At 43.8% G+C, this 576,716-nt stretch overlaps 4 protein-coding genes across 5 annotated transcripts; 3 read left to right on the top strand and 1 right to left on the bottom strand.

The window, feature by feature from the left end:
• The first annotated feature begins 79,990 nt into the window (after positions 1-79,990).
• HIC2 (HIC ZBTB transcriptional repressor 2) lies at positions 79,991-143,988 on the top strand. The gene is made up of 2 exons (XM_077461625.1): positions 79,991-80,117; positions 140,453-143,988. The coding sequence occupies exon 2, from the start codon at positions 140,480-140,482 to the stop codon at positions 142,112-142,114; it is 1,635 nt and encodes a 544-aa protein (XP_077317751.1). The 5' UTR covers positions 79,991-80,117; positions 140,453-140,479; the 3' UTR covers positions 142,115-143,988.
• Positions 143,989-347,068: 203,080 nt separating this feature from the next.
• Positions 347,069-540,284, bottom strand: PI4KA (phosphatidylinositol 4-kinase alpha). Of its 2 annotated transcripts, XM_077461622.1 has the most exons (56): positions 540,108-540,284; positions 513,409-513,525; positions 505,991-506,084; positions 494,265-494,353; positions 487,848-487,920; positions 486,626-486,885; positions 484,197-484,263; positions 481,065-481,213; positions 472,591-472,656; positions 470,968-471,064; positions 469,255-469,446; positions 469,066-469,166; positions 468,807-468,936; positions 468,006-468,135; positions 467,291-467,386; positions 463,091-463,274; positions 459,214-459,317; positions 454,830-454,998; positions 443,465-443,515; positions 433,165-433,273; positions 429,553-429,689; positions 428,416-428,549; positions 428,230-428,312; positions 426,255-426,325; positions 423,745-423,869; positions 420,497-420,578; positions 418,176-418,259; positions 417,921-418,010; positions 415,823-415,942; positions 405,247-405,267; positions 404,174-404,266; positions 402,486-402,642; positions 402,279-402,406; positions 396,686-396,844; positions 394,424-394,575; positions 393,786-393,893; positions 393,542-393,669; positions 391,549-391,704; positions 391,231-391,310; positions 390,638-390,831; positions 387,046-387,136; positions 386,784-386,951; positions 374,769-374,822; positions 374,433-374,553; positions 371,608-371,737; positions 363,702-363,772; positions 360,271-360,343; positions 358,951-359,021; positions 358,764-358,870; positions 358,405-358,509; positions 356,986-357,111; positions 356,353-356,473; positions 350,297-350,456; positions 349,601-349,690; positions 349,433-349,516; positions 347,069-347,750 (listed from the first exon to the last, which is right to left on the bottom strand). In XM_077461622.1, exons 1-56 carry the CDS (start codon positions 540,210-540,212, stop codon positions 347,699-347,701), a joined length of 6,309 nt encoding a protein of 2,102 aa, XP_077317748.1. In that variant the 5' UTR covers positions 540,213-540,284; the 3' UTR covers positions 347,069-347,698. The 2 variants fall into 2 exon arrangements, with proteins under 2 accessions (XP_077317748.1, XP_077317749.1); XM_077461623.1 differs by lacking the exon at positions 405,247-405,267.
• On the top strand, positions 436,058-441,400 carry SERPIND1 (serpin family D member 1). The gene is made up of 5 exons (XM_077461621.1): positions 436,058-436,221; positions 436,404-437,295; positions 438,158-438,431; positions 439,704-439,848; positions 440,810-441,400. The coding sequence occupies exons 2-5, from the start codon at positions 436,452-436,454 to the stop codon at positions 440,999-441,001; spliced, it is 1,455 nt and encodes a 484-aa protein (XP_077317747.1). The 5' UTR covers positions 436,058-436,221; positions 436,404-436,451; the 3' UTR covers positions 441,002-441,400.
• Positions 540,285-540,490: 206 nt separating the features above from the next.
• Positions 540,491-561,310, top strand: SNAP29 (synaptosome associated protein 29). The gene is made up of 6 exons (XM_077461624.1): positions 540,491-540,633; positions 550,173-550,416; positions 553,992-554,185; positions 556,659-556,744; positions 559,474-559,566; positions 559,826-561,310. Exons 2-6 carry the CDS (start codon positions 550,204-550,206, stop codon positions 559,984-559,986), a joined length of 747 nt encoding a protein of 248 aa, XP_077317750.1. The 5' UTR covers positions 540,491-540,633; positions 550,173-550,203; the 3' UTR covers positions 559,987-561,310.
• The last annotated feature ends 15,406 nt before the right edge of the window (positions 561,311-576,716 follow it).

Raw genomic sequence — 576,716 nt, 5'->3', positions numbered from 1 at the left:
GGAATAGCCCATCAGGGGTGGAGAAAGCAGTTTTCTCTTTAGCCTCGTCAGAAAGTGGAATCTGCCAATAGCCCTTTGTGAGATCGAGGGTGGTTATGTACCTGGCGTTACCCAACTTCTCAATCAACTCATCTACCCTGGGCATAGGATACGCATCGAACTTGGAGATCTCATTCAACTTTCTGAAATCGTTACAGAACCTCCAAGTTCCATTGGGCTTTGGGATTAGCACAATTGGGCTGGACCATTCACTCTGTGACACCTCAATTACCCCCAGAGCAAGCATACGTTTTACCTCGGCAGATACGGCTTCCCTACGTGCCTCGGGTATCCTATAGGGCTTAAGGTTTACTCTGCTTCTAGGCTCAGTTTCAATGTGATGATGGATGAGGTGTGTACGCCCTGGGAGGTCAGAGAACTTGTTTTTGTTTTTCTGTAAAAATTCCTGAGCCTCCTGTTTCTGTGACACTGATAGAGTATCACCTACCTTGACTGGAGGGATTGGTTGTGACAAATTATTAACAGTATTTGTCGCCCCCAAGGATTCCCTGTCTTTCCAGGGCTTGATCAAGTTTATGTGATAAACTTGGAAAGGCTTCCTTCTACCTGGTTGGTGCACCTTGTAGTTCACCTCACTGATCTTTTCAACAATTTCATAAGGACCTTGCCACTTCGCCAAGAATTTACTCTCAACAGTGGGGACTAGTATAAGGACCCTATCGCCTGGGTTGAATGTCCTGATTCTTGCGGACCGGTTGTAAATTCTACTTTGGGCCTCTTGAGCTCTCTGGAGGTGTTCCCTTACCAGGGGCATTACAGTGGCTATACGGTCCTGCATTTGTGCTACATGCTCAATAACACTCTTGTATGGGGTGGACTCATTCTCCCATGTCTCTTTTGCAACGTCTAGTAGACCCCTAGGGTGATGACCATAGACCAACTCGAATGGTGAGAACCCTGTGGACGCTTGGGGCACCTCCCTAATAGCAAACATGAGGTAGGGTAATAAATGATCCCAGTCACGACCATCTTTTGCCACCACTTTCTTCAACATATGTTTCAAAGTTTTATTAAATCTCTCCACCAATCCGTCCGTCTGGGGGTGGTACACAGAGGTACGGATGTGTGAGATTTTAAATAGTCTGCATAATTCCTTCATTACTTTCGACATAAATGGCGTACCTTGGTCAGTTAGGATTTCTTTGGGGATCCCAGTCCTAGAGAACATATAAAACAACTCACGTGCAATTGTTTTAGATGCAGTGTTTCTTAAGGGTACAGCCTCAGGATAGCGGGTCGCATAATCCAGGACTACCAAAATATACTGGTGTCCTCTAGCTGACTTTACAATGGGACCCACTAAATCCATGGCAATACGCTCAAAAGGCACCTCTATAATAGGGAGCGAAACCAAAGGACTGCGAAAATGTGACACTGGGGCACTAACCTGACATGTGGGGCACGACTCACAGTATTTTTTAATGTCATCATATATGGCCGGCCAAAAAAACCTCTGGAGAACCCTCTCTCGCGTTTTGTCAGTCCCCAAGTGTCCCCCAAGAACATGGTTATGTGCCATGTCAAGCACCTGACGCCGGTACGGCTTAGGTACCAGAAGCTGTTCCACAATCTCATCCTTAACCTTATTAACCCTATAGAAAAGATCATTAGTCACCGAAAAATGTGGAAATCTTTTTTCAGCATCTGGTTCCTGAGGTACACCATTCATTACAGCAACCTGCTCTCTCGCATTTTTGAGAGTGGGGTCCTGTAATTGTGCAGCCCCAAAATTATCTCTAGACACCTCTAAGTCTAGTATATTTTGCTCAGTGGGAGGAGCCTCCTCCTCCCCAGCCAGGACCTGTAAAGGAAAACAATCATTTTCATCCTGCATACTTTTATCATTCACAGTGGACAAGGCAACCCCCTTAGAGGTATCCTCACTCCTTTTGGGGATTTTTCTTTTTTCCCAGAGAGCCCAGAATAATGGAAAATCGCGCCCCAATATTACATTATGCATGAGGTTTTTAACCACACCCACTTCATATTGTACGGTGCCTTGTTCAGTCCCGACTTTAGCCAGCACTATAGGGTACATTTTTGTATCACCATGTATGCACACAACACTCATATGCTTTTTAGACTCTAAGTCCCCAGTCACCAGGCTAGCATGCACCAAGGTTACAAGGCTTCCTGAGTCCATTAACGCTTTAACAGGAAAGTCATTGATTGTAATATCGCAGATTTGCGGTTCAGTCTCTAGTCCAGGAACTGCAGCACAAGATGGTTCCGCAAATAGCGACTGACGCCGGCTAGCGTCACATTCCATGGGTTCAGAGGTAAGAGGGCAATGGGCCGACACGTGTCCCGCCTCATGGCATCTCCAACACTGGATAGGGCCTGGTCTCTTTGGCAAGGAGTCCTTTTCAGAGCCCCTTAGCCACCCGGGACCATCACCAGTCTTTTGTCCCTGAGACACCACTTGAGCCCTTTTCCCCCCATCAGCACCCCTCCACACTCCCCCAATAGATGGAAGTCTCTTACCAGCTGACGGCACAGATCTGGCGCTCCGGGGAGGTGAAGATGCTGCAGGAACATCACGGAGGTAGTCCTCAGTCGCCTGGAACCTCTCCACAAGGTTGACAAGTTCGTTTGCATTCTTAGGATCACCTTGTCCCACCCAGCGTTGCAAGTCAGTAGGAAGGGCTCGGAGGTAGCGATCCATCACGACCTTCTCTAGGATTTGTGCAGGAGTAGAAGTGTCTGGCTCCAACCACTTTCTTGCCAAATGGATTAGGTCATACATCTGGGACCTCGCTGATTTGTCCAGACTGTAGCTCCAGTTGCGTACCCTCCGGGCACGGACTGCAGTAGTAACTCCTAGTCGGGCAAGCATCTCCTCTTTTAGCCGAGTATAGTCCTTAACCTCTTGCTCACTGAGGTCATAGTAGGCTTTTTGAGGTTCACCTGTTAAATAGGGCGCAATTACCTCTGCCCACTCAGCGGCTGGTAACTTCTCTCGCTCAGCCACGCGCTCAAATACTGTTAGATAGGCCTCAACATCGTCCTCAGCAGTCATCTTTTGCAGCGCTTTCTGCACAGTCCTTCTCCCAGAAAAAATCTCTGGAGCGGCTCCCATCACCACAGGCGCCTCTCGATTTGCTATCAGGTGCTCAATAAGTTGTTGTTGTGCAGCCATGGACTGTTCATGTCGTCTATTGACCTCTGTCTGAGCCTGCTGTTGTGCAGCCATGGACTGTTCATGTCGTCTATTGGCCTCTATCTGAGCCTGCTGTTGTGCAGCCATGGACTGTTCATGTCGTTGCTGTTGTTGCAAACTCACTTGCATAAACTGCTTCAGCATCTCCTCCATGTTGCTGGACTGTTCCTGGAGTGTCATTGCAGCTTTCACCCAAGACATAAGCAGCTGTAGCCAAGTCTGTCCACACCGTTGCCCCTAGCAACCGACTTTGCCCGCATTCGAACACCAATTGTAAGGGATCTTCCCGGGGTAGGGTGTGTTTGGACACAGTTCACAGCAGACTTGGAATTTATAAAGCAGATCTTGGCGTTTATTCGTGGTACAAACAGTCCAGCAAACAAAAGTATACAGCAACACCGTGCTTTTAAGTACAAAAAAAATAAAAGACCTAGCCCGGCTGGGCGCTTACTAACAGGTTCTGCTCACCTATCTGACACTTACAAACACAGCGTCTTTCGCCTGGATGTCGCAGGGTGAGTTTTAGCTCCAGCAGTGGCTGTGCTTGCAGCTTCCTTCAACACACAGATTGTTCATTCCCTGGCTCAGAGCAATCACCTGCAGGCCTCGCAGAGCCTTTAGCTTCCCAGGCTAATTAGGATCAAAGCTCACCTGATCCCAAACCCAGAACTGGATCGGGGGATGTGGAATGACAGGTCCCTCTACCAAACCTACCTGCCATTCCATATAAACCCAGGCCCGGCAAAATTAAATAACAACTCAGCAGCATATCGCTGCTGAGAAACTGATCCATCCTGGATTTACCATCTCACACTGTGTAGCAACCTAGGTGAGATGTACACCCCCTCGATCACTTCTCCAGTGACATGTCTACAATATATATATATATATATACAGTGCCTTGCGAAAGTATTCGGCCCCCTTGAACTTTTCAACCTTTTGCCACATTTCAGGCTTCAAACATAAAGATATAAAATTTTAATTTTTTGTGAAGAATCAGCAACAAGTGGGACACAATTGTGAAGTGGAACGAAATCTATTGAATATTTTAAACTTTTTTAGCAAATAAAAAACTGAAAAGTGGTGCGTGCAAAATTATTCGGCCCCTTTACTTTCAGTGCAGCAAACTCACTCCAGAAGTTCAGCGAGGATCTCTGAATGATCCAATGTTGTCCTAAATGACTGATGGTGATAAATAGAATCCACCTGTGTGTAATCAAGTCTCTGTATAAATGCACCTGCTTTGTGATAGTTTCAGGGTTCTGTTGAAAGTGCAGAGAGCATCATGAAGACCAAGGAACACACCAGGCAGGTCCATAATACTGTTGTGGAGAAGTTTAAAGCCGGATTTGGATACAAAAATATTTCCCACGCTTTAAACATCCCAAGGAGCACTGTGCAAGCGATCATTTTGAAATGGAAGGAGTATCAGACCACTGCAAATCTACCAAGACCTGGCTGTCCCTCTAAACTTTCAGCTCAGACAAGGAGAAGACTGATCAGAGATGCAGCCAAGAGGCCCATGATCACTCTGGATGAACTGCAAAGAACTACAGCTGAGGTGGGAGAGTCTGTCCATAGGACAACAATCAGTCGTACACTGCACAAATCTGGCCTTTATGGAAGAGTGGCAAGAAGAAAGCCATTTCTCAAAGATATCCATAAAAAGTCTTGTCTAAAGTTTGCCACAAGCCACCTGGGAGACACACCAAACATGTGGAAGAAGGTGCTCTGGTCAGATGAAACCAAAATCGAACTTTTTGCCCACAATGCAAAACGATATGTTTGGCGTAAAAGCAACACAGCTCATCACCCTCAACACACCATCCCCACTGTTAAACATGGTGGTGGCAGCATCATGGTTTGGGCCTGCTTTTCTTCAGCAGGGACAGGGAAGATGGTTAAAATTGAGGGGAAGATGGATGCAGCCAAATACAGGACCATTCTGGATGAAAACCTGTTGGAGTCTGCAAAAGACCTGAAACTGGGACGGAGATTTATCTTCCAACAAGACAATGATCCCAAACATACAGCAAAATCTACAAAGGAATGGTTCACAAATAAACGTATCCAGGTGTTAGAATGGCCAAGTCAAAGTCCAGACCTGAATCCAATCGAGAATCTGTGGAAAGAGCTGAAAACTGCTGTTTACAAACGCTCTCCATCCAACCTCACTGAGCTCGAGCTGTTTTGCAAGGAAGAATGGGCAAGAATTTCAGTCTCTCGATGTGCAAAACTGATAGAGACATACCCCAAGCGACTTGCAGCTGTAATCGCAGCAAAAGGTGGCTCTACAAAGTATTAACGCAAAGGGGCCGAATAATTTTGCACGCCCCACTTTTCCTTTTTCTTATTAGTTAAAAAAGTTTCAAAAATCCAAATTTCGTTCCACTTCACAATTGTGTCCCACTTGTTGGTGATTCTTCACAAAAATTAAAATTTTATATCTTTATGTTTGAAGCCTGAAATGTGGCAAAAGGTTGAAAAGTTCAAGGGGGCCGAATACTTTCGCAAGGCACTGTATATATATATACACCCCTCAAATTTTTGGAAATATTTTATTTTTTGATGTGGCAACACTGAAGAAATGACACTTTGCTACAATGTAAAGTAGCGAGTGTACAGCTTGTATAACAGTGTAAATTGGCTATCCCCTCAAAATAACTCAACACACAGTGAAAATTTCCAAATGGGGCCCAAAGTGTCAATATTTTGTGTGGCCACCGTTATTTTCCAGCACTAGTCTACACTGGTCCCAATTTGGACATTTTCACTTAGGGGTGTACTCACTTTTACTACTCAATTTACACTGTTATAAAAGCTGTACACTCACTACTTTACATTGTAGCAAAGTGTAATTTCTTCAGTGTTGTCACATCAAAAGATATAATAAAATAATTCCAAAAATTTGAGGGGTGTACTCACTTGTGTGAGATACTGTATATATATATATATATATATATATATATATATATATATATATATATATATATATATATATATATATATATATATATATATATATATATATATATATATATATATTGTAGAGGGTCAGCCTGGGGGCAGGGTTGGAAGGGGGTTAATTGAAGAAGGCAGGTACTTCCCCTTCAGACCTGCTTATGGTCAGGTGTGCTGAAAGTGTCAGTGTGGAGCTGTTGAGTAGTAGAAAGAGAAACACAGCAGCACCTTGTGTGGAAACGTCCATTGCTGGATGGTGTACCTGCTGGGTGAGCTTAAACCACAAAAAGACTATAGCTCTATTTGGAGCCATGAACTGTTACCTCTAAGTCTGTGGGCTGATGAACTGTAAGCTGTACCTGTGTGTACATCCGTGTGATAAGACAAGTCTGTCTGGTCTTATGTTTTGTTTTTGCTGTTTTGCTGAATAAAAGCCAATTTTATTTTATTGGACTGCCTCTGAGCCAGCTCTTCACCCCTCTGATCCCCTACAATTGGTGGAGCGTGCATCGGGCATTTTGAGGGGTCCAGTCTAATCCCATGTCCTGGGTTAAAGCTGCACAGACAGTGAAATCTTCTGAACAAGCCATGGAGGATGTGGTTAAGCAGCTGGTACTGGCTAATACACAAGCGCAGGCCTGCCATCAGGAGGCCCAGGCCCGCCATCAGGAGGCCCTGGTTCAAACACAGGCCCGCCATCAGGAGGTCCAGCAGGCCCTGGTACAAGCACAGGCTCGGCAGGAGCAGATCCTGGTGCAGACAGTCGCTGTACAACAGGAAACAAATTGCTTACTGAGTGAACAGATAGTGGGATTACAAAAGATGGTGACCCAGCAGGCTGAAATGATGAAAGGTGACCCCGTTGTAAAGAGTGACCCCCGAAAGGCAGTGCAGCGGACCCTACAAAAGATGACGTTCTTAGACAACATGGAAGCATACCTAGCTATGTTTAAGCGGGTTGCAGCAAGGGAGGGTCTGTCTGAGAAAGACTGGGCAGATGTACTGGCTCCTTTCCTGACCGCAGACCCCCAACAAGCGTACTGTGACTTGGCCCCGGAATCAGCACGTGATTATAAGCTCCTGAAAGCAGAAATCCTAGCAAGGCTGGGAATGACTGTCGCTTTAAGGGCGAACCGAGTCTATGGCTGGAGCTTTGACAAGGCTAAGCCTGCCCGTGCGCAGCTCTACCACCTAATGCACTTGTTCCAAGATTGGCTGAAACCTGAGGAAAAGATACCCACTCAGATTGTGGAAAGAGTCGCACTCGATCATTTCCTGCATGGACTACCCAGGGAGCTCCACCGATGGGTGGCTCAGTCCGAGCCTCAGTCACTGGATGAGATGGCTACAGCTGTTGAGCGCTACAGTTGTTCAGAAAAGTTCCAGGAGACTCCCTCTGTCACAAGAGAGCTGGCCCATTTCAAAGAAGTGCGTTCCAGAACCAGTGTGCCTCCCGGTGATCGCATAGTGGCTGCTCGGAGGGATAATACAACTACCAAGAGCTCCACAGGACCTAAGCTTCCAGGGAACCGTCAGGGGGAATCCCGTGAGGTTCGCTGTTGGTCCTGCCATCAACTGGGTCATCTGGCGGCCCAGTGCCCAAGTCGGGACGAACCAATGGAGTGCGACATGGGTCGCCGTCGCTCCATGTATATCCATGCATTATGTGCTGCAACCAACCTAAATCCGCATGAGTGTGTGGTGCGGGTCAATGGACAGGAGGTGGTAGCACTCCTTGACTCTGGGAGTGTCATTACCCTGCTCCGATCAGACGGGTTGCCAAGAAAGCTGTTACCAAGGGAACAGGTTGGAGTAGCCTTCAGCTCATCTGCATTGTTGGGTCTGGTGTCTCATCTTTCTTTTGACAATACCCCACATATTTTGTATGGGGTTTAGGTCAGGCGAGTTTGCTGGCCAATCAAGCACAGCAATACCATGATCATTAAACCAGGTATTGGTACTTTTGGCAGTGTGGGCAGGTGCCACGTTCTGCTGGAAAATGAAACCAGCATCTCCATAAAGCTGGTCTTTAGAGGGAAACATGAAGTGCTCTAGAATCTCCTGGTAGAGGGCTGTGCTGACTTTAGACTTGATAAAACACAGTGGACCAACACCAGCAGATGACATGGCTGTGGAAACATCACACTGGACCTCATGCAACTTGGATTTTGCACCTCTCCACTCTTCCTCCAGACTCTAGGACCTTGATTTCCAAAGGTCCATAAAGACATGGATGAGTGAGTTTGGGGTGGAGGAACTTGACTAGCCTGCAAATAGTCCTGATCTCAACACCTTTAGGATAAATTAGAGCAAGGCCTTCTTGTCCAACATCAGTGCCTGACCTCAGAAATGTGCTTCTGGAAGAATGGTCCTACACTCCATAGACACACTCCCAAACCTTGTGGACAGCCTTCCCAGAAGAGTTAAAGCTGTTATAGCTGCAAAGGGTGGGCCAACGCAATATTGAACCCTGCGGACTGAGACTGGGATGCCTTTAAAGTTCATGTGCCTGTAAAGGAGGGTGTCCCAATACTTTTGACAACATAGAGTGTCTGTATATATAAATATATATGTATACAGTATCTCACAAAAGTGAGTACACCACTCACATTTTTGTAACTATTTTATTTTTTTATTTTATTTCTTTTCATGTGACAACACTGAAGAAATTACACTTTGGTACAATGTTATGTAGTGAGTGTACAACTTTTATAACAGTGTAAATTTGCTGTCCCCTCAAAATAACAAAACACAGCTATTAATGTCTAAACCACTGGCAACAAAAGTGAATACACCCCAAGTGAAGATGTCCAAATTGGGCCAAAACTGTCAATATTTTGTGTGGTCACCAGTATTTTCCAACACTGCCTTAACCCTATTGGGCATGGAGTTCACCAGAGCTTCACAGTTTGACACAGGAGAGTCCTCTTCCACTTCTCCATGATGACATCACGGAGCTAATAGATGTTAGAGACCTTGTGCGCCTTCACCTTCCATTTGAGGATGTCCCACAGATGCTCAATAGAGTTTAGGTCCGAAGACATGCTTGGCCAGTCCATCACCTTTACCCTCAGCTTCTTTAGCAAGGCAGTGGTCGTCTTGGAGTTGTGTTTGGGATCATTATCATGTTGGAATACTGCCCTGCGGTCCAATCACCGAAGGGAGGGGATCATGCTCTGCTTCAGTATGTCACAGTACATTTTAGCATTCATGGTTCCCTCAATGAACTGTAGCTCCCCAGTGCCAGCAGCACTCATGCAGCCCCAGAACATGACACTCCCACCACCATGCTTGACTGTAGGCAAGACACATTTGTCTTTGTACTCCTCGCCTGGTTGGTACCATCTGAAGCAAATAGGTTTATCTTGGTCTCATCAGACCACAGGACATGGTTCCAGTAATCCATGTCCTTAGTCTGCTTGTCTTCAGCAAACTGCAGGCTTTCTTGTGCATCATCTTTAGAAGAGGCTGTCTTCTGGGATGACAGCCATGCAGACCAATTTGATACAGTGTGTGGCGTATGGTCTGAGCACTGGCAGGCTGACCCCCCCCCCCCCCCCCCCACACCCCTTCAGCCTCTGCAGAAATCTGGCAGCATTCATGTGTCTATTTCCCAAAGACAACCTCTGGATATGACACTGAGCATGTGCACTCAACTTCTTTGATTGACCATGGCGAGGCCTGTTCTGAGTGGAACCTGTCCTGTTAAACCGCTGTATGGTCTTGACCACCATGCTGCAGCTCAGTTTCAGGGTCTTGGCAATCTTTTTATAGCCTAGGCCATCTTTATGTAGAGCAACAATTCTTTTTTTTTATATCCTCAGAGAGTTTTGTCATGAGGTGCCATGTTGAACTTCCAGTTACCAGTATGAGAGAGTGAGAGCGATAACACCAAATTTAACTCCCCATTTACACCTGAGATCTTTTAACACTAATGAGCCACATGACACCAGGGAGGGAAAATGGCTAATTGGGCCCAATTTGGATATTTTCATTTAGGGGTGCACTCAATTTTGTTGCCAGTGGTTTAGACATTAATGGCTGTGTGTTGAGTTATTTTGAGGGGACAGCAAATTTACACTGTTATGCAAGCTGTAAACTTACTACTTTACATTGTAGCAAAGTCTAATTTCTTCAATTTTGTCACATGGAAAGATATAATAAATTATTTACAAAAATGTGAGGGGTATACTCACTTTTGTGAGATACTGTATATTGGAAAACCATTGAGTGGATCCAAGTTCCAGATACCGAGGTCTTCACTCCAATTGTGTGTACAGTATGTAACATTATGCACAAAGTGGCCTGTATTGCCTCCTGCAGGATATTAAGTTGTTTTGCCTGCAACATCAAATTTGAGCATAAGATGGAGCCAGTGGTAAATGTAATTTTTTTTTTTTTGCAGAATCTAGAAACTGTTCAGCTTAAACAAAAATAACCATCATTATCCAGTCTAAGGACGAGAGACAGGTGCATCCCGGGAACTCAGACTCCATCTTAGCCCTTGTGCACCCGGTCGGATATTCCAACGGAAAATGTCTGATCGGACAGTGTTGTCGGATAATCCGACAGTTTCCGTCGGAATATCCGATCGACCAAGTTTGAGAGCTGGCTATAAAATTTTCCCACAACATGATCCGATGCGTGTCAGTTCTGATCATGTGTAGCCTAGTCCGACAGACAGGGTGCCACGCATGCTCAGAATAAATTCTGAGACGGAAGGGCTCGGTCAGGTAAAACTACCGTTCGTAACTGATATAGCACATTCGTCACGCTGCATTGTTAACAATTCTTTATTGCAGCACATTCTCTTTTTCTTTATAATGCTACAAGAATGAAGTTGTTTTGCTGCTCATATTCACACACACTTCTCCAAAACGTGTTTCTTTATTCTTTTTCCTCATTTTATGAATACAATATTTTAATTCGTCACATCTCCCCAATTATTATTTTTTTTGTTTTAAATTTTGTGGTTGTTTTTTTTAATCAAGATCTCCTTTTTTGATAGTTTGCTCATCTTCTGAATTTTTTTGGTGTGTTTTGTGTGTCAACTTACCACAACACCATTATTATCTTGTTGGTGTTGGTGCCCCTTGTTATTAATTTGACTTTGTGTTTTTGAAATGTACCTGCGTACTCACAAATAAACTGTCCTTTTTGAAGTAAAACACATAGGCAAGTATTTCTTGAACCAAAAAAAAATTTATTTAGGTGTCAGCAACAAATAAATAGGGAGGCAGCGCTGGAGAAACTGGGAAGATTAGCGAAGCCTTTGGCGAAGCCTTTGGCCCCCAGGGCACACATCAACTATTTAAATGCATAAATTGGTGGCCTGAGGAGTACATATCTGAGGGAGAACAGTCTGGTCCTGAAGTCCAAGAAACTCGGAACAGCAGCAGATGACATCTATGTTCCCAGGCTGTGGTCCTACAAGAAGCTGCATCTTCTGTCAGACCAGACTGAACCAAGGCCATCACTCACTGGTCTTCCTTCCACGCTTCCTTCCAGGCTGTGGCTGTGGTGCTGGAGGTATGGCAGAATGAGGAGGAGGAGCATGGTCCAAATCACACAAGTGTGTGGTTTGTGTGATTTGGCCCAACAACCCCTTGTTGAGTGTGTGGATGAGCTCCTCACACAAGAGGTGTTGCCCCATTTTCTGGAGTTTGCAGGCAGCCAAGGCGGCAAAGGCCTCTTGATATGTGGGGGTGGCTTTGAGGGCCGCTGAAGCCTCCCCAATTAGCTTCGGAGCCCACTCCTCCACATTACCCCCCCTTTCTGGCCCTTTTGGGTGGAAGGCGGAGCGGAGGAACCTGTGATTGAGTCAGGCTCCTAGACCTGCCCACCTCTTGGCTGCCACGTTCCACAGCCGCCTCCTGGCTGCTGCATTCCACACCCTCCTCCTGGCTGAGGTCTTCCTGTGTATGAAAAAGGGATCTAGTTTTAGTTTTTGGTTCATCAAACACATACAATTTTCAGCTCTTGACGGTTGCAAATTGTTAAATAGAAAAGACTATCATTCTGAGCCCAACATTTTTCATTCTTGGCCCAAATGTTATGGCCTCTACTGTCTATTGATATGTGAAACACTTTCTAAAATCAGCAATTAGGGAGCAAAAATCTGTGGCTTGCCGCATGCAGGTATCCTACCTGCTGATATAAGGGGACAGCAAAGCCAGCAGACGGTGAAAAACGGGATCCGTCATCCAGAGATAATTCCTGAAATCATCAGGATTATTCTTCCGTATCTCACGGACCAAAGGCATGTGCGAGAACTGGTCACTTTGGAGCAACCAATTTTTGGTCCACAAACTCCTCCTCGCCCTGTTCATGGACTGGGCTTGGGTCAAAGCTAAAAGCCCAACACCAAGCTCCTGCACCGCACAAACTCTACGATGAGTACGCACACGAAACATGGCTTAAAACGGTCGGCTGGTCAGAACGGACAACAGAAGGCACTGATAAACAGCAAGGCCTGAAAGAACTAACTGAAAACCAGAAACGAGTGGACAATAAGCACTGTGTATCAAAGCGTACTATACCAAGATACAGTCCGCAATGACCAACACATGCGAACTGACTAAATGCACTGATAATCAGACACGCACCGACAAGCACAAACGGAAAAGCAGCAACGTTCTGAAGCACAAATCTGAAAAGAGCGAATCGTCTCTTACCAAACCTCTAGTAACATGTGATAAACACAAGATCAGCAGAAGGAGCCCAAAGGGTGCCGCACGTGGTGCTGAACTTCCCTTTTCTAGTCCTGTCATACGCGGTTTACATCACCGCGTTCTTGTCGACCGGAAATTCCGACAACTTTGTCCGACCGTGTGTATGCAACACCACTTCTGGACTAAATCCGTCGGAATTTATCCGACGGATTTTGTGGTCGGAATGTCCGACCATGTGTACAAGGGCTAAGACCCCATACACACTATTAGATTTTCTGCAGATTTTTGTCTTCAGATTTACCAAAACCATCTAATATGAGGTCAAACCTTAAGAGTTTCAATTTGTATGCAGGCCCTTGCACTACATGGTTTTGGTAAATCTGAAGACAAAAATCTGCAGAAAATCTAATAGTGTGTATGGGGCCTTAGAGACTAAAAGTAGAAACCAGATATTAGAGTACAGGTTGGACTAAAACTTGCATCCCCTTGCAACCCTAACTAAGGGTGGTAGAATATATTTATTTTTACATGTATAATTCTAACAAAGCAATATTATGAACATATGCAAAACAACTGTAGTGCCCTCTAGTGTGCTACTAGTGTTAGTGTAGCTACATTTATTTCAGTATGACTTGTGGTAACTGTGTGAGTTTGTAATTAGGTTGGGTTACTGCAGGCCAGGCTGGGTGGCTCCACAGTGGAGGCCTCTGGAAGCTCTCCCTGGATCTAGAAGCTTTGAGAAGTTTCTGGAAGTTAGTGGGTGGAGGCCAGGGGGTCCTGATCTGCATACTTGAGGGAATCTGGCCAGTCCCCAGGCAGAGGGCCTAGCAGGATGGCTGGATCAGCCCTTAAATATGGTGGAGCCGGCCAGCAAGAGAGTCGGGTGAAAGTTGGAATGTTGAGAAGGTGGCCTGGGGAGGTCCCCTAGGTCTAAGGGGGGCTCTGCCTCCAGGCTGGGGCTCGGGCTAGCGTGGAAGAATCATTTCAGCGACCGGTTTGAAAAGGAATCTTGCCAAAGAGCAGCACGGAGTAAGGAGGACAGAGTGAGTACATCAGCACACCCAAGGATTCACAAGCAGAGAGACTGCCACTAGCAAGCTTTTAAAGGTCAGCACTGTGCTTAACCCCTTTATCCCTTGTCCTGGGGGGGTCTTCAGAGAAGCCAGGTGGGCTGGTAGAAAAGCAGATAGTAGTACTTGCAGGCAGTGGAGCTGGGAGCGGTTCTACAAGAGGAGAGGAGATACTCTTGCATGCAGTTTTGCAACATTTTGTGCTATTTTCCAGGGTGCTGAAAGTTCCTGGTCTGTAAGGGGCTTTACCACTGATTCAAGAGACTGGGTGTTTCTAGCAAGGAGAACAGCCAGGGATCTCTTCTCTATACATACTGTAGGAAGGAAGTTGTCCTCATTTGTTGTTCTTCAATTCAAGTTGGGCATCCCATAATCCCTATAACCTATAGCCTATCCTGCCTCCACCTAACAACTGTACTTTCACTTTCTCCATCAGCTCATCCCCCATAGTTATTATCTTTTGTATCCATTGACCCTCCCTTTTAGATTGTAAGCTCTAACAAGCAGTAGACAGGACTAGTAAAGGTATTTTAATATGAATGTGTTGTTTGTTTCCAGGGGAAACCAACTGAAAGAAACTTGCTTGACATAGAAAAATATAAACACTGTCCTTTTTGGTTCCCTTTACGCTGTTCAGAAAATATGTACAAACTGTTGATTGTGTTGCTGGAAAACAAGCACTAAAGTCTATTTTTGGATTTTTGGTAATAGGGACATTCAAATTGAAACAAACAGCTTCCAGTATGAAATTCCATTCAAAGATGTATATCTCTGCAAAATGTAGAACTATTTGATGAACAAATGATCAGGGAAATGGTTAAATAGCTGGTCTGGACACTCATAGATAGGTGCTTAACCACTTCCCGACCAGCGCACGACGATGTACGTCGACAGAATGGCACGGGCAGGCATATTGGCGTACATGTACGTCCAATATTCGTTGCCGCCGTGCTCCCGCGCTGGTCGAGACCCCCGTGAGTCCGGTCGCGGGACCTGCGGACTTGATCGCCGCGGGCATCCCCGCGATCGTCTCACGGAGCGGCCGAATGGAGGAAATGCTGTATAAACAACATTTTTCCATTCTGCCTAGCAACTAGTGACGCTGATCTCTGCTCCATGTGATTGGAGCAGAGATCAGTGTACACTAAATGAAAGCCCAACCCCCCCACAGTTAGTAACACACCCCTAGGAACACTTAACCCCTACACTACCACCCACTGGTTAACCCTTTCACTGCCAGTGTCATTTACACAGGAATCACTGCATTTATATAGCAGTGATTACTGTATAAATGACAATGGTCCCAAAAATGTGTCAAAAATGTCCGATGGGTCCCCCACAATGTCGCAGTCACAATAAAAATCGCAGATCGCCGCCATTACTAGTAAAAAAAAAATTAATAAAAAATTATTAATAAAAATGCTATAAAACTATCCCTATTTTGTAAACGCTATAACTTTTGCGCAAACCAATCAATAATCGCTTATTGCGATTTTTTTTACCAAAAATATGTGGAAGAATACGTATCGGCCTAAACTGAGGGAAAAAAATGTTTTTTTATATATTTTTGGGGGATATTTATTATTACAAAAAGTAAAAAATAATGCGTTTTTTTCAAAATTATCGCTCTATTTTTGTTTATAGCGCAAAAAATAAAAACCGCAGGGGTGATCAAATACCACCAAAAGAAAGCTCTATTTGTGGGAAAAAAAGGACGTTAATTTTGTTTGGGAGCCACGTCGCACGACCGCGCAATTGTCAGTTAAAGCGACGCAGTGCCGAATCGCAAAAAGTGGTCTGGTCTTTGACCAGCAAATTGGTCCGGTCTGAAAGTGGTTAAAACACTCTTATGCCGTGTACACACGATCAGAATTTCCAACCACAAATGTTCGAAGTAAACTTGTTGTCGGAAGTTCCGACCATGGGTAGGCTCCATCGGACATTTTGTGTCGGAATTTCCAACAACGGATGTTTGAGAGCTGGATCTCAAAATTTACAACAACAAAACCCGTTATCGTAACTTCCGAGCGTGTGTAGACAATTGCACAAAATTCCACCCATGCTCTGAATCAAGTACGAGACGGAAGCGATTGGTCTGGTAAAACTAGCGTTCGTAATGGAGATTGCACATTCGTCACTCTGCAAATTTTTAAATCTTTTAATGCAGTGCATTCTCTTCTTCTATAATGCTAGAATAATTAAGTTGTTTTGCTGCTGATATTCACACAGAGTTCTGACAAACTTATTTCTTTATTATTTCTCGTGATCTCCTGAATAATTATTTTTTTTCGCCAGATCTCCAGAATAATGTTTCTATTTTTTTTATAGTGATCTCCTTCTTTTTTCTTTTTTTTTATCAAAATCTCCTTATTTTTTTCTTTTATGTTTTTTTTCTAGTGATCTCCATAATATTTTTTGTTGTTTTGTGTGTCAAGTTACCACAACACCATTATTATCTTATATTTTTTAACCTCAAGGAGATTGGTTGGTGTTGGTGTCCCATGTTAATTTGACATTGTATTTTTGAAATGTACCTGCCTACTCACAAACAAACTGTCCTTTTTGAACTAAAACACATAGCCAAGTATTTGTGAAACTAAAATAGACATTTATTAGGGGTCATAACAAAATAAAGAGGAAGGCAACGCTGGATAAACTGTTGAAATTGGAAAAGCATTTATACCCCAGGGCAGACATCAATTATTTGACAGGCCAAATTGGTAGCCTGAGGAGTCCATTTAATAGGGAGCATGGTATGGTCCAGGACTCTGAGAGATTGGGAGCAGCAGCAGATGACATGTATGTCCTGAGGCTGTGGTCTTACAACAGCCTGTGTCTTTTGGCAGACCAGACCGAACCCAGGTCATCACACTCTTGTCCACGCTTTCTTCCAGGCTGTGGTTGTGGTGTTGGAGTTGTGGCAGGAGGTGGAGGAGGAGTATGGTCCAACTCGCATACATGACTTTTTTTTGTGATTTCACCCATTACCCCCTTTTTTTAGGGCCTGATACATGACTTCCTCACAAATGAGGCATTGGCCCACCTCCATTTCCTGCAATTTGCTGGCTGCCATGCAGGCATAGGCCTCTTGAAGATTGGGAGTGGTTCTGAGGGCCGCAGTAGCCTGCCGAATCAAAGAAAGTGCTGACTCCTCCACAATTCGGTCAGGCTACTGGGCATGGCCACTTCCTGGCTGCTACTTTCCACAGCCACCTCCTGGCTGCCACTTTCCACAGCCACCTCCTGGCTAAGACTTTCCACGCCCTCCTCCTGGCTGAGACTTTCCTGTGTATGAAAATGGGACATAGTTTTCTTTTTTTTTTGGTCATCAATCACACGCAAATTGAATGTTAACAAATAGAAAAGACTATCCTTCTGACCCCAGCATTTGTCATTCTTGTCCTGATAATTTTTGGCTACTACTGTCTATTGATATATAAACCACTTTGTTAAATCAGAAATTAGTGATCAATAATAACATCTAGTTACAATCATTAATTTTTGGCAAGAAATATGTTGAACAATGCTATACCTAGCTCAAGCTGGGCTCCTCCACATCTTCCTGAGTAGAAGGCCCAGGTTGGACCTCTGAAGCCTCATCTGATGTGGAAGGAAGAGTGGAAGGAAGAGTTGAGAGTGATGGCCTGATTTCAGTCTGGTCTGACAAAAACCGCAATCTGTCTTAGTACCACAGGCTGGGGACATAAACGTCATCTGCTGCTGCTCCTGATCTCATGGAATCCTGGACCTTTTTGCACTCCCTATTATATGTGCTCTGCAGGCCACCAATTTTGCACTTCAAATAGGGGATGGTTGCCGTGGGAATCACCGGCTTCACCAATTCCAGCAATTGATCCAGCACTGCCTTCCTCTTTATTTTATTATTATAAAAAGGGTGTTTCACCTGCCACAGACAGGACAGCTCCCAGTATTTGTCAATGAAGTTGGGGAGAAGTCATGATCGTTGAATCTATCCATTTTCTCTGCAAGACACAACACAAGACAAACCCTGATGTCAGGCTAAATTTTCCTAATTTTGTCCCAATATAGGCCTCAATCTATAAGCGGTATAGGCCACTGATGCCCCAAGTAAAAATTGTACCTTAGATTGGCGCTTACACTACTCCGTCCTCCGCTCACAGATCGTTACGCTTTATATACACTGCGGATGTGTGAAACTCCGCCCGCCCCTGACCTTCTTTCTAGTATATTCCCCGCCCCTTCTATTTCGGTGCAGTGGTAGAGCACATGGTGGAGACAGAGCAGGTGCATGCAGAGGAGAGCGGCAATGATGAGGAAAGGCCGGAGCCACAATCGTCCCAATCCAGGAATTTTAAGGCCTCAAATATGTCCTTTGGTGAGATGGTGCAGATGGTGGAAATCTTGAAGAGCGCCGACTAAGATGGGAAATGTGGACCATACAGCAACCCAAATGTGAGAAAGGCCAAAATCATGAGTAAAGTTGTGAAAAGTCTGCAGAAGAATTTTGGGGTATGGTGATCCAAGGATCAACTGAGGAAACCATGGTCAGACCTCAAATTGAGAGAGCAGGATCAGTACAGAAGAACCAAGAGAGTGCTACAAAAAAGTAAGTATTTTGTCGTGTGTTCCTATTATTATTACTTTAGTGATGCTCCATGTGCTTTTCTTTACTGTAAACATTGTTCATTCTCCCACTAATACAATGTTTTTGACAGGTGAAGGTTAACTACATTTGTTCAGTCCTATTTGTATTAAAATAAGTTTGTTGTCTAGATGGGTTTGTAACTAGAATGAAATGCAAACTTGATTCAATGTAAGGAGAGGACACTCAGCAGCTGTTTACACATCTGGATGCAGGAGCACTAGTGTGGGACACCAGAACACCCTTTTTAGTGTGTTCCACACAGGTGCTCCAGTGGATGCTAGGGGTGTCTCCATGTGGGAAACTTTACTAAAAATTTAAGTATTCCAGCTTGAAGAAAGGGAAAAAATCATGTCTTCAGCTTAGAACTCTGCCAAAACAGACAATTGTACGACACTTCAAGCAATGTTTCATATTCCTATTTCTTGCCTCAAATATCTGTGTGCTAAGTATACCTTTTTTTTATTCACATAGGGGAGAAAAGACTCGGGACATCAGAGGACACCAGGGACCCCCAACCTCCTAAGGAAGGGGAAGACACCACACCACAACCTGAGGATGTGGAGGGAGGAGAGGTTCATGACATGGTTGAAAAAATGACCACCACAAGTGAGTGTCTGAGACCACTGCTTCAGGTAATAGATGTATGCCTGCATATTTATAATACATGGTGTGTTTTTTTTTTTTTTTTAGGTGATGTGAACGTTGTGGAAGAAGAAACTCATTTCACAAGTGCAAGTGCACATGTCCTCATCGGGGAGATCATGGTGTGCAATCGTGATTTAGAAAAGATAAAGGAAAACATCAATGATGTTCAACTAAAAATGAAGAACATCATTGATGTTTTAGGCAGAATCTAAAACGCACAACAATTGTACCATTTTGTAGAGGATTTTTTTTTTATTTTAATTCAAGTTTAAAAGTATTTTAAAAGCCAAATTTTGAAGATGCACACAGTGTGTCAACATGTGCTATCTGCCATCACGGCATATCAAGGGACACGTTTTAGGAGTGCAACCCCTTCCTCGCAACTCAAGTATGTGAGAGGAAGGGGTTGCACCCCCGAAACATGTCCATTGATCTCCCATGATGGGAGCTAGCACATGTTGAAATTAGACATGGGATCAGGAGGGAAATCCAAATTTTCACTCTCAATTTGTCTGCACCTTCAAAATTTGGCTTTTACAGGGGGGACATATCTCCATCTGATGAAGGCAATATCAACACAGTTTTGACATACTAATGTCTGATATTGCCTTCACTTTTTCAAAGTTGGACTTTGTAAGTTCATGAGTTGTGTATGTTATCTTTTGAAACATGCCTGTTTAACCCAAAAAAATATATTTCTAATGTCAAACATAAAAACAAAGATGTTGGTTTGTTCAAAAACCCCTTTTCTAATGCACATGTGAATGTGTGCGGAGTAACATTTTTATACTCAACAATGTGTGGCTTCTTCTTTCAATGCTCAATACCAGTTTTTGTAGTAATTTTGTGTTTACAGTGACAATGGGTTTTATTTACTAAAGGCAAATCCACTTTGCACTACAAGTGCACTTTTAGTGCAGTTCAGTGCACTTGTAGTGCAAAGTGTATTTGCTTTTAGTAAATAACCCACACAGTGCTCTAAAATTGACCCCAATTAAGCCATTTTAGGCACTCTTTAATTCATGGTGCTTTAAAAGATGATAATTTTTAACATTAATGCAGTACATACATTAACAACAAAAACATTGTGTGTGTGTAGCAGACCCATAACAGAATAGTTAGCTGATGAAGAGATTGTTTCAAATAAATTACTTTTGCACTATTTAAGAAAATGGCCAAAAAGAAAACCCCATTGGAGAACCTAGGAGACAGCTAAAAGAAACACAAGCGGTAAATCAAATTAAATATTATTTCAGTTTAAAATAAAAATGTATTTTAAAAATGTTTCTAAAACATTTGCTGGCATATCAATGGCCCCCCTACCCGCACACTACTCCAGATATTTTTGTCTGATTTTGCGTGCGCTTTGGGGGGGCAAGCCATGATGGCCAGCTTCAAGTGCCGTCAGGGTTGGTTGATCTGGAAAGCCGGCCTTAGGTCCAACTGAGGCCACATAGTTGGTAGCATTTTACCTGAGAAAATTGTGCATAATGCAGCAGGCAAGGACTATATGATTGAGTTTATATTCCGCTATGTGGATTGGCGTCAGGAATAGACGTAACCGGCTGGACATTATACCGAAAGCATTCACCACCACACTTCTGGCTCTGGCCAGCCGGCAGTTTAAAACCCTCTGGGTGAGGGTCCTCATGGGAAATGGCCTCATCAGGTCACCAAGCCCAAACACTTCATCAGCGACGAACACGAATGGAAGACCAGCCACGTTGTCTTCCGCAGGTGGCAAGCCCAAGCCACCATTCTGGAGCCATCTGTAAAACTCTGTCTGGGCGATGACTCCACCATCCAACATCCAGGCCATTCTTCCCCACGTCCACATACAAAAACTCATATGTCGTTGGCCACCATCAACATCACAATACTATCAAACCCCTTGTAATTATAATAGTATGACCCCAGTTGGGGGGGGGGGGTGGGAGGATGTGGACTTGTTTCCCATCAATTGCCCCTCCGCAGTTGGGAAAGTCCCACCACTGGTCAAAGTGGGATGCCACAGTCTGCCATTCCTGTCGGGTTGAAGGAAACTGTGGAGTCAACCAAGAAAAAAAAATTAATACTTTTGCACATAACATTGAAGGCAGATTAGACACAAACATTCTTGGCCAACATCAGTATAACATTTATTTTAAGGAGTATTTAAAGACAAAAGTATAAGGTCCACTGATCAGATTCCTTACCCCCCTCTGATGGCTCATTGTAAACATTTTAGGGGGAGATGTTTTGGACAGGTAACCCTCTCCACTTCATTGAGAGCTGAATGCATACATAATAATGTGTGTTACTTTGGCCAGCCCCTCCTTACTTACACTATTGCCAGCCCACTGGACAGGTAAGACGTGTCATAATACAAAAATGTGGATACATACTGTACAAATTGAAGCACAGTTTCACATTCTGCAATTACCTATCAAGATAATAGAAGAACAACATTTTAAACAGTACCATTTTAAAGTATTCAGGAAGGCCCTTGCACTACTTGCTTTGGTGAATTCATCCATAAATATGAACACAATAGAGGTAGGTATAATGTGTATGGGTTAGTCAAAGTCAACAGATAGATTGGTATTGATTGACTTAGCGGTTGGGGGGGGTTCCAAATGAGTTTGGGCCCCCAAACAAAAAGCCTCTTGCACTATGCACGAATTTAAGGACAAAAATAACATTTGTACACATTTTAGGGGGTGGTACTACAATGGAGCTGACAAAATACATTGTTAAATGACTAGGTGTTTATGGTAGGATAGCATGCTGGGGTGGTTAGGGAAGGAAAATATGCATGAAGGACAAAAAAGGAACATTAAAATGGTTGTAAACCCTTACAAACCACTTTGACCTACAGGTAAGCCTAGATTAAGGCTAACCTGTAGGTCCAAGAAATATCTCCTAAACCTATACGGTTTAGGAAATATTTACCCGTAGACAGCGGCGTGCAGGTGCACTGGGCAGGCCGCAGATCGCAGCGATATGCCGCGAGTGTCGGCTCCCGTGCGCATGCGTGGGAGTGACGTCATCGCGGCTCTGGCGAATCACAGCGCCGGAGCTGCGAGACCCGGAAGTCGCTCCAGGATCCATGGCAGCGGCGAAGAGGAAGACGGAGGACTGCTTCGGGGGCTTCGTTCTCAGGTAAGTTATTCATAATGAGCTAGTATGCTATGCATACTAGCTCATTATGCCTGTGCCTTGCAGGGGGTGTTTTTTATTTTTTTATTTTTTTCCCTTTACTTCCTCTTTAAAGGCTTCCAGCATGCATGAGGATAGAGGACATTCACAGCATATTACAATCATGGTATTTAGGGAATGATGAAATAAATCCAATGCATATCATTTGATGTTAAAGGATAAAATTTACTTTAATATAGTCCTTCTGCAGGACATGTATGATGGCAGAACAGGTCTCTGGAATAATGATTCCCAGAGCCTGGGGAGGAGATGCCTGTCGAGAACTTGGTGTCCTGCAGACTTCTCCCCATTGCCAAGTACTGCAAGGTGGCCACTAGCCTTTGTTCCAGAGTGATGGCTTGTCGCATGCAGGTGTCCTGCTTGGTAATATAGGGGGACAGTCATCCGGAGATAATTCCTGAAATTATCAGGATTATTTTCCTGGATCTTTTTCGCAACAAAGGCATGTGCGAGAATTGGTCACGCTGGAGCAACCAATTCTTGGCCCATGAACTCCTCCCCCTGTTCATGGACTGGGCTTGGGTCAAAGTAAAAACCCCAACACCAAGCCCCTGCAAAGCACGAACTCTATGGCAAGTACGTAAATGCAACATGGCTTCAAAGCGGTCAGCTGGTCAGAACGAACTAACAGAACGCACTGAAAATCAGAAAGACCTGAGAAGAGTGAGCTGAAAATCAGAAACGAGTGGACAAGAACGCACTGAAAAAAGATGCATACTGACTACACGCACTGAAAAACAGATACAAACCCACAAGTACAATCTGAAGAGCAGTAACGAACTGAAAAGCATGAGGCTGAAAAGCGCGAATCGTCTCTCACCAAACTTCTACTAACACGAGGTTAGCAGAAGGAGTCCAAAGGGTGGCCCACTGGCTATTGAACTTCCTTTTTCTAGTGCCGTCATACTTGTTGTACATCAGTGCGTTATTGCCGAATGGAATTTCCGACAACATTTGTTTTCCATCGGAAATAAATCCACTGTTTGGTTGTCGGAAATTCTGATCGTCTGTATGCGGCATTAATCTTTGATGTACAATTGCTCCAAGCACCATTTTTCCTTTATTTTCATTGCTATGTGTACATGCAAAAGAGCAAGCTGGTGGTGTATTATAGTTCAGAGGGCACAAAGGAGTGTACTTGTGTCCATTGAACTGTCTGATGGAGTGTATTCAGTGGGGTTCCTCTTGCATGTGTTGTACATATCTCTCCATTTTTGCATTTGTTATACACATCTCTTGATTTCTACATGCGTAGTGCATATCTCTTCATTTCTTCATGTGCACTAACCACAAGGAGTTAAAAAGTAGTAGTCTCAGTCATTGGTGATACACTGTAGGAAAGAGCCTGCCACCCAGCCAAGCCAGTCTATGCAAACATTTCATCTCCTTCCCACCCCAGCCATTCTTGTGTTAATCCCTCTGCCAGTTGCCTAAATCAACAGCTTCAAACTGTAACGAGATTCTTTACCTAGAGCTTGTAAAGCCTTGTAAAGCCCGGACCTTCCCATGTATTCAATGTGAACTCTGGTGACTGTATAATAACTGATATGACTGGGCAATGGTCATCTGAATTCATCATTGCAGTTACAGTATGCACTTCTTATTAAAATGATTTTACTGCCTCCAACCAGTCTCTAATTACTGAACATGTAACACATTTACGTTAATAGCCAGGGTGTATTATGTCTGTAAATATGTTAATTAGACATACATGCTTACAAACACAGAGAACGCCTTTAGGTAATGTTTATGCTTCTGCATTCGAAACTACATGCAATGTAAGTGTAAGCCTTGGTAGCCCTTTTAGATGCATTGCAACCAGCTGGAGCTGCACGATTCTGGGAAAAATTCGAATCACAATTTTTTTTTGCTTAGAATAAAGATCACGATTCTCTCACAATTCTCTCGGCGTAACATCGTCTTTCACATTATACAATAAAATTGGGCTACCTTTACTGTTTATTTTTTTCAAATTCATTAAAGTGTATTTTTTTTCCATATGGGCACTTTAACACTGAGCAGCGCCGGCAGTAAAGTTTAAACATTAGTGTAATTTTTGCTGTGCTTTTCGGCCGCTAGCGGGGTGCCTTTAACCCCTGCTAACGGCTGAAAAGGGGTTAAAAGCACCACTGCAGCAGCGCTTTGCCGGCTCTTTGGTGGCACTGCCCATTGATTTCAATGGGCAGGGGCGCTTTAGGAGCAGTGTATACACTGCTCCTACAATGTCTCAAAGATGCTGCTTGCAGGACTTTTTTGAACGTCCTGCCAGCGCACAGCTGCATTGTGAAAGCCTTCTGGCTTTCACATTGGAGTGAAAGGAGAGGTGCTTTACAGATGCTTTGCAGGTGCTATATTTATTGCTATATCGCCTGCAAAATGCCTTAGTGTGAAAAGGGTCTAAAAATTGCATTTGAAAGAGCATTGCACAAATACTGCAACAACATAAAATACTGCAAAACCACCATTTTATTCTATAGAGTCTCTGCTAAATACATATATATATATATATATATAATGTTTGGGGGTTATAAGTAATTTTCTAGCAAAAAATTATGATTTTAACTTGAAACCAACAAGTGTCAGAAAAAGCTTTAGTCTTTAAGTGGTTGAACTTAACTCTTATTTACAGACCAAAGTTCATTCCTTTGATCTAAAGCAGGGATCTCCAAACTACAGCCCTCCTGCTGTTGCAGAACTACACATCCCATAAGGAATTGTAAAACTCTGACATTCACAGACATGACTAGGCATGATGGGAATTGTAGTTCCTGAACAACTGGAGGGCGATAGATAGTTTGGAGACCCCTCATCTAAAGAACAAAATGTTACAATGTTTATAGTTAGTTCAGCGGCTGAGGAATGCTGTGAAACTTGACAGACTGCCTGTTTTTTTTTTACAGCTGTCTGCTTGAGCAGAGAACTATGCATAGAATCAGGAAAATGCTTTGTTAAGATTACAAGGGGGAAAGAATCGCAATTTAAATTCTTAACGATTAATTGTGCAGCTCTACATCTAGCCACAGCATGTTAATGCATGTTAACGCTGGTAGATTGGCTCCTGTCTAAATTGGCCCTAGTATGTGTATGTAGGCATGTGAGGTAGGGACTTTAGGCTAGCCATGGATGCATTTTTTTTTATTTTCAAACAGCCACAGGGCTAATCGAAAAAAAAAAAAAAAAATGGATTCCCCATCCATGCATGTGAGGCAGATGGAGGAATCCTCTCTGCTGTGACATTGTATTCTGACAACACGACTCTTCCTCTGTCTTAATACGTTGATTAGTGGCTGCAGCCGACTGATTGACAACATTTTTCCAACATTCCCATTTGACAGAAGTCGATAGTTAGATCACCTTCTGTCGATCAGGAACAGCCAAATTTTGATTCATCTATGGGTAGCTATAGATTGTAAGCTCCTTGTGGGCAGGGACTGATGAGGATATACATCTACAGTATGTAAAGTTTTATATAAATTGTCTGCGCTATATAAATAATACCCCTAATAAATAAATGAATGAATGCATTAAAAACATGCAAAAATGTATGGTTTTGTGTACTAACACTCATTCCAAGAGGCCTGAAAATGCCAATTAAAACTGTAGCGGATGCAGTTCTTAAAAAAACACTGTGCAAGGCTGTGACCTACCTCTGTAAACTTTAATTTACCAGTCTTATATGGTTCATCGTTTTCACATGCATTATACTACAGCTAAATTAATTGAATAACTACATCAAGAAAAGACCTAGAGACTTTCTGGGATAGCACCCAAGGGCACATATATAATAGACAATACAATAACTTTTTTTTTACACACTTCAAAAATCACTTATTTGCATTATACTGAGTGTCCAACTTAAAAGATTGCTGTCAACGCATTTCGTTGATGGCTCTATTTCATCAGGATCAGCAGTGAAAGGGTTACAAAACAACAATGCAATTTTGTTGATTTCAGTATAGTGGGTATAATCAGTTTATAACTTAATAGAGGCTAAAAATGTAAACATTGCTGTCCCATTTGTACGTAAAGTGAACCCAGGCAGTTGTCATGTGGTAGTATGTCACATGGATGTCAGCTGCTATGCATTCCAAACTATTAGCCACTAGGAAGATAATGGTGCAGTGACTCTTTTGCAATAATCATTGATAGTTTGAAAATGAAATATTAAAGCTAAATAGTTGCCATGATTTACTTCACATTTCACGTAAACCACACTCTTTACTGGCTTATTATAACCCAACTAATAAACATACTACATAATCACGTGAAAAATTATATTTGTATTTTTTACATTTTCCTTTTATAATTTCAGATATTTATCTAACCACAGGAAACGAGGAATGTTATACTATTGTTTCCATATAGTTGTGTGGCAAAACAGTAATGCACATCATGTCCCCTAGATGGCAGCCCAGATTAGCTGTACATAAGCCATTAGGTAGCGAACTCTTCAAAAAGGAAAAAGATCTATCAGCCTGCAATGCCTGGAAATGAAATTGAGCTCTAGGAAACGGGATTACTTGGGTTGATTTACTGTAGGAATAGGGAATGTTCACAGTGCTTTATTCACAAAGAATAATCAATAAGGAAAAACAAGATTTCTGCTTCACATGATTTGACGAATAAAGTATATTTAAACGAAAATGTAATATATTACAGCTTAGTCATTCTTAGATGTAGCGGTTGCATTCGTTTTCTTTTTTTGCAGGCTTTTTTTCCCCTTTATTTTAAACTGGAGATTCTACCAGTAACACACTTCCTGCCTTAGGGTAGCAACACTCCCATACAGTATCTACAGAAGAGCAGAGTTGTCACCCCTCCTGATTTGAAGTAAAGAATGCCTTCCCTTCTTTTCATATTCATAACATTTAGGGGAGTTGTTATGTAGTACACATTGGTGAATTGGGAAGACAGCTAACACTGCTTGGAGTTTTCAGCTCAGCAGAAGCCACATGAGTCCACATGAAGTTATAACCTCACTGGATTTCTAGCAGAATCAATGCACACCCATTGATAGTAGGTCAGATAGAACAAAACACTTTCAGCTGTGTATGTAACAGACTAAAAAAGTGTAGTAAAAGAAACGTTAATTATTAGGATTTACACACATTTTAAAGTAAGTCAACTCTTCTAGTAAATTAACCATACTGGCTGCAACTATTAGTGGATGGCGGGGAGGGGGCTGGGGGTATCGAGATCTATATTTAGTAAAGGCTGTTAAAGCCTAATACCCCATTCACGGTCGGAATTTCCGACGGAAACAGTTTGAGCTGGATCTAAAATTTTCCGACAACAAAATCCGATTGGACTTTTTCTAATCGTGTGTAGAGAATTCCAATGCACAAAGTGCCACGCATGCTCAGAAAAAATTTGGAGACGTATGCTATTGGCTACTGGTCTCTACGTAGTCCCGTCATACGTGTATAACGTCACCTGGTTTCGAACGATCGGATTTTCCGACAACTTTGTGCGACCGTGTGTATGCAAGACAAGTTTCGGCCAAAATCCGACAGATTTTGTGGTCGGAATGTCTGACCGTGTGTATGGGTCAAGTTTATTTAATAAAAAAATCTGCTGCTGACTACTCTTACTTGAAATTGAAAAAACAAAAGCACCTGCAGGGAAGCCATGCATGGGGAGAACATACAAATTAAATATACTTAAAGGAGAAGTTTAACAAAAAATAAATAAACACACATACTCACCGATGCTGCAGTTGTCTCACGTTGGCTGACTGCTGATCTCTGTTTTTGGTCAGCTCAGAGCAGAGAGCAGTGACTGTCAGTCCAAACTCTCCGGTGCTCACTGGAGTACGACTGTGGAAAGGGGGGGGGGTTGCGGCTGGCTTTGGCTGTATACTGACAGGCGGAGCGAGCTGTCAATAAGGCAGCTAAGTGGATCCCGATAATATAGTCGGGATCCTTCCATAGTAACCTGCTATCAGCTGATTGTGGATTTGTTATTTTGCTATTCTTCAGTAAAATTGAAGGGGATTACTTCCTCCCCAGACCTTCTTATGCATCTAGGCTATGAATCAGTAGAGTGATTTAGGTAAAACTGATCACACTGCAAAATTACCCATCTGTGATGTGGATATCAATTTCACATATTGAGCTACCTGCTCAATGTGTGAAATTTGCTTGAAAAAAATGTGTTCTCTTAATTTAAGGGGTGGTTGGTATTTAAAGGTGTGGATTGATAAGGATGTAGGATGGTTTAGTTTGATTCATTTAGCGTTCTTTGCATCTGTGTTTTTTATTCTTTTTTTTGTGTTTGAACATAATTTGTGTACTGTTGCTTTAAATATTTTACGTGACTTTTTTTTTTCTGTCTGTGTTTTCTTATAAGGGGCTGATTTTGGCACAAGAACGGGTCAAAAACTTCCCTAACATTTAGGAGCTATTTAGAGGCACATAAAACCTTTCCAAAAACACACAAAAAATCATAATTATTCTTTCAATATTGACTCCAATGTATTTTGCCAAAGAGATAATATCTCCTGATCTTCAGGGAAAATAAATGTCTACGTTTCCTTCATGCCTATTTTAGGGTCTCTACACAGAAAGTCTCATGCAGGGTACACACTAAATGTTTTTTTTCTGTTAAACCCAGCAGGCTGAGCGAAAAAAAACATTACAGATTGCCATACTAACACAAGCGATGTTATTGCGGTGATCTACCCCCCCCCCCCCCCCCGCTGTGCCTTTGTGTTCTCAGAGGGGGACTACCATCCACCCCGCTGGAACATACTGATTGGCACTTGCAGAAATTGCCTGTGAGCGCTGATTGGATATCAGTTTACCAAAATGCCCCGTCAACAGAAGCCGGACGTGAGAGTGGCTTCTGTAGGACAGGATGCTGTACACACTAGCTGAAAGTTGTTCAGACAATTTTCAGCCTGTGTGTACCCAACTTTAGAGGGAAAGATTGCTGAGATTGAAATTAGTTGGGAACAATCTTTAACCACCTCAATACAGTGCACTTACACTCCACTGCACTTACACTTCCTGCCCAGACCACTTTTCAGCTTTCAGCGCTCTTACAGTTTGAATGACAATTACTCAGACAGGCAACACTGTACCCATATGAAACTTGCGTCCTTTTTTTCACACAAATAGAGCTTTCTTTTGGTGGTATTTGATCACTAGTGGGTTTTTTATTTTTTGTGCTATAAATAAAAAAAAAGACAGTAAATTTTGTGAAAAAAAATGCTTTTTTCTTTGTTTCTGTCATAAAATGTTGCTAATTAGTAATTTTTTTTCATACATTTTGACCAAAATTTATATTGTTACATATCTTTGGTAAAAATAACCCAGATTAGTGTATATTATTTGGTCTTTGTGAAAGTTCGTGTCGGTTCACACTGAGGCAGCAAGACTTGCAGTGCTGGACACAACTTCTGCAAAACGACTTCTCTATAGAAGTCAATGCAAGTCGCCTCAAGTCACCCCCAAAATCGTACAGGAACCTTTTTCTAAGTCGGATCGGCTTGTGTCGCTCCGATTAGAACAGTTCCATTGTACAGAATGGGACGCGACTTGTCAGGCGGCTAAGTCGCCTGACAAGTCGTCCCAGTGTGAACCGACCCTTATAGAGTCTACAAACTATGGTGCCAATCACTGAAAATTTATCACATCTGATCAGGCCTTCAGTACATCAGGTGTATCTCATTTCTTGAGACACTAACAAGTCAGGAAAGTACAAATACACCCCAAATGACTCCTTTTTAGAAAGTAGACATTCCAAGGTATTAAGTAAGTAGCATGGAGAGTTTTTTTAAGTTGTAATTTTTTTCCAAAATCCTTTGCAAAATGAATATTTTATTTTTATTTTTTTATTTTTTACAAAATTGTCATATTTTCAGGCTATTTCTCATACACAGCATATGCATACAACAAATTACACACCAAAATACATTCTGCTACTCTTCCTGAGTATGGCAATACCACATGTGTGAGACTTTTACACAGCCTGGCCACATACAAAGGCCCAACATTAACGTGGCACTTTCAGGCTTTCTAGGAGCATAAATGACACATCTCATTTCTCAACCACCTATTACACTTTTGAAGGCCCTGGAGCACCAGTACAATGGAATTGGCCACAAAATGACCCCATTTTGGAAAGGAAACACCCCAGCATATAATCTATGAGGCATAATGAGTCTTTTTAACGGTTCATTTTTTTCCAGATATTTTTGGAAAACGTGGGAAAAAAATGAAAATGCATTTTTTTTTTACACAAAGTCGTCAATTTATAGTATATCTCCAAAAAATAGCATGTATATAGCAAAAATTACACCCCAAAACACATTCTGCTACTCTTCCCGAGTATGTCGATACCACATGTGTGAGACTTTTACACAGACTGGCCACATACAGGACCAACATTGAAGTAGTACCTTCAGGCGTTCTAGGAGCATAAATTACACATCTCATTTCATTCCTACCTATCACACTTTTGAAGGTCCTTGAGCACCAGGACAGGGGAATTACCCACAAAATGACCCCATTTTGGAAAGCAAACACCCCAACGTATATTCTGAGGCATGGGCTACTCGGTACTCTGATGGGCTGGAGACAGGTACTCGGGTAACTTGATGAGCTGCAGACAGGTACTCGGGTACTCTGATGGTCTGGTGATAGATACTCGGGTACTCTGATGGTCTGGTGACAGATACTCGGGTACTCTGATGGGATACAGATAGGTACTCGGGTACTCTGATGGGCTGGTGACTGGTATTCAGGTACTATGAAGGGCGGTGACAGGTACTCAGGTATTCGGTACTCATATGGACTGTGACAGGTAGTCAGGTACTTGGTAATCAGATGAACTGTGACAGGTACTCATATGTACTGTGACAGGTACTCGGGTAGTCTGATGGACTGTGACAGGTACTTGGGTACTCTGATGAACTGTGACAGGTACTCGGGTACTCTGATGGACTGTGACAGGTACTCGGGTACTCTGATGGACTGTGACAGGTACTCAGATGAACTGTGACAGGTACTTTGATGGGTGGTGACAGGTCCTCTTTATTGGGGGGGGGCAATCAGTGTGTGTTGGTGTACACTGTAGGAGGTAATGAGTTGTTACCGCAATGTCCTTCTTACATACTGTGGCTCACACACAAAGGATCACAGCCGATCATGTGGTAAATAGCCGCCGGCCAATGGCTGTTTACCACCGTCGGTGTCAAGCAGTGTTCCTGGGAACACGGCGCCACCGACGTGCACGGGCAGCACGCTCCCGATCACGGGCATGCGCTGTGCAAAGTGGGGCGGTACCGTCTGTGATCGCTAGTGACTTCATCACGGCCGATCACCTGGTCAACAGCCATGCCCAATGGCTGTTCACCCCCCTCGGTGGCGAGCGGTGTCTCCGTGACACGCTGCCATCAAAGGATTGCACGCATTCCCTGTTTAAATGGGAGGCCGTCATATGAAGCCCTCCCAGAACAGGAGCCGTGCCGCCTGGCCGCCATATGATGGTCGGCAGGCAGCAAGCGGTTAAAGTGACACTAAAAAATGTTTTTTTTTTAATCTTAATAACAAACATGTCTTACTTACCTGCTGTGTACAGTGGTTTTACACAGAGCAGCCCCGATCCCCCGCCGGTGTTCCTGGCCCCTCCCTCCTGATGAGTGCCCCCATAGCAAGCAGCTTTCTATGGGGGTCCCTGATCTCTGTGTCCATTCACACCTGAAGCACTGCCCAGCCCTGGCCCTGCTCTCTCCTCATTGGCTCACTGGCTGTGACTGACAGTAACAGGAGCCAATGGCTCTCGCTGTTGTCTCAGCCAATGAGGTGTAAGAGACCCGGGAGAATTGTTGCTGCCGAGCACATCACTGGATCGAGATGGGGCTCAGGTAAGTATAAGGGGGGCTGCACAAAGATGGTTTTTTACCTTCATGCATAGAATGCATAAAAAAAACCTTGAGCCTTTACAACCACTTTAAACAATTCCAGATTTCGTACGTAAGGCCACTTTCTGCCACTTTCAAAAATGACTGTCTTTTTCGATCCTATTGTAGACAGCCAACAGACATTTAAAAATCGCTAACATATGTATGACAATTGCTTTCAAATATTATAATTGGACTACTTCTATTTATTATGGCTTTGCATCGTTCTGACTGCAGTATTTGCTGGGGGTGAGCTGTCGCACCCTCTTGCCTGTAGCCCACAAGCAATAGGGTGTGCCATCTCCTCACCCTCAGCAAAGGATGAAAAGAAATGAACAGGAAACTCTTGTCCCTCACACAGGAGCTGCATGTAGACAAATATGTCACACGAGTCTCCGCGTGTAAAAACGATGTGATCTTTACTTTCACCGGTAACGTAACTGCTAAATGATAGCAGCTGTAAATTTTGTAATTGATTATAGTTAGATGTTTGGTGTCTTAAAATTTGCTTGTGTAAATGAAGAAGGCAAAGCTAAAGTGGACAGAAAAACTGTTACAAAAAGAGTAACAAAGTTAGTCCTGCACAGAAAAAACTATTTTTAAGGAGTTTTAGAGAAGAATAGCTCATGTCTATTCTCTTACAGATGTCTGTGCTGGCTGTAGTCTGCATTCCTGTTCTACCAAAGCTGGTCACATGACTAACATCTGCATTTTATATGGGCATTGCGTAGATGCTTTTTTAGCCGTGTCAGGCCATCTACCATTTTGTGCTAGGATGAAGGCAAACGTACAGTAAAATGGAGGTCCCAGGTTTACAAGAGACTTAGGATTTACTTGAAAAAAATGTTAACTAGCCAGTAGTTTTGCACCGGAACAAGCCAGTTTTTACACTTTTACAACTATAGATCCTTTGTTCTAAGATGGTATACCAATGGATTTCACAGGTTAGCGATGCCACAATACACATTAAATGTTCATGTTAATCCTACTTCTTGTGTTGGTGTGTATGTTTACTTTTTATGCAAAGTGTTTTTTGTTTTTTTCGGGGCCCCATTTAAAGTAGCCATACACATATTGATTTGTGATCAATTTAGGTTTAGGCAATTACAAACAAGAGTGTCATCATCTATTGAAATATAAAACAATGATACACACACAATTTACCTCAGCTGAAAATATCGATCATATTTATCAGTTATAAATAGGAACAATCTATTAAAACGATCATTTAATCAATCAAACTTACAATAAGAGTCCTGAAACATAAATATTGGTTTGATTAATCAAAAGCGATTGACAAAAATTTGGCCACAGACAGAATTCTGCCACTCTTGAAAAAATCCGAGTCGATCAAGTGCTTACTAACTTATTTGAATGGAAGATATTTGGTTTGGTTGTTCAATTTGTATTATATTTGATTATTTTTATTGCATAGTTACATAGTTAGTAAGGTTGAATAAAGACACCAGTCCATCCAGTTCAACCTGGGTGAGTGTCTACAATTGTCCCTATCCCTGTACATCGCACACTCACATCGGTCCCTACCCTCAAGGAGCCCACAAAAATTGCATTGAATGATCAGTTATATGATCATATTGCTACTTGTGTGGCCACAGTTAGACATTGAGGGCACTTTACCTAGTGGCCTCTGTTATAAGTATAGCAGGTCTGCACATGGTCTGTACAGGGTCTCCAGCTCCAGGTACTTGTGCAACTTTCATTATATTCATTGTTATACATAATCTAAGGATTCTTATTATTTTCAATGTTGCAATTTATATGTGATTTTATTTAGTGTAGCTATCCAGATAAATAGAATGGAGACAATAACATAGTTGAGTACTGTATGTGATATTTTTCCATTTGCACTAACAGTTGATTTTTTCAAGGCAAGCATTCAGAAAATCTTCCCCTTTCTTCTAGTCCAAGCAGTACTGACGATTTGATATTTTAATGGACTTTACAGATCAGCAGTTACAGTATAAGCATACTGACATATTGAATCCAGGTTCACCCATTAGGGACCACCTATTGGGACCTTTTGTGGTTAGAGGCATTAATGCTTTTAAAGGCTTTCATGGTTAGGTTTTTTTTTTTTCTCTTCTTCTTCAGCCAAATTTTGCTTTTTTTAAACCTTTTTGTTTACAAATGCTAGGGCATTAAAATGAACTGTTGTACGCCTCTATAAAGCAGAATGAATGCATTGCTGGTATATAGGCTTACCATTTGACTACATAATCAAACCCATGTGAGCTTACAAAAGTTTAATCTTTATAGAATATGTATAGGCTGCAGGAAAATACAGCTAAAAGATGCTGCGTAGTCCATATATATTGATACATTTGTTGATAGACCCAAATCAAGTAGACATTCAACCTACTTTGTTCATTTATGATTTGGTTGTCCCACCAAATACATCTATACAAACCATCTTTATTACATCCCCAGATTAATTTTGGTGACAAAGTGGGCCGAGTTTTGTGCCCTTTCAGAAGTATATAGTATTATCTAGACGTGAGTTTTCTTTGATATCAGCGTTTCCAATATTTTTTTTTCGTTTTAAAGATTTTATTTGAGGTACAAGAATGAGGTAATATTTCTTACTATATTTCCTATTCATAGGCTTAAGATGGTAGATCTGGATGGGATGGATGGTGGATTGGATATGGCCAGAATTTTATACAGGGATGACATCAAAACTTCTGTGCCTTGTACACGCGGTCGGAAATTCCAACGGAAAAGGTCCAATCGGATTATATTGTCGGAAAATCCGATCATGCGTGGGCTCTATTGGACTTTTTCCGTTGGAAATTCAGACAGAAAAAATTTGAGCAGGATCTCAAATTTTCCCCCAAAAAAATCCCATCTGACTTTTTCCAATCGTTTGTAGATAATTCCAATCAGTCAAAGTGCCACACATGCGCAGATCCAATTACGAGACCATTGCTATTGGCTAGTAGCCTCAATGTAGTCCCGTCGTAACGAACGAACATCATCACATTCCGAACTATCGGATTTTCCGACAACTTTGTCCGACCGTGTGTATGCAACACCAGTTTAGGACAAAATCCGTCTGAAAAAATCAGACGGATTTTGTTGTCGGAATGTCCGACTGTCTGTACAAGGCATTATTCTGGAAAAATTGTTCAAATATGTGAAAAAAATAAATAAAAAGCCGACACAATAGCTTTAAAGTGATTGTAAACCCTTCATTTTTTTTTTTTTTTTTGTTATTAACAAACATTTTACACTTATCTGCTTTCTGGCAGCCCCCACACTCCTGCATCCACCCCTTCGCAGAGTGCCCATCATAGTAAGCCACTTTCCTTGCTTCCAAGCCAGCTCTGTGTGTCCATAGACACACAGAACACCGCTCCACTCTGCTCTCTCATGCCTCCTCACTGGCTGTGATTGACACCAGCAGGAGCCAATGGCAATGGAAAGAGCTGCCTCTCTCATGCACATTGCTGAATCAAGATTTAGATCAGGTAAGTATTAGCCCACGTACACACGGTCAGAGATTTTGCCAACCAAATCCGTCGGATATTGCCCGTCGGATTTAGTCCGACTGATTGTGTCCGAAACTGTTGCATACACACGGTCGGGCCAAGTTGGCAAAAAATCCGATCTTTCAGAACGTGATGACATCATTTTGTTACGATGGGACTACATTCAGGCTAGTAGCCAATAGCTTTGGTGTAGGAATTTGATCTGAGCATGCGTGGCACTTGGTCCGATGAAAATGCTCTACACATGATCGGATTAGGTCCGTCCGGCCCAGTTGGTCGGGAAATATTTCCAACATGTTGGAAAATTGGGTCGGACGGAGATTCGGATGGAATCAGTCCGATGCATACCACACACAGTCGGATTATCTGACGAGACGGTCCGATAAGACTCATTCCGACAGATTCTCCGACCGTGTGTACAAGGGCTAAGGGGGAGGGGGTTGCAGGAGGGAGCTGCATTTAGATGTTTTTTTACATTAATGCAGAGAATGCATTAGGTAGAAGAAAAAAGGCTCAGCCTTTATAACCACTTTAATCATTCCCTGCTCTATTCAAAACTAAAATAACAAAAAAAACTTTTGATTTTACACACATTTTAACTTAACTGTTGTCATTACAAGTAAATTAGTAAAGGTTGCGCTAATTATTACAAATAATAATATGGCTAATGATAGTTAGTACAGGGTGATACTATTTTTTTAAATAGAATATATACAGTATAATATCAAACAAAATGGAAACGTAGACCATTTTAATACAGAATGTGCTGGATAATTCTTCTGAATATAAAAAAAAAAAATATATGTAATGTGTCTGTAAAGATGAACAGAATTTAACAGAAATAAAAAAGTAACATAGCAAACAGCCATAGACAAACACAATAAATGCAAAACTAAAATAATAATGTGTGAATTAATTAGCTAGCAAGTCACTACTTGGGAAAATGACGGTATAAGAAAAAAAAAGCACAATGCTATCTTTTTTTCTACTTTCTTCTTTTACTACAAGGGAAAAACTCCTTACATCAGCAATTATAGATTCAGTGTAAACCAGAATAGATAATAGCTTTACTTGTTACACTGGATCTATTAGTTCTGTCATCCAAGTGAAGTCTGGGTGCACACTGTGCACTGTGTAGGTGTATATTTACGAGCTATAATTCCAAACATGAATTTTTTTTTCTGAAATAGCAGCATGTAAAGTACTTCTTGAATATTAGTATTTATTTATTTATATGTTACAGGTACTTCTACAGCGCCAACAGTTTACAAAGCTCTTTACATTCACATATACAAATACTAGGGCCCATTCTCACAGTCTTCTTTAAACAAATTCAATGCAGCCCAATAACAAATAATTAAAAAGTGCAGGCAACATTAATGTTAAAATTGTATCCATGACCTTGGGCAAACTGTCAAGTCATTGTAATGCCCTGCACACAAAACAAAACCGTGGATTTTTGTTCAAAGGTTGTTGGCTCAAACTTGTCTTGCATAGACACGGTCAAACAGATGTTGGCCAACAATTACAAACATAGTGACGTACAAGACGTACATGATATCTCCATTACGAATGCTAGATTTACAAGACTGAGTGCTCCCGGCTCGTAATTGATTCTGAGCACGTGTGGACTTTTGTCCGATGGACTTGTATACACACGATCGGAAAGTCCAACAACAAACATTTGTTGGTGGAAAATTTGAGAACCTGCTAGCCAACATTTGTTGGCGGAAAGTCCGACAACAAATGTTCAATGGAGCATACACACGGTCGGACTTTCCGCCAACAAGCTCAAATCCAACATTTGTTGTCGGAAAATCCGATCATGTGTACGGGGCATTAAGGCCCGTACACAGGATTGGACTTTTTGACAACAAACATGCAAATTAGCTGTTTTAAGGCAACATCCGATCGTGTGTGCTCTCCATCGGACAAACTTTTTCGGTTTTCATCGGACACATGGCTGTGCGAACAGACAAACTTTTTGGGAGCAGTCCGATGGAGCAAAGTGCGATTGCGTGTACAGAAAACCATCGGACTTTACAAACACGCATGCTCAGAACCAATGCAAAAGATCAGACAACAATACAGAAGTTGACCAAAGGTGGTGGTATAGGGCAGAAAAACCACGTGATTTGGTGAAAGTTGGCTGAAAAAGTCTGATCATGTGTATGCTTAACAAGTTCACAGCCAACGCCCTTTGTACAGAAATTCACGGGAACGTTTGTTTAAAGTCCGATCGTGTGTATGAGGTTAAAGGCTCCGTTCACATCTCCACATTCCAAATTGCAGGCAGAAATCGCCAGACGCCTGTGCGTTCCCCATGTGTTGCCCGGTCAATTTCAATAGCACCCCAAATGTGGCACGATTTTCCCGCGATTCATCGGGCAACAATCGCAGTAACATAATGTACATGATCTTCTTTTGGGCGACAGGTGTCCCATGATTCTATTTGCACGATTTTACCACGATTGTCACTCCTTTACGGCAAGATGTGAACGGAGCCTAAAGTCCAGCAGAGAGCAATAATGGTGACATCTTCCACCTCTCCTATCATTTAACAAAGGATCAGCATTTTAAGCATAGCCTCACATCATGTACAGTACATGGCATCACTGAATTACATGTGTACTTTTTCCCCCCTCTGTTTTCCTTTTATGCCCATACACACTATCAGATTTTCTGTTGATTTTTCCCTTCAGGTTTACCAAAACCATGTAGTGCAAGGGCCTGCCTGATTGCATACAAATTGAAACTCCTAAGGTTTGACCTCATATTATATGGTTTTGGTAAATCTGAGGCCGCGTACACACGCGCGGACTGTTCGCCCAACCTTGTTCGGCAAACAGTTTGTCAAACAGTCCGCTCAAAATTTGCATGAGCGGACTTGCCCACACACGAGCGGACTGTTTGACGAACAAGGTTGGGCAAACAGTTCGCTCAACTTTTGAAATGAACGGACTCGCCCACGTAAGGAGGAGGCAAATCCGCCCATTTCGAGCGCGTGTACAGGTAGGCGGGGCCCGCGAAGGATACGTCGCGGGCTCCGCCGCCTGGAATGGGCTTAAAGGGGAACCCCAACGCCGAAAAAAATCGGCGTGGGGGTTCCCCCAAGTCCACACCAGACCCTTGTCCGAGCACGCTACCCGGCCGGCCAGGAAAGGGGGGCGAGCGAGCGCGCCCCCCCTACTGAGCCGTACCAGGCCGCGTGCCCTCAACATGGGGGGGTGCCTTGGGGAAGGGGGGGCCGCGCGGCCCCCCCACCCCAAAGCACCTTGTCCCCATGTTGATGAGGACAAGGGCCTCTTCCCGACAACCCTGGCCGTTGGTTGTCGGGGTCTGCGGGCGGGGGGCTTATCGGAATCCGGGAGCCCCCTTTAAGAAGGGGGCCCCCGGATACCGGCCCCCCACCCTATGTGAATGAGTATGGGGTACAATGTACCCCTACCCATTCACCTGTGAAATAAAGTACAAAAAAAAACACAACACATAGAAAAAGTATTTTATTGCACAGCTCCGGGGGTCTTCCGTCTTCGGGGGTCTTCTCGCCGGACTCCTCCGCTATGTGTGTGTAGCTCTTTTGCTAGCGGAGGAGTCCGGCTTTCTTCCTCCCCGCCGCCGGCCTCTTCTCCCGACTTCGGGGGTCTTGTCCCCCTCTTCGGTTCTTCTGCCGGGCCACCGCGCCTGGTCCGGTGGCCCGGTCTTCTGTCGCCGTCTTCCGTTCTTCTGTCGCCGCCTTCGGTTCTTCTGCCGGGCCACCGCGCCTTCTTGTAGCTCTTTTACAGGCGGTGGCCCGGTCTTCTGTCGCCGCTGTCGCCGCCGCCTTCCGTTCTTGTTCTTCTTCTTGTTCTTCTTCTTGTTCTCCTGGAGATGTTGACTCGACGAGCTCTCCGGCCGGAATGCCGGGGACGCGCTCTGCTGCCACTTATATAGTGACAATGGGGCGGGGTCACATGGTATATGTCACATGGGTTGGTCACATGGGTTGATGTCACATGGGGACTATGACATCGTAAGGGGGCGGGGTCACCATGTGACCAACCCATGTGACATATACCATGTGACCCCGCCCCATTGTCACTATATAAGTGACCGCACAGCGCGTCCCCGGCATTCCGGCCGGAGAGCTCGTCGAGTCAACATCTCCAGGAGAAGAAGAAGAACAACAAGAAGAAGAACAAGAACGGAAGGCGGCGGCGGCGGCGGCGACAGAAGACCGGGCCACCGCCTGTAAAAGAGCTACAAGAAGGCGCGGTGGCCCGGCAGAAGAACCGAAGGCGGCGACAGAAGAACGGAAGACGGCGACAGAAGACCGGGCCACCGGACCAGGCGCGGTGGCCCGGCAGAAGAACCGAAGAGGGGGACAAGACCCCCGAAGTCGGGAGAAGAGGCCGGCGGCGGGGAGGAAGAAAGCCGGACTCCTCCGCTAGCAAAAGAGCTACACACACATAGCGGAGGAGTCCGGCGAGAAGACCCCCGAAGACGGAAGACCCCCGGAGCTGTGCAATAAAATACTTTTTCTATGTGTTGTGTTTTTTTTTGTACTTTATTTCACAGGTGAATGGGTAGGGGTACATTGTACCCCATACTCATTCACATAGGGTGGGGGGCCGGTATCCGGGGGCCCCCTTCTTAAAGGGGGCTCCCGGATTCCGATAAGCCCCCCGCCCGCAGACCCCGACAACCAACCGCCAGGGTTGTCGGGAAGAGGCCCTTGTCCTCATCAACATGGGGAAAAGGTGCTTTGGGGTGGGGGGGCCGCGCGGCCCCCCCTTCCCCAAGGCACCCCCCCATGTTGAGGGCACGCGGCCTGGTACGGCTCAGTAGGGGGGGCGCGCTCGCTCGCCCCCCTTTCCTGGCCGGCCGGGTAGCGTGCTCGGACAAGGGTCTGGTGTGGACTTGGGGGAACCCCCACGCCGATTTTTTTCGGCGTTGGGGTTCCCCTTTAAGCCCATTCCAGGCGGCGGAGCCCGCGACGTATCCTTCGCGGGCCCCGCCTACCTGTACACGCGCTCGAAATGGGCGGACTTTCCGAGCGGGAACAGTCCGCTCATTTCGAAAGTACAGCGGACAGGCCCACACACGGGCGGACTGTTCGCTCAAACACAGTTTCAGCGGACAGTTTTTCGGAATTTCCGAAAGACTTTGTCCGTCCAACTGTCCGCTGAAACTGTCCGCTGAAAGCCCACACACGAGCGGACTGTCCGCCCAAACACTGTTCAGCGGACAAGGTTGGGCGAACAGTCCGCCCGTGTGTACGCGGCCTCAAGGAAAAACTCAGCAGAAAAAATGATAGTGTGTATGGGGCTTTTGAGTAGCATAGATAGTGGCTAAAGAAAAGTCTTTGTGAAAAGACCATTCTGCTGGCCATTTGATCCTCACTGCAGGTATTTGTAATTGAGAGTTGTAGCTGTGAGGCCAATTTCCTGTCTGTCGTCAATGACATTAGTGGCAACAAACATAACATCACCAGCTAGGCAACAAACTGATTCGTCAATAGCCACCATTACCCTAATTTACTGCTGAGTCTCCTAGGTCAGATGTTTTTAGCATTTATTTTAAATATTAATGATTTTTTTTTTCATTACTTTGGGAGTAGGGCATACGAATGTCCATCATTTCCGTCTTTCTGAAAATGTGCACCTTTCTAAAGCTTAGTAAACATTACCCTTGTTAGCCTGGGGGAGGGACAAGACCAATTCCCCCCCCCCCCCCCCTTAACCTTCAATAGAACACATGTATGTGGTCTTTAAGTTATAATATAATAACATTTGTTTATATCTTCTAGATTGTAAGCTCTAATGAGCAGGGCCCTCTGATCCCTCCTGTATTGATTTGTATTGTAAATGTACTGTCTGTCCTCATATTATAAAGCGCTGCGCAAACTGTTGGCGCTATATAAATCCTGAATAATAATAATAATAATAATATGCAGCATATTCCTCATTGCTTTGCTGAGTACATTATAGTTGGTGCCACCAAAGGAGTTTGCAATCTAATATCCTTACCAGATATATTGTAGATGTAGTATTTTCCAAATTATCTTGTTTTTTTGCTAGTTTTGGTTAAGTATGGAGTATATTATTTCAGTCAAATGCCACGTTGATTAATTTTGTTAATTTTGTGTTAAAGCAGAGTTCCACCCACTTTTGAGAAGTGGTCTTAAATGAAAAACCACCTCTCCACCCCTCGTTTTTGGATATTAAATTTTTTTTCTTTAGTACCTTTTTTGGAAGTACTAAGTGTACTTCTGATCCAGTCAGGCCGCAGACCAGGACGTCACTTCCTCTTCTGCAGCTCCACTGCCAGTTTCCCTTAGTTGGAATGGCGGCGCCTGCATCCGAAGCGATGAACAGATAGGCCTCAGGGGGGCTGACATGGCGGGCTCCCTGGAAAGGTAAGTGTCCTTATTAAAAGTCAGCAGCTACAATGTTTTTAACTGCTGACTTTTTTTAAAAAATGTTGTCGCTGGAACACCACTTTAAGAAAATGTAATACTTGGCCAGTCAGTGAGCTTGGAGGGTCTGCTGATGCATGCTGAGAGTGTTATTAAATAGTAAAGTGGTATTAAATCTTTTTTTTACTTAAAATGCCAAACATGTCATACTTATCTGCTCTGTGTAATGCATTTGCACAGAGCAGCCCTGATCCTCTTCTTCTGGGGTCCCCTGCTGGCTCTCCAGGCCCCTCCTCATCAGCGGGTGCACATACGGAAAGCCTTCTATGGGGGCACCCATGCAAGCTAGCTTTGACAGCAGCTACCCAATGAGGAGTGAGGTAGCGGCGGGAGCTGCTGCTCTCATGCACATGACTGGATCGGATCGGGCTTATTAATGCATAGAGAGCATTAAGGTGAAAAACCTTAAGGCTTTAGAACCACTTTAAACTTCCTTTCTGGCACATGGTCCTACCTGTAAGACTTTTGCCCTGAGAAGATGCAACGTGTCTTGTACTTAGGGCCAGGGAACCTGAGAAGCTACAAGGATCTACTCTTTTGAGAGGAAACCTTGAAGATACTGGCTGCCATACAGTGGTACTGTGGTACCTTGGGCATAGACCAGGCTGCAGTTGTCCACCACATGGAGGGGGGGGAGTGACTGAATGGGTTGGAAGCAACACGGGAAATTTTCTACTATCCTTCAGAACAATTTGTATCACCACAGAGGTGCTGTAGATATGGCACAAGAAAATAATAACAAAATGCCACGTCCCGATAATTTAAATTATTAGAGAAAGGATGTGTTGAAAATTATGGACTTTATAGGCATAACACCGCAAATTAGTAAAAAATTAACAAAGTTTATTTACAAAAAATTTAATATTAAAGTGCAATAGCATATACAAAGACATGCATATTTTCACAATAATTGCCTCAGAGCATAACGATTACACTGTTAACACTGTCAAATTGGACCATAAAACACTCAGATGTCCAAATACTATACTTAAATCCAAAAAATAATAACAGCTGTCAAGAACAAACAACACAGACAGTATATCATAAAAGACTCTGCTCGGATTGCCCTACATGTTACGCGTTAAGCAGCGCTTCATCAGGAGCTTTGATTACACTTCCCTAAGGGAACAAAGTGTATCTTGGTAATCTACACCACCAATATCTTAGGGATAAATATTCCTCACACTCCCCGCTCGAGTGACAGCACCGTGCATGTGCTCATGTCATGTGAAGTATTGCCACGATCGTTAGAGTGAGAGCAATAATTTAACTTTACTGTTTAGGTTTTTTTATTCATGAAAGTGTATTTTTTCCCAAAAAACTGCATTTGAAAGACCGCTGCACAAATATTTTGTGCAATTTTACAAAAAATGTCAAATTGACACGTTGTTCAACTTTTAAATTTAGCATTTTTTTGGCACACTACAGAAAACATAATCAAACTAAATGGCAACTCACAATCAACTGAATGTCATATAGTGCTGCTGCTTGTCATGCAGGTTCAAACATGTTAAAGGTCACCACACATTCAGTTGTAACCGATTCTGGCTGCTTTGTTTACTAGGTGGGATCACAGTCTTATTATTTAATAGACATACCTTGTATACTGTACAGGGGTCAGGGCTATGTAGCACATCCCTTAAAAAGCTGCCTGTGAATTTGGTTCTATATCCCCCTTATTAGCACACACAACCTGGCACACAACATTTTCTTCATTCTTTCACTGGCTCAGAAAACAGTCTGTGGGTTCTTTTAGAGTTTTTATTGGAATGGGATCTTGGATGGGAATAGGGAGCATGGGATATCCCTGGTAAACTGGGTGAACTGTAAAGGTATACCGCTGGGTTTGGTCCAAGAGAAAATCTCCCTATATGTGGACGATACCCTACTCTACCCTAGGAATGCAACGGATTCCTTGGGGGCAGCCTTGTCACTGATAAACACATTTGGTATGTACTCTGGTGTCTGGGTTAACTGGGGGAAGTCTGTGCTCTTTGCTTTACACCCGGAGGAGTAGTCTATACCCTCGGACATCCCTCTCCAAATGGTTTCACAATTCAGGTATTTAGGAAAAGAGATACATAGAGATTTGGCTCAATTCATCCCTCTTAATCTGTCTCCGATAATGTCCCTCCTGACTCAGAGATGCACTACTTGGAAGTCTGTACCCCTCACCCCAGTAGGAAGGGTCAACCTTATTAAAATGTCTGTGCTCCCCAAATTCCTGTATGTTTTTAAACAAACCCCGGTGCATATCCCACAAGTCTTCTTCAAAAAGCTAGACAAATTGGTTATCTCCTTTATATGGAATGGTGGCGTCCCCAGGATTGCCAAAACCACCCTCCAACTGCCCATATTGCTTGAAGGCCTTGCTTTACCCTGCTTTCTGAAGTATTATTGGGCGGCGGTCCTGGTCACGCTGAGATGGTGGCTGTCGGAGGAACCGGCCAATCCCGCCTTGACTTTGGAGACAGCGCTGCTCGGGTCATACTCTGAACTGAGAAACTTAATGCACCGAGGCCCTAAGTCTAACCCTAATGTCACCCTCTCAATGAAAACCACACTCAAAGTCTGGGACATTGTTCGGCCAAGACCCAGACACCTAGCAGCTGGTCCCCCCTCACTCCGCTGTGGGGAAACGCGTGGTTAGCACACTTTCAGACTGTCCCCGATCCGGTGCTTTGGGCCCGACATGGAAAAAAAACAATAGCGGATATAATGTCCTTTATCGGCCTACTTTCGTTTGATGACTTAAAGCATCGGAGGGGTTTGCCCAATCATATGTTTTTTAGGTATATACAGCTTCGTCATGCCTATTATTCCCAGTTTCTGGTGCCACCGGTGTTAATAACCACCGCATTGGAGAGACTTTTGACTGCTGACTCTCCCTGGTATGGATACCTCTAGGGTTTCGCAGCTGTATTCGATATGGAAGGAGGATATAGCCTCACTGGCTGATGATGACTGGGAGGAGGGCATTCAGCAGTACCTCCCCTTGGTGATATCAGCCCACGAGAGGTTCGTCCAGCTCAAATTCTTACATAGAGCGTATTTTTCACCACAACGCCTAGTGAGAATATACCATGATAGCAACCCGCTCTGCCCTGAGTGCACCTCGGAAGGGGGAATGTTCTTTCACGTTGTGTGGGCATGTCAACATATACAATCCTTCTGGAGAGAGGTGGTCACTGTGGTTAACTCCATTAGCAAACTGAATGTGACGTGCGATCCAATCCCATGGTTGCTTGGCATAGTTGACAACTTAGCTGGCCCACAATCCAAGAAACTATTCGTATTTTATGCATCTTTTTATGCCAGAAAGGCAATCCTCCTCCAGTGGAAGGGGGCTACCCCCCGACAGTACTGCAGTGGAAGAAGCTCATAAAAAATGCCCTCCCATTGTATAAAATAACCTATTTAGGCCGCAACTGTCCCAAAAAATTCTCTAACATGTGGGGGGCCTGGGTCTGCGAAGAACAACTACCCCTGGACTAGGGACCGAGGTTGCCCCGCCTCCCATTAGAGGACCTATGTTGCCGTATTAGGGTCTTTCCTGGTCAGCTGATCTGACTATACAAGGATATTCTAAATATATATATACCAAGGTATGTGGCTGAAGATATTGAAGATATCTCCTCCCCCCCGCCGACCACTCTCATGCCCCCTCTACAGTTGTAGGATGTTTTGACCGTTAGAAGTCTGCATTTTACTTGAACCTATTGTGATTGTGTTCACCGCACAATGTGTGTACATCTTTTTTCTTTCCTTTTTTTTGTTATGCCTTCTGTTGCTGTAATGGTTGTTTTATTGCAAAATAAAAACCTTTTTGTTAAAAAAAACTGGGTGAACTGTAACTGGAACAACTTGAGGATGCCTCAACTTCTGCCTGTCCTTTACACTATAATGGCTGCACTTGTGGCTGCTCTTCACACAATGCTGGCTGCCCTTGCACTACAGGATTCCCAATACTGATAGTGACTTGTATTCCCTCAGGAGATAAAAAAATTCACAACGCCACTTCTTCTCCGCATGGAGTGGTCATTTGCTTACTAAAGCCACATACACGCGGGCCAACAGGCGACATCGGGCAAGTAAAAAAAAAACAGCCGTGTGTATGGTACACTGTCCGACAAAAGCCAGCCATTTGGCTGGCTTCTGTCTGACGAGCATGCCAGCAGCCAACAGACTCCCAATCAGCACTCTCAGCCAATGGCGGGAGTGCTGATCAGAGTGTTCTGGTGGGGGGCACATCCCCCTATCAGAACACGAGTCCCCCTATCAGAACACAATAGCTCAACCGGGGAGAAAGCTATACTAACGTTGGATTGTTAGTACAGCAGCTCCAAATGGAGCTGACAGCATTTTTGTTCAACCTAGCAAATAAATTCATAGTGTGTACTAAGCATAAGCCACTGGTTGCCTCCTGCAGATATCCACAGTCTCTTCCTAGTGAGGGAGATGTAGATTCAGACCACAGCAGGAGGTTGGAGTTCTTCCCACCAACTTCCTCTTGGCTCTGTCCAGTGAGCCGCCTCCTCCTGACCCAGCTCAGCCCCTGGACAAAGGAACTTTGGTAGGCCTCCAGTTAAGTCTAGCTGGGATCTCAATGTCTTCACTCTGGCTTTTCTAGCTTTTCTGCCCCAGGGGCATAACCCCCGCACAGAGGTCTCCTAATATAGGACTGGACCCAAGAACACTGCCCTGCTACACTGGCCTTAGACTACTTATGGGCTCTCCTTCCACCTTCTGAGCACACCTCCCAGGCATTGGTTAAAGTTTCAAAAATATTAAGACTGCCCATTCTGCTCTCCCTCCCACTATCCTTCTAGAAGTCTAGTCTAGAAGAAGACAAGGGGGAGAAGCATAACAGCAGCCTATGAAAGACTGAGCAACCCTAAGCAATTAAAGTGGTTGTAAACCCTTACAACACACTTTGACCTACAGGTAAGCCTAGATTAAGGCTTACCTGTAGGTCCAAGAAATATCTCCTAAACCTATACGGTTTAGGAGATATTTGCCCGAAGACAGGCACCGCTGTCTACGGCGCATGCGCCATAGACAGCGGCGCGCAGGCACACTGAGCGCGGCATTTTCAATGATGGAGCTGCCGCGCGTGTCGGCTCTCGTGCGCATGCGCAATCGCCGAATGACAGCGGCGGAGCTGCGAGACCCCACCGAGAAGATGGATGCGCCGGACTACAGGGGACAGCGGTGACTTTGCTGGCTCCTGTGTCAGGTAAGTGACACATAATGGACTACTATGCGATGCATAGTAGTCCATTATGCTTTACCTTTGCAGGGAATGAAAGAGGAAGTAAACTCATCAGGGTTTACTTCCTCTTTAACCCCTGCTCCACTGTTTACACAGAGGAGCCAAACTATATGTTCCTAGCAGCCTACTTTATGTTTCAATGGTATTTATTAAAGAGGAAGTAAACGCTGCGCGCCGCTGTCTATGGCGCATGTGCCGTAGACAGCGGTGCCTGTCTTCGGGCAAATATCTCCTAAACCGTATAGGTGTAGGAGATATTTCTTGGACCTACAGGTAAACCTTAACCTAGGCTTACCTGTAGGTCAAAGTGTGTAAACCCTTACAACACACTTTGACCTACAGGTAAGCCTAGATTAAGGCTTACCTGTAGGTCCAAGAAATATCTCCTAAACCTATACGGTTTAGGAGATATTTGCCCGAAGACAGGCACCGCTGTCTACGGCGCATGCGCCATAGACAGCGGCGCGCAGGCACACTGAGCGCGGCATTTTCAATGATGGAGCTGCCGCGCGTGTCGGCTCTCGTGCGCATGCGCAATCGCCGAATGACAGCGGCGGAGCTGCGAGACCCCACCGAGAAGATGGATGCGCCGGACTACAGGGGACAGCGGTGACTTTGCTGGCTCCTGTGTCAGGTAAGTGACACATAATGGACTACTATGCGATGCATAGTAGTCCATTATGCTTTACCTTTGCAGGGAATGAAAGAGGAAGTAAACTCATCAGGGTTTACTTCCTCTTTAACCCCTGCTCCACTGTTTACACAGAGGAGCCAAACTATATGTTCCTAGCAGCCTACTTTATGTTTCAATGGTATTTATTAAAGAGGAAGTAAACGCTGCGCGCCGCTGTCTATGGCGCATGTGCCGTAGACAGCGGTGCCTGTCTTCGGGCAAATATCTCCTAAACCGTATAGGTGTAGGAGATATTTCTTGGACCTACAGGTAAACCTTAACCTAGGCTTACCTGTAGGTCAAAGTGTGTTGTAAGGGTTTACAACCACTTTAAAGATTTTAAGTACAGAACAATATGCTCATTATACATTTTGTACAGTATGCATAGCCACAAGGGAATCATATTTTGGTCTCTTAACATAACAACAAACAAACAACAGAGGAAAAGAAAAAGAGATGTTTCACCTGCCTTGACTGCATGCTTTATGAGTCCATGGGAGGTGAACCGTCTAGTTATTATAACAAAATAGTCTGTATATATGGCTTCTGGAATAGGGGCCCTTTAGCCTCTTTATATTTTCAGCTTGTCTGGCACCCCCCCCCCCCCTGCAGGGAAGAGTCCACCCCCCATCACACTAATGGGGGGGGGGGTCGAGCTTCTCCCACATGCAGGCGGAGCCCCAAGGCCTGGACTATCTTCAGTTTTTCATATATGAGCCCTTATAGTCTATGACTTTGCATTAAAGCAGTACTTTACTTGAGCATATGAGTTTTAAAAGCTAGCAGCCTACTTTAAACTAGAAAGGGTGCTACAACCATGTACACTACCACAGAGCATACAGTGAAGAGGTCAGGACTACGTTACATAATTTTATATGTACAGAGTAAAGTGGTCAGGTCTATGAAATGTACTACTTAGGCAGGCCATACACGGTACAAATTTCTTTCCTGAAACCCATCAACACTGACAGTACCTCACTGGGAGAAGACAGTGAATATCGCTAGAGAAAATTGCAAGAGAATTCGGCAGGCTGGTTGTACCCATGTTGATCGATCAACCAACTTGGTGCATTCAGCCTTCCCATTAACAGTTATAATCTCGGCTGGTTCCTGCTGAACCGGCTGAGATTCGAACAATGTATGGCCGGCCGTAGTGTATGAAATGCAGGGGTCAGATCTATGTAATGTAGTACACTGCATACACAGTAGATAGGCCAGGACTATGTACAACAGAGCATATTATACAGTGACGGGTAGGGACCTAGTGCCCTTTTTATTGCTTGTAAAGGGCACTATGTCCCTATTTCCAATTGTTGGTGACAGGTCAAGGTTGCTTAGCTGAATGAGAACAGTTGTGGATTTACCCTGAAATAGTTTAAGGTCCAGTAGAGCAATTTTTTTTAAAAGTTATATTATCTATTTCTATACTGTTACACTTAAATTGGAAGTAAACTTCCCTATCGTTTTCATCCACGGAAGCTGCCATCTTTGCCTCTGTTTAATTTTCAGCTGCCACGGTGCTGCACATGTGATCCATTATGACACCAGCCATTGGGTGATTTGACAGTTTGGTTGAGAGCACAGCCAATGAGCAGCTAGCATTCCCTGCATGCCGTTTTTTGAAACTGTTTAAATCGATGGGTTTACTTCCACTTTAAGTTTGCCATAAAGGGGCAGATGTTTCAAGGACAGCAACTGGAAGTGAGATATCAGCCCATCTTTACTAGGCCACCCCACTGTGATCTTTTCCTGGAAAGAAATGCAGAGGCACAGAAAAAAGAAATGTTTGAAATCCGGTTGCGCAGAAATTTTATAATTGGTTGGAATGTTCCTGTGTTTGATAATAAGCTTCTGACACTTGGATGTGCTCATCATCTCTTAGTTAACCAGTATACAGGTCAATCGTTTCCCAAACAATGGTTGTCAAACTACTTGAGATGCTTGGATTTTGGATAATCCCCCTGAAACATCCTGGCCCATTTCATCCTACGACTCCTCTCAAGGTAGCCTCTTACGCAGCCTAACTTTATTTCCTTTCTCACTTCTCTGTTATACATCCTGTCTTGCTTCACAAGGTCTCAATAACATGCTGTGGTGTTACACAATCAAAAACATCTTTCTGTATTCAGCACTGATCAAATACCTCAACCACCTGCTGTTTGCCTCATGGTCTTTTGATACACCTCAAAAAACTGCTGCCGTTGCTTCACTGTCATCTGTCAAGGCTTGATGGCTTTGTCCCTGGCTAGGAATACAGAAGAACAGCCAAATGCCATTTCTACAGTTTCGTAAGCTTGTAATGCTCAATAAATTCCACAAATATCTCTATCATATTTATACCTTATAGTACTCCTGCCACACATTATCAAAATATATATGGGCAGACACTACTTGAACTTATTTTGTGACATTACTTTTTTTTATTATGTCCTACAATATTCTCTTGCACATATCTGCATCAAGTGACACCTCAATTCAGGTAGGAATACACATAAACTGCCCATATGCTCATTATACTTCTATAAACGCCTGTTATCTCAGCAAGAATTTTCAGCATGAACTACTGAATCCTGCTTTCCTATAAATTATTATTATTATTATACAGGAGTTCTAAATTACAATATATTCACAAAGTACTCTAGTGTTCGTTTACATTACCAAGACCCCAGTGGTAAACTGCAACTTGATCACTAGAGAGATTTACCAACCTAGTGCAGACAAATATTTCAAAGATGAACTCCGAGCAAATAGCTAAATACACATGTAGTGCCCTGGGGTTTAGTCAGGGAGCTCCTCACCAAATTCCTTGTCAGGAGTAGCTACTGTAGTTAATTGCTAGCGATCTATTGATTTCTCCCTGAGTTTGGCCTGGTTGTCTTTTCTCTTCTACCACCAGGTGGGTGGGCACTTGGAGGTATTAGGTTGAGAAGGACAACTCAAGGTCAGGTTATGGGTATATGGGGTGGCTCTGGGTTTTCTTGAATCCCTTGGCCTGCTGGGAGAGCCTATATATTTGGGTGGAGTCAGGTGATCTTTTTTCTGTGCCACCCGGACTGCCGCCTGAGTGGATGTGTCTCGTCTGCCCTGGGCTGCTATCCCAGGGGCATTTGGCTACCAGGCTGTGTGAGGACCTATCCAGAAGTAAGAGGGAAGCGCAGGGGTGGGACAGTCCAACCGAAAGTGACGGTTCAGCCGGTTGAAGAACCTGTCATGGTAGGAGGTAGAAGGGCAGCTGTCGGCACTAAGGGACCAACAACCTTTACCAGGGACCACAGTGAGTAACTGAAGGCAGTACCAGAGCAGTATTCTTACCGAACGGGCCAGGTGGAGAATCGGGAAACTTCAGGCGGTGATCAATTCAGGGACCCAACCAGCGGAGGTGACGCTTGCAGAGCAGCCTTGCATGTCAAGCTAGGGACCGAGCCAGTCAGCGGGGGTGAAGCTTGAAGGTATCCGAAGTGCCAAGCTAGGGACCCAGCAGGGAAGCGTAGGTGACGCTTGAGGGAGAGACCACCGCAAAAGCCTTGAGGAGCTCATGGGATTCAGAGTCAGTGAATCAGAGAGTCCAGTGAGAGACTATGAGCTCAAGGGGCTAAAGAACTACAAGGATAAGTTGTAGTAGAACTGAGAGAACTGTAATGTTTGAATTAGGAACTGTTAAGTACTGTTGCCTTAGGAGACAGCAATCTTGCACATGCAGAAGTGGCACCCTACTGGGGCCATTCCCCATATGGCTGTCCTCCTATTGAAGTCTTGGAGTCTGTCAATTGTGTTTGCAACTATCTAAGGGTGTCCTGGCCCTAACCCTCTTCCCCCTAAAATATATAAAAAGGAGTGTCAAAAGAAATAAAACCTCTTTTACATCCAAATAGTGTCTGGCGCCCAATGACTCCACCTTTGCACCCACTATGCCTCACAGCCCACTACATATTGAAGGATGTCAGCTATCTTTGGCCTTGAAGGTTCTTATTAGACCAAAAGTGAAAAAAGACTTGGCTACACACATTTGCTTTACTTATGCGGGTTCCATTTTACCTGCTAAAGGATGTGTATTTCTGTGCATCCAGTCCTGAGATTTACACAGCTCTGCTAGACAGCCGAACTGGATAGATGACCTGACTTTTCTTAGCCTAATCAACTCACTGTCTCCAGCTTGTGATTAAACGGTGAAGGAGCAGCAGCAGACCGGCAAGCTCACATCTTTGTTTGATCCTCTCATCATCATTTTCCATGAGACCATATCCCAGATAGAAAGGATAACTTCCCACAAATTTGTGGCAGTGTTGAAATGTAAGTCTGTCAACTTGCTGCACACTTTCCCTGTCAAGTTGTAGACTTGCAGAGCACTTGAAGTTCTAGTTGACACTATTCCAATTTGTATCAAATTTGCATTGCGAGTCTCTAGCAAGAGCAAAGTTGCAGTGGTGAGTCTACAGTAAGAGTTCTGCAAGTTTATAGCATGAAAATTCAGCCACAGTGACTCCTGTGGTGGGCTGACTATTGCACAGCATAACTGAACCAGAACTTGCAGCCGACTTGCGCAATGTTTGCAAAGAAAGCTGATCTAGAGTCATGCAATGCAGACTTACTGCAATTACGCAACAAACTTGTGAAGCCTGGCAAGTCTACCAAGAGCTTAGCTAGTCAGTTTTAAGCTGCACAATTGCTTGCTATCTGGGATCTGGTCAGTGATGTCCCTACCCCTTTGTTATGTGCAGCATAACTCTCAACTGTCCCTGATTTTGAGGCACTGTTCCTGATTTGGAGCAATGTCCCTCTGTCCCTCTTTCCTGCTGATTTGTCCCTCATTTTGGTCTGATCCATATAGTTGTATATAAAATGCACTTTTTATCTTTAACCACTTCCCGACCAGCGCACGACGCTGTACGTCGACAGAATGGCACGGGCAGGCATATTGGCGTACATGTACGTCCAATATTCGTTGCCGCCGTGCCATCGGGAGCGCGCCGCCGGCGGCGCGCTCCCGCGCTGGTCGGGACCCCCGTGAGTCCGGTCGCGGGACCTGCGGACTCGATCGCCGCGGGCATCCCCGCGATCGTCTCACGGAGCGGCCGAATGGAGGAAATGATGTATAAACAAAATTTTTCCATTCTGCCTAGCAACTAGTGACGCTGATCTCTGCTCCATGTGATTGGAGCAGAGATCAGTGTACACTAAATGAAAGCCCAACCCCCCCACAGTTAGTAACACACCCCTAGGAACACTTAACCCCTACACTGCCACCCACTGGTTAACCCTTTCACTGCCAGTGTCATTTACACAGGAATCACTGCATTTACAGTGGTGTGAAAAAGTGTTTGCCCCCTTCCTCATTTCCTGTTCCTTTGCATGTTTGTCACACTTAATTGTTTCGGAACATCAAACCAATTTAAACAATAGTCAAGGACAACACAAGTAAACACAAAATGCAATTTGTAAATGAAGGTGTTTATTATTAAAGGTGAAAAAAAATCCAAACCATCATGGCCCTGTGTGAAAAAGTGATTGCCCCCCTTGTTAAAACATACTATAACTGTGGTTGTCCACACCTGAGTTCAATTTCTCTAGCCACACCCAGGCCTGATTATTGCCACACCTGTTCACAATCAAGGCATCACTTAAATAGGAGCTGCTTGACACAGTAAGGTCCACCAGAAGATCCTTAAAAGCTACACATCATGCCGAGACCCAAAGAAATTCAGGAACAATTGAGAAAGAAAGTAATTGAGATCTATCAGTCTGGAAAGGGTTATAAAGCCATTTCCAAAGCTTTGGGAATCCAGCGAACCACAGTGAGAGCCATTATCCACAAATGGCGAAGACATGGAACAGTGGTGAACCTTCCCAGGAGTGGCCGGCCGCCCAAAATTACCCCAAGAGCGCAGCGACGACTCATCCAAGAGGTCACAAAAGACCCCACAACAACGTCCAAGGAACTGCAGGCCTCACTTGCCTCAGTTAAGGTCAGCGTTCATGCCTCCACCATCAGGAAAAGACTGGGCAAAAATGGCCTGCATGGCAGAGTTCCAAGGAGAAAACCACTGCTGAGCAAAAAGAACATCAAAGCTCATCTCAATTTCTCCACAACACATCTTGATGATCCCCAAGACTTTTGGGACAACATTCTGTGGACCGATGAGACAAAAGTGGAACTCTTTGGAAGGTGTGTGTCCAAGTATATCTGGCGTAGAAGGAACACTGTATTTCATAAAAAGAACATTATACCAACAGTAAAATATGGTGGTGGTAGTGTGATGGTCTGGGGCTGTTTTGCTGCTTCAGGACCTGGAAGACTTGCCGTGATAAAAGGAACTATGAATTCTGCTGTCTACCAAGAGATCCTGAAGGAGAATGTCCGACCATCTGTTCGTGTACTCAAGCTAAAACGAACTTGGGTTCTGCAGCAGGACAATGATCCTAAACACACCAGCAAGTCCACCACCGAATGGCTGAAGAAAAACAAAATGAAGACTTTGGAGTGGCCTAGCCAAAGTCCTGACCTGAATCCTATTGAGATGTTGTGGTATGACCTTAAAAAGGCCGTTCATGCTCGAAAACCCTCTAATGTAACTGAATTAGGACAATTCTGCAAAGATGAGTGGGCCAAAATTCCTCCAGGACGCTGTAAAAGCCTCATTGCACGTTATCGCAAACGCTTGGTTGCAGTTGTTGCTGCTAAGGGTGGCCCAACCAGTTATTAGGTTTAGGGGGCAATCACTTTTTCACACAGGGCCATGATGGTTTGGATTTTTTTTCACCTTTAATAATAAACACCTTCATTTACAAATTGCATTTTGTGTTTACTTGTGTTGTCCTTGACTATTGTTTAAATTGGTTTGATGTTCCAAAACACTTAAGTGTGACAAACATGCAAAGGAACAGGAAATGAGGAAGGGGGCAAACACTTTTTCACACCACTGTATATAGCAGTGATTACTGTATAAATGACAATGGTCCCAAAAATGTGTCAAAAATGTCCGATGGGTCCCCGACAATGTCGCAGTCACAATAAAAATCGCAGATCGCCGCCATTACTAGTAAAAAAAATAATAATAAAAAATTATTAATAAAAATGCTATAAAACTATCCCTATTTTGTAAACGCTATAACTTTTGCGCAAACCAATCAATAATCGCTTATTGCGATTTTTTTTACCAAAAATATGTAGAAGAATACGTATCGGCCTAAATTGAGGGAAAAAATGTTTTTTTATATATTTTTGGGGGATATTTATTATAACAAAAAGTAAAAAATAATGCGTTTTTTTCAAAATTGTCGCTCTATTTTTGTTTATAGCGCAAAAAATAAAAACCGCAGGGGTGATCAAATACCACCAAAAGAAAGCTCTATTTGTGGGAAAAAAAGGACGTTAATTTTGTTTGGGAGCCACGTCGCACGACCGCGCAATTGTCAGTTAAAGCGACGCAGTGCCGAATCGCAAAAAGTGGTCTGGTCTTTGACCAGCAAATTGGTCCAGTCTGAAAGTGGTTAAAAAAGTTTTTCCCAGTGCTATACCTTTTGTTCAATTTCTAAATTGTTGCATGTGCACATTTTAAAAGACAATACAAAGCAATAGTAGTGGTAAAAAAAAAACACTTGTGGATTTAATTAACCTTTTTTTAGGTTAATTCTCCCTTAAGGGGGTGTGGTGGGGGCGTGTCCTATGCCTACATACGTTTGTTAGTAGGTATCCCTCTTTCCTATCTCAAAATGTTGGGAAGTATGTGTGCAGCTCTGGGGCATTCCCTGGTTGCAGGTGATTGGGCCGATGGCCTGCTATCATGTAACAGTTTCTACAAGTTTGGACCTAACTGGGTTCAGCTCAAACCTTAGATCCTCACTACTTATGAGCAGATGTGTACTGCAGCACAGCTGATTGGTTCTCATTCATATTGCCTCTCATCTATATCACTGCACAATATCTCATCATCGTGGTTTATGCATTATTATTTATTTATTTTTCCACGTCAGAGTTCGTGTGCTAGAGATTCATTCATATTGCCTCTCATCTATATCACTGCACAATATCTCATCATCGTGGTTTATGCATTATTATTTATTTAAGAAAAATTTTTTTTTTTTTTTTTTTTTTTTTTTTTAATTCTTTTCTTATTAAATGACCAAACAGCATTTACAAACCTTCCTAAGTCAAACCAGCAGCAAACTCCCAGTGGAATTTATCTCCTACCCCCCCCCTACCCCAAGCCGTCCTAATTCCGCTCCCCCACCCCCCCCTTCCCAAACCCTCCCGAACAAACTCACCCTACCCCTACCCATCCTAGTTCCTCCCCCCCGAGCCCCCCTTCCCGTATGTCTCCCAATCGCCCATATACTCAAACACATCGGTATTCTACCACGAAATCTCTTAATCAGACTAATCTATAGGATATCCCATCTCTGTTATCCAAGGGGTCCAGATTCCCTTCCACTCTCTATAGTTTCCTCTCCTTACATACAAAGTCTTCTCTTTCCAGACCAAATCATTAATACATTGGATCCATTCTCCTTCTGTAGGGGCTCTTTCAGCTTGCCATCTTTGCGTGATCAATCTACGTGCCTGAAACAGACATCTTACCACTGCCGCCGTGACACATTTCCCTTCTCTCGGCTCTAGCCTACATCCCAGTACACACAGAATCGGATCCATTACCATTTCCAACTTAAACACTCTATTAATACACGCCAACACCTCTCTCCAATAACGAAAAAGCTTCGGGCAGCGCCACAGCATGTGCAGGAGATCTCCCTGTCCCTGACACCTAGGGCATCTGTCGTCTATCCTCCTACCAAACTGACATAATTTTTTAGGTGTGTAATAAGCCCTGTGGATCAACATCAACTGTGAAACTTTTTGGGAAGGGGAGATTGAGGTTACCGGCCCTAGTTCCAAAATTCTCCTCCACTGTGTATCCAATATTTCTCCTACATCCTCTTCCCATTTCTTCTTCAAGTTCGAATGAGCAGTTTCCTGATTAAGAACCATACCTAATTGATTGTAGACACCTGAGATAAACCCCTTTACCCCATCTGTAGTGAGCCACTTCTGAAGCAAAGGTGTTTTATCCCACGTGGGCCTATTTCCCCCGAATTGTGCTGCCAGGGCGTGTCTCACCCTTAGGTAGCTGAAAAAAGAATTCTGTGGTATATCATATTTATTTTTTAAATCCGAAAATGTCCTTAAGGCCCCTCCATCATAAAGCTGGATCAGCTTAGTTATACCCTTTTTTTCCCATGATTTAATCTTACCAATGGTTAATATTTCAGGTAAATTTTTATTGTCCCAGAGGGGTATAGATTCTAGTAACCTTGAATAACCCAGTTTTAACTTCACCTCTTTCCATACCTTGGTTAGCATTTTAGTTATCGAATTATTATGTCGAAAGGAGTCGGCCTCCAGGACCTCAGCCATGAGTTCATGTGGGGCTCCTATCATTCTAATCCCTCCTTTTAGCTTCCTTCCCTGCTCCGAGTCGCAACCCGCCAGGTGCTGCATCTGCGCCGCCAAGTAGTAGCTCCTAAGATGTGGAACCGCTAGGCCTCCTCTATCTATTGGCATTTGCAGCGTTCGGAGTCGTATCCGGGCCTTGCCTTTCTTCCAGATCAGTTCCCGAAAGAGGGTCTCTAATTTCCTAAACCATTTTTTACAAATCCATACCGGCGCATTATGCAAAACGTACAGCAGCTGTGGCAACCAAATCATTTTAATCAAGCTGCAACGGCCCATTACTGAAAGCGGAAGTTTACTCCAGACGTCGCATTTACGCTTAAATTTATGCAGAAGGGGAATTAAATTTTTATTGATATATTGATCAGGGTTCTGTGTCAAAAATATGCCGAGATATTTCAACGCATCTACCTCTCTTACCTTTATACCCGGCGGCAAGGACGCAACAACCGGGGGGTCGACTCGGAGCAGTTCGGATTTCGCCCAGTTGATGGCCAGCCCTGAGAGGTCTCCAAAGCTTTCTACTAAAGTGACTACCTGCGTCAGGGATGGACCAGTATCTCCCAAAAACAGTAACACATCGTCTGCGTATAGGGCTATCTTTTCCTGTCTCCCTCCACTTCTTTGAAAGCCCTTAATCCCGGAGTTTGCCCTAATGGCTATGGCCAAAGGTTCTATGGCCAACGCAAAGAGTAGAGGGGACAGGGGGCATCCCTGTCTTGTCCCTCTGCTCATCTCGATCCTCTCCGAAAATCTGCCATTGGCCCTTACCCTAGCGCTAGGAGCGTTATACATCCTTTTGATCCAGCCAATAAAATTGGGGCCCATTCCTACTTTCTCCAACACCCGCCACAGGAAGTTCCATTCTAAGCTGTCAAAAGCTTTCGTTACATCCAGAGACATTATAGCCCTCTCTCCTGCATTCTCTACTGGGATCTGCATGTTTAGGAAAGTTCTTCTGATGTTCATACTAGTAGATCTTCCCATAATAAACCCTGTTTGATCTGGGTGTATTAACTTTGTCATAAATTGATTCAGCCTATTTGAAAGTACTTTAGCTAAAAAATTTTCATCCGCATTCAGTAGTGAAATTGGCCTATACGAGGCCACTTCCAACGGGTCCTTATCTGTTTTGGGGATCACTATAATCGTTGCCTCTGTCATTGATGCCGGTAGGTGTTTCCCATCCGTTATGTCTATTAGAGTTTTATACAGCTCAGGGAGTAACAGTTCTCCATAGTATTTATATAATTCTACCGGGAGCCCATCCGGGCCTGGGGCCTTACAATTTGGCATCCCGGCCACTGCCTGTTGAAGCTCACTAAGGGTTATCGGGGCATCTAGAACTTCCCGTTCCTCCCGGGTAAGGGTCACCATTTCTAAGTTTTCCAAAAAGCTATCCATTGCACCTGGCTCGCCTGTACCTTGTGACTGGTACAACTCCCTATAATAATTTCCGAAGATTTCTACGATCTCTTCACTATTGCATGTTATCGCCCCGTTTATATTTCTAATGTTTAAAATGAGTGAGGGTGAGGAATTTGTCTTAACCAACTGCGCAAGCAATCTTCCCACCCCTTCTCCTTCTCCAAAATATTGCTGTTTCACGAAGATTCGTTTACTCTCTTCTTTTTTTACTATCGCTGTTTTATAACCTTGTTGTTTATTTAGCCAAGTTTTTTGATTTTCTGGAGTTGGGTCCATGACATAGGTATTCTCTGCTTCTAAGAGTTCCTTCCTGATGTTCTCCTCCCATATTCTAGATTTTCTCTTCATTCTTGCTACCTGTTGAATCAACACGCCCCTAGTAAACGCCTTTAGGGTATCCCAGACCACATTCATTGGCGCCGAGCCCAAATTAAAGCTTATAAATTCTCTTAATCTTAATTTGACTTCCATTTCATCCTTCATGAGTTCTAGCCAAAAAGGGCTAATCTTCCAACCCCCTTGAACTTTTTTAACCCCCGTATTAAACACAGCCCTCACCAAAGAGTGGTCTGAGACCCCCCTTGGCAGATATTCTATCTCCCTTATTTTTTGTGCCATTTCCAGATTTCCTATAACCATGTCTATCCTAGACAGGGTACCATACGATCCTGACAAGCAGGAATATTGCTTAACTCTCGGGTGTCTCTCTCTCCAAAGATCCCTCAAGCCTATTTCACTCAGGAAACAACTCAGCCTAGTTTCACCCAAGTCCCCGGACCGACCCTTAGGGGGAAACCTATCATGGTTTACATCTAGGACTTCATTGAAGTCCCCCATCGCGATAATAGGAATGTCCTCTTTGTCCCCGATGAATTCCATCAGTTTGTAGATAACTTCCATTTTAAACGGGGGGGGGGTATATATATATTTGCCAGTATACAGCTAATACCCTCAAGTTTACCAAACAGGAAAACATATCGCCCCAACTCATCTATGCTAACCTGGGTGCATGAGAAACTCACCCCCTCCTTTATTAACACGCTTACTCCTCTTGAGTAGGAGGAATAAACTGAATGGTATTGTTGTTGATATTTCCTATTATTTAACAGTGACTTAGACATGTTAGTTAGGTGGGTCTCCTGCAAACATGCCAAACCAATATCAAATCTCTCCAACATAGCTAAAACTATCGCTTTTTTTGCTGGGGTACCCAAGCCCCTCACATTCCAAGATCCAATGTTAATAACTTTACCCTGTACCAAATTAACCATCTGTTATAAAAGAAGACATGCTAACAAACAGAAAGCACCACACAGCCAAGCAGGAAGGGAGTATATAAGACTTCTCGATTATTGGGTCTACTAGGATACCTATCCTCGTCAAGTACAGCCCACTTAATATCATAACCCATTGGTGATCCCCAAATATCATAATCCATTGGTGTTTCCCAGCTATGTGCCATAATAAAACGCAGTTAAATTTAACCCTAAAGAATGTCTTATAATGGTGCTTTGTGTTTATATTCCTTCTCTCCTGTGCATTTATCCTACCACCTACATATTTCCCCTTCGGGTATTTACTCTCTTGTGTAATTATCGTGCTGTTTTCCAATTCTACCTCTACGTGTTTTCTTTTTACAAACAATTTTTCTTCCCCACCCAACCCAAACCCACCCAACCCTGCTCCCCCCTCCAGACCACCCACCCCAGCCCCCCCAAACCCTCGTCCCTCCCCCATCCCTCCTTCCCAGCTATTTAATACCAAACCCTCCCTTCCTCCCCCCCACCTAAGAAGGTGCTCCCTACGGGAGTTTAACGTGACCGGTACATCCATAACCCTCCTCACACCCTATCTCACAAACACCGCCACGGCGAATCCCCCCCCCCCCCATCCTGAAAAATCTTAACTACGGTATCCAACCAGGGGTTTATCAAAACCGCTTACAGTCGCCCTCCTTCACTGTCTCCCCTCCCTTTCTCCTCGGCTACTCCGTAGAGACTCCTTATTATCCTCCAACCATTGCGATGCTCCAGCTGCCGAGTCAAAGAACTGTACCCCAGCCGGGGTTACCACTCGCAGTCTTGCTGGATATAAAAGAGCATATGTTAGATTATATGACTGAAAAGTGGCTTTAATTGTCCGAAATTCCGCTCTACGTCTCTGCAGCTCGGGAGAGTAGTCTGGATAAAGAGAAATCCTTGAACCATTGAAAGAAATGTCCCCCATCTCCCTTGCCTTGCGCATTAATGTCACCTTATCTTTATAATTAAAAAGCTTCAGCATCAGGGGTCTGGGGCGCCCCCCAGGTGGTGGTATTCTAGAGGGTACCGGTGGGCTCGTTCTATCGAGAAGAAAGGTGAGAAGCCTTCCCTTCCGAACTTGTCTAATAGCCATGTCTCCAAGAATTTTATTACGTCAGGGCCTTCGCTTTTCTCGGGTAGGCCCAGCAGCCTAACATTAACCCGGCGTGATCTATTTTCTAACTCATCCATTTTAGTAGCATAGCTGTCCAGATTCGTTTGCATATTCTTAACCGTGTGCTGTATTGGGTTTAAATCATCCTCCAGCTGGCTTATTCTTACTTCCAGCTCCGTTGTTCTTTCAACTACTTTCTGGATATCTTGTCGCACTAACAATATATCCTCCTTCATTCCAGTTAGCTGAGCTGCCAGGTCTCCCAAAGACTGTTGACATGCGTTAACCGCCTGTAATACATCCTTCAATGTTGGAGCCTCCTCCTCTTGCGGCCTACCAGGCCTAGCAGACTCTAAGTCACCCTGGGAGTCCCCTATGTTCTTTTTGCTCTTACCCTCTGAAACCAGCGCGGATAATGGGGCCGCTTGGCCTTGACTTTTTCTGTCGCCAGGACCCCCAGTATGGGGTTTAGTTTGAACCATCTGTCCTCCTTTTATTGGTGTTTGGGTTGGGGTATGCACTGGGGTATGCACAAACCGTTCCAATTTTGCAGCGGCTGATGATGCCTGATTATTTTTTTCTTTTTCTTTAGAGGATCGGAGATGTTGTATCCCCGCCCCCTCATGCTGATTGGTTCTTAGTGCTACCCTTCTCTCTCTCAAGTTCTACTGATATCACATCAAATTTAGGCAGTGACACATCTGCTTGGCATTTTTCCTTATGTTATTTAGACGGCTTTCACACTGAAAGCGCCGCTCGTTAAAAACTCCCATTTTGCAGTGCTTTCAAAGTGCTTTTCAGGGGCTTTGAAAGCGCTGCCCATGCATTCCAATGGGCAGGGCGTTTTGGGAGTGCTACATACAGCGCTCCCAACCCTCCCCAAAGATGCTGATTGCAAGGACTTTTCGGAACGTCCCGCAAGCACACCACCCCAGTGTAAAAAAAGACACACTGTAATGAATAGGAGGCAGTTTCAGCAGAGGCTAAAGCGACTGGAAAACTGCCCCAGTGTGAAAGGGGTCTTAATCCTATAACAATAGCTAATTTGCTTTATAAAGTACGCTTTTTCTGTTTCAAATTACACTTTATGAACTGATATACAGTGCCTTGAAAAAGTATTTATACTCCTTGGAATTTTCTATATTTTGTCATGTTACAACCAAAAACATAAATGTATTTCATTGGGATTTTATGTGATAGACCAACACAAAGTGGCACATACCCTGTTTCCCCAAAAATAAGACCTAGCGTGATTGTCGGTGATGGCTGCAATATAATCCCTACCCTGTTTCCCCGAAAATAAGCCCTACCCTGAAAATAAGACCTACAAGGACTTTAACTAGGCCTGATTTGGGGGGTAGGGCTTATATTGCGATCATCACCAACAATCACGCTAGGTCTTATTTTCGGAAAAACAGGGTAACTGTGAATTGGAAGGAAAATGATCAATGGTTTTCCAAATAAATATGTGAAAAGTGTGGCGTGCATTTGTATTCAGCCTCCCTGAGTCAATACTTTGTAGAACCACCTTTCGCTGCAATTACAAGTCTTTTTGGGTATGTCTCTAAAGCCCCATACACAGTATCAGATTTTTTTCTTCAGATTTACCAAAACCATATAATATGAGGTCAAACCTTTGCACATCTAGAGTGACATTTTTGCCCATTCTTCTTTGCAAAATAGCTCAAGCTCTGTCACATTGGATGGATAGTGTCTGTAAACAGCATAATTCAAGTCTTGCCACAGATTCTCAATTTGATTTAGATCTGGACTTTGTTTGGGCAAATTCTAACATATGAATTTGCTTTGAGATACACCATTTAATTGCAGCTCTGGCTGTATGTTTAGGGTCGTTGTCCTGCTGGAAGGCGAACCTCGATCTCAAGTCTTTTGCAGACTCTAAATCCCTGTACACACGATCGGAAATCCTGCCAGCAAAAGTCAGATGAGAACTTTTGTTCAGATATTCCAACCGTGTGTATGCTCCATCGGACTTTTGCTGGTGGAATTTTCGCCAACAAAAGATTAAGAGCAGGTTCTCTGTTTTTCAGACAGAAAAAGTTCCCGATCAGAAATTCCGATTGTAGCAATTGTGACGCGCAAAATTCCTACACATGCTCGGAAACAATTTGACGCATGCTCGGAAGTATTGAACTTCATTTTTTCGGCTCGTTGTAGTGTGGTACGTCACAGCGTTCTTGGCGGTCGAAAGTTCACAGAACTTTTGTGTGACCGTGTGTACGCAAGCCAAGCATGAGTGGAATTCCGTCTGAAAAACCATCCAAGATTTTTCAGACTAAAACTCTGATTGTTTTCTTCTAAGATTGCCCTGTATTTGGTCCATCCATCTTCTCATCAAATCTGACCAGCTTCCCTGTGACTGTTGAAGAAAAGCATCCCCACAACATGATGCTGCCACCACCATGTTTCACGGTGGGGATGGTGTGTTCATGATGTGCAGTGTTAGTTTTTTGTCACATATATTGTTTTGCTTTTAGGCAAAAAAGTACAATTTTGGTCTCATCTGACCAGAGCACCTTCTTCCACACGTTTGCTGTGTCCCCCCACATGGGGGCTGTTGGGAGGGTGTCATTTTTGGTTGTACTCTCTACGCTAGCCTATGCATTATGTACCTGTGACCCCCTGCACTCTCCGCATAATGCACTCCTGAATAAAATGATTGCTGAATAAAGCTTTGGACCCATTCCGGAGATTCATGGTGTGCTGGTGACATTCTCTCACTCTGGTTGTTTTTGGTTCCAGCTGGTGGTCAGTGCAGCACCATTTATATATACAGCCATTTTGCAGGAATATGTGCATTGGGAATATTTTGTTTTTCTCCTGTACTCTGACCACTGCACTGTATGCAATAACAGATCTTGACTTCTGTACTCTGTATGTATTCCTGACCCCTGCACTTGGTTTCTAATGTATTCCTGATTCTTACGATAACCACTGCTGATCCCTGCACTCTGTGCAAAAAACATTCTGGCCCCTGTACTCTGTGCATTACCCACTCCTGACCCTGCACTCTGTTTGTTCCGCATTCCTGACCTCTGACTCCATAACCTGATCTCTGCATCCTGTGTGATATGCACTCCTGGCCTCTGTGCTGCGCACTAATGGCCCCTGCAATCTGTCTGATTTGTACTCCTGAGGCCTGCACTCTGTGTGTTATGCCCCCCTGAGCATTGGACTCTGTGCATTTTTTGGAAAAAAACAACAACATGTAATGTAAAGTTGTTAATAAACTGACAATACTGTATGCATTATACCTATCTATGAAGCAGGTGGCGCTGTGGTATTATATTGTATAGTTTTTATAGTCTATGATATAACAGGATGTATTGTCTATCTATGCTCAATGCACTTGTTTGTGTTCTCTTCCTGTCTCTGTTTCCATGATGATAAAAGGCATGTAATATATTTCTCCATAAAATTAAAGCTGTTTGCTGTATCCAAGAAGCTTCCAAAGTATGATTTCAAAACGCAGCTAAAAGCATCACCCTGCTTTCTCTGTGATGCCCACTCCTGACCCCTGTGATCTGTGTGATATGCACTTCTAAGGCCTTCACTCTCTGTGTCCTATACTCCTGAGCCCTTCATTCTATGTGTTACGCATTTCTGAGCCCTGCCTTCTGAGGCACACTTATGCACTCTTGGCACCTGCGTTATCTACAGGGCACATTCCTGCACTCTGTGTGATACTTGCTATTGAGCTCTGCACTCCGTATGTTACATATTCCTGAGCCCTGTACTCTGTGTGTTATGCATTTCCAGGCCCTGTGCATTAAAAAATCCTGACCCAGACACTCCGTGGATTTCCCATTCCTGACCCCTGCACTCCTGGCACTGTGTAATATGTATTTCTGAAGTTGTGTGATTACCACTCCTGACCCCTGAATTCTATGCAACAACCACTCCTGGTCTCTGCACCCATTGTGATACATACTCCTGAGCCCTACACTCTGAGCACTTTTGTCAGGGCTGGGCTCAGCCCTTTCTTCTCTAAGCTGGCCGCTCAGCTGTCGGCTAATTCCCAGCTCCTATCTCTCCACAGTGACTCGCCTGTTGGTATCCCGCTCGTCAGTCCTGCCTACTTAAACCGTCCAGTCTGGGTGATCTCTGCCTTTGCCTTGGTCACATCTCTAGAAATGCTGTCCTGTGTTCCTGTTAAAGACTTGCTTGGCTGACATTCCTTCTGGCTCCAGATCCTGTTTGCTGTTCTACTACGCTCATCTCTGGCTCCCTGAAGTTTTAACTTGTCAGACTATCCATTCCGGTACCTGAGCTCTGACTATGTTTTGACTACGTTTACTCTGTTTACCTTTTTTTTATTATTATTAAACAAGTGTGATTTAACTGTACTTCTATCTCTGTCTGATTCATGGTTTCTGACAACTTTGCACTCCTGATCCCTGCACTTTGTGCATTACACATATTGAACCCCTGTATTTTATGTGACAACAAATCCTGACCTCTGCACTCTGTCTGTTACATATTCCTGACCCTTGCAACCTGTGTATTATGCACACCTGACTCCAGTACTCTGTGCAATAACCACTCTTGACCCCTGCACTCAGTGCAATATGTACTCCTGACCCTGAACTCTGCATGGCAACCTCTCCTGGCTCCTGCACTCTCTGCGCTGTGCACTCTGTGTGATATTTACTCTTAAGCCCTACATTCTGTGCATTATGCCCTTCTGATCAATGAACGCATGCGCTACACACTCCTTGCCCTTCACTCTCTGTGTTACACACTCCTGGCCCCTGCACTTTGTGTGATATACATTCCTTAGAGTGTATTATGCACTTCTCAGCCTTTGGTTGGGGGGGGACTGTGAAAAAGAGCTGGTCACAGTCTATTAAGGAGCCCAACAGGGTGGTAGATACTGTACTGTATGTGCCACAAGAGGTGAAGAAATGTCTATGTCTTGGTGGGTCCTTGGGTAGTGGAGCAGATATTCTGCGGGACTGGAAGGGCACAACTGAGGTTTCAGAGGTTTGCCTACTTTGTCAAACCCCAAGGGCTTGTACATAATTTATTTGTTTCTGTCTAGTGTTGATATCTAATGGGCAGATTATCCCTTCAAGAGGGATTCCACCTACAAAAAAAATATTAAAAGCCAACAGCTATAAATACTACAGCTGCTGACTTTTAATAAATAGACACTCACCTGTCCCAGGGTCCAGCGATGTTGGCAGCCAAGACCGATTGATCGCTCGGGTCTCGGCTGCTGCTGCCGCCATTCTAGGTGAGGGAATCGTTGTGGCTTCACTTCCCCGGTTCCCTAGCGCAGCGCACTAGGAATTGTCCGCGCTGTCTCTGGGACCCGTGCAAGACAGGAAATGGCATAGACTCCCGTGGGAGTCTCTGCCCGGAAGTGGGTACAAATACCTGTCTTAGACAGGTATCTGCACCCCCCTTCCCCCCTGAAAGGTGTCAAATGTGACACTGGAGGGGGGGAGGGTTCCGATGAGCGGAAGTTCCACTTTAGGGTGGAACCCCGCTTTCACTTCATGTTCTGGTAAAAAATAGTCACCAGCAAAGAAAGTGAGGAAAAATCTCTCTATGTAGAAACAAACAACAATATAAATATGGCAGAAATTCTATTCTTTCCCCACTCAACTCAAAGAAACATTTGGATTGGAACATTAAAATTAATATTTAACTGTAGTTAACAAAGAATACAATAATAGTCTGCCTTCTTAAAGTCTTTGAAGAAAGCTAATTACCAAAGGCCCACAGCAATAGACTACCTGTGTGCAGTAGTAAGGAATTATACATTTGTGTAGAGGAATTCTAAGCCGGCTGTCCTGAACCAGAACTAGATGCCATGACAGCCAATTCGCTTTATCTTCTCACATAACGAAAATATAAAAGTGATCATTGATATGAACCAAAAGCATCAGTTAAACAGCTATACAAGTGGCGTCTTTTTATTACAGTACTACTAACACATGTGCAACATTGAAGGTGAATGGTTCTCCCTCTCTTTGTTGATGGCCCCAATGGTCAAAATTAGACTTGGACAGAATTTGCTTGCCCCAATCCTACCCATTGGCATTGCATTGCTGATGTGGGGGAGTTTAAACTCAACAGTTTCTAGTTCTAAAGGTATGATAATCAGGATTATTGTAATCCTGCTAATGAAGGATCCACAGAGAGATAAGGAGAAGGGATTGTTATCCTGATCATATTTTGTCAAAACTCTGCTTGGTGTTTTAGAAGGGAAGGTAAACATTCGGGTAGAAAATGTCCCACTGAGTTTTTGAAAAGGTAATTTACTAGGCAAATGATCTGTCTACAAAAGGTATAGGAGACATAAAATTCAGGAAATTTAAAGACAAAGGTGAGAGTTCTTCCTCCCACTTTTACGCTAATCCTGTGCAACGTCAGTGTGTCGGTGGCCAAGTTTGTTTCTGAAAAAACAACAGGATAGATTTGTATAACCCAGCCCTGCCTTCTGTTAGTGACGATACCGGAGGATATTTCTGTGTTGAGTCAGCTAGGTTGGTTGCTCATGTAAGCTAGCACCTTTAATTCTTGTGCCAAAGGCATTTCGAAGAATTAAAGCCGCAACGCATGCATAAGGAAGCTATTCATTTTATCATTAATTTATTTCCCTTTGGAAAGTAACCATGCTGGTTTGCATAATTATAATGATTATCTCTGTGTTTCCTCTCTGACTGAACATGCTGAAATCGCTAATGATTCTGCTCGTGATCTATATGGAGGAGTTAACCCCTTCATTTTCAGGAGAATTTTCAGGAGTATAGAAGCCCTCTGGGCTGGCAGTGTGTTTTTTTTTTTGTTTTGTTTTTTGAAGCACCCTCACTAGGAAACCTTCAATCCTCCAAACATCCCTACAGTAGGCTCTTTTTGTAGAACAGATGGCATTTCAGTTTGTTTTCAGCAATAACATCTGGGACTAAAGTGCTCCGATTTTAGGGAATGCAGCGGACCACTACTATTCTCTAGAGGGGGGAGATTCTTAGTCAATGGTGCACACTCAGCGCTCATTTATTCTTTCCTGGCAAATTAATGCCGTGTAACCCCTGCTGACCCTGAAAGAGTTAATGGCAATATTAATATTCAATGAGATCATGCTTGGCAGAGATTTTTATTGGTGAAAAATGAATTGTCTGGTAACATTTTGGCAGAACTCATAAACCATAGGAGCTGATTTACTAACGCAGTTTTTTTTTCTTTTGTTTTTTAACAATGGGATGTGTTAATTTTACAGTTCCGTTTTGTTGATTTTTTTTTACTTTTATATCCAGGAATTGAATTAGATATTTGAAGGCTAGTTTACAAATTACACCTTGAGTAGATCAGCTCCACAGTGTTGAAAGGTACCCACCAAGCATGAATTATAAGAGCTGTCTATGATCACTTGTCTTGGAAAGTCAATGATACAGGGCTGTCAATTCTCACCCTTTCTTCACTACATAGTAAGCCAATGACCTGAAACAAGAACGTTCATTATGTACATATGATTTGCCTGTTCCAAGAAAGTTGACACATTAGGAAGAGAAGAAGGGATGAAGATGACAGCCCTGGAGCATGGACCTTTCAGAATAAGTCAGTAATGGCATTTCTTATACATTTCCTTTCCCATTACTTCCTGACAGACTCTTTTTTTTTTTTTATTAGAAAGCTTTTACTGTGTTTTTCAGCATAAAGTGAAGAAATTCGAAGTGAAGAAAGTTAATTGTGCCATGTATTTCAGAGTTTAATGCTTATTATTAAATAACTAAATGTATTTGCATAAAAAATGCATTTGTGTTAAAAAGGTACAGCTTGTCATGAAAAATATCCTGTAAGTATAAGATTGTAGCATAAATAAGGCATACAAATTCCCATACCTTAGCAACCACTCAGACTTCATTTGAAGGTAAAGCACTTAGAATAATGCCATGTTCTTGCTGATTTATCCCAATAAGTTGGTTCTTATTCTGCCTTACTGATTAAGTCTGTATTGAACATACAATAAAATACGTGCATGACAATTCTACAACATACTGCCTGTCATTTTCTCTGCTGTCAGTGTTTAAACTGCCAATACATTACACCCACCAGACTTGATGCCTAGTCAGGCAAATTCTTTGTGACTTCATATTGTGTGAACTATACCAAATGTATTTGTTAGGAGGTATGTATAACTTTGTCCTGAACACACTAGTATTTTATAGCACCGGCAAGACAGTATAGACCCACAACACAGTATGTACTGCAATACATTGAGCTCACCATACCTTATGCCCAAACTCTGTACCCTATATAAAATTTTTGGTTAGTAATAGACATTTAAAATAGAGAACATAATAAGGGGGGAAAGGCGATGCTTTGATTACCAAATTATCACATACAGCCACTGTGCCCATCAAATACAGCCACTTTGCCATCAAATGCAGCCAATGTGCCCACCAAATACAGTCACTGTGCCCATCATGTGCAGCCACTGTGCCCACCAAATACAGCCACTGTGCCCATCATGTGCAGCCACTGTGCCCACCAAATACAGCCACTGTGCCCATCACGTGCAGCCACTGTGCCCACCAAATACAGCCACTGTGCCCACCAAATACAGTCACTGTGCCCACCAAATACAGCCACTGCTCGCTATCAGGGTGCGGACAGCCCTCACCCAGGTGCTATCCACCAGTGGGGTAACACCATCAAGGTACTGTTAAGCCCCCCCATTAGTGTAGTGTGACTTAGGGCTCTTTTCCCTGCTCAGTCCAGCAGAGAACTCAGCCTCGCTGTGACAGGAGAAAGGTGAGCTTCCGGCTATCAAATGTCCCCCCCCCCCTTTCTCCTGTCAGGAACAAGAGACGGCGGGTCCCAGGTTCCCCACCCAGCCTTCTGCCCGCTCCGTTCCTTCCCTATTGGCCATAACTGAGGGCCAATTAAAGGAGACTAGGAAAGCATCTTGAGACATGTAGTCCCAAAGATTGGCTGTTCCATTTTTTTAGGGAGGAGGCTACAGCTCGATCAAAAGAGAGATTGAGAGACTGCAGCCTGGAAAAAAGCTGAGGGAGAAAGCACTACAGGACAAAGAATGAGGAGTGTGCTGGGCGGAAGCCAGAGAGAGAGCCATGCTGCCCAGCACCACCAGAGAGACAGGCACGCTGCCCAGCACCACCAGAGAGAGAGACAAGCTGCCCAACGCCACCAGAGAGAGAGAAACGCTGCCCAGTGCCATCAGAGAGAGTCACGCTGCCCAGCATCACCAGAGAGAGAAAAACTGAGCCACTACCAGGGTACAGACATGCTACACTACTGACCAGAGGCGCCCCAGGGGAACCCAGAGTGAGCGCTCGTCCAGCCAGAGGGATTACTTCTGTAGTTTCACTGGGTCTGGTAAGAGGGCCTGTTGGCCATTATCCATTACTTATCCTAGGGACTGTACTACGTCTGCAGTCTCTGACCATGATAATGTGATCATGACATTGTTGAAAAGGGGCAGTGCATGGGTGACCCTAAAATGATGCCCCCCCCCGAAAAAAGTTTTCTGGACACCCATGACTGTGCCCATCATCATCAGCTACTGTGCCCACCAAATACAGCCACTATGCTCATCATATGCAGCCATTTGTGCCAATCACATGCAGCCACTTGTACCTGTCAAATTCAGCCACTTGTGCCCAGTATATGCAGCCACTTGTGCCCATCATATGCAACTGTTTGTGCCCGTCAAATGCAGGCACTTGTGCCCAGTATATGCAGCCACTGTGCCCATCGACCCCCCCACTCGTGGAGCTCGCGGCTCTGGCAGCACCTTCAACCCCTGTGCCCATGGCTCTGACAGAGAACCTTGGCACTTACCGCCAAGCAGCAGCTCTTCTCCAAGACAGTGCACCAGAGCGGCGGCGACCTCCGCTCCAGCATGCGTCTCCTCCGCTCCTCTTCCTAAGCACCAAGCATCCAATAGGGTGGCCTGGTGCTTTGGCCAATCAGGAAACAGGTCTGACGCCCTGCCTCCTGATTTGCCGGGTGGAAGGTGAGTGTGAAAATAGCAAAAAAAATATTTTTTTGGGATCAGGGCGTACTCTCTGTACCCCGAGCCCATCCTATTTTGAAGCCTATTAGAGCCTCTGGCTCTAATCAGGTACTTCAAATTACCACCCCCTCTATAGGAATCCATGCATCCGGCATCCTGAAAGGGGGCTGGTGCATGGATGGGGGGGCGGACCCATGGATGGGATGGCGGCGCCCATTCGCCCACAATGCATGGGCTGCCACTGGATATATCACATCTATAAGAAAGGGAACTTTTTCCTTGAGGCCACGTACACACGCGCGGACTGTTCGCCCAACCTTGTTCGTCAAACAGTTTGTCAAACAGTCCCCTCAAAATTAGCATGAGCGGACTTGACCACACACGATGAACGAACAGTCCGCTGAAACCGTGCGCGATGACCTGAATGGCACGTACGACGGGACTAGAAAAACGACGTCCTATACACTGCAATGCAACCTTCGGCGTGTAAATTCTTTCTGAGCATGCGCGAGACTTAGTTTGACGAACAAGCCTACACACGAGCGGACTGTCCGCTCAAACCAAGTTTCAGCGGACAGTTTTACGGGATTTCCGAAAAACTTTGTTCGTCAGACTGTCCGCTGAAACTGTCCGCTGAAGCCCACACACGAGCGGACTGTCCGCTGAAACACTGTTCAGCGGACAAAGTTGGGCGAACAGTCCGCCCGTGTGTACGCGGCCTTAAAGTGGTTGGAAATGTTAGACATGAAATATGAACAAAACAACTGCTCCGTTCCTCTGCTACTTCTGATGAGTTTTTCTGACACCAAGAGAAAAAAGGTGATAGGGAGGGATCTCCAGCTGATTGACAGCCTCAACTATGTTCCTGTACTCTGTGTGAAGGGGGCTGTGTCTCTTCCCTCCAATCAGCTCTCAGAGCTTTCCTCACTGAGAACTGCAGGGTGCAACTTCAGCTCTGTGCCCACTTTTTCTGGCAGCTCAGACAAGCTTTTTAAATTCTGGACTTTGAAAGGATATAGAGAAGAGAAGACTGCAGATAAACAGGTACAAATTTTGTAGGAGCATTTGTTTAATCTCTGTGTATCACCTGAGCCCAGTCAATTTACTGGAAATATGTGAGGGTTTACAACCACATTAAAGACTAAGCATGCTGACCCTATATATAGTAGCTGAACATAAGCAAGTGATATGGGATTGACTTGAGTATTGTTGCGACCATTCAGCTGTGCACAGAGGAAGCATGAAGATTGCTGGATTCATGGAAATGATCATTATTGAATGAACAGTCTACCTTTCCCTTTACTATAGTGATGTCTTTATCACACATGTGCCACACTTGTCCATTGAATAAACTGGCAAGATTGCAGTGGGCCACAGTGAAGTAGAAGTCATTAAAGGGCCAAGACACATGTCCCAAACCTCACTCTTCATAATGCAATATCTACCTATCTATAGCCACCAGTTAATACCCTTAGCAAGTATTCTTTACAATCCAATATCAGGGCTGCCTGAGACTGACCATTCCAAGTATTACAATAAATGTTTAATGGGTAAGCTACACGTGAGCCGCAAGCTGTGAATGCTAACATGTAACTGTGGCATGATTAATCACATTCTGCTTCCCCCTATAGTGGTTGATATGCTGAGCCCTCCAGATGGTTCCACCCTCTTTTATTTAACTGTAAAAACAGGCATTCAATGAGCTTAGAACAAAATGAAAATATGTGTACATAGAATGTGTTGCAGCAACGTCTGTCTCTGCCTAAGCTATAGCATGAGAATACACTTATACATATACGTATACGGCATACCTGTAAAAATCGTATTTCTCTATGGGCATAGTGATTGCAGAATGTTACAGATTACCTATTTTTAAAAAGAGTATTTTTGTCTGTAGAAATTGCTACAAAAGCAAGCTGCATTTGCTTCAAGCACAGAACTGGGTATATGGCTGACATTTGATATTCAATGCAGGAGAAGCTCAGGCTTGCCCATAAGGGGGGTGGTCGAGTTGTTTGTAGTGGCCCATCATTCCTGTAGTTATTATGCACCAATGCCAGACCATCCCCTCTTACAAGGACGCACAGCCCCCACCCTGACACTATGCCACAAAATGTATGTATCCCATATGCAAATACGTGGATGATGGGGTCCCAGCTGCTTCATGCAAAGGGGATCTATAGGTTTGAATAGAAAATGAGGTGATGAGGAATGATGCATTATGGCTGAATGACCCCAGAGACTCCCTGTACTTCCTGAGTGTATATAGCATAAACAAGCATGCATGCCTTACATACATCATGCTAAGAAGAGATGGTGTGTCCATGTGGTGCTCTGCTGAGTCTATGCAAGAGAACAGATATGGAGGGAACGTCATTCATTTATTAAACAAAGGCAGGCTCCATTATTGCACATAAACATTTACTATTAAAAAAAAAAAAGCAAAAATGTGAAATTCCTATTATTAATATAACCAGCAAGAATCAACTGACCACACACATTACAATCTGACTTTAAAACCTCAGTAATATTTCCTTTAGATTTAGCAAAACCTCTTGTGCCAATGCCTGCACCAACCCTTTGCTTAAATTTATATTCAGGTAGATAGGAACCCACACTAAATAGCTGACAGGAAATCTTTGGCCCCTTTCACACTTTCAATCCGATCAGGTCCGCCTGTTAGTTTTTCAGGCAGACCTGATCGGACCCTCCAGACTCTTCTATGGAGCGGCAGATGTCAGTGGACACCCGCCGCCATCTGATCCGATCCTGTCAGCCAAAAACAGATGGATGAGGGATCTATTCCCCATCCGTCCAGCGGATCGTATGACAGGTGATCCATTTCCATCCGATTGCCCCATAGATGAGAGCTGTGTCTATGTCCCCCCTGCATAGTGGAGCGGACACGCACCTGTCATCTGCCTGCTCAGCGGGGATCAGCGGAGGGATCTCCCGCTGAGAAAGTGGATCCCGCATCACGGAGGTGCCCATGTGAAAGAGGCCTTAGCTTTTGTACACACGGTCGGAGAATCCGTCGGAATGTGTCCTATCGGACCGTGTTGTCGGATAATCCGACTGTGTGTGGTATGCATCGGACTGATTCCGTCGGAATATCCGTCAGACCCAATTTTCCAACATGTCGGAAATATTTCCCGACCAACTGGGCCGATCGGACATACTCCGATCATGTGTAGAGAATTTTGATCGGACCAAGTGCCACGCATGCTCAGATCAAATTCCTACATCAAAGCTATTGGCTACTAGCCTGAATGTAGTCCCATCGTAACGAAATTACGTCATCACGTTCTGAAAGATCGGATTTTTCCCCAACTTTGTCCGACCGTGTGTATGCAACAGTTTCGGACAAGATCCGACGGACAAAATCCAACGGGCAAAATCCGACGGATTTGGTTGTGGAAATCTCTGACCGTGTGCACAAGGGCTTAGTTAGATTAGATTGTAACATGTTTGGTCATCTTTAGATGCCCACTCCTCTTAAATATGTCAAATGGGGGTGTCGGTGTGAACAGAAACATTTCAGATGGACCTCCATTGTGTAAACAGTGTGGAGCTCTGCATTGACTTAGGGTTCATTGACACTGTTGCGTTTTAGGCCTCATGCACACGAGTGCATTTGCCCATACAGTATAGAAAAACTGGTGTATTTCGGCACCCAGGAGGCACAGGTGGCATATGCAGTCTGTAAAAATCAATGCTAGGCTAAAATATGCGGCTGTAAGTACCAGTGATTAGGGCCATATGAGTACAGGGATGTACGCAATGAACACAGAATCCACACGTTTGGGGCCTATATCTTTGTATGCATGCGTATTGCTCAGATGTGCTGATACCGAGTATTTGTAGTGCGATTCAATCCCATACAAAATGAACAGGTTTGAATTGCACTGCAAGGAATCGCATTCGATTTGAACAGGAGTGTGGTGTTATCCTTGTCCAAATAGCATGCAGTTTGTTGCACTGCTCTTGTGGGACCCAGGCTGAAGTCACTATAACAAGCATGGATTCACACATGAGCAGTGGGGAAACCTTATGCGATTTGGACAGAAGTCACATCACATTACTGTTCAAATCACATATGATTCTTTGCAGTGTGATTTGAGCCCATTCATTTTGGATAGGTTCAAATCGCACTACAAAGGTATCGGTTTCAGGTATCGAAGCATTTGCATTGGCACCGGTATCAGTATTGATGTAACCTTACCTTAAAGTACATGCAAAAATGCATGTGATCAGTTTCCTCATGCTAAAAACAATGTCCGTCCCCATCTCATTTCTGCAGTGCTGTGAATTTTGAAAACTATGACATGTAAGAGTTTTTCTGTGTTTTAGTGCTTTGGAAGACCAATAGAAGTCAATCTTTGATGAATAAAAAACGTTTGGGCGTAATTGCAGATCCTTGGTGTGCTTGAGAATATCTACATATCATTGTGAGAGCCTATTGGGGGGAATGGGTTCATAAGCTTTGTCCAATGGCCATCAGCTTATTCACTCCAACTTTTGAATTGCATTGAAAACATGTCAAAACGCTTGCTTGCGCACAAAGGGAATGTGTGTTGACACAAGACAATGCACCTGCCTAACACTACAGAAAAACGCACCTCCATGTACATGCATTGGTATAAAGGGGACTTGGTGAAGGAAAAAAAGAGGACTTTATTTATTATTCCAGGTACTTATGAGAGTCTGGGCTGGAAATTACTAGTGAAGTTTGTGGAGATATATACATGAGGAACCAGGGTGTAATACAAGTATGTGTGACATGTGTGTGGATGTGTACAGTATGTATCAGATATACAGTATGGAGTAGCAGGGTGTCATACAGATAAGTGTGGGGAGTGTATGTTGTGTACAGTATGCATGAGGTATACAGTATGTGTGTGAGTATACATAGTTCCCAACTGTCCCTGATTTCGAGGGACTGTCCCTGATTTGGAGCAATGTCCCTCTGTCCCTCTTTTTGGTCTGATCTATATAGTTGTATATAAAATGCACTGTTTATCTATCAAAAGTGTTTCCCAGCGCTAAACCTTTCATCTAATTTCCAAATTGCTGCATTTGTAAATTCCGAAAAGGCAATATAAAGGAATAGTAGTGGTAAAAAAGCACTTGTGTGTTTAACCAATCTTTTTGTATAAGGGGGCATGACAAGGGGCGTGTCCTATGCCTGCATACTTTTGCTGATAGGAGTCCCTCATTCCCATCTCAAAAAGTTGGGATGTGTGGGTATACAGTATGTATGAAGTATACAGTATGTATGAGGTATACAGTATGGAGTAGCACGGTGTCATACAGGTAAGTGTATACAGTATGTATGTGAGGTATATAGAATGTATGAGGTATACAGTATGTATGTGAGGTATACGGAATGTATGAGGTATACAGTATGTATTTGAGGTATACGGAATGTATGAGGAATGTATGAGGTATACAGTATGTATGTGAGGTGTACAGTATGTATATGAGGTATAGAGTAGCACAGTGTCATACAGGTAAGTGTATACAGTATGTATGGGGTATACAGTATGTAAGTGAGGTATACAGTATGTATGAGGTATACAGTAAGGAGTAGCACGGTGTCATACAGGTAAGTGTATACATATGTATGAGGTATACAGTATGTATGTTGTGAGGTATACAGTATGGAGTAGCACAGTGTCATACAGGTAAGTGTATACAGTATGTATGGGGTATACAGTAAGTGAGGTATGCAGTATGTATGTGAGGTATATGGAATGTATGAGATATACATTATATACACTATCTCACAAAAGTGAGTACACCCCTCACATGTAAATATTTTATTATATCTTTTCATGTGGCAACACTGAAGAAATGACACTTCAGTGTCATTTCAGTTTGCTACAATGTAAAGTAGTGAGTGTACAGCTTGTATAACAGTGTAACATTGCTGCCCCCTCAAAATAACTCAACACACAGCCATTAATGTCTTCTTAACCGCTGGCAACAAAAGTGAGTACACCCCTAAGTGAAAATGTCCAAATTGGGCCCAATTAGCCATTTTCCCTCCCCCGGTGTCATGTGAGCTGCAGCACGGTGGCCAAGACCATACAGCGGTTTAACAGGACAGGTTCCACTCAGAACAGGCCTCACCATGGTCAACTGAAGAAGTTGAGTGCACTTGCTCAGTGTCATATCCAGAGGTTGTCTTTGGGAAATAGACGTATGAGTGCTGCCAGCATTAGCTGCAGATGTTGAAGGGGTGCGGGTTCAGCCTGTCAGTGCTCAGACCATACGCCACACACTGCATCAAATTGGTCTGCTGGCTGTCGTCCCAGAAGGAAGCCTCTTCTAAAGAAAATGCACAAGAAAGCCCGAAGTTTGCTAAAGACAAGCAGACTAAGGACATGGATTACTGGAACCATGTCCTGTGGTCTGATGGTCAGGTGGTAGCCCCACCATCCAAGTGGACATAGGCTTGAGAAAATTAGAGGGCCCCTCGCGGGCGAGCTTCGCTCGCCACGCTTCGGGCTCGGCCTCGCTACACTCGGCTCTTTTATATTCCAACTCTATGTCCACTTGGATGGTAGGGATAGAACCTGGACTCACGGCGCAGGCGCCGTTCATCTTCGGGTATTTTTGGAATCTGTGTGTGCTGTGTACTGCGCATGCGCGGACACTATCCGATGGGTGACCATATATGATAGGACACCGGCACTTGGGAGCTACAGTTCATTGAGGGAACCATAAATGCCAACATGTACTGTGACATACTGAAGCAGAGCATGATCACCTCCCTTCAGAGACTAGGCCGCAGGGCAGTATTCCAACATGATAACGACCCCAAACACACCTCCAAGACGACCACTGCCTTGCTAAAGAAGCTGAGGGTAAAGGTGATGGATTGGCCAAGCATGTCTCCAGACATAAACCCTATTGAGCATCTGTGGGCCATCCTCAAAGGGAAGGTGGAGGAGCGCAAGGTGGCTAACATCCACCAGCTCCGTGATGTCATTATGGAGGTGTAGAAGAGGACTCCAGTGGCCTGTGAAGCTCTGGTGAACTCCATGCCCAAGAGGGTTAAGGCAGTGCTGGAATATAATGGTTGCCACAAAAATACTGACACTTTGGGCACAATTTGGACATTTTCACTTAGGGGTGTACTCACTTTTGTTGCCAGCAGTTTAGACACTAATGACTGTGTGTTGAGGTATACGGAATTTATGAGGTATACAGTATGTATGTGAGGAGTACAGTATGTATGTGAGGAATAGAGTATGTATGTGCTATATAGTATGGAGTAGCATGGTGTCATACAGGTAAGTGTATACTGTATGTATGAGGTATACAGTATGTATGTGAGGTATACAGAATGTATGAGGTATACAGTACGGAGTAGCACTGTGTCATACAGGTAAGTATATACAGTATTTATATGAGGTATACGGAATGTATGAGGTATACAGTGTGTATGTGAGGTATACGGAATGTATGAGGTATACAGTATGTGCTTGAGGTATACGGAATGTATGAGGTATACAGTATGTATGTGGTATACAGTATGGAGTAGCATGGTGTCATACAGGTAAGTGTATACTGTATGTATAAGGTATACAGTATGTATGTGAGGTATACGGAATGTGTGAGGTATACAGTATGTATGTGAGGTATACAGCATGTATGAGGTATACAGTACGGAGTAGCATGGTGTCATACAGGTAAGTGTATACAGTACGTATGTGAGGTATACTGAATGTATGAGGTATACAGTATGTATGTGAGGTATACAGTATGTATGTGGTATACAGTATGGAGTAGCATGGTGTCATACAGGTAAGTGTATACTGTATGTATGAGGTATACAGTATGTATGTGAGGTATACCGAATGTATGTAGTATACAGTATGTACTTGAGGTATACGGAATGTATGAGGTATACAGTATATATGTGAGGTATACAGTATTGAGTAGCATGGTGTCATGCAGGTAAGTGTATACTGTATGTATGAGGTATACAGTATGTATGTAAGGTATACAGAATATTAGATATACAGTATGGAGTATCACAGTGTCATACAGGTAAGTGTATAAGTATGCATGGGGTATATACAGTATTTATGTGAGGTATACAGTATGTATGTGGTATTCAGTATGGAGTAACAGGATGTCGTACAGGTAAGTGTATACAGTATGTATGTGAGGTATACAGTATGTATGTGGTATACAGTATGGAGTAGCAGGGTGTCATACAGGTAAGTGTATACAGTATATATGAGGTATATACAGTATGTGATGTGATGCAGTGACCTGGGGGCAGACTCTAGGAGGACACAAGCAGTAATAGCATGCACCCTGCTCCCATTGTACACTGACACCCCCCCTCCTCCTCCTCCTCCTCTGTATGGGTGCCCTCTGCTCCTCCTCCTCCTGTGCCATTCTGAGCCCTGTACCCTCCTTCCTCCCCTCCCTCCGTCACCACCTCTCCTCTCCTCCCTCCTTCTCTCTCCCTCTTTGGCTCCTGTTCATATTGCAGGTCAGGGGTGAGTCCCCACGTCACGCTGGAAGATGGCGGCCGGGTGGCTGTGAGATGAGGAGCCCGGGGCTGCACTGACAGAGCCGCTCACATGCAGTAAGGTAACGGAGGGGGTGCGGGGGGAACAGGGACGGTGTCGGTGCCTTTTAGAGGTGCACAATGCCTGGCACACCGGGTGAGGGACAGTGCACGGAGTTTGGGGGGATGAATGGTGGGTGCCATAGACGCCTGTGCGGGCTGTGTGTGGAGTGGGTGTGAGTGCCCCATACATGTGGACGTGGTGGCAGGGGCTGTGAGGGGGCACCGAGGTCGGGGGACAGATCTGGAAGGTAGGGGACAGAGCTGGAAGCTGAGGGGGTTGGGACATCTTCTTATCTCTTATTACTGGTCTGCTGCCAGCTGGACCCTCCACACTCCATACACTGGCAAAAGGTGGGCTGCCTTCATGGGGGAGGGGAGCAGCCACTTCCCTAGGGATATGCGTGTGTGTGTGTGTGTGTGTGTGTGTGTGTGTGTGTGTATACATACATACATACATTTTTTTTTTCTATATGACACTTTATAGTGATACCATTGGGTAGATGGGGATAGGGTATATGCACTTTTTTTTTTTCCCTATGTGACTGATCATCCCAGAGGGCAGTGTAGGGTGTATAAACTTTTTCTCCTTATTTATCCCAGTTTGGTTATGTATACCTTTTTTTTTTTGTTTGTGGCTGTTTATCCCAGAGGAGAAAAAAAATTATATATTCTGTGTTACTGTTTATCCTTGAGGTAATTTGGGGGGTGGGTGTGTATCTATAGAATTAAAAAAAAAAAAAAAAATATATATATATATATATATATATATATATATATATATATATATATATATATATATATATATATATACACAAACACCCCCCCCCCAATCTACCCTGGGGTATAAACAGCCATAAAAGATATATATTTTTCTTATTATCTCTTCTATGACTGTTTATACCACAGGGTAGATTTGGGGGGATATGGATATATATAATATATATCTCTCACACACATCCATGTCTATTCCAGATGTAGTTTGGGGCTATATATATATATATATATATATATATATATATATATATATATATCTCTATCACGTTTTTTTTTCTATGTAATTGTTTATCTTAGAGGGAAATTCCTATGTATGTGTGTGTGTAAAAAAAAAATATATATATATATATATATATATATATATATATATATATATATATATATATATATATATTAATTTTTGTGTATTTTATTATTATATTTATAAATATATAATTTTTTTTTTTTGTTTGTTTATAATCTTCTCCTGTCCTTTGGAGCTGCTTTGCATACATTGTAGAACAAGCCCCCCTAGATGTGTAGTAGATGGCGTTGCTGTGTATGTGTGGCAGTAAATACACCCGGGGGAAGCCTCCTTTCGCTTTTCTCTTTAGAATACAGAATCGCTTCTCCTAAGTTGTTGTCTTAAATCTTGTGTGTTCACACGTGACCCACAATGCTGATTGGACCATCAGAACCTTCATGTATTACCCTGCTCCATTGGTACCATGTACAGGTATAAACCCCTTTAGTGCTGTAGGGCAGTTGGCAGGAGATTGCAGTACACATTAACTCTTCTGCTGAGCTGTCACTAGTGATCATTCTATAAACCCCACACCTCATGGGAAGAAATCGGGTCCCCCCCCCCGCTCCCTGGAGATGGTATATGTCAGGGTGATTGTGGTGATGTGTTTTTTTGCTTTGGATGGGATTTCTTTGCAGGCTCCAACCCATCCCTGTACATGCTGATCTGGCACGAGTTGCTGGCTTACATTACGTCTGCAATGGGTTAATTTCCTAGAGCGTTGACTTGCTACGTATGCGATCTTTATGCTTCTCACGCATGTGTGTGTTGTAGGGATGGGAACCTGCTCTGCCATGGTATTAAGGTAAATAAAAGCAGTTTACCTGCTTCATCATACACCTTGTAGTTATTAAGGGGGTGTGGGGACTCAGCAGTCAGCATTTCCACCTAACAAATACAGGTGCTGCCTGAGTTTCACAGTAAATCTATCTAGTGCTGTTGGATTTTCTCTTGGTTTACAGATTGCACTGGGGAGGGGGGAGGGGGGGGGTCTTTGTACATCTGAATAATTCCATAGTAAGATGGGTTTACAGATGATTTGCTGGTACTTTACATATAGCAATTTAGTCCTTGATATCCAGCGATGGCTGATCAATTATGCTGATGTGTTACTGAATTCTCAATCTTGATCCTTGTCTGAGCGCGTATGTAACAACGTCCCAGTAAAAGGAATACTGCTAGAATAAAACGGCAGTCTAAAAAAAAATATCAAATACAATAGTTGAATTTCTTAAATATTAAAATAAACACTTTAAACATTTGGTTCATTGAAGGTTTTTTTTTTTTTTTTTTTTTTTTTTTAATATAGTTTTCTCCTCTATGTGTATTATGTTTCTGCCATTCCTATAATTTGTTTATATGTGTAAAAATAGTCGGATAATATAAACAAAACATTTCTCCATATACCAAATGATCTACATGTAGAGGCATTGGCTGTCACAAGGTAAAATCTAGTGTCTTACAATCGCAATGGAATCGTATTTATCTATTAATCATTTTCTTGAGATTCCAATTTTGTGATTGTATTGCTACTCCTTGTATTGGGCAATTCTACAACTGGGTTGGCAGTTTAGGATTGTATTACCATGCTGTCTTCTAGCCCCTCAAAAAAAAGGGCTTACACCTTTTACAGAAATGTAGATGGGGGATGGGCAAAAGCAGAGTTAAGGATCCAGTTGGTGCAATCTGGTTGCCATCAGGCAGAGAACATAGGGCTTAATCAATGAAACAGTGCAAGGAGCAAAGGGCAGTGCTCAAAGTAACCAGTAAGAATCCACCTTGGACGAGTTTGGCTTCAGTCCATTGTGGTATGGTTGGTATCAGTTACTATTAGTGTTGTGTGTATTTACTCCAGTGGGAACCCTAAATCAGTTCAATGAGGGGTCAACTGCAAATATGTCCATTACACTGGTAGCATGTAAGAAGGTTGTATCTTTAAGCTGACCATAGATGGTTTTTGTACTTTTTTTTTTTTTTTTTTTTTTTCAGTCGACCAGCTTAACCAAAACAGATTACCCTATCCACACAATCAAGGTGGATGGGGGAATCCCTGTCGCTGTGCTATTGTTTTCTGCCAGAATACACTGATCAGCACTACAGCTGATTGAGCAAAAAAATGAGAATGCCACCCTCACTGACCGCTAAAAAAGTGATTGGTGTCACCCTGCTGGCTTTGTCAAGTGGCATCAGTCCTGGAACTATACAGACCCATGATTGAGTATGGCTGATCTATGTAACTGAGGGTACTACATGCATACATTATGTACATAAGCATTTTGTTCAATGACAGAGAGATCCTATAGAGTTTGTTTTTTAGTACCTACATTTTCCTGTTTTAAATGGGAAGCTTTCAAAAAGGTTGTTGCTGCTTTTCGCTTCTCAGCTAAGGGTGCCCTAGCTGAATATTGAAGGCTATATGCTTCAGAAGGAAATACTCGGGAAGTAATAGTTTGGAGTGTATCTGTAATAGTTGTGGATGTGACTGGCTTAGCAGCACACCTGGAATGTAACATGCACAGAGGCGTCCTTGCTCTTTCCCCTCCTCGTGCCCCTGGCTCTGCTTCTAGGCAGAAGCCTGTTTGAAATTACAGCCCGGGTGGCATTTTTCTTTTTCTGCTCTGTCTGCATCATGGTAGAGCAAGTCCAATGTACCTTTTAACAAACAAGATCAAAGAACCATAGGAGCAGTAAGCTTGTCCTGTCATGTACCAGTACGTGGAAGCTGTGGCACAAATTCAGTAGGGAAGATCTAGTAACTGAAGAGGACAACCTTTACCAAATGGAACACTACCTCTCAGTTTAAGGGCTCATGCACAAAAAAAGTTTTGCCTGTAGAAGCAGTTAATGTTATGCTGGCCATACACTATATGACAAATCGTTCAAACTTGTTGTCGAATAACGAAACTGTTGGCACAAATGATAGTGATATCTAGGGCTGAAACAACTAATCGATTATGAAATGAATAGATTACTATTTTCATAATCGATTAATTGGCCAGTAACATAATGGGGTTAAAAAAAACTAAAATGAGCCCTTTATAGTACAAAAATATATAATCACTACTGTAAATATTACTTTCACTGTTCTACAGTAAAAAAATGAACCCCTTCCAGTAGTGATTATCTGCTTTTTTTTTTTTTTTGTACTTATAAAGGGATAATTATAGTCTTTTTAACCCCATTATGTTACTAAATGTCTTAGACCTGGTTCACATCTATATGTTTGGTGCTTTTTGTAGAAATGCACTACAGTTCATTTACATGGTTTCCTATGGGACACGTTCACATCTGTGCTTTTTTCAGCCGCTGCAAATTTGGAAAGGGTCGGGGACTTTTAACGCAAAGCGGTGCTTTTTTGGTTCAATATACTTCAATGGAGAAGCCGCAGAAAAGAATGTAATGCGTTTTTGCAGCAATTTGTGTTTTTTTTTTTTTTTTTTTAATCTGCCCAAAAAAAAAAAGAAGCAAAAAACGCAAATTGCAGTAACATCACGTGCACAAAAATCAAAACGCACAGCAGAAACAGATCAAAATCAAAAACTGCATAGGTGTGCACCGGTCCTTATGCTGGCCTTGCGGATCAATTTTCAGGTGAGAATATTCAGATGAAAAATAGAATTTTGTTTGAAATTTTCACTTAATTTCTGAACAAAAACCACATACACTGTTTGTTTGAAAATTCCTTTGACCGAGAAGTTTTCTATTATTTTCAAATTTTCCTTTCACTGTGGTTGAAAATGAACGTCAATTTGACCCATTTTTTTTTTTTTTTTTTTTTAAGGTTATTATCCGATTAATCGAAACAATAATCGGCCAACTAATCAATTATGAAAATAATCATTAGTTGCAGCCCTAGTGCCATCATTTAATGACTGAATTTCTAACAATAAATTGTTCAATGGACATCAGTTTTTTTTTTTGTCCGTTTTATCACATGTGGTTAGTGCGAAGATTTCAATTTTTAACAGGTGAGAAACACACTTTAACCTTTCAATTTATCGTTCGTCCCGCCGAAGTTTTTCCAGTTTCTTTTTTTTTTCTATGGCTCTGAAAAGTCAAAAACAATTTTTTCTATTTGAGCCTGTTAACTGGAGGAAAAATGAACAGTCCAAATGACGACAGGTTTTTCAATGTTTTTTCATCTAGTTTATGGGGACCATTATCCTGTGTCCGTGCACATTATGACGTTTTAGAGGCATGTTTTTAGTTCCACATTTTAGAGTAAGTAAAAAAAACCCTTTGGCTTGCATCTTTGAGAGCAGTTTTCTGGCAGAAAAGAAAAAGAAAATCGATGAACGCTTCTTAACACCTTTACGAAAAATGCTCTATATGGCTTTTTTTTTATTTTTTTATTTTTTTATTTTTTTAAAGCATGTGTGCATGGGTTCTTGGCATTGTCCTAAGACCCCATACACAATGTAAGATTTGCTGCAGATTTTTGTCTTCAGATTTACCTAAACCATGTAGTGCAAGGGCCTCCCTGATTGCATACAAATTCAAACTCTTAAGGTTTGACCTCATATTGGCTTTGGTAAATCTGAAGAGCAAAATCTGCAGAAAATCGAATAGTGTGTATGGGGCCTTAATCTCTCTCTCTCTCATATGTATGTTTCAGGCAAACAAATCTTTAACACCAAGGATCTGCCCTATAATATCAAACGGATCAATGCTTGATGCACAATGCTAGTCTGTTTCAATAAATGATTCCCAAGACATGGGAGTACGAATCTATTACATGATTTGATTACATTTTACATATATAATAATTTTATTTTTTTTATATTTTTTTATCAAATCATGTAAAAGATTGGTACTCCCATGTCTGGGGGTGATTTATTGAAACCGACTGGCATTGTGCAGAAAGCATTGATCCGTTTGCCTGTTATATACATATATCCAAATAAAGGTTTTCTGTAAAAAGTAAATGACACCTAGGTTGGTGCTGTAATATGTGCTCGTGCCTTTGTTTAACCCGCTGAGTGGTAGCATAGGGTTAAGATTGGGAAGCGTGCCTCTCACCATCTGTGTAATTACTGCACCCCCTCCTCCCTTCTCTTTGTTTGGCTTCTAATTATAAAGTATCACAAAGTTGAATTGGCATTGGTTGGCTAACTTCTAGCCAAGTAATGTATAATATTTACCCTAGGTCATCAGTATGGGACCATCAGTCCCTTTTTGCTTTATTTTATTTTTTATTTTTCCCCTGAGTCACTCGGTGTTGTTTATCTTGTTATGCAAAATGTTGCTGTGCCGAGTGGTTGTGTAGACCTCTTGGATGGCACATTTCCTGATGCCTCTCAGCACAAAGGAGAAGAGAAAAGGGAGATAAATTGCAACCCTATAAGTGGCCAGCTTTTCACTAGCAATCTGATCCTGATGTCTTCAGGGTTATTATTTACAGGGGGTGGCTGACAGTTCCAGGTTTAATTATTTAAATCAGTTTGACCCCACAGGGTCAGCACAAACTGCCCTTTTATTATGCAGAGGTAGGTCCCTTGCTGCATCTGACATGCAGTCACGTGATCATCTGCAAACATCCCCCCCTTTTCTCTTTTGCTGCCTGCTTTACCCCTGGAAGCTTCATATGTTTACAAGCTGAATGAATATCATCTTTAAAATTTAAATGAGTCTGATCAACGTTGTAGCAGAAGGGAAAACAAAAAAAAAAAAATGATCAGGAGAGTTTTCTATCGTCTCTAAATTAGAGGTGTTTGAGTTAAAAAAAAAAAAAAAAAAAAAGGGGGAGTGTATTTATAAGAGGCTAAAGATAATTATTTCATAACGTTTACACTTTCAGCTGTAATGTGGGGGTACTTATGAATCAAAAATACTATAGAGCAGGACCGTCATACTTTTTCTTAACTTTTTTTTTATCTTGTATTCTTAAGTGTATGAGTGTTTATTGTGTATGCATCAGTAAAGCAATACTGAAGGTGATGATAGATAAATATTAAAGTAATTGTAAATATTTCCTTATCCCCCCCCCCCCCCCCCCCTTGTGGACAGTCTTGGCCGAAGTGCTCTCTGTATGATAAAACTGGTTATTCATAGTCCATTCGTTTTTTGTTTTTTTTTCACTCGGTGTGTACAAGCACTGATCTGAAGCCATGAGTACACAGCGTGTTTTTCATTCCTAATTACTTAAGATTTTAACCACAGATTAGTTACACATAATTCACCCAGTTTTAAAGGAAGCATGTTGTAGTGAAAAATGCAAACCATGTCTTGCAATGTAATTTATTAATATAACTCTGTGGTTATTACACAATGGGATCTTATTTTAAACCCAGCAAGCTAATCGGTGCTGGTTTTGGTCTTTCAGCAATGCTGAATTTTCTCCAGCAGAATGTATGCTTACTTCTCTATTAGCGAGTGTGTTGTATTCAGCTGCAAGTGGCACTTCGACATCTGTGACTCAGTTTTGCCCCCATGGCCTTCTGCCCACCACATATACATAATCTTTCCCCATAGTCTCAGTTTCAGACTTATTTGCATTTATTTCCATTTTTATTTTTTATTTTTGCTGGTTCTAGAATGGGTTAACGGTTATCGCAAGCAATTCCTGAAAAGTCTCTGCTTAGTAATAACTTGTGGAACAATGAAGCCTAGGGGTTTGATCCATCGCCAAGGTAAATGCAGACACCGCACAGATAAAAGGCCTCATGGTTGCCCTACCTGTTCTTCAGTAAGAGTGAGGTGTGACTGCTGCTGGAACTGGTCCCAACAAACCACTAGCTTGAGTAATCTTCTCACTCGCTGCTCTGCGTAGAACTCATTGCAGGCAAGTCTTGTGACAGCTCTTACTGTTTGCACCTATTTTTGCAACAAACTAAAAGCAATATAGGGCACATATATTGATTACTGATATGGCACTAATATCTTCATATTTGTTTTTAAAACTTGTAACTGTATTTTAGCTTCATATCCTTCTAAAGGCTTGACTGTTCCACCCAATTTACACTAGAAGAAATATGAGAATTGCACTAGACCAGTGGTCTTAAAACTGTGGCTGGGGGGGGGGGGGGTTGGATGTGGCCATCTGCTTGCCTTTATCTGGCCCTTGGGGCACTATTCCTCCTACTGACTCCAACAATGGGGGTATAATTCTTGCCACTGACACCAACAGTGGAGAACTATTCCACCCACTGATGCCAGTGATGCCAGCACCCTTCCAAGCCACTGACATCATTGATATGATACTGGTCCTGACGCCAATGATAAGGGGCCATGGTTCCTCCCGCCGACACCAATAAGGGGTCACGGTGCCTCATGCTAAAGATTTGCCATTGTTTGCTCGCGCTGACATCAGGACGTTTTTCTACTTGCTGGCCAAAGACCAGCCCCCCTAAAGTCTGAAGGACAGTAAACTGGCCCCTTGTTTAGAAAAGTTTGGAGACCCCTGTGCTAGACCAACCCAATTAACTACAGTTTTGCATAGGGATGCACCGAAATTTCGGCCGCTGAAACATATCGGCCAAAAATTGTGTTTTCGGCAAATTGCCGAAAGGAAAATCTTGCCGATAATGGGGCCGAAAATGGGGGTGGGGCCTTTGCGGGGCTCCGCCCCTGGTGCCGCCCATTGCACGGGTGTTTTCCTGGCTTGTCCCCAGTCCTCTGTCCTCCCTCCTCCATCCTCCCGCCCGACAGTGCAGTGATCTCCGTCTGTCACGGAGCTGTGCGTTGAATTGCCTGGGCGGCTGCAGTAACAATGTCCCGCCTCTTGTGACAGACGGTACACTGATCCAATGGCGGGACATTGAATCAGCGTGACGCGATTACAGGAGGCGGGACATTGTTACTGCAGCCGCCCGGGCAATTCAATGCACAGCTCCGTGATGCACGGAGATCACCGCACAGATCCGGGCATGGGTGAGGCTGCATTTAGACACTGTCAAGCTGCCTGAGGGGGAAAGAGTGTGTACGGCAAGCATTGCAGAGTTTTGTCCGCAGCTAAATCAAGTTTTGTGCCCACGGTGCTGCTGCATCCAAAAGTCATTTGTTTGCCTCTGAAACTATCTACCTCTGGCCACTTGTGTGAATGGAGCCATGCTATATAAACCAGGTTACAGCACAAAGGCTGTACTCACTTTATTGACCATATAAAAAAATAATAATAATCTTGATTTTGACCCAGCTAGGTTTTTATCGCCATGTGATAGAATGGGGAAGGGTTAAGTTGTTATTGCTAGTAGGAGGTGTGTTTTTTTTTTTTTTTTGTTTGCACAAAATGCATGCACAGTGTTTTCCATGTATTCCAATGGCTCTAGTTCACACCATGCAGTCAGTTTCCGCACCGGAAACTGACTGCATGGTGTGAACTAAAGCCATTGGAATACATGGAAAACACTGCATGTATTTTTATCAGGCAGGCTGCATCTGAGGGGAACTGGTGAGGCTGCTTTGATCTCCTGTACCATGCCTGCAGTCTCTGACCACCTCCTGTACCATGTCCCCAGTCTCTGACCACCTCCTGTACCATGTCCCCAGTCTCTGACCACCTCCTGTACCATGTCCCCAGTCTCTGACCACCTCCTGTACCATGTCCCCAGTCTCTGACCACCTCCTGTACCATGTCCCCAGTCTCTGACCACCTCCTGTACCATGTCCCCAGTCTCTGACCACCTCCTGTACCATGTCCCCAGTCTCTGACCACCTCCTGTACCATGTCCCCAGTCTCTGACCATCTGCTGTATGAAAATATTTTTTAAAAACAGTCGTTTTCGGCCTAGTGTATTTTTCATTTTCGGTATCGGTTTCGGCACCAAAAAACCCATTCGGTGCACCCCTAGTTTTGCATGTATGTTCTGTATGAACACATTTCTTGGGTTCCATATGAAATGGTCACATCTTGACTGTTGATCAGCACAGTTTGGGTCTGGATTGTTGCAGATAATGGATCTGATGGTGGCTGGCAATAGTGGGCAGATTTTTCCTGGTAATTAAAGAACTGCCCATCCTATTGATATAGCCCAATGCTGTTGTGACTTTATACCTGACCTTGAAGTGAGTGATTTGACTTCTGTACAGGGAACACATAATTACCTTCTTCATGCAAATTTTGTAGAGATGTCCCAACATGCTGGAAAATCTCCCAACCATGATTAGTGTTTGTTTATATTTTATGGGATCATAGTGGGGATTAGTTCCCCCAACCCCTTAGCATGGATTCTGTGAAAATAACTGCAAACATTTTATATTGACGTGGATTAAGAACCTCTCTAGAATTGCCAGTTGGCTGATTTTTTTATTTTATTTTTTTTATTTTTTGTTCAAGCATATAGTTAAGTTGGTGTGCCCCAACTCTCCTACTGAAGGGGATTTTAGCTTTAACGATGACAAAGCAATAAAAGCACAAGTAATAATACATCTGCAAGAAAATGCATTATGCCCCCCCACCCATTCAAGAAAAATAAGGGCGGGTCCTTTTTTCTTTCCTGTAGAACAACAATGATGATCAGCTAGCTCTATATCCAAAATACATGGAGCGTGGAAAGGTGGAAATTCTGGATGAACCTGCTGAGTTGAACATCTTAGTGTACCTATTTTCTATAATAGGCTTGTGACCTCAGAGGCAACGCATTTAAGATGCTGATTGTTTGTTAGTCTGTAATTCTGAATGAAACTCTCTCAATCTCTGTACATTCTCCAGGTAGAATATATGTCCCAGGACTGAGTTATGATGATGGTAGAAATGTAAAAGGTTCTAGAGAATGCTGATATGTGCATGTTTTTAGTAGCTAATTGTGAGTCGTATGTGCAGAATTTTGCATCTGCCTCGTGCATGGGCTTCGTTTGCCATGTTACTGACTCCTGGCCTGGTTATTCTCTGGTTGCACTGTGAATAATACATAAGCTCATTTCGCTCTGGCCTCTCACCCCTCCTGCATTACAGATCAAGAGCCATTCTCCATCTCCCTGAAAGCTTCTCCATTACTCGGGGGCTTTTTTTCTTTATTCCAATAATGCATCAACCAACGGAAACACTTTCTGTGATAAGTGTGTCCAGCATCCTTTAGAGCTCTCTCCTGAACATACCCACGGGGCTTGGATTCTGGATAGGTTCCGGTGTTGAAAGGCCAGAATGTTCCTCTATGACGTTTGATGGTACAGTCCAATAGCTGCATTTGTATGCTTGTAAACAATGAGGTTGATTTTACTAAAACTGGAGAGTGCAAAATATGGCGCAGCTGTGCATAGAAACCAATCAGCTTCCAGGTGTTTTTTTTTTTATTTTTTTTTTTTTTTTTTTTAGTCAAAGCCTAATTGAACAAGCTGAAGTTAGAAGCTGATTGGATACAATGCACAGCTGCACCAGATTCTGAGTGCTCCAGTTTTACTAAACCAACAGGATCCAATAATAGGGATTTACATCACTGGCATTTGTTCTTCAGATCCAATCTTTTCCCCCACTTTTTCTGTGTCATTTAAAAATGATGCTCTTGGATTGTAAGCTCTAACGAGTAGGGCCCTTTCATTGCTCCTGTGTTAAATTCTATTGTAAGTAACTACTATCTGCCTTAACGTTGTAAAGTTCTGCGCAAACTGACGGCGCTATATAAATCCTGTATAATAACAATAATGTAAACAAGTAATAAAATGTCAGCCACTTCAGTTTATAGTTCAAAGCAGAAACTCTCCATCCTAATATCTCCTGGTCACCCCCAAAATTCTAGTGTCTTGACTTGAGAGATCTGTAAAATGTCAAGTTTTTTTATGAAGGAGAAAAGCCATTGAGGTTGGAGCTTCTCAGTTAAATGGAACCAAATAGCGAGGCCCATTTATGATCCTTTTACTGCTAAAAGAAGCTCACTGCTTTTAATGTTAAGAAATGCACATTGTAGGTTAATTCCTCTTCATGTGGCATCCAGGACTCTGTGTGTGTACCATCTGAAAAGAGATGCTTGTCCTGTGCTGCATATCTGTGACTGTAACATGTAGGTCAGGTTTGTAAAGCATGAATCAGCCTGTGTGGAAGAAATGCACTGAAAGCATTCCAAACTGCAGGGCCTTTTACTAGTGGGGCTGGCTGCAATCCAGAGTCAGGAAAATCAAAGGAAGAAGCTACTTTGTACACCCTGGAGTATCCCTATGAGGTAATAACCCAGGCCTGCCTCTGAAACCACTCATTGGAATGACTGAATAGAGATGTTAATGGAATGCAAAAAAATTACTTATTCATTGTAGCTTAAACCTAGGATTTGTTTTTTAATTCCAAAGAAATGTGAACAAACACTTGATACATAGATGTACTATGTTCCTATTTTAAAGCAGAACTGCACTGCATCTCAGCACCAAAAAATGTTATTTAATACATTTTTAATATTCAAAGCAAACTCTGCCATCCATCCACCCATGTCTCCATGCTTTGTTTTTATGAGAAATTACTTTGAAAAACACCCCCTAGCATTTCTGGCCATTACCATCTTGAGTAAGGGCAGATGATTCATGTAGCATTTACTTCCTGGCATCCATCTGCCATTCGCTCAGGCATGCAGGCAAAATGGTGTGTTTAGGTGAGAAAGCACCTCCTCCCTACTTGAAGACTGCTGGGGATGTATGACATAATTTGCCTAGAAAGTAACTGAAGGTTTAAAACAAGTAAATATGATATATTTACTAATGCTAGCAATACAAGGATTAAAAATTTGTGTTGAGTGAAATTCCACTTTAATTTTTACTTAAAGCTTAACTGGCTATTTATTTTTTCCCTTTTGTAGTGGGGCTGTACCAGCATTGCATGGGTTAACTGCTTGTTTTTTTTGTTTAGGGGATTGGAAAGCTGAGATATACTTACCTAATCCTCCTCCGCACAAGACTGGTTCCTGTGGCTCCTGACCCATATGCCTTACTCCCCCCCCCCCCCCCCCCCGCAGTCTAGCGATCTTGTGTAGTGGAATGTTCCTGATGTCATCACACCCATAGACCGGCTTTACATGTGAAGACATTGGGCACATTCCACCTCTGGATATGGGGGAGCTCTGTTTTCTGGAGAATAGAAGGATCAGGTGAGTGAGTGTAGGCTCTGTGACCGCCCCTAGACAAAACAAGCAGTTAACTCATGCAGTGTGGGCACAGTTGATCAAAATTGGACTTTAAGGCATGTTTGTACTTAACTCGCTTTAGGGATTTTAAATGCAACCTGCGTTATAGTAAAGTAGCATGTTTTTGGATAGCCGTCTGCCTCCTCAGTTGATAAGTTGGCTTTCATTTGCTGATCTGCCATACGCAGGAGTCTCATCCAATCTCCCCATGTTGGTTTTGGGTCACCATATGCAGCCCTTTTTGCCACAGTTTGAGCCTTGGCCACTCACCTCTGCATCTTTGCAGGAATTTGCGAGAGTCATATGCGTCGCTATAAATTTTGAGGTATTTTTAGAGCTTCAGCAGGAAAACAGGATGGCGGGGTAGGAGGGGGAAAGGTGTCAGCAAGGAAGGTGAAATGCTGAATCTCTAAAGTACAGGTCTGAATTAAGCTACCCATGCAAGGTAGAGCTGCACGATTAATCATTAAAGATGTGAGATCACGATTCAACTGCCCTCACGATCTTAAAACAGCATTTCCTCAATTCTGTGCAGAGCTGTTCTCTGCTCATTGCTGACACCTGTCAAAAAAAAAAAAAAAACGGGCAGCCTACCAAGTTTATCACAACATGGCTTAGGTGGAGATAACTATAAACATTGTAACATTTAGTTCTTTTAGATCAAAGGGATGAACTTCAGTCTGTAAAATGAGGTCAGTTTAACCAGTTAAAGAGGAAGTAAACCCTGATAGGTTTTACTTCCTCTTTTGCTCCCTGCAAAGCCTGCAAATTAAAAGCATAATTTGCTAGCATGCATTGCATTCTAGCCCATTATGTGACACTCACCTGCAAACAAAGCCCGCGCTGTCCCCTGTGTAGGCCATATCCATCTTCGCTCCTCTTCCTTCCAGAGATGCGCACTCCGGCTCTGTGACTGGCTGGAGCCATTGCATGCGCGCAGGAGCCGGCAGTCATGGGACACGCTGGGGAAGAAACAGCACGGGGGTCCATTTCTTCACAGCACATGGCGGATGACGACATTGGTGCACTACTGAAATACCTCCTAAACAGCGCACATTTAGGAGATATTTCCAGTACCACATTTACACTTAAAAGCAATAAAAAACAAAACAAAAAAAACCCAATCCATTATGCGGCAGTGACGTTTAACGTTGCTTCCGTCATCCAATGGTATGGAGCCGAGTGAGGGCTGTCTTTCCCTCATTCAACTCCATGCCTCAAAAGGGGAAAGGACCCATTCATCCTCCCCCGCTACCGACGGCTCCGGTAAGCTGCAGAGACTGGAGGGGGGGGGCACCTTTCCCGCTGATTTTAAAAAGTGATCTTGCGGCTGCCGTAACAACAGTATTCAACGTCAAACAGCTGACATATAGCGACGGCGAGCGGTCCGTAAGTAGTTAATGAATAAATAAATGTAAAGGTAGATTATTTATTTATTTTGTATAATGTGAAAGATGATGTTACGCGGCGAGAATCGTGCTCTTCTACGCAAAAAAATTGTGATTCTCATTTTAGCCAGAATTGTGCAGCTCTAATGGAAGGTTACCATGGTACAGTGTCCGCTTATGAATTTTTATATTGAGTGTTTAAAGTGGTTGTAAGCCCTTAGACACCACTTTAACCTACAGGTAAGCCTAGATTAAGGCTTACCTGTAGGTGCAGGAAATATCTCCTAAACCTACACGGTTTAGGAGATATTTACTAAAAGACAGCAACAGCTGTCTGCGGCGCATGCACCATAGACAGCGGCGCACTATCGCCATTAGCAGCATGCCGCTGCTAACGGCAATGTGCCGTTAGTGGTGGCTCCCATGTGTGGGAGTGAGGTCATTGCTGCTCCGGCCACTCACACCTCACACACTCATAGCCGGAAGAAGATGGACGCTCTGGACTACAAGGGACAGCGGTGACATCGCTGGCTCCTGTGTCACGTAAGTGACACATAATGGGCTACTATGCGATGCATAGTAGTCCATTTTGCTTTACCTTTGCAGGGAGACAAAGAGGAAGTAAACCCATCAGGAATGACCTGCCGCGCGCACTCGAGTGCTTACTATGCCCGCCCTTTCCGCCACCTTCCTCCATTCATAGAATCTGCACTATAGCTTCCATGAATGAAAAGTACTCTGTGAATGGAGGATGAGCAGATGATTTAAAGGTTCACCTCCAGAAACTACAGTACAGCTAAATGGAGTAAAATGGCAAGCAAAGTCCTCACTGAGTTCCTGTGGCAGATCCAGCCCTGAAATGAACCCCAGCAGCACTGGAAGATGTTGGCTGTGGGGTATGAAGGGGTTAGAGGACAGAGGATTTGAACTATGTTGCCTGCACCAACAGAAGGGACACTTTGGATTAAATACAATCCCTTGTGCTGATTAAGGAAAAAAATAAAAAAAAGTTTTGTTTACCTAAATTTAGGCTTTTAAAAAAAATTAGATCTGCTTGCTGAGGTTGACCTGTTTCCAAATATTGTATCTTTCATAGAAATAAATGGTAGCATATTTTAAAGGGCAAATAGTTGTTTTTAGATGCACAGACTTTCCCTTCCCCCTGGAAAAAACATATAGAGAAAAAAGGAGAGCAATTTGGAGTTGTTAGGTGTGGAAATGTAAACGAGCTGTAATCTTTCTTTGTTTTTAGACCCTCACATTTGAACTGCCTGTTATGTGAATAGGAAGATTTCATCTTGCATACAGTAATGAAATGGAAATGGGTTTCAATCTGTAATATACTAACAACGTTCTAAATGTGTATACTTTGCATTTTAAATATGTAGCAGAGATGATGAAATATTGGCAGCGTCCTGCTTTAAGTGAAGTCCTGGTCTGTCCAAAGGGTCCCCCAGACACTGGGCAGACAGCTGCCTATTCGGCACGAGATCCATTGTCTGCATTCTCTGCCTTTGCTCTTGGGTTACATGGGCAGATGCCAGCTTACATAGCGTGAATGGTAACGAGTGTCAGAAATTCCTAGAAAAGCATTTCCTCCGCTCCAGGTCATCCACGCAGTGAAAGCAAAACAGGCTTGTGTTGGCAAACTGGCAGCATTTCTGATGGGTGTATTTGTTCGCTTCCAACTTTTTTTTTTTTTTTTTTTTTTTTTTTTCCTTAACCCATTCTTCTCACCAGCACGGTGTGGTTTCATGCATCTATAGAAATATTCACTGGACCGGGGTGCTTTTTCAGTATGTTGCCCTTTTATTCAAAATATTAAGTTCAGTATGGCGTGAGTCATGTTATCACAAATAGTTTTGACATCTGTACTTTTCTCTAAAGTATAACTGGTTGCAAAAAATCTTTCGTGTTTTTACATTTATATACTTACTGCAGGGCTTGACAAATTTACTTTGAATCTAGGAGCCAGCTAAAAAAGTTTGGAGTCCAGTTTTTTTATTTTTAACTAAAAAATCTTATGGATGGAATATGTAACATGCTCCCAAAGGTGAACTTATTCTTTTAACCCTTTCACAGCCAGAGCCGTTTTTGCGCTTTCTGCACGCATTTAAAAAGTGGCCACGGTAACTTTGGCCACATTTAGCGCTTGAGCGCTAATTTATTTCAGTGGCTGGAATAAATTATAATTCTGGCCAATGAAACAAATTAACGCCAAGTGCTTGACACGTTATACGCGTTTACAAACGTTCAGCGTTTTTTTTCCTGCCAAAATACTACTGCCAGGAGGAAAGATGACAAAACATCCTGTGTGCATGAGGCTTAAATCCTAAACTTTTGATGCAACAAGTTGAACTCCCTCCCTAAGCTCTAGGGCTGTACACGCCATTGGTTGAGAACCAGACTGATCCATGATACTAAATCATTTGGGTGCTCTCAAGAAAATGTAGTGCAGACATAAACTATAGTTTATAAACTACTGGCTCTTTTGTTTTACGAACACTGGTTAATTTTTGTGATTGATATCAGACTGCCACATGATAAAACTAAAATTTTCTTTCTGCTGTAGCATTTGCTGTTGATATATCTTCTGAATCAGAATAACTATTTGCGTTCTTTCTTATCCCCAATCTAAAATAGCTGACATTTTACTAGCCTAGTTTTTCCAGACATTGCTTAAAGCGTTTCTAAAAGCTTGTTTTATATAAAAAAAAAATTAAAAAAATAAAAATAAAAAGATAAACATCTTATACTTGCCTGCTTTGTGCAATGGTATTGCAGTGTGGCCCCAAACTTAATCTGTTGGGGTTCCCTACCAGCACTCTGCTACTCCTGTGTCTGCCCCTCATAGCAAACCACTTGCTGTGGAGGCAGATGTTCAAGCTTGATCCTGAGCCAGGCTGTGTGCGTCCATTAACACACAATACCCCTCGGTTCGGCCCCCGGCCAACGGCGGCTGCTGCAGTCCCTGTGAGTAGAGGGGAGAAAAGAGATGCAGCCGGACACAGTGCTGGATCGGTTGAGGTAAGTATTGAGGGAGCAAGCTGTAAAACATTTTTTATCATGAGGCATGGAATGCATTAATATAATAAAATAAAATAAAGTCTCAGCTTTAGAACCACTTTAGGTGGATACCAGCCCAACCTTGTGTGTGGGGGTTTTTTTTTTTTTTGTCTACCCATATCCAGTTTTTCCAAAATGTGAGCTTGTAACAAAACATCCCCTACCAACTGTTCCTCCACTAAAGTACTTATGTCCTTCTATCCAGATGACACTGGAGTAGGTAGCACCTCCTCCAAGGTGGTCTTGCAAAGAAGTCAGCTCTGCTGTGGTCTATCTATCTTGATCGTGAATGTCACCAGTGGTAATCCTCCCTCACTTGGGAATACACTGTACTAAACAAATGGGGCTATATAGAGAACACCACCCTTCCTTACTTTAACCTGCTACTTTAACCCTTTCACACCTAAGCCTATTTCTGACATTTGCTTACAAGTTAAAATCTGTATTTTTTGGTGTGTGTATGTATACACTTTACATTTTTTTTTTTTTTTTTTTTAGTGACAATGTAATAAATAAAAAAAAAAAAAAAAAAAAAAAAAAAAACAGATTACATTCCTTCTAAAAGACCCCAAAGTCCTCCTTTGCACTTCAAAGTATTCAGTTTGCCAAAAAATGGTGATTCTGAATATTGTAATTTTTTAAAAAAATCAGCGCCATTGGCAGACGGGTAAACCAGACGTGACGTTGTGACGTTGCTTCCGTGTGTTTACATAGACTGGAAAGAAGCTGTTTTTTGGCTTTTTTTTTTTTCAGTCTCTCTCTTTAGCCAGTGGAAGTGTCGGATCGTGGCTCTGGTCTCCCGGAGGGATGGGAACTCCAGGAACAGCGCTGGAAGGGAACGGAAGGAGGGGCTGTCCTCCTGTTAGTTTGGGATAACAACAGAGCGACTTTCAGCCACATCAGTTGTTATCCCTAAAGAGCCGACCGCCTGCTCTAAACATTACAGCTGCAGGCATCACCCCGGTATAACCCCTGAAAGCCAAGAACGCAAATTTGTGTATGGTCAGCACTAAGGGTTTAATAATAATTTTTAGAGCTGATGAGAGGGCAGAATAAAGTGAAACGAAACTGTGTTGGAGTACCACAAACTAAAAACACTTAATTTTGTCTTTATTATTTAAAGCAAACTCATCCATTCAACATGTTACATTCAGGATACTTTGGAGCAGTCCCCTGAACCCCCCATTCTATGGAATCTGCAAATGAATGAACTACAAGTTCTGTCTGCCGTCGGGGAGGCTGGGCTGTAGTTCTCAGCCCTGATGAGCGTCCTCATAGTTCATTGACTTTTCCTGCACTTTAGTAACTGTGTGTCCGGAGATATGGGCAGACATCTGTACTGAGTGTGTATGCAGGAGCCCGACATTGCCCCTGCACTCCACTGGAAAAAAAAAATAAGGCACTTATTTATTTTTACCCGCTAAAATCACACACATTTTGTTATTTTTAATAAGGGGAACTTGACCTTTTAAAACAAGAATATACCTTCCTACAGTATCTATTTTACTAATGCTAGCAGCATAAGAGTTAAAAAAAAAAAAAAAAAGGTAATGGTGATTTAAGTTTGGTTTCACTTTAGGGACGCATTTTGCCATTTTAAAGGCGTTGGTTTTTTTATTTTTTATTGTGTTAAACTTAATGTGAATTAACGTAAAATTGTCTGTATATAAACATTTGGAATCTTTTCAGGGGTCTAGTAATATGATCGGAGAGACTAGTACTTTTTGGTAGGGGTTTTTTCTGACTCACCCTGTTTAGAATTTTTACTCAACAGGTCTCTAGCTGCCCGGTACATAGTTTGCATTTTAAGTAAATTGCTATTGTGAGCAGCAATTGGCATGAATGTTTTGAAGGACCCTGGTTTATTTCACTACATGAAGAGATTCTGAACACCGTATTATATCCTTGTGTACACTGAGAAGCTTTTATGTTTACAGGGCGGTTGAGATCTGTTTGTATATGAAGGTTTTCAAATGGGTGTCTCCCATATATATAAAAGGAATTCCGTATTCAAAACAAGCGCCCCCCACCCCCAGATCATGTGTGTGCCCTGCAGTAAAAGATGCTCCTCAGGGTGAGGAGGTTAAGGGCCAGTCCAATGACAGCAACCATATTAATAATTAATGGATGCTTATCGCTGAGGTCTGGAAGTTGTGGTCACATGACATATTGGGATGACAGGACCTGATTATTAATGATATTCCCTAATTAACTAATTTCCTCCTTGTCCTGTGTGTATGTATGTGTAGAATATATATATATATATATATATATATATATATATAATGTGTGTGTGTGTATATATATATATATATATATATAATCTCTATGTGTAAAAATTTATGAAATTTTAAGACCATTTTCTTGTATTTTATCACTTGGTAGTATAATATATGACCTTTTATTGCCGTTTTATAGGTAATATGTCTGTCTATAGAGTGCCTAATACCTGTAAAAGTCTACCCTTTTTACCTGGGGGAAAAAAAAAAAATCTTAAACACATTCTAAAATCATGTTTTTCTGTTCAATGCATATGTAGTCATTATTTAATCCTGTATTTCTATAAAAATCAACATGTCTTATTGACCCTGTCGCACGTGCATTAAAAGGCATAATTATAAGGAAACATTTTAATAAATGAATTGCATTGTAAATGTACATTGACAGGATAGCATGCATCTGTCATTACCCTTTCCTTAGACAGACCTCAGTCCAGTGTAATAGTGTTGCCTGCTGACCCCGTCAAAAGATGGTGTCCTGCTCAGGGCTGATAGTGGTCAGCTGGGGGTCACCTACTTCATTGGATGTATGTAATCCAAATTTTACTTTGGCAAAAGAAGAAGGCATTGTAACAGGGGTGTGCCTTGCCTTTTAGTTTGAAGAGCTACTTCTTAAATTATTGTATCACTTTACCCTGCCCCCTCCTGTGATTGTCCCTTTCTTAGGATTACCTCTTTAGGGCCTTAATTACATCCCAGCTGCAAGAGGCCAGAGGCTCAGTGTCTGTCTCCCTCTTGCTCTTGTGTCACGTTTTAATGCCATACTGGCTGCTCCTTCAGAAAGACCTCATCTTCATTTAAAATACAAGCTAATACAGTTCTTGTTTATGCCTGCCTGCTTTGTTTACAGAAAATAAATCGAATCCCCTCCTATGAATGTCCTATAATAAAAAATTTAGGGCCATGGGTAATATATGTACTCCCTTTTTTATTTTTTTTTAAGATATATTCTTTAGCTTTTTATTTATTTAAGAAAAATTTGAACATGGAAACATTACATTTGATACCAATATTGCACAATTTTAATACATGGGTTCTGCACCTTAAAGTGTTATTAAGCCCATAACAGTAGAATTGGTCTGTATATGTAGTAAAGCATGGTTGTTTTACTCACTGTGGAACCTAAGGTGTTAATCCTCTGCATTGTGTAAAAAGAGTGTTTGATTCTGTAGGCAGATCCTCCCCTTCTTGCATTGCCCCCAAAACGTGTCCAGAAAGGACAGAGTTACTGGGGTCAGGCTGCACATGCTCAGTTTGGTGTGTATTGCTAAAGTTTTTTTTATTTTATTTATTTATTTATTTTTTTTATTCTTGGGAGAGCATGTGATCGGCACTGTCCAGCTAGTGTCAGGGATCCTGCATCCTGAGCTCAGTGCAGTATGAAAACCCCTCCTACAAGCTTTAACGGGGCAGTGATAGAAGTCACAGATTTCTATATTCTGCTGATGAGAAAAGGTATTTAGCAGTTTATAATTACAAAAATAATTGCCTTTCCATGTTCTGTGTACCGTGGGAGAATTTCTTGAATCCAGTGATGCCGTTTAATGTATTTACAGTAGATCCTTGTGTCCATAGACATTTAAATGATTTTCTGATTTGACCAGAGACAACCAGTTAAGGCTTGTCTGGAGACAAAATAATAGGGCCACTTTGAGAAAACCTGTCTGATCATTTTTGCCTCTAATTTTTGTTTTTCCGTTCATCCTCCTCTCGTGCTGTTTAACACTTCTTGGTAAAAAATACATCAGGACTTTTAATTTTATAGCGCTGTTAAAAGATCTGACCACCAAAAATGAATACTGTGGTCGTGGGCAATATCCACTGAGTTTTTATTCCAGTAGCAAGACCTGCTCATTATACGCAAGCCCTAGATAGGCAGATGTCTCACTGAGAAGTCCAGGTGGTTGGACATCTGCCCATTTGTGCACACATTTCCAGCGTCCTGATGTGGTCTCCCTGATTTTAGTTGATGATGTTCTGCTCTTTAGCTGTAAAAGACCTGCTTCCATTTCTCCATAGAAAAGGAAGCAATAGCTATTTGGCTCTTTCTTTTTTTTTTTTTTTCTTTTTTTTTCTTTTTTTCTTTCTAACTTGTTGAAGTGTGTGTGTGTGTGCGCTCTTCAGGACCTGGAAACACTTGCGCACACTTAAAATCTCAGTTACTGTAAACCATGCACGGGTCTGTTGCTTTTGTCTATCGAGCATTGTATCAACTAACACTCTCCATTCCTATATCTGCTTTTGCCACCCTTGAGTCCATTCTGCCATGCTTAATTCTCCTTTAATATAAAAAAGATAATGCAAAATGAGAATCCCATAATGGCGACCATGGCAGCTGGCCAGACCTGCCCTTCACTGCACATATTTTATTTATTTTTTGGCATACCCAAATGATCAAAGGAGCTAGTGGCTGACTTAAGCAGGGTATACATGGTTTAAGGTGTGTGTGTGTGTGTGTGTGTGTGTGTGTGTGTGTGGGGGGGGGGGGGGGGGGTCTTTTTTTTTCAATCGGCACAAAAAACAAAAAAAACTGTTACATCCCTGCATCAATAGAAACAATGTGTGATGTAAGGGTTTCTCCTTTCACACTATGGTCTTCTGACAGAGGAGACTCCTCACCTCATTTTCATTAGACTGGTTTCTGTTGAACATACAGCAGTACACATGGCCCAAAAGTCAGCTGGTTCTGGCCGATTTTCAATCTATGTATACCCTACTTACGCTTACCAAAGGTTTTTCAGACCTGTACAATTCCCTCCCCTTTCCCACTCCAAAGAAAAGCAAGCTGGGGTGTCCAGTGTGCTCTCCAACTGGCCCATTGTCCAAATACACTGATCACCACTGCAGCCCATCGGTTGCAATCGCTGAACGAATGGAGAAGTCATTTGATAGACTTCTCAAGAACAAAAATGAGAATGCGTGGATCAAAATTCAAACCATGTATGACCAGCTTCAGCTTTAGACCTGAAATGTTATCACAATGTAGCCCAAATTGGACACCTCTTATGTCAGAATCAATCGCTAAACATTTCTTACCGTAATACAAGGAATGCGTTAAGGTAAAAAATGTTTACGCTTAAGAACCACTTTAAAGTGTTTGTAAATGAACACCTTGTAAAACTCATTCATTTTAAAACTGAAATGAAAGGCAAAACATTTGTGTATAGATATAAATACTCTCCCCCCCCCCCCCCCCTTCTTCTAAAAAAAAAAAAAAAAAAAAAAAAAAAAGAAGTGATCACATTCCCTCTCTTCATTCTGTTTTCAGCTGCATAAGTGCTGGGTGAAGAGAAGCAGCAGCACGTTGAGCTTTTCAGTGATAGGCTGTGCGGGGGAGGTGTGTCAGGACAAGTCAAATCATTGGAGGCGAGCAGCCTGAGTTCCCAGCATAGCTAGAGAACTGACCATCTTTGCTCTCCTACTTAGTGTGGTCAGTTTTCAAATGGAAAGCAGAGTGCATGGTAGCAACACTAGGGCTTTCACACAAATGAAGCAATACAAAGAGAAAGAGATACTTTTTGATACAAAATGGTACAGCAGCCACATATCAGGAATATGAAATACTGGGGATACAAACACTTTACGTTTTCCTTCCTGCCAGCCAAGGTAAAAAGCAGTGCTGTCATTGTTTATCTGCACACCATGGCAACAAACAACTTACACAATTAATCAGCATGAAGAGCCAGGTGTGCTGTACTGGCAGAGTGGCCTGGGTGCACAGAGTGCAGAGCAAGTCTTGGTGTGGCAAATGGGTTTGTACAAAGCCAGTTCCTAGCCCAAGGGTTACCTCCTGTTTGCTTTCCTTTTATGGGACCATTGAGTGGGGGATGCAGAGAAGCCGAGTCCAAAATCCTATTTGTAGAAAAAAAGGCGTGTAGCAGTCGTATTCAAATCTCTCAGTAGCTGACTGCAATCCATATTATATTTTATATAGGAGCATGAGCAGGTGACCCTGAAAAGCATTATTCTTTTACATTTGAGATGTAGTGAGAATTTCTTACAGAAATGTGTAGAAATAGTAACCTGCATAGGTTATTTGTATGCACGGGGTACGGTAACTGAAGATTGCAGATCCTCTGCCATGGAATGGAGCTAATTGTTTACCTGTCCTTTCTAGGAACACTCCCTAACCGTAGTTGCTGGGCATGGCTCTGCCTGCAGGGCTCTACATGCACAGCTGGTACCTTCCTGGGTGGGCAGTAGGAGGAGGGGTGCAACAACAACAGGCTTCTTGCCTTTCTCGGGGAGAAGAAAAAAAGCATATGTGCAAACACAAAGGCTATTAACAAGCAGGTATTCTATTGTTGTGTAATGAATTCTCCACAATATACAAGTGATAGGAAAGGCTTGGCATGACACTGGATCAGCGGCTGTAGTTTAGTGATTCGTAACGCTAATCGCGGTTGTACCTGTTCCAAACCACACATTTACACACGTGTACTTAGGCTGGCTCTTCCTAGCTTAACTTGGCTGTCAGATTTAGAAAACCTAAAGATACTACACTTTATTGCTTGTGTGCACTCCATACCTTTTTTGTTTAAAAAAATAAATAAATTGACTGCATCTCTTGCACTGTTTGTTCTTATAAATCTCTGTTTATATTCTTTTATAGCCTTGCTGTGGCGACCTAAGAGAAATGTCTGCCATTTAACTTTTATGGAAGTGTTTGTGGGCCAATTATTTATTTATTTTTTTCTTGCATCTCAGCTCAGGCGGATGTGTAACTGGAGGAACCTTCACAAGGACTCTAAAGTAGACCACTAGCAACTCCCCCCATGTTGCTTTTATAAAAAATGTTTGAAGCTTCTCCCTCATTATATTTTTATTTTTTTGCTATATTGCTGCCTGCATGCTTTTAAGGAAGATTTGCTATTGATTCCTGTATGGTCAGTCGGACAATAAGCAAGCAGAAATCTCAAAAAGAGACAAACAGGCGGGATCTAACCTGCTATGTCCAAAACTAAAGCAAAAAAATTTTTTTATTTGGGTTCACTGCAGCATGCGTTGCAGTGTGTGTGTTTTCAGGTTGGCAGAAATGCACTGCAGTCCATTTAACATGAGTTCCTATAGCTGGATGTTCACATCTGTGCGTTCTCAATAGGTGCGTTTTATTGGAAAGGGTCAGGGGCTTTTTTTTTTTTTTCTCCTGCAGCAGGTTCTATAGACATAAATGGAAACGCATCAAAAATGCGCTTCTGTTGTTTTTTTGCTGCTTTCTATCGCATATCAACAGACACCTCCTCCTCCTAACAAAAAAAAAAGTGCAAAATGCATAAAAAAAGAATATGGAAAAAACCCAATCCATGCCACAAAAAACGCATCAACCGCAATCTGCATGGGTGCGGACCTAGCCTCAAGAAGACCTTGAAGAGTAAATCTACTAACCTGGGTTAAACGAAAAAAAAAAAAAAACCTGACACACCTTAGTACATCGATGATCTCCCCCACTTAGCAGTTGACTGAGGGCGCTGATCAGGAGCCGGTCAAGCGCTGGTTTTCCAGCCTGTACGTCCCATAGAAGCTGGCCAAACAGCAGACTTCTGTCGGGCCAGCTGACATACACACGGGCAGAATGTTGGTTTTTATTGAACCGCCCACTATCTCCCGACATTCAGCCCTGGTGTACTAGGCATTAGATTAAGAGGCAGCATGAAAAAAATTTATTTTTAATTTTTTCTTATTGCAAGACATATGAATTGCTGCTGAGGTTGGACAGTTTATCTTTACCAACTGTAGGTATCTAGTACAGGGCACAGAAAGGTTTTCTATGCAAAATGTAGGAATGATATTCTATTTCAGTACTGGCATACAAAGAGAGGTAAAGCAGTAGATTTTATATTGCCTATTTAAATCGCATCACCAAAAAAAAAAAAATCATTTATTCCAGACTGTAAATGTAGAGATGGTTTCATAATTTGAACTGTCTCACAACATGGAAAGATCAAAGTGCATAAAAACGAATGCAAAAATACTATGGGGGTTATTTAGGAAAATCCACTTTGCACTGCAAGTGCACTTGGAAGTAAAGTCACTGTAGATCTGAGGGGGACATGCATGGAAAAAAAAAAAAAAAAGCATTTTAGCTTGCACATGATTGGATGATAAAATCAGCAGAGCTTCCCTATAGCGACTGCACTTTCAGTGCAAAGTGGATTTGCCTTTTGTAAATAACCCCCTATATCTACATTTACTTAGGCATGTGAGGAGTGGAAAGTTCTTGTTCCCCAAAAAATTTTACTGACTAGTTTAGAATGAGTATCACAGTGCCACAAACTGTGATGTTTGATTTTTTTTATTTTATTATTATTTACATGGACATCGTGATGTTTTTATAGTCGGCGCTCTTTTTTTTTTTTTTACTTTTGTTTAGTATCGTTTGGCAGGAACCATTTCAAAAGAGTTTCTATGTGCTTCCTATGTTTGAGGATTTCCTCCAGTTGCTCCAGTTTTATCCTATGTTCCAATGCTTTAATCCTTTTAGTTATACCCAATTTAAACAAATGATTAGGACTTTTGCCTTGCACTATCTGGATGGAAAAAGCGATATCTCAATGGAGTTTGTTCTTTATAGGTCTGCATAGATTTCAACAAACAGTCCAAAAACCCACAAATGCATTCCAATCAGGTCTGTTTGAAGCTGTATGCTGCGAATTACCTTTTTTTAGATGATCCTTGTACCACCCTTGGTACCCTGAATCCCGTAAAGATTTAACATTGCCGTTTTCACAATTCCCTCTTAGGCTGGGTTCACGCTTGCACACAATGGTTGTATTTTTGATACTACTGTGTTTTTTTTTTTGGTAGGGGAAGGAGACTGGATGCTGGTTGTTAAGGAGCCAGCACCCACTGGCATTCTAACAACCGATGGCTCATGCCTGCTGTCAGGTGGGGATTGCCAGTTCACAGAATGTAAACCAAAAAATTATTTTAAAAAGGGTTGAGGCCCCCCCCCACAATCTATACCAGGCCCTTATCTAATCATGGCAGGCAAGAAAAGAGCGGGGTATGAGTGTGCACCCCCTTCCTGAACCATACCAGGCTACATCCTCTCAAAATGGGGGTGTACTTTGCTGAGGGAGATCTCCCCCCCCCCTCCCTCCAGGCAAAGCACATTGTCCCCATGTTGATGAGGACAAGGTCCTCTTCCTTACAACCCTGGTCCAGTGATTGTGGGGGTTTTTGAGCAGGGGGGCTTTTCTGGACCCTGGAAACTCCCTTTTAACAATGAGAGCCCCCAGATCCTGGCCAACCATGTGAATGAGCAGGAGGTATATAGTATCCCTACTCATTCACAAAAGATCATGTGGTATATAAAAGCAGTTTTTGATAAACTGTTCCCCCTAAACCCTCCTATTAGTCACATCAGGTTCAAATCAATCACGATGAATGACAGCCGTCGACCCGCACAAAAGGAAAAAGCCTGTCGACGCTCTTCTCCTTTACCCGGTGCCAAATGACATATCTGGTTCTCCCTGTCGCCGAAGTAAAGGGCAGGTGGCCTGGTATGGTTCTGAGAGGAGGGGGGAGGGGGAGAACCATGCTCATTTCCCTTTTCCCTAACCCTCCCGCCCCTCCCCTTTTACTTGCCAGGCTGCATGCTTAGATAAGGGTCTCTGGTATGGATTTCCATCCCTGTCCCCGAGTGTGTGTTTTTTTTTTATTTTTATTGTGGCATGGAGTCACCCTTTAATATCCATACCAGACCCAAAGGGTCCAGTATGAATTGTGTGGAAAATGCCTGGTGCTTCTGGGTGCTAACTCCTTAACGACCTGCAAAAAAGTGTCAGAAACGCATCAGAAACGTATGCACGTGTGTAATTGGTGCGTTGCTGTTGAAATCTATGGGGCCAAAACTGCAGCTGCACCAAAGTAGCACGGGAGCCTTTTTCCAAAAACATGCTACTGCATTGATGTGAACTGGCACTATTGAGAATGTGATTTTATTTTATTTTTTTCCTCATTGTCACGTGATTCTGTGCAACTCAAGTCTCATCTGAAATGGCACCTGTATAAGCCAGGCCTTAGTGAACAGAACTCATCCATTCTCTCCTCCAGCGTTGTTCTTTTTGGCCAGTGAGGCCACCCATCATAGTGATGAATCAGTAGGGACATGTGGGAGGCGGGCCAGCCTTTGACACTGCCAGGAAGTGATAAAACTCACTTGTTACAGGAGCCAGGGAATCAGGGCATCAAGGTGTGGAAGGGGTCATCAAAGGTATGTATTGTCCTGTTCATTACCTTTTTTGTGCTGATGGGTTTATTTTGACAGAACCTGGAATGCCAACTGCTTGCTAAATACATAGGCTTTTTTTTAAAAAAAACCTTCACCTATAGGGGTGTGTGTGTGTGTGTGTGTGTGTGTGTGTGTGTGTGTGTGTGTGTGTTTTTGTAATTTATTTTTTCTGATATGAATTTGTAATAAAATGATCGGCGAGACATATCTCTATATCTCAAGCAACAAAATGCATTTTAATGGATCACAATGTGTTCATAACACACAAGTGCACGTTGTGCACAATAACGCAGGCTGTGTGGTGTGTGTTTTATTTTTATTTTTTTTTTATTATTTTTTTGATATTGTTGATTAGCAATCGCCAGGCACATTGGCATGAAAAGTCACTAATATCAGCTAGGTATATTGCCTGTATTTTGCAATGTATACAGATACATTCTGTGGAAACCATTTTAATCTTCTAAAGACTGAGACACGCTTTCATTTTATCTGCTTTGCCCCTGCAGCTTCCCCTCCCCCCAGTACTTGGTGTTCACTGTGCCTCTGTTTAAAGGCATACAGAGTTGGCAAACAGTTTACAGGGAAGGTCCTGAGCTGGTGCCTGGGGCTGGTCTGCATTCCACAGAGCCTGAGACGCCTGCTGGGCAAGTTGGAGGGTGAGAGGTGGCGGTCTGTGTGGTTGAGGGGGAGGGGTGGAGTTTTGCAAATGCACAACAATGCACCTAGATACCCACCTGGACACCTTTGTGTTAGCTTCCAGTGCATTAGCGTCTGTGGCATAGATTGAACTCCAGATATGCTGAAACCTTATACTCACAATTCAAACAGTACTTTTTCACATGGACTTTTTTTTTTTTTGTCTGTTTACCCTGGCAAAATCTGAGAAGATAAGACTCTACACTAGTCTGGGCAACTCTGCTTTGTAATTTCATTGCATAGTTAAAGGTATCGTTACACGTATTTACTTGCGGAAAAGTTTCAAGTGTTGCTTGCAGTCATTAGGTAGTGTGTGATCAATCAACAGTCAACAAGTAATTCAGAGTGCCTAAAAGTAACCTCTGCAGTGAAAATCTGCCAGTACCCTGGACATTTCATAAGGTTTGCACGCAAACTGTTCTACAAATTGGAAAGTATTTATTCTGTGTGTGGGGGTGGGGGGGGGGGGGGGGTGTTTTTTTATTATACATTTTTTTTTGTCCTAAAAGAATTTGAAAAAAATAGTTGCTGCCTGCGCAGGGAGTTGTTTCAGTAGTACAGGCAGTCCCCAGGTCAAAACCAGATAGGATATGTGGGTTTATTCTAGGGCCGAAACAACAACTAATCGATTATGAAATTAATCGATTACTATTTTCATAATCGATTAATCGGCCAGTAACATAATGGGGTTAAAAGAAAAAACTAAAATGAGCCCTTTTATAGTACAACAATATAATCACTACTGTAAATATTACATTCGCTGTTATACAGTAAAAAAATTAACCCCTTCCAGTAGTGATTATCTGCTTTTTTTTTTTTTTTCTACTAGAAAGGGCTAATTTTAGTCTTTTTAACCCCATTATGTTACTAAACGTCTGAGGCCTGGTTCACATCTATATGTTTGGTGCTTTTTGTAGACATGCACTACAGTTCATTTACATGGTTTCCTATGGGACACGTTCATATCTGTGCTTTTTTCAGCCGCTGCATATTTGGAAAGGGTCGGGGACTTTTAATGCAAAACTGTGCTTTTTTTGGTTCAATATACTTCAATGGAGAAGCTGCAGAAAAGAATGTAATGCGTTTTTGCAGCAATTTGCGTTTTTTAATCTGCCCAAAAAAAACGAAAATTGCAGTAAAATCACTTGTGCAAAAATCAAAACGCACTGCAGAAACAGATCAAAAGCAAAAACTGCATAGGTGTGTACCGAGCCTTATGCTGGCCTCACGGATCAATTTTCAGGTGAGTATATTCAGATGAAAAATGTTTTTACATTCGCTGAATGAAAGAATTTTGTTTGAAAATTTTCACTTAATTTCTGAACAAAAACCACATACACTGTCAGGAAAACTTCATGGTCAAAGGAATTTTCAATTTCCAAATTTTCTCATCACTGTGGTTGAAAATAAACATCAATTTGACCCACTATTTTTTTTTTTTTTTTTCTTTTTTAAGTTTATTAACTGATTAATCAAAACAATAATCAGCCAACTAATCGATTATGAAAATAATCGTTAGTTGCAGCCCTAGTTTATTCTGAAGCTGAATTTGTATGCAAGTTGGAACAGGTACTTTTTTTTTTTTTTTTTTGGATAGGGGAGGGTTAACACCCCTGTAATGTTTTGTTGTCTGTGGAAACAAGGATTGGCGATTGAAGCTTTAGTGGAGAAACTTTTTTCCCATGATAACTCTTAAGGCCCATACACACGATCAGACTTTTTGACAACAAACATGCAAATTAGCTGTTTTGGAGCAACATCCGACCGTGTGTACGCTCCATCGTACAAACTTTTTTGGTTTTCATGGGACTTTTGTTGGCTGTGCGAACGGACAAACTTTCTGGCAACAAAAGTCCGATTGGAGCAAAGTCTGATCGTGTGTACAGAAAACCATAGGACTTTTGTACAAAGTACAAACACACATGCTCAGAACCAATGCAAAAGATCAGACAACAATGCAGAAGTTGACCAAAGGTGGCGGTAAAGAGCAGAAAAACCACTTGATTTGGTGAAAGTTGGCTGAAAAAGTCCTGCCGTGTATATGCAATACAAGTTCTCGCCCGACGCCCTTTGTACAAAAATCCACAGGAAAGTTTGTACAAAGTCCAATCGTGTGTATGAGGCTTTACAGGAGTGAATTTCCCTTCCTAGGGGTAGATTTCCTCTTACTTCCTGTTGTCTCCCTCTGTAAGTATGAGTCGTATGTAAGTCAGATGTTTTTAACTCTGGGACTGTCTGTAATTTTGTCAAATTGGCAATTAATTTGGGTAGTTATCTCATTAGTCTCCATCACCAAGAAAATTGGTCGTTTACCTGGTTCCCCCTAACATTGTGTGGTGGGTGTAGCCATGTATGACTTGGACAGGGACTTTAGGCTGTTTAGCTCTTTATGAGGGTGCAACGTGTTGTGTCAAAAATTCAAATCTGCCCAGGTATTTATGGTTTCCAATGGCAGAGTTTTTCAGAGCTCTACAATAAACCATTTTTGCATACTTTCTAATAATGCCTCTTGTACACTGTACCGATGTATGAGCAACAGACAGTCCTGGCAGTAACAACTCGGATGGGTTATACACCACTTGTGCATATATTGTGTGTATGTACACACAATTCTTCTACATTTATTTTAGTGAAGAACGTGTGGCATATGTGCATATGTGTGCAAAAATACTGACCACTCAGATTTTTTTTTTTTTTTCTTTTTAATGGATTTATTCTGTTCAATGCACAGCATATGTTCACATGCCTATGTGTACAGGAACATTGAAAACAATGGGCTGCATTTAGATCAATAAAAACAATTTCAGTATACTGGAAAACTGAGGCTTTTTCCGGCAGCAGTGCCTAAGATGACCCAGACAACTGGAAGTGGTTGTAAAAGCTCTATATATTTTACCTAATGCAGTAAGGCACCCCTCCCCTAGATACTTACCAAGGCCTGTTCTCGATCCAGAGCTGTGCCCGGGAGCAGCGGCTCTCTATGTCCCTCCTCACTGGAACTGGTGAAAGCAGTGGGATTCATTGGCTCCTGCTGCTGTCAATCAAATACAGTGACGAGGGAGTGGGGGCAAGGCTGAGCTGAACTGCAGCAGACCAAGCCTTGCAGGTGTGCCACCATAGGGGGTGGATTCCTATGGTGGCACACAGAGAAGAGGAGGAGCCAGAAGTGCTGGCAGGGGACCTCCCAGAAGATGATCAGGGATGCTTTGTTTAAAAACTTTGCACAGAAGCAGGTAAGGGACATGTGCCTACTCTACTTATAAAGCACTGGAAGTCAGAGCCATGCTGAACCCTCCCCCCGCTCTTGCATCATAACTGGCAAATGAAGTACAGAAAAGCTAGTAGAAGTTGGTCACGTTCACCTGCACTTGTTCTGTTTGAAAACCCTAAAAGACAAGCACAAGGCAGTAAGCTTATGTTGGTTGATGTGACCATGATAAAGAATAAAGACCACTTGCAGAGTCTAATTTTTTGCTTTTTCTTCTTTTAAATTGTAGTGTGACCAAAAGCCACAGGTATACCAGAAATAGTGTTTGCTTCTAAGAATCTATTGGTGTTATGTAATCTGTTTAGATGCAAATCGTGCTTAGTGGAGTTCTCCTTAAATGCACTAAACACTGTGTATTACGATCTTTCAGTACAGATGGACTTTAGTCTGTGTGCTCCCTTTGTCTATAGAAATGAAGTACAGGAGATTGTGCCTTATGTATGTCTATTTGCATATAGTTCACATTTTGCAGCCATGTTTGATAAATACAGAGGCATGAAATAGTGTGAAAAGTATCATTTAATATGTTAACTATTTTCTACATTTCCACATTTGTGAGCGGATACACATCTGTCATACGTTCAAGAACTTTGTCTCTCTTTCTGTTCAAAGATCAGTTTACCAGTGCCAGATCTGTATCTCTCCAGCCGGGTGTGCCACATTTTAGTACTTGCATGAGATAGTGGGCAGTAGACTTAACCTGTGCCTTCAACTTCAACAGTCGCTACATGCATTTGCATTTCTCTGCTTGTTATACGGTTTCAACTTGGGCCCTATAAAGTTTCTTAATTTCCTAGTTTTTCAAACAGGAAGGTAAGCCGATTAATTTATTAGGCACTGGGATAATCTACGGGCAGACTCTCCTTCATTCTAAGCCCGTATTGCTAGATTACAGGCACACCTTGTGCCCCAGGGCAACACTGCCCCCACCCCCTCCTTTCTGTGAATCTTCTCCTGCCAGGGTGTGTCTGGAATGGAGATTAACTACTTATGGCCAGAATATTAGTGCTTTTTTTTTTTTTTTTTTTTTTTTAATCTGCTTGACAGTGTGTTTCTATGAAACACATACCCACTGTTAAATAAGAAGCCTAATAGGTGAATATATAGGTATTCTTTGTAAAGAATCATGACCAGAGCCCCTCCCATCCTCTGGAAAGTTCTACTCCAATCTGTCCGGCTATCTCCTACTCTGTCCACTTTTAGGCGATCCCTGAAAACTAATTTCTTCAGGGAAGCCTATCCTGCCTTCAGCTTTTATTTCCCCCATCAGTTAATACCCCACAGTTACTACCTTTTTTCTTCCACCAGCCCCTCCCTATTAGATTGTAAGCTCCCAGAAGCAGAGCCCTCCTAACCCTCTTGTATTGAATTGTACTGTCTCCATTTATAGCGCTGAAAACTTGTTGGCATTATGTAAATCCTGTATAATCATGAGTCAATCCACCCAATACTGATTATTCCGTTTTTCAGGAGCTCGTTTGGTGTTGTGCTGTACTCCTGTGATCAAGGCCGGGAAAAGGGGTGGGTAGGAGGGGCGATTTGCCCTGGGCACAATGGTTTATTGTAGGGATGGGAGCGCCTTCCTTCTGTCCAATGGCTGACAGGAGTAGTGTCAGCGGCAATGATTTTAACAAGTGAGAGTGTTAGCTGTAGGATCCCCTAAGCTGCACATTGTGATTGGGCGAGGGGAGTGCAGTTTGACGTCTTTGCCCTGGGTGCTGGATGACCTTGTCCGGAAACTGCCTGCGGCCATTGACTCCTCCTGTTGGATTATTTTTATTTATCTGGCATACAACAGGTGCCCACATGGGGGCGATGTGGCAATGAGATTACCAAGGCCCAGAAAGCTTCATCTCCTTAGACCTGTTCACAGAATGTCTCTTCTCCTACCTGGCTGGTTCACACCACTGCGCTGCAGGGGTGTGTGCTGAAAAAAAATAAAATGCAGCAGGCCACACTTTTTTTCCAGTGCAGCACATTGTATAGCAGTCCACCGCCTCGCACTGCATGGTGGCCTTTAGAAATGAAAGTGCTTGTAAAGCTTCCATTTAAAAAAAAATGTAAGTAATAAACATGTCATACTTAACTGCTCTATGCAGTGCCTTTGCAGGCCCCCATGCCACACTTTATGTTGATGAAGGCATCTGTACACCAGCAAGCATAATATCAATGGCATTGACAGGTAGTTCCACGCCGTCTTTGATGGTGTGCGCTCCAGCCTATTGCATGGGATTGCGCTCTACATTTTCATAACCAATTACCCCCGCAGTTCCTAAAACAGGGCAATGCAATAAGGTAGTCTTCTTTAAGTATTGCCATGTATACAAAGTACTCTTTCAGTCTAAGCCAAGCTTGGCACAGTCCACCAGACTGTAACAAAGCTTCTAGAGTCTAATAATGCCTCCGCTGAATATCCTTTTATGGTAATAGGACACATCTGCCTTGGAACCTAGGAACCTTAGTTCCCAGGTGTGATGCAAAAACAGGTTTGAAAAATGGTGACATGACCATTAACATGTCACATTCCAAAGCTCATGTAGTATGGAGCAATTGTTGGTCACGTTTTACAGTCTTTGGCACCGCCAGCACTTATGATGTATGTCTCACCAGGAAGAGAATTATTTCGGCTTGGGGGGCATTCTTATCTGGCACTAATGGGTGTCTCACCCCCCCCCCCCTTAAAGCGGTAGTAAACCCGCATTTTTTTTTTTTTTTTTTTTTTTTAAAACCTGCAAAGCAAAAGGCATAATGAGCTAGTATGCACCGCATACTAGCTCATTATGAAATACTTACCTTAGAACGAGGCCCCGACATCTCGCCCGATCCACGCCGAGGAAGCCGACATGCTCCCTCGGCGTCTCTTCCGGGTATCGCGGCTCCGGCGCTGTGAGTGGCCGGAGCCGCGATATCGTCACTCCCGCGCATGCGCGCGGGAGATTTAAATCCGGCCGGACGAGCGATGCCGGATTTTCGCGGAGAGAACCCCCTTGTGCGCATGCGCCGCTGCAGTCAGCGGCGCATACCGAGGGGAATATCTCCTAAACCGTACAGGTTTAGGAGATATTTTTTTTACCTACAGGTAAGCCTTATTATAGGCTTTCCTGTAGGTAAAAGTTAAAAAAGTGGGTTTACTTCCACTTTAAAAAAACTAATTACTACTTTGGCAAAAGAAGATTCTTTGCTAAGGTTGATGTTTTACTCTTTCTGGGGATTACCAGTTGGGAGGGCAGATCTTGAAAATAGTCCTTGGTAGTGGTAGGTTGCTCCATGAGGGACATCAGCTTGTCTACGTTCTTGGGATCTGTATGCTGAATGTGCTGCTGTAACATGACAGGCAAGTCTCTGATGCATTGCTGTCTCTCCACAATCTGAGTAGGCAACCATTTGTTTGTAAAGTGGACTGTCGTACCTCTGGGAGCTTGTGGGGTCAAATTATAATAACGCACATACATACGCTGCTCTCTACAACCATTGTAACCCCAAGTCTGGCTAGGATTTCTTCTTGAATTTTAGAATACTACTTGGCATTCTGGGGTTGTAAGTCAAAGTAGGTATTTTGGGGCTCCTCCATTAAAAAGCAGCCTACTACTCAATGGGTAGCTTCTCATACTTGGCAACCCTCTCAAAGATGCTGAGGTGGCCCCCAGCACCATCCCCCAGGGACAATTCCATAAAGCTTTCTTTATCAAGATGTAGAAGGCCCCTATGCCACCATTTGCCGCTAACAGAACCTGTGCTTGCTGCTGTCCCTCCAAGAAGGCCTGGTGAGCTACAGTCAGCTGACACATCTGTTGAGCAGTTCTCTTGCTGGTTGGCATTTGCCAGTATGAACTACTCTGAACAATTTTTTAACTTTTGAGCCAGAAAGTCTGAGCTACTTCAGATATCTAATGCAGTGTTAGTCTAGGTCAGAGAGACCTGCCAGAGCTTATGAAAGAATGTTTAAGGGTACAGTCACACTATATGTGGTGACCTCTGTTTTTCTGCAGAAGGAAAAAAAATACGTTTTGCCAATACTGCACATAGAAAACAATTGTTTTTCTATGTACTGCATCCATATCACAAGGGTGGTGCAACCATGCTGCATGTCACCACAGTGTAAGGCACTGCCAACGCACTTTATTTTTTTAATGCAATGGTTCACTGAAATGTGCATTGTGCTAGCCTGCACAGCCTGCTTTGTTTGACCGTGCAGTTAGTATGCATGAACCCTAACATTGGAGACAGACCAGTTTTCAGAAGAATGTGAAATTACCCCTAGGTATTTTAGAAGCTTTATGCGCACGTGTCAGGTTTGAGTTTTACCTCACAAGAGTTGATGCTGGAACAGAAGTTCCCATTGGAAGATTCCCTCAACCTCCTGTTCTAATGACAGTTTTTTTTATAATTTTTGATTTTTGCTTTGCCTTTTGCCTCAGAGTAGTCACCAGGACCTTAGAGAGGGTGACTCTTCCCAGGAGGGGCAAGAAGAGCAATAACAACTTGACAGGCTCTAGTACCACATGCTATACAACAGTAGAACCTTGAATTAAAAAAGGGGTATGTGTGTGTATAAATCCACCAGGAAGGTTTTTGTGTGGATTTGTGATGATATTCGTTTATAAAGGAGGATCTAATTTTGCTAATCTTCTGCAGTATAATGTAATCTGTCATCATGGTTTTTAAGTGCAAGGCCTGGAGTGTTCTAGAATAATGAAAGACACTGATGGAGGAAACAGTATGGTGGTGAAGTGTTATCTGTCTATAGAATGATCAGTGTATTTTCATGGTGCCAATTAGAACTATAGTACTGTATGATCTTCCACACGCAGTTCAAGCTTACTTCGACAATGTTGGCAAGCATTTTAAAGTGACAGTTGATTGCTCAGTTTTTCATATTACGATACAGAGGCTGATATACTGCTTGGCTCTTTCCTGCCATCTGCATTACTTAACAGTGCTTTTTTAGCATGAAATCCGCCCCCCGATTCATCTGGGAAACTGATGCTGCTTGCAGTGTCGATCTCTGATCCCAGCAACTCTTAGTTTTTTAGTACTTAAGTCTGGTACTCAACCTAGTGGGCTGAAGGAAAAAAAACTGAGACGTCGCTGTACTAACTATGCAATGTTAGTACATCAATCTCCCTCAATGTACGGTTTTGTTCTGATAGGGGGATTGGCCCCATTTCCAGAACGCATTGGTCAGCCATTGGCTGCATGCTTGTTTGACAGAATACTGTCATGAGACCCACCTCTGTTGGACAGGCAGCTGTACACGGGCTGAAAGTTGGCCGTTCTCTACTGTAATGGCTGATTTTGGCTGGGGCTTTACTGGTTCTTTTACTGAGCTCACAAAACTGTAAACACTTTGTGACTAGCCTGTTTTCACTGGGACAGCAGGCCCATAGATGTGAGATGAAGCTGTAAAGCATCACTATTGTACAGTGCTCCCAAAGCGGGAAAGGAAGCCTATGTGTGTGTATATAATGAGCAGATATGGCTGTTCAATTCATACACAATAACTATACATTCAAACAAGGTTTTTAGAACACTAATACGCATTTTAGTGTGTGTGTGTGTGTGTGTGTGTGTGTGTGTGCAATTTCAAATGCAGCATCAGTGGAAATTGCATTCTTTTCATTTGTGCCCGTTCACATCAATGCAGCACAGTCTGTTTTTGGAAAAGGTACATGTGCTAATTTGGTGCAGTGGCAGTGCAATTTTGGCCCCATAGACTTCAATGGAAACGCCAGAATGTCAGGTTTTTTGTATAAATCCAGTCTCCTACAAAAAGATGTATGAAACATGAAAAACACTTGAAAATCACACTGAAATATGCTAAATTAAAGCAAATTTCCTGTAATGCTGGGAACTTTTAATAAGGATACTATGCTGTACTCTATACTGTGTTTTTATATAGTTTGGGTTTTGTTTTGTGCACCTCACTATAATCTACCTGGTTGTCATACTCCTCCAAGCTCTACTTTATATAAAAAAAATAGAGGAGTCAGTACCTTGCAATGGCCAGAAGAAACCAAGCAGTGAATCTGGAGAGATCTGTTTTGTGTACAGTTGACTTTTGTGAAGGTAAAGCCGTACTTGCTCTGCAAATATCACTCACCGGAAGTACATTAGTTACTTAGTAGGTTTTATTGTATAGCATTAATATACACAAATTAGGAGGCTGTTACTGAAATCTATGCATACGAATTTGCCTGCTGATGTATAGTATAGTGTGTGTGTGTGTGTGTGTGTGTGTATATATGTATATGTATGTATGTGTGTGTGTGTGTGTGTGTGTGTGTGTGTGTGTGTGTGTATATATATATATATATATGTGTATGTATGCTGATGTATAGTATGCAAGTATAAACAAGCTGCTTGCAGAGTTCTTGACTTACAAGTTTTGGTTTGATATTGCTGCTGCTTTCCCTTTTTTTTTTTTTTTTTTTTTTTTTTTTCCCCTTGTTGGCTTGACACACTCCTGTGCAGCAGTCCAGGCTCCTCCTCCTCTGGGCGGGTGTTCTGCATTTCAAGAATGAAATTCCCAGCCTCCTTCTAGCAACAAATGTTTGTTCTCATAAACACACACCTGAACTCCTCTGCCAACTCAATTCTTTGGCTCACACAACACTTACAGTAGGAAAAGGAAGCAGGATTGATCGCTCTGATTTTTTTACATCATGTGTGCGCGCTAGTTGGATTGAACATTCTTTTGTGTGTGTGTGTTGTGTGTTTTTTTTTTTTTTGTTTGTTCCATTTCTAATTTTTAGTTAATTTATGTATGCATATCATGTACGCTTTCTACGAAAGGGCGATTTGCATTTACTCATTCAGCTCAGAGTAACCATGTAAAACTGTTTCATAATAGACGAATTTAAACTCATTTTTTTTTTTTTTTTTAATTGTGGCTAAATGCAGCCGATCATTTGGCCCTTTGTAAGATTACAGATGTAAAGACATATTCAGAATTGTACAACAATGTACATATCTGGGTATGTTTTTAAAGTACATGCTGAGGGCAGATGTAGATTTTGTATTTCTGCCCTCAGCCCCTGCTCTTGATCTCTCCCAATATAGCGAGATATTGGATGTGCAGCTTATCAGAATCCTTTTTTTTTTTTTTCCCACTTCTGTTGCATCTTTAGGGCGGTAAGTAAAGGAAAATCTTCCCAAAGGGATAGGAACTTTTTTTTTTTTTTTTTTGTTTTAACCATTACCTACTTCATCCAAACTAAGGGCCGGTTCACACTGCAGGCGAGGCGACTCCGACTTGCCTCGCCGCGACCTGCCGCGGCCTCAGCGGCGACTTGCAAATGACTTCTGTATAGAAGTCAATGCAAGTCGCCCCGAGGTCGCCCAAAAGTAGTACAGGAACCTTTTTTCTGAGTCGGAGCGACTCGAGTCGCTCCTCTCGGAACGGTTCCATTGTACAGAACGGGGGCGACTTGCGAGAGCGAGGCGAGTCGTGTCGCCTCGCATCGCCCGCTGTGTGAACCGGCTCTAACAGAATATGTTTTGGGCTCAAGTGATATACCATTGAGCCATAACATTATGACCACCCTTCTAAAATTCGAGTAGGTCTCCTTTTGCCAACAAAACGGCCCTGCCCTGCTGAAGCATGCTCTCCACTAGAGCTCTGAAGGTATGCTGTGCTATCTGACACAAAGCCATCCGTAGCAGATCCTTTAAGACTCCATTTGCTTGCCTCCTTCCCATAGTGCATCCTGGTGCGAACTGTTCCCCAGGTAAATGACACATGATGTAAATGAAAACATGATTCATCAGACTACCACCTTCCTTTGCTCCATGGTCCAGTTCTGATGCTCACATGCCCATTGTAGGCACTTTTAGTTGTGGACACTGGTCAGCATGGGCACCCTGTCTGGTCTGCGGCTATGGAGCCCCACTTGCAACAAACTTTGATGCACTGTGTGTTCTGGCACCTTTCTATCAGAACCAACACTAACTTTCAGTAATTTTGAGCTGAATCAATGAGTCTTGGCCACCTGGGACTTGTCCGGCTCTCCATTTTTCTTTCCTTGGACCACTGCAGACCAGTAACATCCTGCAAGAGCTGCATTTCTAGAGTTGCTCTGACCAAGTCACCAAGCCATTACAGTTTGGCCGTTGTCAGTTGCTTGTCCTTCTTCTTCCTTCTTTTTTTTTTTTTTTTTCTGCTGTCAGCACTTCAATTTCAGGGAAACATGTTCACTTGCTGGCTGATCTATCCCCACCGACTTTCAGGTGTTATTCTAAAGAGATCATTAATGTTATTCACTTTACCTGTCATTGGTCAGAATGTTATTGTGAATCGGGGTATACTTTAAGGGCTGTACAAAGTGCGCCACTTAAAAAGGTGTTTGAAGTCAAAGAACAATGTGGATGAAGCAAGCCCCGAGCTTGCCCCAGTCAAAATCCTATCGACTTGGACACATCTAAACATGGGAGATATTAGAAAGGAGAACAAACTGCAGCAAAATGCCAGTGCCAGACACAAGCCAGTGGGTGGATGAAACCTGTCTTTTAGTTACACAAAGATTATTGTACCCCATTACAGCCTTCTTGCTGCCAACCTCCTAATGACCTAATCAGTTGATAAGGAGGATGTCAGTTGTCTGCATATCATCCTAGTTTGTCCCTCCCTTGCCTCTCTTCATCAGCTTTGGTAATGACAAAAAACTGAGGGAAAAGAGAAACCCTGGAATACTAGCAAGCACTAGTTTGCAAAAGGTGTAATTGCGTTGCAAGAATAAATCGCCTCTAACGTTGGGTGTCCTACGTGTATTGATGTTGCTGCATTATGTAAAGCTATGGAATCGTTTTCACATTTTAGAATGCAGTGCCTCGACACTGTCCATAATTTTGGAGGGTGCCTCGAGATTTTCCATAATTTTAAAGGGTACCTTGACTTAAAAAAAAGGTTGTGAAACACTGCTCTACCCTCAGTACCCTATAATGATAAAGTAAAAACAGAATTTTAGCAATGTCTGTGAATATATTAAAACGAAAGAACACTGAAATGTGACATGTACTTAACCACTTCAGCCCTGGAAGATTTTACCCCCTTCCTGACACTTTTGTGATTCAGCACTGTGTCGCTTTAACTGACAATTGCGCGGTGGTGTGACGATGTACTCAAACAAAATTTACGTCCTTTTTTCCCCACAAATAGAGCTTTATTTTGGTGGCATTTGATCATCTCTGCAGTATTTATTTTTTGTGCTATAAACAAAAAAGTGTGACAATTTAAAACAAATAAATACATTTTCTCAGTTTAGGCTGATATGTATTCTTCTACATATTTTTGGTAATAAAAATCACAATAGCGTATATAGATTGGTTTGCGTAAAAGTTTTATAGTGTCTACAAAATAGGGGATAGATTTATAGCATTTATTATGAATTTTTTCTTTTTTTTTTTTTTTTTTTTTATTTTTACTAGTAATGGCGGCGATCTGCGACTTTTTTTTTTTTTTATCGTGACTGCAACATTATGGCGGACACATTGGGCAATTTTGACACATTTTGGGGACCTTTGGCATTAATACAACGATCGGTGTTATAAAAATGCATTGATTACTTTATAAATGTCACTGGCAGTGAATGGGTTAACACTAGGGGAGATCAAAGGGTTAATTGTGTTCCCTACTGTGTTCTAACTGGGGGGCGGGGTGGGACTGACTAGGGGAGATGACAGATCGCTGTTCATACTTTGTATGAACAGACAATCTGTCACTTCCCCCTCAGAGAACCGGGATCTCTGTTCTCGCCGTGTTACAAGCAATCGCGGGAGCCGCACTCTCATCAGCTCAGGGGGCGAGCTGCAGGCTCTGGTGGCCACTAGAGGGAGCAACGTAACATAACAGCGATTCGCACAGCTGAGCCATGTTTCCGCAGTACAACTGCGGCGGCTTGTCAGCAAGCGGTTAAAAGGGAACTTCAGCCTTCCCCCTGCCCCCATTTATTTATTTATTTATTTTTATTTTTTTTCCCCTGCTTACCTGGTACTTTGTTCTGCACAGTAAGGATACTCGCATACCAACAGATCCATTGTTGAGTTACTGGGATCCTCCTCTCTGCAGCCATTGCACAGGACCGGTACTACAGCCGGCTCTCCTGGGTGTAGGCGTCGCTAGGCACACCCCACCCCCCCCCCTTCTTACTGAACAGAACCTCATTGTCATGCATCCCAGAAGGCACTGGGGGCACATTGTCCTTCACCTAGGTGGATTCTGGAAGTTGGGGGTGAGGCCGAACATTTTTAAGCCAGAAAAAAAACATTAAGTGAACAACAAAAAAAAAAGTAACCCAATATCTGTGCTGCAGAGGGGTTGGGGCAGGATGGAGAGGAGGAGAGTTCACTGGGAGGGTGAAGTTCCGCTTTAAATGTACAGACCCTGTAAAATGCTCAATAGGTTTCAAGTCGGGGCTCTGGCTGGGCCACTCTAGGAAATTCAGAGTTGTCCCTAAGCTGCTCCTGTGTTGTCTTGGCTGTGTGCTTGGGCTCGTTGCCATGTTGGAAGGTGAACCTTCAGACCAGTCTGAGGTCCTGAACGCTGTGGAACTGGTTTTCATTGAGGATATCTCTGTACTTTGCTCCATTCAGTTTTCCCATAACCCTGATCAGTGTCCCAATCCCTGCTACTGAAAAACACACCCACAGTATGATGCTACCACCACCATGCTTCACTGTTGGGATGGTGTTGGTCAGGAGTGGTTTCCTCCAGACATTAACATTTACAATTGAGACCAAACAGTACAAACTTGGTTTCATCAGACCAGAGAATCTTGTTCCTCATAGTCAGAGTCCTTCAGGTGCTTTTTTTACAAACTCCAAGCGGTCTTTCATGTGTTCTTGCACTGAGCAGAGGCTTCCATCTAGCCACTTCAGATGTCTGGAGCTCAGTCAGTGACCATCAGGTTTTTGGTCAGCTCTCTTAAGATCCTCTCCCCCCCCCCCCCCCCGATAGCCCAGTTTGGCCAGTTTTTGAGTCCTGGTGATGCCAAACTTCTTCCATTTAAGAGTTATGGAGGTCACTGTGCTCTTGAGAACCTTCAGTGCAGCAGAACATTTTTGAAGCCTTCCCCAGATCTGTGCTTTGGAATAATCTGGTCTCCTGAAGGCAGTTCCTTTTTGACCTCCTGGCTTTTGCTCTGAATAAAATATGCATTGTCAGCTGTAAGGCCTTTTTTATAGAGGAGTGTGTGCCTTTCCAAATTAAGTCCAATCAATTTAATATACCATAGGTGGACTCCATTCAAAGTATAAAAACCTCTCCGCAATGATAGAGAACAGGAGACATCTGAGCTAAAATTTCAAGTGTTGCAAAGGGTCTGAATACCTATGCCAATGTGATATTTCACTTTTTTCTTTTTCATACCTTTTGTAAACTTTTCTAAAATACCGTTTTCACTGTCGTGGCGGGTATAGATTGAGGGGGAAAAAAAAAAAAATTAAACTGTAGTATCAGGCTATAACATAACAAAATTGAAAAAGTAAAGGGGGTCTGAATACTTTAAGAAGGCACTGTATATGTGGGCACAGCTTCATACTGTATGTTTTGGCATAGTCATGTATTCTGTTTGTGCTTATTGACTTGAGCTGTGATCTAAGAATCACTAGCTCTTTAATGGCAGTTGGATCTTTGCCCTTTTCGCTGATAAGTGTCGGTGTGTCTTTTCACTATATATATAACAGTACTGTAGATACGGTGGGTATTTAGACGTATTTCTTATGACTGTGTCGTTGTTGTTTATGAGCTTTTGGGAGAAAGGCACTTGTGGTACCTCAAAGCCCCCCTTTCTATCCTGCTATGGGATCGTTCCTCAGCCTCCTGCTGAGCCTGGCAGCCTGCACTTTTGCGCACACACATTTTCCAGAGTCTGTGTGGTCTCTTTTGTCCAGTCTCCTTGCTACTCAGTGCCCGCCTGTGCCAGCTGCCTCTCTGAGGGGGGAGAAAAAGAAAATGAGTAGTGGAGGTTTTTTTCTGTCTTGTCAGGTGTCAGAATACTTCTTCCTTTTTTTTTTTTTCTTCATTTTACAAATGAGCTCTTGCCTTTCAGATATATAAACCCCTCCTAAGACAGGAGAGTGGATAAATCTGGGGAGAAGGGAGGGCATGCTTGTTCCTCATACAAGTAAAATGGCAGTCAATTCCTGAATGGGAATATTGTAACAATGGAGCATATGGCAGAGGACTGCCTATTGGGCTTCATTAGTGGAGAGATACAAAATGCAGCTTGATATTCTGTTGATATAATGCATAGTAGGAGCTCCTTGCCATAGACTTCTAAGAAGGATCTGCTGTTCTACTCAGCCAGCGAGGTGGTCAACAGTGTACTCGGGCACAGTTGTACTCATGCCATTTCTTGGGCCTTCCCTGTGTTTGCACAGTGTGTAAAGATACGGTACACTATTTGTCTGCAATCCCTTCTTTGAATACAAATACATTCGAAGATGTTTTGGCTGTGCTTTTTTTATTTCTCAGTTATACTTTCCTTTTGTTTCCCAGCTTTTATGTGTCTTCACTTTTCTGTGGAGCTCCGTGTGTTCAGTAGTGGCTGCCAGGGAGCACACTGACCCTTTTTTACCTAGTGGTTATACAGTGTGGCTCCCAGAAGCACTACCATATTAAAACAGATCAAACACCTAACTGTATGACATTTTAATTTTGCTAAAGCATTTTGTAGCATAAACAAATGATATTCTTTTTTGAATCTCACATCATTGCTCTGGACCGTTATCCTGATGGTGAAAACGATGGACAATGTAAGCTGCTTGTATTCTCCATCTGGTGCTAGTATTACCTCGCAAGAACACAATTGGGAGACCGTTGTCACCCTAATACAGGAAGTGTCTGAACCTGAACCTTAATGACCAGGATTCCTTTAGGCCTTATTCACAACGTTATCGCAATACAGATTAACCACTTAAGCCCCGGACCAATTTGCAGCCAAAAGACCAGGCCCCTTTTTGCGATTCGGCACTGCGTCACTTTAACTGACAATTGCGCGGTTGTGTGACGTGGCTCCCAAACAAAATTGACGTCCTTTTTTCCCCATAAATAGAGCTTTCTTTTGGTGGTATTTGATCACCTGTGCGGTTTTTATTTTTTTGGACTATAAACAAAAAGAGTGACAATTTTGAAAAAAATTCTATATTTTTTACTTTTTACTATGATAATAAATATCCCCAAAAATATATATATAAAAAAAAAACATTTTTTTCCTCCATTTAGGCCGATACGTATTCTACATATTTTTGGTAAAAACATATCAATTATTGGTTTGCTCAAAAGTTATAGTGTTTACAAAATGGGGGATAGTTTTATAGCATTTTTATTTAATATTTTTATTTTTTATTTTTTTTTTTTACTAGTAATGGCGGCAATCGGTGTTCTTTCTTTCTTTCTTTTTTCTTTCTTTTTCTTTTTCTTTTTTTTTTTTTTTCTTTTTTTCTTCTTTTTTTTCTTTCTTTCTTTCTTTCTTTCTTTCTTTTTTTTTCTTTTTCTTTTTCTTTCTTTTTTTTCTTTTTCTTTCTTTCTTTCTTTCTTTCTTTTTTCTTTCTTTTTCTTTTTCTTTTTTTTTTTTTTTTCTTTTTTTCTTCTTTTTTTTCTTTCTTTCTTTCTTTCTTTCTTTTTTTTTCTTTTTCTTTTTCTTTCTTTTTTTTCTTTTTCTTTCTTTCTTTCTTTCTTTCTTTTGCGACATTTTTTGGGACCATAGTCATTTATACAGCAATCAGTGCTATTAAATGCACTGATTCCTGTGTAAATGACACTGGCCGTGAATGAGTTAACCACTAGGAGGCAGTGTAGGTGTTATGTATGTTTGTTTGTTTTTTTTTTTTTTTTTTTTTTTTTAATTGTAGGGGGCGTGGCCTGGCATGTGATGTCACTGATTGTCCTTCCCCATAAAAGGGAACAGACGATCGGTGACGGCCACACTAGGAAGCACGGGGAGAGGTTTGTTTACACAGACCTCTCCTCTTTCTTCAGCTCTGCGACCCAATCGCGGGACACCAGCGGCGATGGGGTCCGCTGGTCCCGTGGCCACGGTCACGGAGCTCAGGACCGGGTCAGGAGTGCGCCGCCAGCGGCATGCTCCCGACCCACGGCTGGGCACTTAAAGAATCACGTACCGGTACGTGATTGTGCCCAGCCATGCCATTCTGACGACGTATATCGGCGTGAGGCTGTCCTTAAGCAGTTAAAGTGGTTGTACAGGTTTTGTACCTTCATGCATTTCACAGCCCCCCTAATACTTACCCGATTCAGCACTGCATGAGAGTGGCTGCTCTACCGGGTCTCTGCCTCTCCATTGGCACAGCAGTGTGAGCCATTGCCTCTCGCTTCTCCCAATCACAGCCAGGGAGCCAATGGGGGGGAAAGCTGGCGTTGGTGCTGAGCCCCATTCTGTGAGTTTTATGGACACAGAGCAAGCGGCTTGCTATGGAGGCACTTGGAGAAGAGGAGAAGCAGTTTCTATGGGGGCACTCGGAAAAGAGGGGGAGCCAGGAGCGCCGGCAAGGGATGCGAGATGTGGAGGATCTGGGCTGATCTGTGCAAAACTATTAACACTTATAACCTGTATTGACTAATAACACGTATTTGTTTTTTTTTCATATTTTAACCTTTTAATATTACTTTAATGCACAGGTAATATCATTGCAATGTACTGCCATTTATTTTGAATGGTACTGCAGGGAAATGCAGTATAAGTAATTTAAGATGCCCCTGTGCTATTAAGCAGCACAGTGTACAGATGTGAATGCTGTGCATTGTAGTATACTCTATGGGTCTTTTTAATGTGTTAACTTATTTAAATGCATGGGCTGAAAAGTGTCTACGTTTGGGACTGTTGATCTGTCCCTAAAAGCATGTAACTGCATGGATGTGTAGTTCCATGTGAACAGCCGCAGGGTCTCATTGATCTGTACAGGTTGCTGGCCGCAGTTGATCTCAAACACCCTTGCATACCTGCCGCAGAAAAGGGGGGTTCTTCTTTTGGGACAGAGTGTGTATACCAGTCCCTGGATGTAGTGGCTGCAAATATCATCTTCTTCCTTTTTATTTTATTTTTTTCTTAGGCTTTTTTTTCCCCTATATTTTTACCTGGTGACCCTGCCAGTATCACATTTGTGTCCCATGGTGACCATGCTCTCATTACTGTATCCATGGAGCAGCAGCATTGTCACTCTGGGCTGCTCATCTCCATTCTGTAGAGAACATTGCCTTGTAGTTCACAGAAGATAACCGAGAGAGATAATAATTGTTTGAGATTTTAGTTTACTCCACAGGATGTTGTTACAAGGACACTGGCTTTTCTATCCAGATGAGTAGGCGCTATTCTGTACTTGCAGAACATAGCCTTACAAAACAAAACTAGAGCCACCTTATCGAAGGACTTTTAAATTGCGATATATTACATTTTTGTTTTTGGATCTTGATAAACTTTTTAATACACTTTTCAGCTGTATTGATTTTTGATCTGGGTCTTTTCCAGATTTTCTGCCCTCTTAATAGTCATTACGATGTTTTTACACTATAAAATGCCATTAGCCGGCTGCTTTAACATCACCTGAAAGCAGGTGGCTTTTCTTTTTTTTTTTTTTTTTTTTTCTTTGCACTGCAATCTGATTCTGTGTCCTGATTTGCTTCCCCTTTCCCCCTCCTCTACATTTATATGTACACTTTCTCTCTATTCCTTCCTACTTCTCTCTCCACTCCACCCATCTTGCTGGGCCCCGCAGGCAAGCCTTGCATATGGTTTAAATTGACTGAGAACCTTGTCAGCTGAACTTTGCTTGACTCGGCTGTAGCTTGAGCAGCATTCATGCATTCCTGACTTGTGTGCCTTGTCTTTTTGGTTTTGTAGCACGAAGGAGGGTGGGTTTCTCTCTCCCCCCCTCCATTTCTGGTATTGCTGGTAATAATGTAGAACACATTGTAGCATAAGGCAGTGAGTCAAGCTAGGAGTATTTAAAAAGACCAAAACGCATTGCAAGCAGGCAGGAAGCATGATGGAAAAGCAGTTACGATATTGGGATAGAATGTCTGGCGCGTGTGTGGTTGTTTGTTTTTTATTTTTTTTATTTTTTTTTATTTTTTTTTTATATTCAAAGTTGAAAATGCTTTGGTCCAAATTTGGCTCTAGATATTTATATCTACACCTGCTGGGAAATTGGTGTACATGGCCCTGCAGTCTATCCTGTGCCATGAAATTTACCACCTTGTTTGCAAGATACTTTTCCTATACGTTAACACATTTTTAAGGCTATGACTTGCGCTAAAATGCTTGCGCGTTGGCAAGGAACGTGGAGTGCAGTGCAGCAGTATAACAGCCTAAAGCCTAGTATAATGATCAGAAAATTGATCAGAATCACATGATCAGAATGATTGTTAGTGCACAGCTTTTGAGAGCCGATCACAACAGTATAGGCAAAATTATCTGGAGGGAAAAATATGAAAATGTTTCTCGTACGTTTCCAGAGCGTATGATTTCTGTTGAATTGGTACAATATTTGTCCAAAAAAATAAATAAAAAAAATCTGAAGACCGAGACCACGCGTGCTTGGAAACTAAAGAATGCAATACAACACATGCTGGTTCAAATCCTGACAATGACACTACCTACCTGAAACCATGTTTTCTCCAGGTACTCCAGTTTCTTCCCACACACCAAAGACGTGCTGGTAGGTTAATTGAATCCGATCTAAATTAGATTAGCCCTAGTATATGTGAGTTGAGGACTATAGATTGTAAGCTCCTTGAGGGTAGGGACTGATGTAAATGTACAATGTATATGTAAAGTAGTCATAAATTAATTGCATTACTTCCAAAGTTGTATTCTGTCATACAAAAGTTTTCATAACTTTAGTAGTAGTAACCTCTTCATTTTCGATGTGAGACTAGCATGGGAAAAAAACAATGGAAGATCACTCGTCCGATATTCCTATTGTGTGTATGAGGCTTTAGGATTATGACTTTTCTTCACCAAATGGTAAATGAGTAAATTTTGTTGTACCAGTGTCCCACCACCAACTTCAGTCCAGCAAGTAAGGCTTAATGTACATGGGACGCTTTTAAAACCTCTCCGGAAAACAACTTAACATGACAGAGTAACCAGCGTTTAAAAAGCTGCGTTTAGCCATTCTTGTATTTTAGAAGCGTCTTTTGACTACAAGAAAAAAAAAAAAATGTAGCAAAATTGGAAAATCTCCCCCAATGGGGTTTTTCTGTAGCAAAGTTACAATCGTTAGAAGAATGGTATATTTAAAAAATTACAACAAAGCATATACACATAAACGTTTAAAATATGATCTCTGGTCGAAGATGTATAACATCATTCAATATATCTACAACAGTATATACCCATACAGTGGTACATATTATTAATCAAAACTTCTGGTGTGAAAATTCCCAACGCGTTTCGACGTGCGTGGTCAAAGCCTTCCTCGGGAATAATTTGCTGTCAAAAATGGTGTGTGTGTGTGTGTGTGTGTGTGTGTGTGTGTGTGTGTGTGTGTGTATATGTATATATATATATATATATATATATATATATATATATATATAATATCTCTTCCTTTTTTATGTCTCTTGTTGAAATGGTCTTGTATCATATTCGCCAGTGAAAGATGCAAATTAAAACCAAATAGAGTGATCCACTTATTTAAAATGTAAATACAACCATATAAACTGTTACACACGTTTTCATATGTGCTCATAACATTATAATGCTGGTGAGAATAAGTTGTGGATTGTTGGCATACTACCACCTTTCTGTTGTGGAAATGGGGAAGTAAAGAGAAGAAGTGGAACCTGCAATAAAAGTAAATACCAGAATAGATACGCATAAAGCTGAGTTGCCTTTTTTGTAATGGGGAGGTAATGGAGATGGAGAGTAGTTGTATAATTTGAGGAGGATGATCATGTTAAATGTGGTGTGTGGGGAGCACTTTTAGAGTATTGTGAAAGTGAAGGTCCCATAGATTTATTTTAGCCAGTATTTTGAGGTATGCACTACTAGGGCATTATTGTATATTTGGTTAAAGGTTCAGATCTATTGAGTATTTTGAGGTGATAGTACTGCAGATATTTATGTACCAGGAGATTTATTTTATTTTATTTTTTTGGTTTACTTTTATTTTGTTTTCTTAGTGTTGCAGAGAAAAGACAGGAATTGGTGAAAATCTCAACAAAGTGAAGGGAAACCTTAACTTTGACAGTTGAACATACAGTACGCTCATTGAAATGTGTCCCGTTACCTCTGTTATGGTAAACGATGTAGACAAAAAATAAAAATGAGAGCACTTTTCACATGTCCCAACCCTTCCCAGCTTTATTCAAAGCTAAATTATTTTTTTTTAAAAAGCTGTTTAGGCTGAAGTTAGTGATTGTAAACGAACTACCTTGTAAAACAACCCATTCTGTTTGAAATGAAAGGCAAACCTGAGAGCAGCCTGAGTTCCCAGCATAAACTAGGGACTGACCACGATGTGTTCTACTGCCTAGTGTGGTCAGTTTTTAAAGCGGTTATAACCCCCAATTGGCAATTTTTACCTATAGGTAAGGCTTACCTCTAGGTAAAATGAACATGATGTAAACATGCACATCACTGGCGCATGTGCTCTGAAGGTCCAGCATACCTTGCTGGACCTTCAGAGCTACGTGCATGTGCACTGGAGTGATGCAGGATGCGATGCACATTATGTCATTACCTTGCAGTTTTTTTTTTTTTTTGGAACATCGGAGATTTGCAACCACTTTAACAGGAAAGCAGAAGGACTGGCAGGGATTTCACATAAAGGATGCAAATGATGCAATACAAATTGAACCCAATACTTTTTCTCATACAAGTACTGTACATGGTAGAGCAGGCACATATCGGGAATTTGAAATGCTGGGGTAACACACTTTATTATGTTAAGAAAATGGGGCTTTCTCTTGAAGGAAAGACATCCGTCTGTTTCTGATGACAGAGCAAGGTACAGTATCTCCCATAAGTGAGTACACACATTTTTGTAAATATTTTATTATACCTTTTCATGTGACAGCACTAAAGAAATTACGCTTTGCTCCAATGTAATGTAGTGAGTGTACATGTTTTTATAACAGTGGAAATTTGTTGTCCCCTCAAAATAACTGAACATACAGGCATTCATTTCTACTGCTGGCAACAAGTGAGTACACCCCTAAGTGAAAATGTCCAAATTGGGCCCAAGTAGCCATTTTCCCTCCCCAATGTCACGTGCCTTGTTAATGTTACAATGTCTCAGGTGTGAATGGGGAGCAGGTGTGTTAAATTTGGTGTTATTGCCCTCACTCTCTCATACTGGTCACTGGAAGTTCAACATGGCACCTCATGGCAAAGAACTCTCCGAGGATCTGAAAAATAGGACTTTTGCTCTACACAAGATTGCCTAGGCCAGTGGTGGTGAACCTTGGCACTCCAGATGTTTTGGAACTCCATTTCCCATGATGCTCCGGCACTCTGCAGTATAGTGGAGCATCATGGGAAATGTAGTTCCAAAACATCTGGGGTGCCAAGGTTCGTCATCACTGGTCTAGGCTATAAAATGATTGCCAAGACCCTGGAACTGAGCTGCAGCACGCTGGCCAAGACTATACAGAGGTTTAACAGGACAGGTTCCACTCAGAACAGGCCTCTCCATGGTCGACCAAAGAAGTTGAATGCACATGCTCAGCGTCATATCCACAGGTTGTCTTTGGGAAATAGACGCATGAGTCCTAGCAGCATTGCTTCAGAGGTTGAAGGGGTGGGGGAGGTCAGCCTGTCAGTGCTCAAACCATACGCTACACATTGCATCAAATTTGGTCTGCATGGCTGTCGTTCCAGAAGGAAGCCTCTTCTAAAGAAAATGCACAAGAAAGCCCGCAGTTTGCTAAAGACAAGCAGACTGCTTATATTGTAGCAGTGTCATTTCTTCAGTGTTGTCACATAAAAAGATATAACATATTTACAAAAATGTGAGGGGTGTACTTTCTTTTGTTAGATACTGTAGATGTGTAAATCTCACGATGATAAATTTTCTTTGTTTAACCACTTTCAGACCGGACCATTTTGCTGGTAAATGACCAGAGGTCTTTTTACACTTTGGCACTGCGCTGCTTTAACTGGTAATTGCGCGGTCATGCAATGTTGTACCCAAACAAAATTTGCGTCCTTTTCTTCCCACAAATAGAGCTTTCTTTTGATGGTATTTGATTGCCTCTGCGATTTTTATTTTTTGCGATATAAACGTAAAAAGACCGCAAATTTTGAAAAAAAATGATATTTTCTACTTTTTGTTATTAGAAAAATCCAATAAACTCAATTTTAGTCATACATTTAGGCCAAAATGTATTCAGCCACATGTCTTTGGTAAAAAAAAGTCAATAATTGTATATTTATTGGTTTGCGCAAAAGTTGTCACATCTACAAACTAAGGTACGTTTTCTGGAATTTACGCAGCTTTTAGTTTACGACTGCCTATCTCATTTCTTGAGGTGCTAAAATGACAGGGCAGTACAAAACCCCCCCAAATGACCCCATTTTGGAAAGTAGACCCCCTAAGGAAATTGATAAGAGGCATGTTGAGCCCATTGAATATTTTATTTTTTTGCCTCAAGCGATTGAATAATGACAAAAAAAAAATTTTTTTTTTTTTTTTTACACAAAGTTGTCACTAAATGATATATTGCTCACACATGCTATGGGCGTATGTGAAATGACACCCCAAAATAAATTCTGCTGCTTCTCCTGAGTACGGGGATACCACATATGTGGGACTTTTTGGGAGCCTAGCCGCGTACAGGGCCCCGAAAACCAAGCACCGCCTTCAGGCTTTCTAAGGGCGTAAATTTTTGATTTCACGCCTCACTACCTATTACAGTTTTGAAGGCCATAAAATGCCAAGATGGCACAAAACCCCCACAAATGACCCCATTTTAGAAAGTAGACACCCCAAGCTATTTGCTGAGAGGCATGTTGAGTCCATGGAATATTTTATATTTTGCCACAAGTTGCGGGAAAATTACAAACTTTTTTTTTTTTTTTTTTTTTTTCACAAAGTTGTCACTAAATGATATATTGCTCATGCATGCCATGGGCATATGTGAAATGACACCCCAAAATAAATTCTGCTGCTTCTCCTGAGTACGGGGATACCACATATGTGGGACTTTTTGGGAGCCTAGCCGCGTACGGGGCCCCGAAAACCAAGCACCGCCTTCAGGCTTTCTAAGGGCGTAATTTTTTGAGTTCACTTCTCACTACCTATTACAGTTTTGAAGGCCATAAAATGCCAAGATGGCACAAAACCCCCACAAATGACCCCATTTTAGAAAGTAGACACCCCAAGCTATTTGCTGAGAGGCATGTTGAGTCCATGGAATATTTTATATTTTGCCACAAGTTGCGGGAAAATTACAAACTTTTTTTTTTTTTCACAAAGTTGTCACTAAATGATATATTGCTCACGCATGCCATGGGCATATGTGAAATGACACCCCAAAATAAATTCTGCTGCTTCTCCTGAGTACGGGGATACCACATATGTGGGACTTTTTGGGAGCCTAGCCGCGTACGGGGCCCCAAAAACCAAGCACCGCCTTCAGGCTTTCTAAGGGCGTTACAGTTTTGAAGGCCATAAAATGCCAAGATGGCACAAACCCCCCCCCCCAAATGACCCCATTTTAGAAAGTAGACACCCCTAAATTTAGGGGTACACTAGTGAGACTAGGTAATAAATGGCGGGTGCCCTGAAACTATAAAAAAATAACTAACCAACCAGCGTCACCTGTAACAGTTATATGGTGATCACTGGTGAAAGGGTTAACTAGGGGGCAATCAGGGGGCTTTATGCGGTAGTATATGGGGGTCCCTGGCGCTATAAAAAGCTGCGGCGAACCTAAATACCTACCTGCCTAACTAGCGTCACCTGTGACACTAATACAGCGATCAGAAAAACGATCGCTTATTAGGCTGGGTTCACACTGGAGCGATGCGGGAACGCCACGAATGCGCGGCGGGTTCCCGCATCGCATGCCTCCCGGCGGCAGTTCACACTGCCCTATGCGAACTGCTGGGAGTGTCAGTGAAATGTTAATGACACCCCCAGATCAGTTCGCATATCGCAGTGCGATCTGCAAACTTGGATCGCATGGTGTGAACACCCATGCGATCCGATTCTGCTGCGGACCAAAAAAAGGGTCCCGTGCGAGTTTGCGGCGGGTGCGGCGGGTGCGACACGAATTCAGCCATACTATCTGTATAGCTGAACTCGAATCGCACAGAGATCGGATGTGATTTGCACTGCAGTGCGGTGCGAATCACATCCGTTCTCATAAACCGCTGCAATGTGAACCCAGCCTTAGTGACACTGGCGACGGGGGGTGATCACGGGGTTAAACCTTTATTGGGGGGGTTAGGGGGGTACCTTAGAACTAAAGGGGGCTAACCCTAACTGCCCTAACAGTTATTAGTCACAAATGACACCTGCCGGGTGATCAGGGGGTTAAACCTTTATTAGGTAATAAATGGCGGGTGCCCTGAAACTATAAAAAAATAACTAACCAACCAGCGTCACCTGTAACAGTTATATGGTGATCACTGGTGAAAGGGTTAACTAGGGGGCAATCAGGGGGCTTTATGCGGTAGTATATGGGGGTCCCTAGCGCTATAAAAAGCTGCGGCGAACCTAAATACCTACCTGCCTAACTAGCGTCACCTGTGACACTAATACGGCGATCAGAAAAATGATCGCTTATTAGGCTGGGTTCACACTGGAGCGATGCGGAAACGCCGCGAATCCGCGGCGGGTTCCCGCATCGCATGCCTCCCGGCGGCAGTTCACACTGCCCTATGCGAACTGCTGGGAGTGTCAGTGAAATGTTACTGACACCCCCAGATCAGTTCGCATATCGCAGTGCGATCTGCAAACTCGGATCGCATGGTGTGAACACCCATGCGATCCGATTCTGCTGCGGGCCAAAAAAAGGGTCCCGTGCGAATTTGCGGCGGGTGCGGCGGGTGTGGCGGGTGCGGCGGGTGCGGCGAATGGCTGAACTCGAATCGCACAGAGATCGGATGTGATTTGCACTGCAGTGCGGTGCGAATCACATTCGTTCTCATAAACCGCTGCAATGTGAACCCAGCCTTAGTGACACTGGCGACGGGGGGTGATCACGGGGTTAAACCTTTATTGGGGGGGTTAGGGGGGTACATTAGAACTAAAGGGGGCTAACCCTAACTGCCCTAACAGTTATTACAGTCACAAATGACACCAATGCAAAAAAAAAAAAAAAAAAAAAAAAAATGACATTGGTGTCACTGTGACTGGGGGGGCAGGGGTAATTGGGGGGGTGATCGGGGGGTAAAGGGGGGGTGTGAGTGTGCCTGGCATGTTCTACTGTGTGTGGGATGTGTTGGTGCAACTCACTGATCCGCTCTCCTCCGTGTCGGAACGAAAAATACCGACACGGAGGAGAGAATACATCACTTCCTCTCCTGTGTTTACATTACAGGAGAGGAAGTGATGTCACCGGGGATTTCCATTCGTCGGGAGCGATCGCGAGGGGGTGGCCATGAATGAATGGCCGTCCCCTCGTCCGGGATCGCTCCCGAACGAAAACCGACCGCCGCAGGCACCGGGCGGGGGCCCGATCGGGCCCCCGACCCGCGGGAGGCAAATCACGTACATGTACGTGCTTATGCCTGCCCGTGCCATTCTGCCGACGTACATCGGCGTGAGGCGGTCGGCAAGTGGTTAACCATTTCAATACCAGGCCATTGTTAAGACACCGGCGGGAACATCTCCTACCTCCTGGGGGACGCCATATGATGTCCTCCGGTTTTTGCTGCTTCTGCGCGCCCTCGGGGGGCCCCGTAGTGTGGCGTTCGGGGAAGAGGCATGTCTCTCAGACCAATCATGATAAAGTGCCAATGAAATTGCCTTTTTACCACATGACTGGCTGTGTCTTATCACAGCCAGTCACATGTGTTAGGCTCGTGATTAGGGATGAGCTCAGGCGTGTTCGCATGGTTGACGTGCAGAGTCCGCCAGGCAGTGAGACCTTGCCGATCTCTGCAACCGTGCATCGGGGCAATGTCTCACTGCCTCTGATTAGCGTTGCGCCAACTTCCTGGCAGGCTCTGCACGTGGACCATGCAAACACGCCTGAGCTCATCCTTACTCGTGATCGTCGCCTGTGTGCACCCCGGGGGCCCGCAGTGATCGTGGATGAGGCGTGCCCCTCTGAAACAGCCCATCCCCCATCATGGTAAAAAGCTAATAAAATTGGCTCTTTACCACATGACTGGCTGTGTCCAATCACAGCCAGTCACATGTTGTTTAAGGCTCGTGACCGCCGCTCGTGCGCACCCCCAGGGATGAGTGTGTCTCTTCGGATGAAATTGGACACAGCCGGTCACGTAGTAAAGAGCCAAACGGCTGTAGTGCCATTTTCAGGTTCTCCTCATTGTGTGAGGAGATCTGGAAATAAAATTTACAGTGCCCGATTTCCCCTCAAATAAAGAGGACCTGTCACAGCCCGCTCGAGTTCCTGTCGCCAGCCCATCAGAGTAACCAAATACCTGTCACCAGCCCATGCCTCATAGCATATACTTTGGAGTGTTTTCCTTATAAAATGGGGTAATTTTGTGGGCAATTCCATTGTCCTGGTGCTCCAGGGTCTTCAAAAATGTGATAGGTTGTTAGGAAATTAGATGTGTCATTTATGCTCCTAGAACACATGATGGTAAAAAAAAATAAAAAAATTACAAGTTCAAAAAAACTCGCCATGCCTCTTACTAAATACCTTGGACTGCCTTCTTTTCAAAAAGGGGTCATTTGGGGGGTGGGGGGGGGTTGTACTTGCCTGACATTTCAGGGCCTCAAGAAATGAGACCGTCACGTGCATCAGGTGTGTTCAATTTTCAATGATTTGCACTTAGCTTGTAGACTCTAACTTTTACACACAGACCAAATAATATACTCCTATTTGGGTTATTTTTACCAAAGATATATAGCAGTATAAATTTTGGCCCAAATTTATGAACAAAAATTACTTATTTGCAAAATGTTATCACAAACTAAAAAAAAAAGTGTTTTCAAAATGTTGGCTCTTTTTTTTCACTTATGTCGCAAAAATAAAAAAAAACCCAGTGGGGATTAAATGACCAAAAAGCTCCTATTTGTGTGTATAAAAAAAAATACAAATTTTTGTTTGGATACAGTGTTGCATGACTGAGTAATTGACAAGAGCACTGAAATCTGAAAATTGGTCTGGGCAGGAAAGGTGTATAAGTGCCCTGTATTGAAGTGGTTAACCACTTGTAGATCACCCACCTTAGATATACTGAAGAAGGGCGCCTGCTCTGTGCCAGATCCAGGCCGCTCCTGCTGTGATTATACAAAGTGGGAGCTGAAGGGCAGGTACGGCAGACTCAATGTCAGCTGGCACCCGCCAATCCTTTGGTACAGAGGGAGAGCGGTGATCTGCCTATGTAAACAGGGCAGATTGCTGTTCTGTCAGTACAGAAGGCATGGATCCTGTCTTTGCAAAGCAGGGGCACAATCCATGCCTTCCCCTAGTACAAGCACCTCCCCCACAGTGATGTTATCCACTTCCCAGCCAGTGTCAGTACAGTGCACTGATCACTGTATTAATGTCACTGCTCCTCAAAAAGTGTCGGTGTCCGAAAGTTTGTAGATGCTACAACTTTTTTGCACAAACCAATCAATATATGCTTATTGGGATTTTTTGAGCAAAAATATGTAGCGGAATACATTTCAGCTTAAATTAAAGTATTTTTTTTTTTGTGTGTTTTTAGTTGGATGTGTTTTATAGCAGAAAGTAAAAAAAAAACGTATTCATGTGCGTATAACTCGCACTTTTTTTCCCCTGAAAACCGCGGGGAAATCGTGGGTGCGTGTTATACGCCGATCCCCCACCGTTTTTCTGCTTCTCTACCGCTCTCAGCAGCTTTCGGCTATTTTTGGCCACTGAGATGCACAGGACATCCGCTCTGTATCTCAGCGGCGCCATTTTTAAACGGCAAGCCAGCAAAGACACTGTGACAAGCCTAAATGGAAGGCTGCAATGCAAGGCTGCAAATGACACTGACAAGGCTGCATTAATGGGGAATTTAAATGTAAGTTTTTTTTTGTGTTTTTTTTTTTTCCTTTTAAAGTGGATGTAAACCCAATGTCATCCTTACTGCCATAGGGGTTATCTATAAGGCTATACATGCCTCCTGCATGTATCTTTACCTGTCAAATGTCTCCCCTCTGTCTGCTATGAGACCCGAAAAACTACAGATTCAGTGGATGGGTATGTTGTCTGGAGCTTGGTGGGTGGAGTCATGTCAGTAGTTTCCACGCCCACCTCTACACTCCCCTTGTCAATATGCATATTATTCCCCAATCCAGTGCATTTCTTACACTGAACTTCTGCTATGATCGCTAACAACCAGTGAAAAGGTAGGAAAGTAACCACATGACTTCAGCATGCTAAATCATGCTGATGTGGGGAACATCCAATCCTTGCAGAACAGCAGAAGAAAGGAGTGGGAGGGAATTAAAAAATAATGTACGTCTCTTAGGCTAGTGCACAAGATATGTAAATCACCTGTCACTCACAGCAAGGGGGAGGATTTGACAGTTTTTCTCTGTTTGTCAAGAATTATCTGACTGAACAATAAAAGGATTACTAGTGCCACCCATCCGTGCCATCTTATCTGTGCCCGTCTTTGCCCATCAGTGCCGCCTTATCTGTGCCTATTAGTGCCGCCTTAACTATGCCTATCAGTGCCCACCAATGCAGCCTATCAGTGCCCACCAGTGCAGCCTATCAGTGCCGCCTCATCAGCGCACTTCAATGAAGGAGAAAAATGACCTTTTTGCAAAATTTTATTAAAAACTATTAAACATGTTTTTTTTTTTTTTTTTTTTTTGCATCTTTTTTTTGTTTGTTTAGCAAAAAATAAAACTCCCAGCTGTGATTAAATACCACCAAAAGAAAGCTCTATTTGTGGGGGAAAAATGATAAAAATTTCATTTGGGTACAGTGTTTGTATGCCCACGCAATTGTCATTCAAAGTGCATCAGCGCTGAAAATTGGTCTGGGACTGAGGGGGGTTTAAGTGCCCAGTAAGCAAGTGGTTAAAGTAATGCAGTGCTGCATCCCAAAAAATGGCCTGGTCATGAAGGGGGGCTAAATCTTCCTGAGAGCAAAATGTTAATATGGGAGAGCTGCTAATAGGCAAAGCGTCAAACAGAATATTTTTTGTGCTTACCCCACTTAAAAAGTGATAGAATGGACAATTTACATTGTCCCTTCTATTTCTGTATGTGGATGATGGCACTGTAATTATTTTAATAAGAAAAAAATAGAAATCCCCTTTTTCCTAATTGATATACAGCTGTTGCATGACCCAGATTTTTCCCCCCCTTTCTGCAAGGAAGCATGAACAGGAGGAGATTCCAGTCTACTGCTGCTGGTCATATTTTATATATAAAATATTGGAATACAATAAAAAAATTTGGAAAAATAATGATCAATAAACTGTTTTAAATTGACATAAATATATATTTGACTTAAAATCCTTATTATTTTATGTAAATAACATGGTGTGGGCAGATTTCTGTCACACCCCTCCAGCCTGTGTCTTAGAGTAGGTGAAGCCTTCATTAATCTACATGTAATATCCTGTCCCCATTGTGTTTAGCTTGTTGGTGGCAATGGAGGAGAGAGGGAGGGGGCTGTCACTTACGACCATGTATAGACCCACGTGTATGATTCTATAGTCACATGGGCTGCTCATGTATTATAGGGAGGAAATGCTCAGCATAGAAACTGACCTGAAAACTGAGCATGTGCAGAGTTGCTACTACAGCTGCAAAATGTCTAGCTGAATCAGGGACATGGACAGAAAGTGGAGATGGAGAGCAGCGGGATCAAAAGTTTTTTTTTTTTTGCAGAAAACTAGCCTCCTAGTGACTGAGTATGAACAGCATGTAATACACCATTTATTGATAGTGTTTTTTAAATGTGGGTTTAGTGACACTTTAGGACTCTTGAGGGTGACATTTTTTTCTGTGCCTGTTCTCAATATTGACAGCTACCCCAGGCCGAGAAGTGGCCATACACCTATTTTTATTTTTAGAATTTATATGTATGTGTGTATGTATTTTTATTTCACAGTGGTCATTATTAGGGGTGTGCTTTGTATCCAGTTAAGATGTGATTATTGTATTTTGGAATCTGTCCCTAATATCTTTCAATAAATAGACTATTTATTTAAAATTAAACCTTTTTAATTAATGTATTTTTTTTATTTTTTAGGCAGAGCATACTGAATGAGAAGGGGAAATGGATCTGCCAAACCATGCCAAACAACTGCTGCTTCAGCTGAATCAGCAACGAGCCAAAGGTTTCCTGTGTGATGTCATCATTGTGGTGGAAAATGCCCTGTTCCGAGCTCACAAGAACATCCTTGCTGCCAGCAGCATGTACTTTAAGTCTCTTGTTCTCCATGACAACCTGATCAATCTAGATACCGACATGGTCAATCCAGCAGTTTTCCGTCAGATTTTAGACTTTATCTACACTGGTAAACTCCTAACAACATCTGACCAGCCAGGAGAGCAGAACTTCAATGCTCTTCTCACTGCAGCAAGCTACCTCCAACTTCACGACTTGGCAACTCTTTGCAGGAAGAAGCTCAAGCGTGCTGGGAAGCCATTTGTTGGAAAACTTGGAGTGCCCAGTATAGGCAGAGTTGGAAGGAGTCACAGGCTCTCCACTCCCCAACTTGCTCACATGCGATTCTCTGGCTCATCTGATGAAAACAAGGGCTCCAACTCAAATGAGCTGTCCAGTACTGCAGGGCAAGATGAAGAGGTGTTTATTAACAATTCTAACCAGGAAAATAGCCACCCTTTAAATCGAGGTACAGGAAGCAACAACAGCCTTCATAACAGCACTAATGGGAGTGACCATGAGCTAGGCCTTGACCTTTCCAAGAAAAGCCCGTCCCTACCTGCACAAGAAGAGAATGTACAAGCAGATAGTTGTGCAGGTTCCCCCCAATCTGCCTCAGCATCTGTAGCCAACAGTGCCTCATACGAAGAATCCGCCCTCCAAAAAAGAGACAGTGAACCAATGGAAGTGGAGGAAAACCACTCTGAATCCGGGCCAAAGAAACTCCTTCGCCACTGTCCCCGTAAAAAGGAGTGGGACAGGAAAGAAGGAGAATTGTCTCCAGAGGAACGAGGAGAAAATATACCCAATGGAGTTATTGTTGGGCCTAAGTCAAAAGAGCGAATATCTGGAGGGGGCTATGCTTCAGAAAAGGGTTTCCAGTGTAAAGAGGAAGTGGAAAATGGCAAAGACAACAGTGAGGAGAGTGGGCATAGCGAGAATGAGACTGAACATCCTAGTGCCAACTATGTTTACCGACAAGATGGATTTGAGACTGTGCCATTTGGAGACAACTTGTATGTCTGTATCCCCTGTGGAAAGGGGTTTCCCAATTCAGAGCAACTGAATGCCCATGTGGAAACGCACACTGAAGAGGAGCTATATATCAAAGAGGAAGATTCCTACTGCAAAGAGGAAGCGGAGGATCTGTCCACTCCTAACACTACCTTTCCAAATGAATCACGCCCATTCAAGTGCTCAGTGTGTGAGAGAAGTTACAAAGATCCAGCCACCCTTCGACAGCACGAGAAAACGCACTGGCTGACCCGTCCTTTCCCCTGTAACATCTGTGGCAAAATGTTCACACAAAGAGGAACCATGACCCGCCACATGAGGAGTCATCTGGGCCTCAAACCTTTTGCTTGCGACGAGTGTGGGATGCGCTTTACAAGGCAATATCGACTGACCGAGCACATGCGTGTCCACTCAGGGGAAAAGCCCTATGAATGTCAGCTCTGCGGGGGAAAATTCACCCAGCAGCGCAATCTGATCAGTCACTTGCGTATGCACACCTCCCCATGTTAAACCAAAGACTCTTATGACATCCTAAGAATGTGCTTCTCTTGTGCACACAAACACACACACAAACCAATTTACCTTCCTGATGACTTGCTGCTTTATGGGTACCTGTTTTCCAGTTGTATCAGAGATGGAAGAAAGGGGGTGCAATGCCTCACCTGAGCTTTAACATGTAATGAATAATGACAACTTTTCAACATGTGGCACAGCGGAAGCCAGTTGTACATCATCTTCGGTTTACACAACAGAGAGGTTACATCCCCAGCACTCTTTGCCTCTTATATCATCGGCACCTACACAAAGACTTCAAACACTCTTGCCAATGGATGGCCATTGTAATGCTTGCAGATTCAACAAATTCGATTGTGATCATTGCCATCCTACTATACTATTCTAGCAGTATGGAAAACATTGAAGTTAAGTCTTTTGGTGTAGGGTGCATTTTGGTGTAATTTTACTGAAGGCATGTTATTACACACCCTGTGATGATCACACCTTTCTACATCTTGGCCCTGCCTACTTCTGTCCAGCCTTAAGAGGTGCTGGCCTCCTACTTATATCCATGAATGAAAACCAAGGAAACCTCAACTCCCTCTCCTGGTTACCACTGTGGGCATCTGGATAGGTTCCTGCCAAGTTGCCCCTTTCTTACACCAATGTATAGATAGCTGAAGGAGGGCTGGCACTTTTCTGGGGCTCTTGGTATCCCGTGGCTGTGAATTCTTTGCATGTTCCCTCTTGGTACCTTTTCTTCTTTCTGAAGGCCCTTTTTTTTTTCCACAGACTGGAAACTAACATTGCCCAACAGTTGCACCCATGTGAGCCAGTGGGAGGGAGGTTCTTTGTTTTGCCTCCCTCTGTTTTCCTGTCTGTAATAGGTACTTGTCTCAGTGCTGGGCTGTGGGAGACTGTCTAATTTACATTTTGAATCTGTGAATTTTTGAACTGGAAGTTTAGGGTTGTTATTTTGGGGTGGTGGGTTAGGATTCTTTCTTTTCACTACTCACTTTTTACATGTTATTGAGCTTCTCGTGTAAAGATGAGCTCAGGAACAGACGCATCGTAACTCCTTCTGTCCTACAGAGGGCACCTAGTACTTTGTTACAGTGCTCAGTGCCCTGTTAACCTGACCCAAAAAGTGTTAAACCGTAGGAGGTTTTTGTTTTCTCCACCCCACACACCTCCAAAATATAGGAAACTATTCTCTTTACTGCCAGACTGGCTTCCAGTTGTAGCCTATCTGTTAGGAAAGAAGGTTCTCACCATGTTGCTGTTTATGGTGACTACTGGTCACCTATTAGGTACTCCTGTGTGTGTATACGTGAGTGTGTGTCAGTGTGCGTGTCAGCCTATTGTGGCTGTGTATGTAAACGTGTAAGGTGGAAGGATGCGATGGACTGGTCACTTTTGCTACCTCTTGAACTCTTGACAAGTGAGATGCTTTTACTAAAGTTTTTGCATAGTTTTTTTTTTTTTTTTTTTTTTTCTTTCATGTAAGTAAATGTATAAAGTTAGAACATTTAAATTAAATGGAAAGCATTCAAAACATAAGACTGTCAGGAATTTGCCATACTCTACATGTTACGGCTATGAAATAGATCCAAAAATGAACAGAACCCAAAGAGATCCAATCTGAAATAAACCAAAATAATTACCAAACCCTTTTCCCTAGATAGAAGCACCTCTTGCTGCAGAGGTTTGTGATATTTCCAAAGCTGTGACTCCCAAAGTGTTAGTCTCCCAATATCTTTGCAAATTATGGCCAGCCGCTGTTAGAAATGCATCAGAATCCAGAACTTACCAAATACTGGTGTACCCTTACAATTTATGGCCACATTAGAAAATTCAAGTTTACTTTTTTTTTTTTTTTTTTTTTTTTTTTAAGACCAAAACTATGAAACTAAAGAAAAGTCAGGTTAAGCTGCAATAATTTTTTTTTTTTTATGTTAACAAAAGTTCAGTCCTATGACCTAAAATGAATGTAAGAATAGACAAATTACCAAAATGAGGCTCGAAAATATAGTTGTCTTTTACCCATGTGGAATCGCATGGGAAAAAGTTTATTTGTGGTATTTAAAGCTGAACTCCAGGAAGCAGATTAAGTCCCTGAAATGCTGAAACAGTCTGATTTAGAAGCCATTCAGTTTGGCTTCCCATCCTTCTCTGAACAACTGTGCTGGTAGGTCTATATCTTAAAAAATACATAAAAGCTGGCATCCCTTTCTTCCCTAAAGATGGTAATCGCCACACTTCCTAGAGATGCATGGAATTCTGTTCACTTCTGCAGATAATTGTATGCCAACTATTCAGCTTGCCAGGAAAGGAGCACATTTGCATATGATGGGATTGAGCAGATCTCAGCAGGTTGCAAACATTTTGACTAGAATGGGCATGTTTATTGCATGTTTGTTTTTTAATCAAATCTGGAGTTCTTCTTTAAACTATCGATATTTATATTATTGGTCTGCTCCGTTAAGTACTGCAATTTCCTTGATCTACACAGTGACATTGTACATCTGTGTAGCTTAATTAATCATGGAATTTGCTATGCTTGTGATCGATCCAGTATCATATTTGTGCATTGTCTCTTTTAGTTGAAAGTAGATGATTTGCATTCCACACTGTTAGCTGCTCTTGGTTGACTCATAATCTGGTTACAGTCCAATTCAGTAGTTTACATTTTGTCTAATTCAGTATGTGGGAAACAAATACAGATGCTTCAGGGCCAAAGATGAAATCTCTTCTGGGGCTTGCTGATATTTCATTTGACAATTTTTTTTTCCTCACAAGGGTATATTTTATTAACATATGGCTGTATCTCTTTGATATATTTAATCAGTACATATGGGATGGCGAGTCTGAGCAGTCTGCTGAAAGCTACACTCTTAATTTAATGGGCAACTGCTAAAGTACTAAAGGAAATGTGTAGATCATAAATAGCCCCTGGTGTAGAAAGCATTGTCTGGTTCCTTGCCATCTTGATTGGTCCATGCAGGATGACATCACTCCCGCGCATGCACAGGGGTCATTCATCTCAACACCCTGGCACTGTGCCGAAAAATGTAAAGGTGCAGCTGCACTCTGTTTACATTCTGGGGGGGATTGCAAGCAAGCAGGTAAGCTTATATTCTAGCAGAAGAGACATTGCATGTTATTTCTGCAATAAAACACCTGCCTGTTCGCAATTTATTATTATTTTTTATTTTTTTTGCAATGGTTCAAGGAAAAGTGGTCGAGGTTCATAATGGCCTAACAGTAGATGTTGCATATTTTTTTTTTTTTTTTTTTTCCCCATTTTGGAAGCTGCTTCTGCACAGCTAGAAGACCTGCCTCCTCCCTACAGCCTGATCCTACAGTATGTGTACTACTTTGTAAGTTTCTATGGTGTGCACATTGCATTGTGAAATGATGGGCAGAGCACTGAGTTTACTGTGGTATTTGCATACAGCGCTGATTTTTTTTAGGCTGTTGGATGTGTAGGAGCAGTTTCATAGCAAAAAGGCATTTCCTGCTGTTGAGCAATTATGTAAATTGGATTGGTTTTTCTTAAGGGACAACTCCATAAAGTTATCTGCAATGCTTGGGAGGCGGACTGAGCTCTTTTCTACATCGAAACCTCTGCATTAATTGAATTTCTTTAGTTGGGCTCCTTGGCCTTAGATGAAGACCACCACTGTAGTTAAAATAATAGCTCCAGGGCTGTAGGTAGCAGCTGAACTGTGGATAAAGCCAATATTTCTCTCATTATCACCAAAAGAAATAAAACTCATCTATTTTACCTTTCCCAAGTGCTGCAGAGGGCTTTGTAGGATTCTTTAACATCAACTAACATTGAGAAAAGAGCACACAAAAGTCGACTAGCCTGTTGTAATTTTCAAACATGGTTATAGGACTGAACTTTTTTTTTTTTGTTTTTTTTTTTTTTTCACACAGCTAGCCATACACTGGCTTAATGAAAGTGCACCGATAGTTGAATTTCCCCATGTCGGGATGTCATGTTTCGAACAGTACCTGCATGTGATTGGATAAAGGTGCTGTTCGACTGACAAGTTATCCAACAGGCTCTTTTGATAAAAGTCAATTGAACAATCAACTTTTGCCAAATGGAGTGGTGCCGGCAGGGTCATACACTGCCTGAAATTCAGCCTAGCCAGCAGAAATTGGACAAAATTCAAGCAGTGTATGGGAAACTTAAGTCTGGATTCTCCATTCTTTTTATAAAACAAAACTACTTTTGACAATTCTTAATATGCCCTCCAAAGTTTCTGAGATTTTTCACTTCCTTAATGTTTTTTTTACTGACACTGCAGAAAACCAATTGCTTCTAAAAAGTGGTACAATGCAGTCTTTCCGCTTTTTAGATTAAAATCGTTAAATAGAAAAAATTATTTCTGCTCGCAATGCATGAGGGAGCCTTTAGAATTTATTTTTTAAACCAAAAACTGGCACTCTTACCAATGCTTATACCATTTTGAGAAAAAAAAAGGTATGATCATTTATACCCCAAACAGTAAATTAAACTGCACCTTCACCCACCCCATATACATGAAAATAAATCTTGACTCCCAGAAAATGTTGCTTTTGACAAGCAATTTTTTTTTTATGTATATTTTTTTTTCTCAGCACTTAATATCGACACAAAGTCTGTGTATAGTTGAGCATTGTACATTTTTTTTTTTTTTTTTGTTAGCTGTGTAGGTTTGTGTTCTAGAGAATGAATTAATGGAATACATTTCCAAACTGTGACAACATTAATAATGACAATACTTCTCAAACTTCAGGGACTGGCTACCTCCAGGCACCAAACTTTCAGCCACATTTCTATGACATAGTATTGTATCTAACATTTTCTGTATTTTATGAGAAAAGCTAAACACTAGTTTCATATTAAAGCAAATTTTAAGAATTGTGGGACCTGGGTGGAGGGATGGGAGGGATAGGGGCTATATTCTGTGTATGAAACACACTTCATATTGTAAAATGGTAGGCAGTGGGGAAAAATACAAGTTCCTGATATTATTTTTTTTTTTTTTTTTGATTTTTTTTTTTTTTTTTTTTCGGAATAACAGGAAAAACATTTTTAAGACTTGTAAACCGAAACAAGGATGTATTATAAAACTGAAAAAATAAAACGAAAAGGAAAAAAATAGCTTGTACCCAAATCCATAAACTATTTTTTAAACCAAAGCACATTTTGAAGAAATCAACTGGCCTCAGAAAAAAAGAAAAAAAAAAAAAAAAAGGACTATTTATATTTATCTCATTGTTTACATAACTCTTTACAGTTTCAGACCTCAGCAACAGACCAGTCAAAATTAATTCCACATTTTCTTGGGTTTTCACTGACCTCATTGCTTTCATGTTTGGAGATCCTGGTTTATTGGCAGTGCATGGGAGTTTAATGTGGAGGCTTATAAAATCTTAGATAGGATTTAACCTTTTCAAATGCATGAAGAATTTAACTCTTGCCATGGTGGTGGTTAAATGTATATCTCCTTTTTAGGGTGCTGGCAACCCTAATCAGCTTAAACATAATAATTTGTTGAAATGACCAATGTACAGATAGGTTTCACTGCCTTTAAAGGCGCATAAACACAGAAAACCCTTAGTAAGTAGTAATGAATTCCTCTATGACAGATGTATGGTATTCACAATTACTACAGCCTCAATTTTATGTGTTACATTTCTTCAAGGTACAGTGAGATCTTGCTGTCTTAGAGTAACTTTTCAAAGAAATATCGGGCAGTTATTGCCAATCACCTTATTAAAATAGTAGTGATGCTGATCCACTAGCTTCAGTACTTTTGAATCACCGACGTGGAACAGATCAGGAAAGTGAGAGAGTCTTTCTCTGCATATTTGTTCCAGGTCAGTGACTGAAAGTATTGAAAACAGGGGGTCAGCATGACCCAGAGGTCTTTCTTTCCTGGCCCCTAATGGAAGGGGTCAGGAATAGTAGCTTTTGTTTCTATTATGAAAGCCCTACTTTACTGTTTATGAACAAATAACCCACTTCTAAACATTTTCCTTCTTCAGTCTTAAAGTGTTCCTATTCTCATTGATTTATATGTAACATATGTTTTGTTGGGGTTATATAAAGAATAATTAGAAGGGCTAAAATACCTTACCTTTTGTATTTTGCAACGGGCTACTTCCAGTACTGGTCACTTCACCTAAATCCTAGGCATTCGGATGACCAAATGCCTATTTATTTGGGTTGCATAACCAGAGTGAGGTTTGACCATAGTATTTCCTACAGGAAAAGTATTACAGCCATATTATTTTTTTTTTTTTACACCACCCCATATAAAAATTTTAAAGCGGTAGAAACGTTAAAAAATAGATTAAAAAAACCCTCTCCATGCTAGGTAAAGGCATGATTTATGAACATTATGAAAGACTTGCATTACATTATATGAAAGACTTCTCCTGAAACAAAGCCCTCCGGTGGCGCACTGTCACTGCTGCAGAGGCATCCCTCTTCACCCGGTCTTCCTTCCGGGTTTTCAGGCTGCGGCTGCTTGAATGGTTGAGCCATGATGGCATCACTCCCGCAGCACAGGGCTCTGAAGGAACGGCACGGGTATGTCGTGCCTTCAGAGCGCATGTGCCTGTGATGTCACCAGCTGCTGCTCACTAGAATATCTTTTATACGACGCATGTCTAGGAGATATTTATCCTACAGCTTACATGTAGGTAAAAAAATACGTTTACTACCACTTTAACACATTGAGCATAGGGTCACATTAAGCAAAATGTTTATCCCTTGTATGTGTATGTTAACTTAGTTAAGATTAAATCAAATTTTTTTTATTATTTTTTTTTTAAGAAATGTAGCTGCCAGTTTAATACATAATCTAAATCTACACACATTCTATCAATTGGGACTCTTGTATGACCCATAGATAATATACCATTAATTTTGTCTGGTCTTCAATAACTAATCAAAGATGGTGCAGACTTTTTGCAGTGTTTGTATTGTTTCACTATGTATGTGCAGTTCTGAATGTATTTATTTCACCACCCCCTCTGGATGGCAGCAGCACATAAGCAGGTTGGTTATACATCCTGGCCTTCTTGATAAATGTTGTTTTCTTCAATTCGTTGGTCAGGGGCCCTTCTGGAAGGGCCAAGTTGAAGCTGTCACATGGGGCTAAAATTATTTGTCATAGGCCCTCAAACACTGCAAGGTGCCTGTGGCAGGCTAATGCTTGGAAGACTAAAGGATTTCAGAAAAAAGCAAACAAACCTAAATATCCTCAGAGACTCAACAAATAGCCATAAATCACCAAGCGGGACTTTCTGTAGTTCTTCTGTTTTCATACTGGATACTTCTGTATTTTTTTGTTTTTTATTGTTACAATGTCACCGGCTTCATTTGGTATAAATATAAATGTATATTTTTTTTCTGCAAAATGCTTTCCTTCTATTTTTGTGTTTGTTTTTTTTTTCTCCGGTTTTGATGGAATGTTTGGTAATTCCTTCAGTCCTTCAGGTACAGGAGGTGAGATGAGACTAAGAAGGGTTGTGTCCTTATTCCTTGTGCCCTGTTTTTAAGGGGCTCATTTAAACCATGTTGTTGCAGCAACATGTGCAGCAATGCATTGGTGCAATGTGGTAGTAGTCATTCTCTCTGGTGCCCCAAGACGCACCTGCTGAAGGTCATGCAACAACACACTGACATGCACTGTGGTGTGCTGCACTGCCAAAAGATGGTGCGTGTACCATTCTTGGCAGCACACTGCAACGCACATTAGTGTGTTGCCGTGTTTTGCTCTGCAACGCACATCTGTGGGCACCAGGGTGCTTTGGGGTGATCTTCAGAAAAATGCCACAACATCGCACCGGTTAGCACTGTTGTAGCGTGCATTTTATCGTGACAACATGTGACCTGGCCCTTAAAGTTTAACGGGAGTATGAGGACCACATTAAACATTGCCCCACTGCAGATGTGATCATCTACTGGATGGGACTAGAAATGCAGCAAATTATTTCAGTGACATATTTCGTCTATTCTGCCACAGCAGGGGGCTGTGCAGTGATGAGAAATGGTTTGTGTGTTGCTTGTGGCTGTGTAGAAAAAAATAAAGGAATGTATTTTTATTTTTTTCATGCCAAATGTACAAATATGCTAAATGGTATATTGTTCCTATTGGAAATGTAAGCAAAAATGTTATTGTTCTTCTAAACATTAATATATTGGTTAGTAGACTGAAGCCTTATTTTCCTGAAGATTATATTAAAGAAAAACTGGAACCTTGTCCAGGTCACGTCAACAAAGTTTTTGCTTTGATGGTACGAATCTGCACGTATTCTGTTTAATTTCAGTTATTTGTGCCCAGTCATGCTACACTTTGTAATCTGAACACAAGATTCAGCTGTATGTCTGCTATAGCATGATATTTCACAAGAAAATGGCTCTGCCTTTACCTTTTACCAAGTCTGCCAAAGCCCAACCTCTTCTAATTCCAAAACAATCCAAGAAGATTCTGATTTGTGAGCAGCCATGCATTTATTATTATTATGTAACAAGTATATCTCTTATGCTAAATCGGGAACTAGATTAACCATAAAAGATTGTAAATAGTTAAAAAAAAAATAACAATAATAATAATAAAGGACCATTTTGCCCACTTTACATGCTGCAGTCATAAAACCACAACCCTGAACAGATTGTATGCAGCGTGGCAGGCTTTTGACTGCTGTCTGGGCATTAGTTTAGTGTGTCATGTATACGTGATTACTGGAGAGAGGTTCCACCTGTCTGACTTCTAGGAATCTTGCCAGGGAGGCACCCTTTTTATTGTGTAACAGCTTACCTTGTTTATAGATCATGAATCACTAGCTTCAGATTAAAAAAAAAAACAAGGTAATTTAGTAAGGGTAATTAAAGACCTCTAATTGCTCCTAAATAACACCCAGATCACAGACTTGTCTCAGGGCTGGGCATATGTAGCTTTTTTATATATATATATATTTTTTTTAACCTTTTAAATTATGCAGACTTTTCTTTTGGTGTTCTGGCTACTTATGCTGAGAAATTTGTGGCTGGTTATCTACACACACAATGTCAGTGAAATGGCTTGCTTATTTCTAGTCCTGTCCATCTAGTACACAAGTGATGGCGCAAAGAACTGGAAAAGGAGATATAGTGACTTTCTCTGCTCTCAGTCCTACCTCTTTGCTTCCTGGGGCTGCAATGTTCTCCTCATGGATTTTCTATTCAGGTCAGAGCACTCTATGGAGGAGCTCATACTCTAGTGTCATATAGATTAAAAAAAAAAAAGTGGATACAGAAGATTCTGGTGATCTGAACATTCGAAAAACTTTCAGTCTTAATGTACAGTGATGAAAAAGAACTGTTATTTTATGATCTTTTCATTAAAAGCTTGATTGAAAACTGTTGTGCTTGAACCTTATTGTTACATTTTCTACATTGTATTTTGAACACTTGGATCCATTTATTTATTTTTTTTCCTCCAAGTGCATTGTAGCAGAAAAAGAATTGTACTCATCGGCAATACCACTAAAGCTGGCTATACAGTAGGTGCACATTTTAGGAACTGAATTCAGTGGCTGTCCCTGCCGGCTCCACTCCATTCATTCAGCTCCTAAAGGTTGATTTTTTTTCATCTGCTTTTGTCAAAGCAGCTTGCTGGAAAATGTTTGGCTGAACAGCAGCTGTATCCAGTCGGATGTAGCTGCTGTTCAGGTAATTTGACAGCCATAGCCAGCAGGACTGGCTGTCTGTACAATAGCCACAGTGGGAGACTCATTCATGCCAAATGAAGACAAAAAAGTGTATGGCCAGCTTGTGTAGTTGAGCATGCCTGTAGGATTTGACTGGCAGAATTCCTCCACTCACTAGGCACCGCACTGTCTTCCTGGACTCGGGTGCTGGTTAAAAGGGAACTGTCTGTACTACAAACCCACTCCAAAGAAAAGATAAGACATCTGCACACCGATGCTGTATCTAGCATTAAAGGCTTTTTTTCCCAGCATGGACCATGGCCTTCATTCCCACCCAGAGACCATCCACAGTGTGCTGCTGTCTTGCCTCTTCTTTGGAGTAGATACACTTGCACTTTGCATTATTTTATTAGATAACGTTTTTAAGTAACAAACAGGTAACCTAGTTATGCACAGAAAAATATTCCAAAATATGAGCAAATGCACAACATTCCCCCCGTGTTTGGTTTGTTCATTGTACTGAGAAAATTTGTGTCTCCTTCACAAAGGATGCACTATAAAAATTGCCTTGTAGTACATTAATCTCTGCTGATGGCACTGAGAAGAGTAAGCAATACCACACAGGCGCTGTCTGATTAGCAGTAACTATGATTTGTTGTGCACTGAATAGTGGATATGTATGTCAGATTAAGGCTCCATTTACACTAGTGCAATTTCAGATGCCACTTGAGTCACACAGAATCACATGTTTCCGTTTTGATTGTTGCATCAATGCAACTCAACGGGACGTGATTTTGGGAAAGATTCCTTTTCTACTTTTGGTGCGATTCCAGTAAGATCTTGGCCCCATAAAATATGCAAACATCCAAGTTGCACTGAAAATTGGATTGCAGCAGTGTGAACCTAGCCTAAAGCCTAGTACACACATTGAGAAAATTGGACAAAAAATACTGCTTTTGTACGATAATCTGATCATTCGTACACGGCTTTCGAGAGCCACTCGTATTTATGCAAAATTATTCAAAGGGACAAACAAAACTTTTCTCGTATGATAACAGAAGGAACAATTTTCGTGGTATTTGGTATAGTATTTGTATGAAAAAAAAATGTGTGACCAAGACCACGCATGCTTGGAAAATAAAGAATACATTACATCACATACAAAGTTGTGTTCTGTCGAATGAGAATTTTCGTACCTTTAGTAACCTATTGGTTTTCTACAAAAAACAAAGGGAAGATAATTTGTCCAATATTCTTATCGTGTGTACTAGGCATAAGAGATTGGTTCCAACAATTGTATATCTCAGTAACTACAGTGCCTTGAAAAAGTATTCATACTCCTTGAATTTTTCCACATTTTTGTCATATTACAACCAAAATTGTAAATGTATTTTATTGGGATTTTATGTGATAGCCCAACACAAAGTAGCACATAATTGTGAAGTGGAAGGAAAATTTTATAATTTTTTTTTACAAATGTGAAAAGTGTGGCGTGCATTTTGTATTCAGCCCCCCTGAGTCAATACTTTGTAGAACTACCTTTTTGTTGCAATTACAGCTGCAAGTCTCTTTGGGTATGTCTCTACCAGCTTTGCACATCTAGAGTGAAATTTTTGCCCATTCTATGCAAAATAGCTTAAGCTCTGTCAGATTGTCTGGCGAGCATCTGTGAACACTTTGACTGGGCCATTCTAACACCTGAATATGCTTTGATATAAACCAGTGGTCATCAACCCTGTCCTCAAGACCCACTAACAGGCCAGGTTTTATGTATTACCTTGGGGAGATGCACACTAGAATACTGCAATCACTGAGCAGAAAATATCACCTTGATGTATTTATCTGGGCAAACCTGGCCTGTTAGTGGACCCTGAGGACAGGGTTGATGACCACTGATATAAACCATTGTAGCTCTGGTTGTATGTTTAGGGTCATTGTCCTGCTGGAAGGTGAACCTTCCTCCCAGTCTTTTGCAGACTCTTAACAGGTTTTCTTCTAAAGCCCCATACACACTATCCGTTTTTCTGCTGAGTTTTTCCTTCAGATTTACCAAAACCATATAATATGAGGTCAAACCTTAGGAGTTTACAATGTGTATGCAATCAGGCAGACCCTTGCACTACATGGTTTTGGTAAACCTGAAGGAAAAACTGATATTGTGTATGGGGCTTTAGATGCCCTGTATTTTCCATCCGTCTTCCCCATCCCTGCTGAAGAAAAGCATCCCCGCAACATGATGCAGCCACCACCATGTTTCATGGTGGGGATGGTGTGATGTGAGGTGTTTGTTTTCTGCCACCCATATCTTGGTTTTAGGCCAAAAAATTTAATTTTGGTCTCATCTGACCAGAGCACCTTCTTTCACGTTTGCGGTGTCCCCCCCACATGGCTTCTCGCAAACTGCAAACGGACTTCTTATGGCTTTCTTTCAACAATGGCTTTCTTCTTGCCACTCTTCCATAAATAAATGTCTGATTTGTGGCATGCACGACTTATAGTTGTCCTGTGGACAGATTCTCCCACCTGAGCTGTGGATCTCTGTAGCTCCTCCAGAGATACCATGGGCCTCTTGACTGCTTCTCTGATTAATGCTCTCCTTGGCCAGCCTGTCAGTTTAGCTGGACGGCCATGTCTTGATAGGTTTGCAGTTGTGCCATACTCTATCCATTTTTGGATGATGTATTGAACAGTGCACCGTATGATGTTCAAAGCGTGGGATATTTTTTTTTTTTATATAACTTAACCCTGCTTTAAGCCTCCACAACTTTTATCTCTGAACAGTCTGGTGTGTTCCTTGTCATTCATGATGCTGTTTGTTCATTAAGGTTCCCCAACAAACCTGAGGGCTTCACAGAACAGCTGTATTTATATTGAGCTCAAATTAAACACATGTGGACTCTATTTACTAAGTAGGTGACTTCTGAAGGCAATTGCTTCCACTAGATTTTAGTTAGGGGTATCAGAGTAAAGGGTGCTGAATACAAATGCACACTACACTTTTCAGATATTTGTAAAAAAAAATTGGAAACCATTTAATTTCCCTTCCAGTTCTCAATTTTGTGTTGGTCTTTCACATACAATCCCAATAAAATACATTTACATTTTTGGTTGTAACATGACAAAATTTGGAAAATAAGGGGTATGAATACTTTTTTTAAAGCATTGTAGATTAGTGGTGTGTAGTATCCCAGAATAAGTCATAGAAAGGCAGACTAAAGGAAAGTAGACCAAATTATGGGAGGTGTGATGAGGGCTGTACCAAAAGTAATGCAAAGTAGGCATAGTAGAAAAAAGAAAAAAAATCTCACAAAGGTCATTTAAATTTTAGATGTTGGTAGAGAAACTCTTCCTTTACAGAAACACTTCTTGTTTTTCATTGCATGTTGCATCAGCTTGGAATTCATTTACTGCCATTAAAAAAAAATGCCTATAGATGAAGTTAGTCTACCAGCATTTGAAATATAAACAAACTATGTAAGTTGACGTGGTTGTAAGGCCTAAACATTTTTTTACCTTAATGCATTCCTTGCATTAAGGTAAAAAATGTTTAAGCATGGCCACCCCCCCCCCCCCCCCCCAGGGGAAGCAGACAGAGAGGAGGGGTCAAGAGCGCTGACAGGGGAACCCAAGAAGAGGTCCGTGGCCACTCTTTGCAACTCCACTAGGTAGTAGGTAAGCATAGACAAAATAAATTATTTATATATATATATATATATATTTTTTTTTCATCTAGTGATCCTTCCAGTAACATATTTACTGTTTGAAGACAAATCTCACTCACTGTATTTTATTTGTGGAGAAGCAGTGTTAGTATATGATTCACCTCTCTCTGGGCTGCACAATTTCTCGTGCCCCCTTGGTGCTTGATATAGGTTACTGCTGTGGCATTGTTGGATTGGATCCTGACAGGACAATTCCGTAACCTGAACGTCCAGGCCCTCAGGGCTAAGCGTGCTGCCCGAATCTCTAGAATGTTAATGGGCAAGGTCATTTCTGATCTGGACCAATTCCCTTGGACAGTCGCTTATTCCAGGACTGCTCCCCAACCTGAAAGGCTGGCATCTGTTGTTACCACCTTCCAGGTAACTGGTAGGAAGGATTTTCCCTTCTGCAGATTCCTGGTTATCAATCACCAACTGACGCTCTGGCGCACCCTCGGAGACAGGCACATTGGGAAAGCTAGAGCTCGGACCTTCTTGTTACAAGCCGATAGGATACTGTTTTGCAGCAGTCTCAAATGAAACTGACATAAGTAATGGCCTTGAATGAAGCCACCATCTTTCCCAACAACCTCATGCAAAGTTGAATAGAAGAATCCTTGCCTTGACCACCTGAATCAATTCCCTTATGGCACTGATCTTCGTCGGCGGCAGGAATACCTTTTTCTGGGCTGTGTCTATGATCGGACCCAAGTATTCTAATCTCCTTCATGGTTTTAAGGAAGACTTCTCTAGGTTGAGAATCAAACCTAGGTATTCCAGGTAGTTGACTGTGGTGACCATACTTTGGTCTAAGTGGGCTACCGACTTGTCTGGCAAGAGCAGATCGTCTAGGTGAGCTATAATCGTTATACCTTGGGCCCTTAATCTGGCTAGAGGAGGGGCCAGGACCTTTGTAAACACTCGAGGTGCTGTAACTAGATCAAAAGGCAGAACTACAAACTGAAAATGAAGATTTTCTACCCCGAAATGTAGATTTTTCTAGTTAGCGGGAAAAATAGGCACATGGATGAGGTATGCATCCTTGATGTCGATTGATGTCAGAAGTTCTCCACCTTGTAGGATGGAGATGACTAATCGGATTGACTCCATGTGAAAAGAGCAGATATTCCAAAACCGGTTTAGATCTTTAAGATCTAGAATGGGTCTGACGTCTCCATTTGGTTTTGGAACCGTGAAAAGGTTTGAATAAAACTCCAATCCCTGCTCTTCCATGGGGCCCACCGCTATCACCTTTTGAGACAAAAGATGGTCCAGTGCTTGGAAGAGAGACTTATTTTTCTCTGGATCCTTCAGAACGTTTGAGCTGAGAAAACAAGGAGATGGGGACTCTCTGAACTCTAGTTTGTATCCTAAAGATATTGAGGAAACCACCCATTTGTCTCGACACTCTTCCTGCCAGACCCTTGAACTGCAGAAGTCCCCCCCCCCCCCCCACTCGAGCTCCGGGCACTTCCATAAGGAGGATTTAGTATTTTTTGTAGGTTTCCTTTCCCAGGACTTCTTTTGTCCCTGGGGTTGATCCTGAGGTTTACATCTTGAGCCTGTGACTGCCTGGAGGCTGCTGCCCCTGCTACTGGCGAGGAAGCTTGTCTAAACGAAATACACTTCCTCCTTTTCCTGGCAAAACTGTACTTTTTACATTAGAAATTCTTTGGATGTATGTATCCAGATCATCCCCAAACAGCCGTTCACTGTGAAAAGGAAAACTAGCAAGGAGCTTTTTGCATGGCACTTTGGCTGACCAATCTTTCAACCATAGTATTCTACGCATATGCACCAGCCCAAGCGTAAGACGTGAGACCTGAAGAATAGTATCTCTCATGGCGTCTATTGCAAAACATAACGCCAACGGTCGTTCGGCCAAATCCTGGGCCTGATGATCAGGAATAACCTTGTGCACCTGTTTTAAACTAGTCTCTCAAGGATTAACATACACCAATTGCTGCCAGTGCAGGCTAAGTCACTGAACCTGCCAGAGAAAAATATGATTTTTGGACTCCCCATAAAATCATTTTCTCTGAAGTTAATTGATGGACACAGCAGCTCTTCTTGACCTTAGGGTTATATCGCCCCTTTAGGAGAGGACTAGGCAGAAAATGTTAAAAAAACAGCAACACTTGCACAATACCGCCCAGGGGGCGGTCCTGCTGGCTATAACCCCTCACACTGCATCCAGCAGCCCCGTTCATCAAAAGCAGTACAAACAGAAATAGGAGGGGTGGGTGCTTTGTCCATCAATGAACTTCAGAGAAAAGGATTTTACAGTGAGTACAAAAATCCTATTTTCTCTATCATTAATTGACGGACACAGCAGCTCTTCTTGACCTTAGGGATGTCCCCAAGCAGTGTCAAAGAAATGAGGGGTGGGAACAGCAAACCATAATAACTCCACCCATAACAACCAGAGCTCCTCAACGGAGGAGTTGCAACCTTAGTCAGCCGCCTGCAAAACCTTGCAGCTGAAGCAAGCATCTGAAGATACGCTCACATCAACTTTGTAAAATTTTGTGAAAGTGTGAACGGACGACCAGGTCGCCGCCTTACACACCTGGGAAACAGACGCTTGATGTCAGCCCAAGAGGCACCAATTGCCCTGCTAGAATGTGCCATGACAGGAAAGGGAGGCGCCCGTCCCCTTATGGCATAAGCCTGAACCACAATCTGTCTGATCCACCGAGAAATGGTGGCTGATGAGACCGCCAGTCCCTTCTTCGGACCAGCCACTGGAGGAGCCGTACCAGAAAGATACACCCGCAGAGCCCGGACCACATCCAAGGAATGCAAAGCCACCTCTTTGGGGTGTGATGGCTGAGGACATAAGGACAGAAGCACAATGTCCTCATTTATATGAAAGGCCGAAACAACATTTGGAAAAAAACGAAGGCTGCGGACGCAGCACTGCCTTATCCTTGTGGAGGATCAAGTAGGGAGACTTGGAAGACAAGGCCGCCAACTCAGAAACCCTCCTGGCAGATGTAATGGCCACTAGAAAGACTACTTTCTGAGAGAGTGTCAATAAGGGAATCTCCCTAATGTTTTCAAACGGCGGTTTCTGAAGCGCAGAGAGCACCAGATTCAAATCCAATGGAGGTAGAGGTGGTCGAACTGGAAGGGCCACATGTCGAACCCCCTGAACAAACTTACTCCCCAATGAATGAGTTTCCAAGGGACGCTGAAAAAAGACAGCTACAGCTGATATCTGCCTCTTAACGGTGCTTAATGCAAGTTTCTGATCCACTCCTCGCTGCAAAAACAGCAGGATCCTGGAAACTGAATATGTACGTGGACACCACCCCTTCTCCTCACACATGGAGATGTAGGCTTTTCACGTACGATGATAAATCTTCAGAGAAGATGACTTCCGTGCCCTCAACATTGTGGATATTACCAAATCCGACAGGCCTCGGTCCCTTAGCACCTGGCTTTCAACAGCCATGCTATTAAAGCCAGTGACGGTAAAGCCGGATGAAGTATTGGACCTTGCGCCAGAAGGTCCTCTCGCATCGGCCGTACCCAAGGAATATCCACCACCATTAGCACTAGTTCGCTTGCCAGTTTTCTATGCCTGGAATGTATACGGTTTCAGAGCCGGCAAGCGCTGCTCTGCTCACCACAGGATGTGAGCGACCTCCAGTGCTGCAGCCAAGCTCCTTGTTCCTCCTTGATGGCGTTGTCCACCCTCGTGGCATTGTCCGACTGGATCCTGACCAGACGCCCCTGCAGCCTCTGACTATGGGCTGAATTTACGCCCCCCCCCCCCAACCTGTTAGGCTGGTGTCTATTGTGATCACCATCCAATGAAGAGGAAGGAACGACTTCCCGAACCGAAGAGCCAGCGACCTCGGCCACCAGAGCAGGGAGTCCCTGATTAGCTGTCTCACTCGAATTTGACAATCCAGCGACAACCGAGATTTGTCCCATTTTAACAAGATCTCCTTTTGCAAGACTTGCGCGTGGAATTGAGCATACGGTACCGCCTCGAAAGTGGCTACCATGAGACCCAGGACTCGCATGCAAAACCGCAGAAACTACTACCTGCGGGACACCAACAACTTCACCGCAGCTTGAAGAGTCTGCAGCTTGTCCGAAGGAAGAAAGACTCTTGCCTCAAAGGAGTCCAGAAGCAGGCCCAGGTACTCCCACGCATTGAGTCGGCACCAACACCAACTTCTGTAGGTTCAGTACCCAACCAAACTCCCGAAGAGTTTGCATGGTGATTGCCACATCCTCCCTTAATTCTGAGGCAGAAGCTGCCCTCAGAAGGAGGTCTATCAGGTAACCCTTGATTGAGATCCCTCGCTGCCTTAGGAAAGCCAAAATTGGGGCTAGCACCGTGGCGACGCTAGGCCAAAAGGGAGAGCTACAAATTGGTAGTGCTTGTCCCCAATTGCAAATCGCAGAAACCTCTGGCGCTTGATGCACATGGGGACATGCAAGTATGCGTCCTTGATGTCCAGGGATGCCAGAAAATCCCCCTGATGGAGTGCAGCGACCACTGAGCTAACTAATAATACTATCCTGAACCTTTGTACTTTCACAAAGCTGTTGAGGGCCTTGAGGTCCAGGACCTGACGGAACCCTTCCTTCTTTGGGACTACAACCAAATTAGAAGTAGAAACCCTGAAACCTTTCCGGTGCTGGTACTATCACCCCGTGCAGCAGCAGGTCCTGTACTGCCCCAAAAAGGGCCTCCCGACGAGCTGGAAGAAGATGAAGGTTGGAGGGAAAAAAAATCAGTTTGGTGGACAAGAAAGAAACTCTATCTTGTACCCTGAGGAAACCAGTTTGCAGACCCACTGGTCGGAAAGTAGGGCTGCAAACTCCCGAAGACAAACCCCTCACCCGAGAGTTGGGTGGGGGCAAACCTTCATGCGGTAACTGATTTGCTCGTAGGCTTGTTTGGCTTGTGAAAGCAGGGACGCTTTTGTCCCTCGGCAGGCACCTTGTCGGACTGGGGACGCTTACCTGCCGACCCGGGCGGACGAAAAACCCGCTTTGTGGCTCCTTACCCTTCCTGGACTGTTGGAGCAAAGTACTCTTTCACCCAGTAACATTCTTAATAATGTCATCTTGCAAAGCTCCAAATAGCCTCTCTCCCTGGAAGGGCAAGTCCCCCCAGTGATTTCTTAGATGCCTGGGCAGCAGACCAGCATTTCCGCCAAATCAGGCGATGTAGCACTACTGTTAATACTGAGGGTCTAGAGAGCAAGGAGGCTTATATAAGGCCGCATCACAGACATACTTAAAGCCCTGCACCAACTGGTCCGCCAGCTCCACGCAGACCAGGGAAGCCTTTTGCTGCTTCAATTCACGGTGCAACAATTTAGGCCATTTAGTAAGCGTCTTCGATAGCAGGGCCATGGCTAACACTAACTGCAATGCTGACCCCCCACCACGGTAAACATGGACTGGGCAACCGCCTCAGCCTTTCTGTCAGCAGGGTCCTTGAAAGCAGGAGTCCCTTCCACTGGAATCGTGGTTACCTTATTTAACCTGGATACCGGGGGGTCAACAATCGAAGGAGATGTCCATTTCTTCAGCAGACTCTCCTCAAAGGGGTAACGCACCGCCATGCATTTCAGGACTGAAAAGGCACCATGTGGTTTTCCCCATTCCTCCATAGGCACCGCAGGTGCAGGGGAGCCCGATGCAATAACAGGGATGTCTGGGGAAGAAGCACCAGCTTCTGACACCATGCTGACCCACACTCGCCTGTCACCACTTAGGGACCTAAGGCAAGTCACACAAAAAGTCCACTCTCTTAGCTGCACAGACTGAGGGGCCCCCTGCAGGACTCACCACCCTAACCTAGGTACTGTGCTGTGCTGCTGCTGTTCGCTCTCCCCTGTGTCATCCACGAGGTGTCTGTGTGGAAAGCACGCTGTTCTAGAAGGAAACAAGCACCCAGCGCTAGAGGCAAAACTACCTGGGGCTACTAGAAAATGTCCGCCGGCCACCTCAGCACAAATGTCTGAGGGCGCCTAGAAAATGGCTGAAAGGCAAAAAACTGGCTGTGGCTACAAAAAAATGGCCACGGCCCCAGGAAAATGGCCGTGGAGCGTGCAGCGATCTCCCCACATGTCTCACACAGCACAAACGCCCACCGTGGCCCAGAAACGGGGAAGAGGACGAGCGGACCCTCGGCCAGGTACGTGCACCACATCCCCATGTGCCCAGTCAAACAGCGGCCCACAGCATGGGGAGGAGGGAAGGGACAGGGTGAGAATAAAGGGAGAGTGAGAGACCCTCTAGTCGACCTTTCCAGGGAATGCCCAGCTGCTCCCTCCTGCAGGGACTGCTGGATGCATTCCACAGACAGACTCATCACCCGAGCAGTACGGGGTGGCTGCCGGCCATGGCACACTGTGACAGAGACAGCTGTAGCCTGGTCATATTTGTGCCTCAGAGCATATAGCTCACTGGCCGCCCCTGGATTAGATGGGGCATGATGTGGCCGACCCAGCTCTTAGCTAGGACCTGCTCACGCTCGATGGCCAGGCTGGGGAGACTACATGGGTCTCTATTATCCAGCCTGTCACCCAGCCAGGCTGTTGATTGTAGATCACAGGAAACAAAAATGTAGGAAAAAAAAAATTCCAGGACAAATGGTCCCATCGGGAGCCAGGTCATTCTGCACTAGGCAGAAAAAAAACTGAGCTGCTGGATGCAGTGGGAGGGGTTATAGCCAGTAGGACTGCCCCCTGGGCGTTACTGTGCAAGTGTTGTTTTTTTTTTAACACTTTCTGCCTAGTCCTCTCCTAAAGGGGGGATATAACCCCAAGGTCAAGAAGAGCTGCTGTGTCCATCAATGACCGATAGAGAAATGTGTTTTTTAATAGGAATTCCAACTTCTTATCCATTGGATCCTTAGGCATTTGAGCATTGTCTACCAGACAAGTCAAATTTTATTCACAGAGGATATAGCAGCGTCAATTGCTGGTATTTCCCATTTTTTAATAGATTTTTCCTCCATAAGATAAAGTGTTGAAAACTTAATAGGAGGAAGAAAATGCTTATCTAAGTGATCCCACTCAGGATACATACATTTTTCCAGCAACGAATGGACAGGAAAGGCATGCACAGCTTGAGGAGGCTTTAGCGAACCCAAACAAGAAGTGGGCTTATCAACTGACTCTGTTAAGGAATCTTTAAGATTGTGAAGCTGATCCTTCCGCATCTGACCACCCAGAAGAGGAGTCATTGGCCTCATCACGGTCCACCGAGAAAAATCCATCTTCTCCTGCCCCCAGTTCCTCAGTTTGAGGGTCTTAGGTAATGGACGGGGACCTGTCACGCTTTGTTCCACTCTGGAAGGCAATTAAAGCCGCTTAACCTTTGCTCCAATCCTAATATGGTTGAGAAAAAAAACTCTTCCGTAATATAGACAGGGGTTGCAGTGTTGGAAACCGTTGCAATACTTGACGGCCCTGATGGCTCACTCTGACCAGCCACCTCAGATCTCTCAGGAGAGGATGCCATTATAGAGATGAGTTTAGGCTTTTTTGAGCTTGTAGGTTGTCCCTCTTGAGCCCTTTTTTTGGGGTGTTTCTAACCCCCTTCTGACCATAGCTGATGCACAAATGCAGAGGAACTACCAGAAGAAATTTCATCTACTTCTTGAGCAAATAGTCCATCAACTGTCACTGCTACTAGTGCTCAGCCTCATGCTTCAGTAAATGTGAAGGGAACGCCTGTGTCACCACTTACATGCCCCCTTTTGCTCTTGTGTCCCTCCGACAGCTGCAGCTAGCAAAATTTAGCTTTTTAAAACATACTACCACACTGGACGTTGCCGCATGCCAACACTGCGCTAAGCCACACCCCCTCCATAACAACGCCCCCTCTTTTTTCAAAGAGCGTTTTCCCGTGTGGGTGTAATCCCCCAATCCAACGGGATCAGCATATGTGTGTGTGTGGGGGGGGGGGGGGTGTGGCAAGGACAAGCTGGTGACAAACCGCCGTACAGCCGCGGTGGATGAACTGAGCAGCATCGCCAATCGTAAACTGCCGTACAGTGGTGGTGGACAAACGGAGCGTTCCGCTTCCCCCTATCCAGGGAGAGGTGGAGAGCTTTTACCCAGGTGGGGGGTGTTTTTGGCCAAAAAAATCCCCCCCCTCCGACATCTTACCGGAGCTCTGGGACTGCTAGCCAGAGAGAAATCTGCAGATTCTGCTGACACAGCATGATTTAAGGAAAGCATGACAAGGTACGTGCTCCACACAGCCCCCAGTGGTGACTTTTACTTTTGAAAAGAGATAATTCATAAGAGAATTTAAAATTCCTTAGAAATCTCCACTTACCTTTCCTGCCGCAGGGATTCTGTGGTAAAACCCACAGACCCAATCTTCACCCCTCATGGTGGGCTCCATTAAAAAACCTTCAGGAACTGGGGCTCCTTTTTATGGGGGGATCCACACTACTGGACCTGTAAAACACACCGCCAGGAAACTTTATGGCTGAAAAAAGCACTGGATCTCGGCGTTTAGCTCTCTAAAAAAAAAAATGAAGCGTTACAGGCCAAACCTCGTTTCTTCCGACACAAGGCCCAGGTGCCATTCAATTCAGCCTGAAAAGACACCTTGAATGGTTCTGGTTGCATAGCCTGCCCCAGCAAGGAGTATTCCAGTGGAGCTCAGCACAGCACATCTTTACTCGTGACCAACACCTAAGACACTGGCGAAAATACTGAGGTACTCCCAGTAGTGGGAGTGGTAATATAGGGAGTGGACTTCCTGTCTTAGGGTGTGCCAGTGTCCATCACCTGAAGGTGGCCTATAACCCACATAGTAACTACTATGGCTCTGTGTCCCGTGATGTACGATAAAGAAAGATTTTTGCTGTCAATAAACATTGAGAAATGTTTGTTTTAGTAACTTTTTTTGCAATTTTAATCATTATGTGGTTTTCGTTTTGGGAAAGAATGTTAAAAGCAAATACATTTTTTGTTTCAATCCTTTTTATTGGTTTTACCAATAAAAAGGAGATACAAACCATCAGCAAATGAAATTGTGACGCACTTTCAAACAACCGTTGTTCGGTGATGTACTAAACATGTAAGTGCCTTGCAAAAGGATTCATACACCTTGAAATAGTCTTCATTTTGTCATGTTACAACCAAAAATGTAATTGTATTGTATTGGGATTTTATGTGATAGACCAACACAAAGTGGCACATAATTGTGAAGTGAAAGGAAAATGATAAATGGTTTTCATTTTTTTTTTTACAATTGTGTGGCGTGCATTTGTATTCACGACTAATAGTTGTCTTGTGGACAGATTCTCCCACCTGAGCTGTGGCTCTCTGCAACTCCTCCAGAGTTACTATGGGCCTCTTGGCTGCTTCTCTGGTTAATGCTCTCCCTGCCCAGCCTGTCAGTTTAGGCGGGCGGCCATGTCTTGGTAGGTTTGCAGTTGTGCCATACTCTTTCCATTTTTGAATGATGGATTGAACAGTGCTCCATGGGATATTCAAAGCTTGGGATATTGTTTTATAACCTAACCCTGCTTTAAACTTCTCCACAACTGTATCCCTGACCTGTCTGGTGTGTTCCTTGGCCTTCATGATGCTGTTTGTTCACTAATGTTCTCTAACAAACCTCTGAGGGCTTCACAGAACAGCTGTATTTATACTGAGATTAAATTACACACAGGTGGACTCCTATTTACTAATTAGGTGACCTCTGAAGGCAATTGGTTCCTGTAGATTTTAGTTGGGGGGGGGGGGATATCAGAGGTATAGAGGGCTCAATTCAAATGCACGCTACGCTTTTCAGTAAAAAAAAAAAATTGAAAACCATTTATCGTTTTTCCTTCCGCTTTACAATTATGGGCCACTTTGTGTTGGTCTATCACATAAAATCCAAGAAAATGTGTAAAATTTCAAGGAGTATGAATATTTTTTCAAGGCACTGTATGTATGAAATGAGTGTATGAAAATCTGCTAATGTATAAAAAAAAAAGTATGTACAAAAGTAACATTTCTGTCTTTGCAGATGACACCAAGCTGTGCAGTCCAATAACGTCCTTACAGGATGTTTCCAATTTACAAGCTGAACTCAAATGCACTAATTCTGAGACTATGTGGCAGATGAGGTTTAATGTTGATAAATGTAAAGTTATGCACTTGGGGGGCTAAGAATATGCATGCATCATACATGCTAGGGGGAGTACAACTGGGGAAATCCATAGTGGAGAAGGATCTGGGGGTTTTGGTAGATCATAAGCTCAATAATAGCAATGCAATGCCAAGCTGCGGTTTCCAAAGCGAGCAAAGTCCTTTCTTGTATTAAGAGAGGTATGGACTCCAGAGAGAGAGATATCATTTTGCCCCTGTTCAAATCATTAGTAAGACCTCATCTGGAATATGCCGTTCAGTTTTGGGCACCAGTTCTCAAAACAGATATCAGGGAACTGGAGAAAGTGCAGAGAAAGGCAACCAAACTGATAAGAGGCATGGAGGAGCTCAGCTATGAGGAAAGATTAGGGAACTGCATTTATTCTCTCTTGAGAAGAGGAGAATAGGGGGGGATATGATCAACAAATATATAAGGGGTCCATATAGTGAACTTGGTGAGTTATTCTCTTTACGGTCAACCCAGAGGACACGGGGGCACTCCTTACGTTTAGAGGAACAGTGATTTAATCTTCAAATACGTAAAGGTTTCTTCACAGTAAGAGCTGTGAAAATGTGGAATAGACTCCCGCCAGAGGTGGTTCTGGCCAGCTCAGTAGATTGCTTTAAGAAATGCCTGGATACTTTCCTGAATGTACAGAATATAACTGGGTACTAACATTTATAGGTAAAGTTGATCTAGGGAAAATCCAATTGCCTCTCGGGGGATCAGGAAGGAATTATTTTCCCCTGCTGCAAATTGGAGCATGCGCTACTGTTTTTTTTTTTTTTTTTTTTGCCTTCCTCTGGATCAACTGTGGGTATAAAATTGGGTATATTGGATTGTATGATATTTTTTATTTTATTTATTGTTTTAAGGTTGAACTGGATGGACTTGTGTCTTTTTTCAACCTGACTAACTATGTGTGATACTATGTGTATAGCAAACTTAAGCTGAATACTTTCCGTTCCAGCAGTTGGTGTATTAAATCTCTATTTAATAGCTCCTAGTGCCACTGCTATTGAATACTTACAGTAGTGCTGTGGTTTCTCTCAGCAACCCCTATGTCACTACAGGGCACAGTATCTGTGGGTGAGTGAGAGGAACCACAGTGTGTAGGGGGAGGGGGGGGCAGACATCTAATGTAGTTGGAAGGATGGCATAGTGCTGTTTAGTGAACAAAGTTTTACCATCCTGCTGGAAAATTAAGTATTAATCCTAAAGTGATTGTAAAGGCTCCTTAACCACTTGCAAACACAGGAGAGGAAGTGATGTATTCTCTCCTCCGTGTCGGTATTTTTCGTTCCGGCACCGAGGAGAGAGGTTCGGTGAGTTGCACCAACACACCACACATACAGTAGAACATGCCAGGCACACTCACACCCACCCTTTACCCCCCGATCACCCCCCAATTACCCCTGTCCCCCCAGTCACAGTGACACCAATTGCTTTTTTTTTTTTTTTTTTTTTTTGCATTGGTGTCATTTGTGACTGTAATAACTGTTAGGGCAGTTAGGGTTAGCCCCCTTTAGTTCTAATGTGCCCCCCTAACCCCCCCAATAAAGGTTTAACCCCGTGATCACCCCCCGTCGCCAGTGTCACTAAGGCTGGGTTCACATTGCAGCGGTTTATGAGAACGAATGTGATTCGCACCGCACTGCAGTGCAAATCACATCCGATCTCTGTGCGATTCGAGTTCAGCCATACAGATAGTATGGCTGAATTCGTGTCGCACCCGCCGCACCCGCCGCAAATTCGCACGGGACCCTTTTTTTGGCCCGCAGCAGAATCGGATCGCATGGGTGTTCACACCATGCGATCCGAGTTTGCAGATCGCACTGCGATATGCGAACTGATCTGGGGGTGTCATTAACATTTCACTGACACTCCCAGCAGTTCGCATAGGGCAGTGTGAACTGCCGCCGGGAGGCATGCGATGCGGGAACCCGCCGCGGATTCATGGCGTTCCCGCGTCGCTCCAGTGTGAACCCAGCCTAATAAGCGATAGTTTTTCTGATCGCTGTATTAGTGTCACAGGTGACGCTAGTTAGGCAGGTAGGTATTTAGGTTCGCCGCAGCTTTTTATAGCGCCAGGGACCCCCATATACTACCGCATAAAGCCCCCTGATTGCCCCCTAGTTAACCCTTTCACCAGTGATCACCATATAACTGTTACAGGTGACGCTGGTTGGTTAGTTATTTTTTTATAGTTTCAGGGCACCCGCCATTTATTACCTAATAAAGGTTTAACCCCCTGATCACCCGGCGGGTGTCATTTGTGACTGTAATAACTGTTAGGGCAGTTAGGGTTAGCCCCCTTTAGTTCTAAGGTACCCCCCTAACCCCCCCAATAAAGGTTTAACCCCGTGATCACCCCCCGTCGCCAGTGTCACTAAGGCTGGGTTTACATTGCAGCGGTTTATGAGAACGGATGTGATTCGCACCGCACTGCAGTGCAAATCACATCCGATCTCTGTGCGATTCGAGTTCAGCCATACAGATAGTATGGCTGAATTCGTGTCGCACCCGCCGCACCCGCCGCAAACTCGCACGGGACCCTTTTTTTGGTCCGCAGCAGAATCGGATCGCATGGGTGTTCACACCATGCGATCCGAGTTTGCAGATCGCACTACGATATGCGAACTGATCTGGGGGTGTCATTAACATTTCACTGACACTCCCAGCAGTTCGCATAGGGCAGTGTGAACTGCCGCCGGGAGGCATGTGATGCGGGAACCCGCCGCAGATTCGTGGCGTTCCCACATCGCTCCAGTGTGAACCCAGCCTAATAAGCGATCGTTTTTCTGATCACTGTATTAGTGTCACAGGTGACGCTAGTTAGGCAGGTAGGTATTTAGGTTCGCCGCAGCTTTTTATAGCGCCAGGGACCCCCATATACTACCGCATAAAGCCCCCTGATTGCCCCCTAGTTAACCCTTTCACCAGTGATCACCATATAACTGTTACAGGTGACGCTGGTTGGTTAGTTATTTTTTTATAGTTTCAGGGCACCCGCCATTTATTACCTAATAAAGGTTTAACCCCCTGATCACCCGGCGGGTGTCATTTGTGACTGTAATAACTGTTAGGGCAGTTAGGGTTAGCCCCCTTTAGTTCTAAGGTACCCCCCTAACCCCCCCAATAAAGGTTTAACCCCGTGATCACCCCCCGTCGCCAGTGTCACTAAGGCTGGGTTTACATTGCAGCGGTTTATGAGAACGGATGTGATTCGCACCGCACTGCAGTGCAAATCACATCCGATCTCTGTGCGATTCGAGTTCAGCCATACAGATAGTATGGCTGAATTCGTGTCGCACCCGCCGCAAACTCGCACGGGACCCTTTTTTTGGTCCGCAGCAGAATCGGATCGCATGGGTGTTCACACCATGCGATCCGAGTTTGCAGATCGCACTACGATATGCGAACTGATCTGGGGGTGTCATTAACATTTCACTGACACTCCCAGCAGTTCGCATAGGGCAGTGTGAACTGCCGCCGGGAGGCATGTGATGCGGGAACCCGCCGCGGATTCGTGGCGTTCCCACATCGCTCCAGTGTGAACCCAGCCTAATAAGCGATCGTTTTTCTGATCACTGTATTAGTGTCACAGGTGACGCTAGTTAGGCAGGTAGGTATTTAGGTTCGCCGCAGCTTTTTATAGCGCCAGGGACCCCCATATACTACCGCATAAAGCCCCCTGATTGCCCCCTAGTTAACCCTTTCACCAGTGATCACCATATAACTGTTACAGGTGACGCTGGTTGGTTAGTTATTTTTTTTATAGTTTCAGGGCACCCGCCATTTATTACCTAGTCTCACTAGTGTACCCCTAAATTTAGGGGTGTCTACTTTCCAAAATGGGGTCATTTGGGGGGGGGTTTGTGCCATCTTGGCATTTTATGGCCTTCAAAACTGTAACGCCCTTAGAAAGCCTGAAGGCGGTGCTTGGTTTTCGGGGCCCCGTACGCGGCTAGGCTCCCAAAAAGTCCCACATATGTGGTATCCCCGTACTCAGGAGAAGCAGCAGAATTTATTTTGGGGTGTCATTTCACATATGCCCATGGCATGCGTGAGCAATATATCATTTAGTGACAACTTTGTGAAAAAAAAAAAAATAAATAAAAGTTTGTAATGTTCCCGCAACTTGTGGCAAAATATAAAATATTCCATGGACTCAACATGCCTCTCAGCAAATAGCTTGGGGTGTCTACTTTCTAAAATGGGGTCATTTGTGGGGGTTTTGTGCCATCTTGGCATTTTATGGCCTTCAAAACTGTAATAGGTAGTGAGGAGTGAAGTCAAATATTTACGCCCTTAGAAAACCTGAAGGCGGTTCTTGGTTTTCGGGGCCCCGTACGTGGCTAGGCTCCCAAAAAGTCCCACATATGTGGTATCCCCGTACTCAGGAGAAGCAGCAGAATTTATTTTGGGGTGTCATTTCACATATGCCCATAGCATGTGTGAGCAATATATCATTTAGTGACAACTTTGTGAAAAAAAAATTAAAGTTTGTAATTTTCCCGCAACTTGTGGCAAAATATAAAATATTCCATGGACTCAAAATGCCTCTCAGCAAATAGCTTGGGGTGTCTACTTTCTAAAATGGGGTCATTTGTGGGGGTTTTGTGCCATCTTGGCATTTTATGGCCTTCAAAACTGTAATAGGTAGTGAGAAGTGAAATCAAAAATTTACGCCCTTAGAAAGCCTGAAGGCGGTGCTTGGTTTCGGGGCCCCGTACGCGGCTAGGCTCCCAAAAAGTCCCACATATGTGGTATCCCCGTACTCAGGAGAAGCAGCAGAATTTATTTTGGGGTGTCATTTCACATATGCCCATAGCATGTGTGAGCAATATATCATTTAGTGACAACTTTGTGTAAAAAAAATATATATATTTTTTTTTTGTCATTATTCAATCGGTTGAGGCAAAAAAATAAAATATTCAATGGGCTCAACATGCCACTTATCAATTTCCTTAGGGTGTCTACTTTCCAAAATGGGGTCATTTGGGGGGGTTTTGTACTGCCCTGCCATTTTAGCACCTCAAGAAATGAGATAGGCAGTCGTAAACTAAAAGCTGCGTAAATTCCAGAAAACGTACCTTAGTTTGTAGATGTGACAACTTTTGCGCAAACCAATAAATATACAATTATTGACTTTTTTTTTACCAAAGACATGTGGCTGAATACATTTTGGCCTAAATGTATGACTAAAATAGAGTTTATTGGATTTTTCTAATAACAAAAAGTAGAAAATATCATTTTTTTTCAAAATTTGCGGTCTTTTTACGTTTATATCGCAAAAAATAAAAATCGCAGAGGCAATCAAATACCATCAAAAGAAAGCTCTATTTGTGGGAAGAAAAGGACGCAAATTTTGTTTGGGTACAACATTGCATGACCGCGCAATTACCAGTTAAAGCAGCGCAGTGCCAAAGTGTAAAAAGACCTCTGGTCATTTACCAGCAAAATGGTCCGGTCTGAAAGTGGTTAAATAAACAAAATAAGTAAAAAGCCAAGGGGGGTGAATTTTGAGGGTTTCAAGGGTAAATAGCTCAGCGACCTGGGGTCATAGAGACCTCAACTTTGGAAGGTATGTAGCCAACCCCACCACTGGTAAAAATGTGGGGCTCTTACGACCTATGGTTCCAGAGATATGGGGCTCCTTGCACAGCCTGTCAGAAGCTAAATACAGAGCGGCCACTTTTAATACAGGCTGACACACTCTGTTTGCAGCATACTGAGAGGATGAGCTCACAAGTGCCTCTGCTCACTTCTTGTCAGAGGCCCTGAGCTCAATACAGCTTGGAGTCTTGGACCAATAGTAAAGTACCATTCGTCCTAGCTGTCCAATACAAATGCTGCAGTGGAGGCATGCCTCTCACTGCAGTGTCATAGAAGAGCATGTGTCTAAAAGACAAATATTCCCTTCCAGCCCAGCCCTCTTAACTACAAGGAAATACATGTGTTTATGGGTATAAGATTTACCAACAATACCATGTTTTTGGCACACAGTTAAGAGGGGAGAATCTTCTGCTGCTGAAACTGTAATGTTATTTTCAAGCTAAATCATATATTTATATGCTATATGTTATGAGATAATAATTTATTATTTATCTTTTTATTGTGAAATTACTAGTTGGAACTTATAACTTCAAACTTCAATAATTTGTCTGATAAGCCACCTGCTTGAGAAAAAGATTTTGAAAATATAGTAAATTACCTTAAAAACAATATATAATAATTATCACTTATTTATGGTAATTAATCCCTTGCCACCCAAGCCAATTCTGGCACTTCTACATGCAACAATTTTCTTGCTAGAAAATTACTCAGAACCCCCAAAAATTATATATATTGTTTTAGCAGACACCCTAGGACAGTGATGCGAAACTTGGCACCCCAGATGTTTTGGAACTACATTTCCCATGATGCTCCCGCACTTTGCAGTGTAGTGGAGCATCATAGGAAATGTAGTTCCAAAACATCTGGGGTGCCAAGGTTCGTCATCACTGCCCTAGGGAATAAAATGGTGGTTGTTGCAACTTTTTATGTCACACGGTATTTGTGCAGCAACTTTTTACGTTTATATCGCAAAAATTAAAATCGCAGAGGCAATCAAATACCATCAAAAGAAAGCTCTATTTGTGGGAAGAAAAGGACGCAAATTTTGTTTGGGTACAACATTGCATGACCGCGCAATTACCAGTTAAAGCAGCGCAGTGCCAAATTGTAAAAAGACCTCTGGTCATTTACCAGCAAAATGGTCCGGTCTGAAGGTGGTTAAAAAAAAAAATGTTCTACTTGCCACCTCAGTGCAGTTGGTTTTGCATAGAGCAGCCTGGATCCTCCTCTTCTCGGGTCCTTATTTGCTGCTCCTGGCCCCTCCCTCCTGTCGGGTGCCCCCACAGTCAGCTTCCTATGGGGCACTGTAGCCGAGTCACAGCTGCGTGTCCATTCAGATACGGCCCCCTGGCCCGCCCCCCTTCTCCCTCAATTGGCTGGCTAACTGACTTTGGCAGCCGTGGGAGCCAATGGTGCCACTGCTGTTTCTCAGAACAATCAGGAGCTTTTATTGGCCAGGTGGGGATGATGTCCGATTCAAATTTCTGTCAGATTGCCAAATTTTTACAAGGGCTAGCAGGCAGATATGTACCTTTTATTGCAGAAGAGACAAAAGCATGTTTCTTCTGCGTTAAAATCCCTACCCGTCTGCCCATTTTTAACTTTGGCATAAAGTTTCAGTTTAGGTAAGGCTGTAGATTATGTAAGCAATGCTTCATTAGATGCACCATGGACGACTGCACAAGCCTTGATGCTATCCAATGATTCTAGAAGTGATATGTAATTAAAACTTGGAAAAGGTAGTTAATTCTGCTTAATACTGCCCCACTCTGCAAGCAGAATTGTCGGGAGCTTTTTTTTCAAATGTTTTATTTTTTTTGTTCATTTTCTTATTTATTAACCCCCTACCCTCTGCAAATCGCCATGCCTGCGGGTCAAGCAGACTCCATGTCTGCCGGCGACCCGCGATCGCCTGTTAGAGGCAGAACGGGGAATTGACTTTGTAAACAAGGAGATTCTGACAGGTGGCATGACGGGGATCTACTGTTTCCATTGATCGGGAACAGTGATCTGTCAGCCCACCCCCCCCTACAGTTAGAACACACCTAGGGAACACATTTACCCCTTGATCGCCCCCTAGTGTTAACCCCTTCACTGCCAGTAAAATGTACACAGTAATCGGTGGCTATTTATAGCACTGGTCGCTGTATAAATGTCAACGGTGCCAAAAAAGTGTCCGTTCTGTCTGCTGCAATGTCTCAGTCCTGCTAAAAATCACAGATCGCTGCCATTACTAGTAAAAAAAAAATTATAATAATAATAAAAATGCCATAAATCTATTCCCTATTTTGTAGAAGCTCTAACTTTTGTGCAAGCCAATCAATATACGCATATTGCGATTCTTTTTTTTTTTAACCAAAAATATGTAGAAGAATATAGATCAACATATATATATATATATATATAATTGACAAAAATAATTTTTTTTTTTTTTTTTTTTTTTTTTTTAAATTGACGCTCTTTGTTTATAGCACAAAAAATAAAAAACGCAGAGGTGATAAATACCACCTAAAGAAAGCTCTATTTGTGGGGAAAAAAGGACCTCAATTTTGTTTGGGTAGAACATTGCATGACCGCGTAATTGTGAGTTAAAGCGATGTGGTGCCATATTGCAAAAAACAGCCTGGTCATTAAGGGGGCAAATCCTTCCGGGGCTGAAATGGTTAAGAGACATAGCAGGCACGGCAGGGGACCCAATGCGCGTGGCCGGCGAGAAAGAGAGCCAGAATGGGGATCTGTCAATCTAAACAGACAAATCCCCATTCTGACAGGGGAGGAGAGAGTGATTAGGAATCTCTCACTCTCCCTCTCCCCCCCTCTCCCCCTCTCCTTCCCCCCACAGTTAGAAATGCCTCCCAGGAAATATATTTGATCGCCCCTTGTCGGCTGCAATGTCGCAGTCCCGCTAAAAATCACAAATCGCCGCCAGTACTAGTAACAAAAAAATAAAAATGCCATACATTTATCACCTATTTTGTAGACTCTTATTGTGTTTTTTTTTACCAAAAATATGTAGAACAATACATATTGGCCTAAACTGATGAAGAAATGTGTTTGTTTTTTGGGATGGGATGATCAAATACCACCAAAAGAAAGCTCTATTTGTGGGAATTTTTTATTTTATTTTGTGTGTGTACAGCTTCACAAGACCGCTCAATTGTCAGTTAAAGTGACGCAGTGTCATAATGCAAAAAAATGGTCTGGTCATTAAGAGGGAAAATCTTCCAGTCTGTGAGTGGTTAAGTCTTAAGTCACTCTTCAGTCATTTTTTCTTTCCATCTATTAAGTCTTCTGCCCTTGTTGTTTTAACTTTGGATAGTAAACCATTTTTTTCTGCCAGTAAATACCTTATACAGCCCACTTCCTGTTTCTTGTCTGCTAAAAAGCCTAGGCTTATGACATTGTGCACAGCTCTTTCTCTCACTCTTGTGAGAGTTTGTCGGGGGGGGGGGGGGGGGGATGAGTCACAAGAGGACCAATGAGAGCTGCAGAGATGGAGGTGTGTGTCGCCACCCACAGTTAAAATGGATGCAGCCAGACTTAGCGGAGGGAGATTTCTGCAGCATATTTGGCAAGTACAGAATCGCAGTATATATAAAATAATATGCAAAGTGGTTGGAGGGAAGCTCCAGAATGGCAAAGAAGTTTTTATTACAAATTATGTGAGCAGACTGCAGTTCTTCTTTAAGCACTTGGCCTGTCAGCCTTCATGTCGTTTTTTTTCTCCAGTGTTCAGTGTACTGGTATCCATTTTCAATTATGCATGTGCAGATATTTTATCAAATTTTTTTCTTCTGAAAAACAGTAGATACTGCTGAATTTTATCTGACCCAACTGACTTTTTTAGGTTATGTGGTTTTGCAAGAAGTTCATGACCGTCAAATAAAGAAGTTGAAATAATTCCAGTTTCATTTTGAGTAGTATTGTTCTGTTGTATGTCATAAATGTCATTGTCATTGTGTAAATTAATATTTAGTAAAACTATAAGCATCCAGTTACACAGTCATGTGCGTTAACACACATTTTTGTTCAAGGTGCATTGCATTAATAGAGCTAAACCTTAACTGCAAAAAATAAGTATGCTTAAAATCAACTTAAAAAAAATAAATGCACCCACATTTTCATAACAAAATGTGCATTTATTATTTTTTGTTTATGCCTCTAAACTCCCCTCCATATTAACCACTTCAGCCTCGGACCAATAAATACCTTAAGGACCAGAGGTATTTTTGCAATTTCGCATTGCGCTGCTTTAACTGGTAATTGCGCGGTCATGCAATATTGCACCCAAACGAAATTTGCGTCCTTTTCTTCCCACAAATAGAGCTTTCTTTTGATGGTATTTGATTGCCTCTGCGATTTTTTTTTTTTGCGATATAAATGGAAAAAGAGCGAAAATTTTGAAAAAAAAAGATATTTTCTTCTTTTTGTTATAAGAAAAATCGAATAAACTAAATTTTAGTCATACATTGAGGGCAAAATTTATTCAGCCACATGTCTTTAGTAAAAAAAATGTCAATAAGCGAATATTTTTTGGTTTGCGCAAAAGTTATAGCGTCTACAAACTAGAGTACATTTTCTGGAATTTACACAGCTTTTAATTTATGACTGCCGATCTCATTTCTTGAGGTGCTAAAATGGCAGGGCAGTACAAATCCCCCCCAAATGACCCCATTTTGGAAAGTAGACACCCCAAGGAAATTGCTGATGGGTATGTTGAGCCCATTGAATATTTATTTTTTTTGTCCTAAGGGATTGAATAATGACAAAAAAAAAATAAAAATTTTTTTTTTACAAAAAGTTGTCACTAAATGATATATTGCTCACACATGCCATGGTTATATGTGGCATTGCACCCCAAAATACATTCTGCTGCTTCTCCCGAGTACGGGGATACCACATGTGTGGGACTTTTTGGGAGTCTAGTCGCGCACGGCACCCCGAAAACCAATCACCACCTTCAGGATTTTTAAGGGTGCAAATTTTTGATTTAACTCCTCACTACCTATCACAGTTTCGAAGGCCATAAAATGCCAAAATAGCACAAAACCCCCCCAAATGACCCCATTTTGGAAAGTAGACACCCCAAGCTATTTACTGAGAGGCATGTTGAGTCCATGGAATATTTTATATTTTGCCAAAAGTTGCGGGAATATTACAAACTTTTTTTTTTTTGCACAAAGTTGTCACTAAATGATATATTGCTCACACATGCTATGGGCAGAAGTAAAATTACACCCCAAAATAAATTCTGCTGCTTCTCCCGAGTACGGGGATACCACATGTGGGGGACTTTTTGGGAGCCTAGCCACGTACGGGACCCCGAAAACCAAGCACTGCCTTCCGGATTTGAATATAAAATGCTATAAAAAACAAACTAACCAGAGTCACCCGTAACACTTATACGGTGATCAGTGGTGAAAGGGTTAACTAGGGCAATCAGGTGGTTCAAATTTTTATTAGGTAGTATATGGGGGTCCCTGGCGCTATATAAAAACCTGACGGGGAACCTAAATAACTAACTGGCTAACCAGCGTCACCAGTGACACTTATACTGTGATCGCTGGTGAAAGGGGGTGAAAGGGTTAACTAGCAGCAATCAGGGGGTTAAAACCATTATTGGGTAGTATATCGGGGTACCTAGCGCTATAAAAACCTGGCTGTGAATCTAAAAAAATAACTAGCTACCTAGCGACACTAGCGACACTGATGCAGCGTTCAGAAAAATTATCGCTTAGTGACACTGGCAAAAGGGGGTGAAAGGGTTAACTAGCGGAAATCAGGGGGTTAAAACCATTATTGGGTAGTATATCGGGGTACCTAGCGCTATAAAAACCTGGCGGTGAACCTAAAAAAATAACTAGCTACCTAGCGACTGTAGCGACACTAATGCAGCGATCAGAAAAACGATCGCTTAGTGACACTGGCAAAAGGGGGTGAAAGGGTTAACTAGCGGCAATCAGGGGGTTAAAAACATTATTGGGTAGTATATCGGGGTACCTAGCGATATAAAAACCTGGCGGTGAACCTAAAAAAAATAACTAGCTACCTAGCGACACATGCAGCGATCAGAAAAATGATCGCTTAGTGACACTGGCAAAAGGGGGTGAAAGGGTTAACTAGCGGCAATCAGGGGGTTAAAAACATTATTGGGTAGTATATCGGGGTACCTAGCGCTATAAAAACCTGGCGGTGAACCTAAAAAAATAACTAGCTACCTGTCACCTACATGTCAGTGTAGTGTTGGTGCACACTTACTTTTACTGTTCTCCTCGTAGTCCGGTCAAAAAGACCGCCCCGAGGAGAATGACATCACTTCCTCCTTCCTGTGTAAACAATACACAGGGGAGGAAGCTTCTCATTGGCCAGGAGAGATCCAGAGGGGGTGGCCGAAAACCAACGGCCATCCCCTCATCACGGAGCGCTCCTGGACCGAATCGGACCGCCGTAACCAGCGGGAGGGGGTCCGATCGGACCCCCCACCCGCTGGAAGGCAATCACGTAGATGTACGTGATTGTGCCTGCCTGTGCCATTGTGCTGACGTACAATGGCAATACGGCGGTCCTCAAGTGGTTAACCTATGTGTCCATACACACATAGACAGGCAGTGAAATTTAGAGGCAGAAAACAAAAAAACCCCTCACTTGCGCATTCAGGAATGGAGCCTTTAGTGCTTCAGTGTTCTTTTATTTCAATAAATTAAACACTTGCCAACCCGCTGCAGTACATTTACTGCACCAGGTCGCCTTGTGTACCTGTACATAGCGGCTTTCTTCCGCGTGCGCAGACCCTGAAGACTGTGCTGTCATTTGCTGTAGCACAAGCCGATCAGCAGGTCCCGGCCAATGATTTACAGTTGGGATCGGCTGAGTAAATGACAGAAGAGAGCCCTGAATTGGTTAATAATAACATCTACAGACAGCAGCGATGTGCCTTTTTTTTTATTTTTTTAAACCGGTACATTGATTAGAAAAAACACAGTACACACACTAAACATTGTAATGCCGCGTACACACGACCGAATTTCATCGTAAAGTCCAGCAGGACTTAGAAAGTAGTTTTGACTCAAAATTTGTTGGCCCAACTTGGCTTTCAGAGGACAATCCGTTCGTCAGTGTGCTAGTCCGGCGGACTAAGAATGACGCATGCTCAGAAGCAAGTACGAGAAGGAAGCTATTGGCTACTGTCTATTGAACCTCCTTTTTCTAGTCCCGTCGTACGTGCTGTACATCATCGCGTTAGAAATCGCCGGACTTTCGGAGTGTCCGTGTGTGGCCATGTCCGTTCGTTAGAAAGTCCAGTGGATTGTTTGCCGGACTAAGTCCGCCGGACAATTTGGTCGTGTATACGCGGAATTAGGCACACATTTAACCCTTTAATCTCCCTAGATGTTAACCACTTCCCAGCCAGTGTCATTAGTACAGTGACAGTGCATATTATTAGCACTGATCACTGTAATCCTGTCACTGGTGACATCGATGTCAGCTAGTGTTAGATTTGCACCAGTCACAATAATTTAGCTCAAGCTCAAAATTGATCCACATTATTGTGAGTGGTGTTTTTTCTTGGCTTTAGTGGAGCGGCTCCCTCACATTACTATAGGGATTATTCTCTGAACCTTGTAGGACTCTGTTTAGTGTTTTTTGTATGTAGTGTGGCAGGCAATCTGACACTATATCGGAGTCCTATTAGAAGTTGTTGATCACTGCCATTAATAGTATAAAAACAAAATTCCAATATACTGTATATCGGGGACATGCGGTGAGGTCAGTGGCTGGTGGGGCACTGGCTAGTATCAGAGCCAGATACACACAGGTTACATACGGTGCAATCGTTACAGTAAGAACAATAATTCTAGCACTAGACCTCCTCTGTAACTCTAAACATGTAACCTGTAAAACAATTTAAAGCATCACCTATGGAGATTTATAAGTCCTGAAGTTTGACACCATTGCACAAGTGTGCGCAATTTTAAAGCGTGAAATGTCAGGTATCTATTTACTTGGCCTAACATCATCTTTCACATTATACAAAAAAAGCGGGCTAAGGTTAGTGTTTTTTTTTTTTAATTTATGAATGCATTTAAAAAAATTGCTGCACAAATACCGTGTGACATAAAAAGTTGCAACAACCACCATTTTATTCCCTAGGGCAGTGATGACGAACCTTGGCACCCCAGATGTTTTGGAACTACATTTCCTATGATGCTCCACTACACTGCAAAGTGCGGGAGCATCATGGGAAATGTAGTTCCAAAACATCTGGGGTGCCAAGTTTCGCATCACTGTCCTAGGGTGTCTGCTAAAACAATATATATAATTTTTGGGGGTTCTGAGTAATTTTCTAGCAAGAAAATTGTGATTTTTGCATGTAGAAGTGCCAGAATTGGCTTGGGTGGCAAGGGATTAATTACCATAAATAAGTGATAATTATTATATATTGTTTTTAAGGTAATTTACTATATTTTCAAAATCTTTTTCTCAAGCAGGTGGCTTATCAGGCAAATTATTGAAGTTTGAAGTTATAAGTTCCAACTAGTAATTTCACAATAAAAAGATAAATAATAAATTATTATCTCATAACATATAGCATATAAATATATGATTTAGCTTGAAAATAACATTACAGTTTCAGCAGCAGAAGATTCTCCCCTCTTAACTGTGTGCCAAAAACATGGTATTGTTGGTAAATCTTATACCCATAAACACATGTATTTCCTTGTAGTTAAGAGGGCTGGGCTGGAAGGGAATATTTGTCTTTTAGACACATGCTCTTCTATGACACTGCAGTGAGAGGCATGCCTCCACTGCAGCATTTGTATTGGACAGCTAGGACGAATGGTACTTTACTATTGGTCCAAGACTCCAAGCTGTATTGAGCTCAGGGCCTCTGACAAGAAGTGAGCAGAGGCACTTGTGAGCTCATCCTCTCAGTATGCTGCAAACAGAGTGTGTCAGCCTGTATTAAAAGTGGCCGCTCTGTATTTAGCTTCTGACAGGCTGTGCAAGGAGCCCCATATCTCTGGAACCATAGGTCGTAAGAGCCCCAAATTTTTACCAGTGGTGGGGTTGGCTACATACCTTCCAAAGTTGAGGTCTCTATGACCCCAGGTCGCTGAGCTATTTACCCTTGAAACCCTCAAAATTCACCCCCCTTGGCTTTTTACTTATTTTGTTTATTTAATCTGAATTATATGTGATGGATCAGGACACAATAGTCTAAGTTGGTGATGAAAAATATATAGATAAAACTACTTTTCAGAAATAAAAAAATGATAATTGGCATGTGCATATGTATTCACCCCCTTTTGTTATGAAGCCCATAAAAAGCTCTGATGCAACCAATTACCTTCAGAAGTCACATAATTAGTGAAATGATGTCCATCTGTGTACAATCTAAGTGTCACATGATCTGTCATTACATATACACACCTTTTTGAAAGGCCCCAGAGGCTGTAACACCTAAGCAAGAGGCACCACTAACCAAACACTACCATGAAGACCAAGGAACTCTCCAAACAAGTAAGGGACAATGTTATTGACTGTTAAGTACAGGTCAGGGGTAGGTTATAAAAAAAAAAAATATATATCCAAATCTTAGATTTGATGGTGCCCCTAGGTATCATCAACAACAAATTCTCCTGCGCTCTGGTTTCTTGGTCTTTGAAATGTGATATAGACAGTTTGAAATGGTGTTGTCACTAAGTCTTGCAGCCCTCCTTTAGAACATTGGGTGTTCAAATACTAGAGAGAAACAATACAAAAGAGGGGAAGGCGCAGGTATCATCAATCATAATCAAATGGAAAGAACATGGCACAACAGCAAACCTGCCAATAGACGCCCGCACACCAAAACTCACGGACCGGACAAGGAGGGCATTAATCAGAGAGGCAGCACAGACTGGAGTATCTGCACATAGGATGACAATAAGCTGTACATGCCACAGAGTTGGGCTTTATGGCAGGGTGTCCAGAAGAAAGTCATTACTTTCAGCAAAAAACAAAATAGCACGTTTTGAGTTTGCAAAAAGGCATGTGGTAGAGTCCCAAAATGTATGGAGGAAGGTGCTCTCGTCTGATGAGACTAAAATTTAACTTTTTGCCCATCAAAGAAAATGCTAAGAAAGCTCTATTTGTGTGGAAAAAATTATATAAATTTTTTTTGGGTACAACATCAATTTAATAATAAATATGGTTTTAAGATCAAGGTCGATTCTGACACACATCCAAGTTGCTCATGTTTCAGTAAATTCTTGAAGGTTAGTGTCAAAGGCCATCAACTCTTCGGATGTGAACATCTCCAGAATCCAATGGTGTGGATTCCCTTTTTTGGGGTGCTTTATGAACATTTTGGCCTAGCACTGTGTTGTGGATTGCAAGGATTTTTGCCTAGAATTGCTTAATAGTAACAAGCCCATCCCACCAGATGCAGTTGAAAGAATTTTATTAATATCTCCAAGGACATCTTTCCCACTCCGCCAGGATTTTGATAACAGTGCACAGCCAGCACATACAGTATTCACATCTGTGCATTGTGGTGCACAACAGAGTAGACAAGTTTTTTTTTTTTTTTTTTTACTGCGTTAGGGGTGCTGCTCAGAATAAATGGCAATGGTAATTCAAAATATGAATCTTTATTTTATTATAGTTATTCAAAAGTTTATCCCAGCTGGAATATATATGCAGCTGTCACCCGCTTCCCATAAAAAAAACAAAAACATAATTTTCAAAATCATATGCATCCTGTGCATGTTCCACATCCCTGCCTAGGCTATCTATTCTTGAAGGCAGCACCACCCTCATTCATTTCTTCATTCCCACTCCTCAAACTCATCCTAATTCATCTTGCCCCCTGGTTATAAAACTTTGTGTTAATACATTTAACCACCTCAATACCGGGCACTTTTACCCTCTTCCTGCCCAGGCCAATTTTCTGCTTTCATCGCTGCTGTACTTTGAATGACAATTGCACGATCATGCATTAGTGTACCCATATAACATTTTTTTCACACAAATAAATAGGTGGTATTTAATCACCAATGGGTTTTTATTCTTTGCTAAATAAACAAAAAAAGCCAAAAATGGGGGGGGGGGGGGGGAGGAGGGAACGTGTTTTTCTTTGTTTCTGTTATAAAAATTTGCAAATAAATAATCTTTCTTCATAAATTTAGGCTAAAATGTATTCTGCTACATTTCTTTGGTGAAAATAACCCTACACAGTGTATATTATTTAGTCTGTAGGAGTCCACAAACTGTGGTACAGTATCTCACAAAAGTGAGTACACCTCTCACATTTTTGTAAATATTTTATTATATTTTTTCATGTGACAACACTGAAGAAATGACACTTTGCTCCAATGTAAAGTAGTGAGTGTACAGCTTGTATAACAGTGTAAATTAGTTGTCCCCTTAAAATAGCTCAACACACAGCCTTTAATGTCTAAACCGTTGGCCACAAAAGTGAGTACACCACTAAGTGAAAATATCCAAGTTGGGCCCAATTAGCAACTTTCCCTCCCGGCATCATGTGACTCGTTAGTGTTGCAAGGGCTCAGGTGGGAATGGGGAGCAGGTGTGTTAAATTTTGTGTTATCGCTCTCACTCTCTCATACTGGCCACTGGAAGTTCAACATGGCATCTCATGGCAAAGAACTCTCTAAAAAAAATGAATTATTGCTCGACATAAAGATGACCTAGGCCAAGACCCTGAAACTGACCTGCAGCAGGGAGGCCAAGACCATACAGCAGTTTTACAGGACAGGACAGGTTCCACTCAGAACAGGCCTTGCAAAAAAGTTGAGTGCACGTGCTCAGCATCATATCCAGAGGTTGTCTTTGGGAAATAGACATATGAGTGCTGCCAGCATTGCTGTAGAGGTTGAAGGGGTGAGGGGTCAGCCTGTTAGTGCTCCGGCTATACACTGCATCAAATTGGTCTGCATGGCTGTCGTCCCAAAAGGAAGGTTGGCAACAGTTTGTTGAAGACAAGCAGACTATGGACATGGATTACTGGAACCACGTCCTGCGGTCTGATGAGACCAAGATAAAACTTATTTGTTCAGATGGTGTCAAACGTGTGTGGCAGCAACCAGGTAGGGAGTAAAGACAAGTGTGTCTTGCCCACAGTAAAGCATGGTCGTGGGAGTGTCATGGTCTGGGGCTTCATGAGTACTGCCGGCATTGGGGAGCTACAGTTCATTGAGGGAACCATTAATGCCAACATGTACTGAAGCAGAGCATGATCCTGTCCCTTCTGAGACTGGGCCGCAGGGCAGCATTCCAACATAACGACCCCAAACACACCTCCAAGATGATCAGCGCCTTGCTAAAGAAGCTCATGGACTGGCCAAGCATGTGTAGCGGATTACATTTTGGATCAAATGTGACACGCATTGTAAATTTAGTTTTTGCCTCAGGACCCTACAGTACTGAGGATTAATTGTGTAGGTAAGCCTTAACACCAGTCTGGCCAAGCCATGATTGATGTTCTGCCTGGTCATGTGAACGATGAGGTGCACATGACAGGCTAGAACCAGGCCTGGTTGGATGTTTGGGTATGGCCCTCTCGGAGCCAATCAGCGGGAGTGCTGGGCCCACTGAGGAGTCTGGGAGGGGGTACTTAAGCAGGTATGGGTCACGTGTTCGGGGTTCCAGAGTTGTTTGAGAGACCCGTGTGGTCTGTTCTGGTTCCAGGACCGGGGTAGCCTTGTGAGGGGTCCCGGTCATGGGGTGTCGGACATCCCGCAGCATGTTCCTGTCAGTGGCCCCTGACAGACCTGACTGGTCTGGGGTAGGGATCCGTCTGTTCCCGAGTCTCGGAACCTGCTGGTCCGAGGCGCTGTAACTGAGGGAGAATTCAAAGTGTCAGGGTGTGCTCTCGGCTTGGAGGGGCACCACAGCTCGTGAAAGTGACCGGGGGAGGACTCTTCGGAGGAGGGCTGACAAGTGGCATCCTGAGAAGTGCCTGGTTACTGAGTTGGGAAGGACATAGACAAGTCCACACTTTTCCCCGTACCTCAAAGAAAGCGGGAAACATTCCAGGTACAGTTGGAAAAAGGTTCCTGTTCATCTTCAGTTGATTGTTCAAGTTTTGAGTCAACGTGCTGACTGCCATGACCTCTGGCTAGAGGTCTGTTGAGCTCTTGAAGTACCCAGCTGCGAGTGGCTACTCTCTGGGTGGAAGTAGAGACTTTGTTAAACCTGCAGTTCAAGGTACCTGAGTTCTTCACCTATACCCTCTGTTCCCAAAGAGACTGTGTTTTGTGAAAGTTCTACTGCAAAATAAAACCCTTTGAAAGGACTTTATGTGTGTTAGTGTACAAGTCGTTGGGTATCAGCCCTGGGAACCACATAACCGCGGAGGAGCAGGCCAGGAGAAGGTAATCGGTAAGCCCATTCAGTCAAGGCTGCCCTGCAACGGGTTTTGGCCGCTACACGTTTCAACACCTAACCCCTATTGAGCATCTGTGGGGCATCCTCAAAGGGAAGGTGAAGGAGCGCAAGGTCTCTGACATCCACCAGCTCCGTGATGTCGTCATGGAGGAGAAGAAGAGGACTCCGGTGGCAACCCGTGAAGCTCTGGTGAACTCCATGCCCACACAAAATATTGACACTTTGGGCCCAATTTGGACATTTAGAAGTGTACTCACTTTTGTTGCCAGTGGTTTAGACATTAATGGCTGTGTGTTGAGTTATTCTGAGGGCACATCAAATTTACGCTGTTATACAAGCTGTACACTACTTTACATTGTAACAAAGTGTAATTTCTTCAGTGTTATCACATGAAATGATATAATAAAATATTTACAGAAATGTGAAGGGTGCACTCACTTTTGTGAGATACTGTGTGTGTGTGTGTGTGTGTGTATATATATATATATATATATATATATATATATATATATATATACACACACACATATATGTGTGTATGTGTAAATTGATCTAATTTCTTGAGGCCTGAAAATGCCAAAATGCCATGACAGTACAAATATACCCCACATTACCCATTTTTGGAAAGTAGATAGTCCACAGTATTTAGAAAGAGGCATGGCACATTTTTTTAAGTTATAATTTCATGTCACAATTTTTTGGAAAAAGTAATTTAAAGTTTTTTTATCACATATTTTTATTAATTTTTTTTACATACTATCACCAGTGTAGCACGGCATCACCATACACCTGGTGTGGTGGTGAGCAAGGACACCACTGTAAACTACTTTACATTGTAGCAAGGTGTAATTTCTTCAGTGTTATCACATGAAATGATATATTAAAATATTTACAGAAATGTGAAGGGTGCACTCACTTTTGTGAGATACTGTGTGTGTGTGTATATATATATATATATATATATATATATATATATATATATATATATATATTCACACACATATATGTGTGTATGTGTAAATTGATCTAATTTCTTGAGGCCTGAAAATGCCAAAATGCCATGACAGTACAAATATACCCCACATTACCCATTTTTGGAAAGTAGATAGTCCACAGTATTTAGAAAGAGGCATGGCACATTTTTTCAAGTTATAATTTCATGTCACAATTTTTTGGAAAATGTAATTTAAAGCGGAGGTCCACCCTAAAATGGACCTTCCGCTCATCGGAATCCCCCCCCCCTCCGGCGCCACAATTGGCACCTTTCAGGGGGGAGGGGGGTGCAGTTACCTGGATAATCCAGGTAACTGCACCCACTTCCGGGATAGCTGTCTGCGGAAAGGGATGTAGATTACGTCCCTTTCCGCAAGTGCCCGCCCCCTTCCGCAAGTGCCCCGCTGCCTGCTGGGAAACACACAGATCCCAGAGGCAGCGGAGACCGTCCTTATTGCGCAGCGCGACTCGCGCATGCGCAGTAGGGAACCGGGAAATGAAGCCGAAAGGCTCCATTTCCTGATTCCCATACCCAAGATGGCGGCGGCAGCACCCGAGTGACGATCTAGAGATCGGCTTCGGGTGCCGACATCGCGGGCGCGCTGGACAGGTAAGTGTCACTATTTTAAAAGTCAGCAGCTGCAGTATTTGTAGCTGCTGGCTTTAAAAAAAAAAAAAAACGCGGAGTCCCGGCGGACTCCCGCTTTAAAGTTTTTTTATCACATATTTTTATGAATTTTTTTACATACTATCACCAGTGTAGCACGGCATCACCATACACCTGGTGTGGTGGTGAGCAAGGACACCGACTAGTGGCAGTATGTAAAAAAATATATATATATACAATATTTTACATATTTTTTAAATATTTTCCTATATTTTTTTCCTATATTTTTTTTTACATACTGTGACCAGAGCAATACAGTGTCACCATTGTAACACTGTATTACTTTGGGGGTGATCAAGATTATTATTTTTTTCTACACACTATGGAGTCAATTCACTAATGTTTAGCTTGTGACATCATGGACCAGTGCATGCTGGGTTGGTGACGTCACAATGGGGCGGTGTTCACCCCTTACCTATATAAGATATGTGAGACGGCGGAGCCTGTAGTAGGCAGCCAACCTTCACCGACAGCGGGAATTTTTTTATTTGTTTTCTTTTTGGGTGATTGAAGGAGGATTTACATCAGACACTATTTTTTGATTTTCTTTAATAAAAGAATTGTCAAAAACTGTGTGTGTGTGTGTGTGTGTGTGTGTGTGTGTTTTTATTACCTTGTGAAGCTTTTTTGGTGAATGGGTAGGGGTATGATGTACCTGATATGCCTTCACATAGGGGAGAGGGGGGCCGGGATCTGAATGCTTCCAAATTCTGACTAGCCCCTTGTCCACCAAACCCCACAACCATGGTCATGGTTGTGGGGATGAGGCTGTGGAACAGCCTGATCAGTTTAACTGCCCCCTGCCAGTACAGTGAATTTCACTGCTATAAGCAAACATTTTTACTGAATTAAATGGATTCATTCAGTGTGTATTCACATGGTACTGATGGGCTGTGATTTGCCCTTTCTGTACCATGTGATCACTTTGACCATTCACAGCTAGCAACACAATTGTACACCATGAATGGCATGAATCAAAGCCATACATTGTTTATAATTGTCATGTGATCTGCTGTGATTGGCCACAGCGATTACATGGTACAGACAGGGCTAATCACAGCCTATCTGTACCATGTGAATACACACTGAATGAATCCATTTAATCCAGTAAAAATGTTTATAGCAGTGAAATTAACTGTACGGGCAGGAGGCCGGTATACTGATCAATCATCCGCTGTGTCCAGTTCTGCTTACTTCTGGAGATATTTCTCCAAATCCTGGACCACCCTCATTTACCTTTGGCCAACATACCCAGCACCCCATATCCTCTGACAGCAGCCGCAATCCACACAATCTAATTTATATTCCTCTTCTGCCTAGAACCAGCCTCCAATTCTCCTGTGCCCTTTGGAATGCCCGCTCTATTTATCACAAACTCCTTCAATTTACTTGCAATTACGGAGACCTGGCTTCAAGAATCTGACTTTCCCTCTCTTGCTGCCCTCTCCCATGATGGCCTCCCGTGGACTCACTCTCCCAGGCCTAGTGGACAGAGGGGAGGTGGTGTTGGAATCCTCCTATCCCCTCAAAGCACTTTTCAGGTTCTTCATTTACCCCCCTCTCTGTCCCTCTCCTCATTTGTATTTGTCTATTTTCTCCAGTTTTGTTGAGAATTCTGTGATCTACCAGCCTCCTGGACCAGTATCAAGCTTCCTTGATGACTTCTCTGCCTGGCTACCCTACTTTCTCTCTTCTGAAATTACAACAATCATTTTTGGTGACTTCAACATCCCTGTTAATCTAAACACTCCAGCTACTTTCAAATTTCTGAGCCTAACCTCCTCTTTTGACCTAAAACAATGGACACACACTTCTTCTCACGCTGATGACAACTGCCTTGACCTCATATTCTCCTACCTATGAATTCCGCGCAACCTCTCCAACATTCCTTTTCCTCTCTCTGATCACCACTTTATTGGTTTCACTCTCTCCTTGCCAGGAATAGTTGACACCAGTAGGTGTGGGGCAGAGGTCATTTACTCTCCATATAGCTGCCAGCGCTTCAGCTGGGTGGTTTTTAAAATTCCGGGGCTCGGTCTGCTGCTGGGCATCTGGGCCGACTGCCCAGCATCCCTGAGGTATACAGGTGGAGACTGAAGTCCCATCCACCTTTACAGAATATCTATCCTCTGTTAGTTGAGGGAAGAGGCCAGCAGCACTCTGCCATGTTGCCAGTCCTTCTGCTGGAAACCCCACACCATCTGCTCCGGCTAACTGTTGGGGAGGGAGGCCGACTGCCCCAGCTCCCTGGAACTCTGTAGTTGGTACTGGGCAGAGGTTGGTAGCACTCTGCCAGTTGCCAGCACTTCTGCTGTGTTTATGCTAGGGGAGACAGCAGGCCCATCCACTGACACCAGATCAAGCTGAAGTTGTGAGGTGCCTTTTGCATTTTCTCCTTGCGTCCTGATCTGTTGCTCGGGTGTAACCGCCGCCTCCTCACCCTGGGCCTCCAGAACTGCCACAGGTGTGGGGAAGAGGTCTTGGACCCTCTGTCCGGTTCCCAGCGCTTCAGCTGAGTTGGTGTCATCATTCTGGGCTGCCGTCTGCTGTTGGAACTCCCTTTCACTGGTATTGTCTCCCAGGTGCACAAACTCTTGTTGGGGAGGAGAAATTGCTGCTTCTCCTCCCTGCATCTCTGAAATCCACTGGGGAAGAGGAACCATCACCTTCTCACCTCAGGCCTCTGAAACTGCCATGGGTGTGGAGCAGAGGTCTGCAGTACTCTAGTCTCAGTAGTCTTGCCACCAGTACTTGAGCAGGTGATGCGTAATCTATAACATCCTCTGATGAACAGTCCATTAAGTCCATACATTCTGTAATCTGTGGCTGGAGAGATGAGCCGGCTGCCCCAGCTCCCTGGAACTCTGCAGTTGCTGCCGATGCTGGGCAGAATTTTATAGCACTTCTGCTGGGGACTCCACATCATTCGCTTCTGCTAACTGTTGGGGTAGCAGGCTAGATTCCTTCACTCCCAAACTGTGTAGCTGCCATTGGGGAGGTGAGCTGGCTGCTTCCCTTTCCGTTCCCTCATCTGGATGCTGGGAAGTCATCGCCACCTCCTCACCCTGAGCCTCCGGAACTGCCCCAGGTGTGGGGCAGAGATCTTGGACCCTCTGTCCGGTGGCCAGCACTTAAGCTGGGGAAGTTCATTGCAACTCCACAGATACTGCTGTTGGTGCTGGGCAGAGCACAGTTAGGTTTGGCCTTGATACCAGCTTTTCTGCTGGAGGCTCATCGGGTGGTTTTACCTCAGCAGAAAAGTCTTTCAAATCCCCTGTCTCTGCAACGGGTGTCTGGGGTTAGAGGTTCACCATCTCCTGTCCGTAGAACCCAGAAGATGCTATCAGTGCTGGGCAGAGGTTAGTAGAGCTCTGCCCTGTTGTCAGCACTTCAGCTTTGGGGATGGCAATCTCCAGATTTGCCACTGCCGATTCTCTGGCATGCTGCTGGACAGGCACATTCCTCCATCCAATATCATCCCATGCAGAAACAAGATCACCAAGGTCAGTCAGCACTTGCTGCATCCGCCATAAGACCTCCGTGTCCATAGCTGCAGGGGCAGGTTAGCAAAGCACACTGTTACTCTGCCACATTGCTGACTCTTCAAACAGGATTTCAGAGTTGTCAAATTATATTTCCTGATCGTCCCAGGCAAAGGGAGCCCAGCCCTGGCACTGAGCAGAGTCTAGCAGCCGTCTGTACGTGAATTCCAGCTCCCATTCCTGAACTGCCAGAAACTCTATATCTTCCAGTTCCCAGTGCACTTCTGAGACTTTCAGTAGCCCTTCTCTGTAATCCATGATTTCGCCACCACCATGCCAAATCACTCCCAAAGTTAGAGTCCCCTGTCAGATTCACATACAACAGTCCTGGGCTGCCGTAGCTTAAGCCTTCCATTGGGCTATCATCTGATATCCAGGGACATGCTTGGGATACATGCCACCGGAGGGCTATGTAGCTCTCATCCAGCTTCATCTCTGTCCAGACCAGCCTGCTTAATTCAGCTGTCTGCTCCTTGTGCGGTTTTTCTCCCAAAAACAGCACCGCAATCCACACCGAGACCAGTACCTTTCCTGGATGGAGGGGAGAACTTTTCCCTGGTGACGCTGCTCATGGGCTAGTGCTTCCTTCCAGAGTTCACAGTGGATAGAATCAAATCATCCCAGCAGGACCTGCTCTGATACTGGTCCTCTGTGCTGTATCTGCATCTCTCGCAACCTTTTTCTGAATTCCTCTTCCATAGCGGCTGATATCTGTAGCTCTCCTCCTCTCCTGCTATCCGGACCTTGCATCCAGGTGGAGGTTTGGATGTCCCAGACTGCACTAAGCATCCCACTGCCTGGCACCAATGTGACCAAACGTCCCTACACTCCGCTTGAGTGCTTTTGTCATATACCACTTCCTCCCAGTCTGAATATAGATATCAGATATTCCAACTGCTCCCAAGCACAAAACAAGACGAGACTTGTTTCACTGCTGATATGGACTCTTTATTAGAACCAGAATACAGTCATTTTATACAGTAGAAGAGGAAGCCCCCCCTCCTGCTCATATTACTCTAACAATACACCTGTAACAAATTGCCAGGGCCCATAATCTCAAGGCAATAGGCTAGCATTCAGTCCTCTCCAAAAGCCTCTGTCCTGGCTAGGTCTGTCACAGTTGCAGCCCAGACCCCCCCTGCTTTGGGTAGAGGAGTTCAAATATCTAGGGGTTACAGTAACGAGAGATCTCCAGTCCTTTCAACTTCTGAATCTCCAGCCTGTAGCGACTCAAGGACCATTGCTCTAGATGGAGTAATTTACCACTCAACCACCTGGGTCGCATAAATATACTGAAAATGATTTATCTACCTACATTTAACTATATATTCAGGAATTGCACAATTTGGCTCCCCTCTTCCTTTTTTAAAGAGTTAGATAGCTGTATAGGTTCCTTTTTGTGGAAAGGATCTCCTCCTTGGCTGGCCAGGTCAACGCTACAACTCCCAATGAGTTATGGTGGCTTGCGTTACCCAACCTAATGGTGTATTATTGGGCTGCTATGTTGGTCACAATAACATGGTGGTTTGAGCAATCTAGAACTAATAGTGGAGTTTGTTTGGAGGCGGCCATTCTGGGTTCACTCATAGAACTTAGCAATTTGGTTTATAGGGGCTCAACAACATATCCCTCCCTCCTGGTTCCCACTAAAGTAACTCTACGAGTGTGGTTGGTGGCTAGAAGGCGGTTCCTTCACCCTAACCAGCGATCTCCCTTTTGCCCATTATGGGGGAACCCCTCCCTTCCTCACGTTAGAATGCTTCCAGATCCACAAATTTGGGCCTGATTTGGGATAAAGGTGCTGAAGGATATTTTGCCCACAGGGGAATTACTCTCCTTTCGAGACCTTGTGGCTAAATATAGACTCCTGGACATCCCAATAGACTGCCCTCCCCTTACTGTCTGATGAACAGCCACTAAACTACGATTGCATTACTGACACTGAAGACTTCTTCCCCTTCCCCTTCCATGACTCTCGGCTCATCTCTCCCATAATACCCCCCCCCCCCCCTGCTGGTTCCTGGCCCTGACACCGACACATGAAATACGTTTATGATTTGATTGCTTAGCTTTGACTGGATAAGAACTTTTCTCTCAAATCGTATCTTTTTTTTTTTCAGTACATCATGTTCTACTGTAAATAATGTTTATTGTTGTATATGCCCTGCTGTATTAAAGCACTCCTGATTGTTAAAAAAAATATTGACTCCCAGGATGGATGGTCTTTTGATACTACCAGCTGTGGCATGCAGCTAAAACTAAGTTTCCCACTGCCCCTAGTCTTAAAGTTGATGCTATCGAGGCATTGCTAGCATAGGAATCTTTAGATAAACCCCTTTCAGCGTTGAGGATAGTTCTAAGTTGGTCATTTCCTCCAGGGACAAGTTGCTGCAAAGTTCCTGCACAGAATTTATTATACGCCTCAAAGACTGCATGGGATATACCCTCAGCATTCACAGAATTGTCCACAGTGTCAATCTGGATTTGCCCCCAATTAGTGCATTATTGGACTGCAATTGTGGAGTGTATTAATATCCGCTTATAGTTGTCAATTCTGATGTTGGCTGAACTGGCCTTATTAGGCATTCAGGATGATGATCAGGGACCTCAGTACACCAAGTTTTGGTCTCTTTCCTGTTTTTCCATGCTAAAAAAGAAATATTGATAAAATGGGCCTCTTCCTCTCCCCCCACGATAGAGTCCTGGGAATCATCCATAAATGCTGTCTTACCTATGTATAAGCTAACATACATTAATAGAGGGTGTCCCCAGAAATACATCGGAATCTGGCAACCATGGACCGAACAAACTTGATTCTTATAATGGGTTGTAGTTATTCTTTCTCTCTCCTGGTCTAGTATGGTATGGTATGATGGAAGACGTCCAATAGGTGAAACGTGATGGGTGGGGCTACGTTCATGGTGTCACTTCTATTGTGTGGCACGCACGAGCATCTTGGATGGGGCTAGAGATGTTTATTGTGTATACAAGGCTTTTACTCTGTTGCAACTAAATGTAAGTGTGCAATCAGAATTGTTGTTGTTTTAAATATAAGAAAACCGGTATTACATTATATTTGGATTTCCCTATATTTACTTTGTGGTGGCATGGAGAGTACTGAAAGCTGGCTCTAATTGATGAAACTGGAAGAGAGAGGGGAAAGGAGGAAACCCAGAGGAGCTGCAATATATACTGTATAGAAAAAGCACTTTGAGACCTTATATTATAAGGGGTCACAAGAATTTAAATGAGTGAGTCCTTCACAAGGGGTGTGTGGACTGGCACTTGCAATCACGGTCACTGGATTTTTTTGTGAGGTAAAATTGAGTGTGAATTAAGAGTCACCAGAAATTGGCACGGATTATTTGAATGTTCACCGCATATTTACTGTGACACAATGGGTGAAGACTCAATTTAAAGCACTTTGTTGGATTTTTTTTATTGATTTGTTAGGACTACAGCATGCTGCACCTCTCTTAATATTTTAAATATTACTACTTTCCAAGTTTCTATGACAGAGAGCATAGGCATGTGCAGGGGGTGTGCCTGGGCACACCCTAATCAGTACGTGAGGTGCCGATTTCCCCTACTACCCGTGTTGGCCCCCTGCCCCACAATTCTGCTAGCTTCGCTCCTCTCCCGGCTGCTGTGGGGGATGTTTCAAGATGGAAAGAGGGGGAAGGGGCTAGTAAATATGTAATTTACCAGCCCCTTCCTTTTCTATATGAACACAGTGAACACACTCGCTCACTCTGTTCATTCATAACTGAAGCATAGTAAACTGAGTTTACTATGCTATAGCTTGTAAATGAGCAGGAAGCCGCTCAGCACCGTCAAGAACCTAACGCCCCAGGGGATTCAGGGCAAGGCCCTCTGATTTTAGAGGGCTCGTGTAACCGTTGCACTTTTTTGTGTCCCCTCTTTCTGTGTGCACATTTTTTGCCACCGGGTGAATTTTTTGAATGTATTTCACATGCCATAGGCTTTCAAAAAAAAAAAATCCTCCAGCTTTAGAAATGAGACGTTCACAGTGTGCAGTGAAATCAGTGTAAGCAATGTCAGTACTCCTACTGAAGGAGCAGCCTGTACAACTGTGCAAGATGGAAAGTAAGGCCATAGTTCAGCTGTAAAGTAACTTTACAGCTTCAGGGTTTTTCATTAATATAATAAACATGTTATACTTACATGCTCTGTGCAATGGTTTTGCACAGAGCAGCCACGGTCCCCCTTTTCTGGGGTCCTCTGTCAACGCTCCAGGCTCCTCTTCATTGGCAAGTGCCCCCATTCCAGTGAGGGCACTCATGCAGGCTCACTCCTGAACCGCCCTGTCTGCGTCTATTGGCACAAACTGGGCAGCTTCGCTTCGCCCACCCCTGCTTTCTTGTCACATGGCTCCCTCTCAAAGGCTCCCTCTGCTATAAATCTGCCCAATGAGGAGGGAGACTTTAGCAGGAGCCTCTGTTCTCGTGCACATCACTGGATCAGTAGTATGAATGGGGGCAGGGGTTGGGTGGATCCTGCAGCACAGAATGTTTTTTACCTTAATGAATAGAATGCATTAAAGTGTTTGTTACCCCAACACTTCATATTCCTGATATGTGCCTGCTGCACCATGAACTTGTATGAAAAATGTATCCTGTTCTCTTTGTATTGCTTCCTTTATGTGAAATCACTGGTGATCCTGCCAGTCCCTCTGCTTTCCTATTAAAAACTGACCAAACTAAGTAGGAGGGCACACTGTGGTCAGTTCTCTAGCTATGCTGGGAACTGAGTGTGCTCTCCTCCAATGATCAGACTTGTCCTGGCACACACCCTCTGCACAGACATTCACTGGAAAGCTCAGTGTGCTGCTGCATCTCCTCCCCTAGCTCTTATGCAGCTGAGAACAGATGGAATATGAACACATATAAAAAAGAGAAAAAGGGTATTTATAATGTTTTTTTTTTTTTCTTATATCTATACAAAAATGTTTTACTTTAAACTGAATGGGTTGCTTTACAAGGTGATCATTAACAATAACTTTAAGGCTTTAGAACCACTTTAAATTAACTATAGACATGAGCTGGACATACATGCATTTTTCTTTTCTTCAGGGGGCCAGTGTATAAACAAACAAATCAGTGTAGCGTCCTGCTCCTGATGAGCAGACACTATGTTTTTTCTTTTTATTTAATTATCTGAAGCTGTAGTTTAGCTCAGACTAATTTCTCTAAAGTTCTGGTTTCTGTACCAGTCCAGTTGGTTTGCACTGGTTCCCACCTGACCGTAGGTGTCGCTGTCACGTCAGTGGGTGTGGAACAGCAGCAGGATGGATGTATTGAATACTGCCTCTTGCTCAGAAATGGTTCAGTGGGTGTGGTTTCCCTGCTGTGCATTCTGGGAGAGGCTATTTAAGGTACTGACGCCATTCTTCTGAGTTTGTTTGTTTTCCGGGGACCGTGATCCCAACCCCAGGGCCCTCCTGGCCTGTGGTCTGTGCTGCAAGGTCTTGCATCTCGGGGCCTGCTGGCCCGAGGCTCTGCAACTGAGAGTTTAGGCCCAGGAATGTCTTGGGGCCTACTAATCCAGGGGTGGTCCTGTGCTGTCTTGCCTGCGGGGAGAAGCCAAGGAAAGCTGAAGGACCCAAGGGAGGACTTTTCCAGTGGAGGAACGAGCGCAAGGCTGGTGTCTCTGGAGGAGCCTGGAAACTCAGTTTGAGGACGCATCCCGGATTAATATCCTTACAGTATCGCCGGGTCGGTTGAAAGAATCTGGTACTGTATGGTAGTTCTTCTAAAAACTGTCAAGAATCTCTAAGTTTAATTAACAAGTCTGTGACAGAGACTTTGTTGTGCATCTACTCTCAAGAACCACTAAGGTTCATTAGCAAGTCTGTGGCAGAAGCTTTGTTAGCATTTCATCGGCTGCTAGGTCAAGTGAGAGGGGCCTATCCGGTGACTGCTGGATCCAGTCTGTGGAGCTGTTTGTCTTCTGGATCTGACTGATACCTCTAACCCGCAATTACCAGGTGCCTGAACTCCCCTTATACTCTAACCCTCTATTGAAGGACTGTGTCTTGTGTCTTTCGTTGGTGTTACCCAAATAAATCTTCAAAAAGGACCACGTGTCTGATATATCTTCATTTGGGCTACTTTCCACGGGACCCCCCTAGGATGAAGAGGCGAGCAGAAGAGGTAACTGTAAGCCTGAATAAAACCAGTAGCTCCTTCGGGGGTTAGTGCTACATCAGTATCAAGATTGAATGAAAAATCAAATTCTGGCAATTAACCAAAAAACTGTCAGCTATGCCTGCCAGTACCTGTGGACATCATCATCACCTGATTTGGTTCAAATCGCACATCAATCACATTAGGTCTACAGGCACATTTTGTAGGGTGTTCCCAAATCCCAATTACAGATTTAGGGGTGATGCTTTTTGTGAAGAGTCACAATAGACAGTTGCTTTCAAAGTCTTAGCAATGATCCTCTTCCACCCACCTTCATCATGCTGCTGGACTTGTTCAGCTGGTTTTCTAAGATCCATTAAAAAAATCCCTAAGCATGACCAGCTATAAGCCAGTGATATTCACGCCCTAAAGAAAGGACACTAATAATGTTCTAAAGGGCTCTGAGTTCTGTGAACCCAGCCAACACTTAAAGAAGTATTACTAAAAATATGTAGTAAGGAGATGAACCGCATTCATTTATTGATTGGTCAACAATGTTATTTCGAGGTATTACTTATGGAAACAAACATTATTTTCTTAAGGGTAGAACAGAAATGAAACAATGAATAGATAATTTAAGAGCACACCCATACGACTCCTTTGCAGTCTCCTCCACCCCTGCCAGTGTCTTTGTTGAACTCTTGACCTCCTGTAAGATGATGTCAGCAATTTGCAGAGTCTGAGTCACCAAAGCAGCCTGCAAAGTGGAGGGGGAAGCCGGAGTGAAGGGAGGTGGAGAACATTGAGACAGCTGTCCTTCACTAGAGCTGGCATGACTAATAATTTATGGGGAACTACAACATCCCAGACTACAATATGTAGGAAAAGCCCGAGCATCTTGGATTGTATACCAGTGTGTGCATTCATTATGCTTTTACTAACATGATCATTTTGTATAATGCTGCATTTAATTATTTTTTGAACCATGGGATTGATTCCCCAATGGCCATATTCAGCCATAATTCAAGAAAATACAAGAAACATGCATGGTAAAAAGCAAGGATAGAAAGTAGTATCCACACAGTATGCCAGCCATACTGCTGACTAGCAATGGGCAAATCATTAGTCACTTTATATATGCTATTTAAACTCGCGTAACAATCTTTTTTATCAAATGTATTTCTTTCATAAGTGTGTTCTGTCATAAGCGTGTTCTGTCGTAGTGTGTACAGTCATAGGGTGTCCAGTCAGCATGTTACAATCATAGAGTTTTCTAGTCACAGCGTGTTTCAGTCATAGCGTGTTCCAGTCAGAGTGTGTTCCAGGTACAGCGTGGTTCACTCATAGCGTGTGCTGTCATTGCACGTTCAGTCAGGGCATGTTCAGCCGAAGAGTGTTCAGTTAGAGCGGTTCGGTCTTAACGCGTTCCTGTCATAGCGGTTCTGTCACAGCAGGTCCATCATAGTGGTTCTATCATAGCGTATGCTGTCACAACGGCTGCTGTCATAGCAGGTGATCTCATAGCAAGGTCTGTCATAGTGGGTGCTGTCATAATGGGTGCTGTCATAGCAGGTGATCTCATAGCAAGGTCTGTCATAGTGGGTGCTGTCATAATGGGTGCTCTCACAGCAAGTTCTGTTATAGCGGGTGCTGTCATAGAGGGTTCTGTCATAGCATGTTCAGTCATAGCAGGTGCTGTCATAGCGTGGTCAGTCACAGCGGTTCTGCCATAGCGTGTTCAGGCAGAATGGTGTGGTCATAATGGTTCTGTCATAACGGGTTGCTGTCACAGCGGTTCTGTCATAGCGTATTAGTCACAGCGGTTCTGTCTCAGCGGTTCTGTCATAACAGGTCCATCATAGTGGTTCTGTCATAGCGTGTGCTGTCACAACGGCTGCTGCCATAGAGGGTGCTCTCATAGCAAGTTCTGTCATAGCGAGTGCTGTCATAGAGGGTGTTGTCCTAGCATGTTCAGTCATAGCAGGTGCTGTCATAGCATGTTCTGTCATAGCAGATCAGTCACAGCGGTTCTGTTTTAGCATGTTCTTTTTTAGCGGTTCTGTCATAGCTGTTATGTCATAGCATGTTCTGTCATAGCAGGTCAGTACCATGCAGTTACGGCATACACCAACAGCCGTTTCATCTTTGTTTGCTTCCATGTCTCATCATACCTTTCGTTCAGGTTTCTTTGTATACCTGGGTTTAGTTAGCTAGTGCTCACATCTCAGGATCTGTCATGTCTATAGATCCATACAGGCTGAGGTTTTGTTTTTAAATGATTGTTGACCACAATCATCTCGCCTGTATACCACACGTCATACTATACATGTTTAATTTCGTACAACTACCCACCTCGGTCTGTGGGTACACTAGCCCTGAGTGTTCAGTTTTAATTACCTGTCTCTGCGCTGCAGGTTACTCAGGCTCACTTTGCTTCATACACTAGGGTGGGGTCATTCACACGCTATGGTCTTATCATTACTGCTTACGTTCTTATACTCAGGTAGGCACATAGGGTGGTGTTTTTATGTCTGGTGGTCTGTTGTCATATTCTCTAGGTTGTGTTTCCTTGGGTTTGGGCATGCCGCATGTTTCATAAGAAACTAATTCATGTTCATTCCTTCAACCCCATGTGGGGGTTCAGCGCATGGTAGAACACCATCATTAAGGAGTTGGTCCATACTCAAGCACACAGCAGAGCTTTGTCACAGGGGTTTTCCTTTCCCGGCCACAACCAGGATGACAGTATGCTTTGGATTGTTTCCAATTCTGTCCCAGCTAATCTTATCTACCAGCATGGAACATATTCTAGGCATTATTCTTTAACGTTGATTCATGTGGGCTAATATGCTCTCCACGGCCTGTTACGATTGCAAGACTTGCTTGGTCAGAGGCAGGTGTCAGCGCACGCCCAGCTCCTGCCCTTCCTACATTCCTCCAGGCAAGTCAGTATCCCTTAGTCCACCAGTCTTATCAACACTTCTGGTTCAATATGTCTGAGCCAAGTAATGTTCTTTGTCAGGGGCTGTGTGGGAATCTCCCATCCGGTCTTCAGACAGCCCCTGCTGGAAGAATCTTCAGGCCTGCACGCGGGCCTCATCACTATCTCCTCAGAGTCTTTCATGTGTAGTATCTTGGTTTCAGCAGACAGTCATACTTTTGTTGCCAGTCAAGTTACTGGAGGCAGTAATTTCCAAGGGGGGTTTGGTCTGGTTCTTCACCTTCATTCTGTAGGTGGTGGTTCGGCCCACCGGGGTGTGAAATGGCAAGTTTCTGACATCATTTGTTACATTTTGGCTGCCCTCTTTCCTGCAGAAACATTTTCATCAAATTACTTGTCTGTGGATTTCACGATTCAACACTTGCTACAGTTGTTGTGGGGGGGGGGGGGGGGGGGGTGTATTGGTTATCCAAGCTGCTATCACCAATGCTTGAAGCTACTTCCATCAGACCTGCCCATTTGTAGGGCATGATAATGGTGCAGATGTTTCACCACTGGGCTTACCCTTGGGTCAAAAGCAGTCATTGCTTCAAAACCTTTGAAAGCACTCCATTGAATCTTGGGTATCTGCAGGGGGGGGTCAGCCGACGTCACCTTGACGGCCCACAAAGTGGTAGGTCCGGGCCGAATATCATCATTATTCTGGGTTCTACTCTTGGATCTAATCTCTTGTTTGCAAGGTTGCCTGGGGGAACTGCTCAGTTACGTCATACCATTCATTTTTTGTCCGAGCCTCAGCCTGAAAGGGGTGTTTACAGTAACTTTGGGTATGCTGAATAATGCCATGAGACTTATTCCCCAGGGTGGAGTCTTGCCCTCCTTCCTCTGTTCAGGACTCTGACTCAGTTGTCAGGTTACCAGCAGAAGCACGACCCGATCAAATCATGTGGGACCAGTTTTCTGTGTGTCTGGTATAATTTCTCCATGTTTTAATGATGCATATTGCTATAGCCTTTTGGTCTTATCCGCCAACTCTATCAAACACATCCATCAGGTATCCAGCACTTCAGACCCCTGCAAACTCCTGCCAGTTCATCCATTTTTATGGCTCACCCCCACAAACTTCCCCATTCCAAGTATAGACAGGTCAGGGGTTTGTGGGAATTTCACAGAACTACTTAACTGGTGTCTGTTTTTTGAAGTGTTTGATCTTCTCAGCCATTATTTGGCAGGGGCTCCTCGGGTCAGCCTTTGTTCCCTTTCCCCTACGTATCCTCTCACTAAAATCAGTTCGTTCTCATGTCTGGTTTTTCTCTGAAATTAGGCTTAATCCATTTATGGCACATTTATTTGGGTTTTGGGCAGTTTCGCAGGTTTCAATAGGGGGTCCCTTCTTACCATCAATTCATGGGACGTCGGTTTTCCTCCAAATATAGTGGATACATACCGAATCCGTATACTGAAGCCATCCAGGTGTGCGTTTCATCAAGCTTTCTTATCACACCTACTTTCGTGTCCTTTTGTCCCCTTTAGGCATACTGACCAGCTAGGCCAAGGCACACCTCAGGCCTTGGTTGTTAGGGTATCACATTTCCAAGTGAAAACTCAAACTATAAGTAGGAAGGCTGGCTGGAGGCTAGCCTGTATTTGTAGGAGGAGTCTGAGGGGTATATATCCCTCTTCCTCTGTCGGATCCGGCATTGGCCTTGCATTCAGGGTTCCCACCCAACCGTTTCCTCCAAACTTTCATATATACTTATACACATCGTTCAATTTTCATATTCATACATTCAGGGTATGCCCTCTTTCAGGCATACTGACCAGCTAGGCCAAGGCACACCTCAGGCTTTGGTTGTTAGGGTATCGCATTTCCAAGTGAAGAATCTGACTACAAATATATTTTATAGGTATTTTTGTGACGGCTGTCTGAACTCTACAATTGATCCTGGGTTTGTAGTCTGCCCCTACCTGAGCCTGGGTGACGGGATCCATGTGGTCAAAGATGACTGCCCTGACAACAAATCTGGACACAAAAGTGCAATCTTTATTCAAATGTGTGCCATTTTTTGTGTGTCACGTAAAATCATCTAAGAGGAGAAATTCAAACTTTTCCTGTGCTGTCTGTCCACATCTATGCAATTTCCTTTAGTCTGATTTTGAAAAAGTCCTTTTTTGGGTGAGATTTTGGCCCTACAATCTTGAATGAAATAGCATAAAAAAAGCATATACAGGTACATGAGTTTTAGATGCATTAGACAATTGTTTTGGCATAACAACATAGGGGATCCTCCCCTACCAACTTTTACTCTGCAAAGGAGATGGAGAGAGCAGGCCGCAGAATTCTGGATGTCCAAGCCTTCGTCCGCCTTTTCAGAGTAAGGCCCATTACTGTATAATCCCTCCAACCACCAATACAAAAAATACATCAAGCATTGCATAGCATGAGAGAAAATTGAACATGAAATATTTGATGATTGGGATGTTTTACCCTCTTCATAACTATACAGGCAAAAAACAGACAGAGAAAGCAGGAAGACAATGCCTATGATGTCACAGAAGATATTGCTTGACATTACCCAAAATGACAAACACTGAATTTGTGTGAACCTAAGTTTACTGTAATACAGACACTGCATGCTAAGGATGCATAGTTTGGCTAAAAAGCTATCCGGCATGAATGTACACTCAGGGATCCATCTATCATTGATTTGAACAGTCTGGCTGCCTGCGAATGAACTAACCACCTCTGCTTCTTGGGTGGGTAAATATGGCATCAGCTCAGTGAACAGGTCAATGCACCCAGGTGAATGAGGCATAAATGACAGACTTCTGGCTCCAGAGTTGGAGGTTCAGGCAAGTGGGCAGTCTGACCGTATATGGACAGTTTGTTTGCCCATTCAAACAGGCATATGAAACAAAAGCCTGATGCTTCTCCCTAATCAAGAAGAGTAATCCAGTCTCACCTCTGTATCCAACTCATTGTAAACCTAGAGGGCCAAAAGTATGGAAATACTGCATCAGTGGCTGCCCAGAATGGGCCTTGCCTTGCAGGATCGACCCTGATTAAATGGGTCCAACACTAATGGACAGGCATGTACTGGCCATCTGGACTACCGGGAGTTTCCCGGTGGGCCGATGGCTCAGTGGGCCATTCTGATGTAAGGGGGCTGGTGATGGGACACTCTGATGTAAGGGGGCTGCTGATGGGACACTCTGATGTAAGGGGGTGCTGATGGGACACTCTGATGTAAGGGGGCTGGTAATGGGACACTCTGATGTAAGGGGGCTGGTAATGGGACACTCTGTTGTAAGGGGGCTGGTAATGGGACACTCTGTTGTAAGGGGGCTGGTGATGGGACACTCTGTTGTAAGGGGGCTGGTAATGGGACACTCTGTTGTAAGGGGGCTGGTGATGGGACACTCTGATGTAAGGGGGTGCTGATGGGACACTCTGATGTAAGGGGGTGCTGATGGGACACTCTGATGTAAGGGGGTGCTGATGGGACACTCTGTTGTAAGGGGGCTGGTGATGGGACACTCAAAATGTAAGTGGGCCGGTCTGGATGAAGTCCAGGGCCAAATTTCTGTCCCAGTCCAGCCCTGCTAATGGATAAATAATTAAATCTACGTACATCAGTGTTGCTCCCTGTGAAGAATAGGATCAAAAAAAATCTTTTTAAGAGTGGAGAGGACAGAAATGTCAGAGATTTTGGCTTGTATAAGATTTCATGTTTCAACCACATGTGTATCTTAAAGCAAAATTAACGGCAAAACTGATTTCATTTTAGATAAAATAAGGGAGGGTTTTAACTCCTGTCAGTTTTTTTGGCATCTGTGCCCCATTTCTTTTCACTTCCTATACCAGGGGTGTCAATACCGTAAACAATACCGTAAATGTTTTGTAAAAATGTGTTCACACTTAGCGAACTTTAGCAGCCAAAAAAAATATGACAGTGTCTCTTTTCTGGACTTTTATAAGTTTTATCCTCCCAAAGAAAAATATCAAACTCTTCACAATCATGTCTAATTCATGCCATCTGTTTTCTGCAGCACTTATATTTGTGAGCAAATATTTTCAAGAATGAAGCACATGATGGGAAAAATTAGAACCAAAATATCTGATAAGCACCTTGAGAATCATTGAAAATTGCGACTACATCCATCGAACCAGATATTGATGCGTTAGTTTATCAAAAACAGTGTCAAATATCGCTTTACTTTTCCCCTTTTTTCACTATCGATGATCATTAACTTGTGATCTGTCTACATTTTTCTGCTCATCAGCTATCCTTATTAGTGTATTTTATGTGTGGCCCAAGACAGTTCGTCTTCTTCCAATGTGGCCCAGGAAGAACAAAAGGTTGGACACCCCTGTGCTATACTATAGCCACGGTAGGAAGTGAGAGGAAACCTCTTCAAGCAAATAGCTTTACTAGACAGTAACAAAGAGCCATGATTAATCATGAATTATTACAGCAGATATGCTCATGTATGTGCAGATTATCCACAGAGACAGGTTGAAAGTTTTCTGCTGATTATCAGCTTGTGTATGAACTGTTACTGACTTTCATAAAAAAAACAATATCTGAACAGCTGCCAGCTGGAATAGAAGATAAGGTTGTTCAAGGATGACATCAATATGTGTATGTCATTGTCACTGATTGTTTCCATTGGCACTTTATTGTTATTGGTAGTCAGTGGCCTACTTGGAATGGTTTTGAGTGGAAAGTAAAACACCCAAAGGAAATTAAAACATACAAATTTCATACGTTGAGTTCCAGGAGGGCTCTGAAGTGAGGAGCTCAGGTCATCCATATACTGCTCAGTGTGACCTGTATATAGAGGGCCGGTGCTAGACTATTTTGCGCGGCAAGACCAGCTATTTGCACTCCCCCCCCCCAAAAAAAAACTTCAAAATTTTTTAAAACAGTATATAACATATATATATATATATATATATATATATATATATATATATATATATATATATATTATAACAATAAAACATGGAACTGCTAAATTTCTCCAGCTAACATCATCCAATCCTGCAGAGCGGTACGTGGAACGTCGGCACAGTGTGTGAGGAACGTCGGTGGCAGTGGGAAGCAGGCCCAAACTGGAACATAAAAATGGGCTGCTCAGTGTTAAAATGCCTGGGCCTTTTTAAAAATACAAAAAACAAATTACAAATAATGACAACTACCGATTTCTCAATGTCTTTTAGTTATATTTAGCTTCACTCCATTGGTGTCCAGTAGTTTGTTATTTTTGTTAATTTTTTTTATTATTTAACATTTTATATATATATATATATATATATATATATATATATATATATATATATATATATATATATATATATATATATATATATATATATATATATATATATATTACAATTTTATTTTTTATTATTTATTTAGGACCCCTGTTGGGGGTTTTGGAGAAATATCAGGAGTCTAAACAGACCTCTGATGTTTCACCTTTGAGACAGAGAAAGGGACTGAATCTCCATCTCTGGAGCCTCAGCTGCACAGAATGAAATAACAGGAATAGCTCTGTACAGATCTTTCCATTCATTCACAAACTGAGGCTTACAACTGTTATATATTTTGATACCAAAGCCCAGGGTGGCGTATAGGATGTTTTATTTATTTGTTATTATCACTATGTGTTATAATATTTCTTTGTGCCAAGATTGCATTCAGCAATACTCGCACCTCTAAACACCTACCATTTGTGTGTTTATGTATTCATTTGTAGTGGTTATTACTATCACCATGTCCTGATTATCAAGATTACTACACATGCTGCACTGAGCAATTGTTCACTTTGTTTCACTTTGCACCTTAGCATTATTAATTGTGATATGTGTCATAGTTTATGATTTATTTTCACCCACTAAAGCATAACCTTGTTTTTTATCTTTGTTTCACTTTTGCACTAGCACTTTATTATAGCGGTTCAAAAAATTTGTCAGAGAGTTCACAACTTTACCCATTCACTTGTTTATCTGCCAAGGATCAGCCAATTGGGTGTCTGCAGCAGTGAACCCTCAGTTTTCTAATTAGTTGAAAGCACAGGAGTACTACTTATATTCCAGCAGCTGCAGGGGATTGGTTTTTCTGCATGCATAATTGCCAACATTGTAAAAAAAATTAAATAACAAAAAATATAAATGAGGCGCACCGTGGTAAAATGGGCTTGGTTTACGTGAAATTGTGGGTGTGGCTTAAATGGGCATGGCTCAAAGGGGAGTGGTTAGAGTCTGAGATGAATGAGGGATGGAGGGAGAAAGAAAGAGGGAAAGAGGGAGAGAGAGAAAAAAAGAAAGAAAGGAGGGAAGGAGAGAGAAGGAAGGAGAGAGAAAGAAGGAAAGAGGGATAGAGGGACAGCAGGCCCAGATCCTACACAACAATAGAAATGTGTATTGCAGAGTTTAACAAATCAGCAGATAAAGATACTCCAAACACCTGGAGTTAGCGATTCAATCATCCCGGCACCATGGTTGTTATGGTGTCAGGATGATTGAAGCACATTATTTCTATTATTACATTGTAAAATAAAATGAAATCATTCAACTCACCATAATGTATAATCAGTGGGGCCCCTGAGCGTGTCACCTGCCAACAGATGCCATCAGGTGTCCCCAGAAGAGTCCATACTTGCATCAGGTGCCCCCAGCAGAGTCCGTCCTTACATCAGGTGCACCCAGCAGAGTCCGTCCTTGCATCCGGTGCCCCCAGCAGAGTACATCCTTACATCAGGTGCCCCCAGCAGAGTCCCTCCTTGCATCAGGCATTTCCAGAGGAGTCCCTCCTTACATCAGGTGTCCCCAGCGGTGTCCCTCCTTACATACAGCCTTGCCCAGCGGATTAATCTTGACCATAAGAATGTCCCCAAGCAGTGTCATAACGAGAGGTGGGAACAGCATAAAAACTTCACCCACAACCAGAAGTGCTCCCTAACAGGGGAGTCACCACCTTATCTAGCAGCATCAGAACTTGCGGTCAACAATGCAAGAGTGCATTATACTCAAAAGTAACTGTATTTTTAAAAAACAGAGTAAAGAGTGCAGAATTGCAAGATTACATACCCGCCTGCAAAACTTTGCGGCCAAAGCAGGCATCAGACGATGCGCTTACATTCACTTTGTAGAATTTGGTAAAAGTGTGAACGGACGACCAAGTTGCTACCTTACACACTTGAGCGACTGACGCTTGATGTCGGAAAGCCCAAGAGGTTCCAATTGCCCTGGTGGAATGGGCCTAGACAGGAAAGGGGGGCACCTGCCCCTTCAAGGCGTAGGCCTGCACCACAATCTGTCTGATCCACCTGGAAATGGTGGCTGACGAGACCGCCATACAAGCTACCAAAATTAACAGAGAGTCTGACTTCCGAAAGGGAGCCGGGGCAGACAAATATACCCTTAGAGCCCAGACCACATTCAGGGAATGAAGGGCCACCTCCTTAGGATGTGTCGGTTTAGGACACAGAGATGGTAACACAATGTCTTCATTGATGTGGAACGCCAAAACCACCTTCGGCAGAAAAGAAGGTTGCAGACACAACACTACCTTATCCTTATGGATAACCAGATAGGGCGACTTGCAAGACAAGGCCGCCAGTTCCGAAACCCTCCTGGCCGAAGTAATGGCCACTAGGAAGACCACCTTCTGAGAAAGAGTCAACAAGGGAATTTCCCTGATTTTCTCAAACGGCGGTTTCTGAAGCACCGATAGCACCAGGTTTAGTTCCCACGGGGTAACGGTGGGCGCACCGGAGGAACTACATGCCGGGCCCCTAGAATAAAAGTGCTCACTAGAGAGTGAGACGCCAGGGGTTCTTGGAATAAAACAGGCAAGGCTGATATTTGGCCCTTAATAATGCTTAAAGCCAATTTCTGGTCTACTCATCGCTGTAAAAACAGCAGGATCCTGGAAACGGAATCGGTGCGCGGACGCCACCCTTTCTCCTCACACATGGAGATGTAGGCCTTCTAGGTACGATGGTATATCTTTCCAGAAGAAGATTTCTGTGCTTTCAAAATATTTGAAATCACAGAGCCCGACAGGCCCCGGTTCCTTAGCACCTGACTCACAACAGCCATGCTGTTAAAACCAGCGATGGTAAAGCAGGATGGAGAATCGGACCCTGACACAGAAGGTCCTCTCGTAACGGTAATCAACAGGGAGCGTCCGCAACCAGGTGTACTAGGCCGGTGTACCAGCGGCGCCAAGGCCGATCTCAGGCAATCAGTATTACTGGAATCCCTTCTGCCTCCACTCTGCGGAGAAGACGTGATAGCAGTTTTAGCGAAGGAAAGGCATAGATCAATCAGCGAAGGAAAGGCATAGATCAAGACCCCACGGAGCCACCAGCGCGTCTGACTCGTCTGCCCAAGGATCTCTTGTCATGGATACCAATCTCAGCACCTTTCGATTGAGACGGGAGGCCAGGAGATTCACATCTGGTGTGCCCCACTGCAGGCACAGCAACTGAACACCTCCGGATGCAATGCCCATTTCTCCTGGGTCCAGCATCTGGCGACTTAGGTAGTCCGCCTGCCAGTTTTCTACTCCCGGGATGTAAATGGCCTCCTTGATGGTTGACATATGCCACCGCCGTGGCATTGTCTGACTGGATCCTGATCAGATGCTCTTGTAGTCTCTTCGACCATGTGGAGAGGCATAGCCTGATCGCTCAAAGCTCGAGCTCATTGATTGGCAACTTGGATTCCTCCCCCAACCAGAGGCCCTGGGTCGACTGTACTCCCAGTACTCCACCCCAGCCGGTCAGGCTGACGTCCGTTGTGATCACTGTCCAATGTAGAGGTAGGAACGACTTACTGGACCGAAGTGCCGGGGACCTCAGCCACCAGAGCAGGGAGTCCCTGACTGACTGGCTCATCCGAATCTGCTGATCCAGGGATAACAGTGATTTGTCCTATTTTGTCAAGATCTCCTTCTGCAAGACTCTGGTGTGAAACTGGGCGTACGGTACCGCCTCAAAGGAGGCCACCATGAGTCCCAGGACTCGCATGCAAAAGCGCAGCAACGACCATCTGCGGTTCATCAATAGTTTTATCTCTGAGAGTCTGCAGTTTGTCTGAAGGGAGAAACACTCTCGCTTCCATGGAGTCCAGCAGTAAGCCGAGGTACTCCAAGCGCTGAGCCGGTATGAGCACCAACTTCTTTAGGTTCAACAGCCACCCAAATTCCTGAAGGGTTTGCATGGTGATCGCCACATCCTCCTTTAATTCTGAGGCGGAAGCTGCTCTCAGGAGGAGATCATCTAGGTAAACTACGATCGCGGTCCCGCATTGTCGTAACAACGCCAAAATCAGAGCCAATACCTTGGTATAGACTCGGGTTGCTGATGCCAAGTAAAAGGGGAGAGCCACAAACTGGTAGTGGGCTTCCCCAACTGCAAATCGCAGAAACCTTTGATGCCTGAGGCATATGGGTATGTGCAGGTACACATCCTGGATGTCCAAAGATGCCAGGGAGTCCCCTTGATGGAGTGCAGCGACCACTGAGAGAACTGATTCAATTCTGAACCTCTGCACTTTTACAAAGCAATTGAGGACTTTTAGGTCCAAGGTTGGACGTACCCCTTCCTTTTTGGGGACTACAAACAGATTGGAGTAGAACCCCTGGAACCTTTCCGACTCCGGAACAGGCACTATCACCCGTAGCAGGTCCCTTACTGCCCCCATTAGGGCCTCCCGGTGAGTCGGGAGGGGAAGAATGCAGTCCAGCATTTTAGCCAAGTCAGGTGCCTCAGCACCACCACTGACACTGAAGCCCTGGATATCAGGGGAAGCGTACCCAGAGCCGCGTCACAAATGTACTTAAGGCCATGCACTAACTGGTCATGCTAGTTCAATGCAGACGGGAGTAGCCTGCTGCTTCTCCAATTTGCAGTGCAACATTTTTGCCCATTCAGTAAGTGTCTGCGACACAAGTGCTGTGACCAGTACTGGTTGTATTGCGGACCCCACAACCATAAACAAGGAATGGGCCACTGCCTTGGCCTTCCTGTCAGTAGGGTCCTTAAATGCAGGAGTCCCCTCTACTGGGATTGTGGTTACTTTATTTAACCTGGATACTGGGGGTTCCACGACCGGAGGAGCCGGCCATTTTTTAAGAAGGCCCTCCTCAAAGGGGTAACACACCACCATTCTTTTTAGGACCGAAAAGGTCCGTTGCGGTCTTCCCCATTCCTTGTATATGAACTTATCTAAATAAGTCAGATACGGAATCTTAGGTGTACGGGCTGGCTTACGGGACCCAAAGGGGACCGCTACTTCAGCAGAGGGACCTGCAGTATCCTGAATTTTCAGGGTATCACGCACAGCTGTGATAAGTGCTCCAAATAGCGCTTTGTCTTGCGTGGACCCGGATGGGACTCATCCTCACTGCCCGATCAGTCCTGGTCAGCGTCATCTGAAGCAACAGAGCAGGGACCGCCAGTCTCAGCGGGGCCCAAGTCTGCGTCAGAGCTCTCCCCGGAGGACGGGGGGCAGGGGCCGATTTTCGCCGCCTTTGCGCCCACACACCACCTCCGCCCTGGCAGCGAATGTTTCAAGGACCGCCGACAAAGTGTCCAAAGGCACTGCACTGCAGACGAGCTGGTTGCGATTGCAGGGAGTTCTGGGGAAGAAACACTCGTTTCTAAAGCCATGCTGACCCACCCTGTCTGCCACCCTTATGGACTTAGGACAGGTGCACAGTCCCACCCTTCTAGCTGCTGCAGACTGAGGGGCTCCCACCGCAGGACCCTGACTGGGTTCTGCGCCATTCAGATATAAGCGCCTATGTCCTGTGTCAGCTCCCAGGTGTCCTGAGTGAAAAACCCACACTGTTCTGAGCAACAGGGACCAGCGCTGAGCATAAAAACCACGGTGGACTACAACAAAATGGCCACCGGCCGTCCTGTATAAAGGACATAATCACAGAGAAAATGGCTGCCGAGCTACAGAAAAATGGCCCCTGACCATGCTTTCCACTGAAGCACACCAAAAATGGCCGACAAACAACTGTACACAGTGAAAGGACGGTGAAAATGGCGGCAGAACAGCGCTATGGCGATCAGCACATGCAGACCTCCAGACACCCAGCGGGGAGACCACAGACACCCAGGGACACAGCCACCCAGCGCAGCCCCCCATCCAAGGTGAGAGCCCCCCAGGGGACCCCAGCAGCCCATCATGCAGCATCCCCCATGGGGGGGGAGGAAAAATAGGGACAGGGTGAGAATAGAGGGAGGAGAGGGACCCCCGAATCAACCTCCCAGGGAATGCCCAGCTGCTCAATTCTGCTGAGGCAGGAGAGCTGTACTTACCATTCCTGACGAGCTGGGGACATCCCATCACAGACCCACTCTCCGATTACTACGGTGTGGCTGCTGGCCATTGCACACTGTGGCAAAGACATCGGTAGTCTGGTCATATGTGTGCCGTGGAGCGTTGCGCTCACCGGCCGCCCCTGGAGCCTGAGGGGCATGTTGTAGCCGACCCAGCTCGTAGCTAGGGTCTGCGCACACTCGATGGCCAGGCTGGGAAGACTACAAGGATCTAGATTATCCAGCCTGTCACCCAGCTGGCTGTTGATAACAGATCACAGGATCTTAAAATCTTGCACAAAAAGCAAACTTCAGCAAAAAAAATCCCAGGACCGATGGTCCCGCGCGGATCCTAGGTCCATCTCCTTCACTAGGCAGAAAAAAACTGAGCTGCAGAAAGCAGGCTGAGGGGTTATTACTGGAGGTGTATAACATGTTCTGCCTAGTCCTCTCCTGAAGGTGATGTAACAACCCTATGGTCAAGATTAATGGAGCTGTGTCAGTCAGTGAATGAAAGAGAAAACAGATTTCCCGGGACATTTCCCAGGACACAATAAAACTGGGAAAAGGGTCTAAATCCTGGGAATGTCCCGGGAAATTTGGGACAGTTGGCAAGTTTGTACATGCCGCTGTCTTGCTGGGACATGCCGTGGCTGTGCCCTGGACCGTAGTGCACCCTAGGCGGCTGCCTAGTTCGCCTAGTGGTAGTGCTGGCCCTGTATATATAAACATGTAAGATATATTATATATATTATATTGTAATATATATTAATATATAGATATAGGCCTTTGACAAAAATTCAGTTCCTAGACCAGACCTCTGTTTACTATACTGTATATCTGATAATAAATATCTGATATCTTATTTAAAATCCAACAGTTTCCTTGATGTAGTGATTTGCTTTTAGAGGTGGTGAAGGATAGCTGAATCATGCCTGAATGGTTCATTGCCCTCTTATGTTTGCACACTTTCGGTGTGCCAAGGTGAAAACAGTTATCTTACAAGGGAAAAAAAGTGGTTTGAAGAAGCAAAGATAACCCACCGCTCCCAATTACTACCTCAGAAATGGAGAGAATATACCATATGCGCTAAATAATGCATGTACATTTCAGGCAAGCTCCTCCAAGGGTCATTTTGTATGCTACCACTCCTATATGGTTGGCTATATTACACTCAAATAAAAACTGGCTATTGCAATAAAGATAGGTTGTTTTAAGACTTAAGCTGGCAGGAAAGAAATTCCAGAGCTGCCAGTTTTTTAAGCCATGCTCTGATGCTGACATCCCTATTTTCCTTTCAGTAAGTGATTGTTGACTGGCCTGGACCAAGCCAAGCCTATGCACATCATATATCTGACTTACTAAGTAATAATAGAAGGATGAGTACGACAGCCTCACTGCCTACACCTTAAAAAACAGTTCAACAATGGCAGACCCATAGTTTTGTACTGGTTGGCTTCTTTTAATATACTGACAGTAAATGTTTTAGGCAACAATTACGGTACTGCTGCACATCAATATTTGATTGGCAACAACTGCATGCTTAAGAGCCCAGATGGTGGATGTAGTTGCAGGACGCTAACATCTGCCAGTGACAGCTTCTTTTGTTCACCACACAATCCATCAGTTTGTCTCAGGCACAGGGTGGCTCGATCTTTCACATTTGCTCCTATACCTTAATTGCCAATTAGTTAATAGCGTGGCTATGCAGATTTCCTGTTACATTCACTATACCTTTAACCATTTAGTATTACAGCATGTAAGTTAAGAAATATATACTACACACCAATGCCAAATGGTATGCCTTGCTTGAAAATAACCTGGGCATTGTAAAAAATGTAGAGTCTTACTTTTGAAACACCAAATTATTTCTCCCAACCTATAATACAATTCAATGTGTGATCTTCACAGCCTATATAGAGGCATTGCACTGTGGGGAGCACTGGATGTGGTTTTCATTGCAGATCCAGGAGGCGGCACACTACAGACTCCCCAAAATTAGGAGGATCCTAGAACATCCTGAAATTATGATTTTTATTTTTTTCATTCATAACATTCAATACCTGTCAGTGGGTAGTAGCATTCCTAAGAACTCCAAGGACAATAATTTTAATTTAACTATATTCCTCAATATGCACAAAGGAAATACAATAAATTCACTTTGTGTGCAATACAAACCTTTGCAAACCCAGATATTACCTTGTAAAAGGAGTGGTGGGCCAGGATCTGGGGGCCCCTTTGTTAAACGGGGTTTCAAGATTTCGATAAGCCCCCCCGCCTGCAAATCCCGACAACCACAGCCCAGGGTTGTCAGAAGAGGCCCTTGTCCCCATTAACATGGGGACAAGGTGCTTTAGGGAGCCCCCCACCTCAAAGCACCAACCCCCCCCATGTTGAGGGCATATGGCCTGGTATGGTCCAGGAGGGGGGGCACTAGCTCGCCTCCCCTTTCTTGACCTGCCGGGCTGTGTGCTCGAATAGGGGTCTGGTATGAATTTTGAGGGGGACATTTTTTCTTGTTGGCGTGGGGGCTCCCTTTAAAATCTTTTTAGGGGGTTGTTTTGGACCAGTTAAGACAGCTCTAATAGGGAACCATTGATTTATACACGTCATGCTCCCGAAATCAGAGCGTATATGTCCTACCACTGTGAACCAGGCCTAAATGAGAAAAAACTGCTTGCTTAACTTGTTATAATGTTTATTATTGAACCTATTTTCAAGGGTTGACAAGTAATTTCCAGGCTCACTTTTTGAGGCAGTCATAATCATATTGTTATCTATCAACTTTGGAAGTCTTTAAGGACATCTTATCCCACAGTTTTTTCATCCTGCACCACCATCTTCCTCTTTGCGTCATCAGGAGGTGGCTGTCTCTACAGGGTTCTTGCAGCCAGCCCTCTGATAACATTGGTCATGCACATCTGATAAAGACTGTTATGAAGCTTCCTGGGATGCGTGACACGGGTATCCATGCAGGCTGTGATCAGCTGGTGCTATATCCTTTATGTGGATATGTTTTAAAAGAAAAAGGAGCAATACTAGTTAAATTAGAAAAGAAGAGCGAAGGTCTGCTTTCATATGTCCTATCTCTGGCATTATCATATCAATTTTTGCACTGGAAACACTAACCTTCAGTCAGAGGCGTAACTAGAGCCTTCAGGGCCTCAGTGCAAGAAGCCATAAATGGCCCCCCTGAACCCCAGCTGGGCCCCCCATCAAGGTGGAGAAAGGCCAGAGCCTGGTTGCAAGTACAACCTTTGCCCCTGGTAGATCTGCCACTGGTGTTAGTATTTTTTTATTGTTGTTATTTTTTTTTTTTTTACCATTTTATATTATTATTATTTAATTAATATTCATTATTATTATTATTATTTTTTTTACTGTTCTTTTTAGAAACCTTGTTGAGGGGTTGAAGATTTACCTTTGAAACAGAGAAAAGCTATAGAGGACACAGCCCTCAATCTCCTTCTCTGCGAACTTCGCTACACAGAATGAATGGACTGGAATAGCTCTGTATACAGCTTTCCATTTATTCATAAACTGAAGCATAGTAAACACCATTTTATATGCCTCAGTTATGAATGACCAGACTCATGGATCGGCACGGATTACTGACTCTATCATAGGGTCCGGTAAATGACACATTCTCCAGCCCCTTCCCTGCTCTTCATCTTGAAACATACCCCGCAGCAGCTGGTGGAAGAGGGGGGGGTTGAGGGAGGCGGGGGAGGCCAGAAGAGAGCACAGGAGCCCAGGGCAACAGGGAGTGGATAGGAGGGGTGGCATGTAGAGGAACCAATTCCCTTAATTTTCCTTCTACAGCCTCTGAAAGGAGGAAGATGGAGGGGATTGGTTCCTCTATATGCCACCCCTCACATCCAGGTGTCCAGTGAGCTGCACAGGGCCCCCTGAAACTTGGGCCCAGGTCATTATTGTGATCCCTGTATGTATGCCCCTGCCTTCAGTGAATGTTACAGTAAAAGCACACAGAATAAGCAAGAGTAGAATCTAATATTTAGGGATGGAGGAGCTTCATACTTATACACACACCTAAACTGCAGGGTTTATAGCTGGCCATAGAGCTTGCAATCTGTTTGGACAACTTCTCCTGCATAGTTTTGGCTGATCTAAAGGTGACCATACAATCAGATTGTAAAGTGTATGGCCAGTTTAAAAAGGAATCCCACCATACCTAGGTAAAACTAAAGCTGGCAGCACACAGATCAAATGTTGACCGATTTCTACTGAATTGGCTGACATTCATTCTGTTTGCACCACCCAGCTTAATAAAAGTCAAGTTTTCTGTTTATGGAAGAGGGAATTGAGAGAAATCTTAACATGGGCAGCACTTTCGCCAAGCAGTAAAAAGGGTCGCTGGTTCGAATCCCAACCACGACACTATCTGCCTGGAGTTTGCATGTTCTCCCTGTGTCTGCCTGGGTTTCCTCCGGGTACACTGGATTCCTCCCACACTCCAAAGACATGCTGGTAGGTTAACTGGATCCTGTCTAAACTGACCCTATTATGTGTATGTATGAATGTGTGTAAGGGACCATAGATTGTAAGTTCTTTGAGGGTAGGGACTTAAGTGAATGTACAATGTATATGTAAAGCACTGGATAAATTGACAGCTCAATATACAGTTGTGCTCATAAGTTTACATAACCTGGCAGAATTTATGATTTCTTGGCCGTTTTTCAGGGAATATGAATGATAACACAAAAACATTTTTTTTAATTGTGGTTAGTGTTTGGCTGAAGCCATTTATTATCAATCAAAGGTGTGTAACTCTTTTTAAATCATAATCACAACAAAAACTATCCAAATGACCCTGATCAAAAGTTTACATATCCTGGTGATTTTGGACTGATAACATGCACACAAGTTGGCACCACAAAGGGGTTTGAATGACTATTAAAAGTAACCATCCTCACCTGTTATCTGTTTACTTGTAATTAGTGTGTGTGTATAAAAGGTCAATACATTTCTGGACTCCTGACAGACCCTTGCATCTTTCATCCAGTGCTGCACTGACGTTTCTGGATTCTAAGTCATGGGGAAAGCAAAAGAATTGTCAAAGAATCTGCGGGAAATGGTAATTGAACTGTATAAAACGGGAAAGGGATATAAAAAGGAATCCAAGGAATTGAGAATGTCAATCAGCAGTGTTCAAACTCTAATCAAGAAGTGGAAAAAGAGGGGTTCTGTTAAAATCCAAAAACGGTCAGGTAGACCAACTAAAATTTCAGCCACAACTGCCAGTAAAATTGTTTGGGATGCAAAGAAAAACCCACAAATAACTTCAGGTGAAATACAGCACTCTCTGAAAACATGTGGTGTGGCTTTTTCAAGATGCACAATAAGGAAGCACTTGAAAAAAGATGGGCTGTATGGTCGAGTTGCCAAAAAAAGCCATTACTACGCAAATGGCACAAAGTATCCAGCTTACAATATGCCAAACAGCACAGAGATAAGCCTCCAACCTTCTGGCACAAAGTCATTTGGAGTAATGAGATCAAAATTGAGCTTTTTGGCCACAACCATAAACACTACACTTGGAGAGGAGTCAACAAGGCCTATGAGGAAAGGTACAAAATTCCTACGGTGAAACACAGAGGTGGATCGCTGATATTTTGGGGATGTGTGAGCTACAAAGGCACAGTAAATTTGGTCAAAATTGATGGCAAGTTGAATGCATTATGTTATAAAAAAAAATACTGAAGGAACATTTGCATTCATCAGCCAGGAAACTGTGCATGGTACGTACTTGGACATTCCAACATGACAATGATCCAAAACACAAGGCCTAGTCAACCTGTCATTGGCTGCAGCAGAATAAAGTGAAGGTTCTGGGGTGGCCATCTTAGTCTCCTGACCTCAACATCATTGAGCCACTCTGGGGAGATCAGTTCACGCAAGACAGCCCAAGAATCTACAGGAACTGGAGGCTTTTTGCCAAGAGGAATGGGCAGCTTTACCATCTGAGAAGATAAAGAACCTCAATATCACAAAATGGCCAAGAAATCATAAATTCTGCCAAGGTATGTAAACTTACAAGCACAACTGTAAGTACCTGAAATAATAAAAATAAATAAATTGCCAGCTTAATGTTTAACTATCTAATAATTGTCCCTGTATGGTAAAAAAAAAACAAAAAAAAACAACATACTAGTCCATGGAGTCCAGTCTTCCTTGCAGCTGAAGTTCTACATGTGCTGCTCAGTGTCGAAATGTTGGAACTCTTGCTCAGGAAGACCTAGGAGGAGGTAGAAGATGGCTGACCCCACATTACACTCACCACAACATGTGACTATTAAAAAATCTGCAATTGTGTAATGGCAGCCATACACACTTCTTCTTTATTATCTGACCAATAAGCAATTTGATCACAATTGGCAAACTAATTACCATGACTTCCTTCCTGTTTGATTTACATCTGCCAGGGTAGAAAAATACTATTTATCATTTTGGATGGCAGCATTGAGATACTTTGGTAATGAGTCTAATTATATTTTAGTTGATTAGATTATGAGATTGCATGGTTAAAACAGAGATGCAATCAACAACTTACAATCATATCTTCCAACTTCCCCATGTGTCGCATTAATTGGGTTGTTGACTATAGATCGATTATTCCTGTCTGGAGACATTAGTTGGAAAACAAACTTATCATTTATGGAAATGCCTATGGCCAGGGAGAGGGGAGGAAGTTAATTTGATGGGTGAAGGTCTGCATTAAAGCATGTGTTACCCCAACATTTCATATTCCTGATATACAGTATCTCACAAAAGTGAGTACACCCCTTACATTTTTGTAAATATTTTACTATATCTTCATGTGACAACACTGGAAAAATACTTTGCTACAATGTAAAGTAGAGAGTGTACAGTTTGTATAACAGTGTAAATTTTCTGTCCCCTCAAAATAACAACATATAGCCATTCATATCTAAACTGCTGGCAACAAAAGTGAGTACACCCCAGAGGTCTAATTTGAACTTGCTTTGGCTTTAACACAAATTAGCAGCTAGTTTACACTTGCTTCAAAACATGGCTTCGAACAGGCTTTGTTAAAGCGGTTTTGTACCTAAAAATTTAACTTCATATTATTAAAAGCACATGATAGCATACTTACCTAAATGAACCCTGAAAAAAAAAAAATTTCATTACTTACCTTATATTTCAGATGTTTGTGCTGACTTCCAGGCTGTCCTCCCGTCCTCCCGTGGGAGTAGGCGTGGTTATCATCCTCACAATGGTCCCTGGGAGATTTCTAAGCTATTTCCCAAGAATCCATGGGGGACAATGAAATTGCGAAATCTCGTGAGATTTCGGGAGGACGCCGGTCACGTGACGAGGGCGTGTCCGAAATTGCCATTTTTAAAGTGGGCAGGCAGCTGTATCTGCCATTACCACCGGAGCATGCTGGGAGCCGAGCGTCATAGAATAGAGGAAGTAAATGCCTGTGGGCTTCAGACGCCCACACTTAAAATGGAAAACGCCTGAGTACTTTTTTAAAACTTATCCGAAGCAAAAGAATCGTCGCACCGGGGGTCAAAAACACGCCGATCGTGGATGCTAACCGACGGTAGCAATCGCCCACCTGTGACACAGGTAGTAAAAAAAAAAAAGCAGCGGAATCCCGCTTTAAAGCTCTCTGAATGCTAGTCAAAGAGCCTGACACTAAATAAAATCGTTAGCTTGCATTCTACTTTACACCTTGATTTTGCTTTGGCTTCGCTTCAAAAACTATACCCCATGTAGCTTTAGTGGTGCTTCAAAGCATCTTCAAAGCCTCCATAAAAGTCTATGGCAGAGCTCACTTGAAGCCCCACGAAGCCTCACGGAAGCCCCACCAAAACCACATCGAAGCCTCATCAAAGAACCAAGCAAAAGCAGGTCTGTAAACTAGCTAGCATTTTATTTAGTGACAGGAGCTTTGACTGGCATTCAGAGAGCCTTAACAAAGCATGTCTGAAGCCGTGTTCTGAAGCAAGTGTAAACTAGCCGTTAGTGAAAATATTCAAATTGGGCCCAAAGTATCAATATTTTGTGTGGCCACCATTATTTTCCAGCACTGCCTTAACCCTCATGGGCATGAAATTCACCAGAGCTTCACAGGTTGCCACTTCCACTCCTCCATGATGAAATCACAGAGCTGGTAGATGTTACAGACTTTGCGCTCCTCCATCTTCCCTTTGATGATGCCCCACAGGCGCTCAATAGGGTTTAGGTCTGGAGACATGCTTGGCCAGTCCCAGTAGCTTGTTTAGCAAAGCAGCAGTCATCTTGGTTTTGTGTTTGGAGTCGTTATCATGTGGGAATACTGGCCTGCGGCCCAGTCTCCAGAGGGAGGGGATCATGTTCTGCTTCAGTATGTCACAGCACATGTTGGCATTCATGGTTCCCTCAATGAACTTTAGCGCCCCAGTGCCGGCAGCACTCATGCAGCCCCAGACCAGGACACTCCCACCACCATGCTTGACTCTAGGAAAGACACACGTGTCTTTGTACTCCTCACTAGGGATGGGCGAACAGTTCCGCCTGAGCATAAATTCGGGCCGAACTTAGGTTGTTCGGATGTTCTGCAGAACACCGAACAATATGCGGTGTTCGGGGCAAATTCGAACGCCGCCGGAACATTTATACTTGCTTTGGCTTTAACACACATTAACAGCTAGTTTACACTTGCTTCAAAACATGGCTTCGAACAGGTTTTGTTAAAGCTCTCTGAACGCTAGTCAAAGCCCCTGACACTGAATAAAATTGTTAGCTTGCATTCTACTTTACACCATGATTTTGCTTTGCTTGGGCTTCGCTTCAAAAACTATACCCCATGTAGCTTTAGTGGTGCTTCAAAGCATCTTCAAAGCCTCCATAAAAGTCTATGGCAGAGCTCGCTTGAAGCCCCACGAAGTCTCTTTGAAGCCTCACGGACTCCCCACCAAAGCCACATCGAAGCCTCATCAAAGCACCAAGCAAAAGCAGGTATAAACAGGACTGTAAGCTAACCATTTTATTTACTGCCAGGAGCTTTGACTGGCTTTCAGAGACCCTTAACAAAGCATGACTGAAGCCATGTTTTGAAGCAAGTGTAAACTAGCCATTAGTGAAAATATCCAAATTGGGCCCAAAGTATCAATATTTTGTGTGGCCACCATTATTTTCCAGCACTGCCTTAACCCTCTTGGACATGGAATTCACCAGAGCTTCACAGGTTGCCACTTACACTCCTCCATGATGAAATCACAGAGCTGGTAGATGTTACAGACTTTGCGCTCCTCCACCTTCCCTTTGATGATGCCCCAAAGGCGCTCAATAGGGTTTAGGTCTGGAGACATGTTTGGCCAGTCCATCACCTTTACCCTAAGCTTCTTTAGCAAGGCAGTGGTTGTCTTGGAGGTGTCTTTGGGGTCGTTATCATGTTGGAATACTGCCCTGTGGCCCAGTCTCCATAGGGAAGGGATCATGCTCTGCTTCAGTATGTCTCAGAACATGTTGGCATTCATGGTTCCCTCAATGAACTGTAGCTCCCCAGTGTCGGCATCACTCATGCAGCCCCAGACCATGACACTCCCACCACCATGCTTGACTCTAGGAAAGACACACGTGTCTTTGTACTCCTCACTAGGGATAGCGAACAGTTCTGCCCGAGCATAAATTCGGGCCGAACTTAGGTTGTTCGTATGTTCTGCAGAACACCGAACAATATGCAGTGTTCGGGGCAAATTCGAAAGCCGCCGGAACACCATTGTTCATTTTAAATGCTTATATGCAAGTCATTGTCATAAAAAGTGTTTGGTGACCTGGGTCCTGCCCCAGGAGACTTGTATCAATGCAAAAAAAAGTTTTAAAAACAGCACTTTTTTCGGGAGCAGTGATTTTAATAATGCTTAAAGTGAAACAATAAAAGTGGAATATTCATTTAAATTTCGTACCTGGGGGGGTGTCTATAGTATGCCTGTAAAGTGGTAGCCGCCCAAAGCACCTTGTCCCCATGTTGATGGGGACAAGGGCCTCATCCCCACAACCCTTGCCCGGTGGTTGTTGGGGTCTGCGAGCGGGGGGCTTATCGGAATCTGGAAGGGGGACAAGGGGACTCCCAGATCCCGGCCTCCCCCCGTGTGAAATGGTAATGAGGTTTAAATGTACCCCTACCATTTCACAAAAAGTGTCAAAATGGTGCAAAAGACAAGACACAGCTTGGGACAAGTCCTTTATTAAAAAAAAAAAAAAAATATTGCACAAAGTCCAAATATCTTCTCTTGCTCCGCCGACGGACCAAAAAAGAAGGCGGTTCAGAGATGGTTTTTCAGCCCGCCAGCGGAGTGAGAGAAGATGAATGGACTTCGTGGGACATTTTTATTTTTTAATAAAGTCCCAAGCTGTGTCTTGTCTTTTTTACCATTTTGACACTTTTTTTGTGAAATGGTAGGGGTACATTTGTACCCCATTACCATTTCACATAGGGGGGAGGCCGGGATCTGGGGATCCCCTTGTTAAAGGGGGCTTCCATATTCCGATAAGCCCACAACCCGCAGACCCCCACAACCATCGGGCAGGGGTTGTGGGGATGAGGCCCTTGTCCCCATCAACATGGGGACAAGGTGCTTTGGGGGACTACCCCAAAGCACCCTCCCCATGTTGAGGGCATGTGGCCTGGTACAGTTCAGGAGGGGGGACTCTCATGTCCCCCCTTCTCTTCCTGCGGCCTGCCAGGTTGCGTGCTTGGATAAGGATCTGGTATGGATTTTTAGGGGGACCCCCCCACGCCATTTTTTTTAAATTTGGCGTGGGGTTCCACTTAACATCCATACCAGACAGGTCTGGTATGGATTTTGAGGGGGACTCGCACACCATTTTTTTTAAATTTTGGCACGGGGTTCCTCTTAACCACTTCAATACTGGGCACTTAAACACCTTCCTGCCCAGACCAATTTTGAGCTTTCAGCGCTGTCGCACTTTGAATGACAATTGCGCGGTCATGCTACACTGTACCCAAATGAAATTTTTATCATTTTTTTCCCACAAATAGAGCTTTCTTTTGGTGGTATTTGATCACCTCTACGGTTTTTATTTTTTGCGCTACAAATAAAAAAATACCGAAAATTTTGAAAAAAAAAATGTTTTTTTTTGTTTCAGTTTCAAAACTTTGTAAATAAGTATGTTTTCTCCTTCACTGATGGGCACTGATGGTGCTACACTGATGGGCACTGATAAGGTGGCACTGATGGGCACCAATGTGGCACCAATGAAGTGGCACTGATAGGCGGCACTGATGAGCGACACGGATGGGCGACACGGATGGGCGACACGGATGGGCGACACGGACGGACACTGATAGATGGCACAAATTGGTACTGATAGCTGGCACGGATGGGCGGCACGGATGGGCATGGATAGGCGGCACGGATGGGCATGGATAGGCGGCACAGGTGGGCATGGATAGGCGGCACAGGTGGGCATGGATAGGCGGCACAGGTGGGCATAGATAGGCGGCACAGGTGGGCATGGATAGGCGGCACAGGTGGGCACTCATAGGCGGCACAGGTGGGCACTCATAGGCGGCACAGGTGGGCACTCAGGCGGCACAGGTGGGCACTCATAGGCGGCACAGGTGGGCACTCATAGGCGGCATCGGTGTTATAGTAATGGATGCCAATCAGTGCCAAACAATAATGCATGCCAATCAGTGATGCCCATTGTGGCCACTGATTGGCATCCATTATGGGCACTGATTGGCACCCATTGTGCTGACTGGCACCCTGGTGGTCTAGGGAGGATTATGGATTTTTATTACCTTTTCCCTGGTGGTCTAGTGGTGTCCCTGGTGGTCCAGTGTGGGCATCCTCGGGGGGGCTGTGCTGATAATCGATCAGCACAGACCCCCCCTGTCAGAGGAGCAGCCGATCGGCTCTCCTCTACTCGCGTCTGACAGACGCGAGTGAGGGAAAGCTGATCACCGGCTCTTCCCATTTACACTGTGATCAGCCGTGATTGGACACGGCTGATCACATGGTAAAGAGTCTCCGTCGGAGACTCTTTACCGAGATCGTAGTTGCCGGGTGTCAGACTGACACCCCGCAACAACGATCGCCGCGATGCGCGCCCCCGGGGGCGCGCAGCGGCTCATTATCCTAATCACGTCATATGACGTCCGGTTAGGATAATGAAACCACTTTGCCGCCGTCAATTTGTAATAGGGCGGGCGGCAAGTGGTTAATATCCATACCAGACCTGAAGGGCCTGGTATGGAATTTGGGGGGACCCCCATGCAATTTTTATTTTTTTTTTACATTTTGGTTCGGGGTTCCCCTTAATATTCATAACAGACCCAAAGGGCCTGGTAAAAGACTGGGGGGATCCTATGCCATTTTATTCAATGACTTATTTTATCTGTATTGCCGGGACCGACAATTTATGATAACCACAAGTACTTTTAAATTACTTTTTTTCCTTTATAAATGTCATTTTATGCAGGGACTGTTCTAAACACGGGAAAAATTTGCCACTTTACAGGCATACTATAGACACTCCCCAGGTACGAAATTTAAAGGAATATTTCACTTTTATTGTTTCACTTTAAGCATTATTAAAATCACTGCTCTCCAAAAAATTGGCATTTTTAAAAAAAACTTTACATTGATACATGTCCCCTGGGGCAGGACCCAGATCCCCAAACACTTTTTATGACAATAACTTGCATAACATATAAGCCTTTAAAATGAGCACTTTTGATTTTTCATGTTCGTGTCCCATAGACTTTAACGGTGTTTGATATGTTCTGATGCAAACCGAACCGGGGGGTGTTCGGCCCATCCCTACTCCTCACCTGGTTGCCAGGTAGCTGGTGAACTACATAAGTTTATCTTGGTCTCATCAGACCACAGGACACGATTCCAGTAATCTATGTCCTTAGTCTGCTTGTCTTCAGCAAACTGTTTGCAGGCATTCTTGTGCATCATCTTTAGAAGAGGCTTCCTTCTGGGACGACAGCCATGCGGACTAATTTGATGCAGTGTGCGGCGTATGGTCTGAGCACTGACAGGCTGACCCCCTCACCCCTTGCAGCACTGCTGGCAGCACTCATATGTCTGTTTCTCAAAAGACAACCTCTGAATATGACGCCTGTTCTAATTGGATCCTGTCCTGTTAAATCGCTGAATGGTCTTGGCCACCCTGCTGCAGCTCAGTTTCATGGTCTTGGCAATAAATATTCTTATAGACTAGGCCATTTTTATGTAGAACAATTCTTTTTTTCAGATCCTCAGAGAGTTCTTTGCCATGAGGTGCCATGTTGAACCTCCAGTGACCAGTATGAGAGAGTGAGAGCGATAACACCAAATTTAACACACCTGCTCTCCATTCACACCTGAGACCTTTTAACACTAACGAGTCGCATGACACCGTCGAAAATGGCTAATTGGACTCAATTTGGACCTTTTCACTTAGGGATGTACTCATTTTTGTAGCCAGCGGTTTAGACATCAATGGCTGTGCGTTTAGTTATTTTGCACAGATCTCATGCTTGCCCCAATACCGCAGGGATCGGCTGTCTGCACAAGCGGTGTCAGCTGCATTGGGGTCATCACAGGTTTGTCACCCACGTGCAGGGCACTTTAGTCCCATGGTAGCAGTCAGCCACTCTCTGTCCCTGTGGGTCACAGCACTGGCAGTCCCACTGATATCACTCAGGTTCAACCTGCTAAATCCTGGTGTTCAGAGGTTAGGGGGTTCAAATTGAATCTTTGCAGCTTGTCACTTCTTCACTTGTTTTCATGTGTACCTGTCAATCCGTTGTTTTCCACACATCCATGTCTGCACATGCAGCTCCTGATGGTTATTCATTAAAAAAACGGGCATTATTTTACTTTTTTATTTATTTCAGTTACTTATATAGCGCCATCAATTTACACAGCGCTTTACATGTACATTTTACATTCACATCAGTCCCTACCCTCAAGGAGCTTACAATCTAAGGTCCCTAACTCACGTTCATACATACTAGGGACAATTTTGACAGGATCCTATTAACCTACCAGCATGTCTTTGGAAAGTGGGAGGAAACCGGAGTACCCGGAGGAAACCCACGCAGGCACAGGGAGAACATGCAAACTCCAGGCAGGTAGTGTCGTGGTTGAACCAGTGACCCTTCTTACTGCTAGGCGAAAGTACTACCCACTACACCACTGTGCCGCCCATTATGACGCGATGTGGCAGTTGCATTACCAAAGCATACTCACTAACACATAGGGGGGAATTGATTATACTAGCAACTGGCGCCTGTCACGGTGCACTGGAACTCCCTGTTTTCCGGTATCATGCTGGTCTTGCTAGGTTATCAATGGCCTTCCTTCCACTTCCACTTGCATTTAATTGTTCCACCATGCCTTTCCATCGGGCAGATTCAGGGGGATTTTCAGAGTCACAATGTTATCATGTGCACTATCCTCTCTCTCTCCAGTGCCGATTGTGTTTGGCGGTTTTAAGCGCAGGTCCTTCCACGGTTTGTTCCTGGTACAGCATTGTGGTCAGGTAGGTACAGGGCTAGGTAGTAGGGGAATAGGGCACGGCAGCTGCACCTTCCTGATTGCTGTTAGAGTCTGCTGCATCATGGATTTGGGGAGTTGCCAAGTCACTAAAACCCACGCACATGGTGTACCGTAACAGTCCTGGTAGCGGGAAGCCACCCCAGCATCTGGGGTCATTGTCATTGGAATTTCCTGGCATTCCCAGGCACACTCCTGTGTCTTGCTTTTCATTTCTTGGTGGCCACACTCTAGCCCCTCACTGGGCATCCACAACCACGCCACCAACATTAGTTTCATGTCATGCGGGGGGGGGGAAATGAGTAGCCTGGTTTCACCAGGTCAGCACGTTTGCACACACTTCAGGTGATCACTTCCTCATCAGTGTAATTTCTGGCTCATGCTTCCCCATCATTTCAGTGCATACTTCATGGTTTTGTTGCAGGTGGATTCAACTTTACGTGCTGGAGCAGCAAAGTGCGTTCAGTGTATCTTTCAGTTGGGGTCTTTTAGCTAGGTGCATTGCATAGCAGGATCTGTCACGTTTTCAAATCCGTGCGAGCTGAGGTTTCGTTTATAAGGATTGTATTAGTTACAAATACAAACCTCTTGCTGTTCCTTCATCTCTTACAGTACTGCCATCCATATCTCCTGCGCACTTCATCCCTGCCAATCGGAAAAAAGATATTTTGAAAGAGAAGGACATCAACCTGGCATCCCTGCTCATAGAGTCGCAGGACATTGTCGAGAACAAGGCTTATGCTTGCGGGGAAGTCTCGGATGTCCTCAAAACCAGGGATCATCGAAAACTGAGCATTGCCAAATTTGTCCTCTCCTTTGGTATTTATAGGGATGTTATTTGTGCGGTTAGAGTGTTGGATCTTTATCTCCACAAGGTGGTGGATCTAGCCCACAAATATGGTGGTTCCACATTTTACGATTATCACCGGTCGTTTTTGGGTAAGGTCGCTGCTACTTGGGCACAGTTTCAATTGGTCACATGTTGAAACAATTTTGACACAGAGCTATTCTGTAGGCATTTCGCTAGACAGAAGTCTCCAACTTTGGTTCTGGTTGAGCCACCACCCATCCCCAGCTCTTATTCCGCGTACAAACGATCGGAATTCCGGCCAGAAAAAGACAGATGAGAGCTTTTAATCGGAAAATGCGACCGTTTGTATGCTCCGTCGGAATTTAGCTGTTCGAATTTCTGCAGCCAAAAATTTATAGCATGTTCTCAATTTTCCAGACGGAAAAACTTTCTATCGAAAATTCCGATCGCGTGTATGCAATTCCGACATGGCAAAAATCACGCATGCTCTGATTCAACTACGAGACAGAAGCTATTGGCTACTGGCTATTGAACTTCCTTTTTCTAGTCCCGTCGTACGTTTTGTACGTCACCGCATTATAAACGATCGGAATTTGGTGTGACCGTGTGTAGGCAAGACTAGAGGTGGCCTTGCGGTTCGCCCGGCGGTCGGTTTGCGGCAAACTTTGCTCGTTCGCGATTCGCCAAACCGGCGGACTTCTGCCGCTGTTCGGACATATTCGTTTACATTGTGAAGAACTTTCATGGGGTACAGGACAGGCAATTGAGACATTTCAGCACATAGACATACCCCCTACCTTTTAAATAGACCTGATCTGGCGGCCATTTTACATTCTGTCTTTTGTCAGTGTAGGGAAAAGACGCTGTGTGGAGCAGGGACAGTCAGTCTGTTACTATTAGGTCCACAATAGTAAGGACTGGTATAGGTGTACAGCATATAGGGTTGTAATACACTTTTATAATATACTTTCTTTCAAATATAGAAAGCATATTATAGTGCACTGCAGTGCTGACCGATTCTGCAGCTGTCTTTTCTCAGTGTAGGAACAGTTTGGTGTTTGGAGCAGGAACAGTCTGCAATTCACTAGCTACTAGCTAGCTACTACTAGGTCCACAAAGGTCCTTTTAAGGACTGGTATAGGTGTACTATTTGGTGTGCAGTATATAGGGGTGTAATACACATATAAAATACTTTCAAATATAGAAAGCTAAATATAGTGCATTTTCACTGTGCAGCATTGTGACTGCTGAGCGGTTCTGCATCGATACTACAAAGAGTGACAAACGCAATTAGAAAAAAGTATTATAACTGGTGTGATAGACCAGTGGCCCCCCAAAACGACAGATTGAAGCGGGGTGTTATATACCTTCTTCCACATACAGTATACTGCACTTCTCTAGAGACTTTTGTCACAGGGTCATTTAAAAAATGACAGGCAGAGGAAGAGGCAGGCCCTTCTGCAGAGGTGGTAGGGGTAGGGCAGGAGCAACAGGCTTGAGCCAAAGTGGCAAATTGCAGAAGGTGCATTCGATTACGTCAAAGGACGCACCAGACTCTTCTGCACCCTCCTCATCCTCTCGATCTGCACCCTCTTCACTCTCTGCTGTGTGAACCCCCAAAGATACTACCACCAACACCACCACCATATACCCTCTGCTTGAGTCACAGGAATTATTTTCCAATCCATCACAAGACATTGCTGATGCGCAGCCATTCTTGGCACTGGATTAGGAAGAGGAGGTAGCAACAACCGCCACTCAGCAGTCTGACGACAGTACCCAGATCAGCCTAAGGAGGTTGGTCCCCGGGGTTGCTGCCTACTCCGAGATCTCTAATTATAGCAGTGGGGAAGGTGACGTCGATGATGACATGTCTAGTGATGTCACAAGAGAGGAAGAGGAAGGGAGTTTAGAGGGAGATATGGACCAGCAGATAGGGAGGAGAAGCAGGCGGAACTTACATTGTACAGGAGGGACAAACCAGACTGCTAATGTATCAGGAGCGAGGCATCAACCATGTACGGTCACATCTGGTGCTCCCAGGACGCCGGCACATGGCTCCGCAGTGTGAGCTTTTTTTAACGTGTCCACTGCTGACAATAGTGTTGCCATCTGCAGCCTTTGCAGTCAACGCATAAGTCGCGGTAAGCCCAACACTCACCTAGGGACGACCGCCTTAAGAAGGCAAATGAGCTGCTATCACTGAGCCCAGTGGGAGCAACGGAACCCACAAAGCCACACTCCAGGCTCTCACCATCCAGCCTCTTCTACTTCTCCTTCTCCTCTCTCCTCAGAATTGTCCTCCACCTTCCATTATGCCATCCTCATGTTTTTCTGGAAAAAGGCAGGCTTCCGTGGGCCAAATGTTCGAGCGTAAAAAATGATGACGCCGTATAACCCTCTTGCCCAACGGTTGACCGCTGGCTTGTCAGAACTGTTAGCCCGTCAACTACTGCCATATAAACTGGTGGACTCTGAGGCCTTTCGAAAATTTGTGGCCATTGGAACACCACAATGGAAGGTCCCAGGAAGGAAGTATTTCTCACAGAAGGGCATCCCAGAGCTATATGTCCATGTTCAGCGGCAAGTGAATGTATCTCTGGCACACAGTGTTGGTGCCAAGATACATCTGACCACAGACACGTGGTCTAGCAAACACGGGCAGGGAAGGTATATAACTTTTATTGCCCACTGGGTGAACCTTCTGACGGATGTCAAGCATGTAACCCGTGGCACCCGTGTAGATTTGGTTTTACCGCCACAGATTGCATGCAGGCCTGGCTCTTCTTCTCCTCCTCCTACTCCATCCTCCCTCTCTTCCTCGGTTGACTCCTCCTTTTCCGCTGCTAGCGTCTCCTCCGCTGCGCCGCCCAAGATCCCCAGAACCTATTCGACATGCGAGGTGAGACGTTGCCATGCCGTGCTGCGTCTGTTGTGCCTGGAAGCCAAGAGCCACACTGGCCCTGCACTCCTTTCAGCTTTGCGTTCACAGGCAGATCAGTGGCTAACACCGCTCAATTTGACAGTTGGTAAAGTGGTGTGTGACAACGGTGCCATCTTAAACTTGGTCATGCAGCGATTCGTTGTCAAATACCCTGGGGTCCAGGACATCTTGTGGCAGGCAAGGAAAATCTCGGCCCATTTCAGAAGATCTTACACAGCCATGGCTCGCCTTGCTGACATTCAGCGGCGACACAATCTGCCGGTCAGACATCTTATTTGTGGTCGCCCGACGCGATGGAACTCAACCTTCTATATGCTTGATAGGCTGCTCCCACAGAAATGTGCAGTTAACGACTACCTGTACGAACTCTGCGGCAGAACAGGTTCTGGGGAGCTTGTTTTTTTTCACCGCACCAGTGGCTACTCATGCGCGACGCATGCAGACTTCTGCAGCCATTTGATGAGATCATCAAACTGGTCAGTCACAGCCATGGCGCCATCAGTGACATCGTACCTTATGCCTTCTTTATGGAGCGTGCATTGCGTCGTGTCATTGATCAAGCCATGGAGGAGCAGGAAGATGAGGAAGTCGCAATGCTGGATGAATTCCCAGGGGGGGCTATCTGAGACAAGTCAAGAACAGGAGTCTGAAGAGGAGTCAGATGAGGATGGTGCCGGGGCAGATGAGGAAGAGCATGCTTTAAACCTTTCTGGGATCCCTGTTGTTGTCCGTGGATGGGGGGAGGAGAACGAGGAGGACGACATTATCCTGGATGCCAGGCCACCACACCGCTTCCAGTTTAGTGCAAATGGGGGCCTTCATGCTCCAGTGTTTTAACAGGGACCACCATAAAAAAGCATAAAGGTCAAGGACCAGTACTGGGTGGCAACGTACTTAGACCCCAGGTAGAAACACAAAATGGGGGAAATGTTACCACCATCACAGAGGGCTGTCAGAATGGAGCACTTCCAGGCCTTGCTTAGAGAAATGCTGCATTCTGCTTTTGCGTGTGCTGGCAGAGGAATTCCCACTCCCAGAGAAGGAGTTTCGGGTGTCAATCCAACAGCGCCTGCAAGAAGAGGGCAGTTTGAAGATGTATTGGTGACTTCTGATATGAGGTCATTCTTTCAGCCGACCCATCGACAGGTGTCATCTGGATCCAGCATCAGGGAACGCCTAGACCGACAGGTGTCCGACTACATCGGGTTAACGGCCGATGTGGACGCTCTGAGAAGTGATGAACCCCTGGACTACTGGTTGGGCAGGCTTGACCTCTAGCCAGAGCTTGCACAATTTGCAATGGAACTGTTGGCTTGCCCCTCGTCCAGTGTCCTGTCCGAAAGGACTTTCAGCGCAGCAGGGGGGGATCCTGACCGATAATCGTACTCGCCTAGCTCACGACAGTGTTGACTACCTCACATTTATAAATAATGAACAATGCATGGATCTCGGAGGAATTCAACACATGTGACCAGTAGACCATGTATATGCATAACTCTATAAACGATTTATATAATCTAGCACACGGACCTTTTTTCTACCTTTGGCTCACTTGTACAAAAAAAGCACACCGTACTATATGCCCGTACCCTCCTATTTGAAGAGGTTGAGTGGTGTCATATTTTTGGGTCCCGCAGCGAGTTGCTGGTATCAGTGCTGGTGTCAGTGTTCTCTATCATGGTGCTGGTGTGGTATCAATCCTCTCTATCTCGGTGCTGGTGTCCGTGCTCTCTATTACGGTGCTGGTGTGGTGTCAGTGCTCTCTATCACAGTGCTGGTGTCAGTGCTCTCTATCTCGGTGCTGGTGTCAGTGCTCTCTATCACGGTGCCGGTGTGGTGTTAGTGCTCTATATTCCGGTGCTGGTGTGGTGTCAGTGCTCTCTATCTCGGTGCTGGTGTCAGTGCTCTCTATCTTGGTGCTGGTGTCAGTGCTCTCTATCACGGTGCTGGTGTCAGTACTCTCTATCTTGGTGCTGGTGTGGTGTCAGTGCTCTCTATCTCGGTGTTGGTGTCAGTGCTCTCTATCACAGTGCTGGTGTGGTGTCAGTGCTTTCTATCTCGGTGCTGGTGTCAGTGCTTTCTATCTCGGTGCTGGTGTCAGTGCTCTCTATCTCGGTGCTGGTGTCAGTGCTCTCTATCTCGGTGTTGGTGTCAGTGTTCTCTATCACAGTGCTGGTGTCAGTGCTCTCTATCACGGTACTGTCTCTATGGCGGTGCTTGTGTCAGTGCTCTCTATCACGGTGCTGGTGTGGTGTCAGTGCTCTCTATCACGGTGCTGGTGTGGTGTTAGTGCTCTCTATCTCGGTGCTGGTGTGGTGTCAGTGTCCTCAAAAAAAGCACACCGTACTATATGCCCGTACCCTCCTATTTGAAGATGTTGATCGGTGTCATATTTTTGGGTCCCACAGCGAGTTGCTGGTATCAGTGCTGGTGTCAGTGTTCTCTATCACGGTGCTGGTGTGGTATCAGTGCTCTCTATCTTGGTGCTGGTGTCAGTGCTCTCTATCACGGTGCTGGTGTCAGTGCTCACTATCATAGTGCTGGTGTCAGTGCTCTCTATCACGGTGCTGGTGTCAGTGCTCTCTATCTCGGTGCTGGTGTCAGTGCTCTCTATCTCGGTGCTGGTGTCAGTGCTCTCTATCGCGGTGCTGATGTCAGTGCTCTCTATCGCAGTGCTGATGTCAGTGCTCTCTATCGCGGTGCTGATGTCAGTGCTCTCTATCACAGTGCTGGTGTCAGTACTCTCTATCATGGTGCTGGTGTCAGTGCTCTCTATCACGGTGCTGGTGTCAGTGCTCTCTATCACAGTGCTGGTGTCAGTGCTCTCTATCACGGTGCTGGTGTCAGTGCTCGCTATCTCGGTGCTGGTGTCAGTGCTCGCTATCTCGGTGCTGGTGTCAGTGCTCTCTATCACGGTGCTGGTGTCAGTGCTCTCTATCTCGGTGCTGGTGTCAGTGCTCTCTATCATGCTGGTGTCAGTGCTCAGTCTCTATCGCGGTGCTGGTGTCAGTGTACTATCTCAGTGCTGGTGTCAGACAGAGAGGGAGATAGCAACAGATAAGCCAATCAGCAGGCAGTGCCAGCACCATGGCTGAGGATCAGCACTGGACTGGCACCTCCGGACCACCGCAGTGGAGCCCTGCATAGGTGGGGGTAAGGACCGGGCAGAGAGAGGGGTCAGGGGCTCAAGCACAGGTTGGCACACTGGCACAGGACTGTGGCACTGATCATCTCCTGCACCCCCTTCATAGCCTGGCCTGACCTTGCCTCTCCTCCATGCGCTCCTGAATTGACAAAATTTCACAGATAAAAAAAGAATGCTTGTCGTTGTCAATCCCAGATTCGCTTAATACTTCTGGTATGTCAGTGTCCATGTTGTGGGACTATGTGTGCACAGCTAGTAAGTATTTTGTGGCTGAATTCCGTTGGGGAAACCATCAGAGCCTTTTCCGACGAGAATTCCAGTCGTGTGTAGGTGGCATTAGGCAGTTTCTGGTTGAAGGTTTTTCTGATGGTTTTCATATGGGCCTCATCACTTTACCTTTTTGGGGTCTTTTGAGTGTGCTAATATGCTATCTGCTACCAGGAATTATTGGTTGATGAATTATTACAGATAGAATTAGCCAGGGTTTCGTCATAGGGCCATTTTTGTCTTCACCATTCAGCATGTGGAGGGTTAGCCCCATTGGTGTGGTAAAAGGTACATTTTCCAATAAATTTTGGTTAATCTATGACTTGTCGGCTCCTCATTCATCACACATACCTACTTTAAATTCTCTAATTCCACCAGAGGAGTTCTCGCTGCAATATTTGTCGGTGGACTTGGCCATTCAGCATATTTTACAGACCGGTAGGGGCACATGGTTATCCAAAATGGATATTTCGGATGCCTTCAAACTCCTCCCCATCAAACCTTCTTCACAGCTTCAAATGGCGAGCATTGTTATTTCACCATTAAATTGACTTTTGGATCCAAGAGCAGTCCCTGGCTCTTTAATATTTTTGCCTCAACTTTCAATTGGATATTGTCCAATCGCAAAGGGTGTCGTAAGGTCATTCATTACTTGGATGAATTTTGTTACTATAAAGCCGGGCACAGCCTCCCAAGGACCTCGTAACACTCACAGAACTGTTTATGGATCTGAACGTCCCATTAGGTGCCCACAAGGTAGAAGGCCCTTCCACTGTGATTACCCCTTTTAGGTATCACCTTTGACACTGACCGAATGTTCACCAGTTTGCCTCTGGAAAAGCTGGATAGGATTCAAGGCATCATACACAATCTGGTCAGGACATTCCGACAACAAAATCTGTCGGATTTTTTCCAAAGGATTTAGTCCGAAACTGGTGTTGCATACACACGGTTGGACAAAGTTGTCGGAAAATCCGATCGTTCGTAACGTGATGACGTTCGTGCGTTACTACGTTGACGTAATTGGCCAATAGCTTTGCTCTCGTACTTTGATCTGAGCATGCGTGGCACTTTGTCCGATCGGAATTCTCTACAAATGATCGGAAACGGCCCGATCAGATTATATTGTCGGAAAATCTGATCTGACCGTTTCCGTCGGAATTTCCGACCGTGTGTGCAAGGGCTAAGAAGGATTTGCAGTCACTGTTAGGCATGCTCAATTTCGCCATAAGGATTATTCCTCAGTTCAGATCATTTGTTTCCAGGTTATTTGCTCTTATTCCCCTGTTACAGGACAGGGATTCGGCTGTGAAATTACAGGCCGATGCTCGTGCAGATCTGCTCATGTGAGATCAGTTCTTGTGCAGTTGGAATGGGATCTCCATGTTTATCCACCTGCCTTCGACCATGTCCCCCAGAATTTTTTCACATGCCACCATCTCAGCGGGTTTTTCAGCTATTTTTGGGTGTCAGTGGTTGGCCGGCCCATGGCTCCCCAAGGTTTCCAACGTTTCCAGGTTTAGCCAGACTTCCACACTATTTATCCAATAGTGGCTGCTGCTGTCACTTGGGGACCCTCTTGGTCTAGGCACACAGTTATTTTATTTACCGATAACTCAGCCAGAGCTAAGATTGTCCATGAAGGTAGATCCGGGTCTCTGCTAATAATGTCCTTCATGCACAGGTTGACATGGTTAGGCCTCAGGTACAAATTTCTTTTTCAGGGTGAGTTCATAAGTGGTGTCAATAATGTGGCCGCTGATGACTTATCTTGTTTTGATTTCCGGCGTTTCTTCCTACAGCATCCAGAAGCAGATTCGGTGGGTCAGCCGGTTCCACCTTTCTCCCTGCTGAGGTTGGATTAGACGCACTCAGGGTGCAGGCTTTCAACCTGGTGAATGCCTCACTGTCAAGGAACACTCTCAGGGCATACAACACAGCGTGGAGGTGTTTCTGTAGCTTCACATCCATCTATTCCTGCGACTGGGTTGAGGATGTCGAGTTCATGATGGCTTTTGTGGCCTATTGTCATGGCAAGTTATCACTTTCATTCAGAGGCGTAACTTGAATCTTTAGGGCCCCGTTGCAAGAAACCATGAAGGGCCCCCACCAATATAAAATATTGTTACATATCTGAGTGCGAATCCCCCTTAACATCAGGATCCTCAGAGAGCCTCCCTACTTACTTTAGGATCCACAGAGAGCCCCCCTATACATCAGGGTCCCCAGAGAGCTTCCTTTTACATCAGGGTCCTCATAGAGCTTCCCCTTACATCAGGGTCCCCAGAGAGCACCCCCTTACATCAGCGTTCCCAGAAAGCCTGCCTTTGCATCAAGGTCCCCAGAGAGCCCCCTTCTTACATTGGGGTCCCCAGAGAGCCCCTTCCTTACATCAAGATCCCCAGAGAGCTCCTTCTTTATATCAGGGTCCCCAGAGAGCCCCCGTACTTCAGGGTCCTCAGAGATCCCCTTCCTTACATCAGGGTCTCCAAAGAGCCCCTCCTTACATCAGGGTCCCCAGAGGGCCCCCTTACATCAGGTTTCCCAGAGGGCCCCCTTACATCAGGGTCCCCAGAGAGCCCCCCTTACATCAGGGTCCCCAAAGAGCCCCCCTTACATCAGGGTCCCCCAAGAGCCCCCCTTACATCAGGGTCCCCAAAGAGCCCCCCTTACATCAGGGTCCCCAGACAGCCTTCCCTTACATCAGGGTCCCCAGAGAGCCCCCCGTACATCAGGGTCCCCAGAGAGCCTGCCTTTGCATCAAGGTCCCCAGAGAGCCCCCTTCTTACATTGTGGTCCACAGAGAGACTCTTCCTTACATCAGGGTCCCCAGAGACCTCCTTCCTTACATCATGGTCTCCAGAGAGCCCCCCCTTACCTCGGGGGCCTCAGAGAGCCCCTTCCTTATATCAGGGTCCCCAGAGAGCCCCCCTTACAGCAGGGTCCCCAGAGAGCTTCCTTTTACATCAGGGTCCTCATAGAGCTTCCCCTTACATCAGGGTCCCCCAAGAACTCCCCCTTACATCAGCATTCCCAGAGAGCCTGCCTTTGCATCAAGGTCCCCAGAGAGCCCCCTTCTTACATTGGGGTCCCCAGAGAGCCCCTTCCTTACATCAAGGTCCCCAGAGAGCTCCTTTTTTATATCAGGGTCCCCAGAGAGCCCCCGTACTTCAGGGTCCTCAGAGATCCCCTTCCTTACATCAGGGTCTCCAGAGAGCCCCTCCTTACATCAGGGTCCCCAGAGGGCCCCCTTACATCAGTGTCCCCAGAGAGCACCCCCTTACATCAGGGTCCCCAGAGAGCCTTCCTTACATCAGGGTCCCCAGACAGCCTCCCCTTACATCAGGGTCCCGAGAGAGCCCCCCGTACATCAGAGTCCTCAGAGAGCTTCCCCTTACATCAGGGTCCCCAGAGAGCTCCCCTTCCATCAGGGTCCCCAGAGAGCCTGCCTTTGCATCAAGGTCCCCAGATAGCCCCTTCTTACATCGGGGTCCACAGACAGCCTCCCCTTACATCAGGGTCCCCAGAGAGCCCCCCGTACATTAGGGTCCTCAGAGAGCTTCCCCTTACATCAGGGTCCCAAGAGAGCTCCCCTTACATCAGGGTCCCCAGAGAGCCTGCCTTTGCATCAAGGTCCCCAGAGAGCCCCCTTCTTACATCGTGGTCCACAGAGAGACTCTTCCTTACATCAGGGTCCCCAGAGACCTCCTTCCTTACATCATGGTCTCCAGAGAGCCCCCCCCCCTTACTTCGGGAGCCTCAGAGAGCCCCTTCCTTACATCAGGGTCCCCAGAGAGCCCTTCCTTACATCAGGGTCCCCAGAGGGCACCCCTTACATCAGGGTCCCCAGAGAGCCCCTCCTTACATCAGGGTCCCCCGAGACCCCCTTCCTTCTATCAGGGTCCCCAGAGAGCCCCCCTTACATCATGGTCCCTGCAAAAAAGCCCCCCTTACATCAGGGTCCCCAGAGAGCCCCCCCATCCCTATAGTTCCGCCACTGCTTTCATTCAACACCATCAAGTTATACATTTCAGGTATTCAGCACCTCTTCTCACTTCACAATCCAGACTGTCCATTTTTGCAGTTCATCCCATCAAAGCCATGCTTAAAGTGTTTGTAAACCCTTACAAACCACTTTGACCTACAGGTAAGCCTTAATCTTAATCTCCAAGAAATATCTCCTGAACCTACATGGTTTAGGAGATAGTTGCCAAAACACAGGCACCGCTGTCTACGGCGCATGCGCCGCAGACAGCGGCGCGCTCAGTGCGCATGCGCCGTAGACAGCGCTGCCTGTGTTTTGGCAAATATCTCCTAAACCGTGTAGGTTTAGGAGATATTTCTTGGACCTACAGGTAAGCCTTAATCTTGGCTTACCTGTAGGTCAAAGTGGTTTGTAAGGGTTTACAAACACTTTAAGCATGACTTTGATGAACTGCAAAAATGGACAGTCTGGATTGTGAAGTGAGAAGAGGTGCTGAGTACCTGAAATGTATAACTTGATGGTGTTGAATGAAAGCAGTGGCAGAACTATAGGGATCGGGGGGGCTCTCTGGGGACCCTGATGTAAGGGGGGTTCTTTCGGGGACCATGATGTAAGGGGGGCTCTCTGGGGACCCTGATAGAAGGGGGTCTCGCGGGACCCTGATGTAAGGAGGGGCTCTCTGGGGACCCTAATGTAAGGAAGGGGCTCTCTGAGGCCCCCGAAGTAAGGGGGGGCTCTCTGGAGACCAGGATGTAAGGAAGGAGGTCTCTGGGGACCCTGATGTAAGGAAGAGTCTCTCTGTGGACCTTGATGCAAAGACAGGTTCTCTGGGGACCCTGATGTAAGGGGAGCTCTCTTGGGACCCTGATGTAAGGGGAAGCTCTCTGAGGACCCTAATGTACGGGGGGCTCTCTGGGGACCCTGATGTAAGGGGAGGCTGTCTGTGGACCCCGTTATAAGATGGCAATATGCTGCGACTGGCGGCTCCCGTGCGCATGTGACGTCATTGCGGCTTCGTCTAATGACAGCGGCGGAGCAGCGAGACCCACCAAGAAGATGGATGCTCCAGACTACAGGGGACAGCGGTGACTTCGCTGGCTCCTGTGTCAGGTAAGTGACACATAATGGACTACTATGCGATGCATAGTAGTCCATTATGCTTTACCTTTGCAGGGAATCAAAGAGGAAGTAAACTCATCAGGGTTTACTTCCTCTTTAAAGGTATCCAGAAAAAGTCAGGGAAAGCCACGGTTGACATGCATGCCGATCTCCAGATAGATTTTCCGTGGGGTAGCAGATTTGTTGTGCCTTTCACCCTTATATCCCAGCCTGGTCCTTTTCCTTAGTTACTTCGGGTTTCCTCAGACCCGGGGAGGTGTCTCAAGCCGGCCATAACGCAACTGTACTCCTCAAAGGTAGTCTCACCCGGTTACCAGATAATTTTTCACTTCAACTCCCCAATAACAAAAACTGGCAGACAGGGCAGGGTTTTGTGATCAATTATTACAAAACCAACACTTTCTGGTGTCCAGTTGAGGTCTTGGATCACTCCTCCATGTTCACAGCAGCCCCTCTCGATAGTCCATTACTTTCCTTCCCCACACAGTCGCTTGCTTCCAGACAGTTCATTTCACATGTCAGAATTCTGATTGCTAACTTGGGGTTAAACCCTAAACAGTTTTCAGGTCATCCCTTTAGAATTGGGGCAGCGTCCGCAGCATCCAAGCAGGGGGTCCTATTCCATGTCATCAAATACATGGATCGTCCTGTTACAGTCGTTACATTCCTGATCCACATGTGGAAGTCAAATTAGCTTTTGCTACTTTGCTGGATTAGTTGTTTGTTATGTTTTCCATTAAACTTCACATTACTGTAACTAGTTTGTGTCTCTTTTTGCCCTCTTTTAAGCATACTCTCACATTCGACCATGGCACACCTCAGGTCGTCATAGTTAGGGTATTACGTCTCTTCCAGTATCTGGACTCAGCCTACAAGCTAGAAGGCCGGCCTGTATTTATAGGAGTCTGGGGCTTAAAATCCCCCCTCCTTCCCTACACACTTGTCGGCTAGCGTTTCCGGGTTCCTTCCCACCCATTCCCCATTTTTCCATATTTCATACTCAGGGAATGCCCTCTTTTATGCATACTCTGTACTGTACCTAGTTTGTGTCCCTTTTTGCCCTCGTTTAAGCATACTCCCACTTGCGACCATGGCACACCTCAGGTCGTCATAGTTAGGGTATTACGTCTCCTCCAGTATCCGAACTCTGACTACAAATATATATATATATATATATATATTGTGGCAGCACGCAGGTAAAATCACCTGGTTGTATTCAGGATGGGAAATATGTGTGTCCTAGATTCAGGCTTTATGCAGACTTGTACAATTAGAGGGGAAGAGTTAATGAGCCCAGCTGTAGTAAGTGGGCTCATTAAGACCTCTACAAAAAACCCCAGCATGCATAGGGAGATGCTCCATCCTGGAACCAGTTTTGTGTGTATAGACTGGGGAGTCTGAGATCTGTTCTGTGCGGTGAGTTAACGCCTGTGTGGCAAACCCCTACAATAGAGACAGGGACTGGGGCAGCACAAGGCTGCACCCAGTTGTTAGACAGGGAGTCTACGTGTGTAGTTAGAGGTCAAGCTGACCAGGATTTATTTTCTTGTTTTATTTTGTTTGGCTGTTATATGTATCATTGCATGTAGCCTTAATAAACCGGATCTTTTGTTTTTTGCACCTACACCGCTGTCTGCTGTGCCTAACTTTGTGTTGTGAACCCATCCAGGGGGTCACACACACCCGCTACCGAGCTAACCCCCTCACAGTTGGTGGAGAATTTTGGCAGTTTTTTTTCATTTTTTTTTAAAAGGCCAGCATGGAGGAGATACTGAGACAGCTGGCTCTAGCAAATGCAAATCAGCAGCAAACAAATGCGGCTTTACAAAAGAGCCTTGCAGCCCAGCAGAAAGCTCATCAGCAGAGTATGGAAGCTCAGCAACAAGCCCAGCAGCAGACAAATGCAAATCAGCAGCAGATAAATGCAACTTTGCAGAAGAGTTTGGAAGCTCAGCAACAAGCCCAGCAGCGATCTGAAGCCCGCTTCATAGACCTGTTGCAGAAGCAAGAGCAGAGCTTTCAACAGCAAATAGAGACATTGATACAGCAACGTCCGCAGACCAATGAAGCAAGTGGTTACAATAATACCGCATCCTTTGGTGTGAGCCGTTTATTGACAAAAATTACTGGAGAGGATGATCCGGAGGTGTTTTTGACCACATTTGAAAGGACTGCTGAAAGGGAAAAGTGGCCTAAGGAGCAATGGGCTGGACTGGTGGCCCCTCTGTTAACTGGGGAATCGCAGAAAGCTTATTATGACCTAGAGCCTGACCAAGCAAAAGACTATGTGGTACTAAAAACAGAAATATTGGCACGGCTGGGTGTCACCCTGGCCGTCCGGGCTCAGCGTGTGCATAATTGGACTTTTCAGGTTGGAAAACCCCCCAGATCTCAAATGTATGATCTCATTCACCTGAGCAGGAAGTGGCTGCAGCCAGAGATTTTAACCGCACCAAACATGGAACGTGTGGTTATGGATCGTTTCCTGAGAGCTCTTCCTATTGCCATCCAAAAATGGGTAAGCCATGGAGACCCAGAAAATGCAGATAAACTTGTGGATCTGGTTGAGAGGTACTTGGCTACAGAGAACTTGACCACCTCTTCCAGGGACTCACGGACTTTCCATCCTAAGACCAGATCATCCCCAGTGGCGGGTAAGATGACTCCAAGGGGTGAGGGTGGAGAGAGTGAGGGGATGGGAGTTCTACCTAAGGTCCGGCGGGAGCAACCCAGGAAGCCCATGCTGCAAGACGCAGCGAAAAAGATTATTTGCTACCGCTGCCGGCAAGAGGGACATATTGCAGCCAATTGCCCAGTTGTGGATGAGCCTATGCAATGTGACTTTATAAGGGAGAGACGTCAGTCGCTGTTTGCGACAGTTGCATGCACTGCCATTCGAGGACCTGAGAAACATTTATGTAAAATGTGTATTAATGGTAGACATGTTGATGTGTTGCTAGATTCAGGTAGCCTGGTAACATTGATAAAAGCTGAATTAGTTACTACAGAGGTCTCTGGGAAGAACAGGGTGGCTGTTATTTGTGTGCATGGGGACACCCGAGAGTATCCTGTAACTTCAGTGTTTTTTGATACCCCCAAAGGTAACCTCTCTCATCAGGTGGGGTTAGTGTCTCACTTACCACATGATGCTATTGTGGGAAGGGATTTTCCAAAATTCTGGGAACTCTGGGATTGTCCTGAGCCCCCCACTGGTGCCCCTATAAACCAGGAAGATGACCAGAATTCCTCTGGGGGTGGTGAGGACTCTCCTGAATTTCCCTTGTCGGTATTGGCGGGGGAAACTCGAGAAACTGGGGAGGAGCCAACACCCTCAGTTGAAAACATGCCGTCTGTGGAGTTTTCGGATCTTGAGGTTCACAGGGAAAATTTTGCCACAGAACAGTTAAAAGACCCCACCCTAATAAAGGCACGGGAAAATGTGGTGAAAATAGATGGCGAGTTAGTGAACCCAGATAAGACTTGCACTTACCCGTACTTCACTGTGGAAAGGGACCTGCTGTATCGAGTGGCTCAAAGGGCAGAAGAAACCATTGAGCAACTTGTGGTGCCCAAACCTTACAGGAAGTTGGTTTTAGAATTGGCCCATGGGCACATTCTGGGAGGTCATCTGGGGACAGAGAAAACCAGAGAGAGGGTATTGCAGAGATTCTATTGGCCTGGGGTCATGAAGGAAATAGAAAATTATTGTTCCTCCTGCCCTGTGTGTCAGAAGTCGGCACCTATGCCACATTTCCGTAACCCACTGGTACCTCTTCCTATCATTGAGGTCCCCTTTGAGAGGATCGCAATGGATTTGGTAGGTCCGATAATGAAGTCTGCTAGGGGGCATCAGTACATTTTGGTTATATTGGACTATGCCACCCGTTATCCGGAAGCAATTCCTCTCCGAAATACCTCGGCCAAAACCATAGCCAAAGAGCTATCTCTTGTTTTTAGCCGCGTGGGTATTTGTAAGGAACTGCTTACGGACCAAGGTACACCCTTTATGTCCCGGGTTATGAAAGAATTATGCAAGTTGTACAAAGTGAAGCAATTGCGTACATCTGTGTATCACCCCCAAACAGATGGGTTGGTTGAAAGATTCAACAAAACCCTAAAACAAATGTTAAAGAAGGTGGTGGATAGAGATGGAAAGAATTGGGATTGTCTAATACCCTATCTGATGTTTGCCATTAGGGAGGTACCCCAATCCTCTACGGGTTTCTCACCCTTCGAGTTGCTCTATGGGAGACACCCAAGAGGGCTGCTGGATATCGCCAAGGAAACTTGGGAAAATGAGAGTTCTCCTCACAGGAGTGTGATTGAGCATGTCGCCCTGATGCAAGATAGAATTGCACAGGTAATGCCAATTGTAAAGGAACATTTAACCCAAGCGCAGTTAGCACAGCAGAGAGTGTACAACCGTGGGGCCAAGACCCGTACTTTTTCCCCGGGGGATAGGGTCTTGGTGCTAGTCCCTACGGTTGAAAGCAAATTTCTGGCCAAATGGCAAGGTCCATATGAAGTAATTGAAAAAATTAGTGAGGTGAACTACAGGGTTAGACAGCCAGGAAGGCGAAAGCCGGAGCAGATCTATCACGTCAATCTGCTGAAAGCCTGGAGGGATAGGGAATCCCTAGTCGCGGAGACTTTGTCACAAGCACAGCCTGATTGCTTAGTTCCTGAGATTGGAATAGCAGACACCTTATCGAAACCCCAACAACAGGAGGTTAAAGAGTTTGTACTTCGTAACAAAGAGATTTTCTCTGAGCTTCCGGGACAAACATCTGGCGTAGAGCATGACATTATCACCCCGCCAGGAGAAAGGGTAAAACTAAAACCTTATAGAATACCAGAGGCCCGACGGGAGGCAATACGTGGGGAGGTTCAAAGGATGCTGGAATTGGGTGTGATAGAGGAGTCCCAGAGTGACTGGTCCAGTCCTATCGTACTAGTGCCCAAACCTGATGGGAGCTGGCGGTTTTGTAACGATTTTCGACAATTAAATAAAGTTACAAAATTTGACACCTACCCCATGCCGCGTATAGATGAGTTGATTGACCGGCTGGGAACAGCCCGATATATGACAACTCTTGATCTCACCAAAGGGTATTGGCAAATTCCCCTGGCCGAGTCGGCCAAGGAGAAGACTGCGTTTGTAACCCCAGATAGGGCATTCCAATATAAGAGAATGCCGTTTGGGTTACAGAATGCACCGGCAACATTCCAGCGGAAAATGGATAAGATTCTGAGGCCCCATCAGAAATATGCTGCAGCTTACCTGGATGATGTGATTATCCATAGCAGAGACTGGGTCTCACATTTGCCAAAAGTACAAGCAGTCCTAGACTCTATCCGGGAAGCTGGGTTTATGGCCAATCCAAAGAAGTGTACCATTGGACAGGAGGAGGCCAAATATCTTGGGTACACTATTGGGAGGGGGGTGATAAAACCCCAAGTCAATAAAGTCGAGGCCATACAGAGTTGGCCACGTCCCAACAGCAAGAAACAGGTACAAGCCTTTCTGGGAATCTGTTAGAGTCCAGATGTGGAGCCCGACTTGTAGGAGGAGACCTCTCTTACAGCGCTGGTTCAGGAGCCGCTGGAATGGGAACAGCGGTCTCGAGAGCACAGTGGGTAGGAGGGCCTGCTGGATAGGGCCGCTGGAGCTGGTAGAAGAGCGGAGATCCCTCTGAAGGCTGAGTGGACTGCGGGTTGCTGGAAGCAGGCAGTAGCTTCAGAAGCCGAAGATTGGAACTGGCAGCAGGCTGGAGAAGAGTCAGACGGTCCGGGTCAGAAGGTAAGCAGGCTGGTGGTAACGGAAGGCAGAAGAGGTGTCGGTAAGCAGGCAGAGGTCGGCAACGGAATCACAAGCAGAAGAGGTTTCGAGGTCAGGCAGGCCGGGTCGGGATCGGAGAAGGCAGAGAAGTCAAGCAAGCCGGGTCGATAACGGTAGCAGGTAATCAGGTTCAGGATCAGGTATTCAAAGGTAACCGGGTTCAGGATCAGATATTCAGACACACGGAAGCTGAGACGAAACAGCGCCGCACCGGCGCACTTGAGGGTCCTTTAAACGCTCAGTGGCGGGAAGGAGCGCACGCACGACCACGTGAACGAGCGCGCGTACGAATCGCCACTCGCGAACGTGCACACTAACGCGTAAACGAACGCGTACGCGAACGCGCAGAAGACACACGCCGACGCCTGTGTGCACGCAGCTGTACCTGTCTATTGCTGGTAAGTTCCTGACATTGCCCCCTCCCAAGGGGCAGCCTCCGGATGCCCAACAGGTTCCTCTTTTCTGGATGGGCAGACAAGTATGCGTGAATTAACCGCCTGGCATGGATATTGCTGTTCGGTTCCCAGGAATTGTTCTCTGGCCCAAATCCCTTCCATTTGATCAGAAATTGGATGCGTCCCTGTCTTTTTCTGCAATCGAGGATGGCCTCCACCTCGTACTCCTCATTTCCATCCACTAAGATGGGTTCTGGAGGTCTAGTTCCTCTATCAGGAAAGGGATCAGGGGTGGCAGGTCTCAGCAGTGACACATGGAACACAGGATGAATCCTAAGCGACTCAGGCAGGGTTAGCTCGTAGGAAACTTCATTAATTTTCCTCTTAACCGGAAATGGTCCCATAAATTTAGGTGCAAGTTTCCTGGAGGGACAAGCCATTTTAATGTTATTGGTAGAAAGCCATACCTGGTCGCCAGGTTGTAGGATCAGTTCCCCTCTTCTTCTCCGGTCAAAGGCTCTCTTACTGTCTGCCTGGGCCTTGGCCACTGCTTCCTGCAACACCCGGTTATTGTGGCTGAGGAAATCCACTGTCTTCTGGACCGCTGGAACTGAGGTTTCTGGAAGAAAATCAGACAAAAAGGTTAAATGAAAGCCATAATTGGCGAAAAAAGGGGACTGACCGGTGGCCGAATGACAAGCATTATTGTAGGCAAATTCTGCCAAAGGCAGCAGGGACACCCAATCATTCTGTACGAATGATGTGAAGCACCTAATGTACTGCTCAAGAGTCTGGTTGGTCCTTTCTGTCTGCCCATTAGTTTGGGGATGATAGGCCGAGGACAGTGCCAGCTCAATTTTCAGGATCTCGCACAGGGCCCTCCAGAAGCGTGAGGTGAACTGCACTCCTCTGTCGGAGACTATATTCGCTGGAATCCCGTGTAGCCTCACAATCTCCTTAATGAACACGTGGGCAGTCTCCACAGCAGATGGGGTGCCTTTTAAGGGTGAGAAGTGGGCCATCTTGGATAGCCGGTCTACAACCACAAAAATAGTTGAACATCCCTCAGAACATGGAAGCTCGACAATAAAGTCCATACTAATCATTCTCCAGGGTCTGTCGGGTACAGGTAGGGGTTTCAGCAGTCCCCAAGCCCGGTTCCTGGGTGTCTTGTTCTGGATACAGACGGGGCAAGAGCTGATGTACTTTTCACAAAAGTCCTTCAAATTGGGCCACCAGAACGTGCGTTGTACCAGATCAAGGGTCTTGCGGACCCCAAAGTGGCCTGCCAGTGGGTGGTCATGAAGAAGGGACAGCACCTTAACTCGGACATTCTTGGGGACAAAAATTTGACTTCCCCTCCAGAACAAGCCATCTCTGGACATTAAGGTGATTCCGGGGGGTCTAGAGGAGTCAGAGGATGCTTCTCTGATCAGAGAGAGGAGGTCAGGCTGTAAAAGTAAAAAATTCCCGGCAGGTAAGATGGTGTCAGGAACAGATGAGTCCTTGGGATTGTCATACATCCGTGACAGCGCATCCGGTTTCACGTTCTTCGATCCGGGCCGGTACGTGATGTGAAAGGAGAAACGTGAAAAGAACAGGGCCCAGCGGGCTTGTCGGGGTCTCAGTCGCTTGGCAGACCGTAGATATTCTAAGTTCTTGTGGTCTGTGTATATTAGTACCGGGTGAGCAGCGCCCTCCAATAGGTATCTCCACTCCTCCAAGGCGGCCTTAATGGCGAGCAACTCTCGGTCGCCTACGTCGTAATTCTTCTCCGCGGAAGAGAGTTTCCTGGAGAAGAACCCCACGGGATGCATTAGGTCCTTGTTGCCTTGACGTTGGGAGATGACCGCTCCTACGGCCACTTCAGAGGCGTCTACCTCGAGGATGAAGGGTAGAGACGGGTCCGGATGGCTGAGAATTGGGGCGGACGTGAAGAGTTTTTTAAGTCTTTCGAAAGCACTCTGGGCCTCCTGAGTCCAGCAGAAGCGGAAGTTTTGTCTGGTCAGTTGCGTGATGGGCGCAATTATAGCTGAAAAGTCTCTTATGAACTTTCTATAAAAGTTCGCAAAACCGATGAAGCGTTGTACACCCTTCTTATCCAAAGGCGCTGGCCAATCTAGTACAGCAGACACCTTTTGGGGATCCATCCTGATGCCCGTTGGGGAGATCACTAGTCCCAGGAATCGGATGCTCTGTAACTCAAATTCGCATTTCTCAGCCTTTGCGTAGAGTCGGTGCTGGCGAAGGCGGTCTAGGACTTTACGGACGTGTTCTCGATGCTGATCAAGAGAGTTGGAAAATATTAAAATGTCGTCCAGGTAGACAATCACGAACACGTCGAGGAAATCCTTAAACACGTCATTGATTAGGTGTTGAAATGTGGCCGGGGCGTTGCAGAGCCCAAAGGGCATCACTAAATATTCATAATGACCGAATCGGGTCCGGAAGGCTGTTTTCCATTCATGCCCGGCCTGGATGCGAACTAGGTTATACGCTCCCCTTAGATCCAACTTGGTAAATATTTTAGCGGATCTCAGTCTCTGGAAGAGTTCGGGTATCAAGGGTAAGGGGTAGCGGTTCTTAACCGTTATCTTGTTTAAGTCTCTATAGTCCACACATGGACGGAGGGACTGATCTTTTTTAGTGACAAAAAAGATTCCAGCTCCTGCTGGGGAAGTTGAAGGACGGATGAACCCCTTCTCTAGGTTTTCGTCCAAGTAGGTCTTCAGTGCCCCCTGCTCCTTTTCTGATAAAGGGAATATGCGTCCGAAAGGAATCTCGGCCCCAGGGAGTAATTTGATCGGACAATCATAGGGACGATGGGGAGGCAGAGTGTCTGCTCCCTTTTTACTGAACACATCAATAAAGTCATGGTAGTGCTTGGGCACAGTCTGCAGTAGGTCTTGATCAGAGTCTACACATAAAAGGATGGCGGAAGGCTTGGTGGAATCTGTTAGGCAGTGTTTCAAGCAATAGGAAGATGGAAATGTGACTTCTCTGGTAACCCAATTGATGTAGGGGTTGTGGGCTTGGAGCCAGGGTATGCCCAGAATGATCGGGAACATTGGAGAGGAGATGACATCCAATGTCAGAAATTCCTTGTGTTGAGAGGAGATAGTGACAGGTAGAGGGAGAGTCTCTTGAATTACCTTTCCAGAGCTGATGCTAGACCCATCGGCCAGAAAAACTGAGAGTTCATGAGCCTTGCCTCGTAACGGGATGCCCTGTCGGCCCGCAAAGGTGGAGTCTATGAAGCAGCGGCATGCCCCGGAGTCAATGATAGCGTTGACTGTCACCGTCCTTCCTTGGAGCTGTAGTGAGAGAGGAACAGCAAGGTGGGTTGAATTGGCAGTCAATGCAGAGAGACTGGTAGAAGCAGAAGGTAGACACTTACTTGTCTTGACAGGGCAATTAAAGACATAGTGACCCGAACCACCGCAGTAGAGGCAGAGATTCTGCTGCCGGCGACGTGCACGCTCTTCTGGAAGCAAAGCGGGGCGCAGTAGTCCTAATTGCATGGGCTCGGAGGTGTCAGGAGCCGTACAGGGCGGAGTAGGGCTGGACGGAGGTACATAGCGAGAAGCAGGCATTGGGGCTCTCGCTGTCATCCAGACTGGACGGGCTTGCTGAGCGGAGCGCTCTGATCTTCGCTCCCTGAGACGGCGATCAATCTGGATTGTCAAGGAGATCAGGGCCTCCAGGGTTTCTGGTATACCGACTCGAGCCAGTTCGTCCTTAAGTCCTTCGGATAACCCCATGCGAAATTGATGCCTTAAAGCCGCATCATTCCATTCCGTGTCTGCGCTCCAGCGTCGAAAGTCCGAGACATAATCCTCAGCCGGTCTGCGGCCCTGCTGGAGCGCAAACAGAGCAGATTCAGCCGTGGCAGTCTTTTGGGGGTCCTCGTATAGCTGAGCCATGGCCTCAAAGAAGGATTGCAGAGAGAAGGTTGCGACTGAATCTCCTTCAAGTAAACGGTGGGCCCAGGTCTGCGGTTCTCCTTGTAGGAGGGAGATTACAAATCCTACCTTCGTGGCTTCCAGGGAGAAAGTCCGTGGTTGTAGGGCAAAATAGAGTTGACAAGCGTTCCGAAAAGCCCGAAATTTGGTTCGATCCCCAGAAAACCTTTCCGGAATGGGTACCCTTGGTTCAGGTGGAAGCATGACAACGGATGGTGAGGCGACGGGCTGTGCTGATAGGGAGGACGGAGCAGGGGCCACGTGACCAGTATCTGTAAGGTCCTGGACCTGTCCTTCAAGCCTGGCGTAGCTATCTTGAAGCGATTTTACCGCTTGGGTAAGGGCCGACAGGTGCGTGCAGATCTCCTTCATGGGAGAGGTCTCTCCTGCGGGCTCAGTCATGGCTGTTTCGTACTGTTAGAGTCCAGATGTGGAGCCCGACTTGTAGGAGGAGACCTCTCTTACAGCGCTGGTTCAGGAGCCGCTGGAATGGGAACAGCGGTCTCGAGAGCACAGTGGGTAGGAGGGCCTGCTGGATAGGGCCGCTGGAGCTGGTAGAAGAGCGGAGATCCCTCTGAAGGCTGAGTGGACTGCGGGTTGCTGGAAGCAGGCAGTAGCTTCAGAAGCCGAAGATTGGAACTGGCAGCAGGCTGGAGAAGAGTCAGACGGTCCGGGTCAGAAGGTAAGCAGGCTGGTGGTAACGGAAGGCAGAAGAGGTGTCGGTAAGCAGGCAGAGGTCGGCAACGGAATCACAAGCAGAAGAGGTTTCGAGGTCAGGCAGGCCGGGTCGGGATCGGAGAAGGCAGAGAAGTCAAGCAAGCCGGGTCGATAACGGTAGCAGGTAATCAGGTTCAGGATCAGGTATTCAAAGGTAACCGGGTTCAGGATCAGATATTCAGACACACGGAAGCTGAGACGAAACAGCGCCGCACCGGCGCACTTGAGGGTCCTTTAAACGCTCAGTGGCGGGAAGGAGCGCACGCACGCCACGCACGACCACGTGAACGAGCGCGCGTACGAATCGCCACTCGCGAACGTGCACACTAACGCGTAAACGACCGCGTACGCGAACGCGTACGCGAACGCGCAGAAGACACACGCCGACGCCTGTGTGCACGCAGCTGTACCTGTCTATTGCTGGTAAGTTCCTGACAGAATCGCTGGCTATTATCGACGATTCATTCCCCATTTTGCTTCTCAGGCTGTGCCCCTCACCAACCTGACAAAAGGGAAAGAGTCTGTTATGGTTAAATGGTCCCCAGAGGCTGAAGAAGCATTTCAGTCCTTAAAAACAGCCTTATGTAGCCAGCCAGTGTTGTACTCACCAGACTTCTCTAAGGACTTCGTGGTACAAACTGATGCATCAGACGTTGGGTTAGGAGCAGTGTTATCCCAGGTCTGGAACGGGGAAGAGCACCCAGTCATTTACCTCAGCAGGAAGTTGAAGTCCCATGAGGTAAATTACTCCACGATTGAGAAGGAATGTTTAGCAGTGAAGTGGGCTCTAGATTCCCTTCGGTACTATCTGCTAGGTAGGCACTTTGACCTGGTGACTGATCACGCTCCTTTAAAGTGGATGGCTCAAAACAAGGAGACCAATAGAAGGGTAAATAGGTGGTTCCTGGCCCTACAGGAATTTAACTTTACAGTTAAGCATCGCCCTGGTGTTAAAATGGGGAATGTGGATGCTTTGTCTCGGATACATGCGTGTCTGGCTGCTTGTGTTACAACCCCAAGGTTGAAACAAGAGGGGGGGGTATGTGGCAGCACGCAGGTAAAATCACCTGGTTGTATTCAGGATGGGAAATATGTGTGTCCTAGATTCAGGCTTTATGCAGACTTGTACAATTAGAGGGGAAGAGTTAATGAGCCCAGCTGTAGTAAGTGGGCTCATTAAGACCTCTACAAAAAACCCCAGCATGCATAGGGAGATGCTCCATCCTGGAACCAGTTTTGTGTGTATAGACTGGGGAGTCTGAGATCTGTTCTGTGCGGTGAGTTAACGCCTGTGTGGCAAACCCCTACAATAGAGACAGGGACTGGGGCAGCACAAGGCTGCACCCAGTTGTTAGACAGGGAGTCTACGTGTGTAGTTAGAGGTCAAGCTGACCAGGATTTATTTTCTTGTTTTATTTTGTTTGGCTGTTATATGTATCATTGCATGTAGCCTTAATAAACCGGATCTTTTGTTTTTTGCACCTACACCGCTGTCTGCTGTGCCTGACTTTGTGTTGTGAACCCATCCAGGGGGTCACACACACCCGCTACCGAGCTAACCCCCTCACAATATATATATATATATATATATTATTTTTCTTTTCCTTTGCCTTGCATTTCTACAGGAAAAGGGCATACAGCTATACTAATTTGCCAATTTTAAAGCTTGAAGTGGTAGTAAACCACAGTTGGTTAAAAAAAAAAAAAAATTATTCACTGCAAGGAATTGTCCTAATGTGACATCGCATACTAGCACATTATGAGAGGCTTACCTTAGAGCAAAACCCTCCAGCGCTGCAATGTCACCGCTAAGAGGGCTAAGATCTTCTCCCTGTCTTCCTTCCGGGTTCGCGGCCTCCGGCAATGAATGGGTGGGGCAGGATGATGTCACTCCGCCAGTTATGGCACAGGCTCTGAAGGTCCAGCACTGTGAGCCAGACCTTCAGAGCAAATGCGCCGTTGATGTCAAGTTTAGGAGATATTCACAGTACCTACAGGTAAGCCTTATTATAGGCTTACCTGTAGTACAAGTGGTGTAACATAGTTTACTACCACTTTAACACCAGTAAAACTAAAACTTCTCCTCTCTTGCAGTGAGTCCAAACTGCAAGGGTTAACTGCTGGTTTAGTTCTAGGGGACAGTAAAAGCATTTTACTTATCTGAGCCTCCCCTCCTCCTGGTAGACAGCTCTCCCCCATGCTCCAGTGGTGGACTGTCAATTAGTATACTCACATCCAATGCAGGACTAAAGTTCCTGCATCGGTCTATATGATGTCAGAGAATTATAGATCACCAGAGGGCAGGGAAGAAGAGGCTGCGGGACCAGGCTAGCAGCACTGAGTGTAAGTCAAAAGTGTTTTTCAACGTCCCCAAGAACTAAATGAGTAGTTAAAGTTGATTTCCAGATAGGTGTTTTTTTTAATGCATAGTTACAGTACATCAGGGACATGCGGTGAGGTCAGTGGCTGGTGAGGCACTGGCTAGTATCAGAGCCAGATACACACAGGTTACATTTGCCACGATCTTTAGAGCGAAAGCAATAATTCTAACACTAGACCTACTCTAAACATGTAACCTGTAAATTTTTTTAAAGCGTCACCTATGGAGATTTATAAGTACTGAGGTTAAGTGCCATTCCACAAGTGTGCGCAATTTTAAAGTGTGACATGTTAGTTATCTATTTACTCTGCGTAACATCATCTTTCACATTATGCAAAAAAATCTGGCTAACGTTAGTGGTTTTCTTTTTATTCATGAAAGTTTTTTTCCCCAAAAAAAACGTATTTAAAAAGTTGAAATGACCACAATTCTATTCACTAGGGCAGGGGTTGACAAATTTGCTTTGAATTTAGGAGCCAGTTAAAAAAGTTAGGAGCCAGTTTTTTTTTTTGTGTTTTTTTTTTAGAGTGGTATGGATTGTCAGCTCCCGGGGTAAGGCCACTCATTTTCACCCCCTATCCCTAACTCACAATGGAGCACCCAGTCAATAACTCCATTGAAACGCTGTTACATCAGGGTTATGGGCTGACCATAAAGAGTAAGGCTGGATAAAGATGGAACTGGCTGGCACTGGCAGGTGGCACTGGTTGCCACTGGCAGGCACGTGGAACTGACAGATGGCATTGGCAGGTGACACTGGTTGGCATTGGCAGGTGACACTGGTTTGGAACTGGCAGGTGGCACTATTGGCACTGGCTGTGGCAGGTGGCACTGATTGGCAGGTGGCACTGGTTTGGAAGTGGCAGGTGGCCCTGGTTGGCGGTGGCACTAGTTGTCACTGGCAGATGGCACTGATTGGCGGTGGCACTGGTTGGTGTTGGCAGGTGTCACTGGTTGGCGGTGGCACTAGGTAGCACTGATTGGCGGTGGCATTGGCAGGTGGCACTGATTGGTAGTGGCAGGTGGCACTGATTGGCGGTGGCACTGGCAGGTGCCACTGATTGGTGGTGGCACTGGATGCCACTGGCAGGCACGTGGAACTGCCAGATGGCATTGGCAGGTGACACTGGCATTGGCAGGTGACACTGGTTGGCATTGGCAGGTGGCACTATTGACACTGGCAGGTGGCCCTGATTGGCAGGTGGCACTGGTTTGGAAGTGGCAGGTGGCCCTGGTTGGCAGTGGCACTAGCCACTGGCAGATGGCACTGATTGGCGGTGGCACTGGTTGGTGTTGGCAGGTGGCACTGGTTGGCGGTGGCACTGGCAGGTGGCACTAATTGGTGGTGGCAGGTGGCACTGATTGGTGGTGGCAGGTGGCACTGATTGGCGGTGGCACTGGTAGGGGTGGCAGGTGGCACTGATTGGTGGTGGCAGGTGACACAAGTTGGCACTGGCAGGTGACACTGATTGGCGGTGGCACTGATTGGCGGTGACACTCGGCACTGGCAGGTGGCACTGAATGATGGTGGCACTGGCAGGTGGCACTGGCAGGTGGCACTGGCAGGTGGCACTGATTGGAGGTGGCACTGGTTAGTGGCAGGTGGCACTGGTTGGCAGGTGGCACTGGTTGGTGGTTGTAGGTGGTATTGATTGGCGGTGGCACTGGTTGACACTAGCAGGTGGCACTGACACTAGGAGGTGGCACTGACTGGCGGTGGCAGGTGGCACTGGCAGGTTTCACACGGAGCACTCTGTTACTGAAATGTAACAGAGGAGCTGTCAGAATTGAGCTTAATGTCGGAATGGGCGGGAACCGGCTGGGGGTGTGAAACTGACAAGTAACAGAGAGGCGGTATATGTCAGATTTGAGCTTGATGTCGAGGTGGGCGGGACCCGCCGGGGTGGGCAGGACTCAGCAGCTATCAAACTGCAGCCAACCATTGGGCTGCTTAAGAAAAGGGGTGGGGCCACATACACGTAGCGGCCCGCCCAGATCCCATTGGCTGGTGTTTGATAGCTGCTGGGTCCCGCCCACCCCGGCCGGGTCCGCCCACCCCGGCCGGGTCCGCCCACCCCGAAAATCAAGCTGAAATCCGACAGATCCTCCTCTCTCCCTTGCTTGTCAGTTTCACACACTTAGCGCGGCACCGCTGAGTGTGGAGGAGGGAGGAGGACGGCAGTCAGTGTTAATGCTGCTGCATGTCTGGGGCATCAATAGTGAGTGGGCTGGTGGCAGCTCAGGCGCCAGGTTGCGATTTCTGGTCGCATTGGCGACCTGGCGCCTGGGTTTGTCGAGCCCTGCACTAGGGTTTCTGCTAAAACAATATATATAATGTTTGGGGGTTCTGAGTAATTTTCAAGCAAAAAAATTTAGTAGAGAAGTGTCAGAATTGGCCTGGGTGGCAAGAGGTTAATTACTATAGGTAAATAGTTATTATATATTGTTTTTGAGGTAATTTACTATATTTTCAAAATCTGTACTCAAGCAGGTGGCTTAACGGACAAATTTTTGAAGTTTGAAGTTATAACTTCCAACCAGTAATTTCACATAAATAGATAAATAATAAATTATTATGTTATAACATAAATATATGATTTAACTTGAATATAACAGTACCTTTTAAAACAGAATCAGTTTCTCCCTTTTAACTGTGTGAGAAAAACATGGGATTGTGGGTAAACCTTATACCCATAAACACGTATTTGTTTTTTTTAGACACATGCTCTTCTATGACACTTCAGTGAGAGGTGTGCCTCCACTGCAGCATTTTTATTGGACAGCTGGGACCGGTGGTACTTTAAAATTGGTCCAAGACTCCAAGCTGTTCATTGAGCTCAGTGCTTCTGACAAGAAGTGAGAGGCACTGTGAGCTCAACCACTCAGTCTGCTGTAAATAGAATGCGCCAGCTTGCAATTAAAGTGGCCGCTCTGTATTTAGCTTCTGACAGGCCGCGCAAGGAGCCCCGTATATCTGGAACCATAGGTCGTAGAAGTCCCAAATACCAGTAGTGGAGTAGGACATACCCCCCCAAATTTGGAGTCTCTGTGACCCCAGGTCGCCAAGCTACGACCCTCAAAGCTTATTTTTTTTATTTTTTTATTTTTATGTTCATGGTAGGTGAGGCCCTGCCTCACCTGCCTCTCCTAACTGCACATCCCTGCAGTACATTGGTCCAGCTTGGACCAATGTAAAGATGGCCATTTTTTTCCCATCAGCTAGCAGGCAGATCAAAAAAACAAAAACAAATCGATTCCCCCATCCACATAAGTGAGGCGGATAAAGGAATCCTCCCCGCTGGAACATTATATTCTTTCCGCTGTCAAAATACACTGATCAGCGACTGCAGCTGCTGATTGACAAAAATGTTCTCCAACATTCCTGTTTGACAGAAGTCAATCTAATGATCGACTTCTGTTAAATGGAGGCGGCCATACATGGATTGAAATTTTTCAGGTCCCTGGCTGAATTTTGATCCATCTATGGCCAACTTAAAAGAGTTGTAAAGGCAGAAGGTTTTTTCTCTTAAAGCAGAGTTCCACCCATTTAACCACTTTCAGACCGGACCATTTTGCTGGTAAATGACCAGAGGTCTTTTTACACTTTGGCACTGCGCTGCTTTAACTGGTAATTGCGCGGTCATGCAATGTTGTACCCAAACAAAATTTGCGTCCTTTTCTTCCCACAAATAGAGCTTTCTTTTGATGGTATTTGATTGCCTCTGCGATTTTTATTTTTTGCGATATAAACGTAAAAAGACCGCAAATTTTGAAAAAAAATGATATTTTCTACTTTTTGTTATTAGAAAAATCCAATAAACTCAATTTTAGTCATACATTTAGGCCAAAATGTATTCAGCCACATGTCTTTGGTAAAAAAAAAGTCAATAATTGTATATTTATTGGTTTGCGCAAAAGTTGTCACATCTACAAACTAAGGTACGTTTTCTGGAATTTACGCAGCTTTTAGTTTACGACTGCCTATCTCATTTCTTGAGGTGCTAAAATGGCAGGGCAGTACAAAACCCCCCCAAATGACCCCATTTTGGAAAGTAGACCCCCTAAGGAAATTGATAAGAGGCATGTTGAGCCCATTGAATATTTTATTTTTTTGCCTCAAGCGATTGAATAATGACAAAAAAAAAATTTTTTTTTTTTTTTTACACAAAGTTGTCACTAAATGATATATTGCTCACACATGCTATGGGCGTATGTGAAATGACACCCCAAAATAAATTCTGCTGCTTCTCCTGAGTACGGGGATACCACATATGTGGGACTTTTTGGGAGCCTAGCCGCGTACGGGGCCCCGAAAACCAAGCACCGCCTTCAGGCTTTCTAAGGGCGTACATTTTTGAGTTCACTTCTCACTACCTATTACAGTTTTGAAGGCCATAAAATGCCAAGATGGCACAAAACCCCCACAAATGACCCCATTTTAGAAAGTAGACACCCCAAGCTATTTGCTGAGAGGCATGTTGAGTTCATGGAATATTTTATATTTTGCCACAAGTTGCGGGAAAATTACAAACTTTTTTTTTTTTTTTTTTTTTTTCACAAAGTTGTCACTAAATGATATATTGCTCACACATGCCATGGGCATATGTGAAATGACACCCCAAAATAAATTCTGCTGCTTCTCCTGAGTACGGGGATACCACATATGTGGGACTTTTTGGGAGCCTAGCCGCGTACGGGGCCCCGAAAACCAAGCACCGCCTTCAGGCTTTCTAAGGGCGTAAATTTTTGAGTTCACTTCTCACTACCTATTACAGTTTTGAAGGCCATAAAATGCCAAGATGGCACAAAACCCCCACAAATGACCCCATTTTAGAAAGTAGACACCCCAAGCTATTTGCTGAGAGGCATGTTGAGTCCATGGAATATTTTATATTTTGCCACAAGTTGCGGGAAAATTACAAACTTTTTTTTTTTTTTTTTTTTTTTCACAAAGTTGTCACTAAATGATATATTGCTCACGCATGCCATGGGCATATGTGAAATGACACCCCAAAATAAATTCTGCTGCTTCTCCTGAGTACGGGGATACCACATATGTGGGACTTTTTGGGAGCCTAGCCGCGTACGGGGCCCCGAAAACCAAGCACCGCCTTCAGGCTTTCTAAGGGCGTTACAGTTTTGAAGGCCATAAAATGCCAAGATGGCACAAACCCCCCCCAAATGACCCCATTTTGGAAAGTAGACACCCCTAAATTTAGGGGTACACTAGTGAGACTAGGTAATAAATGGCGGGTGCCCTGAAACTATAAAAAAAATAACTAACCAATCAGCGTCACCTGTAACAGTTATATGGTGATCACTGGTGAAAGGGTTAACTAGGGGGCAATCAGGGGGCTTTATGCGGTAGTATATGGGGGTCCCTGGCGCTATAAAAAGCTGCGGCGAACCTAAATACCTACCTGCCTAACTAGCGTCACCTGTGACACTAATACAGCGATCAGAAAAACGATCGCTTATTAGGCTGGGTTCACACTGGAGCGATGCGGGAACGCCACGAATGCGCGGCGGGTTCCCGCATCGCATGCCTCCCGGCGGCAGTTCACACTGCCCTATGCGAACTGCTGGGAGTGTCAGTGAAATGTTACTGACACCCCCAGATCAGTTCGCATATCGCAGTGCGATCTGCAAACTCGGATCGCATGGTGTGAACACCCATGCGATCCGATTCTGCTGCGGGCCAAAAAAAGGGTCCCGTGCGAATTTGCGGCGGGTGCGGCGGGTGTGGCGGGTGCGGCGAATGGCTGAACTCGAATCGCACAGAGATCGGATGTGATTTGCACTGCAGTGCGGTGCGAATCACATCCGTTCTCAAACCGCTGCAATGTGAACCCAGCCTTAGTGACACTGGCGACGGGGGGTGATCACGGGGTTAAACCTTTATTGGGGGGGTTAGGGGGTACCTTAGAACTAAAGGGGGCTAACCCTAACTGCCCTAACAGTTATTAGTCACAAATGACACCCGCCGGGTGATCAGGGGGTTAAACCTTTATTAGGTAATAAATGGCGGGTGCCCTGAAACTATAAAAAAATAACTAACCAACCAGCGTCACCTGTAACAGTTATATGGTGATCACAGGTGAAAGGGTTAACTAGGGGGCAATCAGGGGGCTTTATGCGGTAGTATATGGGGGTCCCTGGCGCTATAAAAAGCTGCGGCGAACCTAAATACCTACCTGCCTAACTAGCGTCACCTGTGACACTAATACGGCGATCAGAAAAATGATCGCTTATTAGGCTGGGTTCACACTGGAGCGATGCGGAAACGCCACGAATGTGCGGCGGGTTCCCGCATCGCATGCCTCCCGGCGGCAGTTCACACTGCCCTATGCGAACTGCTGGGAGTGTCAGTGAAATGTTACTGACACCCCCAGATCAGTTCGCATATCGCAGTGCGATCTGCAAACTCGGATCGCATGGTGTGAACACCCATGCGATCCGATTCTGCTGCGGGCCAAAAAAAGGGTCCCGTGCGAATTTGCGGCGGGTGCGGCGGGTGTGGCGGGTGCGGCGAATGGCTGAACTCGAATCGCACAGAGATCGGATGTGATTTGCACTGCAGTGCGGTGCGAATCACATTCGTTCTCATAAACCGCTGCAATGTGAACCCAGCCTTAGTGACACTGGCGACGGGGGGTGATCACGGGGTTAAACCTTTATTGGGGGGGTTAGGGGGGTACATTAGAACTAAAGGGGGCTAACTCTAACTGCCCTAACAGTTATTACAGTCACAAATGACACCAATGCAAAAAAAAAAAAAAAAAAAAAAAAAATGACATTGGTGTCACTGTGACTGGGGGGCAGGGGTAATTGGGGGGGTGATCGGGGGGTAAAGGGGGGGTGTGAGTGTGCCTGGCATGTTCTACTGTGTGTGTAGAGTGTTGGTGCAACTTACTGATCCGCTCTCCTCCGTGTCGGAACGAAAAATACCGACACGGAGGAGAGAATACATCACTTCCTCTCCTGTGTTTACATTACAGGAGAGGAAGTGATGTCACCGGGGATTTCTATTCGTCGGGAGCGATCGCGAGGGGGTGGCCATGAATGAATGGCCGTCCCCTCGTCCGGGATCGCTCCCGTACGAATACCGACCGCCGCAGGCACCGGGCGGGGGCCCGATCGGGCCCCCGACCCGCGGGAGGCAAGGGACGTACATGTATGTCCTTATGCCTGCCCGTGCCATTGTACCGACGTACATCGGCGTGCGGCGGTCGGCAACTGGTTAAAGAGGAGCTGCACAAAAAAAAAAAAATATTAAAAGCCAGCAGCTACTAATATTGCAGCTGCTGACTTTTAATAATATCACACTTACCTGTCCCAGGTTCCAGCGATGTCGGCGGCAGATGATGAGCAATCGCTCGTCTCGCTGCAGCCACCGCCGCCATCCTCTGTCAGGGAATCGGGAAGTGAAGCAAGAGGGCTTCACTGCCCGGTTCCCTACTGCGCATGCGCGAGTCGCGCTGCGCTGGTTCCCCGCTGTGTCTCTGGGAACTGTGTGTTTCCCAGAACACAACGGGGGGGGGGGGGGCAGAGCCATGCGGCGGTGGGCGGAGCCATGCGGCGGTCTGGCCGGAAGTGGGTGCAGTTACCTGGATAATCCAGGTAACTGCACCCCCCTCCCCCCCGAAAGGTGCCGATTGTGGCACCGGAGGGGGGGAGGGATAATACTAGCGGAACTTCCCCTTTAGGGTGAAGAACCGCTTTAAAAGCAGTTCCAAAAAGTGTAGCTGCTGACTTTTAGACCCTTTTCACACCGAGGGCGTTTTGCAGGCGCTATAGCATTAGAAATAGCGCCTGCAATCCGCCTCAAACTGCTGCACCATTGCCTCTAGTGTGAAAGCCCTCTGGCTTTCACACTGGAGCGGTGCGCTGGCAGGACGTCAGGAAATTCCTGCCAGCAGCTTCTTTGGAGCGGTGAAGGAGTGGTGTGTTTACCACTCCTCCACCGCTGCTCCCCATTGAAATCAATGGGGCAGCGCTGCAATACCGCCGGCAAAACGCCGCTATTGCGGCATATTGCAGGCGGTTTTAACCCTTTCTTGGCTGCTAGCGGGGGGTAAAAGTGCCCTGCTAGTGGCCGAAATGCGCCACAAAGCCCTGGAAGAATTTACCCCCTTCCTGACCAGAGCACTTTTTGCTATATGGCACTGTGTCCCTTTAACTGACAATTACACGGTCGTGCGACGGTGCACCCAAACAAAATTGACGTCCTTTTTTTCCCCACAAATAGAGCTTTCTTTTGGTGGTATTTGATCACCTCTGTGATTTATTTTTTGCGATATAAACAAAAAAGAGCAACAATTTTGAAAAAAAAAAAATATTTTTTACTTTTTGTTATAATAAATATCCCCAAAAAATTTAAAAAAATACTTCTTTTTCAGTTTAAGCCGATATGTATTCTTCTACATATTTTTGGTAAAAAAATTGCAATAAGCATATATTGATTGGTTTGCACAAAAGTTATAGAATCTACAAAACAGGGGATAGATTTATTGCATTTTTTATTAATAATTTTTTTTATCAGTAATGGCAGCGATCTGCAATTTTTATAGTGACTGCGACATTATGGCGGACACTATTTTTTGACCAATGTCATTTATACAGCGAGCAGTGCTCTAAAAATGCACTGATTACTGTATAAATGACACCGGCAGCAAAACACTAGGGGGCAATCAAGGGGTTAAGTGCGTCTTAGGGAGTGATTCTAACTGTGGGGGGGTGGGATACCACTGATATGACAGCGATCACTGCTCCCGATGACAGATCTCTGTCGTGTCACTAGGCAGAATGGGGAAATGCCTTGTTTACATCTCCCTGTTTTGCTGCTCCGTGACACGATCACGGGACACTGGCAGACATTGAGTCCGCAAGACCCGTGGGCACGGTCACAATGCCACGTCTTAAAGGGGTCATACCTGTACACCCATTTGCACAGCTGTGCCATTGTGATGATGTATATCGCCCTGCACTGGTCGGAAAGCGGTTAATAAACCAACATAATCACCTGTCCCACGGTCCAGTGATGCGGGAGCAAGAAGCCTTGCTCCTCTCCCCCTTCTCTCCACAGTGCTGGCATTGTAACTGTGGGCGCCCGGCTGTGGCTTCACAGCCGGGCGGGAACTATGTACGAGCAAGCCACGCTGTGAATGACCAGGCAAATCTTCTGGGACATATCACAGGTTGCAGGGAGGGAGAGGATAGAGGTGCCAGGCCAGGAAGTGGGTGCTGGGTGCCTGTAAAAACTGGGTACCCGCTCCCCCCCCCCCCCCAAAAAAAAATGACATGCCAAATGTGGCATATAAGGGGGTCACCAGCACTTAAGATAAAAAAACCTTCTATGTGCAGCAGCCCCCCTAATTACCTACCTGAGCCTCTTCTCTCTCCAGCGATGTCCACAATCCCCTCAGCCACCCAGGACACTCCTGATTGGCTGAGACAGAGCAGCGGCACCATTGGCTCCTGCAGCTGTCAATCAAAGTCAGTCAGAGAATCAGGAGAGAGAGGGGCCAGGGCCAGGTCAGGGCTCTGTGTCTGAATGGAGGGGCACTCAAAGGAGGGAGGGGCTAGGAGCAGCGAAGAGAGACCCGAGAAAAGGAGGCTCCAGGCTGCTCTGTGCAAAGCCAAAAATAAACAAGCCTTTACAATCAATTTAAAGCGGTAGTCTTTTAAAATAAGCACACTCACCTATCCCAGGGTCCAGCAACATCGGCACCCGAGGTTGAACCGTCCCTCAGATGCTGCCGCCGCCATCTTCGGTAAGGTAATCAGGAAATGAAGCCTTGCAGCTTCACTTCTTGGTTCCCTGCTGCTCATGTGCGAGTCGAGCAGCTCAATCCGAATGGTCCCTTCTGTCTCTGGGACCCGTGTGTGTCCCAGCAGACAGCGCGGTGGGACTGGAAGAGGCATAGACTCCAGTGGGAATCTATGCCCAGTAGTGGGTGCAAATACCTGTATTAGACAGGTATCTGCACCCCCTCCCCCCTGAAAGGTGGCAAATGTGACACCGGAGGGGGGAGGGTTCTGAAAAGCGGAGGTTCAATTTTTGTGTCAACCTCCGCGTTAAAGAGGAGCTCCAGTAATTTTTTGTGTGTATTAAAAGTCAGCAGTTACAAAATCTGTAGCTGCTGAGGTTTAATAAACACTCACTCTCCTGTCCCAGGATCTAGCGATGTGGTCACTCAAACTGTCACTTCCCTTGGTCTTCTCTCCACGACATCTCAACTGTGGGCACAAGATGTCACAGCAAGTTCTCATCGCTGGGTGCCCACTGTGCATGTGTGAGCCGCGCTGCATATTGTGAATATTGCGCAGTCTTCTGGGACCTGTGACGTGTCCCAGATGACTGCAGGTAGGGAGGGGGAGAGAAGAACTTCCGCTCGGTTTGCCAAACAAGGGGATCTGAGCAGAAGTCGGAGCTGGTACCTGTCAAAACCAGGTACCCCCCCTCAAAAAAAAAGTCAGTTGGAGAAAAGGAGGGGGAGGGGGGTGTAGGCTTACAGTATGCATGTTCCATACCTGTGAGAACCCTGTGAAGGTGGAGAGCTTGACTTGTGGGCAGTGGGCCAAGCAGCTGCCCCGCTACATAGTAACCATAGAGGGTCACCCGCTCAGCATTTGCGCCATTCAGAGAACGTCTTGCATTTTTCACTGGAGATTGTGCCATCACGGCTCCACCTCTTTTAATCACTGAACAGTTTGCATTCCTTGAGAATAATGCAAGGTGTTCCCTGAATGGCGCCCATGCCCAGCGATTGACCCTCTGTGTTCAATATGCAGCAGAGCAGCTGCCTGGCACAGCAGCCGGAAAAAAACGAGGATGACTGGATTACTGACGGCTACTACACAGATTCTCTGCTTCCATAAGGATGGGGCAGGTATAGAACAGGCATACTTACATTGGGACAACTCACCCACGTGAAAACCATGCCTGGGATTCAGGGCATTTTGTTTTCCTGGAGTTTAGCTGTAAGCAATAAAATCAAATGGCCTGGAGACTTCTGGAATAAAAGTGTTCTAGTAAGGTGAGGGGAAGTATGATCTGAGGTAACACACCTTAGTAGAAGAGAGGAGTACTGCTGCCAGGATTTCCTCATGTTGTCTCTGACACCCTCCCTGACGTCTCATTGTTCAAACCACTTCCCGGCCTGACTGGCAGAGTCTTGTAACATACAACCCCCACCTGAAGCATGGCTGGCAGTGAAGGGGTGAATGCCATCTCTCTCACCCACCCCCCATCCCCCGGTCCCAGCTGCCTGGTTGCTGTGGTTACGCAGCTTCGTGTTCAGGCGGGTGCAGAATGCAAGATGAGAGAGACAGAGGCATGAATAACATATAGTGTGCTAGCCCGCCTCCTCCATCCACCCAGCACTGGCATCTGGAAAGAGAGAACCACTGGAAGAGGAAACGGGGGAGGGGGGAGGATGCCGTTCTTCTTGTGACATCTCATTATCTACTACTCCCACCATCATATGACCGCTGCAGACGTGTCCAGGTGCTGCTCCACAAGCTGGACAAAATGGCGCCATTCCTGTGCCCTAGTGCTGCTGTTGCTCTCTGGGACAGAGGTCTACCTGTGAGCTTTGTTTCCTGTCATTGTGTGCTGATAATAAAGTTCTGTTAATATATGCCATGATATTGTTATTATAATAAAATAATGTTCATGCTTTTCAATAAATGGCCTCCCAGAAGAGGCAGGCCCCTGAGGAGTCTAGTGTCATGAGGAAATGGCGGGCACACCAATCGCCAATTCACCGGGGATTAGCAAAGACTGGCACATGGAGAAAAAAGCACCAGTTTTTATATGTGCTGTTATTTATGAGCCGAATAAAAGTGTTGCACACTGTCCACCTCTCTTCTGGGCCATCCTTCCATACACATCCAACTCTCTTCTCCCTCCTGCAGCGCCACTCATGGCCATCCGTCCACACATCCACCTCTCTTCTCCCCCCTGCAGTGCCCCTTATGGCCGTTCATCCACACACATCCACCTCTCTTCTCCCTCCTGCAGTGCCGATTGTAACCGTCTATCCATACACATCCACCTCTCCTCTCCCTCCTGCAGCGCAGCTCATCGCCGTCCTTCAATGAACATCCACCTCTCCTCGCCTTCCTGCAGCACCTCTCATCGCCGTCCTTCCATACGCATCCACCTCTCCTCTCCCTCCCGCAGTGCCAGTCAGCGCCATCCTTCCATGAACATCCACCTCTCCTCGCCTTCCTGCAGCACCGCTCGTCGCCGTCCATCCACACACATCCACCTCTCTTCTCCCTCCTGCAGCGTCACTCGTTGCCATCTGTCCATACACATCAACCTCTCTTCTCCCTCCTGCAGCTCCGCTGGTCGCCGTTCATCTATACACATCCACCTCTCCTCTCCCTGCTGCAGCGGCGCTCATCGGTGTCCTTCCATACACATCCACCTATCCTCTCTCTCCTGCAGATCCGCTTGTCGCCATCCATCCATACACATCCACCTCTCCTCTCCCTCCTGCAGCAACGTTCGTAGCCGTCCTTCCATATACATCCACCTCTCCCTCCTGCAGCGCCGCTCGTCGCCCTCCATCCATACACATCCAACTCTCTTCTCCCTCCTGCAGCCCTGCTCATTGCCATCGTCCGTACACATCCACCTCTCTTCTCCCTCCTGCAGTGCCGCGTATCGCCGTGCATCCACACACATACACCTTTCTTCTCCCTCCTGCAGCTCCGCTTGTCGCCGTCCATCCATACACATCCACCTCTCTTCTCCCTCCTGCAGTGCCGCGTATCGCCGTGCATCCACACACATACACCTTTCTTCTCCCTCCTGCAGCTCCGCTTGTCGCCGTCCATCCATACACATCCACCTCTCCTCTCCCTCCTGCAGCACCGCTCGTCGCCGTCCTTCCTTATACATCCCCCTCTCCCTCCTGCAGCGCCGCTCGTCGCCGTCCATCCATACACATCCAACTCTCTTCTCCCTCCTGCAGCCCTGCTCATTGCCATCATCCATACACATCCACCTCTCTTCTCCGTCCTGCAGTGCCGCATATCGCCGTGCATCCACACACATACACCTTTCTTCTCCCTCCTGCAGTGCCGCTTGTTGCCATCTATCCAAACACATCCCCCTCTCCTCTCCCTCTTGCAGTGCCACTTGTTGCCATCCTTCCATACACATCCACCTCTCCTCTTCTTCCTGCAGCGCCGCTCGTCTGTGCATACACATCTACCTCTCCTCTCCCTCCTGCAGTGCCGCTCATCGCCGTCTATCTAAACACATCCTCCTCTCCTCTCCCTCCTGCAGTGCAAGAGGTCACCGTCCTTCCAAACACATCCACCTCTCCTCTCCCTCCTGCAGTGCTACTCATCGCCATCTATCCAAAAACATCCACCTCTCCTCTCCCTCCTGCAGCGCAGGAGGTCACTGTCCTTACAAACACATCCACCTCTCATCTTCCTCCTGCAGTGCTGCTCATTGCTGTCCGTCCATACACATCCACCTCTCCTCTCCTTCCTGCAGCACCACCATCACTGTCTATCCATATACATCCACCTCTCCTCTCCCTCCTGCAGCGTTGCTTATCGCCATCTGTCCATATACATTTACCCCTACTCTCCCTCCTGCAGCACTGCTCATCACCATCCATCCATACACATACACCTCTCCTCTCCCTCCTGCAGTGCTGCTCATTGCTGTCCGCCATACACATCCACCTCTGCTCTCCCTCCTGCAGCACCGCTCATTGCTGTCTGTCCATATACATCCATTTCTCTCCCTCCTGCAGCGTCGCTCATTACCATCTCTTCATATGCATCCACCCCTCATGCAGTGCCGCCTATCACCATCTGTCCATACACATTCACCTTTCCTCACCCTCATGCAGTGCCCCTTATCGCCGTCTGTCCATACACATTCACCTTTCCTTAGCCTCCTGCAGTGCCGCTCATCACCGTCCATCCATATGTAGCACTGACCGCCCAAAGTAGCCTTCTTGAACTGTGTCTAGGGGTTTCCCATGGTAGATGGCCAAAAGAATTGCAGAAACTGACACTGGATCCTCTTTTTGGGATATTTATTGAAAAGATAACACAGTTTCTTAATGGATGGTAGAGGGTTAGGAAGAAAGTTCAGGTACTTTTGGAACTGCAAAAATAGGAAGTCTCTCACTATAGAAATACAGAGAATTAACATTTCACAAATGGATTCTTACAACCACCGGATAGACCTCCTCTCACTAGGCCTAGCAGCTGGTAGGGTGTTAAGTAAACAAAAGTCTCTGCCACAGACTTGAATGTAGAATAGTGGAAAAGCAAAAATCTCTGCCACAGATTTGAATGTAGAACTGAGGGACGTAGATAAATTTAGATAACTATGATACGGTACCAGTATCTCTCAGCCTGTCCGGCGATACCGTATGAGTGTAGATCCATATAGTGTCCTTCAACTGAGCCTCCAGGCTCCTTCTGAGAAGCCAGCCTTACGCATGGCCTCCCCTGGATGCTTCTCCAGTTGCTGGGCCTCTCCTTAGATGAGACGGCACCAGACCACCTTTGAATCATTAAGGCCTCATAACCATTCAGGCCTGTCCCTGCAGTTGCTTCGCCTCGGGATATCCAGCCCCGAGACTCAGAATTTCATGGATCCGCACCCCAGGCCATGAGGGCCATGGGGGCTGGTCAGGAGGACCAGGACCAAACAGACAGTAAACTCTTCTGGACCAGAACCCAGAAGCACGTGATGTCAGTACCTTAAATACCCTCTCCCAGAATGCAGAGCAAGATGACACTCCCACTGGGCTGGTTCCAAGAGAAGGAAGGACATTCAATGCACCCAGCCAAACTGCGTTCTCATACCTACCGGCGGTGACAGCGACACCTACGGTCAAGGAGAACTCAGTGCAATCCAGCTAGACTGGTACTGAAACCATAATTTAGCAAAATTAGCCCTAAAATCCAACTGTGGTTTTAGGAATATTAATTTTTAAAACAAATAGTGCGTGCTCTTCAGGAGCCGGCGCTACACATATATATATACACTTCTCTTCTCCCTCATGCAGTGCCGCTCATTTCCGTCCATCAATACACATCCACCTCTCCTCTCGCTCCAGCAGTGCGCTGATCACTGTATGTCCATACACAACCACCTCTCCTCTCCCTTTTGAAGTGCTGCTCTTTGCCGTCCGCCCCTACTCACTACAGTATTTACAGTGCCTTGCGAAAGTATCGCCCCCCTTGAACTTTTCAACCTTTTGTCACATTTCAGGCTTCAAACATAAAGATATAAAATTTTAATTTTTTGTGAAGAATCACCAACAAGTGGGACACAATTGTGAAGTGGAACGAAATCTATTGGATTTTTGAAACTTTTTTAACTAATAAAAAAATGAAAAGTGGGGCGTGCAAAATTATTCGGCCCCCTTGCGTTAATACTTTGTAGAGCCACCTTTTGCTGCGATTACAGCTGCAAGTCGCTTGGGGTGTGTCTCTATCAGTTTTGCACATCGAGAGACTGAAATTCTTGCCCATTCTTCCTTGCAAAACAGCTCGAGCTCAGTGAGGTTGGATGGAGAGCGTTTGTGAGCAGCAGTTTTCAGCTCTTTCCACAGATTCTCGATTGGATTGAGGTCTGGACTTTGACTTGGCCATTCTAACACCTGGATACGTTTATTTGTGAACCATTCCTTTGTAGATTTTGCTGTATGTTTGGGATCATTGTCTTGTTGGAAGATAAATCTCGGTCCCAGTTTCAGGTCTTTTGCAGACTCCAACAGGTTTTCATCCAGAATGGTCCTGTATTTGGCTGCATCCCTCAATTTTAACCATCTTCCCTGTCCCTGCTGAAGAAAAGTAGGCCCAAAACATGATGCTGCCACCACCATGTTTGACAGTGGGGATGGTGTAAGGGATGAGCCGAACACCCCCCCCGGTTCGGTTCGCACCAGAACTTTCGAATGGACCCCGCGTTCGAAACGAACATTAGAACCCCATTGAAGTCTATGGGACTCGAACGTTCGAAATGGAAAGTGCTAATTTTAACGGCTAATATGCAAGATACTATCCTAAAAAGGGTTTGGGGACCTGACTCCTGCCTCAGGGGACATGGGTCAATGCAAAAAACGGTTTTAAAAAATGCCGTTTTGGCGGGAGCACTGATTTTAATGACGATTAAAGTGAAAAAAAAAGTGAAATATTCCTTTAAATATGGTGCCTGGGGGGTGTCTGCAGTATGCCTGTGAAGTGCCACGTGTTTCCCGTGTTTAGAACAGTCCCTGCACAAAATGACATTAAACGGAAATAACACCATTTAAAACTGCTTGCGGTTTTAATGTTATATCTGGTTCCTGCAATATGGTTGAAAATCATTCAGAAAAATGGCATGGGTAGCCCTCCCTGCCCATTACCAGCCTATTTGGGTCTTGTACGCATATTAAGGGGAACCCCGTACCCATATTAAAAAAAGGAAATGCGTGTGGCCCCCAGGCCCTATATACTCAGAACAGCAGTATACAGGTGGTGCAAACAAGACAGGGACTGTTTAGGTTTGTTGTGTTAAGTTGAATCTGTTTGTAATTTTCAACCGGTACATTTTTAAAGTGTAGCTCCAGTCAAAAAAACTATTTTTAAGCTTTTTGGAAAACATAGGGAAGGGTTATCACCCCTGTATAATTTGTTTTGTCGTCCATCTTTTTTCATCTCACTTGCTGCTGTCTCCTTGCGTTTGCAAGTAGGAGATGTTTGTAAGTTGGATGTTTGAAAGTAGGGGCCTGCCCTATATTATAGCGGTATGTACTGGGTACAGAGCACGCAGACAGCACGCACTATCTCCTAACACTACTGACTGCAAGCTCTATTATTAACCACTTGACCACTGGGCACTTAAACACCCTTAATAACCAGACCAATTTTCAGCTTTCGGTGCCCTCACATTTTGAATGACAATTACTCAGTCATGCAACACTGGACCTATAGGAAATGTTTGTCCTTTTTTTCACACAAATAGAGCTTTCTTTTGGTGGTATTTAATCACCTCTCAGTTTTTTATTTTTTGTGCTATAAAAGAAAAAAGACCGAAAATTCTGCGAAAAAATGAATTTTTCTTCGTTTCTGTTATAAAATTTAGCAGATTAGTAATTTTTTCTTCATAAATTTTGGCCAAAATTCATACTACTACATATCTTTGGTAAAAATAAGTACAAATTGATGGATATTATTTGGTCTTTGTGAAAGTTATAGAGTCCACAAGCTATGGGGCCAATATCTGAAAATTGATCACACCTGAAGTACTGACGGCCTATTTCCTTTTTTTTTTTTTTTTCTCCACAAAATTGTCATATTATCAGGTTATTTCACACACACAGCATATGCATACCACAAATTACACCCCAAAACACATTCTGCTATTACTCCCGAGTACGGCGATACCACATGTGTGAGACTTTTACACAGCGTGGCCACATACAGAGGCCCAACATGCAGGGAGCGCCATCAGGCGTTCTGGAGCACCCAGGCCAATTCTGACATTTCTCTCCTACATGTAAAAATCATCATTTATTTGCTAGAAAATTACAGAGAACCCCAAAACATTATATATATATATTTTTTTTTTAGCAAAGACCCTGGAGAATACAATGGTGGTCGTTGCAAATTTTTATCTCACACGGTATTTGCACAGCAATTTTTCAAACGCGTTTTTTTGGGGGAAAAAACAGTTTTGTGCTTAAAAAACAAACAAAAAAAACAGTAAAGTTAGCCCAATGTTTGCATAAAGTGAAAGATGAAGTTATGCTGAGTAAATAGATATCAAACATGTCACTTTTCAAAATTGCACATGCCCGTGGAATGGCGCCAAACGTCGCTACTTAAAAAATCCCCATAGGCGACACTTTAAAAATTTTTTTTACTGGTTACATGTTTTGAGTTGCAGAGGAGGTCTAGGACTAGAATTATTGCTCTCGCTCTAACGTTCTCGGCGATACCTCACATGTGTGGTTTGAACACCGTGTGTTCAAATGTGGGCGGGGCTTACGCATGCGTTCGCTTCTGCATGCGAGCACATGGGGACATGGGCGCTTTAAACATTTTTTTTTTTTTATTGTTCATTTTACTTTATTTATTTTAGTTTGACATTTTTTTCCCCAAAAATATATTTTTGATCACTTTTATTCCTATTACAAGGAATGTAAACATCCCTTGTAATAGGAATATGGGGTGACAGGTCCTCTTTACAGTGAAATCTGGGGGTCAATATGACCCCACATCTCACCTCTAGGCTGGGAAGCCTGAAATAAAAAATAAAAAAAAGATTCTGGCTTTGATCGTACTGGCGAGTTGGTAGAAGCACCGGAGGGCGGTGAGGGGTGGGGGGCGTCTATGGCTGGGTATTTCAGGGTATAACCGAGTATGGCTGGGTATCTCCGAGTATGGCTGGGTATGGCAATTTATGGCAGGGTATTGCAGAGTATTGGCGGGGTATTGGCAGGGTACTACAGAGTAATAGCAGGGTACTGCAGAGTATTGGGGGGTACTCCAGAGTAATGGCAGGGTACTGCAGAGTAATGGGGGTTACTGCAGAGTAATGGGGGGTACTGCAGAGTAATGGCAGGGTACTGCAGAGTAATGGCAGGGTACTGCACTGCAGAGTAATGGCGGGGTACTACAGAGTAATGGCGGGTACTGCAGAGTATTGGGGGGTACTGCAGAGTATTGGGGGGTACTGCAGAGTAATGGCGGGGTACTGCAGAGTAATGGCGGGGTACTGCAGAGTAATGGCGGGGTACTGCAGAGTAATGGCGGGGTACTGCAGAGTAATGGCGGGGTACTGCAGAGTAATGGCAGGGTACTGCAGAGTATGCACTGGTATTGCAGAGTATTGGCAGGGAATTGAGGGGTTAAATTCGGTGAGCAGCGATGTGGGCACTGCAGATGCAGCCCACATCGCTGCTGACACCGATCTCTTTCCCCTCCACTGTACCGATCGGTACAGAGAGGGGAGGGAGGAACCGGCGTCATAACATGACGCCGGTTTGTTTACAAGTGATCACTCCGTCATTTGACGGAGCGATCACGTGGTAAACGGCCGCGACGAGCGGCCGTTTACCGTGATCCGTGATGCTCGAGTGCGCGCACCAGGGGGGGCGTGCGAGAGCAGAATTCTGGGAGGCCGTTAATTAACGGCCTCTCAGAGTTAAACAACCGCCCTGAAGCCGTTAATCGGCAATGGGCAGTTGTTAAGTGGTTAAAGCTAGATCACTAGCTATATAGGTGAGGTGAATATAGTGGTGTATACTGCGGTCAGGGCACAGACAACAACCACTACACAGCAGCAAGATAGGAAATCAGCCAAAAACGATTGGTGTGTAACTGTGTTGAAGGTACACAGAACACCCACTGCTTCAGATGCTAACACACTACACGAGGCCGCCTCAAAGGCGGCCTTATATAGTGTGGGGCGTGCACTACACAGCCTAAGCTATGATTGGCTCTCCTCGCTGCTGGCGCTACGATTGGCCAAGCATGCGGGGTCACAGTGCATGCTTGGCCAATCATGAGCCAGCAATGCACTGCGCCACCGCAGTGCATTGTGGTCCGCGCGCGCCACTCGAATTTTGACGCGAACGGCCCAAACGTTCGGAATTCGCCGAACGGCCGCACAGCCAATGTTCGAGTCGAACGTACGTTCGACTCGAACACGAAGCTCATCCCTAGATGGTGTGTTGAGGGTGATGAGCTGTGTTGCTTTTACGCCAAAAATATCGTTTTGCATTGTGGGCAAAAAGTTCGATCTTGGTTTCATCTGACCAGAGCACCTTCTTCCACATGTTTGGTGTGTCTCCCAGGTGGCTTGCGGCAAACTTAAGACGAAACTTTTTATGGATATCTTTGAGAAATGGCTTTCTTCTTGCCACTCTTCCATAAAGGCCAGATTTGTGCAGTGTACGACTGATTGTTGTCCTATGGACAGACTCTCCCATCTCAGCTGTAGTTCTCTGCAGTTCATCCAGAGTAATCATGGGCCTCTTGGCTGCATCTCTGATCAGTCTTCTCCTTGTCTGAGCTGAAAGTTTAGAGGGACGGCCAGGTCTTGGTAGATTTGCAGCGGTCTGATACTCCTTCCATTTCAAAATGATCGCTTGCACAGTGCTCCTTGGGATGTTTAAAGCTTGGGAAATCTTTTTGTATCCAAATCCAGCTTTAAACTTCTCCACAACAGTATTACGGACCTGCCTGGTGTGTTCCTTGGTCTTCATGATGCTCTCTGCGCTTTCAACAGAACCCTGAGACTATCACAGAACAGGTGCATTTATACAGAGACTTGATTACACACAGGTGGATTCTATTTATCACCATCAGTCATTTAGGACAACATTGGATCATTCAGAGATCCTCGCTGAACTTCTGGAGTGAGTTTGCTGCACTGAAAGTAAAGGGGCCAAATAATTTTGCACGCACCACTTTTCAGTTTTTTATTTGCTAAAAAAGTTTAAAATATCCAATAGATTTCGTTCCACTTCACAATCGTGTCCCACTTGTTGGTGATTCTTCACAAAAAAAAAATTTTTTATATCTTTATGTTTGAAGCCTGAAATGTGGCAAAAGGTTGAAAAGTTCAAGGGGGCCAAATACTTTCCCAAGGCACTGTACACCACTGTTGTAATGGTTTAGGTTCTAGAACAAGTTTTAACTTAGAACTGTAATGAGCGCCCCTGTTTTTCCTGCAGCCTTGTCAAGCTGGCTGCCGCGAGTGCATAGGCTCCTGAGGGAGAGGACTGTCAGTGTCTGCGGGGTATTTCTCCCTCCTTCTTTTTCTTCTCACTGACTCACACAGACACACAGAGCTGCTCACTCTACATCCTCCCCTGTGTTTCTATTAGTGGGAGGAGAGGGAGCCAATCAATGAGAAGGAATTACAGCAGCTGCAAAGGATTCTGGGACATGTAGTCCCCATCTAAAATGGTCCCATAGCTTTCTATAGACACAGAACTACACAGACCAGCTGCCCTCAGGATTAAAAAAAAGGAAAGGACTCCATCTTGATTTCTTGAGGGAATTTAGTCACCGCCAGGCAGGAGAAGGGACTGGACCCAGGGGAGAGGTGCTGCCTCCCGGGTCAGTCTGCCGCGATGAGCCAGGTGTTTACAGCCGGTCGCGACATCCAGCCTGAGAGAGAGTGATTCCAGGTGCACATCCAGGCATACCTGCACCGTTGGTGTGAAGCGTTCCAGTGCAAGGTGACCAGTCAGGTCACTAGAAGTCCCAGCCTTTTCCAGGATGTTGGTTTGGGCCTTGCCCACAGGATTTGGTGAGAGGGCAGTTGCCCATTTGCAGCTAACAAGGACACTGCACACAGAGTTGCTTCACTTTGCCCATCCGGCTTTATGAACACTGTATACAGACATCGTTGCTCTTAGTTACCTTTCTGACACCTGTAGTGCCACAGGACACCAGGCCGTCCAGATACAGAGACACTGTATACAGACACCATTGTCCTTATTCACCTTGCTGAGGAAAATCCTGCATTCTTTGCTTGATAATCTGGGCCAGTTGTATTGCTTTGCTCTGCCAATTAGGAGTTTAAGTGCACCAAAGAAAGTGATTAGCTGAAGATCCAAGGCCTCATCTTTCTTTCAAGGGACTGAATTTACTAGTGTCCAGCTCTGTACATGTAGTGGGCGTGCGGGATATTTTGCCTTGGAAGCTTACACCTTAAATGTTGATTTGAATATAGTGTTTATGGTTGGGCCTGTGGTTTTAGGGGAAAGAAGAGAGATGTCTGACATAAGAGAGGGTCATGCCTCTACTCTCCTCCTGCCTGGACTCATAGAGCCAATCTAAGTAGAGGTAATCAATCTGAAACAGATTGCCATATTGTGATTTATTGTTATTGAAGCGTTTGCCTCTGCTCTTGGAGTTATTCTCTGGTTTTGAATCCCCTGAAAGCAGCCTGAATAAAGTATTGAGCTATATTGCTCTTAAAGCGGAGTTCTGCTAAAAAAATAAAAATAAAGTCAGTAGCTAAAAATATTGCAGCTGCTGACTTTTAATAATCGGACACTTACCTGTCCCACAGTCCAGTGTGTGGTGGAGCGAAGCCCCGCTTGTCTCCCGCTCCTGTCTGCGGCGCCAGCATTGTAAGTGTGGGCGCCCCCCTGTGGCTTCACAGCCAGGCACCCAATGCGAATGCCCAAGCCATGCACTGGCCGGGCAATCATTTGGCAACTGTGACATGTCCCAGATGATTGCTGAGAGGGAGGGGGGAGAGGTGATCTCCCTTCCGGTGCCACGGTGTGCCGGAGGAAGTGGGAGATGGGACCCTCTAAAAAGAGGGTACTGGCCCTCCTCCGAAAAAAATGACATGCCAAATGTGGCAGGGGGTCACCTTCCTTAAAGCTGAAGTTCCATTCTTGGGTGGAACTCCACTTTCATCTCAGTTATTGCTCTCCAATTCCATTACAGTAAAACCTTGGTTTGAGAATAACTTGGATTGAGAGCGTTTTGCAAGACAAGCAACATTTTTTAATAAAATTTGACTTGATATACAAGCGATGTCTTGATATACAAGTAGCGTCATGTCATAACTGAGTATAAAAGAGAAGAGAGGCACCTCTAAGTGTAGCAGTATAGTTAGATTTAATGAAGGTACAACATTTAGCAGCATATTGCTACACTTAGAGACACCTCTCTTCTCTTTTATACTCTGTAGCTACTGCTGGATTTTGCTTCTAATCCCCTTGTGGAGGCTTCCATTTGTGGATGGACATTTTATGGTTACACAACCTGGTCACATTGCTATAATCTTTTTATATGGACTATGGAAGGATTTATGAATAAATGGTTATTGAATGAATCATTTGAGTTTCCATTATTTCTTATGAGGAAACTCGCTTTGCTATAGAAGTGCTTTGGATTACAAGCTGGTTTCTAGAACAAATTATGTTCGCAATCCAAGGTTTTACTGTACTTGAATATACAGTTTGACCTATATATACGCTGCTGCCCCCCCCTGGTTTTGACAGTGTGATCCCCATTCCTGTTATTAATCTGCAATACATCATATGTTGACTTATGTTGTTTAGTTCCTATTCTGTTAGGGATATGATTTTGTATACTCTAATATTTTTGTATGATTAATTAATAATAATTTTTTTTGTTTCTTTGTTAGTATACTAGTCACACAAATCTCTCGCTCCAGAAGAAGCGTGTTAAAACACGCAGAAAATGTAGAGCTTTCTCCTTCTCAAGCAGTACACTTAATACCGCGAGTAGAATAATCATATTTCTGAAGATTATGTATTAAATGTTTACTATCTATTTTCAAAAATGAAAATGTGAAATGGCGGTATAGTCTGTATATTATGGAGGATATGAGTCCTGCTGTGATTAGATGCTCTTTTAGCAATCTCTGTTGTCTAGTACAATGAAAAAATATGTTCTTAAATAAAATGTTGATTTTTATCTTTATTCTATGATTGTTATTTTATACATGGTGCCTAAAAAGTCCAGAAGCCCCACCTTTTGTCTTTTTTGTGAATATACAGTTTATTGTTACTGTCTGTTACTCTTTTCCACAGAAATATTGCGTAAAAGACAATTTCTGTTTTATCATAATGTGTATGTTTCTCATTGGTCCTTTCACTTACACGATTGCCAGATGTGCCAGAGGGGGCTGAGACTGTTATTGGGGTTGAGAGGCAGAGTGCGCAACAAACAAACTTAGGTGGCTCCTCCAGGGGTAGCGCTACAGAACATTGGCACATGGCTGGATTGGCACATGCTATTGAACATAAATAGAAATCAAATCACTTAGGGCCCATTCACATCTGGCATAATGCACTGCTTCCTAGGTCTCGTTCACACGTATTACAGCATACACTCGTGGAAGCCATGTAACTTTTACAGGCCACAATGCATACTAAGTTCTCCTCACTAACTCTGCTATGGCTACCTTCTTGCTTCCCACGTGGTCCCACTCCCCGAGCCTGGCCTTCTGCCTATTTATATATAGACCAGGGTGGAGGGCAGAATCCAAAAAGCCCGGGAAGCCAACAGACCCAAAGTTTAACCTTTCCCTAGCCTGGGCAGCTAAATCTTTCTTACTAACAGCACACTTACACAGTAGGCACCTGCCTACAACCTAAAGCCTGCGTATGTTATATAATAATGTATAAATAAAGTTTTTTGCTTTTTTTATCATAAGTCAGAAAAAGAATACAAGTTTTAGGCCTTGTCCACACGGGTGTACTGATCCACACACTCGTGTGCGATGCATAGGTGCAGCCCCATGCAGGCAGCCGCTGCATGGATCATCAAGCCCATCATGGAGTGTACAGCCATGCGAGTCATGACAGACTGTGTTATGATCCATGCATCAGACCCACACCTATGGGTCTGAAGACGTCTCTTCACACAGGTGTACAAATCAGTACGCCTCTATGAATGAGGCCTAAGCGAATATTTTCTATATAATACATTTTATTTTAGGTCTGTAAAAGTACAATTGTAACAGTACACAAGCGACTTTAAAAAAAGAGGATTTTTTAGAAGCACAAATGTGTGTGTATATCTCAGAAATATTTGGCCTGCCAAAAGATTTGTAACGTAATACACAATCCAAAGACATGCAGGTAGGTTAATTGGCTTCTGTCCAAAATTGGCCCTAGTATATGAATGGGGACCTTGGATTGTGGGCTCCTTAAGGATAGGGACTGATGTGGGTGTAGCAATGTACAGGGAAAGGGACCATTGTAGACACTCATTTAGGTTGAACTGGATGGACTGGTGTCTTTATTCAACCTAACAAACTATGAAACTATGAAACATATTTTCTGTGCTCTATGGCTGCATTGCAAGGAGATTAAAATGTTTGCAGAGTCAGTAGTTCTGCATACTGCGGCACAGCCCTGCCTCCTCTGTGTGTGGACGGGGTCTGTCTGTGCCCATGCATGTGGGGTAACACCTCACTTTAAGACATGCTCACCTCATCAATGCCTGGGACCAGGCAGAGGCTTCCACATGTGAAAAATCACACATTAAGGCAGTCCTCCGACTCAGAGATGAGCCACTTATGTGCAGCAAATATGCGGAGTTCCTCCAGATGGCATTTTGTCCCATGTGACTACACACTTGTAGTGTATGTTGCATTCGAAGGGGCATGAAGAGCCATAGCCCACTACACCAGCCCAGTAAATGGAGTCCCGTTGAGCACATACAGTAGCAGGCCCCATGTGTGCTGATTAACTCTCTCCTTCTCATACCTAGTGATCAGGCCTTAGATCTCTGTAATGCTAGTCTGCTCCTGATGACCGGCTAGGGAGGGAGTCAGAGTACCAACCCCCTCATTACCGGGGAACCTGTCACCTAACCAGTTACCACACCAAACAACTGGTTGCTATAGCTGTTCTTCCTTTCAGTTACCCATGGCAACCACCTCCTTTTCACAGGCTTGTAGATTAACCTTGTGTAGTGGTGTTACACCTACCCCATAGTGCTTTAACAGACCCAGGTTTATAGGAATACGCCAAAACCCAACATTCACCAGTTTGAATAACTGCAGACCAGGCTCAAAGCAGTTGAAACAACTTTTTACTGAAAGTTCACTAGAACATGTATAGCATACAATAACGTCCTCATCCGAACTACACTTAGTTGTGGCTGCCCCAGGTTACCTGAACAGGTAAAGTAGTTTTGGGAGTAGTCCATACTTGGGAAGATTTGAACGGAGGGGTGTCCCGATGAATCAGTGTTCTATAGTGGATCACAAGTCGCAGCAAGCTCTCACAAATGTCCCATCTTCTCTTGAGTACTGAGACCCCTAGAATCTGGACCTCTTCCCTTTTATGCGGCACCCCAGAAAAAGCCAACGAACACCTACAGGAAAGGCAGCAAAACATGAACCCCTTCCCCCTAACCTGGGCAGCCAAAAACTATGTACTGTATGCAGTAGGCCACCTGCCTACATGTAGAAAACTAGTGGACATCACCCCACTGGACACACATTTGCTCCACTCTTTTGCCGACTCTGGGAAGATCTTCAACAATGGGCAGACTACCCCTTATCTTGGTTCGGTAGAATCAATTCTATTAAGATGACATTCCTGCCAAGGATATTTTATTATTTTAGAACTTTACCAATTGCAGTCCCGAGGGGAGATCTACAACGGCTACAATTGGATGTTCTCTGTTTTATTTGGGGTAATAAAAAACCTTGCATGAACAATTTGACGTTACATGCCTCAAAATCATGTAGTGGGCTTGGCCTCCCTAATTTGCAAGCTTACTATCGAGCAGCTCAAATAACACAGCTTTCCTATACAACATCCAAGGGGTCACCACCCCTCTGGGTCTCTATTGAAGCTCTCTTATGCCACCCTTTTGCTATTGGCTCCCTAATGTGGCTTCCAAACTGCCTTCACCCCCCTATTTTGTGCCCCACCCTGTCTCATCGTAGATCCCTATCGTCCCCACATACCCCACTAGACCCCTTGTTCTGTAACCCAGAATTCTCCCCTTCAATAAGGGACTCCTTAGGATAGGTGATTACCTTGATGGTAATCAACCTTACTCTTTGCAACATTTTAAAGACACAATACAGATGCCCTCTAGATACAACCAGTTTATTTCCTTTATACGTTCCAAACTTAATTTGTTGGATGGACCTCTTACACTTACAAATTTTGAATTATGTTGCAAAACAAAGGGCCTCCTACAGGGACGAATATCTACGGTATATGCCACTGATCCGAATACTAAACTCCCTTACATGATTCAATGGGAGCCAGACTTGAATACGAATTTTTAATTATCTGACTGGCAAGATATAGCTTATGCTTTATCTAAAGTATCCATTAACACGACACTGATTGAAGCTAATTATAAAACCCTCCTTCGCTGATATTTGGTACTTCCCATGTGCTTTAGAAAATGTGGCCGGATGGGTACGATGTACCACGTTTGGTGGCAGTGTCCAACTATCACTAGATTTTGGATTCGTATATATTCAACCTGGTGTACTCTGTGACAGGGGTTAATATCCGTAGATCCCCGGAAACTGCACTTTTTCAAAAGCTTCCTGAAGGTGTCCCTAAAAAATCGATGAAGCTAATCATATACATAATCTTGGCTGCCAGAATAACCATTGCTAAATACTGGAAGCAGTCGATGGCTCCTCTTGACTCGTTGAAGAATAAGCTTAACTGGATTATGGTTAACCACTTCAATACTAGGCAATTTCGCCCCCTTCCTTCCAAAACCAATTTTCAGCTTTCAGAGCTGCACTTTCAATAACAATTGCACGGTCATGCAATGCTGTACCCAAATGAAATTTTTATCATTTTGTTCACACAAATAGAGCATTCTTTTGGTGGTATTTATTCGTGACCCTGTTTTTAATTTTTTGCGATATCGCAAAAAAAAGAGCGGAAATTTGGAAAAAAACGATATTTTCTTTATTCTATTTTAAAAGAAATCCAATAAAATCGTATTTTGTCATAAATTTAAGCCAAAATGCATTCTGCTATATGTTTTTGGTAAAAAAATCTTGTTAAGTGTATAATAATTGGTTTGCATGATTACAGACATATGTACGCAAATGATCATGTACAGATGTGCGCAGGTGATCACAGACATATGTGTGCAAATGATCATTGGCACATGTGATTTTACTGTTATATATGTGTTTTGGGGATCATTATTATGTGTGTTTACTTTGTGTGTTTACTTTGTGTGTTTTACTGTGGTGACACTAGACTGGTGATCAGTGAGTAAAAAGCTGTTAAAAACAGCTCATACTCACTGATCACCAGCCGGCTGCAGAAATCCGCTCTCCTCTCCTCAGCGACAACTTCCGTGTGAGGAGTGGAGAGCCGATCGCCTAGCAACCGGCTGTTTGTTTACATCACATGATGGCCGTGATTGGACACGGCCGTCATGTGATCAGGAGGGCCAATCACAGAGCCCTCCTGCCGATCTAAGATGCGCCGTGTCCGGGTGACACAAGCGCATCAGGATCGCGCCACTGCGCGGGAATGCGCATGCAATCCTGCTCCTTCTGAGGGACGTTCCTGAATGGGTGGGAAGTGGTTAATGATAGATTCACCTGTATTCTTTGCAACAATACTAAGAAATTTGATGTGATATGGGACCCATGGATAAGATATATATCTTTCTCCTAATTCACCTCTGGCTGACCCTCCCCTCCCCCCTTTTTTTTCCAATCTTTATTCTTCTCCTTTTCCTTTCTCCTCTCTTTGCTATTTACTGTGTATCAGATATTCTTAGGCCGCGTACACACGGGCGGATTGTCTGGCCAACTAAGTTCGTCAGACAATCCGACAGACAGTCCATCCTACTTTTGAATGAACGGACTTGACCACACACGACGAACAGACAGTCCGCTGAAAGCTTGCGCGATGACGTGTACGGCACGTACGACGGGATTAGAAATTCGACGTCCAATACACTGCAATGCAACCTTCGGCCGTGTAAATCCTTTCTGAGCATGCGCCATACTTAGTCCGTCCAACTTGCCTACTCACGAGCGGACTGTCCGCTGAAACCAAGTTTGGACGGACTGTATTACGGAAATTCCGAAAGACTTAGTCCGCCAGACTGTCCGCTGAAAAAGTCCGCTGAAGCCCACACACGAGCGGATTGTCCGCTGAAACACGTTTCAGCGGACTAAGTTGGACAGACAGTCCGCCCGTGTGTACGCGGCCTTAGAAGTACAGGATGACATGATAGTACATATAATTCCATGCTGTTAATACTTACGGAAAGGAGCACAAGGGAACCCCCGCTTTTCTTTTTTTTCCTCCTTCCCCTTCCCTATCCTCCTCCTTTGGTTCCTAAGCTATACCTTTTCCCTGTGCTATAACCATATAACCTTGGCATTCTACATAACTTATCTCATGACCTGGCCACTATCCTTCTATGTTAGTTCACCTTGTCAAACACACCAATATTTCCACCAATTATACTTTATTTCTCAGTTTAAAGTTTTGAGGTGTTGTATCTTTGCATATGCTGATGGAAGGACATTCAGACACTTATGTTTAATCTTACATTTATAGGTTATGTTGTTCATTGAATGCAGTTTTTATAACATTGTCTTGTTATTTGAAAAATAAAAAAAAATATTGAAAGTTAAAAGAGAAGTATGGATTTGGGATTTTTCCTCCATCATACTTACCTACCCTGTTTCCCCGAAAATAAGACCTAGCGTGATTGTCGGTGATGGCTGCAATATAAGCCTTACCCCCCCCCCAAATAAGCCCTACCCTGTTTGCCCTAAAATAAGCCCTACCATGAAAATAAGACCTACAAAGAGGCTTATTTGGGGGGTAGGGCTTATATCGCTGGCCATCACAGACAATCACGCTAGGTCTTATTTTCGGGGAAACAGGGTAGATGGATGCAGCATAGGTCCGATCAGTGTAAAATGGCATCTGCCAGTGTCTGTAAGGCCCCGTTCACACCTGAGTGATGCTGCCTCATCGTGTTTTTCATGCATTATTGTAGATTGCGGTTCTCAACTCCTGTCCTCAGGCATAGCTCCCAACTGTACCTGATTTCAAGGGACTGTCCCTGATTTGGAACAATGTCCCTCTGTCCTTCTTTCCCCCTCATTTTGGTCTGATCTATATAGTTGTATATAAAATGCAATTTTTATCTTTCAAAAAGTGTTTCCCAGTGCTAGGCCTTTCACTCAAATTATAAATGGCTGCATTTGTACATTTTAAAAGCCAGTATAAAGGTGTAGTAGTAGTAAAAAAAAAAGTCCCCTGTGGATTTGATTAACCTTTTTTTTGGTTAATTCTTCTTTAAGGGGTGTGGCAGGGGGTGTGTCCCATGCCTACATACATTTGCTAGTAGGTGTCCCTCATTCCTATCTCAAAAAGTTGGGAGGTATGCCTCAGGACCCACTGACAGGCCAGATATGAAGTATTACCTTGGGGAGATGCAGCAAATGATATCACCTGTGACATATTTCAGTTATCTTGCAAACTTGGCCTGTTGGTGCGTCCCGAGGACAGGAGTTGAGAACCACTGTTGGTGATGCACTATTCATTTTGAATGGGCTTCCCTCCACTCCAAAAATGTGCCAAAGAAGTTTACGTACATAATTTTGTCACTGTGCCAGGCGCATATTTTAACCTGCATTTTTCTGTGCAACAATCGAGGCAAAATGAAACCATGTATGGGGTGCCATTAAGAATGAATGGCATCCAAACGCACCTCATGCGTTTTACAGCAAGTTGGAATCGCGGGTAGAATCCCAGCAATTCTGATGGCGATTACAAATCGCCACTTGTGAACAGGGCCTTACCCTATTTTAAAATAATCTTCTGTGTTAAAAAAAAGAAGACTTACAATGTTAAAATAACCTGCAACAATTCCCCGCTCATAATTATTAGATACCTTACCCATTTTCAACGAGTTATATATTTTGTTTACTCTAGACGCCTTACACGCAGGACTACTTTACATCTTTGAAAAATGTTTTGTCAAGAACGGGTTAAACTTACCATATCCCCCCACACCCCCACCGCGTGCCCTTAATTTAATTTAGTGCAGAAAAATACAAAGGCTTTGTTCGATGCATGATTCTCGTACATGGGTAAAAGGAGCTGCCTATTTACACACTGGTTTTAGGCTATTGTGCTGTAATATTTGCTCATGCAAACTCATTACACAAATAACTGCAAAAGCAAAAGGGATGTGTATTGCATCATTTTAACGACTGTAGTAGAGAAAAAAGGGTGGGGGCCTTTCCACTGGGTGGGAGATATAGAATGTTCAAGAGATTGGCGTGCTGTGCCAGCGTTAGCGGAGAAGGTGGCACACTTCCCTGCAGTGCTGCAGCTGCCACTTGTCTGCCCCAGAGTTTACGATCATACGTATGTGTGTAAGAGCATGGGCACCCTGCCAGCCAGGGAGGCCCTGGATAAAGCTTTCCCTGGCAGGGAGCCTGGTTCTGCACCGACATGAGCGGGGGGAGAGAGGTGTCAGGCTGCGCGTGGCGCTTGCTGTGTATCTCTGATCAGCAGATGTTAATACGCTGTTGCCAAATCCCTCTGTGGGCTGACACCCCAGAAAATGTATGTTCTGTGAAAGAAGGTCAGTGATAGGTGGCAACATATAAAGGACACAAAAAGAATTCTCCCCTCCTGACATTGTCCCACTATCACATTTCTGCAGCGCTCCGGCTCAAGCGGCGAGCTGATTTTTTACTTTGCCATTCACATGCATAACTCCATATGGGATGACTAAGAAATGACTCAAGCATTATTTTATGATTTCTTTTTACTTCAAAGATCCTATTTTGGGCTGTTAAAGTTAACTTGCTTTCCTGCACATTGCTTAATCAGGCATTTGTACCTCGGGGAATAGCCATTTAGAAAGCTGGTATTTCTACAGACACTCCCTGCTCAGCCTAAGGGATGCCATCCAGCTTGGCGACATTGTAGCAGTTGCCAGGGGAAGGGGGGGGTGATTGGGTTAATTAGCCTGTTGCCTGCCATTAGCAGAGCCACTGTCCCTTTTAATGTATTATATCGTGTTCTATATATGATTCTTTCAGGACATGGATGGGTGGGTGGGATGGGGGGGAGCTTTTCCTTCTCTTCTCCCTGCAGGCCAAGACTTGTCTTCTCCCTCAATGATCTAGTAACCCCCTCTCAGTCTTTGTGTGCTTACCTGACCTGCTGAAAAGAAATAATACACGTCAGCCCTTTTTTTTTGTCTATTACATTTTGATAAAAGCTAAATATGGATCGAGAAACTCTAAAGGAAAACTGAGCTTATGTAAACATTATGAAGGCGAGATTTGTTACCACATGAACATCCCACCTATTGCACCAATGCACAAAAAGTCACCAGTGCTGAAATCTTGCTGTGTTAAATTCATTTTACATTATGTGGCATGACTACGCTTCAGGAAGCTACCTACCGTAAAAATAAAACACCAAGAACTGTTAAAATTGAAAGATTAAGAGCTTATTTACACTTGCTTCAGCTTCAACGCACATTAACGGCTAGTTTACACTTGCTTCAAAACAATGCTTCGGACAGGCTTTGTTAAAGCTCTCTGAACGTCAGTCAAAGCTCCTGTCACGAAATAAAATGGTTAGCTTACAGTCCTGTTTACACTTGCTTTTACTTTGCTTTGGCTTTACTTCAAAAAATGATACTCCATGTAGCTTTAGTGGTGCTTCAAAGTGCCTTCAAAGTCTCCATAGAAGTCTATGGCAAAGCTTGCATGAAGCCCCACGGAAGCCTCATCGAAGCGCCACAAAGCCTCACTGAAGCCCCACCACAACCTCATCGAAGTACCAAGCAAAGGCAAGGTGTAAACAGGACTGTAAGCTAACCATTTTATTTAGTGACAGGGGCTTTGACTGGCATTCAGAGAGCTTTAACAAAGCCTGTCCGAAGCCATGTTTTGAAGCAAGTATAAACTAGCCCTAATGCCGCGTACACACGATCGGAATTCCGGCCAGAATAAGACCGATGAGAGCTTTTCTTCGGAAAATGCGACCGTGTGTATGTTCCATTATTATATATGCTCCAAATTTAGCTGTCCGAATTCCCGCCAGCCAAAAATTGATAGCATGTTCGCAATTTTCCAGACGGAAAAACGTTCTATCAGTAATTCCGATCGTGTGTATGCAATTCCGACACGCCAAAAAATCATGCATGCTCAGATTGAACTACGAGACAGAAGCTATTGGCTACTGGCTATTGAACTTCCTTTTTTCTAATCGCGTCCTACGTGTTGTACGTCACCGCGTTACAAACGATCGGAATTTGGTGTGACCGTGTGTATGCAAGACAGCTTGAGCCGAATTCCATCGGAATTCCGTCGGGAAAACCATCAGAGCTTTTTCCAACGAGAATTCCGATCATGTGTACGCGGCATTAGGCCTTGTTTACACCATGGTGTAGAGATGTCAGTTTTTCTACACACATTCTGCAAGGGCACAAAAAAAAAAACAATTGTTCTCTATGTGCCCTGTTCACACCACAACTCTGGTGTGGATTTTTTCTGAATGGGGAAAAAACTGGCATGACATCAACATTGGTGTGAATAGGGCACATAACTGGTGTGCATGATGAAAACTGATGGAAACTGATGTTGGTTTACCCATCAGTTCATATAAGTTTTCATGCACGTAAAGCATGTAATTATTATTTTTTTTAAATCTGGCTAAAATAGGAAATGATTAAAACCCCTAAAAGTATTTTTTCAACATGTGTCCCATATGGGAGATATATCTTTACTTCCTGTCCCTGAGCTCTAACAGGAAGCAAGAGAAAATCACTCAAAAAATTGTCCATAGATGAATCAAAATCTGAAAGTCCAGCTGTCAGGATACAATCTCTCAGCAAGGGGGATTCCTTCATCCACCTCACTGGATGGATGGAGGAATATGTATTCTTTTTTTTTGAACGGAAAAACGCAAATCCTCTATGACCAGCTTAATAGGATCAAATAAACAATAATTATTATTATACAGGATTTATTTAGTGCCAACAGTTTGCGCAGTGCTTTACAACATGGAGAGAAAAAGTACAGGGAGGAATCAGAGGGCCCTGCTCGTTAGAGCTTACAATCTAAAAGGTAGGCTTAAGTAAGGTAATACTGTAGCTGTGGTGGATGAGCTGATGAAGAAAATAAAAGTACAGTTGTCAGGGTAGGCCTCTCTTAAGAGAAGAGATTTCAGGGATCACCTAAAAGTGGACAGAGTGAAGATAGTCGGTCAAATTGGAACTAGAGAGCAAGAGGTCTTGGGAAGAATGAAGAGAACAATTTGGTTGGTATTTTGAAACTACCGGTAGGTTAGTAAGGTAGCTGGGAACCAGGTTGTGGATAGCTTTCTAAGTTATTGTTATTATTTTGAATTTAATTTGTTGGGTGAGTGGCAGCCAATGGAGGGATTGGCAGAAAGGATTAGCAGACACTAAATGGTTGGTAAGGTGGATGAGTCTGGCAGCAGCATTCACGATGGACTGAAGAGGGGATCGCCTGTGTTATTGTAAACCAATGAGTAGTCGAGGGGCGAGAGATAACCAGGGAATCAATTGTTTTGTATGCAGTGACGGGAAAACTTAAAGGAAAGGGAGGTAGAATTTTTTTTGCCTGACATTTTGTTTTTTGTGAAAATTCAATAAAAGCAATTGTTTTTTTTTTCCTCCAGAACTCCTTACTGTAAATGTAATTTTCATTTGGGAAAAAAAAATGTGTACCCCGAAATTAAGTTACATTCAAAACATTGGCATGGCAATCAAAAGAACATTTCTAGGGTTTTTCCATATGAAATTTGTCGAGTCCACAATGATACTACTGAATGCTCTGACAAATGATATATCCGAGTTTATCCCTTTGGAGATTTTTATTTGGAAAGTCTGAATCGGATGTCAAAAGTTGTGTACACAATATATGAAATCGAAAGATCGCTCCTCGTATGGAATTCTTCTTCCAATTTTCTTAGTGTGTACCCCAATTAAATCTGCCACAAAGACAGTAATGTTCTAAAAATGAAAGTGAAGGCAACCTACCAACAACAGTTTTTATTTATATGGAGGTGGAGGTATAAGATGGTAGGTTCCTTCATTCATGCAACCAAAAGCTGATTGAAATTGCTAGAAAATTGCTCATTGCACAAAAGGTAATTAGCAGTGGCATTCAGCTAAAGGAGATTAACATCCGCAAACATCTGTCAGTGGACCTGTGTCCACCTTTTTGGTAAACTTCCCACACACATCAGTGGGGATAACTATACACAAAAACAGAGCATTGCCAATGTGCAGCTGACTGCATGAGGCAGTAACTCCATAAAATTAGCCATCGGCATGTCACCAGCACTAGAACTTAGTGTTACTAATTCCACAACACTATAATGAGCTTGTACATGCAGTAGAGCATTCTTGTTAGACTCGCTGTGGAACTAAGGGGTTAATTATGCGCATTGTGTAAAAAGGCTGTTTGATCTTCTCTGATCCTCCTATTCTTCCACTGTCCCCAATCCATCTCCTGATAGTACAGAGCCTTGGAGGCAGTCTGCACATGTTCAGTTTGGTATGTATTGATGAGAGTGTTTTTTATTTTTTTTTGGGAGGGTGCATGTGATCAGCACAGGGTCAATCAGCACTCTCCAGACAGAGGGTCAGGTGTCATGCAGCCTCATAGGTCAGTCAGAGAAGAATGAAAACTCCTCGTAAAAGCTTTAACCAGTGCTCGGCCAGACAGAAGTCACAAGGCTGCTATACTGCTGATGAAAAAAGTTTTTTTAGCAGATTGTATTTACTAACATAATTGCATTTCTGTGCTCTGTATACTGTGGGAGACCAGATATAGTGAATGCGGGGTCCTGGGTTTAGTAACACCTTAAACTGATATCAAAGCCTAACTCAATTTTAGCTGCTGAGTCCAACACTTACCTTTTAAGCTGCTTCTTCTTTTCAAGCTTGCCTTTCTTTCAGTTTTGGCAGATACCACAATTGCTCTCCCTGGTTTTCAGGTGGCTCCATTCCCTTTCAGGATCCTATGGAGTCACCTACTCTTGCACACTCCCAGGATGGACTACAGACTTGTCAGGATGTTGCCAGTATTGACATGCACTCCAAGTGATTAATATTGGTTGACATGGCATGGGGTACTTATGAATTTTGGGACGTATAGTCTTGGAAGGGGATCAAGTTATTTGAAGTTATTAGAGTGCCCTTCCAGGAAGTAGTTCAGGGAAGTAGCACAGAAGAAGCTATAGCCTGTGGCTGTAATAATTTACAAAAAAAATATTCTGGACAGTTTGGAAAGAAATGCTTTATTGTACAAAGCTGAAGTCATTTATACAAATGTATTCATATATTTTTTTAAAAGCCTTTATTACTACGTTAATCTGTGGGGAAGACCGACAGTAAAAATAAATCACTTTTTTCAGTATAGCAAGGAAAGGTTTCCCCTCCCTCCATGTCACAACGACAGATGTCATCAGGACAGGATGCAAAAGAAAAACACTCAAAATGATCCGTGACCAAAACTAAATTGACAGGTGCCGCTCTAGGCTCCACCAGGTCCTCTTATGTAGCAACCCCTTGAAGTGCAGACAAAGAGAGCTCATCCATGCTCTAGACATTTAATAGAAAAGGAAAAAGTCCTGGAAGTCGCACATATTTGCAAAACCCCATAAGAAGAAGGTGTATGACAGCCTCAGCCTGGGCTCCAACCAGGCCACACACACACAATGCGTTTCACTCCGCCCATAGAGGCTCCAAATAATGTACCTCATTCTTTTTCCCGAAGCTGAAAAATAAAAAGGTTTTGACTGGAGTTTCTGTCTAGATATGCCTATATTTACAAGCAGCAACTTACCAATGATCTGTGTCTCCTGCTGCACCAGTAGTTCCTCTTTCTGAGCCCTACATCATTACAGAAAACAGTAGTGATGTAGAAGCTGTTGGGAGAAACCACTGAGCACAGCAGGGGACACAGGAGATCAACACTCCTGAAAGTGTCAGTTTCTGCAAAGACGTCAGGGGATGATTTCTCATCAGAGTAGCATTCGTCAGCACAAGCAGAAGGTGTGCTACTTAGTTTCTTCTTTTCAGTTAACTTTTTTATTGGCATTTTTTACTCAATTGACAGTGTCTGTTTAAAAATCATTGCTTACACCCCAGTTACATGCCCTTCCTTACCCAAGCTGAAATAATATTATCAGTCGGCTGCAGGCAGAAGTAAACATTTCCTCAGTCTTCTCTCCCCAGTGATCAGACTGCAATATTATCAGTTGATTTATACAATTGTGTAATCCCTGACCAATCATCTCAGTCCAGCAAGTAGATGCTATGCTGACCCTGGGTGATGATAGATAGTGATATCCTTTTGGACATGTAGCACTAACCCCTGAAGAAGCTGCTGGTTATTTTTGGGCTTACCGTTACCTTTCATTCTCCTTGTGACATGTCTAGGGGATGTCCCGTGGTAGATGGCCCAGTAACTTGAGACTGACAATAGATCCACTTGAATGGATTTTATTTGCAAAAAACTCGAAACATTGAACAGTCTTTCAACTTGGGATCAGAGGGTTGGAACGGAATTCAGGTACTCTCAATGTCAAAGTCTATAAACATTAAAGAACTTGCTTACTTTGACTGCATCCAGAGAATAGCCATTCACAGCTGGATGAACACTCAGGTTGGACAGTCCCTTTCTCACAAGGCCTAGCAGCCAACAAGGTGCTTATTCAGGAACAAAGTCTTTGTCACAGACGTTGTTGCAGAACACGTGGGAAACTAAGCTGTAGAACACTGTAGGATATCTGGATCTTTCAGCCTGCTTGGCAAAATCCAAAAGACCAGATTCTCTTGGTTATTTCAGCCCTTCCAGGCTCTTGTTAAGAAAACCAAACTCACACATGGTGTTCTTCTAAAGAGTCCTCCCCTGGAATGCTCAAAGTTCAATGGGTCTCTCCCGGACCGGAGACGGCACCCAACCACCTCAGAATCCTCCTTTAGTTTCCTTGCCTTGGGCTAGCCACCCCCAAGGCATTAAAATTGAGTGGATCCGCACCCCAGGCCATAGCCTTCCTGGTCAGGAGGACCAGGACCAAGTAGTCAGCACATCATACTGGACCGGAACCCCGAACCACGTGATGTCCGTATCTTAAATACCCTCTCCCAGAGAGCACAGCGAGAAGGCCACTCCCACTGACCTTGTTCCGAAAGAGAGTAACTTAAGTGCCTGACCAGACCATAGTTCCACGCCCGCCACAAGAGACAGTGCCACCTGTGGCTAGGCTGAACATCTCACAGCCCAGTCAGACTGACACAGAAGCCCAATTTAGGCAAATAGACCCAAACCAAACTGTAGTTTGGGTAAAGTTTAACTTTGAAAAACCTATAGAGCGTGCTCTTCAGGAGCCCGCCGCTACAGACAGAAAACCAGATGACGTCATTGTAAAGGGAAATATGGTGATCTTTGATAAAGGTAATAAATACCTGGAAGTTTTACACTAAAGCCTGGTACACACTATTAATTTTTTTCTGTTCAACCCCGCGGGTTGAACAAAAAAAAAGACCTGTCACTAGTCGGAGCCGCTGTACTAACAATCCAACGTTAGTATAGTGATCTCCCCGCTAAGCTGCTGTTCTGGCACCCCCCACTAGAACACTTGGATCAGAGCTCTCAGCCAATTGGGAGCCAATCGTCTTCTGGTTTTCACAGCATGCTCGTCCCACCCGAAGCCGGATGTCGGCCAGTTTTGATTGAACCGGCAGATATTGGCCGGCATTCGGCCCGTGTGTATAGCATTATTTAGCATGCACAAACATCTAAATTCACTTAATTGACAATGTCTACTGATTCTTTAATGTCTGGGTTGCATAGTAGGTGCTGTTAAATTACAAACGTTAAAATAGTGTCTGTGGCCTGTGTCATGACTGTTGTCTCCTAACATGATTGTCACAGTTTGTAGTGAACAGGTGCAAATATGTTTTGATGGCTATGAGGAAGTTGGCAGTAAGCGTCTACATGGTTGTTTAAAGATGTAGACTCCGTAGCTGGATTATACAAAAGCATGGCCGTCTAGTAGTTTAATATAAACACTGATATTACTGCAAGCCAAAGTACACGGAAACAATTAGATTATCATTTACTTCAATACCATATTGAACTCCAGCAAGGGAAATACCTGTGACCTGTTCCAAGTCAATTGCAGTGTCTCCTTAACTATATAGTGACATCTAATGTAAAGTGTCTGGAACTGCAATACAGAAAAACTTGGTATATACAGTAATCGTAAAAAAAACGGGATATGATCTATAGACATGTTATATACTGTAATTTATAGTCATTTGATCTACTGTGCTTACAGTAATTAAACAGTCATTAAGGCCCCTGAAACCCCTAATGCACTGCCCTGCTATGTATTATTTTGGGTTCAATGAACCCTACATGGCTGGAATTCTTTGCAAAACGACTTCTGTATATTACCTGTCAAGTAAACCTGTCACAAATCTGGGTATTTCAAGTGCAGGGAACTGCTGCCATCTACTGTATGCATTTATAAATAACCAGCTTCTTAACTACTTGCCTACTGGGCACTTAAATCCCCCTCCTGCCCAGACCAATTTTCAGCTTTCGTTGCTCTCACACTTTGAATGACAATAACTCAGTCATGTAACACTGTACCCAAATATTTTTTTTGGCCTTTTTTTCATACAAATAGAGCTTTCATTTGGTGGTATTTGATCACCTCTGGGTTTTTTATTTTTTGCGCTATAAATGAAAAAAGACTGAAAATTTGGAAAAAAAACAAAAACGCATTTTTCTTTGTTTCTGTGATAAAATTTTGCAAATTATTCTTTTTTTTTTTTCATGAATTTTGGCCACAATTTATACTGCTATATATCTTTGGTACAAATAACCCAAATTACTGGATATTATTTGGTCTTTGTGAAAGTTAGAGAGTCTACAAGCTGTGGTGCAAATCATAAAAAAATGTATCACACTTGATGTACTGGTGGTCTATCTAATTTCTTGCGACCCGAACAAGCCAGGAAAGTACAAATAACCCCCAAATGACCCCTTTTTGGAAAGTAGACATTCCAAGGTATTTAGTAAGAGGCATGGTGAGGTTTTTGGTGTTGTAATTTTTTCCCACAATTCTTTGCAAATTGAAGATTTAAAAAAAAAAAATTCCCACAAAATTGTCATTGTAATAGGTTATTTCTCTCACATGGCATGTGTATATCACAAATAACACCCCAAAATACATTTTGCTACTCCTACTGAGTATTACAATACCACATGTGTGGGACTTTCACAGCCTAGCCACTTAGAGAGGCCCAACATGCAGGGAGCACCGTCAGGTGTTCTAGGAGCATAAATTGCACATCTAACTTGTTGACTACCCATTACACTTTTGAAGGCCCTGGAGCACCAGGACAATGACACGTGGCACTGATGGCAGATGGCACGTGACACTGATGTGACACTGATGACAGATGGCACTAATACGTGGCACTGCTGACACCTGACACTGATGACAGATGGCACTGATGACACGTGACACTGTCAGGTCGCACTGGGGACACGTGGCACTGGGGACAGGTGGCACTGATAGGTGGCACTGGGGACAGGTGGTACTGGGGAAAGATGACACTGATAGGGGCACTGGGAACAGGTGGCACAGAGGACAGATGGCACTGATAGGTGGCACTGGGGACTGGTGGCACAGGGTGTGTTGTTTCACTGTGTGTGCGTTCTTACTTCTCACTGACGCTGCAGCTGAAGCCGTTAATCTCTTCCTCCTGACACACTGTCTCTGTGTGAGGAGGGAGAGCCAGCGATGAGAGATGATCTCATATGTTTACATATGAGATCACCTCTCATTTAACACGCCGATCGAGTGCTAAATGGCTGCTGTGATTGGCCATTTAGCACGATTTGTGATTGGCTGTGTCCAAGGGACACGGCCAACACAGAACTTCCCCAATGCGCACCCGCGGCGGCACGCAGAGGGGAAGTTAACAGGAGGACACCCTCCCGGCAGTTAGCGTCCGCGCTGTAGCCGTCTTTTGGCTATAGCGCAGGCGTGAAGTGGTTAATATCATAGAGTTAATTATGTTTAGTATTTCCTCTTGCTGAATTGGAAACCCCAGAGGAAGAAAGTTGGGGTGAGAGGGTCTGGGACCTCATGCCCGGCTATGGAGGAGCTGTTGCTGATTAGGGTTGAGCTTGATGTTCGGGTCGAACATAAGTTCTACTTGAACATCGTGTGTTCACCAATTCGCCAAAAAGTGAACATTATGGGGCGTTCGTGGCAAATTCAAGCATCGTGGAACGTCCCATAATGCACTTTGAGATTGCAGTGCATTGCTGTATGATGATTGGCCAAAGCATGCACCTGACCTGCATGATTTGGCCAATCACAGTGCCCTCTGCTAAGGGGGCCATAATTGGCCAGAGGCAGGGTGCCTTTGACCAATCATGACTCAGGGGGACTAAGTCCATGCCCGCACTATATAAGGCTGCTTACATGGCGGCCGTGTGTAGTGTTGTTGGTGTGGACAGAGAGATAGCTTGATTTCGATTAAACAGGCAAGTTATTCAGTTAGTGGCAGTGTATTTGATATATATATATATATATAGATAGATATATATATATATATATATATATATATACACACACACACACACACTGTGTGTACAGTCAGACTAGTGGATATATATATATAATATATTTATTTAGTGTTTACTCTATTTTCAGTAGTTAGTGCAGGCAGTGTATTAATATATATATATATATATATATATATATATATATATATATATATATATATATATATATATAGTAACATTGGGGTGTTTAGCTCAAGTGGTTAGAGGCATTTTTCAGTCCACATCAGGCAGGCGTTTATAGTTAAGGGCCTGGTAGCCCTAGTTTATTAAAAGGAAAAACAAAATAGTCCATCCAGGAATCCCACGCAGGGGTCCAATCTTAAATTAAATACACACAATCCAAATGAAAATGCTAGCCCACCTGGCTACTCTAGGTACTTGCTTTAACCCTTCAACGCACACAGCTTTGGGCTCTTTGGACATGCACAGCAGCGAGCTACTCCACTCCACCATTCCTCCACACTCTACTCCCAACAGCCCCTTCGTTATATGGGCTGTGTGCAGCTGGGCACACACCCTGCTCGTTATCATCAAGACCCGGACACAGGGTTGGAGATCCCTTTTTCCTCCAATTTCATAGGGACAGAGCCTCGCTCTGTCACATATCCCCCCCCCCCCCTTTGTTTCGATCCGGAGGGAGGAACACCGGCACCCATCATGATGGTTGGGACACCTCTGTGCTGGCTGTCAGCCACGTAGGCCCAACCTTTTTTCCGGGTGTGCTTCCAGGCACGCCTTACCCTGGATCTCAACGGGGTCCTACAGTTCTGTACTTGCAGCCTACTTCCTCTGTCCTTGGGGTTCCTGAGCTCCCATTTATTTTCTGGTGGCCCACCGCCTTTCCTGCTACTTCCTTTCAACTCTGTTTCCAGATTCCGTAGGGAACCTGCTTCAGACACTACACCTGATGAGGAACTACCTTTTCCCTCACTGGTACCTGTGTTCCCCATCACAACAGGTTTCTTGTCTCCTTTGCCTTTACCACCAACTCCCCAGAGCTTAGCGTCTGTGTATCACGCTCATTTTCCAAGAAATTATTCATGTTCATATCAAGGCCATTATTTAAACTAACATTCAGGAATACACCACCATTTCTCCAATTACCAATACCGCCAGTTCTTTCTTGTTTGGGATTTGTTAGGGCCAGGCCCAAGGAGGGACAACACACAGGTGAGCAGCTATCCCCTATGGGATCTTCATAAGGCTTCACTTCACCTGTTGTCCAAATCTCTGTGGGCAATTGTCCTAACAATTGACATTGAACAACGCATGACCTATTTTCACCAGTATCAATCTTTGCCAGCTCACACTTTTCCATGTCACAATTTTTTTTTTCCTCTCCATTCTATATTTGAGACCGTCTCCGGGTACACAAACTTGTACCTCTCTGCAGGTGATAGACAGAATCTCTGCTTTTGCCGTGTCCATATCTGGCCCTTCCTTCTTACGAGGTCTAGCGGGTGACGCAGTATCCACACCATTTACTGAACATTGCTCAGCCGCACCTCGGACTGCACCAGCAGACATGTCTATCACTGCACCAGGCGGAGAGACCTCTGATGTCTCCAGCAGCCCCCTAGAGCGCCTTCCGTACTGAACCGTATCCGGAAGCACTCTCACAGGGAACTGTGACATCACTTTCCAGACTATTAAGCACCATACCACCCAGTTCCATATATGTAAATTCTACACACTCCACATCAATATGCAAAACATTTTTGGGGACCTTTCCCTTATCAGAGACATAGAGGGGCTCATTCACTTCAGCGTGAGGGGCCACGGCATTTAAGGGGGCCTCCACCTCACTGGAGGTATCCATCACAGCCTGATGCGCCTCTGGAACACTGTTAGATGCATGTCTCTTATTCATCCCCTCTAACTCACCAATAAGCCTCTGCAAGTCAAAATTTATTACCGTGTCACCTTGACACTTGACATTTAGCGGCTGGGTTGTGAGCACCACATCTGCCATGCATGCGCCCTGATCTGGTCCTTCCGACAGGAGGGAAACATCCCTTGCAGTGACCAACGCACCCTCAACCATCGGTCGCTCTGCAATCTCCCTGTCTGGCATAGCAGTTGTTGTATTCACACCCCTGTCACTCAACATAGCCTTGTCTAACATGGCTAGTAATTGTTTGGCCCAACTGTCCCAATCCATTGTGCTTCCATAATGAGGGCTCAGCAGTACCTCATCTGCTTTAGGAGGCACCTGGGATTCTGCAGCACAATCAGTACCTTTGTCAGTTCTATATAAATCACATTTTGACGACATGCTTTTATTCTTTGCTATTGCTTCAAACAAGGCAGGCTGCAATACACCATCACCACCTTGCTTCTGGGGCACAAGCACACTCAGCTGTGTACCTTCAGCTTTGGCCAGTGAACTTAACCCCTTACCAACTGGGTTACACATATGGTAAACAGACTGCTCACACAAACTATCACTGCATGGTGTAGACCCAGTCTGTTCCACCAGAGCAAGTTCAGTGCTGTCCTGGAAAATCTCTGGCTCAAACGCATGGAGAGCCCCTGAGACTTCCATGGACAACCCCGTGGCTCTGCGTCTGGTTACTAAGGGAGACATCACTCTTTCCTCATTACTTTTGAACAAGTGAGAATAAGTACATTTATCATCGGCAATACCTTTACCATCAGCATTCATAGACATAGCAGTGTTATAAGCTTTAACAGGCTGTTTTTGGTCAGTACACTCAGCACCCCGTGTACCGCTCAGCACACCACCCTTACTCTCCAAAGGCATTATTTTGCCCATTAGGGCGGCTCCACAGTTGTCCTAGGAAACCACGTGCCTCACCACTGCGGGCTCCTGGTAGGTTTCCCTGGGCATCTCTGTAGCACCAATCACTAGGGAACATGGCATACAAACTGTATTGGTCACCCCTAGGTTACCACTTCCAGCACTCTGGTGGATTACACCAGGCACACACAGAGTCCAGTCTTTTTGAGTTCTTAACCTTGCTGCAGGTTGAGCTTCAACCTGTGTCTCCCCACTACTCAGGGTAGCACACTGCAGCAAGTCCATTTTTACACCTTCTGCTGATCTCCCAGCTGGATATACTCCCACTTCACCGGGATCAGTCCCACAAACTGCAACAGTCTTACCATAATCTGTAGCAGGTAACTTTGGCTTCATTTGAGTACTTTGTCTCTCCTTTATTAATTTTTCATTGGCCAGCTCTCCCTGGTGGCCATGGAACGTAACTGCAGCAGCCACTTCTGACTCCTTAGCACCCCCTGCAAGCACAACAGGTACTTCTTCACTGTTGCCAGAGGTGACTGAAAACACGTTTGCACACAAATCTGGGCTTGCGGACAAAGACTTCTGCCCAGTAACTACATCTCCAGGCATGTTCCATAACCTGGGACAAGAAAAAATACCATGCCCCAGTTGACCACATTCCAGGCATGGTACATTTCTGCACATATCTTTAGGGGGACGCCGTTCCACATCTCCACTGTAGCTCCTCCTTCCGGTTAACACTCCATCTCTTGTTGCCAAGGGAGATGGCACTCTTCCAGCTGTACTTTGACTCTCCCAAATGCAGCGATTTTGCACTCCTTGAAGCATTGTTGCTTTCACCTTGCCACAATCCTCTGCAGGCCATACTTTTCTCACGTGGTCGTCTGCAGCCTTCACATTACCACGGTTGCTACGGGCAACCACATACTTATTGAACTTCTGGTCAGCCTTTTGGGCACTCCTGGGACTCAAATCAGGTTTCCTAAACATTTTAGACTTTTGTCTGGCCATGTCGCTTTGTATTGGAGACAGAGACAATGGGCACGTGGCGACAACATGACCCCACTCTCTGCACCGCAAACAGCGCTCTTGTTTCAGAGCCTTAACAGGGCTTCCCCAATTGCATCCTCTTCCAAAATTAGGCTTCTGCACATTGATAGCTGGCCTGCTTGCACCAGCGTTGTCAGGGGCAACAATATGCACGTCCCCTTTAACTGGGGTTGGTGTAGCAAAAAACAGTCTGCAATACTCTCCAGCAGGCTCAAACCCTTGCTTCATCTTTGCAGTCTCTCCACCAGACTTTTGCGCCTTCCAGCAAAATTTTTTTTAACGCTGTCACTTTAAAGCAAGTTGCTTTTCTCTTCGTGCAAGCTCTCCTCAGCTGCACACACAGATTGTGCTGTCTCATGCACACAAACAGTTCATAGCAAGGAAAAAAAAAAATGTACTTTTCATTCACAGGTACACCACCTGCAACACGCAATGCCTTTTGCCTGGCTGCACTTCCACAGCTAGCCAATAGTTCCTGACTTGAACTTACTGTAGGGCAAGGACCCGGATTCCACCGTCTTGTGCCCGCATTCGAACACCACTTGTGACATTGGGGTGTTTAGCTCAAGTGGTTAGAGGCATTTTTCAGTCCACATCAGGCAGGCGTTTATAGTTAAGGGCCTGGTAGCCCACGTTTATTAAAAGTAAAAACAAAATAGTCCATCCAGGAATCCCACGCAGGGGTCCAATCTTAAATTAAATACACACAATCCAAATGAAAATGCTAGCCCACCTGGCTACTCTTCAGCAGTTGTGCTGCTATAGGTACTTGCCCCTCAAACGAGCTGCTTGGATACACACAGTCTTAAGCTCCTTGGACGCACACAGCTTCAACCCTTCAACACACACAGCTTTGGACTCCTTGGACGCACACAGCTTCAACCCTTCAACGCACACAGCTTTGGGCTCTTTGGACGCACACAGCTTTAACCCTTCAACGCACACAGCTTTGGGCTCTTTGGACATGCACAGCAGCGAGCTACTCCACCATTCCTCCACACTCTACTCCCAACAGCCCCTTCGTTATATGGGCTGTGTGCAGCTGGGCACACACCCTGATCGTTATCATCAAGACCCGGACACAGGGTTGGAGATCCCTTTTTCCTCCAATTTCATAGGGACAGAGCCTCGCTCTGTCACAATATATATATATATATATATATATATATATATATATATATATATATATATATATATATATATTCTGCATCCTGTGCAACCTATATCTACAGTGCATTCCGTGGTATACTGTTTCTAATACACTTCAGGCGGTGTGTTAATATATGTATACAGTCTTTATATATATATATATACTCTGCATTCAGTGTAGCCTATATCTACAGTGCATTCTGTGGTGTACTGTTCTAATACACTTCAGGCGGTGTATATATATATATATATATATATATATATATATACAGTCTTGTATATGTGTGTGTGTGTATATATATATATATATATATATATATATATATATATATATATATATATATACATACATACATCTATATCTCAACATTGGCAATGCTACCCATCTCCAACTAGACACCTCTGGACCTTCCGCCTAAGGTCGTTGTCTCTATCGACATTGAGAAAGCCTTTGATTCGGTAGATTGGCTATACATGCACAAGGTCTTGGAGGCGATGGGTTTTGGCCCGGGGTTCCGTCATTGGATCACAATGCTGTACAGTGGTCCTTGGACGGCAATCCGGCTGGGCTTAACTGTTTCTGATTTTTTTGCAATTAGTAGGGGTACAAGACAAGGATGCCCTCTTTCCCCTTTTATCTTCACCCTGATGATGGAACCCATGGCTAGGGCATTGAGACAGTCCAAGGAGGTGGGGGGGGATACAGGTGGGGACGATTAAAGAGTGTGTCGCACTTTATGCAGACAACTTGCTCTGGGATCCGGGGCCATACCTTAGGGCCACCCTTTGGATTCTGGACAAGTTTGCCTCCTTTTTGGGCCTACGCGTGAACTGGAGCAAGTCGTCCAATTTACCACTGGGTCACGAGGCACAGACCCAGAGAGATGATGCGCTGCCACTGCGTTGGGTCCCCTCTTTCACTTACCTGGTAGTCAAAATAACGGCCAATATTCAAGATAATATGCTACTGAACCTTCTTCCACTAGTGACCAGACTGACACAAAAAACTCAGGTTTGGAGGAAACTGCCTCTCTCACTATTAGGAAGGGTTAGCCTGATCAAAATTAAATTCTTATCGGTAATATTATATTTTCTGCGCCACTCTCCTACGTGGATCCCTAAAATTTTCTATAACACACTTAATGGAATAATAGAATCCTTTATATGGTCATCTCAGTCTCCTCATATTAGTATTAAAGTTCTGCAAGAGCCATGGGGACAGGGGGGTTTGGCACTTCCAGACTGGCAAAAGTATTATCTGGCTGGCCAGATGGTGTTTGCTAGGCGGTGGTTGACGGAGGATAATGGGAACTCTGCTACAGTTTTGGAGGCGGCACTTTTGGGATCTTAGGAGAGCCTTAGATTGGCCCTCTACAGGGGCTCAAAGACATGTCTGCCCATAACTGATTCAATGAAAGCTACCATTCGGGCCTGGGAGGTTACTACCACCCTGGTTTCGCCTAGCTACGTCTGAGTCATGCCCTCAGCCCCTCTCTGGATGAATCCGAATCTGCCACACTTGTACTCCCTCCCGGATCCCATGATATGGGCTGGTAGGGGGGTTAAGCTACTAGTGGATCTCACCAGAGAAGGGGAACTTATCACATTCGATCAGCTGAAGGCAAGACATAATCTACCAAACTCCATCTTCTTACGGTATCTGCAGCTGCGTCATGCTTTTCAGACGTAGTTCAGAGACAGAAGAGTAGAGTTTCTTCCCTCGACACTTGAGACAATTTTGAAGGACGAGGATCTTTCTAAATCACTATCAACAATATACAAATCCCTATTTAAAAAACAACCTGCAGGGAATATCTAGATGTCAGGAAAGATGGGAGAGAGAAGTTCCAAACATCCAGGGGAGGGGGACTGGGAAGATATGTGGGATCACCCATTTAGGCACCTGGTCTCCGCCAGGGACTATCTAATTTAGTTTAAAATTTTACACCACGTCTATCTCACGCCAGTTAGGCTATCCCATATATATCCTTCTAACAGTGGTCAATGCTGGAGGTGTAGTCACTCCCCAGCTGATGCGGAACATGTTTTCTGGAAATGCCCACAAATACAACATTTCTGGACAGAGGTGACAGGTTGTTTAACAGAGGTATTGGGGATTCCGGTTCTTGTGATTCCTAGGATCTGCCTTGTGGGTCTGGTGGAGGAGGTGGTGCCATCACTAGCGCACCACACGCTGTTGAATATAGGGTTATTCTATGGCAGAAAAGCTATCCTTCGGATGTAGAAAAAATCCACTGCACCTACGCTGTCATTTTGGAAGGGATTGATTAACTCTGTGATACCTCTGTATAAAGCCACTTATAGAGTCAGGGGTTGCCAAAAGAAGTTCACAAAAGTTTGTCAGGCATGGCTTGACTCATCGGCAACAGTGGGTTGAATTGTAGAGATTAAGAATACAGGAGCTCAGACAGGTCTCAAATAATTTTGAATCAAACAAGTTAGAAAATGATTATATCCCTCCTGAGGTACAATAATTGAGCACTGAGGAATGAAAACAAAGGCCTAGATGGTTATAACTTTTTTGCTTAAGGTTAACTGGTGCACATTGTTGAGAATCCTGAGTTGTGGCAATTGGTCAGGGCAGAGGGAGAGGGGAGATGGGATAGGGGGGGGGGGGGGGGGGGGTAATTGAACTATGTTAGTTATTACTGGTTGGGCCCTGCTTGGCCAATCTCGGGCGGGGGTTGTTGCCCAATGGGAATGTTCCCACTATGTTGTGTTTGTGTATGTCTTTGTGAAAAACTCAATAAAAAAATAAATAAATAAATTGGCAATGCTGCAGCGGCTGCACACAAAGCAGAGGGCCATCAATGAGTACCTGTGCGAGTATGGCACCAGGACAGGGTAAGGGAAGCTTGGCTTCTTTTCACCATGACAGTTGCTACTGATCAAGGATGCATGCACTGTCCTGTCACCATTTGATGAGGCCACAACAATGGTGAGCAGCGACAATGCATGCATCATTGACACTGTCCCTCTAGTCTTCCTGTTGGAGCACACGCTTTGTGGAATCATGGACAGGGAACTTGAGGCAGAACAGCGGGAGGAAGAGGAAGATTTCCTTACCTCACAAAGCTCCCTTTATCCAGATAGCATTCCTGCAGGTCTGCCAAACACACAGGAAGAAGAGGAGGATGAGGAGGAGGATTGTGTCAGCATGGATGTGGAGGATAACATGCAGCAGTGTTTCAAGGGATGGTTTTCAGTCCCCAGAAACCCAAGGAGTTGTACGTGGCTGGGAGGTTGTTACAGAACATGTGATCCTTAGTGACCCAGAGGACTCAGAATCGAATGCCTCTGCAAACTTACGCTGCATGGCCTCCCTGATTCTGCAAAGCCTGTCAAAGGACCCTAGGATTTGTGGTATCAAGGAGAGGGATCATTACTGGCTGGCAACCTTTCTTGATCCATGTTACAGGGGTAAGGTTGCAGAACCCATCCTGGCTTCGCAGAGGGAGCATTCTCAGGAGGCCTTGAAGAAAGGTTCGCGCAACCCATTTCCAGACCCTGGAAGGTTACAATTTCCTGGTGCTGGACAACGTGTTGCTGAGGCTTCGTTCAATTAGAGGAAGAGCGGCCGGCTGACCAATGCCTTTAAACAATTTTTCAGTCCTCAGCACCAAGGTCTGATCGCTTTATCGCCAGCATGCATTACATGGTGCAGGAATATCTAGGGGCTAGAGCAGACTTGGAGACCTTTCCATCAGATCATCCACTGGGTTACTGGGTCTTGAGGATGGACCGCTGGCCAGAACTAGCTCAATATGCAATTAAGCTACTGGCCTGTCCTGCATCCAGTGTACTTTCTGAACGCACATTCAGTGCTGCTGGAGGGTGTGTAATGGATCAAAGAGTGCACCTGTTTACAGACTCTGTCGATAGGCTCACAAAAATGAATAAATCTTGGATCAGCAGCTATCAAGCACCTAATGCTGATGTAACTGATTGAATTTGCTATGGATGTGGGATCCCTTGAAGACTGCCTATGCTGACTATCCTATTCCTTCTCAATATTGATGATGCTAGCCTCCAACAATATTTTTGGTTTAGGGCACCACCACCACCCAAGGCCCAATTTTTCTGCCCCTGTGTAACATGTAGTTACAATTTTTGATCTAATATTTCACAGCATGGCCTGTTCCTGTGCCCAACAAGAGTATCTGTTAGGTGTTACAGTGTTGTGGCACCACCACCACCCAAGGCCCAATTTTTCTGCCCCTGTGTAACATGTAGTTACAATTTTTGATCTAATATTTCACAGCATGGCCTGTTCCTGTGCCCAACAAGAGTATCTGTTAGGTGTTACAGTGTTGTGCCACCACCACCACCCAAGGCCCAATTTTTCTGCCCCTGTTTAACAGGGTCATGTAATTAGAATTTTTGATATAATATTTCAATGCAGGGCCCATTCTTGTGCCCAACAAGAGTATCTGTGAGGGGTTATAGTGTTGTGGCACCACCACCATCCAAGGCAATTTTTCTGCCCCTGTTTAACAGGGGCACATAATTAAAATTTTTGATATACTATTTCACAGCAGGGCACGTTCCTGAGCCCAACGAGTAACTGTGAGGGCTTACTGTGTTGTGGCACCACCACCACCAAAGGCCCAATTTTTCTGCCTCTTTCTAACAGAGGGATGTAATTACAATTCTTGATATAATATTTCACAGCAGGACCCGTTCCTGTGCCCATCAAGAGTAACTGTGAGGGCTTACAGTGTTCTGCTACCACCACCATCAAAGGCCCAATTTTTCTGCCTCTGTTTAACAGGCGCATGCAATTAGAATTTTTGATATAGTATTTCACAGCAGGGCCTGTCCTGCGCCCACCAAGAGTAGCTGTGAGGGCTTACAGTGTTCTGGTACCACCCACACCTAAGGCCCAATTTTCTGCAGAGTATATAGGGCAGGCCGTATAGTATATATATATACTGCTGCTCAGAGTATATAGGGCCTGGAGGAACCCCAGGCCATTTTATTTTTAAATTTGGGTGTGAGGTTTTTTCAATGATTTTCATCTATATTGCAGGGACCCGACAATGCATTACAGCCGCAAGTAGTTTTAAATTACATTTTTTCCTTTAGAAATGTCATTTTGCTGTGGTATTTATTGTTCTAAACATGGGAAAGATGCGCTACTTTAGGAATATTTAATTTTTATTGTTTCACTTATTATTAAAATTGCTGCTCCTGAAAAAACAGACATTTTTAAAACTTTTTTTTGCATTGATAAATGTCCCCTGGGGCAGGACCCGTGGTCCCCAAACTATTTATGGCAATAACTTGCATATAAGCCTTTAAAATTAACACTTTTGATTTTCACATTCGTGTCCTATAGACTTTAACGGTGTTCGCATGTTCAAACAAACTTTTTGCCTGTTCGCATATTCTGCTGCGAACCGAACCGGGAGGTGTTCGGCTCATCGATATTGCTGATCCAGACCAGAAGCAGGGATTATTAGGTAAGTGTTCTATGTTTCGTAGCTTACTATTACTATTTTCCATAGCTTTAGGGTGTATATTATTATTATATAGGATTTATATAGCACCAACAGTTTGCACAGAGCTTTACAATATGAAGGTAGACAGTACAGTTACAATACAATTCAATACAGGAGGAATCAAAGGGCCCTTCTTATTAGAGCTTACAATCCAGGAGGGAGGGTAATACAAACGGTAGCAACTGTGGGGGATGATCTGAAAGAGAAAATAAAAATACAGTTGTTAGGTGTAGGCAGGATAGGCTTCTCTGAAGTAGAGGGTTTTCAGGGATCTTCTAAAAGCAGAGTAGGAGATAATCGGACAGATTGGGGTAAGTAGTTCTATAGGATGGGAGAGGCTCTGGAAAAGTACTGGAGGCGAGCATGGGAGCTAGAGAGCAAGAGGTCTTGGGAGCAAAGAAGAGAACAATTAGGTTGGTATTTTGAGACATTATATATATATACTGAAGACATGTAAAGACTGGTGACAGAAGTATATCTATTCCCTTGTTGAAATCTCATGGGCACTATACCAGATAGTTAGGTATGTGATACAGTGTAGATATACAAAAAATACAATCACTACCAGCACTAATAGGCCTTCCATGGTGTGGAGCAACAAATGTCAGATAAAATGGTGGTGTAAAAGGTATATATGGTATCCCAAATCTAGGTGGATGCTGCCTTCCTCAGATGGGATAATCCGAAAGGAATTACAAGAAAAACAGAAATGGAAGGCATGCACACCTAGTGCATTACCAGAGATAATTTAATAATAAAATATGTTTGTATAAAAGTGGGTACTCACAAAATGCAACTGACAAAAGGCAATAAACACAGTGCATGGACATGGACAGAACACGGGGTACAGCTATTTTGGGAGCACCCCCTTCCTCAAAGCTAGGCTGCACAGAACACGGGGTACAGCTAACGTGTTTTGGGGCGCACCCCCTTCCTCAAAACTAGGCTTGCTCTAGCCTAACTTTGAGGAAGAGGGTGCGCCCTCAAAACACGTTATCTGTACCCCGTGTTCTGTGCATGTCCATGCACCGTGTTTTTGGCCTTTTGTCAGTTGCATTTTGTGAGTACCTACTTTTTTACAAAAATGTCTTATTAATAAGTTATCTCTGGTAATGCACTAGGTGTGCATGCCTTCCATTTCTGTTTTTCATGTGATACAGTGTGTGTGCGTATTGGTCAATTGCTGTATGTTAGTAGGTGAACCTGCTTATTAAAAAAAAAAGTTTATATGCAGCTCCTGTTATTTTATTAACCCTATCCCTTCTGGTCTGGAATTCAATAGCTAGTGTTTGCTCAGAGCTCAGTAACCAACATTCGCTAAAGCCAGGTTAAGCATACAGTGGCCTATAGATATTTAAAGGCCTTGTTACATGGCAGATACGAAGCTATTGGGACTAAGAATCAGAATAGGGAGACTGACCCTGAGTTCCAGTATCACAGCATGGTTTTTGCTGGTGTAAGCTACATTCCAGGCTGGCTGGACAACAGTAAGAGGATCTCCCCATCATTACTGATTATGTCTTCAGGACTTCAACACCAAAATATCAGGATCATCCTCAGGGGCCCCTGCAACTAGACTTTGCTGCGACATTCATCTGGAGGTATCTTTATTAATACCTATATATACCCTGGTATATGTGCACAATTACACCAGGACTCCTATCGGGCTTTTGATATAACCTGTTTGTACATTGTATATATGCACTATTAATAATCTTTTCTTATGTACAACTTGTATTATTCCCAGACTGGTGTGCATCTATATACTGATGGATAATGCAATATGCTGGTTGCAGTAGATCCTCTGCTTCCAATTACTTTGATTAGATTACTGGTTAATTTCCCAGGATGGGAATCCCCTCTCCTCACAGAGGCCCTGTCCTGGGTGGAGGTACTGCCAACTTTATTATCAAACTCACTTTCCAGGCATGGACTATTTTTTTTTTTTATAGCAAATATATTGACATTGCAAAGGTGGAGTGAATGAAATGAGATACAGATACATTAGGAAAAGTGTTTAAAGGCTAATGGAAAGAATAACTACTTTTGCCAGTACATCAGAGACAACGTCACTAGATAAGCAAGTCAAACAAGCTGCACTGTTGACTGCCCGCTTAGTTGAGTACATTTCCTTTCTGACAAGTGATCATGAAGATAAGTTATTTAAGGAAATGTTCTAAGATAAAGCCACAAGTAGATTTGCATGTGGGAGAACAAAAAATAAAACATTTGTGTGATGGTGGTATAGCACCAAAAGTAGAGAAAAGTGTTGCTGATGCCTCGTATAGGCGAAGGCTGGTTTTTCAATGCTACTGGTAGAAGTAGTGAAACAGAGGATAGACTCTTCCCAGGACTTGTAACACATCATGTTCATGCAGAAATATAAACTACACTATATATACTATTACTCTGAGACTATTGAGACGCCTGCCTTTACACGAACATGAACTTTAATGCCATCCCAGTCTTAGTCCGTAGGGTTCAATATTGAGTTGGCCCACCCTTTGTAGCTGCAACAGCTATAACTCTTCTGGGAAGGCTGTCCACACGGTTGAGTGTGTCCATGGGAACGTTTGACCATTCTTCCAGATGCGCATTTGTGGAGTCAGACACTGATGTGGACGAGAAGGCCTGGCTTGCAGTCTCTGCTCTAATTCATCCCAAAGGTGTTCTATCGGGTTGAGGTCAGTACTCTGTGCAGGCCAGTCAAGTTCCTCCACCCCAAACTCGCTCATCCATGTCTTTATGGACCTTGTTTGTGCACTGGTGCCCAGTTATATTGGAACAGGAATGAACTATCCCCAAACTGTTCCCACATAGTTGGGAGCATGAAATTGTCCAAAATGTCTTGGCATGGTGACGCCTTAAGATTTCCCTTCACTGAAACGAAGGGGCCAAGCCCAACCACAGAAAAACAACCCCACACCATAATCCCACCTCCACCAAATGATTTAGACTAGTGCACAATGCAAGGTCCATATAGACATGGCATAGTCGCCAACTGTCCCAAATTTCCAGAGACATTCCCAGGATTTAGACCTTTGTCCCAGTCCTACCATTTCCCAGGGAAATGTCCCGGGAAATTCCAGTTTTCACAATTTTGTTTTTGGCCACTAGAGGTCAAGCAAAAGAGAAACAAAAGGCAGAACCCAGGCTCTGCCTCTTGTAAGAGGGACTCCACTGCCTGGGGACACCTGATGTAAGAGGGACTCCGCTGCCTGGGGACACTGATGTACGAAGGACTCCACTGGGGACACCTGATGTAAGAGGGTCTCCGCTGCCTGGGGACACTGACGTAAGAGAGACTCCACTGGGGACACCTGATGTAAGAGGGACTCCACTGGGGACACTTGATGTAAGAGGGACTCCACTGGGGACACTGATGTAATGAGGGACTCCACTGCTTGGGGGCACCTGATGTAAGGATGGACTTCGCTGCCTGGAGACACTAATGTAAGGAGGGACTCCACTGGGACACTGATGTAAGTGGGATTCCGCTGCCTGGGGACATCTGATGCAAGGGGGACTTCGCAGCCTGGGGACACCTGATGGAAGAGGGACTCCAATGAGCACACTGATGTATGGAGGAATTCCACTGCCTGGCGACACCTGATTTAAGAGGGACTCCACTGCCTGGGGACACCTGATGTAAGAGGGACTTGGCTGCCTAGGGGCACCTGATGTAAGAGGGACTCCACTGGGGACACTGATGTAAGAGGGACTCCAATGGGGGCACCGATGTAAGGAGAGACTCCACTGCCTGCGTACGTCTAATGTAAGAGGGACTCCACTGGGGACACTGATGTAAGAGGGACTCCGCTGCCTAGGGACACTTGATGTAAGAGGGACTACACTGGCGACACTGATATAAGAGGGACTCCACTGGGGAAATTGATGTAAGGAGGGAATCCACTGCCTGGGGAACCTGATGTAAGAGGGGCCCCGCTGCCTGGGGACACCTGATGTAAGAGGGACTCCACTGGGGACACTGATGTAAGGAGGGAATCCACTGCTTGGGGGACACCTGATGTAAAAGGGACTCCGCTGCCTGAGGACACCTGATGTAGGAGGGACTCGCTGCCTGGGGACAGCTGATGTAAGAGGGACTCCACTGGAGATTCTGATGTAAGGCGGGACTCTGCTGGGAATGCCTGATGTAAGGAGGGACTCTGCTAGGAACACCTGATGGCATCTGGTGGCAAGCGACGTAGCAAGTGATACGCTCAGGGCTCCCAATGATTCAGCATTATGGTGAGTTGGACGATTTATTTTACATTACAGTGTATTAATAGAAATAATGCGCTTCATTCATCCTAACACCATATCAACCATGGTGACGGGATGATTGAAGAGCTAACACCAGGTGTTTGGAGTATTTTTATCTGCTGATTGTTAAACTTTCTGGAACACACATATTTCTATTGTGGTGTAGGATCTGGGCCGGCTCTCCCTCCATCCCTCTTTCTTTCCTTCTCTCTCCTTCCTTCCCTATTTCTTTCTTTCTTTCTCCCTCCATCCCTCGTTCATCTGAGACTTGAACCACACCCCTTTGAGCCATGCCCACTATTTAGTTTAAGCTACGCCCATGCTTCGCGTGCCACATTTTCCTTTCCACGCTACACCACGCCTAAAAATGAATGCCCCACCCCCTAATTATAAGAAGGCTCCACCTGCCGACTAAAAAGTGTCCCTATAATTTTTTTTACAATGTTGGCAACTATAACATGGATGAGTGAATTTGGGGTGGAGGAACTTGACTGGCCGGCACAGAGACCTCCATCTGATAGAACACTTTTGGGATAAATTAGAGTGGAGCCTGCGAGCCAGGTCTTCTCATCTGACATCAGTGCCTGACCTCACAAAAGAGCTTCTGGAAGAATGGTCAAACATTCCCATAGACACACTCCTAAACCTTGTGGACAGCCTTCCCAGAAGAGTTGAAGCTGTTATAGCTGCAAAGGGTGGGCCAACTCAATATAGAACCCTACAGACTAAAACTGGGATGCCATTAAAGTTCATGTGCGTGTAAAGGCAGGTGTCCCAATAATGGGATGGTAATGGTAATGTTAATATAATGTATGTGAAGATTCACTTTAATGATCCATTCATGGAAAAAACTGATCCTAGTTTACTTATTTCATCTGCACAGGATTAAATAAAGTAAATATTCACACTATTGTCTGAACATTCTCAAAACGTTTAGTAAAACAGCCTCAATTGAATATCTTTAGATCATTGCTGGATATGTTCCCCTGTAGGAAGGAAGGCAAGAGGAGAAAATATATCCAACCCTCTCAGTGAAGCTCTTACTTTAGGAGGCCTTAAAGTGATTTTAAACCTTTAACTTTTTTTCTTTTATAAATAACAAACATGTTATACTTACCTTCACAGAGCATCCTCAATCCACCTCTTCTGAGGTACCCCGCCAGCGCTCCCGGCTCCTCCTGCCTTCCGAGTATTCCCCTCTGCAAGCTACTTGCTGGGGGTACTCGTGTGAGCTTGCTCCTGAGCCCTGCTGCCTGTATCCATAAACACAGGCAGAGGGGCTTTGCCCCACCTCCTAATCCATTATCATAGGATTTGATTGACAGCAGCAAGAACAAATGGATCTCGCTGCCATCCATCTGCCCTGTGAGGAGGGAGAGAGGAGAGATCTGCTGCTCTCATGCACAGCGCTGGATCCAGATTGGGCTCAGGCAAGTATAAGGTGGGGCGGGGGAGAATCCTGGACACAGGAGGTTTTTTACCCTAAAGCAGAAAATGCATGAAGGAAAAAAAAAAACTTAAAGTGGAGGCCACCCTAAAATAAAAAATGGCATTAAAATTCTTAAAAAAATAAAACATTTTTTTAACTTACCTGAAACTGCTGTTGCTGGACAGTATTCCTAATCTGCCTCTTCCTATTCCGTTGGGCTTCCTTCTCTTCGGCGAGCGGCTCCAATGCCTTCTGGAACATGTGTGTGTCCCAGAAAACAACTGGGCCATTCACAAAGCGCAGCTTAACTCGCGCATGCGCAGCAGAAAACAGGCCGCAAGGCTCCACTACATGTTTCCCTTCGTTAAGATGGAGGCGCTGGCAGTCGATCCGATGGATAGATTTGCCTCGGGCGGCCGTCATTGGGGGCTCGCTGGGCAGGTAAGTGTCCTTATTAAAAGTCAGCAGATACAGTGTTTGTAGCTGCTGACTTAAAAAATAAATAAAATAGCAGCCGGAACACCCCATTAAGGCATTAAAAAAATTTCATTGGAACAACGGTGTAGGCTAGAGCAGATAATATTCAAGTGTCATGATTGGCAAGCATAACAGTGGCTCAGCCAAATAAAAACAACCATTAATGTTTTGATGGGGGTTGTTCATGACATCTAGCACATTTAGGCCCCATTTACACTTGCGGTTGGGGAGCAGTAAAAAACACAATTGAACTGCAATTAGTGTTGGTAGTGTAGGTAGTGTATGGGGGTAGACTCATGCCTATGCATCGTGGCATGACAGAAATGATAGTGCCTTGAAAAAGTATTCATATGCTTTGAAATTTTCCACATTTTGGCATGTTACACCCAAAAACCTAAATGTATTTTATTAGGATTTTATGTGATCCGATACACCAACACAAAGTGGCACATATTTGTGAAGTGGAAGGAAAATGATAAATGATTTTCAAAATTTTTTACAAATAAAAATCTGAAAAGTGTGGTGTACATTTGTATACAGCCCCCCAGGTCAATACTTTGTAGAACCACCTTTCACTGCAATTACAGCTGCAAGTGTTTTTGGGGATGTCTCTACCAGCTTTGCACATCTAGAGAGTGACATTGTTGCCCATTCTTCTTTGTAAAATAGCTCAAGCTCTGTCAGATTGGATAGAAAGAGTCTGTGAACAGCAATTTTCAAGTCTTGCCCCAGATTCACAATTGGATTTAGGTCTGGGCTTCGACTGGGCCATTCTAACACATGAATATGCTTTGATATAAATCATTCCATTGTAGCTCTGGCTGTATGTTTAGGGTCATTGCCCTGCTGGAAGGTGAACCTCTGCCCCAAGTCTCAAGTCTTTTGCAGACTCTACTGCTGCATACACACGACCGGACTTTCCAGCAGACTAGGTCCGCGGACTTCCGACGGACCTTCCGAAGGAACGGACTTGCCCACACATGACCGGACTTTCTGACGGACTTTCGTCGGACTTCCAAATGAACGGACTTACCCACACATGGACTAAAGTCTGTTCATTTTGAATTTGATGAGTTACGACGGGAGTAGAAAAGGAAGTCAATCTCGCCGCTTTTATCGCCTTGCGAGCCCCGTCACGGTATGGATTTTAAGGGGAACCCCCTATGCCAAAAAAAAGGCGTGGGGGTACCCAGAAGGTCCATACTAGTCCCTTATCCGAGCACATTGCCTGGCCAGTCAAGAAAGGGGGTGGGGACGAGTGAGCACCCCCCCCTGAACCGTACCAGGCCGCATGCCCTCAACATGGGGAGTGGGTGCTTTGGGGAAGGCGGGCGCCCTGCGGGCCCCCCCACCCCAAAGCACCTTGTCCCCATGTTGATGAGGACAAGGGCCTCTTCCCGACAACCCCTACCTATTCACCTGGGGGGAAAAAATGTAAAGAAAAAAAACACACTAGACACGTTTTTAAAGTAGTTTATTAGGCAGCTCCGGGGGTTTCTTCCGACTCCTCCGCTCTCCCGGGCTCTTCTCCCGCTCTCTGGCCTTCTCTCCCGGTCTTCAGTTCTTCTCCCACTCTCCGATTCTTCTCCCGGTCTCCTCCGCTATCTTCTGCTCTTTTGCCGCTCTTTTGCTAGTGGTGGCCTGATGTTTTCCGTTGTCTTCTTTCGATGTTGACAAGACGCTCTCTTCCACTGCAATGCTGTTTGCATGGTGTGATACGACTTATATAGGCATGGGGCGAGGTCACCGGGTGATGTCACAGTACAGTACTGCTCAACCCATTAGTTTGGCTAAATGAAATGTTTCTGAATTCTTTCAAAATGGAATGAATTATAAGGTAGTTTTTAACATATTTCAAAGAAGACATCAATGGCCAAGAAGGATAAAGGAGGTGAAAGAGAAAGGAGGGCTTAGAGTTTGAACACAGAATCACAATTATCAACCTGTGGTTTGACTATGTGCTTTTAAATGGTATGGACAGCTTAACCACTTCAGCCCCAAAAGATTTTCTCCCTTAATGACAAGGCCATTTTTTTGCGATACGGCACTGCGTCACTTTAACTGACAATCACGCGGTTGTGCGGCGCTGCACCTGAACAAAATTGATGCCCTTTTTTTTCCCCACAAATAGAGCTTTTTTTTTGGTAGTATTTGATCACCCCTGCGGTTTTTATTTTTTACGCTATAAACAAAAAAGCCAAAAAATAGGGGATAGATTCATGGAATTTTTGTTATTTTACTAGTAATGGCAGTGATGTGCGATTTCTAGCAGGACTGTAACATTGCGGCGGACAGATCGGATACTTTTTAAAAATTTTTGGGACCATTGACATTCATACAGTGATCAGTGCTATAAAAATTCACTGATTACTGTGTAAATGACACTAGCAGGGAAGGGGTTAACACTATGGGGTGATGAAGAAGTTAAATGTGTTCCCTCATGTGTGTTTATAACTGTAAGGGAAGATGGAACCGACTAGAGTAGGAGACAGATCGCTGTTCCTAATTACTAGGAACAGATGATCTGTCTCTCCTCTCAGAATGGGGATTTGTGTGTTTAAACATACAAATCCCCATTCTGGCTCTCGTGCCCACGGTCGCGGGTGGCCGGCCAACATTGTGGCCACCGGCCACATGCATCGGGTTCCCCGCCATGCAGGTGGGATGTGCGAGCCTGCCATGGCTCTTAAAGGAGCCGACGTACAGTTAAGGGGATTCATGGGAATGAGCCAACCTGCCACCTTATGACAGCAGCTGGTCGGCAAGTGGTTAAACATACTACGGCAATTCATGTTTTACATGAAGAAATGATAAAGTTATGCAAGCCTGGATTCACACTTGTGCGGTGTGGGACAACGCATCTGAATCGCACAGGAATCGCACCACATTCCTATTCAAATCAAGTGATTCTATGCAGTGCGATTTGAGCCCAAATTGCACTGCACCTCATGAGAAAAGTGCAGGCGTCTTTTTTTTTTGCCGCGCCGGAATCGGAACGCATGGGTATTCACACTCATGCAATCAGATTTTTGCAATCGCACTGCGTTTTGCGACCTATTTTGGGGTGTCAATAATTTAATATTGACACTGGTGGCAGATTGCATAAACAGCGTGAGATTTCAATGAGGTGTGGGAGTCACTCAGGATTCACTGTGTTTCCCGCACCACATATATGTACTTTCTGCTATAAAACAAAAAATTTGGGCTAACGTATTCTGCTACATTTCTTTGGAAGAAAAAGAATCCTATGTGTATATTGATTGGTTTTCATGAAAGTTACAGCATCTACAAACTATGGTATATAATATATATATATATATATATATATATATATATATATATATTGGAATTATTATACTTTTTTTTTACACTAATAATGGTTGTGATCGGTGACTAAAAGTGGGACTGCGATAGTGCGTCAGGCAATCTGACACTAAGCCTGCAGTCACACCTGGTAGGATTTAAAGTAGTGCGATTTAAAGCCCAACTTTAACCACAATTTAATACTACTTCAGCACTACTTCTATGAGATTTGTAATGATTTGATGCTACTTCAGCGAGAAGGGCTGTCCATGTCACAGGGAGGAACAGTAGTGTTATGAACAAAAACTAGCAAAGGGTTAATATTTACCTTTTTCAGGCTGAAGTAGTGCTGATATAGACACAGGTAGGATTTGCAGCACGATTTACATTATAATCTATGGCAGTGAATTTGTGCTGAAGTAAAAAAGTAAAAAAAGTAATGCACTACTTGAAATTCTACCTATTAAGCCACTGCCATAGAAACACATTAGATACTACTTCAGGTACGATTTGTAAATTGCATGTTGTACCTGAAGTTGCACTGATGTGACCGGGGGCTGATGCTGGGGGGGGAACTAACTGCCACTGCCACTAATACAGAGATCAATGCTAATATGCACTGTCAGGCCGCGTACACACGCGGGGACTGTTCGCTCAACTTTGTCCGTCAAACAGTTTCAGCGGACAGTCCGCTCAAAATTAGCATGGACGGACTTGGCCACACACGACGAACGAACAGTCCGCTGAAAGCGTGCGCGATGACGTGAACGGCACGTACGACGGGACTAGAAAACGACGTCCTATATACTGCAATGCAAACTTTGGCGTGTAAATCCTTTCTGAGCATGCGCGGAACTTAGTTTGACGAACAAGCCTACACACGAGGGGACTGTTCGCTGAAACAAAGTTTCAGCGGACAGTTTTTCGGAATTTCCGAAAAACTTTGTTCAGCAGACTGTCCGCTGAAACTGTCCGCTGAAAGCCCACACACGAGCGGACTGTCCGCCGAAACACTGTTCAGCGGACAAAGTTGAGCGAACAGTCCCCGCGTGTGTACGCGGCCTCACTGTACTAATGACACTGGCTGGGAAGTGGTTAACATCTAGGGCAATCTGCTGTAGATTCTTCCTGACACCAGTTCTCTGAAGAAAGCAGCGACATCCAAGTAAGCCTGCATGAGCCGACCTGCCGCAGTAAATGTACTGCGGCGGTACACCAAGCCTTTATAAGATTGGACATTTTGGCAAACAATAGTCAAAGCTCGTTGCTGGATAGTGACTACTCCAATGAAGCAAACCAAAAAGATAATAGAAATCTTTATGTTGCATTTTCAGCCAGACAAGTTCTAGAAGCACGAGGATGACTTAAACGTCATCACCATTGACACATTTATTTCTGCCGTGGGAACTTTCTGCTGTGCTGCTCTTAGATATATACATCAGAAATTCCCTTTAGGACAACACTGTAGATATGATCCAGCTGATATGCACAATACATTTTTCGGATACATTCAGATGAAGAAATTGAGCGATTGCACTCTGAATACTGATCTGTACCAAAAATCTCACAAGTCAGAAATTGGATTACAGCTGGCCATAGATGGGTAGAACTTCTAATGCAAATTCTCAGGAAAAGAACATTCTAAGAAAGTTTGTTAGTTTTTCTAATCATTAGTAGGTCAAATCGACAGGAGTTTTTAATCGAAGTGAAGGGAAAATTCTAATGCCGCGTACACACGATCCGTCTTTCCGGCAGACTTTGTCCGGCAGACTAGAATCCGTCGGACAATTCGATCGTGTGTGGGTTCCAACTGACTTTTTCCCCCCCAAAAGTCAGACGGACCTAGAAATAAAACATGTTTCAAATCTATCCGACGGACTAAAAATCGGGAAAACCATTCGTCTTGTCCGACGGACCAAATACAACGCAAGGGCAGCTATTGGCTACTGGCTATTGAACTTCCTTGTTTAGTCCCATTTACGTAATCATGTTCAAAACGAACGGACTTTCGAACGGACTTAGTCTGATCGTGTGTGGCCAAGTCTGTTCGTTCAAAAAGTCAGTCGGACCTCCGCCGAAAGTCCGTTGGGAAGACCATCAGACCTAGTCCGTCGAAAAGTCCAGTCGTGTGTACATGGCATTACAGTGTATTTGGTGTTCGTTCACTTGGGCCCATTCATTCCAAAATCAAATGTTAAAAGCATGTAAAATCTTTTTCTATGGAAAGTTTCATACGAATAGCCCTATAAATTTTCGATTGAAATTCTATCCATCTACGGCCAGCTTTAGGCTCAGCTCACATTAGTGCGACTCCAAAATCACATAATTTCAAGGGAGACTTTCATGCAACTTTACACTCTCTGGCACGCAAGTCGCAAGAAAGACACAACAAAATAATGCAGGAACCTTATCCAAGTTGTATAGATTGGAACGGGTGCTGTTGAAATCAATGGGCTGCGACTTGTCATGCGACTGTGTCCAAAGTCGCATGACAAGTCGCACTAGTGTGAACAGAGCCTAAAGCCCCATACACATTATCAGTTTTTCTGCTGAGTTTTTCCTTCAGATTTACCAAAATCATATAATATGAGGTCAAATATCATATAATATGAGGTCAAACCTTAGGAGTTTCAATGTGTATGCAATCAGGCAGTCCCTTGCACTACATGGTTTTGTAAACCTGAAGGAAAAACTCTGAAAAACGCAGAAAAACTGATAGTGTTTATGGGGCTTAAGTCTGCATTCACACCTGAGTATAGCTTCTGTGTTTTTCCGGCGTTCTTTTTTTTTTGTGCAACATGTGCAGTTTTATACAGCATTTTTGAGCTTTTGTATTTTATTATTACCCAATAAAGAAAACGTATCTGTTGCTAGGTATATTGGCTTTTTTAGCATTTCCAGTAGCTTTTATTTATTATTATTATTCATTTATTATTTTTTTCCCGTTAGTGTAAAAGGTTAGAGTTAAGGCTAGGTTAGGGGTTAGGGTTAGGGTTATTTATTTTTTTTGTTAGGGTTAGGGTGTTAATAATACTACTACTACTAAATAAATGTAAAATAAAGACGCAATAAAAATCATAAATAAATACATTCAATAAATTAATATAAAGTAATAATAAATAAATGAATGAACCTTAACCTTAACCCCTAACATCAAAAAGTACAAGATGAAGAAATCAAACTATGGATACCCGTTGTTTTTTTCCTCCCTTCTTTTCTTCTTTGTTGTTGTATTTTTTATTTGCCTGATGTTATATTTGAAAACTAAATTTTCATCTAATTTAACATTTGTTCTATATGCTTCATCTGACGACCAGATGATCGGGATTATAAACCACTCTCACCACTCATTCACTGACCTAGAATCATCAGGGTCACTTGATTATTTATTTTTTGTTTACTAAATTACTTTAATACTCTTTTGGATTAATTTGACGTTTGATTGTTTTCTGCCCCTCTATCTATGCGTGACTGTTAGTACGGGCGCCCGGGGCACGTCTCCGCCGTCGACTTGCCCTTTGATCTAGGCCAGGGATAAGCAATTAGCGGCCCTCCAGCTGTTGCAAAACTACAAGTCTCATCATGCTCTGCCTCTGGGTGCCATGCTTGTGGCTGTCAGAGTCTTGCTATGCCTCATGGGACCTGTAGTTCTGCAACAGCTGGAGGTCTGCTAATTGCATATCCCTGATCTAGGCTATGTTGCTTTCCGGAGCACTTTGGACTTTCTTTCTGACATGTAGGTGTGGGTTGGACTTGACTCACCCACCCCTGGGTCTCGGTGTTCGCCTTTCCCTATATGCACTGAGGGCTTTACTTGTTCAAAGATGGTCACAGTGTGCAGCTGGCGCCTTTTGCGCCATCTGCGCATGCGGGGTTTGATTACTCCATGCCCTCTCTCTCAGGACTGAGGGCAGGGGTGTTCAAAGATGGCTGCGGTAGGCTGGTGACGCGATTTGTGTCACCAGCGCATGTCTATTTAACACTTCCGGATCCCCTTGGGAGCAACAGCATCTGATTTTCGCCCGCGACTCAGCGGTGACATCAGACGCCGCCGAGTCGGGGAGGACTATATATGGCAGTGTCACTCTGCCTTACTCTCTGTGTGAGACGGTCGCTTAAGGGACACGTTCGTTTGTGTCCCTTCGTTTGGGCCCCCTTTATTCACCAATACGTTCGGGTAAGACTCTTTGATCTTTTTCATTCTGGTTCGAGGCACAAAGCAATATCTGTTAGCCTCAGAATCTTTGACTTTCTAGATGAACAAAATCTTCGTTTTTTGTTGGTCTTTTTTTTAAATAGATTTTTTGGCTTAATTTTCTTTTTTATAAAACAATTTTTTGTTTGTTTTTTTAGACGCCTGATTCAGCCAACATCCGGTCTGCACTCATTTGCTCACGTTTGTGTGCTTGCATTTGGGCCACCAGCATTTCAGCTAGTTTCTTCTGCATTGATTCTACCAAAACTATTTACCCCAGTAAATAGGTAAATTTTCACCATTGATGAGGGTTATTTTATGATTTATTTTGGGATATGTGCAAAATGATTTATCTTTATATTTATTTATACATCTCAGACCTATACAATTTGAGGGTTCCTCCCTGCAAGCTCATCTCACGCGGCTTCTCTGTGCTTTTTGGGGCCATCTCCAATTTCTCAACACTGTTTTATCTTCATACTGAGGAACTTAAACATATGTGGTGAGACCGGTTTTCTTTCCCATTCTCTGATCGTCTGCTGTCTATGTCCTGATAATTTCGATATGGTATTATGGTATGTGGCTTGTCCTTGTGGACAGCCACCACTTTCAATTAATATACATTCATGTTATATTTATGTACATATGTCTTTCAAAAGGTTGTTTCCTTATTTATGTTTTGTTATTGCAGTTTATAAAAGAGCTTTACCGTCAATCTCCTGAAGAAACTCTAAAGAGTGAAACATGTCGAGAGTGGTAGCGATTTATATGTTTATATCCTATTAATGTTTATATCCTGCTGTATGGATGTAATATTGTTGCCTTTTTGTTTTTATAAACGTGTAAATTAAAAAACATCTTAGTGTTTTATATATGTTGATCTTTGGCATTTTGATCCTTGTATTAGATACCGTGAAAGTCCCTGAGGTTTGTTACCTCTCATTCCCCCTTTCTTTGCTCAACCCCTAACACTTAAAAAAAAAATGAAAAAAATAACAAAACAAAAACACCCTAACCGTACCACAAAATAAATAAATATATATTTTTCTGTTCAGGTTTAGGTGTTTCTTCTTGTGAGAGCCGGAAGTTTTTAGTGTAGGTATAAATTGGGGGGGCGTGACAGGATGTGCAGAGTGGAGTGAGTGAGTGCGTGAAGACGCTGTGTGTGTCTCCCTCCCTGGCCCCCATGGCGAAAGCGCGGTGTGCTTAAAAATTACGGCCGGGTACAGCAAGAGAAGGGTCGGAGCAGAGCAGCTTGGCAGCATAGCAGGACGCTGGACGGGAGGAGGAGCGACGGCTTTGCATCACCTTGGTGTGTGGAGATCTCGGAGATGCTCGTTGACCCCCGCTGATTTCCGCTGATTTCCGGGTTCCGTATCCTGACGGCCGCAGAGAAGGACGAGCCCACGAATACTCCCGACCAATGCCGAACTCCTCGGACCGAGAGACGCCGCTCACAGTATCGAGTAGTTCCGAACGCTCCCCCCGCTCCCCGGTAAGCCGCGACAGGAGGAAGGAGGTAAGCGGCGGGATTGTGGGGGAGGAAGAAACCGGCTGACTGAGGGGCATTGCAAGCAGAGGCTTGGTGGAGCAAGTAGGGATACAGTGAAGCCCGTGGGCCGGTAACAGTTAAATAGGCACCAAAGGGGGTAAGAAAGTCCTGTATCCCCCTGTTAGTTTTTTTTTTCTTTTTTCCTCTCCCTCTGGATGTTTGGATGCCCGGACTCTACCGCCCTGTGTGTGAGGCTGTTATAGGAGAAAAAAAAAGGGGAAACAAACCCCCGAACATTTTGTAAGCAGTGTTCAGGAAAATCAGACTTTGGGAACCTGTGTTCTGTGGACTGACCGTGAGTCCAGCTCAGTACTGCGCTAATGTAACAACTGAACTATGTGTATTAATTGAAGGACGGTGTCTGGGTATTAACGGGCTGAATGGTACACGAGCTGATATGAGCAAAATAAATGTGTGTGGTGTTTTGAAGCCTAGAAAAATCAAGAAAACAGGAAGAGTCTGTGATACCTGAAATGTACATTGGGATACGGCTTTTACCGCATTTAAAGTTTATTGTTTGGTGGGCGGCAGGGTTAAAATCCTTTTAAACTGTGCTATACCCAGGATTGTTCTGAAGGAAGCGGCGAGAAAGGGAAAGTAATATGCAGCACCTGCGCTCAGCAAAAGAAAGGGGGGAAAAAAGTTCGCAACAGTCCGCCACAGCAGCCAAATTAGAACAATATGCTCATAACCCGGCACAGTCTTCTCAGACTCCTGCAAAAAAAGGACAGTCAAAGGTGCAGCAAGGTGTAATGACCGAAAGGAAAAGTATGGGACAGTCAAACATTAATATTAATACGCAGGCTGGAGCAGGGGCAAAATCCTCAGTAAATAAAAATGCGGATGCAGGGGAACAGCATACAGAAACTATAACAGGCGACTCCCCCTTGATAGAAAAAGAGCCAACTATAAAGGACGTGCTACTGGCCGTAAATGCATGTAACATCTCTCTGAAAGAACTTTGTAAACAAATGAAGGGAGTGAAGGAGGATCTACTAGTGGTAAGGCAAGACCTACAGAAAGTGGTGGAAAGAACGACAGAACTCGAGACGAGGACCAGTAGACTAGAAGATGATACAACCTTCTTAATTAAAGAAGTAGAAGGCTTGAAGGAGCAGTTTAGTAGTTATAGAACAAGAATGGATGAAATGGAAAACAGGCTCCGGAGGGACAATGTGCGAATAGTGGGACTTCCTGAAAAAAGCGAGGGTGTAAACCCTGCTGAATTTATGGAGCATCTTTTGGTTGATCTGTTCGGAAGGGAGGCTTTCTCGACAACATTTTCTATAGAGAGGGCACATAGGGTACCCTTTAGAGCCCCACCTGAGGGGGGGCGCCCTAGGCCATTACTGATGAAATTACTCAATTATAAAGATAAAGTGGTGTTATTACGGAAAGCAAGGGAAATGGGGAATGTATTGTATAGGGGTGTTAGAATTTCATTATACTCTGATTTTTCCCCAGAACTCCAGAGAAAAAGGGCAGAGTTCTTTCAGGTGAAACGCAAGCTACAGAAGCTTAGTGTGTCATATGCTCTTCTTTATCCGGCAAAGTTACGGATTAATGCTCTAGGACATACTCAGGTTTTCTGCTCCCCAATGGAAGTGGAAAAATGGATAGAAGAAAATAAAGAAAAATTTTAGCCCCTGGGGACCGTGGTCAGGAGGGTGCTGGGAAGATAGGAAGAGTTGGGGGGGTATAGTATGCATGGTTCTTTCTTTTTTTTTTTTTTTCTGTGTGAAAGGGGGGGGGGTGGGAGGGAGGCAACACACAGCGAGGGTAACAGGTGTGAGTGGTGAATAGGTTGTGAAGAGAGTGGTATATGGTCACTAATAGCCCCTTGGGTAACACCTGGGAAGGTGGGGGAGGGGGTAGAATGGGAGGGGAGGGAAGAAAAGGGGGGAGGTTGAGGGTGGGAAAAAAATATATGTTTGCACTAGAAGAAGTTCAGGAGATAATCCAAATAAAGAAAGGATACAAAGTTAGGGGTGGTAAAATATGGGGTGGTAAAAAACAAGGAAAATCTGTTGGTTTCACGGGGAAAAATGGTAACAAACAATTATATAGTATAATTCACGTTAAGAGACACATAATATATGAAATAATGATGATGTTTGGGAAATTTATTGTTATACTGTGGTTTAATAATAGGGGAGGTTGGTATAATTTAATTAAAAGGGTGGGAGTGGATCCTAGCAGTGTTTTCATAAGACTGTTCATCTTATCCTCTCTCCATCCTGCTCCACTTCCCTTTTTCATCTACTGGTGTTAATGCAGGATGGAAAAATTAAGGTAGGCTCCTGGAATGTGAGGGGCCTGGGGACGCAGGTGAAACAAAAAGCGGTGCTTTCAAGGTTGGAGGGATATGGAGCAGGGTTGTTATGTTTGCAGGAGACTCATTTAAATAGAGATACAATATACCGGTTGCAGAGTAGAAAATACCAATCTCAATACCATTCTGTTTACTCGACATATAGTAGAGGGGTGAGTGTCCTGGTAAGAACGGGGGTGAATTTTGTATGTAAGCGGGTTAGCCTGGATGAAAAGGGTAGATACATTTTCTTACATTGTTTAATTGAAAATAGAGAATGCATGTTGGCAAATATTTATATTCCCCCACCATTCAAAATGGAAGTGCTTTTTAAATTACAGGACTTCCTAGTTGGGATAGATGGTGTTCCTATAATAATAGTAGGGGATTTCAATACGGTTTTAGATATTAAAGTCGATAGATTCCCAGAAAAAAAACTGGTGGAATCGGTTGGGCAGGGGAGAATGGGTCAGTACCTGGAAGAGGTAGGACTGCTGGACTTATGGAGAACCGGGAATCCAGGAGTCCGGCAGTATAGTTGTCACTCGGTAGCGCATTCTACACTATCCAGGATTGATATGATACTGGGGAATGACCTTGCCCTACAAATGGTGGAAAAGATTGAATACCAGCCCAGGGGGATTTCAGATCATTCTCCAGTGATAGTAGCATTGAAAATGAGAGAACGAAGGGTACAGAGGGCGTGGAAATTGAACCCGCTTTGGTTGGAACTAATAAAAAAAGAGACGGAAGAACGCCCTGAGAGAATCCAGTGGGAGCTAAAAGAATTTCTAAAAAATAATCGGGGTACAGTAAGGTCAGGGATCCTATGGGATACTCTGAAAGCTTACCTGAGGGGTCTGCTGATCCAATCAATAGCAAAAATAAATAGAAAATCCAAGGAGCAGGAGGTAAGAATAGGTAGAGAAGTGCTGGAGGCTGAAAGAGATTTTATTAGTGACCCCATCCAGGGTAAGAAAAAAATCTGGTTAGACAAACAAGAAGAATTTAGGTTAATAACCCTGAAGAAAGTGGAGATACAACATCAGTTACATCGGCAAGTCTCCTTTGCTGAAGGGGAAAGTATGGGAAAAATGTTAGCACAACTGGTGAAGAACAACATGGGCCCCTCCTCAATCCCGGCGATTAGGACAACTGAGGGAGAAGTTATAACGGAAACTGGGAATATATGTCAAGTATTTGGAGGATATTATAAAAAACTTTATACTGCACAAAAAGTGGGGATGGATGAGCAGATGGAAACATTTTTAGGCCACCTAGAGGTACCATGTTTGACACAAGAAGAAAGAGAAGAACTGGAAGCCCCTATTACTCTGAAGGAACTTCAGGAAGCAGTTGCGAGTATGCCAAATCAGAAATCGCCTGGGCCAGACGGGCTACCGATTGAAGTTTATAAAAACTATGGCGAGATACTGCTTCCTGAGCTTCTGGAGATGTTAAGAGGAGCATATGGGGAGGGTAAACTGCCACCATCAATGATGGAGGCAGTTATAATTTTGCTGTACAAAGAAGGAAAGGACTCACTAGATGTAGCAGCATATAGACCAATCTCTCTCTTGTGCACTGATACAAAGATACTGGCCAAGGTTTTAGCGATTAGGCTTAATCGAGTTATAGCAAGATTAGTCCATATGGACCAAACAGGGTTCATTGCCAATAGGTCAACTAGTATAAATATTAGAAGAGCGTTCTTGAATCTTCAGATCCCAACGGATAATGATACCCCGGGGGCAGTTGTGGCATTGGACGTAATGAAAGCATTCGATAGTGTAGAATGGGGATATATATGGAAAGTCTTGGAGAAATTTGGCCTGGGTCCTTTTTTTATAGGATGGATTAGGATGCTATACGATAAACCTAGCGCTAGATTAAAAATTAATAACGAGTTCTCTGATAAAATAGAGTTGGGGAGAGGGACGAGGCAGGGGTGCCCATTGTCGCCCCTGCTGTTTGCGTTGGCTATAGAGCCTTTGGCATGTGCAATCAGAGCAAACCGGGAAATAGTTGGATTTTTGAGAAAAACGGGGGAGGAAAAAATCTCTCTCTATGCAGATGATATCCTGTTATTTCTGGGGGATATGAGGCACTCATTGCCAAAGGCAATAGGATTGGTGCAAGGGTTTGGAGGCTTCACAGGACTGGAGATTAATTGGGAAAAGTCGGAATGTCTTCCGTTAGACCCAACTGGTCAACAAACAGCCCTGGGAATCCCCCAAATGGCAACAGTAGATAAGCTGAAATATCTGGGAGTAACCCTGACAAGGGATCCTAACGAGTATATAAATTATAATCTAGTCCCATTATTGGTTAAGTTTAAACAAAAAATTGCTATATGGAAGAGAATGCCTCTCTCGGTGGCCGGTAGATGCAACCTGATAAAAATGATATGGATGCCCCAACTTTTATACATATTGCATAATTCCCCTATATGGATTAATAGATGTTGGTTTAATAAGATCGAGATGTTGTTTAGGGAATTAATATGGAAGGGAGGACAGGCTAGATTGAGGTTGCGGATGCTCCAGCTACCGGGAGAGGAAGGTGGTTTCGCAGTCCCCCACCCGGAGTGCTATTTTTGGTCATCCCAATTACAACAGTTAGGGGGAATAGAAGAGGTGAATGGTGGAACCCCAAACGGGATATTAGTATTAATAGGCTCCCCGCATAGAACGCTGATTGAGACCCTGGAAGCGGATTCATTCCAGTATAGATGCCCCACAGTAAAAATGATGATAAAACTATGGGATATAGTTAAAAAAAAAATGGGATACAGTAAAATAACAAAGTTTACACCCCTTTGGAATAATAAGAAGCTACAAGAAATATGGCGGGTTGGAAAAATTGTAGAATGGGAAAAATGTGGTATTGTAAGGTTGAGTCAGTTATATGGAGGTAGGGGTTTTAAATCTTTTGAGCAACTACAAAAAGAATTTAAGTTACCACAAAAGTCGTTTTATGCTTATATACAAGTAAGGCACGCTTTAAAGACCCAGTTTGGAAACGTAGTATCAACATGGGAAGAACTGTCCCTGTTACATCTAGTAGCACAAGTAGGACCCACTAAAGGATTAATATCCAAATTTTATGCCCAGTTGGGTGCACAGATTAATTGTGAGAAGAAAGGGAGGGTTGGGAGAGGGAAATGGGAGCAAGACATAGGTAATATAACACGAGCGCAGTGGAAAAATATCCTAGAGGCATGTCCAAAAGTCTCAGTCTCTCCCCCCCATAAGATATCCCACTTGATGGTAATTAATAGAGCTTATTATACCCCCCAGAGATTATTTAGATTTGGTAAGAGAGCAGACGATTGTTGTCCTAGGTGTGGGGGGACAGGAAATTTAATACATATGCTCTGGAAATGTCCTAAATTATTTAGATATTGGGAAGGAGTGGTAGAAACACTAAGCAGAGTCTTTAGGACGGTAATAGAATCAAACCCCATAGTGTATATCCTGGGATATAGAGACGAGAAAGCAGAGAGAAAGGGAGTAACTATCGTAATTCTAAGATGCCTATTTCAAGCTAGAAGAATGATTGCTAGAAGATGGCAATCAAAGCTAGCTCCTACAATAGAGGATTGGGTGAGCGCTGTAAACGAATATCTGTGTAAGGAGAGAGCGGTATATGCAAAACGAAATAACCTAAAAGAGTTGAACAGAAACTGGCGAGATTGGTTAGTAGAGATGCATACCCCAGTCTAAAACACATTAGGAAAAGGGAGTAGAGAAGGGGGGGGGATGGGAACTGGGTGCGGGTAGGGTAGAGGGTAATAAAGGTATTAGAATTACTACAACACATTACAACACAAGTATGTTACATTGAAGGTTAAAAGCACAAATATATACACTTGAGAGGGGGAGGGGGGGTTGTAAAGATATAAAGGGAGGGAAGGAGGGAGGGGGGTATATTAATAGGAAAAATGTTGGAAGAGTAAAAAGAGTCGAGGAGGGGTAAAGGGGGTTATAGTACTGTCTAGATAATGTTTTCATTTTCCTTTTTTTCTGTTCTTCTTATTAAATTATACTCGTTGTATGGATGTATACTTATTGCCCCCTTCTTCCTGGCACTTTAAAACCCAGACTCCTGGTTGGAAGGAATATGTAATGAACTGTTGGCAATGTTATTTGAAAAAGGTGTTTTGTATAGTCTGAAAATTTAATAAAGATTAAAGTTAAAAAAAAAAAGGTTTAGGTGTTTATTGATATTATTAATGATAATAATTTAATATTTTTTTAAGATTAGGGGTCAATTATTTATGTATTATTACATATTAATTTATTGTATTTATTTATAATGATATTTAATTATTTTTGTATTTATTTTATTCTATTTATTTATATATTATTATTAATTTTTTTAACAGAAATTCATATATTATTACATTGCTTAATTTGAACAGAAAATCCTGCAAAAAATGCGTAACAAGACATGCAATTGTGCACAAAAATGCGTGAATGGCACATTTTTATTCATTTGTATGGGAATAAAAACAAGCCAAAAACCCTCATAGCTGCCCCATTCGAGCTACAAGAAAAGCTCCAGAACTTTTTTTCTCCATCCACATTTTGGAACTTCGAGCTTCAAGCTACAAAACACTGAGGTGTGAATGGGGCATAAGCGAAGGTCAGATTGCTGACAGGCTTGATAGTATCTGACAGAATACGGATACACTGGCTGACAAAAAAATATTCCCTTCTCTGCAGGCTACTGCAAAACCACATTCAATATAGTGCGAAAAGTCTAAGCAGACCTGTTTAATAACATAAAGTTTATTCAAAACTTTCAAACAAAAAATCTATATACAGGGTTACAATCATAGACCTGTTTATTAATCAGTGTGTATGCACAGGCCAAGATTGTCTGCAAAGATGAATTTGTTTTCAAGTGTCTTTATGAATGGAATCTAAGTTATGTGATTCTGAAGCAGGTAAAAACAATTACTTACATACCAGGGGTGTACAAACAGGGGTCACAATTGCCACCCAGCCCCATGTAAACCTCTATAGGAGGGTTAGCATTGTAAAGGAACCAAAATGGAGAGGATAGGTTCTTCTACATGCCACCCCTTCTATCCACCTCCTGCTGTGATCGGACCCCCCTGTGTAATCCCCTGCCCTCGCCCCTCATTCCCCACACTGTTTCCTGGTTCCCCCTTCTCCTCTACTGCGAGGGATGTGTCAGGATGGAAAGCGGGGAAGGGGCTGTTAAATGTGTAATTTACCAGCCCCTTCCTTGTAATAAATGAATAGAGTCAGTGATCTGTACTGATCACTGACTCTGTTCATTCATAACTGAGGCAGTGGCAGAACTACCAGGGTCGCACTTGCGAACGGACCCTGGCGTTCTGCCACTGTGGGGGGCCCCCCAAGAAGCCCGGACTGTGGTTCCCCCTGTGACCCCACGTGGGAAAAATGGGCCTTTGCATGTGTGCATACATAGGTACACCTGTATGAATGCGGCCTAAAGCCTAGTACACACTAGCAGTTATTTTCACTCAACCCAGCTGGCTAAACAAAAAAAGAAACTGAAGAGCTGCGGTACTAAGGCCAGCCATATACACTTCAAATCTCTGCCGGTTGAGCAGGAACCGGCTGAGATTCGAACCGTTAATGGGCAGGCTGAATGTACCAAGATGATTGATCAACTTGGGTACAACAAGCCTGCCAGATACTCTTGCAATTATCACTAGCAGCTGCTACACCCACTAGCGATAACCACTGTCTTTTCCTGGTGGGGACAGTCTCCTCCACCCGCCTCCCCGCTGGGAGCAGACAATTGCGTGGCAGGAGGTGGTTGCAGGAAAGAAATCATGTACGACCTACCTAACAATCCGATGTTAGCAAAGCGATCTCCCCCACTGAGTTATTGTGTTCTGACAGGGGGGGCTGCCCCCCCGGCAGAACACATCGGTCAGTGATCTCAGCCATTGGCTGAGAGTGCTGATCAGCAGATCTTTTTCTGTCATGCTCCTTCAACAGAAACTGGCTTCTGTTGGACTGGCTGCTGTACACACAGGCCAAATAACAGCCGGTTTCTATTTAACTGACCAATGCCACCAGATATTTGGCCCGTGTGTACGGCGCTTAAAGCGCTGGAGCCTGTATGCTGAACACCTGAGTTTTCAATCTCTCATTTAAATTTTTGTTATATTGGCCACATTCTGACCGCTGATTTACGTCAGCAGAATGGCATGGGCAGGCAAAAAAAATAATTTCCCAAAATTTTTTGGGGGGAATATATATTATAGCAACAAAATATTGCTTTTTTCCCCCAAAATTTACACTTTTTTTTGTTTCTAGTGCAAAAAATAAAAAACGCAGAGGTGATCAAATACCACCAAAAGAAAGCTCTATTGTAGGAAAAACGACCGCGCAATTGTCAGCTAAAGTGACGCAGTGCCAAATTGCAAAAAATGCTCTGATCAGGAAGGGGGTAAATCCTTCCGAGGCTAAAGTGGTTAAGATGAAAGATTTGCCCTATGTATAATATGTGGAAACATCTCATGTAAAGCCCCTAAATTCTTCAAACACTCCTGGTATAGGATTTATATTCTATAACATATTAAAATACTTCTACAATTTATGTAATTCATTTCTGCACGTTAGGACCATCAAGGTGTACGTCAATATTATGGATAATGAACTGCTCAAAACTTGTCTACTGTGGACATCTAGTGATAGAGTTAGGTACTGCATATTAGTGTCAGTGTTCATTACATGGAATTTAGCTCCTTCAATGAAAAAAAAAAAACATTTTTCAAAACATTTCGGATTAAATTATTTTTTTTTTTCCTTTTAATATAAATTTTTGTTTTTGTTCTCACTACAAAATTCTCATATGTGTGTGTCACACAATTTATTTAAAGGAATCCTTTCCTTTTCGAAACATAAGGCTGCCATTACAGGGACAAGGAAAAGACTGTAAAATAGTAAATTAGTTGTGCTGGGATAAAACAAAAAATATGATATAAATAATATAATTAGCAGCCAGCAGAATTTGTTGATCACAAATTAACATATATTATCTCAATATGCAGGGCTAAAAAATGCCCAATTCATATATGCCCATAAAACACAAATATATCCAAAGAGATCGAGGAGGTTCCCATCACCGGCTTCAATGCAAAGATCGGCTTACCAGATCGTGTTGACGCTCAGATTATAGAGCAGTCAACTGCGCCTTTAAGCTATCTCCTTTGCAGGTCACACACTCTCTGATCCCAAATATGTTTAGGCCACTCCATCCACATGAAACCTCCTGCTCAAAGAGAAACACCAAAGCACCAAACATATGTCACTTGTGCAGTTACATCTGTGGTATCCCTCAATAACCCCCCAGCCTGTTTCCTGCAGCTCAGTACATCGACAAGCAGTATAACGTAAACCAATAGGAGGGGAGGGTGCTGTGTCACTCAGTGAACTTGAGAGAAAAGGATTTCATGGTGAGTACAAAAATCCTATTTTCACTTTTGTTCACTGACTGACACAGCTCCATTAATCTTGACCGTAGGGACGTCCTCAAGCAGTGTCACAACGAGGGGTGGGAACAGCAATAAAACTTCACCCACAACCAACGGTGCTCCCTAACAGGAGTGTCACCATCTTAACCAACTGCATTAGAACTAGCGGTCAAAAAATGCAGCAAGGTGCATTAATATTCAAAAGGTAACTTTCTCATAACAGAAGAAAGAGTGTAAAATTGCAACATTACACGGCCGCCTGTAAAACTTTGCGGCCAAAGCAGGCATCCAAAGATGCTCTAATATCCACTTTGTAGAATTTGGTAAAGGTGTGAACGGACGACCAAGTCGCTGCCTTACACACTTGAGCCACTGACGCTTGATGTCGGAAAACCCAAGAGGTTCCAATTGCCCCGGTGGAATGGGCCATGACAGGAAAGGGGGGCACCTGCCCCTTCGAAGGCGTAGGCCTGGATCATAATCTGTCTGATCCACCTGGAAATGGTGGCCGAGACCACCTTACCTTTTTTCGGACCAGCTACCGAAACGAACAGAGAGTCTGACTCCCAAAAGGGAGCCATAGCAGACAAATATACCTTTAGAGCCCGGACTACGTCCAGGGAATGAAGGGCCACCTCTTTAGGATGTGTCAGTTTAGGACACAGAGATGGTAACACAATGTCTTCATTGATGTGAAATGTGGAAACCACCTTCGGCAGAAAAGAAGGTTGCGGACGCAACACCACCTTATCCTTTTGGATAACCAGATAGGGCGACTTGCAAGACAAGGCCGCCAGTTCCGAAACCCTTCTGGCCAATGTAATGGCCACTAGGAAGACCACTTTCTGAGAAAGAGTCAACAAGGGGATTTCCCTGATGTTCTCAAACGGTGGTTTCTGAAGCGCCAATAGCACTAGGTTCAGATCCCAAGGGGGTAAAGGTGGACGCACTGGAGGAACTACATGTCGGATCCCTTGAATAAAAGTGCTCACTAGAGAGTGAGACGCCAGGGGTCATTGGAAAAAAAACAGCCAAGATGTTTGTCCCTTAATGGTGCTTAAAGCCAATTTCTGGTCTACTCCTCGCTGTAGAAACAGCAGGTTCCTGGAAACGGAATAGTTGCAGACACCACCCTTTCTCCTCACACATGGAGATGTAGGCCTTCCAGGTACAATGGTATATCTTCCGAGAAGAAGATTTTCATTCCCTCAACATAGTTGAAATCACCAAGTCCGACAGGCCCCAGTTCCTTAGCACCGGGCTCTCAACAGTTTTGCCGATAAAACCAGCGATGGTAAAGCAGGATGGAGAATCGGACCTTGACACAGAAGGTCCTCTCGTAACGGTAGTCGCCAGGGAGCGTCCGCAACCAGGCGTACTAGGTCAGCCTACCAGGGGTGCTGAGGCCAATCTGGAGCAATCAGTATTACTGGAATCCCCTCGGCCTCCACTCTGTGGAGTGGACATGGTAGCAGTTTTAGCGGAGGAAAGGCGTAGATTAGTCAATACTAACCCCACGGAGCCACCAGCGCGTCTGACGTGTCTGCCTCTTGCCCTGGATACAAATCTCTGCACCTTCCGATTGAGATGGGAGGCCAGGAGATCCACGTCTGGTGTGCCCCACCGCAGGCACAGTAGCCTGAACACCTCTGGATGTCACGCCTATTCCCCTGGGTCCAGCATCTGGAGGCTTAGGTAATCCGCCTGCCAGTTTTCTACTAAATGGCAAACAAGGCCGGTACATGTCACTCTGCCCACTGAAGGATGTGAGCGACCTCCCGTGCTGCAGCTGAGCTTCTTGTTCCTCCTTGATGGTTGACATATGCCACCGCTGCGGCATTGTCTGGATCCTAATCGACGCCCTCGTAGTCTCATCGACCATGTGGAGAGGCATAGCCTGATCGCTCGGAGCTCGAGCACATTGATCGGCAACTTGGATTCCTCCCCCAGCCAGAGGCCCTGGGTCGACTGTATTCCCAGTACTCCACTCCAGCCGGTCAGGCTGGTGTCCGTTGTCATCAATGTCCAATGTAGAGGTAGGAACGACTTTCCGGACCGAAGTGCCGGGGACCTCAGCCACCAGAGCAGGGAGTCTCTGACTGACTGGCTCACCCGAAAAAGCCGATGCAAGGATAAAAGAGATTTGTCCCATTTTGTCAATATCTCCTTCTGCAAGACTCTGGTGTGAAATTGGGCATATGGTACCACCTCGAAGGCCACCATGAGGCCCAGCACTTGCATGCAGGAGCACAGCGACGATCACCTGCAGTTCATCAATAGTTTTACCGCAGCTCTGAGAGTCTGCTGTTTGTCTGAAGGGAGAAAAACTCTTGCTTCCACGGAGTCCAGCAGTAAGCCTAGGTACTCCAAGCGCTGAGTCGGTATGAGCACCAACTTTTTTAGGTTCTACAGGCACCCAAATTCCTGTAGGGTTTGCATGGTGATTGCCACATCCTCCTTTAATTCTGAAGCGGAAGATGCTCTCAGGAGGAGATCATCTAGGTAACCTACGATTACGATCCTGCGTTGTCGCAATAACACCAAAATTGGAGCCAATACCTTGGTAAAGACTCGGGGTGCTGATGCCAAGCCAAAAGAGAGAGACACAAACTGGTAGTGAGCTTCCCCAACTGCAAATCGCAGAAACCTCTGATGCCTGAGGCATATGGGTATGTGCAGGTACGCATCCTGGATGTCCAAAGACGCCAGGGAGTCCCCTTGATGGAGTGCAGTGACTACTGAGCGAACTGATTCCATTCTGAACCTCTGTACTTTTACAAAGCAATTGAGGGCTTTCAGGGCCAAGATGGATGTACCCCTTCCTTTTTGGGGACTAAAAACAGAACCCCGGAACCTTTTCCGATTCTGGAACAGGCACTATCACCCCGCGGCTTAGCAGGTCCCTTACTGCCCCCAATAGGGCCTCCTGGCAAGCCGGGAGTAAGGGTATGCTGGAAGGGAAGAATCCGTTTGGTGGCCAAGAGAGAAACTCTATCTTGTAGTCAGGAAATCAGTTTGCAGACCTTTTGGTCAGACAGCCGTGAGACCCACCGGGCTGCAAACTCCTGAAGGCGACCCCCCACATGAGAGAAGAGCGGGGGCAAACCTTCATGCTGTAGCACTTTTGCTCGCAGGCTTGTTAGGCTTGCAGTTCCAGGGATGCTTTTGTCCCTCAGAGGTCGTCCTGTCGGACTGGGAGCTTTTAGCCGAAGTCCTGGACGGACGAAAAAGCTTCTTTTGAGCGGAAAATGAGGGCCCTTGCCTGCGGTGTGGCTCCTTAGTCTTCCTGGCCTGTGGTAGCAAGGTAATCTTCCCACCTGTGACATTCTTAATAATGCCATCCAACAAGGCTCCAAATAGCCGATCACCAAGGAAGGGTAGATCCGTCAAGGCTTTTTTGGATGCCTGGTCCACAGACCAGCATTTTAGCCAAATCAGACGCTGCAGCACCACTGCTGACACTGAAGCCCTGGAAAGCAAAGGAAGCATATCCAGGGCCGCTTCACAAACGTACTTAAGGCCGTGCATGAACTGGTCTGCTAGTTCCACGCAGACGGAAGTAGACTGCTGCTTCTCCTCCAATTCGTGGTGCCAACGTTTTGCCCATTCAGTAAGTGTCTGCGACACAAGTGCTGTGGCCAGTACTGGTCGTATTGCTGATCCCACAACTGTAAACTAGGAATGGGCCACTGCCTCGGCCTTCCTGTCGGTAGGGTCCTTAAATGCAGTAGTCCCCTCTACCAGGATCTTGGCTGTTTAACCTGGATACTGGGGGGTACACAACCGGAGGAGCTGACCATTTTTTTAAGAAGGCTCTCCTCAAAGGGGTAGTACACCACCATTCTTTTAGGGACCAAGAAGATCCATTGTGGGCTTCCCCATTCCTTGTATATGAACTTATCGAAATAAGTCAGATACAGAAACACCTTAGGTGTACGGGCTGGCTTTCGGGACCCAAAAGGGACCGTTACTTCAGCAGAGGAGCCTGCTGTATCCTGAATTTTCAGGGTATCACGCACAGCGTGATAAGTGCTCCAACTAGCGATTTGCCTTGCGTGGACCCGGACGGGGACTCATCCTCACTGTCCGATCGGTCCTGGTCAGCGTCATCTGAAGCAACAGAGCAGGGGCCGCCAGTCTCAGCGGTGCCTGAGTCTGCGTCAGTGCTCTCCCCCAGAGGATGGGGGGGCAGGAGCTGCTTTTTACCACCTTTGCGCCTGCACACCGCCTCCACCCTGGCAACGAACGTGTCAAGGACCGCCGACAAAGCGTCCAAAGGTACTGCACTGTTTGCAGGCAAGCCGGTTGCAATTGCAGAGAGTTCTGGGAAAGAAACACCAGTTTCTGAAGCCATGCTGACCCACCCTGTCTGCCACCCTTGGGGACTTAGAACAGGTGCACATTCCCACCCTCCTAGCTGCTGCAGACTGAGGGGCCCCCACCGAGTGCTGCGCCGTTCAGTTACAGGTGTCTGCATCCAGTATCAGCTCCCAGGTGTCCTGAGCAAAAAAACGCGCCGTTCTGAGCAGCAGGCACCAGCGCTGAGGATAAAAACCGTGCTATGTAATGTATAAAGGACATAATCACAAGGACCAGTGGACCATGCTTTCCACTGAGGCACACCAAAAATGGCCGACAAACAACTGTACACAGTAAAAGGACAGAGAAAATGGCAGCAGAACAGAGCTATGGCGAGCAGCACGTGCAGACCTCCAGAAACCCAGCGGGGAGACCACAGACACCCAGTGCAGCTCCAATCTAAGGTGACCCCTGGCTACAGGTACACACACCATTCAGCAGCCCATCATGCAGCATCCCCCACAGGAGGGGGGCGAGGGAAAATAGGGACAGGGAGAGAATAGAGGGAGGAGAGGGATCCCCTTAATCGACCTCCCAGGGAATGCCCAGCTGCTCGATCCCGCCGAGACAGGGAGAGCTGTACTTACCATTCAGACGAGCTGGGGACATTCCATCACAGACCCACTCTCCGAGCATTACGGGGTGGTTGCTGGCCACGGCACACTGTGACAAGGGCATCAGTAGTCCGGTCATATGTGTGCCCCGGAGCGTTGCGCTCACTGGCTGCCCCTGGAGCCTGAGGGGCATGTCATGGCCGACCCAGCGCATAGCTAGAGTCTGCACACGGCAGTTGATAGCAGATCACAGGATCTTAAAATCCTGCGCAAAAGGCAAACATTCAGCAAAAAAATCCGAGGACCGATGGCGTAGTAACCCTACGGTCAAGATTAATGGAGCTGTGTCAGTCAGTAAACGAAAGAGAAAAATGGCCACTTTTCTCCTGCCAGTAAATGCCAATGACAGGAAAGGGTTGCCAGAAAAAATATGGCTGTGACACTCAGCTCAGAACTGTGCATCCCAGTCTGGAGCTGGTCGAGACCATCCAAGTGCCTGCTACAGTGTGTCCAGGCAGCAGGTCTGATGGAGGCAGTGCCTGAATGTGTTGTGTGATGTCATGGTGCAAGGGACCCGAGGTCGGAGCCTCATGTGTAGGTCGGTGGGACAAGAGAAAGGCAAACTGGGACTGTCCTGTCAATAAACTACTTACTATATATGTTTTTTGCCTCAATATTAATCTTAAATCACATTGCTAATTGCCTATTGCACTTGTTTGTAGTCTAAATACTGAAATTTGTACTTAAAACTGTAATTTTGTAACTTTTGGAAATGACAGTAAAAACTTGGCTGTGCCAGCAAATTTTAGGGTATTGTGCCAATAAATTTCAATCTGGTAGGTTGGCAACACTGATCAAAGAGTATGTGACCCACAAAGAAGATATCTTAAAGTCACAGTTGACCGCTCTATAATCTGAAGTGGCAATGCAATCTGAAAAGCAGATTTAAATACACATTGAGGTGCTGTTAAGATCATCATCTTTGCACTGAAGCTGGCGATAGGATCCTCCTGAAAATGCTAAATATTCTGTAAGACCCATTATGCAAGTACCCATTCTATTCGGGGGGGGGGGGGGGGGGGGCAAATGCCATATGCCCTTTGTATGTTACTCTGATTCCTAAAGAAGTTAAAGACCTCACAAAATTGAATGTGGATACGAAGATTTTGACTATTTACAGTAAGTAAATCAGACATTTTGCCACTATCCCCATCTGATGAAGCCCAGTTGAAAATGATGTTCCCATTCTGCCCTCTATAGCGATAAGTTCCCTGTTCTCTGCAAGGAGGTACTGTACCCGGCATGGGATATCTCATAAAAGTAAGCACACCCCTCACATTTTTGTAAATATTTTATTATATATTTTCATGTGACAACATTGAAGAAATTACTGCTACAATGTAAAGAAGTGAGTGTACAGCTTGTAAAACAGTGTAAATGTGCTGTCCCCTCAAAATAACTCAGCACACAGCCATTAATGTCTAAACCGCTGGCAAAAAAAAGTGAGTACCCAAGTGAAAATGTCTGAATTGGGCCCAATTAGCCATTTTCCCTCTATGGGTCATGTGACTGGTGTTACAAGGTCTCAGGTGTGAATGGGGAGCAGGTGTGTTAAATCTAGTTTTATCGCTCTCATTCTCTCATACTAAAAGTTCAACATGGCACCTCATGGCAAAGAACTCGCCAAGGATATGAAAAAAAGAATTGCTGCTCTACATAAAGATGGCCTAGGCTATAAGGAAGATTGCCAAGACCCTGAAACTGAGCACGGTGGCCAAGACCATACAGCGGTTTAACAGGACAGGCCTTGTGATGGTCAACCAAAGGAGTTGAGTGCACATGCTCCGCGTCATATCCAGAGGTTGTCTTTGGGAAATAGACGTATGAGTGGGGGGTCAGCCTGTCAGTGCTCAGACCATATGCTACCCACTGCATCAAATTGGCATGCATTGGCTGTCATCCCAGAAGGAAGCCTCTTCTAAAGATGATGCACAAGAAAGCCCGCAAACAGTTTGCTGAAAGCCAAGCAGACTAAGGACATGGTTTACTGGAACCATGTTCTGTGGTCTTATGAGAGCAAGATAAACTTATTTGGTTCAGATGGTGTCAAGCGTGTGTGGCGGCAACCAGATGAGGAGTACAAAGTCAAGTGTGTCTTGCCTACAGTCCAGCATGGCTTTGGGAGTGTCTTGGTCTGGGGCTGCATGAGTGCTGCCGGAACGGGGGAGCTACAGTTCATTGAGGGAACCATGAATGCCAACACGTACTGTAATATACTGAAGCAGAGCATGATCCCCTCCCTCTGGAGACTGGGCCGCAGGCCAGTATTCCCACATGATAACGACTCCAAACACAAAACCAAGATGACCGCTGCTTTGCTAAACAAGCTGCTAGGACTGGCCAAGCATGTCTCCAGACCTAAATCCTACTGAGTATCTGTGGGGTAAAACAGAAGGTGGAGGAGCACAAGGTTTTTAACATCCACCAGCTCCGGGATGTCGCCATGGAGGAGTGGTAGAGGACTTCAGTGGCAACCTGTGAAGCTCTGGTGAATTCCATGCCCAAGAGGGTTAAGGCAGTGCTGGAAAATAATGGTGGCTACACAAAATATTGACACTTTGGGCCAAATTTGGACATTTTCATTTAAGGGTGTACCCACTTTTGTTGCCAGTGGTTTAGACATTAATGGCTGTGTGTTGGGTTATTTTGAGGGGACAGCAAATGTATACTGTTGTACAAGCTGTACACACACTACTTTACATTGTAGCAAAGTGTAATTTCTTCAATGTTGTCACATTAAAAGATAATAAAATGTTTACAAAAATTTGAAAAGGTGTACTCACTTTTGTGAGATACTGTATATATTTTAAAAATGACTGTCATGCCTAAGATACTTTATATCTCCAAATGTTTTCCATAGAGAAACTAGGTTATTTCTACCGCAAGGTCCGCATACTCCTCCAGATCTTTGTGTGGAGAAATCAGAGACCCAAAACTGCCTATGCTGTCCTGAGATGATATAAGACAGAAGTGGGTTTGCCAGACCTCCACATGTATTACACAGCAATAACTGTAGACTGTAATTCAGAAGTGATGAATAAACAGTGGCTCCTACTTGAAAAAGATGATGGCTGTCCATAACCTGGCACATGCCCCTTGGTTAGCCTAACAGTGTAAGGACCTATCTTAACCATACTTCTCTACTAAAACTTGCAACACTGACTGTGGAATAGACTAAATACAAGATCGTCCTTAGCACAGGTCCCTTCCCCTATGGTTCTGTTGAGTGGATTTAAGTTGTTTTGCTCAAAAAGATTTGTAATTTTTTGGAAAATGAGGGGTGGCTGGAGGTATAGGGCACTTAGATGGTTACATGTTGCATTATTTGCCGCTCTATCCTCAAATTATCTTTTGCTAGGGTGGGTGGGGCAGGTTGGGGGCTCCTCTTTTCCTGGGCTTAGTCTAATGGCTATCCCACTTAGGAGTACACCTTAACAATGTTTTGCTAACTTAGCACTAGAGTCTGAGTACTCCATTCTGCCAGTCTACTAAAAACTCTTAATCTACGTCTTTTTCTTCTTCTACACCCTTCTCTTTATCCCCCCCCCCCTTTTTTAATCCCTATAATGGATGCTATATGGTTGGTCTCTCTCAATGCCAAGAGGCTCAATGTCCCGGAGAAGCGTTGTATGCTTCTGCATGATTTAAAACGCCTCCAAGCGGATGTAGCGTTTATTCAGGAAACTCACTTCAGAGATGACAAACTGCCCATGCTTAAAAACCAATTTTACCCAATGACTTTTTATTCTAATCCGACAGCCAAAGCGAAAGGGGTTTCCATCATACTTTCTGGCAGGCGGCCATGGACATGTCAGAATACTCTTGTTGATCCTGATGGACGCTTCCTGTTTATCAAGGGAACAATTGGTGGCGTTAAAGTGACTCTAGCTACCTTATATGTACCCAACAATCATCAGGACCTCATTATCAGTTGCAGCCTGGATAAACTCCTTGAATTTGCAGGGCCAAATAATCTTGGACAGTGACTTTAACGTTCCCCCAAGGCTCTCGTAAACAGATAACGCAAGTCCTACACAAAACGCAGTTAGTGGATGTTTGGTGTCTCCTCCATTCGGGGGAAAGAAATGATATATATATATATATATATATATATATATATATATATATATATATATATGCGTATAAATTACTTTTTGATCCCACATTGTCAAATACATGCTGTCTTAGGCTCCTCCATAGGCACCATTATGGGGTAAGATCATGCCCTGGTCGTCTTAACCTATGCACTCTCCGACATGCCATTTTCCAAAACACTGTAATGGAAAATGAATGCAAGTCTATTACAAGACCAGGAGTTATTGGCAGATGTGGTCAGGGAATTAGGGTTCTATTTTCAAATGAATGTCACTCCTGAGAGTAACTCTGGGATTGTTTGGGAAGGGCATAAGGCGGTTATTAGAGGAGTGCTGATTAAGCATGGCTTGTGTGTTAAACGAGCACGAGAGTTGAAACTTACATCTCTTTTCACAGAGATCCACACTTTAGATTCCAGACACAAACGCAAACCTTCCCCACCGTTAGAAAGGGGGGAACCCTTGACTGTTTGTAGGCAAGTCACCAATTTATTGTGTTACATAGCCAAAGCAGCCCTACAAACTTGGAGGAAAATAGGTGATAAATGTGGCTGCCTAATGGCTAAATCCATTAGGGAACACAAATAGGCTACTTCTATCCCTCAAATCTCATCTTCGAACGGTCGGAAAATGGTCGTGCCTAAACAGGTTGCACAAGAGTTTAGAGCATTTTACTCCTTTCGCTTTAACCTCCCGCTTCTGCCCCCATCCCAAACTCAGTTGGAGGAATACCTAGTAACGTCTTAACTACCTAAACCTTCCCGTAGAAATTCATGAAGAACTGGAAGCTCCTATAAACTTTGGAGGAACTCCAGTGGGTACGACTAAACCGGGTAAAGCCCTGCGGCCCGATGCCTTCACATTAGGGTACTACAAACGCCTCTTGCCCACTCTTGGTCTTTACATGGTTACTCAATTCAATGCACTGGGGTCAGAGGTGACCCACCTTCCAGAAACTTTAAAAGCTCATATCACGGTTGTTCCCAAAGATGGCAATGACCCAACAGCATGCGGCAGCTACACACCGATATCCCTCCTGAATGTGGACCTTAAATTTTTACCAAGGTCCTAGCTTCCCGACTTGAACAACATTTAGCATAGTTAGTTCATCTAGATCAGTGATGGCGAACCTTGGCACCCCAGATGTTTTGGAACTACATTTCCCATGATGCTCAACTACACTGCAGAGTGCATGAGTATCATAGCAAATGTAGTTCCAAAACACCTGGGGTGCCAAGGTTCACCATCACTGATCTAGATCAAGTCGGGTTTATCCCGACCTGGGATAATACGGCCAAAGTCCTCAATTTGATCCATGTAGCCATTGTAACACATACCCCAAGTGTATTCTTGGGCACTGATGATGAGAAAGAGTTTGACCAGGTGAACTGGAGATTTATGTTTTTGATCTTATGGCAGATTGGGCTTAGGAATGACATGCTTAATTGGATTACCAAAATATATTCCTCCCTGACAGCACAAGTCAAGGCCAATGGAGTTTTGTCAGACCCTTTCCCCATCACAAATGGGAAGAGACAGGGGTGCCCTCTGTCCCCTCTCCTCTTAGCCCTATCCCTCGAACCATTCTTCCGTAAGATTCGCTTAAACCCCAATCTCACTGGCATAGGAGTTGTGGCGTTCAACAAAAGGTGTCAGCGTGCGCCAACTATATGCTTTTTCCCTGACCAACCCGTAGGTATCCGTTCCGAACCTCCTTCACGAGTTCAATTTGTACGGCACACTGTCCAACTTAACCACTTAAAGGGATTGTAAAGTCAAATTTTTAATTTTTTTAAAATAACAAACATGTTATACTTACCTCCACTGTGCCACTCATTTTGCACAGAGTGGCCCCGAACCTGCTCTTCTGGGGTCCCTCGGCGGCTGTCTCTGCTTCTTCCCACAGGTGCTTCTCACGTTCATGCGAGCTCCCTCGCATTGGTGAGAAGCACCTGCGGGCGCGCTCCCGTGATACAGCCGGCGGCTATAGCCGCTCGCTGTATCACAAGGCCCCGCCCCCGGCGCGCTGCGTCATTGGATGTGATTGACAGCAGCGCAAGCCAATGGCTGCGCTGCTTTCAATCCATCCACTCCAGCCAATCAGCGGCCAGGCTGAGCGGCGAAGAGGACGGCGGGGGCGAGCGCGGGATTTTCGAGGGGTCAGGTAAGTAAAACGGGGGGACTGGGAGCGCCGGCAGTGTCAGATGTTTTTTCACCTTAATGCATAGAATGCATTAAGGTGAAAAAACATTTACCTTTACAAACCCTTTAAGCCCCGGACCATTTTCCAGCTAAAGGACCAAGCCCCTTTTTGCGATTCGGCAATGCGTTGCTTTAACTGACAATTGCGAAGTCGTGCAACGTGGCTTCGAAACAAAATTGACGTCCTTTTTTTCCCCACAAATAGAGCTTTCTTTTGGTGGTATTTGATCACTCCTGTGGTTTTTATTTTTTGCGCTATAAACAAAAAAAGAGCGGCAATTTTGAAAAAACGCATTATTTTTTACATTTTGTTACAATAAAATATCCCCCAAAAATATATAAAAAAACATTTTTTTCCTCAGTTTAGGCCGATTCTTCTACATATTTTTGGTTAAAAAAAAATTGCAATAAGCGTTTATTGATTGGTTTGCGCAAAAGTTATAGCGTCTGCAAAATAGGGGATAGTTTTATGGCATTTTTATTAATAATTTTTTTTTTTTCGGAGTAATGGTGGCGATCAGCAATTTTTATTGTGACTGCGACATTATGGCAGACACGTCGGACAATTTTGACACATTTTTGGGACCATTGGCATTAATGCAGCAATCAGTGCAATTAAAAATGCACTGATTACTGTAAAAATTTCACTGGCAGTGAAGGTGTTAACCACTAGGGGGCAGTGCAGGGGTTAAGTGTGTGTGGTTTTTTTAACTGTAGGGGGGCGTGGCTTGGCGTCACTGATCGTCTTACCCTATAACAGGGAACAGACCATCAGTGGCAGCTTCAGTAGGAAGCACGAGGAGAGGTTTGTTTACACTTACCTCTCCTCATTCTTCAGCTCTGTGACCCGATTGCGGGACACTGGTGGCGATCAGGTCCGTGGGTCCCGCGGCTACGGAGCTCAGGACTTGGTCGCGAATGCGCTGCTGCCAGCACGCTCGCGACCCACGGCTGGGCACTTAAAGGGCAACGTACAGGTACGTGCTTGTGCCCAGCTGTGCCATTCTGCCGACATACATCGGCGTGAGGCGGTCCTTAAGCGGTTAAAAATTTATTTTAGTAAATCAGGAGCAATGGGTGTTGGAACACACATACCCATAGTGTGTGTATACACATAACCTTTGGAATTGGAAATTGAGCTTCAGATTCGGTGGACAAACTGCTCTGAAATATCTAAGCACATTTGTCCCCTCAAAGTTGTCTTGTACCTTTGAACTCAATTTCTCCCCACTTCTGCTAAAACACGTAACTTGTTGGAGGCTTGGCATCGAGATATACATTTGTGGTTTGGCCGCTGTAATCTCATAAAAATTTGTTTATTGACAAAATTTCTATGCCTCTTCCAAGCCTTGCCCTTAGCAATACCTTGTCAGTACTTCAAACAGGTTCACTATCTTTTCATAACTTTTATTTGGGCACGTAAGCGGCCGAGAATTCCCCATTAACAACTTATGCTTCCCAAGCACTATGGAGGCCTAGCTGTACGGGATAAATACTACCAAGCAACCCATTTAGGTAGACTAATTGACTGGTGCCGCCATCAAAACACCAAACTTTGGTCCCAACTTGAACAAGCTCAGAGTAGCGTACCACTTCCCAGGACTCCATGGTGCTATGAGGCATTACCACGCGAGGTGAAGTCACATCCTTTGTTAGGACCTACAACACGTATATGCTCAAATTTAATTACACGTACCTCGCTCTCATCTTGGGCCTCCCCCCTATTCCCAATATTAGGGAATCCGCGATTCTCTCCGGCCCTGAATGGTTCAACCTTTTTAACTTTTTCACATCAGGTTGCAATCGCGCTTGTCCCTTTCTGTCAACAGACTCCTGGCCGTCTATCCCTACCCTAATGGACTCTTTGAGCCCACTTAATTTAAATGTCTGGAGGGCCCTCCAGTTACATCATTTCCTACATTCCCTACCTTCTCTACAAAACTATGGTAGACCGTTATCTACTTTGGAGAAATATGGTTCGGAAGATGGGGTCTTGCCTCATGTTCTTTCTAAATCCAACAACCTACTGATCACTCCTCTGGAAGATCACCAGCTTCCGTGTTTAAAGCGGAGTTCAACCCAAAAGTGGAACTTCTGCTCATCTGATTCCTCCCCCCCTTCGGTGCCACAATTGGCACCTTTCAGGGGGGAGGGGGGTGCAGATATCTGTATAATACAGGTATCTGCACCCACTTTCGGGAATAGACTCCAGCGGGAGTCACGCCCCTTCCCTCAACCCCCCCCAGCTGTCTCCTGGGAAACACACAGGTCTCAGGAGATAGCAGGACCATTTAGGACAAGCAGAGCAACTCGCTCATGTGCAGTAGGGAATCGCGTAGTGAAGCCGTAACATTTCACTCCCTGATTCCCTCACCGAGAATGAGATTGGTCGGCTTCAGCTGCCGTCATCACTGGGCTCCAGGAAAGGTAAGTGTCCATTTATTAAAAGTCAGCAGCTGCAGTATTTGTAGCTGCTGGCTTTTAATACATTTTTAGGTGCAGTCCCAATTTAACGTTATGGCAATCTGATCTAGGCAGCACTTTCACACCGGACCAACAAACTAACATTATCAGACACTCCCTTAAATCTTCAATTTGTACGAGGATTCAAGAAACGAATTTTAAACTTATGATGCAGTGGTATGCCATCCCTATTACATAAATTCTTCCCAACCACCACTGACCAATGTTGGTGATGCCTGGAGGGACAAGGCACATTGCTACACGTCTGTCCCAAATTTGACTATTTTTGGAAGGAGGTTAGGAGGATTGTTCAAAAATATTATGACTGAGGTTCCTGATGATCAGGCCTTTTTTCATCTAAATGTTTCGACCAACCCAGTTAAAATTTACAAACGTTCAATTCTTTGTCACTTTTTAAATGCTGCCAAATCCTGTATTCCCTCTAACCGGAAGCGTCCACAGCGACCGACCATTGGTCTTTGGCTTAATAAAGTGGAGGGAATAAACAAGATAGAAGACTTATGCCCCATGCACACGGTCGGATTTTCTTACAGAAAATGTTCGATGGGAGCTTTTTGTCGGAAATTCCGACCGTGTGTAGGCTCCATCGGACATTTTCCATCGGAATTTCTGTCACACAAAATTTGAGATCTGGATCTCAAATTTTCCAACAACAAAATCCGTTGTCAGAAATTCTGATCGTGTGTACACACTTCTGACGCATAAAGTTCCACGCATGCTCGGAATCAAGCAGAAGAGCCGAATTGGCTATTGAACTTAATTTTTCTCGGCTTGTTGTACGTGTTGTATGTCACTGCATTCTTCACATTCGCAATTTCCAACCAACTTTGTGTGACCATGTGTATGCAAGACAAATTTGAGCCAACATCCGTCGGAAAACAATCCATAGATTTTGTTGTCGGAATGTCCGATCGTGTGTATGGAGCATATGTCCTCACTTTGCAGCATAAACACCAAAAATACACTAAAACTTGGACATTATGGAATATGTTTGTCTACTCTGAGGAGGGAAAAGCTATGTTTGAATCATAAATTTGCTGATTGCAAGTCACTCTTGAGTTACACCCTCAGGTTAACATCAGCCCCCCCCCCCCCGCCATCAAGTTTCCCATCTGCCTTACTTTCTCTCTATTTATACATATCCATCTACCGTATATACTCGAGTATAAGCCGAGATTTTCAGCCTCTTTTTTGAGGCTGAAAGTGCCCCCCTCGGCTTATACTCGAGTCATCGCTGTCTGTCTGCCCGATCAGCGTGTCGAGCAGACAGACAGCGGCCATTCTAGGATTCAAAGGCCGCGCCTCCGTCTCCGCCTTCGCCTGTGATAGGCGGAACACTGAATTTCCCAGCAGTCTGTGTTCCGCCTATCACGGACGTCCTCTCATCCTCGTCCGTAGTATGAGGATGAGCGGACGTCCATGATAGGCGGACCACTGACTGCTGGGAAATTGAGTGTTCCGCCTATCACGGACATCCGATAGGCGGAACACTCAATTTCCCAGCAGTCAGTGGGAAATTGAGTGTTCCGCCTATCACCGACGGAGGCGCGGCTTTTGAATCCTAGAATGGCCACCGACGAAGAGCTGCGGGACGGGCCGGGACGCAGGCCGGGACGGGACGCAGGCCGGGACGGGACGCAGGCCGGGACGGGACGCAGGCCGGGACGGACACAGGCTGGACGGACACAGGCTGGACGGACACAGGCAGGCTGGACACAGGTAGGCTGCACGGACACACACACACACACACACACACACACACACACACACACACACACACGGATGCATGCACACACAGGGATGGATGGACACACACGGATGCATGGACACACACACACACACACACACACACGGATGCATGCACACACACAGGGATGGATGGACACACACACACACGGATGCATGGACACACACACACACACGGATGCATGGACACACACACACACACACGGATGCATGGACACACACACACACGGATGCATGGACACACACAGGGATGGACGACACACAGGGATGGACAGGCATGTCTCACCCTCGGCTTATACACGAGTCAATAATTTTTTCCAGTTTTTTGGGGGTAAATTGGGGACCTCGGCTTATATTCGGGTCGGCCTATACTCGAGTATATACGGTACTTATTTCTCCACCATAGTGCTTTAATACAACTAAAAATGGAAGGTTTGTCCTATGTTCTTCTTGTGGTGACCAGTCTCATTAGGGTTTTTCTCTTCTATAGCCTATTGAAGGTTTTGTTACATGTATACTGGATGCATACACTCTGGAAATTTTGTTTTGTTTATATTCAGCTTTCATGTATCGACTGAGTTATGACTCTTCTATGCATACTGGTGAACCGCTAATCTTGCATCAATGACCTAGTGTTTGGAATTTCTTTCCTGCTGGAAAATAATATATTTGAAAAAAGAACAAAAAAAAAAAAAAAAATTCTTTTGACAATTCAGTATAAGCTTACTTCAAAAATCTTGGTGAGTGTTGCCTGTCTGCTGGCCATCTCTTTCCACAACTACTTGGATTTGCAGTTTCTCCTCTGCCGATTACTTTCAGTTTCTAAGGACTATATATTCTATGGTATCCTATGGTGCCTTCAAGCAGTGATTCCTGTAATGGTCCAACTCCTCTTAGCAATATCTGTTGTTTAGAAGGCAGGCTCTGTGACAACAGTGCCTATCAACAGGACATAGTGAATACTTGTCACAGAATTCCAGGAGGTAAATGTGTGTGGATCTTCACAAAAGAAAGTTCATAAACGTCAAGATCATTCAGATTAATAGGAGTATGGTAGAAATAATGAAAATACAATGTGGAAATGAATATACGATGTGAACGGACACCACTGAAAACAATTTGATTTTCATTGTCATGCGATTCTGTGCAACTCAAGTCGCATGTGAAATCACTGATTTCAAAGTCTGAAAAAAAGTCTGAACCAGGCCTTAATAAAATGTCTAGGATGACGAAAAGATAAATGAGTCTCCTCCAACAGTGGATGCATAAAAGTACTCCAAACTGTATAGTGGTTCCTGTAGAATAGTAGAGTCATTGGATTTAAAATAAATAAATAAAAAGTGTCCAATAAAAGGGCCTGGATTTTAAACCCCCAAACTGCACAAAAAGCAAGGTCCATAAAGACATGGATGAGCGAGTTTGGGGTGGAGGAACCTGACTGACCTGCACAGAGTCCTCACCTCAAACCAACAGAACACCTTTGGGATGAATTAGAGCCGAGACTGCGAGCCATGCCTTCTCGTCCCACATCAGTGCCTGACCTCACAAATGCGCTTCTGGAAGAATGGCCAAATATTGCCATAGACACACTCCTAAACCTTGTGGACTGTCTTCCCAAAAGAGTTGAAGCTGTTATAGCTACAAAGGGTGGGCCAACTCATTATTAAACCCTACAGCTAAGACTGACATTTTTACAACTTTAATGCCATTAAAGTTAAAGTGCGTGTAAAGGCAGGCTTCACAATACTTTTGACAATATAGTGTAGCTTACAGAGAGAATCTAAAGGTGATTGGGACTTGGCTTGCAAGGGTTAAGCCTCTTACACATAATCAGATTGTTTGCCAAAAGAGCGTCAGACTTTTGTCCGAAGGGCTTGTGCCAGAAACGTTTGCATACTAAACGGCACACAACTGTCGGCCCACAAACACGAACGTAGTGACGTACTACGTAGAATTTCAGCTCTTGGGCGCCACCCTTTGGGCACCTTCTGCTAATGCATGTTTGGTGAGCATTGATTCCGAGCATGCGTGTTTGTACTTTGGACGTTTGTGTGACGAACTTGTGTACACAGGATATGGAAATCTGACAACAGACCATTGTCCGCCGAAAATATACTAGCCTGCCATCCAACATATGTTGGCAGAAAGTTGGACAACAATTGTCTGATGGAGCATAGCAATGCCTGGATTTTAGGCAAGCAGTCTGTCATCACACAATTCCCGAACGAAAATCTGATCGTGTGTACGAGGCTTTAGTCTCGAAAGGAAACTGGTCACAAAATACGAATAGGCCCAGCTCTACAAGCCAAGAGGTGAATAACTACTTCTAAAGTGGACACCCCACCACCACTTAAAAACTCACCATCGCAATGTAAAAGTACATAAGAAAGTATCACCCATATAAAATGACAGTCTTTTTCAAATATTGGCACAATCCCACTGGATCTGTTTTTTTTAGTATCATGCCAGCATTTTTTTAAAAAATAACATTATTGGCATCCAGATTTTTTCCTTTGTTCTCTGCCCAACCACCAATGACATTTACACCTCATCTTGAGCCTACGGTCTTATGTTTATATGTTTAAACCCCCAAGATCTTGTAAGGAAGGAGAACATTTTTTTTCTCCCGGCACATGAGTGTAATAGTACCCCCCGATGCACCAGGTACTGGTGATGTAGCCTTCCCTGGGGGCATCTGCGTGACCTGTCTATAGGCTTTTTTTTTTTTAGAAATGACTTTACATCTGCATACAGAGCAAAAAGGGGGGTGTTTACTTTCAAACATTTCTTATAATAGAATTCTCAACTTATGATTATTTGGGATCTTACCATTGTGAGATTGTTGTTAAAATGCATATGATATGGTGTACAGTATATGCTTTTATTGTCCTTGCCTTTCATCTGCCTGGTAATATACTGTTAGGCCCAAATATATGTTTGGATACAGGCACTTTTTTTTTCAGGTATTTACCAAAATATATTCAAGCTACAGTTATAAAAATAATTGTTATGGGCTGAAAGTGCACAGTCTCAGGTTTAATTTGAGGGTATGTACATCCAAATCGCAGGAAGGGTTTAGGAATTGCAGCTCTTAAGAATAGTCAACCCCCTTTTTCAAGGGACCAAAAGTAATTGGACAATTGAATCAAAAGCCGTTTCATGGCCAGGTGTGGGCTACTTCTTCCTTATTTCTTCATCAATTAAGCAGGTAAAAGGTCTGGAGTTGATTCTAAGTGTGGTATTTGTATTTGGAATCTATTTCTGTGATCCTACATCATGCGTTCAAAGGAGCTGTCCATGCAAGTGAAACAGGCCATTGTAAGGCTTCAAAAACCAAACAAATCAATCAGAGAGATAGCAGCAACATTAGGAGTGGCCAAATCAACGGTTTGATACATTCTAGAAAAGCATTCCTTGGACGGATGAAACTAAGATTAATCTGTACCAGAAATATGGGAAGAAAAAAGTGTGGAGAAGGCTTGGAGCAGATCATGCACACAACGGCATCTGTAAAACATTGTGGAGGCAGTGTGATGGCATGCATGGCTTCCAATGACACTGGGTCATTGGTGTTTATTGATGATGTGACAGAAGCAGCCACATGAATTCTGCCATGTTTAGAGATAAACTGTCAGCCCAGATACAGCCAAATGCAGCAAAGTTTATTATACGGCGCTTCACAATACAAAGTCCAGAAAGAGTGCTCAGACTGTGGATAAAGATTTCCTTGTGGGTGCTGACCTTGACTCACCACCGTCAATAGTAATTGAAGAAAAATAAAACTGGTCGCCCATCATGGAAGGAAGAACTTCTGTAGAATAGTTACTTTATTGTCAAGGTGTCAAAGGACGTAGACAGGACGTTACAGGAACATTGGTAGACCAGTTTCACATGGATAACTCGTGCTTGTTCACAACAAAGATGGACAGTGATCCAAAACACACTGCAAGAGCAACCCAGGAGCATTTGAAGAAAAAGAAGAAGTGGAGAATTCTGCAATAGTCAATCACCTGATCTCAACCCAATTGACCATGCATTTCACTTGCTGAAAGCAAAACTAAAGGCAGAAACAAAGCACAACTGAAGACCGCTGCAGTTAGAGCCTGGCAAAGCATCAGAAAGGAGGAAACCCAGTCTTTGGTAATGTCCATGGTTTCCAGACTCCAAGTATTCATTGCCAGTAAAGGATTCTCAACAAAATATTAAAAATTAACATTTGTCCAATTACATTTGAGCCCCTGAAAATGGGGGGACTGTGTATAAAAATGGTTGCAGTTCCTAAAATTTGTACTTGATATTTCTGTTCAACCCCTTGAATTAAAGTCAGAAGTCTGCACTTCAAATTGATTTGTATTGTTTCATTTTGGTGTCTAAATATATAGGGAGCTAACTGTGAGTATACAAAAAAAAAAATATTTATTAGCTAAATATTCATATGAAATATTTTGTAAATACATTTAAAAAAATCAGAAAGCCCCACCCCATTTAGACAAAGGACACTAATATGTAACAATTTAATTACAGTTTACAGATTAAATACACATTTGCAAGTTTTTACACACACAAGAGGAAATAAACTTTCTTCATCTATCCTGTGTGAAGTGAGGTCCTCGTGTTTGGAGGCGCAGTGCAATACAGTCCAGTACTTTACACCAACAGAAGCACACAGTAGGTGCTCAAGTCCTGAGTGAGAATGTCCCTGTGACCATTCAAAGTGCTGCTAAACTGGCAAAATTGTTTTCATTGGGAAGAATGATAATAGTGGTGTTTTACAGCATAAATAAAATATTGTTTCTACACAAGGCCACTTTTACAAAAGAACATGCTGTTACAAGAACCCAGCAACAAGATATATTGCACTTCAGTCTGTAATGCAGAAATACAGCTAATTCATCTTTTTCATAGTCAATTGTATATTGCATGGAAGGAATATGAAGAACCAGTGCAAGAAATAGAACACTTGTTGCCACAAGTCAAGCATTCTGCCACTTGCACCTCTCAAGTCTGGCTGTCCCTACACTTCACACTATCCAATGATACCACGATTTTCTGGATTTAGGGTGTGACTAGAGACATTGGAGACTACAGTTCACTACGAACACGGCAAGGGTGCACTAGATCAAAAGGATCTCAGTATGGGATGTCATTCTGGTAGTACTGGATCATATCATATGTTTTGCTCCTGTAAGATAAAACAAAAAAAAACACACTGTAATATGATAAAAACACAACAAGAATATAGGCAAGATTATATAAGCAGTGATTTTAAATTTATACATTCTTCTCATAGATAGCATCAGGGAAATACATATTTTATTCATGCTCAGATACAAGAGGTGGAGATTTAACACTAACCTGTAGTGAGATTAAAGTAATACTAAAGTCCTTCTGATCCAGGAGTTTTGGAGAGGTATGGTTGATGAGATCAATGTAGCGGGCAATTTGTCTATAGACCTGGACCCTAGGATACTCTTTCTAGTATACTATTAATCCCAGTCTACACAAACAGCTGTTTTCTATGCAGCATTTTATGCCAGGAAAACAACAGGTTTGCCCCCCCCATGATACCACAATGGTGGTTGACTCTTGACGTTGTCCTACCCATCCACAAGCTTACCTAGATGAGCTGCAAATGTCCTAAAAGGTTTAACAAGAATTGGGGAGAGTGGGTGAAGGCCAGGCAGGCAGCCATCTAATGACTACCTGCTATATACTGTATGTTGAGAGACTAATGTACAGACTAATGTGATGGTACTACATCTCTGTCCCCCCCCCCCCCCCCCACCATACCCCGTTTACTCCAATTCCTCTCCCTGCCCCTCAAATCTCTTCTCCCCCCTATACTCCTTTCCTCTTTTCATTTTTGTACTACCTCATTGGTACATTCTTCTTCTATTCTATTTTCACCCTGTAAGATTCCACTTCATTGGATTCAAATATTTGACTCTTAGGTTGCTTTGTAACATGCACTGAGAGCTTTTTCTTATTTTTTTTATATGATAAATAAAAACTTTTCTGTTAAAAATAACAAACATGTTATACTTACCTGCTCTGTGCAGTGGGTTTTGCACAGAGCAGCCCTGATCCTCCTCTTCTTGGGTCCCCTGTTGGCTCTGCTGGCCCCTCCCTCCTGTTGAGTGCCCCCACAGCAAGCAGCTTGCTATAGGGGTTTACAGCCCCTTTAATGCATAGAATGCATTAAGATAAAAAAACCTTTTGCCTGTACAATCACATCAGGTTTAAGCCCGCCATAGGCGGTTAGAACCATGTATGGGAAAGGCTGAATTGTACCTAATTTGATTGATCAACTTTTTTATATGCGATTATTTTTAGTGGCTGCTATAGCCACTAGCAATAATCACTGTGGTCCCACAGTGTGAATTGCTTCCCCCACCCCAAGAACACAATTGCTCTGCAGGAGGGATTCCCATGTTAACACTGTCTTACAGGAAAGAAAATCGCTTTGTCTATGGCTAGCCTTAGTAAACTAACCACCTAACAGAAAGGACCATTATGCAGTGGCAGGTACTGCAAGCACCTCACAATGTGGTTCATAGAGCCCTGCAATACACCTATGCACTAAATCATCATTGCTAATTGGCTTTATCAATACAGAGATCACAAGTGAGAAAGGGGTTGGGCTTTATTTCAAGATAAGCAAAACTGCTTAAGTTTCATGTATCTGAGATAAGTAAACTTTAACAGGAAGCCATCATTACTTTCAGTGGGGACATTACAAAATAAAGAATCATCAATGTATGCATTATTTTCTACAATTATTCTTATTTCTAGCTCTTTTTTTTACCCTTCACTATGACAGTTTAGTGAATCAAGCCTTTTTAGTGATAGAAAAAGATTTCAAACCTGTTGCTTAGGAAGCAGTTCTGAATAATCTTCAGGATGAAATTGGCTGCTTCTCTCTCTGTCATGTTGGGACTGAACCTTTGCCTGTATTTGAAACAAATGGGGAGATGTGACCAAATGTCAGAGACCATCTGTTTACTAAAAATTAGCATGTATCCAGAAACTTACTTAAGCAACTTAATGGTCTGTCCACGAAAGCATGGCAGTCCTGTATCCAACATGAGGGTGACCAATGATACTACCGCATCCATATATGGCCTGCAAGCCAAAGTGTATAAATTAGTCATTCTAAAACATCTTTTATAGTTTCAAAGTTTTAACAATTATAGCCAATTAAAAGGAGAGTACAAAAGGACATCTTTCTGTACTGCTGGATAAAATAATAAATATAACAGTATTGCCACCTTTGGGAAGTATAATTCAAGTAGCTAACTGGGAACTTACTGGCATCACATCAAGTTACAGTACTGAGGTGTGCACAGCCTCACTAACTCCAAGGATATTGTTTTTGGTGACAAAAAGTCTTACAAGTACTAAAATATTTAGCAACTGCAAAGTATGTAAATTAAAATATTCAGGGATATGTTATGGAGAGCTGTCTGTACACAAAGACATAAGTATCTGGAGTAGAATATTTCAATATCCAGAATACCCTTGCTTTGTTATAAGACCGAAAAGACTGACATGCATATCTGATCAGGGTAATGTAGTTTTTTTTTTAAAGACATACAAAAGTTTCCCTGCTTTTTTTCCCTCTATTCTAAATGTGGTTCACTGTCCATGTGCAATTAGTATTTCATAGCCCAAAATATAATTTATATTGAAAGGTACTGACTAAGAAGAAAAACAAAATGTAGACCTTACCGCACAGCCAGGTAGCCACGTACACACATCTCCATGAACCACTTAAAAGGTGTCGCTTCCATTTTGCCTCCCATGATCATCACCATCTCATCAGTAAGCTTTATATCGGGTTCCCATCCTAAGTTGCCTCCTGGAGAGCTCTCAAACATAAATCCAAAATCTGCAAGTAGAAAGAAGTAGCAGCTCAACAGGAGGCGGCATGTGGAGGACCTGTTCATACTTGTGTAGCACCCTCTACCTAAAGGTAGGTGCTAAAGTAGTACTTTTCTAGCTGTAGGGCCCAGGTGCAGGTAAATTTAGTCAGGCTTGTGTATTTCAGGCCTGATTGTTTTGATTTGGGAATGGGAGCTTCAGTATAGCGGGGGGTGTGGCCACCTGTACTTTGGCTCAGAGATCCTCCTCTGCTTACAGAAGAATTGATCTGGAAGGGAGGCTGGACCTGAGTGGCAGGCAGCTCATGTGAGGAGCCCTGACCAATTATCTTTTGGTGTTCACAGGGGGCAGGCCTCCCATATAAGTTGGGGTCACATGCTTCCAGGGGGGAGTTGGAGCACAGGAAAGACGGCATGGAGTGCCGAGGTGCTGTACCGGGCGTCCACACGTGGGGATGTGCCGTGCATGGAGGAGGAATGGAGGAGCTGCTAGGAAGGAGTCCTAGGGGAAGATCTTCATCTCCATGAGAAAGTATCAAGTTTCTGTGACCAGGGAACACAAGACTTGCATGTTGGAGAAGATCAAATAGAAGTGAAGTGGCGGAAGTAGATCAGTGTTCTGTGACCGGGAAACACAGGACTTTGATCCAAAGGAGAAGGTCAGTGTAATGTGAAAAAGAAGCAGAAGCAGGAGCGAGTAGTGTAGCATGCTGTGTGGCCGGGGAACACAGCATGGACAGAAGTGGACAGTAACTTCCAGAGACTGTGAGGCTGTTTAGTTCTTTGAGCCATGGAAGATAGGCAGTATAGGCCTTTGGCTCTCTGATATGTAACAGGAAAACCACATCAGTCTAGAGGGGAATTATTCAGAGTGATTCTTCTTGCTTAACTGGAAGCAGTGCATAGTAAATCTTCAAGTCAGATATGCCAAGTAACAGAAGAAGCAATAGTCTGCAGTGAGGATTCTACAGGGAAATCCATTTACTAGGCCAAGGATGATACCCTAACAAAGTGAAATCTCTATGAGCATCTCATATACTTCCTTTGTTTCATCCAAGTTGTATTTCAACAATAAAGAGAAAGAAAACAAAATCATTGACTGTTCAATGTCTTTAACATGGTGAATGAAAGGTCGGCAGCAGGGCGATTGGTGGATTGCTATAACCAACTCAGCAGCCCTTACGAGGGTACTGCTACACTTGTACATTTCAAACTTCATGCAGTCTCAGCGCAGTTCTAGGATGCATTTGTGTAGGTGCTACAGTGTATTATGGTGCATCTGTGAGCACTTTCCACATGCATTGAAGTATGTTTTGCCTGCATTTTTACGTGCATATGGGAAATTTTGACTTGCCTGTAAATTCCTTAGCTTGGAGTATAGTACACAGGACTCACATTCATAGACCATGGGTTATATGCTGGCTACCATCAGGTGATTGGACACTAACAAAAATCTTTGATAGGGGCTGCACTATTGCAGGTTCATATAAACTCACCTACTCCTTGGGACTCCAGTTTTATTCAAGCAATAAGAAGTGACCACAGAAGATGAAGGAGAAGAGCCTGTGCCCAGTACTCCAAGATAAGGAATTTACAGGTAAATCTAATTATCTTAAAGCAGATCTTCACCCTCAAATAAACAGTCCCTCCTCTCCAACCCTCCTCAACACAAAAAGCGCTATTTTTTCCCCTTTCTTTATCTTTTAGGTGAATGACGTGCACCGTCTTCTCTGGGCCTTCTGGGATATGCACGTCACATCCCAGGAGGCAAAGACTTTCATTTAGTAAAGAAGTAGAGGGCAAGACTAGAGGCATATCATCGAGAGGAGCACTGGCTGAACCTGGAACAGTCGGCCTTGTAGGATGTCACAACAAAACATGGTGGTGTGGAACCGAGCGCTGCCAGATGAGAAGAGGTTCTCAGCTGGACAATGCCGGATCCACTGGGTGGGTGGGTGTCTAAAATGTGCAGAACTCACCACCAGGTAAGTGGGGGGGGGGGGGGTTTAAAAAAAAGTGGGGGGGGGGCATAGAGGATGAAAATACACTATAATCACAGAGAACATAACACAGGACTTGCATACACAGACCATGGGATGTCCGTAAGCAATAAATTGTAGGATGATCAACAACATTGTAGATGAAATGGTCAAGAGGCAAAAAAAAAAAAAAAAAGAGAGCAGAGAGCTGCTGACTTACAATAGTTGCTCAGAAGAGCTCTGAGAACCGAGCAATCTGCGGTGTTAAATCACTCGATTCTCAGTGTTAAAGCCAGCAGGGGACTTCTCTTTTAAGGGTGTGGGCCCTGGAAGTAACTTGTCTGATCCACCCTACAATAGTTGAGCAGTAGAAAGAATGTCCTCTACAAGGGCCTGCATGTAAGGCCAAAAGGAATTCAGTTTTGCCATCAGAAGCCGTGGTTGTCAGGTAGACCTTTACAAAGTTCAAGAGATGTAAGGAAATGTCTTTGGTGTGTTTTGGAGCAGGACAGAGGGAAGGAAGGATGATATGCTCTTTGAGGAGGACCTGAAAAAACACCTTGAGGAGAGAAGGTCTTGATCTAAAGACATATTTTTTGTCTTTCATACCGTTTTTCACTTTTGGTGCAGTTCTTTTGTCTATTGGTTTTTGGATTGTTCCATTAGAACAATTTAGGGTCCTTAGCGCACCTTTACCCTCCTTTTTTTCTCTTGATCTAAAGACCACCTTGTCCCTGTGCAAAATAAGAAAAAGCTCTTTACAAGAGAGAGCTACCAGCATAGAAACAGGCCTAGTAGATGTAATAGTCACCAAGGAAACTTAACAGTGGATGTCTTCTAAGGGGATTTCTCTAATTGGCTCAAAGAGAGGGTCTCTGATGTACAGAGAGCACCAGGTTGAGATCTTAAGGGCAAAATACAAACAGCAGCATATTCCAGAGGACTCTGCTTGTCCTTGCACCAGGCAATGTAACCTGCCCTTAATTTATTCACTGCTACATGTGCTCCAATTTGGAGACTTTCAATACACAGAGGAGCCTTGACGTAGGCACTGTGGCTTTCACACATATTTGCAAATGTGTGCAACAAAAACCCTTGTTTTTTAACATGAATTGTTAGACAGGGTCAATTTGTTTTATATTTGCTGACTAGCTGGTAAGTGTACTGGGAATTTTTTGCTTTCTTGCGTACTGCTCCTCCTCCGCCAACAGCTGCGATCATTACCCGCCAATGAAGCCAACCTGAGCGCCTCTGTACCATGTGATATCAACACTGTGATGACCAATCAGAGCAATTCCAAAGGTAAACGGTGTAGTGTACACTGTGCAACTGAAGGAGGTGCATGACTTATGGGTCTAGAATGGAGGCTATATGGTGAGATCTGAGTAGCCAAATACCAAGGAGGCAAACTACCAAAAGACCCAGCAAGATGAACAAACAGCCATCCATTTATAAGTGGAGGTGCACCTTCATGTGGAAGGCTGAACAGAGAAAAAAATGACCTCTTGCTTTGGGATCTGCAGCTTGACCAGAAGGTAAGCTGTGACTGCCTTCAAGGTATTACTGCTGTAGCAAAGAATGGTGGTTACTCAATCTCGTCTACATGCCTGCTGTGTTGAGGCAGTAGCACACTCCAAGCGCCAGTGGCATTGCTAATGACAGTGTCAAGGGCAGGTCCAAAGACATGACTTCTACTGAAAAAGAATTGGAACACAGACATCACCATGTGAGATACAAGCTTAAATGCTGGTAAGAGGCCATCACAGATAAAACGCAGGTCTATAAACACTCCATTACACAAGGGCTTGGCCTTATGATGAAATAATCCTCTTTTGGTATTGACCATTGTGACAAAGTTTGACAAATCAATGTCACCAGGAACACAGAATAGAAGCTAACTACTGTTAATTCAAAATTAGATCTAATGTAAAATCCTTAAAGATGAGAACACAATCAACTCATTTTGTCGCATGTTTGTTAAGGTGGATCACTGGTAAGAGGTCACCACAGCTAAAGCATTGTGTTGAAAACACTCTTAGATTGAACCCATTGTGACATAGTTTGATAAACCAGTGTTACCAGCAACACAGGACAGAGGGTCACTCCCATTAATTTAAAATTAGAAACAACCCTTTGCAAATCTAAGCCATATGCAGTTCACTCAAAAACAGTCTCACCAGGGGAATACTGTGAGCACTCTGAATCAGACATGGTAATAGGGGCCTCAGACACACTTTAAGATGGAGAAGCAAGACTTTGCCGAGGATGGCACTGTACGAGCAAAATATTCCGGCAAATGGGCACAGATCAGCAAAAAAAAGTGGATACAAAAGTTTTAGAGAACAGGGGTAGGAGTGGGGAGAAATATGGGGGGGGGGGGTTAGAGGGGTGGGAAGCATTACAGGAATCAATTCATTCTGGGGATACTGAGAAACCACCCCTAAAACCAGTAGTGAACAAGAAAATCAGGAGATTTTATACCAATATAATGCTGAGCTATCCAAATAAAATCATATGGTAACCATACTAAATCCTAATATTTCTGACTATGGTTAAATAGTAGTGGCCGCGATGACACTATAAAATAATTGACATCTCAACAGTCTAATAGAATTCCCCCTGAGGAAGATATGTTATTTCCTGGTATCGACACATGAAGGACAGTTTGTGAGATACTGGAGTGTTCTCAGAGAGGGAGAGGACACACCAGTACAGCGTCTTTATATTTGTTTGGCTTGTTACGGAGTGGGACGCTCATAGCACCTATTAAATGTGAGTACCCCAATATAGGGAATATTGTCATTTTAAATAAAACATTTAAAACGGTAATACGCTATCCAGTTTCCTCTGTTTTCCATATGGACCTTGTTGTAAGCAACCATCCAAAGATCTGAATGCTGACCATAAACCCAGAGGTTTAAAAGCGTGTTTTGACTGAGCTTAGGTGCAAGGTCACACGCTCTAAGACCCCATTCACACCTGAGCGTTTTGTAGCTTGACGCCTGAAGCTACAAAACGCTGGAGGGGAAAAAATCCATTATTCTCAATGGAGATGGTTCACATCTCCACTCCAAGTCGCCTGAAGCCCTACGCCTGAAGCTCAAACAAGTTCTGGACCCTTTTTGTCACGCGAATCGGGCTGATTTGGGCGTTTTTCTTCTTTTAACATTGGTGACCTTTTGCCCTGCACAAATTCGCGGAAAATCGCGGTAAAAAACGCAGTAAAAAAACGCTGCAAATCGCGGTAAAAAATGCCACGCTCAGGTGTGAATGCAGCCTAAGGTGAGCGCCTACACCAAAGGGGGAGCACAAGAGCGGACACAAGCACTTTACTGTTTTATCATCTGCAATGAGTACCAGAAGAATGGCATAGTTATGAATGGACTTTATATTGCGATTCTGTGGACACAGATTAATGCATGAATTTGTTTGGCACAAGAGCACTTTAAACATGGGTCACTTTATTTCAATATTTATTATTGTATATTGATGCACTTTTATATAGATTGATGTAAATTACAGGTTGTCACTTCAATTATTGCACAGGGTTGTAAAGTTCTCTATTACATATGAATGTAACATGTGTATTTAGAGGTGTATATGCTACACAGGTTGTCATTGGGAGGATCGCATAGGAGTAACATTTTTAATGGTTTATGATTGCAACTTTTAATCGCATAATATTGTATTATTATGTTCACTAGATTTTTTTTACATAGGCATAGGAATATCTCACCACTACTATTTAACTGTAGTCAGTAATATTAGGATTTAGTATGATTACCATATGATTTTATTTGAATAGCGCAACATTATATCAATATAATTTTTATTTGGCATAAGCATATGATCTTTAATTATAATTTGGATTTTCATATGGTAGCTTGCAAGACTTTGTTTTTTTAAGAAAATCAGGAGAACCTACCAATATGGATGATGTGACCCAATTTATCCAGCATGATATTGCCATTGTGTCTGTCTTTAATTTGCAGTAGAAAGAGCAGTAGGCTGTAGGCTGCCATACTCCTGATGAAGTTATACCGGGCCTATAAAGAGAACGAGGAATAAATCTACGTTACAAATTAGCAACATTTGCAGTGTAAGACCCAGATAAAGCAAATACATTTGGGAAGAACATGGAAATCACATACACGTAGGTTTCTAGTTGATTCCTAACCCGGGACCATTATTGTTGTACCAGTAATCCTAGTCGCTGCCTCAAATTCACATATACATAAACCCAATAAATACAAAAAGTAAGACGGGGATTTCAGTTAGCCACTTTCATTTCTAATTATTTAATGCAGCTTCTGCCTACTGACTTGACTGTTTACAATAGGTATTTCATTGGTCAGCTGATAACTAATGTCAGCATGATAAACCACATATCAAATACAGGTCAAAAGCACAGTTCAACAATTCTGCAGAGATGTATAATACTTAAACCAGAAGAATTTAAATGGCAACCCGTGCAGTTAGAAGATATAAAAATTAATGTATTGGAAACTTCAATGCACCACTGAACAATTACCATAGCAAGATAATGTAGAAACAGTACCTTCTGAAATGCTAGGGTAGACTCATCCCCATACTGACGAGTGAAGTAATCATACATGCCAAAATCTGTCTGACGGCCCAGCTGATCCCTTGAGGTGCAGTCTGGAATGCACTCAATAACCCCGCACTGCAATACAACAAAAAGGTGTGAGATTCATATATCTGCACTGCTGCAATTCATGTTTGCCAATCACCTAGATGTCCCACAACAATAATAGAACATTATAGTTTGGATGGATAGGTTGAACTTTTTGGTACACGTATATGCTGTCTTTTTTGGAGAAAAACGCTGCACACCGATCAAAATCTCATCCTAACTTTAGTGGGAGTTAAATTGGTTGGGATAACTTTACTGTGCAACTTGGACAGTTTGCAATCACTGAGGGGCTAATACAATTTCAAATGTATAGGGAAATTTTAAAAGGAAAATCTCAGAACCTTTGATCTAAGACTGAAAAGCTTTGTCATAGAACATAACAGCAATTCGGATGAAATTCTGTATTTTAGTATGTTCAAAATGCCAACAAAAATTCTTTACACTAGAATTAACTGTTCAGATGTGAACAATTACTAAAATACTTTGATTGCAGTTCTAAAAAAAAAAAAAAAAAAAATAGAGGAAAAAAAAAAAAAATTGTAAGCAGTTTTGTTTTGTCTCATGTAGATCAAAACTGAAGTAATTGTGAAGTTGAACTTGGACACACTTTATTTTAACAACAATTTCCTCAAATATTTAGGTGCACCACTATGTAAGCCTTTTCATCAAATCAAACCTGGTTTGACAAAACACGCTGGGCGGAGCTTTGGCCAATACGTAATTTCTGCTCCGTAGAACTCACACCGACACCCAAAAGAAGCAGGTAGAGGAGCATTTTCCTACTATAGCAAAGATGATCATTCTGGGTGCCTGGTGGGCACAAAAAAAATCTGTGTGCAATATTGTTTTATGATCCTAAATTAACAATGGTAAGCGTTGGGTATCTTCTCTTTGTAATCTGAACTCTGACACTGTTCACTACCCAAGCTACACTATCAGCAGCTCTAGAAGGACAACCCCTTACTGAAAAATGCAGGTCACCATACTATGTGTGATTAAGCAGTAAATGTTTTCTTCACTAAAGTCATGGCAATATAAAACCTTGTTTATCTGGCAAATAAGACAGTCGTTAATTACTATCAATTTGATGAAGTCTACATCACGATTTAGGAGTCGTTTATGCAGAAGTCCATATAGTTCTAAATTTTACTTAAAGTTATAACATTAGAATATTTTGAACATGCATCAGGATTATATTTACTGAAAAATATTTTTTCTGTAGCCTTCATAAAACATGCTGTATTTTAGAATATAGTTTAAAAACAACCAGCAAGAAAGAAAGAAAATCCACCAAACAGATCTCAACCTGGATCATCTACTCACACCAGGAGCTGTTGCCACCACTCTATATGGAAAGACAAAGAGGTCGAGACCAACAAGTTCGAAGATGTTCTTGAATAAATCTATGATCTGCAGAGCTAGCATGTCCTGTAATAGGAGGAACAAGTCATTAAATTTCTTTCAAAATAATAAAGCAAAAATCTAAAATGCCCAATGCCCTGAACCAGCAGCTCTGGCCAGGCTTATACTTTATTTCACCCAGTCTGCTAATATCTCCTCCCTTGCACAAATCATATTGCACCCCTATTATTCCAATGGGAAGTCTGTATAACACTGGGTCGTCCCCTAGGTCTGTTAAGACACTATCAATACTCCTATTCTATCAATGTTTTTATACTCACTTGTCTGCAGTCATCGCCAACTTTAAATATGGCTGCCTGCCAGCAAACTTTTTTATCACCACCTTCCTCTTCACTTTCATCTATGGAGTCAGAGCGGCAGCGAAGGCCTGAGAAAGAAAGAGGGCTCAGCATGCATAAGTAGAAGCGTAAGCGGTCTAAACAGGTGAATGTAGTAATTGACACCTACCTTCTTTCTCCAGCTCACTCACTCCACATCTCTTCACCTTGAACTTTGCCAGATATGGCGCTTTTGCAGCACTGCAAATACATGGTAAAGGTAAAAAAATATATATTTTTTTTTTTTTGAGGGGACAAATGTCCAGCCTATTTAACGTCATTTTACATATACATGAAAAACAGATTAGCGTGATGCAAGTAGTTTTGTGTGTGTTAATATTTTGAAAACCTAGTCCCTATGTGTAATTTGCAATTCTTTATGTACAACATGGGACAGCCATATTAGTTCTATTAAGCTGACTGTAGACTTATTGAAATTTGTCCCACTCATCAAGGACCAACAATATTTCAGTGTGTGGTGGTCCCTGCTCAACAGAAGTCAAACGCTTAATTGACTTCTGTCGAAGGAACAGACTGGAAATCTTTTTTTTTTTGCTGCAGGCACTGATCAGTGTAGTCTGACATCAGCTCGTCCTGTTGTCAAAATACAAAGTCCCAGCAGCCCCCCCTCCTTTATGTGTAAAGAGGAATCCGTTTTTTTATTTTATTTATATATTACGTGTAACAATTATATATATATATATATATATATACACACATACACACACACACACACACACACACACACACACTATGATCATCCTAATTGAAATATTTTTTTATCAATGAGTGCTGAGGCTTTAAAAGCTTTGTTTCTATAAAAACATATTTGTTTGTTATGCAGCATAAGCAGGGCCTGATTAGTAGTGTTGCATCTTGATGTTCCACTCTTTCAAAGCAAGTTTACTGACAGAAACAAAGTTTGTTTATCCCCACTAAAGGTTACCTTTTAGGGTAGAAACCTGCTCAGGGATTGCCACTTTTATCATTGCTTCACTAACAAGGGACTAGTCTGGAACAAGCATGTAATCAGTAAAAATTCTAATATTAATTCTAGATTAGTAACTCACCAAGTAGTTGGGAAAGCCTAAGGATGAAAGCCTCAAAATATTTACCTTCAAAAACAAGTCAGCAATGGCAGCACCAATAACCTAATTTCCTAACATTCAGATGACCGCTAGAGGGAGCATTTAAATGTCTGTACATTAATTAAATGACCAAAATAGGGAACATATTACTAAAAAAAAAAAAAGCCAATGTCACATCACAAACTATTTTCAGGTCAATGTACAACTAAAAATTTGTACTTTTATTCACTATAGTTTCTCTTTCTACCATCTGGATATAATATAATGTATTTTTTTAAAGTTTTAAAGTTTTTAAAATACTGTACACATATTAATACTTTTGTCAAAATGAGAAAGACATTTTTTTTTTCTACATATATCACCTCTGCATGGGAGTTCCAGATTTGTAATCAATATCCAAGACGATGGCCTCTGGATTACTAGGCAGATAACATCCTACAAATTGAAGCAAATGAAGATCATGTACCACAAAAAGTTGTACTGTTTTTAAGCACATATAGGAATGTTTTAAATAAGTGGATCAAAAAAGTAAAGCTCAGATAAGCTCAAAGAGGTTTCAGATAAAGCGAATTAAGGAAAAATCAACCTAATGGTAGTGATGAGCCAAAGCACCCCCCCCCCCCCCAGTTCAGTTCGCACCAGAACTCCCGAACAGGGAAAAAGTTTGGACCTGAGCTGTGAACTCTATTAAAGTCTAAGAGACACGAACATGAAAAATCAAAAGTTCCCATTTTAAAGGCCTATATGCAAGTTATTGGCCATAAGCCACCTCACCGCAAAGTGCACTGTACCCCTACTTATTCACCAAAAAAGTGTCAAAAATAAATAAAGCCTGTTGGCAGTTTTTGACAATTCTTTAAAAAAAAAAAAAAAAAAAGTCCCCCCGATGTAGATCTATCATCAATCGCGACACCCACCACCACAAAGGCCAACGGCCGAAAGCCCACTCCTTCATTTGACAGTTCTTAAATAGGTAAGGGGCGGGGCCACCCTGTAATGTCACCAAACAGTGCATGCTGGATAGGTGACGTCAAAAGGTGGGCGGTGCAACCAGGCGACGTCCCTGACTGGCCCCACCCTTTACCTATTTAAGAACTGTCACATAGTAGAGCAGGCATTCGGCGGTAAGCCTTTGTCACCGGTGGAGTGTTTTTTCCTCCTTTGTCGTGTCCGGCGGGCATCATGATTGACGATGGATCTACATTGAAGGACATAGTTTTTTTGTTTTTTTTTATTGTTATAATAAAGGACTCCTGTCTATTTTTTACACTTTTTTTGGGTGAATAAGTATCCCATACTTATTCACATGGAGGGGGGGGGGAGTGGGATCTGGGGGCCCCCATGGCAAAGGGGACTTCCAGATTCCGATAAGCCTCCTGCCTGTAGATCCCCACAACCACCCCGTCACCATATTTTTTTAAAATAAATTTTGGGGTTCCCCTTAAAATCACTGCTCCTTAAAAATAAAAAATGTTTATACTTTTTTTTGCATTGATATTATCGATGCAATTTTTTTTTCAAAAATATAATATTGCGGTGTGTCGGCCGTCGTGATTGACAATGGATCTACATTGGGAAACATTTCTTTAAAAAAAAAAAAAACAGTGTGGGTTTTTTTTTTCTCTGTGCAGATCTCCAGCTCCACCTGCCCCTGCCGATAGGATGACATCATTGGTGAGGTGGGAGACCCTGCAGAGGACACACAGGCTGAATCCTGCCTCTTCCATGCAAAAGGTAGGACTGTGTAGGGGAGGCAGAGAGCGAGAAAAGGTTATGCTGCCACCTACAGGTGAAAGTACAATTTCAAAAAAAGACTAGAAGTCCATCCGCTAAGCATAACCCCTCCCCTGTATCATTAATTTGATTTTTGTAGCAAGTCATAAACCATGTACTCCAAGAAATGGATTTTAAAGGTAAGCCAAAAATCCCATTTTCTATATCGTACATCACAGGACACAGTGCTTCCTTGTAAATCCTTACAACACAGATGTCCCGAAGCACTGAACATGAGGGAAGGGCAACAAAGAAGCCAACAGGCCCTAAAAAAACCAAACCAGAACAGGATAGAACCTCACGCAACCTGCAAAACACTGCAACTAAAGGTAGGGTCCTCAGCGGCTCTAACATCCACCTGGTAAAACTTTATAAAAGTGTAAAGTGAAGCACAGGTAGTGTAAAAAAAAAAAAAAAGTGGAACCTTAACTTTCAAACCATAAGCTTGGGAAATAAGTTGACAAATCCAACAGGGAATAGTAGACCTGCAAGCTGCACGACCCTTTGGAACCTCAGGAAGCACAAAGTGGCAATCCAATTGCAGAATCAGGACAGTCAACTTCAGGTAAATCCTGATAGAAGGTGCCAACATCACCTTGGTGAAAAAAGAAGGGCAAGGTCTAAGAACCCCCTTGTCAAGGTGGAGTACCAAAAATGGCTCCTTACAGGAAAGGGCCGTCAGTTCCAAAACCCGATGAGCTGAATTAATGGTAACCAGAAAAATCTTCTACATCAAAAATACGAAGGGAAGATCTGAAATGGACTCCAACTGAGGCTTTTATAAAACAGAAAGAAACAAATTGAGATCCCATGGGTTCAAAGGTGGTCTGTCCAGAGGAGTAATAAACCTAACACCTTGTAGAAAGGTATGCACCAAGAAATGGGCAGCAACCGGCCTCTGAAAGAAGACTGCCAAGACTGAAATCTGATCCTTGAATGTACTCAAAGCCAGTCGCATATCAAACTCTGCTTGGAGAAAAGCCGAGACACAAGACACAGCATACTTGCAAGGATGAAAGTTCCTAGTCTCACACCAAAGCAATATATGATTTCAAGGTCCTGTGATAAATTTTCCTCGAAGCAGAATTCCTGGCTTTTATAAGAGTAGAAATTGAAAGAAACCCATCTCTGAAACTGGCTTCAATAGCCAAGCCATTAAAAAGCCAGCAACTAAAAAGAAGGCTGGAAGATCGCACCTTGGAACAGAAGGTCAGGATGATCCGGAACAATCTAAGGACTGTCTATTAACATGGCATGTTGGAATACCACGTTCTCCAGGGTCAAGCCAAGTCGATCAAAATCACCAGTATTCCCTCCACCCAAATCCTAGCAGGACAGCCTCAGCAACTGTCCCCATCTCCCTCTTTTCTTGCATACAATCCTATAAAGCAGACATGGAAAAAGCTGTAGAGGAGGGAAGGCAGACATGGAAGAAGCTGTAGTGGAGGGAAGGCATAAACCAGGGAGAACTGGTCCCACGGTTTTACCAGAGCATCCAGCCCTTGTCCTGGAGACGAACCTGTCCAGTTTCACACTGATCTTCTGGGAGACCCCACTCACCCAGAGACAACCACTAACCACTGAGAAAGTCCACCTGCCAATTTTCCAAACCTGGGATGTGAACCGTGGACATAGTTGGGACATGAAGCTCCACCTATGACCAGATCAACTTCCTCCTGCCCGGCTTCTGGTGCCTTCTATGTATGTATGTATTATTTATGTATGCCATGGCTGTGGAATTCTCTGGCTGAACCCTTACAGGGATATCTTGCAAGTGTAACTTGTAAATGTAAATCGCCTGCAGTTCCAGTACACTGACCAGTACAAGACCATGTTGTCTGCACCAAAAGGGGATGAAAATGGGGAGTGAAGTGAGGAGGTAGCAACTAAATATCCAGGGATTATCAGCAGGGCTACCAGGGGCACTCACCAGTCCAGCCACAGGACCCCCCCATGTAAAAGCCTTATACCATTATAGCATGTACATAGACATGATCAACACAATGCATATGAGCCTTACCTGGCTGGACTTTTACTTCAGACAGAGCACTCAGGCAAGCCTTCTTCCGTTCATCTCCTTTAGGATATGGCCTGGCAAGTAAAATAGTGACATTAAAAGGAATAATCTTCACACTGCAATACTGTAGATATCCAAATATAAATGAAATGATGACAACTTGTACCACGAAAGCTGCTGCATGTCCTAGCTTGCCCCAAGAGTCTCCATCTGCCAGGTTATACAGGGCTCTTTAGCTCCAATCAGCTGGAGAATTACAGGCCAACTCCTTCCAGGTTATAGGTAGATGGGGACTAAACTTAAAGATTTCCCTAAGGTTCAATATTGTACAAGTAATTAGAGTCAACTTTTTTTCCAGATTAAACAGTTTTGTGCCTGGATGCACCTCATTTAGCTAATGAGTCTGGAGGGAAAGGATAATCTGCTCCCCCCATTGGGCCAGGTTTTCCTGCACACTTCTGATGGAGTAATGACAGTAATTAGACTTTAATGCCAGGTTTATAAGACATAGGGGGGAATGTGTGGTGGGATTTCTTAGGCATAAACATGTCAGCCCCCACTGTGTGTTCCAACTATTATCAGTGAGACATGAACTTTAAACACATTGTGCCACTTAACATATTTAACTTAGTTTAACTGGTGTGAAGTTTCTAAGGCAAAATAAACTGCTCAATAGGCAATTAAATTTGTAATAAAATCAGAAAAAAAGTTTAAAGTTCATCTAAACCCAAAAGCAAAAATGTAATATATTGCAGCCTACCAATCGTTAAACACAGAGGCTGCATTTTTAAAACTATTTGTTTCCTTTATTATTACCTGGTGATCCAGGAGGCAAGTCTGTTATTTTTCAACTTCTTTTAACAGATCAAGTTGTCCAGCAAAAGTTTCAGAGGGATGAGATAAACAATTTAACACTGGCGGGCGTGCTTACCATTGCCTGCGTTTATTCATTTATATAAAAATAGGATTTTTTGTACTCGCCATAAAATCTTTTTCTCTGTAAATCACTGACTGACTCAGCTCCTCTCTTAGTCATTGGGTTGTTACGCCACCTTTAGGAGAATACTAGGCATTATATGTTATGTAAAACACAGAACTTTCCAGTTCCGCCCAAGGGGGGGTCCCTTAGGTAACAACTCCCCAGCCTGCCATGCATCCATCAGTACGTCAACAAGCAGTATAACGTAAAGAAAAAATAGGAGGGGCAGGTGCTGTGTCAGTCGGTGAATTACAGAGAAAAGGATTTTACGGTGAGTATTAAAAATCCTATTTTCTCTTATATTCACCGACTGACACAGCTCCTCTCTTAGCCATTGGGAAGTCCCCAAGCAGTGCCCAACGAGGGGTAGGAAAACAGCATAAAAACTTCATCCACCATGGCAAGTGGGAACTAGTATAACTTTACCCACAAAAAAACACCACCAAACAGGGTACACCTCAACAGGAGACACTACCCTCAACCCACACCAAAAACTGCGATAACTAATGCAACAGTGCATTAACTTAAAGGTACTGCGTTTTTATCCAAAAAAACAGGAAAAAAGGTAAAATTGCATACACAATTGCAACTATACAGCCGCCTGCAAAACTTTGCGGCCTTGTAGAATTTTGTAAAAGTGTGTACAGACGACCAGGTTGCCGCTTTCCACACTTGAGCGACAGACGCTTGATGTCGGAAGGCCCAAGATGTTCTGATTGCCCTCGTGGAGTGGGCCGTGACCGGAAAGGGGGGCACGTGCCCCTTCAAGGCGTAGGCCTGTACAACAATCTATCTGATCCACCTGAAAATGTTGGCCGACGAGACCGCCATGCCTTTCTTTGGACCAGCCACCGAAACAAACAGCGAGTCTGACTTCCGGAAGGGCGCCGTGGCAGACAAATACACCTTCAGAGCTTGAACCACGTCTAGAGCATGAAGAGCCACTTCCTTAGGATGCGTCAGCTTAGGACACAGAGATGGTAACACAATGTCCTCATTGATGTGAAACGCCGAGACCACCTTCTGTAGAAAAGACGGTTACGGATACAACACCACCTTATCCTTGTGGATAACCAGATAGGGCGACTTGCAGGACAAGGCCGCCAGTTCCGAAACCCTCCTGGCCGACGTGATGGCCACTAGAAAGACCACTTTCTGGGAAAGAATCAACAGAGGGATCTCTCTGATATTTTGAAATGGCGTTTTTTTTGCAGCGCCGACAACACCAGATTTAGATCCCATGGAGGTAACGGTGGACGCACCAGGGGAACAACATGCCGGACCCCTTGGACAAAAGTACTCACTTGAGAGTGAGATGCCAGGGGTCACTGAAAAAAAGCCAAAGCTGATATTTGTCCTTTAATGGTGCTTAAGGCCAATTTCTGGTCTACTCCTTGCTGCAGAAACAGCCGGATCCTGGATATGGTAAAGGAGTGTGGACGCCATCCTTTCTCCTCACACATGGTACGATGATATATCTTCAGAGAAGAAGATTTCCGTGCTCTCAACATAGTTGGGATCACCGAGTCCGACAGACCCCGGTTCCTCAAAACCTGGCTCTCAATAGCCATGCCGTTATAGCCAGCGATGGTAAAGCAGGATGGACAATCGGACCTCGAGACAGAAGGTCCTCTCGCAACGGCAGTCGACAGCGAGCGTCTGCCACTAGGCCTGCGTACCGGGGATGCTGGGGCCAATCTGGGGCAATCAGTATTACTGGGATCCCCTCGTGAAGCAGACGCGGTAACAGTTTTAGTGGCGGAAAGGCGTAGATCAGCCCACGGAGCCACCAGCACGTCTGCCCACAGACCTCTCGTCCAGAACACAAATCTCGGCACCTTCCGATTAAGACAGGAGGCCAGAAGATCCACGTCTGGTCTACCCCACCGCAGGCACAGTAGCCTGAACACCTCCGGATGCAACACCCATTCTCCTGGGTCCAGCATCTGCCGGCTTAGATAGTCCGCCTGCCAGTTCTCCACTCCGGGGATGTAAATGGCTTATAGGGCCGCAAGTAGTGCCCGTGGTCTCTGTTAGCTCCCAGGTGCAGAGGAATCCACTCTGTGTCATTCAAAGCTGCTGCTAATGGCGCTAAAACCGCTCTGCAATGTGCTCAGGCTCAAAGGAAATGGCCACCCAGCGTCCAGCATAAGGACATAAAACACTGGGAAAATGTCCGCCGGATTACAGGAACACATGCGGTCTCTAGAGAAGCTGAAAAACGTGCTCAGGCTTCTAGAAAATGAACACCGGCATCCAGTATAAAGACAAATCACAGGGAAAATGGCAGCCGAGACACAGGAGAGCATGCTTTCCCTTGCCCATACGTAAAATGGCCCCTGACACTGAAAAACCATGAGGGACAGAGCTAAAAAATGGCGGTGATCAGCGCTGCAATGATCACAGGCACAGCCTCACAGGCACCCCCAGGGACTTGAAAAACACCACTCAGGAGATAGCCAACCAGCGCAGCCCCCCCACAGGTGAGAGCCCCCCCCGGAGAGCCCCTTCACATGACAGACACACCGTTAAACAGCCACACACAGCATCCCCCATGGGGGGGAGAAAAGGACAGGGAGAGAAGAGAGGGAGGTAAGGGACCCCCGAATCGACCTCCCAGGGAATGCCCAGCTGCTCAGTCCAGCATTACTACTGCGGCCACCTGGCTGTGACAGCTTGCGGCTTCACAGCCGGGTGCGCACTGCGCTTCCTGAATGGCCGTGCAATCTTCAGGAATCTGTGACATGTCCCAGAAGATTGCAGGCAGGGAGGGGTCACCTAAGGGGAGAGGAGGAGTCACCTAGGTGGCCCAAGCGAAAGTGGGAGCTTGGTACCTTTCAAAACTAGGTACCCCCCGCCCCCCCAAAAATGACATGCCAAATGTGGCATGTCAGGGGGTAAGAAGTACTTAAAGCGGAAGTTCCACTTTTGGGTAGAACTCCGCTTTACGCGTTACCAAGATTGTTGCTTTAATTAGTCAAGCCCATCTAACACTAACCTCACACCAGACTGACAACACTGTTCTGTTTGTGCTATTGCTTTTGGACTCGGAAGTAAATCTCTGTTATTTGAAATCAACAGAGGAAAAAAATCTGTCATATGGCTGGCAGGTCATATGATAAGCCTCTTCAATCCTGAAGTGTTACCTGAACCATTATACCGAGAACAATCTGAAGGGCACCACAGGCTCCACAGCAGATTCAGCATTCATAAAAAAAAAAGTAATTGCAGGCAAAGTGTGGATATCGATCTATCGATTATATATATATATATATATATATATATATATATATATCACACACTGATAAGTCATAACATTATGACAACCAAATATTAAGCAGGTCCCCTCTCTGCCACCAAAATGGCCCTGACCCATCAAGGCATGAACTACACACTAGATAAAGCATCACATTGTCTCCTTTGGCTTGCCTTCTTCCCATAGTGCATCCTGGTGCCATCTCTACCTCAGGTAAGCAACACACTGGCACCCAGCCATCCATATGATGTAAAAGAAAAAATGTGATTCATCAGCAAGTCAGCTTCTTCCATTGTTTTTGTGGTCCAGTTCTGATACTCAAAAGGCCCATTGTAGGCACTTTTGACTGTGGACACGGGTCAGCATAGGCACCACGATTATTCTGCAGCTACGCAGCTCCATTTACAACAAACTGTAATGCACTGTGTGATCTGACACCTTTCTTTTGAAACCAGCATTTACTTTTTCAGCAATCTAAGCTACATTAGCTTATCCATTTGATTGGACTACACAGACCAGCTTTCACTACCCACTTGCATCAATTAGTCTTGGCCGCCCATGACCCGCTGGTTTTCCTTTCTTGGACCACTTCAGACTGGGAACATCACACAAAAGCTGCAGTTTTGGAGTTGCTCTGACCTGGTCACCTAGCCATTACATTGGACCTTGTCAAAGTCACCCGAAACCTTACGCTTGCCCATTTTTCTGCTTTAAACAAATCAACTTCAGGGACAACATGTTTGTTTGCTGCCTAATATAGCCCACCAATATTTAGATGTCACTGTCATCCACTTTACCTGTCAGAGGTAAATGTTATGGCTGATCAGTGTGTGTGTGTGTGTGTGTGTGTGTGTGTGTGTGTGTATATACATACACACACACACACACATACACACACACACACAGTTAGGTCCATATATATTTGGACACAGGCACAATTTTCACACTTTTGTCTCTGTATGCCACCAGAATAAAATTAAAACAAAACAATCCAAATTAATTGAAAGTGTAGATATTCAGATTTAATTCAAGGGGTTGAACATGAATATTAAGTACAAATTTTAGGAACTGCAAACGTTTTTAAACACAGACCCACTATTTTCAGGGGCTCAAATGTAATTGGACAAATTAATATAATCATAAATACAATTTTAATTTTTTGGTATTTTGTTGAGAATCCTTTACTGACAATGACTGCCTGAAATCTGGAACCCATGGACACTACCAAAGACTGGGTTTCCTCGTTTCTGAGGCTTTGCCAGGCTTTAACTTCAGTTCTTCTTTATTTGTGGGTTTTTCTGCCTTTAGTTTTGCCTTCAGAAAGTGAAATGCATGCTCAATTGGGTTGAGATCAGATGATTGACTTGGCCATTGCAGAATATTCCACTTATTTTCCTTCAAATGCTCCTGGGTTGCTTTTGCAGTGTGTTTTGGATTATTGTCCATCTGTACTGTGAAGTACTGTCCCAATCAACTTTTCTGCATTATGGCTGAATCTGGGCTGACAGTATATCTCTAAACAATGCAGAATTCAGGCGGTTGCTTCTGTCACATCATCAATAAACACACCAATGACCCAGTGCCACTGGAAGCCATGCATGCTCATGCCATCACACTGCCTCCACTATGTTTTACAGATGAGCTGTGTGCTTTGGCTCATAAGCTGTTCCAAACCTTCTCCACACTTTTTTCCCCTCCATTCTGGTACAGATTAATCTTAGTTTCATTAGTCCAAAGAATGCATTTCCAGAACTGGTCTGGCTTTTTTCAATGTTTTTTTGGCTTAAATCAGGCTTATGAATGGTTTGAACCCTCTGTATTTGCTCTTGTGAAGTCTTCTCCTGATTTTAGACTTTGACAATGATATGCCCACCTCCTGGAAAGTGCCCTTCACTTATCTGGATGTTGTGAATGGGTTTTTATTTACCATAGAGAGGATCCTGTGATCATCCACCACTGTTGTCTTCCATGGACGTCCAGGCCTTTTTATGTTGCTGAGCTCACCAGTGCATTCTTCTTTCCTCAGAATTTACCAAACTGTTGATTTGGCCACTCCCAATGTTGCTGCTATCTCGCTGATGGATTAGTTTCATTTTTGAAGCCTTACAATGTCATGTTTCACTTGCATGGACGGCCCCTTTGAACACATGATGTAGGTTTCACGGCAACGGATTCCATAAGCAAATACCGCACTTAGAATCAACTTCAGACCTTTTACCTTAACTGATGAAGGAATAACGATGGAGTAGCCCACACCTGGCCATGAAAAAGCTTTTGATTCAATTGTCCAATTACTTTTGGTCACTTAAAAAAAAAGGGGGGGGGGGCTATTTGTGTGTGTGTGTGTGTGTGTGTGTGTGTGTGTGTGTGTGTGTGTGTGTGTGTGTGTGTGTGTGTATATATATATATATATATATATATATATATATATATATATATATATATATATATATATATATATATATACACACACACACACACACACACACACACATATATATATATACACACACACACACACACACTAATATTATTGGTTAGAAGACATAAAAAATCCAATGCAGTTTTCTAATCCTAAATTTTTTGAATTAAATTTTAATGGATGTTTAATTTATGCTAAGATTTCTGTTTATTAAATATAATTGTCCGGGTCAGAACAAAAAAAAGATTAATAGAAAGCCTTGCAATATATATTTATTGCAAACTATGTTTTGTGGCGTTTTGGCCACAGTAGGGAAATCCACCAGAAAAGATAACCCCCTTGAAAGACTTTTCTCGCCCTGGTGATAATGGTAACCAGGACAAATAGAGATGCTGAATGTTCCAGTGGAAATAAATCTTTACAGAGGGTCTAACCCTTCTGGCTCTATAGACAACTTAAAAAATATATACACTTTAACAAACATCAGAAACAATTGTGCTGATCTGGCATTCAAAATCAAAGGTGTACATTTTTTTTGTAATGATTGCCGTTTATTGAATTCAAGAAAACAACTGACCAGATTCATTAATCTGAATTCACACAAGATGGGTGCCTTATGTTGAATCTTAACATGCGTTGCAGCAAGGCAGCCCCTTCAACACAGCAGAACATTTTTAGCACACCTGCACTTTTTTATGCAATGCACCACAGCACACAGTTTGTTGAAACAGGCATGCATTGTGGTGTGCTGGTAAGGTTTATTGGGGTTGATGGCAGCCAGTTTGGGGCATTATTGCAATACACAATAGTGAATCCAATGTTAATTATGTAGCATTAAGAACTAGGTAACCTTGTAAATGGATTACACTGTTTCCCCAGACAGGTACAAACCAATTTGCTTGCATATATATAAACTTAGGGATGGGGAACCAAGTTGCATATTTTACAAACGGGTCCACTCACACCATTGCACTGCGGTAACACAAGCATTGCCGCCACGTGTGGCAATATACAGTATGTTACAAGCTTTGGTGCACTGTGGTGCCATTCATTGTCAAATGCACCTAAAGCACCTCCAAAACACACATACACACCATTCCTGTGATTGTGATGCCCATTCACTCTGAATAACCCGTTTAACGCACTGCAACGCATGCTTAGTAGTTCACATCACTGCAGAGTGAATGAGCCCAAGTCTGACATTAACTGTAATTATAGGCCCTTAGACAAAATGTTGTGTAAAAAGGCTTACTTAATGATTGCTGAGACGTTGGTTATTTCATTAAAAAAATCAAACTCTCGTTGGTAGAAATCTTTGGCAGGCCCGGACAAGGATCCAGTAATTTCCTCAACCAGCTGCTCCAGCAGATCTCCAATGTCAGCTGCAGACAAGGCATGAAGCACATGAACAGGATTAAAATGCAAAGAGAGCTAAAAGGCTGCAACTATAATATTTGTATGGTTAGGTTTTTAGAACATCGCCCTTTATGTAACTATATTTAAAGTTTTGCAAGGATACATTTGGACAAAATGGCTATAAGCGCCACAATTAGGAAGCATGCCACTAAATATAGAGAACTAAAAATCTAAGCAGCTCCTCTTTCCTATAAAATTGTAAAGCTTTCATTACCCATCAGAAAGTACTTAAACAAAAAGCAAAGCCCTTACTAGATAGATGAATTTCAAAATCAATTCTTTAGCCCACCAACTTTCATCAAAATGTAAAGTACCGTATTTATCGGCTTATAACACGCACATTCATTTTAAGAGGGAAGTTTCAGGGAAAAAAAAAAAATGATATAAGGAACTTTTAAAGCAAAATAAGGGTCAGAGTCCCGTCTGCAGTCTCACCATTGCCATTAATGCAGCCTGATCAATGCCCATCTGCAGCCTCACAAGTGCCATCAATACAGCCTCATTAGTCCACATCAATGCAGCAGCCTCACCATTGCCATCAATGCTGCAGTTTACCATGGCCATCAGTGCAGCCCATCTGCAGCCTAGAGGGGAGGGGGGACGGGGGGGACGAATGCCAACAGATTGCATACAGTGAGACTCTCCTATGATATACAAACAGTGGTCCAATGGCAGCCCAGGAGACAGGACTTACTATTACAGAGGCCACCAAGTAAACAGGAGATTCTCACTGTATGTAATCTGATGGCGCTCGTCCCGCCCCCCTCCCCCGTCCCCTCTGAGGCAGCTAAAATGTAAGTATTGGCATATAACACGCACATGGTTTATGCACCCGATTTTCATGGTGAAATAGTGAGTGTTATACACCAATAAATACAGTATATAATGTTTAAGTGGCAATGGGGTTAGAAGCTCTGTCAGGTTTTTTACCAATGTGTCCTCTTTGGAGAGATTTACCCATGTATTTTCAGTTGTCACTAGAACAGCAATAGTTAATCTTTTATTGGGGACACTTATTCCAGCGACAACTGTCAAAGAGGGGTTTTTCTTTATTTTGGAAAGATTAGCTATTATTTCATATTGTGTCTTTGGGACAAGCATAAGTATTTTTTCTCTTAGTATGCGATACAAGAGAAGCGAAAAAAAAAAAAAAAGTTTGAACCCTTATCCACTCTATCCAAAACGAAAAAGGTTTTTTCTTTAGATATTCACATAGACTTTGGATGCAGATTTATGGCGATATCACTGGTATGGGGTAACCATTTCTGGGCAGTGTTTACAACCTGTGACTCTGCTGTGGCATCCTGTGTATATGCTGCCCTTAAGGCTTAAAGTGACCTTGCATTCACTATATCTGGTCCCCCACAGTACACAGGACATGGAAATGCAATAATTTTAGCTGGTGGGCCCTGTGCTGATAACATGCACCATCACAAAAAATAAATAATAAACTCTCTAGCAATATACACCAAACTGAGCATGTGCAGAGTTCCCTCAAGGCTCTGTTCTATCAGAAGTTGGATTGGGGACAGTAAAAGAAGGGGAGGATGAGAGAAGACAGGATCAAACTGCCTTTTTACACAATGCACAGGATTAACTCCGTGGGTTTCACAGTGAGTATAACAAGCATGCTTTACTGCATAAACAGACTGATTTTACAGTTGTGGTTTTAGCAACAATTTAATTCACTAAGCTATAAAAATTATTGTGTGCCATAACCATCATTATTTTCTGTAGGTATAACACAAAACTGCAGTTAAATGGCCGACGGAATGATCTCTAACTTAACAGATATGCTGAAGCTTACCAACCTAAACCTATAGAATATCCCTGGTAAAAATGTGCTGTATATGGATTTTTTTTATTTGTTAAGCAAAGTTTTCATATGGGCCTAGTTTTCAAATAATCACCGAAACTCTAGAGCAGCCATGGTCATTTCATTGCAATTTGTAAACACATAAATGTGAAAAGGGAAATGTTCATTTTTATGTGCATGCTGTGTTGTACCCCTGGGTATTTGGTCACAGTTGGTATGACGGTATAAAGCTATGGAGCATTGATATTTCTCATTGTGGAAACGTTCTGGTCTTTGGCCATCCAAAAATTATAGGAGATTAAAGTGATTGTAAGCTTCCAAGATTGTTTTATTAAAATAATAAACCTGTCATAATTATCTGCAATGGTTTTGCACAAAGCAGTGGCCATATCCTCTTCTCCTCCCCCCGTGGTGCTCTTGGCTACTCCTCTTCGGTGAGTGCCTCCATAGGAAGCTTCTTATGGGGGCACTTATGCAGACCCGATCCCAAGCTGCCCTGTCTGCGTCTATAGACACAGGGCAGCTTGGCCTTGCCCCCAATACAGAATTTGATTGACCGCCAATGGCTCCTGCTACTACCAATTTTATATGACGTGCAGTTTTTCTATGTCTGTATAGAATATGTCCTTGATGCCAATTCTTTGATATGGCCTATTGTATATATTTTTCCATTGTACCTTTTGTATGCTGCTATGAAAATAAACAGTTAGGGTAAACAAAAATTATAGGAGATTAAGATATATGTTGTATAGCACATATTACGCTCGCTAATGCATGGGATAGATTCTCTGGAGATAATTTCGTACAAAGAAAACAAAGAAAGAAAAAAGTAATCATTTACTCACGATCCTTCTGATGTGCCTCTTCATCTAAATAAATGTTGGTCTTCATGTTCCATATAAACTGATGAGCAAGAAGCTGGGATTTTGCAGCTGCCCATAGTATGTATTCCCGGACATAACCCATCTGAGTGTACACCAAACTTTGTGTCATTATAATCCAAAACCAAAGCAGCACATATTATAATAAAGCTGGCCATTGATGGATTTGGTCAGTTCAGCAGGGACCAGCCAAATTGTGATCAGTGTGTGGCCATCATTCGACAAAAGCTGTTTCATCGGCTTCTGTCAAACATATAAGCTGGAAAATTATTGTTGAGTGTTGCAGGAAAGAGCACTCACCTTGTCATACCGCAGAGCCTGAACAATTTGTGGAATGTAAAATAGGATGGCATCCTGTAAGGCAATGAAAAAATAAATAAAAAAATTGAAGGCCGGCACAGTAAATGTTACCATATTATAAAGAAAGGGAAATAGAGAGGGAAGAAAAGGTAAACCTATCAAAATGTGAACAAATGAAATAGAACAAATAACAAAAAAAATAGGATTTTTTCTACAGCTTACCAGTAAAATCCTTTTCTTGGAGTACATCACAGGACACAGAGCTGGTTATTATATTAATAACTACTTGGGTTAAACGCCACCTATAGGTGAATGGACAGTGGTAGAGCAATCAAACAGGAATTCCTCCCCTATATAACCCCTCCTACACAGGAAGCACATCAGTTTAGTAGCAAGCAATAAATTCCCAAAAGAGGGGAAGGAACTCTGTGTCCTGTGATGTACTCAAGAAAATAATTTTACAGGTAAGCTGTAGAAAAAAAATTCTATCTTCTTTATCGTACATCACAGGACACAAAGCTGGTTATTATATAACTACTTGGGACGTTTCAAAGCAATATCCTTGAAGGGAGGGAGACAGCATCAACTGGGCCACTGACACCCGATGACTGATGGCCCAAGATACTCCCCCACACCTGGTAGAGAATCTCTCCCCAGAAAAAAAATGTGTTTTTGCCATTTAAACCATAGGCATCATTGATAAACTGGCAGATCCACTGCTAAATATTCAACCTGGATGCTGCCTGCCCTTCCTGGACCTTCTGGCAGCACAAACCAAGATTCCTGACCTGTGCCGACAACTCAAGTAGATCCTGAGATTGGTTCAAAAAGTGGCCTCTGCAAGACCAATCAAGATCAAATTCAAGTCCCAAGGAGACAAAAATGGCATGACAGGTAGGACTGTCCAAGTTACATGCTGTATGAGGTATGTACAATGAGTGAGAAAAAACAGCCTCTGGAAAAGAATGGATAGTGACAAACTCTAACCCTTAATGGTACTGAAGGGCAATCTCCTTTCCCCTACTGATTGGACAAAGAAAAAGAAAATCTCACACTCACATATTTCTGCGGGTGCCACTTCTTGGCTTTACACCAGGCAAATAAATATTTTCAAATCCTGTAATTGAAGTTCTCCGAAGCTGGCTTCCAGGGACTCAACCGTGTTGAGATACAGGACTCAAGACCATTAGGTCCGGCTGGACTGGGAGTGTCCAAGGAGCAACACCCGCAAGACTCACTATGTCAGGGTACCAAGGCCTCCTGGGCTAATTCGGCCAATACTAATATCAGTGTTACCACCTCACAAATTCTTCTCAAAAGATGTGTCAGAAGCCGAAACAGGGGAAAAAAACTCAAATAAGGGAGAACGATCCTTAAGGTGTTACTGGTACATTTACCCCTATTGACAGTGGGACTCTCATCCCGGACACATCTGTCCCAACCTGTTGTAGAACTTGGAATCTAGTAGATTCCCCTGCAGAGATCCCCTTGTCACTATTCTATCCATGGAATATGTATTGGTGATTAAGACAGCACTTGTACTGTCCCAGACAGAATGTTAGTTCACCTCCCTGAGTCGCATGACCTCTGCTGCCGCCCTGGTGGTTGATATATATAAGCAAAAAATGTGTAGCGCTGAGGCTTGCAATAGCCATAAAGAAATAAAAAAAGATCACAAAGTGAACAGTACAGTGTAATGTGCAAGTTAAAGTCCAATGACTAATATAAAACTGGAAAATGTAAGTCAATGTGAGGAATTAAATCCAGATGTGAATTAACCGTGGTGTCTCAGAGGTAATGACTGCACAAGGGAGTGGTGCTTGTGACACGAAGAACATCAATAATATGTATACTCAATGAGGTACTCTTACCAGCAGAGGTGGACACACATACCATTTGGCAACGGGTCAAATGCACATAAATGGCGGTCTTTTGGATGCGATACCGAGGTGCCGGATAGTTGTCTTTAACCAGTTGCCGACCGCCGCACGACGATGTACGTCGACAGCATGGCACGGGCAGGCATATTGGCGTACCTGTACGTCCCTTGCCTCCCGCGGGTCGGGGGCCCGATCGGGCCCCCGCCCGGTGCCTGCGGCGGTCGGTTTTCGTCCGGGAGCGATCCGGGACGAGGGGGCAGCCATTCATTCATGGCCACCCCCACGCGATCGCTCCCGACGAATAGGAATCCCCCGTGACATCACTTCCTCTCCTGTAATGTAAACACAGGAGAGGAAGTGATGTATTCTCTCCTCCGTGTCGGTATTTTTCGTTCCGACACGGAGGAGAGCGGATCGGTGAGTTGCACCAACACTCTACACACACAGTAGAACATGCCAGGCACACTCACACCCCCCCGATCACCCCCCCCCAATTACCCCTGCCCCCCAGTCACAGTGACACCAATGTCATTTTTTTTTTTTTTTTTTTTGCATTGGTGTCATTTGTGACTGTAATAACTGTTAGGGCAGTTAGGGTTAGCCCCCTTTAGTTCTAATGTACCCCCCTAACCCCCCCAATAAAGGTTTAACCCCGTGATCACCCCCCGTCGCCAGTGTCACTAAGGCTGGGTTCACATTGCAGCGGTTTATGAGAACGAATGTGATTCGCACCGCACTGCAGTGCAAATCACATCCGATCTCTGTGCGATTCGAGTTCAGCCATTCGCCGCACCCGCCACACCCGCCGCACCCGCCGCAAATTCGCACGGGACCCTTTTTTTGGCCCGCAGCAGAATCGGATCGCATGGGTGTTCACACCATGCGATCCGAGTTTGCAGATCGCACTGCGATATGCGAACTGATCTGGGGGTGTCAGTAACATTTCACTGACACTCCCAGCAGTCCGCATAGGGCAGTGTGAACTGCCGCCGGGAGGCATGCGATGCGGGAACCCGCCGCGGATTCGCGGCGTTTCCGCATCGCTCCAGTGTGAACCCAGCCTAATAAGCGATCATTTTTCTGATCGCCGTATTAGTGTCACAGGTGACGCTAGTTAGGCAGGTAGGTATTTAGGTTCGCCGCAGCTTTTTATAGAGCCAGGGACCCCCATATACTACCGCATAAAGCCCCCTGATTGCCCCCTAGTTAACCCTTTCACCAGTGATCACCATATAACTGTTACAGGTGACGCTGGTTGGTTAGTTATTTTTTTATAGTTTCAGGGCACCCGCCATTTATTACCTAATAAAGGTTTAACCCCCTGATCACCCGGCGGGTGTCATTTGTGACTAATAACTGTTAGGGCAGTTAGGGTTAGCCCCCTTTAGTTCTAAGGTACCCCCATAACCCCCCCAATAAAGGTTTAACCCCGTGATCACCCCCGTCGCCAGTGTCACTAAGGCTGGGTTCACATTGCAGCGGTTTATGAGAACGGATGTGATTCGCACCGCACTGCAGTGCAAATCACATCCGATCTCTGTGCGATTCGAGTTCAGCTATACAGATAGTATGGCTGAATTAGTGTCGCACCCGCCGCAAACTCGCACGGGACCCTTTTTTTGGTCCGCAGCAGAATCGGATCGCATGGGTGTTCACACCATGCGATCCAAGTTTGCAGATCGCACTGCGATATGCGAACTGATCTGGGGGTGTCATTAACATTTCACTGACACTCCCAGCAGTTCGCATAGGGCAGTGTGAACTGCCGCCGGGAGGCATGCGATGCGGGAACCCGCCGCGCATTCGTGGCGTTCCCGCATCGCTCCAGTGTGAACCCAGCCTAATAAGCGATCGTTTTTCTGATCGCTGTATTAGTGTCACAGGTGACGCTAGTTAGGCAGGTAGGTATTTAGGTTCGCCGCAGCTTTTTATAGCGCCAGGGACCCCCATATACTACCGCATAAAGCCCCCTGATTGCCCCCTAGTTAACCCTTTCACCAGTGATCACCATATAACTGTTACAGGTGACGCTGGTTGGTTAGTTATTTTTTTATAGTTTCAGGGCACCCGCCATTTATTACCTAGTCTCACTAGTGTACCCCTAAATTTAGGGGTGTCTACTTTCCAAAATGGGGTCATTTGGGGGGGGTTTGTGCCATCTTGGCATTTTATGGCCTTCAAAACTGTAACGCCCTTAGAAAGCCTGAAGGCGGTGCTTGGTTTTCGGGGCCCCGTACGCGGCTAGGCTCCCAAAAAGTCCCACATATGTGGTATCCCCGTACTCAGGAGAAGCAGCAGAATTTATTTTGGGGTGTCATTTCACATATGCCCATGGCATGCGTGAGCAATATATCATTTAGTGACAACTTTGTGAAAAAAAAAAAAAAAAAAAAGTTTGTAATTTTCCCGCAACTTGTGGCAAAATATAAAATATTCCATGGACTCAACATGCCTCTCAGCAAATAGCTTGGGGTGTCTACTTTCTAAAATGGGGTCATTTGTGGGGGTTTTGTGCCATCTTGGCATTTTATGGCCTTCAAAACTGTAATAGGTAGTGAGAAGTGAACTCAAAAATTTACGCCCTTAGAAAGCCTGAAGGCGGTGCTTGGTTTTCGGGGCCCCGTACGCGGCTAGGCTCCCAAAAAGTCCCACATATGTGGTATCCCCGTACTCAGGAGAAGCAGCAGAATTTATTTTGGGGTGTCATTTCACATATGCCCATGGCATGCATGAGCAATATATCATTTAGTGACAACTTTGTGAAAAAAAAAAAAAAAAAAAAAGTTTGTAATTTTCCCGCAACTTGTGGCAAAATATAAAATATTCCATGAACTCAACATGCCTCTCAGCAAATAGCTTGGGGTGTCTACTTTCTAAAATGGGGTCATTTGTGGGGGTTTTGTGCCATCTTGGCATTTTATGGCCTTCAAAACTGTAATAGGTAGTGAGAAGTGAACTCAAAAATTTACGCCCTTAGAAAGCCTGAAGGCGGTGCTTGGTTTTCGGGGCCCCGTACGCGGCTAGGCTCCCAAAAAGTCCCACATATGTGGTATCCCCGTACTCAGGAGAAGCAGCAGAATTTATTTTGGGGTGTCATTTCACATATGCCCATAGCATGTGTGAGCAATATATCATTTAGTGACAACTTTGTGTAAAAAAAAAAAAAAAAAAAAAAAAATTTTTTTTTGTCATTATTCAATCGCTTGAGGCAAAAAAATAAAATATTCAATGGGCTCAACATGCCTCTTATCAATTTCCTTAGGGGGTCTACTTTCCAAAATGGGGTCATTTGGGGGGGTTTTGTACTGCCCTGCCAATTTAGCACCTCAAGAAATGAGATAGGCAGTCGTAAACTAAAAGCTGTGTAAATTCCAGAAAACGTACCTTAGTTTGTAGATGTGACAACTTTTGCGCAAACCAATAAATATACAATTATTGACTTTTTTTTTACCAAAGACATGTGGCTGAATACATTTTGGCCTAAATGTATGACTAAAATTGAGTTTATTGGATTTTTCTAATAACAAAAAGTAGAAAATATCATTTTTTTTCAAAATTTGCGGTCTTTTTACGTTTATATCGCAAAAAATAAAAATCGCAGAGGCAATCAAATACCATCAAAAGAAAGCTCTATTTGTGGGAAGAAAAGGACGCAAATTTTGTTTGGGTACAACATTGCATGACCGCGCAATTACCAGTTAAAGCAGCGCAGTGCCAAAGTGTAAAAAGACCTCTGGTCATTTACCAGCAAAATGGTCCGGTCTGAAAGTGGTTAAAGTGGTGTTGCCACCAAAAAAATAAAAGCTGCTTAAAATTAGTAAAAAAAATTAAAAAAAATAATTGGCAAAAAAAAAAAAATTTTTACTCACCTCTAAATACCGGTTGCTAGGGGGTCCCTCGTAATCTGCCTTCTTCATTGCCCGGGCTGGTAACATCACTTCCCCTCGCGCCACACATTCACCTGGGACCTGTCATGTGTCCCAGGTGACTGTACGGCGTATCACGGCGCCCTGCGCTGCTCGTGCATGCGCAGTGGGTGCCCGGCTGTGAAGCCACAGCCGGGTGCCCACAGTATGCATGACGGCGCCGCGAGCGGAGCGGGGAGTGAGGGGGGGGCTTCGTTCCCCCGCATCGCTGGACCCTGGGGCAGGTAAGTGTCCGATTATTAAAAGCCAGCAGCTGCAGTATTTGTAGCTGCTGACTTTTAATTTTTTTTTTTTTTAGGGGGTACCCCACTTTAAGTAAGATGACACGGTCCCGATCCCAGGGATACGCTCACGGCCACAGATGGTCTCTACAAACATCCAAAGCTTCATAATCAAACCCGTCAGTGCTCACCAGTACTGAAAATATCATGAAAAAGGAGGGAAAAAGTGCTCCATATAGTGCAGATCAGCCAATAATGTTTTATTGGAAAATATCTCGCAGTCAAGGAGACATAAAAAAGCACACAAAAGTATAATAAAAATAGCATAAAATTGTTAAAAAAAAGCAGTATGGGGCAGTATGGGACTCTCAGATAGCCAGCATTTCTGGATTGAACCTACAACTGGTTTGTCCTATAATCCAGAGCAAGGCGTACTGGACAAAAATTCCAAGATATTTATGAACAGTATTCTCTCCTGTGGAGACCAAGCCCCCTGAACTGTAGCCAGCCTCAAATCAACTTGGAGAGACGGGTGTCAGTGGTTACTATTCTCCAAATTCCTGAAAAGGAAGAATATCAACCATCAATTTCTGCTCTGCAACACCCTGGAAACAGAGCCTTCCAGCAATCCAATGCCTGGATCTTCAAGTTCCAGACAGAGAGAATGATCCTCTACCACGACCTGGAGTAGGACTGTAAAGGGAACATGCTTTGACCTAAACACAGATTCCTCATTTAGAAATATATTGAAGGAGCCCCCCCTGGAATCGACTGCTTCCTGAGCAAAGATGATTGAGGTAATGAGTAATGAGGTGTCTTCAGCAAACCCAGCACTGGGGACACTTTGTGAACCCTCCAGAGCTGTGGCCAATACAAAAAATAAAGAAAAATGGCTTTCCACTGCAAATACAGAAAACCTTGATGAGCCTGGAAGCAAACCGCCACATGAAGACATGCGTTTACAGATGATTACGGATCCCAAAATCGACCTCTTGCAGAGAGGTCATCACTGAACAGATCTAGCCTATCTGAAAACAGAAGGATGTTCAGTGGCTTGAGATCTTAAGATAGACCCCATGTCCCTATTTGGTTTTGGACCTGCTACCATTTAATAGTCTGACAATAATGAACCCATAACTTCTGCTCCAAGAGCAAATGTAAGGCAAAAGACTGACAACTCTGTGGCAGACCTAGACCAGTCCCAAGAGCTCCACTTAACCTACCAGGTTTCTGACGGCTAAAGATGGAACAAACCACCTCAGAGAATGTCCTAAGATCTTCTGGCCTGAGATGCTCCCAAAACACAGCCAACTCAGATGTCTCTCTCACCCAGGTGGGGAAAAGCTTACAGCATCTGGTATTCCAGATGCTGTAAGCTATGTATGCAGTCCTAGGCAAATAAGCACATATGTATGTAGTCCCAGGAAAACAAGTACATATGTATACAGCTCAATGTAAATAAGAACATATGTATGCAATTTAATGTAAACAAACATATATACGTGTGCAGTACAAATGAAAACATGCCAGCATGTGCTTAAGCAACATGCATCTATGGAAGCCTACGTTTATGAAAGCATGTAAGCATGTGCTTATGCGATTATGCATTAAGTCAAAACATGAAAGCGTGCGTACCTGTAAACACAAATTTATACAATACGTGCCCATGGAAACATGCATTTACGCAATAAGCATGCGATTACGCAACACGCATCTATGCAGACATGTATAAACCTGCATTTTTTTAAACATCAAAGTTTATTATAAGAAAAACGTTGCACAAATACATGGAAACCATTTCAGTTAGCGAACATCCAAAAAAAGAGCAAATAAGACTATGTCTTGTAGAACAGTGGGTGGAGATCCTTCCAAACAGCGATTACCAGTAAGACTACAGTAATGACCTGAAATCTCTATAAAACGACATGATCTACCACCGGCCTCTTGAAGTTTCCCAGACAGTATATTTAGAGAGACGAGAGAAAGTAGAGATAGAGGCAAGAATGTAGGAGGAAGGATGAAGGACATAGAGTTTTTATGTCTTATAAAGGCGTCATGAGAATTTCGGGGTTTTGCCATGAAATCCCAGCAATCATCTGGGTACGGTTAGGCAAGCGATTGCCTGGGTATGCAATCTAAGCTAAATGTCACATTACATTTGTTTGATCTGTGAATAAATTGCAGGGAGGTATGCAAAGGATCGACAGTGGAGATAATTATGAGTAAGGGTTATCTAGACTCAGGTTTTGTCTAACAGTCAATCATAGTCCTGAGAGTAACAAAAGATGAACCACGGAGACCAAGTCTTATGGTAACGTTCAACCATTTAATTTGATTGGGCTATCGTGTCCTCCATTTCACAAGTGGAGGCCACATTAAGTATCCAGTCTTTCAGTGTGGAGGTGTTTGTAGATTTCCAGAAAAGTGGAATTAAGGTGTTGGCCGCATTAATTAAATGCCTAGAGAGAGAGCTTTTGTACTTCTTGAGGGAAAAATTTGAAATATGAAGCAAACATCAGGTGGCATCAAGCGTAAGATTAGTCTCCGTCATTCGATAAATTGTCTAAGTCACTCTGGACCAGAATGGTGTTATCATTTCTCACTGCCACCAGATGTGTAGCAGTGTGCCCTTCTCTTTATGGCGTTCAAGCAAACATGCGTTTTAGCTAGTTTGCAAGCATGCACCTGCTTAACTGCAGTTGGCCCCATACTAGTACTGCAGGATTTAGCCAAGCACATATGCATCCAATGCAGCCCCTATGCTGTTTTAGAACAGCAAAAAAAGAAAAAACAAGCTTCTGCAGACCAAACACACACTATACTGGAGACACAATTCCTTAAAGTGCTCCCATGCCCATGTTTTTCCAAACATGTGTATATTTAAACATGCCTTTAAGCAACAAGTTTGCAAGCATGTATACTACACTGCACCTGCCTTCTGAGCAGTAAAAAAAATAAAAAACTTTAAAGTGAACTGCTATCTGTCCAGGGGTGTATCGACTTACAGTTGAACAGTCCCCCTGGATTAAGCAGTAAATATGCAGCATATAATCATGACTTGTCCACACATTTCTCCCATAGTAAGTGCTTACACTTTGTTAGTATCCATGGGCTGCTGTTATGTCTCTAGAGGCCCTGCTGAACCTGTGGACCACATGGCAACCCTTCCACTTCCTGCCTATATAAAAATAGGCCATACTGAGCTAGCCTGCGCCCTCTACTGGCTGGAGGAAAAAACGCAGCCCACACGACTTAGAAGTACACAGTGTGATTAAACAGAACACTACCCCCAGTGGCCACCGGGAGAAAAGGCAGTCAGATCTCTCTCTCTTTTTTTTTTTTTATAAGAGAAACTGAAAACAAATGCAGACTTACCATTCCTGCTGTAGGACCCTGAACATAACAGTGACAGAGTCTAATCTTCACCCATCTTGGCGAGCTTTGTAATAAAAGACCTTCAGAGACTGGGTACCCCTTAATGTGGGGTCCACTCTCCTGGACCTGCATAGCTCCCTGCAGGAAAACACCTTGGTCAGAACAAACACTGCACAGGGCTCCATTACGCAGGGTCCAACGTCATAAGGCTGCATTACAGGCAAACCTTGACGAATCTTCTCTCCTTCCTCTATCCTTCCTTTGAGGCTCGGTACCATCCATTTTGGCTGATAGCTTTTTCGAATGGATCAGATTGAAGTCCATGATTCTTAATAGAACCATACAGACCTCAAAGTATGCTCCAAGAGCACAAATATCAAATCAGTGACCGCCACCTTACAGACAATGGCAAAAAAACTGATGTGCTTCCTGTGTAGGAGGGGTCATATAGGGGAGGACATCCTGTTTGATTGATCTACCAGTGTCCATTCACCTATAGGTGACGTATAACCCAAGTAGTTATTAATATAATAACCGGCTCTGTGTTCTGTAATGTACGATAAAGAAAAAAAGTATAAGCAAAAGTCCGCTTGTCAGAATTATTAGTGGATCCAGAGATATAGGCAGATATATACAAATATTAAAGCAATAAAACATAATAAATGATTATGAAGCAATTGTGAAAATAGCTAAATTAATTTCTCTTCAAGCTCTGCAAGTTGGGGTGCGAGTTGTTAAAGTACACCACATAGATGTGTTATTAAGATGTGCCCTTTTGTAAACAACATGTCACCTGTGCCCTTATTCCTCATAGACTCTGGGTGCAATTTTGTGGGCTTTCTTAACCACAGTCTGATGAAACTATGGAGCAACAGTAAGCGTACTGATAGGGGATCATTACTGAGGCTTTCAGCACATCAGGTCTCTCCTGTGACAGGTAGGACTGTAATACAGCATAAACAGCTAGTATGGTGTAACAACTTTCAAAGCACAAGTTGCTTTTGCAAAATCTTATAATTTGAGCAGAGGTGAAGTATAAAAATCTTTATATATCAAGCATATGATTTTGTCAGACAGGACCATGGGCTTTGCTGGACCATCTTCAGTAGCTTGCAGTCTCCTGCCAGCAACGCTCACAAATGACATGAGCAACATGACGACTACTGCTACAGTCTGTAGGTCAGAATGCTGGCCGTCATTCATACCAGAAGTGAAAACGTACCACAGGGCTGAATTGGAAGCTCAGGAGGAGACCATGATATGCATAAACTCCTCTGACACAAACTGTCAAATAAGTTAAGTGGATAAGAAACATAACATTGAGTCCCGGTTCACATATATGCGATGCGTGAACCCACGTGATTCCAGTGCGATTTCCTGCATTGCTACGGGTGTCAATAGAAAGTTAATGACACTTCCAGATCGCTTCGCATATTGCAGTGCGAACTGTCAAATGGTGCAGGAATCAAATTGAATGGGTGTTCACACCCACACGATCCAATTCGCGGACCAAAAAAGGGGTCCTGCACTATTTTGGTGCAAATGCGATGCAAATTCAGCCATACAAAATTGCATGTGATCTGCACTACAATGTGGTGGGAATCACATGCGATGTTTGTCTTCCCACTAGAGTGAAACCAGCCTGAAAGAGTTCTTTTTTTCAGGCTTTTGTTTCTTTATTTTTACTTGGAGATCCTGAGTACAACACTTCCTTAGGGTGGGTATGCTTACCCACTCCACTTTATCTATGGAGGAAGGCTTGGTCGTCAACCAGGCTGGACATCAAACTTATTTAAAGAAGATGCGCTATGTGTAACTGCCTAAAAATAATAATTAACAGTTACACTCACTGTATTGTACATCTCCCCATGGGTGCACAGGATGATATGCACATTGAATGCTTGCTGTTTTATCACACTTGCTTACGATTGGTGTATGACATCTGATTTGTTGCAAGACCCAGAGTTCCTTATTGAAGTACTGATGTTATGTACTGGATTTTATTCAAAGCACTCTTTCAGCACAACACTATTTTTTTCGTTATATGTGGACATCAAACATGTGTCCCTTTTTTCATCTCAAACACAATGGGCTGGGGGAAAGTAGTTTACAGAAAAATAAAAAACATTGTTTAAGCTTTAAATTTAGCTAGCAGGAAACAAGGACGCTGAATTTCTGGAAAGATCAACTGATATTTTATGTAATTGCTAAAAAGGTTCTAGGCCTGAAAAATGAAAATGAACTCAGCAATTACATCTAAGGACTAGTAAACTGCAATATATATTTTTCTTGTTTGTTCTGAGTCCCTGCCCGACGACTGGTGGGTCCTGGTGGAGATCGAGGGCACAGCAACCGCAGATCGGCTTCTGCTATAAATCATCACGGCAGAAGAAACATGCCCCCTGCAGGTGTAAATGCAGCATCATATATATGTGATCCAGTGCACAGCTTCTGCCCTGGTAGCAGTAAAACTGATATTGACGCTCAGCAAGCAGTTCAGGAAATACGTGCACTTTGAAATAGTGAATTAAAAAATAGTCAAGGTAACTAGAAAAGTAAATGTACTGAGTCGTAGAACATACAATCAAGAGAAAAAGTCTACTAATACAATACCGGAGGGAATGATCGTAGAACTTTAACTCCATACTGTGCAGTTAGTGGATGTGGAGGATACAGGCTGGAGAAGTAAGAAAGCCCGGTGGGTGGATCAGTTGGTGCCCAGCAAAGAATGTGGCTAAGTTCAGGGGCATCGGCATCAATCGTATGCCACGTTACCAAATACTGCAAGTGAAAAGGAATGATAATTTGTTCTAAAATCATTAAATTAAAATTCATTATTAAACTTGAACTCATAATAGAACATCAAAACACTTACTTTTATAGCCTCAGGGATGTCATTGACAGCACCTGGATCCAGTCTCACTAGGCGAGTCACTTCTCCTCCAATGGCTTCAGTGTTTTTAAATCTGCAAATGAGTATTTGAATGGTAAATGTCACTAGCAAGTAATATCTTAATAAAAAAAGTTTACTAGTAGGTTATAAACCATTACAAAAAATAGAAAATGACTGCGCTCCTAATCCAAAGAAAACAAAAAACTATTCCCCCACACCACTAAATCTGCAGCTACCAGGATGTGATACGCATCCAAAAAGTCAATAAACATAAAAGTGTGTATGGCTGCGCTACCTAAATACTCCCACCCCACTAAGTATGAACGACTGGCATTATCACAGCCTACAAACCATCACCATGGTATATAAATTAACCACTTGACCACTGGGCACTTAAACACCCTTAATAACCAGACCAATTTTCAGCTTTCGGTGCTCTCATATTTTGAATGACAATTACTCAGTCATGCAACACTGTACCCATATGAAATCTTTGTCCTTTTTTTCACACAAATAGAGCTTTCTTTTGGTGGTATTTAATCACCACTGGGTTTTTATTTTTTGTGCTATAAAAGAAAAAAAAGACAGAAAATTCGAATTTTTCTTCGTTTCTGTTATAAAATTTAGCAGATTAGTAATTTTTCTTCATAAATTTTGGCCAAAATGTATACTATGACATATCTTTGGTAAAAATAAGTACAAATTGGTGGATATTATTTGGTCTTTGTGAAAGTTATGTAGTCCACAAGCTATGCCAATATCTGAAAATTGATCACACCTGAAGTACTGACGGCCTATTTCAATTCTTGAGACCCTAACATGCCATAAAAGCACAAATACCCCCCAAATGACCCATTTTTGGAAAGAAGACATTCCAAGGTATTTAGTAAGAGGCATGATGAGTTTTTTGAATTTGTAATTTTTTTTCCCACAATTCTTTGCAAAATCAAGATTTTTTTTACTTTTCCCCCCACAAAATTGTCATATTATCAATTTATTTCTCACACACAGCATATGCATACCACAAATTACACCCCAAAATACATTCTGCTATTACTCCCGATTACGGCGATACCACATGTGTGAGACTTTTACACAGTGTGGCCACATACAGAGGCCCAACATGCAGGGAGCGCCATCAGGCGTTCTGGAGCACCCAGGACAATTCTGACATTTCTCTCCTAAAAATCATTATTTATTTGCTAGAAAATTATAAAGAACCCCAAAACATTATATATGTTTTTTTTAGCAAAGACGCTAGAGAATACAATGGTGGTCGTTGCAACTTTTTATCTCGCACGGTATTTGCACAGCAATTTTTCATAAGTGTTTTTGGGGAAAAAAACAGTTTTGTGCTAAAAAAAAAAAGATGAAGTTATGCTGAGTAAATCGATACCCAACATGTCACTCTTCAAAATTGCACACGCTCGTGGAATGGCGCCAAACGTCACTACTTAAAAATCCCCATAGGCGACGATTAATTTTTTTTTACTGGTTACATGTTTTGCGTTACAGAGGAGGTCTAGGGCTAGAATTAAAAAATTCTCGCTCTAACGTTCGCAGCGATACCTCACATGTGTGGTTTGAACACCATTTTCATATGTGGCGAGACTTACATATACGTTCGCTTCTGCATGCAAGCACATGGGGACAGGGGCGCTTTCATTTTTTTTTTTATTGTTCATTTTACTTTATTTATTTTAGTTTGACATTTTTTTCCCCCCAAAAAATTTTTTTGATCACTTTTATTCATATTACAAGGAATATGGTATGACAGGTCCTCTTTACAGTAAGATATGGGGTCAATAAGACCCCGCATCTCACCTCTAGGCTGGGAAGCATGAAATAAAAAAAAGATTCTGGCTTTGATCGTATTGGCGAGTTGGTAGAAGCACCGGAGGGCGGCGGGAGGGGGGGATGTTTATGGCTGGGTATTGCAGGGTATCACCGAGTATCTCCGTGTATACCAATTTATGGCAGAGTATTGGCAGGGTATTGCAGAGTATTGGCAGGGTATTGCAGAGTAGTATTGGCTGGTATTGCAGAGTAGTATTGGCTGGTATTGCAGAGTAGTATTGGCTGGTATTGCAGAGTAGTATTGGCTGGTATTGCAGAGTAGTATATTGCAGAGTAGTATTGGCTGGGTATTGCAGAGTATTGGCAGGGTATTGCAAAGTATTCGCAGGGTATTGGGTATTACAGAGTATTGGCTGGAATTGCAGAGTATTGGCAGGGTATCGAGGGGTTAAATTTCGGTGAGCAGCGACGTGGGCACTGCAAATGCAGCCCACAGCGCTGCCGACACCGATCTCTTCCCCCTCCGCTGTACCGATCTGTACAGAGAGGGGAGGGTATGACGCCGGTTTGTTTACAAGTGATCACTCCGTCATTTGACGGTGATCCTGTGGACCCGGCGATCACGGATGCTCTCGAGTGCGCGCCCCAGGGGGCGCGCAAGAGCGGAATTCTGGGAGGACGTCATATGACGGCCTCTCAGAGTTAAAAAACCGCCCTGTAGCCGTCATTCGGCTATGGGGCGGTTGTTAAGTGGTTAAGTGAAAAGTGAATGAATACTTTCCCCAATTAATTCATCAACATATGTAAAAAGTAATAAATAAATAAATAAATATTACACAAATTCATAAACAATTAATCAATAACCGTGAACAATGAGGGTGAAAAAATAAATAAATAAGTATTGCACAAATTAATAAATAGTGAATGAATAAATATTACACAAATTAATAAATAAGTGCCAGTGAAAAAATGAATATAAAAGAATAAGAAATATATAAATGGTCTAAAAATAAAAACACCTATGCATTTTTTACCGGTGATCAGCAGATTTTGTTTGGTGAAGGAGGACTGCACGTTTGACCAACATCATTCGAAAGAGTAATTCCTCTAACTGAAAGGAATTTGGTTGGCCTGTCTCACTTTGGGCTGTGGGTTACTGCTTCACACTTTTTATGTATAGGTGTTTTTATTTTTAGACCATTTATATATTTCTTATTCTTTCATATTCATTTTTCACTGGCACTTGTTTATTAATTTGTGTAATATTTATCCATTCACTATTTATTTATTAATTTGTGCAATACTTATTTATTATTTATTTTTTCACCCTCATTGTTCACGGTTATTGATTAACGATTGTTTATGAATTTGTGTAATATTTATTACTCTTTACATATGTTGATGAATTAATTTGTTGTTGATTTTCCCACCAAATTATCGAATACCAGCCACCCCTGGTCTCTGTTTAGACTCGCATTCCTCCAATCCTCTAAAAAAACAGAAGGGGCCCAGAAAAGTAAGGTGGGCTGTGTCTGTTCAGCTCTACATATGCTGAGAGGAACAGGAACCTGTCATCCGTTTGCTCTGCTCATTGTGGCTCATGACCGGTTACCAAGTCGCTTAAGTGGCCCTCACGCTTCAAAAGGTTGGGCAACCCTGCCCTACTTGGACTTATCCTGGGTGTTCCTGTCTTGTGCATGGTTTACCGCTACCATTACCATCCAACCCCCTTACACTAGGTCCATCTACACCTATACAGTCAATAAGTTACAATCACCTTGTTGGTAACTGAACTGCCAGGTGAGGGGAAATGCTCCAGGCTAAGTTTACATTGTCTTTCCATTGCTTCTCGCTCAGGCTGATGTACTTTGATCTCCAGTTTGCCACACTGTTTTCTCCTGTCTGATCAAGCTCTAACTCAGGAGAAGAGAGAGGATTGTACCAGGTGGTTAGACGGTCAATCTCTGTAGCCTAGAAAAGAACAAACAAGTAACAGTTTAGAACAGCTATTACAACATTTTCAGTAAATGTTAGGCCACATAAGAGATTTAGTTTGGACAAAACAAGAGATAATTGCAGATTGCTCAATGCTTCAAGGGTTTGGGATTAGTGTAGATCCTCGTGACCCTTGTAACACATAATGTTTGCCTTGTTACAAATTCAACAATTAGTCGCAAGGTAACAACATTAATTCCAATCAAAATCTCTCATATAGTATAGGCCTAAAGGAAGGCATGTGGAGGACCCTTGCTGAGATACTAATTACATAATGAGATGCACAAACATTCACCAGAAAATCACAAACACATACACACACATATAGATTTCATATGGTTAAAACACACAAAAAGTCAGAAACAAGCCACATACCAACAGAGATAAGAGAAGAGTCCTCCTTTTCATGTAATATTTGTGAAGTTGTGTCCCTCTGTTTGTTTTCTTTGTCAGCCCTGTGAAGAGTAGAGTCTCACCTTAAAATCTGAAGTATAAACGTACTGACCAACAGTTTGCAAAGGATGGCATAGTGTTATATAGATCTACACTGTATTAATCACTGTGCCATCCTTTGCAAACAGAATAAATCTTGTTAGTCAGTGCATGTATATGTATATATATATATATATAATTATTTATTTAGTTTCATATATATTATGAAAGAAAGGGTTGCAATGGGTAGGGTTCACAAACCTGATTTTTTAGAGATGGTAGACATACCGCTGGATAATGGGTATGTGTTGATCCAGCCTTGTGTGGTCTGCTGTCGAGAACCCATTGTCACATCTAAATTGCTGCGAGTGACATCCACAATCACAGACAAGCTATGTACTGAAGGATCTTGATTATCTGTAGAAGAAAAAAAAGAGACATGCATTAACCACTTGAAGTTAAGGAAATACAATATTTTTTAGAGGCAAAGCTATCCAGTAGATTTTGCAACAGGCCAGTCATCCCTGACAAGGGTATAGTTTCCCAGCTTACTAGTGTACTTCGCCACAAACTGTCGCCACAAACTGCCACCACATCAATACATTTCTTTACAGACATCCACTGCAACAGTGCTCTTTTTATACTGACCTTTACTGCACTGATGTACTTTTTTGCTAATCACTTTCCCTCTGCCTGCCACCACTACATCAAATACTTCTTAACGGATTGCCACAAATGTATTGGCACACAGCTGCCAATGTAACCAGGCACTTCTCCACTGACCACAGCCAATGAAATGCCATATACCACAAACGTCTACAATGATTGAAATTTACTACAACTGGAGCAGCCAGGATCTGCAGCAGCTTTGCATGGCAATCAATTAGCTTATATTTTCAAAGCATAAAGCGTTTTTTAACTCAAAAACCTGTTACACCTGTCTGATCCTGCCTGGCTATGCCCTTCCCCTGTACTTTGACCACAATATACCATTGTCAGTGTACGTGCCTCTGTCATACGCAGCCCTGCTCTCCTATGTCCTCTCCCTCCTCTTCGATGTCTGCTCCTGTCAGCGCTGACACCCCCCCCCCCCCCTGCTGCTGCTCTCATACTTAAAATTAAAAGCTCCCATGCCCTCTGTGTTAGAAACAATATGTTCCCCTGTGTCTGTTATATCATAAATATGCTCATCTGTACTGATAACAGAAAGTCTTCCCGCGATCATGTGACTCCTCGGCTCTGTCTCTCCTCTCCTCCCCAGCTGACATCATCGGCAGTGCTCAGCCCCACCCACTGGAACTGTCAGCCGGGCAGAGGAGAAAAGAGAGGAGGCAACTGATCGCAGGAAGACTGTGTTATCAGTACAGATAAGCATATTTATTATATACCACAGACACAGGGGAACTTGTTGTAATGCAGAGGGGATGGGAGCTTTTTATACAGTAGACTGGATTTGCGTGACCCTGTCTTCCCTCCATTATGCTGACCGCAGGCCAATTCTTCTCTACATACATACCAATTCACAACAAATGTTCTCTGATGAAGCTCATTAAGTGAAACGCACAGAGATTATAGAGCTATTCAGCACCCAACTTTGAGCATTATACTATTAAGTGAACAAGCTAAAACTAGAAGCTGATTAGTTATTTGCACAGTGGCTGCAGACTCTGTCAGCCCCACATTTAGTCTTACCCTACATATGCCTCCAAAGGTGTGCTGCAGACTGGATTTGCCTGGCCCTGTCTTCCCTCCATTCTGCTGACCGCAGGCAGATTCTTCTATACATACATACAAATTCACAACAAGTGGTCTCTGATGAAGCTCATTAAGTGAAACACACAGAGATTATATAGCTATTCAGCTCCCATCTTTGAGCATTATACTATTGCTGTTATTATTCAGATTGGGTTGAAGGCTATGTGTGTCTGCTATATTTCATTTTAAAGGACTATTGCACCTTGAACTACACCTTTTTTCTTTTGTATGAAAAAAAATTGAACTTTAAAGAAAAACATGCTGTCTGTGTCTATTTCTGAAGTGTTGAGCACTGTAAAAGTCTAATTTTTTTATTTGGTTCTGCAACTTGTTATTCGGGGATGTTGTGCTCTGATTGCCCACCAGTGCCATTTTTGCAATAACTAGTTGAGGAAAATGCATGGCTTATCTACTACATCTGGATCAAGTGTAAAATACATGTTAAACAGAAAGGAGCTCCTACACAAGGTTTTTATGAAGCAAAGTATTTTATTTTTACCTGGAGGAACCAGCTGGTTTGCAGTGAGATACTTCTTATCGGAAAACATGGCCGTCCAAAACTTTATCAAGATGCTAATATCTTCTCTCAGCTGCTTATCTGTTTGTGTTGGGCATTTAGGCGCAGAACTATCCCAGGATAGAGCATACAATACTATTTTAAATATCATTGACAAAACAACATATATTTTAAGTCGAGCTTTCTTCATAAGCATGGTCATGAAAAAAAAAACATGCATATATACCTGAAGTAATCAAATGATGTGGAATATATTTTCTCTCTAAGAACATTACGAATGGTGGAATTTGGGACCACATCTGCATGCAGTAATGATAACCCAAGAGTCAATAGCCTAAAATGGAGAGATATTGCTTTAGGTTATATAAATATATATATCTATCTCAACTTCCATAATTAAAAAACATTTCCAGTCTTTTAATATAACTAAGACTAACGCCCTGTACACACGGTCGGACAAGATCCGTCGGATTTTTTCAGACGGATTTTGGCCCAAACTTGTCTTGCATACACATGGTCGCACAAAGTTGTCAGAAAATCAGATCGTTCAGAAGGAGGTGATGTAGAACACATATACGTCGGAACTATAAAGAAGCCAGTAGCCAATAGCTTTTGTCTCGTAATTTATTCTGAGCATGCGTGGCACTTTGTCCGTCAGAACTGTCTACACAGGGTCAGAATTTAAACAATCGGATTTTATTTTCATAAAATTTTAACGGCAGCTCTTAAACTTTGTATGTTGGAAATTCCAAAGGAAAAAGTCAGATGGAGCACAAACACGATCGGATTTTCCAACAACACGATCCGATCGCACATTTTACGTCGGAAAGTCCCATCGTGTGTACAGGGCATAAGAGGACTTACTTGAACCTAGGACCAATGGCTGCCACATGTCGGTTAATGCTGCCTTTTGATCCTCCAATATTCAGAGAGAGGGAGCGCTGTAGAAGGCTAGAGAATATCTCAATCTGGTCTGAGCTGCAGTACTTGGCGATTTCAAACCTCTGCATCAGGAACTAAAAGAAGATTAATACAAAAAAGTTTTTCAGGCATTCATTGAATTTTTTTTTTTTTTTTACATCAGAAGGAAGTTTTATTTGAACACCTTCAAGCATACATGTTCCATAAACACTCACAAAAGAATGCAAAGTTGTAATATACAAAACTGTAGGAAACCAAATAGACAATTACAGCTTCCAACTGCATAGAGCTTGCTAGAGAGAACATACAGCCCCACCTAGTGGCTGAAAACAAATGACAGTGCCAATAGAGAAGGGCTATGCAATTATCGGACCAGATCCAGCTGTTGCAAAACAACAAAAAAAAAAAAGTCCCATCATGCTTCTGCCTCTGGATGTCATGCTTGTGGCTGTCAGAGTCTTGCTATGCCTCAAAGGACTTGTAGTTCTGCAACAGCTGGAGGTCCGCTAATTGCATGTCTCTGCAATAGAGCATTAATATTGCACACTCCAAAGTCAGATAGCAATAACAAGCATTGAGTAACCAACAGCATTCTACCCCAATATCCTATCTATAATCAGGTCTCCCACAGACCCATGGCCTTACAGGGGTAGGCCTCCAAATAGATATTTAGAAATAAGGCCCTTCTGTAGTTCAATGTGCCGCAACAGCCTAAAAATAGGTGTTGGGTAATAGTCAGAGGGCAGATTTTTTGCCTGTACTGCGTGGGACATCTGCAAATAGTAAAAATACATGAATTGTGGTAAACCCTACAAGGTCTGCAACAAAGGAAAGGATAGCATTTTGCCAGTTCTACAGATATGCTTCATGTGTGTAATACCATAAGCCCCAACCTTAGGAGAATAGGTACGTTTTGCCAGTTCCAGATATGTGGTATTATTCCAAAGAAGGCTAGATTTTGTAAACCCAGTTACCCCTTTCAGCTGTTTGACCTTACCCCATATTTTGTGCATTAACCTATATGTGGGGAACAGACGGTTGGATTTAGCAAACTATTGAGATTCTAAACCTTCTGAGAGTGAAGATGATCTAGCATGGTGATGCAGGAGAGGGAGGAATTCCAGGTTTCAACAGCCGGTCCCCAGTTGAGCAGCTAAATAGTGAGTTCGGTAATGCTATGCCCCCTGTTTCTTTTGATTTTTGTAATTGTTCTAGGCAGATCCTAGGTGAACATTGCCTCCAAAGTTGTTCTCTAAAAATTTCATTAAAGCCGCATACACACTATCAGATTTTCTGCTGAGTTTTTCCTTCAGATTTACCAAAACCATGTAGTAGAAGGGCCGGCCTGATAGCATACAGATTGAAACTCCTAAGGTTTGACCTCATATTATATGGTTTTGGTAAATCTGAAGGAAAAACTCAGCAGAAAATCTGATAGTGTGTATAGGGCTTAACAGTCCGAAAAAGCTTGAGAGGCAGTACTATGGGAGCATTATGGAGAAAGTATAGAAGTTGAGGCATTAAAATTATCTTCACCAAGTTAGCCTTTCCTGCCATAGAGACAGTTTTTTCCAAAGTTTAACTTTGTCCTGTAATTTAGTAAGCAGCAGCAGTATATTGAAACGGAAATAGTTAAATCAGGCGAAATGACCACAAATGAGATAAAAATTCTCCTGACTACATTATGACAGGGCTACTCTATAACCACTATGCGGTCTGAATCATGTAAAAACTGATATGTAGCACATAAACCCCTAGATTCACTTGCTTTTGAGCGGGCGACAGCCACTTCACCCACACCCTTACAGTTACTGTGGAGTGGCAGCTCCTGTGTGCACAATCGCATACAGCTCATTGTTTTCAAGGTGCCTGTAACACACAAGTGAGTAAACGTGCTGCCTATAGATGAGTGTAATCTGAGTTGTTGGTCAGTATTCTACACACATATATGTGCAAATATGCGTGAAACTGTGGTCTCAGGAATACTGATGTTTAAACATCAGTACCATGTACAAAGGAGACTGCAGAGAGATTGCACGGTCAGTTTAAAACTGCATTGTGAGCTTTTGTCTTACTGAAGTGGGAAGTGCATAGCTCAACTATGCACAATCATTTTTAGTATCCAGATTTCCTTTTTGTTAGATTAAAACAGTAAAAACAGTGAAGGTAACTGAATTATAAAACCATTTCAATTGTGTTGCTTACATCAATCCATATATAATGTGGATTCACTTCCGGTGGACATGGGTGAGGTTGGCTTTGCTCTGAGGCAGCAAGCGGATCAGCTTCCTTTTGCTCAGGGGAGAACACTCCAATCTTCTGCTCTACTGTCATTTGCCAAGCTCCAGACATCTCCCGCATGAACTGTCATAATACAATATGTGTTAGCAGATAAGGAGGTATCATACAAGAGGTTTAGTATTTTTCTTAAAAATGTTGCAATGTGTTCACATAATACAGTAGTTTTAGCTCTCTCTGCTTCATAAAAGGGAGGGGCACAAAGACAGATTTTTTACATAATAATATCGATGTTGCCCTAGTTCAAGAACGGTGCTCCATTTCCAGCCACTGAAGGACATAAAGTTGCTGCCCATGACTCAAAAACAGCAGAATAGGCAGACAAGTTAATATATGCATGTTCATTATATATAATAATACATTTTATTTATAGCCCTTTTCATCAAAAGATCTCAAAGTGGTACAGGTAAAGAGTGTGTGTGTATATATATATATATATATATATATATATATATATATATATATATATATATATATATATATATGGGAACTGTCTTACCCATCAAAGGATTTGTATTTCTGTCTACCTAGTCTTGAGATTTACAGTCCTCCCAGGCAGCACAACCAGCCCTCCAGCCCTGTGACCTGACTTTTCTATGCTGCAGTTAAGCAACACAATTAGGTCACCTCCCTGCCCAAACCTATGACTTGACAGCGAGGCAGTAGCAACAGACTAATATACTATATATACAAAATGCCATTTTATATATATATTTACTGATTACAATTTTCGTGTTCAATTCATCGGTTTTTTTTTTAATCGATTAATTGACTCATTTCAAATAATTATAACGCACATACAGATCCAATTACTTTTAGCTGATCTCCTTGCATTACAACTCTGCATTCGTCAGTGGTAAATGTGATATACACTATATACAATCACCCGACACTAGTTAGTTTCCAGTCCATGACTTTCACAATTTGTAGAGCTTTTCATTGTGTATGGGTAGGCTTCCCCGCCTCTGTTGCATCCTCCCCCCCCCCACCCTCTTCCTCCGAACCCCTTTCCTGCTCCCTTTAATGAGTGTTGGCAGTGGTGTGGAAACCACCCCCCCCCCCTAACGTTTTATTGCCTGTGGTTATTTTTTTAAAAATATTTCTTGTCATTCAGAAACTCAAGCGAGCCTTGGGGGGGGGGGGGGGGGTGGACACGGTGCTTGCACTATGCCTCCCACGACTCCCCTAAATTGCTACTACTCCGCGTTCATTTACTGTTAATGTTCTGTTTTTTTTGCTGATGCTTCCCCCAATTTTAGGGGGCTTTTTTATACCCATGGTGCATACCTTTTTCCCACCCCCTTCTCTATCCTACCTACCTAGGCCCCTCCCTCCCCTGGCCCCACCCATAGCCCTTTATCCCTACCCCTCCCGCACACGCTGGGTTCCAATATTTGTGGCCTGCAATTTCCTTATGCCTTATTTTTATCTCCATGGGTGCTACTATTGAGCTAACATTTGCAGCCATGTGTCCGGTGGTGGAGCCACCACCCCCTGGATATCCTCTATTGTCGGCATGTAGTCCACCTATTTGGTGGTTTTTGACTACAGCTACCATATGCCTCTTACTTTCTTTCCTCTCTCTCTTTCTCCTTTCTTTCCCCTCCCAGAGTCCTGGGCCTCACCTGAACATCAGCCACTTATTGACTGGTGCTTCTGTTGTGCATTTTTTTGCCAATTAGCATTTCCACTTTTTCCAACCATGGCTACTCCCATTCTAAAAATTCACTCACAAAACATCCATGGCTTAAATTTGCCCCTTAAAGGGGTTGTAAAGGCAGGTTTTTTTTATCTTAATGAATTCTATGCATTAAGAAAAAAAGCCTTCTTTGTGCAGCAGCCCCCCTTATATTTTTCTGAGGTCCCTCTCTGTCCACGAGTGTCCAAGATTCTCCTTCCTGATTGGCTGAGACACAGCTGCAGTGCCATTTGCTCCAGCTGCTGTCAATAAAAGTCAGCTAGCCAATCAGGGGAAAGAGGGGGTGGGGACCGGGTCACAGCTCCGTGTCTGAATAGACACAGGGAGCTGTGACTCTGCTTGGGTGCCCCGATAGCAAGCGGCTTGCTGTGGGGGCACGCGACAGAAGGGAGGGACCAGGATTACAGAAGAGGGACCCGAGAAGAGGAGGATCCAGGCTGCTCTGTTCAAATCCACTGCAACAGAGCAGGTAAGTATGACACTTGTGCGGTGAAGAGTGCAGATCCTACTGGTCAGTACTTATGTCTACAGGGCACTTTTTGGGACCAAGATGTTACCATTGTTTCCTACTACACACCTAATAGATTCCAACACAGGTTTTTCTCACAGCTCTGTAGAGTGATCTCTCAACACCAGAAGGGTTTACGCCTTCTCATGGACGATTATAACAGTGCCCTCAATTCTGCCCTAGACAGATGATATGCGCAAAGTGCTACTGTCATGACCCGGCACATGAGGCTCAAGTGTGCACAGTTCTCCAAATCTTCAGTTTGATAGACGTCTGGAAGGAGCTCCATCCTAATGACCGTGACTTTACATACTATTCCAACCAACGTGATAGCTTTGGTATGAATGCTTATGCTTTTATGCAAGTACATCATCTTCCACTAATTCGCAAGATCTTTATACCTTGCTCACCATGGTCTGTGTCAGGAAAGGCTGGCTGGGGACAGTGGTCTGTCACCTGTCTGTGCACGCCTGCGGGTGCCTGGGCGTGTCCGTGCGCGCGTTCACGCTGGTGTGCGTGGTTACTGGCGCCAGGCGGGCTATTTAAGCCCAGTTCTCCCTTCAGATCTTGCTGCTTGATCTACAGTGTTCCTGAGACTATTGCCTGAATCTGATCTGTTTGTGTATTGACCCGGCCTGACCTGTGACCTTCCCTGCCTTCTGCCTGCCTCTGCCCTCCGGCTTGTCTACGACTCTGCACCCGTCTCATCCTCTGGTCCATCCATGCTCATCCGTTACCGACCCGGCCTGTTCCACGTTCCTGCCTCTGCCTGCTGCATCTTTTCTTGTACTGACTGTCTGGTTTGACCCGGCTTACCTGACTCTTCTGCGTGCCTGCCCCTGAGTGATCCACCCGTTCCTGTTGGTCTCCTGCTGTCTACTGGTTCCTGTCCGCTGCCACTGGGGCCTGCTTGTCCAGCTACAGTTCCTGAAGTCAGCCTGATCCATCCACCGGCTGTTGAACCTGCCAGGCACTCGTGCTACCTTTGACTCCCGTGCCTCCTGTCACCACCATCAGGGGCCGTGAGTCAGGGACGGAAGAGAGGTCTCCTTCTGCATTCCAGGCTCACCACTAGGTACGTGACAATCTGACTATGACCTCTTGGTCTTTTCTGGTTTTCTTTTTGGGCCTCACCAAATGCCCCTTCCATTGGTGAATTAACAAAATCGCTTTTGACTACTCAAGCCACCTGTCAGCATATCCAGTCTTCCATACAAACATACTTTGCTGACGTAGGCTCGGTTACTTCAGCTGTGTCGTCATGGGAGGCCCATAAGGCTATGGTTCGTGGCCACATTATCCAACTTGCCTCCTCAAGTAAGTGAGACAGGGAATGTTGCATCACTGAATTTCATTCTCTCTTCATGGCAGCAGATGCACTTTGGAAGGCATGCCCCACCGCAGAGCGTAGGAGGGCTTGTGACACCCTGATGACGCAACTGGATCTCCTTTGCACCTCTCAAGCTGAAAAGTCTTTACGGTGGACCAAACACAAGTATTATACATGTGCTGATAAACCTGGGCCCATATTAGCCAAGAAACGGAACTCTGTGGGAAAACCATATAGACCAGTTCAGATCTTACAGGCGGCACAGTGGTGTAGTGAGTAGAACCCTCGCCTAGCAGTAAAAAGGGTCGCTGGTTCGAATCCCAACCATGATACTACCTGCCTGGAGTTTGCACATTCTCCCTGTGCCTACGTGGGTTTCCTCTCACACTCCGAAGACATGCTGGTAAGTTAATTGGCTTCTGTCTAAATTGGCCCTAGAATAAGAATGTAGAGTGTAAGCTCCTCGAAGGTAGGGACCAATGTGAATGTACAATGTATATGTAAAGCGCTGCATAAATTGACGGTGCTATATAAGTACCTATAATAATAATCTGGCTTCTCTGAGGTTCTTTCCCCACTCTATGTTAAGCCAGGCCCATTTCCCCTACATCAAGCCGAACCTTCTTATGCTTACAGAAGGGGTTCATGATGGCCATAATGTCAACATCCCAGAGGCTGAAGTTCTATGGGCAATTAAATCTCTAAAGCCCTCTAAAGCTCCAGGCCCGGATGGGTTTTCAGGACTATATTACAAGACGTTCTCTACCCTGTTGGCTCCCCACCTAGCCGATTATTTTAACTCTCTAAAAACACGGTTCAATGCCCTCACCTGATGCCCTTAGGGCCCATATATTGATGATCTCCAAGACGTCAGAGGATGCAAGTAAACCTCAGACCTTCCGGTCCTTCACCCTTCTGAACAAGGATCTGAATATCTTAGAGAAGGTTTTGAGCATATGCATTAATAAATACATGGGCCCACTGATATACAGGGATCAGGTGGACTGGAGCAAGACCTGGTCTACGATTGCTAAATGTTCGTTTAATACTGCCACTTTAGAAGCAGCGTATTGGGTTCCGGCCTGTATTGCCAGCGCTAATCCAACTTATAGTGATCACTGCTTTTGGGGGTGTGGCCATCGTGGGGATGCTCTGCATATATCTGGTGGGCCTTCTGGTCCTGAGAGTTTGGTCTGCTGCACTCCTTGTTCCATTTAAATACTCGGATGTAGGCAAAATTTGCTTTATTGCATTGCCCCATTTTGGGCCTATTCGCTTGTCAACGAAAATCAGCACCTTCTTTGTTCATAGCAGCCAAAAGGACGATTCTCCAGGCCTGGAAAAAAACTACAGTCTCTTTTCAGGGAGTGAGGGACTGTCTTTCGGTCATGATGCTAAATGAACAAATGTCTAGTATTCTCCACGACATGCACACCAAGTTTCTGAAGGTCTTGGAATCACGGTTGGCGTATGCCTTTTCTGATCCCCCCCCGCCCCCCCCCCTCTTCTCTCTTTTCTAGTTCTACTTTTCCCTCTCTCCCGTCTTGCTCTCTGCTCTGGTTTTCTTCTTTTGATGGGGTTTTAAGCCCTCTATGGCTGTCTATTGATGTCTGACTGCCCACTAAGGAGGTGTTGAGATAAAGTTCCTGACCACATTGGCAATTATGGGGCTTTTCCCCCAAAATACATATAGATTTTGTTTAAGTTGGATATGCCTGTTTGAGAAGGAGGCCCTTCCTCCTTTGCTTATGCTGTGTATGTACATTTATGTTATCTATGCTGCCAGTCGTAGCCTCTGAACAGGTGGACTAGGTGTGTTTGTATTGTTGCACATTTTTGATGTACCTACAATAAAAATTATTGAACAAGAAAATGACTATTGCAAACAGCTTCTTTTTTTTTTCTTAAATTTCCAGGGTGACAGCAACCAACAATGTAAACATGATAGTACTTGACATCTTACCGGCACTTCAATTCCATTCTTAGCTGCCAAAAGCCATTCCCAGCAGGCAATGGCTGTATCCATCCCATGGTCAGTAAACATGCGAAGTGGAGCCCAACAGAGATGGTGTAAAAGCTGAGCATCACATTCTGTTGGGAAAAACATTCATAACATTCATACATGCGGTTTTGTTTTAAATGCAGTTTAAGCTACACAAATATATCCTACCTTTGCTGCTTATGAGCAAGGCTGTCAGCTTGAACATGACCTGTGTATACGACTCTGTTTTCCCTGAGTCCAGAGCAACATTCAGGTGTTTCATCATTAGTTTATTCAGGTCAGATGTGCGACCAGTAGCATTAGAAAACTCAATCATGCCAGCAACCTGCCACAAAAAAAACACATTTGGATTTGCTTTACATGCTAACATACAACAAATACAAATGATACATAGGAGGTTCCCCACCAACAACTGAATGTAAACTAGAGAATTGGCAGCAATAAAATGTGAGAAAAAAACAGCGTGGGGGACCCCCCCAATCCATACCAGACTGTTTGGTCTGGTATGGATTTTGAGGGGAACCCCCCACACCCCTATCCATTCACCAGAAAAACAAGTGTCAAAATTAAATAAACACAGAGACAAGTCCTTTATTAAAAAAAAAAAAACAACGCAAAGTAAATCCAATGTCAATCACAATGAATGCCTCCGCGCCGGTGTTCATTGTGACTGACGCTGGATTGATTTCAGGGGACATTTTCGTTTTTTTAATAAAGGAATTGCCAAAACCTGTCTCAGTTTTTATTTATTTATGACATTTCTTTTGTGAATAAGTACCCCATACTCATTCACTGGGGGGTTGGGTTGTGGGGAAGAAACCCTTATTATAGGCTTACCTGTAGGTTCTAGATCCAAAAATGTGTTTACTAACACTTTAAGTGCAAGGTGTTGAATTGGCCTTCATATTCTCCTGATCTCCATTCAACTGAGCATTTCTACAAATGTGCTGGAAAAAGAAGTCTGACACATGAACACTCCACCTCGCAACTTACAGGACTTAAAGGATCTCCTACTTATGGCTTGGTGCCAGATACAACAGTATACCTTTAGAGGTCTAGTGGCATCCTTGCCTCAATGGGTCAGGGTTGTTTTGGCGGCACAAAGGGGACCTACTCAATATTAGGTGGGTGGTCAAAGTTATGGTTGATCGGTGTATAATATATAACATGGTGCAAAAGGTGAGTTGGCCTAGATTAGAAGCGTTTTACTGAACCAATAGAAGCTAGCTTGTTGTCACCGTTGTACCACATACCACTGCAAGTAAATATTACTTAAACAGACAACCTTTTCTGCCAGATGGAAATATGTTCTTGTGATCTATAGGTGTGAATTCCCTGTATAAACACAGGCTCCATTCATACCTGAGTGTTTTGTAGCTTAAAGCTTCAAAACACTCAGAAAAAAAAAAATCTATTATTCTCTATGGTGGTGGTTCACTTGTCCATTCCAAAATGCCTGAAGCTCAGAAAAGCTTTGGAGCTACTTTTGTAGCTCGATTGGGACAGATTGATGTGTTTTTGAAGCAGCTGAAAGCAGAGACACATAGCAAATTTTGCAACAGATAGTTTTCTCTATTGGCTAACAGAAAAATGCAAAACACTCCAAAATGCTTGGTAAACACTTTACAAAAATTCTGAAAAACGTGCACATAAATATCTGAAAAAAAAAAGTGCATATAAATGTCTGAAAAAATGTGCATGTGGCGCTAAAGTGTAAATGAATGAATCCTTAATGTGAATGAATTATGGAATATTAAAGAAAAGTCAGTATATGAAAAATCCAGGAACTTCATATGGTACAAATTCATATACTGTAAACTAAGTAAAAGAGTAAAGTAAAAGTAAAAGGTGCTTACCTCTCCAGCGTAACGGTTGCGCAGGTTGAGAGATGCCATAAAATTGGAGTAATCCTTCTTCACACATGCTGGGCGCTCTGTTAGCTGAGTTGGCTGTAAGTTATGACAAATAACACCCAATGAAATGAATCATATGCCAGTGTGCCTGTGTATTTCAGTAGAGAATTAAAAAACGGAGCTTCGGAAAGTAGAAGTGGCTGTGAGCAGAGAGAAGTGTCGGAGGGGGCTAATCGATTACATCTTCCAACCAAATATTTGCCAGTGTCACAAGTCTAGAGATCGCACTACCTCAAGTTCAGAACAATAATCACGAATCAATTAAACACAATCTGCCTATTGCAAAGAGTGACATTAAAAAAAATATTGAAGAAAATGCAACAGAATGAATAAGTTCATCCTGAAAAGATAAAAATGAGTGCTTCATTTTTCTAGTTTAGATTTTTTAAATATGGTTAATAAACTATGCCTCGTCCCTCTTTTTTAAATTTTTATATACATTTTGGACTGCCTGGCAAGCATCCATATGTTCTTTATCTTCAAGTATGGAGGCTAGGACACAATCTCAAAGAAGAAATGGGTTAGAGTATTGTGTTGCTTATAAATGCAAAGCTGGTAGCAAAGTAACTCTGTGGCAGTTCAGCAAATAATTCCTGCAGTGTCTACCATAATGGCAGATGACAAATGTCATTTTAAGATCAATTTATGACTCTAAATGTCAAGGTTATCGTTTTTTGTAATATCTATATTACAGAACCAGCTCCCTAGTTTGTCTCAAAACATGCACGTGGTGTGCATCATTCACAATTTACAGCCCCCAACGATCTGCTCTCTGGCTGGGCCTGCAAGAAGACAGAAATGTTAATAAGACACACCCATCAAAGCCCCCAAAAAGTGTGACCATGCACCTGTCAGACTGCAGTAAAGCAGAATGCTGTCCACCATTCCAAGACAGTGTGTTAAGACTTCAGCAGCAAGACTGGAAAAAAAAATGTGAAGGAGGAAAAAAAAAAAAAAGGCTGGCTCAGGAAACGGGAAGGAAGACAGTGTGGCAAATGGTGAGTGTTAGAACAAACCTGGAAAGGGGAAGCTGGAGACTGGAAGGGAGGGCAACAACAGACAATGCATTGCAGGGACAACGGGAACACAGGTAATGAGACCGCATCATTGGTGCACACAATGGAAAAGAAGGCAACGGTGTTAACAATGGTGATGTGACACATTGGTGAATAAATTAAAAACACACACGTGAATAATAAGTAAGCATGCCAGCACATAACAAAGCACTTAACAGGGAATGCTTCAGCAAACAGGAATCTTTGGGAAACAATTTAAATTAACGCATAGTACGCTTTTCCTATCAACTGCAATTTAACAGTGTGTCCATTAAAAGAGAAATACTGTAAATATGGACAATATTAAACATATACTGTACATGTATAATGTATGGACAAACAGCAGAAATAGCAGAACTTTTATTTTAGCTAGCAGGCCTTTCAAAAATGATCGCAACTAAGAATAAAAGGAAAAATAAAATCAGGTCGACAACCATAGAGATTGTCTGAAAAATGGGGGGTATGTGTTGGGCAGAATGTTCTATTTGCTGTCCATGAGACATAGCTCATACTTGATTCTGAACAATGGCTCTCATGCCTTTACCCTAGGTTCACACCTATGCTATTTTTTAGTGCATTTTGCAGTCACGCACTACAGCCCAATAAACATGGTTTCCTATGGTACGCGTTCACTATGCGTTTTTGGAAAGCGTCAGGGACTTTTTCTTTAAGCATTTTGTGTGTAATGGACTTCAATGGAATTGCACTAGAAATGCAAGTGTTGTATTTGTGATGCAATTTTTTATGTGTTTTGCTTCTTTTTTTTATTTATTTAAAACCCTGTATATAGCTGGTTGCTAAGGAGTGGGCCAGGAAGCCGGCCACCACATCCTTAACAACTGATGACCCATCAGTTGTCAGGGAAACCCCCCTGACATGTAAAAAAAAAAAAAAAATTGGCAAAAAAAAAAAAAAACGGCGCAGGGTCCCCCCCAGGTCCATACAGACCCTTCGGGGGCTTCCAGATTTCAATAAGCCCCCCGCTCGTAGATCTAGACAACCACAAGCCAGGGTTGTCTGGAAGATGCCCCTTATCCCCATCAACATGGGGGCAAGGTGCTTTGGGGGGGGGGGGGGGGTACAGCAGTACTCATGCGCTTGGATAAGGGTCTGGTATGGATTTTGGGGGTGACCCCCACACAATTTTTTTGACTTTTTTTTAACATTCAGCTGTCAGTGGGAAAGACCGCTGACAGCTGATGACAAATCGGTTAAGGACGTGGTGGCTCGCTTCCCGCCTCCCTCCTTAGCAACCAGCTAAATACAGTGTTTAAAAACAAAAAAACACACAAAATGCACAAAAACGAGGGTTTAAAAACACGAAAAAACCTGCAAAAAGTGCCTTAAAAACGCATCATGCGCAGCCACATAGATGTGAACCTAGGCTTAGGGTCAATGTACTCAGGTTGCAGTGTCATGTGCTCATTTGTTATCTGTTATGTCTAAGGGTACTGCAAGGTTTAAAAAAAAAACTTTATTTAGGACAGCACAATTTTGGTTTAGGTTTATACAGTTTGCCAACTGATTATACGGGTTTTGATATTTTTTTTTACTTATTTCTCTGAGCAGTTTGTGATTAGGTCCCTCTTTATCTGCCTTCAGTAATCTCATAAACTGCCAATTGTCGATGTCATTCATTTCTTCTATGTATGATTTATTGCACAGAACTTATCAATATAAGTGTATGTCTTTGTACATTGACGTTACATTATGCCTATTTCAAATCTAAAAAACTCTTCCGGATTAAAAAAAAAATCATGTAGTGCTAAATCTTGTAGCCTAAGCAGAAGATATGCTGACGCCAATACATACGTTTTCATACGCAACATTCTAAAGAGCAGCCAACATGGCATAGCAAGACCCACACAGGCTGTTATACCTGAGCTGAGGGATGAAGCAGGACAACACTCGATCTGCTGCACAGCTATGTGAATTGAGGATAATGCTGCATGACAGGTATTAGGACATATGTGTCTTGTTTTTTTTTTGTTTTTTTTAACAATCAAAGGTGCTTTATTGCTGTCTAAACGGGTAAGACAGAGCATACAGATTGACGTAGAACAAAACAATACAAAATGCTTGGATTACACAAAAGAAACAGGGAAAGAAAATCAAAACCATTGTCTGTCAGTACAGTTAATTACATACTAGACAGTAATCACAAATGGCAGCAGGATTAAAAGGGGAAAAAAAAAAAAAAAAAAAAGACTCATAGGTAGTATACAACACCCCCTCACTCCAAAAAAAACTTTTAGGTAGTGGTCCAAGGGGCCTACACTGCCATCATTTCACAAGTTATTCTATACATGGGCAGGGCAGTGTCTATCAAAGCTTCCCAGGAGGAAAGAGAAGGGGGGGTATTGAGATCCATTTCAGGAGAATCTCCTTTTTAGCATAAAACAGGAGATATGATACCAACAGTTTTAAATTATGGGAGCGCTGCGCCTCATCATGAACCCACAATAGTGCCAAGTTATGTGTAACTGGAAGGGTCAACTGCAGCCTAAGATTTATTTTGCTGAAAACCTCTGACCAAAACAATGTTATAATTGGGCATTCCCAGAACATATGGAAGTATGTCCCCGCCTGTGTCACACAGGGCATAAGGGATACTGATCTGGGAAAATACGATGCAGTTTCTTGGGAGTGTAGTAAATTCTATGCAGGAATTTTACCTGAATAGACTTATCCCTAGAGGAGTTGACTAACTTAGGACAATGCTCTAAACAGTCATCCCAGTTCTCTCTGTCCAGTGATGGTATGTCTCTATGCCACACCTCCCACAGCCCGTCCATCTTAGGGGAGTCAGTGCCCAGAAGTGCAGCATAGAAGGTTGATAAAGGCTTGTCTAAATCCCTGGGGGACACAAATTCCTCAATAGGATCAGCCTGGAGGAGTGGTGGCATGGGGAACTGTACGGCATGTCGCAGCTGTAGGTACTGAAACCCCATCCATTGGGGTAACTGAAATTTGTGAAATAGGTCATTAATCAGAAGTAAGACACCCTGAGACATAACATCCCCCAGGGTAACAACACCACATTTGGCCCAGACCTGAGGATCCGGCAGGGTGCGGAACTGTGGCAAACTGGGATTACCCCAGAGTGGGTGGGCCAGAGACCACTAGTTGGGACGCACAAACCTCCGTCTAACAGCCACTCATGCCCTCCAAGTAGCGCGCATTGGGCCAGGGACCACTGTGTATGCCCTCGGGTCCCTATGTACAAAATTCCGTAGATTAGCCAGGGAGCATAAGCTAACTGCCTCCAAATAGGTGGCCACATTAGACCTAGAGCCCATAAATCACCACTGGATTGTCACCAGCATTGCATCCCAGTAGTAGACCCTGAAGTTGGGCAGAGCCAATCCTCCCAGGTGAGCTGGAAGCCACAGAGTAAATCGTGCCAGTCGAGGGATCAGGCCATGCCAGAGAAAGGACCCCACACATTGTCCAATTTCTTTAAACAGTGAGACCGGGATCCATCTTGAACAGTTTCGGAAGAAGTATTGAAATTTAGGTAACTACCATTTTAAGGAGGTAAATCCGTCCCAATAGATTAAGGGGGAGGTTAGCCCAGGAGGCGCATTTGGCTTTCAAGGTTGTCATCAGAGGGAGAAGATTCCTCTCCAAATAGCAGGATTTTTAGTCACTATAACTCCCAAATAGCGGAATTCATCCACCCATCATAGAGGGGAAGAGGCAGCCATCTTAGCAGCATCTGCATCTATAGAACTAACTTAGACCAGTTTATTTTAATACCTGAGAAAGTACCAAAGTTATCAAAAATATGTAGGGCGGACAAAAATTAGGGGTCAGCGTCATTGAGATACAGCAATGCATCATCTGCAAACATGGACAGCCGCACATCCAACTTTCCCAGCTGAAGGCCCATGACATCTGGAGCAGACCTGATCAAAATGGCAACAGGCTCCAGCGCCAGAACTGGGGGAGAGCGGGCAACCCTGCCATGTACCATGGAACAGACTAAAAGGAGCAGAAAGACAGTTATTCGTACAGACCCTCGCTCTAGGGGTACTATATAGTAATTTAATCCCATGTATGAATTTGGGGTCAAACCTGAAGGACCTCCCAGAGATATGACCATTCTATGGAATCTAAGGAAGAAATAACTCTAGAGCCTTGATTGTCGTGGGAAACAGATAAGTTTAAATAGAGTCGCCTGATGTTTATGTCAGTTCCCTTCCCCAGCATAAAACCGGTCTGGTTGACATCAACCAAGTTCTCAATCACCTGGGATAAACGGTTGGCCAGAACCTTCGCGAAAATCTTGGCATCCACATTTAGCAGGGATATCGGTCCATACACCGCACAATCCTGCGGGTCCTTGCCGGGCTTAGGAACCATCACAATCATGGCTTCATTTATAGAGTCAGGCAGTGCCTCTAAGGAACCATAGTCCGAAAGAAGGGAGGTCAATTTAGGAGCAAGAAGTTCCATAAATTTACTGTAGAGCTCAGATGGCAAGCCATCAGCCCCGGGGGGCCTTACCAGCCCTCAACCATCCCCATGGCCAATTGAACCTCCTCCAGGGTGATGTCCGCATCCAGCCTCTCTCTATCCACTGCAACTAGTGTTGGGAAAGAAATAGGCTCAAGAAATGAGGAGAGATTGGAAGGCGTGAAGCCAGCCCGGGAGGAGTACAGGTCCTGGAAAATCTGTAAGAACTGACAATTAATGTGGTCAGGCGCTGTATGTGGTCCTGACTAGGATGCTGACCCCGCGGCATTTGTGTGGAACATGGCGTGCTAGTGCAAGCCCGCCCATGACTTCTTGAGACGGATAGTTTTGGAACCTTGGAGATGCGTCTCCTGCAGAACACAGATATGTGGGTTGTGCTTTTGGAGGAAACGCAACACCAAAGATGTTTTTACTGCAGAGTTCAGGCCCATGACATTGCAGGAGATCACAGTGAATTGAGACATCGGGAATGCATAATATCAGTACAGGGTGAGAGACCAGCTCGCATGGGTGGCAACCCAGCCTTCAGGAGGAGAAGGCAAGTATGGTTCTCCTCATGACTTATGAGAAGAGGACACTATAACGAATACCACGGGTGCCCATAGCCGCCTTGACCTGAGCGAACGATCGCCTCAGGTTTTGCGTCTCCACCGAGTACTCGGGAAATGCGAGTTTGGAGTTTTGATAAGCAAGGTCTTTCTGCAGCCATGCAGCAGGAAGCACCTCATCTTTGTATCTGAAGTTATGGAATTTGAGGATAAAAGTGTGGGATGGTGTCCCTAGGGGTCCAGGTTTGGGTGGGATGCGCTGAGCCCCTTCGACAGCATAGAAGGGTGAAAACTGAGCTTCAGGTAAAAAAAGTCTGCGCAGCAGCTGCTACACAAATTCTGTCGGACGGGACCCTCCACCCCCTCTGCAAGGCCCACTATGTGGAGATTATTTCTCCTATTGAGATTCTCAGCGTCCTCAGCCTTGTATTCCAGGGAACGTATTTTAGTTTGCAGGGACCAGAGACTAGTGGTGTGCTCAGTCACTATGTCATCAGCATGGCCCAGGCGCCGCTCTGCAGAGGACAGCTGAGACCTCACTTTGTCCATGTCCTGCCTGAACAGTTCAACATCCAGCTGTACAGCAACTACTTTGGTTGTCAGCGTGGTTATAGAGGCCTGGCAGTTGGCAATAGCAGCCAGGACCTCAGCTAGACCTGGCTGGGTAGAGGAGGTCTGTGCACTCTGGTTGGTTTGGGACCCCATATTGGCAGAGGAGTGTGTATGTGTCCCCACGCGGTCAGCGGAGGCCAGGACAGTCTCCTCCGGTATAGGGGGAAAATGGATCTTCTTACCCCTTCCTTTAGCCACCCCAGAGGACCTGCGGTGCATGAGGGTGTCAGCGGTCATCGGATGGCTGGTGTACAGGCCAGATTGAAGGAGATTTGCCCAATTCAACAGCAGAGCTCCAGCTCAGAATTCCACTCAGTGCACCATCTTAGCCACGCCCACAACAGTGCAATATTGCAATTGCAACATAGGCAAAGTGCACCCACACGCACATGGCTATTCAGAGACACGTCGAGAAGTGCCACCCAGCGTGAAGTACACATGACCATCAGGGTAAACCTACTCAGTCGAATATAGTCAATGTGAAATGTAGAATCACAGTACAATGGAGCAAAGAGTAAACATCAAGTTCTGCTACAAATTGGTGCAAGTGTACGGGATGGAAGCCATGAGCAGAAAATGTGTTCACTCTCGGATGGGAAGGAAACAAATTAAGGATTGGTCGCTTTCGGGTTGGCCGTCATCAAGCAGAATCCCAGACATGTTTGAGCGAGGGTGACAAATGCTGGTATGAGATCGGTGACTGACTATGATTAATGGCAGAGGAACTGGGCATTAGCAAGGACACCATGCGCACCATTTCCCACAAAGATTTGGATAAGTGGAATATCTGTTGCAGGTTTGTGCTGCACTAGCTGACAGATGAACAGAAAGAAAAACGGATGGAAACCTCTGGCGATTTTATTATCATGTGTGACCAGGGTCCATCCTTTCTGGGAATATCATCACAGGGGATGAGATCTGGTGCTACCAGTTCGATCCAGAATCCAAACGACAATCAATGGAATGGTATTCAACATGACCAAAAAAATTCCCCATCCGAAGAGCATTACAAAAGGTGCACGTTTTGCGGACGTGGTGTCAAACCAAGAATGTGTGACAGCGGTTCTGCGATCAATTCCTAAAGAGGCCTTTGCTGACAGTTTCCAGAAGCTTTATGAATGCTGCCAAAAGTGTGTTGTCAAGGATGGCAACAATTTTAAAGGCCAATAAAGGCAATTTGTTTGTATCTTCTGTTTTGTTTGCTTTCTGATAACATTCACCAAACCCAAACTGTTTAGACACACCTAGTATTTAGGACAAACAATGCTTTCGCTTGATGATATTGTTTTGTAAATATGTTTAGAAAAAGAAAACTAAAAGATAATCTTTTTCAGTGTTCATTTTTTTTTAATGGTGTTAGATGCCCATCGATATTGGCTGTTGAAAGATGAAAGAATTTGGCAAGCACTCGGGCTTGAAGATCAATCGCAAATCCTCCCCATAGACAGTTTCCCACCTACTGCTGAACATGCATTCCTACCAATTATCAGAACTACAGTAGCTCCGTTAATAACCTAAACCTTCACCTCACTAGATTCCCTTCAATTAAACCACTCTAAATAATGAACCCCTGATTGAGCTCATTAAATCTAATATGTAAATATGATCCAAGCTTTCATTGAGCGGGATGGGAAGAGTAAATTTAATTATGATGATTCTACCACCAAAGATCTACACGTTATGGCCCTCCCCTTTACACCTCCCATTATTCAAAATGATGGACTTTCTTTTCAAATCATTTATTTGGAGCAATATTAGGCAGAAATTAAAATGGAAAATTAAAAAAAAAAAGCCATCTATCTTAGGAGGTACTACACTGCCAGACTTTAATCTTTATAATTTTGTGGCCCAATTAGCCCACTTTTATCACAATGATAAATGCAATATGCTTCCTAACAATATGCTAGTCTGCTATTTTCAATTATGGTATGCGCTAAGAACTCAATTTCCTGAGTATTGCTGTACCTGGACTTTTTCCCCAACTAGACACAGTTTACAGCAATACCGCCACAAAACTGATCTCCACGTTTTATTCAATGCTCATTACTATATTAGCCACTACTTTGGCTTCTCAGCTTAGAATGCACTGGAAGGCAGACGTGGGGAGTCTGGATGAGGAGGGGTGAAGAGAGGTATTGGATGCTTGTTAGTTTCCCCCAAACAAGCTGAAAGACTTGTTCATTTGAACATTTTACTAAGATCCAACTAAAACTGCTCAAACTCTAAATTTTGGCCTAACAATAGCTCATTATGCCCTAAATTGCTCAACTGCTTCAGGCATACTTTATCACCTTTTATGGGCATGTCCCACAATTTAGGTTTACTGGGAACAGATAGTCTTAGAAAGTTTTTACATGAAAAATGGGTTCTCCAGCATCCCTAAACCACAAACAATGTACCTCTTCAGTAGCACTGATAATCAATACATTTACTGATGGATTTCTCATGAGACTCTTTACTGCCCATAAGCTGATTGCAGTTGAAGTTTTATTTGGTGTGTGTAGAACTGGTTAATATGTCCAACACATAACATCTGCAGTGTATTTACACCAAACTAACATGTATCTATCATTTCCCTTAATAGTCTATATGCAACCAAATTGCACTAGTGCTTACAAAAACTGTTGGGAGATAAATTATCTCTTATTTTTACGCTATTTGTCAATGCACATCCAAACAATCTTAAAAAGAAAATACTTCTTTTAGCATTGCGGTACCTTGCCAGGATCCAGGTCTAATAAACAGCCAGTTCACTAATGAGTCAGCTGTGTTCTGGGCTTTAAGTAATCACCAGACCAAGGCTCTAAAGCTCCCAGTTGGAGACGACTCCACCCTGCAGACAGGGTCTGGGCATGGAAGTCAGTAGGGCTTCACCTAGGAGAGAGAGGTGGGAGCCAGTGTAGCTACAGCGCGGATCTCCTTTTCCAGGACTACGTCTAATGACGTAGTCCCGTGCACGAGCGGCCTGCACGCCCCCTGAGGGGCGCGCGCAGCGCGCTCTGTGATTGGTGAGTCTATGAGACTCGCCTGATCACCGATCCGTGCAAGGGGTCGATCCCGACCCCTTATCACGTGATCAGCTGTCAGCCAATGACAGCTAATCATGTGGTATAACGGAGCCGGTAATCGGCTAGTATTCCTCCTCGCACTGTCAGCACGAGGAGAAAAAAAAAAAAGCCGATCACCGGCGGCCGTGATCGGGACATCAGTCCCGATCACGGCCAGCCCTGCTAGTGCCCACCTGCCCCCTGCCAGTGCCCACCTGCCCCCTGCCAGTGCCACATTAATAAAAAGTGCCCCCCCGTCAGTGCCACCCAGCAGTGCCCACAGTGCCACCCAGCAGTGCCCACAGTGCCACCCAGAAGTGCCACCCAGCAGTGCCCACAATCTGCCTCAACAAAGGTGCTGCACCCCAGTGCCACATATCCGTGCCCATCAGTGTCATCTACCAGTGCCCAGCAGTGCCGCCCATCAGTGCCCAGCAGTGCAGCCCATCAGTGCCCACCAGTGCAGCCCATCAGTGCCCACCAGTGCAGCCCATCAGTGCCCACCAGTGCAGCCCATCAGTGCCCACCAGTGCAGCCCATCAGTGCCCACCAGTGCAGCCTATCAGTGCCGCCTCATCAGCGCACTTCAATGAAGGAGAAAAATGACCCGTTTGCAAAATTTTATAACAAACTATTAAACATGATTTTTTATTTTTTTTTGCACCTTTTTTTGTTTGTTTAGCAAAAAATAAAACTCCCAGCTATAATTAAATACCACCAAAAGAAAGCTCTATTTATGGGAAAAAAATGATAAAAATTTATTTTGGGTACAGTGTTGTATGCCCACGCAATTGTCATTCAAAGCGCATCAGCGCTGAAAGCTGAAAATTGGTCTGGGACTGAGGGGGGTTTAAGTGCCCAGTAAGCAAGTGGTTAAAGCGCTACACTTGGAATGAACCCCTGACACTCTAAATAATTCTAAAGAATTATATAAAAAAAAATAGTGAAAATAAATCACAATGGTATGGGATAAATTGTGCACAAACTGGGGGATTATGCTGTCATGATCCATCAATCGTGAACCCTAAAATGCATAAAGAATGATAATGTAAAACATTGGGTGTTTAGACTGCAGTACTTATTGAAGAGACTATTACACTGTTAAAACATTTATTCAAATCCCATACCTGGAAAGAAGAGTACACATATTTACTTTTCCTGTTGTCCACACCACTCAACACTGCTCCATTTGAGAGGATCGGTTCCCTGTATTCAGCTGGAAGAGACAGTTCCAGTAGCGTCAGTCTCCATGATCCCCCATAGCTCTCACTGGTTCCTCCTGCTAACCTTGACATCATTCATTTCTCCTGTAATGACCTGGAGGAACTAGTGAGAGCTGTAATGGTCTACATTGATTGACACGCCTGGAAATGGTTTTCCAGTGGACTTTAGGGGATCAGTTCTCTGCAACATAGCAGTGTTGAGTAAAGTGGGCAACAGAAAAGGTAAAGAAGTCCACATCTCTTTACAGCTATGTGCTTTGCTTAAAAGATTTTATAAGATCTACATGACCTAGCAAATATCCCAATGAGTAACTGACATACAGTACATTTTAAAATTAGTAACAGTTGTAAATATGATCAATGAATATAACGGTACTATGCAGAAAATTTGCATATCAGCTTTTTCTTTTCTTTTTTCATCTTGGAACGATTTATAGTCCCATGTAAACTTACAGCTTGCAAAAAATACCTACAGTGCACATGCAACATAGTTGGTGGCATTTATGTTCTAGCAAGCACATAATATTGCAGTTACATCAGTTCATATGCACAAACTCAATTCAGTTGCACTTATTAAACACAGGTCATAATTAATAAAAACAAAAAAAAAAAACAGCATGCATCTTACCCCTAAAGTCGTGTTCTGCTTGTTGTAGCCAGCAAAGTGCAGTATGCTCTCAGTAGCCATAGCAAGGCCTGTATGCTGAGACAGGCCAGACATCCAGTTCTGGTGCTTGTTCAAGTATTCCTTAAAGTCAAATTAAAATAAAGTTTGTTATTACAACAATCAGACATTCATCATAGCTGCATTATAGTTAGTATAGATCAAACTTATAAGCAAATACAGCATGAATATAAGAAGCAGCAGCTTGGTTTGTATTGTTCAAACAGTTTACTGTATATGCCCACATTCTAGTGTTCTGAACACATATTCCAGTATGATCACACAACATAAGCTTTATTTCAGTTACTAAAGATTAAACACTAAGGTAAACTAAACTACACGTAATTACTTCTGGCAATCTACATGAAGCTTATGATGCCTAATCATACAGATCAAACCAATATAGCGGTCTGGTAAAGGAAAGGTAACTACAGAGGTGACATTAACATATGCATACAGCTGCCACCAGCTTTGCTAAAATGTTCCCGTAAATGTATTTATATTCTTTTTTATTATTTTCACAAACATTTTTTAAAAAGATTTTTATTTATTTTTTATTAACTTTGGGTCAAATTGATTGTTTTTAAAGCCTAATGCCGCGTACAAACGACCGGACTTTGACGGACTTGGTCCTGCGGACAATCCGACGGACTTTGCAGCTGAGGTCCGCCGGTAGGGATGAGCTCAGGCGTGTTCGCATGGAACACGTGCAGAGCCCGCCAGGAAGTCGGCGCAGTGCTGCGCTAATCACAGGCAGTGAGACATTGCCCGATCTCTGCAGCTGCACATCGGGGCAATGTCTCACTGCCTGTGATTAGTGCAGCGCTGCGCAGACTTCCTGGTGGGCTTTGCACGTGTTCCATGCGAACACGCCTGAACTCATCCCTATCCGCTGGACTTTCAAACTAACGGACTTGGCCACACACGATCACTCCAAAAGTCTGACAGATTCGAACAGGATGATGTAGAATAAGGAAGTTCATAGCCAGTAGCCAATAGCTGCCCTAGCGTCGGTTTTAGTCCATCGGACTTGCACAAAGATGACCAAAATTTTTCGACCGGACTCAAGTTCATCGAAAAGATTTGAAGCAAGTTTTATTTCTAGGTCCGCCGGACTTTTCGGAAGAAAAAGTCAGCTGGAGCCCACACACGATCAAACTGTCCAATGGATTCTAATCCACCGGACCAAGTCCGTCAAAAAGTCTTGTTGTGTGTATTACTCTAGGAAAAGTAAAACTCTCCTTTGTAGTGGAGTTTCCTTTGCACTGCAAGGGGATGGTAAAAGCAGTTTTACTATAAAATCACTTTAAAAAAATAAAAATAAATGCACATTTTTTGCAGGTAAAAAATTTGCAGTTATTTTTTGTTGCAGGAGCCTGTAAAGTATCGCACCAGCAATCAGCAGATCGCTGGAGCCATGCAGGTCTCCTGCAGAACTGTCAGTGTATCGGCTTGTTCGTACATCGTATGAGGAAGCTAATACATTCTGACAGTAAAGCCCCATACACACTATCAGATTTTCTGCTGATTTTTTTCTTTCAGATTTACCAAAACCATATAATATGAGGTCAAACCTTAGGAGGCCCTTGCACTACATGGTTTTGGTAAATGTGAAGACAGAAATCAGCAGAAAATCTGATAGTGTGTATGGGGCTCACAGCACCTGGGTAATTCATTGAAAACTATTAGTCCACAGCCGCAAAGGCTGTCGTACCTTGCAGTTTTCCATTCACGGTGGACTGCGAATGAGTGACGTGGCTGGGAGAAGATCCCCAGTCTGCTTTCACAGCGGGGATCGGGGGTGGGGGCCAGTACATTCATAACATGTTACACCCTGAACATGGGTGTAAAATGTTATGAAAGGTGAACTTATCCTTCAACTAATCCTTCGCTCCCCTGCAGGTGGTGGGTGCTCCCCTATATTCTGGCAGTGGCATACCCCTTGGGATCCTCACATCCAATGCAGGGCTATGATCCCTGCATAATGTTTACCACTGGAACACTACAACATGGTGGTTGGAGAGGTTGACCACTGAAACACTACACAATGTCTGCATAATACCTGCAGATGGGATTTGGTCACAGATGGTGCCCACTTCATTGCTTCTTGAAGGATCATTCCACACCGAGCAGCAAAGTCCTTTACAATACTCTATGGAAAAAAAAAATCACAAATGAATAATGTATATTCTACAAATGACACTACATTAGGTATAATTAGGAGACAGTTATATTTTATAGATAGAATGCGCCTTAACAAATGTGTCAAAAAGGTGACAAGCACAAAACTCTGAAATTATTGGAGCTCTGTTCTTACCTCTCTAGCTTCATATGTATCAGGAACTGTTATCCTGTATGGGGCATCTGGAATGTCATAATATGGTTGGTCCTTGTGAATGTCCTGAAAAAAAAAGTAACAAAGATAACCAGGACACATACCAACAGTTGGTTTACAGACGGGGTCGGCAACTTGTGGATCAATATCTACCCATTGATCATGGCCAGGTGACAGGTATATCGCGTCCCTGCCTTGCCAACACTGGTCTCAACTGCTTCTCCCAAATATATATAGAGTGGAGCAAGGAAGAAACACATCAACTCTGTTGTGCTAATCCCTGCCAGCCCTCCTCTGACGTAGATCCCAGGTGCTTTTATGTGACGTCACATGAGATAGACAAAAAAAGGAGGGTCAACAGGGATCAGCACACCATGCGTAGGAAGTTACTGCCCTGCTGTGATCCCCCCTGTACAAGCATATCACTGCCCTACATACCACTAAGCTTTATTGCTAGTTAATGCCCCACCCCCCAAAAAAAGCAAACCCCAGTGGGTGATCTTTCATCTCCTCTATGTTGTTTAGGTAGATCTCCACCTCAGTTTTTCGGGGTTACTTATATTAGAAACGGCGGGGTATTTTTTTCAAATTTTAAAAGACTCTGCATACCTTTCTGCTAAAAAAATAAATAAAACAAACTCTTTAAAAAAGAATGCCTGCTGCATATGCAAATAACAGTGCACATACCAGTTCATTCCAGGAATCTTACAGAACCTCACAGGCCTGGCCTTTCACCTTGTCCAATCAGAGAACGCTCTGCATTTAGTAAGAAAATACAAAACGATCTCTGAATGGCACCAGAGCCAAGCAGCTCATATACTCAGAATGTTCAGAATGAAGCAGGGAAGCCGCTCATTACAGTACCCCAAAGCTAACGGAGATCACTGAAGTAGTGGTGTCTGGAATCCATCTAGAAACTTGTGTCTGGAAACAAAGATATGGTATATGTATAGTTACATTAGTCCCCTGTATGGTGCAGGTGTTTAATGGCATAAGGCCAAACCTGTTAAAGATCCAGCTGCCATAATCAGGGGTGAAGAATGCCTGTACTGTATTGCGTTGCCACTGATAATAGTAAATAATACACACTGTATTACTAGTATTAGTGCAGCCTGACCACCTAACAGTGCCTTATTCACATCTTAGCATAACAACCTGCAAAGGGAGAAACTAGACTGCAATTTGCAAATGTACCTTCTAAATTTACTACAACCGAACTTGGAGCAAATCTGCTCCAGGTAAGTACTATATTTCCAAGAGGAAGTCAGCAATTGCATTTGACATGTTTCCACAAGCAGGTAACAAAATTGGTCTAGCAAGGCATAATAGGACTTCCAGTTCCTCAATAACAGTAAAGTCACAAAATGAGACCAATGTTTTCAAACTGCCTGGAGTTTAAACAACATTTGTAAATAACACGAATATTTAACAAAAAAGAAAATGTAGTGCAAACAAGTATGTTCTTAAAGTGGCTCTAAAGTCTGAAGGTTTTTTTTACCTTCATGTATTCTATAAAAAATATTCTGTATGCAGCGCCCGCCCCCCCCCCCCCCAAATCCTCCCAGCCCCTTTTTCTGGGGGCACTGCTTGAGGGGGAGGAGAAAGAAAAGGATTGGAGCTGCTCTGTGCAAAACCAATGCACAGAGCAGGTAAGCATAACATTGTTGTTATTTAAAAAAGAAAACAAGACAAAGCTTTATTACCACTTTAATTATTCGTACAGCTGCGTCCCTTCTTTTGGTTGACCTCATTCTCTCTAAATAACAAATACCGCTGAATGTACAGGTTTCTATCTCATAACTATTAGCCCTTGTACACACGGTCGGACATTCCGACAACAAAATCCATTGAATTTTGTCTGAGAGATTTAGTCCAAAACTGGTGTTGCATACACACGGTCGGACAAAGTTGTCAGAAAATCCGATCGTTCAGAACGTGATGACGTTATTTTGTTACGACGGAACTACGTTCAGGCTAGTAGCCAATAGCTTTGGTTTAGGAATTTGATCTGAGCATGCGTGGCACTTTGTCTGATCAGAATTCTCTACAAACGATCGGACGAAGTCCGATCGGATCATGTTATCGGAAAATTTTATAGCTCAGCTCTAAAACTTTGTCGGTCGGATATTCCGACGGAAACAGTCCGATGGAGCCCACACACGGTCGGATTATCCGACAACACGGTCCGATCGGACATTTTCCGTCGGAATGTCCAACCGTGTTTACAAGGGCTTAGAGGATAACAGCCCTAGCTATATGTTATGTGACTTCTGCATTGTCTAAAAACACAGAAAGATACATACTGCACTGAGTGAGAGAGACAAGGTCTGCAATATGTCCAGCATGGTTTTCAGCACTTTCCCACTCCACAGCAAGTGAGGAAATCTGCAAAGGAATGGGTAAAAATAATAATAATAATAATGTCAAACAAAATACATGGTATATGCCCAGACCACACAGGACAGTTCAAACTTAAGAAGACGCTTGCATCAGATAAGATACATTTGAAAAAAAACAATTGTGAAGAAAGAAGCAAACCCTTGGCCACAGACGCTGGTATTTCTCCCTTCAGCAGATATTACTTCTCGTAATTATTTTAAAATAACTGCCCACTATTCTTAGACATTGAGTTGGTGACATCTGTAAACTCTATAATGCAAAATTCCTTTAGTTACAATATATTTGTTTTCTTGACTGAACTCCATTTCAAATCCCACCAGCATTTCAATGGGATTCAAACCAGGTTTTGACTAGGCTAGTCCATCACCCTCCATGTAATTTTGAGCCATTGCTTAGTGGATTTGGTAGTGTGTTTTGGATAATTATCACATAGAAAGGCTCATTTCCAGTTGAATTTCAACTTTTTTTTTTTGAATTCAGGGGTAACAGAAACCGAGCAATGCGTGTACATAGGATCTAAAATACAGCATACACTATATGGTGATCAACAAATGCTTTCGTTACATCGTATGACATACAGGTACATGTATATTGCATCACATTTCAATAATTTTCAAGTGGGCTTTTGGGGCATTTATCTTTGACCACTGCAAACAAACAATTTCAGTTAACAAAGATGCAGCAACGCTAGTACTGCATATATGTATTGCACTAGTGGTCCCCCCTCCGATACCAATAGTCAGGATGCCGTCTGCGAGGCCCATCGTTGTTGATGGTGATTCCAGCCAGCGATCCCATATTTTGTGATATTTTGCTGGGCACCCCCTGTTTATAGAGAATACTCTTATAGGGTAGGGATTGATTGACCGTGGCTACCCACTCCCGGAATGTCGGTGTATTAACTCGCATCCACTTCCTGGCTATCAGCAATCTGGCTGCAAACAGTGTTTCCTGCATGAATATATGGAGAGATCTGTTCTGCTCACCATCTGGGAGGATTTCTAGTAGACACTGTTTGGGGCACGAGCCCATCTCGTCGTGAAGAAACTTGACCAACTGCTCCCAGTACGGCTGGATAGCTAGGCAAGACCAGATAAGATGACAAAAGGAACTATTGTGATCCTTGCATCTGGGACACCTAGGCTCCTATTGCGGGTTGTATCTCGCTACACGGGCTGGGGTCAAATAGGATCGGTGATGTATGTATAGGTGGGTGAGTCTAACAGCCAGTCTGGGAGAGACCAGCTTGCCAACCACCAAAGCATCGGTACATTCGTCCTCCTCCAGCCCCCCCACATCCATCTCCCACCTCCCCCTGGGATAACTCCGCAGCCGCGGGTAGGGTGAGGGCCCTGATAACAGATGGAAGTCAACTCTTTGGGGTCCTCCCCAGTCAGTATATCTACCAGGTGTACAGACGGAGGATTGGGCATGGTATTCCCAAATTGGGTCTGCAGGGCGTGGCGAAGATGGAGAAAACAAAAGAACATCATATTGGGTAGGTTGAAAGGCCAGTTTGAATGCTTGAAATGATTTGACTCCTGTACTGTCCATACCTGATGAAGGTTATTTTACCCCCCCCCCGGGTGATCCAAGGATCTGTATCTGGAATGGTAAGTAACTCGGGGAGGTTACAATTGTCCCATAGTGGCGTGTGGGTATGTATGGGGGAGATCCTCAATCGACTCAGCGCCAACGCCCAGATCTTACAGTGGTGGTATACCTGTCCCTCATGCCCCCCCAGTCTATGCAAATTATGTGGGTTACCAAAATGAGCTGAAAGGGGTGGGCGACTAGAGCAGCCACCGCCGAACACGCCAGGTCTAGGTATCTATTTTTATCTCCTTTGTCGAGATAGAAAAACTGAAATAACTGAGAAACAAGGTAATAAGCATGAAGGTCGGGTAATGCAGCTCCACCCATCTCCACAGGCTTTTTTAGGACTCTCCAGGATACCTTATGGCGGGAAGCGCCCCAAACAAAAGAATTAAGGATTGAGTCTATGTTTTTAAATATTCGAAAAGGCAAATAGGTTGGGGAATGCCAGAAAATATTTTTTGGTAACAGAATAATTTTAAGCAGATTCATGCGGCCCATTACTCCGAGGGGAAGGCGTGCCCAGTTTTGTGTTTTGCTTTTTATTACTGCAAATTCAGGGTTCTATGTATAGCTTAGCTTAGTCTCCTGGAGAACTGTTGATCTGAATCTTCAAGTATTACATTTGGCTAGTCCTTATTAACAGAAGGTGTGCCTGATCCGAACCCAGGGGCCCCACATCGAGGGGAAGAATCTGCGATTTGTCCCAACTGATTCGGAGACCGGAGAACTTTCCAAAGCATTCAATAAGGCCCAGGGCTGCCGATAAAGAGTGGCCTGCATCCTCCAAGTACAATAACATGTCATTAGCATATAGGCTAATTTTTTCAACCATGGGGCCCGCCCTAAGACCTCTTATAGCTGGGTGTTTGAACTTCAACTTTTGGACATTTGGCCTCAAATCTCATCAGAAATTTTAGTTGATGGTAGCAGGCTTCAAGGTGTAACCTCATTTAGATTGTTTGCACTTTGATACTAACTGTACTGTTACCTGCAGATCCCGCAATGAACTTTAGAGGTTCTCAGAGACTGCATCAGTTAGCTATTGGGCTTAATTTGCTGATTTGGCCAGTCCTGCACACATTTTGCAGAACTTTGAAATCTATGCACTTGAAGACCACTGGCTCTACAGTAGAATGATTGGTTTGGTGTTCTTTTTTAATCCCTTTGGCATCTACAAACAACTTTGTGGGGGGACTACGTTTTTTTTTAGCATGATGACTAGGGATGAGCTCAGGCGTTTTCGCATGGTCCACGTGCTGAGCCCACCAGGAAGTCGGCGCAGCGCTGTGCTAATCACAGGCAGTGAGACATTGCCTCGATGTTCGGCTGCAGAGATCGGGCAATGTCTCACTGCCTGTGATTAGCGCAGCGCTCTGCCGACTTCCTGGCAGACTCAGCACGTGGACCATGCAAACACACCTGAGCTCATCCCTAATGATGACACCACACACATCATTAGCATAAAGAACAGAACCTAGCTATCGGATGTGGAATATTAATGTTCGCAGTTTCACATGTACATAACCAAAAAGAAATACTACACAATACTTACTTGTCTACTAGTCCAGATAAATATTTGTCTGCTACCCGTCTGATGCGCTTATGAATGTGATTGAAATTCACTAACAGGAATTGAGCATGCCTTTCCAATTCTTCCTCATTCTCTTTTGTTTTGGGCTGCAAAATAAGATGTTGAAATATAAACCTTAGCTAATGTAAGGCATGGTTTAACAGTGAGATAATAAAGGTACATTTTTTCTTAAATATTTGCCATGGTTTCAAGAAGAACCCCTCTAAACAATATTTGGATCTACAGAGACCACAAAACAGAATCTACGCGCAAATTCACAATACTACTTACTATGGAAGAAATACACATTTATAGGATATACATTACGTGATTGCAACCAGAATAATTTGGGACCTAGTGAACCAGATGATCTAGGTGAAGGGGAAAACTTTATGGGCCAGAGTCAATAGGCTTTTGTTTGCTTCAGAACTGCTTCTCTCCCCATACAAGTTAAAGTGGCTGTAAAGGCAGAAGGTTTTTCATCTTAATGCATTCTTATGCATTAAGATAAAAAAAAACCTTGTGTGCAGCAGCCCCCTTAATACTTACCTGAGCCCCATCTAGATCCAGCGATGTTGCACGAGAGACTTGGCTGTCCAGGACTCCCCTCCTCATTGGCCAAAGAGGAGAGAAAGGGGGTGGGACCAGGCCACACTCCCTGTCTGAATGACTTTAGGTTTTAGTATCACTTTAATAAAAATGTAAAAGTAGCTTAAACAAGTTAAAAACAATTCAACTGCACTTGCAAGTCATTCTGAATGATCTCTGAAGCATCTAAAATGGATGTAAAAAAGAAAATAGTTTTGTCCATCAAAGCCCATATCACTGGTCTTATTTAAACAAATAAAAGACACAATAATCATGTAACTGTCTAAAGTGTCTGTAAGAGTATCCCAGCACTATTGGAAAATAAAGCTTTTGTCAGCAGAATTTTTTCTCTTTACCACCAACAAAGAAGAGTGTTTTCTTGCCATCTGCAGAGAAACCTTAACAAAAATAAAAAATAAAAGTATGCCCAAAGCTTTTTGGGCATACTTCTATTGTGGGTGACAGGAAAGCACTTTTGCTCTCCTGTGACCCAGAGTCAGATAATAGCGGGCTATTGCCTGCTATAAGCTGACGTGGCAGAGCCGCTCCAGGATCTGAAAGGATCCCAGCAATATCCAGGATCCACACCGATGCTGCAGTATGGAGGTGAATATGTGTGTTTGATCTGCTCCCTCATAACTCAAAATGGCACAGCCATGTATTATTCATCAAGTACACCTTACCCTACCTTAAATTATCAAAAAAATATGGTCCTTAGTCTTAACCAGATGTATTAGATGCTTTGACAATGAAATGATTTGGCATAAAATCTAGTGCTTGCTGTGTAATACAATGATTTTGGATTCAGATGATCACTTTTCTTTCTATGGTGCTAAATATGCCAATATCATGTATGGGCCCACTTACACAGACAGAGGTGGTTATAGCCTAACTGTAACAATACAGTTTTTTATTTTATTTTTTTATAAAAGTTTCTCCTGTTCACCTGTTGTGTGCTTTTTGCTTTTTTGCTTTTTGATAGTAAGAGGAAATCTTATCTTCCAACAGGTCAAGAGCTACCATTCTACTATCCACAGGTGTTCTCTGCAGTGCTATGCAGGAATACACTGCAGGACATCGCATACTCTACACTGCATTCTGCATGTTTTTTTTAATAATTTTAAAATGCCAGCACAGTATTTGCAGTGATGTCCTGCAGTTTGTGGAGAAGGTAACCTGCGGCTCATTTAAATGTGTCCTTTTGGAACTATTGGATAAATTGTATTACACTTTTTTCAATGTATTATTGGAATAACAAACTCCAGAAGCACTGAAACAACCTGTGCATATACATTTTGAATGGAGCTATGCACTGTGAAGCTGTTTAAAAAAAAAAAAAAAATACATGCAGACTGTACCTGGGTGGGAAATGAGGCATAAAACCTCATGCTGCAAACCACAGTAGTTAACTTGTAGGTACCGTGAATATCTCCTAAACTTGCACCGTTCAGGAGACCTTCACTGTATCAGCATGTGCAGACGTCATCGACACATGCGCACTGAAGAAACAGCTCATTTGTGCCGTCTCTTCAGTTGCTTTGACGTCATCGCGGCTCTGGCCAATAACTGCGCTGGAGCCCTCGATACCCGGAAATAACTCTGGGAGACAGCGGTGTGCCGGGACCGCTGCAGGGGCTTCAATCTAAGGTAAATATTTCATAATGAGCCAATATGCAATGCATACTAGCTCATTATGCCTTTGTCTTGCAGGTTTTCCTTTTTTTTTTCTGTGGGTTTACAACCACTTTAAAGCCTCAAAACTGCCAATAGCATGATAATATTTTGTCGAGGAGCTGCCATATCAAAATGAAGCAACCGTTGATACAAAGGTACAGAGGAGGAACATACTGTATGACATACTGCATAAATCTAACTGACCTACAAGGCTATTGTTCAACTTTTACCTTATCAGCCATCACTGTTAGAAAGGCATCAAATACTTTATCAGCCACAGCAATAATGCACTGCATCATTCCTGCAAAAACATAGAAAAGGTGATCACATTTTAGGTGAACAGAATAATAAAAATTTCAAAAAATTTACTTTTAGTATTTTACTGATAACTCTGATGCACATTTTTGTGAAAGGTCTAATCAATCGGAAATGATAAATATGTTATTTTAAATGCCATAATGGTAATCTGAAAACAATTACTCATTTGATGTTCCAGATTGTTTTGAGGCCTTGCATTAGAACAAAGCCCTTCCAGCGTCAAGCTGTCACCACTGACAAGGCTTCCGTGGCCGTTCCTTCAGAGCACGTGCGCCGGTGACGTAACCAACAGCATGTACAGTAAATATCTCCTAAAAGGTGCATGTTTAGGTAATATTTACAGTACCTATAGGTAAGCCTTATTATAGGCTTACCTATAGGTACAAATTATGCATAGGCGCTTAGTCCTACTTTAAAAGCAGATTGGTGGTCTATTATTTACTCAATGATGTTTATAATCCGAAAGGGCCAATACGAGGAGATGTGCATCATGTGATTACATGCTTTGTTTATAGCCCTAGTGCACAACTTGCAGCCCTTTGGTATATGATATGTGCCATCAGACCTTAGCAGTCTGTATCGGGAACATTAGTTAGGGTAGCCACTGACCTCTACAAGCCTATTCCCACATTCATACAGTCTTCTGCAGCATATCCTTAGCCAAAAAGGTAGAATGACTACACTCTGACCCTCATTTCCTCTATTAGGTCTGCAGTTTGACAGTCATTTCAAGTATTACATATGATGAACATTATGTGCGGCTCTTTGGTGATGGCAGAGGCCACATTTGAGACCCTCTTTAGCTCATACGTTCACAACCCCTGATTTACAGTGTGGATCTCCCCCATTCCTCTTATGAGATTTTAGTAAAAGTGAATTGGTAAAAATGAAATGGTTTGGCAGCTACAGACCCTTTTATGCCCATTCCACTCCCTCCCCATATAATCTCCAACATGTCTCTCGAGTGACCAGTTTATTAGCCCCTTATCCTGCACAACTGCACGTTAACCACCTTCATCTCCTTCGGGCCACTGTAAGTGACCTGTATATTAACTCCCTCACCTCTTCCTCTCTCTATGTATGACCCGTACAATAGTGTATCTTGTGCACCATTACCAAGCTGCATGATTAACCCCCCTTAATGTTTATGTTATTTTCAAAATACTGTAGCAAAAAATTAGATCAGCTTGGGTTATCTACTTTCCAAAAAGGGATAATTTGGGCCATTTTCACACATTCCTGAGATTTCAATAGAAAGTAAGGAAAACCTTTTTTTGGTATTTTTTTCCTTTTTATCATAAAAATAAATAAATAAAAAACTCAACAGTTAGTAAATACCACCAAAAGAAAGCTCAATCTGTCTCAAAAAAAATAATATAAAATAAATTTGTGTACAAAGCTGCATGAAGTAAGGCTCCTTTCACACAGTGCAGACGCTGGCAGTATATCCACCTGCTCAGCAGGGGATCTCTCCACTGATCCCTGCTGAGCAGGTGGAGGACGGGTCTGTGTCCGCTTTGCTGCTGCAGAGCAGACACAGACAAAGCCCGCTGTTCTCTATGGGGCGGTCTGTTTTTAGCGAACTGGATTTGATGTCGGAGGATCCAACACACTAGAGAAGAATGGTGGTTCCAATCGGGTGTCCCTGAAATACTGATAGGGGGGCCTGATCAAAATATCTGTGTGAAAGGGGCCTATCAGTCAATGTTTCAAATTGTTTCAAAATGAAAAATGGCCTGGCAATGAGAGGGTATCTGAATCTATGACGAACAGCAAAAGGTGTAACCAACTTCAATGCAACACAAATGAATGTCATAGCTACTATATAGGTCAATTTGAGTTATGCAAAGCAAAGATTAATTCATATCAAATAAAATCAACTCTCACCTGATTTGTCTTTCTGAATTGCTTTATCTTCAAAGTAAAAGAACATAACCTGGAAACGGTCCTTATCGGTGGAGTGCAAGACCCTACCAGGCAGGAAATGATTTCAGATTAAATATAAATAAAAGAAATCAGGTTTAACATGTGAGCAAAAGCAAAACTTCTGTGGATGTATGTTGGTGTGCTCACCTCATATGCTCCAGCCGATACACAGAGAGCAGGTAAGTGGACATGGCAAAGTCTAGTTTGTTGATATTTTGGCATACTTCTGGGGCTGGATCCAGCAGATTAATAATAGTGCTCCTTAGCTCATTTAGCTCTGCCTGCATGTAAAATATCAAAATCCATACAATTGTTTTGTACACAACACAGTAAGGCTCCATGCACACTAGCTTATTTATTTTCTACCTCTAGAACTAAATAGTGTTATCCTGTATGTCCATGCATACTATTGTAGGCTAGAAGCATTTTTCTAAGAGCAGAAAAAGAAGCTTTTTTTGGGGCGTTTCTGGGAGCAATTTGCCAACAGAGAAAAAGCTGACAGCTCCTAGATGCTCCTAAACGCTGTAAACCGCTGCTAAGCACCGGTTTTCAGTTTTCTTTTGTTTTCTTAGCCATTGGCCCGCCGGCGCCCTTAACGACCAGTGAATAGTAGGTTGTTAAGGGGCAAGCCAGCTGCCGCATCCTTAACAACGGATGACTCATCAGCTGTTGGCGGGGCTCCCCGCTGTATGCAAACAAAACAATTGCCAGCAATAAAAATTTGCTGGAAATAAAACAGTTTGGGGTGCCCCCAATCCATACCAGGCCCTGTTGGGTCTGGTATGGATTTTAAGGGGAACCCCACACACAAACAACAAACAAAAAAACACAGTATGGGCCCCCCAAAATCCATACCATTATCCGAGCATGCAGGAAAGGGAGGGGGGCGAGCGTGCTCTCCCTCTCCATGCCTTAACATGGGGGTTCTTCGGGCAGGAGGGCTGGTATGGATTGGGGGGGGGGGGGGAATTCCTTCGCTCTTTTTTTCTCTCAAATGTTATTACCAGCAATTGTTTTGCCCACTGACAGCTGATGAGTCATTCAGTGGGAAGGACGTGGTGGCTGGCTTGTCAGGCCTGCTCCTTAACAACCCGCTATTCACTGGTTAAGGACGCAGTCAGTCACCTGCTCCTTAATAAAAATGCTACTAGTCCTAAACACTTTTAAAAACGCTGGCAAAAAAAAACTAAACATTAGAATTTTTTATCCAGCATGGTTTTGTTGGTTTTTGAGCATCTAGTGTTAATGAAGACTTAATATTAAAAATTGGAAAAAAATGCTCACAGATGTTACAGTGTCATTCTTCATTGCGGAGTTGTACTGCAGGACAGACCGCAAAGGTTCCTTACTGGGAAAAGTCAGCAAAGGAGATTTAGTTGCTATTTCACAGACTCCCTCATACCACTCTTCAGGCCACAGACCTGCAAAATAAAATAACTTGGTTGATGAGATTTAGAACTGTACACAAAAACGGAGACAAACTCAACAAGACACCAGTTAAAAGTCAGTTCCAAGAGATATAGCAAGCACTACAATGATGGTATGTCTAAAAAGGTGTGCTAACTTTTGCGGCATATATTCTTTGCAATTTGGCAGATTAGAGCAAGTGCATACTAGTAAACAGGCATTTTTTTAATGTGTTTTTCTGCCCTGCCCTCTTCTCTTTCCTACCTTTACCTATCTGATCCTTAGTTTTCCTTTATTTAGCCCTGGTTCACATTGATCCTACTTTGAAATCGCGCTACTTCACTACGATTTCAAAGTAGCAGGTCAGCGCAATTTTAGGTGCTACTTGGCTGACATCTGTGCCACTTCATGCACAAAGGTCTATGCAAGTCGCACCTGAAATAGCAAAAATAGTGCAGGAACCTTTTTTTCAAATCGCGCAACACCGCAAAGTCAGAGTCGCACTGATTTGAACGTTTTAATCGCAGACAATAGGGTGCGACTTGTCATGTGATTTGGAACTGTCAAATCGCATGGCAAGTTGCAACAGTGTGAACAGGGGCTCATTTAATAATTATTTAATAATAAGTCTAACTAAATCTTAAGTTATCTAGTCCACATATAACTGCTGGACACCATGCTGTGCTTAGCCTATATTTATCTAAGCATTGTGCTTCTGTATAGTCATGTCTATTATTTTCCTGTTACTCGGTGGTCAGAATCATTCCCATTCCCTTGGGGAGATGTACCTCCATTGCTGCCCCAACAACACAAAAGTTTTGCGGGAATTGCACTGGGACATTTGTTCATAATCTGCTTACTCGGTTAGTAAAAGTGCTTAAAATTGCGGTGTCCCTGTTAGAGACTCCCCCCTCAGTTCCTGTTCTTGGGAATCTTCTGAATAAGGTTATAGAAAAAGAAAAAAAAAAAACACACAACATGAGGGGTTCTTAACTTTCCTTACTCAATCTAAAACTCACAAACATTTTGGATGAACTAAGGTTCGGCTGTGAGACATGGCGAGCAGACAGGCTTTGACTGCAGAAGAGACATAAGTCTTTTCTGCAATAAAATGCTCCTACCTGCCTGCTTCCTGTCTTCTCCGGCACTGTAAACCAAGCTGCACATGCGCAGCTCAGCTTACAGTGCCATGCCAGTCTAAGTGTCGAGATGACTGGCATGGCTGTCAGTCATCTCAACACTGGTCCTGTGCATGAGCAGGAGTGACCTCATTCTGTGCCGCCAAATGAAGAAGCCTGAAGACTGGCTCTCAGATGATGCCGACTCTGGCAAGGGACTGTTGGATAGATAAGTGTTGACCCTTCAGTTTCGGTTTAATATTCTAATGTTGTGAATACTTTGTGTAATCTGAAAATGTAGAAAACCATACAAAAAAATGGACTGTGCAGTATTATGTGGTACAATTCGGTAGCAAGATCAGATCCACGAAGACCAGACAAAAGTTTTTGCAACAAGAAAAGAGTAAGCCACTAAAATAGAATAAAAAAACGAATTCACAGAAATTGGGCGTGTTATTACAGGGCCATGCCACTGAAGCCTTGGCCTGCAAAACAGCTTTCACAAATCAAGGGCTTTTTCAGCGTCCCTTATTTTGGAGACTGGCTAAATACTGTATGTAGCCCGTAGGCTGTAACTATAAATATATACACTGTCTTGGGAGGAAGCTATTTTACCAGCTGCAGCCATGATCCTTGTATCAAAGTTTTCAGTCAGCGACCAGATCTCATGTAAAAGTGATCCAAGCGGCTCTACAGCCACCCAATCACTTTAACAGAGCTTGGAAAGGCCACCCCCGCCTACCGTTTCTAGGCTCTCTAGTCCCATCAGGGAGCCCACGACCAATGAAAGTGGTCAGGTTGGCTGAGAACAGAGGAGAAGGAGGAACAGCCATATCTCACCTATGACAAATAAAGCCGGAAGTGACATGTATTACATCACTTCCAGTTTTGGTTCTTGGTTTACTTGCGGTTACCGGTATCGGTCGCTGCCCAAACTATCACAAGGGATTTTGTTCATCCCTTGTGACAGTAATAAAGTAAAAAAAATAAAATAAAAAAAAATAAATAAATAAATAAATAAATAAAGAGGAAAAAGCGTCAAAATGCATTGAAATTAAATAAATAATACCAAAAAAAATGTATGTTCCCCCACCTCCCTGTGCTCACATGCACTTGTGCATGTAGCTCCGACACGCATATGTTAACAGTGATTGCACCACACATTTGAGGTATCGCCACAAGCGTCAAAGTGAGAGCAATAATTCTAGCACCAGAGCTTACTTTTTACGCTAAACTGGTAACCTGTGAAGGCTTTAAAAGCATCGCCTTTGGAGATTTTTAGGTACCATCGTTTTTCACCATTTCAAAGGAGTAAAAAATTTAAAATATATTGGTATCTATTTACTCAGCATAACATAATATTTTAACAAAAATATGCTATGTTATGTTGTATTTGCATGCATTAAAATGCATTAAACTGTATTTTCCTAGAAAAAAAAAATTTTTTTTTTCATGTTTGGGATTCTAAGTAATTTCAGGCATGAGCCACAAAGGCAAATATCATCCAACAGATCTAGCATTTCTTTAATTTAGAATATGAAATAAGAGGATTTAGTTGACTAAGAAAAACAATCACGCATACAACAAAACCTAGCCTGTAAATAAGCCTAGAGAAAAGCTGTTACGCCCCATACACACTATCAGATTTTCTGCTGATTTTTTCCTTCAGATTTACCAAAACCATATAATATGAGGTTAAACTGTAGGAGTTTCAATTTGTATGCAATCAGGCAGGCCCTTTGCACTACATGGAGTTGGCAAATCTGAAGAAAAAAATCAGCAGAAAATCTGATAGTGTGTAAGGGGCTTTAGAGAGATCCAGGTGTAGATGATCTTATGCCTTGTACACACAATAGGAATTTTAGTCGGAAAAAGCTCTGATGGTTTTCCCGACGGAATTCAGACGGGATTTCGCTCAAGCTGTCTTGCATACACACGGTTACACCAAGTTTCGACCGTCAAGAACGTGGTGACATACAACACGTATGACGGGACTAGGAAAAGGAAGTTCAATAGCCAGTAGCCAATAGCTTCCGTCTCGTAGTTGAATCTGAGCATGCGTGGGTTTTTGCTCATTGGAATTGCATACACACGATTTCCGATAGAAACTTTTTCCTTCGGAAAAATTGAGAACCTGCACTCAATCTTTTGCTGGTGGAAATTCGGCCAGCAAAATTCAGATGGAGCATACACACGGATACATTTTCCGACAAAAAGCTCTCATCGTTCTTTTACTGGACGAAATTTCGATCGTGTTTACACGGCATTAGAAGGTGAAAAGCAAAAGGAAGAATGAAGGAAATATCTTTGGCATTTATTCAAAACCAATATTACCAAAAACAGTGAGAACCTGTATGTAGCTATAATTTACCTGATCCCTCCACTGCAAAGCCCATAAGAACAGAATATAACCAGAAGTCTCTGAAGAGCTTCTGTAGACGTGGCTTGGCCTCTTTAATGGGTTGTAGTCTTCGAGTTAGCTGGAAATCAAGTGCACAAAAAATAAATGTATATCATTACATAATGGTGAATCAAATACCAGTTACAGAACATACAATGCAATCATACTTCTTTACATGTATTACAAAATTACACCTTAACATCAGTCTAGGGCAGGGGTGCCCAACCTTTTAGAGCGAGGGCCACTTAAGTGACTTGGTAACCAGTTACGGGCCACAATGAGCGAAGCGGGGGGATGACAGATCCGTGTCCACTCTGCATATGCAGAGCAGACAGGGACACAGCCTGCTACACTCTATGGGCCCTCTGATCTGATCCGCCCAGACTTTGTTTAAATCTGCAGCTCCATGGAGACTAAATGGAGGGTCCGATTGGGATCGGACTAATCATTTGAAAGGGGCCTAAGGCTGCTTTCAGCCTGATGCGCTGCAGTGCAACTGTGGCTTTCCTGTGGGATAGCTGCACTTTGCCATAGAATTCTAGTATATCCTGCAGGTGTGGTGCGCTTTATTAAAGCCCACCAAAACTCCTGCTTTCAGGAGTTTTGGGGGGCTTTTAGAAAGCACACCAAACCCACAGGTAATAACAGAAGTCTATGGCTCAGTGCAGGTAACCCACAGGTGCACCTGTGGAGCAGTTTGAAAGCAGCCCAGTAACCACTGCAGAAGAGATGTGTCCATATATACACTGCGATTTTAGAATATAAACTGACCTTTAATAATAATCTGCCATTTAGGAATCTTCCTTGCTACAGATATTGCCAGCACTTGCTGTCCCAGGCGGAATGCAGTTGGTATCACTATCTGTGACACAAGCCGGCCCTATACAGGAAGCATCAACTAACGCAGTTCTGCTCCCTCCTCTGCCAGTTCCATTTAGAACACTGATGCTCTGGGATGGTGGGTCGGGAACCCGCAATCTGGGCTTGCCGACCCACTATCCCAGAGCAGGAGGTCAGGGGCCACACCAGAGGGGTTGGGCACCCCTGGTCTATGGTATATCTAGACCATCTTTCCAGCCCGTGTTGAAACATGGCTCTTCTTGCAATATGATAAATTGGAAGTCTCAATAGAAAGCACAGCTGAACGATTTCATAGGTGCTTTGGTAGCGTGCCTACTATATTACATTATTGCATTCCACCGTCAAAATTAAAGCCATAAAATCTTTGTCAGGGAATCGCTAAAGCTGGCCATAGTCAGTTCGAATCAAGTATGGGCGGGCTAAATGTACCCAAGTTGATCGATTAATCGACTTGGGTATAACCAGCCTGTTGGATTTTACATGCAAATATAGGTAGCGGATGTTATAGCAGTTACCAATACTTTCTGTGTTCTCACAGGGAGAACACAACTGCTCCACGGGATAGATTCCCCCATCAACACGGTTTGTGTTGATGGGGGAATCGAGCGATTTTCTTTCCTGTAACCCGTCTATGGTTGGTGGGCTTAAGACTTCCAGTTTTGCATACAGAAGGAGGACATGGGAGATGATGCTGAATAGTGCAACAAAGGGACCCAAAACAACAGAGTGGAGGGCAGCTACAGAAGGAATTTTAATCCTTTGTTTACTTCATAGATCTATACTGGGCCAGTTCATTAGACAAAAAAAATATATTGGGGCGTGTTGTGACATCGTGTTTACAAAATATTTTAATTAAGATAGATACACTACCATCCCCTCACTACCTCCTTGAGGTTTTAGTCCCCATTTATCATTGGGTAAAAATAATGAAGCAATATGGTTACTTACATTCGACATTTTCAGAAAAAAATAAAAACATGTCGTGTTTAATCTCTATGACTCGCAGAAGCCCTGGTCTAACCTAATGCACACCTGTTGGCTATTTGATAGTTAACTTATCAAGTTTTTGTTGTAGGAGTTATTAAACAAGTACAGTGGGGATGGAAAATATTCAGACCCCCTAAAATTTTTCACTCTGTTATATTGCAGTCATTTGCTAAAAGCATTTAAGTTCATTTTTTTCCTCATTAATGTACACATAGCACCCCATATTGACAGAAAAACACAGAATAGGTGACATTTTTGCAGATTTATTAAAAAATAAAAACTGAAATCTCACATGATCCTAAGTATTCAGACCCTCTGCTGTGACCTTCTCCAGAGTGCTCAGGACCTCAGACTGGGCTGAAGGTATACCTTCCAACAAGACAATGACCCTAAGCACACAGCCAAAATAACGAAAAAGTGGCTTCACAACAACTCTGAGACTGTTCTTGAATGGCACAGCCAGAGCCCTGACTTAAACCCAATAGAGCATCTCTGGAGAGACCTAAAAATGGCTCCCCACCAATGTTTACCATCCAACCTGACAGAACTGGAGAGGATTTGCAAGGAGGAATGGCAGAGGATCCCCAAATCCAGGTGTGAAAAACTTTTTTCATCTTTCCCAAAAAGACTCATGGCTGTATTAGATCAAAAGGGTGTTTCTACTAAATACTGAGCAAAGGGTTTTTCTTTTTTAATACATCTGTACAAATGTCAACAATTCTGTTTTCTGTCAATATGGGGTGCTGTGTGTACATTAATGAGGAAAAAAAAAAAGAACTTAAATGATTTTAGCAAATGGCTGCAATATAACAGAGAGTGAATACTTTCAGTCCCCACTGGAGATAATAATAGTTGCAAATTAGGATAGAATATATAAGATTTAGCATGAAACAAAAAAATAATATTTAATTCAGTAACATATTTCCTGCACAGACAGAATGCTAATGCCAAGCCATTTGTTATTTTGTAGTGGTCTGCTGAATGCAGGAAATAAAGAAGGGGTGGGTAGCAGGGAGGGAACCAGGGGGCCCAGCAGAAGGAAAGGACTTTGGCTGACCAAGCATTTCTCTGTCTGTTTGAAGTATGCTGTTTACTCTGTGGGCGACAAAGGTTATGTTTTAGCTCTTTTTAGTGCATTTAACATATTCTAGGACTAGGAATAGTCACCAGGGCTGTCAGGTAAGGACACTTTTCAGAAATCATGTTTGATATAAGATATCATGTTTGATATAAGCGAATAGGATGCATAATTCAATGTTTACTATACTGTTGCTATGCTATCATTCATTACCATTTTACATCTGCAAACAGCAAAATGCAGCTCAGTCCGCTTCTCTAACTTTTATATTCCTCTTATACAGCTGACTCTGGTGTTCCTTTAAAAAATCCTAAACTCAGTGGTTTCCAAAATGAATCTCCTCTACTTTACCACAAGTTTGCTACTAATTTCTACAGCATTATGTGGTGTTAAAGACCTAAGTGATCATTATGAGAGCAGAAATAGAGCTGTGGGAGCACGAAGTGTTTCAACCCAAAATGCAGAAAGCCTACAGGATGACACCGTGACCAACGACCTTATTCCTGAAGGAGATGATGAAGAGGACTATCTGGATTTTGACAAAATACTTGAAGAGGACGATTATACAGACATCATTGATGTTCTTCCAGAGATCAAGAGTACTGAAAAAATACCAGGGAATATATATGAACTTTTCCCAGGAAAAACAAGGATTCAAAGGCTGAATATAATCAATGCCAATTTTGGCTTTGATCTTTATCGATCCATAAAAGAAACAACAAATGCAACAGAAAACATCCTATTAGCACCAGTTGGTGTATCTACAGCACTGGCTACAGTGTTACTGGGTACAAAAGGGCAGTCTCAGAGCCAAATTCTATCTACTTTAGGCTTCAAGGATTTCATTAATGCTAGTTCAAAATATGAAATCTTCACAGTTCATGAAGTCTTTCGTAAGTTAACTCATAGACTCTTCCGCAGAAACTTTGGCTATACCTTAAGAGCAGTTAGTGACCTCTACATAGAAAAAGACTTTGCCATTAGGGAGGACTTTCAGAATAACTTGAAAAACTACTACTTTGCAGAGGCACAGATTGGCGACTTTGAAGATAAAGCATTCCTCAGTAAGATCAACCAACGCATTCACAAGCTCACCAAAGGTCTGATTAAAGAAGCACTCTCAAACCTAAGCCCAGATCTTCTGTTGTTACTTGTAAACTGTATCTACTTCAAAGGTAAGAATTTTTAGTAGCTGACTAATTAAGTTTATGCATTATATTAGCACATTTTAGTGTGGGAGATATAGCCAGCTGGCTATATTAGGTATAAACACAGTTAATTATATAAGAATCAACATCAAAACCATGCTGCTACCTAATATACTTTGGAATTTCAGGAAAGGGTGAAATGGGTACTAGGTTAAAATACCCCTGTAAATACCCCTGTAATGAGAGCAATATGCAAACTGTCAATGCAGATCTCCTTTTGAAAATCATAGTTACCTGGCTGTTTGTGGCTTCAAAATTTTTAGTCATTCACCCAGAATAAAGCTGGATCAAAATTCCATCCATCTCTGGCCATTCCTGCTTGAGAGAATCTAATGATTAGCTTCTCTCAAACGAGACAGTTGAAAAACTTTAATTCTGCAAGCACATGCAACCAATAAGCTGCAGCACTGATCAGTGTATTCCAACAGCGGAGGAGTCCCAGCTGTCAGAATACAATAGCACAGTGGAGAGGATTTCTCCATGCACTCTGAATGTGTGGATGGGGGATGATGCATCTATGGCCAGCCCAAGCACACAGGTAAAGAAATCAGAGCAAAACCATACTTCCCGATTCTGCATACTTATTCTAGGTCAAGGATGAAAAAAAGTATACAGAATCAGCATGGATATCAGGTAAATAGCAATTTTAGAACGGAAGGTCAACAAGACAGTTTATGTGTGCTCTTAAAAGGTTATACAAGTCCTTGAACATAGTCCATGGTGATGCAATGCAGCTGTTATTTTCACAATTATAGTATATATGAAATGTAAATCTTGCATATATATGAATGGCATACAGATGAACAAACTTTTTTTTCTTCTTTAATAGGAACTTGGGAAAATAAGTTTCCAGCAGAGTATACCCATAATGCAAATTTTCGTGTGAGTGACAAAGAATTTGTGAAAGTGCCCATGATGAAGACCAAGGGAAACTTCTTAGTAGCTGTGGATTCTGAGCTGGACTGTGATGTTCTGCAGCTGCCATATGTTGGCAACATCAGCATGCTAATAGCTATGCCACATAAACTGTCTGGCATGAAACTCCTTGAGAAGCAGCTCAATTCACGTGTGGTAGAAAAATGGCAGAAAATTATGACAAACAGGTAAGCCTGTAAAAAGCTATTAAAATTATGCATCAGCAAAGTTGTTCATTATTTTGCTGCAGGACACCATCCTGACATCTAAAGATGGCCATACACTGATGGAATTTTTTTGTTCAAGCTGTAGGCTGATTGAAAAAAATCTAAGAGATTCCTTCATCTATGTTTTACAGCACAGATGGATGAATCCCTCAGCCAGACTATTGTATTCTGACAGCCGATGCATGCAGCCCTCAGAATACTTGAACAGCAGCTGCATCTGATCAGTCAACAATTTTACACACAGGTTCCTCAACTTTTCACTCAAGAGGTCAGGTGTGACAGTGCCGACAAGGTCACTCATGAATCAAATCTGAAAATTGTATGGCCAGTTTAAAGTGGTATTAGGCCCAAAAGCAAATATTTAACTGCAGCTTACCAACCGCATGTGGTGGCCACAATAGTTATCTTTTTTTTAGGTCCGTTCCTTTATTTTCAACTGGTGATCCAGCCAGTAAGTCTGTCCTGCAGATGTAGCAGCTAGGGGGTTGGTGCAAACCATTTACCACTAAGAGGGGTGCTTACAATAATCAGCTTTCATCTATGTAAAACCTTTATCCCAAAGAACAAAATGGCTGCTGTAACTGCTCAGAAGGTGTTAGCGGGAGCTTAGCTTTGTTTTGTTTAGTGCATCTAAATCTGCTAATACATCCAAATCTACCTTCCACCAGACTGACAATGCAGTTCATCCAAAAGGTGTGTCTGTTGCTCCATCATCCAGAGTGTAGGAACACTAATATAGGAGTTGTGTAACTGGCTGGATCACAAGGGGGAAAAGCCTAAAATTGGAAAATCAATGCAGCTACACCTGCTAATGATTGGTAAGCTGCAATACATTACATTATTAGTTTTGGCTTTACTACTGCTTTACAGCATCCTCATAAAACAAATCTGCTTCTGTACACCTCAAGTTTACCAAGAGCTCTAATTATACTTATGTTAAAGTCATTGACTTGTGGCCTTAATGGTTGGTGGCCTTTCCATTGGGATGAATGAAGAATAAAGAAATAGAGCCTAGCTGAGAGGCTCTCTGTGGAGAGGCTGTGCAGGACCCAGCAGCCACAGAGTGAAGACCGCTCAGGGCAGTGGATAGGTACGTTTAATACCTGGGGGTACTAAAAGTACAGTTATCCTTTAATATTTGCCTATCAGTTTACAAGAACATTATTTTTATATATATATTTTAGGTTACATGACAAAATTAAGCTATTGTAATCATTTTATATTTGTTCCCAGGACAAGGGATATTTATCTTCCTCGCTTCAAGCTGGAAAAAAACTATAACTTAAAGGATGTTCTCAGCAACATGGGAGTGAAGGATGTGTTCACCGCCAAGGCAGACTTCTCAGGCATTACTAATGAAGTTATCAACATTGGCCTGGTTAGTCTCTTTAGCTTCTCAGACATATGCTTTTTACAATGCAGATTATTTAAAAAATAAAAAAATTAAAAAAATAATAATATATATCATATGCATCAAAGAAGAACTGTCTGCGTTGCCCATCACAACAGTTAGCATTTACTATTACTGGTCAAACTCAGTCCAATTTTTGTGTGTGCCATCATCTCATTTTTTGCTGTAGTTGCTGCCGTCTACAGTTTAATTAGCGTTTAAAAAAAAAAAAAAACACCCCTTCACTAGAGGGCAAGAACACAGGGGGAGATTTGCTAAAGCTGGTGCATTTAGAATCTGGTCGAGCTGTACATGGTAGCCAATCAGCTTTTAACCTCAGCTTGTTCAATTAAGCATGGGCAAGAAACTGGAAGCAGGTTGATTTCTATGCAGAAGTGAGCCTGATTTTGTACTCTCCAGCTTTGTAAATAAACCCCACAGATAAATAGAGATTAAAAGTCTCTAATTTGATATTTTGTCTCAAACATGTCAATTATTGCTTGTATAGTAACTACTTTACTACATAGTTGGTGTCAGTAACAAGGTGGTGTAATTTCTAGCCAAAGCTTCAATTTACATGGCAGTTCCTATTTCATTATTTGTTTAGAAGATTGCAAATCTTCTAAAGAAAATCCAGAAGAAAAGCATATAGTAATAGCTACAAACAGAGAATAAAAAGGTAAGGTAAAAATGTTTGTCCTAAACAGCATATGTTTAAAAGCTAGAACAGGTCACATGAACTAGCTAGCAATAGCTTTTACTATATAGTTATCTACACAATTTGATTACGGCATTGCAGCATGCTGGAACATACTATAAGCTTGTGTTAATTGGCTTTTGTTCACATCAGAACAAAATGCAGGTTAGAATCCCTAAAATAATTAATGTCATGTTGTAACTTTGTCCAGAGTGCTTTTTTAACTGTTCGCTCTAACAAACTACTTTGCAGTTTCAACAACAAGGCAGCATCACCGTGAACGAAGAGGGAACACAAGCTGCTAGTCTTACTACCGTGGGCTTCACGCCACTTTCCATACAGACACGCTTCATTGTGGACCGTCCCTTCCTTTTTTTCATCTATGAACATCGCACCAATTGCCTTATTTTCTGTGGAAGAGTGTCCAACCCCACCAAGTCTTGAACTGGTGTCACAACTAAGCACTGGGCTTTATAATTTTACTATTTATGTAACTGAGAAGGGCAACTACATACGAAATGCCTACTCAGCATGCTCATTAGACAAAAAAGTGTAAAATAGTCTTTATGAGGAACAGTACATACAGAATTACCGATACAGCTGCTAGAACTTTCACCTTTGTCAAAATGTATAATGACCTTAAAAATTTAGAATTCAAATTGTATTTGCTCAAGTGCCATATGTAAAAACAGATTTGTCACTTTGCAATATAGACCTGTTTATAAGAGACACTTGTTTGCAAGAAAGCCATGCTGTTTATTATATTTTTGTGAACTATACCATGTGAAGTGTTCAAAACAGTTTTCCAAACTCTGCTAATGAATAATAAACGTCTTCAATCTAGGCGTTTGTCAACTTAATGTGGAATAAGTCTTTTAACAGCAAGTTAGAAGGGGAATTGTCTAAAATCAACATAGAAAGACTGTTTCTGAATAGCGAACGGTTTGGGCTGGGATATTTTTGAACTGCTGGGTTTATGCAACCTTGATAAATATTTGCTCTGTTTCTACCAGTGTAACCATTGACCCTACGTCAAGTGTCCTCTGAGCTCTTAAACTGAATAGTTGCAAAATAGTTGAGTATACAGCGTTAAAATGCATAAACTCAATTACCTTTTATTATAAGAATCTGTCCCGTGTAATTCCTCTTTTTTTTTTTTTTTTCTAAACATTGATTTGTTACCCTGAAGAAACCAACATAATTCCAAAAGGGGATTATAAGACAAAACAACTACCAGTATATTGAAACAAGATGGTAAAAAGTGAAGGAAAAAGGGGGAAAATACTTATGGACCACTCTTAGTTTGACATCTATTTACCAGAAACAAGAATTATTCCATTAATTTAAGTTTGCAGTTCCTAAGAAAAGAAACATCTATGAGTATCCTTCAGGAGAATAAAGCTCCTAATATTCCCAGTTTCTCTCGTTTTTATTCTCAGTTTAAAATAATGGTCCGTAAATGACACTTTTAGGCAATGTGGACACCTAGACTGCATTTGCCCAGTTTCATGACATTCATTTGGCCAGCATCACAATGACGGGCCAATAGGAATGTTGGAGAGGAGGTAGGCCAACTCTTGACACTGTCAGAAGTGCTGTTATTTATGAATTACGCTAATTTATATGAGATTAATGTGAGCATATACTGGCTTCCAAGCAATTTTAGTAGTACAACTGGTGTATCTGTGAGCTTTGGTACAATGACGTGCATTCATGTTGTCTGCAGTTGCTGCAAATAATTTTGCACTTGGGCTTCAAAATGGTGAACAAACATGTAAGGCAGGGATATGCAATTAGTGGACCTCCAGCTGTTGCAAAACTACAAGTCCCATCATGCCTCTGCCTCTGGGTGTCATGCTTGTGGCTGTCAGTCTTGCTATGCCTCATGGGACTTGTAGTTCTGCAACAGCTGGAGGTCCGCTAACTGCATATCCCTGATGTAAAGGGTTTGATCCATTTTTGGCATTTTATTTTAACCAGGTTTGGCAGTTTGGGCTTGAAAATAAACATTTAGTGGAATGGATTTGTATGCCCAACTAATAATCTGCAAAATGGGTACCTTATGATTCACATCACACAAGTATATTGATATTAATTGTAAATGCATCTTCAGGGGCAGTTTCAAATCACAGAAGCAGCATTTAATAAGGACATGCAGGGAGCAATATGATAAAAATGGAGTTGATAAAAATGGTTTCTAGGGAGCAATGGAGTTGAGGTTTATGTTCATTTTTGGATAGCAAATGTTGCAAAGGGTTACTCTTTATAGTTTTTATTTCTGTATCCCCACTGAGGAGAACCATCATCTTTTTCCTAGTAGCCATTGTATCCAGAACAGAATGTGAGGGAGAATTTTGATACGTCATCAGAACAGAAATAGAAGATAAGCCTTCCAAAGGGGACATCTGTTGCAGTAACAGCTGTTAAAAAGTGGATTTTCCTCACTTAAGAGACATTTCTCTGATTTTCATAGTGTCTACTAGACAAAAGTGAAGGGGCTAAAGAAGGGAAGAAAATCCTGACAGTGCCTGATTCATTCCTACGAGTCAGTCACACTATAAGGGACCGGTGGAATTCACTGCTACAGCTACCCATAGGAATGAATAGGGCCACAAAATACAAGCATAATATAAAGAGGGTCTGGCCAGGAATTTGAGAGAGTGGAATGTGATCAGGCAGAATGGTGAAAATTATCTCAGATGGGCTGCATTCAAGAGGTTAGGGGAATTTATTAAAGGGTAACTTCACTAGAGGTAAATACACCACTTATTGATAAAGAATTGCTGCTATAAAAGAGTAACCTAATACAAAACAGAAACCCACTGTCACATATGACAGACATGTAAATCTTTTACCTTTAAACACCCCAAAACGTTTCTCATAAGTACTGTGCTCAGCAATACTCACCACAGCAATGACAGGAATTAGGACTCCAAGGTTTCCCGCACTACTAGATGCCTGTTGCAAAACAAAGAAAAAATAAATTTGAGAAAATATGATTTTCTTGTTTGAAAAGGATGAAGGTTGCATCAAGACAAGTTATATAACAGATTCCATAAACTGTAGTTCTGTATTGGAATACATGAAATCTTTAATTTCAGTTTGCATGCCTTTGATGGTTTGAAGAGACAGTTATACTAAATTTAGTTAAGCGTACTTGAACACCGCTATCCTCCAAGTTATCCTAAAATATTTTGCAAATGCTGTTCTAGGCAAGATCTATTGCTTAAAGTAAGCAGATGGAGCATTGAAAGCTTGGACTGAGTTCAGCATTCTGCAAATGCTGGTCTCAGGAGCGCGCCCGCAAGCTAACCCCCTGGAAAGGGCTTCTCCCAGGGGGTTTGCGGATGTGAGGAGGAGCCGCCGGGGGACCCCAGAAGACGATGATCGGGGCCACACTATGTAAAATGAACTGCACAGTGGAGGCAAGTATAAATTTTTTTTTTTTTTTTTTTTTAACAGAGGGATTCCAAAACCCTTTAAGTTTGGGTAAAAATAGGATTTTTAAAACAGCTTACCTGTAAAATCCTTTTCTTTGATGTGCATCAGGGGACACAGAGCCATAGTAATAACTATATGGTTTAGATCAGCGTATCAGGTGCTGGACACTGGCACGCCCCTTATGGCTTGAACTTCCCCTATATAGCCCCTCCCATTACTGGGAGTCCTCAGTTTTGTAGCCAAGTAATCAAAGTGTATAAGAGGAAGGGAGGGACCTCTGTGTCCCCTGATGTACACTAAAGAAAAGGATTTTTACAGGTAAGCTGTTTTAAAAATCCTATTTTCTTTTCTTACATCGGGGGACACAGAGCCATAGTAATAACTATGTGGGATATCCCATAGCAATGGCAACTGAAGGGGGGGCGACAGAATGAAGGAAATAGGAGGCCAGAGGACTCATACTGCAGCCTGTAGTGTATGCTGTGCCCAAAAACTCAATATCCTCATGACCTTTAACATCGATTTGATAAAATCGGATTAAACGTCTGCACCGAAGACCAATTTGTGGTCTTACAGATCTGAGCCATAGAGGCCTGATGATGTACAACCCAAGAGGCGCTAATCGCCCAGGATAAGTGTGCTCTTAATATGAAGGAAGAATTTTCTTCTTTAAGCTGAAGCTTGATCAATCACTTGACAAACCCACCTGGAATATAGTGGATCTTGACGCTGCCTGTCCATATCTTGGACCCTCTGGTAGTACAAACAAAACCTGTGTTTTGCAAACCTGAGCGGTTGCCTTTAACTAGATTATGGTCGCTACATCAAGAGACTGTAGCGTTTTCTCTTCCCCAGATTAAGGCTTTAAGGGAGAAAGAAGGAAGAATAATATCTTGGTTTAAAATGAAAACCTGTTACAACGTTTGGTAAGAATTCAGGATGAGGACATCAAACCACCTCATCCTTAAGCATGATGAAATATGGCTCTTACAAAGACAGAGCCGTTAGTTCCGATACTCTTCTAGCAGAAGAAATGGCAAGCAAAAAAGATTATCTTTCTTGTCAAAGAACCAAGAGAATTTCTCATAAGGTTCAAATGGCTGATTCAGCAAACCCAAAAAGACCAATTTTAAATCCTAAGGATTTAACGGTGCCTTGATAGGGGAATAAACTTTGTTACCCCCTGAATAAGCTGCGCACCGAGAGTGGGAAGCAAGAGTCCATAGGAAAAGACATCGACGCGGTCTGGATCTGACTCTTGATAAAAGTCAAGGCCAGCTTCATTTCAGATCCCATATGCAGGAATTCTGCCTATTGACATACTTCCTGGGGTGCCAACCCCTGGATCCATACCAAGAAACCTATGCCTTCCAGATTCTATGGCAAGTGATTCTGGAAGCCGGCTTCCTGGCATTAGTCAAAGTAGACACTACTGAAGGAGATCACCCACGATCTTTTATAGAGTGGGATTCAACAGTCAAACCTGTTAAACTCCTTGTCCGTAAAGTAGGATGAAATACCGGACCTTGTGCAAGAAGGTCTGGCTATAATGGCAGAGTCCAAAGGACTTCTACTGCCCTTTTTATGATTTCGATAAATTAAGATCTTCTGGGACCCGGCTGGGGCCACCAGAATCACCTCCTTCTGTTCCTGCTTAATCCTGCGGGGAAGGCGTAGACGTAGCAGAGCTGGAGGAAATGCATAGATCAATGAGAATTGATCCCCTGGGAAGACTAATGCATCTGTTCCGCCTGCTAGCGGATCCTTTGTTTGACATAAAAGTTGTCAACCTTATTAATGAATCTGGACGCAAATATGTCTATGTCCGGAGTACCCCATCTGACATATTGCTAGGAAGATGTCGGGGTGAAGAGATCATTCTCCTGGAAATAATTGTTGGCATCTCAAGAAGTACGCCTGAAATATTAAAATTGACAATAGGCAAGGAGTGTTGTGTTCTGCCAAAGCTAGAACATTATTCACCTCTTTTTTGGGCTGCAGGACTTCTCGTGCCTCCCCTGGTGATCAATGTAAGCCACCGCCGTGGCTCTGTCAGACTGAATCCTGTCAGGACAGTCCCACAATCTGACCGCCAAGATTCTATGGCCAGATGTACTGCCTGAAACTTCCAACAAAGTTGATAGGCAAGGTCCTCTAACCTGGACCATGTCCCCTGGACAGATTCTTCTTCCAGGGCTACTCCCCAGCCTAGAAGGCTGGCATCTGTTAACACCTTACAGGATAAAGATTTTCCCTCCTGCTGGATAACAACCACCAATTTAGGCTCTGACCTATGTTGGGAGCCAAGCATATTGGAAACACCAAGGCCTGAATCCTCTTTATTCCAGACCGGCAGGATGGTGTCTTGAAGCAGTCTTTGAATAAAACTGCGCATGCGCATCTCCCTGAAGGAGGCCACCATTTCCCCTATAAATCTCCTGCAGCCGAATGAAGGAATTTTCTTTTATCCTGATAAGTTGAATTAGCCCTACAATGGAACTGATTCACGTCTGCGGTAAGAATACCTTCTTCTGTATGGTATCTATAACCAGCCCCCAAGTAACCTCCTTGATAGTTTTAAGGAGAATCTTCGTAGGCTGAACATCCAACCTAGAGATTTCAGATATCTACAGCTGAGATCAGACTCTGTTTTTAGACCTGAGACTGAATGATCTATTAAAAGTAGATCCCTTTAATAGACTAGGACCGTTATGCCTTAAGTCCTTAACCTGGCTAAAGGAGGTGGCAGAATCTTTCAGAACACTCGTATTGCTGTGGCTAAACTGGATGGCAGTGCCACGATTGAAAAAATTATTTTATGTTTCAAACCGCAGAAATTTCTGGTAAGTGGTAAACTTTGGCACATGGAGATATGCAACTCCCCTCCTTGCAAGAGGGACACAGCCGATCGAATTATGAAAGGATCGGATGTTTAAGTGCCGATTCAGATCTACGAGATCTAGAATGGGTCTTACCTCTGTTTGGCTCTGAGTGCCAAAAAAAACCCTGTTCCACTAAGGGAATCTCTGATATCACCGACTGGGATAACAGCTGATCCAGAGGCCAGAAACAGAGACTTCTATTCTTTCCTTTTCTTTTTTTCCTCTCTGGAAACTTATTAGTATTCCTTGAGGAGACGGACACTCTTGCATAAAGACTGCTGCATCAGCAGCCCCAAGGACCCCACAGGCAGCACCCAAACAGGACCCAAACCCCGGGCCCTCAGATCGAAGCCGACTGGACCAACCGGGCTCTTGAAACTCTAGATGAAGAAAATCTCAGAAATTCCTCTGCTCTTAACATTGTTCCTGCCAGACTTTGAAAATCGCTGGACCTTTCCCCTCACCTGAAGGAGTGGGGGTGCTCAGTCATGAGAAGGCCTTAGCATTCTGCTTCATTGACTTTCTGCCCCCAAGATCCTGGTGCTGTCCCTGGGAACTAAGGCATAGAAGAGGCTGCACAATTAAAGGAGAACTGTCTGAACCTCCTTTTACTGGTAAAGAGAGCTTTACCCCTTTTGGATGTACTTATCCATTCTAAATAGTCGTAAGGGTTTTCACCTGGTGCTTCGGCGGATTAATATTTCAGCCCCGGACCTCTGCAAAAATGCACTAGTCCAAGTATAAGCCATAGGGCTTAAACGATCAAGTCCTTCATAGCATCTGTGTATGAAATACACCAGCCCCTTGCCGGGCCTGCTGATCAGGAAAAACGTTCCGGTATCTCACACCTGTTGCTTAAACGCTTGGAGTCCATATTCCAATGCATTGGTGCGACTCAAAATGTGTTCCACCAAAATAGTGGAGCAGACGTTAAAGGGTTAACGTTAAGGGTTTTGAAGACATCTCGTCTTCAAAAGGAAAATCCAACCTTAACTTGATGGATCCTTTAACATCAGTGCATAATCCACTGGACATGCGAGTCTTCTCACTGAGGTGATTGCAGCATTAATAGCTGGAACCCCCCATTTCTTTCATAGAAATGTTCCCATTCAGAATACAGAACTATGCATGAATTGAAAAACCATCCCCAGGTGGGGGAGGTTCAAATGAATCCTATTAGAGGTAGATACCTCAAGAGCCTTTGCTGCAGGCAACAAAGGGGTTAAGTAAGGGAGTAGACAAACACCTGACTTGTGCGGCTCCTCCCTCCCATTTAGAATCCTCCGAAGAGGAAAAATAAGCATCTTCCAATATTTGGGAAGATCTACCTGATCCCCAGCCTCCTGCACCTCAACAAAAGGGCCCAGAGGACTCGATGGGAATCTGCTATGTTTAGTCCTACTATGGAGAGACATCATAGAAATAATCTTTTAAATGGTAGAAGAAAAAATCTGTTTGTATGAAATACACAGGGACAGAAGTGTTCTACCCTTGACGGCTCATCTGACTGGCCGTATTTCTCTTTTTACCTCTCAGGGGAGGAAGACATTCTTTTGGAAGGTGTCAAAAGGAAAATGCCTGTGTCACCAAACCTGACCAGCAACCACTCTGCTCTGTCCCTCCACCGCCAGGCAGCAGCTCCTCTTGCAGAGCTCTAAACTACTTCCTCCACGTGTGGCCGGCATCTGACGCAGATTAGCCACCCCCCCTTCCTCTTTCAACAGGGAAGTGTGTGACCAACGACATCATGATGGGCGGCGGGGGGGTAAATCCTCCGCCTGACGAGCGGCCGCGACCTGCCCAAAAAAGTCTCTTTTTTTTTATTTAAGAAAAAAGAGGTAGCTGGCTGGCATTTAAAGGATAAAAAAACACCAAACTGGGGGCCCAGGAAGTGATCAGAACCCCCTTCATACCTGAGGGTCTGAGCTGGCTTGAACAGAGAGGAGATTGGAGCTTCTGCTGTTTCCAGCGTCAGAATGGTGAGTTCTCAATACAGCCTCCAGTGGTGACACAGACATGACATGACAACACAATACATGGGACGAGAGATTCCTGAGAAAATCACCCCTACCTTTCCTCGCAGCAGGGTTTATCAGAGATAAAAAACCCAATCTTCGCCCTTCACGGTAGGCTTCGAGACCTTGACCAATACTGGACCTGTGGGAAGACCCTGCCAGTAAACTTTTATTGGCTTCACTACCAAAAAGTACTGTATCCCAGGGCCCAGCTTTAAAAGCATTCGCAAGCAAAACCTTGTGTCTTAGGATGACGATGCCCGGGTACCATTCATTTAGTCCATTACGGAGACATCAGAAAGGATCCGGTCAGGGTGGCTGGCTCTCATCAAAGGATTACTGCCCGTGGAGCTCAGTACACACATCCTTACATGTGCCCAACACATTAGACACTGGAGAAATAACTGAGGACTCCCAGTAATGGGAGGGGTTATATGGGGGAAGTTCACACCTTAAGGGGCATGCCAGTGTCCAGCACCTGTTACGCCGATATAACCCACATAGTTATTACTATGGCTCTGTGTCCCTTGATGTAAGAAAATAAATTAAAATTACAGTAATATCTCGGATTGCGAGTACTACAGTTTACGAGCATTTTGCAATACTATTATTTTTTTTAAAAATCCTGACTCTGTTTGCGAGCATTGTCTGGCAAGACGAGCAGGATTCAAGCCTCTGGGGTGTGCAGTACCGCATTTGGCCAGAGATGCGGAGGCACAGGTGGCACTCTGAGCCGCTCGGAAACACTCCGTTCCCAGGTGTCTCCGAGCCTCTCGGGTACATCCAAGCTGCTCCGAGCGGTCTCCGGCGCCCCCCCACCTCTGGCCACATGTGATACTGCATACAATAGCAGGCACTGTGGAACAACCTATCTGAGTTTCCATGGACTCCTATGGGGAAACTCGCTTTGATATAAGAGTGCTTTGGATTACAAGCATTCTTCTGGAACGAATTATACTCGTAATCCAAGGTAACACTGTATTATTATTATTATACAGGATTTACCTGTATATAGTGCCAACAGTTTGCGCAGCACTTTACAACACGAGGGCAGACAGTACAGTTACAATACACTTAAATACAGGAGGAATCAGATGGTTCTGCTCGTTAGAGCTTACAATCTAGGAGGAAAATAAAATAGAAAAAAAGTTATAATGGGTGATAATTGCATCGCAGGTCAAGCTCAAGCTCCCATATATTCCCCCTCAGTGCCACCATGTGTGAGCTGTCAGTGTTTAGGAACATCTTTCTACATGTTCTCACACTCGAAAAAAAAGATATGTAACAAGCTAATAATCCCAGGGATGGAGTACCTATGGAAAAAAGGTAAATAGATCTTGTGTATATAAAAGGTTGCAGTTGGGTCATCATTCTTAGCTGCAGGACAAGATTAAAACAGGACATTGATCTATGTACATTGTGATTTATTTTAGCGTTTCCCTATCTGTTACTGCAGGACTTTGCCTGCATACTGTGGGTGGGAACCTTGACACAGCTTGACAAGGAATGTCACAAACCTATCAGTCACTCATTGCCTTCCACATGAGTACAGCTTGCACAGTTTTATTTGCCTTGAACTTAAAACTGGCATACAGATACAATCAAAAAGTAAATTCTAAAAGATGGCAAAACATAGTGGGCAGTAAAATCTCAATCGTACAAAGTACTAGCCCTAGCCAAAGATGTTATAAATTGAGTAATCCCCCAATAAAACACAACTTTCCATAGATTCCATAAGACTTTCCATAAATCGATCAGAACTGCTAATGCCATCCACCAAAAAAAGAACGCGTACTCAAGTCTGTAAACCTACACATGTACCTTAAAGGTTAACTCAATGCATAGACAAAAACATGTACAGGGGTTGGATAAAAATATGGAAACACAACATGATTTCCATGTGTGGAAGTGGCGACATGTTTTGCGTTGAAAGCGGAATTGATGTAACATTCTTTTGCTTCTGCTGTGTGATGAGACACCTAGCTAACCAGGTGGGATTCCTGACTTTTGCTATGCTGCTAGTACTAGAGTCATGTCAAAGCTTACTGATTTTCTAAGAGGGTAAATTGTTCGTGCCTGCTTAGCTTGTGCCTCTGTGACTGAAGCTGCCATTTTATTTGTGGTGTTGCAAGGTACAGTATTAAAGGTTATGATGGCATATACAGTTTCCGGGAAAACATCTGATAAGCATAAGCACGGTCAACGTGGTCAACTGATCAAGAGAGACAAAAGGACGTTGCACATGATTGTGATCCAGAATAAAGAAATAACTGCTGCAAAAGAGACTGAAGAGCTCAATCTCAGTCTTCTAATGACCATGTCCACAAAAACTGTGCAGAGGGAATTCCATAAGCAAAACATTCATGAGCGAGCTGCCATTGCCAAACCACTAGTGACCGATATTACCACTCAGAAGAGGAGAGAGTGGTGCAACACCCATAAATTGTGGACTACCAATCAATGGAAGACTGTAATATAGTCCAATGAATCAAGCTTCACACTGTTCCCAATCCCTGGATGTATTTAAGTGTGGGAAAACACTGTCCCAAGCTTATGACCAGGACTGTCTTGTGCCAATGGTAAAGCATGGTGGTGACGCAATCATGGTTTGGGCAGCCATATCTTGGTGGGCGGGACAAAACATGTAGATGCAGGGACGTGCCACCCTACTGTCCAGCCACCCAATGCCTCACGAGGACCAATAGGAATTATACTGGACTGGCTGTGCCTATCCGGAAGTGATGCGGCTGGAGCCACCGTTACCCAGACAAGCGCTCTTTTATGGCATGGAGATTACAACATAATCATCATATACCACCAGGGATGGAGAGCTGAAAGTATGTAAGATACTGATATCAGCTATACAGCTGTATGATTTACAGGTGGAAAGTTACCTAATCAGTATAGGACTTTCCCTGTGATATCAATGTCCTTACATATCTATGTGAGAGCCTTTATCATAAATCATTCCAGCCATACTAGGAGTTATGCATTCAAGCATCATATTGTTGTTTATTTTCCATCTGTTACTGGCATCTTTTCACTATGGATTGACTGCCCAATATACAAACATGTGTTTAGCTTGAGACTGCCTTCAAACTACATGGTTTATGTTCATCTTTCAATCTTGGCACGGATTAGCTGATATTGCTTATACCGCATTGTTATATTTCCATCTGAGTGGCTTTGGTCAAATCTTACTTTTGATATATCCCTGACCATGATTGTATTACTGACCATAGCTTACATACCCAGGTGACTGGGATAGGCAGGCTGAGATGAGCTGGCCATTCAAGCATACCTACCTTCACAGTACTTTGGTGCAGTGCCTCATTCACCCATTGTGGCTTTAAGGTGTTGCATTGCCCATAGTGCTATGGTCACGTTATAGAGTCCCGGGTGGGTGGTCTTTAGGGCCTTTTTCTGGGGGGGCTGTTAGGGAGGTAAAACCCAGGTCCCTCTGTGGGAATTCATCCACATCCTTTTTCCTGATTCAGGTGAAGGATTTATTGAGGGCGGGTTTGGGAAGCTTTTTTTATAGGGGAGGCTTTGCATAGGTTGGGTGATTTTTCTGCAGGATCAGGAGGTGGGGGTTTTGTTAGGTTTCTTGATGCTGTCATGTGCCGTTGTCCTGCTTCAGGCACAATACATTTTCTGGAGGTACCTTTGTTTGGATGTGTTTTGTCTTTTCCATTTTTTTTTTGTTTTCTCTCATATCTTGGTAATCTGCAGACCCCATCATTAACTTGAAAGGTAACGTCACTGCTAGCGACTATGTAGAAATTTTGGCCAACCACAAGCACCCCAAGGTGCAGACATTGTTTCCCGAAGATAGCACCATTTACCAAGGTGAAAATACTCAGATTCACACAGCTGGGGTTGTCAAATTGTGGTTTGACGAGCACGCAGTCAAAGTCTCCCACCTTTCCTGGGTGCTGCAGTTGCTGGACCCCAATATCATAGAGCCACTATGGTCAATTTTGAAGAACAAGGTTCAGGCTCGTATTCCCCCTCCGGCACCTGCGAGAACTGCAACTATTTTTGATGAAGAGTGGTATCAGATATCATTATCCACCATCCTGGACTTATATTTGTCAATTCCCAGGAGAATTCATTCCTTCTTGAATGCCAAGGGTGGTCTAACACCATATTAGACAACAATTTTGTAATTTTACCTGGCGTTTCCATATTTTTGTCTGACCCCTGTATATCAACTATCTTGCCTGCCAACATAAATGGTTTAGTCAGCCTTGAAATTCATGCAGGTGGTCCTGTATCTCTTTGCATACTAAGTCAATGGCTTGTCCCAGCCTGATACTAGACAAGGAAAGATCAGCAGTATAATAATGAGGTTATCGCTGCACATGTCTAGTGTAAGCATGTTCAGGATACTAACAGCAATGTGCAATGCAACAGATTCCTCATCGGTTCACAGTGCTGACCCTCAGGAGACTGACTAACGACACATTCAGGTACCTATTTATTAAATATAAAAAAATACACTATTAATAAGTTTCCTTATAGTCAATGCAGCAATATTTACCAGGCTGCCTAAAGCCACTTTCACACTGATTAGTAGCAAAAACATGGTAAAAACGCATTTGCATTATTGCAGTAATTTTTCAGTAATTTTACCATGTTTGTGGTGCGTTTTTCACAGGACATGTGACTCAAAAAATGTATCAAAAACGCAACACGTGTGTTTTTTATGCAGTTTTTGCTGAATTTTCAATGTATTGCAATGTGGAGGTGCGGTTTTGGTGTTTCTTTTTAACATGCTTGTAGTTCTGCAACAGTTGGAGGGCCACAGGTTGAACACCCATGTTGTAGCCTCTATCTCGTGAGTCAGTTGAGCCATATCATCCTTGTGACTATGTCACCTACTAGTACCTGTGCATACAGCTTGTTGAGTAAAAAAGATTAGTCTCCTATAATCCCTGATCTACTGTAAACTTTTGCATGCAGTTTTCTTAAAAGGTAATTATTGTTTGCACATTTTTTACCAGAAATGCTCAGTTAATTTCCCAGGTTTGAGATTTTTAAATAGATGACATTTCTATTCAATCAACAATCAGCTGAAGTTGGATAATGTAACTGGAAGATCATTACATTAGGCTAAATCAATTGATGTCTTTATTTAATAATTTGTTTAAAAATTCCAGGCAGCTCCATTTATTTTTTTCGTGACAACTAAAACGGATTCCCAGTTGCCAATGGTAACAGCAACCTGGGATTGCAGGCAGCCCCCTCAGAGCTTTAAGCCATCCATGAAAATCTCACAAACATGTTTTGAGTCAATACCAATAGTATTCAGAGCTACTTTTCCCTGTAATGCCTCCAAGCAGGATTAATCAACAGTTACCAGAAACATTTAATTTCAGTTAATGTTGGTCAAAGAGGACACACTAACCAGTGAAGTTCTGGAACAGCTGTGTAAGAATTCATTGCCGCTGCCTGGTTGCTGGAGCTTTTTTGGCCCATTCTGAGAGGGACCTCCCTGCCTGCCGGAGATGCTGGATTGGCTTTGCAATAAGAGCGCATGTTGACAACCCTTATTAGGGGGTCACACTCCGTCTGATAAGTAGAGCATGAGAGTGAAGGGTGTCACCTGGCCTTCTTGGAGTCTCCCGTTTCCATCACAGATATGCTATTGCTTTACCATATTTCAAGTGTTTTGTATCAGAACACAGTGCACAGCAGCTGCAAAAATTATCTAGTGCAGATCTACAGCAATTTTTGTATTAACTGAAAACTAAAACATACACAATTGTTGAACTTGTTTATCAGACGTTCAGCAGACAGTATAAGCTGCTGCCTAAATTACTACACTTCATAAACAAGTTCTTTATGTATATTACTTAATATAAATAAAAGGACTATCAATAGTGCCATAAATGGATACCATGAATGCCCTCATCAAATCTTCATACTCACCTTTAGTGCTGGGCCTTTTTCACTGGCTCTTTCACTGGCCCGTTTTCCCTCCAGCCCCAACTGCACAAACAGCTCCAATAGGTTCATCAAAAGCTCATCCACCAGCTGTTCTCCCTGGATGTTGGCCGCAATGTTTGCCAGTGCGTTTATGACAGCCAAGGAACAATGTCTGTAAACCGAATGGATAAAGAAGTGTCAAACTTAGCTGCTAGCAGGTGTAAAGTGCCTGCACATATTCAAAGCAGTTTTCATTGCCCATTCTATACCTAAATGCTGGATGATGAGGGAGTTGCATACTGAAGGTTTTTACCTTCATGCGTAGACTGCACGAAGGTAAAAAAAAAAAAAAAAAAAAAAAAAAAACCTTCAGGCTTTACAACCGCTTTAACAATATCAGATTAAATTTTTTTTATTTTTGTACTCAATGTAAATGTTTTTTTTGTTGTAGTCTATTGAGGGACACAGCTTGGTAATAAGCAACTTGGGATTTCGCTGCTGTCTACAGGAGAAATACACACTAGTCTTATAGAAAACTGAAGGCCATACCCCTTGAGACTATAAACCCTCATACCCACTCAGTTGTAGCAAGCAGACCAAGGAGAGAATGACACCATAGAAGGGAAAGGAGCTGTGTCTCTCAATGGATATTTTTATGGCGAGTACAAAAATCCAATTTTGCCTTTTGCCCACTGAGGGACAGAGATTGGTAATAAGCAACCTAGGGACATCCAGAATCAGTCCAAACTCAGGGGCCAGGATAGGTAAACAACACAGGTGAACCAGCCCAACAAGAAAAACACATGTGCAGAAGCAGACATATTCACTTTGTAGAACTTGGAGAAAGTATGTATAGAAAACCGGGTTGCAGCTTTACAAACCTGAGAAAAAGAAGCCTGAAGACAAAAAGCCAAAGAAACACTCACGGTCCTACTGGAGGCACTTTATCTTGGAACTCATAGGTTGCAAATGAACTTGCCAATGCTACCTAGAAACAGTGCATCTGGAGCTGGAGAACAGCTTCTAAGAGATTTTGGAATGACAAACAGGGAAACTCGTCTACCAAAAAGAAGTAATGGCCGACAGACAAACCCTTACTGGCCCTCACTATATCCAGGCAATGAAGAGCGATCTCCATGGTGTAAACTGGACAAACAGAAGGTAATGCAATATCCTCATTACAGTGAAAAACAGAGACCAATTTAGGCCAACACTTGTTTGTCAGGTTGTTTCCAATCTTTGTACAACAAATCATCGAAAATGGAATAATGAAAAAATACTTTAGAAAAACTGCGGACTGAAATTTGGTCTGTGGCCTCTTTTTTCTATGGTGGAGGCTGGGCCATCTGTGATCTATGTATATCTGGATCATATTGGTTCAGTTCATTCTATTTTGGTCAAACTACTAGGTGGTATAGGGCTATTTGAATATTTGGTGGTAGCTTGGACAGGAATCTGAGAGGTGGCTCTATGGAATCCTTTTGATCTCTTTTGTTGATTTTATGGGGTGTAGGCTCTCTTTTATACAGGGTGACCCTCTTAGACATCCTTTGGTAGCCACCTGTATGTTTCTTTATAATCTTTTTTTCATTTTGCATAGGAAGGGTGGACCGAAAGGGAAGTAGTCATGGCCAAATACCAGTCTGGGACAAAGCCACACAAACCCATGACAGGCATGTGTATGGAATGGTCCCAATACATCTATCTTTGATTTAATATCTCAGGTGGGTTATCTCTTTTATACTTTATATCCCTTTTCTTTTTTCTCTCCCCCCATTCTCATTCATGCTAGCACATGTAATTTTTTGCAAATTTGTGTAAGATGGTGTTCTTCTATGTTGTAGAATTATGAACTTACCACCCAACTTTTTGCTCTTCACCCCTGAGGAAAGTTTTCAGCAACTAGAAACGTGTCGGGTGTGGGGTCATCAGCTTAGAGTATGATTAATATTTATTGGTTGTTTTTTTTTTTATGTAATTATGTGTTTATAACATTTTGCTACACCATTGGGACACTGCTTGCTTAGTGGTCCCTCTGGTTTTAATGCATTTATGTGTATCTTTTGTTCTGTATTTGTTAATAAAATATGTTTTGATTTGTGTGTGGTGTTGATGGTCACTTATAATCCCATTTATATAGGGGGATTTTTTTGTTCAAAATGTATTAGGGATGAGACCACCACACTAGAATCTTTTGATCCACTGAGAGCCCCCTTCCCTCTTTCCTTTAAGCAAGTGAGCACCTGACAGCAAATCCCGTAGAAGATCCCCAATAGAATCAAAAAGATTAGGCATCTTTGCATCAGATTCTGCTGGAGAAGGTGAAAAATTACATTTTAAATATCTGCAATCAGAGGGAGAAATGCGTTGCACCAACGGACACAGGCGTTTCCCAGGACATGCAATAAGTGCAAGAAGCACAATCTTCTCCCATGCTATGCTTGACCTTGCACATAGTGCAAACAAGATCTTGGTTAGTCACTCAGTCATAGCGAAACCGCCCTTTCATTAGCCTCAGAAATCAATGCATTTAAGGAAAATTTGATAACAAAAATGTTCAGCAAGGAACATACATTCCACATTATTTAATTATGCTACCAAAATTAGTGTATTCTGTAAATTTCCTCCAGCATTGCTCCTGTTTCTTCTTGCTGGAGGCTGCCATTTGGTGAAGCCCAGAGCCCCTAAAGAGAACTAAAGCCATCAATTTAACGGTTTAAATAAAAGTTACATTCCTGGAATGCCTGGATTGTCAAACCATAAAATGACTGGTGTCATAATTGATCACATGTTCAGCACCATGGCAGTTGCAGATCAAACAGAAGCAGCTTCCTTGGCTGTAAAGGATAGGAGGGTTTAATTCTGCTTTAAGACGGTCAGCAGCTCGGCCATTACAGATTCAGTGGTGCATAAAAATGTAAAAACTGTAGAGCAACTGAGCATGTGCAGAGCAGGGTGAGAATGTGTTACTGGATTTTAAACAGTATAGGCACTTATTTGTAATGTTTTACATAGATATACTTGCAAAAGGGGTCAGCCTGAAGTGATCTAGCAAGACTAAATTTTCTGACTAAAGCTCCACTTTAAGCTACTCACTTCCCCAGGAATAGTCAGAGACCAGCTGAACTGCAGTGAATTAATGCGTGCAAACTCTGTCACTGTAGGCAGCGTATAAACCACTAGGCTGCATCTGCTACAATCCACTGTGTCTCTGGTTGCAGGCTGCAGGGGAGGAGAGGCTGAACACTGTGAATGAAGAACTGCTTTCACAATGCTTTTGCTGCAATCCTCTGGAGTGAAAAGGAGAGAGCTGGAGGCACACGGGCACTAGTTCAATCAGCACTGCATCGTCCTAAGAGGAAAAGCGGTGAGAAATTCAAAAATATGGTTCGAGACAAAACATGGCTCAAATGCCAGAGGATATACTGTACAATGTTGGCATAGTTACAACTGAAGGACAAAAGCAGTGGGAGATTCAAATGGCAGTTGCGGAATAAACAGTGCCCAGCTGCCAAGAACCCAACACATATGCGGCCCAAGACAGTAATAAACAGGAGGCATTTCCAAACAAGTTCACCACATACAGTCCACATCTAGTGACAGTTACTTTTGTAGCAAATAGCACATATTCAACTCTGGTACAAGAGGCCAAAAAAAAATTGAAATCCTCAACCTGCAAAGCATTTTAACCACTCAAAACAGTGAGTCTTTGGAGACGGGGACAGGAGAGCTGCTGCAGCACTGGCCGTGAAAACGTGGAATCCTCAGGTAAGCAAGCCTAACTGGAACATAGATGGGTTGTCTAAGCCTAACTGAACTGGTTGCCTATCAGGAGAGACTTTCAGGATTTCCAATATCTGGCATTACTCTACCAACAGCTGTTGATTGTAAAAAAAAAAAAAAAAAAAAAAAAAAAAAAATACCAATTCTAGAAAAACAATTAGCAAAAGGGAAAGAAATATGCATTTCTCCTGGGAACACTTAGGGTTACCATACACATTACATTCTGACCATACAATCAACTTTAGATTAATGTACGAGGAACAAAACTATCCAATCGATATCCAATTAGGCAATGTATATCCAATTAGGCATGTCCCTGCAATACATACTTAGATCTGTATAACCAAAATGTAACGTGTATGGCGAGTTAAAGAGACACTGAGCAGCTGTTAATCAAGAGGCGTCATAGCCTCAATGAGGTTGGCTTTCAGTTCCTTATGTGCCTACAGTTTATTTGTCCCACAGAAGGCAGTATAACCCTCGGCTTTGTCCCTCAATAATTGACAAAGGAATACATTTTCTTTATTATGTCAGGTATACAGAACACACAATGCATGCCAAATGAGGATCAGTTTGGCAATTTAAAGACATTATGTAAACATACCTATAGCCATGATCTTTGTAATCCTTGGTGGCAGAATAGACTACTGAGCTGGCTTTCACACTAATCTGCTGGAAGAGATTCCACACTTCCTGGTAAATGTATTGCTGCAGAGAACATTGGAAATACAAACATTAGAGACTTGATGGTTACAAACAGGTAATTTCATGCCAAAGTTAATAACTTTTTATTCAAGGTTGAAATTACAATGAAGAGATTTTACAGATAGAGGTCGGGTTATTAGCCAAAATGCTTTTTTTTAAGGCTTTAATTGGGTTTATTCTCTTCATTCTTAACTGGGAATTATTCATTATAGTGTAAACACACACTTTGAAATCGATGTAAAATCTGTTCAGAAAGAATTAATTTAAATTTGTCAGTATTTTAACTTGGATCCTCCAGACATTACTGTGAGAAAAATTAGATACTAGACCTTTTGCCTACATCAAATGAAGGTCCTCCTGTGTGTGGCTGTTTCAACCTTAAGGTGAACCTGTCAGCCAGTTGAACTTTTTTTTTTTTTTTTTTTTTTAACCACTTCAATACCAGGCACTTAAACACCTTCCTGCCCAGACCAATTTTGAGCTGTCGCACTTTGAATGACAATTGCGCGGTCATGCTACACTGTATCCAAATGAAATTTTTATCATTTTTTTCCCCACAAATAGAGCTTTATTTTGGTGGTATTTGATCACCTCTGCGTTTTTTTTTTTGCTAAACAAATAAAAAAATACCAAAAATTTTGAAAAAAAAAAGTTTTTTTTTGTTTCAGTTTCAAAACTTTGTAAATAAGTAAGTTTTCTCCTTCACTGATGGGCACTGATAAGGCGGCACTGATGGGCACGATGAGGTGGCATTGATGGACACTGATAGGCGGCACTGATAGGCAGCACTGATAGGTGGCACAAATTGCCACTGATAGCTGGCATGGATTGGCATGGATGGGTGGCATGGATGGGCATGGATGGGTGGCACGGATGGGCATGGATGGGTGGCACAGATGGGCATGGGTAGGCGGCACAGATGGGCATGGGTAGGCGGCACTGAAAGGTGGCACGGATGGGCACTGATAGGCGGCACGCATGGGCACTGATAGGCGGCACGCATGGGCACTGATAGGCGGCACAGATGGGAACTGATAGGCGGCACAGATGGGAACTGATAGGCGGCACAGATGGGAACTGATAGGCAGCATTGTATTATAATATACTGTACTAATGGATGCCAATAAGTGCCAAACAATAATGCATGCCAATCAGTGATGCCCATTGTGGGGTTGAGTCCTACTGTCTGTGTCAATGGATGCAGCAGCAGGACTCGGGAACACACCTGTCCGTGGAAAATGTCTCTGTGGGGGCACACAATGAAAAGGAGGGGCCAGGAGCACTAGCAGGGCACCCCAGAAGAAGAGGATTGGGGCTGCTCTGTGCAAAACCCTTGCACAGAGCAGGCAAGTATGACATGTTTGTTATTTTTATTTTTAAAAATGCGAACCTTTACAACCCCTTTAAGTCTTAGGTCTCATGGGAAACACGAGCTGCTAAGCCACTACCAATGCCAGGAATAAGTGGCTCTAAAAACACGCTTTTATTAGCTTTTTGCATTGGCGTTAATGCTCGTTTCATTTCTCTTCCTTTATTCAAAATCAATAGTCCCCTATGAAAGCCATCTAGTGATCTCACTTTCAGCCAATTGGTTTGAATAGAAGTCGCATCCAAAGTCGGATCATCGTGATCTGACTTGTGTTGTGATTTGTGCTCTGAGGATCTTGAAGGGAAACCCCACACCAAAATGCAAAATAAAATTTAAAAAAAAGGCATGGGTTGGCACCCCCCTCATGACCATAGCAGACCCTTCTGGAATGGTCTGGTATGGATTTTGAGGGGAAACCCCAGTCAAAAAAACTAAAACATTGCGGGGTCCCCTCAAAATCCATACCAGACACTTATCCAATCATGCAGCCCGACAGTACAGGAAAGGGGATGGGATGAGCGAGTGGCTCCCCTCCTCCTGGACCATACCAGGCCACATGTCCACAACATGCAGGGCCTCATCCACGCAACCCTGGCTGGTGGTTGTTGGGGTATTCAGGCAGGTGGCTTATCGGAATCTGGAAGCCCCCTTTCTTAAAGATCCCCCAGATACGCCCCCCCCATGTGAATGAGTATAGCGTACATTGTACCCCTACCCATTCACTCCAAAAAAAGCAGTGTAGTGTACATAAAAACAAGAGATGGTTTCGACAAGTCCTTTATTAAAAATCTTCCTCCAGTCTTCCCCGCCCCGACCCAGTCCACCTCCGACGCCGTCTCCCATCTTTGTGCCAGCTTCGCTCTCTGCCAGTTCTTATATATGGAGCGTGGGCAACCGGTGATGTCACCATGATACCCCACGCCTTGTGACGTCACATGCTGTCACAAGGTCAGGGTCTCATAGTGAGGTCACAGATAGCCAAGCCCCATGGCTACATGAGAACTAGCAGAGAGCAGAGCTGGCACAAAGACAGTGTTAACAGTGTCAGAGGAGGAGTGGTTCTGTAGCGAAGAAGACACCAGCGGTGGAGAAAACTGAAAGGGGTTGTGAAGCTTTGTGTTTTTTCACCTTTATGCATCCTATGCATGAAGGTGAAAAAAACACCTTGCACTCTCCGGCTCCCCCGAGCCCCCGTCTTACTTACCTGAGCCCCGAATCTCCATGGGCTCTATCCCACGTTGCTTTCCCCCGGCTCTTGTGGGCTCTTCATTGGATGATTGATAGCAGCACAGCCACTGGCTCCCGCTGCTTTCAATCAAATCAATGACGTGGCGCACCGGGGGGCGGGGCAGAGTGATACACTCGGTGGCTATGTATCACATGGGAGCGTGCCCGCAAGCTAACCCCCTTGGGAAAGCGCTTCCCAGAGGGGGGTTAGCTCTTGCAGGGAAGGAGCCGAGACAGGTGCCGAGGGACCTCAGAAGATGAGGATCGGGCCACTCTGTGCAAAACGAAATGCACAGTGGAGGTAAGTATGTTATGTTTGTTATTTTAAAAAAAATGAAACCTTTACAACCCCTTTAAGAAAGAAAGACGGAGGAAGAATTTTAATAAAGGACTTGTCAAAACCGTCTCTTGTTTTTATTTACACTACACCGCCTTTTTTGGGGTAAATGGGTACAATGTACCCCATACTCGTTCACATGGGCGGCCGGGATCGGGGCCACCTTTCTTAAAGGGTGCCTCCAGATTCCGATAAGTCCCCTGCCCGCAGACCCCCACAACCACTGGCCAAGGTCAACATGGGGACAAGGTGCTTTGGGGTGGCGGGGCATGGCCTCCCAACCCCAAAGCACCCACATCCCCCATGTTAAGGGCATGCTCGCTTGTCCGCGCCTCCCCGTCCCATTTCCTGACCTGCATTGCTTGAATATGGGTCTGGTATGGATTTTGGGGGGGCCCACCGGCCCACTCTGTTTTTTTTTTTTTTGGGGTGGAGTACCCTTTCAAGATCCATACTAGACTCAAAGGGCCTGGTATGGATCCTGAGGGAGACCCTAAGCCTTTTTTTTTTTTTTTTTTTTTTAGCATCGGCTTCCCCTTCAAGAGCTTCAGAGCACAAGTCGCACCACAAGTTGGATCATGATAAGCCGACTTGGATGCGACTTCCATTCAAATCATTGGACTAAACGTGAGTTTAGCAGCTGCAGTATATACATGAAGCCTTAATGCAGTCAAAACAGACCTGCTTCTGTGCTTGAAATCGGTGTAGGTTATTACAGGTAGGACTGGCGGAAAATAAGGAAACAAATAAGCATATTTTAGCTTTACTACCATAGTGAGCAAACTGTTGGTTTGTCTAAATGTCTAGAAGCTAATTGTTTCTTTTGCAAATCTGTCAACTTACATTGCCAGTTATCACCATACACCCCAGTTGGTCTATGATGAGCACATCAAGTGGTGATGGTGGCTGGCAGAACTTCTGCTGTAATATCTGAAGGATCGGCTCCATCACCTTTGGGGTATCCCTGAGGGCCACCGCAATATGCCCCAATGCACGGATTGTGTGATCTGGAATCAGATGGGCCTCCCTAAAACACAATACAAACATCTCTTTATTGTGCAACAAATGTAATAAAAAAAGATTAATTTTTTAGTGCAGAAACTGATTTTAGATCCTAATAAACTTAAAACAAAAATAACAGATTACACGGTTTTGCGGAATTAACTAGGACAAGTAAACACAGAATAGGATTATTGTATTCATAGATCTCATTTATAAAGTTTAACTTTAAGGACTATAGACTAACGACTTTGAAATCACATCTTTAATATCTTGTTACATTATGTTTAAAATCCCTTTTCTAAGCATTTTGTACTTCATCTTCAAACTGGTAGCTTGTCACACAAATACTGTATGCATTTCTATCACAAACTGATACAATTTGTTATGAACTCCAGTATACAATGTCTAGTTGTAGAGATGAGAAGGGTAAGAACCACTGCCAGTTTTTTTGCTGTCTGTGTCTGCACAGGGGAGCTTCAACTTCTCTATCTGTCTTCATTATCATTGTCATCTGGACAGAAAGTGATGGGAAGCCCATACTTTTTGTGAGTAGTGAAGCGCTGACAGTCAATCTAACCAATATGTGACGTGAACTCTTGTGGCACATAAACCTAGTTAATCACTCCCAATAGATAACCATCAAAATAAACATGAAGTGACTTCAGTGCACAAACCAACTGAATGTTACTGGGTGTAACCTCAAGGCTAAAATCAATCACTCTGTGATTCCCCTAGTCATCCAGCGATCGCCACACTCCTCACACTGTGTTAAATAAGCTGCAATAGAAAATAGGTGTATAAACAAGCAATATAAATAATGATCCAAAACATGTAATAAAAGCGATCCTAGTGCATAAATAACTTGTCTCAAGGCTGGACATCTAACACACAAATCTAAACAACAATATAATGGTGCATGTCCATCAATACAAGTCCTTCTATAAAAAGTAATATTTGTGAGGTAGTGCAAAATATCCCTACACCCTTAGTGGTGATTATTCATAATATAGGTGACAATCTTGCTCCCATATCACCACTGTGCTCTCTAGCCTCTCACCTCAGGTAAGTATTAAATCAGCATAGCTTATGGTTCCTTGGATGGTGTACCGGCGTGTAGTCACCTCTTGGGGTCCTATATAGTTGTTTCCGATGATCTGCTCTCATATATGTTGTGTCTCTGTTTTCTCCTAGGGGGTTCCCACTAATGTCCTCTCAAAGGGATATATATATATATATATATATATATATATATATAAAAGAAGAAGAGTGCTCTAGTAGTGTAGTAACTTAGAACGAATTTACTAAAATCATAACATGATACAGTGCACTCAAATTAAAGTGGTTGTAAACCCACTTAAAAAAAAAAAAAAAAACACTAAGACCTGCAAGACAAAGGCATAATGAGCTGGTATGCATAGCATACCAGCTCATTATATAATACTCACCTAAAATCAAAGCCCTCACTGCAGTGCCCATACACCACTCCGGCAGCCGGCATTACTCCCGGGGGTTACTTTTGGGTATCGCAGGTTCGGCGCGGTGACTGGCCGGAGCACATATGTGCCTTTGCTATAGTTTGTGTCAGTGTGCATGTGTCGACGATGTTGGCACATGCAAATACAGGGGATATCTCCTAAACCGTGCAGGTGTCCAGCCTTGAGACACAAGTTATTATTTATGCACTATGATCACTTTTATTACATGTTTTAGATCATTATTTATATTGTATGTTTATACACCTATTTTCTATTGCTGCTGATTAAACAGTGTGAAGAGTGTGGCGATCGCTGGATGACTAGGGGCATCACAGAGTGATTGCTTTTAGCCTTGAGGTTACACCCAGTAACGTTCAATTGGTTTAAGCACTGAAGTCACTTTATATAAAATTTTGATGGCTCCAGCAACTGGCACTCATCTCATTTGACAGATTGATAGCAGCAGGAGCCATTGCCTTTCGCTCCTGTCAATCAAATCCAGTGACAGGGGAGCCAGGGGCGGGGCCAAGTCCTGCTGGCTGTGTCAATGGACACAGCAGCAGGACTCGGGAGCATGCCTGCAAGGGTGCCCCCATGGCAGCATTTTTTCGTGGGGTCACCCGATGAAGGGGAGGAACCCCCGGCGGGGTAACCCAGAAGAGGAGGATCCGGGCTGCTCTGTGCAAAACCCTTGCACAGAGCAGGCAAGTATAGATATGTTTGTTATTTTTATTTTAAAAAATCCCAACCTTACAACCACTTTTTGGTCTTAACACACCAACCCCATTCAGGGGATGCCTTGTATTTTTATGAATAAATTATAATTGGTTGAGAGGTGGGCAGATGACATAGAGATCTACAAATAAGTTTAACCAAGTGAAGACCATCAGGAGTGGACTGTTCAGAAAGTCAGCTTGGCTGAATGAAGAATATGATGTGACGTCACCAGGGCTCGCCCTTGATTTTGTGTTTTCCAGGATGTGTGAATGGTACACAGGAAACTGGCTCTTCCGTGTCCTCTGCAATTCAAGTAGGGTCCTCTGAAATAAATCTTGTCATGGATCTTGGTGCCCAGAGGCTTTGTAGAGACTTGGGAAGGATGACACCTCAAGTCCTAGGTCCACAGCACAGTGTTTGTGCAGAAGTACAGAGCCCTTTTAGCATAGGTGTGTGCAACAGTTCAGGGTTCCACTCTACCCAGGAGCCCATGTAGCCGCAAGGGAGCATTTAGCGATGATGCATGGGTGCACAGGAGTTTGAATTCTGATTGAAGAAAAGTGACAAGGGTCAAACCTGAGGACCAGAGCAGAGCTGCTGCAAAGTGAAAGCCGCAAAGCAGTATTCGCTTATGGCAGAGAGATACTGAACAACCCATGTGTGGTTTTGTGTTTCTGTAAACAATCTTTTAAATAAAAGTGGACAAAACAGCCCTTCAAAAAAGCATGTGAATCTGGGAAAACAGGAACTAGGGGTGTACAATCCTCAGGAGTACAGGCAAGTAGGCGAGAGTGTCTTTCAGCAGCAGTATAGAGGGAAAAAAAACAAGGCTAAACACATAAGTGGACACCAGGAGTATCTATAACAGTGATGGCGAACCTTGGCACCCCAGATGTTTTTGAACTACATTTCCCATGATGCTCATGCACTCTACAGTGTAGTTGAGCATCATGGGAAATGTAGTTCCAAAACATCTGGGGTGCCAAGGTTCGCCATCACTGATCTATAAGGACTCTTGCGTCTTTTTAGAATCACAGGAAAAACCTATGAACCTACGAATGGTTTGATTGCGATGCATACTAGCACATTATGCCTTTTCCTTGCAGTGTTTAAAAAGGAAAAAAAATGGTGCTGTTTACTACCCCTTTAAGTCCAGTAGGAGAAAGCAAGGTAAAATTATAGAATTGTACAGGATGAAACAGTAGCACAGCTCCTTGCCCATGTGTTTGTTAAGGTCTCCATCTTGGCCACACACCCTAGGCATGTGTATTCTTACTTTGACAGTGGGGTTCTTTGTGCATTTTTTCCAGAGCTGTCAAGAAATCCAGTCTGAAACTTCTATATATTACCCCTATGCAGGCGTTTCCTGTAAAAAAGGTCATTGCTGCTCACTCTCCTTGTTCAGGGTGAAAGGTCTTGTATCTGCTGCCCCCTGTAGTTTTCTACTAGCAGCCTTCATTGGATGGACCTACTCAGTCTCACCCACAGACTCTTTGCAAAGACTATATGCATCAGAGTGATGATGTTACCACTACATAATATCTGGGTTTGTAAATACATTTGGTATACACAAAATAGATTTATATCCTTTGTATCTATTGAATACATTTAGTGCTCTGAGTTCAGCTTTAAATGTATTCCTCTTCATTGCCCTCAACTATATTTATGTGTTAACTGTTTAACTTTCTAGTATTAGTTTAAATCAAACTAGTTGTTAAATCTACTTAGACAATAATTATTACAAGCATTTTGAAGACCCAATATTTCTATTTAGTACACACTACTATGACACATACAAAGGATTTGTGGCTCTACACATTGAAAATTATACATCAGCAGTGTAACATACTTATCATTCTCCTGCGATATGTATAGGCGATTGGATAAACTAGCCAGGAAAGCTTCCACAATAACTGGGTCAATGGTTAATCCTGCCTTTAGACACCTGAAATCAAAGATGGAGAAAATGAATATGACAGATATTAGCCTACAAAAATATTTAGATTATAAACTGTATTTTTATTTAGGTTTCCCATGGCTAGTCTTCCTTTTAATATCACATTGTGTTCACTGCCCTATTGCATTAAGCCAAGGCAGCTTTGGATTTGCATACTGCCGTACAGAGTGTATCTTGGACATTTTCCAGTCTCTTTTTGTTGGTTTAGTAAGGTCATCGCTATAGTAGTTCACATTCTGATGACGATGTAGAGACAGCCTGCAGATGGATGTTTCCTGTCAGCACAAGTATTACTGTTAAGAAACCAGAGAGTGAAGCATTCTAGCCATAGAACTGGTACTAATCAGAAATAATATGTCTTGGTAAATGTCATATTTTCAAACTTGACATTTTTCAATAAAAATTACCTGAATAAAAAAATATCTATCTATCATATTTAGAAGTCGCCCTCAAGGAAACATTAGCTGCCAAACCCATTCATCAGTTTTCTAGTTCAGGTTTGAAAGTCAGTTACGTTGGGCATCATCTCCACCTTTCTTCATCTAATGTCAAACAATACACTCCTTAACCTAACCTGTTTTAGTAACACAGCTACAAACTCTAGTACCTGCATATGTTCTCAATAGCAATGTCCCGCAGCTGTTCATACATAGATGGTTGGCTCTTCTTGCCATGAATAATGTTCATTGTGGATTCAGAGTGCTCATTGGTGATGCTAATCTTGATATCATTGCCTCCTAAGAATATGGAAAAGTTGGTAAAGCATGCTGTACTAATGTGCTTCACAGACTGGACAGTTACACCAATTATACCACTACTTTCAACAGCTTCCATATTTACTTTGTAAGAGAACATAACAAAAATAAAACAGCTAAAAAAATTAAATAAAATCAGCTATGTGTGTACAGTCATATTAAAATACTATTCTATAATAAAGTATTAAAATATACTTTAAAATAGAATAATTCCCTTGCAATTACAGGACCTATACATAAACCTTTCAAAAACTGCAAAAAATATTACACGCACAAATAGTTATATTCTCCACAGCCACATTTAAATCTCAGCAAAAGATAAGTGCATAAATAAAACTACAAGTCCCATCTGCCACCCATGAGTTCACTCGTACTGTACTGAAGCTTTCTCCAGCTCTCCAACTAAAGGGGTACAGGCAGAGAGCTGAACAAGTGTCTGCAGGAGCCTGGAACTGTACCTGCAATCCACTGATCATGGGTGCAAGACTTTGTAGGCTCCTGTGGAAAAAAGTAATACATGCATATTTTTTTCCTGCATAAAAGTAATAAAATCCAGATGATCCGCATCACAACTAGGCAACTAGCATGTATAGAAGGGGAGTAAATCCTCTCTTGCAGAATCCCTTTTAGTAAAAACTAGTTTAAAAGAGTACCTGTCTGATGTTGGCTGTGATATTTGTACAGCTTCACCAGCACTGGAGATGGTATCACCAAGAAATCACGGAGAGATGGAGTCACAGAATGAACAACTACAGGGAAACGCTCACAAAGGCGCCCCATACCCTGAGTAAAAGAAAGCAATTTGTAATATATGTATTTTTCTTCATGGTTACCATATCAAAACAAACACATGGAGATCAACCTTCAGACATTAAGGTGCTCTCCCTGCAAACTCGACTCTCAAAAACCAACCTGTAAGCAGCAGATCAGGAGAGGCATGTGAGCTATGATTACTTTGCTGGATGTCTTGGACTGCAGTTTCTCAGAAAGTTTGATGCACAGGTTTTCTGCCCCTTTAGTGTGAAAGGCAAAAAACAAAATGTATATTAGAATCAAACCACTGAAGAGCAGATTTTTCTCCACTGCTCATCACAGCTTTACCTTGCTCATCCTTTACTGCCCATACCATCAGGTCCACACAGGCAGCATTTGCTTGACACCTGAGCTTCAAAGGGCTCAGTTCATTGTGTAACTTTTCTACATCATGAAGTATCTTCTGCAGCTCTGATTGGCTACTGTTGAACTGTTCAAGCACAAAGTCATGGATCTCCTTCACAAATGAGGTTGGGAGGTCTAAAGAGGTAAAGTTGAAGAGGTTTATTAGTAATATTATCTCGATAAACACTGATTCTATAAATAAAAGAAGAATTTAAACACACATATTTAACAATATCAAAGTGGTTGTAAATCCTTACCCCCTAACCACTGTTAGGTGGTGAATAGCCTCACATTACACACATAGATTTAAAAAAATCATCCTACATACATTGTACCTGTTTATCAGCAGACCTCTCTTCTCTACAGCCTCCTACAACACGCATTTTACATAGCATTTCTCAGCTTCAAGAAACAGGGATCTGATGTCACACACTGCACAGCATGGAGCAGAGAGTAATCTAAGACTTGAGTGGAGGGAATTCACACTCCCCCTACAAGGTCTCAGGGGGAAACATACACAGCGGATGTTGTCAATCACTTGCTGTGTGCTGATGGGTAGGAATGACACAGCAGACAGAAAACATACTAGGTGTATTAGTTCAGGGCAAGTGCACACTATAGAAAGATATGCTATGCTTATTTTTCATTTCAGATGTTTACAACCACTTTAAGGACATGTTGTCCAGGCATGGGCTAGATGACTACACTACGCTCCAGCCAAGGTATCAGTGAAGCCAACCAAGAAGAATTCAAGACCATCTCTAGCTAGCCACGTACCATAATCCTTTAAATTTTCACGTTTGAATATATTTTTATTAAAACGTTTTCAAGTGTTACAATACAGTGAGGCAATGCTAGTTTAGCATTCATGTATATGATGAGCCAATACAGCACATGTGTCAAACACAAGGCCTGTGGGTTGAACCCATCCCGCTAGGCCAATTCAAGTGGACCTCACACCCGGGGCTTTTTTTTCAGCCCTGACAGTGATGCAGAGGTCAGAGCCAAGGAGAGGTGAAAGTGAGATGTGGACAGCCTATGAAAGAGTGCTGAACCCATAGCACAAACCTGTACTCTGTACACAGCGCAGCCCTGAACTCTGCACTCTGTACACAGGGCACCCCTGAAAACTGCACATAACGCACTTCTCGTATTTATTGCTCCTTTAAGATCCTCCCAATTTTAGAGCAATTTGGCGACACCCACAGTGTGGTTGAGTTCCTGCACCTATTGTCTGAGAAAAAAAAGCCCTGGATAACTGTATTCAGTGTTACAGGTACAACTGGCCCTTTGAGGGCAACCGTAATGCTGATGCGGCCGACGATGAAATGACGTTTGACACCCGTGCAAACCACACACAGTCAGCATGTATAGTATAGTATATATATAGTATAGTATATAGTATAGTAGTAGTAGTATAAAAAAATTAACAGCAGACACTAAACGTGGCGGTAAACAATGCACTTATGGACTGTTATGAATTTTTGTTCTTTATGTTCTTGGAGCTCTAATTTATTGCTGTAGGTGAATCATCCAAATGTAGTTTGCTTCTTCGTCATAACCCCTTAACATTCTAAACAAACCCCAAATATATTCCTTTCTGCAAAAAAATTAATAAATAAATAAAACAATAAATGTGTCGGCATAAACACTTACCTTTCATGTTATACAGTGTATCTCTGAGCATCTTAAACATTGCTACGTACAATGGATCACTGAATGTTTTATAATACAGGTCTGCAGTTGGATTTCCCTAAAGAAAAAAAAATGGCTATGTATAATGAATTTCACAATGTAAAGTATAATAAAACACTAAATAATATCACATTGACATGTTTTGTGGAACAGTTTATACTGTTCACCAGAGTATATACAAAGGATGAGCGTGCATTGGAGAACATACAGCACATTTTATAGAGTGATGTGGTGTGCGGTGTACATAGTACAGCAGGTGCATCACTGTGTACATTGTATACTTGTGCAGTATATAAAGCAAATAGGCTCAGTTTATATTTAACCAACCCTTTTAAAGAGTATTTCCAATTGTGCAGCCAAATTGAAATAACACCTACTTTATATTTGTTACAAATTCCCATTCACACAGCATCATAGGAAAAAAGATTTCTTCTGCTAAAAAAAGGGGGTGGAAAGGTAATGTTTACTATAATTAACTTATTAATGGCAGATCTCATTATAAGTTTTAAATTAGATTTAAACACTGTCCGTCCTAAGAAAAGTTAAAAGATCTCAGGGCTTGAATTCTGAAATGTATGTTAATGAGGAGAAACTCAGCCCCCAATTTGTCCTCAACTTTCAGTACGTTCAACATAGTTTGCAGTCTGCCCAAAATCCTACTACAAAATAAACAACCAAAAAGGTAAAAAAAAAAATATATAAAAAAAAAGAAAAAAAGTTTAGGCGTGCTGCGTGAATAGGAATATATAGTGTTTTGTTTTTTCAAATTTGACTGCAAAAGTGGAAGTATACTTTATGCCCAAAGGTACTCTGGGTGTTTCACAAGTCTATCAATGCCCCTTTGACCATCGTGAAAGAGCGAGGGGACAGTACACATAGGGGTTGGTTTACAAAAACTGGAGATGCTTAATTGAACAAACTGAAGTTGAAAGCTGACTGGCTACCATGCACAGCTGCACCAGATTTTGCACTCCCCAGTTTTACTAAATCAATCCCATAGTGCACTAGGAAACAATGGGAAGAATAGCGATGGAGTGGAGAAAAAACAAAAGCAGATACACTCAGGAGCGCAGTGTAACACTGAAAGCAAAGCAGAGCAGAACTGAGTGAAACGCTAAAGGGAAAAGGAGAGAAGGAGGTGACATGTGGGTCTTGAGGGTGTAATATGTGCAATAATATGTGCAATAATCCAGTACCAGTAATAGGAAGACAAATATGCATATAGGGTTCTTGAAAAAGTAAATTGAGTTAATTACTTTAGTGGTTATAAATTGTGTTTGTAACCTTTCAATTATTACAGCCTCTGGCAAAATGACAGGTTCAGTGTTAACTGCATTGTATAACCAGCGATAACATGTGATCGAGAGTTGGCATATAAAAGTGCAACTAAAATACATGTCATTTTAATAACAAAGTCAGGTGTAGGGAACTCGAAATCACAAACCTCACAGAGCTAGCAAGAAATAATCATTACAGATGATGATTGAGTAGGACAGACTACACCTATTTCCTGTGTGTAGTAATCTGCTAGGATTATTCATGCATAATTTGGGTAAAACATTAATAAATAAGTGTAAAGAGTACCTCTGTAACTTCATTTATCAGGGAATCTAATGAGCTCAGCATTGGATCTGCCACAATCTGCTTCACCTGCAAGAAAAAACAAACTGTTTAGTATCAGGGAAATAAAAAATCAAGTTTGCATTACTATCACCTCTCTTCATATATACAGTAAAACACATCAAAGAAATACAATAATGTTACTGTCTCATACTGCACCTATTTAATAGCAAGCCTTTAAAAAATATGTTCAAAAAGTCATGAAAAAAATTGGATTTTTTGTTCTCTCCGTAAAAAAATTTTCTCTGTCATTCACCGACTGACACAGCTCCTCTCTTTAGACCATTGGGTTATTACGCCACCTTTAGGAGAGGACTAGGCATAAAATGTTAAAATGTAATGAAAAAACTCAGAACTTCTAGTTCCGCCCAAGGGTCGGTCCCTTAGGTAACAACCCCTCAGCCTGCCTTGCAGCTTCAGTACGTCAAAAAGCAGTATAACGTAATGAAAAATAGGAGGGGCGGGTACTGTGTCAGTCGGTGAATTACAGAGAAAAGGATTTTACGGTGAGTACAAAAAATCCTATTTTCTCTTATATTCACAGACTGACACAGCTCCTCTCTTTAGACCATTGGGATGTCCCCAATCAGTGCCAAAACGAGGGGTGGGAAAAACAGCATAAAACTTCATCCACCATGGCATGTGGGAACTAGAATAAACTTTACCAACAAAAAACGACAGTGTGTGGAAATAACTAAACTTTTTTACCCAAAAAAAAAACAAAAACAGGGTGTTCCTCAACAGAGAAGCACTACCCTCAAAACGCACCAGAACTGCAGTAACAATGCAACAGTGCATTTACTGAAAAGTATTGCGTTTTTTCCCAAAAGACAGGGAAAAAAAATGTATGTTCAATTGCAATTATACAGCCGCCTGCAAAACAGGCATCAGCCGATGCACTGAAATCTACATTGTAGAACTTTGTAAAAGTGTGAACAGACGACCAAGTCATCACTTTACACGACAGTCACTTGACGTCGGAAGGCCCAAGACGTTCTGATTGCCCCTGTGGAGTGGGCCGTGACTGGAAAGGGGGGCACCTGCCCCTTCAAAGCGTAGGCTTCTACTACAATCTGTCTGATCCACCTGGAAATGGTGGCCGACGTGACCGTCATGCCTTTTTTTGGAACTGCCATCTAAACAAACAGGGAGTCTGACTTCCGATATGGAGCCGTTGCAGACAAATACACCCTCAGACCCCGAACCACGTCCAGGGCATGAAGGGCCACTTCCTTAGGATGTGTCGGCTTAGGACACAGAGATGGTAACACAATGTCTTCATTGATGTGGAACGCTGAAACCAACTTCGGCAGAAAATAAGGTTGCAAACACAACACCACCTTATCCTTGTGGATAACCAGATAGGGCGACTTGCAAGACAAGGCCGCCAGTTCCAAAAACCTCCTGGCCGATGTGATGGCCACTAGAAAGACCACTTTCTGGGAAAGAGTCAACAGGGGAATCTCTCTGATATTTTCAAATGGCGGCTTCTGAAGCGCCGATAACACCAGGTTCAGATCCCACAGGAGAAACGGTGGACGCACCGGAACTACATGTCGGCCCCCTTGAACAAAAGTGCTCACTAGAGAGTGAGACGCCAGGGGTCGCTGAAAAAAAAGACAGCCAAAGCTGATATTTGTCCCTTAATGGTGCTTAAAGCCAATTTCTGGTATACTCCTTGCTGTAGAAACAGCAGGATCCTGGATAAAGAAAATGAGCATGGACGCCATCCTTTCTCCTCACACATGGAGATGTAGGCCTTCCTGGTATGATAATATATCTTCCGAGAAGAAGATTTCTGTGCTCTCAGCATAGTTGGAATCACTGAGTCCGAAAGACCCGGTTCCTCATCACCTGGCTCTCAATAGCCATGCCATTAAAACCAGCGATGGTAAAGCAGGATGGAGAATCGGACCTTGAGACAGCCTTCTCGTAACGGCAGTCACCACGGGGCGTCCGCCACCAGGCGCACTAGGTCTGTGTACCAGGGACTCTGGGGCTAATCTGGGGCAATCAGTATCACTGGGATCCCCTCGGCCTCCGCTCTGCGGAGCAGACATGGTAACAGCTTTAGCGGAGGAAAGATAGAACAGCTGGTACTGATCCCACGGAGCCACCAGCGCGCCTGATGTGTCTTCCCAAGGATCACTTGTCCTGGACACAAATCTTGGCACCTTCCGATTGAGACGGGAGGCCGGAAGATCCACGTCTGGTGTGCCCCATCGCAGGCACAGTAGCCTGAACACCTCTGGATGCAACACCCATTCTCCTGGGTCCAGCATCTGGCGACTTAAATAGTCCACCTGCCAGTTCTCCACGCCCGGGATGTAAATGGCCGATAGGGCCGGTACATGTTGCTCTGCCCACTGAAGGATGTGAGCGACCTCCCGTGCGGCGGCCGAGCTTCTTGTTCCTCCTTGGTGATTGACGTATGCCACCGCCGTGGCGTTGTCTGACTGGATAATGATCGGATGCCCTCGAAGTCTTATCGACCATGTGGAGAGGCATAGCCTGATCGCTCACAGCTCGAGCAGATTAATCGGCAACTTGGATTCCTCCACCGACCAGAGGCCCTGGGTTGACTGAACTCCCATTAGTCCACTCCAGCCAGATAGGCTGGCTTCCGTTGTGATCACTGTCCACTTCAAAAGGTAGGAACGACTTCCCGGACTGAAGTGTCGGGGACCTCAGCCACCAGATCAGGGAATACCTGACTAACTGGCTCACCTGAATCTGCCAATCCAGGGACAACGGAGATTTGTCCCATTTTGTCAAAATCTCCTTCTGCAGGACTCTGGTGTGGAATTGGGCATACGTTACTGCCTCGAAGGAGGCCACCATGAGTCCCAGTACTCGCATGCAGAAGCGCAGCGGCGACCACCTGTGGTTCATCAACCGTTTTACCGCGGCTGAGAGTCTGCAACTTGTCTGAAGGGAGAAAAACTCTCGCTTCCATGGAGTCCAGCAGTAAGCCTAGGTACTCCAAATGCTGAATTGATACGATCACCGACTTTTTTAGGTTCAACAGCCACCCAAATTCCTGCAGGGTCTGCATGGTGATCGCCACATCCTCCTCCAATTCTGAGGCAGAAGATGCTCTCAGGAGATCGTCTAGTTGTCCCACGATCGCGATCATGCGCTGTCGCAGCAACGCCAAAACAGGAGTCAATACCTTGGTAAAGACTCGGGGGGCTGATGCCAAACCAAAAGGGAGAGCCACAAACTGGTAGTGGGCTTCCCCAACTGCAAATTGCAGAAACTTCTGATGCCAGAGGCATATGGGTATATTCAGGAACGCATCCTGGATGTTTAAGGATGCCAGGGTGTCCCCTTGATGGAGTGCAGCGACTACTGAGCGAACTGATTCCATTCTGAACCTCTGTACTTTCACAAAGTAATTGAGGGCTTTCAGGTCCAAGATTGGACGTACCCCTTCCTTTTTGGGGACTACAAACAGGTTTAAATAGAACCCCTGGAAATGTTCCGATGCCGGAACAGGTACGATCACCCCGCGACTCACCAGGTTAACGCCCCCAAAAGGGTCTCCCGGCGTGCTGGGAGCACGGGTATGCTGGAGGGGAAGAATCTGTTTTGTGAGGAAATCAGATCACCGACCCATTGGTCGGACAGCTGAGAGGTCCACCGGCTGCAAACTCCCTAAGGCGACCCCCCCTCCCATGTTGCGGGCAGGGGCAAACCTTCATACGGTAGCACATTTGCTCGCAGGCTTGTGGTTCCAGGGACGCTTTGGTCCCTCAGAGGTCATCCTGTTGGGCTGGGGACGCTTGGTCGAAGCCCCGGGGCAGACGAAAAAGCCATTTGTGAGCGGAGAAAGAGGGTCCTTGCCCACAGCGTGGCTCCTTAGCCTTCCTGGCCTGTGAGAGTAGTGTACTCTTACCACCTGTGGCATTTTTAATAATGTCATCCAAAGAGGCTCCAAAGAGCCGATCACCAAGGAAGGATAGATCCGTCAGGGCTTTTTTGGATGATAACAGTGATTAGGGGCGCTCTACAGAAAAATATTACCTAAACCACTAGTTTACAAAAAACTGTGAAAAAAATATTTAAGACAATATAATAATCACTAGAGTGAAAATATGCACATAGAATGATAACATTCATTACACTGAAAAAGTTATAATAGTGAACATTGGTGAACCACCATAAATAATTAAAATAGTTAGCAAAGTAAAGTCCAAAATGACGTGTCTCTACAATAAATTCTGCTGATCCAGAATATGGAAAACAAATATCGTGATAAAACAGTACGGTCGGGAAAAAGGCTTGCGACTCCCTCCACCATAAACGCAGCACTACACCAGTTGTGAAGATGCAAGTCCAAACTGCTTACCAGATCCGTTTGACCACTTTAATTAAAAAGTAAGTCAAATAACGCTTGTACAGGATAATGCCTGTTCATATGGATAGTGATGCAAATGACAGTAGCTGGTACGTCTCTCTTCACAGACTCAAGCGGCAAATGTGGAAGAATACAAAAAGATCCATAGCATAATACTGATTTTAATAAAAAATACGTAAAAAAACAGACAGCCAAAAGGCTCCTTACATGGTTATGTGCCCGACCTGGCACTGGGACTGCTCGCTCTGACCAAAAGACTCACTCTCCGAATCATAGAAGAGGTCCTTCCGCATTCGATAGTGGCGTGCGTTCCAGGCCTGGCGACCAACGAACCAGCGGGCTGGAAGTGGCGTTGAATAGCATGACCAAGTACCGCTCCAAGTGCCTTTTTTGGATGCCTGGTCAGCAGACCAGCATTTTAACCAAATCAGGCGCCGCAGCACCACTGCTGACACTGAAGCCCTGGATAACAGAGGAAGGGTATCCAGGGCTGTGTCACAAATGTACTTCAGGCCTTGCACTAGTTGGTCTGCAGCCTGATGTTCTCCCAATTTGCGGTCCAACAGTTTTGCCCACTCGGTTAGTGTCTGCGACACAAGTGCGGATGCCAGTACTGGTTGCATGGTTGACCCCACAACTGTAAACAAGGAACGAGCCACTGCCTCAGCCTTCCTGTCCATGGGGTCCTTAAATGCAGGAGTCCCCTCTACCGAGATCGGCGTTACTTTGTTTAACCTTTTACCGGGGGATCCACGACCGGAGGAGCCGACCATTTTTTGAGAAGGCTCCCCTCAAAGGGGTAACGCACCGCCATGTATTTGGGGACCAAAAAGGGCCATTGTGGTCGACCCCATTCCTTGTAAATGAACTTATCAAAATAAGTCAGAAATGGGAACACCTTAGGTGAACAGGGTGGCTTAAGGGACCCAAAAGGGACCGCTACATCAGCAGAGGGATCTGCTGGCTCCTGAAACTCCAGGGTATGACGCACAGCTGTGATAAGTGCTCCAACAAGTGCTTTGTGGCGCACGGACCCGGACGGGGACTCATCCTCACTGTCAGAACGGTCCTGGTCAGCATCATCTGAAACGACAGAGCAGGGGTCCTCAGCCTCAGCAGGGTCCGAGTCTGTGTCAGTGCTCTCCCGGGAGGACGTGGGGGGGCAGGGGCCGCTTTTTACCACCTTTGCGCCCATGCACCGCCTCCATCTTGGCAACGAACGAATTGAGGACTGCCGACAAAGCTTCCAGAGGCACTGCACAGTCTGCAGGCGAACCGGTTGCCTGGATTTCAGGGGAAGAAACACCAGTTTCTGAAGCCATGCTGACCCTACCCTGTCTGCCACCTGATGGGGACTTAGGACAGTGATGGTCCCACCCTCCTAACTGCTGCTGGCTGAGAGGCTCTTTCCCGCAGGACTCATCACCCTGACTGGTTCTGCGCTGTCCAGCTAATAGTGCCTGTGTCAGCTCCCAGGTGCACAGGAAAACCACTGCGCTGTCCAGAGCTGCTGCAAATGGCGCTGAAACATGCTCAGGCTTCAAGAAAATGGCTGCTGATCGTCCAGTATAAAGGACATAAACACAGGGAAAAAGACTGCCGAACTACAGGAAATCATGCTGCACCTTGCCCCACCAAAGATGGCCACCGAACACTGTATACCATGAGGGACAGTGAAACAAACAGGCAGAGAATGGCGGTGAACAGTGCTACAGAGATCGACAGGTACAGGCTCCAGACACCCCCAGGGAAACACACACAACCAGGGCACAGCCAGCCAGTGCAGTCCCCCCCCAGATGAGAGCCCCCCCTGGAGAGCCCCTGAATATAACAACACCGCTCAGCAGCCTCATGCAGCATCCCCCACAGTGAGGGGGGAGGGAAGAAAGGGACAGGGAGAGAAGGTAGGGAGGTGAGGGACCCCCGAATCGACCTCCCAGGGAATGCCCAGCTGCTTAGCCCCACAGAAGCAGGGAGAGCTGTACTTACCAGTCCTGCAGAGTTGGGAGACATTCCATCACAGACCCACTCTCCGATCAGTATGGGGTGGCTGCTGGCCCGGCACACTGTGACACAGACATCAGTAGCCCGGTCATATGTGTGCCCCAGAGCATTAACGCTCATCGACCGCCTCTGGAGCTCAGGCCTGTCGTGGCCGGCCCAGCACGGAGCTCTGGTCTGCACACGCTCGCTGGCCAGGCTGGGGAGACTACAAGGATAAGAGTATCCAGCCTGTCACCCAGCCGGCTGTTGATAGCAGATCACAGGATCTTTAAACTTGCGCAAAAAGGCAAAGCTTCTGCAGAAAAAACATGGACCGATGAGCACGTCAGGGTTCCTAGGTCCTTCTCCTTCACTAGGCAAAATAAAACTGAAGTTGCAAGGCAGGCTGAGGTGTTGTTACCTAAGGGACCACCCCTTGGGCGGAACTAGAAGTTCTACGTTTTTTCATTACATGTTAACATATTATGCCTAGTCCTCTCCTAAAGGTGGCGTAACAACCCAATTGTCTAAAGAGAGGAGCTGTGTTATTCGGTAAATATAAGAGAAAATATATCAGAAGATAAAACGCATATCTATGGTAAGTTAGTTATGTTGTAAAATAACAATAGTACAAGTTGATTTTTAAGAAAACCTTCCCACAGATAGCAACTTGCAGGGTAAAGCAACAGGCCAACGTAAAACCTGGCCCCCATAGCATCCAATTCTTAAGCTGGCCATATGCTGATCGAAATTTGGCTGGTCCCTTGCTCAGTGCCTGCAGCAAATAGCCTAATCAACGTATTCTGTAAAGGGCAGGTCCCACTGTCAGATTACAATTTACTGTCATCCATCCACCTCAGTTAGGTGGATGGAGGAATCTGTTAGTATTTGTTCGTTCAGCCTGCTGGTAAACGAGAAAAAAAAAAAAAATTCTATGGCCAGCTTTACCTTTTCTTTTCTCCTATCCACTTCAATTGACAATGGGAGTAAAAGGAGGAAATCTAGAGTAAAGGCTGGTACACACAATATTGGCCGATTCAACAGATACCGGCTGACACCCGGCCCTTGTGTACAGCATCCTGTCCGACAGAAGCTGGTTTACCGACTGGTTAAATTGACCTAACCATAGTGACACTTCTATGCTACTATGGATAGGTTGATAAAAAATTCCTTTCCACGCATACTCTCTCCTATTTGGTCTACCGACTGGCTTTTATTGAACAGGCATGCTGGAAAACCAGCATCCAATCAGCGCTTGCAGTCAATGGCTGTGAGCACTGATCACCGTGTTCTCGCGGGGGGAGTAGCCCCCCTATCAGAAAACGAGATTGTTGTACTAAGATTGCTTGTGATAGTACAGCGACCTGCAAGTTTTCTTTTCATTTAACCCAGCGTGTGTATCAGACATAAGCTCAGGTTATATTTCAGTCAGAGCGTACAACTCTGTTCCAACCCACATGTGAAAGAGCTTGGCCAACTGTCAAGCAATGCTCTAAAATGGAAGGAAGCATGTGAGTCACATTGAGGTTGATTTACTAACGGCAATTTACAGACAGTGCACTTTGGAAGTGTAGTTGCACTCTTCAGGAGCAGGTGCTTTAAAGCTTATTAAATGAGGGGGAGCTCTTCTGACTTCTATCATCCAATCATGTGCAAGTAAAAATGCAGTTTCTTAGCCATAATCTGTATACAAAATAAAACTCGCCGATTAAAAAAATGCAGTTTCTTTATTTCCCTTGCATGTGATTGGGTATTCTTGAAACTTTACCTCATTTACTAAGCTCTGGAGCAACTGCACTTGCAATGTGCACGGTCTACTCGCCTTTAGTGAATCTACCGCACAATTACAATACCTTAAAGTACCACGTGTATCTCATTGCTCCCACAATGGCAGGGAGAAGTATGTACAAAGGAAGGCTGTGTATTAAAGTGAACCTGTTACTTTGCAACACAAGCTCCATTAAATGGCATTAAAGAATTAAGACTACTACTCCACTCTAACCAGTTGAGAAAGTAATATATTGGGTAACTACATCTAAGGTAAATCTATCTTCTTTGAAATGGTTTGTCTAAAGGAAAGATTGTGTGACCATACCATGCTCTGTAGTTGACGTAGGGTTTCTTGTGGAATGTCAAAATCCTTGTGGTTTACACCAGTGAAAAGAGGGGACACAGAGAAGCTGGAGCTGATGGTGGTGAGGTAATAATCTGGGTCTACTGCACTGCCATCTGGCAGATAGGAACCTGAGGGGATTGAAACAGTAAAAATGCAGGGTGTGAAAATAGAAAACCATCTTTTTCCATTAGAGCATCTGTTACAAGCACTTTCGAATAGTTATAGTACAGAGGATTTTGAACCAGAATTATAAAGAATCATGGGGGCAGGATGTCTAAAAGGTCTGAAAACACTGCACTGCTTATTCAAACTAAAACACAGTAGCATGCGTTTCCAAGAGTTCTCGCATATACCGTCCTCTGTCCCTGGACACAGCTTTATTGTAATAAGCTACCAAGGGTTACACTGCCACCTACAGCAGCAATGGAAACTAAACACACAGAATTTGAAGGGCAGCTTTTTACAGGCTATAACCTCTCACACCTTGTCAGTTGAAGCAAGCAGTCCAAACGTGGACAGGCACAAACTAAGGTGTTCACCTCAACAGGAAAAAGCCCATAACAACAAGGGGAAAAAAATGGGCATTAGATGGCCACTTGCAAAATGTTTTAACTGAATCTAGGATCCACAATGGGAGATGCAAAAACTTTGTGGCACACAGAGAATGTGTGAACTGCAGACCAGATTGTAGCCACGCAAATCTAAGATGCAGAAGCATAACAAAAAGCCCATAAAGAACTCACTGCCCTGGAGAAGTGGGTTTTAATTGGGAAAAGAAAACATCTATCCCACAATGTATAGGCCTACACAACAACCTGTTGCATCCATCTGGAAACAGTGGAACTGGAAACCAGAGAAACTTTAAGACCTTCTGAAGTAAAAAAAACAATTGGCTTAAGAAATCATTCTAATGGCACCACACTACAACCAGACACTGGAAGGTGACAAAAGCCTGAAAAAAAAAACCTTGACATCTGTCAGCTGAAGGAATGGAAATGATCATTTTACCCCATCACATTTAAAATTATGACACCCAGGAAAGTGACAAAAAGATGGTCCTCCAGAAAGGATAAGTCCAACAATGCCTTGTTGTTTGCTCCACAAACCAGCCCTGCAGATCTGGACAAAAGGACAAATTAATAGAGAAATTACTTGGCTAGTATCCAGCGAAGTGTCACACAAAATGTACACAACAAATATCTGGACAACACAATAAGGCTACTTTCACACTGGGGCCGCACCAAGTTAGCGGTAAAGCATCGCTCGTCTTAACAGCGATTTACTGTCATTTAAGCGGCCCTCTTCGGCCAATAGCGGGGCACTAACCCTTGCTAGAGGCCAAAGAACAGGTTAAAACCGCCCGTGGTGTGGCGCTTCCGAAGCACTGCTCATGCATTCCAATTGGCAAGGCCGGTTTATGACCACACTATATACGTTTTGTAACATCCCGCTAGCGCACCGCCCCAGTATGAAAGCACTCAGGCTTTCACACTGGGGAGCCATGGGAGATGTTTTTTAGGAGATTTACAGGCGCTATTTTTAGAGCTCTAACACCTGAAAACATCTTCAGTGTGAAAGTAGCTTGAGTGTTAATGCTAGCAGCCTTAAAAAAAAAAAAAAAAGGAGAACATGTAGGGGCAGTCAAAAAATCTCTAAGATGGGACATAGGTGGTAAAGCTAGAGAAGGTATAGACAATTTCCCAACAAGAAAAACTCCTCAAAAAGTTAGAGTTCAATGAGAAGCCTTTACGTCTATGAAAACCAAGCCCAGACCAGTTCTAGGAAAAAAGAAAAACTGTGTAATCTAGAGAAAAACACACATTCTTGATTAGAAAGGACACAAGTTCCTTCTAAAAAATAGCTAGTGGAATGCTTTCATCTAGAACATGGAGGGACTCCATGTCTGACCACGAATCCCCTGGAGAGGCTCTGACAAAATCAGAGAGAATAAACAGACCCACTGCTGTACAATGCAAGCTGTATTGGCCAGATAATGGAAAGAACATTATTACTAGTGATGGGTTTGCAGACTAGAATTAATAGTAGTGAATAGCACCCAAGTCTTAATAAAAGAAGGGATGCAATGTACAATGTTAATGCAAAATAGTAAAGTAAAGTATAATACTAGTATAAAAGTCTATGCAAATATACAGGAAAGTTCCTGTGATACCGCTAAATACAGTTGTCTCTGTAAAAATATCACATATACAGTCTCAGCCACTGCAGAGCCATTAGTCTGCCAGTTCTCACAACAGGGAGTCTTCAGTGATAGGTGAACAATTGCTTTCTATATTTCTTGTTCACACATACATGTGCAGTCATGTGCAGAAAAACGCATAACTGGAGAGACTTCCAGGATTGTCAGTAGACAACATGAATCTACCAGTAGCTGTTGATAGTAGAGAGGGTCTTCCAATTAAAGCAAAAAATTGCAAGTGAGAGATGAAGGAGACAACCGTTTTCCTGAGAACACTAAGTAGCGAGGTGTGAGGAGGGAGGTTTTATAGCCTCTAGGGGCCTGGGGTAGAAAGCTTCAGTTTCTATGTGCCTAGAGTCTACTTTTCCTGTAGGCTGCAGTATATTGGGACCAAGTAATCAAAAATTCATGGTAATAGACTATTCTCCAACAGAATACAACAGTGTTAAGAAGTACAGTTTTCCAAAATTTCACAAAAAAAGCCAATGTAAATTTAAGTGCCCATTGCAATGAGAGCAAAAAAAAATTTGGTTTGCATTTTTCTGTATTCTCATTTGCGTTAATGGAAGCGTGATGGAAACAAAACACTACAATGCATTTCAATGTGTCCTAATGGATTAGTGGTGCATTATTTGATGTGTGCCACAGGAAAGTTTTTAGGTATGCTCACAACCCATGTGAAAAATGAGGTACTAAATTTCAGAAAAGTGCAGCTCAATTCAAAATGCATGGCAACATATCTAAATGCACAAGTAGTAATGAACTGCCTGCAGTTTTACCATCTACTAAAAAAAAAAACTGCAAATGTGTGCAAATCGGAAAATGTGTAATGAAATGTATTTCATCCAGATACAGTCACGTCACTTTGTTGCTGGGTGGGAACCAGCCTCTTTCCACAAGTCATGCCATGTTACCTTCAAAGTACGGGATGGAAGACCCTGCTGGAGATCCAGGAGGGGGGACAACACGATCAGGGCTAACCTAAACACCAAAAAACGAGACTTAAGTTACAAAACACATTATAAGCGAACATTGATCAAAATGTTTTATTTTGTTTTGGAAAGGAGTAAAGCCTCTGTCATATGTCATCACTTCCTGTCCTGTTTCCAATGGGGTAACGGAATCAAAAATATACTGTAGTTTTAACACAGTGAAAAAAGGTTTTACTTTTTGTTGATCTACTAAAGGGATAGAGATAGAGACTGTTGCATGTGAATGTGGATTTACTGAGACAGTGATTGCTCAAAGTGAATGTTCAGGAAACATGATAAATAAAATGAAGCTGAGATCACCTCAGACAAATTATGCACTTTTGATTCTCTCCCCCCCCCCCCACCCAAGCACAGAATTGGATTTTCAAATAAACGCTGGTTTACCTTATTTCCCATCATTCATTTTGTAAAATGAACGGTCTCTAGTGCAAGATCAAATCAACCCTAATTTTTTTTTATTGTGTTCTGTGTCTTCCTGTTACAACTGCTTTTCCTATTTCTTGAATGGGTGTCACACGGAAAGACCATGAAAGAAAATCTCCCCAGTAGTAGCACAGAGAAAAAAAAAAAAAACATTTAAAAGAAAATAATTCTGTGGAGATGAGCTTTAACAATATTATCAAGAGATAAAACAGAACTTTCAAAACAGCTGTAATAACTCCCATCCCAAATCTGGTGCACACCCCATTGACTTCAGTAAGCTTAGGCCCATCTCCAACCTTCCTTTTCTATCCAAAATCCTTGGAAAAAACAGTTGCTTCTCAGGTCTATATTTACCTCTCGGACTCTGACTCATTCGATCAATTTCAGTCTGGTTTCCGTCCTCTACATACCACTGAAACTGCCTTGGTAAGAATCGCAAGTGATCTCATCATGGCAGTTGACTCATAACTATTCTCATCCTCCTCGATCTGAGTGCGGCCTTTGATACCATTTCTCATAACATCCTCCTTGACTGATTAGCCCCCATTGGATTCACTGACACACCCCTGAACTAATTTAAATCTCATCTTTCTGGCCATTCATCAAACTCAAATCTTTCAAATCTCCACTCTCTACAAGGTTGTGTCCTGGGGCCCCATCTGCTCATAATCGATCTTCTTCCTCTTTGTCTCATATGTCGTAAATAAAACATCCACTTCCATTGCTATGTGGACGACACCCAGCTCTACCCTTCCACTAAACCTACTACCACCATTCTTCCCTTCCAAATCCCTTACATACTGTTTACAGGAAATTCAATCCTGGCTTTCTTCCAACTTTCTCAAATTAAATCATGATAAACGAGGTTCTCCTCGTTGGTACGCAATCCACCCTGACAAAGCTTAACAGTTTTTCCGTTAATATTGATAACTCCATAGCCTCTCTCTCCCCTCAGGTACATAGTTTGGTTATCATCCTTGATAGTATACTATTTATCTATGTTACTCAGTCAGCATATTTTCATCTACCTAAGATTAATCACCTCCGTCCATTCCGCACACCCAACAGCACTGCCATTCTTGTTCACAATCTGGTCACTTCCCGCATAGATTATTGCAGCCGCCTTCTTTTTGGTCTCCCTCTCAAGTTCCTCCATAAACTACAATTCGTTCAGAACTCTTCTGCCCGCGTTATCACCAACCCCCTCCTTTAATCACATTACTCCTGTCCTTCAGCACCTCCACTGACTTGAGGTCAAATATTTTATTGATTTCAAGATTCAGTTACTTATCTTTAAGGTCATTCACAACGTTGCTCCTCCATACCTTTCTGAACTCCTGCATATCAGTAGACCCTCTCGCACTCTCAGGTTTGCTTCTTCCATCCATCTCAATGTTCCATCCTCCCACTTGAGCACTTTGAGACTTAGAGCCTTTAATCGCCCTAACTCTCGACTTTGGAACGCCCTACCTCCTGACATCTGTAACATTTACTTCCTACCCATCTTCAAATAACATTCTAAAATCAATCGCTTTAAACTAGCATATTCTGTCTGACTTCATTGATTTGTTTTTGTCGTTAATGTTTACGCAATATATATATATTTTATTTATTTTTTGTTGCTTTGGTTCTATCCTGTAAGGTGATCTTGGGTGTTTTGAAAGGTGCCTATAGATACAGTAAAATCTATTCTTTTTTTTTTTTTTTTTTTTTTTTTAAGTAAAATTGGTTATGTTACCACAGCTGCATGACAATTTTAAACTGTACTTTACTTTATTAGGGATAAATGTAAAACCGTAAAAGACTATGATGCATGGGCAACTAATACATTAAGTCTGTCACTCTGGTATGCAATAAAAAGGATATTAGCACTCAAACACACCTAACGTTTCTAAACATAGCAGAAAGTGAATATTACAATTTTATACCTGTGACCCACTAGATACACTGCTGGTCTTCCTCTTCAGCGAGTCCCCCTGACATACTGTTAGCAGTGAGTTTGGTAGAATAGATCGGAAATCATTGAAAGAGCGCCTGCGGATCCCTTCCAGCTCCTCTGGAGCCTTTAATGATTCAGGAGAGATTTTGGGAAACAGCTTAGACAGAAGAGATTCTTCAGAGTTGCTGTATCGTCCAAATGCCCGAGAGATGCCAATCAAACAGGGCACTGCATATTTACACAGGTACTCTGCAGAAAAGGATGACTGAGATTTATTATATTGTGCAGCAAATGCAGACACCATAAAGGCAAGAATACAAACATAACATTTCTATATCATTTATATCTGAACATATCAGCTAGGTTTTCTAATATGCTTGTAAATTGTATACAATGTAAAACGCAATCAATAGATAGACCGATGAATGCAAGCACAAGGACGGATGTGCCCAAACTACAGAAAATTAAATACCACACACCCAAGTTTTTTGAGCTAGGCCCCTTTCACAGCAGCGGATCGATTGGGTCTGCCTGTTCGTTTTTCAGGCAGACCCGTTCAGACCACCCATTGTTCTCTATGGGGCATGGATGTCAGCATGTGTCCGCTGTCTCCCGCCGGCATCCGATCCGCAAAAAACAGATGGATGGGGATATGTTTGCCATCCATCTAGCAGATTGGATTAGATGACAATCAGATAGAGATGGAAATGTAGTCAGTTAACATCCGACCGCCCCACAGAGAACAGCGGGCTGTGTCTTGTCCTGTTATCCGCCTGCTCAGCGGGGATCAGCGGAGAGATCCCTTGTTGAGTAGGTGGGTCCACTTCGACGAATTCCGCCCCGTCTGATAGGGGCCTTACAAAATCCATCATGACATCATCAGAATGCAGGGATGTTTTACATTTTCTTAAACACAAGTATAGAGTACATAATAAACTCATGTTATTATAAAAGCTGCAGTGAAAAAAAAATGGGAATAAAACAGCAGTATGCACATTAGTCCAATGTAACTGCGTGATGACGTGATGGGGAAGGGTTGGAAAACTGTGTGCATATAGATCAAAACAAAATCAATTCTTTTTTAACTAGAAAATAATACCTCTGACATGCCCCATTAAACATAAACCTAACATATCATTACAAACACATACAGACTGAAAAGGGGCCAAAATTAATCATATGCAAAATCTGGTCTTATATAAGCAGTTCACCTTTGTCCTGAATCTGTACAGACTGGCACATTCCAAGAAGACATTGCATCACATCCAAGATTGTCTCCAATATCTGAGGACACATGACATACAAACATGTTATCTATTGCCAGAGAGATATGGATGACAGGAATGAAGTCATAGCTTTCCTTAGAGCTTGCATTCACAGAGCCCTTTACGGGCAAAATGCCTTGAGATTTTCTGTATAAGGAACAGTGTACGTTTAAACAGTATATGACACGTGACCCCTGTACACATGGTAGACATAAACAGATGCCAAATGTGACACATATTATCAAAGCCTTTCTGTGTACAAAGGAAGCAAGCTTATAACATTCCTGCTGCTAGTAGGATTCCTAAAACAAGACGCACATAGGGACTTCAACAACACCTCTAATAATGCATGTGGGACATTAGTCAGTAAATTATTTTCTTGCCAATCATCATCAAATGATGTCTCAGGCATAAAACACATTCGCTGGCCAGATTTGCCCTTTCATTCACCCCACTGACTTGCACCTGCTGCCTTTTGCCTTAAAGTAGAACTATAGCCAACATTTATTTTTTTCATTTTGGATAGGGTAAGGGAGGGTTATGTCCCCTGTCAGATTTTACTTCACCATCTGGGTCCCATTGCGGAGGTTTCCCTTCACTTCCTGTCCCAAAGCCAAACAGGAAGTGAGAGGAAATCCATGCAAATTAAGGGAATTCATTGGAGACCCCAAAGTCACCAGAACAAGTGCCCCCACTGCCAGCGCCAGCCCATAAATTTCAGCTTCCCCCTGCCAGACCTCGGTTTTTTTTCTAAGAGCACCTCCGGTCAGCTGGGGAGACCCAGAACACATTTATAACATCCCATCCCATATATTACTATTGTGCCTGTATTGAGGTTTTCCTCAAGACCCCCCCATAAATTCGAGCGGGTAACTCGTGCTGTCCTGAAAGGCTACTGGAAAAGAGGATACCGGTAAGCGTAACTTTAATTTTCCCACACCGTCTTTCAGGATTGCCACTATGATAGGATAGATGAGCACTTACCACTTAGGGTGGAACTATGGCTTGCAAAACCTTTCACCCAAAGGCTTGCTCATTTGCTGACATCAAATCCACCCTGTAATGCTTTACAGAGGTGGCAAAACTGGACCATATTGCTGCTTTGCAAATTTGCTCTGGCGTCGCTCCAGCCCTTTCTGCTTGAGACGCTGTCATAGCTCTAGTAGAGTGTGATTTTATACCAATGGGAACTTCCTTTCCTGCTAATGTATAGGCCTGTCCAATGGTTAACTTAAGCCACCTAGCAATAGTGCGTTTGGAGGCTTTGTACCACTTTCTTGCCCCCCGAAAACAAAACAAACAAGGAATCTGTCTTCCTTATGGCTTTTGTCAGCTCCAAGTACTACAGGATACTACTACAAGTACTACTCCTTACATCTAATGTATGAAATTTAAATTCCCTGATTAGGGCAGAAAGTGGGCAATATCTACAGACTTCTATGAAACTTTGAAGCCGCTTTAGGTAAGAAAGCCAGATCCATTTTGAAAACAACTCGGTGAGGGAAAACAACACAAAAACTGAGGTCTGACTGATAAAGCTTCAATTTCACTGGCCCTCCTGGCAGGCCTGTAAAACCAAGGATAGGTCTCACTTGGAGAAGGGTGGGCTCTGAACCGGTTTCTATCTCCGTAGTACTTTGAAAAATCTGACCACCCAAGGATTGGAGGCCAGAGGTTTCTCCAAAAATGCACTGTTGATACCTGCTTTTTTATTAGGTGCTCATGGCTAACCCCTTGTCTGTCCTGCATTGTAAAAATTCCAGGACTGCTATGGGGCTCTGTACCTATGAGCTTCCTGCACATAGGTCATTAACAGACCTTCCTGTATATTAAGCGTGTCAGTTTCATTCTGCTATTGAGCACAGTGGACAATAGCTTCTCTGAAAACCCCTTGGATTTTTAGCAAACCCTCCTCAGTAGCCAGGCAGCAAGGTTACATTGATGCACCTGGGGACAAAGGACCGGACCCTGGGAAAGAAGGTCCTCCTGGACTGGCAGAAACCATGGGGGCTCTACTTCTAATTGTTTTAGGACCGAGAACCAGGACCCTTTGCGCCAGTGTGGTGCCACCAGAATTTTCTTAGCACTGCCGGCAGAAGGACGGGTGGTGGGAAGGCATAGCATTTTGTAAAATACCAGTTCCGAGTTAGAGCATCCACCCCTAGTGCGTCTTCCCACTTGCTCAAGGAGAAGAAACGGGGGGTTTGTGTTGTTCTTTGTCGCAAAAAGGGCCACCTCCCTCCGGGAGTCCCCATCTTCTGGATATGAGATTGAAGACCTCCTGCTTGAGGACCCAATCGCCCTCTCTTAGCCGCTTTCTGCTGAGAAAGTCCACCACTACATTCTTTTCCCCTTTTAGATAAACAAAGGGACAAAGCATTGGTTTTGGCCCAGCTCAGAACCTCTGTTGCTAGGGCTAACAGAATTCTGCTCCTTGTGCCACCTTCCTTGTTTATATAAGCAACCACAGAGTTGTCATCTGAGTGTACTTAAATGTGGGGGCCTTGTAGTTGCTTTCTGAAGGAACTGAGTGCCAACCCGACGGCTTTCAGTTCTTTCCAATTGGATGATCTCTTGAGCTCCTCACCTCTCCAAGTGCCATGTGCCAGTAGGGATCCTAGGTGACGCTTGCGTCCGTGGTCACCCCCCTGAAGACCAGGATGACCCACAGACGCCCTTGCGACAGGTTCACCACTTTCCTCCACCACCAGAGGGACCTTTTTACTTGAGGTGGAATACTTACTAGGATGTCTAACAACTGACTGTGGTCCCATATTTTTAGGATAAAGGTTTGAAGGGGACAAAAATGTAGCCCTGCCCACTGAAACACTGGGATGGCTGAGGTTAGCAGAACCAATCTTGACATTGCCGACCTTATAGAGACTAGCTGGTTGTCCTGAAGAGAAGCTACTGCCTTGTCCAGTTTCCTTAGTTTTTCTCCCTGCAGAAAAATTCTCAGCTGAGTGGAATCCAACAGATACCCCAGGTAGGTAATCTGCTGAGACAGTATCAAACTGGACTTTGAGGTTTAACAACTAACCCAGACCTCTCAGTTCTAGGTTTTTGGTTAACGGTTTCGGGGACGCTGTAAAGAGAAACAGACCATCCAGAGAAGCAATTATTGCAACCCCTTTGACACGCAGAAAAGCCATCGTCTCTGCCATGACCTTTGTGAAAACCCGGGGTGATGAAAATAGGCTGAATGGAAGCGCCTGAAACTGTAGATGAATTGTCTCTCCTTCTAAGTTTACCACTAGATGGAAACATTTCTGGAAAACCTCTGTGATAGGGATATGGAGGTAGACATCCTTGAGGTCTATTGATGCCATACAGCAATTTTGGGGTAGCTACATTCTGACCATAAAGATTGATTCCATACGAAACATCTTGTAGGATACAGATTGGTTCAGGGGTTTCAGGTTCAGGATCAGTCTGTACCCTGAAGGTTTCTGTACTACAAACACATGAGAGTAGAAACCCCCACCTTTCTCCCCCTCTGGAACCCTGCACACTACGTTTTGCTCCTCCAATTCTTTAAATGCCCCCAATAGGGCCTCTGCATTCTCCACACGTCTGGGAAGTTGTGTGACCTTTCGCCTTCGTGGAGGTGGTTTTGTAATTTCCAGGCGGTACCTCCTCCTTACAAACCCCAGTCTTCCTCCCACCGTGGTTGGAGTGTCATTGGCTTTTTCGGGGGTGTTCAGAAGGGCGAAAAATTGCACCCCCACTGCCCTTGCCCCTTTGGCCCCAGACTTTCTTTTCCCCCTCTGGTTTAGGGTCCCCTTTGCGCTTCTGTGGAGTGTCAGGGTTTTTTTTGTCCCTCTGATTTCCAAGCATAGTTTAAATAGCCCCCAAGAGATCCTCTACCTCTGCCAGGGTGAGTTTGTACCATGAGGGTTTCCCGGCCTCCTCGTCCTGGTCTTCCCCCTCCAATTCCTCTTGGGAACCTGAGGTTGCACTATCCGGTTACTCCCTAGTCTCCTCCCTGTCGATTCCCTCCGCTGCAGTAGGGATGGCCATCTGTGCAAGCGCTGAAGCTTGCTGTGCATGTGGACGGGTTGTGATTTGGGGTGCAGGTGAAGGGCTTGTGGTGGGAATTTGGAAGCCTTCAAACAGGGATTCCAATGACTGAAAAGTGGAGGCAAGCTCCTTCACTGAACCCGCTAGGCCCGCCTCCCTTAAACACATGTGTAACAACCCTGGGAAATGCTAAAGGCCTGTTAACAGGTAAGGACCTGAGCCTCCCTCACCTCTGACCACCCAGAGGGCCCACCCGTGGAGGGGAGATAATCCCAGGTAAGGAGGACCCCTCCCCAGGGTACACTTACCTTAGGATGGCTGGAGCTAGCATCCCTGTGCGCTGTCTGGGCATCTGCTTCCAACATTCTGACCAAATCCATTTGGGCAGGAGCACCTCACTCCCTCATCAGTTCCTCCCATTAGTGTCCACCCGTGTCATAAGTGGAGACCTTTATTTCTCCCATATAGAGGAGTATATAGCTCCCATGGTTCAGAGAAGCAAGATCTCCCATTCTATGGCTAGTGTAGGACCCACTAACCATGGGGTACTTTGTCGCAGTAAGTGGGCTTAAGCACCATATAGCAATATGGTTCCCATGTTTTTTGAAAATGTCTAGGTGTTTTAAATAGCCTTGCAGGAGGTAAATGTCTTTTTTGCATGTGTGCGCTGTAATATTTTGTTCTGCTTCCGACATGGCCGTGCTGGTGGTTGCCTGTGGAGTTCAGACTCCTCCCCAGCCTGCCCATTATCAGCACCGCCCCCCAGAAGTCGCAGGAATCAGAAGTCGCAAGTCAAAGGGAAAGCATCCGTCGCCCCCCCCCCCCCCCCCCGGAAGTGAAGTCATCTGCCACTCGGCCCGTCTGAGTTCCACTACGGCCGTATTCATATACGGGGAGATCGGATTTGCCTCCCTGCTGCATCCCTGTTAACGGGGTAATGGATCTTCTGCCCACACTCAGAGAAGATGGGGTGCTTTTGCTGTCAGGAATGTACCTACCCCTGTCCCTGGGAGTGCCCCGGCCTCCCCTATAAGACTCAATAGCCAAAGCCTCCCCGACTGTCAGACTAGGTTCCTAGCAGTGTCTCCCCGCTTACTGGGGTCTGGCAGGGTGAAGCTGAAATTTATGGGCTGGCGCAGTGTTTCTCAAGGAGAGGGGGAGCCAAGCTCTCTCTCATAGTGGCCGTCCTGAAAGACGGTAGGGAAACAGGTGTTTTTAGACTAGAGTTGGAAACCAGTGTTTGTGCTGTGTCATTTGGACCCCTCTATCACCTGCAATACCTGGTTGATCCTGCCTGGCTATATCCTCCGCCCTCTAAACTAACCACGGTGTATCATGGCTGCCGTGTCCTGCCACTGTGGTCAGTTTACGTGGCTCTGTCATCTGCAGCTCTGCTCTGTCTCCTCCCCCTGCCTCCTTGCCTGTCAGCTCCTTGTCCATGCGGCTCTGCTCCCCACCCCCCTCCCACTGCTCAAATTATGGTTAAATAACATAATCCTCTCTATGTATTAATGTAATGTGCCCTGTGTCTATGCCTTATAAAAATAATGCTGCAATATACCTGTTCCAGAGCGCTGATAGATGGTCACGTGATCCGCTGTCTCTTTCCTCTCTCGTATGACAGCTGCGGCAGGCGGGGCCACCTCTCTCCTTCTACCTTCCTGGCGGGGGATCCTTGGACCCGTAAACTACAGCTGTCAGGCCGAGAATGGAGATAGATGGTGGACCAAGTGACTGCCGATCAGAGCTCTGAAACAGGTATACTGCAGCATTATTTTTATAAGTCAAAGACACGGTGCACATTACAATAATACATAGAGCGGATTATGTAATTTTAACGTATTGGGTTAACAAACCCTTTAAGAATCTTTTGGAATGATTTACTTACATTAAGGGCTATTCACACCAAGCCAGTGCATTTTTTTCTGCATCAAAAACGCATTGAAAGTAGGTTATATGATTTTCAATGGCATAGTTCACACCAGTTCGTGCAGTTCCAGTTCTAGAGAAGAAAGCAGAACATGCTGCATTTCTCCTGCACTGGACTGTACTGAAACGCTGTAAAACGCACCAAAATGCATTGGAACATACATATTATTTAAGGTTTAGAAAAAAAAAGAGGGGGGAAAATGCACTAGACTGCACCAAAAACACACATTCAGAAAAGCATCTGGAACGCACACGGACTGCATTTCTATGGTGTGAACTGCCCCTTAAACCAGCTACAGAGTTGAGTGGGAGCTTGTCGTTTTGTCCTACCAGTGCAATAGAATTACAAAGAAGATCTGTCAGAAAACTAAATCTAGGCAACACGCCACCTGCATATCTATGAGCACATCTTACCTGTCCTCTGAATGACACATCTCTATGAGCTACATCTGACAGTAATGTAACCAGACAGAAGCTGAAGGTTTCTGCAACTGGAAGTGTACCTGTGATATAAAAAGTAAAACGGACTTAATATGTGATAAAGGACCATTAAACTCTAACCTAAATCAAGAGTTGACTCGCATACAGAAGCTATTATTCAAAATTCACATAGGAAAATTGTGGGCATTTCAATACATAGTTAGTCAGCTTGAAAAAATACACAAGTCCATCCAGTTCAACCCTAATACAGGGACCCCCAATTATGGGATTTACGTGCAGAGCAAACCTCTAGTAGAATATGATGTTAATGCAGGACCATAAAAGTATAAGGTTATAAATGTGAAACACTGATTTTGCTAGCTGGATTTTTGAGTGACAAAGCAACAAAGGAAAGCACTGTTTAAAAGTACAGTTGAAGCCAATACACACTACTGCATGGCAGGGACTTCAAAGTAAAAGGGGACTTTCATTCTTCTTGCAAATCTCCATCAATGTATTAACAGCAAAAATGTAAAAAACAACAGTTGCCAAAGCTTTCATACCAAGCTGCTGGGTTGTGTAATACTATTTGCTATACTACTGAGTAATCCTTCCTTATTTCATAATTATTTAGCAAATAATTTTGCCATGAATACAATTTCTCATGTAACACTGCCCTTATGTAGTTTATCCCTTCAAACAGACCTCAATAATAGAGGTCATCTTCACCGAATACCAATATCAGACTGTGACTGTTAACGACCATCACAAATATATAATACATTCATTTGAATGGGCTGCTGTGCCCAGATTTCATACAGGAAAAGGTTCCTGCACCAGTTTTAAAAACACAGCCAGAGGGAAACTGCATGGTGCTTTTGCACCATGCTATTTGCCACAACCGAAAACACACTGCGTTTTTAGATGCGGGGGGGGGGGGGGGGAGGGGGCATTAAGAATGAATGGCAGTCCTGTACGTCTGTAATGGAGCAGTGTGTTTTGGCTGTGGGTGGTTGCACCCGTAACCACTCGTGTGAATCCAAACTAAGTCTTAGTTTTTTTTTTTTCATTTCAATATAACAAACACGTTATACACGTTTTGCCCAGAGCAGCCAAGATCCTCCTCTTCTGAGGTCCCCTGCTGGCTCTCCCTGCCCCTCCCTCATGCCGAGTGCCCCCACAGCAAGCAGCTTGCTATGGGGGGCCCCTGAACCGAGCCCATCCTCTGTGTGTCCATTTAGACACAGAGGCACGGTTCGGCCCTATCCTCATTGGCTCACCGACTTTGATAGCAGAAGAAGCCAATGGTGCCACGCTGGTGTCTTAGCCAATCAGGAGGAAGATTCCTGGGCAGCCAAAGCTCTCCTGCAAAATCGCTGGATTGAGATGGGGCTCAGGTAAGTATTAGAGGGGCTGCTGCACACAGACGTTTTTTTTTTTATCTTAATGCACTAAATGCATTAAGATAAAAAACCTTCTGACTTTACAACCACTTTAATCAAGAATAGCTCCCATCTTGGAAAATATATAGCAAGTTTAGGGAGGAGCTAGGTGTCGATCGTCACTTCCTGGTCGCGGCCGAGACCGGAAGTACCATTGTTTACATCCGCGATTCATTGAATTTTAATGTAAGTGTGGAGTTTTTTATAAATAAACGCTATTTAAATTTTACTACACATTGGAGGCCCCCCTTTATTCTCTTTCCTCATTATGGTACAAACCGGACTGGGAGTTATGGAGATATAAAGCTGATTCCTGGTGACTATACTTAAGAGGAAGTGGAAGACTGACCATTATTCTTGAAGTGTTGTCCGGTCCCTTGGGACCTTGTTTTGAGGTGAGAGGCTGGGGGAAATAAGGGGTGCACCCTAAGCACTGAAGTGTGGACAGATGGATTAGTTTGCACCTTTTCACTCTGCATGGTCATCATTTCCTGTTGGACTGTGTGCACATTTTGGATACAGTTATACGGACTGATTTATATGCACTTTGCACTTTGATGTTTGTGGTTGATTGGAGCAATACCAGCTATTTCACGTGTTTTATGTCATTGTGTGTTGTATCTATTGCACGTTTTGCACAGTTGCACATATTTTATAGATCCAATCAATTTTTTTATGTTTGCGATATTGAATTTAATTCTTATTGGGAGTAACACAATTTTTCTTAGTGGATTTTAACAATTATTTTTTGCACATTTGCACATATTGATATATTTATTTTATCCCTTGATATTGCTAATATTTCCTTTGCAATTCGTGTATATTCGTGTATATATATATATATATATATAGATATATAATTTTTTTTTTTTTTTTTTTTTCTAATGCACTATTACTATTTATTATAATTTATTGATTTCACCAAAAACCCATATTTATAAGAAACTATTCCGTTATCTAGGTAGCGCCACATAAACATTGTTTATATAGCAATAAATAAATTGATGACAGGTTTGCCTGGAGGTACTCCTTAAACATGCAGAAACACACCAGAAGACCAGCAAGCACGACAGTTGAAGATCCACAGTGTGTCTTAACCAGTTGCCGACCGCCGCACGCCGATGTACGTCGGTACAATGGCACGGGCAGGCATAAGGACATACATGTACGTCCCTTGCCTCCCGCGGGTCGGGGGCCCGATCGGGCCCCCGCCCGGTGCCTGCGGCGGTCGGTATTCGTGCGGGAGCGATCCCGGACGAGGGGACGGCCATTCATTCATGGCCACCCCCTCGCGATCGCTCCCGACGAATAGAAATCCCCGGTGACATCACTTCCTCTCCTGTAATGTAAACACAGGAGAGGAAGTGATGTATTCTCTCCTCCGTGTCGGTATTTTTCGTTCCGACACGGAGGAGAGCGGATCAGTAAGTTGCACCAACACTCACACACACAGTAGAACATGCCAGGCACACTCACACCCCCCCTTTACCCCCCGATCACCCCCCCAATTACCCCTGCCCCCCAGTCACAGTGACACCAATGTCATTTTTTTTTTTTTTTTTGCATTGGTGTCATTTGTGACTGTAATAACTGTTAGGGCAGTTAGAGTTAGCCCCCTTTAGTTCTAATGTACCCCCCTAACCCCCCCAATAAAGGTTTAACCCCGTGATCACCCCCCGTCACCAGTGTCACTAAGGCTGGGTTCACATTGCAGCGGTTTATGAGAACGAATGTGATTCGCACCGCACTGCAGTGCAAATCACATCCGATCTCTGTGCGATTCGAGTTCAGCCATTCGCCGCACCCGCCACACCCGCCGCACCCGCCGCAAATTCGCACGGGACCCTTTTTTTGGCCCGCAGCAGAATCGGATCGCATGGGTGTTCACACCATGCGATCCGAGTTTGCAGATCGCACTGCGATATGCGAACTGATCTGGGGGTGTCAGTAACATTTCACTGACACTCCCAGCAGTTCGCATAGGGCAGTGTGAACTGCCGCCGGGAGGCATGCGATGCGGGAACCCGCCGCGGATTCGCGGCGTTTCCGCATCGCTCCAGTGTGAACCCAGCCTAATAAGCGATCATTTTTCTGATCGCCGTATTAGTGTCACAGGTGACGCTAGTTAGGCAGGTAGGTATTTAGGTTCGCCGCAGCTTTTTATAGCGCCAGGGACCCCCATATACTACCGCATAAAGCCCCCTGATTGCCCCCTAGTTAACCCTTTCACCAGTGATCACCATATAACTGTTACAGGTGACGCTGGTTGGTTAGTTATTTTTTTATAGTTTCAGGGCACCCGCCATTTATTACCTAATAAAGGTTTAACCCCCTGATCACCCGGCGGGTGTCATTTGTGACTAATAACTGTTAGGGCAGTTAGGGTTAGCCCCCTTTAGTTCTAAGGTACCCCCCTAACCCCCCCAATAAAGGTTTAACCCCGTGATCACCCCCCGGCGCCAGTGTCACTAAGGCTGGGTTCACATTGCAGCGGTTTATGAGAACGGATGTGATTCGCACCGCACTGCAGTGCAAATCACATCCGATCTCTGTGCGATTCGAGTTCAGCCATTCGCCGCACCCGCCGCAAATTCGCACGGGACCCTTTTTTTGGCCCGCAGCAGAATCGGATCGCATGGGTGTTCACACCATGCGATCCGAGTTTGCAGATCGCACTGCGATATGCGAACTGATCTGGGGGTGTCAGTAACATTTCACTGACACTCCCAGCAGTTCGCATAGGGCAGTGTGAACTGCCGCCGGGAGGCATGCGATGCGGGAACCCGCCGCGCATTCGTGGCGTTCCCGCATCGCTCCAGTGTGAACCCAGCCTAATAAGCGATCGTTTTTCTGATCGCTGTATTAGTGTCACAGGTGACGCTAGTTAGGCAGGTAGGTATTTAGGTTCGCTGCAGCTTTTTATAGCGCCAGGGACCCCCATATACTACCGCATAAAGCCCCCTAATTGCCCCCTAGTTAACCCTTTCACCAGTGATCACCATATAACTGTTACAGGTGACGCTGGTTGGTTAGTTATTTTTTTATAGTTTCAGGGCACCCGCCATTTATTACCTAGTCTCACTAGTGTACCCCTAAATTTAGGGGTGTCTACTTTCCAAAATGGGGTCATTTGGGGGGGGGGTTTGTGCCATCTTGGCATTTTATGGCCTTCAAAACTGTAACGCCCTTAGAAAGCCTGAAGGCGGTGCTTGGTTTTCGGGGCCCCGTACGCGGCTAGGCTCCCAAAAAGTCCCACATATGTGGTATCCCCATACTCAGGAGAAGCAGCAGAATTTATTTTGGGGTGTCATTTCACATATGCCCATGGCATGCGTGAGCAATATATCATTTAGTGACAACTTTGTGAAAAAAAAAAAAAAAAAAAAGTTTGTAATTTTCCCGCAACTTGTGGCAAAATATAAAATATTCCATGGACTCAACATGCCTCTCAGCAAATAGCTTGGGGTGTCTACTTTCTAAAATGGGGTCATTTGTGGGGGTTTTGTGCCATCTTGGCATTTTATGGCCTTCAAAACTGTAATAGGTAGTGAGGAGTGAAATCAAAAAATTACGCCCTTAGAAAGCCTGAAGGCGGTGCTTGGTTTTCGGGGCCCCGTACGCGGCTAGGCTCCCAAAAAGTCCCACATATGTGGTATCCCCGTACTCAGGAGAAGCAGCAGAATTTATTTTGGGGTGTCATTTCACATATGCCCATGGCATGCATGAGCAATATATCATTTAGTGACAACTTTGTTAAAAAAAAAAAAAAAAAAAAAAGTTTGTAATTTTCCCGCAACTTGTGGCAAAATATAAAATATTCCATGAACTCAACATGCCTCTCAGCAAATAGCTTGGGGTGTCTACTTTCTAAAATGGGGTCATTTGTGGGGGTTTTGTGCCATCTTGGCATTTTATGGCCTTCAAAACTGTAATAGGTAGTGAGAAGTGAACTCAAAAATGTACGCCCTTAGAAAGCCTGAAGGCGGTGCTTGGTTTTCGGGGCCCCGTACGCGGCTAGGCTCCCAAAAAGTCCCACATATGTGGTATCCCCATACTCAGGAGAAGCAGCAGAATTTATTTTGGGGTGTCATTTCACATACGCCCATAGCATGTGTGAGCAATATATCATTTAGTGACAACTTTGTGTAAAAAAAAAAAAAAATTTTTTTTTTTGTCATTATTCAATCGCTTGAGGCAAAAAAATAAAATATTCAATGGGCTCAACATGCCTCTTATCAATTTCCTTAGGGGGTCTACTTTCCAAAATGGGGTCATTTGGGGGGGTTTTGTACTGCCCTGCCATTTTAGCACCTCAAGAAATGAGATAGGCAGTCGTAAACTAAAAGCTGCGTAAATTCCAGAAAACGTACCTTAGTTTGTAGATGTGACAACTTTTGCGCAAACCAATAAATATACAATTATTGACTTTTTTTTTACCAAAGACATGTGGCTGAATACATTTTGGCCTAAATGTATGACTAAAATTGAGTTTATTGGATTTTTCTAATAACAAAAAGTAGAAAATATCATTTTTTTTCAAAATTTGCGGTCTTTTTACGTTTATATCGCAAAAAATAAAAATCGCAGAGGCAATCAAATACCATCAAAAGAAAGCTCTATTTGTGGGAAGAAAAGGACGCAAATTTTGTTTGGGTACAACATTGCATGACCGCGCAATTACCAGTTAAAGCAGCGCAGTGCCAAAGTGTAAAAAGACCTCTGGTCATTTACCAGCAAAATGGTCCGGTCTGAAAGTGGTTAAAACCAAATCCAGCAAGCAAAACAAAAATCTCAATGAAATGGGCAAATCCACTTTATTGCTATATATACACTCATCCATATCTTTATGGACCTTACTTTGTGCACTGGTGCGCAGTCATGTTGGAACAGGAAGGGGGCATCCCCAAACTGTTCCCACAAAGTTAAGAGCATGAAATTGTCCAAAATGTCTTGGTATGCTGACGCCTTAAGAGTTCCCTTCACTGGAACTAAGGGGCCAAGCCCAACCCCTGGAAAACAACCCCCCTTTTGGCAATATTGTGTGCATGTGCGACTTTGGGGTGGAGAAAACTGACTGGCCTGCAGAGTCCTGACCTCAACAGAACACCTTTGGGATGAATTAGATTGGAGACTGTGAGCCAGGCCTTCTCGTTCACATCAGTGCCTGATCTCACAAATGAGCTTCTAGAAAAATGGTCAAACATCCCATAGACACTCCTAAACCTTGTGGACGGCCTTCTCAGAAGAGTTGCAGCTGTTATAGCTACAAAGGGTGGGCCAACTCAATATTGAACCCCCCCCCCCCACCACCCCAAGACTGGGATGTCATTAACCACATCAGCTCTGAAAGGATTTATCCCCTTAAACTGACAATTGCACGTACATGCAATGCTGTACCCAAATAAAATTGAAGCCCTTTTTTCCCACAAATAGAGCTTCTTTTGGTGGTATTTGATCACCTCTGCAGTTTGTATTTTTTGCGCTATAAACAAAAAAATCAAACCTGACAATTTTGAAAAAAACAAAACAATATTTTTTACTTTCTGTTATATCCAATAAAAAAAAAAGTAACAAAAAAAATCAAAATTTCTTCATCAATTTAGGCTAATTTTTAATCTGCTACATATTGCCAAAAAGCATATTGGTTTGCACAAACGTTACAGCATTTACAAAATATGGGATATGTTTCTGGACTATTTTTTTTTCTTTTTATTGTTTTTACTAGCAATAGCGGCGATCAGCGATTTTTATCGGGACTGCAGGGAAGGAGTTAACATCAGGGGCGATCCAAGGGTTAAGTGTGCTCCTAGGGAGTGATTTCTAACTGTGTGGGGGATGGACTGACTGGAGGAAGAGAGAGATCTGTATTACTGATTCGCAGGAACACTCTTCAGGTCTGACAGAACGACGGTCTGCCTTGGCCATTCTACCTCTCCTGTCAACGATCATGGGTGGCTGTTGGCCATCAGACCCGCTGGTTGGCTCCCGCTGTGTCCAATCACAGGGAAAGCGTGGCTCTGGCAGCGTGCGTGCCCCAGAGCCGATCCGAGGAACCAAGTACAGGTATGTGATTTTGCGCTTAAGGGCTGCCCTGCCGCAGCAAATGTACGTGGGGCAGTCCTTAAGTGGTTAAAGTTCATGTACATGTAAAGGCAGGCATCCCAATACCTTTGACAATATAATGTACCTGTTCTCCATGGCTAGCATTATTTAGGCCCCTTTTATACGGGTAGACCATCTATTGCAATCTATAGAGAAGCGTTGGCACCCGCCGTCATCTGATCTGATAAAAATAGACAGATGGAGATCCGTTCCTCATCCATCTAGCGGATCAATAGGCTGTCGGGTGCAAATGAACAGTTGGCGTCCACCCCATGTGAAAGAAGCCTCAATCTATTATCTTGTTACATTGTTTTGTGAATCGTACACGAGCCAGTGATTGCATATGATATTTGTCTATATAATCAGTCTTTGCTTTCAAGACCAAGAGCATAAATCAGAGCCTGGTTCTTACCAATACTGGAACAGACACTTATGCATTTAAGCCTACTGTGAAAATACATATTGCACTAGCCGTGCCAAGGTTATCAACCAGAAGTGTTATGTATTCATGCTTTGATGTCTATGATGAGGTGAGGTAAATAATGGAACGTGTTTAAAAAGTTCAAGGAGTTGTTCCATTTTCCCCTAAAGCACGTGCAGACAGCAAACTAAACCAAAGCACAAAGTAGATCTGATCCTGCTCTAGATTCGTGTTCTACTTTTGATAGGCACAGTTCTGTAGAATTTCATATCAGATTCTCCTATATTCAGTTAAAGCGGGAGGTTCACACAAAAATTGAACCTCCTTTTTTCAGAACCCTCCCCCCCTCTGATGTCACATTTGCCACCTTTCAGGGGGGAGGGGGGTGCAGATACCTGTCTAAGACAGGCATTTTCACCCACTTCCAGGCACAGACTCCCATGGGAGTCCACGCCTCTTCCCGTCTCCCGGCGCTGTCTGCTGGGACACACACAGGCCCCAGGAGACAGCAGGACCAGTTAAGACGCGCAGCGCGACTCGTGCATGCGCAGTACGGAACCGGGAAGTCAAGCGGCAATGCTTCACTTCCTGATTACCCCACCGAGGATGGCAGCGGCAGCTGACGAGAGATTGATCGGCTTCGGCTGCAGACATTGCTGGACCCCGGGACAGGTAAATGTCCAGTTATTAAAAGTCAGCAGCTGCAGTATGTGTAGCTGCTGGCTTTTAATATTTTTTTGTTTTTACGTGGACCTCCTCTTTAATTTAACGTGTCATTCAGCCCAAAAGTTAAATGTGTTTTCATGTAATATTGCATACATTTCGGCTTAAAGTAGAACCATAGGTAAAACCTTTTTTTTCATTTTAGATTAAGAGTAAGGGATGGTTATAATCCCCGTCACATTTTTTTTTTTTTTTTTTTTTTGCTATCTGTGTCCCATTGCAAAGATTTCCTGTCACTTGTCTTTATTCAACCTTATTACCTATGTAACTATGTAACTTCCTGTCCCATAGCCAAACAGGAAGTGAGTGGAAATCCTGGCAAATTAAGGGAATTCCTTGGGGACCCCAAGGCCCCAGAACTAGCGTCCTCATTAGAAGATGTGCTCTCTTACTTTTCTGGGCACAATCCAAAATTTGGGATTTTCTTTTACTTTCACTTATAGTGATAATGGTAAACAGGACAAATAGAGAGGGTGAATTTCCCTAATGGGGACACAGACAGCAATAAAAACTGACAAGTGTTCTAATCCCTCTCGGCTCTGTCCAAAACAAAAAAAGTTATACTTTAATCATCATCACATTCGTTTCATACAGGGTAACAAAAACCTGGCTGATCCTGCCATTCACTTGCACTTCATTGTTGTCTGTGCCTCCACTGTAGCATTGGAGCAAATTCAATCACTGTTGCCACCAGTTCTGTGCATGTTCCTTTTTTTTAGGTAAACAGCCAAGCTATTTCACTTTCTCCCTTGTCTGAGTCTAGTTCTATATGACTATGGGGTTGATTTACGGACGGCAAATAAACTGTGCACATTGCAAGAGCAGTTGCTCCAGAGCTTAGTAAATGATCTGAAGCTCTGCTGACTTCCATCATCCAAATCAGGTGCAAATAAAAATGCAGTTTCTTTTTTAATTTTCTTGCACGTGACTGGGTATTGTTTGAAAAGTGAAGCGTTACCTCATTTATTAAGCTCATGAGCAACTGCACATTGTAAAGTGCACAGTCTTTTTACCTTTAGTAAATTAAGCCCTACGAGTCATCTTTTTGGGTGTAAAGACATTGATAAATGGTAAGCCCCCCACCCCCCCATCTCCTCTATGGCAATAACATTATCAGAACCCATTCTAATATTGTTTCAAATCCTTTATTTAGCTGTATTATGCATTTGTTTGCCATTAAGGATGTTTTTTTTAACTTATCATGTGACTGCTACAGTGCCAATCAGCACTGTTCTGTTATAAGCAGCTACCGGTAGTACAGACTTCCTCCTATAATTTCATCCATCATCAGCTTGCTCCATGCTACTACACCTGATCTTTCCCTGCTGCAGGACCAAGCAGGGAAAGGAAACAGGACTGCTGCACAAATAATCTAAAAAGGTAATTATAAGATTTATTTTTAAAAATAAGACGCATAACCAGTATAATATTATATATATATATATATATATATATATATATATATATATATATATATATATATATACACACATACATACATACATACATACACAATGCCTAATGACAACTAATTGATGAGAGTTTAATAACATTTTAATTTAGAAAAAAATGATAGAATATACACTCTCGACTCTTCAGGGATTCTTCCTACTCAATTGGCTGAGACAGCAGTGGGTGCCATTTGCTCCAGCTGCTTTCAATCAAGGTCAGTGACCAAATGAGGAGAGAGTGTGCTCGGTGTGTGTATGTACACGCAGAGCAACGGCTTAGTACCGAGCATGCTTGGATGCCCTCATAGCAAAATGCTTGCTCTGGGGGCACTTGAAAGTGGGGAGGGGCCAGGAGCACCGGTGGGGGGACCCAAGAAGAGGAGGATTGGGGATGTTTTGTGCAAAACCACTGCATAGAGCAGGTAAGTATGACATGTTTGTTATTTAAAATAACAAAAATTCCCTTCAATATCACTTTAATGTACTTAAACCCTGTGAGATGTGTTTCTACATTGTTTCCCGCCAGCTTCCATACAGGTTTCACATATTTTTCCAATTTAACCAACGTTGAAAATCGTATGAATGCGGGATGAATACGTTTATAAATAAACCCCTTTTAGTAATTTAACCCCTTCAGATTCACGCTATAGCTGAATCACAGCTACAGCGTGGATCTGCTTTGATGGGAGGCCATCAATAGACGTCCTCCCATTTGCACGCAGGCCACACCCCCCTGAAGGCACGCTGTGATCACTCAAGTCAATGAGACTCAAGTGATCACAGACTGGAGTAAGGGGTCTATTCCAACCCTTACCATGTGATCAGCTGTCAGCCAATGACAGCTGATCACGTTATATAAACAGATCGCTAAAAGCGTGAGGAGAAAAATAAAAGGCTGATCATCAGCTTCTGTTGAAGGGACATCAGTCCCGAAGAGGAAGAGGCAAAGCCGCCTCATATGTGCCCACCAGTACCGCTTGCCAGTGCCACAAATCAGTGCCTACAGTGCCCACCAATACATAAGTGAAAGCAATCAGTACCACCTATCAATGACCACCAGTGGTGCCAATCAGTGCCTCATCAGTGCCACCTATCAGAGTCACCTACCAGTGTCCATCACTGCCACCCATCAGTGCCAGCTATCAGTGCCCACCAATGCCACCTTATCAGTGCCCACCAATGCCACCTTATCAGTGCCCACCAATGCCACCTTATCAGCGTACATCAATGAAAGAGAAAAATTAGCTGTTTGCAAAAAATATATTAACAAAATCTAAAACGATTTTGTATTAAAAAAAAAAAAACGGTCTTTTTTACTTTGTTTAACAAAAAATAAAAAACCCAGAGGTGATTAAATAACATCAAAAGAAAGCTCTATTTGTGGGGAAAAAAAATGATAAAAATTAAATTTGGGTACAGTGTTGTATGACCGCGCAATTGTCAGAGTGACATCGCTAAAAACTGAAAATTGGTCTGGGCAGTAGGGGGGGTTTAGGTGCCCAGTAAGCAAGTGGTTAAAGAAAACGGTGGTGTGTTTTATTTCCGTAAAGTGCTAAATGTACCGGTGTAGTATATCCTCACCTTTAGCTTTCCGAAAGGTGCTCTCCTCTATCCACAGAACCTTTGGAAGACCTTTCAAAAGCCTCAGAAGATAGGGAACCACGTGGTCTTTGTGCTTAAAAAAAAAAAAAAAAAATACAGATAAAAATAATAATTTATGCAGTATTTATCTTTATTGTCAAATAGAAGACTTGCAGTCTAAATGACTTCAAGCAGCAGTTACTACTGTTTAGAAACTCTTCATCCTGTAATGGCATAAAGATAACATGAAAGGAGAGAATGCAGTGGGAGAGCTAAAAAAAAACATATGACTACAGACTTTACAGTACAAGATAACCAACCCATCGTTTGTGTATGTTAACATATATGCAAAGAAGACAAGCCTTTTTTTGTTTTAGCTTTGACTAGACTGGAGGAAAGTTTTTATTGCATTTTGCCTCTGTAGGAGAGAGTAAGAGCCCATTCACACAGGGGCAACACGACTTGTAGGCGACTTGATCAGGCTACTTGGACACGACTTGACAGCGGCGACTTGGGACGACTTCAAAACGACTTGTGATGACTTCAAGCGCGACTTGGGACGACTTACAAGTCGCCCCAGGCCAGGCGACTTTTGCCGCGGCCAAGCAGAGAATGAGCTCAAGGGGAAACTCCACGGCAAATTTCTGAAAAAAATTTGGCGTGGGTTCCCCCTCCGAGAGCATACCAGGCCCTTAGGTCTGGTATGGATTCCAAGGGGAACCCCCTACGCCGAAAAAACGGCGTGGGGGTCCCCCCCAGATCCACACCAGACCCTTATCCGAGCACGCTACCCGGCCGGCCAGGAAAGGGGGTGGGGACGAGCGGGCGGCCCCCCCCCTCCTGAGCCGTACCAGGCCGCGTGCCCTCAACATGGGGGGGTGCCTTGGGGGAGGGGGGCGTGCGGCCCCCCCACCCCAAAGCACCTTGTCCCCATGTTGATGAGGACAAGGGCCTCTTCCCGACAACCCTGGCCGTTGGTTGTCGGGGTCTGCGGGCGGGGGGCTTATCGGAATCCGGGAGCCCCCTTTAATAAGGGGGCCCCCGGATACCGGCCCCCCACCCTATGTGAATGAGTATGGGGTACAATGTACCCCTACCCATTCACCTGTGAAATAAAGTACAATAAAACACACAACACAGAGAAAAAGTATTTTATTGCACAGCCGGGGGTCTTCCGTCTTCGGGGGTCTTCTCGCCGGACTCCTCCGCTATGTGTGTGTAGCTCTTTTGCCAGCGGAGGAGTCCGGCTTTCTTCCTCCCCGCCGCCGGCCTCTTCTCCCGACTTCGGGGGTCTTGTCCCCCTCTTCGGTTCTTCTGCCGGGCCACCGCGCCTGGTCCGGTGGCCCGGTCTTCTGTCGCCGTCTTCCGTTCTTCTGTCGCCGCCTTCGGTTCTTCTGCCGGGCCACCGCGCCTTCTTATAGCTCTTTTACAGGCGGTGGCCCGGTCTTCCGTCGCCGCCGCCGCCGCCGCCTTCCGTTCTTCTCCTTCTTCTTCTTCTTCTCCTGGAGATGTTGACTCGACGAGCTCTCCGGCCACAATGCCAGGGACGCGCTCCGCTGCCTCTTATATAGGGACAATGGGGCGGTGTCACATGGGTTGATGTCACATGGGTTGGTCACATGGGTTGATGTCACATGGTGACCCCGCCCCCTTACCATGTGACATCAACCCATGTGACCAACCCATGTGACATCAACCCATGTGACACCGCCCCATTGTCCCTATATAAGAGGCAGCGGAGCGCGTCCCTGGCATTGTGGCCGGAGAGCTCGTCGAGTCAACATCTCCAGGAGAAGAAGAAGGAGAAGAACGGAAGGCGGCGGCGGCGGTGGCGGCGACGGAAGACCGGGCCACCGCCTGTAAAAGAGCTATAAGAAGGCGCGGTGGCCCGGCAGAAGAACCGAAGGCGGCGACAGAAGAACGGAAGACGGCGACAGAAGACCGGGCCACCGGACCAGGCGCGGTGGCCCGGCAGAAGAACCGAAGAGGGGGACAAGACCCCCGAAGTCGGGAGAAGAGGCCGGCGGCGGGGAGGAAGAAAGCCGGACTCCTCCGCTGGCAAAAGAGCTACACACACATAGCGGAGGAGTCCGGCGAGAAGACCCCCGAAGACGGAAGACCCCCGGCTGTGCAATAAAATACTTTTTCTCTGTGTTGTGTTTTATTGTACTTTATTTCACAGGTGAATGGGTAGGGGTACATTGTACCCCATACTCATTCACATAGGGTGGGGGGCCGGTATCCGGGGGCCCCCTTATTAAAGGGGGCTCCCGGATTCCGATAAGCCCCCCGCCCGCAGACCCCGACAACCAACGGCCAGGGTTGTCGGGAAGAGGCCCTTGTCCTCATCAACATGGGGACAAGGTGCTTTGGGGTGGGGGGGCCGCACGCCCCCCCTCCCCCAAGGCACCCCCCCATGTTGAGGGCACGCGGCCTGGTACGGCTCAGGAGGGGGGGGGCCGCCCGCTCGTCCCCACCCCCCTTCCTGGCCGGCCGGGTAGCGTGCTCGGATAAGGGTCTGGTGTGGATCTGGGGGGGACCCCCACGCCGTTTTTTCGGCGTAGGGGGTTCCCCTTGGAATCCATACCAGACCTAAGGGCCTGGTATGCTCTCGGAGGGGGAACCCACGCCAAATTTTTTCAGAAATTTGCCGTGGAGTTCCCTCTTGAGAGCTGATAATTCTGTCAAAGTCGCCTCCGTATAGACGGAGATCCGACTTGGAGGCGATCTCCATTGAAATCAATGGGTACCGGTCGCCTACAAGTCGGATAGAAGTAGTACAGGAACCTTTTTTGAAGTCGGAGCGACTTCAGTAGCGTGCATTAACACGGCTCTCATTCACTTACATTGCTTTTTAAATGTTGTCCGACCTGAGGCGACCTGAGGCGACTAGGGGCGACCTGAAGTCGGATCAGGAGTTGCCCCTGTGTGAATGGGCTCTAAGGCCTCATGCACACGAGACGCTGTTAAACGCGTGTTCAGAGGCAGTTGGACACTTTTTTCAACTGCTCCTGAACTCATTCAATGTTATCCTATGTGTCCATGTACACAGTTTCGTTTTTTGCCGTTTTTATGCAATTGCGTTTAACCTCGTTTTTCCAGAAGCAAAAAAATGGGTTCAAACGCAAAAGTTTCCACGTTTCAGACGCAAAACACAGCTTACCGCATTTTGCCGCGTTTTCGTTTAAAAGCGTTTTTAAAGGTGACCTTTTTTTTTACATTAAAAATCTCAAAAATGATTGCAAATGATGAAAAACCATTAGAAAAATATTTTAAACAATTGTAATTGCAAGTGGACAATCCACAACTTGTGGCAAGTGACATGGCAGGTGGCAAGTGACGTGGCAAGTGGACAATCCACAACTTGTGGCAAGTGACATGGCAGATGCCAAGTGTTGTGGCAAGTGGACAATCCACAACTTGTGGCAAGTGACGTGGCAGGTGAAGTGGCAAGTGATGTGGCAAGTGGACAATCCACAACTTGTGGCAGGTGACGTGGCAAGTGACCTGGCAGGTGACGTGGCAAGTGGACAATCCACAACTTGTGGCAGGTGACGTGGCAGGTGATGTGGCATGTGACGTGGCATGTAACGTGGCAAGTGAACAATCCACAACTTGTGGCAAGTGACATGGCAGGTGGCAAGTGATGTGGCAAGTGGACAATCCACAACTTGTGGCAAGTGACGTGGCAGGTGAAGTGGCAAGTGACGTGGCAAGTGACGTGGCAAGTGGACAATCCACAACTTGTGGCAGGTGACCTAGCAAGTGACCTGGCAGATGACGTGGCAAGTGGCGTGGCAGGTGACGCGGCAAGTGGACAATCCACAACTTGTGGCAGGTGACGTGGCAAGTGGACAATCCACAACTTGTGGCAGGTGACGTGGCAAGTGACGTGGCAAGTGGACAATCCACAAATTGTGGCAGGTGACGTGGCAAGTGACGTGGCAAGTGGACAATCCACAACTTGTGGCAGGTGATGTGGCAAGTGACGTGGCAAGTGGACAATCCACAACTTGTGGCAGGTGACGTGGCAAGTGGACATTCCACAACTTGTGGCAGGTGACGTGGCTGGTGACGTGGCAAGTGGACAATCCACAACTTGTGGCAAGTGGTGTGGCAGGTGACGTGGCAAGTGGACAATCCATAACTTGTGGCAAGTGACGTGGCAGGTGATGTGGCAAGTGACATGGCAAGTGGACAATCCACAACTTGTGACAGGTGATGTGGCAGGTGATGTGGCAAGTGACATGGCAGGTGATGTGGCAGGTGATGTGGCAAGTTGACAATCCACAACTTGTGGCAAGTGATGTGGCAGGTGATGTGGCAGGTGATGTGGCAAGTGAAGTGGCAAGTGGACAATCCAAAACTTGTGGCAGGTGACGTGGCAAGTGGACAATCCTCAACTTGTGGCAAGTGACGTAGCAGGTGACGTGGCAAGTGGACAATCCAAAATTTGTGGCAGGTGATGTGGCAAGTGACATGGCAGGTGACGTGGCAAGTGGACAATCCACAACTTGTGGCAGGTGACGTGGCAAGTGACGTGGCAAGTGGACAATTCACAACTTGTGGCAAGTGACATGGCAGGTGGCAAGTGACGTGGAAAGTGGACAATCCACAACTTGTGGCAAGTGACGTGGCAGGTGATGTGGCAAGTGATGTGGCAGGTGAAGTGGCAAGTGAAGTGGCAGGTGAAGTGGCAAGTGATGTGGCAGGTGGACAATCCACAACTTGTAGCAAGTGACATGGCAGGTGAGGTGGCAAGTGGACAATCCAAAACTTGTGGCAAGTGACGTGGCAGGTGACGTGGCAGGTGGACAATCCACAACTTGTGGCAGGTGACGTGGCAAGTGGACAATTCACAAATTGTGGCAGGTGATGTGGCAAGTGACGTGGCAAGTGGACAATCCACTTGTGGCAGGTGACGTGGCAAGTGGACAATCCACAACTTGTGGCAGGTGACGTGGCAGGGGACGTGGCAAGTGGACAATCCACAACTTGTGGCAGGTGATGTGGCTGGTGACGTGGCAAGTGGACAATCCACAACTTGTGGCAAGTGGTGTGGCAGGTGACGTGGCAAGTGGACAATCCATAACTTGTGGCAAGTGACGTGGCAGGTGATGTGGCAAGTGACATGGCAAGTGGACAATCCACAACTTGTGACAGGTGATGTGGCAAGTGACATGGCAGGTGAGGTGGCAAGTTGACAATCCACAACTTGTGGCAGGTGATGTGGCAAGTGAAGTGGCAAGTGGACAATCCAAAACTTGTGGCAGGTGACGTGGCAAGTGACGTGGCAAGTGGACAATCCTCAACTTGTGGCAAGTGACATGGCAGGTAGCAAGTGACGTGGAAAGTGGACAATCCACAACTTGTGGCAAGTGACGTGGCAGGTGATGTGGCAAGTGATGTGGCAGGTGAAGTGGCAAGTGATGTGGCAGGTGATGTGGCAGGTGATGTGGCAGGTGATGTGGCAGGTGGACAATCCACAACTTGTGGCAAGTGACATGGCAGGTGAGGTGGCAAGTGGACAATCCAAAACTTGTGGCAGGTGACGTGGCAGGTGGACAATCCACAACTTGTGGCAGGTGACGTGGCAAGTGGACAATCCAAAACTTGTGGCAAGTGACATGGCAGGTGGCAAATGACGTGGCAAGTGGACAATCCACAACTTGTGGCAAGTGGACAATGCACAACTTGTGGCAGGTGATGTGGCAAGTGGACAATCCACAACTTGTGGCAGGTGACGTGGCAAGTGACGTGGCAAGTGGACAATCCTCAACTTGTGGCAAGTGACATGGCAGGTAGCAAGTGACGTGGAAAGTGGACAATCCACAACTTGTGGCAAGTGACGTGGCAGGTGATGTGGCAAGTGATGTGGCAGGTGAAGTGGCAAGTGATGTGGCAGGTGATGTGGCAGGTGGACAATCCACAACTTGTGGCAAGTGACATGGCAGGTGAGGTGGCAAGTGGACAATCCAAAACTTGTGGCAGGTGACGTGGCAGGTGGACAATCCACAACTTGTGGCAGGTGATGTGGCAAGTGGACAATCCAAAACTTGTGGCAAGTGACATGGCAGGTGGCAAATGACGTGGCAAGTGGACAATCCACAACTTGTGGCAAGTGGACAATGCACAACTTGTGGCAGGTGATGTGGCAAGTGGACAATCCACAACTTGTGGCAGGTGACGTGGCAAGTGACGTGGCAGGTGATGTGGCAAGTCACGTGGCAAGTGGACAATCCACAACTTGTGGCAGGTGCCATGGCAAGTGACACGCTAAATACAAGTACACTGCTGCTCTCACAGCTGCTGCTACTCACTCTGGTCTCACAAAATTGCTGAAATAGTTAATAATACTGTTTTTTGAGCTGGGAGGGTCTATGATGTTAGCTTAACTAAGCGCTTCTAGACGCAAATGCGGTAAAACGCTGCTAAATCGCGGTAAAAATCGCGGCAAAACAGGCGTTTATAAATGCCGGTTTCAGCTTTAAAAACATGTGTCTAGCAGAGTTTGCATCTGCGTCTCGTGTGCATGAAGCCTAAGGCTCGGTTCATACTGATGTGACATAGGATCGGACTTGTGAGACCCCAAGTCGAATGACATGTGAGATTTAATGTTTCCCTATGAGAACTGTCTGAACTGATACTACACAAGTCTGAAATGTTCCTGTACTACGTTGATCCGACTTTGATACAACGTTTAATGCCATAGAGCAGTGATTCTCAACCAGGGTTCCTCCAGAGGTTGCTAGGGGTTCCTTCAGCATTGGGCAACTTCTGCCTCTCAGATAAGTTCCCACTGACCCCATTGATCTTTTTAACTATCTGTAAGGAGGCAATTCTTCCCAATGACCACAAATGTAAGGACCATTCTTCCCACTGACCATCACACTAATGCATCATGAGTTGTATATTTCTAATTTTTAGGAGGAGTTCCCTGAGACCGGAGAAATATTTCAAGGGTTCCTCTGTGTTGAAAAGGTTGAGAAAGGCTGCCATAGAGTGTAAAAAGTCACATTAAGTTGCAGGGCAAAGTCGGATCAGAAGTCAAGTGACTTTCATGTCGGAGCAGTGTGAACTTGGGCTAAACCTTTGTTTGTACAGGTGAGCATTGTCAAAGAAACAGGAAGTGAGGGGAAATCCAAAAATGTATAGTCGGCCCCAGAACAAGAAGAGAGGTAAAATCTCCCATTAAGGACACCTGTTCCAGGGATAACTCTTTAAGAGGGAAATTCTCACTTCAGAAGATTTTCTACAACTTTCTCTCTGTCCCTGGGACAGGATGTGAAGAGAAATCTTCCCAACAGTACATAAAGAGCAACAAATAACCTGAGAAGAAAATGTTTATCAAGCATACTAGTAATTGTGGGCTGACAGTAACAAAAAGTCATAAATTAAATGAATAGTATAACACATACTTGAAGTTCAGATTCAACCAAGAAAATGCCCAAAGCAATAAGGGCATGTCTTCTTCTCTCATCCAGTTGAAACACCCCATGGAAGTCAACAGGACACATACACAGCAGCTTCTGTACCTGCAATAGAGCAACAAAGAAGGTCCAGAAAAGTTTTACTACAAAATACCACATAACAAAACAACTTAAATAAAACAAACAAAGCAACAAAGTGAAGATCTGCATATCAATTTTTTCCAGTGAAGTTTAAAGGAGAAGTAGGGCTAAAGCCCCTTTGACCATACTTCTCCGGTGGGTCACAGAGGTGCGTTTCGTTCTGCACACCTGTGACCCGTCTTAAGCAGATAGTGGAGTAGAGTCCACTGTTGGCTAACGTCACTCAGCTGGTCTAGGCTCTGGAAGGATCGACTATAATGTCGTAATCCACACAGATGCCTGGCCGGCAGCTGGCTCAGCTTCCTGGTGCACCACTGAGAGCCTAAGCAGCTGCTCCCATCCCCTCCACAGCCCAGCACTCCAGTGAGTGCTGAAGGGGCAGAGCAGAGAGCAGGTGACTGACAGTCACTGCTCTCTGCTTACTGAAGACCAGGCGGTCTTTGATCACTCAGTTCTCAGTATAGAGGTGGCAGAGGACTGATGCTGCATTCACCAGTACCCTGCCTCAGTATGCCTCTCAAGAGCCCTCAGTCCTAAAACAAGCAGTAATGCAGTTCTTAGGAGGGGTTACAGATTCATCAAAATGCCCTGATAGGTAGATGTCAGTCTGTGGAGTGGGTATGCATGTATATTGCCATAGGTAACACCCGAGATGCTGAGCCTCTATGATTGAAAGAACTGAAATTCAATGAATGCAAGGAACGCGATAGGGACAGTCAGGCTAGAGAGCACAGAGATAGATGATTCTGGGCCTCCTTTAGCCAGAAAATTAAGTGTTATAGATATTTCTGGTTGAAACACTGAAAAAAAAAAAAAAAAAAGGATAAGTTCACCTTTGTAAAAAAATTAAAAATAAATGCACATCTTTTTGCAGGTAAAAAATGTGCATCTAGTATTTTTTGTTTTACTAGGCCTGTAGAGCATAGCAGCCATGATCAGCAGATTATGGGTGCAATGCAGAGCTCTTTCAGACATTCCTGTGTAAGTTGTCTGCTCGTACGAGCAGGCAATTACACACTGCCAGGAAGACTCAAACTACCTAGAGTGCTTACCAGTGCCCTGGTAGTTCAGCAAAGGCTGTCACTGTGTACTTGTATTTTTTTACATCCACAGAACTCTGTGAATGAATGACACAGCCAGGGGAAGATCCCCACTGGCTGTCACAACGGGGGGTTGGGAGGTGAGGGGGCCAGGGCTACAGTTACATGTACCACCCTGAACATGGGTGCAATATGTAACATATTGCAAAAGGATGAACTTAATCTTAAAGTGGTTGTAAAGCCTAGACATTTTACACCTTAATACATTCCTTGCATTAAGGTAAAAAATGTTTAGGTGTCAGCATCCCCCCTTACCCCCCTTTTACTTACCTGAGCTCTCATTCGATCCAGCGCCACGCATGTCGCAGGTCTCTTCTCCCCTTACTTCTGGGTCTCACTGGCTTTGCTGAGGCACTGGGAGCCATTGGCTCTTAGTGCAGTCAATCAAATCCAGTGACGAGGGAGCGGGGCTGAGTCCTGCTGTCTGTGTCAATAGACACAGCACAGGGACTTGAGTGTGAGCATGCACGAGTGCCTCCATAGGAAGCGGCTTCCCATGGGGGCACTGGCCTAGAGAGGAGGGGTCAGGAGCATGGGTGGGGGACCCGAAAAGAGGAAGTTCCAGGCTGCTCTGTGCGATTACATTTAACAGAGTAGGTAAGTATAGACATGTTTGTTACTTTGCAATCCCTTTAAACTCTGTATATGCAAGAACAGATTCACAGGATGCAGTCACTGTTTAAATATAAATTGTACCAAAATGTATTATTACATTCTGTTTTATGCAGAAGATAAGAAAGGTGTGAGATGTTATTAAAAACTAGCAAATAGAAAATTGTTGCATTTCATATGTTGTCAGTTATGCCCAACAGTTGCAAAATGAAAACCTTGAGAAAGAAGGGGAAGAAGGAACAGAGAGAGAATTTCTAGGAAAATGTAGTAGTCTGTGGTTTTTGAAGGACAAGGAAGCATTGCAACATTGCAAGCAGGATAGAGCCTCTTGTGCTTAAATGAACAATACTGTGAAAGTCCATGTCAGGCAGGCTCTGACTTGCTGCATCTTCTAAAGTGAAATACAGAGTGAGCAATTTCACTACAGGAAAGGAATCTGTACAACTGTGCAAGACTGAAGGTAAGGTTGGAGCTCCGCTTTAAATACAGAAATTGGTCCAATATATTTAATCCAATTGAATGTGACCAACTACTGCTAGTCACCAAGGCAGCAATATATTGATCAGAAATGTGGTCATAACATTCTCTTCTATTCACCAAACATTCCGCTATTTCCAGCAATTACAGTTTTAGATCTTTGGCCTTCTAGCTATGAAGATTCTTTTTACCCAAAGCATCCTGTGGTTCTTCCCAAAGGTGAGGCTGTAGGGTTCTTCCCATCTGGTGACTAGGCAAGCCAACCCATCAAAAACAGAACTCAGGATTCTTGTTTCTTTACCCAACAGGTGTTTTATAGCCAAGAAGTATGCTTTGGATTGCTGTCCTGCTGCACGATAAAATCGTTTTTGCTTTTTTCTTTAAAAACCTTGCCAAGGGCAGCATTCCGGAGTTGTATGTTCAATGCTGCACATGATGCTTGTGTTTGGAGTGTGATATTTAAAGCAAACATTTGATAAAACAAATCTAGAAGCTGCCACTTCTGACTGCCTTATAAAATGCTAGTTGCCTGTCTGGAATGCAAAATCTCTGACTTCAGCACATTTCAAGCCATTTCAAGCCATTTCTGGATCAAGTATGTAGCAAATGAAGTCCAAAATCCTGATCTGCATGCTTGTTCCAGGTCAATGACTCAGAAAGAACTGAAGACATTGAATCAAAATGACAGCCAGGCTACCAGCAACTTCAGGAGGAGGATACAGCAATGACATCATCCAGGTCTTTCTGAGCACATCTAAATACAACGAATAACCTTTATTTCACAAAATAATAGGCTGACATGTTTTTTGAGAAAGAACTTTTGAGACAAAAAAAAATTGCTATTGAAGTAAACAATAATATACAATCCAACATTACAGGTTCCATAAAAAGTATTGACATCCAGAAACTGACATGTTATCACATTCCACAGGCATGAATGAAAATGCGTATACAGTACAGCATTTTTTCTGCTGCTATCCCTGAACCTCCCCACCTCTCCCCCCCCCCCCCCCCCCGCCTTTAAAACCATCCTCCAACTTAGTTACCTATAGTGTGCTAGCTCAAAAGGCTATCCTTCTAACATTGTATCCGAGCTAACCTCCGTGCTAGGCAAACAGTCTGTCCAAGACTAAATCCACCGGGCTAAGACCAGGAGTATCTAACCATGAAAACCATAAAGTGTTGAACTTTTCTGGGTGACCCCTGTGCTGGAAGATGTACTTCTCCAAGCGCAGGGTGTCCCCCATTTGAGTCATCCACTCTCCCAGAGTGGGAGGCTCCGTTCCCTTTCAATGTCTAAGGATAAGCTTGCATGCCTGAAAGAGTGCTCTGGCTACCGCTTGTTTAGGGATTTCCTCAATGGAGAGGTTATCTAGTATACCCAATATACAGGGCTTAGGATCCATCGGGATGCGGACCTGAAACACCTTGTTAATGGTAGCTATAACTCCCGACCAATATGGATGGAGCTTGGGGCAGCGCCATAATAGATGGATAAGGTCACCATGGCCTCTGAAAAACCTAGTACACAGAGTTATCGCTCAGACCCATCCTACTCAGCCTTGCTGGGGTAAAATGGACTCACAAAACAGTGTACAGCTGGGACAGATGATGTGTCACATTCAGAGAACACAGCTGAACCGCCTGTAGGGCCTCCTCCCAATAATTGTCCTCAAATGTACCCACGTCACACTCCCATAGGTTGGTCGTAAAGCCCTTCAAGTGTGTGGACATAAGCATGGCGTAACCCCTGGGAGATAAATCCCTTAAAATAAGAAGCCTCTGTCATATATTGAAATATGGGGGCAGGGGAAAGGACCCACTGTAACCCCTCTGATTGTGCCCGTACAGCATGATGTAATTGTAGGTATGGGAAATACATTGATGGGGGGAGGTTGAATTTAGTCTGCAAAGATGAAAAAGTAGTGTAGTTTTGCTCCTGGAGAATATGTGTACCAGGTATGTAACTCCATACCGCTTCCATCTTGCACCGCACTGCAAAGATTGCAGCTCCTTGTAATGTCCTGTGAAACCTTTGACATTTTGCAGCTGTCTGGCTTTGTTCCACACTTTCTGCATCAACACATAGGTGGGAAAAAGCTTGTTGGATTTAGCGTAGGCCAGTGCCTCCAACCCTGTGACCTCGTGCAGTTGCTCGAGCTTGACCCTCAGAGGTTTATTTAGCCAAATAAAGGAATGAAACAGCGAGTTTATGATGCGGAAAGTTTTAAAGCGGGACAACCATGGGGGTACTATGCAGGATGTAGAGGAGCTGTGGCATAAAAAACATTTTTTCCCACCAGTGATATTTTAAGCTTGGACCTTATTTTGTTTTTTTCTCTTCTGCGACCAGACAGTGGTAATAAGTTGAGGGCGACGTAATCTCGGGTTTGTGGGGTAACATGCAACCCCCATATATTTAAAAAAAGAGGAGGTCATGGGAATGTTTTGGCATGTGTCGCCCTGTCCGCCAGTCAAAGAGTCTAGCAATAAGATTGAGGATTTGGTTCAGTTGATTACCAAGCATGAACATACTCCAAATTTTGTAATGACCGCCATAGCTTCCCTCAGGGATACAGACGTGTCCCTCAAAAGCAGCATGGCATCATCAGCATAAAGCATGAGTTTTTCATGTATCTTGCCATATTTAAAGCCACAAATTAAGGGGTTGGAATGGATCAAGGCAGCCAGTGGCTCAATGGTGATGGCAAATAAAGGGCAGCCCTGTCATGGAAAAGGCATGGATATACGTCCTGCCTCTCTAATGCCCACCTGTGGCGAGCTGTATAATAATTTTACCCAGGATAAGAAGGTGGGACCAACCCCAAACCTGTGCATGGTGGCCCACAAGTATTGCCATTCTATGCAATCAAAAGCCTTGTGGGCAACCAATGACAGGAGAGCCCCGTCTCCCATATTATCTGCCTGTGTCTGCATGTTGAGGAAAAGCCTATGTAGATTGATTGCCGTAGACCTCTCAGGGATAAATCCTGATTGGTCTGGATGGATAATTGAAGATATGGCTTTATTAAGTCTCATGGCCAAAACTTTGGCCAGAATCTTAATATCCACCTGTAAAAGGGGTATGGGCCTGTAGGAGCTTGGATCCATTCGGGTTTAAGCAGGAGAACAATGTTAGCTTTAGTCATGAAGGTAGAGAGAGTGACTCTCCCTGGCTGGATTAAATACCTTGAGAAGGTGGGGTAGCATTATGTCCCCGTACTGCTTAAATGCCTCTAAAAAGGCAATGCTACTCTCTCTTCAGGCTGAGTTATGCTCCTCAGTGTCACACCCCACCCACAGGATGGATGGTATTGAGGAGCGCATAGAATCACAGCTAGGAGAAGTCATTAAAGCACACAATGAAATGGATGCACATTAGGAACAGGCAGACACGATCTATTTTCATTTTTTTAATTACAATTTAAAGTCGCAGATTTAGAGGATCACTCCCGCCACAATAACTTAAAAATAAGATCTCATACCTTACTTGCAGCAACTATTCCTAAAGCTCATCCCAGATCTCTTCCTAGAGACCTACTGATGGACAGAGCACATATGATTCCCATACCAACACACCTGCCTGACATAGTCCCTAGGGACGTGCTAACTAGAGGTCGACCGATATATCGGCCGATATTTGCCGTTTTTTAAATAATCGGCATCAGCCGATTGTGCTGATAAAAAGCCGATTTAGAACTACAGCGGGACTTTGAAATGACTTCTGTATAGAAGTCAGTGTAAGTTGCCTGAGTCGTCATAGCAACACTTTCCTCCTCTCTGGGCAGGCTGCCAAGAAAAGAACAGAAAGATACAATGTTTACACTTGAATGAATGAAGTCATCTCTGTGTGTAGAAGTTCTCAGTTTAACCATTTAAAGACTAAATCTTTTCTGACACTTGTTGCTTACAAGTAAAAATCCTGTATTTTCTGCCAGAAAATCACTTAGACCCCCCAAAAATTATATATATTTTTTTAGCAGAGATCCTAGGGAATAAAATAGCGGTTGTTGCAATATTTTATGTCACACGGCATTTGCACAGAGGTCTTTCAAATGCATTTTTTGGGGAAAAAAATACACTATTTAAAAAATAAAAATAAAATAAAACCAGTAAAGTTAGCCCTTTTTTTTTTTTTTCATCCAAAAGTTTTGACTACCTGTTTTTATTTAATATACAGGTTTTTTTTTTTTTTTTTTATCTAAATCATACATACAAGTAAACTGATTGGAGGTTTGTTTTGTTTAATAAATGTTTAAATGTAAGAAATTTTCTGTATCACTTATGAAGACAGCTTTCACACTGGAGCGGCCAGGCGTTGATGGTAAAACGCAAGTTTTAGCGGCTATTTACCATCATTTTAGCGGTGCTATTTGGCTGCTAATGGGGCACATATAACCCAGCTAGCGGCCAAGGAAGAGGTTAAATGCGCCCATGAAGCACTGCTGCCAAATCGCATTGCATGCGCTTCGGCAGTGGTGCCCATTCATATCAATGGGCAGGAGTGGTGGAGGAGCGGTATACACCACTCCAAACGTGCTGCTTGCAGGACTTTTTTTTTTTTTAAGATCCTGCCAGCGCATCGCCTCAGTGTGAAAGCACTCTGTCTTTCACACAGACTGCAGGGGAGCCATTTTGCAGGCACTTTACAGGCGCTATTTTTAGCCCAAAAGCGCCTGTAAAACGCCCCAGTGGGAAAGGTGTGTTAGGGGCGATTAAAAAAAAAATAAAAATAAAATAAAATCGGCCTAACATATCGGCCCAAAAAAATCGGCATCATATATCGGCTATCGGCCGCCATGATTTCTAAATATCGGCATTGGCATCGGCCAGAGAAAAACCCATATAGGTCGACCTCTAGTGCTAACACAAATCCATTTTTATCACATCAAAGAACGTCTGCTGAGAGCGGCTAAAACTACTCAGTTTCTCTAGCGGGAATAGCCCTCTATCAGGATCTATCTGCCGCCACCTCTAAGATGAGAAAATAATACACTGCTATACTGCGAGACCACAACATCATTTACCATTGGGGTTTCCCCACCAAACTGCTGGTCACATATAAGAGCCAACAAATCACCATCACATCCCCGGAGGATGGTTACAAGATGCTCCACAACTGGGGTCTGACACCTACACCACCTGCAAGACCTCCAAGTAACATCTCAACCCACAAAACCTGAGCGGCATTCTGTCTGGCAAATACATTACCCACCTATGTTTTTCACTGCCACAATAACCGCCTACCACCACTTTGACAAGCTGTCTAGCCCTACTTGTTCACTTGATCTGAGCCATGGACTGTGGACCACTATGTTGTACTCGGTTTACTTGTGGATTCATTTCTTGTGGTTATCACACACCTCTGGCACGAAGTGTGCTATGCACACAGCCTACACTCAGGTTGTTTCTATTATTTTTGTGTTAAATACAACCGCTTATTTATCTATAACTTACTACTCATGGTAGCAATAGGCTGAGTCCAGATATCGCTCCTCACCCTCCCACACAACCATTAAACAGTAGCATATTCACCGCCTTAGTTGACATTCTTTTTATACCATCGACATCACAACTATGAACGCAAATGGTCTCAACAGCCTTACAAAAAGAGCTTGGCTATGGAGAGAAGCTATTCATCAAAAATAAGATATACTATGCGTTCAGGATATTCACTTTATGCACTATGAACCCTCCCTCCTGTCAGCAGCATCTCTACCCCCCATACTTGTTTCGCACAAGCTATTAAAAGAAAGAGGGGTGACATGATTGCCATACGCAAGTCCTTATCCTTCCAACTTTGTCACTGACATGGATCACTACGGAAGGTACCTAATTCTAGCCCTTTTTGACAATGTACCATTTGTTATAGCTAATATAGATGCTCCCAACTCCCACCAAAAATAATTATTCAAAACGATTATGAACAAATTATATTACTATCCAATTAATGCATAATTATGACACGATTGACACTACTCTTGACTCCTCCAAACATTGCAGACAAAGATCCACAGCCCTCTCCACGCTTACACAATTAGAAGATCTATATGATCCTTGGCGGTGTTTACACGGGACAGAAAGGGACTATACCTTCTATTCAGCCGCATAAAAATCCTCCTCTGGGGGGGCGTGGCCTGGCAGCGGAGGAAGATGGCAGCTTAGGACGAGAGCTCCGCCACCCAGATCTCCTATCTTGCTTCAATCAGCGGGAAGAACACCTCTTTCTGGCAGGGAAGATGACTGGGAGAAGCTCCTCTGTCTCCCGGTCGGCACAGGACCCATCCACGCAGCTCAGCCGCAACATCCCGGCGATGTTCCGCTCCCAAGCGGCGGAGATGCAGGCCGCGTCTCAGACCCCGGACCACAGTATGTCCGCAACCCCGCCGGACCTCCAGGGAGCCTCCGCGGCGTCAGGTACGCACCGTTCGCACGTCCCTCCCCCTCTGAATCTGGCGGATTTGCACTCAGTGGCCACAGATATCAAAAACACTTTATTTGCTGCCATATCAGACCTCAGATCAGACATCAGGGCAGTCGCATCCAGAGTGGAGCAGGTGGAGGCCGCAGCCATGACACATGGGGCAGCCATTCAACAGGTGCAGCAGGTCTCCAGTGTACACGGCCAGCATCTCCTGGACATGCATCGCCACATGGAGGACCTGGACAACAGGGGGCGAAGGCGCAACCTTCGGGTACGCGGCATCCCAGAAACAGTGGAAGGTCCCCAATTACAGGCCGCAATCTGGGCTATTTTTAACACATTGCTGGGTAGACCTCCGGATGCCCCGGTGGAGATGGAACGATGCCACAGAGCTTTAAGGCCCAGGGGTAGGGATACGGATCCCCCCAGGGACGCAGTGTGCTGCCTGGTAAGCTTTACCCAAAAAGAAGAAATTCTGAGGCTCGCACGCAACCATGACCGCCTAGAATACGAAGGTGCACGTATCCAACTATTCCAAGACCTATCTGCCATCACGCTACAGCACAGACGTGACCTTAGACCCCTGTTACAAGTTTTGCGAGACCGCCGCATTCCCTACAGATGGAAGTTTCCATTTTGTCTACAGGCCTCGGCTGGAAACCGCACGGCACACTTGAGAGTCCCGGCTGACTTGAGACCTTTCTGTGATGCCCTGGACATTCCCTTTGTGGAAGTACCTGATTGGTACAGCGCCTTCCTGCGACCGGACCCCTGGATTCCCACCCAGCCTGACTCTACGCCACGATCGCACAGACACCGGCCAAGGAGAAGGAGGAATTCTACCACCTCTCCTCCCAGGAGTCGAGGTGACATGGAAACGGAGGATAGTCCACGGGCTTCCCCCTCATCTGTTCGTCGCAGAACCGACCAGTGACTAGTTACATGGTTGGGTGAGTAGTTTATTACCACCCCTTTGTTTGTTCTCCTGATTCGTGAACTTGCACCTATCCTTATACATTCCAGAGGGCCCTCTGGATGGCATCTTCTCAAGCAGCCTGTCTTGACAGCAAACTGGCAAGGGGACGCAGCTCGCATGGACTATGACCGCAGCAGAAGCAGACTGTAAGTATTTCCCCCAGGCTTGGGGTTGAGAACTGCCATATTACACTGTGTCTATCTGGGCAACTAAGGAACTTTTCACTTACCATGGCCAGACAGAGCCCCTGACTCTTGGTTTTGTTTTTAAGACAGTTAAAGGGGACAATCTCTCTCTGGTAGGGGTCCAGATTTGCCCCTTTTATGGATTGCTCACAGTCGCTATGGAACACTCACCCTATATGCCAATGTGTGCCCCCCTGGCGGACTGGGGGCCTTAGCCCTGCCCCTCCAGATGAGTCCATGGGCCAGCCGGCCTACGAAGGGGCGTATGCCCTATTTTGTTCTCCCTACAGTCTTAATCTTGGTTTCTGCTGCTGGGACTGATGCCGTTGATTACTACTCTCTGCAAAGCACATGAACTAACTTCACCCTCAGTGCCTATTTTTGTCCTTACACGCCTGCTGCTTGAGATCGTTGCACTGGCTTGCTATTTGATTTGGTGCTCCTTTTTTTTTTTTTTTTTTTTTTTTTTGACATGCTGATGTTCTCCGATAGGGGATGGTTACTGTTTGGTTTATGAATATAATGCTTAATGGTCATTTACACTTGTTTAATGTTGGGGATTGTACTGTTTTGGGTAAGGATGTTTGGACGTTCTACCAGGGCACTTATGGTACTGCCTTAGCTGTCCTTGGTCGTGCGGAGGCATCGCTGCAGAATGAGGAGTTTCGCTCCTCGGATCCGCCCCTCCAGTCTCTGGCAACTAGATTGGAGACATAGCAGCCTCAGCTGTGGCTGGAGGCGCGGAAGATTCTGCCTCGCTGCCCCCTAGTGGCCGGGGTCACCGGGTGGGGGACCCTAGGATTTGGTACACCGGTAGTGCAGCATACTGTTTGCCTAATATTGGGTACAAGTTACGGGTTGGTTTTGGGTGTAAAATGTTATATTATTTTCAAGTGCCGGAAGTACTCTTTCTTGCTCTATAATAAGGGTGCGGACCGGACCACGGTCCTTTCAGAGCATGGTCGAGGGGTTAAATGTGGGGTTAACAATTTTCCGACAGACCGAATCCTCCAGAGGGGGGGTTCTTCCCATATTTTATGTGTTAGACAGGGAGCCACCTGGGCGGGGTTAGCTGTGTGTCTCCCTCTATTGTTCGGCCTCGTTCTCACATCAAGAAGGCAGGTTTCCCTCTTGAACATACCCGGAATTGGTTATTCCGCTTTCCCATTTGTCACTAAAGGGCGATTAGGTGGGGTAGCAGGTCTATACTCACCTCTGGTTGTTTTTCCCCCCTGGGATATCCCCAGATTACACACAGTGCATCAAGTGGTGCCCCAGCAACGGCTGGGACCTCCACTGGGGATTATTAGATAGCGGTTCCCCCCCCCCCTCCCCCCTTTTTTTTTTTTTTTTTTTTTTCTCTCTTCTTCTCGCCCTCTTTTTTCCCTACTCCCTCCCTCCCCCTTCCACCCTCTCTTTCTCTCTCGCTCCTCTTCTTTCCCTTTTCTCCAGGCTCGCCCTCTCCGTCTCGTTGCTGGGCTTAGACCAAGGCGTTCATTGATTTGGTGTAGTGACCACTGTCTTCCGCCCACTCTTCTTCTCTGCCCCTGATCATGTCATCTGTGAAGCATATCTCAGCTCCTCTGTCGCTTAAAGTTTTCTCCCTGAACGCTAAAGGTCTCAATGTACCGGAAAAGCGGAGCAGTGTTCTGGCAGAGGCCCACAGACATAGGGCACAAATCCTTTTTTTTCAGGAAACTCATTTCAAAACTGGCTCAATTCCTCGCCTGTCGGACAAGCATTTTCCGACAGTATTTCATGCAACTTCCCCTGACTCCAAGGCTAAGGGTGTTTCCATCTTAATGGCTAAATCTCTCCCGTTTGTTCTGACTGATCAACTAGTTGACCCGGAGGGTCGGTACCTTTTTTTGAAAGGGACCTGGAAAGACAAACCTGTAACTTTGGCAAATGTGTACTGTCCCAATGCTAATAGAATCCCATTTTTGAAAACTGTCCTATTGAAACTCACTACTTTCCAGACTGGCCTCCTTATTTTAGGGGGGGATTTTAATTTAACGCTAGATCCCTTGCTGGATACCTCGTCGGGCACGTCCTCGCTCCCTTACTCGGCACTAAGGCAAGTCAAGCTCCAACTTGCATCTCTTGCGCTTCACGACACCTGGCGTACACTTCACCCCAGTGAGAAGGACTACACCTTCTTTTCACACCCGCACAATCGCTACTCGAGCCTGGATTACCTTTTTATACGGCAGACGGATTTGTCCCATCTAGTTAATGCATCTATAGAGGCTATGACGCTCTCCGATCATCATCCCATCACGCTGACTTTGCAGTTCCCACATAAGGAGAGGCTGACTAGAACATGGAGGCTAGATGCGTCCACCTTGTCAGATCCCGCAGATTCAACCCGCATAGAACAGGTCATACGGGACTACTTCACCACGAATGATACACCGGATGTGTCCCCTATGATGCAATGGGAGGCACATAAGTGTGTGATTCGGGGACACCTTTTGGCGATAGCAGCTAGGAAGAAGAGGGAGAGACAGGAATTGATAACGAACCTTATACAGGAGATTACTAATCTAGAGTTACAGCACAAACGTACTAAGGCTATTCAAGTGGCACAGCAATTAGCGGATGCCCGAGCCCAACTGGTGGAGGAATTGTTTCGGCGGGCACGTAAACGCCACATGCTGTCACAAAAGCTGTTCTACGAGCAGGGTAATAAACCTGGGAAACTGCTGGCACGTTGTTTACAAAAGCGTACCCTTGCCACGACGGTGCACCATCTGTCAGATAATGCAGGACGCTCCTTTTCAAAAAACGAGGATATTGCGCAGCAATTTCTTCGTTACTATAGTAAGTTATATAATTTAGAAGAAGACGGTCATGGCCTCGTGGAGGGTGGGACTCGCTCGCGGCTGATTGGGGAATTTCTGGGCAAATATAGTCCCAAAGCGTTGTCGGTTGACGAGCGTGTTGGCCTAGAAGCTCCCTTGTCCTCTGAGGAATGGGAGGCGGCCTTGAAGTCAATGAAGCCAGGTAAAAGCCCGGGTCCGGACGGCTTCACGGTACCGTACTACAAAATATACGGGGCTCTATTGGTGCCGCGATTTCTTAAAGCCTTCAACTCGCTGGCTAAGGCCCCCCAACCTCCAGACACGCTTCTAGAAGCGTATATTACGGTGTTACCCAAAGACGGCAAGGACCCCACCGACGTTAAGAATTATCGCCCGATCTCGCTTTTAAACGTGGATCTGAAGCTGTTTGCGAAGATCATTGCGAACCGTCTGGCTTTTTATATTCCTGCCTGGGTGGGGAAGGATCAAGTGGGCTTCGTGCGGGGGAGGGAAGCGAGGGATAACACGATCAAGGCCTTAAATCTCCATCATTGGTTAACTTCCACCCAACAGGAGGGTTTTTTCCTGGCCATGGATGCGGAGAAGGCGTTCGACAGGGTGGCCTGGGACTACCTGCAAGCAGTGCTTCGGGCCCTGGGCCTGGGCAGCAATATGTGTACCTTTATTGGAGCATTGTATTCTAACCCCAGGGCCAGGGTCAAGGTTAATGGTCACCTGTCGGACGCCTTCCCCATCCGAAATGGCACTAGACAGGGGTGCCCTCTCTCTCCCCTTCTGTACATACTCACCCTGGAACCCCTCTTGCGCTGCATTAGGCTCCACCCAGACATCAAGGGTATCACAGTACGCCATAAGGAGTACAAAGTCGCGGCTTTTGCGGATGACATCTTGCTTTTTCTTACGTCCCCATTAACGTCCCTGCCAAATCTAATGCCACTCCTGGAGCAATTCAAACGCATAGCCAACCTAAAACTTAATTACTCTAAATCGTTCGCGCTGAATGTTTCCTTACCGCATGATCTTGCCCGTCAATGTCAAGCCAACTTTCCTTTCAAATGGAACTCGGATGCTATTACATACCTGGGTATACAGCTGCCTGGCAAGCTGAGTTCCCTTTACGAAAAGAACTTTCTCCCCGAACTCAAAACTATTCAACAGGAGCTGCAAAGATGGGATGTCCCAACTCTGTCGTGGTTTGGGCGAGCGGCTGCTCTCAAAATGACTGTGCTTCCACGACTTCTCTATAAAATGCAGACAATCCCCATACGTCTCCCACCGGCCTTTTTCGCAACTTTTAAGAGAATTTGTAGATCCTTCCTCTGGGGCTCCAAATCGCCTCGCATCGGGTGGGCGACCCTGGTTCTACCCAAATCTAAGGGAGGCATTGGTCTACCCGACCTTAAACGTTATTATTGGGCAGTACACATGGCCAGAGTAGTGGACTGGAAGATCCACACACGTTGCAAGGACTGGCCAGTCCTTGAAAAGCTCGTTGTCGGTCAAGATCTGCAAGTGCTTCCTTGGAGCACTAAGCGCCCCACGGGGCACCAGCTCTCTACACACCCTCTTGTTGGGGCGACCCTACAAGAATTCGCCAGAGCGTGCAAGGCAATGGCGCTCTCTCATACAGAGAGTCCGATTACTCCTATTAGGAGTAACCCTGACTTCCCCCCAGGACTTTCTGCTAGTTTCTTGGCTCAGGAATGGCCGTCTACAGAGATGGTGGCAAAACAATTTTTCAGGAGGGGCAGATTCTTAAGTCACCAAGACCTGGCCAAGCTATCTGCCACCAAGACGTTCCCGTATTGGCCATACATACAGCTGAAACACTTCTTGGATGACCCAGGTAGGAGACCGGGATATCTGACAGAACCCACTGTTTTTGAAGCTCTGTGCTCCAGCAAGACTCCCCAGAACCGCGTGATCTCGGCCTTGTATGCTTCTATGTTTAAGATCCTGCACCCAGACAGGAGTCCAGATCGGGTCTTCTGGGGGTCTGTGCTGGACCAGGAGATAACGGATAAAGAGTGGGAACGTGTACATCTATATATTCATAAGGGGTCCCAAAATGTAGACACGCAGGAAAATGGTTACAAATTGAAGATGAGATGGTACAAAACTCCAGACCTGCTCCATAAGATTTTCCCGACGGTTCCTGACCACTGCTGGCGATGCGAAAGGGAGATAGGTACCCTTCTTCACATATGGTGGGGTTGCCCCCTGATTCAACCCTATTGGAGAGAGGTACATAAGATAATTTCGGAGGTTTCACCCTTGGCCTTGGAGTTCACCCCTGCACAATACTTATTACACCTATCGAACATTCCCCAGAAGAAATATTGTAAGTCATTGGCGATACATATGATCAATGCTGCTAGGCTTTGCATTCCGGTGCTTTGGAGATCTGTGTCCCCCCCCTCGATTAAAAGCTGGTTTCTTCGCATTAATCGTATAGAAGCGATGGAGGAGCTGATTCATACAGCGCAGGACAAGATTGATCGTTTTTCTGCGATCTGGGGAGTGTGGCGGACTTTTAAACTTTCCCAGAGATATCTTGCGTTGATGCAGTCTTAGGAGACAGTGATACCTTGCAAGTGGGAACCTTCCCAACTGGCATCCCCCATGTGGGTAGTGCTTACAGTACTGTCTATCTGGACATAGCCACAGCCCTGGAGCATAATGGCGCCTTCCTTTGTTGTTGGCTGCACCGGGACGGAGAGGGTAGCTGGTGGTTAACCCACCCCCGATCCGTTCGAAGGCTTATCCGAGCTTTTTTTTTCCTCTTCTCTACCTCTATATTCTTCCTCTTTAAGTCCTGGCTGGTTCCTCTCCTACACCCCTCAATACTTTGTCTTTACGCACACTTAAAGAAAAACGTTCTTGCATGCTTCCTTTGACCACCACATTAAATGTTTAAAGCTTAACTGGTATGCCTCTGGGAACAGACCAGGTGCTCTCCTAGCTAGGCAAATAAAACAAAGATTCCGCTTCCAAATTCCCATACATGCACATAGCTCACATGCTCAGCGTCAGCAATCCCACAGATAATCGCCAATTGCTTTCGGGACTTCTATGCATCCCTATACAATTTGAATACCACTGCAGCCACTCCTAACCCAAAGCCCTCTCGAAAGTCCCACTTCCTCGACCCGCTACAGCAGACCTCAATGCCTCCTTCTCTGAGCCGGAAATTTTAAATTCAATCTACTCACTACCCTTACACAAAGCCTTGAGGCCCGATGGCTACTGTAATGAGTACTTTAGAAAATTCGCAGACTGTCTAATGCCACACCTATGCAAATCCTTTAACCATATTATACAGACAGGAGACATTCCAAAGAAATCTTTAGAAGACCTCATTATCACTATCCCAAAACCAAGTAAACACCATGACGACCCAACCAATTATAGGCCTATTTCACGTCTAAATTCTGATCTTAAAATATATGCTAAAATACTCACCTCCCGTATCTCATTACACATTCCCACCCTAATACATGCTGACCAAGGCTGCTTTATCCCACGATGGCAAACATCTGACGGCACTGGGAGAATCATAGACCTCATACAATAGGCTGAATGCTACAAAATGCCTTCTTTGCTCTTCTCTTTAGACACAGAGAAGGCATATGACAGAATCTACTGTTCCTATCTGAAATCAGTTCTTCAAATATTTTGATTTGCAGGCAACATCAACACAGCAGTACTAGCTCTGTATTCACATCCCTCAGCGAAAGTATGGATGTCTGGTATGACTTCTGATCCTTTCGCAATCTCAAATGGCACAAGACCGGGCTGCTCCCTTTCTCCATTAATATTCGCCTAGTGATGAAACCCCTTGGGGCGGCCCTAAGATCTCACCGTCTCAGGATTACAAATCAGTAATACTACCCACAAATTAGGGCTACATGCCGATGATGTTATTGTAGTTATGACTAATCTCCTCCAGTCTCTTCCAGCACTCGACGATCTTCTGATCAATTTTGGTCAATTATCTTTATACAAATTTAACTGCTCCAAATCCAACTTGATAGGTATTTGCCTAGATCAAAGTACAAAATTAATTCTCAAGTCGCATATCTCCATTCTTGTGGGCCCCATCCTCAATGTTTACTTACCTAGGTATACAGTTAACAGTCCCCTCAAGCAACATCCTTCATACAATCTATGAAGCACCTCATAAGAAACTGCTAGATATCTGCTCCTCTCTCAGACCCACCAGGGCCTCCTGGTATGGTAGGATAGCACTATCTAAACTGTTTCTCCTCAAACACACCTGTTATACTTGTTCTACGCTCTTCCAGTCCCATTATTAGCCTCTCAACTGGACACGTGCCAACGTATCCTCAACAAGTTCCTAATGGAAGGCAAGCTTCCTAGAATCAAGCACTCTGTCACATATACCACAACGTTTAAAGCAGGAATGGGAGCTCCCTACCTCAAGAACTATCACAAAGCCATCCTTCTAAACCAAACTCAACATAGGTGGTCACCCACCTCCCGCCCTCTGTGGGCGCAGATCGAAGAAACCGCTCTCAACCATTCCACCAAAGCCTTCCTAGTTGCTATATGGATGCAACACCGACCAGCATTATCCTTCCTAAGCACAATTAATACAACTATTAAAGTCTGGAGCTCAATCCATCTGCTGGGCTCTCAAAAAAAGTTATGGAATCTTTTCCTTTGTCAGCGCTAGAATTATTATGCTCTGATATGTCATTATCCTCTTTGATATCAGCTGGTGCTACCACAATTGGGAGCATTCCCCATGAAGGAAACATATGCACCTTCCAAGACCTACACGAAAAATACAATATCCCTAACAAAGACTTCTACAAATATCTAAGAATGCGAAATGCCCTGGCTGCTATTACATGTCAGATCAGACCATTACTTCCAATATTATACAAATCTATGAACACCCTACAACTTCTCCAAAAGGGATCCTCAATCTTTAACAAAAATCTGGACTCCACACAGAACCCCAAAAAAGCTGTCATCAATGGAAAAATGGTAGAAAACACTAAACTTTGTGACAGACCTAACATCTTGGCACCTAGCAACACGCCTCTCATCCTAAAAGCCTCCAGATGCATTTCACATTGGGGAAACGGCACAGAAACAACTTCATCAATGGTATTATACACCAACAAAACTATCTTGTCCTCCCACGCATCCGCTTAGTGGAATGGCGAAGAAGCAGGATTTACGATACACATCTGGTGGTCCTGCCCCGGCTCCCTCCCTTTTGGCAGTCTGTTCAAGCCCTCATTAGCCTTACATGCAATCCTGCAAAGACCCCCCCAATTTGTACATCTGGGGATAGAAACGTTGGAGACCCCATATCACATCATCCTCACCCACATTTTAACTGCAGCCAGACTCTCAATAACAAGGAACTGAAACAATATCCCCCCACCCCCCTCTACAGTTAGTCCATCAAATCCTCAACTGACATCTCCAGACAGAAATTATGCTAACCAAAGCAAACTTGACCCTAAATTCTAGAAAGACTACTCCTACAACCTACACTCTACCCCCTTAAGCCATTAGCTATGCTACTAGTTTATTAAACCCAATCGTACTTGCCTCGTTGAAAAGAAATAATATCCAATACCTTGTTGAAACAACGCTACCTGGAACAGAATCCTGAACTACAATGTATAGTATCATGATCTTGTTTTGATGCATTTATATTTACTACTGCTTTGCTTATCCTGTTTGTATTAGGTCACCACTGCCTCACGATACACTTACAAATTTGTAAAACTTCAATAAAACTTTAAAAGTGGAAAAAAGCAAGCATGTCAAGCCATAAAATTGTGTATGCCTGTGAAATCACAAAAAAATATGGTACCCTAAATTCTCCTTAGCAACACATTCAAAGCCTTTACAGGCTATCAGTTTATAGGTGATAATAAATTATGTCCATAGAATTATTGCTTTCACTCCATTAGCAATGATACCTCACATATGTGATATATTATGTTAAATACTGTACATGTGCTCGCTCTGTCTTGCACTTTTTATCTGAGGTGTGTGTGGTAGTGAAAGGGGTGCTCTAGCTTTTTGAAAATTACTTATACCGATATTGTTTTTTTACACGTTTTGAATTATTTTTTCTTACTTTGCTATCGCAAGCCCCCATGTGATAGCATGGGTAGAAGACAGGTACTCCTTACGGAGGTTTTTTTTTTTTAGACCTTCAATGTCTCCCCTGCCCTCCAATGCAGCTATTCTAGCACAGATGATACACGTTGCATCTGGGGTCAGTCACAGGAGGGATCAGGGAACAGATGTTCCCCATGGTCCTCTTGCTCTCACTAGGGATGCTGTTTCTCGCAGTCTTTGGCTCCTCAGAGGAAAGGGAGAGCCCAGAAACTACCATGGGTGTCACCAGCAGGAGGGAGGGCACATACAAAAGTGATCTTTAACCACTTGTCAACATGCAGTTTATAAATGTACACCTTGGTGAACAAGTGATTAAGGCGCTATAACAGAAAAAAAAAAGCGTATGAATGGAGAATATCCTTCTTTGTGAAATCTACCATATATGTCCCTTAAAGTGGTTGTAAACCCTTACAAATCACTTTGACCTACAGGTAAGCCTAGATTAAGGCTTCCCTGTAGGTCCAAGAAATATCTCCTAAACCTACACGGTTTAGGAGATATTTGCCAAAATACAGGCACCACTGTCTACGGCGCATGTCAACGGCGATATGCCGCAAGTGGCAGCTCCTGTGCGCATGCGCAGGAGTGACGTCATAGCGGCTTCATCGAATGACAGCGGCGGAGCAGCGAGACCCACCGAGAAGATGGATGCTCCGGACTACAGGGGGCAGCGGTGACTTCGCTGGCTCCTGTGTCAGGTAAGTAACACATAATGGACTACTATGAGATGCATAGTAGTCCATTATGCATTACGTTTGCAGGGAATCAAAGAGGAAGTAAACTCATCAGGGTTTACTTCCTCTTTAATTAACCAAATGCCAATGCCTGCCCAAGAACGAGCTCCGAGTGTATTAAAAGCTGTACACGCTGACCTTTGAAATGAAATTCTGATCTCCTTTGGAATGCCTACATTCCTTGAAACCAAGGATTTCAGTAGTGATGGTTTAAAAAACAAAAACAAAAAAAAAAAAAAAAGTTTTTAGAAAATATAATCCACAGCTGCAAAATACCAAAAGAGAATTCCAGGACTTCAGGCTATACACATATTAATCCATTACATAAACGGTAGGCACATATTCAAAATTCTAACACAAAATAAGAATTCTTGTTTTCAAAATAAGAGACAGTTATATTCAAGTAATTCCTATTAGATTTGAAAATCATCTGAACTCAAGCCGCATTTCAGTCCGACTTCGCCCGGCATCGCACCGATTGGGAACTGTCCAAAGCCGGCAATAGGCTGCAAATTGAATCACATGTCAAATCGCACCAATGTGAATGGGGGCTAAATAAAGATTACACTTGGGTAAAGCTTTGTGAATTAAAGTGTAACTTTACCTAAAAATAAAAACAGGCAGGATTTTTGATGCAGAAGGGACATACTCTTCTACATTAATCACTTCCCGACTGATGTAAGCATATACAGCGAGGGAAAAAAAAGTATTTAATCCCCTGTCGATTTTGTACGTTTGCCCACTGACAAAGAACGGATTAGTCTAGAATTTAAAATAGTAGGTTTATTTTAAAAGAGAAAGACAGAATAATAGCAAAAAAAAAAAAAAAAATCCAGATAAATGCATTTAAAAAAAAGTTATAAACTGATTTGCATTGAGTGAAATAAGTATTTGACCCCTTTGCAAAACATGACTTAGTACTTGGTGGCAAAACCCTTGTTGGCAATCACAGAGGTCAGACATTTCTTGTAGTTGGCCACCAAGTTTGCACACATCTCAGGAGGGATTCTGTCCCACTCCTCTTTGCAGATCCTCTCCAAGTCATTAATGTTTTGAGGTTGACATTTGGTAACTCGAATACCTTCAGCTCCATTCACATATTTTCTATGGGATTAAGGTCTAGAGACTGGCTAGGCGACTCCAGGACCTTAATGTGCTTCTTCTTAAGCCACTGCCTTGTTGCTTTGGCCATGTGTTTTGGGTCATTGTCATGCTGGAATACCCGTCCACAACTCATTTTAAGTGCCCTGGCTGAGGGAAAGAGGTTCTCGCCCAAGATTTGACGGTACATGGCCCCATCCATCATCCCTTTAATGCAGTGAAGTTGTCCATGTTCCCTAAGCAGAAGAACACACCCAAAGCATAAGGTTTCCACCTCCATGTTTGACAGTGGGGATGGTGTTCTTGGGGTCATAGGCAGCATTCCTCCTCCTCCAAACACATCGAGTTGAGTTGAGCTTGGTTTTGGTCTCATCAGACCACAAAACTTTCACCCAGTTCTCCTCTGAATCATTCAGATGTTCATTAGCAAACTCCAGACAGGCCTGTACATGTGCTTTCTTAAGCAGGTGGGCCTTGTGAGCGCTGCAGGATTTCAGTCCTTCACAGCATATCGTGTTGCCAATAGTTTTCTTGGTGACTAAGGTCCCAGCTGCCTTGAGATAATTTACAAGATTCTCCCGTGTAGTTCTGGGCCGATTCCTTACCATTCTCATGATCGTTGAAACTGGGTGAGATCTTGGATGGAGCCCCAGACCGAGAGAGATTGATAGTTATTTTATGTTTCTTCCATTTGCGAATAATCGCACCAACTGTTGTCACCCTCTCACCAAGCTGCTTGGCGATGGTCTTGTAGCCCATTCCAGCTTTGTGTAGGTCTATAATCTTGTCCCCGACATCCTTGGACAGCTCTTTGGTCTTTGCTATGGTGAAGAAATTGGGATCTGATTGATCACTTCTGTAGACAGGTGTCTTTTATACAGGTAACAAGTTGAGATTAAAAGCACTCCCTTTAAGAGTGCTCCTAATCTCAGCTTGTTACCTGTATAGAAGGCACCTGGAAGCCAGAAATCTTGCAGATTGATAGGGGATCAAATACTGTATTTATTGGCGTACAGCACGCACCTTCATTTTAAGAGCTACGTTTCAGGAAAAAAAAACATTTTTTAAATAAACAACTTAAACTAAGGGTCAGTGCCCATCTGCAGCCTCCTCAGCTCCTCACCTCAGCTCCCATCAATGCAGCCTGATCAATGCCCATCAGAAGCCCATCTCCCATCAATGCAGCCTGATCAATGCCCATCTGCAGCCTCCTCAGCTCCTCACCTCAGCTCCCATCAATGCAGCCTGATCAATGCCCATCAGAAGCCCATCTCCCATCAATGCAGCCTGATCAATGCCCATCTGCAGCCTCAGTGCAGCCTGATCAATGCCCATCTGCAGCCTCAGTGCAGCCTGATCAATGCCCATCTGCAGCCTCAATGCAGCCTGATCAATGCCCATCTGCAGCCTCAATGCAGCCTGATCAATGCCCATCTGCAGCCCACCTCCCATCAATGTAGCCTGATTGCAGGAAATCAGAGGAGGGGAAGAAGGGGGACGACCGCCGCTGGAATTCCCCGAGCCGTCATCTGTTTAATCGTCTCTCCCTACTCACTACTTGGTACTCACTATTTATCCTCTAAACTTGCCCCTGTTCCAACTTCTGAGTTCTGGGTCCCAAAATCAGAGTTCCATGTTCCAGGATCCAAATTCCAAAGTCCATGTTCCGAGTTCCGAGTTCCAACTTACAAATTGCGTGATCCGAGTTCTAAATTCCCAGGTCCAAATCCTGAGTTCCAGATACCAAGTTTCAGAATTTGAAGTTTCGAATTTCAAATTCAGAGTTCTGAAAACTCAACGCCAACACTGTGGTGTGAAGAGGGCACATAGAAAACAACATTTTTTGTGTGTCCTTGGAGAGACATACGTTGGAAAAACACACTCACATCTCTGCACAAGATGGTGAACAAGCCCAAAATATTCTCCGCAAATCAAAGTTGAACTTTTTCCCATTCGTTTTTAAGCACATATGGTGTGCACAAGGCCTTATACTTTTTAAAAATTGCTCTCATGTTTAGTAAAGTCTGGTTACTCCCAAAAAAGAAGCTCAAATAGTAGGCCTCATACACACCTGAGTATTTCATAAACGTTTGCAAAAGTGTGTCACGCTTGTGGTGCATTAATTGTTAATTGCAGCCCAAATGCTGCATGCAGACTCACGTTTTTTCTACAAGCAATAAACGCGTCAAAAGGTACGGTTAAAAAAGGCACAGAGCTCAACACAGAAAGCTGCGTGAGCAACTCTGACACATTTGTCACACATAGGGCAGTTCACTGAAATGCATAGGTTGCTTAATGTGTATAGTGTGAAAAAGCGCATAAACACAGCACATTATTTTGAGCACATTCTCAATATGGTGTAAATGCACTCTTACACAAGGTGGAGAAGTCTTCAGACACAGAAACTTTACACATTTCAGTGATTCCCACCTTTCCATTTCTGCCTGAGGTGGAACCAAGATAAGGCAAACTTTCAAAATAAGCAAATATTAACCACTTGCTTACTGGGCACCTAAACCCCCATCCAGCCTTTGAACGACAATTGCACGGCCATATCACACTGTACCCAAATTACATTTTTATCATTTTTTCCCACAAATAGAGCTTTCTTTTGGTGGTATTTAATTACAGCTGGGAGTTTTATTTTTTGCTAAACAAACAACAAAATAAAAAAATCATGTTTCATAGTTTGTTATAAAATTTTGCAAACAGGTCATTTTTCTCCTTCATTGAAATGCGCTGATGAGGTGGCACTGGTGGGCACTGATAGGCACAGTTAAGGCGGCACTAATAGGCACAGATAAGATGGCACGGATGGGTGGCACTAAGGGGCACTGATAGATGGGACTGATGGGCACTGATAGGTTGCTCTGATAGGTGGCGCTGCTGAGCACTGATGGGCGGCACTGATGGGCACTGGTAGATGATACTGATGGGCACGGATATGTGGCACTGGGGTGCAGTACTGTTGTTGAGGCAGATTATGGGCACTGATAGGTGGCACTGATGGGTGGCACCTTTTATTATCTAGGTGGCACTGGCAGGGGGCAGGCGGGCACTGATAAGCTGGCCGTGATCGGGTAATCGGGACTGATGTCCCGATCACGGCCGCCGGTGACCGGCTTTTTTTTCCTCCTCGCGCTGAGGAAAAATAGCCGATTACCGGCTCTGTTGTGTCACATGATCAGCTGTCATTGGCTGACAGCTCATCACATGGCAAGGGGTCAGGATCAACCCCTTGCTCAGATCCGTGATCAGGCGAGTCTCATAGACTCGCTGATCACAGAGCGCGGGCCCCCTCAGGCTGCTCGTGCACGGGACGACGTCATAAGACGTAGTTTCGGCAAAGCAGGACCGCGCTGTAGCCGTCATTCGGCTATAGCGTGGATCTCTAGTGGTTAATAAAAGGTAGCTATAAAGAAAAAAAAAAAAGTTTTTCCTATTTACATGTCACCTCTTTTTTTTTTTTTTTTTTTTTCCCCACTTTCCTGCATCTAAATATGACTGGGGAGCTCTTGTATCTGAGCTCCCCATGTATACTATATATCTGCCCTCCCTTCCTGGACACTATCGTACCTGAGATCCCCATATATATGCTATATGGCTGGCCTCCCTTCCTGGACACTCTCGTATCTGAGCTCCCCATGTATGCTATATGCCTGGCCTTCATTTCTGCACACTCTTGTATCTGAGCTCCCCATGTATGCTATATGCCTGGCCTCCCTACTGGCACACACTCACAGTGCAAGGGCAATGGTGACTTGCTATATCGATCTGTACACAATTCCTGGAAGCTGAAAACATCCCAGTTCTTGCATGGCCAAAATACTCACTGGACATGTCACCCATTAAGCATGGTTAGGATGCTCTGGATCGGCGTATACGTCAGCATGTTCCAGTTCCTGCCAATATCCAGCAACTTCGCACAGCCATTGAAGAGGAATGGACCAACATTCCACAGGCCACAATCAACAACCTGATAAACTCTATGCGAAGGAGATGTGCTGCACTGCGTGAGGCAAATGGTGGTCCCACCAGATACTGGATGGTTTACGTACCCCCCCCCCCCCCCCAATACAGTAAAATGGCACATTTTAGAGTGGACTTTTATTGTGGCGAGCCTAAAGCCCCATACACATCATCAGATTTTCTGCTGATTTTTTCCCTTCAGATTTACCAAAACCATTTAATATGAGGTCAAACCTTAGGCGTTTCAATTTGCATGTAATCAGGCAGGCCCTTACACTACATGGTTTTGGTAAATCTGTGCAATAATAATGCTTTCTAATCAGCATCTTGTTGTACCACACCTGTCAGGTGGATGGATTATCACTGCAAAGGAGAAGTGCTCACCAACAGAGATTTAGACAGGTTTGTGAACAATATTTGAGAGAAATAGGCTCTTTTTGGCCAAACACCAACAGTGTTGTGTTTATAATTTTGCTCAGTGTAGAAAACAAAAACATCAAACATACATACTCACCCCTATGCTGCAGCAATGGTCTGATGCTGCAACTGTCCCTCACCGGCTCTAAGCCCAGGAACCGAGCGATCACATAAAGACTGATCACTCAGTTCTTGGTCTTCTCAGAGTGAAGAGCGGGGACGGTCAGTCACAAATCTCTGCTCCTTTAGCACTCACTGCTAAGGCTGAAGAAGGAGAAGGAGCAGATGGCTTTGGCTCCCAGGCATGTGCTGAGGGGCTGAGCCAGCTGTCAATCAGGGAACAATATAGTTGGGACCCTTCCAAAGCCTGGAGCGGCTCTGTGACATCATATGACTTTAGTCTACTGTCAGTTGATCCTTGGTCACAGATAAGCAAAAGTGCAGTCCTGTGAATCATAAGAGAAGCATGGCCAAAACAAGCTTTGCTCCTACTCCTGTTTTAACACCTTCCTGCCCCGACTATAGCAGAATGATAGTCGGGCAGTGGATTTCCCACTCTGACTTAATGTCATATGACATCCTTCAGAATGAGCCGATCGTATGCTCCCCTTAGGACGCGCAGTGCCGTGATTGGTGTTGCGGTGGACACGGCGCACCACCGATCACAGTAAAGAGCCTATGACTTAGGCTCTTTACCATGTGATCAGCTGTGTCCAATCACATCTGATCGCAGTGTAAATAAGAAAGGCCAGTTATCAGCATTCCTCTCCTTACATTGGCAGCTCATGAGGAAAGGAGGGAGCTGATAGGTGGCGTTCCTCAGTGGGGGACATCTGCACTGATAATTAGTGCCCTGAAAATCAGCGCAGCCCCTTCAGTGATGCCCACCAGTGCTGCCAATTAGTGATGCCTGTCAGTGCTGCAAATCAGTGCACATCAGTAATACCCCTCAGTGCCTCCTCATCAGTGCAGCCTCATCAGTGATGCCTGTCTGTGCTGACAATCAGTGCACATCAGTGATGCCTGTCTGTGCTGCATATTAGTGCCTCTTCATCAGTGCCCATCAATGCAGCCTATCAGTAACCATCAGTGCTACCTCATCAGTGAAGGAGAAATTACTTATTTATAAAATGTTGTAACAGAAACCAAGAGAAAAAAAATCTGTCTTTTTTCGTTTATTTAGCACAACAATACTAAATCCAGTGGTGATTAAATACCACCAAAAGAAATCTCTATATGTAAAAAAATGACAATAAAAACGTCATTTGGGTATTATGTTGCATGGCTGCACAATTTTCATTCAAAGTGTGACAACAGTGAAAATTGGCCTGGTCAGGAAGGGGTGAACGTGGCCTGTATGTAGCACTGCCTGTCCAGTAGAAATGTGCGGGCTGATCACTTCTCTATATGATGGAGTGACTGTACAGTGCTGTGTACACCGGTCCCCGCTCCCAGGTGTCATTCCCTGTCCCAGCCCCCCTCACTTCCTCTGACAGGTAATGCGCCCCCAGCGGGGCTCTGAACCCACAGCTCAGCTGGTGTCCCCCGGGCTCACCTTATCCAGGGCCGCCGGCCTCTGCACGGCCAGGGAGCGGGCCAGGGACAGTACGGTGTTAAAATAAAACCCCCGGGAGCCTCCGCCGCCCCCCTTGGTCGCCATCTTCCTCCCGGAGCCGTCAGGTGACGTCCCCACTGCACTTCATCACGTGACCCTTACAGAAGTGACGGCAGCATAACCTGACGAAATTGCCGCGTTACTATGGTGACAACGAATAGACAGACTACGGAATGTCCGCCAGTAAACTAGCGGCGCGTAGTAACAAGCACAGTATAGTGTACGGGCACAGTGTACGGGATTAGTGGACAGGGGAAAACACTGTTACTTAGCAATACCCTTGCTAGTTTTGAATGGTTAAGTGTAGAGGGAGGGCGGAAGTGTGTATAGAAAGAAGCAAACGTCAGAGTTTGGGCGGAAGTTGTAACATCTGGATACTCGGGTCAGCTGAGCGGAGGGAGGGGCTTTCTAGAAGCCGTGTGACTGGAAGGGAAGGAACGGCAGTGTTCTCCGGCGAAATTTAGTGGTAAGAATTTGTTGGAAGGGGTTAGCGCTTGTTCATTTGTGTTCATAGATATACAATGACAATATGGCAGAGGGCTGCCTGTTACTGGGTTCCATTACAGAGCCCATAGCTAATGGGAGGGAAGAAATGACAGGGCTTCGTATGGAATGCTGTGCCATCATGTATGACAGGCACTAAACACCCCTGACTCCCCCTAAAGGCTGACACTATAAAGTCTGATCACATGACATTCTATTGGTATTATTCTAGGTCATGTATAATATCCATGAATCCAATCCTGACTGGGTCTCTGGAATGCTTTCATTTTCTCTATTGTTTTGTACACACATTCAAATACACAATTTAGGCCTGAAGTTTAGTGAACACACACACACACACACACACACACACACACACACACACACACACACACACACACATACATATATATATATATATATATACACACACACACTATATCGTTTTTAGAAGTAGAGACCCTGGAGAATAAAATATCAGCAGTTGACGTTTTATCAAACCCATATTTTCAGTAAACATTCCTGAAAGTTAGTTTTAGTGCATACAAGCACAGTATTTTGCCAAGCTTGTTTTTAACCACTTGCCTGCCAGGCACTTTCACCCCCACCGCCTTCCTGCCCAGGCCAATTTTCAGCGCTATCGCACTTTGAATGACAATTGCACGCTCATGCTATGCTGTACTCAATCAAATTACATTTTTATAATTTTCTTGAGACTGAGCTTTTTTTGGTGGTATTTACTGTTTATTTTTTGCTAAACAAATGAAAAAGGCTGAACATTAAAAAAAAATAAAAAATTCTGTTATTTACAAAATGTTATAGGTAATTCTTCTCCTTCACTGATGTATGGCGCTGATGAGGGGGACAATGATAGGCAGAACTGTTGGGGCTGCATTGATCATAAGGACCCCGATTGTTAGTGCAAATATCCCCTGTGTGGATTTGCCAGTTTCCGGCTCTCCTCCCCTCATGCACTGTCAGCGTGAGGGGAGGATTGCAGATAACCAGCAAATCCCGTTTACATCTGTGATTGGACACAGCTGATCACATGTAAAGAGCCGTTGTGATTGACTCTTTACCATGATCTGTGAACAGCTGCGTCCAAAGATCCCTGCCAGTGTGCACCGCAAGAAACGTGTGACGGCCTCCCGATAAAGCACGGCTGCACTGTAGCCATCATTCATCTATAGCACTGTTGCAAAGGGTTAAAAATATAAAAGGATAGGTTGCATTGAGTAAATGCCCAATGTTGAGCCTCAATTTTGCATAGTGACAAATTTTCAGTAAATTGTCCATAGGTGATGCTTTAAAGTAGTTGTAGACCCTTACATAAAGGAAGGAAGTGACTGGTCTCAGGTGATACACAGAGATTAAACAAATCCTCCTACATGATTTATACCTTTCTATCTGCAGACCTATTTTCCCTACATCCATTCAAAGTGCTGAATTTTCATACAGCTTGTCTGAGATTTCAGAAGGGACAGAGAGATGAAGTTACACTCTGCAGAGCTCGGTGAGGAGAACTCTGACAACTAATTAGAGGGATGGGACACAACCCCTTCACACAGGAACAGAGCTGAAGCCGTCAATCACAGGCTTTGTGCTGGAGCTTTCTTCCTGTCACCTTTTTTCTTAGCGCCATGAAAATTTGCAGGTAGTAGAGGACAAGTACAGACTATACAAGAATATGATTTGTTCATATTTCATGTCTGAGGTTTACAACCACTTTAAAGGTCATCAATGTAGAGTTAACTGCATGTATGGGTACACGGGGGAGAGGGGAGTTTAAAGCTATTAGCTAGAGCTATTAGCTAGAAGCTTTAGTTCTGTTTTAACAGAACTAAACCTTCCTTTCCCTTACAGCCAAGGAAGCTGCCATCTTGGCCTCTGTATAATCTGCAGTTGCCCTGCTGCTGCACATGTGATCAGTAATGACCCCAGTAGAGGTCGACCGATATGGGTTTTTCTCTGGCCGATGCCGATATTTAGAAATCATGGCGGCCGATAGCCGATATATGATGCCGATTTTTTTTTGGGCCGATATGTTAGGCCGATTTTATTTATTTTTTTCCTTTTTTATTTATTTATTTTTTTAATCCCCCTTGATCTAACACACCTTTCCCACTGGGGCGTTTTTCAGGCGCTTTTGGGCTAAAAATAGCGCCTGTAAAGTGCCTGCAAAATGGCTCCCCTGCAGTCAGCGTGAAAGACAGAGTGCTTTCACACTGAGGCGATGCTCTGGCAGGATCTTAAAAAAAAAAGTCCTGCAAGCAGCACGTTTGGAGTGGTGTATACCGCGCCTCCACCACTCCTGCCCATTGATATGAATGGGCACCACTGCCGAAGCGCATGCAATGCGATTTGGCAGCAGTGCTTCATGGGCGCATTTAACCTCTTCCTCGGCCGCTAGCTGGGTTATATGTGCCCCACTAGCAGCCAAATAGCACCGCTAAAATGATGGTAAAGAGCCGCTAAAACTTGTGTTTTACCATCAACGCCTGCCCGCTCCAGTGTGAAAGCGGCCTTCATACGTGATATAGAAAATTTCTTACATTTAAACATTTATTAAACAAAACAAACCTCCAATCAGTTTACTTGTATGTATGATTTAGATAAAAAAAAAAAAAACCTATATATTAAATAAAAACAGGTAGTCAAAACTTTTGGACGAAAAAAAAAAAATGGGCTAACTTTACTGTTTTTATTTTATTTTTATTTTTTAAATAGTGTATTTTTTTCCCCACAAAAATGCATTTGAAAGACCTCCTGTGCAAATGCCGTGTGACATAAAATATTGCAACAACCGCTATTTTATTCCCTAGGATCTCTGCTAAAAAAATATATATAATTTTTGGGATTTGTGATTTTCTGGCAGAAAATACAGGATTTTTACTTGTAAGCAACAAGTGTCAGAAAAGATTTAGTCTTTAAATGGTTAAACTGAGAACTTCTACACACTGAGATGACTTCATTCATTCAAGTGTAAACATTGTATCTTTCTGTTCTTTTCTTGGCAGCCTGCCCAGAGAGGAGGAAGACGTTTCTATGGCAACTTACACTGACTTCTATTACAATCGGCCGATGCCGATTATTTAAAAAACTGCAAATATCGGCCGATATATCGGTCGACCTCTAGACCCCAGTTGTTTGACTGTTTAGTTCAGATCATTAGCAACTGTGACAGCTATTAATCACAGTATGCCTAGTTTTGGAAAATAGGTAAATCAATGGGTCTAATTCCACTTTAAGGGCCAGTTCACAATGCACGCATGCATTTTTGCATGTTCCTGCCACACAATTTATTTTAATAGGCTTCCAAACACAAAGAAATGCGCAAAAATTAAGGCAGATGTGAATCTTCAAATTGGTCGCAACAAACTACAGTGCTGTGAAAAAGTATTTTCCCCCATCCTGATTTTTTATTTTTTGTATATTTTTCACACTTAAATGATTCAGATCATCAAACAAATTTTAATATTATACAAAGATAACCCGAGTAAATGAAAGATGCAGTTTTTTAATTATTATTTCCTTTATTAAGGGAAAAAAGCTGTTCAAACCTGCCTGGCCATATGTGAAAAAGTAATTGCCCCCTCCCATGCTGCATCATAAATGAACTGTGATTAACCACAATTTTTTGGAACGTTGAGTTAAATTTCACTTGCCATACCCAGGCCTGATTACTGCCAGACCCATTGAATCAAAAAATCACTTAAATAGAAGCTGTCTGACAAAGTGAAGCATGCTAATAGATCACAAAAAGCAACACATCATGCAGTGGTCTAAATAAATTCAAGAACACATGAGAAACAAAGTCATTGACATGTATCAGTCTGGAGAGGATTACAAAGCCATTTTCCAAGGCTTTGGGACGCCAGCAAACCATGGTGAAGCCATTATCCACAAATGGAGAAAACTTCTGCCTAGCAGTGGCCGGCTAACCAAAATGACTCCAAGAGCACGACGACGACTCATCCAGGAGGTCATAAAAGAACCCAGAACAACATCTAAAACTGTCGGCCTCACTATCCTCAGGTAAGATCAGTGTTCATGATTCAACAATAAGAAAGACTGGGCAAAAATGGCATCCTGGGGAGAATTCCAAGGTCAAAGCCACTGCTGACCAAAAAGCACACAAATGCTCATCTCACATTTACCAAAAAACATCTTGATTATCCCCAAGACTTTTAGGCAAATATTCTGTAGACTGATGAGACAAAAATGTTACGTTTTGGAAGGTGTGCGTCCTATTATATCTGGCATAAAATGATCACAGCATTTTATAACAAGAGCATCATACCAACAGTCAGACATGGTGGTGGTAGCGTGATGATCTAGGGCTGCTTTGCAGCTTCAGGACCTGGACGACTTACCATAACTGATGGAACCATGAATTCTGAGCTCTACCAGAAAATCCTAAAGCAGAATGTCCGGCCATCAGTTCGTGACCTCAAGCGCACTTGGGTTATGCAGCAGGAAAATGATCTGAAACACAACAGCAAGTCCACCTCCAAATGCAAAATTTAGGTTTTGGAGGGGCCTAGTCAAAGCCCGGACTTAAATCCAATTAAGATGCTGCATCATGACCTTATACAGGCAGTTCATGCTGGAAAACCCTCCAATATGGCTGAATTGAAACAATTCTGCAAAGAAGAGTGGGCCAAAATTTCTCCACAGCAATGTGAAAGACGCTTGATTGCAGTTGTTGCCACCAAGGGTGGCACAACCAGTTATTAGGTTTAGGGGGCAATTACTTTTTAACATAAAGCCAGGCAGGTTTGGACAGCTTTTTTGCCTTAATAAATGAACCCTCATTTAAAAACTGCATTTTGTATTGAATCGGGTTATCTTTGTGTAATAATAAAATTTGTTTGATCTGAGTCATTTACGTGTTACAAATATGCAAAAAAAAAATCAGAAAGGGGCAAATACTTTTTCACACAACTGTACATGGCACCATGCATCTTGGTGACGCATCGCCTGCACGTTTCCTAGATGCGTGTGGAGTGCTATTAACATTTAATGTGTGCGTCAAGCAAGAACCTGAGAAGATGCCAGGGAGTGACCTCAATTGCGCCAGACCATTAGAACTAGAGTATGTATGCATGTCTTTAGTTTTGATTTAAAGTTTTTGATTTTATTTGCTATTTTAATTTATTTTTTCTTTATTGCGATCACACAGGGGACCAATAGCCACCTATTGCTGGTAGAAGGTAATCTTAAAGGAGACTTCAAGGGTCTATTAATCCACTAATGTCACATATTGACCCTGATAAAGCTCTCCTTGATCATCCCTGACCACAGCAGCCAGGAAATGATGGCGCTAAATACAGACATTGCCTAATACGTGTTGATTCCAGATTTATTCACTGCAGGGAGGATGGGTGAATAGGTGTTTGCTGAGCTCCCTGTGCTTTCCAGAGTGGCAAGTTTAACATTTAACACATTTAAAGTGGAGGTCCGCCTACCTCTGCAAAAATTAAAAGCCAGCAGCTACACATACTGCAGCTGCTAACTTTTAATAATGGGACACTTACCTGCCCTGGAGTCCAGCGATGTTGGCACCGCAGCTGATATTTCCATCAGCTGTTGGGTGCTGCTGCTGCCATTGATGGTAGCGGAACCCAGGAGTGAAGCATTACGGCTTCACCCCAGGTCCCTACTGTACCATGTGAGGCACTGCTGCGCTCTCCTACTGGCCCGGTGGCGGGGGAAGGAAGAGGGAGTCGAGCTGCTGACATAATTTGCCACGGCCGGGTCTCCCGGTAGTGGGGACAGGGTACCTGTCAAAGACAGGTATCCCCTCCCCAACGAAATGTTGCACCGGAGGGGAGGGGGGGAGAAAAATGAGTGGAAGCTCCTCTTTTGGGTGGAACTCTGCCTTTTAAAGTGGTTGTAAACCTTAGACAAGTGAACAAACACATCCCACTATAGTGTGTACCAGCCTAGTGGTTCCTTTCTGATCCCTCTGCTGTTTGCATGAATCACTGAGAGTCCTTTAAGCTTAAACCTTAGCCTCCCGGGAGACGGGCCACCCCCATCCAGCATACATAGACTGTTTTTTTTTTTTTTTTTTTCTCTGTGAGCCTGTTCAAGGGGGCGTGTCTCTTCCCTTCAGTTGGCTATCAGATTTCACAGAGCTCTGTGATCTAGCTCTGCAGTGTGTGATGTCAGATCCACTCCTGCTTTCTACTAATGAGAAAAAACATGATCTGTGCTTCAGAAGAATCTGAAAAACAAATTGGCAGCGGTGCTTTTAACCCTCGTTAGTGGCCGAAAAAGGGTTAAAAGTGCTGCTGTAGCGGTGCTGCCCATTGGTTTGTAAACCATTTGTGCCCATTGATTTCAGTTCCAAAAAGCACCACTAAAAATACCACCAATGCCCCAATGTGAAAGAGCCCTTAAAGTCGTATTAAGCCCAAACACAGATTACATTGCAGTTTACCATTTCTTACAGGTGGTGGCTGCATTCATTTTCTTTCCTTTATTTTCACATTTCACACAGCAATCTGTTGATTTTTTTTTTTTTTTTTTTTTAATAGGACAAGCTGTCCTCCAGATGTAGCAGTTAGAGGTTTTAAACAAAACATTTAATACTGACAGGAGTGCTATCAATTACTGTATTTATTGGTGTATAAAACACTCTCTCGCCTTTTCGCAATAAAAATCAGGTGCAAATAGCGTGTGCGTGTTCTACGCCTATACAATAATACATTTTTGCTGCCTCGGAGGGGACAGGGAGAGGGGCGGGATGAGCGCCGTCAGATTACATACAGTGAGAATCTCCTGTTTACTTGGCGGCCTCTGTGATAGGAAGTTCCGTCTCCCAGGCTGCCATTGGATCGCTGTTCTGTCTATCATAGGAGATTGTAATCTGTTGGCGCTCGATCAGGCTGCACTCATGGCAATGGTGAGGCTGCTGCATTGATGGAAATGGTGAGGCTGCATTGATGGCACTTGTGAGGCTGCAGATGGGCATTGATAAGGCTGCATTGATGGCAATGGTGAGGCTTCAGATCTGCACTGACCTATTTTGCTTCAAAGTTCCTTATTTAAAATTTAATAATTTTTTTCCTGAAACTTCCCTCTTAAAATGAATGTGCGTGATATACCCCGATAAATATGGTATCTGCTTTTATTTATGTAAAACCTTTATCCCAAAAAAAAAAAAAAAAAAACAGTTGACAATGCTGCTCTCCAAAGGTGTCTCCGTGCTCCTTTATCCAGCGTGGGACACTTTAATACAGTTGTGTTACTGGCTAGAACACCAAAAGGGGAAAATACCGAAAAAAAAAAAAATAAAAAAAAAAAAAAAAAAAAAAGCTAATAAATGGTAAGCTACATTCTATTACATTTTTGGTTTATTACCACTTTAACCTCCTCTTTCCTCAGTGTATGACTTGTACAATAAGATATCTAGTGCACCAATACCGAGCTATGTTAACCCCCTCAATACCAGTATGTTAATTTCCAAAAAAAGTGAAAAACAAAAAAAAATTCTTCTTCCCATACTGCTGCCATAGGGACATGTTACAACCTAAAATCAGGTGGAACATGTAACATGTTCCCAAAGGAGAACTTATCCTTTAACTGCACAGTTCTTCCCAGTACCACAAAGGAAAACATTCTGGCCAGGGTCTCTTCTACTACATATCTCACTTAGGACTGAAACAACTAATCGATTAATCGACAACTAATCGATAATGGCTACTGTAAAAATATTACTTGTTCTACAGTAAAAAAATAAACCCCTACAGTAGTGATTATCTGCTTTTTTTTTCTACTATAAAGGGCTCATTTTATTTTTTTTTAACCCCATTATGTTACTAAACGTCTTAGACCTGGTTCACAGCTATGTGTTTATTGGTGCTTTTTGCAGAAATGCACTACAGTTCATTTACATGGTTTCCTATGAGACACGTTCACATCTGAAAGGGTCAGGGACTTTCAACGCAAAATGGTGCTTTATTGGTTCAACATACTTCAATGGAGAAGCTGCAGAAAAAGCATGTAATGCGTTTTTACAGCAATTTGTGTTTTTTAATCTGCCCAAAAAAATGCAAAAATGCGAATTGCATTAAAATCACATGCGCAAAAATCTAAACGTACTGCAAAAAGCACGGCAGAAACAGATCAAAAGCAAACTGCATAGGTGTATACCGAGCCTTGTGCTGGCCACACCGATCAATTTTCAGATGAGAATATTCAGACGAAAAATCTTTGTACATTCGCTGAATGAAAGAATTTTGTTTGAAATTTTCACTTGTTTTTTACATTCTGTTTTTAAAATGAATGTAATTTCTGAACGAAAACCACAAACACCGTCTGAGAATTCCTTTTGACTAAGAAGTTTTCTATGATTTCCAAATTTTCCTGTCACTGTGGTTGAAAATGAACGTCAATTTGACACACTTTTTTTTTTTTAAGGTTATTAACCGATTAATCAAAACAATAATCGGCCAACTAATCGATTATAAAAATAATCGTTAGTTGCAGCCCTATCACTGCTCATCTGCATCAGTAAGAGATCTGCCCATCTATGGCAAACTACAATAAGGCTGGGTTCACACTATAGCGATGCGGGAACGCCGCAAATCCGCGGCGTTTTCCCGCATCGCATGACTCCCGCCGGCAGTTCACACTGCCCTATGCGGAATGCTGGGAGTGTCAATGAAATCTTAATGACACCCCCAGATCCGTCCGCATATCGCGGTGCGATCTGCACACTCGCACAGGAATCGGATCGCATGGTGTGAACACCCATGCGATCCGATTCTGCTGCGGACCAAAAAAAGGGTCCCGTGCGAGTTTGCTGCGGGAGCGATGCGAATTCAGCCATACTATCTGTATGGCTGAACTCGCATCGCTACAGAGATCCGATGTGATTTGCACTGCAGTGCGGTGCGAATCACATCCGGATCTCCCCCCCCCGCAGCAGTGTGAACCCAGCCTAATAAACAAGATAATTTATTTTGGCAAATATTTATCCAATTATTTATTCTGATTTCACCTTTAGGCTAGGTTCACATTGCTGCGATGCGGGAACGCCGCGAATCCGCGGCGTTTTCCCGCATCGCATACCTCCCGCCGGCAGTTCACACTGCCCTATGCGGACGGCTGGGGGTGTCAATGTTATGTTAATGACACCCCCAGATCCGTCGGCATATCGCAGTGCGATCTGCCGACTCGCACAGGAATCGGATCGCATGGTGTGAACCCCCATGCGATCCGATTCCGTTGCGGACCCAAAAAAGGGTCCCGTGCGAGTTTGCTGCGGGACCGCTGCGAGTTCAGCCATACTATCTGTATGGCTGAACTCGCAGCGCTACGGAGATCGGATGTGATTTGCTGTGCGAATCACATCCGGTTCTCCCCCCGCAGCGGTGTGAACCCAGCCTTACAAACAAGTGAATGGGAGAGCAGTTATTAGAGAAAATCGTCATTGTCTTTTTGTATGACTGTTTGGGTGTCCTTTGAGAGTTGCAGTAAAAAAAAACAATAACCTTTTATGTAATCCTGCAGTTTAAAAGACTGATAACTCAAATTCACCATCATGTCTAAGAGCTATAACCCATTTGACGAAGATGAAGATTTAAAGCCTGTAAGCTGGAATGAAGACCCCGCAGAGCGGAGAAGGGGAGAATCGGACGGACACAGATCTCTGCAGCAAGAAGCGATGTATAGAGCACAGAAAACAGTGGACAGTAGTAATAGGTCACTATCCCTCGTGTATGAATCAGAGAAGGTTGGGACAGAAACTGCTGAGGTGAGATCATTGGGGTTCACTGGCACAATATCGTTGTTTTATAATGAAATATGGGGAAAAAAAGTTGTTAAAAGGGAATTACAGTTCAAATAAAATTCTCTAGTTGTGAGAACTATATATTCAGTTATATTATGTTTTGATTTTTACACTAGATATCGTGTGGGGGACCAAATTAAGAAAGAAAATCAGATTGCTAAAGTACTCTTAAGTACAGAAATATTTACATGTCGTGACAGCATCATATATCTAAAAATATTGTGGTCATCAGACAGAACAGGAAGTAAGGGAAAATCTACGTAATTACTATCTGTTGTCCTTGTTAGGATTATTCTTCTCCTGTGGTCAGTCAAACTCCAGATGGCCGTTGCAACTCAATGTGTATGCGAGTTAGCACTTATTCACCTATTTTGTGTGTCATTGGTTTAGCGCAGCCAATATTTTTTCATTGAAAAGCAGACAATTTAGTTCAGATGTGTCACACACAAGGATGATGCTTACAAGGCTAAAGATGCAGTAAGAAACGCACAGAGGTGTACACCCCCCTGCTAATATCTACAATAATATAGCTTTAACGCTTCTATTGGCTGAGGAAACACAGATGGCGTGCCTGGTACAAAATGGTACTTTATTTGGCTAATTAGTGTTTCCTGTACAGTCTTGTTCTACCATATATGGTTAAGCTTGTTAGATAAAGACAAAAAGAAGTTAATTCAACATATGCTTAGAAGCCATCTTAAAAATCAGTCTCAGGGTTTTTCTTTTTTTTTAATAGTCACACAATAAACATTTAAAACTTTTCTAACAGTCCTATAGAGCAGAGGAAAAACTTTTCGAAGTGGAGCAGCCAGCCATTAACTCATTCATTGCCAGCCTCTGTGGTCCACTTTTATCCACAGGTGGCCTGACCAGTTTCCACTTTACAGCTTTCAGCGTTTGTAAAATAACCTGCAAATCATACATTTCCTGAAAGCAAAGGAATGGTAGAATTAAAACATGCACTGTACTCGCCTTGAATCCAGCGATGCCCCATCCCCAGAACTCACTGCCAGCCGCTGACACCTTCTGGGCAGCTGGCTTCTGGGTCTTGATCGCCAGCTGCAGTCCTTGGCCTGGCTGAAATGACGTCACTCCCGCACAGGCGCGGACGTTCTGTCAGTTTCAGCATTGTGCATCTTAAGGTGCAGTAAGGTTGAATAAAGACACCAGTCCGTCCAGCTCAACCTAAGAGACAGTGGGTGCGTTTCTGCAATTGTCCCCATCTCTATCCCTATTCATTGCACCTCATTAATAGACGCTCATCTATTATTATTATTATTATTATTATTATGTGTTCTTGCATAGCAAGACCACTTAATGTTATCTCACATATATAATTATTATAGCCAAATTTACCACCCTATCTCCTCCCACAGTTTTTACACTACAGTAATATACCAAAAAGTGCAGATTGTTCCCGATTGGTGTGCTATTACTTTGTGGAACGTTTCGCCAAATGGTTCATGAAATATCGTCGTTTTTGCAGCAAAATTTGTCCCATAGAAATGAATGCCGAAATGTTTAAAACTAGAGTGGGAGGTGACAAAAGCTGAGAACCCCATGATCAGCCAAAACATTACGACCCCCCCCCATGATCAGTCAAAACATTATGACCACCCCATGAAAAAAAAAATATATAAAAAAAAAATGTTCAGCTCTTTCAGCTAATGATGGGAATTCAACTTTTACTACTATTTATACTTTTTAAAATATTAAGATTTTTAACACTTTTCACAGTTACTCCAGCCACTCCACCCAGTTACTCCGCCCACTCCAGTAAGTGGAGGCAAGAACGCTTCACACAATTTCCCAAGAAATTGTAGACTTTTCTAGTTATTTATTTATGGTACCCATATAGTGCTGTCAATTTACACAGCACTCCACACATACATCGCACACTCACATCGGTCCCTACCCTCAAAGAGCCCACAATCCAAGGTCCCCAACTCAGTCATATACTAGGGCCAATTAATTTTGGACAGAAGCCAATTAACCTACCAGCATGTCTTTGGAGTGTAGGAGGAAACTCACGCAGGCAAACCCAAGGCAGGTAGTGTCGTGATTGGGATACAAGGCAGGTAGTGTCGTGATTGGGATACAAACCAGCGACCCTTTTTACTGCTAGGTGAGAGTGCTACCCACTACACCACTACACTACACCACCACTTTACAGTGGCCGCCAGATAGGTAATTGGCTTTATTGCAGAAAAGACAAAGCATGTCTCTTCTGCATTAAAAATCCTGCCTGTCCACACATTTACATTTTGGAGCTTAAAGTTCCACTTTAGCAGATGGTGCTACTGGTTATGTAGGTGTGATAATGGTTATGTAGGTGTTATAATTGTGAAAATGTTTATCAAAAGCAATAATATTTTCAATTAAAAATGCACTAAATAAATCATTATTGCCATTTACAAACTTACAAAATTCCTCATAAATATAAAAGCTAAAAAACTGTATTGAGTTAAATAAATATTTGTAAATTTGTAATTCTTTCTTTTTGCAAAACTGTGAAAAATCACAGGTATGCAAAAGCTATAAATCAGGAACATATGCAAAAAATATGAAGGTGGGCTTCCTACCTATGTGTTCTGGTAAAGCCCAATCCACAATGACACGTATATGTGCTGCATTGGTGTGCATTGCAATAAAATAATTCAGGTATACGTTGTATTGCAATGCAGCACATTGCCATGCAAAGGCAGTTTGGTGCAATGCGCTGCCTTAAATATAGTTGAACAGAGTTAGTTAAAATGAAAAATCAAGCACTGCTGGGCATTCTAACGAAGCTCTGCAGTGTTTGAACAGCACACATGGGTTATGTTCACCACAACATGTGCTCACTCATGTGAAGGGGCCTTTAGTGTGTTTGTGCACTGCAGTTTGTGTGTGTGTGTGGGGGGTGGGAGTGTTTTTTTTTTTAAGCCTTATTTACATGGCTACAAAGTGCCATGTGACATCAAGGCATAGCACATTTCTGTGCCCAGAAGCCTGGAGCCACAGATCTTTGCATACAGCCACGGCCAGAAGCCTTTACAAATCAAATGACCAACACCATAATTGTTCACGTGAAACAGCGGATCTGAGCGATGACATGCATATAGAAATGTATAAGCGGCCCAGTTTGCACCCGGGATGTGCACTTTCGTATGTACAGCCACAGCATCTGTCAGCCTACCATTGGTTTGCATCTTTTTGGGGTCTTTTTCTGACATTTATTTTTCTTTAAATACCTAATTTTATTTTATTTTTTTCAGTCCTGTTCAGTAGGGGGGATTGGTGAATGGGCAAGTTTCTGAACGGCGACAACAGTGCACTGTGCCTTTCTAATGTATGTTGAAATGGCCACTTGTAGTATTTATCAGTAGTCTTGGTTTTATGGGGGGGCGCAACAGGAGCGCAATTGGAAGACAGGGTCTGATTATTGCATCCTTTGTCGCAGGATGAAAGCTACAGATTTACAAATATTTCAACTTGACTTTTGACATTACAGGATAAATTTTAAGTTCTTATTTTAATTTTTTTGTTTCTATGTTCAGGAACTAATGCGTCAGGGAGAGGCCTTAAAACGCACAGAAAAAATGGTGGATAAAATGGAACAAGATATGAAGATCAGTCAGAGGCATATTAGTAGCATAAAAAGCATTTTCAGCGGTTTCACCAACTATTTCAGAGCCAAACCTGCTGAGACACAGCCACAAAATGGAGCATATGATTACAAGGCTAGCAACAAGTAAATCACTTTTTCTTTCGTCTGTTTGCCTGTCGTTTAACACCTTTTCTAATCATATATTTTTAAAATATGATCCTGCCATAACTGAAAGTTTCTTTACACTGTAAATACCAATATTCTAAGTGCAGTTACCGATGGCTGCCAACCAAAGTTAATCTGGTATTGGTCTGGCTTTTCAATTGGCTATGCATTTAGGAATTTGCGCTTGAATAAAGTATTTTGTAAAGTCATAATTCGGTAATAAATCATCATATCAGACCTTACACTGTTCCTAAACGTTTTGCCTACTATGCATAAATTACAACTGTAAATACCTTTTTTATTTTATCACTTTTATTAGTGATTGGTTCCTTTTTCTCTAAGCTCCAGGAACCGGGGACAAAAACCTCAATAAGGCTAGCTTCACATCTGAGCGGGTGCGGGAAGGCATGTAAGCGCATGCCTTCCCACATCGGCAGAGAAAAATGTGCTGTTGCTTAGAAGATGAGTTTTATTTTATTTTTATTTTATTAATCCTACTGGCAGCCCCACGCACTGGGCACTGCACTATGCGGTTTCCCTGCAAATGCACTTTTGGGAAAAGTTTACAGACTCTACCTGTTTTTCCGGGAGATATAGCAGCCCATTCAAATGAATGAGCTGCTGTTCCCAAGCAAACGTAGCCACTGGAAACCATAGATGTGAACTGGTCCTAGGTAATTTGGTTCTGTTGACATCTTAGCTCCCAATAATTTTTTTCACTCCATGGAGACATTTTGGGCATCCTTGGGCTATAATTCCAGCCAGTGTCAGTGGCTGCATTAACGTGTCTTCAGTTAGCAGAACATGCTGTAGCTCAAAAGGAGGAAGAAAAGATGCAAACTGACCATGCTGAAAAATGGATTTGCTTCTGTACCTAGCATGGTCAGTTAGAAACAGGAAAACATTCTTCCATAAAAGGGACCGGCAGGATCACCAGGTATTTGCTGCCTTTTTTCTGATTTCTTAGATTAGTGTTTTTTTTTTTTTTTAGCTTTGTTGACGATAGGGGGCTTCAACTGCACCTCCAGACATGTTAAGAGGGGCATACAATAGTTTAGTTTTCATTCATTTGTGTTGTATCAACGCATGGTAAAACCTTGAACTGTGCGTGAATGAGCTTGCAAGCCCGGCAAACTACAGTGCTCAGAACTGATAAACCAGGCTCAAAATGGGTAAAAAGTACCAAGTGAAAAATAAAGGGATGAAAAATTGTGGAAAAAGATTGGTAAATGACTATACTGATGATGTGTACCAACTACCAACGCTGTCAAAAAGGTTTGCGTAGAATAGCCCACACTGCTAAACATTGCTAAAACTAGGAACTGCAGCTAGAAGACCAGAGAGGGCTCTCGCTTTCCAATCACTGGAACTGCAATCGATGTTCAACCCAGGGCCATTTAATTTGATTTAATGCTACACTATGTGGTTGTGCTGCTGTTTTTGTTATCTTAATTGTGCTTTACAGTGCATGGTTACTTGTGCAGTGTGTGTCTTGCGGTGCTTTTTATTTTGATGTACACCCCAGCTCACTGTTAGAGTAGCAGCCAATGTACCCACACAATGCTCCTGTGTCAAAGTCAATAGTAGGATCCTGCCAAAGCCCCTGTCACTTGGCATGCAGCCCACTGTGCTCCAAACCTTATAATAGTCTGTAGCACAGCAGGCTGCAAAATAAGTGTTGGTGGGCTACTTCTTGGGTATCAAGGGTCTAGTTGCTTGCTTATGGAGTATTGCAGGCATGTTTAAATACTTTGAAATTGGCATTCAGCTTGCATTTTAAAGCAGGAGCAGAGGCCCAGCAGATACCTGGAGCACAATGGACCACAATCTAAGTGATAGCAGGCCACATGCAGCATGCAGTCAGCTTGTTGGGTACCAAGGTCATAGACAATGCAGAGAATGAAAAGGTGGTTAATGGGAGACAAAGCAAAGCAGTCCCCAACTTTTATGAATATTGCTAGATGTGCTGCACTCCATTCAGCTACCAAACCGATGTATAAAAACCACCTAGCCGGTTTTGCATATTTCATCATGCGGAGTGACATTGGGGTTGATTTACTAAAACTGGAGAGTGCAAAAAATTTGGTGCAGCTGTGCGTGGAAGCCAATCGGCTTCTCATTTCGGCTTGGTTTAGTTAAGTTTTGACAAAAAAAAAAAAACCTAGAAGTTGATTGGTTTCAATGCAGCGCTGCACCAGATTTTGCACTCACCAGTTTTAGTAAGTCAAGCCCATACTGTTGGCCATCATACAGTAGTGATAGTAAAGAGGACGCTCTGCGATATGAATATGGTATTACCACCTATTCTATTGCTTGGCAGGGTGATATCTACTGTGTATATCAACCCAACCCCCCCCCCCCCCCCCCTTTCTAGATCAGGTCTATATAATGAAAAATGAACAATTCAGTATTTAAAGCTGACTTTATTTTATTATTTTAATTTTTTTTCTAGATTACAAGAAGCAATTTCAAGCAGCAAAGAGCAAGAGGACAGATATCAAGCCACTCATCCAAACCTCCTGAAACGTGACACATTGGGTATGTTACAAAACAAGACTGATGTGATTTTTTTTATTTTTTTTTCGTCCAGTAAGAAACCTTAGAATGTGATGGAGCAGTCTCAAATTCCACTGTTGCTGTCATAATGTTATAATTGCGCTCCCAGCCTCAGTCTGCGCAGAGATTTTTTCTAACTCACTGGACAACAATTGTATCACCAACAGACCGCTATAAGTGATCATCACTGGGATCCATTAACTCTGCAGTTATCCCTTTACACACCAAACTGTAGCCGCCACCACCACTTGTTTAAAAGGAAATGCACACCCTTTACAGAATCTGTTGTAGCAATTCTAAACTTTTAGAAATGTCTGACACTTGCTGCAATTGCACACAGGAATGTAATGCAGTTTAAATTATTGTAGCTGTTTTCAGAGAGGCAGTATTTTTTTTCTTTTTTTTTCTTTAGCGCATTTTAGAGATTCAACTTAAAAGAGAAGTCCGCCCGCACGTCTATACTGAAAACTGAGCGATTGCACACCGCTGATCACGGGGGTGGCCGGCTGAGGCTCTCAGCAGCTCGCTGAGAGTATGAGCCCGATATTGTTCCAGGGATCTAGAGGATCCCGACTCCGTGGTCATAATGATGCGGAGCCTGGACCGACTCCTGTGATGTCAGCAGTGGGCAGACTTCAGCCCGCTTTTTGCTCTCATGAGTGCAAAACGAACTGCACTCCTGTGATCCATAGGAGAAACAATCTTTAGCTGTACTTTTAACAATTTTAAAATATCCTTTAAATGAAAAAAAATCTGCAAGTCTTTAAAGAAAATTTTTTACAAAACAGACAATAACATTACTAAAATATATAAGATATTAAAAGTGAAAAGTACTCGCAACATCCACCTGATCATTCGTTTCAGGCCAATCTCACTGTTTGTTACTGACCCCTGCTATAGCTTGAACTGTTTTGTAAACCTAATAATGTCCTGCTTTGTGTTGGATGTGTCTTAAAGCAGAACTTAACTGTATTGTCAAGCTTCTGAGGTAGCGAGCCCTTGTGGATCACCAACACGGGGTTCCCCAGAGAGCAAAGTCTAAGCCCCAGCCTGATTCTTCAGCAGAGCCCCTGATGGTGGGGATGAACTTGCAGTAAGCTGAAACCAGGTCATGGCCCACAGGTACGCCCAGCTGAGGATGCAGAGAACACTTGCGTGTGCAGAGTAGAAAACGGAAGGAGACAACAGGAAATCCTCGAGTCAAACTGAGGTCAGGACAGGCAGCAAACAAGTAGAGAATAAAACAAAGTCAGGTCTGTACACGGGTGGGCAGGCACAGGATAGACCAGTAATAAGGCGAACAGGAGCTCTGAGAACTGTGAACTCGCTCAGGCAAGGAGCGCACCGCTGATCATGTGTATACAGTATATAGGGAAGAAAACAGGGAGATGACTCAGGAAGAAATAGAAGGGAGAAGGATATAAATCCACAGTGGAGCAGGTGACGCCGAAAGGTGAACAGAGAGGCCAAGCAACACATGTGAAATTGAGTCATAGATCTAGAACAACACTGCAGTAAGAAGGTAAGAATTTCACAAACAGAAATCTGCAGGCTAGATTGTGACATGTATCTGAGCACCACAAACCTAAAACACTATTCAATGAGTTGGCGACCTTAGATTGTAAGTTCCTTGAGGGCAGGGACTGATGTGAATAAGCAATATATATGTGAAGCACTGCGTAAATTGACTACGCTATAGAAGTACCTTAAAGAAATGCATTTTAACTCACCCAATCATCTGTCTCCATGCTTTAGTAAGCAAGGGCAGATGTTTTATGTAATTTTAACTTTCAGGAATCGATGTGCCCTTAGGTCAGGCATGCAAGCAGGAGGGTGTGCTTAGCTGAGAAAACCCCCTCCTCCAAATGAAATTAAAAACAAATAAATAAGTAAAAAATGCCCATGAAGACCCCTGGGATGTATGCCATCATTTTAGCCTAGGCCAGAAACCAGGAAGCCAACTGAAAAACTGTAAACAAAAAAAAAAGTTCTAAAGAAATATATGCACATTCAAAAGCAAGTAAGTGTTTATTTTTTTTGCTTAGGAGATGGATCACGATTCTCGCTGCATCAACATCATCTTTCACGTAGTTCAGATATTCTGTGAAATAGAGATTTTAAACAGTAAATTTACACTATTATACAAGCTCACTACCTTACATTGTAGCAAGTGTAATTTCTTCAGTGTTGTCACGTGAAAAGATATACTAAAAAATGTACAAAAATCTGTGAGGTGTACTTACTTTTGTGAGATACTATAGCTATCTATCTAATGATTATAATTTTTTTTACTAGTAATGGCAGCGGTAATTGGTGACTTTTATAGCGGAACTGCGTCTGGAAGTCTGACACTAACCAACACCTCTATGGGAACTGGCTAACTGCCACTGACCCATCGGTGACAGTGCAAATAATATACACTGACACTGTACTAATGACACTGGCTGGGAAGGGGTTAACATCTGGTGCAATCAAAGGGTTAAATGTGGGCCTGACTGTGTAAAGTGTTTGTGTGGTGCTTTTACTAAGGGATGCGCCGTTTTTTAGTCCCATCGCCGTTGTCGGGAGTGCTTTGTGTTTACAGCAACCACATTGCTAACCTAGTACAGCACATCTACAGAAAACAAGATAGTCTAAAACTTTCTTTCCTAGATTTGATTCACTAAACTTATTTTTTTTATCATAAATGTACATTTTTCCTTTTCTTGTAGATTCTAGCAGTAATGTGGGTGCAGCAAGTTCTGGATATACACACAAAAACCAATTTCTTCAAGACTACCATAAGAAAGTTGATGATAATTTAGGTAAGTTGTTTCTTTTGCACTAATGTGATTCTGTATTGTCCTTACACTTTATTAGCATTTCAAAAATAAATTAGTGATATAAAAAATGTATACCTTTTTGGAATATTTGGGACTGAGCCAAAAACCCAAACAAAATGTTTGAGAAAATTTGTGTCAGTTCACTCTTCTCACTTAATAATGACCTAAGTAAGACTTGCCTAAGTAAAGAAAGGTGTTGAACACCCACATATTAAGTAACCTAATTGCATCTCTATTCCAGATGACATGTCTCTTGGTTTAGGTCGGTTGAAAAACCTGGCCATGGGGTTACAGTCTGAGATTGATGAACAAGATGATACAATTGATCGTTTGGGAGGAAAAATTGATAAACTGGACTTGAACATCAAGACTACAGATAAACGTATTCGGGATGAACTTTGAGAGTATCTTAACATATGCACTCTAAATCATTTAAAATGTAGCTCCTTACAGGTTTTTTATACTGCAGACTTTCATGTCCTCTTGTTTTTTTTATATCTTTCAGCTGGGGACAGAACACCTACCTGTATTCCCAATGAGACTGCATGCGATATACTATAAACACTTATGATGTAGTATCCATGAGAGGCTTTTCCATGTATAGGATTTATTTATTTGAGGGCCCAATCGCACCACATGCCTTGGGCTGCATTGATCAACACAGCCCTAAAGCAAAGAAAAACCAAAATGCATGGTTTCCACTAGCCTCAGTTGACTACAATCACAGCATGTCCACGCAACAGGCGCTAAAGCCAACAAAAGTGGCGTTAATCCAGCTTTAAGGATTTGGAGTGCATAAAAGTGTTCTGTGTGTACACACATTTTACTTTAAATTATAGGACAACATTTACTTGTTAGTGGAGCAAACATAGGAGCCTCTTTGATGTTCTTCCATACTTACACAGTGAACCTTTTGTGGAACACATGATATCCATGAATTCAGATATTAAAACAGATATTTACTGTGTATTGTAATAAGCTGTTCTACCTATTAAGTCACTTTATCAGTAAGGCTGGTAACTCTTATGCACTGGCAATCCGTAGATTTGCGATAGGTCATATGTGATATGTTGACCATTGCAACAAATGTAGACCAACTTAAAATCCTATAGACCAGGTCCTGCAATAATCTATAACCAAAAAAATTTGGGGAAGTCTGTGATCAGTTATTGGAAACTAGGCTGGAAGCAGAATAGAAATCACCCTTTCATTTAGACCGCAGCAGCCAGTGGTTATCTAGCTACTGTAGGACTGCAACAATTGCTACAAACCTGAGACATGGGTCTGCTTATTTTAAGTGTATCTCCAGATTTATTTTGTTGTCTGAGTCCCTAGTATGAAAATTTCTGCTTCCCTCCAGCCAGTGTCACAGGAATCAAAGTGGTGAGAGCAATAAAGACCCAGCAAAGTTCTACCCTTCCTTACAAAAAGAATGTGTTTTTTATTTCTACCCTTGTCCCCATTGAAGATTTTTCCTGTCTCCTTGACCGTACTGAAAGGAGATCAAACAACGTCCTTTCATCCATTTGGATTATAATAGCCAGTGGTTATCCAGCTACTCTAGGACTACAGACATTTCTACAAATCTGAGATATCGGTCTCCTGCTTTCTTAAATTGTAGATCCAGATATATTTTGCTTATTGTCTTTTATGGACATTCCTGCTCACCTCCAGCCATTGTCACTGGAACAGAAATTTTAAGAGCAATAAAGAACAGACAAAGGTTCTAATGTTCCTTACTAAAACAAGGTGTTTTTATTGCAATCCTCAGGGGATTTTTCTCAAATCGCCTTTCAGTACAACCTTAAAAAGGGCGCAGCTCCACCCATTTTCCAGGAAATACGTGCAGCCTTTAAATCCCTCTTCTTCCACCATGGCTTCAGTTATTTCCTCCGCCATGGTGGAAGCACATGCTGCGCTCTCTCCAATGTTGAGGTTATTGGCTTACCTCTGTGTCTTCTTGCAGTGACCATCCTAGCACCCCCTCCCCCCGGTAGGGACGGGGGCTGTTCTGGAGTCCCCGGTCTCTCCAACTCGGGATGCAAGAGCGCGCAGCATGCGCTGGCATGTCGGTTTCCGGGTCCCAGCTGCTGGGTGACGTCATGTCTGCTGACGCTGCTTCCTGCAGGGGTGTGGCGGTAGTGGTTCCAAACACCTGGAACGCAGACACCGGGGGCGGGTCCATCGACTGGTGCTTCCAGCCCTCGTTGATGATGCTGGGACATAAAAAAAAAAAAAAAGATGGTTTCTCAGTATCCCGCTGCATTCTCTGCCAAAGATGGAGGACAGACTGACAACCATTTGCGGAAGCAGACACCCCAAGCACCAGTCAGTCCCAGTCAGGGGTACAGTGGTGCCTTTATTCTGATCCATATGGGCTTATGTTTTGCTGTTTTTTTGGATCCTCCCTGCAGGGAGCCTGTGCTGCACGGTCAGAGGTAACTTCATTCGGACCCTGCGGTGTGGACTGGGTTTTTGCTGCTGGGATTGCACTGCATGGGGCACTGTTTCCTTTCTATCTGGTGGTCTAAAAAAAGTGGGCAAGTGGGACTTTAAATGAAGCATGTCAATTGAAAATAAAAATAATGAATACATGTGAGTAGATAAAATGATTTAGATTTCATTTATAATCCGTAACCCCTAGGGATAGTCCATGATCTGAATGCGTACAATAGTAATTCAGTAATATAAATACAGATATAAAATTAATATATTTTCATAATAATCAGAAAATCTGGAGTACAGACAAATCGATGGACACACATGGATGCAGTTCATATCAGAAATACATAAATTACTAATCAAAATCATAAAATCACATGAATGAGTACAAACTCTATAGGACAAAATTGATATTATCAAGGATTAAAATAAGCTTAATTGGGCATCCTATGTTTGAGAAGCCAACGCGTTTCTTGGCTTCTTGCCAGTCATCAGGGGTGGGATGCATGTTTTTATTAAAAAAGCAAATGAATATGACAAATAATATATGCAGAACCTCGGTTAAATAGAGAGAGTATCAAATTTATCCACTTAAGTGAAAAAATGACTTATAATATAGCCCAAAAATTGGGCAGAACTTCCAGCAATGGGAACGGTTAGAGCTGAGATATAACCGTCTCATCCGGGGTTGAGGTAGGGTTCCGACCATCCCCCCCCAACAATGTCAGGGGGCAGGCCAGGGGGAACAGAAGCTGACCGACCAGACGCCCTCAACACTAGTCCATTAGGTACTGAATGTATATGTATTACCCAAATCTGTGAAAAAGAAAAAAAAGAGAAGTGTGATGTGTCACAAAAAAAAAAAAAAGTGTTGGATTGAACGTGTTAAATGGATATAGCTAATTGCTGAAAAATGTGTGTGAATGAGATATGCAAAAATTATTGGGAAATAGAAGAAAGCTAAATGTGTGTAAAATAAGTGAGAATGGATGATAAGGAAATACAAAATCATCCATTCAAATGTGTGAAAAAAATGTGTGCAGTGCTCTGAATTAGAGGTCGACCGATATCGTTTTTTCTCTGGCCAATATTTAGAAATCAATATATGATGCCCATTTTTTTTTTTTCCTCCCCCCTCATCTCATAAAATCTAACAGACACCTTTCCCACTGGGGCGTTTTTCAGGCACTTTTGGGCTAAAAATAGCGCCTGTAAAGTGCCTGCAAAACGGCTCCCCTGCAGTCTGTGTGAAAGCCTGAATGCGTTCACAATGAGGCGATGGGCTGGCATGATGTTAAAAAAAGTCCTGCAAGCAGCAACTTTGGAGTGGTGTATACCACTCCTGCCCATTGATATGAATGGGCACCACTGCCGAAGCGCATGCAATGCGATTTGGTAGCGGTGCTTCATGGGCACATTTAACCTCTAACTCGGCCGCTAGCTGGGTTATATGAGCCCCACTAGCAGCTGATTAGCACCACTAAAACTAGCAGCATTTTACCATCAATGCCTGCCCGCTCCAGTGTGAAAGCAGCCTTAAGGGATACAGAAAATTTCTGGCATTTAAACATTTATTAAACAAAACAAACCTCCAATCAGTTTACTTGTATGTATAATTTAGATTAAAAAACAAAAAACTATTAAATAAAAACAGGTAGTCAAAACTTTTGGACGGCCTTAATACACCGGAAAAACTGCGTATTCTGCTGGCAGATTTAAAAAGGTTGCACACAGATGTGGCTTTTATACAGGAGACGCACTTCAAACCTAATGCACTACCATATCTACGCAATAGACACTACCCGTTCACGTACCATTCTGTCAACCCAATAGCCAAATCAAAGGGGGTCTCCATACTTCTCTCTAACAAACTCCCGTGGAAATGCCAGGATTCACTGATTGATGCCTCTGGCCGTTATGTTTTCCTGAAGGGACTCATTGGCACTGTCCAAGTGACCCTGGCGACTATCTATGCCCCTAACGAACTCCAAGCCACTTTTGTGGAGAGAACTATGGAGAAACTACAGGAATTTAAAGCAGGACAGCTACTACTAGGCGGAGACTTTAATACCCCACTACTACCATCTGTGGACACTTCGGCTGGTCGAACCTCCATGCCGGTGAGCCAGCTTAAACGTGTTGCAAAGGCGTTACACAACTCCACAACTTATTGATGTATGGAGGCTACAACACCCCGGAGAACTGGACTATACATTTTATTCTCCCATGCACAAGGTCTACACTCGCATTGACTATTTCATGATACCCCACTCCCAACTCCATGCAGTGGAGAGTTCCTCTATCGGAAGCAGGACTTGGTCGGACCACGCGACGGTATTCCTGACCTATAAACTGTCTGACGTACCCCCCCGACTCAAAAATTCTGGCGCCTCAATGAAAGTTTATTGTAGACCCCAGAAGTACTAGAAGACGTGATTACGACATTGCGTTACTATTTCCGGGAAAATGATCTGCCGGACTGTGACCCGGGCGTTCTCTGGGAAGCCCACAAAGCAGTAGTCAGAGGCGTCTTAATTAAACACTGAGCGCAGATTAAGCGAGAACGCACTAAACTTCTTGACCAATTATTAGAGAAACTACATGCTACAGAGGCCAGACATAAACACGCCCCTACACAGTCCTCTGAAACTGATCTACAAATCACGAGGAAACAAATCACAGTCCTGCCGTAAGATGTCCTATGAAGCGGGAGACAAATGCGGGAAACTGCTAGCTAGACTAGTCAGAGAGCGTAAACTTTTGATATATATCCCCCACATTATTGCGTCGGGAGGCCGGAAGGTTAATATGCCCACGCATATCACCCAAGAATTTCGCAATTTCTATTCAGATCTCTATAACCTCCAGACAGACCCCCCAACACAGGCGGCCTTGACCGCATATATTGCTTCATCCCAAGTACCTTCCATCTCGCCTGAAGCCAGAGAGGAACTAGAATCCCCAATAACTTTGACTGAGATTCATAGAGCTATAGGGTCCATGAAGCCGGGGAAAGCCCCGGCACCGGACGGCTATACCCTGCAATACTATAAAAAACTGTCAGAACTACTAGGTCAACCCATGCTCAAGTTATTTAATGCAATAGGAACGGGCGGGGGGTTTACCAGAGACTCCCTGAACGCCCATATCTCGGTAATACCTAAAGAGGGGAAGGACCCAGCGTCCTGTAGTAGCTACAGACCGATATCTCTTCTGAATATAGACCTAAAAATTTACACTAAGAACCTGGCTACAAGGTTAGCTGACCACCTCAAACAACTGATACACCTAGATCAGGTAGGCTTTATCCCCTCTAGAGAAGCCCGCGATAGTACCACAAAAGTACTAAATCTACTCCATGTGGTGAGAACCACAGGAACCCCATGTGTCCTGTTAAACACTGACGCTGAGAAGGCCTTCGACGGTGTGAACTGGTCATTTATGTTTGCAGTGCTCCGACACGTGGGGTTGGGAGACCGAATGATCAATTGGATAGCTGGGGTATACTCCAACCCATCGGCCCAAGTCAAAATTAATGGGACTCTCTCTGCCCCCTTCCCGATCGCAAATGGGGACGCAGCAGGGATGCCCACTATCCCCTCTCCTGTTTGCATTATCCCTGGAACCCTTTTTAGCCACGATCAGACTAAACCCTGATATACGAGGGGTGATGGTCGGGTGGTCGCAACACAAGCTCTTGGCCTATGCTGATATGCTTTTCACACTAACCAATCCAGGGATATCATTGCCAAATTTGCTTCAGGAATTTGAGAAATACGGGAAGTTATCTAATATGAAGATAAACTTCACCAATCAGAAGCTATGGGAATCCTTGTACCGCCACGCTTACTACCTGCCTTGCAATCTAATTTCCAATTTAAATGGACGACCAACACCCTGACTTATCTAGGGACTAACATCCCACCTGACCTATCGGACCTGTACGAACGCAATTTCCCCCCCCTGCTAACGAAGGTGAGGTTGCTTTTGGACTCATGGCACAAAGGGATTCACTCCTGGTTCGGCTGAAAATGTGCATCCTACCCAAATTTTTATACCTCTTCCAGGCCCTACCGATCAAAATCCCACCCGCATATTTTAAACAGGTGCAGGCACTATTCACCCGTTTTGTCTGGGCACAAAAGCAGCCTCGGATACCACGCTCTCAACTCTCCCTACCGAAACATTATGGGGGGTTGGCGCTACCAGACATCAAACAGTATTATTCTGCTGTACACCTGGGTAGGCTGTTGGATTGGAGTCGCAATCTCGACGCTAAGTTTTGGGCCCAAATTGAGCAACAACAGTGCTCTATCCCATTAAAGACAGCTCTCTGGTGCAGAGATGCACTACCGCAAGCAACGAAAACCCACCCTCTCATAGGTAACATGATCTACCAGGGCGCGAAGGCGGCTCTACAACATTCTCTGACGACCAAGACGTCCCCATTAACACCAATCCTAGGTAACCCCAGATTTACGCCGGGTCTGTCGAACACACAATTTCAGCCACTACGAAACTCCAACCTCACCGTGGCCTCTCAGTTTGTAACACGGGGTAGCTAGACTTCCATATCCGACCTTATGGACCCTATCAGTCCGTATCGTCTGGACTTCTGGAACGCCGCACGCTTACACCACTTTCTTCAGTCTATCCCGAACCCCTTAGACTATGCCAGACCGATAACTACATTCGAGGAATACTGCTCTGACACTGAACCAATTTCCCAAGTCCTTTCTAAAATGTACTTACTACTGAATACGCCAACGCAACCACCATGCATTGCAGGTCTTACAAAATGGGAAGTAGATCTCGGCCGCACCTTTACGCAAACCCAAATTAATAACATACTGCGGTTCGCTTTGAGGTCCTCGCTATGCACAAAAATACAAGAGATGAATTATAAAATCCTTGTGAGGTGGTACTTAACACCTAGTCGTCTGCACCTTATCTACCCTGGCGCGTCTGAATGTTGCTGGCGCTGTCGAGAAGATAGGGGCACAATTCTTCACATCTTCTGGTCCTGCCCCAGGCTTTCGGAGTTTTGGGCAGCGGTCCAAACCATCTCTCAAAAATTTACAGAATGGCAAATCCCGAATGACCCGGCTTTCTTCTTGCTGCATGTTTCGACCCTACCCCCTAGGAAATACACACGATCGATACTACGTCACCTAACGAATGCAGCCAAATCCTGTATCCCTTTTACTCTGGAAGCAACAAACACCTCCGACTGCAGCAATGTGGATGTGGAAGGTGGAAGATATCAACAAAATGGAGGATCTGATACTAACAGCCCAAGATAGACAGGAAACATATCGAAATACCTGGTCTCTTTGGAATACGTTTGTGTACTCGGATGAGGGCAAGGCCCTCATCGGCAACTAATTAACTACATAGAAGACCGCAAAGGGAACGCCGACCCCATCCCTCCCTCCCCCACCCCCCCTCCTTCCCCACCACCTCCTTCCTCCCCCCCTTCCTTTTGTCTCTCCCTCTCTCCCCCCTCCACTTCTCTCCCCCATCTCTCCCTCTTTTCTGTTCTTCTCTTAATTTATCTACGCTTTCACTCTTTGTCTTGGCCGTGGCCCCAAACCTGCTTGCAGTGACCTTACACTGAGGTGCTGGACTAGGCCTCGGAATAATTAATTGACGTGGAGTGGCAAGGATCTCTTTACCGGCTCTGTCCAAGTGGGCGATGCCTACAAGGCCGGATGCCAGTGTATGATAGACTGACTAATCCTATGCTGCAATACTTGTAAATGTAAAGCATGTTTGAGAGGCTGCGACCCTCACTGTTTCAGTTATTACTGTTTGTTTCGGGGCTTTACCCCATATGTGTGATATTAATAAAATGATATTTGCAAAAAACTTTTGGACAAAAGAAAAAAATGGGCTAACTTTACTGTTTTTTCGTTTTTGTTTTTTTTTTATCATTAGTGTATTTTTTTTTCCAAAAAAAATGCATTTGAAAGACCTCTGCGCAAATGCAGTGTGACGTAAAATATTGCAAAAACCGTTATTTTATTCCCTAGGATCTCTGCTAAAAAAATATATATCATTTTTGGGGGTTCTAAGTGATTTTCTGGCAGAAAATACAGGATTTTTACTTGTAAGCAACAAGTGTCAGAAAAGATTTAGTCTTTAAATGGTTAAACTGAGAACTCCTACACACTGAGTTGAGTTAAAGAGGAAACATCCCAGCAATACAAGGATTTCCCTTCAGTAAGGGAACTTACAAAGCTCACAGAGTTCAGTCAAGTCCATGCTGGTACAGAGCCTGACAGGGATTCAGATGAGGAGGAGGAAGACGATAGCCGAGCCTCTAGGTACAAGCTATATTTGGAGGAAGTGGATGACTTCTAAGAGCGATCTACACTACCCTTGCAATACAGGAGGAGAAGTTGCAACTGTCAGTTCACGACAAAATGCACCAAGGACTGGATGACACTAAATCGAGTATTCCCAGTCCATATAATCCTCTCGGAGACTGTAAAGAAGGAATTGCCCCTGATACTTCGCCTCTCACCCTTTGGGAGGCTCACAAATGTGTCCTCAGGGGGGTATTTATATCTCTAGCAACCGCCTCGAAAAGGGGAAGTCAGGAACGGATCAATTCCCTCATTGCACAAATCCATAAACTTGAAGGAGCGCACAAACAGACCACCTCCCGATCGACACTCCAGGACCTCATCCATGCACGCTCTATGCTTCTGGATGAGCTAGGGAAACGCACCAGGAGGCGATACATCCTAGGCCAAAAAATGTTCTACGAACATGGGAATAAAAGCGGGAGACTCCTGGCCCGCACGGTCCAGGCAGCCAAATCCCAGACGACTATACACCAGATTCGGGACAACAAGGGAAATATATTTTCCAAAAACACGGACATTGCCAAACAATTTGAAATCTTTTACTCCAAATTGTATAACTTGCCGCGAGACAATAAAGAGATACCTACTGTAGGCGACCGTAATGACAAAATTGGAGAATTCCTTTCCCAATACTGCCCGAAACCACTCACAGCTCAACAAGCCCAAGCCTTAGAACTCCCTCTCTCTTCAGAGGAACTTTTATTAGCAATTAAACAAATGAAGGTGGGTAGAAGCCCGGGACCGGATGGTTTACCTCTTATGTACTACAAAACCTTTACAGACGAACTGACGTCTCCCTTACTGCGGGTACTTAACACTCTAGCAGACTCCAACACCCCCCCCAGGCCGTATGCTGGAGGCACACATAACAGTCATCCCCAAATCCGGCAAGGACCCAATGCATGTATCCAACTACAGGCCCATATCGCTACTTAATGTAGACATCAAACTTTATGCAAAGATGCTTGCCAATAGATTACTCCCCCTCATTCCCGGCCTCATTTTCTCCGACCAGGTAGGCTTTATCCCCGGTAGGGAGGCTAGGGACAAAACCATCCGCACGCTGAATCTACACCACTGGCTTAACTCTACCCTATCCCACGGGTTCTTTTTGTCCCTTGATGCGGAGAAGGCGTTCGACAGGGTGGCTTGGGATTACATGCAGGCAGTACTGAAGGGAGTTGGACTCCTGCCACGTATGTGCGCTCATATTGATGCCTTGTATGCGAACCCTTCAGCTAAAGTGAAAGTCAATGGCCTCCTGTCGGACGCCTTCTCCATCAGTAACGGGACGCGTCAGGGCTGCCCCCTGTCACCCTTAATCTTTGTTCTGACACTTGAACCCCTGCTCAACAGATTAAGAGCCAACCCTGATATTAAAGGGTGTGTGGTGGGCGATAGAGAGTTCAAGGTAGCAGCATATGCGGATGATATTCTGCTGTCCCTGCAGTCCCTGCGCACGTCCCTGCCTAATCTTCTCAGTGACTTGAAACAGTTCGGGGAATTATCAAACTTCAAGATCAATTACTCAAAATCATACGCCCTTAACGTCTCACTTCCCCTGCAAGAAGCTATTCATTGTCAGGACTCCTTCCCATTTAGATGGCGGAAGGATAGCATCCCTTATCTGGGTATCCAAATCACAAAGAAAATATCTGAGTTATACAAACAAAATTTTCTACCCGCGCTCTTCAAAATCCAAACGGAACTAGCTGATTGGGCCAACTTAAACGTCTCCTGGTTCGGCAGGGCGGCGCTGGTAAAGATGATGGTCCTCCCCCGACTCTTATACCTGATGCAAACGATCCCGATTCACCTCCCTCCCTCCTTTTTTGCAACGTATAAAAAGTCCTGCACCACCTTTATATGGAAGAACTCGAACTCGGGTCAAATCAGGGGGAGGGATTGGCCTCCCTGACCTGGCCAAATATTATTTAGCTTGCCACCTAACCAGGGTGGTAGACTGGCGGATCCACAAGGTCAGAAAGGCTTGGATTGCTCTGGAACAGCATTTTACTAAAGGAGCGCTCTACTCCCTCCCCTGGATCGCCTCGACTCATTGGAACCAGGCCATTAAAACACACCCTTTTATCTTTCCTTCCCTGGTGGCCTTCAACCAGGCTTTACGCCTTTACAAAATATCCTCGCGACCAGGGCCCATGACACCCTTGCGCAACAATCCAGAGTTCAGCCCGGGAGAATGCACTGCATTCTTAAGCAGAGAGTGGCCTCATGCGGAGGTTCTAGCACACCACTTCTTTCACAAAAATAGACCACGTTCCTATGAGAACCTTGTGGCACTCTTCCCGACTCGAAGCTTCCCCTTCTGGTCATTTAGACAAGTGAACCATTTCCTCGCCTCGGTAAACCCATCTACCACATGGTGCAGACAACTTCTCCCATTCGAACGCCTTTGCACGAGCGCCACCCCTTTGCGACACTTAATATCGAGCATATATGTACTTCTGCATGATGAGTCGGACCGGGCACTGATGACTCCCACGCGTAGCTCCTGGGAAAAGGATTTGCAGGTCAACCTTACCAATGAACAGTGGGAGGATATATTTACTTACGTCCATAAAGGCTCGATGAACGTGGCCATCCAAGAAAATGGGTATAAGATCGCCACTAAATGGTACAGGACCCCTGCTAGATTGCACAAATTCTCCCCTACAATTCCCAACACATGCTGGAGATGCCAGACAGCGATAGGTTCAATGATTCATATATGGTGGGAATGCCCCTTACTACAACCCTTCTGGCAGGAAGTCCACTCCATTATCGCACAGGTCACCACCTACACCTTAGACTATAACCCCGCGCAATATCTCCTCCACCTTACGACTCTACCGAAACGGACCTACCTTAAATCATTAGCCATGCATATGGTTAACGCGGCCAGGCTGTGTGTTCCCACACACTGGCAATCTACTGACATTCCCTTCATTAGGGAATGGCTGACCAGAGTCGCTAGGATAGAGGAGATGGAAGAACTAATATATACCACTCAAGACAGACTACAGAAATTCTCGACCATATGGGCGTGTTGGAAACACTTTCAAACCACAGATAAATACAAGACATTCTTTCCCCTACATTTATAAAACAAAGAGGCGCAAGGTCGGCGGGGGCCGGGGGGGACACCCATGCCCACCCGCCCCCTCTTCTTCTCTCCCCCCCTATACCCTTACTGTCTTCTTCCCTTTACCCCCTCCCCTCAATCCTTTACCCCCCCCCACATTGTCCCAGTCAGTTGTTTTAACTCTATAGGACTGCAACAAGGCAGTTGTCTGCTCTCCCACTCGGTCACGAGTGCCGGGAGCTACATCACCCCTTCCACCCTAGCAGGACCGGAGGATACGGGTCCTGCAGGCGGGGTATTCAGGCCCAGCACTACCTGGCACGACTTGAGTAAGCCTCTTTAAATGATAGGTTCATAGTAGTTATGTGTTTGCTAACAAGTTGTACCTCTGTATAACAATGTTCTATTAGTCACGACCACTGTAATAGTGTAATAGTTCTATCTGTATTGCGAGTTGATAGGGTTGTGACAGCACTTTGTGTTTATGATGATTCTCTGACTTGCACATTTGTATGCCTTGCATTTTTCAATAAAATCTTTTCTGGAAAAAAAAAAAGAAGGAATTGCCCTTTTCCAAGACCCTTAGGAGAAGGTTTCCCTTCGAAGATAAGGAGTCCGAAGTATGGAATAAGAAACCAGGGGTAGATTCTGCATTCTCGCGGGTTTCCCGACGCACAGACCTAGCATTCGAAGGACATGGGGATGCTGAAGGATGCAATGGATAAAAGAGCGGACTCATGAAAAAAGCATGGGATTCCACATCAGCCAGCGTCAAACCTGCTATGGCTTCCACAGTTGTCGCAAGGAACCTTGAATGCTGGGTAGAGAAGCTGAAAAGCTACGTAGAGGCAGGCACATCACGGAAAGATCTTTGATTCTTTTCCAATGATACTGAAGGCAGTAAAGTACATGGCTGGGGTGCGTGTACAAGATGGCGACTGGAGCAGGGGCATAGTGTGAGAGCTCCGCTATCCTGCCTGCCAAAATCCTGATTCCCTGCGGACATTTACCCATTTGAAGCCATCAAGACCCTGCCTGAGAATCCCTGGACTGGTATGCCTTACAAGCGCAGGTCGGCGGCACACCCGAAAGCCTCTACACAATGCACACAACCTCGTAGCAAAGGGGAACCGGGCCTGCACTCTGTCAAATATGCCGTCGCAGACCGAGGAAGCAGACCCTGCGATACAGGACCAGGATAACTTCACGGCCCTCATGCAAGCCATTAGTACTTGCCAAACGACGCTGACGGGTAAGATTGATGCCATTCAAAGGAAGATGGGGCTGATTCGTAAGGACATGGATAAATTTACATCCAGATTGACGGAGGCCGAACAGCAGGTGGGTGACGCTGAGGATGTGCTCTGAGATCATACTACCTCCCTCCGCACCCTCACTACCAAGGTCCGGGCTCTGGAATACTGGGCTGAGGATGCGGAGAACCGCAACAGGCGGAACAACCTCTACATTGAACGCCTTCTCCAGCAACTGCTCAAAAACTGAGAAAATCTTTCGACCAGGTAAAGCTTGCCCTCCGACAGGCCTGAAATATAGCATGCGTTTTCCTGCTGCCGAGTAGAAATGGAGATTGTAGGCCTCTATATCCCTCCACCGGCAAATTACTGTTTTGTATAAGATCCTCAACGTAATCACTAAGTATCCCACGACAAATATTATCATGGCGGGTGACTTTAACATGACCCCTAACCCTAGGACCGACAGGCTAAGCCCAAGCCAGACAACAGACCCGGGCTTGGCAAGATGGGCGGAGACGTTTGGTCTGCATGATGCGTGGAGATGGAAACACCCAGATATGAGATATATACGTGTCACTCGGCTACACGTGCCACCATGTCACGCATCGATTTAATTTATGTGAGTGACTCCCTGCTGAGCAGGGTCTCTGTGGTCTCCATCCTTTCACGTGGCATCTCCGACCACGCCCCAGTTATGGTGACAATGAATACTGACACAGTGGCCGAGTCGTGGTTTTGGAGACTCTCCAGATACTGGGTCACGGACGAAAAGCTGGAACCGTTGATGCTGTCTGAGTTGAGGGACTACTGGACCCATAACGAAAATACTGCATCCCAGGCCTCGATCTGGGATGCAATCAAGGCCTATGCCAGGGGCAGATATGAATTTAACATTGCAAAAGTCAGAAAGGAGGCGAGACTTGAGCTCTCAGTGGCTGAACTTAAGGCCCTGAGGCTAGAGGATCGCTATGCTAGCTCCCCAGATCCTGGTGCTCATACGGATATGCTTACAGCCTACAGAGAACTGGCTTTGATTCGCATTGACTCATGCCGTCGCTTCCCTCTCTCTCAGACCCACGGCATATTTGAGCAGGGTGAACATCCCGGCAGGCTTCTAGCCTGGCTGGCGAGGGAGAGGTCGGGGAGCCCTTGTATAGCAAATATACAGGCAGAAGACGGCACCTTAATCTCGGAGCCAGCTGGCATCAATGCCAGGTTTGAACAATACTACACCCACCTATATGAACTGGCTTAATTTCTTGACACAATTGAATTCCCGACCTTGTCTGCTGAGGCGGCACAAGGTCTAGAATGTCCTATCACACTGCAGGAGGTCCAAAAGGCCATCAAGTCTCTGCAGGCAGGGAAGACACCTGGACCTGACGGACTCCCCTGTGAGTTTTATAGAACTAACATAGAGGTAATAGGCCCTCATTATCACTCGATACTTACCAAAACTCTAACATCACATGATCTCCCACATTCCATGTCAGAAGCTGTGATAGTTGTTATACCCAAACCGGGGAAGGACCCCACACTGTGCTCTTTCTATAGGCCCATATCTTTATTGAATGTTGACGCGAAAATATTAACCAATATACTGGCCAGTAGATTGAATGCAGTGATACTCTCCTTAGTCCACGGGGACCAGACGGGGCTTTATGCCAGGTAAAGGTACAGACGTCAATATCCGCCGGATCCATACAAACATAGCACAGTTTAAGGATAGTGGCCTGCGGGGGGGAGGGGGGCAGTGGCCTCATTAGACGCGGAAAAGACCTTTGATTCAGTAGAATGGGTCTTTCTATGGCAAGTCCTGGCTAGATTTGGGTTCGATCCCAAGTTCATTACCTGGATTCAACAACTGTACTCCTCCCCAACAGCGTGTGTGCATGCTGGTGGTACCCTCTCCCCCCCCTTTCGCCTCTGTAGGGGCACAAGGCAGGGGTGCCCCCTCTCCCCGGGGCTGTTTGCCCTGACCATTGAGCCTATGGCAATCCTTCTCCGCTCAACGAGTGAAGTTAGAGGACTGCAGGTGGGCCCCCTGGTGGAGAGGGTATCGCTGTACACAGACGATACACTGCTCTATTTGGGTGACACTACTGATTCCCTTACGGCAGCTTTGACGATTCGGATTAACTGGGAGAAATCCAACCTGTTCCTACTCTGACTCGACCTCCCCGATGATGTCGACATCTTCCTCCCCCCTGCAGACAGTCTCCAGCTTTAGATATCTGGGCATTGAGATTACCAGTGCCCAGTACCTAACGAACAACCTATATCCAATCTTACAATCCCTAACAACTAAATGCCTGACGTGGAGGACACTCCCCTTAACACCGGTAGGCAGAGTTAATCTCCTTAAAATGACCTTCCTCCCCAAATTCTTATATATTTTTAGAAAAACCCTGATCCCATAAATTAGATGGGGTAATCCCCTCTTTTATCTGGGGTGGGAAACCCCCGAGAATATCCAAGACCAAGCTACAACTCCCCCTATCTCTGGGAGGACTTTCGCTGCCATGCTTTCAAAAATATTACTGGGCGGCGGTTCTGCTTACCGTCCGTTTGTGGTTCACTCAAACTCGGTCCAACCCTGCAGTTAATTTGGAGGCGACCATAGTGGGATCCTACTCCGCCCTAACGAATGCGGTCTATAGGGAGATGAAAGCTTCCCCACAGGCCACTACCCTGATGCGGACTAAGGCGCAGGTGTGGGACAGAGTCACTGCGGCAGCTAGAGAGAAAACTATTTGCCCTCACACTCCACTCTCGGGTAACCCCAGGCTTCCACACTTTCGCACCATACCAGATCCTAATTCGTGGGCCAGATATGGAGTAACCAAGATCCAACTCATTAAGCCAGCCGGGGTCCTACTTCCCTTCCCAGACCTAAAAGATATACCAGCTCCCCTCGTGGATTCTGTTTAGGTATCTGCACATGAAACATGCAACCCAGACGCAATTCCCAGGCACCATCTCAGTGGAGCCACACCACAAAGAGAGATTTCTTATCTCTCGAGGGGTCGACAAGATCCTTTCCTCCCTATACCTTAGATTAATGTGTGGAAATTCGAAGGACCCGTCGCCCCTGTGTCAGTATTGGAGGGTAGACATTCCCTCTTTCACTTATATCCCCAGGGTGATCTCCGCAAAGGATAGATTCATTCAACGCAAATTTATCCACAGGGCTTACTATAACCCTCAACACTTGGCAAAAATATACCCTGCACAATCTGAGGTGTGCCCCAAGTGTTTACATGATAGTACGTTCCAACCGCTTGTAATTTGGGACTGTCCGGCTATACAAAACTATTGGGAGCAGATACTGGCGGAAATTAATACAGTGGCCGACCTTTCAGCATCAATGGATCCCAGGGTATTACTCTTAGGAATTACAGATTCAATTACACATTCCAACCACAAGGGTCTCCTCATATTCTACTTGTCGTTTTATGCTAGAAACGTCCTGCTACAAAACTGGAAGTTGCCATCCCCCCAAACAGTGGCACACACTAGTGGACTCGGTCCTACCCATATATAAGCTTACGTACAAGGGACGGAAATGCCCGCAAAAATATGATAAAATATGGGGCGCATGGATAAAAGCTTGGGCACTCACTATTTAAGAATAGAAGCGTAGGTAGAGGAAGATAGATTATAGACCCTCCACATGCCTATGACAGGACCTCTCCTCACAATCGATCCCTTCATTTACATACCTACATGAGGTGTTCAGGATAGACTGATATGGGAACCTTAGTAATAGGCTATTCCGATAAGCTTCTCCAAGCCTGACCTAAGTGTAACTCATCCACTTACTCTCAGTAATGTCTTAGAGGAAAAACGTGTTATCTAAATCTGTGCAAATACATGCCTTGACAATGAATAACTCAGATGTAATGACACTGTACATATTTTATTTTTACTAATAAAAAACGTTTCTGTTAAAAAAAAAAAAAAGTACATGGCTGATGCATC

The sequence above is a fragment of the Lithobates pipiens genome, unplaced genomic scaffold, assembly GCF_037356315.1.
Source record: "Lithobates pipiens isolate NorthernLeopardFrog02 unplaced genomic scaffold, aLitPip1_a1.2 Scaffold_3, whole genome shotgun sequence".
Lineage (NCBI taxonomy): Eukaryota > Metazoa > Chordata > Amphibia > Anura > Ranidae > Lithobates > Lithobates pipiens.
Note: the sequence above shows the minus strand (reverse complement) of the source record. Positions and strands in the feature narration are given on the sequence as shown.

Coding starts and splice junctions, on each gene's coding strand:
- HIC2 (XM_077461625.1), top strand. CDS start 140,480: ATGGATCTGCCAAACCATGCCAAACAACTGCTGCTTCAGCTGAATCAG.
- SERPIND1 (XM_077461621.1), top strand. CDS start 436,452: ATGAATCTCCTCTACTTTACCACAAGTTTGCTACTAATTTCTACAGCA. Junction 438,432..439,703: donor CAGAAAATTATGACAAACAG/GTAAGCCTGTAA, acceptor ATTTGTTCCCAG/GACAAGGGATATTTATCTTC. Junction 439,849..440,809: donor AAGTTATCAACATTGGCCTG/GTTAGTCTCTTT, acceptor ACTACTTTGCAG/TTTCAACAACAAGGCAGCAT.
- PI4KA (XM_077461622.1), bottom strand. CDS start 540,212: ATGGCGACCAAGGGGGGCGGCGGAGGCTCCCGGGGGTTTTATTTTAAC. Junction 428,550..429,552: donor AGAATGACACTGTAACATCT/GTGAGCATTTTT, acceptor TTTTACATGCAG/GCAGAGCTAAATGAGCTAAG. Junction 402,643..404,173: donor GCAACCGTTACGCTGGAGAG/GTAAGCACCTTT, acceptor TTTTTGTGGCAG/GTTGCTGGCATGATTGAGTT.
- SNAP29 (XM_077461624.1), top strand. CDS start 550,204: ATGTCTAAGAGCTATAACCCATTTGACGAAGATGAAGATTTAAAGCCT. Junction 550,417..553,991: donor TTGGGACAGAAACTGCTGAG/GTGAGATCATTG, acceptor TTCTATGTTCAG/GAACTAATGCGTCAGGGAGA. Junction 554,186..556,658: donor GATTACAAGGCTAGCAACAA/GTAAATCACTTT, acceptor TTTTTTTTCTAG/ATTACAAGAAGCAATTTCAA.